Consider the following 576,716-nt stretch of genomic DNA (forward strand, 5'->3'; position numbering starts at 1 on the left):
TGCAACAAACAATGGCACGCCAGTTGGAACAACTTAAAAAATACAACGTTTTTATGTATCGATTATGTGAAGCAATTTGTACCTGTAATTTCCAGTTTGTTTAAATAATTCAATGTTTATTAGTATTCCTTTCCTTTATAAATACCTGAAGAAGGCTGCTATATGCCGAAACTAGTAGTATTTATCATTAAAATCTTTATATGTTATCTCAGTCTTGGAGTCATTAAATCTATTTTTTGAAATATATATATATATATATATATATATATATATATACAGTTATATATGTATATATATAACCTATATATATATATATACATATAGTTATATATATATATATATAACTAATTCCTTCAAGATTATTCTGGATGAAATCTCAGATAATTTTTTTAGATGACCAAGCTGCATTTTTAGAGATTTGTGGCAATTGCACACTTTTTAATAAGTATGCCTTTAAGAATACTAAGAACATTCTCATATTAAGTTTGCTAGCAATATATAACCTATTAAGTTGAAATTTTAAGTATTTTGTTGAAATTTTTTTGCTAAGGCAAGTACTCTTGAAGATTCTTGGCTACCAACTGGGGATGATAGTGTCTTGCTGCCAGAACTACTACTTATACTTGTCGACTCTAAATCTTTATTTGTGATGTCTAGATTTTCATTTTCCTGGGTGTTCTGGAACTTTCCTAAATGGGATACATTTAAATTTGTTCTTTCAGATGTTTTTGAACTAAGTGATTCTAACTGAGGAGATGTGGGGTATCCTACAGATGACGTTAATGAAGGTGGAGGTGGCCGTGGAGGAATATGTGATTTCTGTTCAACATCACCAAACTTGGATTGTAGTGCAGAACATTCAGGTCTGCTTTTCAGGTTACTAAAAAATGGAAGCTCTCTTCCTGCTTTTAACTGTGATGTGGTTAACGGTACAGGAGGAGCTGGACGAACAGGTAAGCGCTTTGAGGTAGTACTCTGACTAATTATTTTTTCTGTTTTATTTGTGGCAGGATAAGGACCAGAAATTTCCACAGGTACCTGGATACTGTGAGCTGATACAGGAGCTTTACCCTTATTTTTAGACTGGATGGAATGAGATCTATAAAGATAAAAAACATGCAAGTTTTAAAATTAATCGATATACATTGTCCCTAAAATCTCAATAAAGTAACATATTTAAATGAAAATCTTTTAAACAGATCATAGGTTATAACGTAGATTACTCTAAGATGAACAGCATAAGATGTTAGGCACTAATGAAATGAATGAGGAGTATAAATTACAGAGCAGAAAAGCAATACGCACAGTAAAGAAGGGCAGTGCACAATATGAGAGGAGGCTAGCTGGTTGTCATATCAAGAAAAAGTGAGTTCTTTTATACAGTGAGCAGAAGAAAGAATCAGCAATGAGTCGAATGAAATCGTCTTTGTCTAAGGCATGTTGAGAAAGTCCACTTTTTGGTTGTCCATATCGAATATATTTTTAAGTTCTTTTTCTTCTCACTATGTCCTGTCCATCACTGTTCCCACATTGGATATTGTAGACACCTGGGAAGGAGGGAGTGATCCTAGTGGCCATTAATTTGTCAAAGAAAGTGGAGACTTTGTCCAAAGGTTTGTATACTGTTCTGATTTTGTGCTGTTTCAAGAGTTAGCCCAGTTTATCTGTTGTAATGCTGGGAAGGGATATGGTGTACTTATAGTCTGATTGGGAGGTGGAGGTTTGTTGTAACCATTCTGTTCAAAAAGTTTAAGTAGAGCCTGTTGTTCCAGATGCAATACAGGTCCTAAGGGCGAAATTCGTTCTGCCCTTAAGGCTAAAGTTTTGAAAATCCCAAGTTTCTAAGTGGGATGATGATGATGTGAAGTGGCATGTAAGTATCTGTCTGTATGTGCGGGCTTCCAACAGACTGAGTAAGATAGGAACCTATCCGATTGCCATGTAATTAAAATATCCAAGAAGTTCAGAGCCCCTTTTTCCTCTTCAACAATAAAAATAATTCAAGGGCAGATACTGTTCAGGAATTGTAAAATCCTTCCTCTCTCTCTCCTTCCCAGATATCTACAGTGTCATAACCCTGTCAATGTGGGAGCCAGTACTTTGGACAGACATACTAAACCATCATAATAAGAACATAAAAAATATATTTGATATGAACAGCGAAAAAGTTGACTTTCTTAACAGGCCTGAGAAGGAACATTTCATCAGATGAGAAAAGGCAAAGTTACCACACTGAACCTGGTTTAAATCACAAAGACTGTTCCTAGACATGGCTCATGTGCCACAGAACCCAGTGAACTGTAATAGAAATGATGGTTTAAATTCTACATAAATTTTGTAGCACCACTCATTAATCACTGAAAATCATCTCAGAGAGCACAACTGTTGTCCTTTGTACATGTGATTGTCCTTGCTCTGGAGCTCATTTCAGTCTTTGCTGATTGTGTATATTCATTATACCTTTATCGTGGGGCAAGTTGAGGGGGTTTCAACTCGCCCTAATAGGGACATGGGAGAAAAGGAAGGAAACTCCATATGAATAAATAAATAAATTATACCTTTGAAAATGCTAGTTTAAGCTGGTGAAATGTAAAATTGTAAATATTTAGTTTATTCAGTAAATTATATATTTTATTCCTATTTCTGCATAGGTTTATTCTAGAAACATTAACTTGAAATGAACATTTTTGCTTGATCTAAGTGGAAAGTCCTCAGCGATTCCAGCTAAAACTAAATTATCGCATATACAATAATACTCTTGAACTTCTCAGAAATGATTAGGTCTTTTTAGTTTGCAATTTGAATTAATGCAATTACTTTCTTTTTCAAGGAATCAGTACAGACATCTCTTACTACAACAAAAGTCATTATAACAAACTTGCTCACTATAACAGAGTGAATCAAACTGCTGTTGTTTTCATTCACTAGGAAAATATATTTCATGAAAATAAGAATGAAATTTCTTATGAAGTATAATATGATACTCAGGAACTCCTGGTACAAAAGCATTCATAAAGTTCTTACCTGAATGGCACTTTCCGAGCTTTAGTGGTCCACCAGACTTTGAAATGAAGCTGAGAGAACTGGACAATACAGGCTACAATAGCACACACAGGAACAATGCCCAGGAAAATTATATAAAGGGCAACAGCAAATGAATAGCCAGCTGTAAGTATGAATTGCAAAATACATTTTAATACACCAATCAGATACTTCATAAGAAGTATGCACTCAATAAGTCTAAGTTATTTTGTGTGTACATATATCTGACTCAGGAAGTTATGTTTGATCAAAAGTGTATCGACAATAAAACTAAGAAAACCCAGAAATTCTATATATACTATTTAGGATTTTTAATTTTTTGTGAACGTATATAAATCTACAAGGGGTACCCAAAAATATTTAGAATTATTTTATTTTTTTTAATTTTATTAAAGTTTATAATACCATATTCTAGTCTCCTTCAAAGTATTCTCCATGCAAGTCAATGCACTCGTCACAATGTTTTTCCACTTCTGGAAACAGTTCTGGAACACTGTTTATAGCCTCCAGTGACTTTTCTTTCACTTTATCCACATCAATGAATCACTTCCCTTTCATGGTTTTCTTTATCCATTGGGAATAAAAAAAAAAAGTCACATATGGAGAGAGAGATCATGCAAGTAGAGAGGGTGGGGAACAACACCCATGTTGTTTTTCATCAAGAGCTGTTGGACAGACAAGGTCATGTGGACTGGGGTATTGTAGTGGTGCAACAACCAATCTCAGCTTCTGCACATTTCTGGCTGTTTTTGTCGCACACTATCACAGTCTTTTAAAAACATTGAGATAAAAATGTTGGTTTACTGTCTGTCCAGGAGGAACAAATTATGTGTGTACAATTCCATTCATATCAAAAAAAAAAAAAAAAAAAATCAACATTGTCTTGACATTTGATTGAACTTCACGTGCTTTCTTGGGTCTCAGTGAATTTGCATGTTTCCATTGACTTGATGCTTGTTTTGTTTCTGGATCATAACCATAGCATCAAGACTCAGCCCAGGTCACAACATTTGAAAGAAGGTTCTGGTCATTAAGAACTTGCTCCCTCAAATCACTGCAAACAATCACATGAATTTGTTTTTTGATTCTCAGTGAGCAAATGAGACAAATTTAGCAGACACATTTCATTTGCAAATCTTCTGTCAAAATTCGCTAGCATGAACTCCATGACAAATTCATCTCTTCAGAAACATTTTCAATGGTCTTTTGACGATCTTCATTGATTGCCTGGCAAACCTTTTTGATGTTTTCATCATTTCTGCTTGTCGAAGGTTGGACAGATCAGGGTTGGTCTTCAACTGACTTTTCCTCATTTTTGAAATGGGAAACCACTCATAGACCTACATTTTACCTAAAGAAAACAAAATTTCATGCACACTCTCTATTCCTTGTGGTCAGCCATCACGAAATCAGCAGAGTTGCGTGTAAGCACTAACAAAAAAAGCAGCCATAATAACAAACCAGTTCACACAGGATGATGCCACTTGCCAGACTGGCATGGAAAACTGCACATTCACGACACCTAGCAGCAGCATCTGTAACTAGAAAATGCACATGTGCCAAGTTCAGATTCCAGTTATTTTGGGATAACCCTCTTGTATATGCAAACTCAAATAATTGAATATATGGCATATTTAAACAATATACTATATGCACTGTTAAAAATTTCTAATTTTTTGTAAATGTATATATTAATTTATTTCAATTTGAATTACTAAAACTATCAATGAATAACATATTGATTCTGGACATCACACATATACATTACAGACATGTTATCCCCCCCCCCCCCACACACACACACATACAAAATGTAGAAGAGCTGTGAATGCATAATGGATCTTATCATGACTATCATCACAATCAATTACATCGGAAATAAATTATAAATTTATGCATATTACTACTATTTCTATCAAGTCTTCATTTAAGATTTTTGAGCAAAGTCTGCCAGAAGGTGAAGTTCTTGTTAACATTGATAGTGACATAGAATGAAAAAAAGGACAGCACATCACTAGTGACCCTTCTTCATCAGGACATTGCCTCTCCATATATAACTTTATGATAATACCTATCTGAGAGTTAGTCACTGATCCAATTCACTATTCTGTTATCCAATCCCATTTCTTTCAGTTTATTTAACAGCTTGTTGTATAGCAGTCTTTTGCAAAATCAAAGTATACCCACTGTATATGCATCTCCCCTGTCCAAGACATTTGTCACCTGTTACTGTATCAATCCACCTATATCTTGGTCTTCCTTTGAGTCTTTCTCCTGCCAACCTGCAGAGAACAACTGTTTTGTTGATCTTTCCTCTCCCATTCTATTTAAGTGACCATGCCACCTGAGATTAGCTCTGCTAACACATTCCTGGTTATAGGGAGTACATCACCATCAAATTCCTGACATATACCCTCAAGGGGGTGTACAGGATATGATAGTACAGCATGAAAAACTTACACCTTTACTAACTTCCTATCTACAATTTTCCTCCAAATCAATCTGTTATCTGTCAAGACTTCAACATTATCAGAACTTATATTTCTATCTTCTAAGGCACTTTTCACAATCAATCCACCTATATCTTGGTCTTCCTCTGAGTCTTTCTCCCGCCAACCTGGCAGAGAACGTTTTGTTAATCTTTCCTCTTCCATTCTGTTTAAGTGACCAAGCCACCTGTGATTAGCTCTGCTAACACATTCCTGGATGCTAATAATTTGTAGCCACAAGCGTATCACCACATTCATACTGTGGAACAATTTTATCTTCTTTCCACTCTCTTGGAACCTGTGATGTTGTAAGACTTATTAAACAGGCATGCTAGTATTACTGCCAATTCCCTGGATCATTCTCTTAAGACATATGGTGATGTGTAATCAAATCCTATCACCTTATTGATATCAGGTTTATTTCTTTCCTTATATACCTCCAGCTCACTCACAGTTAAACCATCCTGTACACTTGAAGTTTCCAAGATTTCACTGTGAGAGGATGAAATACCCTTATAAATTGTTCAGTGAATATGTGAATACCTCAACAATTACTTCTACAACATTACCATTTTACTATTTTCATCCATTAACATCATCTTACCATAATCATTTTTCCTTCTACTTGCCACATACCTGAAAAATTTACTAGGATTTTTGTTGGCCTGATATGCTAATTACTGCTTATAGTAATTAGCATATCAGGCCAACAAAAATAATAACCAACTAAGTCACCTTCCTGGCCTGCTCTTTATACTCTTCATGCAACTGATTGCTACCATTATCGTATGTCGTATAGTTGTGTGGACATGATGTTTAGGGCCTCCCTCGATGAGTCTAAGGACTCCCTGGAGTCGCCCGTAATAATAGTAATTGTCCATCTTGTGCTTTCTCCACAGTATTCTCTTCTAAATTTCATTCTTAATCCATCCCTGTATTTGTCCATTTGACACCTACTTTATGCAGTCTTTTGATCTTCAGAACAGATTCACACACTGATGTTGTTAAATATCTTTTGGTCAGTTCCCATGCAGCATTTACCCCCCACCCCACATAACACCTCATTCCATTGTTAAAAAGTTGTTTCTTCTTTCTCTTATTATTATATCTATGTTCTATATTTATTTATCTCTTTATACTCAATTTTAATCTTAACTTTATATCTGGGATTGTTTCCTCTTCAGATACTGGCGAATTTATATTTTGCTGCGCCAGCCAGTATCCTATAGTAGAAAAGATCTTTACTCAGGGAGACAATACTAGATTCTTAACTTTCTTACCCAATATCTTACTTAACTGCCCTATAGATCTAGATTATTGCAGTCGTGACCTAAATCTATATTTATATTCACTCACTAAATCCTTCCCGCCAAAATCAGGTTCTATTTTTATAAGTGGTAATTTGGAATCGTAATCAGGCATGACTCAGGTTCAGGTAAACATGTTTATTGGAATATCTAAAAACACAATACAAAATTCATATACTCAATTATGCTCAATACTAAATAAAACTCGAACTAAGAGATTGACACATTCGAACTAATTAAACTTATAAGGCATGCTAAACACTGTAATTACGCATTGGGATACAAATCAAATGACAACAAGTTAAGCTAAATTCCTTCTAGCAGTATTATTCGTAAGAACAAACTATCAACCATTCTAATATTACTGAAACTCTAAATTCTACCTTTCATATCATATCAAGTTAATTCTATCACATACAAGTTACAAAAATCTCTCCTAAACAATTCTTCTTACTCACAAACTAGGTAAACTTTCTAAATAGTGACTGTCCACAGAGTTCCATATTATAAAGTTCTTAATTTCATAATTGTAAACAATCTTCTTTCTTCTAATGAATATTCACACAAAATTAAAAGAATAGCACCTTACCGACCTTTTTTTCTCCACGTCGTTCTGCACCACGTGTTTGTCCGGATATTTCTCATCTATTTTGGCTGTCTATATGCCAACGTAGGGGTTACTATCTTCATTCTTTCTGCCGGAAACGGACTCAAAATCCTTGCATTTCGGGAACAACTCGATGGGGCTTTCCAGCGATGGCTTGATTCTGCTAGGACTGGAATTTTCTTCCTTCAGCTTTGCACAGAATCCAGCTTCATTTCTCTACGAACACTCGCTGCCCGACATCACAGACTTCATCCCCCCCTTTACGCAAAACTGCCCACCAACTTCCGAACCACCCAACAGGAAAACAATATGACAAGTGATCCAGAAAAAAAAAAGCCTCCTTGTTCCAGGCTCAATCCCCTTTTATACTCCCATCAAGCGCCCTCCTTTTTAGCCCCTTTTTGTACACGAACATTACTAATTTCACCCTTTGGCTTATTCTTCGTTTCTACGACGCTGATATACTTGGATTCATGGAATACATGGCTACGTGATTTTCCGAGTAAGCTATGTAAAATAGATTTTGCATAGCTTAAGTAAGGCTTAAATTTAATTCACATTATCCCTCTTTTTAAAGACATACAAAATGAAATCTTAAATTAATCACAATAGCTTAAATATAAGGTGCTTAAATAAAGTATACAAATTTTTACATAAAGTGAGGAAGTTTCACTTTTAATTACAACTGGTGTGCAGGTATTTCTCTATGTTTGCCATTTTTATATGTTAGACCCTAAATGAATGATTTCTATCCAAGATTCCTTCATTTAGGATCTAACACCATGCTATAGCTCCTAGCTGTCTCTAAAGCTTTTCATAATCACCAGCCTTGTAATTCCATATATATCCTTTCCTCACAGAAGTCTTCATATGACTAGCCACAACACAGGTAATCACTTCCCAATCACTCTCATTAACTGGGTTTTTGTTGATCTGGAGCCAAGCAGCTTACTCACAATTACATCTTCTGATGAAATGATTAGATCTAAAACTCTCAATTCTCATGTGCACTCCTTCACATAATGACCGAGATAGTTGTCGTTTGAAAACTCAAATTCATTTTCCTTATTCCCAAATGCTATCTCTTCGTTCCAATCTATACTGCCATAATTAAAATCACCCATAATAATCATCCTCCCTTGTTCACTAACCCAAGCTTATACATGTAGCTTATACATTTCTTCGTCACCAATCTCCATATTCCATGGCCCATAGCATCTAGATCTACTTTTAGTGACTGACATGCACATTTGACAATGTCCACCATCCTTTTTGCCTCCTAAGTACTACCTGGGTTCCTATCGAAACTGGTCACAATCCAAAAATGAGTTAAGCCATGTTGCCTTCTCAGTCCCTTATACTTTGCACTGGTTCTAGAACTTTTTTTTTAAAAGGAAGTGATAATTCATATGCTGTGAGAGGAACAACAATTCCCTTGATCATGAAATAAAATATTACCATACACAGATAATGTAATGGGCACTTTGAGGGATAATGATTCAATATACTTTTTTTCCCTTTTTTTTTTTTGTGGAAAAATTCAGCATAGCCAATGGACTATCTCCCAATGTTGATAAAATGAAAATTAAAAATTTATTATTATCATCCAAGACTCCCATGGAGTCAAAGACTCATCTAGGAGGTCATTTTATCATATACACAGCTCATCATACTGCACTTTAAACACACTCAAATTCTCTGCAGACACCACACTCTCAGGCAAGGCATTCCAATCATTCACAGCTCTGCATGCAAAAAACCTGCTTCTCACACCCTCTTTATACAGTTTCCAGAGATGACCTCTGGTTCTCATGGAACAAGAATCTCCCTACTTCTGCAAGTCAATGTCCTCTACATCATTCCCAGAAGTCTTTGTAATGTCTTCACAATTTTGGCAATATGTCCCCTAAATTTCAGATCCTTATCCACTATCATCCCAAGATCTCTTATTTCCTCCACCTCTGACAGTATATCCTCACCAAGCATAAATTCTGCATCCCATCTTTGTTTCCCAAATGATGCTATTCAACTCTAACTTCTACTAAATCAGGTAGGAGTTAGATAGATGGATAGCTTCATCCTTCTCACTCTAAGTATACATTCTGATATGTAGAGATGTTGCAGGTACATGGGAATGCAAGATATGTCTGAAGACATATCTTGCATTCTATTCCTATGATCATATCATCCTCTGTTAACTATGTCTCACTAATGCCTATAATGTTTGGCCATGTTGTGCTAACCAATGCCCCAAACTCCTCAACCTTATTTTGAATACTTCTGGCATTAGTACACATAAACTGCAATATTCCCTTCATCCCACAACCTCCCTTACACCTTGTTATTTGGACCACTAAAGTTAAGAACCTAAGGTGCTACATTTTGCATCATGTAGCCAAAATAAACATCTCTTTCACCTTGACTCTTTGCATCCTCAGCATCACTGACATCTTTAATCTTAGCAGCAGGAAAACATGATTTCATCACACTCTCTTCAAGGACTCCTATTATCAATGAATCACCATACAAAATTTGATCCTTTCTTTCACTTCTGTGTCATACCATCTGCCCACTGTTTTTCCAACCAATCAAATCTCGTGTTTTGTTCTATGAAGAACTCCACATAGGTCTGCTATCTTTTCCATTACCATCTGGTCATTCTCTTCATTTTCCACCATGCTATTTGTACAGTCACTCGAACTGCTTATACACTAATTATGCCAATCACATTATCACACATTTCATCTTTCAACTCACTTATCATTCTTCTTACTCTCTTCACACTTTTGGCATTCACTCATGAAACACTTTTAACAAGCATGTTCTCCAGTTTCATTCTCCTTCCAAATTGCAATGTCACCACCTGCATTAAACCTAGAATTAAAACAAGAATATAATTTAGAACTGAGCAAAAAAATTTTATACACTCTGACTAATTCATATCTATAGATGATTCCTCTGCCATGCAGTTTCTTGTGCTTCAAAGCTGCCTTCTCAGTTTATTATAGTCACCTGCTTTACAGTTCCACATATGTCCCTTACTACTAAGTCAAACTGAACTCTCCAAATGGAAGTTCAATGGTCAACTTGTTTCTAGGCAGATTCTCTGATGATAATCCTAGATTCAATGTTTTTGTGCTCGGAGTCTTTTTTGTCATGCTTCTTAAGACAGTTATCCCTGAGTAGTTATATACTTTTATTTTTCCTCATCTTGCATGCTTCCTCCTCTGCCCAGTCTGTATCCACATAGCTGCAATTACCCATAATGATAATCATCATTGTATCCACAAGATTTATCCATCTATGAAGTTCATGATAATCTTCACTATTAACCTCATGATAATCTTTCCCTATTAACCAAATCTGTATTACTCATTACTACAAAAATGTTGATTTCTACCCTGGCTGGATTTAAAAGAATTAAATCATTAACAATAATCACCTACTTTATCCTCCCTGAATAAATTGAACACATCAGATTCTATTCCTGTAACAATATCCTCCTTGCAAACCAAGTCTCATAATGCCTATAATTTTTGGTTTCTCTGCATCTACCAATGCCAAGAATTCCTCACCTTTATTTCTGTATTTTTCTTCAGATGGGAATGGAATCTTTATACAGCTATACATGTATAAAGGACAAGTTCATAAGTTAATATTTAGAAATTTGCAAATTATAAAGTAGAAGTAAGGATCAAAATTCTATAAAGTTCTTTGAATGCATTCCTGAGATCTGTTGCTCTGAGCCTAGGTTCAGCTTCTCGATACTCTCCACACCGATTCCATAGGTTTTGTAAGTGTGAGGATGCTTTACATTTTTGTGTTATTCATCTTATTATGAACAGTCCAAAATAACTTCTCAGATGCAGCATGCATTAACCCAATGAAAAATAAGAGATAATTATTTGTTCATTTATCTAAAAATATCTTTCCAATATGAAGAAATGATTTAATAAGTGAAACTATTTTTCAGAGAGAGATTCATACAATTCATATATAGATGTTAGATAAATATGTATTGATAAAATGTATACCATAAGGATCAGAGGCAGGTCCACTGTGTAGACTTCCACCAGGACCAGGATAATCACAATATGGTGGTTTGTATCCAAGATGGCAATGACACTGACCTTTGCTGTTGCAAATCTGAAAACAAATATTTAAGAATTTAAGAAGTTATATATATATATATATATATATATATATATATATATTCTCACAATTCTCTATTTAAGAAGTTATTTCATGAATACTTTGTGATGCACTCCAGCATTCTGTTTGGGAATCAACATCATAGTCTTCTGACAAACTATCTCTAAAGAGACTTTTCATAGAGAATTAGTAATGCAGCTACTTATACAAATAATAACAATACATTGCTTCCAAGTACATGTTTTTTGTAAATTTATTTTAGCCACCTGAATTAATACTACAACAAGTAGTATATTATGCCACTTACTGTATGAAGGGATATATTATCATTATTGTGATGCCTCATGGAATCCAAGGACTCATCATCATGGGAGGATACTCTCCACCACCCACTTGACATAATCCTCTACTGCACTTAGCCAGCTACTATCTGCTAATAGTATATTTTGTCTGTTTGCACATGTTCTTTTGATCTGCCTGAAAGCGAGATAAAACCCAAATTTTTGGGGGAGGGACTGATAACTCCTTATGCAATTGGCAAACTCACCTTCAATTGAAAAAAAAAAGTCAATATAAAGATTTCTCTCATCATGAAAAGAATCACACTCTGATCTTCTTCAATCAAAGGATGCACTGGTCTGTCATTCTCCCAACACTACAGATGCACTTATTGCTATAGCTATTGCTACAATAAATGGAAAGACAGAAACGTTATACTGTGGTATAGTAACAATGTCCCTTTTCTATGGAGTTTGAAAAAAATTAAGATTTGGTGAAAGCAGGTAAAACATACCACAGATAATGCAGCCAAACTTGCATATTGTGAAGTAATAATGGTACTTTTGTTTAAATAATTTTAATGGCATCTTCTGGAACTGAGAGTAACACAGGATCAGAAGATTACAGTTATAGAACTTCCAATAAAGCAACATTAATTTAAAAAAAAACTTTAGGGAATGATACTATATTTTAATTAACCTAAAAGAAGAAGTCAAGTATTTCTTCCTCACAAAAAAAGCAAATTTCAAAATTATTATTATTATTATTATTATTATTACTACGTGACACCTCCAAGGAGTTTAAAGACTCATAGAGGGAGGGCACCTACTCCACCACTCAATCCACCAACTACAACGAACTTCAACTACCTTCATCATCTACACCAATGCCATCTACTGCCGACAACCACCACTAGTATTTTCACAGACAATCACAAACATCCATGCCCACAGCGAACATGCAGCCTTTTGGCTGGAGATCAGATACGCTAACCACTCGGCCAACCAGGCCTTGTTATCCAAGAGAATAACAAAAATTACATAAATTGAGCTGATCTTAGTAAATATTATCTCCATGATATATAAAGATTCACTGCACCACACACACACACACACACACACACAAACAAACCTTAATTAACAACACTAACTCATTTGCTGACAAAGCACTCTAAACCATTGTAACCCATTCCACTCATTCACCATCCAAATAAAAATCTACTCTTCATTGCTAAACTTTCTAACACTTTCACAACTTCTTTGTTTTTAACATCTCTACTGAACATTTTCTTCTGTAACTATCCTAAAAAACTCCTTTGGTAACTTATATATTGCTTCTATTATACCCCCCCCTTTTTTTTTAACCTATATGCTGTAACACACAAACTTTAATCTATTATAGGAAATCATATAGAAAGTCACCTTATATGGAATGACCTACTTCTGAATCATCTATACCACTGCCTTATAACCAAAAAAATCTGTGCACAGCAGTCTGGAGGTGGACTGCTGTGCATGTTTGATACAGCAGTCCATACTGCATCAAGGTCTTATAGAGGAATGATCACTATTATTATTGCACAGGCACCTCCATGGAGTCCAAAGACTCATCACGGGAGACCCAACCTATCCACTCAATTTATCATACCTCTCCTTGAACTTATTAACAGACAAAGCACACTTGCAACTAACATGGACAATCCATTCCATTCATTTACAATTCTCCAAGCAAGAAATCTAGTTCTCACATTCCTGCTAATCACACTTTTACTCAACTTCCTGGGATAACCTCTTGTTCTGCCCTCTCTAACCAAGTGCTTAATAGTAAGCTGTATTCCACAAGTGAAGAAGGGGACACAATTTGGGGTAAAGTGGATGACAAACAATATTAAACAGGAGCTGCATGTGAAAAAGAGGCTATGGAAGAGATATAAGGAGACAAGTGAAGAGCAAATGCATGAAGAATATAAGACATGGGCCAGGAGAGTGACTAGTATGGTAAGGAAGGCGAAACTGGAATATGAGAAAAGATTGTCCCTAAGATCCAAAGAAAATCCTAGGGAATTTTTTAGCTATGTGGCCAGTAGCAGGAAAAATGATTGTGGAAGAATGACACTGCAGGATAAAAATGGGAATAGAGTGACTGATGCAGAGGACATAGTGGAATTGTTCAATGAACACTTTATTGGTGTATTTCATCCTGGAGGAGTAAATTTTAATACTAGAGGGATAGGGCAGGTTCAAGGTTTATAGGTGCAGGAGGAGAACATGTTCCAAATACCGAGTACTCTGGATGTCAGTAAAGCTGTGGGACTGGATGGTATTTCACCACGAGTTTTGAGAGAATGTGCTAAGCAACTTTAATCTTTAATCTGACAGCTCCTTTGACCTGGCTTTTCAATGAAAGTCTGGCTACAGGAAAGGTGCCCAGGGAATGGAAGGAAGGTAAGATAGTTCTATGGCATAAGGGTGGTAGCAGACTGGAATTGTCTAATTATAGGCCAGTTTGTGGACAGATGGGGGTAATATTATCTGTGAGAGTCAACATGGATTTGTGAGGGGGGGGGGTGCTCTTGTTTTAGTAATATGCTAGCCTTTTATAATAAAGTTACAAGAGCAGTAGATGAGGGAAAGGCATATATACTGCCATTTTCTTGGATTTAGCGAAGGCATTTGACAGGGTGCCACATGATAAGCTGATATTTTAAGTTGCAGCACATGGGTTTGGATGTCAGGTTGGTCAACTGGATTCAGGATTGGCTGTCCGATAGGTATCAGAGAGTTGTGTATGGTGGGGCAGTTTCAAGGAGGCAGAGGGTTACAAGTGGGGTCCCACAGGACTCAGTACTGGGACCTATATTGTTTAACCTTTATATCAATGACATTGTCAGTGGATTGCAGGGGGATGTTCAGTTGTTTGCAGATGATGTGAAGCTGAGAAGGGTTATTAGTAATAGTGCAGATGTGGTAGTCATGCAAGAAGATTTTAATAAGCTAGACAGATGGGCAAATGAATGGGAGTATCAGTTTAATGCAGCAAAATGTAAGATCTTGAGGTTTGGGACACATCGATGGGACGCTGTATACTCTATTGGAGGAGGTATACTGGAGGAAGTAGGGGAGACAAGAGATCTGGGGATGATGATTGATAGAAACCTGAAATTCAAGGGATATATTGCAAAGGTGGTGAAGGTAACACAATGGATTGCTGCAATAATGAGAAGGATGCTGACCTGCAGAGATAAAAGAGTTAGCATTCCGTTGTATAAGACCCTGATAAGACCACACTTGGACTATTGTTCTGAAATTTGGTCCCCAGGATTTGAAGGGGATAAATTAACTGTGGAAAGGGGTACAGAGGCAGATAACAAAAACAGTTTAAGGACTTTACAATGCTAGTTATAAGAATTGGCTGAGGGAATGTGGACTGCAGAGTTTGGTGGATAGAAGAAGGAGAGGTGATATAATTGAAACAAACTGTTGAGAGATGGTTACAGGGTTGACACTGGGGAGTTCTTTTGCTTGGTTGAACAGCGGGAAGGAGTGATGACAAGGGGACATCCCTGGAAGTTACGAAAGGAAACTGTGAGCAAGAGGGTGAGGAGTGGGTTCTTTGCATGGAGGGTGGTTGAACCGTGGAATGGATTGCCTGATAGAGTGGTGAGAGTGGGAATGGTCAATGAGTTTAAGGAGTGGTATGATAGATTTGTGTTTCCTGGGAGGGACCTCCCACGTTGAGTCTTGATAGACTTGTGTTTCCTAGGAAGGAACTCCTGAGATGAGTCTTTTGACTCCTTGGAGGCCTAAATAATAATAATAATAATTTTCCCAGTATCAATCCTATAAAACGCTTTAGGATATGATAAAACAATGTTTCTATCATATCCTCTCTTTTTTTGTCTATGAACCAACTTCTGCAATCCACACACCCTCAATATATCATAACAGGATGTGTTCCACTGACCAATCTTGGACACTCACCTCTGAATCCTCTACACCACTTCCACATCACCAAGAAACTCTGGAGACCAGACACGAGCACAGTAATATAAAGAGTATTATAAGGCCTTATAAAGAGTAAAAACTTCTTTATCTTTACTTGTTAGTGTGTTCTTCAACAGCCAAATAATCTTATGATACCTTGGCAAACTTAGCAATATGCCCTCTAAACTTAAACTCTGTCTACCCCTTCCCCACAAAAAAAAATCTCTAGCCTCATTTATTTCTTAGAGTACAGTTCCATCAATATGGTACACAATTTGTGATCAATTATCCCAAAATGCATAACTTTCCATTTCACCACATTAAACTGATAGCCATTATCTTTTGCCCACACTAATAGCCTATTTAAATTATCCTGCAAGTTCTCCACATCACCTCCACAATGTCACTCACAAGTCTTTCACTACCTCTTTCATACCAACATTATTCATTCCTGTATTCTTCACTCTTCCATACATATCAGAAATTAATGAAGATATCCATAATATCATTATTACGGGTATCTTCATGGAGTCAGTAGACTCATCACAGGAGACTCAAACCAGCAATACGATATCTATCATGTCTCTTCTTGAATTCATTTACAGATGAACTCACAACTGAGTCAGGCAATGAATTCCACTCATTCACCACCCTCCAGGCAAAAAACCTCATTCTCACACCCTTGTTAACCACACTTTTCTTTAATTTCCAGGGATAACCTCTTGTTGTTCCATCACTATCACACAGCTGAAACATTTCTCCTGCATCATCTTATAAAAACCTTTTAGTAATTTAAATGTTTCTATCATATCCCCTCTTCTCTGCCTATCAACCAACCTCTGCAATCCACAAGCTCTCAATCTATCAATGTAGGGAGCATTTTTTACATCACTCACTAACCTAGTCACTCTCCTCTGAACTCTCTCCACAACCTCCTCATCTCCAAGCGAACAGACCTGAGCACAGTAATCCAAATGTGGAAGTATCAACGCTTTATAAAGGGGAATAATAACCTCTTTATCTCTGGATGTTAGTGTGTTCCTCAATAACCACGTAATCCTATGTGTAATCTTGGACACCTTAGCAATGTGTCCCCCTGAACTTCATCTCCCTATCCACCAACACCCCTAAGTCCCTAGCCCCATCAATCTCTTGGAGTACCATTCTGTCAATATAGTACACAGCCGGTAATCTTTTAATCTCAAAATGCATAACCTTACACTTTTCCACGTTGAACTGACATCCATTACCCTTTGCCAGCTTATTTAAATCATCCTGCAAACTCTCAACATCAGCTTGATTTTTTATTGCGCTACCCAACTTTGCATCATCGGCAAACAGCTGAATATCTCCCCTCAAGCCATTTCCTATATCATTTATGTACAAATTAAACAACGATGGCCCAAGCACAGAGCCCTGAGGCGCACCACTGGTGTCACCTGCCTTATCCTGGACTCTGCTCCTCCATACACCACCTTCTCGTATCTCTCCCTGAGCCATTCTCCTATCCATATCACTAGTTTAGTATCCATTCCCATCTGCTCCAATTTGCGTAACAGTGTTCCATGGGGTATCCTGTCAAAAGCCTTAGCAAAATCCAGAAGTAAAACTGTGTATCCATTTCCTTTGTCCAACTCGGATGTCATTCTATTATAAAAAGTTAATAGATTGCTAAGGCAGTATCTACCTTTAATATAACGATGTTGACCCATATAGAGTATCATATCCTGATCCACCCATTCTTGAATTTTGTCTTTAACCAACTTTTCCAATACTTTTACCACCACTCCTGAGATGGTGATTGGTCTGTAATTAACTACTGCAGTTTTAGAGCCACCTTTATGCAAAGGAACTACTTTGCCTTCTTCCACTCCCTAGAGACCATACCAGAGTTCAAACTTAAGTTAAATAACCAAGTAAGAGGCGTTGACAATTCCTTTGCACATTCACGAAACACCCGAGCTGATATAACATCTAAACCTACAGCAGTGTTTGCATTTAAATTTTGCAATATACTAAGTACCTCTGATTTCTTAACTTCAATTCTGACATTAGTTATTGCTACAGGTACAGAGATATCCTCATTTGGGTGATAGACTTTTGAAAAGTGATCACTCAGTAACTCGACTATTACATCTGAATTTTTCACCTCAATACCATCAGCACCCACTAAAGTTAACCTTCCAAAGTCATTCTTCCTTTTACTTGCCACACAGCGGAAGAACTCTTTGGGATTACTCTTGATCTCATTGGCTAAGGTCTTCCCATAATCTGATTTAGCTTTTCTTACTATACTGATAACCTTCCTAGCTTGAGCCTTGTACTGCTCATGGGTGTACTGATCGCCTTTCTCCTTGTACATTCTCCGTAACATTTTCTTTTTTTGCAGATCAAGCTTGATACTACTGCTCATCCATCTAAAGCCAACCTTGTTTGTCTTCCATGACCATTGGGACACAATCTGATATTGCTTTCCTCAGATACCTGCTGATTTTATCCCATGCACTGCTAACATCTTTCCCCTGCAACATGTTCTGCCATGGGATGGCTGCAAGCTCACTCCAACGCTTGTTATAATTGCTTAACCTGTAGTTCCGTATATATCCCTTCTTAACAGAAAAATCCACAGATTTTGCAACCTCCCAAGTCAATACCACATGATCGCTCTCACTAATTGGAGGTAATGAGGACACCTTACTTATGCATATATCCTCTGAAACAATGACCAGGTCAAACACTCTCACACCAAGTGTCCCTTCAGTTATGTGCTGTTTCAAGTAATTATCTCGCAGACGATGTATGAACTCCATTTCCTTTTTACCATGTGATATTTCCTCCTTCCAATTGATATCACCATAATTAAAATCCCCCTCTAATAATCTAAACCAGCACTCATTGCACTAATTTGCTGATGCATGAATTCAATATCCCCCCCGTACCCCCTGGCCTATAGCAGCAACCAACTGTATATTTGGTTGCGTTGGTCACTATTTCACACCAGACCACCTCAAACGAACTCTCATTCATGTCTATCATCTTGATATACTACTTTCTTTGGCTGCAACACATCAGCTATCATCAACAGTACTCCTCCCACTGTTCTATCATCTCTATCCTCCCTGAAAATACTGTACCCATCACATTCAATTCCAGTGACCACACTGTCTGCTGACAACCAAGTTTCACTAATGCCCACAACTTTTGGTGAGATTCCACTGACTAATGCCAAAAATTCTTCTCTCTTATTTCGAATGCTTCTTGCATTGGTATACAAAAATTGCAGATTCCCTTTAGTTCTTGTACTGGCTTAACTGATATACATGTTACTAATTTCAATAGTCCCATGCCAATTTTTATCCACTCTATTCTGCGAATAAGGATCAACAAATATACAATCACTGCTAAAGTTTCTCTCTCTTACACTCAACCTTTTCAATTTTAGTTTCCCTGCCCGATTACTCCAAGTTGTTCAGAAAACAGTAACTTCTTCAATCGCTTATGACCGTCCATGTTCAGATGCAACCCATCTCCAGCATACAACTGTCTTTTTCGATCAAACACACTCCAGACATCAACAAATTCCAGACCTCTTTTTTTACACATTCTTGCAATCATATCATTCATTATCATCGCTCGTCTACTTAACTCATAATTGTCAAAACGAGGCAGCACACACACTATCCTCCCATTAACACTTTTCTTCTTCACAATATCTAATAATGTTCTTAAATCTTTTGCTACCTGATTTATACTACCACTCAGGTCATTTGTACCCACCATAACTATCATCTTGTCTGCATCATGCCCTCTCTTTATTGCTAAAGCCATTCTCTCTATTGTCCCACCAGCCTAGCACTCCTCAGGCATACTCTATTCTATGATTAAGGGTATGCTCTCCATACCCTTAATCATAGAATTACCATATATTTTACCACTCTTAACTTCATTCACATCCAAACAAGCATCATTCATTGCCTCATTTTCTATGCTATTCAGCATGACTCTCCCAGTTTCATTACTCAACGCTCTTTTACTTACCCCCTCACTTTCACGACATCTCGTTTCTTCTAGACCTGTTAAACTGTGAATGAAATTGTTTTGTATGTTTTTATTCTTCATTCACATTTAACATAATCTACCATATACTAAGCAAGACTTGTTTAAATAATAATTGTTAGCCCCTTGTTTAAGATTTATTATCCATGTATTATCCTTGAATTTTATCAGCTATTATTTAATTATATAATTTTATATAATTTTAATGTATATTATACTATTGAAAGGACTCTATAGTAAATAACACTTATCTTATTACTTTATTCCTTCAATAATATTATGAGGAATTCTATGTATGTAACTTTTATGTGCCTTATAAACTGTAACATATAATTTATTATTATTATTTGTAGATGAAACGAAAGAGAAATTAAGTAACTATAATATTTTTATTATTATTTTTCATTACTCAGTGTAAAGGTATAACCTTATGTAACGCTAATGCTTATGTTTACGTTCTGTTTTGATTGTTGCCATTGAGATAGAAATAAAATAGAACGCGCAAGCATATGGCATGAGCTTCGATAATTGGGAGAAGAGAAATTAATGAGTTGGACAGAGTGAACAAGTTTTAGGTGGGAAGATGGAAGGCATATAAGCGAGAGGTAAAAGTAAACAAGAAGACTGAAGGGCAGGAAATTCAAGGGAGTAGCATTCAGAAGTGTACAGAGACGAGGAGAAAACTTATAGGCAGCTGAGAGTAAAGTCAGTGGTGGCAGTAATAGGAATTTAGTGCCGTAATGAGATAACTAAAAGACCGGAAGATTAATATAAGATTCAGAATAAATCCACTGAGTTTTAGAATTACTACGTATTCCTATATCGCTTTAAAAAAGGATTGTACAAAGCTCAATTTGTTATACAGTAATAAACATGGAATAATTATTCTGCCCTATAGTAAGCCCGTCAAGAATTGTGTAGCGCGATAAATAATAATTCAGTTATCTCCTTTAAGAATTCTTTTGAATAGTGTTCCATCGGAGTAATAGTGAATATAAGTTTGAAATGTGCTCACATTGAATCTGATGTGCTAAGGATTAATCCCAGTAAGAACAGTCCTATTTTATTTTATTTTATTTTAGAGTGAAGGTTTAAGTGATAGTTCCATCTCGAATATCCTAACATTTACTGTGCCATTTCACTGAATTTAGCCAAAGTTAGAAGTTGAAAGTAATTCCCCTTGAAGCAATAACTGCCGCGATTAATAATGTTATAAGTGTTTGCTAAGCGTTAAATATAGAGTGTAACTGAGTGATACCAGCAAATTTATTTAGCAAGAAATTCTGTGGTATTGATCAGCATGAACAATCTTTGTTATTGAGAGAACTGTGAATTTTGTATCTGAAGAACTAAGTGAATTGTATTATCTTATTTTCGGAGTTAAATTTATGTATTTACCATATAACCTTGTATTAAATGTTTTGTTTTGTTGATTTCAATATTGTGTGTGCCTGATTCTTTTTCATTGCACCGTTCATAAAAAGTTCGAACCTTGCGGGAGCCCTAAGTGAAAAATATTAAATTCGGCCTGTATGAATAAGGAGACTGCTAAGTTAATTGAAGATTGATTCTACTATTTTACATAGGCTAATCTAAATATAGGGTGGTGCAGTATAAATATAAATTTCCCTACATTTTGATTAGTAATCAATCAGCAATTAATTGATTTTATTAAGAACAACATTGCAACAAGATGGCGAACCATAGAGCCAAGAAGGACGTTCCAACACACGACATCTCATTTCTTCTAGACCTCTTGTCCTTTTATTTTGTTGATCCCCAATCACTCCCGGACTATTTATTACTTCATCACTCACCAAAGACTCTCCCATACGTAATCCTGTTCTAGTTACTTCAGCTAAAGTAATCTCTATAGTCCTAATTTCTCTGTTCAACACATTTAACTCAGTTTTAACTTCCAGTACCTCCTTACTGAGCACTTCCAATTCTTCTTGCAGAAGATGAAGGTCACTTTTCATTTTCATGAACTCCCGCTAAAGTTCTTCTGCTACAGTCCCGATGTCTGCTTCCATTCCTAAACACTCCAGCCTATCTCGACACTTCTTACATATGTCGACATTTTCATTCTTCTCATTTAGCCAGACAGTCCACAGATCCTTCACATTCTTCGGCACATACATGTAGCAGTTTCCGCAATGCATCCATTGTGAAAAATCTAACGCTGAGCCAGCCTTTTGTGTAGAAGTCCTGCACACCGCTGACGTATGCTTCTTGTTGGAAGCCATCTTTAGATGCTGAAGTAGTGAAACAAACAGCAGCGAAAACACAATATATACAACAGAGTTTCAAACAATAACACCACTTGTATCTAACCGATGCACAACTGCAGCACAATTTGAGTAAAAAAGCTACACCCATATCTACAGCTCTCTTCAGTTCAATCTGCATCTGCTTCATCTTTACCAATTCAGCTTTCAAATCTTGCATCATTTTTTTTTTTTACTATCATTCGCTTTCACTTATTCTTATCATCAACCATGCAAGGTTGTTCCCCATTAACCCCCACTCACCATCTTATCATTAACTGCACTCTGTTGTCCAATGTCATTATTGCAGACTTTATCAATTGCACTCTTTTCTTCACTATCACTTCCACATGTTTTTTTGTAACATTCTCACAATCTTCCTCAACAACCATTTCAGTTACTATGCCATGTTCCTTACTCATATTTAAATAAGACTCATGGTTCATCAGAATATCACACTTCCTACATACCTACACCTGCTCCTTTCTCTTATTCAGCATCTCCTCATATACACACATACTACATTCAAGGTACTGTACCATTTTTGAAAAATTCACACCATTCACTTTACTTGTCTTACATGATGACCTATGCAATAATCTACCTTACACCACTATTTTGTATAAGAGTGCTAACAAGACACAATGAATTTAAAGAAATACTGCCTAAGAAATTTAACCTAAAACTGTGTTCCATACTGAATCTAAAAATCTAAAAATTATACAATATTGTCACACAATAAATATGAAATGAATTTATCTTGCTGTGGCCCATTTTAAACATTGACAACCAATGTTTAAAACTCACTACCTAGTGGCCAATCTCATGATGGTATACATAATCTAACATCTTGCTATCTGGAGCATTAGTTTGTTAAACAAGGTACAATATTTTTGTCAGGGAACCAGAATGAACAGTGAAAAAGTCAACTACTAGAACAACAAAATCAACAGAGCTGAGTATAGTCACCAATGAAATTTCAAAATGGCAAACTGTACATTGAGAATAATTTTGCCTAAGGTCACATAAAAGAAGTCTAACAAGAAAGAAGTAGAGGAATTTTGAATCCTTATATATATATATATATATATATATATATATATATATATATATATATGTATATATTTATTTATTTTTATGCATCTCACACCCATGAAAGGTTGTGAACTTATAGCACATTAGTACTGTGGGAGGGTAAAAGAATTTTTTTAAAAATCTTTTTTTATCATTTTACACCTTATTTTTTTGAACTGTCCAGAAATAGCTCTAGAGACCAAACCTGGAACTTTTTCAAGCCACTTCAGGAATAAGTGGGGCAGAAGTCTCACAAATAAGTAATGAAATTCATCCCATCTAAACACAATCACAAACATCCATACTCATGACAGGACTGAAACCCAGAAACTGTTGGTTGGAGAGCTAGTACACTAACCCCCTCAGCCAACCAGGCCTGGCAATTGTCTTGGATTCACTTAGAAATGTGATGGGAAACTTTGGAAAGTAAGAAAAGAAAAGCTAATAAAATGGTAAGTACTTTCTGTATTTCTTTTAGAAAATGGGCTAGTTTGTAAATTATACTTATCAAGAAATTTTTTTTTTTTTTCCCTTTACCTAATGAGCAAACAAAACATTGACAACTACATGGCACCTCCAATGAGCCCACAGATTCCTCACAGGATTTGGTGTGTGTGTGTGTGTGGGAGGGGGGGTTACTTCACACCACACAATCCACTATAACATCTACCACCCACTAATAGTATTTCTGTTTTGTTAATACGGTATGTTTTCTGGCTGACTTGCAATGTATGGGATGAAAAATCCTAAGTTTTTTTTGTGAGAAAAATCCCGGTTAATTTATGTATGAGATTGTTTTTGCTGTAATATGATGAATAATTTTTTTTAAAAATTCAATCATCCATTTCAATTGTTGAAAGTTTATTTTCCACTTGGTTAGAGTATAATAAATTTAGTTTAATCCTTTATCCAAGTGTGAGCAAACAAAGTTTGCGCCTGAAAGTATCTTCAGGACTGGGTTAAGGTGGTACACACCAGGGCAACTCGTTGCAAAGGTGGAGCAAGCTACCAACAATCCTATCCTAGTATCTCCTATAATGCAAAACACATCTCCTTGCGGATATGTCTATTGTTATGCATTAAGGGAAGGGCCACTACCCAGACCGGTTTCGACCTTTATTGAGGTCTCTTCAGTGGGAGCCAGGCCCAAGTCGAGATATCAGGCAGAAGCATTTGCAGGTCATCTCCACCTATAGGAATTGCCAATTGGTGTGCCACCCTTTTTTAATAAATTACTCTGGATTTAGAGAAAGATGTTGAAAGTTTATTTTCCACTTGGTTAGAGTATAATAAATTTAGTTTAATCCTTTATCCAAGTGTGAGCAAACAAAGTTTGCGCCTGAAAGTATCTTCAGGACTGGGTTAAGGTGGTACACACCAGGGCAACTCGTTGCAAAGGTGGAGCAAGCTACCAACACTCCTATCCTAGTATCTCCTATAATGCAAAACACATCTCCTTGCGGATATGTCTATTGTTATGCATTAAGGGAAGGGCCACTACCCAGACCGGTTTCGACCTTTATTGAGGTCTCTTCAGTGGGAGCCAGGCCCAAGTCGAGATATCAGGCAGAAGCATTTGCAGGTCATCTCCACCTATAGGAATTGCCAATCCAATTGGTGTGCCACCCTTTTTTAATAAATTACTCTGGATTTAGAGAAAGATGTTGAAAGTTTATTTTCCACTTGGTTAGAGTATAATAAATTTAGTTTAATCCTTTATCCAAGTGTGAGCAAACAAAGTTTGCGCCTGAAAGTATCTTCAGGACTGGGTTAAGGTGGTTTACCACCTTAACCCAGTCCTGGTTAAGGTGGTAAACAAGTGGAAAATAAACTTTCAACATCTTTCTCTAAATCCAGAGTAATTTATTAAAAAAGGGTGGCACATCAATTGGCAATTCCTATAGGTGGAGATGACCTGCAAATGCTTCTGCCTGATATCTCGACTTGGGCCTGGCTCCCACTGAAGAGACCTCAATAAAGGTCGAAACCGGTCTGGGTAGTGGCCCTTCCCTTAATGCATAACAATACCCATATCCGCAAGGAGATGTGTTTTGCATTATAGGAGATACTAGGATAGGAGTGTTGGTAGCTTGCTCCACCTTTGCAACGAGTTGCCCTGGTGTGTACCACCTTAACCCAGTCCTGAAGATACTTTCAGGCGCAAACTTTGTTTGCTCACACTTGGATAAAGGATTAAACTAAATTTATTATACTCTAACCAAGTGGAAAATAAACTTTCAACATCTTTCTCTAAATCCAGAGTAATTTATTAAAAAAGGGTGGCACACCAATTGGCAATTCCTATAGGTGGAGATGACCTGCAAATGCTTCTGCCTGATATCTCGACTTGGGCCTGGCTCCCACTGAAGAGACCTCAATAAAGGTCGAAACCGGTCTGGGTAGTGGCCCTTCCCTTAATGCATAACAATAGACATATCCGCAAGGAGATGTGTTTTGCATTATAGGAGATACTAGGATAGGAGTGTTGGTAGCTTGCTCCACCTTTGCAACGAGTTGCCCTGGTGTGTACCACCTTAACCCAGTCCTGAAGATACTTTCAGGCGCAAACTTTGTTTGCTCACACTTGGATAAAGGATTAAACTAAATTTATTATCCATTTCAATTGTCAAAATGCTAAGTTCATCACCTATAGAAATGCCATTACTGATCCCAAACTGAAGTATTTAACTTAATTCAAAGAACTTTAATCATTAACTATTATAGTTGAAGTCAGTAATTACTCCATATACACAATTCATTTAAAGAACATATTGTTGGAATCTAAATGAAAAGAAATGAAAATTGTTAATACTTCTTTCAGAATCCAACATAATCCTCCATGTCAAAGGCAAGACTTGTAAATATTATTTATTGTTTGTCTCTTGCTTGCTTATAGTGTGTTATTCATATAATTGCCTTGAATTTTGTTTATTATTAGTTAATAATATAATCTTAAGTAATGTAATAGTAATAAAAAGGCTCTGTATAAAAATATTATTCTTTTAATTTATTATATAATAATATTATAAGAAGCTGTGCATGTATGTTATAGAATTTGTGTTTATTATGATTGAATGTGATTTATATGAACTATGGATTATTTTTTTATTTGTATTTCTGAAATAGAATGTATATATGTAAGTTTAATGTACCCTATGTGAACTATGATATTTTTTTTTATTTATCATTACTGAAAGAGAAAGTAACTTTATGTAATTCTTCTGATTGGATTTGATTGGCTGTTGTCAAGGAAACAGAGTTAATTTTAGATAGCGCGTGCATGGAGTGTGAGCTACGGTATTTGAAGGGAGAAGAAGTTGATATAAGCTGAACTATTTAGAACCAGATTTTGGTGGGAAGAATGAAGGTATTTTATTGGAAAATGAAAGTAAACAGGGGAGAAGCATTCAGGACAGCACGGAGTGAAGTAATGGGTGGCAGTAAAGGGAATTTGGAAATGCCATAAATAGATTAGGAAGGAACTGGGAAATTAATAGGCAATTAGGAATATTTATATAGAATTCTAAACTTACGACGAATTCCAATTGTTTTGAGGAAGAATAGTGGAAGGCTGAATTTAATGCATAGAAGAAAACAAGGAATAAGTAGATTACCTAAAACGAGTGTGTCAAGACTTGTGAAGCTCTATGTTTAGTATTTCAGTTATATAGTGAAGATTTCCTTTGAATAGTGTTACTTCAAAGTGATAGTTAACTTCAGTTTTAAGTGTGCCTATAGTGAATCTGATGTGCAAAGGATGTAACCCGGTAAGAGCAGTCCATTTTTTTTTATATTTCAGCGTGAAGAAATAAGAGTTAGCTCCACCTGATATATCTTAACATTAACTGTGGCATTCTACTAAAATTAGCCGAAGTATGGAGCTTTAAAGGGTTTCCCCCTTGAAGTGATAACTGCCTCATAATTGAATTAAGTGTTTGTTGACTAAGAGAGAATTAGAGAGTTCTACTATAAGAGTATTTACTGTAAAATTCTGTAACATTGAACTGTGTGAACCATTTTAATTATTCGGAAGAATGTAGAATTGACAGCTGGATGTCTGATGCCTAATGTTTTATGTTTGTTATAAATATTTGAACTAAGTTGATTTGCATTATCTTGTTTTCAAAGTTATACTTAATGTATATGTTATATAACCCTGCATTAAATGTTTTGTTTTATTGATTCTAATTTGGTGTTTGCTTGATTCTCCTTCATTGCACCGCTCATAAAAAATATCGGACCTTGCAGAAGCCTTAAATGATAATATTAGCCTCGGCCTGTATAAAGTGAGATTGAAAAAGTTAATTGATGATTGATTCCTCTATATTATATAGACTAGTCTGAATATAGGGTGGTGCAGGATAATATAAATTTCTCTATATTCAGATCAGTATCATTCAGCATCTAACAAATAAAAACGGATAATTTAAATAAGAATAATGTTCCAACAAGATGGCGGATTCAAAGCCAGGATGTACGATCCAACAATATAAAGACAAGTCATTATATTCTGAATTAAAAGTATTAAGTCACTCTCATATATGCACACTTTCTTTCAATTTAAGCAATAAAAACAAATAAAGATGAATGTGTATTGGACCCAACTAAAAATTAACAAACTCATAATAAGAAATATATATGCCAAGAATGTAATCCATCAATTGCTATAAGCAACTGTAAGTATTTTTTCTACTACTTAGTTCTTTAAGAGGTTTATGCAGAGCAGCAATTATATCAATCATTGTACTGAATTCTCAATTCAAGGTTGATTAGTCATCAATTCCACTTAAAAAAAATAATCGAAGAAACAATTTAGTTCTACTTGCCAGTAATTGAGAGAAAATATACAAACAGAAACAGGCCTTCAATTCAAAATTAATATAATAGAAGCACATACAGTATATTAATTCAGATACTTTGCTTCCAATCACCAATAATAGTAGGAATATCAACTGTTCCTTTACTTCAACAACCAAACAAATTTCTGTAAGAAGTACCTTGAAAATATCAGCATATATCAATTGCCAAAAGTACACAAAACAGACACGCCATTATGTCCAATTGTGGAAGGAATTGACAGTCCGAATTACTACTTAGTCAAAAAATAAGCGGCCACACTTAAGGAATTGGTTGGTCATTCCCCTTCCTACATAAAAAATACACAACAATTCATAAACAAAATTAAAAATATTACACTCAATGACCAAGATCTATTAGTCAGCTTTGACATAACTTCCCTTTTCACCAATGTCCCAATCAATGATACTATCCTGCTCTTACAGAACATATTTCCACACAACATCACGGCCCTCTTTGCCCCCACGTACTCCGCTCCGGATATTTCGTGTAGCAAAACAATTTTTACCTTCAAAAAGAGGGTACAGCCATGGGCTCACCCCCCCCCCCCAAATAGCAAACTTTTATATGGAAAATTTTGAGCAACGAGCTCTAGAATCGGAGTGCCCAAAGCCTAAAATTTGGCTCAGATACGTCAACGCTATTTTTGCCATTTGGCCCCATGGCCGCCAAGCACTAGATACATTCCTTAGCCACCTGAACAAACAACACAAATGCATCCAATTCACCACTGAAATGGAAAAAAAAAAAACTCTCTTCCGTTCCTAGACACACTTGTCACACATCTTCCTTCAGGCTGTCTCTCCTTCTCTGTTTACCGCAAACCTACACACACAGGCACAGTACATACACAAAACTTCTTATCATCACCCAACACAAAAACTCATAAGCACCCTTAAACACAGAGCGCAAACCATTTGTTCAAATGAACAAGCTCTTAACCATGAATATGAGACCATCAGACCTTTATAAAAAATGGATACAGTATAAAAACCATTCACAAGATCCTCCACAAAGATACCACTAATAACAAAAAAGATTTCAAGAATGCTATTGCTATACCATATGTTAGAGGCATTTCAGAAAAAATAGACAGAAAATTACACAAATACAACATCAAATCCACCTTTAAACCCCCGACAAAATTAAGACACCTACTCAGTTCTTCCAAGGATCCCCTGCCACACTTAGCCCACCCAGGGGTTTACAAAATAGATTGCACATGTAACATACCATACATAGGGGAAACAGGGCGAACCATCCCAATCAGAAAGAATGAACACAAACGTCACATAAAATACCTCCATTTTGGAAAAACCAGCCTTTCTGACCATGCACTCCAAACATACCACAGAATTGACTGGAAAGGTACCAAGTCCTTACACGGCACCAAAACCTGGTTCGAGCGGAAATTCAAGGAAGCATGTGAAATGCTCAAACATGATTCGAATTTGAATAAAAATGAATGGGCTAACAATTCCAAGAACGTGGAGGACCCATCTACAACCTTCATAGCAACCACGAAGAAAAAATTCTCAATACAAGAAGACTTGGTGAAGTTCCCCCCCCTCCCTCCTGAACATTCAAAAGCAACCTGTACTGTACAAATCCAGAAGATAATCGTAATATAACAATATAAACTGTCTAATTCCAGAAGAATCCATCCTAGCACGTGAGGACTTTAGCAGAGTTTATTGTAGTTTTCATTTTATTTTTTGTTTATTTTATTTTATTTATTTATTTTTTATCACTAGAGGGCAGGCTAAGAAAAAAGATTAGGTAACAATGCAGATGTAATTTACTTGTATAGAGTGCAACAGCATGTAGCTTGTTCTTGTACATCTATATCCTTCTTAAGATGATCTCAATACAGGGGTCGAAACGTAAAGTTATTATTTTATTATTAATCAGTAAAATAATCTTTTCAACACGTGTGTTTTGTGTCCCTAAATTCATAAAGAATATATCAATTGCCATTAACAGACCATGTCTGTGCACTTCCTAATAAAACCTGTATTTTATTCCTTAAGTTTATGAAAATTATGGATCCTTATTATTTCATAACTTCAAATTTTCCCCTCTCTCTCTTACTCTATGCTATCGAAAAGGATAGCATAGCATTTTCAGCTTCCTAGCTGTTATTTTTTAATGTTTTTTTCCTAGCTGTTATTTTTTAATGTTATTGCTAATTTAATGTTTGTTATTGCTAACTAAAAAAACACTGCATAGCATTGTGCAGATCACATCAGTCACATAAGTTCTTCATTCTATTGGTGATATCACTGTCAACATGTGCTTTTATACAAAGTTAATCTTCATTAAAATATAGTAAAATAAATTCACCCTTGTTTTTCAGTATTTTCTTGATGAACAATGTCTAAAATTCCTCGGTTCACTAAGGAAATTAGTTTCAGTTTCGTAACTCTGCTGTGATGTCAACAACATAAACTAGCATAGTGTCAATTACATAACACTGTAACACTAAATATTTCCAATATACATTTAGTCTTTATGCAGGAGATGAATTTGATTGCCTGGTGCAAGATCACCCTGCTTATAGGAGGATTGAAGTGACTTGAAAAAGTTCCATATTTGGTCTTGATTTGTAAAAAAAAAAATATGGAAATTTTTCAAGTCACTTCAATTCATTATATATATAAATATTATATAATTATAATATTATATAAATATTATAATTATATAATATTTATTATATAATTAATATTATATAATAAACAATAAATATTTATTATTTATTATATAATATTTATAATAAATAATAAATATTATAATAAATAATATTTATTATTATTAAATAATAATAATCAATGTTAATTAATAACATTGATTATTATTATTTGACACCTCCAGAAAGTCCAAGGCCTCATCGAGGGAGGACACCTGCTCTACAACTCTGTCTCCACCATTCAATCACCAACTGACTGCAACTACATGAATGCCATCTACTACCGACCACCACTGGTATTTCCACAGACAGTCACAAAACATCCATGGCAACGGCAGGATTCAAACACACAGCCTTTTAGCTGGAGAGCAGATATGCCATCCACTCGGCCAACCAGGCTGGCAAATAAATATCTGACGAGGATGGGATTCAAACCCACGCAGGGAAACCCCAATGGATTAGCAGTCCATTGCCTTAACCACTGTAAAAATAGAATAAAAAAACCCTTAATAAACCCATTGTACTAAAGTACTATAGGTTTACAACATTTAGTTAGGAGTCATAAAAATAAAGGTATTCTGAAATAGTTCATTAAAACTAAAAACATTCCTATATTTAACATCACTTGTTTTGGCAGACTTATTTTTGAAGTTCAGTGCTCTATTTTTGATTTATGTTTCCTATTTATAAACAGTGAATGTTGAAAGAGTCATTAACCTAGTCTTTGGTCAAATTATGATTAAGTTTTAAACAGAACAGAAATTCATAGTAAGAATCAATTTGTGCTTTTCATTAATAACTGAGCTCAATTCCTCAACTTTGAATTTCCACTTCTGAAGAAATTCTGGTCAATCTTGCACTAAAAATTTGAAGTCATATACTAAGCACTTTCATCAATTTATATTAACTCAAAGAAAGAAATTTCTATTAACTCTTTCTTTTAATCTCGCGTATTGTGACAAACAGTGTTTTTGTGCTCTGAAGATGCTGGTTATAATACCAGCGAAATATCAGCATCAAGTCAATAAATTAATTATTTACTTAGTTTCTGTGTTCTATTATACCGTTAAAATAATAAACAACATTTAATACAATAGTTCATTTCTATCTATTACATTATATATAATATTCTACACTCCTGAACCAAAATGTCTTCTTTATAGCAGAAATATTTAGCTTTGGAAAATTCAAAAATTTAAAGAAAAGCATAAAAGGTTGCATAAAAGCAGTTTATAGCAAATCTTCCTTAGCATCAATTAATATTTGATGGTTACATGTGAAATATATGTATATTTTTATGTATACGATATTTATCTAGCTATATATGTATAAATATTGCATATTTATATAGCTATTATGTAGTTAAAAAGGAAATTGAAAAATTTTAGGCTTACTCCATTTTCATTGCAATTATAAGGACAGTCCATCTTTTTCATTTCAGATAAAGGCACACACTTCTGTTTAAGACAAACCTGAAATTGATTATTGATAGTCTTAGTAAAAATACTTTTTTTTTTTTTTTTGAAGCAATTATAAATTCTACTATTATGTATTTGTGCAAAGTGAAGGAATTTAAAAATACTAGTAAAAAAATGTAATTTTTAAATTAAGCATACTGAATTTGTAGGATTACAATTTAATAAAAAAAAATACCTACAGTGGACAACAATATTACAGCTTACTTTCACTTACATATTATAAAATTCTATAAACATTAAGAATTTTCAGTGGTGATTATGATAACCTGTGAAAGTAGTTTTGGAGCAGTACCATAGTCAGAAAAGCTAGAGAAGACCATTAGGAGTGCATTCAAAATACTCAAGGGACATTTAAAGGAAGCAGTATCATAATTCAATTATTTCTTCTGCTGTTATATCTGCATTTATTAAAATTACCCTTCTATGCTACAGCTGATACAGACTGTAGCATAGTAGGGTAATTTTAATAAATGCAGATATAAACAGAAGAAATAATTGAATTATTAAATTTTACTATTGCTGAATTACTATCATTTTGTAATGACATTCAAGTAGAGGTAATGCAGAGTGATGCAAGAGACTAATACTGGAATACAGGTGGATGAACAAGAGGTGCTTGGAATATTACAAAATCTCCATGCATATATGGTCACAGGACTAAATGGCATATCAGTTTTTGTATTATGAGAAAGCACAAGAGAAGTATCACTGATCAGGCCATTTAGTTTAAGTTCTCAGCACTGGCAAGGTTCCAAGGGAGTAAAAGGAGGATAAGATAGCAAGTGTGCTACGGAAGTCTACTAATAATGAAAAAGAAGCATAATGCAAGTGGGTTTGAGACAAACAACTGAAAAAAATATATATATTAACAATATAAGTCTGACTTTTAAAGAGCTAAATGCAGAAAATTCATTTCTTGCATAAATAAGAGTTGTGCTTTCTTGTCTATAAATTAAAGATACCAAGAAATTATATATACTTGGCTTAATCCTTTATTATTATTATTACGGGTATCTCCATGGAGTCAGTAGACTCATCGCGGGAGACCCAAACTAGCAAAACAATATCTGTCATATCTCTTCTTGAATTCATTTACAGACAAAGAGCTCACAACTAAGTCAGGCAATGAATTCCACTCATTCACCACCCTCCAGGCAAAAAACCTTGTTCTAACACCTTTGTTAACCACACTCTTCTTTAATTTCCAGAGATGGCCTCTTGTTCTTCCATCACTATCACACAGCTGAAACATTTCCCCTGCATCAATCCTATAAAAACCTTTTAGTAATTTGAATGTTTCTATCATATCCCCTCTTCTTCGCCTATCAACCAATCTCTGCAATCCACAAGCTCTCAATCTATCAATGTAGGGAGCATTTTTTATATCACTCACCAACTTGGTCACTCTTCTCTGAACCCTCTCCACAGCCTCCTCATCTCCAAGGAATCCAGGTGACCAGACCTGAGCACAGTAATCCAAATGTGGAAGTATCAATGCTTTATAAAGGGGAATAATAACCTCTTTATCTCTGGATGTTAGTGTGTTCCTCAACAACCAAGTAATCCTATGGGCAATCTTGGACACCTTAGCAATGTGTCCTCTGAACTTCATCTCCCTATCTACCAATACCCCTAAGTCCCTAGCCTCATCAATCTCTTGGAGTACCTTTCCATCGATGTAGTACACAGCTGGTAATCTTTTAATCCCAAAATGCATGACTTTACACTTTTCCACATTGAACTGACATCCATTTTCTTTTGCCCATTTTACCAGCTTATTTAAATCCTCCTGCAAACTTTCAACATCAGCTTGATTTTTTATTGCACTACACAACTTTGCATCATCAGCAAACAACTGAATATCTCCCTTTAAGCCATTTCCTATATCATTTATATACAAATTAAACAACATTGGCCCAAGCACAGAGCCCTGAGGCACACCACTGGTCACCTGCCTCATTCTGGACTCGGCTCCTCCATACACCACCTTATGGTATCTCTCCCTGAGCCATTCTCCTATCCATATCACCAATTTAATATCCATTCCCATCTGCTCCAATTTGTGTAACAGTGTTCTATGGGGTATCCTGTCAAAAGCCTTAGCAAAATCCAGAAGTACCACTGTGTAGCCAGTTCCTTTGTCCAACTCAGATGTTATTCTATTATGAATAGTTAATAGATTTCTAAGGCAGGATCTACCTTTAACAAAACCATGTTGGCCTCTATAGAGTATCATATCCTGATCCACCCATTCTTGAATTTTGTCTTTAACCAACTTTTCCAATACTTTTACCACTACTCCTGAGATGGTGATTGGTCTGTAATTCAATACCGCAGTTTTAGAGCCACCCTTATGCAAAGGAACCACTTTGCCTAACTTCCACTCCCTAGGGACCATACCAGAGTTCAAACTTAAATTAAATATCCAGGTAAGAGGGGTTGACAATTCCTTTGCACATTCACGCAACACCCGAGCTGATATTCCATCTAAGCCTACTACAGTGTTTGCATTTAAGTTTTGCAATATATTTAATACCTCTGATTCTTTAGCTTCAATTCTCACATTTGGTATTGCTATAGGTGTAGAGATATCCTCACTTGGGTGATAGACTTTCGAGAAGTGATCACTCAGTAACTCGACTATTACATCTGATTTTGTCACTTCAATACCATCAGCACCCACTAAGGTTATCCTTCCGAAGTCATTCTTCCTCTTAATTGCCACATAGCGGAAGAACTCTTTGGGATTACCCTTGATCTCTTTGGCTAAGGTCTTCTCATAATCTGATTTAGCTTTTCTTACTATGCTGGTAACCTTCCTAGCTTGAGCCTTGTACTGCTCATGGGTGTCCTGATCGCCCTTCTCCTTGTAAATTCTCCATAACATTTTCTTTTTTTGCAGTTCAAGCTTGATACTACTGCTCATCATCCATCTAATGCCTGCCTTGTTTGACCTCCTGACCATGGGGACACAATCTGATATTGCTTTCCTCAGATACCCGCTGATTTTATCCCAAGCACTGCTAACATCTTTCCCTTGCAATATGTTCTGCCATGGGATGGCTTTATCCAAGTGTAAGCAAACAAAGTTTGCACCTGAAGTATTTTCAGGACTAGGGCAACTCGTATAAAGAAGCTAAGACTACACATCACTTGCCTTAGTATCCCATAATGCAAAGAACATCTCCTTGCAGACATGTATAATGCTAGGCATTATGGAAAGGGTCACTACCCAGACCGGTTTCGACCTTTTTTGAGGTCTCTCTTCGGTGGGAACCAGACCCAGAGGTGATACTAAGGTTGAAGTAATGCAGCAGTCATGTTTTCATATAGGAGTTGCCAAAAACGTGTCACACCTTATTATTAAATTACTCTCTGGATTAGAGAAAGTTGTTAGAAGCTTTTTCACTTGGTTATACTATAAATTAAAGATACTAAGAAATTATATACTTGGCTTAATCCTTTATCCAAGTGTAAACAAAGAAAGTTTGCACCTGAAGTATTTTCAGGACCAACTAAAAAAGCTAAGATTTCACATCACTTGCTTTAGTATTCCATAATGCAAAGCACATCTTCTTGCAGACATGCATAATGCTATGCATTATGGAAAGGGTCATGGGTAGTGATCTTTCCCATATTCAGCCAAGTATATAATTTCTTGGTATCTTTAATTTATAGTATAACCAAGTGAAAAAAACATCCAACAGTGCTTTCTTACTCTTATAAAGACCAGAGTGCAATTTCTGTCCATCTGTGTTCCCACTTTTTTTCTCTTTCATATTCACTCATACTGCACTATTGTAGCAAACACCTAAAGACAAAGCTGATTTCATGGTATCATTCTTCTCTTCCACCTCCTGCAGAGGCAACCAACACCAATCATCTCCAATTATGACAGTAACAACATACTACACGTCCTGTGAACTTTCATCAGAAAGGTATCAATTAATAATTGAGCTTTCCAATTTTTTTTTTTTTTTCAATATTTCTCAAACATCACAAGCTTTAAGATCCTCTATAACCAAATGCCCTAAACACTGATTTCCATACCATTCTTTCATGGGATGACAACAGTCTAGTCACCTTCAATGCTACCAAAACAACAATCCTATTCTTTTTTTTCTGACATAAAAGATCTTACTTAGTTCACCTCCCCTTATCTTTGACAACACTTGGATCAAACAGCTAACACCAGATGTGCTTGTTTATGTCAGGAAAGGCTAGAAGTAAATATCAGTCCAAGAATTTATTCTTGGATTGATATTTACTTCTAGCTTTTCCTGGCACAAACACATCACATCTATAGCTTCCTCAATTTCAAAATAAAATCCTTTTGATGATTCAGTCTTTCACAATGATAGTGCTGAATTTTGCAAAGAGGCTTGCAAAATTCAGCACTATCATTGTGTAGAATTTCACAAAGACGTTTGACAGGATACTACATGGAACTCTTATGCAAACTACAACAAATGGGGGATGGATATGAAACTAGGGATATAGATACAAGGGTGGCTATGGACAGATACCAAAAAAGTAGTATATGGAGGAGCAAATCCAGGAGAAGGCAGGTGACTAGTGGTATGCTGCAGGGTTCTGTGCTTGGACCACTGCTGTTTAATTTGTAAATAAATGATATAGGAAACAATCTGAAGGGAGATATACAGTTGTTTGCTGATGATACAAAGTGGGGTAGGGTAATAGTTAATCGCAGTGATGTAGAGAGCTTGCAGAATGATTTAAACAGACTGAGAATATGGATAAAACATAATGGATGTCAATTAAATGCAGAAAGCATAAAGTTATGCATTTTGGGATAAAAAGATTACAAGCTATGCATCACACTGAACCACAGTGTACTCCAGGAATCTGAGGATAGTAGTTAGAGGGTTAAAGTTCAGAGGACATATTGCTAAAGTAGCCAGGGTTGCTCACAAGATTACTTGGTTATTGAAAAATACACTAATAAGCAGAGATAAGGAAGTTATCATTTCTATTTATCGAGCCTTGATATGATTACATCTGGATTACTGTGCTTAGGTCTGGCCACCTGGGTTTCTTGGGGATGAGGAAATTACAGAAAGGATCAGAGGCAAGTGAACAAGATGGTGAGTGATATGTGGAATACTCCCTATGAAGATAGACCAAGAATTTGTGGGTTGCAAAAAGTTGGTTGACAGGCAAAAAGGGGAGATGTGATAGAAACATTTAAGTTACTTAAAGGATTTTATAGGATTAATATAAAGGAAATATTTCGGTACTTGACTAGAGGGAGCAGGACAAGAGTCATTGGAAATTGGATAAGTATTGTCAGTAAGGATGTAAGAGCTAGATTTTTTTCTTGGAGAGTGGTGAATGAACGGAACGGGTTGCTAGAGCTAGTTGTTAGTACCTTGTCTGTTATTGGATTCAAGGAGAAGTATGATAGATATTGTGTTGATAGTCTGGATCTCCCACGATGAGTCTTAGGACTCCTTGGAGGCACCTGTGCAATAACAATAATAATCATTCATAAAAAAAAATCAACAGAGGAACATCAGCATGAGACATTTGAACACAATTTTAGAAGTTCACAGAAGAAAGTCCTGCATGTCAAATCACCCTCCTGTTGGTGAGAGTAACCATGAAGTGATTACCTGGGTGGCTGCCAGCAGTGTGTGAGGACTTTTGTGAGGAAAGGGTATATGTGGAACATATACCCTACAAGACTGGCAATTATGAGAAACTCAGGAGACAGCTTGCAGGTGTAGCATGGAATGAGGAGTTGGGTGCAAAAGAAGAACAATGCTGCTTGGATGATATTCAAGAACTATCTAGTAGAAGCAATGTCTGAATGTATTCCAAGGATCAGAAGGTTAAATAAGGTAGGTGTGAAATGGATGAATGAAGAGATTAAGCATGTGATACAGGGAAAATGCATTATGGAGGCAACATAAGTAGTAACAATCAGTTCCATGAGGACTACAAACAACAGGCAATGAGGGTGACTCAGGTCAGGAAAAAAAAAAGATTATGGATGGATGGATGGATGACAGTGACTGGAGAAAAGGTAGACGAACAACAACTGCTGTGAAAGATATAGTTGAGATATTTAATGAATAGTTCATAAAGGTCTTTCATTCTCATGATTATGATATCGTGGAGAGTTTGAGCTGTAAGTGATCAAGAGGTTTATGGGGAACTGAGCAAACTTGATGTTAATAAGGGTGCGGGATCTGATGTCACTACGAATTTTGAAGAAATGTGCCAGGGAGTGGCTTTTCTTCAGGCCTCATTTGCTTAGTGTGAGTGCCTGCATGCACATATCATTGTTTTGTGATCTCTGAAGATGGCAAAAATATAGGAAGGTATTGATTAACGTTTTTAATTAATATTCTAGTATATGTTGTCATTTCCTGAAAAATTAAAAGCTATGTATAACCAACATACAAGCTTATCTACAAGAATTATGATCATCCATGAAGATTCCATCGCATGCAAGGCCTGTCAATATGGCAGGTTAAAGCTGAAGATTTCAAGACAACTAAATTGATTAGCCTTTCTAAAATGCTACCAGGATAATAATGTGATCTTGAACGAAAACACCGATTTACATCAATCAAGGCTCTCCAGATATACAGACGCACTAGCTTTGCTCTTCTATGGAAGCAGATTGCTGCCACCCGCATTCTCTTAGCCAACATCAACGAGGCTATTCATGCGCTAGAGGAAGAAGAACTTGCTACTATGTTGAATGTTGATCTTTGGGCAATCCTTTCTGATGTCTTGAATACTTAAGCAGAAAAAAAATTTCTAAGAATATGAAGCCAGCACATTAAAAAATTTGAAAGCTTAAAAAAGAACTCGGCTTCCAAACCTCAACTATCTCTCAGCACGGTAATAAACTTGTCATCCCTTACTTTGAAGCAATCAGCACAATCGTGTGCATGCCCACAAGTTCCCCATAGCACTAAAAAAAATCCCCACAGAAGAAATAATGATACAGGTAGAATGAGGCATCAGCAGCCTTCCCAACCATAGTGTCAAAAACATCAGACCAGATGTAGCCAGTGTTCTTACCTATGCCAAACCACCAAAAAGCAACCTATCAAAAGAAGAACTCCCTATAGAAAGAACACCAGTTCCCAAATCAGAACACTTCCATAGGCTCCTTAAGAAGGTCACCTCTTGGTCAGTGGAAGTGACTAACAGACTAAAACTTTTTAACTCTACTCCCCGACCCCCCTGGATATATGGACTACCAAAAATCCATAAGCAAAAAAATGTGCCATTACGTCCCACTGTGGATGGCACTGATTTACCCACATACAAATTAGCCAAACATTTAACCAAAGTGCTCACACAATACACTAGCAGCATACCGTCACACAAAAAAAAAAAAAAACTCAGCTCACTTTAAAGTCAGTATAGAAAATCTCTCACTCCAACACACTGACATAATGGTCAGTTTTAATGTCTTCTCCTTATTCACAAATGTCCCACTCAAAGATACCTTAGACCTCATCCAAATTTCCTCCCGATATCTCAGCCCTATTTCAGTTCACCATGAACTCAGGCTATTTCGTTTGACAGGGAAAATTCTACAAACAGACAGAGGGAACAGCCATGGATTCTCTACTCTCTCCACCCCTGGCCAACTTCTTTATAGACTTTTGAAGAAAAAGCCTTAAACTCTGCCCCACATAAACACTGCTTGGCTAGACTATGTGGATGATATGTACACCATCCAGCTGGATACACTCCACAATTTCTCAACATACCAATCAACAACCCCAGGATCCAGTTTATCTTTGAAAAGGAAGACAAAAAAAAGTCTTCCTTTACAGAAAACCTACACATAAAATTAATCAGTTCAGATAACAATGCCCTAGCTACTGAACTTAACCATATCCTTAACACCTTCTTAGCCAATGGCTACAACCCCAAAAATACAAAAAATATTAAAACCAGTAAACCACAACCTCCTTCCCCTTCATAACAGATATTACTCTAAATCTATCAAAATCCCATATATCCAGGGTACATCCAAAAAACTAACAAAAATCCTAAGAAAATATGACCTCATAACTAGCTACAAACCACATAAAAAATTGGCATCTCTTATCCACTCCACCAAAGACCAGCCACTTCTCGTAGACATACTGTAGTATACCAAGTCTCCTGCAATTGCAAACTGTCCTACTATGACCAAACAAGCAGGACAGCCAATATCAGGATATCCGAACACAAGGACTACATCTGTATCCACCAATACAGCCACTCAGGTCTTGCTGATCATGCAGAGGACATCCACCATAGAATATGCTGGAAGAAGGCCACTTTATTACACCGCAGCAAGTACAAGTATGAAAGATTGTTCCTTGAATTAGTCTCAGCTCTGAAAAACTTCCCAAACCTCAACAAATTTGGGTGCATGAGACAGCCCTAAATTTGGGAAGCTTATATTCTAAGTTCATCAACCCAATGGACAAGACAACCCAATTTAGCCTGCCTTCAGTTGCCTTTCTTCAGTCTCATTTGCTTAGTGTAAGTGCCTGCATGCACATATCACTGTTTTGCAATCCCTGAAGATAGCAATGTAGGAAGGTATTGATGTAAAGTTTTTAATTAATATTCTAGTATACATTGTCATTTGCTGAAAAATTAAAAGCTATGTATAATCAACATATAAGCTTATCTACAAGAATGTGCCAGGGAGTTGGCATTTGACATATTTTTTAATATGAGTCTTAAAATGGGTCCAGTTCAAAAGGAGTGGAAGGAAGACAAAGATTGTACTGCTTCATAAAAGAGCTAACAGAATTCAAGCATCAAATTATAGGCAATCCGTGTGTCAAGTGTTGTTGAAAGGCTGTGGAGAATCAGGATCCAGAATTGGGTTGACAACAATCATATTATCTTTGATGAACAGCATGGATGTGCTAAAGGGAGGTCAGGTTTCAGTAATCTACTTACTCATTACAATAAAGCGATGGCTTCATCAGACAAAGGAGATAGATATTCAGTAGTATACTTAGATTGTGCAAAGGCTTTTGATAGATTACTGCATGATAAGTTGATAGTCAAACTAGAGTGGATGGGGTTGGATATTAGAATAGGATTCTAACATTGGATTGGAGATTGGGTATCTGATAGGTATCAACAAGTTGTATATGGGGGAGAAGCAATATCCCAGAAGAGGAAAGTCACTAGTGGTTTGCCTCAGGGGAAACTGAAGGCCATTGCTGTTTAATCTGTATGTTAATGATATTGGGGAAGATTTTGATGGGGATATTCATTGTTTGCAGATGATGCAAAGTTGGGAGAAACTATGAGGAGTGGAGCAGATGTTGTGGCCTTACAAAAAGACTTGATTAGATTGAGTGAATGAGTACAGGAATGCCAGTTCAATATTGTGAAATGTAAAGTTTTGAAATTTGGAAAACAAAGATGGGATGTAGAATTTACACTTGGTGGGGATATACTGTTGGAAGCTGAGGAAATAAGAGATCTTGGGATGATGGTGAATAAGGATCTAAAATTTAGAGGACACACTGCCAAAATTTGTGTGGACAACAACGAATTGCTGGGAATGATGCGGACTCTAATTTGTAGAACCAAATCAGTGTCCTCTGCATCATTCCCAGAAATTCGAAACTGGTCCCATTGTATAAAGTCCTGGTTAGGCTATATGTGGACTACTGTGCATAGATTTGTTCACCTGATTTTCAAAATGATGAAGAGATATTAGAGAGGAGCCAGAGGCGATTGACCAAATAGTTTATGATTTTTTGGAATGTTGAATATGAAGAAAGGTTGAGATGATGCAATTTGCAGAGTCTAGTGGATAGGAGGAAGAGGGACGATATGACAGAGATACTGTTAATAAGGGGTTGCTATAGGATTAATGTTGAAGAGGTTTTTCATAAAACAGTGGGAGATTGGAGGAGAACAAAAGGTCATCCCTGGAAGCTGTAGAAGAAGGTTGTGAGCAAAGGAATGAGAAGCAAGTTTTTTGCACGGAGAGTTGTGAACGACTGGAATGCATTACCTGAGAGTGTGGTGTCTGCAGCAAATTTGAATGCATTTAAGGCAAGGTATGATGAGCTGAGTGTATGGAAAAGGGATCTCCTAGATGATTGTTTGATTCCATGAGGTCTTAGGATAATAATAATAATATCACTCAGCCTTCCAAGTCAAACAAAGACACTCAGAATTATCCATGAAAGGTACCTTACTCAGATCACAGCACATCTATATACATTTCTCAGATGCCCTCACAAAGTATTTTCTCTCTCTGTGAGGAAAAAATACCAGACAAAAAAAAAGCATTGAATCTCACCAAGTAGAATTCTCGTAGACATGCTTATATGTTGGTTATGCATTATTAAATCACTTAAGGAATTGACAACATATATAAGAATATAAATTAAATAACACTTTAATAAATATTTCCGATATTTCGGCAACATCACGTTGCCATCTTCAAAAGGAACTTACAAAAAAGACACGTGCACGTAGGCACTACAACACAGTAACTGAGAATGAAGTGAGGAAGCTATTGTTCTCCTAAAAGTCCTGATGGTGCCTCCTAGTGGGCTATGTAGGTGTTCTTGGCCGTTGGGCTGAAGGTCTGCTGATGTAAGCCTCCAAAATTGGGGCAGTCTCATGCAACCAAATTTGTTGAGGTTTGGAGAGTTTCTTAGGGCTGAGGCTGATTCCATGAATAGTCTTTCGAATTTGAACTTGCTACGGTGTATTATTGTAACTTTCTTCCACCATATTCTGTAGTGTATATCCAGAGCATGGTCTGCAAGACCCGAGTGGCTGTACTTGTGAAACCGGATGTAGTCCTTGTGTTCCAAAATTCTGATATTTGCTGCCCTGCCTGTTTAGCCAATGTAAGACAGTTTACAGCTGCAAGGGACCTGGTATACACCAGATAGGTCCAGGGGAAGTGGTTGGTCTTTAATGGATCAGATAAGGAATGTAAATTTTCTGTATGGTCTGTAACAGGAGATGAAGTAATTTTTTTAAGATTTTGTAATTTTTTCCAAGGTGCCTCGGATTTAGAGTAATCCTTGTGAAGGGGGGGGGGTTGTGGTTTGTTGGTTTAAAATTTTTTTTTTTTTTTGGATTTTTTGTGGGGGGTGGGGGCATTGGCTGAGAAAGTGTTGAGGATGTGATTTAGTTCAGTGTTTAGGGCCTTGTTGTTTGAACAGATTAGTTCAGCCCTGTTGTATAATGTTTTCACCACTCCATATTGTTGTGAGGGGGGGGGGAGATTGTTGGTGAATGTACCTGCCTGTATGGATGGGTTTTCTATAAACTGAGAAAACCAAGGTTCCATCTGGTTGGTGGGTGACTAGTGTGTCTAGGAAAGGGAGGCTGTTCTTTTCCTCTTTTTCCAGAGTAAACTTGATTCTGGGGTGTTGCTTGTTTAAGTGTGTTAAGAAGGAGAGGAGTGTATCAGAGCCATGTGGCCAAATAGCGAACACATCAGCAACATAGCGAAGCCATATGGTTAGTTTTTGTGGGGCAGAGGCCTAACGGCCAAGAACACCTACATAGGGGACACCATCAGGGCTTTTAGGAGAACAATAGCTTCCTCACTTCATTCTCAGTTACTGTGTTAGTGCCTACGTGCACGTGCCTTTTTTGTAAGTTCCTTTTGAAGATGGCAACGTGACGTTGCCGAAATATCGGAAATATTTATTAAAGTGTTATTTTATCTATATTCTTATATACATTGTCAATTCCAAAGTGATTTTGTAACCAATTAGAATGCAAGCTGGCAGCAATACAAAGGATCTAAATAAAATAATTTCTGAAATACTACAGTAATACAACATAGCATACAACTCCAAAAGATCCTCTCATGAGGTCATCTAAGAAATACAGAAAGGAATTTTTGCAAGAGATCAGAACAGGCATCAGTAACTGAAGACATTGCTGCAAAAAGGAGGTAGCTCCTTTTTTGGTTGAAAATTGAGTTAAGTTGCACTGTATGTAAAAAAATTGCTGAACAGATTGTAAGAATGAGGCAGTTGCAATAAGTAAGTGCAACTTTGTGAGTAATATTCATGATTTCTTGTAAATATTTCATTGTAATTTTCATAAAACTGTGTTGTTTGATATTTTCTGATATATTCCCATGTAGTAATAAATACTTTTGTAACAATATTTTGTTACTTCAATTATTTATCTTAGATTAGCATATTTTTATGCAATTTGGCAGAAAAAGGAGACAGTTCCAAATTTTTACATGATTACTAAATAACTTAAGGAATTTACAACGTATACTGGAATATAAATTAAAATAAACTTTAATATATACTTCCTATATTTCATCAACGTCACGTTGGCATCTATAAGGGAACATAAGATTAAGACACGTGCACACAGGCACTAAAAACAGCAAATGAGGTCAAAGCAAGGAAACTACTGTTTTTCCTAAAGTCCTGATGGTGCTCCCAAGCTGCAGTTCTCAAGATGTACGTCTCCCAAATTTTAATTTATATTCCAGTATACGTTGTGAATTCCTTAAGTTATCATGTGCAACCAACGTATAAGCCTTTCTACGAGAGTTCCAAATTTTGAAGGAAAAAATTTGATAATAGTGCTCGAGTGTATGTTATATGTTGGCAAAACATTTCAAGTAACAGTCTAAAACTATTTTTTTTTTTGAATAGTTTTTACTTAATTTCCAAAGTTGATAAAGCTGCCTTCTGCTTAGTGTAAAGTCTGCAATTCTAGAAGAATGGAAAACTGCACACAAATGTTTGCCAAAAAACAAATCCTTTGACCTAGATGGGTTTTTTTGAAGCAATCTGGGATCAACTTGGACCACTTTTTAAAATACTAAGAAGCTTACTCCAAAGGGCTTCCATAATCCATCATGGTCTTAGTAGTCTGTCTGGTACAAAAGAAAAGAGAGCAAATTAAATCATCTCCTGCATATTACCAATACTCTGAAGGCATAAAACAAGGATGTCATCTCTCTCTCTTTATGTGTGTGTGTGTGTGTGTGTGTGTGTGGACAACTGTATATCCTAAGAATTGAACCGTCCTTGTAAAAATATATAGCACATTCTCTCCAAATGAACCAGCATAATCGAATCACACCTGAAAATCAGCCTATCAACATATGTTGATGACATCTCCATCAGAATACATAATGATAAAGAAATGAAAGAATTCACAGAACACACACACACACATTATAAAGCACAACTCTCTGGAGCAATAGTACTGGCTTGTGGCCAAGTATACTGAAGTCAAGAACTAACTCTCAAATTGAATATACCTGGTCAAATGAGAGACAAAAATACTTAGGCAACCAATTTGGCAACACCAAAACCTATAATATGTTCAACTGGGAAAAATGTAATTGCTTTAAATGGATGCTGGGAAAATTGTTCTGATCATCAATCGGATTGCCACAAGTTTGTTCTGACACTCATAAGACTTTTTCTATCACATTCAAAAGGCAATCATATTTCCTCTGGAACAAACCAACCAACTGGACAACCTACTCAGCACTCTGCAAGTTACTTAACAAAGAAGGCTGGTTACTGGTATCCCTTGAAAACAAAATCATATGCTACAACTGTATAATAAATTAATGCTACAGCTGTCTGTAATAATTTTTCAATTTCAGCAATGTTATGCAAAAAAAAAAAAAAATTTTTTTTTTGTTTGCATGACATAAATAAATGCTTCATTTATGCATAATGCATAATGATAAAGATAAATTTATATACTGTATAAATTTATAGTATATAAATTTTGTTTACACTGTATACACACACACACACACACACACAGTGGTATCTCGCTAATCCAAACTAATAAAAACCATGCCTGTTCGGATTACAGAAAAGTTCATATTAACGAATTTTTCCCCAAGAGACAACAATAACTAGCGTTTAAGACAAAAAAATCAGATTCTAATGGTACATCAATTTAATTCTGTAAATAAATGAAGTAACTGATAGAAAAAAAAAACTACTGTACTGTAATGTAAAATTTAAAAAATAATACAAGTTTATTTTAGTAAAAAATTTAATTTGTATGTACCTGTATTGTTGAGGAGTCTGATTTAATAAAATTCCATAGTTCAGTACGTAACTTAATTTGCGTAAAAAATATCACTTTTTTGTACACAACGCAAAAAAAGTTTATTTCTTTGTAAAAAAGTCACTGATTTTCTTTTGCTTCTTGGAAGCTAAACTTTTTTTCAAATGCTTCTTCTCGGAGCTACATTAGCAATAAAATTTTGTGGAATGGCATATCATTCTGCTTAGCACATTCTATACACATTAAAACTGTAGATGCCTCTTCATGTTTTACTTTTTTTTTCTTCGAGTTCTTCATCGTCATCATCGTATTGTAATTCATTCTGTAATGTCATATTTATAATTTCAGCATCTGATTTGATTTCGAATTTACTTTCGGTTCTACCCTGTAATCAATTCCATAACATCTGTTTGTGAAATTTCAACATATGGATTTATATTTTTAATCAAATTATGCACGTTTTGAATTTCCTCTTTTTGTGTTTTTTCTTTAAAATCAGATTTTGTGTATATTTGTGATTCATGCCAACAATACAGTACTGTACATTATAAAAAAAGCAAACGTGAAACACAATACATCAAAATAGGCCCTAACCTATTTTGATGTATTTGATGTATAACCGTACAATCGACAGTATGAAAAAAATACTGTACTGTAATAATAATAAAATAAATAATAATTATTAAATAAAAATAATAGTACACAAAATAATAATACGTAATAAATAAAACTTTTTTCTTCAAACAGCAGTTCGGATTACTGGAGGGTTCGGACTAAAGCGATTCGATTTGGATTAGCGAGATACCACTGTATATATTTATAAAGATAAAGTTACACACATATGACTGCTTAAAGTTATTGAACTATTATATGCACCTATAAGTGGTAGTGGTTCTGGTGGGGGGGGGGATGCAATGATTACCAGTTGTTGCCATAAAATCAGCTAAATTATGGCGACAACTGGGTACCTAACAATCACATGACCAGGGTATGCTTGTACAATATCTCATCACAGTCAGGTGTCCTTACAGAATAACTGTTTCATACATAAGCATAATAGTTCCACAACTGGCCACTGGTTTCTTTTCCCTAAATAGAACTGAGCAGGAAAAAACATTATAGGAAACCTCCTGATCCAGAATCTAATGTGAAAAACCTTCAAATGCCTACTGCTAATCCCCATCAAAAGCAAAAAAGAAATATTAACAGGTGTAAGCAGCCATCGAAAAAGCCTTTCCAGATATCATTATACCTCAGGGAATCTATCTTACTTATGGAAATACCCAATTAACCTATATTTCAACTTGTGTCATCTGAAGTCTCGCTGCCATTTCTTCCTGCCAACGTCAATAAAATATCACTTTCTCTGCCAGTGTATCCAACCTCACACACACACTGCAAATGCATCCTCATCTTCATTCTCCTCCACATACCTGCATATTCTGTTTGGTTTTCAATGGGATCTCCTATACAAAACAACATATACCAGACCAGATGTAGGTATATGTTATCTGTGTTACATCACAAATGTTATCTGTGAGAATCAACATGGATTTGTGAAAGGACGCTCTTGTTTTAGCAATATGCTAGCCTTTTATAATAAAGTTACAAGAGCATTAGATGAGGGAAAGGCATATACTGCGATTTTCTTAGACTTGGCGAAGGCATTTGACAGGGTGCCACATGATAAGCTGATATTTAAGTTGCAGCACATGGGTCTGGATGTCAGATTGGTCAACTGGATTCAGGATTGGCTGTCTGATAGGTATCAGAGAGTTGTGTATGGTGGAGCAGTTTCCAGGAGGCAGAGGGTTACAAGTGGGGTCCCACAGGGCTCAGTACTAGGACCTATATTGTTTAACCTTTATATCAATGACATAGCCAGTGGATTGCAGGGGGATATTCAGTTGTTTGCGGATGATGCGAAGCTTGGAAGGATTATTAGTAATAGTGCAGATGTGGTAGCCCTGCAAGAGGATTTAAATAAGCTAGATAGATGGGCAAATGAATGGGGTGTCAGTTTAATGCAGCAAAATGTAAGGGCTTGAGGTTTGGGAAACATCGATGGGATGCTGCATACTCTATGGGAGGAGTTATACTGGAGGAAGTAGGGGAGACAAGAGATCTGGGGTTGATGATTGATAGAAACCTGAAGTTTAGGGGACATATTGCAAAGGTGGTGAAGGTAACACAGAGGATTGCTGCTATTATGAGAAGGACACTGACCTGCAGAGATAAGAGGGTTATCATTCCGTTGTATAAGTCTCTGATCAGACCACACTTGGACTATTGTTCTCAGATTTGGTCCCCAGGATTTGAAGGGGATAAATTAACTGTGGAAAGGATACAAAGACGGATGACAAAGATGGTTTCAGGACTGTACAAGGATAGTTATGAGGATCGGCTGAGAGAATGTGGACTGCAGAGTTTGGTGGATAGAAGAAGGAGAGGTGATATGATTGAGACTTTTAAACTGTTGAGAGGTGGTTACAGGGTTGACACTGGGGAGTTCTTTCGTTTGGTTGATCAGCGGGAAGGAGTGATGACAAGAGGCCATCCCTGGAAGTTACGAAAGGAAACTGTGAGCAAGAGGGTAAGGAGTGGTTTCTTTGTGTGGAGGGTGGTTGAGCCGTGGAATGCATTGCCTGATGGAGTGGTGGGAGCGAGAACGGTCAGTGGGTTTAAGGAGTGGTATGATAAACTTTGTGTTTCTCAGGGGGGGGACCTCCCCTCGATGAGTCTTGACAGACTTTATGTCTTAGAAAGGACCTCCCTCGATGAGTCTTTTGACTCCTTGGAGGCCTGAATAATAATAATAATAATAATAATAATAATATAGTAGAGGCTAAAACACAAAATCTTGCTTACTCCAACTAAGCCTGAAGCATTCCAATTCCTAGGCACTTTGGAACATGTGTATGCAATGTGTCCTGCAATCGAAGCAGTTATTACCTATGACATGGGCAGTGCCTCTAACATGTAACCAGACACATGCAGCCAATATCTACTCCATATAGATAAGAGATACAAAATATGTAACTTATGAAGCAAAAGTACCAAGAACATAACAAGGCCACCATCACAAGGAAAGAGGAACCACAGTCAAATTTAATGATCCTTTCTTCTATTATTATACTGAATTGATTGCCTGTTATATTTTGTTTTAATAATCCCTTTTTTCCTGTAATATATATTTTATAAAATGTCATTTTTTTTTTTGTTTCCACTCATGAAATGTATATTTTATCAAGCTAAATAAATATATATAATGATCTATACAAAGTACCCAAGATTTTTGGGTATCCTATTGTTTAGTTCTAGGCTGACCATATTTCATTGACACAAAAATGGGACATTGGGATGGTAAAAATGGGATGAGGTTATGTAATATTCTGTATTCATGAAAAAGTAAGACAAAAAGTTTTATTACATAAACATATTGAGCTTACCATTATTCTTAGTGACAGAGCCTATACAAAAATTTAGGTAGACGTAGAGGGGGACAGCATTTCATTATGATCGTACCATGAATATTTCTCCGATGAAGTGATCTTACACAGCAAATTTCCATCTTTCAACACCTTATCATAAAACTTCTCACACTCCATGGCACAATTTTGTCTTATAAATAACATAGTCCTCATTGACTCAGCACTTAATCTAGATTTCTCCTTTGACCACATACTGTTCATAACAGAAAATATTCTCTCAACAGGTGCTGTAATTCCTGAAGACAAAGAATAAACTCTACAATATTACAAAAGTCTTGAAAGTCTAAGTGTTTTTTGCTCATTTCAGAAAAAATCTGTAGCCATCTATAGATACAGGAATATTTTCTTTATTACATGTATCCAACTGCCTCATAGATTTTATGAGGGGTCCACTGATCGAATACACGAATTTCTTCTGTTTCTGTGCATGTGATGGTTCCTCATTCAGTCTATTCTATATTTCTTTCTATTCAGGTGTCTTCCTTAGCAGCACCCTCTTGAACTTCTCAGTGTTTCCTAAACTGCACTTCCACTTTGGGGCACATCGATGGGACACTTCATACTCTATTGGAGGAGTCATACTGGAGGAAGTAGGGGAGACAAGAGATCTGGGGTTGATGATTGATAGAAACCTAAAATTCAGGAGACATATTGCTAAGGTGGTGAAGGCAACACAGAAGATTACTTCAATACCGAGAAGGATGCTGACCTGCAGAGGTAAAAGAGTTATCATTCGTTTGTATAAGACACTGATCAGACCACACTTAGACTATTGTTCTCAAATTTGGTCCCCAGGTTTGAAGGGGATAAATTAACTGTGGAAAGGGTACAGAGGCAGATAACAACAATGGTTTCAGAACTGTACAATGTTAGTTATGAGGATCGGCTGAGGGAATGTGAACTGCAGAGTTTGGTAGATAGAAGAAGGAGAGGTGATATGATTGAGACTTTTAAACTGTTGAGAGGTGGTTACAGGGTTGACACTGGGGGAGTTCTTTTGCTTGGTTGAATAGGAAGGAGTGATGACAAGGGGCCATCCCTGGAAGTTATGAAGGGAAGCTGTGAGCAAGAGGGTGAGGAGTGGTTTCTTTGCATGGAGGGTGATTGAACCGTAGAATGCATTACCTGATAGAGTCGTGAGAGCAAGAATGGTCAATGAGTCCGAGGAGTGGTATGATAGACTGTATTTCCTAGTAAGGACCTCCCGCAATGAGTCTTTTGACTCCATGGAGGCCTGAATAATAATAATATTTTAAGCGGGATTCATAAAAATTTTCAACTCCCTCAAAAAACTTAGCCTCATTAATTTCTCATGAATCTACTAACATTTTCAGTTGTTTTTTTTTGACATCAGTAGTTAAAAACACTTCACTTTTTCTGGACTCTAAATTGTTTACAAGGTTTTTAATGTTCATGGCTACTTCTGTAGCTGAAATATCTTCTTTTTCAATTAAGCGAATGTATGTTTGGAACGCAGACACTTGATCTCTTGCAAATGACAACCACAATTTCAAACAGGATTATTCAAACAATTTTTGCAACATAACAGGGCATTTTTCTTGAACAAGAATATAAGAACGAAGCCCATCAAACATACTTAAAATTCTGTCAATTGATGGACCCAAGGACAAAAATCTTGTATTTCCTTTTTATTGTTTGATGCACATAAATTGACTGTAATGTTTTTCGTTTTATTCAAATCCTCTATAGCTTTGACTAATATGTATGGTAATAAAATGTTGGTAATTATTGCTTCTGATTTGGTACATGCTGAAGAAAATTTTGGTTCATAAATTTTATTTATCAATGTTGACAAGCAATCATTTGCACAAAACTTTGGCAGTGATGCACAGCATGATAAGTAACAAGAGCTTCACTTTCTGCAATTTTATCGCTTTCACTTTCACCATCACGTCTCACCATAAACGAGCTGATGTTTTTAACTGAAGCTAGACTCTATTCAGCATCCTTGTGTTTCTGGCTATGTAGATGATGATCGATGTCGCTTCTGCCTCCATGAACAATGGAAAAATGGACATTACAATGTTGGCATACCACTTTTGTTCCATCACTACACAGCTTGTCCAGTTTAATAAATTTGAATTCTTTCTAGAGATCACCATGAAAACTGCAGTTTCGATTCTCTGACATTGCAAGGATAGACTTAGCTGGGTCCACTTTTGCTACAAGTTGCCCGGTGTTGTACTACTTTACCACAGTCCTGAAGATATTTTCAGGTGCAAACGTTGTTTGCTCACACTTGGATAAAGGATTAAGCTAAACTTATTATAGACTTAAAGCTTTAAAAAATAAGACTTAAAACTTTAAAAAATATGAAATTTAAACCACCAACATTGAATAACAAAGCCACTGGTTAGCATACAGGCAAAACAAAAACTAACACTACAGCAGAACAGACACGCAAGTGTTGCACACATGTATTTTTTATTTTCTCTGAATAAATCACTGCAGATATCGATATTTAGTATCAAACAATGCGACTCCATGGTTATACAAATTACTGGTATCCATGATATTCATATACAATTATAGGTTATGAATAATAATTTATGACTGACCAATATTAAAGTATATTTATAGTTTTTATAAAAAACAGGTCAAAATTGACATTTTTATTAAAACAATGGGAACTGGACAATGAGACTTATTTGTGCCTATGGTCCCACAGAAGGTTCTATTAAGGTAGAAGTGGAGGAATTTTTTGAAGCTTTAGAAAAAGCAACTGACACAATGAAAAATGAAAAGTTGGTCCTTGTTGGGATAGCAGAGTAGGAAATGATTGTGAGACATACAAAAATATTTTTGGAAAATTTGGAGAAAAGAGCAAAGCTAATAATAATGGCAAATATCTGTTGGATTTCTGCTCAGGACATGGACTTGTTATTATAATTACTAACACCATGTTCCAACATAAAAATGTGCACAAATTCACATGGAGAGAAGAGGCTAGGAATAAGAAAAGTCTCATTGACTATGTTATTGTTGATAGTGATGTTTTCTCCCTGTGCAGGACACCAGAGTGTACAGAGGATTTGAAATTGGAGGTGATCACTATCTAGTCTTGAGCAAGATAAAATTGAATTTCATATTGAAAAGAATAACATGTAAGAAAGTTTTAAAGCGAATAAAAGTTGAGCAGCTCTCAGATGTGAACTGTAAACTAAAATACACAAAGATTATTGAAGAAAAAATGAAAGAGTTTGAGAACAGGAATCAAACCTTGGAGATTCAGTGGCAAACTCAGAAGAAAACATTGATTGATTCTGCCAGAGAGGCATGTGGTGAAGTTGTCTGTAAGCATAAAAAAAATCAGAACTCCCTGGTGGACACAGGAAGTTAAAGAGGCAGTGAAGGAAAAGAAAAAAGCATATCAAAAGTTCCTGTCAAATAAGTCAGCTTGTGCTCTTAGAGAATGTAGAGACAAATGCAAGAATGCTAAACACTGTAAAACTAGCTAAACAAAAGTCATGGGAGGACTTTGGCAAGAATATAGAAAATAAATATCAAGAAGGTGGCAAAATATTCTGGAGGTTGTTGAAGAAGCTTAGGAATGGAGGAAAGAGTGCTGTAAAAGGAGTTAGAGATGATAAAGGTGACATGAAAATGGGAGAAAAAGATATCCTTGAAGTATGGAGTAATTACTTTGAAAAACTTCTAAATGAAACAAGCAATGATGACAGCATAGTGGTAAAAAACACTGACCAGGCATGCAGTCAGGAATACATATCCATACTTGAAGTAGAAAAAGCCATCAAAGGCTTGAAATGTGGAAAGGCAGCAGGAGTAGATGATATTCGACCAGAAATGCTGAAGTATGGTGGTATAAGAGTCTTACAGTGGCTGCACTGCATAGTTCAGAAAGCCTGGACAGAGGGACGAATTCCTGATGATTGGAGTAGAGCTCTCATAGTACTCATATATAAAAAGGGAAATAAAACTGTATGTGAGAATTACAGAGGTATTTCCCTACTGAGTGTTCCCGGCAAGCTCTATGCAAGTATACTTGAGAAACGGTTGAGAAGAATTGTGGAAGAAAAGCTTGGTGAAGAACAAGCTGGATTCAGGCCAAATAGAGGCTGTCAGGATCAGATCTTCACTTTACGACAAATAGTCGAGAAAGCATGGGAATATAACAAAGATCTGTATTTAAGTTTTGTCAATTTGGAAAAGGCATATGACAAGGTGCCAAGAGAGAAGCTATTCAATACGCTGCAGTTATAAGGTGTCAATGTGGCATTATATCAAGCAATACTTAGTCTTTATTTGAGTTGTAATTCAGCAGTTAGAATTGAAGGAAGTACAGGAAGATGGGTTTAATGTTAAATCTGGTGTGAGACAAGGATGTACATTATCCCCTCTGTTATTCATTATCTATATGGATCACATTATGAAGGAAAGTGGTATTAAACATGATATCAAAATTGGAGATGTTAATGTCAGCTCTTTGCTTTATGCGGATGATGTTATACTTCTAAATAAATCTGCTACAAGTCTGCAAGATTTTCTGACTAAATTGAATAGCTGTTGTAATAGATATGGTATGAAGGTCAGCAATAAAAAGACAAAGACAATGAAAATAGGCAGAATCATTGAAAATGTCAACTGTGTTGGGAATGGAGAACCTGTGGAACAAGTAAAACATTTCAGCTATTTAGGCACGATGTTTACTGAAGATGGTAAATTAAATATAGAAATAGACAACAGAATCAGCAAAGCTGGTATGGTGGGAAGTCAATTGAATAAATTCATATGGAATAAGAGAGATTTTAGTCGGAAAACAATAAATTAGCTGTATACAAGACAGTGTTCAAACCAGTTTTAACTTATGGATCTGAGAGCTGGGTCAGAAGTAAAACACTTGACCAAAGACTAGAGACAACAGATATGAAAGTCCTGAGAAAGATTATGGGTGTGAACAGATGGCATCAATGGCAATATCATATTAAAAACGAGGATATTAGGAAAGAACTTGACATTGTCAGCATCCAGGAATGCGTTAGCAGAGCTAATCTCAGGTGGTATGGTCACTTAAACAGAATGGGCAAGGAAAGATTAGCAAAACAAGTGTTCTCTGCCAGGTTGGCAGAGAACACTTGTTTTGCTAAAAAACGACACAGAGGAAGACCAAGATATAGGTGGATTGATACGGTACAAAATGCCTTAGACGATAGAAATATAAGATCTGATGATGTTGGAGTCTTGACAAGTAACAGACTGATTTGGAGGAAAACTGTAGATAGGAAATTAATAATGATGTAATTTTTTTCACGTAGTACTATCATATCCTGTACACCCCTTGAGGGTACATAGCAGGAATTTGATGATGATGATGATTAAAACAACGGGACGGCCGGGAAATATGGAAAAAAAAAAAACAGTATTCTCCCGTTCAAAACGGTAAGTATGGTCAGCCTATTTAGGTCCTACTTAATCTCCCCCTCCCCCCATGGTAGAGCCAAGTTTTGTGTACAGCTGCTTTCAGCTTTCTGCAAACTATTTTTTAATATCTTGTTGTGTTTTAGATCCAGCAAACATGATCCTTGTAACATTTTCAGTGATTCTGAAAATGTGTGAAAATGAGTGATCCTGGATTGTTTGTCCCAAGCTATAGCCTGCAAAGAATTAGGATAATCACGCAAACTAGACAACTCCCTCCTACTACTGAAGTAGAAGACCAAGAATCCCTTACCACTTTACTGAAGGACAAAAACCTTGGAGACAGAAATCAGGTCAGTAATGTTATTTTCTTATGTTAACATATTCTTGCTGCCATCCAAACAATATGACGGGGCAAGTGAAAACTCTGAGCGCTATGACAATTTCAACCTTGCATATCTGCAGACATGCCACATATTGTGACAGTTCTTCAATTGTAATAAAATCTGTGTGGAAGAGGAGGGGGGGGGGGAAGAAAAACTAAAGCATTCGTTTTAGGATATATTAGAAAACAATAATTAAGGTGAATGCTATACTTGGTTGATATATTTGAATTACTAAATGGTACAAATATATGAACTATTGTTAATGTGCCATGTGAATGGGAAATAAAGGTGGCCCTTAAGTCATGAAAGGGTTTAAACATTTAATAACTTTTTTATTTATTAATTATGTTTATTCATTTATTTGTTATAATGAACTATATAACCTGGAGATTTTTAAAATTTTATTTTGGAGATTTTTCACTGCCCACACTGCTAGAGCCACAATAGAATTCCTAAGATACATTATTGGTGAGCAAATAATTTCACAAAGATCTGCAATTAATTGGCCAATATGTTCTCCAGATCTGATAACTCCCACAACTTCTTCCTTTTCCTAAGAAAAAAGTGTATATAAACAAGCCCCAGACAATCCACAGCTGAAGGAGAACAATTGTGCAGAAATTAGGGTGTTTCAGCCAGAAACATTAACAGCTGTCATGAAACATGCTGTAGAAAGCGCCCGTCTTTCTGATGCCAAAAATGGAATGCCTTTACATGATGTGGTTTTTTATAACTAATAAAAAAAAAACTTTCATTATAACAAAAAATAATAATAAATAATTAATAAATAAAAGAGGTTATTAAATGTTTAAACTCCTTCATGACTTATGGGCAATCTTTCTCTCCCTGTATAAGAAAGAGAAAGAACAGGTATGAATGGAAAGACTTTCATTACTGAAGATTAATTATTATTATTATTACATGACACCTCCAGGGAGTCCAAAGACTCATCTAGGGAGGGCATCTAATGTACAAGTTTCCATCTCCACCACTCCATCAACCTCAACTATCTTCATATCTATACCAACGCCATCTACCAACCACCACCACTAGTATTTTCACAGACAATCGCAAACATCCATGCCCACAGCACGATTCGAACCCCAGCCTTTTGGCTGGAGAGCAGATACGCTACCCACTCGGCCGACCAGGCCGTCTTAGAAAATTATAATTAAAATTTGTGATATATGCATATGCCCCATAAGTTGCTGGGTGGAGCGAATATCATGTTATCCTATCAACTCTAGACATAATGATGGCATAACTAAAAAAAAACTTATGAGGAAAGTGAAAGAGATTTATTTTGTTTGCGAAATATAAATAACCAATAATAAACAGCGGCTGTATATTTGGTAGCTCAAGTAAATAACTATAGCGAGGAACTAACCAGAGATCAGGCGATTCATCTAGGACATGGCAGGAATATGTGTGGGTTGATAGAGCAGCCAATCAGCTTGTAAAATTTATTGAGCTTGTTATGTGTATTTATTTCTATGTTTTATTTATATTTTGCTTAGTTTTCTAAGAATTTTCTTTTATTCAATGATGATCAGTATACACTTTTTGCATAGTAATATATACATAAATAAGTTTCAGTCATCACTGGAATTATCCACCTATTATGAATCTTACATACATTTGCATAATTTTTTTTTCTTTTTGTCAGCAAAAAGAAAAAAACGAAATCTTATCAATAGCAGCATATTTTAGTATTTTGTTGGAGATCAACAGATGCAGTTCACTTTGTATAATATATAGAAGGTTTCGTTTTTATTCAGGAATAGATGAATTTTTACTTACTGCATTTGTCATTTGTCCTTTTAGAAAACTGGAAATATTCATCCCCAACAGACACTATACTGCAGAAGCAAGAAAAACAAGTAGTTTTATTGTAGCACACTAAATACAGTACAGACACATTTACAGTTTATGTACTATATTTAGCAACAATTTGTGTAATTAGAGACAACTGGAAAGACCCATGATAATGAAAAACACGTTCCCTCCCACAAATGCTATGCTACATGCATGCCAGAAACAGTTTTAGTGTAGTGCCAAACATAGTAACTACATCCATTTATTTTAACATTCTTTTTCAAATTGGATGCTGTAAAAAATATTTTAATAGCTGTTTATAATGCAGTCACTGGGTATACAGAAAGTACATAATTTATGTACTTTTCTAAGACAAATTTGAGATCTTGGGGTGATGGTGGATAAGTATCTAAAATTCAGGGGACACATTGCCAAAATTGTGAGAACAACACAACAAATTCTGGTAATGATACAGAGGACACTGACTTGTAGACATAAGAAGATTCTGGTTCCACTGTACGATTTCAGCTTTCGAAAGGAAAATCCTTAGAAAAATATTTGGACCAGTGAACGATAATGGTCTCTGTAGAATCAGATATAATGATGAGTTATATCACTTTTATAAAGAACCCACAATAATCAGTGTATTCAAAAAGTTGAACTGGACAAGATACATTTCTCATACTGAATATGAGTATTCTTATGAAGACATCAACAGTAAAATTATTGGTAAAAGACCAAAAGGAAAACCTAGAACAAGATGGATAGACACCATTAGTCAAGACAGCAAACATCATATTACAGTGTCCAAACTGGAGATGTTTTGGACAGAAAGGGTTGGACGCAACAAATCCAGGAGAACAAAGCTCAATTTAGACTGTAGAGCCATAAGAAGAAGTATAAGGATTTGATTAGACTACATGCACAGATTTGGTCACCGAGTTTTCAAAAGAACAAAGAGATATTAGAAATGAAGAGATGATGACTAAGGCAGTTTTTGGTCTCTGGAATGATGAGTATGAAGAAAGGTTGGGAAGATACAATTTACAGAATCTAGTGGAACAAGAGAAGGAGGAAGAGGGATGATATGATAGAGTTGTATAAGTTGATAAGTTCTTATCAGATTATCATTGAAGAGGTTTTACATAGAATGTTGGGAGATGGGGGGGGGGGAAGAGATCATCCCTGGAAGTTGTAAAAGGAGGATATGAGCAAAGGAGTGAGAAGCATGTTTTCTGCATGGACAATGCATAGAAAAGCTTGTGTTCATTGTACATGTTGATTAATTTTCACAGCATATATTAGAACACCGATAAGTAAATAATTATTTATTGACTTATTGCTGGTATTTTGTTGGTATTCTAACCAGCATCTTCAGAGCACAAAAAACAGTTTGTCACAGTGTGCGAGACAACAACAACCTGGTGTAACAATGGAACAAGTTTGAACAATTGTAGCTACAACACAAAGACTAAAGTCCTAATTAGGCACCCTCTATGTTTATAAAAAAAAAAAAAAAAAAAGAGAGAGAAAGCAGGTACTAGTTATGTCTTAAGATGACTGTCTCCCAAATCTTGGGCAAATTTATACAGCCATACTTGTTGAGGTTCGGAGTATGTTTCAAGGTTTCTGTTGATTCTAAGAACAATCTCTATGACTTGTAAAAGCTTCTGTGCAGCATTTTGGTTTTCTTCCAGTTCATCCTGCGTGCAGGGTTATCCAAGGCATGGTGTGCTAGACCCAACTTGCCATAAGCTTGATCACACAAACAGGGTACTTCATAGACTCCTGGGTACTTCATAGCAGTCCTTGGGTGAACAGATGAGGGTTGCCAATTTCACATATAGTCTAAATATGGTGCGTATTTCATGTTTATTGAGCACTCTAGATAGCTTTTCCCCGATGTGCCTTTAATGTATGAGACGGTGACTGTTTTGTTGTAGTTCTCCATGGTGAACAGCAGGGGATATTTCTGGGGAGCATTCAGTATTTTGTCTATATGGAGATTATAACCATTGGCTAAGAAGGTGTGGCGTAAGTGAGCGAGTTCAGCAGTAAGAGTTGTCATTAAAACAAATTGCTCTCACTCTGTGGGTTAGTGTTTTTAGGATACCATACTGTTGAGATTGGTGATGGAATGATTGTGTGTGTAAATATCTCCCTGTATGTGTGGGTTTTCTATAAACTGAGAATGATGAGGAACCATCTGGAAGACGTGTGATTATTGTATCCATGAAGGGCAGACAGTTATTAGCTTCCAGTTCTATTGTAAAGCGGATTTTTGGGTGTTGGCTATTTAAATGTGCTAAGAATGTATCCAATGTGTCTTGGCCATGTGGCCAAATAGCAAGCACATTGTCAACACAGCATAGCCAAAGCATTGGTTTGAGAGTGGCTGTATTAATAGCTAGCTTTTCCAGGTGTTCTATATAGAAGTTGGCTAATCTGTGTTCTAATATATACCGTTAAAATTAATCAACATGCATGACAATGATTGCAATGCATTGCCTGAGGTGATGTCTGGATGGGAATGTACTTAAGGCATAGTATAATGAGCTGTGTGTATGACAGAGAGACCTCTCATGACGAATCTTTAAGTCTGTGAAGGTCTGAGAATAATAATAATAAATGAAATAATACTTCAATGACCAACATCACCTGTTGAGAAAATGGAAGTTCATTTTGCGACAAAAACTTTTGAAGAGTACCTGGCCATTTCCAAGATTTTAAATCCTAAAATATCACTAATGCTTCTTGTGTGGCTGCAATCATAGGTTTAATTTAGGTATATGGCCAGCCTGTCTGGCCAAGTGGTTAGCGTATCCGCTCTCCAGCCAAAAGGCTGCGGGTTTGAATCCTGCCATGGGCATGGATGTTTGTGATTGTCTGTGGAAGTACTAGTGGTGGTAGTTGGCGGTAGATGGCATTGGTGTAGTTGCAGTCAGTTAGTGGATGAGTGGTGGAAACAGAGTTGTAGAGCAGGTGCCCTCCCTTGATGAGTCTTTGGACTCCCTGGAGGCGTCGTGTAATAATAATAATAATAATATATTTCATGGGTATTGTTATTGGCTCTTACCATCTAGAGCAGCCAGAATAGCAAATCAAATATCCCCCCCCCAAAAAAAAAACCCTCCTCATCAACTCTTCCTAGCAAAATAAACAAGATATGGATCAGTTATTGGAAAAATACACATGCATCAGCAGTCACAACTAAGCCTGAATTTATGCAAATCAGAAAGTCAGCATAGACAAGCACCTTGTGCATTTTGCTAACAGTGACTTGCATGTATCATAAATAAGGAAATTTACACATTCAATCTGTCTGTTTTATCTCAATGTTTCTACCATCAGGAGGAACATCTATCTCTATATTTCCCACATGGCAGGAATTAATGACTAACTCAAAATTCCAGCAGGAACAGACCAAAGGCACAGAGTTACAATTGCTCAGTGACAAATACTAGTATAAGGAAAAATATAATCAAACAAATGCCAATCACTCAACCAACCTAGGAAAAGGAAAAACACTTTTGAGGATTATCCTGAGCATAATATACGTGCCTCCACAGCGCAACTGAAAGAACAGTGGAACATTGCGCCCTTTGATTTGAAAAGACCTGGGTTTGATTCTCAGTGTAATGAATTATATGGGCTTTCTTCAATTGAAGGTGTGTTAGATAATCTTAGATGGAGGCAGCAGGTTTTTTCACCTGGAAACTCAGGTTTTTCATCACACACATATAGACAAATCAGCTTTCAAAACACACACAATTTACACACAAAAAATACTGTTGTTGGTGATGATGGATGGTAGATGACAATGATGGTAGTAGTATGAGAGTAGGAGAATTAAGTAGTAGTAAAGAGGATGAGAAGTATTTAGCGAAGTAGAGTACAGAGTCCTCCCACGATGAGTCCTTGGACCCCCTGAAGATATCAAGTAACAATAATAATAAACGCCTGCCAGCTAACAAGAAAATCTCTTCTAGTGATGAACTGATATGTATTTATGACTTCTGCAACAATGATGAACCAAATGAATGGTAAAACAGAAGCTCCCTGAATGTAAAAACAATAACAAAAATATCACAAGTCCACCATAAACTCAGAACTATACCTCAGCATTAAAAACTTCCAATTTATGGGCAAAGCTACACAGGCATCTCCCCAAAGGAGGAGGGATAGGGATGTCTGATAATGAAGAAGAAAGCATACTTGAACAGGGTGAACACCCTTACACAGAAGGTCCCTTTATCACAAAAAAAAAAAAAAAAAAAAGATCTTTTGTAGAAAAAGTGTGGGGAGTCTCCCTCCGAAATTATCAATACCCATCAAATTCATTATAAAAATCCCTGAACTCATATCACAGCTCCAAAATCCACATTCCAAACTGAAGTGTTAAGAGAATAGAGAAGAGCAGAGGTTAATAGAATCAAAAGCTTGATCCATGGTTTGGAAAAATAATACCAAGACAAAAGCTAGAAAAATAATAAAAACCATCATATCAGTCTTGCATTCTATCCTTAAATGCAAAAGAATCTGTTTTTACTCTATGAAACAAATTAGATCTGATGCCACTATGCAGATCTAATTTTCTTGAAAGAAACAAACATCAGTTCCATACCAAATTTTCAGCAAGATGGAGTGAGGGGGTAAATTGTTCTATGAGCTCTACCAATGCCCAATTCAACAGTATCATGGTGCAGAGGCGTCTGCCTGGATATCTTCCATAGATTCTCCTTGTAAACTCAGGTTGATTGAAAGTACCAGACCATGACATATATGCTCATCTAGAAATGCCACATCACAACACTTTCCACCCTTGAACAGGAGTGCTTTAATGAGAGTATGATGAAACTGTGCTTCTCAAGTACAAAGATTAATGATGTTAACAATGCTACTAGGATGCAGAAAGTAATTGGCACTAAAGATGTGACCAACAGAAAATTACATAGTTACTCAGAAAGAATGTGAGGGATATAGTCTTTTCAGGAAGGATAGAAAGAATAGGATGGGGAAGGATAATGCTGGTGAAAACAGATGAACTGCAGCCAAGAAGAGTATGGGTTCAGCAGGTCAAAGAAGGTAATGCATCTGAGGCCACTTGGCATGAGGGACAGAGGCCAACAGGACAAAATATATATCTGGTTGCTGATAGAAACCAGGAAACACAAAGGATGATGAAAATAGTATATGCACTGGCAAATAAGATCAATGGATGAAGGACTTCAACTATGGAAACATAGATTAGAAGGAGGAAAGGATGCATGGAATATATACAGCTATTATGGAATAATTATCTGAGGCAACAAGTAGTGGAAGGTAGTACAAGGGGAGTTTGACAGTGGTGAATCTAGTAACTACGTCAGAGGATCAGTCTAGAACCAAGGAGGCCAAATTGCTGCCAATTGATGAAAGTGATCACACAGTCTTGTCCTGTGAGAAGTGGCCTCAGATATTTTCTGTTAAGAATGGAGCTAAAAGAGCTGGCAACTACAACAAATTCAGGAGACCGCTCTGAATCTTTGTATGCAGTCAGGTTGGAAAATAAAGAAGTTCAATAAATGAGTAGCATCATTAAGCAGCAACTGTTTAGGGAAAAAAAACAAAAAAAAAACAAGATCAATCTAGGGAATAAACTAAAAGAGAAAGGTGATCAGCAAGCATGCGAGTAGTATAAAGCACAAGCCAGAAGTATGACCAGTACAGTAAGCAGGGATAGACTGGCTCAGAAGGCTACCAGGAATTTCCCAGTGGGCCGTCTTGCAAGTGTCCTAAATATCTATAATTTTTAAAAATCATTCGAGCATCATTTTTATTTAGAAAATGTAATCTTAAATAAAAGTGATTCTCAAACAAGTGCTGCAATATGGCAAAATACACATACGAACATGGTCGGATAGTAACCCAAGACAGCGAGAATAACATCATACCCGCCATACTATTCAGACATGTCTTGTGCTCCATTCTCTTGTGATGAGAATGGAGTAAGTAGACAGTAATAACTATTTTTACATGCCAGTGATGTGGTGTTATGTAAAAAAGAAAGTGCAAGTTGATTGGGAGAAGTTAAAAAAATGATGTTATAAACCAAATCACAGTGATGTAAGAAGTTGACATATTTTTACAAACCACAATCACTTGATACTTTAAGTGTGAAAATGATCAACCTCTCTTCCCAGTCACTCTCATTGTCACTGATTGCAAAATGATGTTCATGATATGGTTGGTTCTTCACAGCTTTGAGAAATGTGATCATTTGATTCCACAAATATGTGTGCACTACAAAGTTCTGCATTGACACTATCAGCATTAATGATACGTCGAGATATAGTGTATAGGTGCGAAGTTAATCAGGACATTCCATCAACTTCACAATGTTCTGATATTTCAATGTATAAACCCAAAGAGCTGTTTGTTAAATTCAGAATTTTTTGCTGGTAATAACCCCAATGATTCTGTTTTCTATCACAGTGTCATTCTCAAGATGAACACAAAGATAATGGAATGTGAAAATGAATATATTTCCTATGTGCAAAACAAGATAATTACATTTTTTTTTTTTTTTCAAGTTTCATCAGACAAACAAACTTTAGTGGGTAACTTCTGAAGTATGAGAAATTTCAAGAAATTTTTGAATGACTCCTTTTTGCAACCGAAAAATGTTAACAATGGCAAATTAAGTCTTAGAAATCAGAAACGTTAATGTGGAAACAGATATTAATGTTGGACTAAAATACAAACAAAAGTTTCCTGGAGAAGTTGTTCATTGCTTTAATGAAAGGTATTTAAAATACTGTCATCTTTATGAAGAATGAATAATTTTCATTCTTCATAATAAAGAATCATATGAAGAATTTTCATATTGGATTCCAAAAATTTTGAAAATATCTAAAATCATCTCCAAGAAAATGCCCTTATAAACTAAGTGAGTATTTAAAAAAAAAAAAAATTAGCAATGGTATCAAAAAATAAATATTATAGGCAGATCTGATGAATTTTGCAAGAAAATGGAGAAAATTCAGTTCAACTCTTATTGAAAATATATTGTATGGAAATAGTGATTGAACTGTTTTGCCTGAATGATGCCTCAAATGATGATACGGCTATTGAAAATTGTAAATCCTGAACCTGCATGCCATGCTATTATCAGGATTAACAAAGTTTAATCTGCACACACTAGCAAAGATATGCAGTTTGTTGACTATAAATATGTATTATTTTATCTTCAAATCAGGTATCCTGTGAGAGGTCTTTCTCAAAACTGAAGTATATTCTAAACAGACTGAGGAATTGTATTACAGAGTCACATTGTGAATGTTCATGTTAATGTCATGTGGAAAAGACAGTAAAATAAACAACAAGAATATTCTCATTGAATTAGTAGTAAAGAGCATTTTTTTTTTCAAAAATAAAATTTTCAAAAATATGTATTAATATTTAAAAAGAATGTGTAAATATCTATATAAAGAGGTGTAAGCATTTGCTGGCATGGTTGGTAGAATAGTTAGTGTATTCACTCTCCAATCAACATACTTCAGGTTCACATCCTGCTGTGGGCATGAATATTTGTATCTTAAGGTTTATGATATTTGTTATAATCTTTAAGTATCAATTTCTTTGCTCACTGTGAGAGCACCATCCCACTTAGTGGAGGTCAGAAGTGGCTTGATAGTTCCATGTATGGTACCTAGAGTGGGGTTTCTGGATTATGAAAAAAAAAAAAATTAATAAAAAAATAATAAATATTTTATTATAAATATCTGACAATACTGGAATGCTGGCAAGCAATAGCTAATTTGGAGGAAAATTAAATAATAATTTACACTTATTGTGTAGTACTGTCATAGCACTCTATACATCCCCTTTTGGGTACATATAAGGAAATTGATGATAATAAAATATGATAAATGTATTTTATAAAAATATAATAAAAAAATCCCTTAGCTTGATCAGGCTCACCTGAACCGATTATTACATTTTAAGAATAAGCTGGCTGTTAAACTCATAATGACTATAAAATGTAGTGTGACGCAGTTCAATCCACAATAGCCAGTGGCATTTCTGTGATAAGCTAATATATGATGACATGGAAAATCCACCTGTTCCACACTTATTATGGTGCCATTTCTGCTTACCCCACCCTTTTCCTATGAAGAAGCCAATATAGGAATTATCTAGGCTAGCAATTTTACATGGTTATTATTTTTCAATAAAAATAAACAACTGCTTAATTTTACCTGGACTATCATTTTTTAAGGAAATGTCATTCTCATTCTTGACATCTTTCAAAGATTCTGCATTTCTAGAATTGATGATAATCAAATTCATTTACACATTCAAGGGGTTGTAATTCTCACATAGAAAGAAAGAAATGCTGTATTTTTTTTTTTTTAAGGGAGCTGGTTGTTAAAAATTTAACAGCACACCTCTGATTGTGAGTCATATAAAAATGCAAAATATCATACGATTAAAACACACACACACACACACACACACACACACACACACACACACTAGTTGTTTATTTTTTTATACTATTATCTGACTAGATTCGTCCACATTAAAACTGGTGACTTTGTCAGGGTTTAAATAAAGCACAAAAATATATATAAAAACAGGTAACAACAAATCTCAGGAGGAGATATAAATGTAGAAAGTATTTTACCTTGGGTATCATAAATGTTAAAATACCAAGTTATTTTAAACCTGGTTTTATTCCATTTCCCAAGTAAGCAAACAGACAAATAAGTCAAGTTTGCGTCTGCAAGTGTTGCAAGTCTAGCTGACCCTGCACGTAGTGCAAGACCAAGGCAACTCATGGTAAAAGTAGAATAAGCTCTGATCACTAATCTTAATATTTACCCTTAATGCAAAGCACATCTCCTGGAGGAAATGTATGATGCTTTGTATTAAAGGCAAGGGGCCACTACCTAGACCGGTTTCAACCTTTATTGAGGTCTCATCAGTGGGAGCCAAGCTAGAAAAACCAAGATTTAGTAATACAGAGCTTGTAAGTATTTAACCAGAACACGTTACCATAAGGTGTTTTAACCTTATTAAATAAAAATCTCAGGAGAAGATATAAATGTAGAAAGTATTTTACTTTGGGTATGAGACCTCAATAAAGGTTGAAACTGGTCTGGGTACTGGCTCCTTGCCTTTAATACAAAGCATCATACATCTCCTCCAGGAGATGTGCTTTGCATTAAGGGTAAATATTAAGATTAGTGATCAGAGCTTATTCTACTTTTACCATGAGTTGCCTTGGTCTTGCACTACGTGCAGGGTCAGCTAGACTTGCAACACTTGCAGGCACAAACTTGACTTATTTGTCTATTTGCTTACTTGGGAAATGGAGTAAAACCAGGTTTAAAATAGCTTGGTATCTTTAACATTTATTATACCCAAGGTAAAATACTTTCTACATTTATATCTCCTCTTGAGATTTTTATTTAATAAGGTTAAAACACCTTATGGTAACTTGTTCTGGTAAAATACTTATAAGCTCTGTATTACTAAAATCTTGGTATTTCTAAGCCTGGCTCCCACTGATGAGACCTCAATAAAGGTCGAAACCGGTCTAGGTAGTGGCCCCTTGCCTTTAATACAAAGCATCATACATCTCCTCCAGGAGATATGCTTTGCATTAAGAGTAAATATTAAGATTAGTGATCAGAACTTATTCTACTTTTACCATGAGTTGCCTTGGTCTTGCACTACATGCAGGGTCAGCTAGACTTGCAACACTTGCAGGTGCAAACTTGACTTAATTGTTTGTTTGCTTACTTGGGAAATGGAGTAATACGAGGTTTAAAATAGCTTGGGATCTTTAACAGATAACAACAAAGTTGTCTAAATGTTGAAAAATTGTGCTTTATTTAAACCCTAATGAAGTCACCAGTTTTAGCGTGATGGAATTGGATATTAGTTTTTAAATTAATGACTAATATAAAAAAATCAGTTTCAATCTTATGTTTTTTTAGTCATAAAAAATCTCTCAAAAATGAACACTGCATAATATCATGTGAAAAAGACAAAAAAAAATTTTTTTTTAAATATATTTTATATAATATAATCCAGGGACAGAGCTAACTACAACCGGGTGCATCCCCAGGTTGCGGATCGAGGAACAGCCTTCAGTTATGGAGGCTAGCTGCGATATAAGCAGAGCAATCTGGCGAATAAGCAGCCGTGGATCAACAGCAACTGAGTTATCAGGGTGTGGGGGAGCAGAAGTGGCAACTCTGTCTCACTTAAAATCTCACAAAGCCCAATGACAACTCGGTGACATGGCAAGTAGTGCCGCCATTAAATAAGCACCTGCTGGAGCCACTGCTCCTGACAGTGGGAAGCAGCATTGTCAGTACTGACACAAGGTTCTCAAAAATGAACACTGCATAATATCATGTGAAAAAGACAAAAAAAAATTTTTTTTTAAATATATTTTATATAATATAATCCAGGGACAGAGCTAACTACAACCGGGTGCATCCCCAGATTGTGGATCGAGGAACAGCCTTCAGTTATGGAGGCTAGCTGCGATATAAGCAGAGCAATCTGGCGAATAAGCAGTCGTGGATCAACAGCAACTGAGTTATCAGGGTGTGGGGGAGCAGAAGTGGCAACTCTGTCTCACTTAAAATCTCACAAAGCCCAATGACAACTCGGTGACATGGCAAGTAGTGCCGCCATTAAATAAGCACCTGCTGGAGCCACTGCTCCTGACAGTGGGAAGCAGCATTGTCAGTACTGACACAAGGTTGAAACCAAATGATGATGGAAAAGCTTGTGATCAGAGATTTGCAAATCGCAATATGATTATGTTGTGTACATCTGTAATACTGCAAAGCAGAAAGCAAATGGAGAAATTACTGCTCTACCTTATCTCCAGAACAACCACCATGGCGAGCAAACTTTTACAATTGGCCCTGAGTTCCCGCCGTTCCTTAAATGGGAGAGGGGTGTGAAGAATCTCCAGGGTCAAAATGGTGTCCAATTTTAAAATTGCAACTTGGAATGTCAGGACTCTATATGAAGCTGGCAAATTAAGAAATGCCACAAGAGAAATGAAGAGGCCGGGCATCCAGATTGTGGGAATTTGCAAGACAAGATGGCCAGGATCTGGAAAGTGTCAACAAGATAATATGACAATGTATTACTCTGGGAATGACGAGAACAAACATTGACATGGTATAGCTGTAATAGTAGATGAAGAAATCAATAAATCAGAAATAAATTGGATCCCATTTTCTGAAAGGATAATGCTGTTACAACTTAAGGAAAACCCTGTTAATATAAATATCATCCAAGCTTATGCACCCACAGCTGACAAAAGTGAAGATGTTGAAGAGTTTTATGAACACCTAAAAGCAATTAAAAACCTAACAGAGAAACATGATATAACGATAGTGATGGGTGACTTCAATGCAAAAGTGGGCAGAGGGAGTGATGGAGAAATTGTTGGAGAACATGACTTAGGCACCAGAAATGACAGAGGAGATCGCCTTGTCCAGTTCTGTCAGGGAGAAGATCTAACAATAGCAAATACCTGGTTTAAACTTCCACCCAGAAGACTGTACACTTGGGCCTCAAGATAACCGACATAACATTGTCAGAAATCAAATTGATTACATACTGATAAATAAAAGATTCCACAGTAGCATAAAGAGTGCAAAGACTTATCCTGGAGCAGATATCTCATCAGACTACAATCCCATAGTTGCAGAAATACGTCTGATTAAAATCAGCTAAAAAATCACAAAAGAAAAAGAAAATTGATGTATAAAAACTAAAAGACCCGAAGATAAATAAAAGTGCCAAGACACAGCTTAACCTGCGATTACAACAGATTAACATAGAAGAAAATAAGAGAGTGGAATCTGTTTGGAATAGCTTAAAGAATGCCATCGTAACAACAAGTATTGAAGAAGTAGGTTATGTGAATAATGTAAAACAACAGGAATGGATGACAAATGAGATTCTTTCTCTTATTGATACAAGAAGAATGTACAAAAACAAAGACCTAGCCAGATATACAGAAACACATATCAAGAAAAAAATAAAAGAAGCCAAAAAAAACTGGATGAAGAATTTATGTACTGAGATTGAACTGCTTCAGAAGAAACATGATAATTTCAATCTGTATAAGAAAATCAATGAAATTTCCAGAAAACTCAGAAAAAAGCAAACAGTGTCTCTAAGAGACGAAAGTGGAAAAATAGTTCTAGAAGAAGAGAATAAAGCACAGATTTGGATAAAATATGTAACAGAACTTTTCAATGATACTAGATAGACGCCTATAAATTTAAAAGATAACATTCAAGGATCAGCAATTATGAAATGTGAAATAGAGAATGCTATAAGATCAAGTAAAACAGGAAAGGCTGGTGGACCAGATGGTGTACAAATAAATTTTTAAAATTAATAGGACCAGATAACATCAAACTTCTTGAAAAACGATTTAATAAAATATATGAAAGTGATGAATTTCCATCAGATTGGCTAAAATCTACATTTATCACTATCCCAAAGAAACCCAAAGCGAATTCCTGTGGCGACTTCCGACTTATTAGTCTAATGAGCCAAACATAAAAAATATTTCTGAAAGTAATTCAGGATCGTATCTATAGAAAAAGTGAAGAAACTCTAAGTGAAACGCAATTCGGCTTTCAGAATGGTTTTGGTACTAGAGAGGCCCTTTTCTGTGCCCAAATATTGATACAAAATGCATAGAAAAACAGAAATCTGTCTTTATGTGTTTCATAGATTTTGAAAAAGCATTCGACAAAGTCAGACACACTAACTTAATAGAAGTCCTATAACAAATAGGGCTAGATGAACAAGACATAAGACTAATAAGAAATCTGTATTGGGATCAATCAGCTACCATTCAATTAAACATTACCACCAGTGATATTAACATCAAAAGAGGAGTGAGACAAGGATGCATGCTCTCACCACTCTTGTTCAACATATATACAGAGGTAATATTTAAAAAGGCATTGGAAGAATGTCCAGAGGGAATCACAATAAATAGAAAGACTGTTAACAACCTACGATATGCAGATGACACCGTGCTAATTACAGATAACATTATGGATCTCCAAAAACTCATTGACAGAGTATACATAGAAAGCCAAAGAATGGGAATAAATATAAACATCAACAAGACAAAATACATGGTCATCAGCAAACATCCAACCTCATCAATGAAACTGACACTCAATGGGAAAAATATCGATCAAGTGTCAAGATATAAATATCTTGGTTGCTGGCTTAATGAAAGGTGGGATCCTGAAATAGATATAAAGCAAGGATAGAAGTTGCATGGCAGTCCTTCATGAAAATGAGAACATTATTCTGAAATAAAGACCTGAACATGGAAGTCAGATGCTGAATGCTGAAATGCTACGTGTGGTCTATTCTGCTTTATGGAATTGAAACATGGACATTGAAGGCAACAACCATCAAGAAAATTGAAGCCTTTGAGATGTGGCTATACAGAAGAATGCTAAAGATATCTAAAGATATCATGGACAGAAAAAATTACCAATGAAGTTGTCTTAAAATCCATTGGCAAAGCTAAAGATCTTGTACAAATAATCAAGAAACGAAAAACATCATATCTTGGCCACATCATGAGAAACAGCAAATACCAACTTCTACAAACTATTTTAGTAGGAAGAATTGATGGCAAAGGAACTAGAGGAAGAAAAAGAATATCATGGTTTGACAACATCAAGACGTGGACAGGAAAGAGCAGTGCACAACTGCTCCGATTAACTCAAGAATGCAGTTTGTTTGCCAAGATGGTCGCTGACCTTCGATAGAAGATAACACCATAAGAAGATATAATATAAAATAATGGGCTCATAGTCATACTCAATAATTGTCTGGGACTTTTTCATTTGCCAGTCCACCACTGATTGTAAGGAAGACAAAATCAGAGTACAAGAGAAAATCAGCAATGCAAGCTAAAGGTAATTCCAATGAGTTCTTTTGGTATGTGGTAAGTAAAAAGAAGAATGACTAAAGTAGAATCACTTTGATGTTTGCTAATGGTAGGAAAGTGACTGATAAAATAGTTGAATTACTAGGTGACACACCTCTGGCCGTGAGTCATATAAAAAATGCAAAATATCATACGACTAACACACACACACAAGTCATTATATCATCCAGGTGGAGATAATGGAGTAATGGGTGTGAGGGGGGAGGGCTGATGTGGAAATGGAAGTAGATGAACTAGAGGTGCATATGATATTACAGAACCTTGATGTGAACAGAGCTATGGAGTTAGACAGTATATCAGTTCATATATTATGAGAATGTGCTATAGGAGCTGGTAGTGCCTTTGACTAGTTTGTTTAATTTAAGTCCCAAGGGACTAGAGGTGAACATTATATAACAGAACCTTGATGTGAATAGTTGATGGTCATCTCTAGTTCTCCATCTCACTATTGTGTCCAGCACAGATGTAAAGGCCAGATGTTTTGTTTTTTTTGTTTGTTTGGATAGTGGGGAAATAAGACAGCGGTAGCAAATTATCACATGATCATTATCTCAGAAATAGTGATCAAGGTGCTGAATAAGTTGGTTAACAGCAAAATTCAGGAATGGATGGATAGCTATGGGGTACTGTATTAGGAGTAGCATGATTTTGTTAAGGGTGGGTCATACCTCATTAATTGATTTTTTATTGACAGCTGAGTTGAATAAAAGGAATGGCTGCATGATGACACTGCTCAGTTTTGCAAAAAACATTAACAGGATACTGCATGGAACTCTATTACATAAACTGAAGAAAATGAGTATGGATATGAGGCTGATGAGGTGGATAATGATGGACACACATCACATAGCAGTTTATGGAGGAGTAGATTTAAGAAAAAGCCTGTGACTAGTGGTATGCCACGAGGCTCTATTACGCAGGCCACTGCTATTTAATTTGTACATTAAAGACATAGGAAATTATCTGAGGAGAACTATTCATGTGTTTGATGATGAGGCAAAACTGGGTAGAGCAATAGTTAACAAAGATAATATAGGGTGCAAGTTGATTTAAACATACAGAGAGCATTGGCAAAGGAGAATGGCTATCAGTTTCATGTGGCAAGGTATATAAATTTATACACTTTGGGATGAAAAGATTACCAGCTGTGTATCAGCTGGTAATCTTTCATCTAAACCAGCTCATGATTATTGTAGTGCCAAACAGAAATGAAGAGGTTATATTAAGTCATCATATGGCTTTGATATAGCCCCTTTGGACCATTAGTATACAGATGTGATCACCTGGATTTCTTGGGGGATGAGGATCCATAAGCGAGTGGATGGTGTTTGGTATACTGAATGCTTGTTATGAAGAGAGGTTAAAGAAGTAGATTACAAAAATCAGTTAATGATTGTAAAAAGAGAAAATATGATAGAGATATATAAGTTACTTAAAGGATCTTATAGGATTGATAGAGAAAATTTTTCAGTACATGACCACTGGGTGGGGAAATAAGAATAATGGGTTGTCAGTCAGCTGCAAGTACTTTGTTGGTAAATGAGAAGTATGACAAGTACTATGTGAATGACATTTATTGTTTAGTGAAATGCTTATGTTTTCATATTTACGAATTTAGGGACACAAAACACACGTGTTGAAATGATTATCTTACTTATTATTAATAAAATAACATTTAACGTTTCGACCTCTGTATTGAGGTCATCATCAGAAAGATACATGTATATAGGAAACCAAGCTACATGCTCTTGCACTCTATAAAGGATTAAATACTTTATGCTGTTAATTAATGTTAATCTATGCTGTTAATTAATCTTTTTCTAAGCCTGACCTCTAGTGATAAAAAATTAATTAAATAAAAAAAAATAATAAAAATAAATAAATACATAATTTATATATAAAATAAATAAAAAACTACAATAAACTCTGCTAAAGTCCTCGTGTACTAAGATTCTTCTGGATTTGTACAGTTCAGATTGTTATACTACGATTTTCTTCTGGCCATGTACAGATCAAGTTGCTATTCAATGTTAAGGGGAAAAAAAAAAAAAAAAAAAAAAAAAAAAAAAAAAAAACATTTCACCAAGTCTTCTTGTATCGAGATTTTTCTTTGGCTTGTTCTGGGTGCTATAAAGGTTGCAAATTGGTCTTCCACATTCTTGGAATGGTTTGCTTCTTTAAATTTCCTCTTGAACCAGGTTTTGGTGCAGTGTAGGGACTTGGTACCTTTCCAATCAATTCTGTGGTATGTATGTTGAGTGCATGGTCAGAGAGGCTGGTTTTTCCAAAATGGAGGTATTTAATGTGTCGTTTATGTTCGTCCTTCCTAATTGGGATGGTTCGCCCTGTTTCCCCTATGTATGGTAGGTTACATGTGGATTGTATTTTGTAAACCCCCGGGTGGGCTAGGTGTGGAAGAGGATCTTTGGAAGAACTGAGTAGGTGTCTTAATTTTGTCACGGGTTTAAAGGTGGTTTGATGTTGTATTTGTGTAGTGTTCTGTCTATTTTTTCGGAAATGCCTCTAACATAAGGTATGGCAATAGCATTCGTGAAATCTTTTTTGTTTTTATTGGTATTTCTGTGGAGGATCTTGTGAATAGTTTTTTTACTGTATCCATTTTTTTATAAATGTATGGTTGATGATCTTGTATTCCTGGCTTAGAGCTTGTTCGTTTGAACAAATAGTTTGAGCTCTGTGTTTAAGGATGCTTATAAACCTAGTTTTTGTGTTGGGTGGTGATAAGAATTTTTGTGAATGTACTGGCCTGTGTGTGTAGGTTTGCAGTAGACTGAGAAGGAGAGACAGCCTGAGGGAAGACATGTGACGAGTATGTCTAGGAATGGAAGAGAGTTGTTTTTTTTCCCATTTCAGTGGTGAATTGGATACATTTGTGTTGTTTGTTCAGGTGACTAAGAATGTATTTAGTGCTTCGCGGCTGTGGGGCCAAATGGCAAAAATATAGTCGACATATCTGAGCCAAATGTTGGGCTTTAGGCAGGCTGACTCTAGAGCTCGTTGCTCAAAGTCTTCCATATAAAAGCTAGCTATTGGGAGGGAAAGTGGTGAGCCCGTGGCTGTTCCCTCTTTTTGAAGGTAAAAATTGTTTTACTACACAAAATATTCCTTGAGTGTGGCCGCTAATTTTTTGGCTAAGTGGTAATTTGGGCTGTCGATTCCTTCAACAATCGGACGTAGTAGTGTGTCTGTTTTGTGTATTTTTGGCAGGCCATAAATTCTGGGTGAGAGGGCATAATGAGGTATTAGTTTTTTAGTTGTTTCATCTGGCCATGTGTTAATGGATTTAATTAATTCAGTTGTTTTCTTTTTGATGCGCTTCATGGTGTTGTAGTTTACCATTTGATAGGTGTTGTGGTCCAATACGAAATGGTTCGTTTTTTCTATGAAAGTTGTCGGATCTAAAACAACAGTGGCATTCCCTTTATCTGCTTTTGTGATTATAATGCCCTGGTTATATTTTAAGGATTTGAGAGCCAGTTTTTCCATTTTGTTTAGATTGCTGCTTAGTTTTTTTATCTGAATTTAGTATACAAGATGTTTCCATACGTATTTTGTCAGCTAGATTGGCAGGGAGGGATCTCAAACCTCTTTCAATATGATAAATGATATCAAGTTTGTTTACTGACCTTGGTGCAATGGCCATAAAGAACTATAAAGAGACCATAAAGAACTATATTGTTGTTTTGTGGACTTTAAATAATCTTTCAATAACACCAACAGAGAAATCCTTCTTAAAATTCTAATAGAAAAAGCAATAGACAAATATATAATACAGTTTCTGATAAAATATTACTCTAAGACAAATGCAATAATTAAAAAGGACACGCTCACAACAGAACCCATAGAGATCCAAAAAGGAGTAATGCAAGGATGCCCATTATCCCCATGCCTATTCAACATATATCTAGAAGAAGTTGTAAAGAAAGCAATAGACAATGAGCCTGGAATCAATGTCAACAGTTTAAACATAAATAATATCAAATATGCAGATGATCTCGTCCTTCTTGCAAAATCCCCAAATGAACTACAAAAGCTGATCAACAAGCTAAACGAAACCTGTAAAACATATGACATGACAATAAATATACAAAAGACAAAAGTGATGAAAATAGGGAGGAACAGAACTACCATCTCAGCCACCCTAAACGGAGAACAAATAGAACAAGTAGACAACTTCATATACCTTGGATCAAAACTAACAGAAACAATAGATAAACTCAAAACAATCAAACACAGAATAGAGATATAGGATGGACCATCATGGGAAAATTACAGAAAATCTGGAAAACAACCAAGATATCTAAACAAGCCAAAATCAAATTATATGAAGCAATAATTATACCAACAGTCATCTATGGAGCAGAAGCGTGGACAGTTAAAAAAAGAGAGGAGAAAAAACTGCTGGCATTTGAAATGAAATGCTTAAGAAAAATAAATAGAACAAGTTGGATAGAAAAGAAAACAAACATCACAGTCAGACAAGAACTATTGTATTAAAAGACAATAATAGAAAAAATTAGAAAACAACAACTGAGATGGTTTGGACATACTGTACGCATGGATACAGACAGACTTCCTCACGTCCTAATCAATACTTTTCCAACTGAAAAAAGAAGACCTGGAAGACCAAGAATTACCTGGCTGAAATTAATAAAGAACATCTCAGGATGCAGAACATATAAGGAACTTTTTCGAACAGCAAGGAATAGAGAAGACTGGAAGATCCTGCTCAAGAGAAGACTCAACCCGTCTTAGACGGAAGAGAAGAAGAAGAGGTGCAATGGCATAGTTTAGACCTTTCTCCAGCAGTGAGAGTTCACCTTGGGTGAGATTGTAGTTTGATTGGTTGATAACCAGGCCATGGTCCAATGGTGGTTGATTGCTCCTAACTTCGTTTGTGGGTGATTGGCTGTTCCTTGTGTTGTCGTTATGGCGTTCTGATTGTCTTGTGCTTTCATGTTATTGTAGTGCTTGAAACTTTGTTATTAATTTTTCCTTCTGTTTGAGTAATAGGTGCTTGACCGAGTCATCTCAACGCATCAAAAAGAAAACAACTGAATTAATTAAATCCATTAACACATGGCCAGAAGAAACAACTAAAAACCTAATACCTCATTATGCCCTTTCACCCAGAATTTATGGCCTGCCAAAAATACACAAAACAGACACATCACTACATCCGATTGTTGAAGGAATTGACAACACAAATTACCACTTGGCCAAAAAATTAGTGGCCACACTCAAGGAATTGGTAGGTCAGTCCCCTTCCTACATATAAAATACACATTTCATAAACAAAATTAAAAACATTACGCTCAACGATCAAGATTTATTAGTCAGCTCTGACATAACTTCCCTTTTCACCAATGTCACGATCAATGATACTATCTTGCTCCTACAGAACATATTTCCACATGACATCATGGCCCTCTTTGCCCATGTACTCACCTCTGAATATTTTGTGTAGTAAAACAATTTTTACCTTCAAAAAGAGGGAACAGCCACGGGCTCACCACCTTCCCCTCCAATAGCTAATCTTTATATGGAAGACTTTGAGCAACGAGCTCTAGAGTCAGCATGCCTAAAGCTTAAAATTTGGCTCAGATACGTCGCCGATATTTTTGCCATTTGGCCTGATAGCGACGAAGCACTAAATACATTCCTTAGCCACTTGAACAAACAACAGAAACGTATCCAATTCACCATTGAAATGGAAAAAAACAACTTTCTTCCGTTCCTACACACACACACTCGTCACATGTCTTCCTTCAAGCTGTCTCTCCTTCTCAGTCTACTGCAAACACAGGCCAGTACATACACAAAAATTCTTATCACCACCCAAAACAAAAACTAGGGGTCATAAGCACCCTTAAACACAGAGCTTAAACTATTTGTTCAAATGAACAAGCTCTAAACCAGGAATACAAGATCATCAACCATACATTTATAAAAAATGGATACAGTAAAAAAAAACTATTCACAAGATCCTCCACAGAGATACCTGTAAAAACAAAAAAGATTTCACGAATGCTATTGCCATACCTTATGTTAGAGGCATTTCTGAAAAAATAGACAGAACACTACACAAATACAACATCAAAACCACCTTTAAACCTGTGACAAAATTAAGACACCTACTCAGTTCTTCCAAAGATCCTCTTCCACACCTAGCCCACCCAGGGGTTTACAAAATACAATCCACATGTAACTTACCATACATAGGGGAAACAGGGCAAACCATCCCAATTAAGAAGGACGGACACAAACGACACATTAAATACCTCCATTTTGGAATATAATGGATGTATTTAATGTGTCTCTTTAAGGTATTTAAAACCGGCCTCTCTGACCATGCACTCAACATACATACCACAGAACTGATTGGAAAGGTACCAAGTCCATACACTGCACCAAAACCTGGTTCGAGAGGAAATTTAAAGAAGCACATGAAATGCTTAAACATAATCCAAATCTGAACAAAAATGATGGCCTAACCATTCTAAGAATGTGGAGGACCCATTTGCAAACTTTATAGCAACCAGAACAAGCCAAAGAAAAATCTTAATACAAGAAGACTTGGTGAAGTGTTTTTTTTTTTTTCCTCCCTTAACATTCAATAGCAACTTGAACTGTACAAATCCAGAAGAATCTTAGTACAGGAGGACTTTAGCAGAGTTTATTGTAGTTTTTTATTTATTAATTATTTATTTTTTTATTTTTATTATTTTTTATTTATTTAATTTTTTTTAATCACTATAGGTCAGGTAAGAAAAAGATTAACAGCGTAGATTTAATTTACCTTTATAGAATGCAAGAGCATGTAGCTTGGTTTCCTATACACATGTAGCTGTCTGATGATGACCTTAATACACAGGTCGAAACGTCAAGTGTTATTTTATTAATAATAAGTAAAATAATCATTTCAAACATGTGTTTTGTGTCCCTAAATTCGTAAATATGAATGCTGATCACCGTGTAACCTTAAAAATAAGGAATGCTTAAGGTTTCTCTTGATCATGGAGAGGCCAGTTGTTGTCGAGTCCATTGAAGAGCTTCTAGATATGGCCGTGGATCTGTAGAACTGCTTTGTAATCCGTTGGACTTTATTGGAGTAGAGCTTTTCTTTAGGGTTATTGTCAATTTTCTGTAGAGCAGCAGCAATTGCTGGACAAGAATAGATATAGGAAGGTGTTAGTAAAGCTCCTGGCCAGTTCTTGCATGCTTCTTGGCTCCTACTACCTCAGAGACCAGTGTAATAATAATATTTATCATTCATCAGTAATAATTATCTGCTGATCTTGGTGTCATTTCTAAATATACATACTTTAACAAATATGTAAACTGAAACTTTTTCTAATAAATAAAAGCATGAATACTCACTTAAATATTAATAGACAAATTAATTTTTGTTTTCATTTTAAATGAAATCTAATGTCAGTTTCTGATCATAAATAAATACTAACCATGTTTTTGCCACAGTTACTTCCATCAGGAACCAATCCTGGATCAACGGAATTGAGACCAAAATCCACCATTGCAGTATAACACGCAATATTTTTTCCTTGTGATGAAAAAATCAAATAATTGAAAATATATGAAGACGAGATACCTATTCTAAGCTCTTTAGGAAGAGCAGAAGTAACACACTGTAATCTGCCACAAAGTTTATGCCTGCAAAAGTGGTACACCAAATAAGTATTCTATATTTATAATGCTTCTTTAATGAACAGACTTTTATTTTATAATAATTGGCAATTTGGCATCTAATAATGATTAAAAATGTTAGAGGAAATATGAGCAACCTTTTAAAGAAGCCAGATTCATAAAGAGACTGCTTAATAGAAATGATGCATAATCTTGAATTCCATTTGGTCTCCAAACTCTGAGTTTGGTAAAAGATACAGAATTTGGCTACCTCTCTAATCTGACTTAGCTGGACAGTACTATATAAATAGACCTTGTTCACAACACTGAAAAGATAGATCGTTTTGGAACATAAAACAATTTGGACTTGGTATCAAAAAAAAGTATACTGAAATACAGCTATGTACTTAACTTAAAACAGTTTTTTCATACTCCATGGCAACTGGACAATAATCACTGAAATGTATTCCATGTTATATTCATCATCATTATCATGAACCATGGGCACACTGCTCATTGGTGTCCGATGCCTCCTTCACTATCTTCGTCCAGTGCACAGTGTCGCAGTTTCTGTAACCCCATTCCACAACCAGTCCTTTACATTGTCTATCCATTCTCCGTATGGTCTACCTCTTCTGTTTACACCATCCATAATACTAAACATGAATGTCTTTATCTTCCAATCCTCACTCATTCCAAAGATATGTCCAAATAATTGCAGCTTCCATTGTATAATTTTTTGCATTAAATTCTCCTTTGGTGGTATCTTCTGTAGCCATCCTATTCTTAGAATCTTCTTGTAACAAGTGCTTTCAAATGCCAAAATTCTTTTTCTCCTTATTTATTACCCACGTTTCAGATCCATACAGTACACTGCTAAAGATGCATTTTTCTAGTTCGTTTGCAGGCTGATTGCTTCACTTTTCCAGATGTTATCCATAGCCTTCCCTTTACAATCAAGATCTTTATTTCTTTTTTACAGTCCAAGTCATATGTCATTTTACTTTCCAAATATGTGAATTGTTCTACATTTTCTATATCAATTCCATCCACTTGTATCTTTTGTTTCAATTAATTCCCTTCCTCATTTAACAGTTTCAGTGTTTTTTGTAGTTCTCTTTCATCTTCTTCAAAATAGCAATGTCATCTGTGAATTTCAGATTGCTAATTCTCATCCCATGTATTGATATTCCTTTTACTTCTTCATTTTGTCTGTTGCTCTTTCTAAATGTGCAATGAAAATGCTTGGTAATATTGGGTCACCCTGTCTAGTACCTCTGCTTGTTCTAAACCATTTCCCCAAATCATCACCTATTCTAATTGCTGCAACTGCATTCTTATAAACATCTTTTAATATAGCTATTAGTTTTCTGTCAATTCCATAGGATTCTAGAACTGCTAATGTCATTTTCTGGTCAATGCTGTCAAATGCCTTCTGAAAATCAACAAAGCAAGTATATATGTTTTTTTTCCCTAGCTTTCTTTTCTATTAACCACATCTGCTGGTAAATGAGAAGTATGACAGGTACTATGTGAATGACATTTACTGTTAAGTGAAATGCTTAAGGTTTCTCTTGTTCGTGGAGAGGCTAGTTGTTGTCGAGTCCATCGAAGAGCTTCTAGATATTTTTCTGTCTATAATCTTTCTGTCAATATTATCATTACCTTACCAAGGTGACTCATCATGCAATTGTCTATAATTTTTACATTCTAGCTTATTTCCTTTATTGTATAATGTCACTAATATGGATTTCATCCACTCCTCTGGCATGTTCCCTTTCTTCCATATCATATTACATTGTTGGTGCATTTCTGTAACCATACTTTCGTCACCATATTTCTCCAGTGATGTTATCATTACCAGGACTCTTGTTGTGTTTTAGCCATTTTATTGCTTTTTCTCCCTCTCCTCTTAAAATGTCCATGTCATACTTATTACCTAGTGCTGATATCTGCTTCAATTAGTTTCCCAACACCATCTAAATCTGATTTTTCTTCATATAGCTCACTACAGTATCTTGTCCATCGCTGTACAATTTTATCTTTATTCATCAATACGTTGCCTTTTTCATCTTTAATTGTGATCTGTTTTGGTTGCCACCTTCTATTAATGGTTCTAATCATTGTGTACATCTCCCTAGTTCTGTGCTCTCCATTAGTGGTGTTCTATATTCCTGCATTGAGCTTCTAACCATTTCATTGTATCCTGAATGCTTTTTTCACCTCATTACACTTTCTTCTATATTGTCCTCTGTTTGCTCTGATGTATCCCTTCTTATCCTCAACATTCTCTTCTCCTGTACTAATTTCTGTGTTTTTCCTGTCTAATCCACTTCTTCTTGATATTCTCTTCTTCTGGTACTGTTTCTTCAACTGTGTCTTCTATCACCTTCATTACTCCTTTCCCTCTTAGATTCAAATTTTTTTTCTTTTTCCACACTTTTTAGTTTCTCCTCTAACACTGTTCTATGCTTATTATTATTTCTGCTTCTTATTCTTGCTGTATCTCTTCATTTCTAATGATGGAGTTTATATTTTCTTTTTAATTTCAACTTGATGTTTGCAGTCACTAAGCTATGATCCGAATCTATATCCTCTCCTTGAAAAGTTCAACGCTGCTGTGCTGATGTTATCCATCTTCTTTTAATTGTAATCATATCGATCATGTTCTTGGTTTTCCCATAATAATCTTACATTAGTAAATAGTAAATGTGGAAGTTAAATAGCTAGGTTTTATTGTCATTTATAAATACCAGTATTAAGAAAATGATCAGTTTTGCTACTTTGATCTGCCAGATTCATCAGGGTTAAAAATGCTAGTTTATGCAACCATATGCCTAGGTGCTAGTCTATGCTCATAATAAAGTTTTAATGGAATGAATACAGATCAGAATAATAATTAAAAAGCAGTTTTATTCATTCTAATATATTTTGTTTCTGTTGCAGAGGCCTCTTCAGGAATATAATACTAAAATTGTAATAACACACATGAAAACACACACACAGCAATAAGCGGAAGAAATTAGACTGTTTTAAGCCTAAGGTCCCATAAGGGGCTCGCTATGGGTGCTGTTGGCTAGATGTTATGCAGAGGTCTAAGAATTAAATTATACCATATTTTGGGAAATTTAACACAACCATATTTATTTAGATTAGTTTTTTTTTTTTTTTTTTTTTTTTAAATCTGTTGCTGATTCTAAAAAGTCTTCCAAGTTTGTATTTGCTATGATGAAGTATAGTAGTTTTTTCCATCTGATCCTGTGCAAGTTATCTAAGGCATGGTCAGCTAGACCTGAATGATCGTAGTTGTGGCAGCAGACGTATTTCTTGTGTTCACCATTGCAGATCTCTCAGTTTGACAATAATATGATAAGTTACAATAAAAAGGTTTAAAAGTAGTGCAGGAATTATATTTCTTTAAAGTTCTGGATATAGTAACAGCTGCAGAACAGCTAATTTGTTAATCTCTTTGGCATTGTAATCAGTGAACAGGAAGGCTTGGAAAATAAGCATTGGAGTAGTGCTCTCCCACAATGAGTCCTTGGAGGCATCATGCAATAATAAAAAATAAAGGAGAGTTCAGCTGTAAAGGAAATTGGGGAAGAACTGAGGTTGGAGGCTCTGTTGATAAGGATTTGCTGACACCATATGGTTGAAAGAGAAGGGAGGGGGGGGGAATAATTGGAGAGTTTATGTATTTTCTTGTGTGGGTAGATTTCTAAAGGCTTCTAAAAAAGTAACATCTTGGCCTCCTGCTATTAAAAAAAAAAAAAAACTCTAGGCAACCCCCCCCCCCGATATACAGATTGTCAAATTCATAAACTTAATTACCCTCTCCATCCCAAAGTAGATACTACTGACTTGCATCCTTTAAATTAGTATTACTTCCAATCTTCCATGGAGTCAGAAGAATCATCATCATGGGAGGATAAACACTCACAGACCACGACCACAATAACTATCATACCTTGCTTTGAACAAATTCAATGTTGGAGCATTCATTACCCACTCTGGCAATGTATTCCACTCATTCACCACCAGCCAAGTAAAAAAAAAAATCTTATTTTCACCTCTTTACTCGCATGGTCATTGTACATTTTCCAGGGATGACTGTTCATTCTTGCATCATCCATTTTTCTATGCAATCATTTCCCCTCCTCCAATCCACCAAACTCTGAAGACGCACTGTCTTGATCTGTCCTCATAGTCAACATTCCAGAGTCTTCAGAGAGTCTTAGTTATTTGCCTCTACACTCTCTCTCCAATGTTTCTCTATCACCAATATAGCCATGTGATCAGATCTGTACAGAGAAATTCAAGTGAGACCTTTTTATCCATACATGTCAGCATTCTTTGCATTACAACAGCAATTTTGGTAACCTTTAGCTAAATCTTTAATTCCATTTATTGGCCACACTTCATCAGAAAAAAAAAATCACCTAATGCCTTTTTGTTCCCATATAGGAAGTAGGCAACGGCGTTTTAGCCCTATCTAACTTTTGGAGACTGAGTGGGCAGTTAATCTCCACTGGTAGCCATCAGCGATAGTTGGTCCAAGGCTATCACTAATTAATTGGTGTGCAGTGAAGAAGGTAGCTAGCAAGTGCCGCCATCTCATGGTCCCTAATCCTAACACAATATATTTCATGTCTGAAAACAGTGTGGGTTCAAAGGCCAATTTTCTCAAGTTTCTGGGAGAAAAAACCTGCTTGCCCATGCCAGAGATCGACTAACTCGGGAACTGGTCAAAAAAAGGCTTAGAAAAATTTCCTCTAGTCAGCAACTAGATTTGAACCACCAATTCTTTTTTCATGCATCAAGTACGTAGAGTGCAAATGCCACTTCTACTGAGTTAAACAGGCTGTGCCCACACTTCATCTTATATAAAAAATTCCACTCATTTCAAATCTTTAATCTAAAATTTAGCTTTAAACAATAATGATATCATGGTGAGCTTTGATATCACCTCCTTATTTACAAACATCGCCCTTTCCGACACTTTACATTTACTGAAAAATGTTTTCCCCTTCTTCCCACGTTACTGATCTCTTTAATTTTGCCATCTATACCGGTTACTTCTCTTGGAAGGACACCTTATATAAACAATAGATGGTACTTCCATGGGTTATCTCATCTCCCCTTCTGGCCAATTTCTACATGGAGAATTTTGAAAAACATGCTTTGATGATGCCATCCTCAAAAACCTATTTATTTGGCTACGATATATTTGTGATCTATTCTCTATTTGGTCACATGGTTCAGACACATTACTCTTTACTTCTCCACCCCAACAGCCAGCACCCCAGAATCAAGTTCACTATAGAAAAAAAAACTAACAATAGCTTGCCCCCCCCCTCTTTTTTTTTTTTTTTTTTTTTTTTTTTTTTAAGATACTCTAATCACACGTCTGCCCAATGCATTATTTTCTTTCTCAGTTTACAGGAAACCCACCTACACAGGTATACATACACAAACTTTCCAATCATTCAATCCCCCCCCCCCCTACCAACCCACTCAACAATATGATGACATTAAAACCCTTTTCAACTGACTCCAACCTCTGTTCTTCTCAGGCTCTCTTGCAACTGAACTCACCTTTATTCATTAGACCTTCCTATTCAATGGTTATAATACTGAAAAGATAACAAATTAGCTATTCTCCCATCTCCTCACATCTCTCTCTCAACATACAGACTACAGTAATGCTATTACTATTCCCTACATCTGGAGAACCTCAGGTAAAAAAAGAAGCCAGAACTTTAAGGAAATATAATTCTCTACACTGCTTTCAAATTTCATTGTAGCTGGTTTTGTTTCTCAGCTCTGTTAAGGATCCACTTCCTCTCTTATCTATTCCAGGTGTTTACAAGGTTCCTTTTTATTGCAACTTATCACATTATGGTCAAGCTGGGAGATCGCTGAACATTTGCCTTGGTGAACACAAAAAATGCATCTGCTACCACTGGTCAGTCAGGTCTAGCTAATCATGCCTTGGATAGTTGGCACAAAATCACAGCAAATACAAGCTTGAAAAACTTTTTACAATGAGCAGCAGATTAAATAAACAGCTTAATCTAAATAAATATGGTTGGTTGTGTTAAAATTCCCAAACAGAAACTAATTCTTTGACCTCCTACCTAACAGCTAAGACTAGCCAATGGAACCTATAGAGGGTGTCCCCTCATAAGTATAACCTTAAAATAGTCTAATTTCCACTTATTGTTTTCTTATTGTATTCCTGAAGATGTGTATGTCAGAAACACAATATCAGAACTATCAAATCTTCTGTTTAATTATTTCATTCAATTAAATTTTATTATGAGTAGTTTACAAAATGCAAGAAGTTTTACTAAATAATGATAAAAAATATGAAAAAAAACCACAAGTTTTTATTTGTTGAAAGTTTATTTTTCACTTAGTTAGACTATAATAAATTTAGTTTAATCCTTTATCCAAGTGTGAGCAAACAAAGTTTGCGCCTGAAAATATCTTCAGGACTGGGGTAAGGTAGTACAACACCAGGCAACTCGCACCAAAGGTGAATCAAGCTCTCATCACTCCTTGTCTCATTATCTCCTATAATGCAAAGCACATCTCTGCAAGGAGATGTGCTTCATATTATGGATGAAGAGATGTTGGGAAGGGTCCAAAGGCGATTGACTATGGTAGTTTCTGACCTCTGGAATGTTGAGTATGAGAAAAGATTGAGAAGATGTAATTTGCAGAGTCTGGTGGACAGAAGGAGATATGATAGAGACCATCTAGAAGTTGGTAAGGGGGGGGGGTTGTTATAGGATCAATGCTGGAGAAGTTCTACAGAAAATAGTGGGAGATCAGGGGAGAACCAGAGGTCATCCCTAGAAACTGTATAAAGAGGGTGTGAGTGGGGGAGTGAGGGGCAGGTTTTTTTCTTGCAGAATTGTGAATGATCAGAATGCCTTGCCTGAGAGTGTGGTGTCTGCAAGGAGTTTGAATGTGTTCAAAGCACAGCATGATGAGCTGTGTGTGTGTGATAAAAGGACTTCACAGATGAGTCTTTGACTCCGTGAGGTTTTGGGGTAATAATAATTAGCACTAAACAAATAAAACCAAATCTTAAAATATGTTAACTTTGTCAGTGCTGCAGGTTAATTAAAATAAACCTGCAGTCATTGTGAAAAAGATTGTATGCTCTACAGTTTTTATTTGCCAACCGGTAAACCACCTTATTATTAAATTACTCTGGATTTAGAGAAAGATGTTGGAAGTTTATTTTGCACTTGGTTAGACTATAATAAATTTAGTTTAATCCTTTATCCAAGTGAAGATATTTTCGGCGCAAACTTTGTTTGCTTACACTTGGATAAAGGATTAAACTAAATTTATTATAGTCTAACCAAGTGCAAAATAAACTTCCAACATCTTGCTGCAAATGTTTGTTTGCCATTAGCTTTCTCATATTGCTTGAGTAATTTAGGTCTGAAGTATTACATTATATCTTCCTGCAATGAGTCCTTTGACTCCATGGAGGTCAGGTGTTAATAATAATAAAATAATCTGACAAGCAACTTCCATTTTGTGCAAAATTAAAGTCCTGATTCCTGTTAAGGATACTATGCAAGCAAAGAACTTCTCTAGAATCTTTAAAATGATATAAGTTACTTTCAGACAAACTGCATTTAAGTTTGTAGATGAGTCTTTCTTCTTGCTTCTGTCAGAAGCAACATTACAATGATATTCCAATCATTAAAGATACCCATAGCATGACTATAAACAATAAATTACACGATAACCACAGTAATTAACTTTAATGAAATGAAAGTACAGATATTTCGCATTGAAAATAACAGTACATCATCAGTGTGTAGAAACAAGCAAATCAAAGAAATGGGAATACAAGGTACATACAGCAGTCAGTAGTTTACCAATTAAAAATTGTTGCCGCGTGCTAGAAATTAATATTAATAAATAATATTATTAAAAACTATATTTGACGGTTACATAAGATATGAATCTCTCAAACTTTTGGGAGAAAGAGAAAATCATTCCGATTCAGATTTAGCTGATGTAAAAGGGCTTGGCAACTTTTTTGAAAAGGCGAAAAGTTAATTACTGTGGTTATCGTGTAATTTATTGTTATCACTATGATATTACTTCCCTACAAAATTTCTTCTGACTGATGTGAACTTTCTACAGAATTAGTGAATTTTATAGACACCTAGATATTTCTGAAAGAAATTAGGTCTTGAAAAGCTATACAGTTTTTGGATCAAGTGGTTTTGGCTGAGTGGTTAGCGTATCTGCTCTGCAGCCAAAAGGCTGCAGGTTTGAATCCTGACATGGGCATGGATGTTTATGTTGTCTGTGAAAATACTAGTGGTGGTGGTGGGTAGTAGATAGCGCTAGTGTAGATGATGCGGTTCGTTGTAGTTTGTGGATTGAGTGGTGGAGACATAGAAATGTAGAGTAGGTGCCCTCCTTCAATGAGTATTTGGACTCTGGAGGTATCATGTAATAATAATAATTAATGTCTAAATCTTTAAGTAATGAAGTGAAACAATAGAAATTTTGCAACAAAAGTATGAAGAGTAGCTAGATCTGTCTTACATCTGTGCTTCAATATAGTGGCTTCTCTGCATGCAATAATTTATAAACTGCTTTTAAGGAAAACCATTAAAAAAAGAATTAATTTCATAATATGTCTAACTCTTCCTTCTATTTCATTTCTTAAGATGTAAAATACTCAATTTCTCAATGTATTAATGATGCACATTTTTGTGTAGGGTGGTGTAGCTATTTAGCATGAAGATAATAGATGGATTTAAAATATGCTTCTAAAAATATACCACTTTTTTTTTTTAAATCAAAATATCCAAAAATTACAGTTTATTATTTCATTCCAATTCCTTGTAAATTTATATTCTGATTTTTTTTTTTTTTATGTAAGCTAAAGAAACAAAGAAAATTTAGTTCAGGTTCACTATATTTCCAGATGATTATGTCATCCATATATTTTTGCCAAACAGAAGATTTAAGTTAGTTTAAGACACTTTCATCTTCAGGCCTTTCCCTCTACTGAATGGATACATTTTTTTGCTAATTTTATCAGAGCTGAGCCCATGCTGGAATGCCACCATACAGATGGTTACAAAAAAATTAAATTACAATGATATTCATAGCTAAAATGAAAGTGATTTGATATACAAAACTTATCAAGATTTATATAAATGAAATGATCGAATGACACAGCATTATATAAAAAAAAAATGAGGTGGGGGGGAGGAAGAGCAAATATTGTCTATCATTGCCATTTGATGATGAGACTCTCCCAGTTATTAGCAATGGTGGATAGGCTGACATTCTGATTTAAGTTTGGGCAGTGTAGAAGTGTTTCAGCACTCTCTCTTTAAATATCCTCACTCCCACTGTAAGTTTGAGTGGTTATTTAAAGAGAGGGTGCTGAAACACTTGCACACTGTCCAAATTTTAATTGGAATGACTGCCTATCCTTATCAAGAGTTCGGAGAATCTTATCCTCATAAATAGCAATAACAGGCAATAGCATGCACACACACACACACATTTTATTTTTTTTTAAATATAATGCTGTGTTATTCAATTATTTTATCTAATTTTTGTATTTCATATCATTTTAATTTCAGTTTTGGCTTTACTTGTAATCTCATTTGATTTTGTAATTACCTGTATGGTGGCACTCCAGCACATGTCTCAGAATTAATGTTCTTTGTTCTAGCTTCACCTTGCGATTATGTCAATGCAATGATGATGGCCAATTAATTTCTGGCCAAAATATTTACAATAATAAAAAATTATTATTCTTTATTTATGTGAATATGAGTATCCAATAATCAGTGTTTACAACATTTGCTACATCTGGAGAAAACAGATTTTTGATATGAAAGAAAATTTTATCCACTGGTAATAAGGAACTAACATCTGAACTATATTAAAATATCAGATTGCAAGAGTTTTAATTCGTGTATAATCCAAAAACTTTCAGAAGTATTTTTAATACAGGAATCAGTATGTGAAATACAATTTTTTAAAAGCTAGGTATTTAGATAACAGGTTATCTGGAGTACAACTAATTGGAGTGTACATATGGATCTTTCATAATACATACAAACATGGGGTTAAAAGAAACCCAACTTTGTTTATCCATAAAAAAAACAACGATCACAGATCATTTTTTTTTTTTTTTATAAATCAAGTTGGATCTCTAATACTGAACAGGTTGAAAAATAAGAGTAAAACTGTTAATTCAGTAACTAAATAAAATTAATTGATTATTAACTTTAGGCATGTTTTATTCACTAAGCATTATCATGAGTGATAAACAAATGTCTAAGCATCCATATCAGAGGAGTGATAACTGGGTAATATCCATTAAAATAAAATGACATATTCACAGTAGAGAAATTCAATTAAAGGTAAAAATTAAATACAAATATTTCAGTTTAAGCTTTTCAATAATCAATGTAAATAAATGAATAATCAAAAATTCTAAATTGCCATTCTAAGTGCATGGAGGATGGGTATCTTTCTCTGTGCAGTCACAAGAGTGCTAGATTAAGAATAATGTACTATTAGGATCCCACACACACACACACACACACACACACACACACACACACACACAAAAAAAAAGATGCATCCAGAAACTAAGTTCCTATCATGCATATTGGCAGTGCAAGAAGCAGAATGTGCTTGAACAGTGATGTTCCATTGTAAGAGTCAAGAAGTAAGACATATTGTCAGTTTGAGCAGTAGTGTGGAGTTGTGTGTTGTCATGAATCAAAACAACTCCAGAACTGAAAAAGATTCATGTTTTGTTCCTCCATTTCAGTTCTTTTTCGAGTCTCACAGTGAGCATCTGCATTGATTTCATGCTTCACGGAACAACAATAAATGCAAATGCTCACTGTGAGACTCTAAAACAACTGCAATGGTCTATTCAAAACAAAAGATGAATCTTTCTCTGCTCTGGAGTTGTTTTGATTCATGACAGTAGACAACTCCACGCTGCTACTCAAACCTGCCAACTGCATGAGCAATTCAATTTTTTCTGGGAATTCTTTCTTTCAAGGTTACATGGTGGTCAGCATTCATAGCAAAGAATTATTAATCCATTTTTTTTTTTAGATTTGGATGATGTTTCAGCATCTCACAAGCTTCCTTGAACTTCCTTTCAAACCAGTTTTTAGTGCAGTATAGGGACTTGGTGCTTTCCAGTTGATTCTGTGACATATTTGAAGTGCATGGTCTGACAGGCCTGTTTTAACATAGTGAAGGTAAATTGAATTTTGTAAACACAAAAAAGCCTTGGCAAAAAGGTTTAAGCTATGCTATCACATCAAGGTCAGAAACTACTAGAAACAAACTATACTTCATATACCACATTGAAAGAGGTCTAAAATCCCTTCCCTCCAATATAGCTGATAAAATACAGATGGAAATAGCCAACATACTAAATTCTAATAAACAGTTAAGTTGCAATTTAACTAAAGCAGAAAAATTAGTCATTAAATCTCTAAGAAATAACCAGATTCATCATTATTACCAAGACAGATAAAGGCAATGCTACTGTTATTCTTGATAGGACAGTGTACTTTAAAACTGAACCAACTTATCTGACCACAACACATACCAATTAGTTAATTATAATCTTTCATACCACATCAAAACGAAAACCACAGAATTAATAAAATCAGTTATCGCACGGGCAGAGGAAACAATTAAAAAGCTATTATCACATTATGCCCATACTCCCAGAATTTATAGCCTGCTTAAAATACAGAAAACAAACACACTACTACAGTCGATAGTGAAGGACTCGACAACTCCAATTATCCCATGGCTAAGAAACTAGCGGTTACACTCAAGGAGTTGGTGGGTCATTCCCCCTCCTAAATATAAAACACAACAATTTATAAACAAAATTAAAAACATCACAATCAACGATGATGATTTAGCTTTAACCTGCCCACGGTCTTGATCAATGATATCATTCTTCTTGTATAGAACATATTTCCACCTAATATCACGGTTAACTTTGCTTATGTACTTCAATCCAGGTATTTTGTGTGGCAAAATAATTTCTACCTGCAAATTGCTCAAATGCCTACATTGCTGAATGAGCTCATTCAGCAAGCCTAAACCCCAAAGTCTGCCACAGATATGTTGATGATATTTTTTCCATTTGGCCCCATGGCTGTGAAACATTAAATACATTCTTAAGCCATTTGAACAAAGAGCACAAATGTATCCAGTTTACTACTGAGATTGAAAACAATAACTCTCTTCCTTTTCTAGACACACTTGTCACAAGTCTCCTTCAGGTTGCCTTTCATTCATGGTCTACCACAAACTTACATACACAGGCCAATACATACATACATGTATAAAAATTCATGCCACCACCCAACACAAAAACTATGGATCATCAGCACCCTCAAACAGAGTCCTAAAAATATGCTTCAGTGAGCAGATGTTGAACAAATAATACGAAATTATTAGCTAAACAAAAAATGGCTACAACAAAAAAATAGTTCACAAGATCCTCCACAATAATACCATTAAAAGCAAAATGATTACAAGAATGCCATAGCCATACCATACATGGGGAATATCAGAAAAAATAGATAGAACACTCCATAAAGACAACATTAAGGCATCCTTCAAACCTCCTGGAAAATTAAGTAGCATACTCAGCTCATCCAAAGATCCCTTTTCCTACCTTGCCCACTCAGAGGCTTACAAAAGTCAGTGCACCAGCAATACCCTACATAGGGAAAACAAGGTGCACCATCAAAATAAGAAAAGATGAACATAAACATCACACTAAATTCCTCCACTATGGTAAAACAGGCCTGTCAGACCACACACTTCAAACATGTAACAGAATCAGCTGGAAAGGCAAAGTCCCTACACTGCACCAAAACCTGATTTGAAAGAAAGTTCAAGGAAGCTTGTGAGATGCTGAAACATCATTTGAATTGAAATTAAAAAAAAAAAAAAAAAAAAAATGACGGATTAATAATTCCAAGAATCTGGAGGGTCCATCTGCATTCTATAGCATCCAGAACATGATTGCAGAAAACCATAATAAAAGAGGACTGTAGATATGTGTTTAATGTAGTTCTGCTATAACTTTATTTTTATTTAGAGTTTTTTTCCCTCTCTCTCTGTTATTTGTATACAAGTATACTGATATGTATACAAATTTATTTTATTTTGTTAATTTATTCTTTTGTATATATGTTATCTATTATTATTTTTTAAAATTATATTTTTCCACCAGAGATCAGACTAGGGTAAATGTTTAACAAAGCATTTAGATTTATCTTATTTTTTGTAGTGTCATGTAGCTTGTGCTCTGTGTATATGTATTTTCCTGATGATGACCTCGATATAGAATTCAAAATGTCAAGTGTCAAGAATAATTACTTATTAATTATAAGTAATTATTCCAACATTTGTGTTTGTGTCTCCTTTACTATGAATTCAACTGGGAAGTCTTCCAGCACTCACCCTACAGCCCTAACCTTGCAACTAGTTACTTCCATTCTTCTTCTCCACTTGAAGAGATTTTTAGTAGCTTAACAAATCAACAGTGATGATGGTGTGAAGATGGTTGTGAAGGATTAGGTCCAAACACTAGTGGCAGACTACTTCAATAAAGGGACACAAAGATTTGTGCCCTGATATGTCAAATGTCTCAATGCAGTAATCAAATACGGGAAGAAGTAGGTGACAGTATTTGTGAACTTGCGAGAAAGTAATATAAAATGTTGCTTCATTCATTTAAAACTACTCAGAACTTCTTTTTGGATGTACATGCATATATTAAAATAATAAGAACAAGAAATTATTTTTAATGACAATTTCCTATATTTTTAGCATAGAAAGTCACTCTCTGAGATTAAGACTGGGATGATGAAGAACTTCAGCACTTTATTTGGAAAGATCCTCATTTTTGTAGGTGTTTTTATGCAGAAGTTTAGCATTATCCCAAAGGATCCTATTGCTGGTATTATTAATTCCATGTTCTGCAAGTCTAGAATTATGACACTTATTTCAATAAAGGCTTCATGTTCAGAATATGATTTGAGACACAAAGCAGCCAAGATTCCAAGCAACAGAAGTTGCACTTTATCTTCTGAAGAAGAGTTAAAGCTTGATTTAGTTGATGGTTTATAGAAATTATCCATGATGGAATGAAGGCCCTCATTCCATTCCAAATTCTTGCCCAATATCAAGACATTCTTTTCCAAGAAGTATGTCAAGGCAGTACAAGACAAAAAAACATATCACCCACTGGTTTGAAACAAAAACTCAGCTTCATTAATAATGATTCCTAGTCTATAATAAAGCCTGGAGCAATCACAACATAGCCGTTAAGACCTTCAATCTTGTACAAATGGTAATCATGTCTGCAGTCCCTTGCAAAAGCCACTGCAACTTCTTTCCATCTTCTGATGGCACTATTGTACCTCAGATATCACTGATCCTCTCTCACCAATCTCAAGTGCTATCCATAGTTTTGCCGATGGCAGCACTTACCATTCCTCTACTCACATAACCATGCAGTACATAAACATCCAATTAATGCTGCCAAAAACTGTCTTTTTTTTTTCCTCATAAAAAAGATCTTAGTTCATCTTCTCTTACCTTTGATAACACTCAAGTCAACATCTCTTCTCTCTCTCTTCTTGGATTGAAATTTACCTCTAGCTCATATGTCACATATATGGTTTTCTTCGTCACCAAAAAACTTCTTTTTTTTTTTTTTTTTGCTGAAGATGTTACTTTTACCTGTGCAACTATTAATTGTGTAGAAATCTAAAATCTTCCCAATCTTAGAATACTGCTCCCACATTTAGGATGGTGCACCCCAAAATCCTCTCTAAACTCAATACTATCCAAAAGAAAATCATTAACTAATGCTTTAGCAACAACTGTTCCAACATAAACTGCAGTTTATGTGGATCAAATCTCTCCATTTCATTCTATCCTCCCAAATTCTTCCTTCATGAACACTATACCAGTTCAGATATCTTATTTTTGAGATCCTCTCTTATCTGGTCTCTCCCCCTTTTCTATGGTCTTTCCCCTGGTCTCTTCCTCCTCAAATCAGATTTCATATATTCTTCTTGGTATTCTTTCTAAATTCAATCTCATTACATTTCAAAACCACTTAAAGTGAGAGTTCATAAGCATCTCTTCAACACTTTTTTGTCCTAAACTATTTCTGATGTCCACATTTTTATTTTAGATTTCCTTATTTTTGCCAACATTGTCTTTAAAAATTTCATTTCCATTGGTTGTATTCTAATCATGCCTCTTTTTTATTAGTCTCTATATTTCTGCTGCATAAGTCAAAATGAGCAAAAAAAGTAGCTTTTGTTAATCAAAAGTTTGCACTTCAGTGGGACCTCACTGTCCCAAAGTAGACTATTGACATTATTAAAAAGAGTTTGGCCCAAGTGATTCCTACTCATTATCTCCTGGTCTAAACTTCCATCATTAGAAATTATAACTTCCACATATTTGAAGTTTACACTACTGTCCATATCTTGCCCACTGAATCTAACACCATTAACATTTCCACTACTAATTTTTAGTGGAACCTGTGGCATAGTAATTAAATAATAAAGTAACACGTAAAAACCACAGTGATATCTTTAATTAGTAAAAGGACAGATATTTTGTACTAAAATTAATAGTACATCTTCAGTGTCTGTAACAGTAATAGGAATGGAATACAGGCAAAACGTTCAGTGGATCACCTATTAAAATACAATTGTTACCGCATGCTAGGAAATAATAGAAATAACAAGTTTAATCTATTAAGATAAATGGTTTTTCACATAAGATAAAAGTCTCTCAGATCTTTGAGAGAGACATATAGTCATTTCTATTTAAATTCGGTCGGTGTAAGATAGTTTCACAACTTTCTTTGAATAAGCATTCATATTTGAATCTGCATCTATGGAGGAGAACTGCTTTATCCCGCTGGACACTGAGTAAAGTCAATACTGTGCCAGACCAGACTTCAGAGGTTTGTTATAATCAATATAATATTGATGTTCTTTTATTCTTTTTTCCAAAGAACAGCCAGTCTGTCCAAAATAAGAGACATCGCATTTGCAAGGTATTTGGTAAATGCCAGCCAAAGATAGAGAAGACAGTTTATCCTTTGTAGAAGGTAATAAAGAAGAAATTTTGTTGATAGGAATATATGTTGAAATCAATTGATGCTTTTTTAGAATTCCACCTATAGGTTCTGAGATTCCTGGAATGTACGAAATAGGAACTCTGCGGACTGTTGAAGAAACTGTAGGAGTTGGAACATAAGAGTCAAGTATCTGTTGGATTTGATTGGAGTTGTAATCATTTGATTCCATTAACTTTTTAATGATGGAAAGTTCTTGTTGTAAGATTATTGGGGAAGAGCAAACTTTATGTGCTCTATGAATTAGAGATTTAAGAATGCAAATTTTTGAGACATGTGGTGTGCAGATGTTTTGTGAATGTATCTGCCAGTAAATGTGGGTTTTTCAAAAGACGCTTCTAGATAAGATATCAGAAGAAGTTCTAGTAAGGAGGATGTCCAAAAATGGTAAAGTACCAGAGTTTTCGTTTTCCATAGTGAATTGGATGCATGGATGAAGGTTATTTATCCATTGTAGAAAGGTGGAAAGTTCATCTTCAGTGTGTGGCCAAACAGCAAAAACATCATCGACATAACAGTATCAAAGAGATGGTTGAGGATTATTATTATTATTATTGTTGTTGTTGTTGTTGTTCCGGGAAACTCCAAGGAGTCGACAGACTCATCGAGGGAGGCCCTAACATCATGTCAAGAACAACTATTCAACATTCACACAGTATCTATCATACCTTGCCTTGAACTCATTCACGGTCGCAGCACCCACAACAGACTCTGGAAGCTCATTCCACTCATTTACCACTCTCCAAGTAAAGAACCTAGCTCTAACACCCTTGTCAACCACGCTCTTGCCCAGCTTCCATGCATGGCCCCTAGTCCTCCCACCACCAGTCATATTTTCAAAAATATCTTCTGGATCAATCTTATAAAAACCCTTCAGTAATTTGAATGTCTCAATCATATCACCCCTAGTTGAGTTACTGAGTGAGCACTTTACAAAAGTATATCATCCAGGTGGTTACATTGCAGAAACGAATAAACCAGTAGATTATACGGGAATTGTGGTTAATGAAGTGGAGGTGAGTAGTCTATTGCATAACCTCAATGTCAATACATCTGTGGGATTGGATGGTATACCAGCTCGTGTTGTACGAGAAGCAGCTAAAGAATTGTCAGTACCCTTGACCATTTTGTTTAATTTGAGTCTCGGGTCTGGGTTAGTCCCAAGCGGGTGGAAAGAGGGGAAAATAGTTCCACTGCATAAAGGTGGTTCCAAGACTGCTGTTGTAAATTACTGACCGATTAGCATATCAGGAATCATTGTCAAGGTCTTAGAGAAATTAGTCAAGAAAAAGAATACAGGATTGGATAGATGAAAATGGGATATTGTATGGGGGACAACATGGTTTTGTGAAGGGTAGATCATGCCTCAGTAACTTGCTCACGTTTTATAACACAGTGACGGCTGAACTGGATAGGGGTAATGGGTTTACAGTGATACTACTGGACCTTGCCAAGGCCTTTGATAGGATACCACATGGAACCCTAATCAGTAAACTGGAGCAAATGGGTATAGATATAGGGTTGGTGAGATGGATAAGAGGGTGGTTGAAGGAGAGATATCAAAGAGTGGTTTATTCAGGAGTGGAGTCTAAAAGACGTCTTGTGACTAGTGGAGTGCCACAGGGCTCTGTTCTTGGACCACTGCTTTTCAATTTGTTCATCAATGATATAGGAAAGGATTTGAGAGGAAGTGTTCAATTGTATGCTGATGATGCAAAGTTGGGTAGAGCAATTGTGAGTGCACAGGATGTCAAAATTTTACAGGATGATTTGGATAGTTTGGAGGACTGGGCTAGGAAAAATGGATGTCAATTTAATGTGGCAAAGTGTAAGGTTATGCACTTTGGGGTGAAAAGAATAGCAGCAGTATATCGCATTGGTGGAACCATACTCCAGGAGATTGATGAGGCCAGGGATTCGGGAGTGTTGGTGGATAGGGAGTTGAAGTTTAGGGGGCACATTGCAAAAGTAACTAAAACAGCTCACCAAATCACTTGGCTTCTGAAAAATACTTTAACATGCAGAGACGAACAAGTTGTTGTTCCTCTGTATCGAGCCTTGATAAGTCCCCATCTGGACTTCTGTGCCCAGCTATGGGCACCAGGGTTTCTTCGTGATGGGGAGGAAGTGGAGAGGGTCCAGAGACGAGTGACCAAGATGATAGCAGGTCTGTGGAATGAACCTTGGATGAATGGATGATATCTTCGAATTGTTTCAAATAGTAGTATCTTCGAACATAGTTTCAAATAGTAGTTTGCCAGAGGTGGAGTCAGAGGGCTACCCATGGCAGTACCTTCAATTTGTTTGTAGATTTTGTTTTTCCAACTGAAATAACCTGAGTGGATGACATATTAGAATATCCTTGCAATATCTGGAGGGTAATCTTCATATAAAGAATTGACTGTGCCAGTTAATGGGATATTGGTGAACAGAGAAATGATGTCAAAACTGACTAATATTTCAGAATCTGTAATTTTTATATCATTGATTTTTTTCAAGAAAATCTGTTGAGTTTTTAAATAGGATCTGGAATGATCCTATTAAATAATACTTTTTCAATATGATAAGTTGGAGAGTCAATGCAATTTACGATAGGTCATACAGGACAGCCTTCTTTATGGATTTTTGGGAATCCATAAAGATGAGGAGTTCTTCCAAAGTAGGTGCGTATTTTATCCATGAAGTTAGGATCCCAACTTATAACTTCATCAAGTAATTTATTTAGCTGTTTAATTTGTGAATTAGTAGGATTACATGTGATCTCTTGGTAGGTCATGGTGTCTTCTAATAGGCTGGATACTTTTGTCTCATAGTCAGTCTTATTCATAATTACAATAGCTTTTCCTTTATCAGCCTTAGAAATGGATATTGTATTATCTTTTCTTAAAGAAGTTAGACCTTTAATTTCAGCATTTGATAAATTGCATGGAGGTAATTTGCTTTTGAATAACGTAGTTTGTTAGTATCTTCGCTAGGAAGTCCTGACAGATTGCGTTCTATATTATGTAAGAAATCAAGATAAGGAATGCGTGAAGGAATAATAACAAAATCAAGGCCCTTTGCTAAAGCACTGGCTAATGGGCGATCGGAAATGTTTCAGCGGTAACAATTGTATTTTAATAGGTGATCCACCGAATGTTTTGCCTGTATTCCATTCCTATTACTGTTACAGATACTGAAGATATACTATTAATTTTAGTACGAAATATCTGTCCTTTTACTAATTAAAGATATCACTGTGGTTTTTACGTGTTACTTTATTATTTAATTTCCACTACTATTTAAAACCATGCTCTCACCCTTCCTGCTATTAACATGTAACTCATAGTTTTGAGTCACACAGTTCCATTTGTTCAGTTTCTTCATGTAGTCCTTCTGAATGTACCTAAAATCACCACTTCACCGCCCTTGCTAACTGCATTCTTATACCAATTACAGGGATGGCCTTGTTCCTTTCCCACTCATCATGTAATGAAAAATTTCCTATACATTAGTTTTATTAAATACCTTCAATAACTTATATGTTTATCATATGTCCTCTCTTCTGTTAAAAATTTATCAACCAAATTTTTAAGCCACAAACCATCGATCTATTCCTCAGACCTGTCACCATCTTGGTTACTCACCTCTGAATCTGCTCACACCACTTCCCCATTCTCAAGAAATACAAGTGACCAAACTGCCAGCAAAAGCAAAAAAGCAAGTGATGTAAAGTCATATCACCTTTACCGTGAGTTGCCTCAGTCCAGAAGATACTTCAGGTGCAAACTTTTTGCTTATACTTGGATAAAGGATTAAACCAAGCACACAATTTCCTGATATCTTTAATTTATAGTATAACCAAGTGATAAAATGTTCAACAAATAAAACAGTTGATCAAGACTAGAGATCACAGACATGAGTTCTGAGAAGATTCAGGGCAGGAACAAATAACATGACTAACAGAAACATGTTAAAAATGAAGATATTAGGAAAGAACTTCACATTGTTGATATTCAAGAATGCATGAAGAGAGCTAATTTAAGGTTGTGTGTCGGCACATTAAATAGAATTGAAGTAGGGTTTGTTAACCCTTCCTCTCCAATTTAGCTGATGTGAAACACCACTTCCACTAAGAAAAGCTATTTGTTCATGCCAGGTGAGAAGTGACAAACTGTAACTACTATAATGGTATTTTTTTCAAGAAATTACAACATAGGCTAAATATTAATTGCAATAAATTTAATTAATATTTCCAATATTTCATTTCAGCAAAGTCAAATTTCCATATCTTCAGATAATGAGGACGATGCATGGTAACCGAAGGTGATCCTAAATTTCTGAATAGTACCAGCCTTCCCCCCCCCACCCACCTCTGCTCAGTGGACTGGAATGGCTGTATTTGCTTAAGTTCTGAGAATGACATTACCTAAATTTGAGGCAGTTTCATGCAACTAAATTTGTTGAGGTTTTGGTAGGTCCTTAATGCTGAGAGAAATTCTAGGAACAGTCTCTCATATTTATAATCTCCATGGAGGAATAAGATGGTCTTTTTCCAGTGTATTCTGATATAGATGCCCAAAGCTCAGCAAGTTCTGAGTGGCCATTGTGGTGGGACCAAATGTAGTCCTTGTACTCAGAGATTCTGACATTGGTTTTTTTCTGTTCATTTAGCCATAGTATGACAGTTTACAACTGCAAGGTACTTCGTAAACACCTAACTAGTGTAGTGCCTGTATATACATTGTTCTCTGAATAATGGCAATTTGTGTTTGCTGAAGTGTGGTAAATATTAATTAAATTTATTATAATTAATATTTTAGCCTATATATAGCCTATATAATTTCCTGAAAAAAAAAAACATCATGAACAGCTAACATATAAGCCTTTCCATCTGCAACAACAACTAGCATATTGTGAATCAATGAAGTAGTGCTCTTGCATCGCCAAATGCTAATATATTATCTGATTGACATTCCCAAAAATATTTAGAAAACAGGCTGTTTTCGAGATAAAAAGATAGTAGTTACACTTTCTTAGACAGTGAGGTTAGCTTTGCATAGAATACAAGCCCAGTTTCAATATTATTTTTCTTTACTAACAAACTGGAAATTATTTCATATCATTGATCATTAACAGAAAACAGCTTGACAGAAATATAGTGTGATTGGGGAAAAAACAAAAAAACTAATGGATGGTTTTACCTCTGTGTGTGTGTGTGTAGCATATTCCGCATTATTACTTAAGTATGACTACTGTAATCTTGGTTAACATTTGCCAAATCCTCTACTGCTAGTCATCTACTAAATGCTGTGAATTGTTACAATACTTACTTGTAAGTTAATACTAAACTAATATTATCATCTTTATATGCATTCCATTATTTCAATTAACTGTTAATTATATTAGCTTAAACTGTTAAGCATTAACTGAATTTAATAAGCATTATCTCACTTTCTTTTTTTAATAAGAATGACTTTTCAAGAATTAAATTAACAGGTATTTCTCCTTACTCTTTTGAACAAGGCTGATACTTTTCAAGAATTAAATCATATCCACAATCTCCTTGCTCATTTCCTTTCAAATTCAAATCATAGCACTGCTTTTCACCATTATTTGCAAGTGGACCCCATATTACACGACATTGATCCATTTGTGATCCACATTTACCATTATAACAATGCCCCTATAAAAAAAAGAGAAAAAAAAAAGAAAACCATTACTTATTTTTGTTTTCACAATCAAACTTTGAATTAATGTATAATCAATTATATATTAATTATTAAATAATTAATTCTTGGGAAATTGGTTAGCATGCTGCTCAGATATCATAACAGTGAGCTGAGAAGGAGAGAGCAGAGATAATAAATAGCAAGATTGCTGAGTTGTACAAGTCAAAGGGGGGTTCCAGTTCATGAATCTATGGAGTGAATTTGAAAAGTAGTTGCAATGGTTTAAGGTAGATAGACTGCATTTGAATGAGTTTGGTGTGGGACATGTGAAGATGTTTACTAAGAAGGCACACAATCGAGAAGTTAGTGTAGCTAATGATCAAATGGTGACCATGAAGAAGAATAGCACAACGAAACAGGTTGCAGAGCAGGAGGAAGATGTGATTATGGCAGGACAAGGATGGAATGTATGAGACAAGTATGAAAGGCAATCAATCAAGATCAGGGAAATGGAGGTGGTCAGACTGAAGAGAGAGAGAGAGAGAGAGATGTGTGGTACAGCGACTAGAGTAGAGAGTGGTGGAGTTTATGGGATGTCCTCAAAGACAAGGGGATTATGTTTGTATACAAATGTAAGGAGTATTCAAAATAAGGGAGCTGAGTTTGTTTCATTGATTGAGTCAGGAATGCCCAAAGATAATTGCTGTATGTGAAATTGTTATACTATCGGGAATGATATGGAAGGATATACAATTTTCTGGAAGGACAGGAAGGTGAAAAGAGGTGGGATGGAAGAAGTACTGTCAATGATTGAGAAGCAATTGTATCCACAAAGAGTGGAAGTTGAAAATGGTAACACATGTCAAGAGTTTGAATCATGGCATGAAGCTGAAATTAACAGAATAGTACATCTAATAGGATAGAATGGAAAGGGTATTGTACTATCAGAGAGGATACAAGGATACTAAAATAGGTAGGTTATTGCTCATGACAGCTGAAGAACTATGACAGAACTTGTACAACCAAAATTAGAAATTAAAGAGGATTTTAGGTCTGGGAGAAAGGTTCATTTGATGCTGTCTAGTGTGAGTTAGAGGCCAATAGGACAAAATATATTCTTGTTTGATGGTATAGGCCAGAGGGTCACACAGGTAGATGTAGATACCATGCATCAGCAGATCAGTGCAGGTCAAGCAATTATTATGGGAGACTTCAACTATGGGGACATAAAATGGAAGAAGGAAAGGGAACATGGCAAGTGGAAGTGAAATTTATACAGTTGCTAATATCAGATGATGGGACTCAACCCATCCCCTATGTTACAATCTTTTGTTACATCATTATAAAAAATGTAAGCAAATTGTTAAATCGTGAATGAGGCCTGCCTCTGCTAGACTGACCCTCATTCAGGATCTAACAAGAACGGAGCCTAAATAAAGAAAATACCTATACTGCTGATGAAAATTGTACTAGAAAGAAATAGGGAATGGGGTGAAGTGTATCATATAATTGTCTATTAAGTGTATATCCATTCACCCAAAGGAGAGGAAACATTCTAAAATATTAATATGTGTGAATTAAAAGGGAAATATATGTGTGTAAATTAGAAGTGGAAAATAATATGAGTAAACAGAAACAGAAGAATAATATGTGTAAGTTGCAACAAACAAAACAAAAAGGGAAATGTTGACAATCAACCCAAGGCCATATTCTATGAAACTGTGCATGCTACAGTGATGACTAAGAGCCACAAGATAAAGACTTTCATCTCTCTCATGGGTTCGAGATGAAAGTCTTCGATGCGACCGTGACTGTAAGCTGCAGGTGAAAAAGGGAGAGGATGGTCGGAAAATCAGGGGAAGTGGAGGAAGAAGGTGAAAGAAGTATGATGTGTGAAGGAGGTCCGACAAAAAACCTCCAAGTGCAGACCGACGAAAAGAAAAAAGGCTCGGATCCAAAATGAGATCTAAACTGTGAGGTCCCTCCTGTAGGATACAGAAGTTCCAGACAAGCACCTCAGATGTTTCCCAACGATGGCAAAAATCCAGTGCACGTCAATCCATGAGATGGGAAAGCAATCTGCAGAGTGAACTAAAGGTCCAACCAGATTATGCACGTGACTCGCACGTGGTGATTGAAGGAGACTGTATGCTGCAAGAAATGGTAAGGTAATTTTGACCTATCTAAAATTCAAGAGGGAGCGTTGAATGAAAAATTTGGTTTAAGCACATTTGCAGAAAGGAAGACTGAGACTATTTTGTTAGTTAGTGGAACTTTTAGGGACATTGGACTGGTAGTCCGAAGAGCCTTGTTATGTGATCTTTGCAAAAGAATTTTTATGTGTATGTTACCTTAGCTGTCTCCCTAAAGATACATGTCTAGACAATTCTTAGTATATACCTATGTGCATTACTTCCCTTAAATTAATATAATTTAAGGTAATTAACGAATTGATTGATTTATGTTTCATGTATACTGATAGTGTAAAATAAAACTTTATGTTTATAGTTGAATCCTGGTCATCGAATTGTGTTTGAGAACGACACTGCCAGTAACCAAAGTACAGACCGTGACAAAAAAGGGGAAAGAGTGATTAAGTAATATTACGGCTTGAAAAGGGCACGACTGCAATCTCAAAAAAATTGGGACACCATCCTGCCTGATTAGAGACAAGCAGAATAGTTATTTAGATCAGAAAGGGCCCACAGTTTATTAAGATAGACAACTCTAACTGGGGCAGAACAAATAAATTTGTTAGAGTCCATGACCCAGGGAGAATTTTAGGATCCCTGGCCACAAGGAAGCAATTGATAAGTCATATTCAAAATTAAGAACCAACGCTCACGAAACTCTAGTCTAACAAAAATTAATGCAAGTCCTATTTTTCACAAAAACCATGTTCAGTGAGTCAGTTATTCACGTGTAAAATCATTTGATGTGTACCTCTTTGAGTTTTGAAAGTGATGCCTTCTACTAGAAGTGGTAGAGTCGCAGATGCCCTTTCTACAAAGAGTTACTAGGACAATCACAAACATCCTTGTCCCTGCAGATTCTTGGCTGGAGAGTTGATATGCTAACCACTTGGCAAACCAGGCTGGCAAAAAAACTATGTTGCCTGCCATAAAGCATCATATTCCTATCAACCCAGTACTGAATTCTGTCTTTTACCAACTTCTCCAGTATCTTAATCGCTATGCCTGAGATACTGAATGGTAGTGAAACTGTTTTGCTCTCTTTCCACTTCCTTGGTGCCATCCCAGAACTGAGGCTCAAATTAAACAGCTTGGCCAGAGGAGGCACCAACTGATTTGCAGATTCTCCTAATACACAAACTGATATGCCATTTAATCCCATGGCTGTGTTCTCGTTAAGGATGTGCAATATCTGAAGCATCTTCAATTCATCTACTTCTATTCTTCCATTAGTCAATGTTACACCTAGCACCTACATATATCCACCTGGATGGTACACACACTTGAAAAATGATCACTCAGTATCAGCTATTTTGTTTGCTTCTGTCACATTCCTACCTTAACACTTCTTAAAGTTATCCTTCCATAGTTATTCTTCCTTTTACTTTCTACATAGCAAAATAACTCTTGGTGGTTTCTTTAGGCCTAACAAGCTAGCTTCCTCTTATAATTAGCTAATGGTCTAAATATAAATATAAAAATGTAAAAAAAAAAAAAAAAAAATCAATTATGTGTATTTATTTTCTAAAACAATTTATCTATCAGCTAAGGCAAACTCAGATGTAATGACATGCATCCTCTCCTGGGCAAGTATCATTCCAGTGCATTCCATGTTCAACTTTAATACCATGTTGTGTGAGACCAGACTCATGAGATTTATGGGACTGAATGTAGGATGTTCAATTATATATATATATATACACACACACACATACAATTTTGCATGTACCACTGAACTACTGGTATATGCAAAATATGACAAATTACAGTCAAGTAATCTGATTAACATTGACTAAAGACAGAGATGAAAGTCAGTCTTCTGTGGTTGGTATGAAATCAGACTGGTTATACAGCAGAAAAATTTTTAATTTTTAAATCAGAATGATAATTATCTTTCAATCCTAAAAGTATAGAAGATTATCATCCTTGGCAAATGTATTCTGTTTCATTTTAATTTCTTGTTCATTCCACACTGATGATGTACTCTTATTTTTAGTATGTAAATTTCTGTTATCAATTTTCAATAAATCTTTACTATGCATATGTCATAATTTATTTCCTTGCTATTCTGCTCCTAAATTTGTTTCAGGAGGAGAATAGCGAGGAAATAGATTATGACATATGCACAGCTACATCATCATCAAGCCATGATGCAACCCAATTATTATATAAGATTTTTACAAAAAGTAACTGGAATCCTAAATAGACATATAGAAAAATTAACTATTACATAAAATGTTTTGCATATAAACTTTACCTTTCCATTTCGACAAACTGTGCCATCTTGAACAAACACATCTGATGGACAAAATTGTGACTTTCCATCACAGAACTCAGGAAGATCACAAACTGTTGAAGCACCTCGGCATAATTCTGATACTTTTTTAATCTAATTATACATATTAGATCAGAAAAATGAATAATTTCAAAAGAGCACTTTAACAAAGAAAATATTATCATAAGAAAATATTTTAAAAATACATAACATATATGTTAAACCAATGACAAAATAGTGAGTAAGCATTTCTGCCAGATAATAGTTTTCTTTTAATATAACTACATTACCAACATACAAGAATACATGTGGAAAAGTATACAATAAAAGAATTCAATCATTACTTTAAAAAATTCCAGATTCACTTTAAAGAAAGTTATTTACTTAGCCTGTCTGGGTGGCTGCATGAACAGCATCTCTATATTGCAACGAGATGCTGGCTTGAATATTAAATGATAATATGCTGGCTTGAATAGTAAATGATATATAAATGAGCTGTGATGCAATTTCAACAAAATGCATCACAGCTCATTTATATATCATTTACTATTCAAGCCAGCAGCTGAACAGTTAGTGGCCCTCAAGGTGTACAAAATGATAAGAGGATTCCATGACTACAGAATGAAGGAAGACAAGCAGTAGGAGAATGATTAGTAGGAAGGTGTGGTCTGTGAAGGCTATGCTTATAAGTTTTTTTTTAGTTAATTACATGGTAGATTTAATGTCTTTTACTTGTGTACGTGTTCTAATTTCCGCTGTAAATTGTTCACAAATAGGGAGGATGTCATATACTGACTGGCACATACCTTATGATGGTGGTGCTTTTTCTCCATTGGTTCTGCATTTTGATTTTAATTATTCTGTAGAATAACTAAAATCAAATTTAATTTTATCTATTAATCAAAACTAAAATCAAATTCAGACTAGTTGGTGGATAAGTTGTGGATATTCAAATCGGAAGGAGGGAGAGAGAGAGAGAATGCAAAGTGTGATTTGAATTAATTGATGGGTCATGAGATATTGATGAATGAGGGTGAGAACAATAGTGAATAAGCTCATCAAGTGAGCAATTTTTTTTTTTAATGAAAGAAGTCAGTAAAAGTAATGGTACTGTAAGTAAAATGAATAGAGTAAAAGTGGAAGAGACTGAATGTGGTGCAGTCAGTACCGTCGACAGGGTGTAGCATAGAGGCAGTGTGCCTCATGGCACAGCTTAATAAGGCCGCACGTTCAGTCATATTGTGGTAGGTGGCGTCGCTATGCTAACAGGACTTGTTAGCATAGCAAGTGCGGAAAGACATTTTTCCAAGCTTAAACTGATTAAAAATTATTTACGAACAGCAATGACCCAAGAAAGATTGGTCGGTCTAGCAACTATATTGATAGAGGTGGACATAGCTTATACTTGAAATTTAGAAGAGCTTATAAACAGAGAGCAAACATTTAATTAATATTATTATGTAATAGTTTTGCATTAATGTTTCTTTTGTAATAAAAACAAAATAGCAATTGTAGATTTTCTTATATTTTTGTCTTATAATTCATCAGGGGAGATATTTAATTGGTTGCCTCAGGGAGCAATCTAATCTGGTGATGATCCTGGGTGCAGTTATAGTAAATGATATAGAAGAAATGGGAATTGGTAAGAAAGAAAGAAAAAAAGAGGAAGAATAGAAAGAAAGTGGAAGGAAGTTAGTATGAAAGATCAGTGAGGATAACTTTAAAGAAAGCTATATTAGGAATGATTTGAGGTTGAGAAATGAATTAAGACTAGCGTGGAATGGCTTAGAATATCTAGAGGAGATCTTCTAGTGAAAGCAGAAGGTTTGGTTTATAGTTTATTTGGCACAAAAACAACAAAGGTCATACTGCACCACAGTAAAGGTTACAGCTATATATTAACAGTTAAAGAAAACTGTAAACAATATGCATGTACAAAAATTAAGTTCCACAATGCAGAAGGAAGGAAGGTGCTAGTGAAAGAGAAACTGAATGTGAATGGTGCCAGCAGATGATTAGAAAGGAGGGGAGGGAGAGAAAATTTATGGCTGTATTGGGATTCTCCTGTGAAGGATGTTCAGAGCATGTGTTGAATGTTGTTTGGGAGAGGGGTACAATAGGAAAAGTAACTGAGGCTATGGAGAGAAAACAAAGTACAAATGAATTGACTGTGTTGGTTGAAATGAGTCATTTGTGAAGAGGTGCAAATGAAGGATAGCATTTAAAAGTGCTGATAGAGACAGTGTAGAGGAAAATGTATATAAGAAGAAAGGTTTGGAGTTTACTGGTGTAGGGACAACTGAAGCCATACCATGCTATGATAAAGGTTACAAAAGTAGGCAAGGTAAAAATAAGTGAGTATTGAAAATCTGGTTCTGGCTCCCACTGATGAGACCTCAATAAAGGTCGAAACCAGTCTGGGTAGTGACCCTTTTTGTAATGCATAGTATTATACATATCCATAAGGATGTGCTATGCATTATGGGATACTAAGGCAAGTGATGTGAAGTCTTTAGCCTCTATATACAAGTTGCTCAATAATGAAGTTACTTCATGCACAAACTTTGTTTGCTTACACTTGGATAAAGCATTAAACCAAGAATATAATTTCTTGGCATCTTATGCACTAGGAAACAAATGTAAAAGTTAAACAACACAGTATATACATATAAACGACATTTATAAGCCAATATGACTATTCATATTAATTTTTTGCAAAATATATAGAGAAACTGTGCATTTTGCCAGTGTCCAATAAGATTTGTCTGAGTGCATACGGCTCAAGCAAAGTAGTATGAGATCCTTTCCTCTCTTTAGTAGTGGAGATATATTCCATCAGAAGATGATATATGGTAATATGTGTTATATATAGGTGGGTTATATTCAATAGATAGCATGTATAATAAGAACGATCCATAACAGAACTTTTGCTTAGAATTTTGATTTCCTTGTTCGAACTTGAGGGATTATGTGCCATTGAAGCAGCACAAGTTTTACAGAGCCCAATTAACTGTAACAGAATAGACACTACGATTTTACAGAGATTTTAGCACACTGCCCTATCTACTCATCAGCATTAACAACAGGATCACCATGAAGAGTGCTAATGTTTCCCTCTATACATAACTGTCCTTGTTATCAAGATCATTTTGGTTTGTTGTCTTTAATGAATGTATAATGTTAAATTGCCTTTGATAATGCTACCTTATGCTAGTGAAATGTCAGCTTGTAAATAATTAATTCGAGTTAGTAAATTATTTATTTGAATTCTATATGTAGTTTTCTCTTCCAGAAACTTTGACATGAATAATAGCAACAACTATGGAGATTTGAACATGAAAGATAGTATTTTTAATAAGAAGGAGATGTCCCTTAATACCAAGATTATACAGGTCAAAAATATACCATATCTCCAGGCAATATGTCCTTGTTAATGAAAACTGATACTAGGTGTTCATGTTTCAGGAAGGCAACTGTGACATTTCTAAATGAACTAAGTGGTCCAACATCAACTGATGTCTGTGGAATCACATTTTGTATGTTCAAAAAGAGAATGCTGCTTTCATAAGGACCTACAGCACTGATATGAGAGAATAAGAACGTTCTTTTTAATTCCTTCTTAAAAGGCTGATTATTTGGCTATAGTCCATTAAAAGAGAAACTAAGCCACTGTTTCTACTGTTATGCTTTGAATATCAAAAATTGAGGGAGATATGAATCCATTGCTGCTATTCTTAAAGATTTCTTGTAGGATATCTGCAATTGCTTTAGAATTGGCTACATATAGATTATGTTAAAAATAGGTGAATATTGTTTTCTCTCATACATATACATATATTTATTTTACTCTCACCCACAAAAGATTGTAATCCTCTAGTACATTAGTACTGAGGATAAGGTAAGGATTTTTTTTTATTTTTTTATTATTTAAAAAAATTTCATTTTTTAATTTAGTTCTTACATAATCCAGAAATCCCATTCTGGAAACCAAACACAATTGTTTTTTTGAGTCAATTCAGGCCTCAAAAAAATGGGATACTGGTTTCATACCTTTATCCTTATATTTTATCCTAATCCAGGTGATAAAATTAATTTCACACTTAAAGACAAACATCACATCCATGTTTGAATTCTGCCAGTGGCAGAATTCAAATCCACAGTTTGTTGGTTGGAAAGTGAGTACATTAACCACTCAGCCAGCAAGACTAGCAAACATCATCATCATCATCATCATCATCATCATACGTATCAAGGATTTAGGCCTAGCATGGCCTGTTCCGGCCTTAGAAGTCATCGTTGAATCGTTTAAGAGGACGTCCTGGTTTTCTTTTTCCTAATGGCTTGTACTTTAAGGCTTGTTTTGGTAATCTTTCTGTTTTCATTCTTTGAACGTGTTCCATCCATTTATGTTTATATTTTTTAATTTTTTCTATTACTGGTTCTTGGTTTAATTCTTTGATAATATCTTCATTTCTTTTGTGATCAAATAGGGTATACTTTGCAGTTTTTCTCATAAACTTCATTTCTGCTGTTGTTAATCTTTGTTTGTCTTTTTGTTTTATTGTCCAGATTTCGCTTCCGTACATTAAGACTGGTAGGGCTAATGTATTGTATACTTTTAGCCTGGTTTGGTTTTGAACTAGGTTTGGTTTAAATATAGAGTTAATTACACCTGTTATTTTTAAATATTTTGTAATTTTTACGTTTATATCTTTTTCATTTTCATATGTGATCATACATCCTAGGTAGTTAAATAAATTCACCTGTTCTAAGATCTTGTTATCTATTACCATTTCAGTTCTTGCTGGATCTTGTCCTTTAAAGGCCATAGTTTTTGATTTTTCCGTTGATATTATCATACCATAATCTTTGGATATCTCATTTAGATCTAAAATAGCTTTCTGTAAGTTATCTTCAGAATTTGTAATTATTATTTGGTCGTCTGCAAAGAGGAGAATGTTTAAGTTAACTGTAGGTGAAAGTTTAATTCCTTGATGTAAATTTTTACTCCATTTTATTATTATTTCATTCAAGTAGATATTAAAAAGAGTTGCTGAGAGGGGACATCCCTGTCGGACCCCTTGGTTTATCTCTCTTGTATATGATAGCTCGTGATTTAATCTTATTTGTATTTGATTATTTTCATATATACTTGTGATAGCTTTTAGGATATTATTTGGTATTTGTCTTTCTTTTAATATGTTAAATAATATGTTTCTTTTAACTTTGTCAAATGCATTTTCAAAGTCAATAAATGCAATATGTGTTTCTAAATTATATTCTCTTCTTTTCTCTATTATTAATTTTAGGCAAAAGGCTGGGTCTATACATGATCGTCCTTTTCTAAATCCATTCTGTACCTCTAGAATAAAGTTTTTGGAATATTTCATTAGTTTGTTATTTAAGATTCTGCTATATATTTTGTAACAGGAATTTAGTATATTGATACCTCTATAGTTTTTAGGGTCATCTCTATTACCTTTCTTAAAGATAGGAATCGCAATTGCTTTTTTCCATTCTATTGGGGGGATACCAGTTGAGTAAATTTTATTTAAAAATAATGAGTCTTTCTTTGAATCTTGTTGCTGCTTATTTATATAGTTCTGAACCTAGCTTATCTTCTCCAGGTGATTTTCCGTTTCTTGTTTCTTTCAGGCTGATTTCTAATTCTTCTTTAGTTAACTAGCAAACATACACTTTTCAATTATCAGATTTTATCCTATACCATTTTGCATTAGTTGTATGATTGATAGATGATGTAAACTGGATAAAAGTGGCAGACCCTTTAAGATATGCAGAGAATTGACTAGGGCTTTTAACTTACTGTCCAATCCTCACCTTCATATGGCGTGCCCCCATTAGTTGATATCCACTGGATACTAAATGAACATGGATGGGGTTGGTAATCTGGAACTTAACCAATTAAAATGTATTCTGTATTGGCTTAAACTAGCAACAAACATGATGTTATAACACATGAATCATAGACTATTAGCTGGTTTGATCCTCCCACTGCTGTCTTGTTGAACTGCTACCCATTGAAATTCCTTTACTTTATCAGACCCCCCCCCACCACCACCATCTTCTTTTTATCTTCCCTGAAAATATTACACTACTTAAATTAAGTTTCGACATTCTCTCTCTCTCTCTCTATCAAAATTCCTCTAGCTGCCTTTCTGGAAAATATTTGTCTCAGAGTTTTCTTCCCGACATTCTAACTACAAATTTAAATATTCAGGTTGAAACATTTCACCTGGAAGAATAAACTTTATGAACAAGTTCAATAAAGTGATTTAAATAAATCCATGTTCACCTATTCAGGCAAACCTTTTTTTTTGTTTTTTTTTTTTGGCGTATTTAGAAAGAAAAACAAATGGTTCTATCCATTCAAACCATTCTTATGGACGTGGTATGTCAAAAAAGGTTTCTTGCCATTTGGAAACATGTATGAAAGTTGCAAGTTAATCATCTTTATCAAAAGATTTTTTTAAGGGTAAATTCAAAGAAATCATAAAGCACTGAGCATCAGTGTTCTGCACATCATCCGTCCCCAAAACACTAAGTAATCCAGCTCCTGTTACCAAGAGTTCATAATTTATCTTCTCAGAAGAAGAAGTCTAAGAGGAAATCTGAAGTTTAAGCAAATGAAGTTCAAATGGACACAACCCAAAAAACATTACTCAAAATGATATGAGCTACCTCTATCTATGTGCCCATGAAAGTAAAATGGGATCCACAAACTTCATATGCACTCCCACTTGCTCGAACTAATGTAATAGTTTTCCTTGCAGTATTTTGTCAAATGCCTTTGCAAAGTCTAGCATATCATGGTGTAGCCATTTCCTTCACTCAATCCCACTATCACTTTATTATAAAAGGGGAATAATTTACTAAGGTAGAATCTACCCTTTAGAAAGCCATTATATTCACCAGAAAGTATCACATCCCTATCCACCCACTGTTTGATTTCACCATTAACTAATTTTTCTAATAATTTACCCACCACTAATGAGATACTGATCTGTAATTTGCGACTTCTGTCTTGGAGCTACTTTTATGTAACAGAAATCTTACCCTCTTTCCACTTCTTTGGAACTTTCCTGAGACAGATTAAACAACTTCAGAGGCATTACAATTCTCTTGAGCCAATCATGCCATATAATCCCTCTCCTGTATTCACACTGATAATTTCAATATGGTAAATACTTCCAATTTGTCTGCCTCAATTCTCACATCAGTCTCTATCACATCAATAATTGCAAGTTTTCCACCTGAATGATATATCTTTGTAAAGTGATTGTTTAGTAGCTCAATTATTTCTTCTGCTTCTGTCAGAAGCAGAAGAAACAATTTCACTGTCACTCTTCCAACCTTGGCAATAAGTCAAGTTATCTTGCCATGATCATTCTTTCTCTTATTGTTACACACACACACACACAAAAAAAAAAAAAAAAAAAAAAAAAAAAAAAAAAAAAAAAAACCTCTTTTGGATTTACTTTTGTCTACCACACTTCCTTCCAGCACTTTGTATCGATCATGAGCATGCTGAATATCTATCCTTTTCTTTATATTCTCTCTCTCTCTCTGTACAAAGTTTTTTTTTTTTTTTTTGCAGCTCCTGTTTTATATTGCTTCTCATTGACTTAACTCCTGCTTTGTTTGTCCTCCTGACCCTGGGTATGCGGTCAGTCTAATCCTGATTCTTCCAAACAATCCATAACCATGCACTACCAAAAATCTTTCTTTGTAGCTTCTTATGCCATGGCATTGTTCCAGGCTGCCTCCTAAGCTTATTATAATCACCAACTTTCTAATGCCACATAAATGCTTTCAATTATATGTTTAGCAACCTCCTGCACAGTCACTTTTCCTGATGGTTATGGGTACATCTTCTAATGCTATTACCAGATCAGTACTCTCAAACCCTAGTAACTGTATCATTTAAATCTTGCCATATGCCCTTTTCTCCCTCTAATCTATGTCCCCATAGTTAAAGTCCTGCATAATAATTGCTCATCCTGCACTTATTGTAGAAATCAGTTTATGCATGGCATCCACAACTTTTTCTGGACCCTGGTCTATAGCAGCAACCCCCCCTCTACTAGCCTCAAATGAACTATCTCCCTTAGAGACCTAAAATCTTTCTTACTTTCTATTTTCTATGGTTGAAGTTCTTCAATCATCAGTAATAACCTTCCTCCATCTTATTCCCTCTATTCTCCCTCAAAATAAAATACCACTTACATTCTATCCCTATAACTATATCATTTTCTGTCAACCAAATCTCGCTGATGCTGATAATTTTTGGCCACATTGCCTTTATGGGTAGGTAATGTCATTACCAACTCATTCATATTGATAACCTGGGAAACTGTATCCAGAGCCATTCATGATTATTTCTGTTCTGCACTTGCATTTATTTGTCCCAGGAGTGGCTAGGCACATGTCTGACTGTATTGACACCCCCCCCCCATGCACACTTCCACTAGTTTTCCTGATTTTGCACTTCCAGCCTAACACTTTCTCCAAACATTAACTCCCACCATTCAAATGCAGTCAGTCTGTCAGGCATATACAAGTCCTTTTGTCCATCAAATTCACTCTCCATACATCTATAATCTGCACACTATTCCTTCTGCACAACTTTTCATTAGCAATGATGGCAAATCTTCCCAAAATAGTCCTATCATGCTGAGGTAGCAGTCTCACAATCTTTGCCTTCTCATCCTTCTTTTTGGCTTCTTCCAACAACTCTTTCATATCTTCTCTTATTGCATATTTCTTACCTTTCAAATCACTTATGCCTGCCAAACAATAATCTGCTACAAAATAACAGCTTCACTAACATCCTTGATCTTGTGCTGCTGCACCTGACATTTCAAAGCCATTTGATAGGGTTTAGCACAGAGAGCTTCTAAGCAAACTGCAATGTTATAGTATGCCTTCTCTCTTTATAATTGAAGTGCCAGTTTTGTCTCAGGTCATTCAATGCACATAATGGTGGAGAGTGGTCTCTCTTCAGATTTTCCAACCAGTGCTATTTCATCCATTCTCTTCCTCATATGCAGTGACATGCTCTCACTGACCTCAATGCCTTTTCACAGTTTTGCTGATGATAGTGTTTCTCTCATCCTGCTCATACAACAAACCTGTGCTCAAATATTTCTTCAAGATCATCTATAGTAAGTGTCCTAAACACAGATCTCCACACCATCCTTCAATGGGATAATAACAACCTAGTCTCTTTTAATAATTGCAAAATAGTTTTTTTCTCACAAAAAACAAAAAAAAAAAGCTCTTAGCACTTCTCCTTTATCTTTGATAATATTCAGTTTACCAGATGAGATCAGATCTCTTTTGAGACTGACTCTTACTTCTGGCCTTTTCTGCATAATCACATCACTTCTATACAATCCTGAGTTCCAAAAGCTTGGCACCCTTTTTCATTCATGACATTATTATACATTCATCCAGTTACCTACTCCATACAAATCTGCCTAACTTTGGAATAATGCTCCCTATTTGGGTGGTGCACATAAAACTTCTTGATACTGTTCAGACGAGAGAGTAACACAGTCGATGACCAAACTAACAGCCCATCTTTCACAAACTCTGTTTTAGTCACTATCTCATAGATGGTCTGTTTCTGCAAATTGTAAATATTCTAGATATTTCCATGGGCACTGTTCAGCAGATGCAGCATCCATTACCCCTATTTCTTTTAAATATACAACAACACAAGCAAAAGCTGATCGACATCCTTTTACGAACATCTCATTTGCCAAACCTGCTACTCTGATTCATCTTTCATTCTATCTACTTCAGTTCTGTGAAACAGCCTTCCTCATAAAGCATTTCCCAAAGATTGCAACTTCCAACTCTTCAAGAGGAATCTCAACAAATCACTTTGATCCCGACCTTAATCTACAAATGACATTTATTTGTTATAGTCCTTGAAGCCTCTATGTAGGATATATATGTGTGTGTGTGTGTGTGTGTGTGTGTGTGTGTGTGTGTGTGTGTGTGTGTGTGTGTATTTTGACAGAGAAGAAAATGAAAGTAGAGTATAAAAGTGGGAGGGTAAAGAGTTTTATATGGAGACACCTGATAAGGGAAGTGCTTGAAAAGAGTGCAACCTTGTTTCTGTGGGGCAAAGATTAAAAATGCTGTTAAGATGCAGAGAGTAAAGGCAAAAAATATGATTTTTTCAGTAATAGAAATTGAGTAGTTGAATGTGGTGTGCAAGAAGACATGAAAGAGTTTCTGGTGCAAAGTAATAAGAGTGAGATAATAAAGATTATGAATTAGAATATAATCTATCATACTGTTGCAGGAATGGAATATCCCTGCAACAGTATGACAGAGGCAAGATAAAAAGAAGGATCATGGTTACAAATCAGTTGATGAGTAGGTTAAGCATGAAAAACAGTGAGGAGTTTCTGGATGTGTGAAGTGAGTTCAACAGATGAAAGACCAAGAGCCTTGAGGTGGGTGAGTGGGAGAATGATCACATGATGCTGAATGTAGCTCCTCAGTTCTGAAATTGAGCTGGGCAGTCGATACGTGTGAAGGAGGATGCGGGAGTATGGGAAAGGAATTTGTGGATTGTTTAGTTCGATGATGCCAAAAACGATAGGCATCTTTTTGGCATCGTTGAACCTCTTGCCCTGTTGCATCAACCAGTGGCCTGTATCTCATACTAGATAGCCTCTGTTGTCATTAGTAAAACCCCATATCCCATCCAGATTCATTTTCTCTGAAAAATTATACACATTACATTCTGTTTCTATGACACATTACATTCTGTTTCACCTGGTTGGTAGAGAATGATATAGTCATAGAAACAGAATGTAATGTGTATAATTTTTCAGAGAAAATGAAACTGGATGGGATATGGGGTTTTGCTAATGACAACAGAGGTTATCTAGTGTGAGATACAGGCCACTGGTTGATGCAACAAGGCAAGAGGTACAAGGAAGAAAGTGGATGGCATGCATCAGAAAATTAGCACAATGAGTTCAGGGTAAGTAGTTACAGAAGATTTCAACTATGGGATTGAAACTGCCCATAGATTGGAAAGAGGAATGGTCAAGGGAAGGAGAAGAATTTCTACAACTATTAAGACATATTAAAACATAATTATCTGAAACAGAATGAAATGGTGAGGAATCATGATTTGAAAGTATTAATTCTGTTGATAGCATAAATGTACTTGTGAAATTTTCAGTTAAGAAGAATATGAAAAAATTCTTGCATATCAAATTACATAGCAGGTGATTATAATAAACTAAGGAGTTAGCTAGAAGAATGCCATGCCATAAGAATAAGGAGGGGAAAAATGTTCACAGTGTATGAGAGCTGTGAAAAGGAGTATTTGAAGAAAGCAATATCAAACTGTACACTCAGACACGTGTGAGTACATCAGGTGGGAATTAGATGAACAGGATCATTAAACATAAGGAAGTTATAGAAAAATAAAAGTCGAGTTAAAGAGGGTATATAAAGAGAAAGGCAATCAGCAAGCTCATGAGCAGTAAGAAGCACAGGAAAGAGGAGACGGATGAATGACCACTTTGGTAGGTATACCAAATTGCATAAGAACTCCAAATGGTTCTTTTGTAATATGATGAGTAAAGGGAAGAGGCATCAAGGAAGGTGAACTTTGATGAATGCTAATGGTAGTGAGATAAGAGAAGTAGATGAAATATTTGAGTTGAGTGATTATTCTGTAAGAGTGTAACATCCAGGTGGAGATACTTCAGTACCAGATACGACACTGATTGATGTACGAATAGAGATAGGTGAACTGAAGGTGCTTATGATATTCCAGAACCTTCATGCAAATATGGCTAACAGGTTTGAAGGGATATTGACTCATTATTACAAGAATGTGCAAGGGGAAATAGCAAATTCTCTGACTAAGCTGCTTAATTGTCAGATTTAAAGTGTTTAAGTGTTTAATGTACTGCAAAAGTGGGTAAAATCCAGAATTCTGGAATGGTACTTGTCTAGTACTCAATAAAGTTATACTTTGTACTAACTACAGAGTACTTGTCTAGTACTCTGTAGTTAGTTTCAATCCCCTCCCCCCTTCTAAATCTGAGTGCTGTGCTACCATATTTAGAAGGGGGAAAATTGAAATTAACTATAGAGTACTGATACAGGCATAGCTATTTATTCCAATCTGAGCACTAACATATGATACATATACAATATTATAGTTATATAACATAAAATATAAATAGGTTTTATAATTTGCAGATTCAGCTACCCGTCTAGAATAAAAATTTATTGACTGATATTCAACTAAGTGAAGCCATCTTCAGGTGTGTGTGTGTGTGTGTGTGTGTGTGTGTGTGTGTGTATACACACATATATACTCACACATATAAGATATATATATATATATATATATATATATCTTATATGTGTGAGTAAATATATTATGTGCAATATAAATTTGCAACATATACATAGGCACAAGCATAAGACATTGAAACTGGTAAACTGCAAGAATGCTGTACATTAACTATGGAACTTGGCTACTTCCTAGTAAGTTAAAAAAAAATGCACCACTTAAATAATTTAGAATACTGAATCAATTTGACGAATCCTGTTTTTCAGTGCTTTAATGTTTGACCACATTCCTGTCTGATGTTGGAACTTTATGACTAGCATTTGTGAACTGGTGGGGAGTAGAGGGAAGGCATTTCTGCAAACCTAAAGTTCAGAACATTATCTGATAGGTTTAGCAGTCTGTTCAATGGTGAAGTGTATAGGTTGAAGTTTATTGGTTTAATGATATCCCTTGAATATTACAGGCATTTTTTTTTTAGTTTTGACAGAGGATATTATATAAATTGGTACACTGATATTAAAAAGAAGGACAAACTACATTTTTGCATGTATATGGAAAAATTTTCACGAATTTTTCTGTGCATGCACAAAATAATTGCCAGCATAGTAATAAATTATATTACACAAAATAAGGTGTTATAAATTTTATACAAATTAAATTGCAATAAGTTTCTGGCAAAAGTTACAAATTTTCTAAGAACAAAGTTAAGGAATTAATGTACAGTGCATACAAAAAACTATGCAGAGACATTTCAGAATGTAACAAGTCCACCCTGCAATGCGATGCAGCTCCCACAACTTCATACCATGGTTGGCATCAAATGATTCTTGAGGCAAACTGGCCCACTCCTCCATCAGAGAAAAGATTATTATTATTATTGCACCATCCATGGAGTCGGCAGACTCATCGTGGGAATCCATTCAACTGTCAGCATATTTATCATACCAAATCTTAAAATCCTTAACACTCCTTGAATTAACAACCCATTCTGGTAATGAGTTCCATTCACTGACAATTCTCCATGTAAGAATTCTACTCCTCACACACCCTCTTCACCACACTCTTATATCCGATAAAATCCTCTCACTAACTGAAATGTCTCTATCATATCACCGCTTTTCCTTCTACTAACCAAATTCTGTTAAACCACATTTTTTTAACCTCTCTCTCTCTCTCTCTCTCCATAGCCACCAGTCCAAAGTACAGATATTGTTTTACTCACTCACCTCTGGATCTCTATCCAATGTCTCCACATCACACTGAAAACCAGGTAATCAGATTTGAGCACAATAGTCCAAGTGTGGTCTGACTAGTGCTTCATACAGTGGCACAACCACTTCCTTATCACAACACGTTAGAGTACTTAGCAACAGTATGATGCGAAGCCTTTACAACACTAGCAATATGCCCTCTAGACTTCAGTCGACTGTCAACCATAACACATACATCTCAAATCACATCCACTTCCTGCAGTACAGCATGATCAATATAGTACACAGCCTTATATTTATGTGCTCCAAAATGCAACACCTTGCACTAATTGATATTAAAACTACAATCCCACTCCTATGTCCAAGTAAAAAGTCTATTCAAATCTCCCTGAAGGAAATTAACATCAGCAATGCTACTTATAATTCTTCCCAACTTTGAATCATTAGCAAACAACTGAAGATCCAAAATCAGTCCATATGATATATTATTTATAAACAAGTTAAATAGCAGAGGCCCAAGAACAGAATCTTGGAGCATGCCACTAGTTACCTTCCTTCTTTGAGACACTGTTCTATCGAACACTACCTGCTGGTTGATTACAAAAGAAATGAAGAAATTATGAAAGAATTCAACCAAGAATCAGTAACAGAAAAAACTAAAAAATATAAACATAAATGGATGGAACACATTGAAAGAATGAAAACAGAAAGATTACCAAACAAGCCTTAAATTACAAACCATTAGGAAAAAGAAAACCAGGATGTCCTCTTAAGAGATTCAACAATGGCTTCTAAGGCCAGAAGAGGCCACTCTAGGCCTAAATCCTTGACAAGCACGATGATGACAACAACAACCTGCTGGTATCGTCCAGAGATCTAATCTCTAATCCATCTAAACAAATATACTATTTATTCTCATCCTTTACAACAGGGGTCTTCAAAGTATGGCCCGCGAAGCTCTTTGTTGTGGCCCGCCAGCCATTTTGAAAAAATAACTACTTAACATTAAAATGCGATTAAATAAAAATAATTTCAATGAAACCTGCCGGCCACTAAGCTATAGTGCGGTATTTAGAATTGTAAGATGCTTTCCAGATTCACAAGGAATGCTGTGCATTTGATACTTTACATAAAATCCTATAAAAATAAATATTAAATAGCAATGCTTCTTCAGCCATCTACCGGTGCCAAACGGTACTTAAGTACTAGTACTAACGTTGCAGGTAGATGGCTGAAGCAGTATTTCATTCAAGTGTGCTTCCAGATACATATTGAAGGTTCTCGATACTTTGTTATTTTCCTATAAATACAAGAGGATCTCATCCACAGTCAGTCAGTCAGTCGTGAACAATGTGATATTCGTGTATAAGTGCATGCAGGTTCACTTATGCACAAAGAGAGTGAAGTGTGAATCAAAGTAAGTTATGTAATAGCTGAAAAAAATTGCTAAAAAATCAAAAGCCTTCTTGGATGGTGAGTTTGTGAAAGAGTGTCTCATTGCTGCTGGGGAAATTCTGTGCCTAAATAATAAGGAAGTGTTTAAAAAACCTAGTTTGTCTGGGGTAATTGTAGCATGACGTGTCAAAGAACTTGCCAATGACATTGAAGGAACTTTAATAAAAAAAATGTCGTCCGAATTTATGTCATATTCACTTGCTTTCGATGAGAGCACAGATATGAAGGATACAGCAAAACTGGCTATCTTTGTCTGTGACATTGATCAACAATTCACTGTGACAGAACTGCTAGTGCTCATATCTATGAAGGGAACGATGAAAGGCACTGATATTCGACCTCAGCTTAACTAACCTCGAGGGCGTGGTAACTGATGTGCCCCCCCTGCTATGGTGGTGGGAAAGAACAAAGGATTTGTTGTGCTGCTATGGAAAGAACCAGAACTAGAAAGAAAAGATTTTGCCCATTACTGCTGTTTAATCCAGCGGGAGAATTTGTGTGCAAAAACTATTGGATTTGAGAATGTCATGAAAGTTATTGTGACTGTCGTCAACATTATTAGGGAAGAGGACTGAATCATCATCAATTCCAAGAGTTTTTGACCCAAGAGTGCGAAGTGGATCATGGTGATGTAGTTTATTATAGTGATGTGCATTGGTTAAGCAGAGAGAAGGTTCTTAAAAGAGTCTTTGACTTAAGGAGCAAAATACAGCAATTCATGCAAACCAAGGGGAAACTGATTGCAGAATTCAACAATCTGAAGTGGATGACAGACTTTGCCTTTGTGACCAACATCTCGTTGCATATGAATGACTTAAATACGGGCTACAATCCAAAGTTCAAATGGTGCACACTCTGTTTGATCACATCAAAGCTTTTGTGACCATGCTCAAACTTTGGGAGGCACAACTTGCAAAAATAGACTTAACTCATTTTCAGCTTCTCGCTGAGTCCAATTGTTCGTCTCTTGATGAATACACTATAAAATTAGCCATGTTGCGAAGTGAATTCAAAGAGAGATTTAGTGATTTTTGTAACCAACAATGTTCATTAGATTTATTTTCAATGCCATTCAGTGTCAATGCTGCCGAAATGCTAGGCTCAGTACAAATGGAGCTACGTGAACTCCAAAACAACTCTTCTTTGAGAGAAAAATTATTCAATGTGCCCTTGCTTACATTTTACAAAGACTACATTTCTGAGGATGCATTCTCTATTCTTTGCCTCATGAACCCAACTCTACCTACACTCTTAAAGCCGAGTTTGTTTATTTTTATAGGATTTTATGTAAAGTATCAAATGCACAGAGTTCCTTGCAAGTCTGGAAAGCATCTTACAATTATAAATACCGCAGTGTAGCTTAGTGGCCTGCGGGCTTCAATAAATTTTTAATGCAGCTCGCACTGTCTGAAAGGTTGAAGATCCCTGCTTTACAGCTTGTATACCAACTTATCATGTGGTAATCTATCGAATGCTTTTGCAAAGTCCAAGAATATCACTGTATATGATTCTCCCTTATTTACCACACTTATTACCTTATCATAAAATGTAAGTAACTTGCTAAAACAGGACCTCTATCCTTTACAAATCCATGCTGACCAGAATGAAGAATATTATGTCCATTAACCCAATCCTGTATTCTATTCCTAACCAATCTCTCCAACACCTTGAGCACAACTACAGTTATACAGACTGGTCTAGACTTTTGTCCCTATCTACAGCAAGACTTTCATTAAATAACCAGGTCAAGGGCATACATAGCCAACTGTGGTGCACATTCCTTAAGAATACATGGTGATATGTCATCCATTCCCACAGCCTTATTAACATCTAATCAAATCAACACTGGTACACCTCTGATTCTTTCACTTTCAATTTTCCTAATACTTGCCCCCCTTCTATATATTGCACTGCATCATTTACACCAGTATGATATACTCTGATAAAGTGCTCGTTCAATAATTCCATTATATTCTTTGCAACTGTTATTCTGTTGTCATTGCTATCCACCAGTGTCAATCTGCCATAATTATTCTTTCTCTTGTTTGCCATTTAGCAGAAAAATTCCCTTGAGTTAATCTTGGCCTAACCAGCGAATCTCCTCTCATTCTGCACCTTTTCTTTCTTTATACCATGCTCATTACTAATCTACCAGAACAGCTTGCTTGATTTCACTGTTCATCCAATTCATTCCTACTCTATTTACTCATTTAACCCTTGGTATAGTTATATATTTGCTTTTACCAGATACTGCCTTGTGAGTTTCCATGCATTGTCAACAGCTTTTTCACTCAGCTCATATATCCAACATACTGATGCTAACTGACTACAGAGTTTTTAACTACAACATCTACAACAACAGTTTTTAACAACTACATCTTGTAAAGTTATCATCAAATTCAAAACATTAAAGCCTCTAGCTGCTTCAGGCACATGCTGCTTAAGATACTTATCTCTCAGAAATTCCACAAACTCACTCTCCTTGTTCCCTTTACAACACTAGCAATATGCTATTGTCGTAAAGGAAACATGATATATAGGGTTGAGAAAACCAGTAGAGCATGCTGGCAACTTGATTCAATTAATATCCTCAGTCTCGATGGTAAACAGTACCACTTTCACGGCAGAGTAACCATCTATCTATTGCATCCCAAACATGATGTATGGGGTTGAAAAAACCAGTAGAGCATGCTGGCAACTTGATTCAATTAATATCCTCAGTCTCGATGGTAAACAGTACCACTTTCACGGCAGAGTAAGTGTTGTCTAGAATTTGAGAAAAGACCAAAGCGACTCATCGGTAAAGACTACATTAGCCCACCGGTGTCTTGTCCAATATTTATGGATACAACATCACTGAAAATGTACTCTACGATGAGTTGTCTATAAAGGGACACAAACTACAAGTCTTTGGACGTATAGGCCTACTTGTCACAGACATGTTGCCATAGTTTGTTGATATCTGTGTATCTGTGCCTGAATGAAGCCAACTTACAAATTGACTTGTGATGTATAGATAACTTTATGCTGTTATAACCAAAAATCTGTCTTCATGCTAAGTGGGAGAGTGAGGGCAACCTTTTAGCAAACATCTGGAACACATTCCATTGCTTTGAAATGCTGCAATGTGAGATTCAAAACTCTCTGGCAATATCAGTAATTGTGTGGTCTTCTTCAAGCTTTCCAATAATTCTTACCTATGTGAAATTATCTATGTTTATGTTTTTGAAACATTACAAGACATTGAAATTTGCAACTTTATTCCCTCATGAAAAGAGTTTCCTTCAAACACAATTCCCTTAGCACAGCCTTTTGCCTTTTATCCTATTGAGTGCTACCAAATGACCCCTTTGCATGAAATTCAAAAATTTGAATGGATACCCATATACTCACTTTCTACTTGAAATCATCAGTTATACAAATTGCCATGAGCTGATTCATCTGAATTTGCAGTTGTAATCTTCAGAAATAAGGTTCATCCTTAGGTTTTGGACAACAGTGTTTAAAACATGTGGCCAGTAGGAGAAGAAATGATTTTGGACAAATGACTGCTGAATGTGAAGCTGGATGAAATTTTGCCATGTCATTTGATGGAAAAGGATGAGGAAATGACCATACTGCAATCAGGCTGTTTAATGAAAGTCTAGCAAATGGACAAGTTCCTAATGGGAACTTAGGGACAAGTTCCTAAAGGAAGGTAATATAATGTCACTGCATAGCGATAATGGTAGAAGAATAAAGGTATCAAACGATACCTTCATTCTTCTGATGAACCACTGATGCAAAGCAACATACTATCTTAATGGAGCTATACTAGAAGTGGAGTTATTCTATTCCCTCAGCCATATGGCTGGTGGGGGTAGCTATATGCTACCATACTAGGGAAAATGACTATGTGCAGGATGGTTATCCATTGCCTTCCTTGTCATACTACATATCCTATGACTGTATTCTGTATGCTCACGGAGCCGGTTTGCCTTGTTGCGGGATGAAAAAACTCCAGACAAACTGGTGGAAAAAACCCTGCTGTCCACACCTAAGACCGACTAATTTGGCTATGACTGAGGAAGATCCTTAAGCTCCTCACATCTCCGACTGGAATCGAACCTAGGATACTCCTTCCCCAGGCATACAGTTGAGAAGCGCAAAGCCACGAGGCTAACCATGCGGACCCTTGGAGTGATAATAGGTAGAAATTTGAAGTTATTAGACACACTGAAAAATATTTGAAGACAGCCCAGGTAACTGCTAGAATACTGAGACAAATGTTGACCAGTAGTTTCATACCGTTTTAGAGATAAAAAGGTATGAAAGGGATGAAGTAACTTTGGAAGAATACAGAGGTAGATAAATATATTGGGACTGCAGAATGTTGATTATAAAGATGATCTGCAGATTGCACATGCAATCTGCAGAGTTTGGTGGTAAGAAGAGGAAGGAGTTATATGAGAAAGACATTTAAGCTGTCGAAAGCTATTTATGGCATTAACCCCGGAAAGAATTTTCAGAATGAGAGGAAGAAACAAGGACAGAGGCCATCCCTTGTAAAAGAAGTGAGTAGGAGTGTGAGAAGAGGTGGACCTCCCATGATAAGTTCTAGGATTCCACAAAATGTCTTGCAGTAAGAACTGTAAACACTATTTTAATCCAATATGAACCTTCAAATATAACTTAAACAAACTGTATATCTTCCCTGAATAATGATCTCAGTTCAATCATGAAAGCAATAAATAATTTGAATTCTTCAGGATTTTCATGTTTAAATTTTTTTAGTTATAAAATTCAAATATCAAAACAAGTTAGAAAGTTCTCTCTCTTTCTATATATATATATATATATATATATATATACACACTTTAGGATTCAATTCAATAAAGATTAAATGTGAAATCTCTTTTTTTAATATAAGGATCCTTGTTTGTCACTTAGAGATGCAAAGAACATAAAAGCTTTGTTGTTCCAAAATTAATGTTATTGAGACTATTCAGTAAAGTCTTTATTCTAATTGTATAGGAAAGTATTGTAATTAAAATTATTACCTGACAAGTTTTTAAATTGCAGCAAGTCCCACTGGCACAAGTAGCATTTGGAAACAGTTGACATGAACTGGCATTGCAGCAGTGATTTTCACAGTACTATAAAATATAAATATATATAATTACATTATATTGCTCACTCAGAAAACATTATAATGTTTGTAGAGCATGTATAATACCAAAATTTTTTTGAATGTGCCTTGTTGTGTAAAATTTATTGGGAAGTGTCACTACCCTGACTGGTTGATTTCATCCTTGACATTGAGGTCTCATTGGTAGGAGCCAGACCCAAGAAGATACTCTTCTTATAATACATAGCAATGTACACATCTGAAAGAAAGTGTGCTTTGCATTATGGGATACTAAGACAACTGATGTGATATTAATAGCCTTTATATACAAGTAGCCTACTTGTTAAGATACTTTGCATGCTTGGGTGAGGGATTAAACAAGAATACAATTCCTTTGTCAAGCTACAATGTATTATGTCAGTTAATTTGATGTGTTCTTCTGACCAGTTTACCTGTTTTCAGAATGAAAAACCCATGGCAGGAAAATCATTGCACTTCTGTATGAGGCTAATTAACTCACTTTCAGTTGAAAACCAAACCCACTATAAAGGTTCTTCATGTCCTAGATAGAATTTGAAACTAGGTGTTTTCAACCAAAGGGGATCATCAATACTGACTAATCTATGAAGGATTTTGCACAGCTTGAAAAATGCAAGTGTTTTCAAGCTGTAAGAATTAATTCAAATATACTAGTTATTATTCACAACTAAACCTGAACAAAGTTTTACCAGAAAATATTAAATTTATATTATTATAGGGGGCACTTCAGCTCCATGGAGGCTGAAGACTCATCGAAGGAGATCCAATCTACCCACAAAATCTTTATTCCTCTGCTTGAACCCATTAACAGACAAAGCATTCACAACTGACTCTGACAACCAATTCCACTCAATCACAACTCTCTAAGCAAAAAATCTAGTCCTCCTACCCCTACTAACCATACTTTTAATCAACTTCCAGGGATGACCTCTTGTTCTGGTCCCTCTATCCAAGTGCTGAAACATTTCTCCTGCATTAAGTTACTTAAACGTTTCCATCATATCCCCTCTTTGTTTCCTATCAACCAACTTCTGTAATCCATAAATCCTCAATCTATCCCCTCATAGGGTAACTCAGGTAACTCACCATCTTGGTCACTTGCCTCTCCACCACTTCCTTATCCCCCCAAGAAACCAGACTTGAGCACAATAATCTAGATATGGATGTATCAAGGCCTTATAAAAAGGAATAACAACTTCCTCATCTCTACATGTGTCTTCAATAGCCAAGTAATCTTATGGGCTACCTTAGCAATATGTCCTCTAAACTTTAACCCTCTGTCTACCACCACCCCCAAATATAGCTTCATCTGTTTCCTGGAGTATAGTGCCATCAATGCAATACACTGCTTGTAATCTATTTTTCCCAAAATGCATAACTTTACATTTAAACTGATACGTCTTATCTTTTGCCCATACTGACAGCCTATTAAAATCATTCTGGAAGCTCTCCACATTGCCTTGATTAACTCAACAGCAAACAACTGATATTTCCTTTCATCTTATTTCCTATATCATTTATGTTCAAATTAAACAGCAATGGTCCCAGCACTGAACATTGCAGCACACCACCAATCACCTGTTTTCACCTTGTTTCTGCCCCTGCATATACAAATTTTTGATATCTGTCCAGCAGCCACTCTCTTATCCACATAACTAGTGTCATGTCCATTTTTTCTAATCTGCATAACAGAGTTCCATGGGTATTCTGTCAAATGCCTTTGTGAAATTCAGCAAAATAATTGTGTAGGCGATTTCCTTTATCCAACTCAGATGTTACTCTATTATAACAAGTTACCAAATTAAAAAAATATGCCCTACTCTTCATAAAGTATCATATTTTTATTTACCCATTCTTGAATTTTCTTTTTGACCAATTTTTCAAGTACTTTTACCACCACGCCTGATTATACTGATTGGTATATAATTTACTACTGCAGTGTTGGAACCTCCCTTATGCAAGGGTATTATTTTGCCCTCTGTCCACTCTCTTGAAACTCTACCAGGGCTGAGACTTAAAGAGCCTAGTCAGAGGCATTACCAATTCTCTTGCACATTTTTGCAAAATCCTAGCTGATATCCCATCTATTTACACAGCTGTATTTACATCGAGACTCTGCAATATCCTAAGAACCTCCAATTCATCCATTTCTGTCATATATGTTAAAACAGTAACCTCACTAGGATGATATACCCTCCCAAAGTGGTCACTCGGTAACTCAACTATTTTATCTGCATCTGTGTCCTTGTGACCATCATCACTCATTAAGGTTAATGTTCCTCTTACTTGCCACATAATGAAAGATTTCCTTTGACCTCCTTAACTAGATTCATTGCCATGCTGGTCACCATCCTCTATATATACCCTCCACAGCATTTTCTTCTGTAGCTCGTGCTTAATGATATTACTCATCCATCTAACACCTATCTGATTAACTCTCCTTATCTTAGGTATACAATTTAATATTGGTTTCTCTAGATGACCCTTAATTATATCCCATGCACCACTATCTTTAGCCTACAGTGTTTTATGCAATGGTACAGATTTAAGCTTCTTTCTAAGTTTGTCATAATCACCTGCCTTGTAGCACTACATGTGCCTCTTCTTGAGAGAATATTCCTCATGTTTTACAATCTCCCAAGTCAAGACCACATGGTCACTTTCACCAATTAGAGACAATGTGGTCACTTTGGTTATGGATAAGTCAATACTCTCCCACCTCTAGTCCTCTCCATCACATGCTGCCTTAAGTAATTATCTCTTGGTAGGTGTACAAATTCCATTTCCTTCCTTCTAGTCTATATCTTCATAGTTGAAGTGTCCCATAATAACCACGCAACCTATATTCATTGTACTAATTTGGTGATGCATGTCTTCCAGATCATTTGTGGAACTCCCTGGCCTACAGCAACAATCAACTGTATATATATATATATATATATAGTTTTACTGGACTTAATCTCATACCAGACATCTGCTTCAAATGGACAGCCACCCTCCCATCTTTCTTCTATTCTTTTTGGCTGCAATTCATCTACTATCATCAGCAGCACCCCTCCCCATTCTATCTTCTCTATCTTGCCTGAAAATACTAACCCCTTCACATTCTATACCTGTAACTACATCAGCTGATGTTAGCCACATCTCACTAATGCCTATAACTTTTGGTGAGGTTGCATTAACCAATACCAAAAACTCCTCCCTCTTGTTCCTGATATTTCTAGATTCCTCACTAAGTTTCTCACACTCACTTGCTTCATGGGTGCCTTTATACAAACTCACCTGCTTCCACCCTAACTGCTTAAGTTTCCCCAAATTTGTGCTTCAGCATGCTCTTTAAACAAAGCTTTCTCTCTCTCTAAACACCTAACACAAAAACCATTTAGATGCAGTCCATAAGCATTACAAATCTTTCTTTCCATCAAACACAGACCACAAAACTCTACATCATTCCTTCTGCACAATCTACATAGACTCACTGGCTATCAATGCCCTCCTCTCAGTTTGCTCTATTACTGCATGGTAGAAGACAATCTTCACCTTCTTGCTCTTCAGTTTTGCCTTTTCTAACAACTTCTTTATATCCTCCCTCAAAGAATACTTTTCGCTCTCAAATCATTTGTACCACCCAAGACAATCATTTCCTTTGAATTACCTTTTTGCATCTAGATACCATGGCTAATATCATGAATTTTTGCACCTGGTAAACCTCAAGGGCTCACTTTAGTGAGTACAGGCATGGCATACCCGAGGTACCAGATGCTGGACCATGCCTTACTTTATGTAATATACATCTATTATATTATTCTGTAGACTGGTCCCTCCTCTTCTTTCTTTGCTTCTTTCTCCTCTCCTTGCTCCTTCCCCCTGATGCTATTAGAGTATTCAAGGGCTAGGGGTGAGTCTTTCCTATCTTGCTAAGTCATTTCGTCTTATGCAGCCACCAAAGGAGGCAAGCTAGCCTCAATAGGCGCCGGTCCCAAGCCCGGATAAATGGCAAGGGCTGATGTCAGGAAGGGCATCTGGTCGTAAAACTTCAATGCCAGCTCAAACTATGATATAAGTCAAAGAGAAAACGATATAAGGGCTAGGGCGTACCCCTTAAGCGACATGCAGCCACATCACCCTAGAGCTGCGAGAAGTGGATGAGGGCTACTGCATCAAGGGTGGGTGCGGTTAAAGAAGCAAGCCCAGCAGGTGGAGAGGATGTTGCGAGTGGGAACACTGAATGTTGGAAGCATGACTGGAAGGGGAAGAGAGGTGGCAGACATGATGAGGAAGAGGAAGTTGGACATTTTATGTGTGCAGGAGACAAGGTGGAAGGGGAGAAAGGCAAAGGACCTGGGAGATGGATATAAATTGTTCTACTATGGAGCGAATAATGAGGGAAGAAATGGTGTAGGAATTGTGGTGTGTGGCAGAATGAAGGGCGAAGTACTAGAAGTGGATAGAAGGAACGACAGGATCATGCGAATGAAATTGGGTCTTAGAGAAGAGCGGGTGGTCGTATTATGTGTATATGCCCCACAAGTTGGTTGTACAGCAGAGGAGAAAGATGAGTTCTGGAACGTGTTAGATGAAGAAATGAGGGAACTGGTAGAAAATAAGATGGTGATTGTTGGAGGAGACTTGAACGGACACATAAGGAGACAGAATAGAGACTGTGAAAGGGTGCATGGTGGCCACAGAGTGGGAATGATGAACCAGAAAGGAGAGAGGGTTGTGGACTTTGCAGTAGCGTTTAATCTGGCAATTGTGAACTCGTTTTTCTACAAGAGGGAAGAACATTTGATAACATTTAGGAGTGGTAACAACAGTTCACAAATTGACTACATTTTGACTAGAAGAAAACATCTTAAGGTTGTGACAAATTGTAAAGTAATTCCAACAGATCAAGTAGCACAGCAACACTGACTGCTGTGCGCAGAATTTAAAATAAGATCGAAGATAAGAACCTCTGGATACCATGGGATGAAGACAATTAAGTGGTTTCACTTAAAAGAGGAGCGTGTGAAGAATCGTTTTAGGGAGAGGGTGTTAGAGAGGATTTCGGATGGACTGGAAAGTGTACAAGATTGGTGGAAACATAATTCAAAAGTAATCCTGAGCTGTGCAATCGAGGTGCTTGGTGAGACATCTGGAAAGATTAGAGAGCAGAAGGAGGGTTGGTGGTGGAATAATAATGTACAAGTGGCAGTGACAGCTAGGAGGAAGGCAAAACAGAAGTGGGATAAGTCAAGAGTGGAAGAGGGCAGAGAGGTGTACAGAGAGAGAAAGCAAGAAGCCAAGAGAGTTGTGGTACAGGCGAAGGCCATGGCATATCAAGATCTGTAGGATCAATTAGAAACAAAGGAAGGACAGAGAAAAATTTACCAACTAGTGAAATGTAGAAATAAAGCAGCAAAGGACATCTTACATGTGAGGCAGATCAAAGACGCTGAAGGAAGAGTATTATGGAGGGATGTGGACATAAGAAACAGATGGAAAATATACTTTGAGGGACGTTTGAATGAGGAAAATGCAAGGACTCACATAGAAGATGGGCAGCCTTCTGAGGGGATGGTGCAAAACATCAGTAGAGTGGAAGTGACAGAGGCCATGAAGAGGATGAGGAATGGAAAATCGGTGGGACCCCGACAGAATTTCAGTGGAGGCATGGAAGGCACTGGGGGAAGAGGGAATTGACCTGCTGCGGGACCTGTTCATGAAAGTTTGCCAACAGGAAAATATACCCAAGGAATGGAGGGAGAGTACTCGTCCCCATCTACAAGGGTAAAGGGGATGCACAAGACTGTAAAAATTACAGAGGAATAAAGTTGATGTCCCACACAATGAAAATCCTAGAAAGGGTTCTTGATGGTAGATTGAGGAAGGAGGTGGGAGATTGCAAAGGAACAATTTGGCTTCATGCCTGGTAGATCAACAACAGATGCTATCTTTGGGTTACGGCAGATGATCGAAAAGTATCGAGAGAAACAAAGGGAGCTACATCTGGCATTTATTGATCTGGAAAAAGATTATGATAGCGTGCCAAGGCAAGAAGTCTGGAGGTGTCTGAGGGAGAAGAAGGTTCCGGAGATATATGTCAGGTTGGTGCAGGAAATGTACAGAAATGTGAAGACAAGTGTTTGGACCTGTCCTCAAGAAAGTTTTCAAGTAACAGTTGGCTTGCATCAAGGGTCAGCATTAAGTCTGTTTCTGTTTAATATTGTGATGGAGGTGGTAACAGAGGAGGTGAGAAAAGATGCACCTTGGACAATGTGTATACAGATGACATCTTGCTGTGTGCAGATTCAAGAGAAGAAGCAGGAACTAAAACTGGAAAGATGGAAAAAAGTACTGGAAGAGAGAGGTATGAGACTGAGCAGAAGTAAGAGAGAGTATATGTGTTGCACAGTGGGTGGCAGACAAGAGACAGATCTGGAGCTGGAAGGAAATGCCATCAGGAAGGTGAGAGACTTTAGATACTTAGGTTCAACAGTGGAAGAGGATGGAGGAGCTGAGAAGGAAGTGGGATGCAGGATACAAGCGGGTTAGAGGAACTGGAGGGAGATGGCTAGAGTGTTATGCGATAAGAGGGTGCCGATCAATCTGAAAGGCAAAATCTATAGAACAGTAGTGAAGCCAGCTATGACATATGCTATAGAAACTGTGGCCCTGAGGAAAGATAACATCAGCAGGATGGAAGTAGCAGAGATGAGAATGCCTAGGTGGATGTGCAGTGTGACCAGAAAGGATCGTCTGAGAAATGACTATGTCAGGGGAACAGTGAAAGTTACGAACTTAGGAGTGAAAACACAGGAGGCAAGGTTGAGATGGTTTGGTCATGTGATGAGGAGGGAGGATGAATATGTGGGAAGAAGGGTCATGTAGATGGATGTGCAAGGAAGGCGGAAGCGTGGGCGGCCAAAGAAGAGATGGAGGGAGCTGGTAGAAGAGGACTTGAGGATGAAGAACTTGGATGTGGTGACAGCCCAAGACAGGAAGGTGTGGAGGAGACTCATTATCAACAGTGACCCCACTTAAGTGGGAGAAGCTGCAGAAGAAGAAGAAGAAACCTGATTTTGTCAGACTCTCATTTAGTACTTCCTTGATCATTGGGTCTCCATACATAATTTTCTCCTTATCTTGTTTTTCTTGTTTGTTCAGTTGGTCTTCATTATTCCTTCGGACCACCTGCTTCTTCCTCTTTTTAGTCCCACTAATCTCTTGTCACTTCTGCAATTTTTCAATTTCATGCTTTGTCCTATAAAGGATAGCATTCAAGCAGATAATTTCTTTATTAATGTCCATTTCATTCTCCTCTATTTCCACAACTGCATGTTTGACATTTTCCATCCTACAGCCGGTACTGTCTGCTCTGTTAATATTTGCTGTGTTCTCGTCACCTAACAGACACTCACTTTTGAAACACTTAATACGCACTCTCTCCACTATCAATTCCCTTCCACGTATCCTTTAATTTTCTCAACAAATATATTTCACATGCACTGAACTTAATAAAATCCTGCAAAGTTAAATCATCCAACAACATGGTCTTTGCTGCCATTGTTCGTCCATGCATTAGTGCCATGTTGACAATATCATATTTAAACAACAACAAGAAAAAAAAAACTTTACTTACAAACCAACTACCTCAGTCAATCCTACACCTGTTTAAAACTAAAACTACAATAAGTTAACCTAATATTCTGAAATAAAATATGAAAAAGTTACTTATCTTTCAGGAGTGATAATTCCACTCTATCAATATTATTTCATAGAAAATAATTATTTTCTTTGAACTTCCATGGAATCATAGACTCATCACAGGAGACCACATTAACTATTATTCACACAATACTTATCATACTTCTCTTTGAACTCATTCATTGACAATACACTCATGATTGACTCTGGTAACCCATTCTATCTACTCTCCAATCAAAAAACATGCAAATAATGTTCTATGTGAAACATCTCTGTAGAATTAATTATTATTATTATTATTATTATTTGAAATAAAGAAAAAAGAAACAATTTATTTTTATGTAAGTTATTAGCTGTCAATTCTAGGAACTCCAAATACAATTGATTTGAAGTAACTAAAATATGAGACAGACTTATGATTCAAAGACTTATGTAATCATCACTAGAAAACTGCATCAATAGAACTACTGTTTCTCATTGTTACTATAATGGAATCAATGTTCATAGTGAAATTGAACTAACTTCTCTTTAAGAGAGCCCTGTGAATTAGGATCAGAGAAATCGATGTTGAAGTCACCATTAGAATCACTGGTTCTAATGATTCTTTTTGATAATGATATTTGATAATTTTTCTTCAACAGGGCAGCAGTATAGGAATAAAGTGAATGCAATCTATGTCTTCAATCAATTAAGTTTGAAGAAATGAATATAACAATGTTGAGATAATAAACAATCAGCAGTACAAACATTTCACACTAACCTGATGCCTATAGACATTTCATCAATTGTTCATAAATAATATCAAGATGAGGTTCACTTGTGTGTGTATCCACAGGCTTATTGACAATATCACTTCATTTGCATGACACAAATTAGGCATGATAAACTGCTAGTCATCATCATTATGCAGCCAAGTTTCAGAAAGCATTTTTATATGACAATGCTAAGTAACTGCATCTGCAGGTTCTTTGGAATGAGCTTGAAGATTTTGACAATTAATTAAGAAAAGAATGCATAAGTCTTTTCTGTCTGTGACAAACTCAAGTAGAGTCTTGTACAGTTCTCAATGGATTGCTCAGTAACCTTTTAAACTCCTTTTGGAGAGGAACTGTCAGTTGTGCATTTCTTCATCTGTGATAATGCAGAGCCCATTTATATTAGTTACTCTGAACAAGGTAACATAAATCAACTATTGCTCATGGTTCTTTTCATATTTCTATACTGTACAATCTAACTGAAAGTTTCCTCCTTCAGATTTCCGAATGGTTATGACACAAGCTGGAGAGAGGAGAAAATGATTCTGGTTAGATGACATTGCCTTACTGTTATTCAAAAACATACTAGTCATGCAGCATCCAATCTCAATAAAGGAATCACTGATGTTATGCAAACCAGCACCTCATTTCTCGGCCAAGAAACTAACTCGTGGAGCATTTGGAAATTTGATCCAAAGTCATTTAATGTTGGATGTGCATTCTTTTCTGAAAGTTTCATGCACTAATCCATCAGGAACATCTATATTCATAATGATGAGATATGGTTTGCCAACAATCAAGGAAAGAGCATAGGAGAGACTGCTAGCAGGGTCTAAAACATACATTTTATGTAGCCTTATTTAACCTTCTCACCCTTGGAATGCATTTAGACATTGCATCTACTAGATAGTTTTTGAAATTTCCCCAAGCTGCATTGATCTCTTTTCCAGCTAACTCCTCATTCCATGCTACACCTGCAAGCTGTCTCCTGAGCTCTTCATAATCATCCCCCCCCCCCTTGTAGTTCCACATATACCCTTTTCTTACAGAGGTCCTCACACTGTTGGCAACCATCCAGGTAATCACCTCATGGTCACTCTCACCAATTGGTGGGTGATTTGACACTTCATACACTTCATTTATAATTACATCCTCTGATGAGATGACCAATTCCAAGACTCTCAATCCCTGTGTGTCCTCTGTTACACACTGTCTGAGGTAGTTATCCCTCAAAAACTCAAGAAACTCATTTTCTTTCATTTATTTAATTATGGCAATATAAAACTCTTTTCTTATTTGCTTGGCTAATTTGATTATACATTTCATAATCACTACCATCTACATTTCCTGGTCTATAACAACATCCAACCAAGTATTTCATTCCATTCACCTCTATCTCACACCATACTGCCTCAAAACCACTGGCACTATTTTCCTCTTGCATCTCTACTTTGTATGGACATAACTCTTTCTCTATCATCAATAGCACTCCCCCCTCCTTTTTTAACCCTTATATCCTCACGAAACACATCATAACACATCATACCCTTCCGTCTCTATTCCTGTCAGGATGTCGTCCTCATCTAACTGTGTCTCACTGGGTGAACAGATTCAATTAGTGCAACCATTTCACCTGTCTTGTTTCTTACACTTCTAGCATTTGTATATAAACACAACAGCTCATTTCTGGATCTACAGCTAGTTCCACTGATACCACTCATTCGATGTGATCACTCCATGCTCAACTGGGGCCATTACCCTTTCTGCTTATTCATTTTAGAACCCTCTTCAATTCCAACTGTTTCCTCTTGATCCCAGGTCATCCCATTCCTTTCCTGTCTACACATGCTCTCACATCCTCTTAGAGCATCCACCTTTCTCACGCTGTGTACCCATGTCCAACCTGAGCCTCCCCATTTCCCTGTTCATCTTGCACACCCATTCTCTCATTTTCCATACTCATGCCACTTACTTCCTCATTCATAACCACCTCTTCAATCTCTCCTGTCTTACTCTCCTGCTCTTCCACATCACTTCCCACTTGATCTGATTCATTCTCTGTACTCACTTCTCTACCTTCCATTAACAGTCTCTCCAAGCAACTCACACCATAACCACGCAAATGCAGTCCATCGCTCCCATACAGTTCACTTCGTCCTTCAAACTCATTCCACGCGTTAACAAATTGTACTCCCCTCTCCTAACACATTTCAGTCAACATATCATTCACAATCCTTGCTCTCTACCTCATCTCACCACAGTCATACCTAGGCAACACACTTACTACCCTTCCTGTCACACTATTCACTTTTATCCGTCTAAGGAAACCTCCTGATATCCATTCTGACGTGCTCTTTGTCTTCTGTCAAGTCATTCGTACCTATTAAAATCAACTCCTTTGCTCGCTCCCTCCTCATATCCAATGCCTCAATGACTACTCATTTTACCACCTGGAAAACATACCTTGTGCATCCTCTCATCCAGCACACCTTTAATAAGGGAGTCTCCATACAACGCCACTCACTCGTCTTTCGTTAACTCTTTCGTACCTACTTGATTTGTTTTAATCATTTCCACCTGAATTTTCTTAATTTCACTCTGCATCCATTTCATTTCTTGCCTCATCCAACTCAATTCAACTTTCAAATCTCACGTCACATTCTCTCTATCATTCAATCTTTCTTATTTTTGAACTCTCGACTCCTGCTTCACACTTTCATTCTCATTCATCCTTTTGAGTTTCTGTACTTTTGGTCACAACCGTGTTATAAAAAGTACTATTTTTATGTATTATTTTATTTTTATTTATTTTATTTTTTATTATTTATAACATGGTTGTAAAGTCCATAATTTGTAAAATGAACCAAAAATAGTCTTAGAAAAGTACGTAACCCATTGTCCTAATCTCTAATTTGGACAATGAAGAAGTAAAAATAAAACAAAAAATGAAATAACAGAAAATATTACAATGTCAAAATTAAAGTAAGATGAAAAATAAGAAAACAGCAGAAGAAGACAATAAAAATATGGGACTATAAAAAAAATGCAGTGCAAAATTAAAAGAGAGATTTCTGAAATTCTTTAACAATGTTTGAATTACTGGAAAAAACTTTTAGTGCACTCTTGGAACAAAAAAGGCACTAGTTTGAACAATATATAAAAAAAAGTAAATAAAGATAGTTGTAATAATGGGGATAAATCTATTAAATACAGGCTACAAGATACAAGGGTGGTTTGAAAGGTTCTCGGCCTTGACAATAGATGGCAACACTATCAACAAGATTTTTTTTTCTAAGTTGGTACATCTGTCATAAGCATCCATGTGAAATTGCAAGTCATTCTATCAAGTAGTTTGTTTTATACAGCTGCCTGAAGCAAAAGTGTTGTCTGTATCCATTGAAATGGATAAAATTGAGTATTGTGCGGTTATAAAATTCTTTAAAAAAGAAAGTTTAATGCCAAAAGAAATTCATTCGAAGTTCATAAAAGTTCATAGGCACTCTTCTCCTTTGTTTTCGACAATTAAGAAATGGGCTGCCAAGTTTAAGCGCAGTCATACCAGCCCTGAAGATAATCCATGTGAAGGACATCCATAAAAGTGTAACATCACCAGAAATCATTGATCAAGTGCACGATATGGTATTGGATAACTGGCGAGTCAAAGTGCATGAAAGTGCTGAGCCTATAGGCATTTCAAAAGAATGTTTAGGATATATTTTGCATAAAGAATTACATACAAAAAAGCTTTGCACAAGATGGTTGCCACGCTTGCTCACAACTGATAAAAAATGCACTTGAATGAAAATCTCTGAACAGTGCTTGGAGCATTTTAAAGAATAAAACTGATTTTGTGCATCAATTTATTACTATGGATGAGACTTGGATTCACCATTGCACACCAGAATCCAAACAGTGGACAGAAGCCAGTTTTTCAGCACCAAAGAAGACAAAGTTGGTTCCGTCAACAGGAAAGGTCATGGCATCGGTGTTTTGGGATGCTAAAGGCATTTTTTGTTTATTAATCATCTTGAAAAGGGTAAAACAATAACCAGGTAATATTATTCCAATTTTTTAACCAGACTAAATGAAAAAATTCATGAGAAAAGACCTGGTTTGCAGAAGAAAAAATCATCTTTCAGAAGGACAATGCACCTGCCCACAAAGGTGTTTTAGCAAGGGGAAAATTAAGGGATCTGCACTATGAATTGTTGGAACATCCATCATATTCCCCAGACTTGGCTCCCTCTAACTTCTATCTCTTCCCAAAACTAAAATTCTTCCTTGCTTGTCAGTGTTTATCTTCAAATCAAGAGGTGATTGCAGCTGTAGAGGGGTATTTTGCAGATCTTACTGAGAACCACTACAGGAACGGGATAATGGCGCTGGAGCATCACTGGAATAAATTAGTCTTAAGGAAAATTATGGGGGGGGCAGAACCCCCTAGTATAGACTATAAAAAAAGAAGAAAGAGCAAATTCAAACTGCAAAAATAAAATTCCTCAGAAAAACAGCTAGATTTACTATGTGAGACCAGAAGACAAAATTTTGCAATTTTTGCATAAAAAAATTCAATAAATTATTATTCTACATTCGCTTCTGTATTAAGCTCAATGGCCAAATAGCTTCATTGAAATGTAATTAATCCTCTGATGGGGCAGTTAATACTATCTGCATAGTGTATTATGGCTGTCAATAGCACTGATCTGGCTAGTTTCCATGTTTTCTGGAAGATGAAAATTGCTGCCTTCAGTATGAGACTGGCTAACTGCCCTTCCACTGAAAAGTACTTAGAAAGATTCCTTTGCATCCTAGACAGGATTTGAACCCAGATCTTATTTTCAAGCAAAGAGAATCACTGAACCAAATGAGATGCTCTATAAATTATTACATAAATATGAACAAAAATGGACAGAACATCTAAATCAAATGGAGAGGATCAGCCTATCACAATTATACATATAAAATGAAAAATAATTGGAAAACTAAGAAAGCAATGACATGAGACCAGAACAGGACACTTGGTCTAAAACTGTGATAGGAAGAAGTAACAGAACCCTCATGTAGATGTCCAATGAAACAGCGGTGATAAGCATGGCAAAACAAATTGCACAATATATCAAGTGTGGATTACTAGTACCATATGAAATGGAATCTTATAATGCTGACAGATTACCTGGACTCTAATCAGAGATGCTCCAGACAGTGTCTATAAATCAAATGACAGCATAACACATCAGTGGAATGCTTGCTATGAGGACAGATTAAAGGAGTGTAGGTTACAAAATTTGGCAGGGAAAAAAAAAAATGGGAAAAATGATTAAAACACATAAATTGACTAAAGTGATTTTATATGATTGATGAAAAACTTTTTAATGCATGACAAGTAAGAAGAAAGCAAAGGGATCAACCCTTGGGAGTTGTGTAAGAGTGTGGTTAGCAAGGGCATAAAGATTAGTTTCTTGGAGAGTGGCAAATAAGTTGAATCAGTTGCCAGAGGCAATCATGAGTTCCTCTCATGATTGCCTTTTTACATTTAATTAAAACACATATATCAGCACTGAAAGATAAAAATAAAGTCTTCAATTTTCTACCTAGTAATTTTTTATTTATTTTGTGTGTGAACTATAGAAAATGAAAGAGTATACATAAATGATTAAACACATACATTTAAAGAAATAGACATTAAAAGCATACATTAAAAGACAAAAATGCCACTTGCATAAAATATTAAGTAAAAACATAAAATGTGAAATTTTACTCATCCAGTGACTCAGTGGTGCACCCAGGGATGGGGCCAAGGAGCCCCCCCCCAAAAAAAGAAAAAGTTAAAAAACACTAGAAAATTTTCCAAAATATTTTTCCTAATTAAAATTCATTTTTTTTATTTATGTTGCATCATGTCTTCTATTTCTATACTACTTATGAATTAGGGATCATATAAGGTGAGACTACCTTATAGCAGCGTTTCTCAACCTATTGTCCGTGGACCACAAGTGGTCCGCGACGATGGGACAGGTGGTCCACAGGCTTAAATTAACCAAATAAATCTATATATTTTAATTATCCAAACAAAACAAATTAAAATTGAATAAATAAGTAAAAATTATTAAAATAAAATTAACACTTAAAAAAAAAATAGCAATGTTCAAAAAAATAGCAGCAATAATGTTCATGGAATGAACATTCTGCCACTATTTTAATTTGTAGTGGCAGAATAATAAGTAATAAATGAGGGTTGAAGTGAAAAACAATATGGTTTTATTGCTTCCACCTTCCCTTGCTGTTTTGTCAGATTTGAAGTGAACATATTTTATCATTTGAACCAATTGCTTGTTGTTTATTGATTTTTATTGTTGAAGATTTTCTCCTTCAACCAAGGTTCAATATATCTTCAGAAGTGCTAAGTAATACTTGGACAAAGTGCGTTGTGAGTTAACCCCAATATTTATATATTTTTCGGAAATCGCGCGATGGAAAGATAAAAGCAAGCTGACAATTGAGTTGAAATGCTAACTCTCTTCAACCGAATTCCAATAATATGCGAAACTGCCATAACAGCACTCACTATATATATATATATATATCTTAGTTTTAACACGTTTACGAATTTTAACACTTTCGGTTGAATTTTATTGCTGCCGAGCGAACTCACACAATCTAATTAATAACAATAGTTTTTCGTTAGATACTGTGTTTGCCGGTGCAACATATGGTTTTGCTCAAGTCTATATATACAGCATAGTTTCTCTGTATGAGGAAACATGTGATTTATTAATTAGTGTTGTTTTTATCCCAGTTGTCTCTAATTACACCATTTGTTGAGAAATATATTACATAGACTGCTTATACCTTATTCACTGACATAATAAAAGTACTTGCTTTTCTTGCCTCTGCAATATAGTGGCTATTGGGGGAAGGTGTGTTGTTTACCACGGGAGCAAGTTACTATCGCCCCGCTCTGAACGTGTTTCAGTTTTTTTTCATTTGCGAGGCATATGCCACACTTTTTAATTTCTTTTTTCAAAAAATAAAATCTTAAGAGTTATATGTGAGTAAGTACGGTATTTCGACTATGGATAAGTACATTGGTACCCTCTTTAAACGGAAAAATAGCTCGGATGACAGTGATAATACAAAATGAGTTTGTAATGACAGTTTGTGTGTAGTTTCTGAAGAGAAAGATCTGTAACGAAACCACAGAAACACAGAATTCCCATCAGTTGCAATGCGATAATATTAATACGCTTAACGAAAGGAAAGATTTGCTGACTTGCTGGACAATCGACTAGTGGATCGCATTCAAAGGTAAATACAATTGGTTATTTTGTAGGAACATTTTTCTCTTTTGTGACTTTTCTCCCTTTACGGTAATTATGCATACATTATTGTGTTATTATTCAACAATTGTTTATAGTTTTGAATGTGTATATAAAGTCAATATCAACAGTAGCCAGATTATGAACACATGATGAAAGAGACGGGAAGGTTTGGAGCTTCCCCGGATAGTATTCAAAAGGTAAATACAATTGGTTATTTTGTATAGGATCCTGAAACTTATTAGTTTAGAATTTAACCACTGGGAATGGGTTTGTGTCCATCTCAAAGCGCTGAAACAGAATTTGGAAACATTTTCCAAATATCTTTTTTTATAAGAATTGTCTGTGGTTTCACGATCCATTTCAGGCTTGCAGTCACGAGAATGATCTTTCGTTGTCGAAAAAAGAGGTAATTGAGGTTTCAAGCAACAGTGGGCTTAAAATGCAATTTTGTGATCTTGGTTTGGCTTGATTCTGGATCTCGCCTTCAGTGAGAAGTGAATTTTCCGAATTATCTGAAGAAGTCGAAAATCGTCATGCAGTTTTCTACAACCTATCTTTGTGAGAAAGGATTTTCATTGCTCCTTCAAATAAAAACAAAATACAGAATTTGTCTTAGTGTGTGTGCCGATCTTCGACTGAAGTTGACCAATATTGAGCCAGATATCCAGCAACTCTGCAAGGCCAAGAAGCTCATCCATCTCATTAAAAGTAAATAGTAACATAATTATATCATATTATTTATTTGTTTAATAAAAATTAAAACTTTGTTTTAATTTTTATCCACAAAATTTAATTTTTTTATCTATATATCTGGCCTGGTTGGCCAACTCTCCAGCCAAAAGGCTGCAGGTTCGAATCCCATCGTGGGTATGGATGTTTGCGGTTGTCTGTGAAAATACTAGTGGTAATGGTCGGCAGTAGATAGCATTGGTGTAGATGATGATGATTGTAGTTGTGGTTGGTGAAGAGTTGTAGAGAGTTGTAGAGTAGGTGCCCGTCCTCGACGATTTGGACTACCTGAAGGTGTTATGTAATAATAATATCCACAAGCTTTAGGTTGTGGATATTATTGGCACTTGGAAATGTTGTATCTGTGACAAATAAGAAATTGCACTGGCATAATTGAAAAGGTACACAATTGCTTCAATACCCCTAAAAGACAGGACCTCCTTGTTGTTTATAATATTATAATATTAATATCTTTTAAGATTTATAATATATTTATTTAGCTTGCAAAAAATATTTGCGTACACCTTACCATTGTCTAAAATAATGCAAAAATCTAACAGTGACCTCTTAATTGCCCTAAATTTTGTTGATGATGTTGTGGCTCAATTAAATACCATTTGTGAAACACCAGATTCTTCATTTAAAGATATTTACGATGAAGTATGTATAAAAGCCAATAATTTTAATATTGATATTAAAAAGCCAAGGACTTCATCAAAACAAACATTAAGGTCCAATGTTCCAGCCAATTCTGTAGAAGAGTATTTCAGGAGAACTATTTCTTCCATTTATTGACCAAATATTGACTCAACTTCATGAACATTTCACTCGGCACTGCAACATTTTGAAATACTGCATATTTTTTTTCTCTTCTACCAAATGGAAAAGATGCTCCAACAGCAAGTGTAATGGAAGATTTTCGTCAGTTGTGTGAATTTTATGCCGCCGATTTGCCTTATACAAATCCAGCAATTTTGAACGCCGAATTCAAGTTGTGGTATAAGAAATTTGAAAAACCATTTGCAATAGCTCCATGCAAAAAAGCCGTTGATGCAGTTTCAAAGTGTGACAAAATGATATATCCTAACATCTATAACTTATTAAAAATATTTGCAATGCTTCGTTTTCTAACTTACGCCTTTTAAAAACCTATTTAAGATCTATTGTGACACAATCACGAATTGAACGGACTGGTTTTGCAATATATATACACACAGAGAGAGATTAATGTAACCATGACTGAAATAATTCAAGAGCTTTGTAAAAAGAAAAGAAAACTGGATTTTATTCTTTAAATAAATTTTTATAATCGCCTAATGAATTTTATTGAATGAATGAAATTTAATGAATTTTAGTTGAATGGATAAAAATATTTTTAATGCAAATTCATTGCATTAAAAATATTTTTATCCGTTCAACTTGGTCCCCCCCACCCCCCCAAGATTAAATCCTGGGTGCACCACTGCAGTGACTAATATACTTTAAAGCTGTTTCATTACACTGCATTAATTCTTCTCGGGTACATATATTATTAATGTCTATTAAGCAGTATTGCAGAAGATGATCCATGGTTTGTGTTTCACCACATGAGCAGCTGTCATTGTCTGTGTAGCCCCATCTGGCCATATTCTGCTTTGATCTGCCCATTCTGGAACGAAGTCTATTCAATGTCTTCAATCTTTGCCAGTCAAGATATAAGCCGGAAGGAAGAGATTCATTTAAGTTCAGAGCCTCTGGAGACTGTTCTTGTCACATTGTTGACCTTGTAGCTTTTATGGAATCAACCAACAATTCCACTGCTAATCCCCTTTTAAAGCTGTCTTCAATAAACTGTGTTAAGTTTAATACTTGTCCAGTTGCATGATCTTCCTGGTCTAAATATCTTGCCTGTTCTTTTATCAGCACTTTCTCTATTTCTGGACTTAGTCTGTTCAAGATTAACCTCTCATACAGCTTCAGTGTTGTGCATAGGAGAGCTATAGGCCTGTAGCTCTTTGGATCCTCAGCAGGTTTGCCCGGTTTCAGGATAGGTATTACTTTCGTTTGCCTCCATATGCTGGGTATTTTAGCAAATTTCCAACAAAAGTTGAAAAATTCTAACAATCACTCTGTTGCCTTTTCTCCCAGATTCCTTAGTATGTCGTTTCTGATATCATCTATTCCTAGTAATATTAACATTTTATTCCATTCACTAAATAACTAGATTTAGTTTTTCAGTTACATTAGCGATCCCAGATACATTGGAAAAAAAATACGGGACATTTATGACTGACATTTACAATTAACGCTTGTGTTTTTGTTTGCCCACACATAAATTTTCTATCATATAACTTACGTATTATTTTAGATGTACAATCCATTGATCAAAAACTCTGGTTGTAAAAACACGTGTGATATGCAAAAGTTGCTTCTTTTGCAGCAAGATTCTTTTCCACTTACCCCATCTCTTTCTTGGTAAAGAAATCACTGACTTTTGTACTTGTAGAAGCTCAAGATGCAGATTTATGTCTTTCTATAGCAATGTGCGGTAATGTCGGACTTTCAGCCACGCTTGACATTAAACAAGCCACCACAAACTGTACGCTCCACTTTATGTCTCGCCAATTTAGATTTTTTTTAAAAATGGAAATTGAGTTTTTAAAGCACCTGTATAATCACACTTCCTTTTCGGCATTTTCAACGTTCAACAGGGTCATAGGAGAATTGAAAAACCACACATTTTAACAGCAGCCGTACAGTAATTAATACTCTGCAAACACCAACCTGTTTCTCTCAGAGCAAGCTTCTAAAATGGTGTGGGTCAAGCAGACTGTTCCATGTTATTTAAAGCTGAGCCAGTATCACGGCACATGCCAAAATGTCAATGCACATGCGCACTGTTCTAACGAACTCATCATTGTTGCAGTGTTGACATCACTTGCCTTGAGAAAATAACAACGCATCTGTAATGACGGAGAGCGATGTTTGTAATAGAATAGAAATTGTAACTCATCGATTTTGTTATTCAGTCTTGAACTCTAAAATACAGGACAAAAAGCTGTTCCGAAGAGTATTCTCGGGACAACGGGGCGCATTAGCCAAAAACTGGACAATCCCGTATTTTACGGGACGTCTGGGATCTCTGAGTTACATGCATATAGAAGTCATATTTTTCAACTGAGTGTGAGGACAAGAGTTTTTTTTTTTTTTTTTTTTTTCAATTTTGATCACTTAGATTTATTGGTTTAAACTACTGCTACACACATACACACACACACGTTTCATTTCTACACAAAACTTACATCACGATTACTGTAAATTCTTCAACAATTCTTTTTCAAGAAATAATCAAACTTACCACTAGTCAGAAATATCAATTATAGCTTTTATTCATAGTTACAAAGAACATAATTCATACCAGAGGCTCACCACAATCACATTCCTCTCCATCTTCTAAAAACCCATTTCCACAGAGAGGGCCAACTATTTTGTCAGGCTGATTCCTAAGACAATAATCCATTTCTCTTAAAAAAGCACTCTTCAAATGTTCCCTTGAGCAAGATGACCAATGCATAGGAATAAAATCCCTGCATAAAAATTTAAGATATTTGAGATCGTATAAACATATTTTTCCCTTCAGGGAAAGAAATTTCATTTATATCCAAAATGAGTGCATAATAATACTCAAATTCTAATTAATTAAATGTCATCAATAGTCATTGTGTGTGTGTGTGTGTGTGTGTGTGTGTGTGTGTGTGTGTGTGTGTGTTGGTGGGTAGCTGTAAAACAATCAGAAAACATATTAACAAAGAAAAAATTCAACTGTAAACTCATTAAACAAACAACTGAAGAATTTTACTCAATGTTATATCAAGATGATGAAGCAAATGAAGAAGAAGGCAACTAAGAAATAATTGAAGTGCAACAAACTCTACCAGAAGTTATGTGAAGCATCCAAAGCATGAAAAATGGGAAAGCTGTAGGCGAGTTTGGATTCATAGCTAAACTTTTAAAAGCAGGTAAGGAAATGATGCACAGAATCTCAGCAAAACTTTTTTACCCTATGTCTGAAACAAAATAATGTACTAAGAGTATGGATTAATACCCCTACAGCTGTTTACAAAAGTCTTGGCTTATAGGCTTTGTGCGACTCTAGACCTTGCACAAACAAAAGGTAGCATAATAGAAGCTTCCAAAGTGGCTTTAGCACAATGGAAAAGTTGTATAACTGATAATTGAAAACAGTGTAATGATTACTAACTACCAATGTCTTGGTTTTATTGATTATGAGAAATGCTTTGATTCAGTAAAAACGTGCAACTCTTAAAGCATTATAAAACCAGCAAATTGAAGAGCCATATGTCAGGACCATCATAACAGCATACATCAACGTGCAACTCATTTCAACAGAAGTATCTCTAACTGTGGAAATTATCAGAAAAAAATACAGATAGTTTTGGAGATAATCAATATCTCCAAAACTATCTGCCCATGCCTAGAAGAAATATTCAAACTTCTTGATTGGGAAGAAAAAGATCTGAAGATAAATGGAAGATAGTTAAGCTATTTATGCTTTGCAGGTGACGTACTCATCTTTACTTCAACTGCACATGAATTACAGACTCATATCCATGAACTCCAAATTGCTAGTAAAACAGTTGGCTTAAAGATAAACCTAAAGAAGACCCAAGTAATATTCAATAGCTACATACAGCCAGAAATAATAAAATTCAATAATGATGAAACTGAACAAGCAAATCATTATATATGCTTCAGACAATTGATATCAATGGATCAAAATATCAGAAGAAATTAAAAGACATACAATGCTTGGGAGGAAAGTATTTGGAAAATTACAGTCAATATTCAAAAGTCAATTTCATTATGCTTGTAAAGGAAAGTTTTTAACCAACATGTTCTGCCAACATTGACATATGGCTGCAAAACATGGACACTAAATGCAAAGAAAATTCAAAAATTAATAACCCAATTTAGTATGGAAAGAAATATGCCTGGTATCACAAGATTGGATCACAAAAGGAATATGTGGAAAAGAAATTAAACCAAAATCTCTGACATGGTCAACTCATTGTCACTTTAGAATGTAACATCTAAAGTGCCAATGAGTTGAGCATGCTGTTTGAATATAAGATCAATGATGGAAAAAAGAAGTACTATATTGGATTCTAGGGGATGAAAAAAATGGCCATGATACTGACCAAGATCAGGGTGGATTGGTAATATCATCAGATTTGCAGCAGTAACAAAGGAAAGAAGAGTGATTAACATACAGTTTTCAAGTCATCTTGGAAAGGCTTTCATCCAACAGTTGATTGTCAGTGGCTGGATATAATATATATCCAGCCATTGACAATATATATAATATACTGTCTTTAATATATATAATATATAAAGAAGATATATATGTTTCTTTATATAATATACATAAAGAAACATTTATTTGTTTAATTTGAGAAATACACAACTCGTATAAATATACTGTAAAAATCTCACATAATCATTTTACTTGTTATATTAATTTTTTGCAGTTTTATATATACTAAAGGAAAAATTCATTAATGAGTAATAGGTTTTTGTTATATGATAAAGTAATCTTCAAAATTATGTGTGCGTTTGCATATACAATTTATGAAATTGCATATGCAAATATCACCAAAAAAAAAAAAAAAAAAAGATGAAACCGACTGAAGAAATGAAACATAGCATAAATGAAAGAAATGAAAATGGAACAATAGTTAGTAAGACAGAGAGTGAAAGAACATAAGAATGTAGAAGTGAAAGTAAGTGATAAGGGAACAAAAGAAAGTATAATTGAGGAAATGAAAGTAAGGTGCAGTAGAACAGGAGATAGTGAGACAATGTGAGTGACAGAGTAAAATTGTGGGAATGCAAGATTTGATGAAACAGTTATTAAAAATGAAAAATGAAATGAAGAATATGCAAAGTGATATTAGAAATTAACGGAAATAAATGAAAGTGTGCAAAAGAACAGAATGGTAAAAGAAGTAACGAGTGATTTGAGAATAGAAGTTTATTGGGATTCTGTTGTTAGAGAATCGGTTAATGAGAGAGTCCATAAGGTCTGCAATCCAGGAGGAAGAACGAGCAAGATAATTCATGCTTTGGACATGAGGAGGAAGTGAGCAAAATAATTAGTGGTGCTTATGGGGACAAATGATTTAAGTGGACATAAGGAGAATATAAGGGGGATATCAGGAAGTTATTGAGAGTAAAAGATAACAGCACAGTGGGAAAGGCTGTCAGTGTGTTGCTGAGGTATGACAATGATGAGTTGAAACAGAGAACCAGAATTATGAATAGCATGCTAGTAGAGCTGCGTGAGAGGAAAGAAGTATAGTTTGGGTATGTATGGTATGTATTTGAGGGAAGAATGGAATTATACAGATGTGATGGATTACATTTGAATGGCTTTGGGGTGAGTGCACTGGAAAAACTGTTGCTAGATGGACGTGTAGTGTGTGATACGACAAGTCCAGAATGCAAGAGGAATAGAGAAATGGGGGGGGGGGGAGCCCAGAGAAACATAGCATAGGGAGAGTGAATGCTGAAAGCAGTAGTGATTGTATGTATGAGGATGATCAGCATAGAAATGGAATAGATTGGGATGCAAGTAAAGTAGTTGAGACTGAGTGGATATATGTGGTAAGTGGTAATAAAGGTGACTGGGCAAGGGTAGGTGTGATAGGAAAATCATAATGAACAAGTGGCTCGGGTAAGACTGGTTATAGACCTAAAAGTGAACTGCCATGCTTATTTACAAATGTCAGGGAGAAATAAGGGAGCTGAAATTGTTTTACTGATTGAATTTATTCACCCCAGAATCGATGGATAAGAAAAATATCACTGATTGAAGATAATATCCTAATTTGAATAGAAATGGAGGATACAGTGTTTTTTTTGCAAGAATAGAAAGGACAGGAAGGAAAGGAGAGTGCAGCTGATGATAGCAGGAGAATTAGGTTCACATAAGGTAGACATGAAAGAGAGAAATAGTGGCAATGGTTATGAGGCAGTGTAGTGCTAGGTGGAGGTTGACAGGAACACATATTTAGTTGGACGTTGCTACAGACCAGGGAATGTGGAGGGTGGTGATGAAGAAATGTAAAAACAACTTGGGTTATTGAACAAAGGAAGGGTGATTATTATGGGTGATTTTAATTATAGTGGTATAGATTGGAATGAAGAGATGGCACCGGGGATTAAGGAAAATGAATGTCTTGAGTTATTGAGAGACAACTATCTCAGCAGGTATGTAAAGCAAAGGCACACATGGATTGAGAATTTTGGATCCAATCATCTCATCAGATAACGTAATTGTGAGTGGAGTTTCATGCTTCCTTCCAATTGGTGAAAGTGATCACATGGGTGGTAGCCAGCCATATAAAGACTTCTGTGAGGAAAGGTTATATGTGGAAGTAAAAGGCTGGTGTGGTGATTATGATAGCTTATAGCTATAGCATGAAATGAAATGAAAAGGTGAGCAATAAGAAAATAAATGCTGCTTATGAACTGATAAAGAAATACATAGCAGCATCCATGTGTGAATGTATTCCAAAGGTCAAAAGGCTGAATAAGGTAGGTGTAAAATGGATGAATGAGAGGCTTAAGCATGGTAATGATTATTACTATGAATAATGGTAATCATCAGTTACATGAAGAGTATAAAGAACAAGCCAAGTGAGTGACTCAGTTAGTAAGGAAAACAAAAGGGCAGTATGAGCAGAAATTGGCAAATCAGGCAAAGAATAGACTTTTTTAGATATGTGGCAAGTAGAAGAAAGAATGATTATGGTAAGATGAGGTTAATGGATGAAAAGAGTAGAATGTTAACTGCTGCAGAAGACACTGTTCAGGTATTCAGTTTATGAGGGTGTTTCATCCTCATCAGGGTGAAATCATGAGAAAATTAAGTATGGAGGACATAGAAAGGGGAGGGCTTAACTGTGAGTGAGCTGGAGGTATTTGAGGAAATAAATAACCTTGATGTCAATAAGGCGATAGGATTTGATGACATATCACCATGCGTCTTAAAGGAATATTCCAGGGAATTTACAGTAGCATTGGCATACCCATTTAATTAGAGTCTTACAACAGTGCAGGTTCCAAGGGAGTCTAAAGAAAGTAAAATTATTCCGCTGCATAAAGGTGATAGGGCCGTGGCTATAAATTATACGCTAATTTATACCTGGAATTGTGAAGGTATTAGAGAGATTGGTAAAAAGTAGAATACAGAAATGGGTTGATAACAGGAGTATTCTCTGTGGTTATCAGCATGGGTTTGTTAAAGGTAAGATTATGTTTTACTAACTTACTAATGTACTATAATAAGGGGACAAATGTCTTTGAAAGGGAGATGCATATATATAGATTTAGCAAAAGCTTTTGACAGACTACCACATGACAAGTAATAAATATGTTAAATAAATTGAAATGGATGGAATTGGCTAACAGACTTCTGAGTTGCATCAGGGACCAATACAACTCAGAAGTCTGTCAGATAGGTATCAGAAAGTTGTATATGGGGTGGGTGCAGTATCCTGAAAGAGAAAGGTGAAAGTCACTAGTGGTGTGCTGCAGGGGTCAGTTTTGGAACCACTGTTGTTCATTTTGTGTGGACTTACATGCCAGTAGGTACAGAAAGATTTGATGATGTTGTTCATTTTGTATATTAATGATATTGGAATGGATTTAACTAGTGATATGCAGCTGATGCAAAATTGGGAAGAGCATTGCAGAGTCAAGCAAATGTTATGTCTTACAGGAGGATTTGAATAGATTGTATGAATAGGTAGGTAAGTGGAACTAGCTGTTCAATGTTGCAAAGTGTCAAGTTTTGAAATTTGGTAAGCAATGATATCAGGCAAAGCATATGCTCTAACTTTAAAGGAAGTAGAGAAGATGAGAGATCAGGGAGTGGTGCACAAGGACCTGAAATTCAAGGGCAACATTGTACAAGTTGTGAAGACATCAGATAACAGCAATGAGGCTGAGGACCCTGATATGCAGAAATAAAGATGTTATGTCATTGTATAAGGCCTTGATCAAGCCTCATATTGTGCATAGATTTGGTCACTGGGTTTTAATGGCAATGAGGATATGTTAGAAAGGATCCAGAGAAGATTCACAAATGTGGCCAATGGTCTCTGGAATGTAGAGTACAAGAACAGATTGAGAGAATGTAAATTGCAAGGCCTCGTGAATATGAGGAGGAGGATATGATTAAGACATGATAAGTTATCAGGTTGACATGTAAGAGATTTTTCATGGAATAGTAGAGGAGGAGGAGTAGAAGACGAGAGGCCATTCCTGGAAACTGTATAAGGAAGATGTAAGCAGAAAATTCTTTACATGGAGAGTAGTGGTTGGTGAGTGGAATGCATTGCCTGAGAGTGTTGTGAATGTAGACAGACTGAAACAGTTTAGGGCATGGTTGGATGATTCTTGTGTATGTGTTAATGTGTACCCCCCCCCACAAGGGGTCTCTGAATCATGGAGGTCTCGTGTTAATAATAAAAGCAGTTATAAGTAGTAAACTTGCTTATAGTATGTTAAAATCCTTAGGAAATAACATAGAAATGCTGCATGTATATTATTGTGTATGTGTTTATAGTAGTAATACTTTGTATGTCCCACTATTACTGTATAATGTCTAAGCACTGTAGTAACGGCAGCCATTTTTGTTACTTGAGTTTTGCTTTGAATCTCAGTAATGGGCATGTGCATTAGTTTTTTTTGGAGGGGATAATTCAATTATTAGAGATGTGGTAAATAAGAAGCACAAAGTTTGTTTTCCTGGAGGTAAAATGAATCGAGTGATTGAGGTGTTGGAGAGGAGTAAGCGAGCAAAAGTAGTAGTGGTAATAGAGACAAATGACTTGACTGGGAATAAGGAACACATAAGATTGGATAACAGGAGGTTGTTGAGAAGGATAAAACATAATAGTGCAATAGGAAAGGTTGTTAATGTGTTGCCCAGGTATGAAAGTGATGAATTGAGGCATAGAGTTAAAATTGATATATTGGCAGAAATGTGTGAGGAGAAAGGAGTGAAGTTTGTTAATGTGTGGAAGGAGATTGAAGAATGAATTGAACTATATTAGAGTGATGGACTGTATTTGAATGGTTTTGATGTGAGTCATTTGGAGAGACTACTGTGGGAAGGTAGAGAAATTAGTGCAGAGAATGAATCTAATCAAGTAAGAAGTGAATGAGTGGGAAAGTAAGGGAGGAGAGATTAAGGTGGTGCTTATGAAAGTAGAAGTAGGTAGCATGAGTATAGAGAATGAGAGAATAAGTGTGCAAGAAAAACAGGGAAACTCAGGGTGGACAGGAAAACACAGAATGAGAAAGGTCGATGCTCCAAAAGGATGCGAGTAGACAAAAAGGGTAGGTAATGATCTGAGATGTAGGGAAAACACTTGGATTTCAAGGTTCTGGGATGAATAAAGAGAAAAAGAAATGGCTCAAGGAAAGTAGTATGGAGAAGTCATACCTAGTAAGTGGTATCAGTGAAACTTGTTATAGATCCAGGAATGAGCTGTTATGTTTGCAAACAAGGCAAATTAAATGGTTGCATTAATTTAGTTTGTTCACCCAAAAATTGTTGAAATAAGTGAGACATAGTCAAATCAGGATGACATATTGACATGAATAGAGATGGAATGGTATGATGTATTTTGTGAAGATAGAAAGGGTAAAAAGGAAGGTGAAGTGCTATTGATGACAGAAACAGTTATGTCCACACAAGTTATAGACGAAGGGGGGGGGGGTAAATAGTGGCAGTGGTTTTGAGGCAGTGTAATGTGAGATAGAGGTGAATAGAATGAAATACTTTGTTGGATGTTTCTATAAACCTGATAATGCGGAAGATAGTGACCATAAAATGTATAAGCAAATTAGCCAAGCAAATGAGAAAAAAAGTGATCATTATGGGCAATTTTAATTACAGCAATATAAACTGGGATGACGAGATACCAACCAGAAGCAAAGAAAATGAGTTTCTTGAGTTTTTGAGAAACAGAGAGCACACGAAGATTGAGGCTCTTGAATTTGATTATCTCATTGGATGCATTTATAAATGTGGTGTCAAATCTCCTTTCAGTTTGTGAGAGTGATCATGAAGTGATTACCTGGATGGTTGCCAACTATGTGAGGACTTCCATGAGAAAAGGGGTATATAACTACAAAGCTGGTGATTATGAGAAACTCAGGTGACAGATTGCAGCTGTAACGTGGAATGAGAAGTTGGGTGGAAAGGAGATCAATCCTGCTTGGATAATATTCAAGAACTATGTAGTAGAAGCAATGTCTAAATGTATTTCAAAGGTCAAAAGGTTAAATAAGGTAGGCATCAAATGAATGAATAAAGAGATTGAGATGGAATACAGAGAAATATGGCATGGAGGCAGCATAAGAGAAGTGGCAGTAATCAATTCCATGAGGAATACAAAGAATAGGCAAGAAGGGTGAAAATTAGGAAACTTCACTATGAGCAGCAGCAGTTAGCTAATGAAGTCCCCCCCCCCAAAAAAAAAAATCCTAGGTTGTTCTTTCAATATCTAGGCAGGAGGGAAAAAAATGATTATGGCAAAATGTCACTGATTGGAGAAAATGGTATAAGGACAACTGCTGAGGAGGATATAGCCGAGATATTTAATGAGCAATTCATAAAGGTCTTTCATCCTTGTGATTGTGACATGGAGAGTTTGAGAGTGAGTGGATGATGATGATGAAGAGGAGAGACTGACTGTGAGTGAGGAAAAGGTATATGGGAAATGAAGAAAACTTGATATTAATAAAGCTGTGGGATTTGATAATATATCAGCACATATTTTGAAGAAATGTGCCAGGGAGTTGACATCTGCCTTGAGATATTTGTTTAATGAGTCTTGCAATGGGTCCAATTCCAAAGGAGCGGAAGGAAGGAAGGAAGGGAAGATTGTTCTTCTTCATAAAAGATCTGACAAAATTCAAGCATCAAATTATAGGCCAATCTGTGTGTCAGGTGTTGTGATTAAGGGTTGGAAAGGAAGGTGAGAATTAGGATCCAGAATTGGGTTGACCACAATGGTATTATCTTTGATAGACAGCATGGATTTGCTAAAGGGAGGTCATGTTTTAGTAATCTACTTGCCTTGCTTATTAAAAGAATGGCATGGCTTCATTAGACAAAGGAGATGGATATACAGTTATACTTAGATTTTGCAAAGGCTTTTGATAGATTACTGCATGATAAGTTGATAGTCAAACTAGAGCAGATGAGGTTGGATATAGTGCACTGGACTGGAGATTGTCTATCTGATCAGCAAGGTGTGTATGGGGGAGGGGGGAATATCCCAGAAGAGGAAAGTCACTAAGGGTGTGCCTCAGGGGTATGTTTCAGAGCAATTGCTGTTTAACTTGTATGTTAATGATATTGGAGAACATTTGGATGGAGTATTCAGTTGTTTGCAGAGGATGCAAAGTGGGTGGGGATGAAGTATGAGGAGTAGAGCAATTTCTTGGCCTTACAAGCAGATTTGAATAGATTAAGTGAATGGCACAGGAGTGTAGGGAATGCTAGTTCAATGTTGAAAAATATAAGGTTTTAAAATTTGGAAAACAAAGATAGGATAGAATATATTCTTGGTGGAGTTATATTGTTAGAGGTGGAGGAAATAAGTGATGTTGGGATGATGGCAGATAAGGATCTAAAATTTGTGAGGACAACACAACGAATTCTGGCAAGGTTGAGGAGTAAGGAGATTCTGGTTCCATTGTATAATGTTTTGATTAGACCACACATGGACTATTATGCATAGATTTGGTCACTTGGTTTTCAAAAGGATGAAGAGATGTTGGAATAGGTCTAGAGGTGATTGACTAAGGTAGTTTCTGATCTCTGTAATTTTGAATATGAGGAAACGTTGAGAAGATGAAATTTACAGAAGCCAGTGAATAGGAGGAAGAGAGGTGATATGATAGAGATCTACAAGTTGGTAAGGGGTTGTTATAGGATCAATGTTGAAGAGGTTTTTCATAAAATGAAAATAAAATTAAATTAAAAGAGGTCATCCCTGAGGGCTGTATAAGGAGGGTGTGAACAAGGGAGTGAGAAGCAGGTTTTTTGCATGCAGAGTTGTGATTGGAATGTCTTGTCTGAGAGTTTGGTGTCTGCAGAGAATTTGCATGTGTTTAAGGCGAAGTATGATGAACTGTGTGTATGATAAAAGGACCGATCTCCTAGATGAGTCTTTAACTCCACGAGGTCTTAAAATTTATTATTATAATAATAATAATAAATTATTATGGTATTTAATGTTATTTGCTTAGAATTGAATTTCGGCAACGTCATGTTGCCATTTTCATGGGAACATAAGATTAAGACTTGTGCCTTATTGAACAAGTTGAGCCAATGAACTTCACCATTATTAACTCAACAGCCCTATGGGCTATAACCATCTTCAGAAACTTCTGCCAGCTTTCCATATTTACTGCTAAATTCCTCCAATTTTTGACTCCCAAAGCATTAACATCCTGGATTACTCAATCTTCCCGTCTAAATTTAGGACTTTCAATTTTCCTTTTTTATTTCTGACCTAGCATTGAACATCTTCCATTCATAACTACTCTATTATCCATGCATATAATATGTCCTGCCCAATTAAATCTATTGATTTTAATGTACTTAATAATATTAGACTCATTATTGTATCTGTACGCTTCATTATTGAATCTTTTTCTCCCCATACCATTCTCTTGCACAACTGCAAAAATATGACTGAGAACTAATCTTTTATATGCAAGTGTTAATACCCAGTTTTCAGAGGAATAAGTAATCCTGGTATACAAATTAAAGAGTAGTAGCCACAGTACAGAACACTGAGATACTCCAGCAGTCACTCTCATTCTCCTAGATTCCATTCCACCACATACTACTCTCTGGTATCTGTCTGTCAACCATCCCCCCAATCGATGCTACTAGCTCCATATCGATTTCCATTTGCTCAAACTTTTGTAATAGTTTTTCATGTGGTATTCTGTCAAATGACTTTCCAAAGTCCTACAATATCATGATCTAGCCATTTCCTTTATCCAGTTCTGCTGTCACTTTATTATAAAATGTAAATAAATTAATAAGACAAGACCTACCCTTTATGAAGCCATGCTGCCCACTATAGAATCATATCCCTATACACCCACTGTTGGATTTTATCTTTAACAAACTTTCCAATATTTTAAAAAACACTCCTGATATATTAAATGTAGGTTATTTGTTACTATTTTTGTCTTGGAACAGCCTTAATATAAAATGGAACCATCTTACCCTCTTTCTACTCCTTCAGAACCTTGCCAGAGCTGAGACTTAGACTAAATAACTTCATCAGAGGCAATACCAATTCTCTTGCACAGTTACGTAGTATACAGGCAAACATACCATCCAGTTTCACTGCTGCATTCACATTGATATTTTTCAATACGCTGAACACCTCTTGTTCATCTACCTCAATTTTGATGTGTGCTTCTGTATGATCATCAGCAACTGTGTAATCTCTGGATGATAGAACTTTGCAAAATGATAACTCAGCAGCTCAAAATTCTGTGTATTCTGTGTATGATACAACTTTGCAAAATGATAACTCAGCAGCTCAAAATTCTTTTGCCTCAATCACATTCCTATCATCAGCATTGATTAAAGTCATCCTACCATAGTTACATAACGAAAATACTTTTCTGGATTTACTTTGGCCTGCTTAGCTAATTTTCTCTCATAATCTGATTTGGCCTTTCTTACTAAACTAGTCAATCTTCTTACATGCACTTTGCACTGTTCATGAGTATGCTGATCACCTTTATATATATATATATATATATATATATATATATATATATATATATATATATACCCTCCACAGTGTTTTCTTTTTTGCAGCTTTTGCTTTATATCTCTACTCGTCCGTTTGATCCCAACCTGGTTTATCCTTCTGACCTTGAGCATGCAGTCTGATATCGCTTCTATCAATCTCTGACCACTTCCCATGCACTACTGGCATTCTTTCCTTGTAGCTTCTCAAGCTATGGCACTGCAGTAAGATGCCTCCTAATTCTGTCATAATTACCAGCTTTATAGTTCAACATAAATCCTCTCTTGACAGAGAATTCCACATATTTAGCAACTTTCCAGAACAAAACTACATGGCCACTCTGCCAAATTGGAGGCAGAGCATATATATATATATCTTCTAATGCTACTATCAGATATAATGGGGGACAAAGTTGCTCGTGCCCATAGCAATCCATAAGCTATACGTGTCCCCTGGGTGGTGCTAAATGAGCAACAGCAATAGGCAGCCAGTCCATCCTAAGGATCTCCTGGACAATTTCATGATGTCTACTGAATATAGTGACTTGCAGAAACCAGAATTTAGAAACATTGGCACTACACTACGTATTTATCAATTAAATATTGAATCTACTAGCAAAGCCAAATACGATTATTTATCGAAATTATTGTTAGCCAACAATGCTGATGTGACTGCTGCCCATTAAACACGTGCTGCTGATCCTGAACAGCTCCTCCTTAAAAGAGGTCGCATTCTAGGTTACACTGCTATTGGTGCAACTTATCACGAAGTATATGGAATAGCAACGTATGTGCGAAATCGTCATAAAGACGTTTTTCTTCTATCTCAAAATATTGAAGAAAACATACATACAGTAGTGATAAAAGTTCAAGATATTGCAATTACAAATATTTATAAGTCACCTTGATCACCTTGACCAGAAAAAATTATTCCTATTGCTGAACATTCCGCAATTTATATTGGGGACTTTAATAGTCACTATGAAAAGTGGAATTATGCTCGAAACAACGAATGTGTTGAAAAACTTGTTGATTGGATCGAACTAAATAGTCTTCACTTAGTCTTTGATGCTAAAGACAAAGGCACTTTTAGATCTGCGGCCTGGAAAACAGACTATAACCCTGATTTATGTCTTGTGAGCAAAAATAATTCAGGTCATCTTATGCAAAATTTGAGAAGGATCTTAACTGACTTTCCTCATAGCCAACACAGACCGGTATTAATTGACATTGGTATTTCTATTCCACTTGTAAGATCAGAGCTTATCCCACACTGGAATTTTAAAAAGGCTGACTGGAATAAATACGCAAATGAACTTGACAAATGTATTCAATGGATATCTCCAATAAGTAGTAATTTTCATCGATTTATAGGTGTAGTCCTGCTTGCAGCCTAGAAAAGTATTCCTAGAGGTATTAGGCATAGCTATATACATGGTTGGAGCGAAGAATATGAATTACTTTATAATAAATATCAGATAAACAATGACCCAAAAACAGCAGATGAACTTCTAGAAAACGTGGATATATCCCAAAGGAAAAAATGGGTAAATACAGTTGAAGGTATAGACTTAACTCATTCCAGCCATAAAGCTTGGAGCCTTCTTTGAAAACTAGGTGGTAGTGCTCCACTAATTAAAGAACAACCAAGAATCACCCCAGATCAACTAGATACATATTGTTAATATACCATGTCCCAATCAATAAAAAAGCATACAAGATATATTAAGAGAAAATTAAAAGAATTTAGCAAGTCTTCACCTATAACTTCAAATTTTGCACGCCCTTTTACGCAGCAAGAAGTTGAAGCAGCCTTAAAGAAATTAAAGCCTGGTAAGGCTCCTGGTTTTGATAACATTCATTGATAACATCTGGTAAACTTTCCACTATTTTTAAAAAAGCAAAACTACTTTCAATTTTAAGGCCTGGTAAGCCTAATCATAAACCGGAAAGGTACCGATCTATTACTCTCCTCAGTTGTTATAAACTCTTTGAAAGACTTATTTATAATAGAATAAGCTCCACTATTTTTTAAATATGTCATAATAAAACAAGTTGGCTTCAGACCAAATCGTGTGTATTGTGACCAGGTTCTCTCTTTAGTAATTCACATAGGAGATGGTTTTCAAAAAGGTTTAAAAACATTAGCATTTATTTTGTCAGCAGCCTTCGACACTGTCTACAGACAAGGCTTTCTATATAAATTATATAAAATTATCCCATATAAAACAATAGTCCATATTATTAACAATATGCTAAGAGATAGAAAATTTATAGTGGCTATAGGTAATAAAACAAACAGCGAAAGGAAGTTAAATAATGGATTGCCACAGGGATCTGTTTTATCTCTCTTATTATTCAATCTGTATATATCTGATCTTCCCGTCACTACATCAAGGATGTAGTGACAGGAGGTGTTATGCTGATGATATAGCAATAACTATACAGCATAAATGCATAAGTTGTAAAGAAGAAATTCTAAAAGCTGACTTAACTATTTTGGATGAATGTTTTAAAAGATGGAGACTGTTTAAATAGGAGCAAAACAGTAATATCTTGTTTTCATCTAAATAATAACTTTGCAAATGTGGTAAAAACTGAATTGAACAACACTATACTTCCATATAATAAATTCCCTAAGTACTTGGGAGTCACACTTGACCATTCTCTCACTTTCAGGCAACATCTTTCGAACTTGGCATACAAACTAAGAACATGTAATAACATCCTACAGAGACTCTGTGGCACTACCTGGGGTTCAAGAGCCTCTACTCTTCAGACAAAGGCCCTTACTTTGGTATTCTCAAGTGCTGAATATTGTGCTCCTGTGTGGCTAAATAGCCCTCACACAAGGTTATCAATTCTCAATTGAATAATACCTTAAGATTAATTACAGGCTCCAACATATTGGTTACCTCTTTTAGCAGGCATTATTCATACAGAACTACGTAGATTGAATTCTTTAGTCCGTGAATTTCAAAAAATTGCTGGTAATCCAAACCTACCTATTCATTGGGATCTCTTAACGTCAATAGATTGAAATCTTGCCATCCATCACTAAGAGCAGCAGAAGAACTAGCGATAAATAATTTTAATCCTTTACCAGAGTGGGAGGAAACATGGAAGGAAAATACAAAAGCACATTTGCATAACATCTTTAAAGGTGATCAAATCATTACAGGATCGGATCTACCTCGCAAAACCTGGACAGTACTAAATAGGATTCGGACAAACCATGGCCTATGTGGAGATACTCTCTATAAATGGAACAGACAATCATCTCCAGAATGTGACTGTGGTGCTCCACGAGAGACAATGCAAATATTGTAAAAGAACGCACCTTCCATGCTTATCAGAATGACTGGAATGTCTTTTTAAAAGCGACTCCTGAAGCTGTGACCTGGATTATGAACTTAGATCTGAATTTATAATGATATATATGTTTTTTTTCCTTATCATAACATATTAAGACTTTTAACTTTTATTTTAATTTTCCAACTCCTTAGATTAGATCTATGTTTTCCTTCAAAATTTTTAACTTAAAATATTTTAAATTCTTCAATCCTGTTAATATATAATGACATTATGATTCTCTTTTTTAACATCATGTTTTTGCCATGAGCTATGTATGTATGTATGTATGTATCAGATAAAATACTCTCAAATCCTTTCTCCCCTCTAGAATATGTTATTTCATGTAATTATCCCTTAGCAACTGTATAAATTCCACTTCCATTTTGCAATGCCTTTTTTCTTCCCTCTAATCTACATCCCATAATTAAAATCTCTGCACTCATTGTGCTAATCTGCCGATACATAGCATCTTCATGTGGAATCCCTAGTAGCACCAACAATGTATTTTGTCCTATTGCCACTTTCTAAAACCAGACAGTCTCAAATGAACCATCGCCCCAGAACTAAAATCCTCTATAACTTCTAATTTCTGTTTTCAATTCTTCAGCTATCATTTTGTTTTGTGTTCTGACCAGTGAGTCTTATTTATTTTTGTTAAGCCTTTCATTTCAAATGCTCTGATTTTTTGCATTTCTTTGTGATTGAATGTCCAAGTCTCAGTTCCATATGCTGCTGTAGGTATAATAATGGTTTTATAGTTTTAGTTTGAGACTTTTTGAAATGCCGTTATTTTTCCATATTTTGTTTAATTTATTCATATTAGACCATCCTTTGCTAAGTCTGCATTTTAGTGTTTCTGTGTTGTCGAGGTTATGAGTAATGAGACTGCCAAGATAAAATTAGATGCAATAATTTGTAAGATCTGACATGTGTCTCTCTTTTATTCTGTCATTAGTCCATTGTTTTTTCTCAGCATATTACATGCTGCTTCTGTTCCAAATACTGCTAACCAATAACCAATCTTCTGGCAAGAAAAGTTTGTTAATTTCAGTTCATTATAATAGATTTAGTTTAATCCTTTATCCCAGTGAGAGCAAACAAAGTTTGCACCTGAAAATATCTTCAGGACTAAATATAGTGTTGTACTATCTTATCCAGTAAGTAGTGCAACACCAAGGCAACTCGTGGCAAAGGTGGAGCAAGCTACCAGGCACTTCTAACCCAGCATTTGTTGCCTTGGTGTTGCACTACTTACTGGATAAGATAGTACAACACTATATTTAGTCCTGAAGATATTTTCAGGCGCAAACTTTGTTTGCTCTCACTGGGATAAAGGATTAAACTAAATCTATTATAGTCTAACCTAGTGATAAATAAATTTTCAATTTCAGTTCATGTTCATTCAAGAGAATTCTTCCACTACATGTTGACATTGGTAGATAGTCATGGTAGCAGAGTGACTGTTGCAAAGGATATAGTGGAATTATTGAATGACCAATTTATCAGCGTATACCATACTAGTGTAAATGATATACACTAGTATGATATACGCTGTAGTGCAACATGTAGAAAATTGAGTGATTTGTGTTTTATGGTGCAAGGATAGTGAAGGTCATACTGAACCAGGACACAGGTTACAGCAGTACATAGGGTGTTGACAGATAAATAAATTAATTGTTACAATGAGATAAAGTAGTCAAAATATAAAATATATGTACAAAGTTATAAGAAGATAAATGAGTAAATAAAATGTACGCACAAAGTTGAATATCAGCAATGCAGTTATCAACGTATAAACAAATCCATAATCAAACATTATTGAATAAATTAATGTGTTGTAAAAATCTAAAAACATCATGCAATCTGTCTAAGTCTGATAACATCCAGCTGAGCATATAGGGCTTGGCCAGTTAAGTAAAAATGTCATTTCTCTCTCTCTCTCTCTCATGAGAAGCACTTGCACTCCAGCAGAATAGGATCAATGATAATGATAAGACAGGTGTTGCATTTCCCACACATCAGTGGATCATCAGCACTCAGTAAATAAGAATGTGTGAGATGACTGTGACCTATGCAGAACCTAGCAAGAACAACTTCCTGTCTTCCATTCCTATGGAAGACAGGAAGACATAGAGTGCCAATGCTTTATTTCAGGGGCTTAACTTCATGCAATTTCCTGCCAGGAATATTGATACTGGGCAATTAACTTCAATTTTATAAATTGGGTGTATTCAGTATAATGGACTGTCAAACAGCATGTCGAAGTAGCATGAGGATCTAGCAGCTGCATCCGAGATGTCACTTCCCTAAATTCCAATGTGACTGAGAATCCAACACAACTGAACATCAAAATTAAGTCTTTATTTTGTACAAGGGGTAGAGCACCTCACCAAGCACTGGTGTGGATAGGGGGGAAGATAGCCTGTAAAGAACTCAAAGAGTGTGTATAAATTATACACTTTTGGTAGGAGTTTTCTTTGATATGAACAAGTGCGAGCTGAATAGCATGCAACTATCCTGTGTAATTACTGCAATCGAGTGGGATTTAGTTGCAGATTGTAATGTTAGGAAACAGCAGCAGCACAGCCAACAGAAATCTCTGATCTTGAACCATCAGTATAGATGGGCAGGAAATCAGAGTGGACTGCTTTGTGTGCATTGAACAATTGAAAGCAGACAGATGAGGGTGTGTGTGAGACGAAACAATAATTTGTCCTATTCTTATGTCAGGATCAGGGTGGAGAGTGTGTTTCTCAGATAATCTGAACCCATGACAAAGAGCCCATGAAGAGACGCAATCGATAGCTTGTCGAAGTTGTCCTTCAATGATCCTCGTGTTACAGGAGAGTGAATAAATTGTAAATCCATTGACATAAAGGCAATAGCCTGCTGTGGGAGGAAGCTGTTCAGTAATTGAGCTCACTTTAATGACACAGAGGCTTACACTTAAGACAGAACCTTGAGGAACTCCTTCTTGATGATATGGCCAAGATAACACACTTCCCACTTGGAAGGCATGGCTGGATAGGAAGTTCTTAATAAAAACAAGAAGCCCCCCCCCCAGACTAAGATTAAACAGATCTTTTAACATGCCATATCTCAAGGCTGTGTCATAGTCTTTTTCCATGTTGAAGAACACAAACTGCATGTTCTTGTTTCAGGAAAGCATCTCTTATACATGTTTCTAAAAAAATCAAATTGTGCAATGGTTGATTGATATCTATGAAAGTCACAATGTGTGCTGGAAAGAAGTTTGTTGCTTTCTAAATACCAAAGAAGGGATTGTGTTTATCATTTTTTCCAAGACCTTACAAAGACAGCTAGTCAGCACAGTGGAACAATAATTGTTGGCCTGAGCTGGATCCTTGCCTAGCTTTAGGATAGCAATGACAATCAACTTATGCTAAGTATCTGGAAGCCTTTCCTCTGTAAATATTCGGTGGTAGAGTAATAGAAAGAGATCCACAGAAGATGATGGAATATGTTTTATAATCTCATAATGGATGTCATTAGGGTCAACTGCCCTAGGGTGAGAGAGAGGAGAAGTTCCTTCTTGTTGTTCTTTCAAAATTAAAAATCAAGAGGATAGGTATCTGCTGCTGAGATCCTGGCAAAGTTTTTTCCCAAAGTGTCTGTAATAACTTTGGAATCAGCAACAATACATTCATTATGATCAAAAGTAAACAAATGGTGGGTTCTGTATCTACCTTTCATCTTTCGGATTTTATCCCATGCAATTTTTGCACTGGTTGTTTGATTAATCGATGATGTAAATTTAATCCAGGATTGTTTTTGACTCTAACGTCAAACATAGCATACTTTGTCCCAAGCATGTTTAAATGCTATTAAGTTTGTTACAGTAGAGTAGAATATCTATGAAATATATCCCATCCTCTTTCTTGACCTTTTTTGGCTGCTTGGCCCTCTCTGCTCCACCAAGGCTTTGGGAAGAGCGGAAATAGAGATATTGTTTTTGGAATTGCTGTGGTGGCTGCATGAACATTACAATTTCACTTCTTCATTAATAAGTGTTTGGCTGACTGCTTCAGTATTAAATTTTGCAAGATGGGAAAATGTATTCCAGTTTGCCTGTTCCATTTTCCACATGGGCATCAGTGGAGGAGGACATGATTCCTGTGAAGACAGTGCTGATAAGAGAAAAATGATCACTTCCATACATGTTTTTTTCAAAATCCAATGTGAACAATAGAAATATGACAAGGGAGCAGATTGTAAGATTGATTGCAGAATAAGCATGTAGAAGAGAGAAAGGTATTAGGAGAATTGGAAGTGAAAAAATCAGATGCATGTCAGGTGTTAACTGGGTTAGATGTTAATAAGGCTGTGGAAATGGATTACAAACATTTTGTAATTCCTCTGTCTTTGAGTGTGAGTGTTACCAGTGCCAATTTTGGGCATATGTTTTATGTATTTAGTCTACTGGCAACCATGCGCTTGAGGGATGTGTCACCACTTCACTGGTGTTGCTGGCACGCTTTGACCATACATTGTTTTCTTGTGTTTAAAAAAATTTTGCCCCAAAATGAGTAATCCAAATAAAAAACAATGAACCTATACATTCAAATATGATTGGGAAGAAGACTATTGTTTTATCCAGAGTAAAGAGAAATGCTTTTGCTTATTGTGCAGTAGTTTAATTTAGTTGTATAATAAATGTTACATGTGTATTTATCCTACTTTCATAGTTAATTAATTTGTTAATTTTATCATTTGATATGATAAGCAAGTATAAATTTTCATAGGAAAAATATTGGTGCCTGCCACTCTCTTCCCAATCTCGAATGTTCCCGCAACCACGACCAGGTTGAGAACTCATGGGTTAGATGGATTGGTGACTGGCTCTCTCCGAACGATACCAGCAAGTTGTGTATGATAGAGCAGCGTTTCAAAAAAAGGAGGATAACCAGTGGCATGCCCCAGGAATCTGTTCTTGGACACCTGTTGTTTAACTAGTTTATAAATGATATATCATGTGGACTGACTGAGAATATTTAGCTGTTTGCTGATAATACAAAGTTGGAGAGAATTATAAGTAGCACTGCTCATGTTAATTTCCTTCAGGAAGATTTGAATAGACTTTTGACTTGAGCAAAGGAGTGAGGGTTGTAGTTGTAATAACAAGTGCAAAGTGTTGTGTTTTGGAGTGCAGAAATATATATAGCTGTGTACTATATTGGTGGAACTATACTACACAAAGTGGATGAGATTAGAAATTTGAGAGTGATGGCTGACAGTAGACTGAAGTTGAGAGGATATATTGCAAGTGTTGCAAGACTGCACATTGTAGTGCTGCTATGATAAGAAATGCACTAACATGTAGCGATAAGTAGGTGGCTGTGTGTTACTGTATTAAGCACTGGTCAGAGTATGCTTGGACTACTGTGCTCAGATTTGGTCAACTGGATTTCACTGGGAATGGGGAAAAACTGAAGAAAGTTGAAGAAACATGGATTGCAGACTTTGGTGGAACAGAGTAATAGAGATGTTTAAGTTAGTGAGGCTAATTTTATCAGATTGATCCAGATGGGATTATAAAAAGACTACAAGACGAGAGGGGAAGAACTGGTGGCCATCCATGGAAGTTATGTAAGTGGTGAAGAAGGATGTGAGGAGATTTTTTATGTGGTGAATTGTGAGTGAATGGAATGCATTACCAGAATATGTTGTTAATGCAGGGAGTGTCAAGGATCAGTGCAATAAATATGTTGTCAAATGAACATCCCACAATTAGTGGGATGTTCATTCAACACCATGGAGGGTGCTATAATAATAATAATAATAATTTCATTCTCTAATCTATTCAAGTATGCTGTAGCTGAGATTTAGAAAGGAACTCAGTGATTCCTCATATACTCATTTAATACAATGGGAGAGTTTCTTGTCATTTGAAATATATCTGTTAAAGTATCTAGAACAGTATAATAAAATTAGTTTAATCCTTTATCCAAGTGTGAGCAAACTTTGTTTGCTCCTGAAGTATCTTCAGGACTAGGGTAAAGTGATACAACACCCGGGCAACTCGTTGCAAAGGTGGAGAAAGCTACCAACACTCCTAACTCAGTATCTCCTATAATGCAAAACACATCTCCTTGCGGATATGTCTAATGTTATGCATTAAAGGAAGGGCCACTACCCAGACTAGTTTTGACCTTTATTGAGGTCTCTTCAGTGGGAGCCAGGCCCTAGTGGAAATACCAGGCAGAAGCATTAGCAGGTCATCTCTACCTATAGGAGTTGCCAAATGGTGTGCCACCCTTTTTTAATAAATTACTCTGGATTTAGAGAAAGATGTTGAAAGTTTATTTTTTTTCACTTGGTTAGAGTATAATAAAATTAGTTTAATCCTTTATCCAAGTGTGAGCAAACAAAGTTTGCGCCTGAAGTATCTTCAGGACTAGGGTTGGTAGCTTTCTCCACCTTTGCAACGAGTTGCCCTGGTGTTGTATCACTTTACCCTAGTCCTGAAGATACTTCAGGCGCAAACTTTGTTTGCTCACACTTGGATAAAGGATTAAACTAATTTTATTATACTCTAACCAAGTGAAAAAAAATAAACTTTCAACATCTTTCTCTAAATCCAGAGTAATTTATTAAAAAAGGGTGGCACACCATTTGGCAACTCCTATAGGTAGAGATGACCTGCTAATGCTTCTGCCTGGTATTTCCACTAGGGCTTGGCTCCCACTGAAGAGACCTCCTTTACCCCCCCCCCTTCTACAGCCAGTAGTTAGGTCTTCCCCCAACAATGCCGTTATTCTTACCCAGAACAGAACTAGAACGCTTGGCATCGAAGTCAAGCGGCTCCCAGATGAGCGGACGTTAGTGAAAGCTCTGATTGATACAGTAGGGGCAGAAAACATATACGGTTTCACACCGTACTCAAAAGAAAGATTCCAAATTGTAGTTAAAAATGACCAAACAAGGGGCAAATTATTAGAAGGTTTTCCCTGTGCGGGACAAACAATTAAACCTTATTTAATAGGGAGTTTACGAAAAACGTTAAGAATAACTAGATTTCCCTTGGAATACCTGGAGAATGAAGACAACGTCAAGAAATTTTTTAGCCAATGGGGCGATATTATTAATATCAAAGCATTTGAACATCCAGATTACAAAGGCTGGAAAACAGGCGATGTTGAAGTACAGATGGATATGAAAAAGGAAGTTCCCAACTTCATTTTAGTGGGCCAAACAAGAGTCATGGTTAACTACCCGGGGGTTAAAAGATTGTGTTTCCGATGTAACTCTGAGGGTCACCTAGGGGCAGAATGCCCAAAACTAAAGTGCACAAATTGCAAATCAACAGAGCACAAAATAGTAAACTGCACAGAAGCTTGTCTTAAATGTGGGGACTTGACCCATAAAGTGAACATGTGCTCGCACAGAACAACCTCAGAAGTAGCCGGAGGGACCATAATACCGATCAGGGCTATACCCCTCGGTACACCTGAGGTATCATCAGGGAGCGATTTTCCAGAGCTCCGGCAACAGACCGAAAAAGAAACACTACCAGAAAACACAACCTCCATGAAACCCGTAACGGGTAAGACACCCAGGGCAACCCGCCACATCAAGGAAATAACAGCCAACTTCGAAACCCGCAGCAAAGAGGAAGAAGTTGTAACAACCAGCGCCCCAATAAAGCGCACAAGAGAGGCAGAAACAGAAGAGGCAAAAAAGGCTAATCAAAGCAGCCTACTCTCGTCAGAAGATGAAATGGACAACATCCAAACTACAAGCCAACGCGAAGGCACCCAGCCCCTTGAGGAGGCGGTAACAAAGACAGGAAACCTATCCCCAGTAGCGGACCAACCTGCAGAACCCCATTCACATATCTGCAGCACGGACATTTATAGCATCACAGAAATGGAATTTCAAAACGACCTCGTTATGGATATTCCAAACAGCTCCGATAGTGAATCACAGGTGGAACATGTAGAGCAACAAACAGACAACACCCCCCCTTCCTCCAAATACCAACATGGATTTTAAAATTGCCACTTTAAACACCAACGGTTTACGCAACCCCTTTGCACAAAGCACTGTCTGGAAGCTAATGTTAAGGTACAAAATTAATATCCTCCTGATTCAAGAAACCCATTTTTATAAGCATTGGGACGTGGAGAACTTCTCGAGAAGCTACCCAGTCACTAGCTACTGGTGCTTTGGGGATGCTCACTCGCGAGGGGTGGGGATACTAATTCGCCCCCCAATCGCGGGGGGGTTCTTCAACGTCCAGAAGGACGCCATGGAACGTCTAATAACGGTAGACTGGAAGTACGGTGGCCGTACCATCCGGCTTGTTGCAGTATACGCCCCGAACAGCCCATACCACAGAAGCGGTTTCTTCTCTGCCCTTGAAAACTACCTCTTGGGAGCAGAACACCTAATAGTAGCCGGGGACTGGACTTGTGTGGAAGACACACGTTTGGACAAAGTAGGCGGGAACGCAAACTCCGGAACCGGCGGAACCGCCGCTCTAAAAAGATGCTGTGTAAATTTTGATCTAGTCGATGTCTGGAGGAGGAATAACCCATCGAAGGTAGAAACAACGTGGTGCCGTGGCCAGATATCGACGAGACTAGATAGGGTGTACGTGTCCCAAAACTTGGAACAGTATGTTCAAAGGACACGTCACACCACAGCACACAACATGTCAACAGACCACAAATTGGTCATTTTAAAAATTACACTCCCAGAAGTTATGGAAACAGCCAGAGGTCCTTGGAGGCTTCCTCCTACCTTTCCCAGTCTTTTTAGCGACCAGCTACAGAAACTCTGTGATGAATGGACAAACATCAACTGGGACTGGGAAAACTGGCTGCACTTTAAGTGGCAGGCTAAGGAACTGTTTCAAAAATGTGGGCGCGAAAGGGTCTACCAACAACGTAAACGGCTGAGGGATCTCTACAGGGAACTCGGCTGGTACCGGTCAAGTGAACGGAGCGGAGTTCCCTGTGGACATCTTATCAGACAGGTAGAAATAGAGCTGCAGCAAGAGCGGCAGAGTAGAGTCGATGACCTCGACTTTCGCACGAGACTCTATCTCAGAAATTTGGAAACACCCTCTGCCGCATTCTACAATCAACAACGGGTGGCAGCAAACGATGAAAGAACGATTTACCAGATCAAGGAGAAAGGCCAGATTCTAAATTCAACCCATGAAATACTCCGTCACTTTCACCAGCAGTATCTCGGCATCTTCGCTGACCAGCAGGGCACGGATGACTTCAGTGAGTGGGACGTCAAACGTTTTCCCGAGCATCTTAGCGCCCTACATGACAGGCCGATAACTGTAGCTGAAATAAAAGCCACATGCAAAACGATGAAGACAAAAAAGACCCCAGGGCCAGACGGACTGGGGATAGAATTCTATAGATCTATCGGGGACCTTGTACTGCCAGCACTAGTAAAGATCTTTAACGAATTCCTCACTTCGGGAAACATCCCCGAGGAATTCGCTAAGAGCTATACAATCTTTATCCCCAAAAAAGACCAAGATCGGACCTTGTCAAATAACTGGCGTCCCATCTCCTTAACTAACCTAGACTATAAACTTTTCGCAAAAATTATCTGTACACGCATTAAGGGCGGAATAGAAAACATAATAACAAGTTCACAGGTCTATGGAATCCCAGGTAGATCTATGGAATTTAATCTCTTCCTGCTAAGAGACCTAATCAGACTGGCCAAGGAAAAAAAATACCCCCTGGCACTTCTCTCCACCGACCTGGAAAAAGCGTTCGACAGCGTCAGCCACACGTACTTACAGGACACCCTAAAAAAAGTAGGCATAGGCCCAAGACTTCGGCGTACAATTAAACATATGTACGCGGAGGCCTCGACACAATTGTCTATTAATGGGTTTCTGACAGAACCAATCCGTATAAAGAGAGGGGTTAGGCAAGGCTGCCCACTAAGTCCCCTTCTCTTTTCCCTAGCATTAGAACCCCTCATCAAAAGAATAGAGAACACCCCTGCAATTAATGGCATTCCACTGCCCCAAGTCTCCAAACAGTGCAAAATAGTAGTATATGCAGATGATGTAGTGGCCACACTCAGAGACTCTGAGTCTATCTGCATCTATCTTGACATACTGCAAAACTTCAGCATAGTCAGTGGTCTCCGAGTTAATGCCCAAAAAACCAAAATCAAAAATTTTGGAAATTTCCATAACACCGGACTTCCCTACGGTTTAGCGCTGCATACGCAGCCGCTAACAATACTAGGAGTTCCCTTTTCTGAGTCGCTAGCTTTACCAATTAAAAAATTACAGGAAATAAGTACGGAAAAGATAAGTCTATTCAAACCGACCTTTTTCTCCTTTTATGGCAGAGCCACAGTGATAAAAACAATCATTACCCCAATGCTGATGCACACAGTCAATATCACAGGCATCACACTGCTACAAGAAAACCAATTAGCCAAAAAACTCATAGATTTCTTCTGGAATGAAAAAAAACATGAGGTTAAAAAACAATACCTGCAACTAAAACATGAAGAAGGGGGGTACGCTCTGCCTGATCTCAAAAGCTTGCTTTATGCAAATACATTCAAAACCGTACGGAAGGCCTTAAACTCAAACCATATTTCAGGCCTCCTAATTAGATATTTTATAGGACTTTTCCTCCCCCTCTTTGGAACCACGGACTATGCTGGACCCCGTGCAAGGGTTGTGCCCAAGTGGTACCGCACACTAGTAAAATCACTCGCAGTACTTAGAGACAAAGGAACAGAAATCCTCACACACAAACCGAAAGCAGTATACTGGGATTTCTTCCAACTCTCCAGGCGTGATACACCAAACCTCGGGACAAACAATGAAATTCTCTTTAAAAACATCAAGAATAGCTGGGGACAGCCTTTTCATCGGGATCTGGCCTGGCGAATAGCTTATGGGCAGCTCCCGGTGAAACAGGTTAAATCTAGGTACGTACCCAGTCCATGCGATCCCTTTTGTGATGTCTGTCGGGGCGTGGAAACGGTGGAGCTTTTCTTTTATTTTTGCCCACCAGCCCAACGCGTCTGGCAAAGACTGAGCACAGCACTGGGAATCCCGATGCTATCACTAGAAGAGGTCATATACCTGCAATTCCCGCCACCAGTCAACAAGACCCAAAAATTCGCCATTTTTTTAATTAACGTCTTAAAGTATCACATCTGGAAGGTACGGAAAAAATCCCAGGTACGGGACGCAAATTTAATGTACGCAGGAATAACGAAAGGTTTCTTTTTTTTACCTTCCTAAATTTCTTGCGCAAGAGAGACATCTACTAGGCGACTTTAAATTTGTGAACAAATACTGCAAACCACCGAAAATATGCTTTCTTATACAGGGACGAATCAAGCCCTGTATATTTCTTTAGTATCTCCAAAACTCCACCTAACTCTCCCTAGGAAAAGTAACGACCACTCTGTTCTTCCTCGCCACAAAGCTTTCGCTGGCACGGTTTCCTTTACTCCAAATAAGGGGGGTAGATCTGAGAACCCGGGCTGCGAAGGCTTACTGCGAGGCGGTGCTGCTCCTTGTGAGCGGCATCTCCCGGGCCAGTCTTCTACCCCATTCTAAGTCCCAGTGGTACCAGGTCTGTAAGTTCCTTATTTTGTTCCCTTTCAGCTCAACTGACCGGACTTTAAGTCCTTTAATTTTTATGTAATTTATATTAAAAAAAAAAAAAAAAAAAAAAATGTTCTAACTGAAAATATTGTTTTCAAAAAAGGTCAATGGATCTCCTTCATAGATAACTTACGAAATTATTAAGGATAAATTTATAAGTGAACTTTAGTCAAAATTTTTATGGTTAAATTTTCGTTTTTTTTAACAGATAAATTGAGAATATGTGTCACAGACCAATTAGCCATATAAGGCTAAACAGGTTGACTGAGGCCTCTTTTACCTCCTACTATCCTACTCTATCTTTCATTATTCTCCTCTCTTACTGTTTGCTGACCCTCAGCATGCTTTATTCTCCAAAGGCCGATGATGAGAGACATGAACTCCCATTCGACCTCAATAAAGGTCGAAACTAGTCTGGGTAGTGGCCCTTCCTTTAATGCATAACATTAGACATATCTGCAAGGAGATGTGTTTTGCATTATAGGAGATACTGAGTTAGGAGTGTTGGTAGCTTTCTCCACCTTTGCAACGAGTTGCCCTGGTGTTGTATCACTTTACCCTAGTCCTGAAGATACTTCAGGCGCAAACTTTGTTTGCTCACACTTGGATAAAGGATTAAACTAATTTTATTATACTCTAACCAAGTGAAAAAAAAATAAACTTTCAGTATCTAGAACAGATATTCAAATGACAAGAAACTCTCCCATTATACTAAATGAGTAGATGAGGAATCACTCAGTTCCTCTCTATTGGAGTCTCACTATTGGAATCTTTAGATTTACTTAACTTTTTATTTAACAACATCAGCAACAACTGACAAAAATTCCTTACATTTTGTGTTATTCTGGGACTGTTTAAAATACCAAAATTCAAATTAGGTATAATAATTTGACAACTAGGCCTGAAGTTTTTGAACTTAAGAGGCCTTAAAGTCATTAAACTGATTCATTGAATTTACCTTCGTAATAGGCTGTATTAAAAAGCTATACTTCAGCAGTTCAAACATCTTAGAATCTTTGGGAGGTAGCTAGAGAGTGTTTTCTGGGTGATTCAAAGTTTACATCACAGAATTTTTTGTGAAAATTTGAATATCTCATGAACACTAAATGTCTCCACTTTGAAAGGGCCTCAAAAATAGTGCAGTCATCTAAAGTTTCTGTCAGCAGTCCCAGAATATTTATACATTATACTGTACATCATCTTGGTAGCACAACCACTTGAATTCCTTGAACTATTTCGTCTTGGAAGGTAAGTTTTCATTATTTTTAGCTGATGACACTACTGAACTCTTTTCTTTCCAGTGTTTTTAATACTTTCTGGTTTCTTACTTTCATCTTCAGTTTTACACCATTCACAAAACTAAAAAGTTTAATTTGCATTTACTTTCATTTATTGTCAATAATGAAGGGTGAATTTATAGAAATTGTCTATAAAAACAATTCAATAGGAAAGACAAATAATAAAATTTATGAAAACAGTAGAAAGTGGTCAACACTAGCAATGACAGAGCTAGACTAACTTTTCACAATGTCATGTCAATAATGTGATCCAGTCTCCAACTTATATTTTCGTGATACTTGTTATTTTTTAAATAACAAATAATACAACTGCATACCTACTTAAAGAGGGTATTTGGAGAATAAGAATATAAAGTTGTCTTAATTTGTATTATAGCTGGCAGTGAAACAAATAAAAATCGAATTTGTTAAATTATTATTTTTTTTTTTTTATTTTGTTTAATGGTATTTCAGATTTTTATAAGGATGATGATGACTTACAAACCTTTACCATAAAATGATATATTTTAAACTGAAAAAAAAAAAAAAAAAAAAAAAAAAAAAAAAAAAAAGGCATAAATAATGTGAAGCAACCAATTATATATTTGGTTTAATCCTTTATCCAAGTGTAAGCAAACAAAGGTTGTGCCTGAAGTATTTTCAGGACTGTGGCAACTCGTGGTAAAGGTGGAATAAGTTCTGATCACTTGCCTTAGTATCCCGTAATGCAAAGCACATCTCCTTGCAGACATGTATAATGCTATGTATTATGGGAAGGGTCACTACCCAAACCAGTTTCGACCTTTATTGAGGTTTCGTCAGTGGGAGCTAGACCCAGAGGTGGTGATACTAAGGTGGAAGTAATGCAGAAGTCATATCACCATATGCCAGTTGTCAAAAGTTGCCATAATGCAAAGCACATCTCCTTGTCCGCAAGGAGATGTGCTTTGCATTATGAGATACTAAGGCAAGTGATCAGAACTTATACCACCTTTACCACGAGTTGCCCCAGTCCTGAAAATACTTCAGGAGCAAACTTTGTTTGCTTACACTTGGATAAAAGATTAAACCAAATATATAATTGGTAACATAGCCAAGTGAAAAAACTTCCATCAACTATCTCTAATCCAGAGAATTTTAATAATAAGGTGTTGACACCTTTTGGCAATTGGTATATGGTGTTATGACTTCTGCATTACTTCCACCTTAGTAATGTCTGACCACAGATCCGAGAGCTTAGTATGGTAGCCTACCAAGAAGAGTCAATTCATGCTGAAAGGGAAAAAAAAAAGATGTACGAATTGGTCACCAACACACGAAATCACGTGCTTTATACGTACAATTTTCCAAGTATTATACAAGCAAAATAGTTACCACTTTAAAAAGTACAATATTCATGAAAGAAAAGTTAATTTTCCGATGTGTAATAATAAACAACTCATCCCACGAGACAGATTGATTACCCTATTATCGAAATGGATTCTGCTTTTTTTGACATGTGCAGAAGTGTCGAAGGATCTCGAATCTGTGGGCATACAGTATCACCACCTCTGGGTCTGGCTCCCACTGACGAGACCTCAATAAAGGTCGAAACTGGTCTGTATCCTTCCCTTAATGCATAGCATTATACATGTCTGCAAGATGTGCTTTGCATTATGGGATACTAAGGCAAGTGATCAGAACTAATACCACCTTACCACAAGTTGCCCTAGTCCTGAAAATACTTCAGGCACAAACTTTGTTTGCTTACACTTGGATAAAGGATTAAATCAAATATATAATTGGTAGCATAGCCAAGTGAAAAAAACTTCCAACATCATATGTGAAGCAAATAAAGCGATATATTTTGAGCATTCAGAACAAGGCTGAAAATTTGCCTATCACTTCTCTGCTTCTAGTGAGTAGGCAAGTGGATTTCTGGAGCCCTGGTAATATGTATCTTGCATTTAGCATTCCTGATCTAGCATTCCTTACCACAAAAACATTGCCAGGAGTCACGATGATGATATGCATGCATCAGACCTGATAGGAATAAATGCAATTTCCTGAGTTTTAATGGTACATGCCTGTCAGCAATATTGTACTCTCAAGACTGCATACTACCTCTTTGACTCCCAGCTTTCACTTTAGTTGTCTCAAAAATCATGGTCATCAACAGCCAACTCATTCACTACCTGGAAGCTTATCAGCTAATCGGTGACCAGCAATAAGAATTCTATCACCCCCCCCCATCACAATTCACAGGAGAACCTATCATGATCACCACCTACCTATGAAAATAAACATGAATTTTTCCAAATCTTTGGAAATGTTTGGAAAAATTCAAGTGGTTGCTCTTGATATTTCCAAGGCATTTGATTGGATCTGGCACAGAGGCTTGGCTGACAAATATCATATTGTGATCCACCTTCCAGCTTTGTAATTAGGACACCAACCTCAATCGCAAAGCCATTCTCCTATACACACACATTAGCCTTTACCATGATGTGTAGTAAACAACTTCAAGCATTGACTATGCATCATGGTAGATGATTTCCTCTTAGATTTTTCAACCAATGCCAGAGCATCTCAGGACTCTGCACTTTATCCTCTTCCTCCTGTACATAAACAATCTTCTCTCACTGAACCACAAATCTCATTCCTACTTCTGATAATGATGAAATACTACATCTCTTCTTCATCTGATAAGCATTATTGTATTCAAGTTTGATGCCTCAAGATCTATAATCCACACTTTAATTTCTGATCTTGCCATGTTATGAACCTCAGTACTACCAAAATGCAATCCTGTCTTATTTCAGACAAAAAAAGATCCCACTTCTCCTTCCTCTAGTAATACTAGATCTCTATATAGGATTTTTTTTTTTTGGTGGGGGGACAGTTGACTTCTTGCCATTCCTAGAACAAACACATTTGGAAGGCCTTGATACTTTATGATCTTTTATAACCAATGATTTAATTTCTGATCTCCTCCCATTCTTCAGTAGAGCAATGAGAAAGTTGTGAACCTTAACACTAACAAAATGCAATTCTAGATTGCTTCTCATAAGACAGATCTCACTTCCCCTTTCTTCTCGTGATACTAGACCTTCAAACAATCAGATTTCTCTTTCTAGGCTGACTTCTTGCTTTTCCTACAAATACACCAACATTACATCCATAACCTCCTCAGCCTCCAAAAAACTAGGTGTGTTTTTCTGTTTAAGTCACTACTTCACACCTACATAAATTTTAAATCCACCAACCCTGGAACACTACTCATAATTTGATGTGATGTGGTAATAACCTCTCTAAAAATGCTTGATGCTATTCAAAAAAGCAATCTGATTACTGATACCCATTCTCTCACATTCACTCTCTCAAGAATTCTGTTTCGTTCATATGCCATTTCTGTAGGTATTTTCATGGACAATGTTCTATTGAACAGGTGATCAACATTCCTCTACTTTGTTTTAAGATTGTAAGAACATGTGCAGCCACTAGCCAATATCCATTTACTCTTCATCTTCAAACCTTGATAACCCAACTTCTTTTCTTCCTCTTTCATTCCATCTGTTCCAGTCTTTGGAACCTGTCTTTCCCAAAGACTCCAACCTCCAGCTCTTCTAGAAACATATCAAGAGATTCAGATTTTTACTCTCCGCTTAATCTCCATTATCCTCTCCACACTTCCAGTCTATTTAAATTATCCTGCAGAATTTCTATACATCAACATCCGATGTATTGCTCTACCTAGTTCTGAATCATCAACAAACAGCTGGAAATTCCACCTGAAATCATTTTATACAATATCAATGTAGAATATTATTAATGACACAATGAGCCATTTTTTTCATGTATTGTTAAAATAATTGGTTTAAAGCCCTCATTGCACTGAATATTAGAATCTCATCATGGGATACAGTTTTCAATGACTGCATATGGGCAGTGAACTGTATATTTGAGACGTTTATTCTGGTGTGTGTGTGTGTCATTTTTGATAGAACAGTTCCAAAACATTATGGGATTTTCACATATGAACAGTATAAGTGAACTTCATGAAAAATAAACTTCTTTAAATTTAAATATAAAAAAGCTTTTCAACTGAATGTGAGTTAGCCAGTCATATATTGGCGACAGGGGTTTTCTCTTTAAGAAACTCAGATTTTTCCCCTTGCAAAAATTGTTTCATGTGTTTCTCTGCCTGTATTTTCTGAACATAAACTGTTCAGAAAATACAGGCAGAGAAACAGAGACAGATTATGAACAGGATTTACCATACTACCATTGCCAAAATTAGCTTTATAAAAATCCAAGGTGCTTGGCCTAAAGTCAATACATAAATGAAGGTGGAGGATAGGGATAAAGCAAAGAATTTCCATCTCTTCATCCTATTAGTTATTCATGTGATATTCCTTAATATCAAGTCAAAATATTTTAAATATATTTAATGATTTAATTTATACATTTTTAATTAATAAACAAGAATAAAACATAATTATGTCATTCCTTACGTTGAAGATGGAGACATAATGCACTTTTCTTCTTGGCAGTGACAATTTCCATCATCATGTTCTAATCCAAAATTATGACCAAGTTCGTGTGCAACAGTCGATGCAACCAAACCCACAACTTCACTATGGTCCTGAAAAGTGAAATTAATTTGATTATGAATATACGAGAAGATAAGAGTGATTTTAAAACTTCTGTAAACTAAGCTGTATTCATATAAGTGAAAATTAACTTTTTAACTTTTTTTTGGTATTTCATCTCTGATTATACTAGAATCCAAAGTGAATACTATTGAACTGCTTTAGTTCTGCCATCTGACTTCTTTCAGATGGAGTTAGCTCAGTAGGTTGGAAGAGATGTAGCACTACTGGGGGGGGGGGGGTAAAATGTGACATATAATGTAGGACTAAGCATGTGTAGGTAGGCTAATTAACAGAGGAGATTATCTAATAGGATGTTGCCATAGGCTACAGAATGTAGAGTACTGATTGTGAAATGTTTAGGCAAATTGTTTAGGCATATAAAAAGAAGGTTATCCTGATAGGAGATTTGCATTACAGGATTGTGGATTAGAAGGAGGAATAGCATATGGAAATAAGGAGAGTAACTTTGCTGAATTTCTGACAACTATCTTAAGTAGTTTTTATAGTATTGGATTTGGTAATATCCTCATAGGATGTGATCGTTAATGAGGTATCAATGTTGCCACTAGTTGAGAGTAATTACGAGGTACTTGTTTGAGAAGTAGCGAAACAAGAAAAGGTTACTGCCAAAAGAGTGTGGAATGTGTGAAATGTGTGGAATGATGGGTGATTATGGGAAGCTCCACAGTCAACTAACATCAATATTTTGAGTAGAGTAGCAATACAGAGAAGATGTTGACAGTGCATGGGAATTCATAAGACAGTATCTGACAAGCAATGTATAACTACATATGAAGAGTTAAGTGAATAAATAGAGTTGGAGTGAAATGGACAAACAGTGAAATCAAGCAAACTGTGTTGGAAAAGAAAATGTTACAGAGGAGTACAAGACAGTCAGTGGTGATGAGACGGATGAGGAATATAAAGTGAGGCTGGGAAGGTGACAATCATGGTAAAGAAAGAGAAAGTGCAGTATGAGAGGAGATTGTTCTGCCTATTAGGCAGCTAATCTTCTATCCATCTCACTAATCTATTATCCAATCCTGTCTATTCCATTTAAAATGCCCACTTGCTATACAGCAATGCCATGTCAAGCTGGTGTGTACAATATAATAAAATGAAATTAGGTGGCAGAATAGTGCACTAGCTGAGAGAATGATATCAAAGAACTCTGTGTGTGTGTGTGTGTGTGTGTGTGTGTGTGTGTGTGTGTGTGTGTGTGTGTGTGTGTGTGTGTGTATCTGAAAGGAGAAGGGTAACCAACATAACTCAGTTTATATTCAGCTTATAAATAAATATATAAATGATATTATAACTAGTTTGAGAAAAATATTCAGCTGTTTGCTGAATATTCAAAACTGATGAGAGTTATCAAAATTCAAATACATGCAACTAAGATAATTTCACTGAAGGTAAGTTTTGATGGGCAGACTGAGGGAGTGTAGAGATTAAATATCAAAATGATTAGATATCAAAATGATAGACTAGATATCAAAATGATTTTGCAGGGTAGAAGGGATAAGAACAAGAGGACATCCTTGGCATTAATCAGATTTAGGTTAATTTCGTTCTTAAATATAAGTTATTTTGTATAGTAAGTTAGACAGAATTGCATATGGCACTTATGTGAAGTAGAATAATGACATCTAAAGCATCCTTGTTCAAGGAATTCAACCTGAGAGACTTCATGGAATGCAATGTTTGCAAAATGTGCTCATCACTGAAGGGGAATAGACTGGTTCAAAAGCAAGAGTGTTGAGAGAGAGTGTGCCAAAAATATTATGAAAGTGAGTGTCAGAAGTGCAGGTCAGCTGAGAGAGAGAGAGAGAGAGAGAGAGATTGAAGCAGTAGAAATAACAGTAAATACATGTTGAAGTATTCCCTGTTAGTTCTGCCACGTGTGTGTGACAGAGTAGCAGAACAGGATTGAGAGAGAGAGAGAGAGAGAGAGAGAGTAAAAGTGACGATCAAAAGAATAGTGTTTAAAAGATGTGAAGAATGAAGAGTTGGCTGTCATGAAGGAGATAGTGCACTAACACGGAGTCCTTCACAGAATGAAACATGAGTGAGTAAATGCAGAAACATTTGGTGAGTGATTCAGCTGAGAAAGGAGAAAGAAATGCATCACTAAGTAATGAGGGAATAAAGAAAGAGTCTTTTATTAGTAAGCCTATTAGAAAACAAAAGAACAAAGTGAAAGAGTTGACAGGAACAAATGATTTGAAAGAAAGGAGACAAGTATGGTATGAGGAAAGATATGAAAGAGTTAAAAGAGAATTGAGAGAGTTAAGTTAGCGAGTCTGCTGCCATGGAATGACAGAGATGAGTTGAGAAGAAAGCTCACAATAGCAAATGAGTCAATGTGTAGGTTATGTATTAGAATAATGTGAAGTTTGTGGATGTGTAGAGTGATTTTGATGGACAAAAGGATTTAATGAAGTGTTTAATTTGGCATTCGGAGTCTGGAAAAATTATTGAAAGAAGTGAGAATGGAGGTGCAAAAGGAAAACTAGAACCATTAGAGGAGAAGCTGTTGAGTGAGTCGACAGTTATGCTGGTAACAAACCAGAAAGTGAATAATGATTATGGGAGACTTCAACTATGGAAACATGAACTGGAAGGAGGAAAGAGCACATGGGAAGAAGGAAATGAAATTTATGCAGTTTCTAAGGAATAATTACCTGAGGCAGCATGTGATGAAAGGTGCCATCCATTTGAGAGGACTAGATCTAGCAATTATTATTCCTATTATTATACATGTATCTCCAATGAGTCAGAAGACTCATTGCAGGAGATCCATTATTCCCACACACTAGCCATAATTCATACAATAACTATCATATCACTCCATAAACACATTCACCTGTAAAGCATACATAACCACCTCTGGTAACCCACTCGATCCATTCACCACTCTCTCCATGCAAAAAATCTAGCCCTAACATCCTTGTTAACCACACTCTTACACAATTTCCATAGGTGATGTCTCATTTTCTTCCTTTTTGCCATATACTGAAAAATATTCTTCAGTGTCAATCTTATAACCCCTTCAATAACATATATGCTTCTATCATGTCTCCTCTTTTTTGCCTGTTGGCCAGTTTTTGAAGGCATCAGATTCTCAATGTATTCTCATAGGGAGCATTCCATAGACCTGCCATAATCTTTGTCACTCGCCTCTTGATCCTCACTACTTCACCCCCCCCCAATGGAATCCAGGTGATCAAATCTGCATGTAGTAGCCCAGATAGGGTCTTCATTAGAAGCAGTCCTTATTAAAGCCTTACAGTGGGGAATAATAATAACTTCTCTATCTCTCTTTGTTAGTGTGTTCTTCAACAACTTTTACAATATGTCTCTAAACTCCCTAACCTTAAAGTCCATTTAAATCCATTTAAGCCAGTCTAATTGCATCAAAGAATTTGTTTATAACCAAGATGACAACACTGCATGATCACTGGTGAGAGTAATCATGCAGTGTTGACCTGGGAGGTGGCTAAATTTGTGGAATTTTCAATTAAGAGGAGATATGTGTAGAATTCCAGAGTATTACAAACTAAGAGACTGTTTGGAGCAATGCATACAGTCTCTTAGTTTCAAGAGACTGTATGCATTCAAGCATCAGTTAAAAATTGTGTAGAGAATTCAAAGGAAATGTAAATAGTAGGCATATGAGCAGTACAAGGCACAGGACAGAAGGGTGCTCAGTGATAAGAAAGGCAAAATCAGAATACAAGAGGAAATTAGTAGATATTAATATACTAGTAATAGTAGAAATTAGATCACAAGAATATAATTTCTTGGCATCTTTAATTCAATTAAGACAGTCTTACTGAGGTTTGCTCTGTGTATACAGGTTTTTCAACTTTCTATGTATAATCTTTCTAGTAAAAAAATAACTTCTGTACAAGACTAGTTTTATTCCACTAAATTCTATGCCTATTGGATAAGGTATGGATTGCTAAACCAGACTTAACTTATTTATGAAGTAGAATATAATCTTGATGTTCTTTCATACGAATCTGAGTGAAAATCCTGTGGTCATGAGGGTTTTGTTACTATAGGCAGACTGGTCATTCAAAAATGCAAGCCATTCTATTCAAAGTTGAGAATTTAGAAGAATATTTACATGTTGTATTAAAGTTGGGAAAGCCATTGTTTGGTTCAAATGTTTGGTATCTGGAAATGGTTTCATTCTTCCCAGTTGTTTCATTTTCTTCCTAAAAAAAAACTTGAAATCAGATTACAGTACTTTAAGTGAATTAATGATATAACCATCCTTAATGGAGTTAGATCTCTTGGCAATAAGCTGAAATAATAATAATAATACTATACTAAGGCAAGTGATGTGAAGTCATTAGCTTCTATGTATGAGTTGCCCCAGTCCTGAAAATACTTCAGGTGCAAACTTTGTTTTGCTTACACTTGGATAAATGATTAAACCAAGTATATAATTTCTTGGTATCTTTAATTTATATTAAATATACATTTACTGAAATAAAAAAAAAAAAAGTCTTGAATGTCTAATACACTATATGTGTGTAACAATGAACATGAAATTTATTAGATTGAAATGTAAGAAGAGGTAAAGATATCAACATATATAATATTGAAAACATGTCCAAGTATAACACTATGCTTTCAAAACCTCATTAACTTACCATGCTTACTCCACCAGAATATTTAGATGTACAAATTGGACCTTTCAATGCTTTACCAACTACTCCACTTGCAAATTTTTGGGCCCTGCAAATGTAAATTGAATAAGTAATAATTAATTGAATTAAGTAAATAAATTAATAATTCATAATTAATTAAATAAATGAATAAAATTTAATTTTATTTCTTTAAGTCTAGCTATTATTAAAAAGGGACTACTCCACTGCCTAAAAGCTTTGCTTTTTTATTACACAGTAACTTGTTACTTCCCAGTAATTTAGACAATGTTGTCTGATGAGATAAATATTAAAATAATTCTTTTGCAGAGGATCTTCTTTTGTCTATCAGTCCTATTACTAGATTTGCAGAAGTTACTAGCATAATAACAGTGTATCATGATGACATTCCAAAGAAAACATGCCCTATTTTGGCTAAATTCTACAGTTATCTGATTTAAACAATATAAAAAAACAGCTTGGATGAAAACAACAAGACAAGTTTCGTCTTGATGAATAACTGATTATTAAACAAATTGGATTAATAAACAAACATTAATCATATAAATCTAAGAATGTTCATAAAATCTGTTGAAGACATGTTTAGTACATCTAATTTAAAACTATAATGGTTCATTACTTGGCTTATGATTCAACTCAAGCTGCTAAAAAATAACTGCTATATCAATATTATGGCCAGCATGCCTATCATTATTTTGCACAACTGGTTTATTATTATTATTAGACTTCCAGAGAATCAAGGACTCATCGGGGGGGGACATGCATCATCCACACCAGCTGTCATACCTTTTCTTAAGCTCATTCACACTAGATGCACTCACTATTTCAATAGCCACTGTTCCATTTCTCATAGAACTGTGAGTGGAAATGGAATTTCCACTCACAGTTCTATGAGAAAAAATCTAGTGTTTTCCCCTTTCTTAACTACACGTAAACTTGACTTCAACAGATGTCCCCTTGTCCTCTCCCCACCTTCCATACAATGAAAATATTTCGTCAAATGATATCCTATAATGCCCTCTCAAAAATTTATAGATCTCTATCATACCATCCCTCTTTCTTCTATCTACCAGTGTGTGCAGTTCGTTTATTCTTAATCTATCCTCAATATACATTCCATAATCCCAATATTATCTTTGTAATCCTTCTTTGCAGCTTTTCAAGTTTCTTTATCCTTTTGGAACTCAGGAGACCAAATCTGTGCAGAGTAGTCCAGGTGCAGTCATATCAAGGCTCTGTAAACAAGCAAATTGACTACCATATCCTTACATGTCAAGGTTTGTTTCAATTGCATTATTCTGAGTTGTATTTTCAATTTCTGTGATGTAATCATTAAACTTCAACTTTCTATCCACCATAACCCCAAGATCTGTAAGCTTCATCAGTTACTCCAAGAATAATCTCAAAATATAATATACTGTTGGATGTTGCATTGTAAAATTCAATGTAAAAATACCAAAGCACTCTACATCGATTTTACAGAGGTCAAGTCTCATGAGAACTGTAAATAACCTTGTTTGTTTCTATGTATATTTTGCTAAATATTAATGTAGTTAACCCTATGGGAAGTGACTGTATTTACTGTTTTAACATCAAAAACAAAGGCAATGCTTTGCCATCGGAACTTTGTATATAGCTATGTGTAAGAGCACAAGATAGTTGTTTACTATTTTTGTGTATGAGAAAGTTGCTTACAAGCTCTGTGTATAACACCTTTAAAGTTAGTATCTAAGAGTGCTGCTAGGTTTAGAGAATTTTTGATACTTTGCTTGTCCTTTTGGCACAAAAGGACAAGCAAAGTATCAAAAGAAGTCCGCTAGTTTTAGAGACAAGTTTCTGCTGCCCGGAAAAATACGATCAAAAAAAGTGCATGGAGGAGAACAAAGAGAGGGTCGAACTTAAAAAGAAGATGAAAAAGTCATGTTGATTTTCTCCGGGGTTTACAACCCTTAGTGCAAGGTCCGGAGAACGGGAAAATAAAAGGGGGCCGAGCAGGGCATTAGAGGCTTCCAGTCGTCGGCAGAGGAGAGGCAGTCGGAATCACAACAGAGGACCTCGGAACCAGAGCAGTGGCGGCAGAGAGGCAAGGCCCCATTTACAAGAGAGGAGTGTCCAGGTCCAGTTGCCAACAGAGGAGAGCCGAGATCAAGTTGCCGAGAGAGCAAGGCAAAGCACCGTTACCGTAGAGAGCCAGAGCCAGTCGGCGGCAGTTAGTCATCGGCGGTCGGCAGTTAGAGGCATAGTCATTGGCAATTAGTAGCAGAAGTAGCGGCAGTTAGAAGCAGAATTACCCGAAGTAGGATCCAGAGGAGAATTTGCCCATATGCTGAAACCTTTTGCATGTGCTATTCGAGTACCGCAGATTGCAGTCCAAAAGCCCGCCAATATCCTGATGTGACACTGCTGAAGCAAGACACTCCTGAAGGAAGCCTAAAACTCGAGATGAAAGAAAAGACAGAGACTTTAGTGCAAGACTCTTGACTGAATGTGCGATACACAGCCTCTGTAAGTTCCATTCTTTTGTAAAATTTCTCTTATAATCTAGGAGATATGTTATAGAAGGACTGTTAAGAATTAGTTTAATAGTAATAAGAAATGTCCATAAGAGAGCCAATTGGCATGTTGGAAGTTGATATCAAATTTGTAAAAAAATAACTTAATAGAGAGTTAGCTAACCTCTTTGCGAGTAAACTAGAAGTTTAATAAGTCAAATTTTTAAGCAGAGAGTAAATAAGTTTTTGAGTTAAAGAGATTATTTAGTGTTGAAGTAAAAGGGTTCTAATTTTATGCTAAAAATTTTATAGATGGGTAGAGAAAGCAATCTCCCTATCATTTGATTCATGTATATTTCATACTAATGTAAATAAATGTGTTTTAATTATTTGTTAAAAGAATGCTGCCTGATCTTTTATTTTACAATGCACCGTTTCTAAAAATAATCGGACTTGTGAGCGGGAAACAACTAAGACATTAAAAGTACAGTTTAATTACTTAAGAACCATGACTGTTTATATAAACTTTGTTGAAGGAATTTATACTAGTAAGAGAGAGAAATCTACCGGACATTTTACTGAGTTTTATGCCGATTTTGAAATACTGGGTAGCGCAGTCTTAACAAATAAATCTTCCAGTGTTCATAGGCATACGACTAGTAAAATATGGAAGGTGGATAAACAATAGTAAGACAGAGGAAGTAGAGTAAGAAAGGAAGATATATAGAAAAACGTGTAGAATAGTAAAGATAATAAATAACGCATTAAACAAACATAGTACCCAGTAGAATAAATAAGAAAGGTTATGAGAGAAAAAGCATGCACTGCTTATAAAGAATAAAGAGGATATTACAATATAAACAGAGTAAAGATATTACAATAAAACAGCTGACAGCTTTTGTTACAATAATGCAGCAAAATGTTACAGCATCACACCAAAGTGAAAACTTTACATTTACTAGCATTGTATTGCTAGTAAATGTAAAGCTATCATTTGCCCACAATTCCAACCTATTCAAATTATCCTGTAAATGCTGTATGTTAGTACTATCTCTGATTACCCTATCTATCTTTGCCTCATCAGAAAACAGAAGATCTTCTATCAGTCCCTTTCCAATATCATTAATGCATAGATTCAACAACAATAGCAAACACATTGATCCCTGGAGCATACCACTGCCACCTTAAATCTGGCAGTTTCACTACCCCTCCATATACCACTTTCTGATACCTGTCCATTAGCTGCCACTCACTTATCCAAGCCAACAGTTTACATTCCAATCCAATATTCTCCAGTTCATGCAACAGCCTTTCATGTAGTATTCTATGAAATGCCTTAGCAAAGTCTAACAGACTTATAATCTATCCATTCCCTTTATACAACTCAGCTAAGACATTATCATAAAATATAAGCAAATTGCTCAGACATGACCTCCCTTTAGTAAACTTGTGCTATTCCATGTGAAGTATAGCTTCCTTGTCCATCCATTTCTGTATGTGAGTTCTTACTAATTTCTCTAAAATATTCAAAATCACTCCAGATACTGATATGTCAATAATTAGCCATATCAGTCTTTTCACTACCCTTATGCAATGGATTATCATATATTCTTTCCATTCCTGTGGGAACTTTCCTGAGCAAAGACTCAAATTATTCAAACATGCCAAAGTCCTAGCCAGTTGGGCTGGACATTCCTTTAGCATATGTGCTGATATCCCATCTATCTCCCAATTCCCAAATTTTTATCCAGGCTATGCAACAGCTATATAACATCCTTCTGGTGTTAAGGGATAAGGTAGTAGAAACACTGTGTACTATTCTGCATACACCAAGTTGAAAGATCTTGGTGAAGTGAGCACTCATTATTTGAACTACCTCATGCATTCATTCTCTCTTTTACTTGCAGTATAATGATAACATTCTTTTAGATTGCCTTTAGCTTGTGCACCCAATTTATTTTCATATTCCAACTTAGTTTTCTGCACAATATTTCAATACTCTCAACTTTTTGGACCTGAGCTGCATATATTTCAAAACTCCTCTCACTCTTATTCTCAATGATATTCCTTCCACCTCATAGATGAGGTTTTTAACATGAATTATTTTTTTTAATCACATAATGCATCTTAATAAAATTATGATATATTTGTTGGTAAGAACATAATGCACATATTTTGTTCTTAATAACATAAATTTTCCAGTAGATCATAATTCCTTTTCAAGATGAGTCACTTCTTAATGTTATAAATCAGGAATATTAGATTAAAAAGGGGAATGCAAATGAAAAAAAGTAAGGAGAAATGGTTTGTAAATGGGAGGGAATGATAGGAGAATCTGATTTTAAAAACCTGTGAGTGAAATGGAGATAAATTTCAAGTGTTGATAGAATATAGGGCAATTGAATACATATTTATTTAGTCAATGATTTTTTTTAAATATAATTTTATTTATTTTTTAAATTTTTATGAGAAAGAACACTGGCATATAGTCATGACTACACTTTTGGAAAGTCTGGACAAACTGATCCAAAGGAATGTGCTATTCACTCTGTTAATTCTGCTGGGTTGTTACCTCTGTAACTGACTATTTCATCACACAGTCACTGGTGAATAAGTAAGAAAGTCATCCAAACAGCTACCGGTGAGCGTGGAGATGACTGATTAGGCTAATGCATGAACCACATAACCTTCTACAGTGGCGATGTATAACTGAAGGAGGTACTAATGGCTGTGATGCATTAGCTCATATTATTATTATTATTATTAAGAGAGACAGACCTCCAGGGAGTCAGAGACTCATCGCAGGAGGCCACATACTACACACACCAGCTATCATACTTATTCTTGAATTCATTCACACTGCTTGCACTCACAACATCCAATGGCAATCCATTCCAATCATGCACCACCCTCTGAGAGAAAAATATAGCCCTCACACCCTTCTTGGCGGCCCTCATTCTCAGCTTCTAAGGATGTCCTCTCATCCTTTCTCCACCCTAAATTGAAAAATTCTATCAACTGAAATCCTGTATGACCCTTTCAGAAATTTGTACGTCTCAATCATATCACCCCTCTTTCTCCTGTTTGCTAGTGTCTACAGTCTACAAATTCTCAATCTGTCTTCATAATCAATATTCCACAATTCTGATATCATTTTTAACAATCTCCTTTGTACTCTCTCCAATATATCAGAATCACAACAGAAACCAGAACTGTGCACAATAGTCCAAGTGAGGTCTTATCAAGGCCTTGTAAAGAGGCAAAATAACATCCTTATCTTTACATGTGAACGTTCATTTCAGCATTGCAATTATCTTTTGAGTTTTATTTGCAATCTTTGTCACATGGCCCCTGAACTTCAACTTCCTATCTATTAATACTCCAAGATCCCTAGCCTCATCCCACCAATATAATACGACATTGGATATCTAATCATGCCAAAATGAATGACTTCAATGTCAGTTCAACTGACATTGAACTGACACCCATTTTCCCATGCCCACAATTCCAGCCTATTCAAATCATTCTGCAATGACTGCATATCAGCAGCATTCCTGATTACCCTATCTATCTTTGCATCATCAGCAAATAACTGTATGTTACTTGTCAAATCCTTCCCAATATCATTAATGTACAGATTGAATAACAGTGGACCAAGCACTGATCCTTGTGGTACACCACTTGTTACCTTTGTTGTGACGACTTTCTTCTCCATTGTGTGTTCTGGCTGTTGACTGACTCCACTTTTGAACATAAAGAAAATTTATTTTTAACTGCGCCACTCTGCGTTCACATTTGTATGAACAATACTGTGGAATCAATCATCAGTAAGCACAATGTTATATAATCTAATTCAGATCGAAACTCTCCTTAGAGACATTTTATCCTTAAATTATATAGCAGTCGTGGTTCTCTAGTCTTATATTACTTTCTCATTAAATAGGGTTCCCGCTTAGATTCCAACTATTAAATGAGCGGTGCAATAAAATGAAATCAGGAAAGCACAAGATTCAAAACAAATGGAAATATTTAATACATTAACACATGAAATTACATTAATCCAAGAAGTTCGAAACATAAATAATATGATCATGAAATAAACAAGTTCTTATTGAGACAATAACTTCACTGTAGAAGTTATTATCGTGCACTGTACACCGAGCACGATTAGATTTTTAACATATACATTTCTACCCTTCTTATTGTTAAGAACTTCTAAGCACAAATATTTTTTTAGACAAGGTTAACTATTCAATATGTTTCAAATGTTGACTCTGTTTAGCTGTTCAGGATATATAAAGCACACTTCGTTAAACACACACACACACACACACACACACACACACACACACACACACACACACACACACACAAGGAATTCTAAAGTCCTATTAATCTATTACTGTAATCTTAGTAAATCAGTCACTAACTTATATCATGCTTATATTACATTCAGAATTGAACTGTTATTATGGCAATACGCTTCCCTTTTAGTATATTCACAAAAACATAGAAAGGATTTCCTTACCAGAACAATTGGTATACTTTGCCTATTATCACTGGTTCTCGAAAACACTTCTTTGCTTCTTAATAGCTTTCTCTCTCAGCTCACATTAGTACGAAAGAATCTTGGTTTTTAGTAGCGGTTTGGTTGGCTCGGGAACACATGCCTCCTTGCTCTAAATGGCTATCCTTGGTTTCCTTGGCAATCCTTGTCATCCCTCTTGTCCTCACTATTACTGGATGAGGAAATAGAATTCTGGATACGAACAAGAGCCCGAGAAAAGGTAAGTCAAATGACAGAGCTCCCTTGTCTCTTCCACTCAGTTCCTGCTTCGTTCTCCTTTCTATATCAACAGCACATGTCTCTTCTCTTTCATTTTCACACCAAAAATCCAGTTTGTGTTGGCTTTGTTAACACAGCATAACAACTAGTGCCAAAATGTACTCTGGCAGATAACTTCGTAATTTCTCACAGCACTGAATTTCTATTATGCTGGCTATGTCCTTGGCAATGGTTTACACAAGTGGATTAAATTCAGAGTTTCCGTGCACAGTTTACAATAGGATATATACACTCTACAAAGAATTAGCACAAGGTAAATAACTAACAACTATTAGAATATATAATTATTTTATAATTATGGAATATACAACAGTAAGTAATAATTTGATATTTATCTGATGAGTAAATTTGGCTCAGGGAATGACAGATCATGTTAAATCCTGAATGAAACACTATTATAATATAATTCCTTTCATTCAGAATTCAACACCTTAAACCTTGCAGACTCAGATTGTATACCACTTTTTGATATCTGTCAGTCAGCCATCCTCTTATCCATGCTAATATTGTATAACCCAAACCCAATTTCTCCAATTTATGCAGCAATCTGCCATGCTGTATTCTGTCAAAAGCCTTAGCAAAATCCAAAAGTATCATGGTGTATCCATTCCCCTTGTCTAGTTCAATGGTAACATTTTTATAGAATGTGAGCAAATTGCTAAAACATGATCTTCCCTTAGTAAACTCATGTTGTTCATTGCAAAGTAGAGATTCACTGTCAACCCATTTCTGAATGCAGGCCTTAACTAATTTTTCCAAAATCTTCACCACCACTCTTGAGATACTAATTGGTCAATAGTTGGATACATCAGTCTTTGCACTACCCTCGTGCAATGGAATTACCATACATTCCTTCCATTTCTGCAGACTCTTCCATGTTCTGAGACTCACATTAAACATCCTGGTCAAAGGAATGGCCAGTTCGGTTGAACACTCTTTTAGCACACGTGCTTATATTCCATCAGTCCCTATTGCTGAATTCTGATTCAATTTGTGCAACAGCTCTAATACCTCGGCCTCACACACACCTGCATTTCTTCATCTAGTGAAGAGGTAACAGTGAGCTCAAAGTTGTGTTCACTAAGTTGATAGCTTTTAATGAAATGGGCACTCATTACTGAATAACCTCTTCTGCATCTGTAACCCTCATGCCATCTGGATTTAGAAGAGTTATTCTTTCATATTCATTCTTTCTTTTACTTGCAGCATATCGATAGAATTCTTGTGGGTTGTCTTTAGCATGCAGAGCCAGTTTCTTTTCATAATGAGACTTTGCTTTCCATACAACAGTTGTGACTATTCTAGCCTGCTGCTTATAATGTCCATAACGGACATCATCCTAATGCAAAAAAAAGGTGGTGGGAGGACTAGGGGCCATGCATGGAAGCTGGGCAAGAGCGTGGTTGACAAGTGTGTTAGAGCTAGGTTTTTTACTTGGAGAGTGGTGAATGAGTGGAATAAGCTTCCAGAGTCTGTTGTGGGTGCTACTACCGTGAATGAGTTCAAGGCAAGGTATGATAGATACTGTGTGAATGTTGAATAGTTATTCTTGACATGATGTTAGGGCCTCCCTCGATGAGTCTGTCGACTCCTTGGAGTTTCCCAGAACAACAATAATAATAATAATAATAATAATAATAAACGGTATTCCTTCCACATCGTCCTTTTCTTACGAATCTCTTGCTTAATAAGATTACACATCCATTTGACTCCTATTCTATTTATTCTTCGAATTCGCAGAACACATTCTGATATCACATCATTTAAGTATTGTTTAAATAATTCCCATGCAGTGTCGATAATCTTTCCATCCAGCAACCGATCCCATTCCACTGAACTCAGTATACTACTCAGTTGGTCATAATTTCCTGCTTTGTAGTTCATCATGTAACCTTTTCTGGATGGAACATTCATAAACTTAGTCACTTCCCAAGTGAGAACCGCATGATCACTATCACCAACTGGAGGCAGAATAGTTACATCTTTAACTGAAACGCCCTCTGACACTATAATCAAATCAAACACTCTTTGACCATGAGTTCCTTCTGTCACATGCTGCTTGAGGAAGTTGTCCTGGAACAGCTCAATAAATGCATTTTCATTCTTCTGATGAGATTCTACTGCTATCCAATCAATATTTGGATAATTAAAGTCTCCCATTATGATTACTCTTTTTGCGCTCACCTTTTCTATTTGATGATGCATTTCTTCATCACCAGCAACCGATCCACCAGGTCTGTAACAACACCCCACTATGTAATCTGTCTTGTTAGATTCCACCTCACACCAGATGGCTTCAAACTCACTGCCACATGAATTATTATTAGTAGTATTACTACATTCATAAGTCTCAACTCTAACTGGATTTAAGTCATCCAATATCATTAGCAGCACGCCCCCTCCTCTCCTATCCTCTCTACCCTTCCTAAAAATCTGTACCCTTGACACTCGATACCAGTTAGTAGGTCTGATTCTGATAGCCAGGTCTCACTAATTCCTATAATCTGAGGTCGCAACATATTGACCAAGGCAACAAACTCTACCCCTTTTGTTTCTGATACTCCTAGCATTTGTGTACAGACATAATAATCTACCTGATGTTCTTTTTGTATACTCTTGTTTGCAGTCTGACTGCAGTTGGACAACTTGCAGATCTCTATTTTTCTCTAATACCTTACACATGTAGACATCTTTGCATACATATGATGGGTCCAAAGCGGACGAATACAAACCCGAAATCGTTCTTGCCTTGTGAACATTTCCATGACAAAGCTCCTTCCCAATATTAACACAGTTATATACCATTGTCTCTTACACTCACATTCACACCATTCCTCCCTTTATAATTTAGTTTCCCTGACTTTTTGTGTTAGGTCTCATACCAGTTATTAGTTTTTCCAGACGCATTCAGGTTTGGACCATCCCTCTTATACAAATCCAATCTTCCCTCAAACTCGCTCCACACATCCAAAAAGTCACATCCATTCCTTCTACATAGCCTACACATCGAATCGTTTGCCATCATAGCACTTCTTAATTCATTTTTATTATAGCGAGGTAAAATACTAACGATTTTCACTTTCTCACTCTTCACGCTCTCCTCTTCCAGCAACCCTTTCATGTCCTCTCTCTCATACTGAACTTATCACCAGTTAAATCATTCATACCTACAACAAATACGTTTACTTTTACTTTTCTTTTCAGTTTTTGAATTACTTGCGTTATATTTTTAATTTTCGCTCCAGGAAAACATGTTATAACTCTCTCATCTATAACATGTTTTATTATAGAGTCACCATACCAAATAACTTCTTTCTTTTTACTAACAACGTTACTTACCTGATTTTCGTTATTTCCTGACTTACCTATTTCCTTGCTTTGTTGTTTCTTATTTTCCTGTTCGTTTTTCTTTTTCTCCCTATGCTCATTTAAACGTCTCTCAACTTTTTTTGCAATTCCTGCATTGTCTCTCTAATGATCTGCTTCAACTTCGCTATTTTGGCGGTTAATTCATTTTTATTAACTTCCTCCATGTGCACAATAACCTCGTTGGCAGGGCTAACCTTCTTGTTTTCATGGTGCTTTTTTTAGCATTACCTTTCTTGCCCATTTTTGTGTCATTTTAAACATATACTAAATATTAAAATATCTTAATAAAAATATATGATATTTATTATCTGATATTCTTTTCTTATTCTCTCTTTAAACCCTCTGTGGTGCACTACATGATTTCAATATACTGAGTTTTAGGTAATTCAGATCCAGAGCTTTCAATTGTGTCAAAGTTACATTTCTTCATATTCATCTTTGAGGTTATACCTGATGCTTTTTTTTCCCTCTTCTTCTTCTTTTGCTTGCTTTCAGTTCTGACATGTCTATTTGGGAGGCAAGTATCTGGCATAAGCATGACATGATTTGACATGACATGACATTGACAGGCTTTATTAGCGTTGTTAGTGTACTAAAGTGTTTTATAACATAATCTATGTCGGGAAGTTGCCGCTAGATGAATTCGTAATGTGTAGTGTTCATGCAAGCTCCAGATAAGATAAGTATCATTTTCAGTTATCGATACAAATTACTTAATATTGTGTAGTTTCGTTTTGTTTGCCTTGCATATTTTAGTGCGTCTATTTTTGGTGTGTTATAACGTATAATTTGACAAAACACGTTGCAAATAAGAATGGCACCTGTGCGAAGGAAAATGGTGGCCAGTAATGAAGGTTCGCCATCGTTATCAAAGAATGGTAGCATAAAAGAAATGAGTCAGTGTACTAGCTGCAAAATGTACGCTTTGCGGAGTGCGGTCGGAGTGTGGTTAGATGATAATAAAGGATTGAATGTGTGTAGAAAATGTATGGAGAATGAGGAATTGAAGTGTATTTCAGATCGTGAGTGTGATATTTTTGTCAACCTTCAGAATGAAGGAAATAGGGATATGACAAGAAACGGCAAGGTTGTACATGAAAATTGTGAGAGTGTGAATGTAGAAAGTGTGAATGATAGTATAAATGGTTTCTCAGAGAACAAAAAAGATGAGATAGATGCATTGAGTGAGATTGCGTTGTTGAATAGTGCGATAGAAAGAGCAAAACAGCAGCTAGAGTGCATGAACAAAAGTAGACTGAATGAACCAACCAATAATAAAAGGTATGACAGGAAAAATAGACGTATGAATGTGAACATGAACAAAATGAAGGATAGAGTGCTGTATGGAGACTCGTTAGTACGAGGTGTGTTAGTAGAGGATTTGACAAAATCGTACCAAACTGGTGCGACCATAAAGGACGTAACTGCGTCTATTAGAGAGCAAAAGGAAAGGGTGAAAGAAATGATTGTGTGGCAGGTACGAATGATTTGAAAGGAGATAAAATGGAAATGATAGAAGACCTGAATGAATTGTTTGAGGTAGCAAAAGAAAAGAGTGAGAGAGTTAGAATGATTAGTCTTTTGCCACGGTATGACAGTGAAATGTTTAAAAGGAGGGCTATAATTGCGAATGACTTTATGCGTGGGTTATGTATGACGAGTGGTGTGGAATTTGTGGATGTGTGGAGTGAGTTTGATGGGCGAAAGGATCTATATAAGATGGATGGCTTGCATTTGAATGGTTACGGTGTAAGAAGACTTGAGAAAGTGTTGCTGAATGTAGTGGATGTGCAAATTCAGGGAAACTAGATTTGTTAGGGGCAGGGAGTAGAGATACAGTCCTTATGGAGGCAGTTGAATGTAAGAATGAATATAATACACCAGAGCAAATAAGGACAACAAATCTGAGTGGGATAGTTAATATAAGGCATCAAGGTAGGGTTGGGGCTAATGGGGGTCTTAAATTCATGTACACTAATACTAGGAGTATTAGGAACAAGAAGGAAGAGTTTTTGGCCATGGTTGGCACTTCCAGACCACAGGTTATAGGTATTAGTGAAACATGGCTGACTGTAGATGATATAACTAGTGGGATTGAATGTGATGGGTACAGCGTGTTCAGGAATGACAGAGAGAATAAAATGGGGAGAGGAGTATTGTTGATGATAGCTGATGAGCTCCAGCCAAGGAGAATAGAAGTTGAATTGCAGAATAGAGAAAAGAGCACATTTGAGGCCATTTGGTGTGAGATTGTGGCTAGCAGAACTAAATATACAATTGGGTGCTGCTATAGACCAGGTGATGGAAAAGATGGTGGTGACAGTATGCACAAGCAAATAGAAGAAATGGGTGGAAGGAGGGTGATTATTATTATGGGAGATTTCAACTATGGTCGCATTGATTGGAGTGAGGAGAGGACACACGGGAGGAAGGAACTGGATTTTATGCGGTTATTAAGGGATAACTATCTGCGACAGCATGTAATGGAAAATACTAGGGGTCAGAGAGTGCTTGACCTAGTAATTACATCTGAGGATTTGGCTGTATCAAATATGACCACATTGCCACCAATCGGTGAGAGTGATCATAGGGTCTTAACTTGGGAGGTGACTAAAGGTGTAGAATTTTCAATTAAGACAGGGTACATGTGGAATTATCGGGCTGGAAAGTATGACAAGCTTATTAGTTTGATTGGTTCAGTGCCATGGCATGTACAACTGCAAGGACTAGAAGTTGATAGTGCATGGGAGGTAGTTAAGAAGTACTTGCATGAAGCAATGGCTGACTGTATACCTAGAGTCCGAATAATAAATCAAGTAGGGGTTAAATGGATGAATAACACCATTAAGCTTGAGTTGCAAAAAAAGAAACAACTATGGAGGGAATTTAAGGAGAAGGGTGACCGGCAGGCACATGAACGGTATAAAGCGCAGGCCAGAAGGGTGACGAGTGTGGTAAGAAAAGCAAAAAAGGATTACGAAAGAACATTGGCCATGCAGGCTAAAGAGAATCCTAAACAGTTTTTTAGATATGTAGCAAGTAAAAGGAAAAATGTACATGGCAGATTGATTTTAAAGAATGCCGATGGTAGGGAGGTAACTGAATCAGTTGAGATAGTTGAGTTACTGAGTGAGCACTTTGCAAAAGTATATCATCCAGGTGGTAACATTGCAGAAACGAATAAACCAGTAGATTATATGGGAATTGTGGTTAATGAAGTGGAGGTGAGTAGTCTATTGCATAACCTCAATGTCAATACATCTGTGGGATTGGATGGTATACCAGCTCGTGTTGTACGAGAAGCAGCTAAAGAATTGTCAGTACCCTTGACCATTTTGTTTAATTTGAGTCTCGGGTCTGGGTTAGTCCCGAGCGGGTGGAAAGAGGGGAAAATAGTTCCACTGCATAAAGGTGGTTCCAAGACTGCTGTTGTAAATTACCGACCGATTAGCATATCAGGAATTATTGTCAAGGTCTTAGAGAAATTAGTCAAGAAAAGAATACAGGATTGGATAGATGAAAATGGGATATTGTATGGGGGACAACATGGTTTTGTGAAGGGTAGATCATGCCTCAGTAACTTGCTCACATTTTATAACACAGTGACGGCTGAACTGGATAGAGGTAATGGGTTTACAGTGATACTACTGGACCTTGCCAAGGCCTTTGATAGGATACCACATGGAACCCTAATCAGTAAACTGGAGCAGATGGGTATAGATATAGGGTTGGTGAGATGGATAAGAGGGTGGTTGAAGGAGAGATATCAAAGAGTGGTTTATTCAGGAGTGGAGTCTAAAAGACACCTTGTGACTAGTGGAGTGCCACAGGGCTCTGTTCTTGGACCACTGCTTTTCAATTTGTTCATCAATGATATTGGAAAGGATCTGAGAGGAAGTGTTCACTTGTTTGCTGATGATGCAAAGTTGGGTAGAGCAATTGTGAGTGCACAAGATGTCAAAATTTTACAGGATGATTTGGATAGTTTGGAGGACTGGGCTAGGAAAAATTGATGTCAATTTAATGTGGCAAAGTGTAAGGTTATGCACTTTGGGGTGAAAAGAATAGCAGCAGTATATCGCATTGGTGGAATCATACTCCAGGAGATTGATGAGGCCAGGGATTTGGGAGTGTTGGTGGATAGGGAGTTGAAGTTTAGGGGGCACATTGCAAAAGTAACTAAAATAGCTCACCAAATCACTTGGCTTCTGAAAAATACTTTAACATGCAGAGACGAACAAGTTGTTGTTCCTCTGTATCGAGCCTTGATAAGACCCCATCTGGACTTCTGTGCCCAGCTATGGGCACCAGGGTTTCTTCGTGATGAGGAGGAAGTGGAGAGGGTCCAGAGACGAGTGACCAAGATGATAGCAGGTCTGTGGAATGAACCTTATGAGAATAGGTTGAAGATTTGTGGGTTGCAGAAATTGGACGATAGGCGAAGGAGGGGTGATATGATTGAGACATTCAAATTACTGAAGGGTTTTTATAAGATTGATCCAGAAGATATTTTTGAAAATATGACTGGTGGTGGGAGGACTAGGGGCCATGCATGGAAGCTGGGCAAGAGCGTGGTTGACAAGGGTGTTAGAGCTAGGTTCTTTACTTGGAGAGTGGTAGATGAGTGGAATAAGCTTCCAGAGTCTGTTGTGGGTGCTACGACCGTGAATGAGTTCAAGGCAAGGTATGATAGATACTGTGTGAATATTGAATAGTTGTTCTTGACATGATGTTAGGGCCTCCCTCGATGAGTCTGTCGACTCCTCGGAGTTTCCCGGAACAATAATAATAATAATAATGATTAATTCAACAAACCTGTTAGTGGCTGTGTTGTGCACATGTTTAGATAAGTCCTTATTTTCAGTAAATACTGAAAATAAGGACTTATCTAATCTAATTATAAGGACTTATTAATAAATATTGCTGATCATTATTGGTAGTAGTAGTAGTTTATTTTTTGATGTATTGTTAAGTGTGTTGGTTTAATCATGACTATTATCATGTGATATTGTTTCAAAAGCATTCTAAGTTCATGAAACCAATGTGAATGAGAATAATAGTGGCTAAGACTTCAATTTAAATATTCAATTATGGCAATATGCAGCATTCAGTGCAATATAGTGTATATTTAATGTATTTATTACCAAGAGAGAATGGTGTATGGTAAAAACCGAAAATGGGAGTCAATTTTTCGTGAGTGTGTGAAAGAAATGCGAGTTGAGTTGAAAGCAAGAAAATGAAGTAACTAATATTAACAATGTAAGGTAGGATTGTGAAAGTATTGTAGAAAATGTAGCTGAAACAGTGAATGGTAGTGTACAATATATGAAGGAGAGTATGAATGAAGTGGATGATGAGATGACAGTAGAGAGAGAAATACAATTCTTCACTGGACAAAATGTGAGCTTGAGTGACTGGAGGAACAATTGGCATGTGGTACAGCAGGTGGGAGAATGAAAGAAAAAAGTGAATGGGAAAACTAAAATTGCAAAAAACTGAGAGTAAAGAGAAAATATTCTATGGAGAAGTCAATGTTATGAGATGTACTTAATGAGGAAGTGACAAATGCATATTTCCCAAGGGTGAAGATCAAGGATGTTAGTGAAACTGTTAGTTTGCAGAAGGAAGTGAAATAGTTGATTGTTTTGGCAAGCACAGATGATCTGAAAGGTTAGAAATATACAACGTGAGAGTATATATATGAGTTGTTGAAAGAAGCGAAAAGGAAGAGTAAGAAAGTAAAGATGGAGAGTCTTCAGCCTTGGTATTGTAGGACAAAATTGAGAATAAGGGTCATGATTGCTAATAAGTCCACGAGAAGATTGCAGAGGACATATGGAGTGAATTTGATGGACGAAAGGACGTGTATATACCTGACAGACTGTACTGAATGGTTTGGAGTTAGATGTTTGGAGAAAGTGTCATGCAGTGAGAGTTTGGAAGTGCAAAAGCAGGACTAAAGATATTAAGAATGATTGAGACAGAGGATATGAGTTGGATACAAGGAGTGCATAAGAATGGATATCAAGAGATTGTTAAGAAGAATAAAAGATAACATTATGGTAGGAAAGGGAGTCAGTGTGTTGCTTGGGTATGACTATGATGAGTTGAGGTAGAGAGCAAGTATTATGAATGATATATTAGCAGAAATGTGTAAAAGAAAGCAGTGCAGTTTGAAAATGTGTAGGATGAGTTTGAAGGATCAATGGAATTGTATAAGAGTAATGGACTGTGTTTAAATAGTTTTGATATGCGTCATCTGGAGAGGCTGCTGTAAGGAAAGGATATAAATATTAAACTACAAGAGTAGTGATTACGAAAAGCTCAGAAAACTTGCAGATGTTGCATGGAACAAGGAGTTGAATAGAAAGGAGATCAATGCTGCTCAGATGCTATTCAAGAACTATCTAGTAGAAGCAATGTCTAAATATATTCCAAGAATATATTTAGATTTAAAGAATATGGAGATTGAGCATACAATGCAGAGGAAGAAGGTATTGTGGAAGCAGTGCAAGATGACTGGTAATAAGTTTCATGAGATAAGGAGACAAACCCAGTTGGGAAGGATAGCAAAAAGTTAGTATGACCAGCAGTCAGTTAGGAGTCCTTTCAATATACAGTCAGTAGAAAAAGAATGATTATATGGAAGGAAGACATTAAAGAAAGTGATAAAAGGATAACTGCTTCATATACTTGAGATATTAAATGAGCAGTTCATAAAGATATTTCATCTCTGTTAGGGTGACATTATGCAGAGTTTGAAAGCAATGAAAATAGAGGAGGGACTGGCTGGGAGTGAACAAGAGGTATATGTGGAAGTAGGTAAACTTGATATTAATACGGCTATGGGACTTAATGATATATCAACATATGTTTCCAGATAATGTGGCAGAGAGTTGACATCCCTTGGCATATTTGTTTAATATGAGTCTCACACTGGGTCAAGTTCCAAAGGAGCAGAAGGAAGGCAAGACTGTATCACTTCATAAGGGAGGTGACAGAACTCACACTTCAAATTATAGGCAAATCTTTGTGTCAGATGTTGTAGTTAAAAGTGTTGGAGAGGTTAGTGAGAAATGGGATCCAGAATTGGGTTGACAACAGTGGTAATCTTTTCTGTAGACAGCACATATTTGACAAAGGAAGGTCATGTTAAGTAATCTGTTTGTGATTAGTTGTCTGATATATATAAAAAAAAAAAAAAAAAACATCATATTCTTCCATTTCTATTTCAATCAGGATATCATTCTCATCCAGCAATGTTTTACTCATTCCAACTATATTTTTGGGCAAATAAACTCAATTAATGCAATTTAATTATAACAGTTCTGGCATTCATAAATCTGCATAACAGTTCATTTCTTCATACATAACCAGTGTTATTTCACCTGCAATTTGCTCACATCTTTACCCTATATATATATTTATCCTGACTACTTCTTATGCATCTGTAGGATATCTGTATTCAAAATGAAATATCCCAAAAATTAAAAATGAATTAAGTTGGTAACAAGGTAGTTGTAAATCAGCAGTTAGAATTGAAGTAGAGGAAGATGATTTAATGTTAAATCTGGTGTCAGACAAGGATGTACATTATTCCCTATATGGATGAAATTATGAAGGAAAGTGATATTAAACGTGATATCAAAATTGGAGATGTTAATGTCAGCTCTTTGCTTTATGCAGACGATGTTATACTTATCAATAAATCCACTACAAGTCTGCAAGATTCCCTGACTAAATTGAATAACTGTTGTAATAGATATAGTATGAGGGTCAGCAATAAAAAGACAAAGACAATGAAAATAGGCAGAATCATTGAAAATGTCAAATGTGTTGTGAATGGAGAACTGGTGGAACAAGTAAAACATTTCAGCTACTTAGGCACGATTTTTAGTGAAGATGGTATATTAAATATGGAAATAGACAATAGAGCTGGTATGATAGGAAGTCAAATGAATAAATTTATATGGAATAAGAGAGAAACTAGTCAAAACACTAAATTAGCTGTATACAAGTCAGAAGTAAAACACTTGACCAAAGACTAGAGACCGCAGATAAGTGAGTCCTGAGAAAGATTAGAGGCGTGAACAGATAGCATCAATGGCAATATCATATTAAAAACGAGGATATTAGGAAAGAACTTGACATTGTCAGCATCCAGGAATGCATTAGCAGAGCTAATCTCAGGTGGTATGGTCACTTAAAGAAAATGGGCAAGGAAAAATTAGCAAAACAAGTGTTCTCTACGAGGTTGGCAGGAAAAAGACCCACAGGAATACCAAAATATAGGTGTTTGATATGGTAAAAAGTGCCTTAGAAGATAGAAATATAAGATCTGATAATGTTGGAGTCTTGACAGGTAACAGACTAATTTGGAGAAAAATTGTAGATAGGAAGTTAGTAATGATGTAAATTTTTCATGTAGTACTATCATATCCTGTACACCCCATGGGGGTACATGGCAGGAATTTGATGATGATGAACAAGGTATTCCTATAAAAGTTGTTAAAGTGTTTGTTGCGAGCAAGACGTTTTACAATATTATTCTTAACTTTGGCTCTGGAAATTTTGCACAGATGTGAAATAATTTAAAAAAATAAAATAAAATTTAAAAAATAAATATTTTTAAAATGTTTAAATTAGTGCTTAATCATAATTTTGTATGAAATTTCAAATGTTGAAATGTCAGTGCTGTTATGTATGTAGCTAAACATTGTTTGCAAAATATGTTGTCAATAATGAGGGAAGTGAAAATCACACTATATTTGGTTATCTGGTTGTCATTGTGATGTGGAAACAGGGGGGAGAGGATCCAGAGACCAGTGACTAAGACAATATCAGGGCTCTGGAATGGTGGCTATAGAAGAAGTTGAAATATGGATAGCAGAGGTTGATGGATAGCAGGAAAAGAGATGATATATGATAGAGGCATTTAAGCTGGTAAAGGGATTTCATTGCATTATTTCAAGAGGGGATTATAAAAAGAGTAGAAGACAAGAGGGAAATAACCAAAGGTCACCCATGGAAGTTATATAAGAGTGTGGTAAAGAGGGGTATGATGAGTGGAATTTTTATATGGAGAATTGTGGGTGAATGGAATGCATTCAAAGAATATGTTGTTAATGCATGGAGTGTTAAGAATTTTAAGATTCAGTATGATAAATATGATGTCATTTGAATGAACCTCCCATGATGAATATGCTGACTTCATGGAGGGTGTGATAATAATAATAATATTATTATTATTGGAAATGATTAAATGAGCTTACCTCAGTGTCAGAAAATTGTGAAGTAAACTGTTATAAATTTTGCCATTTCATTACAAAATTATAATTAAATAAACTTTTCTGCACTGTGAAGAAAAGAACTATCATTTCAAGTACGATGCTGCAAGCAGCAGGGGTGAATGCTGATCTTAAAATTCATGCTTGCTCTTGTGAGAGGTGTGATTGAAGGGAGTGAGAGGTGTGATTGAAGTCTGATTAGCAGAATAATGAATTACTGACCATTTAAAACTATATATTTAGAAATTTATGTACATTTAATCATACAATTACAACATTTATTTTACAAATGATATTCTATCTTTTTCAATCTAGCTGACCTACTTGAATACAAATTCTACCCTACAGATTCCATAAATTCTATCTTTTTATAACATCGTCACAAAAAGTTGGTTGTAACTTAATTTTCCCAAGCAGCATTTTCTCAATAGATAAAAGAGCTAATGATGACAGTCTCTTGTTCTTGGATCCGTTTGTTTAAACTCACTTGACCGGCTAAGACAGCAGCACCATCATATGTCTGCTTCATGAATTTTTTCTCACATTTGTACTCCTCCAGAACTGCACTTATGTGTTCGAAAAGTGCTGCAGTGGAGCGATCTCGGCTCGCATTAGTGAAACCCAGAAATCTTTCATGAACGTCATTGTTGCCATCAATGTAATGAAGAACAGTCGAAAGCTGAGACTTGTTTATGATGTCAGAAGTTTCGTTCATAATTAGCACCACAAAGTCTGTTTGCTCGATCTCTTTCTTTATTACCTCCATAACTACTGAGGTAATTGCAGCAATCAAGTCATTCTGAATGTCTGAAGATGTACCTCTAAAAATAGAGGACTCCTTCAAATGAGTTGCCAAAAGAGGATCATACTGACTTATTAGATCAAGAAGTTGTACATAATTTCCTCTGTTTGCAGACGTCATGGACTTGTCATGACCATGAAATGGTAGCTCTTGCTTTGATAAATAATGGACACCTATTAAGCGTTTCAGAATTTCCCCGATTTTTTTTTCACCTTTTCATTATGCAATACATCACTGAGACATTTCTGTTCATCAAGTGTGTGATCAATTCTTGTTCTTCCGAAGTTGTTTAATTGAAGAAAACACTTAATACGGTTGGCAGAATTTTTGAGCCTGATAATAGACAATGTCAACGTGTTTAAGTTGCTAAAATCACTTTTGCACCACACCCAGTTATCAACCAGAGACTAAAATTAAACAAAATGGTGAAGGGCACTGACAATTCTTCAGCTGCTACACGTACGACACGAGCTGGTATACCATCCAATCCCACAAATGTATTGACATTGAGGTTTTGTAATAGACTATTACACCTCTTCACATCCACTTCATTCACCACAATTCCCGTATAAGCTATTGGTTCATTCATTCCTGCAATGTCAGCACCTGGATGATATACTCTTGCAAAGTGCTCACTTGGTAATTCAACTATATCAACTGATTTGGTTACCTCCCTACCATCGGCATTCTTTAAAATCATTCTGCCATATACATTTTTTCTTTTACTTGCAACATATCGAAAAAACTGTTTGGGATTCTCTTTAGCCTACATGGCTAATGTTCTTTCATAATCCGCTTTTGCTTTTCTTACCACACTCGTTACCTTTCTGGCCTGCGCTTTATACCATTCATGTGCCTGCAGGTCACCTTTCTCCTTAAATTCCCTCCACAGTTGTTTCTTTTTTTTTTTTTTTTGCAGCTCAAGCTTAATGGTGTTATTTATCCATTTAACCCCTACTTGATTTATTATTCGCACTCTAGGTATACATTCAGCCATTGCCTCATGCAAACACTGCTTAACCGCCTCCCATGCACTATCACTATCAACATCCATCCCTTGCAGTTTTACATGCCATTGCACTGAACCAATCAAACTCCTAAGCTTGTCATACTTACCAGCCCGATAATTTCACATGCGTCCTGTCTTAATTGTAAATTCCACACCTTTAGCCACCTCCCAAGTCAAGACCCTATGATCACTCTCACTGATTGGTGGCAACGTGGTCATATTCGTTACAGCCAAATTCTTAGATGCAATTACTAGGTCAAGAACTCTCTGACCCATAGTATTTTCCATTCATTGCTGTTGCAGATAGTTATCTCTTAATAACCGCATAAAATCCAATTCCTTCCTCCCATGTGTCCTTTCCTCCTTCCAATCAATGTTACCATAGTTGAAATCTCCCATAATAATTACCCTCCTTCCACTCATTTCTTCTATTTGCTTATGCATACTATCTCCACCATCTATTCCATCACCTGGTCTATAGCAGCACCCAACTGTATATTTTGTTCTGCTAGTCTCAATCTCACACTAAATAGCCTCAAATGTGCTCTTTTATTTATCCTGCAGTTCCACTTCTATTCTCTTTGGCTGTAGCTCATCAGCTATCATCAATAACACTCCTCCCCCCATTTTATTCTCCCTGTCACTCCTGAACACACCATACCCCTCACATTCAATCCCATGAGCTATATCATCTTCAGTCAGCCATGTTTCACTAATGCCAATAACCTGTGGCCTGGAAGTGCCAACCAAGGCCAAAAATTCTTCCTTCTTGTTCCTAATACTTCTGGCATTAGTATACTTGAATTGCAGAAGCCCATTTGTCTCATCCCTATTTTGATGCCTTATACTAACTATCCCATTCTGATTTATTGTCCTTTGTACTTGTTCGGGCATATTACACACATTCATACACTCTACTGTCTCCCTAAAATCTGCATATCTACTCTCCCCCCCTTAATAACTCTAGTTTCTCTGATTCTGCACATCCACTTCCACTTCATTCAATAACACCTTTTCAAGTCTCTGTACACCAAATCCATTCAAATGTAAACCATCCATCTTATATAAATCCTTTCGCCTATCAAACTCACTCCACACATCCACAAATTCCACACCATTCCTCCTGCATAATCTGCGCATAAAGTCATTAGCAATTTTGGCTCTCCTTCACTCATCACTGTCATACTGCGGCAACAGACTCACCATCCTAACTCTCCCACTCTTCTCTTTTGCTACCTCAAGTAATTCCTTTAAATCCTCTTTCATAGCCATTTTGTCTCCTTTCAAATCATTCATTCCTGCTACTACTATCAATTCTTTCACCCTCTGTTTTTGCATTCTAATTGACTCGCTTATATCCTTAACGTTCGCACCAGGTTGGTACGATTTTGTTAAACTCTCATCTATAACACCTCTTACTAAAGAATCTCCGTACATGTAACTTAACCTATTTAACTATTAAACCCATAAGAGATTGAGTCTTTAACACTTCATAACCAAAATAAAAAAATAAAAATAAAAAACTCAAATATATACAACACAAAATCAACACAGCTATGCAAGTACCAGTGTATTCTTCAGATTACAACAAGAAAAACACTTTGATGTACACAACTTCCTTTCAGTTACATTAATCAACATTTATTATCCTATATGGACAAAACTTCCAGAATTTCAGTTTTTTTGCTTCTTACAGAGAACTTTTATTCTTTTGTGAATTCATACAGAAGAAAGACTAACATAAAAACTGCTCTGCTATATGCAACACAAGACAGTCAAATTCTTCTTACATCTTAGAATCATTGAACACTGATATCTTGTCTTCATCTAAAACATTTCTAATAAAAAAAAAAAAAATAAAACATTTCTATAACTTCACTTTCTACATAAAAGTTACAGCATGCTCCATTCAATAAACTACTAAAAATCATATCAATTATGAATTAACTTTGTATGTGAAAGTCTCAACATTATTAAAACTTCATCAACAGTTTTGTCACTTCAGAACAACTTTGCCTTCTATATGTAAGCATCTGACGAAATAATTAAACCATATGAACTGATAGAAATCCCTTATCAGACTGAGAATCCTAAATAAAACTAAACTAACTGAGCCCACTTCTATATGAACTGCCAAGTAATAGTGTGTTTTTTTTTTTTACTTTTAACCGAAATAAATCCTATATGGATTAATGACCAAAACTTCACTTGTCTCTTTATACAAGGATATTCTCTGTGTCTTCTATTTCTAACTTTTCTTCTAATTTCTGTTCCTTCATATATTGAAGACATAGAAACTTTACAGTTTTTTTCCTGCTCAATGTTCAATAATGTTCTTTTTCACTTCTGCGCATGCTCAGAAATACAACTGAGAAATTTCTCACGTCCATCATCATACGCTGCCATTACTGCTTGCCAGGTGCAAATTCTCCATGCTTGCTATGCTTACTGCACAAGCTCATTACTTGAGAAAGAAGAAGTAATATTTATTAGAATATTTATAGAAGTAATAAAATAAAAGCCTAAATGGAATGCTTATAAATGCATGCATTTATTAACAAATAAATATTGTTAATAAATGCATGCATTTATAAGCATTCCATTTAGGCTTTTATTTTTGTAGACGGAAGGTATTAAGCTTGCGCGGCAATAATTGAGCTTTGCATTGTGTATCGAAGGCCGATGCTTGCTCGTCTAGTCAAGCTAACTTGGCTTGCTTGGTTGTGAGAGCTTCTAGGTCCTCGCTGCAGCACTGCGATTCCATGCGCGTGCATAGCCATTTCCACTCCCCCACGTCGTCTCACAGTGTTGCTTAAACACAGGCCATACGCAGTCAACGTAGCTCTAGCCAGTGAGCTTCAGGCAGCCTTTATAAGTATGCGTGATGTTTGAATGAACTGCTTTGCAGGGGACTGTGTATGTAAACTGCTGCATTTATTAGTTTTCTGTTAATTTTGAGGTGCTAAGATGGATACTGATAGTCATTAGAAGTGTGTGTTATTGATAGTTTATTAAGAAATCCCTTTTCTGGGAGGAGCGTTCAGGATAAAAGTGATACTGTAAAGAATGGCAAACCATGCTTGTCACTGCCAGATTTAAAAACTCATCACAAGGAAAAAAACAGAGAATATGTTTGCTCGTTCAGTGAGGGTCAGTACAAGAATATCCACTGGTTAATGGGATCGAAGAAATTGAATAAGCTGTTTTGTTGGCCTTGTCTTCTGTTTTCCGGTGATAACTGGGTGTGGTGAGCAACAACAGCAGAAAGAAAATGACTTAATTCTTCTTTTACATGAATCCAATCCACAAAAGGTTGTAAACCTAGTACTCTGAACAGGGCTGAATTTAGATAGTCTGGTTCCTCTGTGCTATAGAAAAATAAACCACTTTAGGGTAGAGGTCTCATACAAAATAAAAATTGCTTACTACCTAAAGCAATTCAAAAACATTCGTCCAAGATGATACTGAGATTCAACATGGTTGGCAGAGCAGTGATATTATACACTTAATCAACCAGGCTGACAATTACTGGCATAGTTGTAAAAGCTGCCTATAATAAACTAACAAAATTCTCCACAGGAAAAATTCTTAATAAGAAAAAAGTTTACCATAAGCTCATAGCTATTCCACAGACAAAAAAAGATCTTAAAAAATAAGAAAAGTGTTTTCCAAATATGACTTGACTTACCCAGGAATACCAAATCAGGTGCAACTATAACTTACTTTACATTAGAAAACAGAGTGCATAATAGCTAATGCCATATCACATTTATTAATTATGAGCACAGAAATCTTTCTGATCATGGCTTGGAAAACCACAGAACAAACTGGAAAGACAGATTCCAACATTACTCAAAAAAATACATGGCTTGAATGAAAGTTTAAGGAAGGGATATTCAAATCAATCAACCAAACATTAACAAAGATGCTGAGATAAAAATTCTGGAATTTGCGTGACACGCATTTAAGCCTTACTTCCTTCCCACCATCAAAAGTAATATGCTTCTGAGATGATCAAATCCAAGATTCCCAATTTTCATGTGCCCTCTGTTATGTGCTGTCTAAGGTAGACATCTCTCAAAAACCATAATTAAAAGTAATAATCCTTTTCTTATTTGCTAGATCATTTGCCTATAGATTCCTTCTAACTGCCCTCCACATAACTTGGTCTATAGCAATATCTAACTATTTATTTCAACCTGTTCGCTTCTACTACTTCGCACTATGCTGCCTCAAAATCACCGCCACTATTTGTCCCTTGCATCTTCACCTTGGATGAGCATAACTACTCAGTGTATAGTGGGATCCGTTTTTGATTACAATCTTCAATCCATGTAAAAAGAAGTCTCTCTAATTCAATCATTATAATACTTTGATTTTCAGTGCATGAATAATGAACTTCAAGCAGCCTTACCTTTCTCTTTGTATCTGAGATCTATATGTTTGTAGATCTCACTCTCAGAATTAATTGCTATATAACTTAAAAATGAACTAAAGATTGCCTACCAATCTTAGCTATCACACAACAAAATTCCATTGAAAGCTATAGATACTGTCAGATAATAAATATAAAAATTAACCTTCTCTTTTTGCAACCCTTTAAGACAAATGTTTTCTTACAATCACCACCTAGTGAAATCACTCCTGCCCCCCCCCCCCATTTCAATTTTCATTATCACTACTTTCATTTTCACACACTGACAATTTATATTATTTTCACATACAGCAATCCCGCGATTAATGCGCCCCCGATTACTACGTTTTCAATTAGTGCGTCATTTTTTTTCAATACCCAAATTCGATTAGTGCACCTATATACATCTTAAAAATAGACGTTATAGATTTTAAAAATTTTCTATCTATACATTTTTTAGGGTTAACTATTTTAAAAAATCACTCAAATAATTTAGTTACCGATTTGAAACATTTTACAGAGTTATTTTTTAATAACTCTGTAAAATGGCATACTACACTATTTCCATGTATGCTATGTTCCAAATTTACCGCCAAAATTTATGTCGTCTGCTTTACATAACATTTTGCTGATCATATCTTGTACAATTGTTTTCTGTACTTTTTTATTTTAAATTATTTTCCTAACCTTTAGACATGAGTAAAACAATTAGTGAGCAAAAACCAGAGGTGTGAAAATGATTCGAAAATAATCTGATTGGAAGAAAAACTTGAAATAATAAAGAAAAATTAACAAGGCGAGTCCAGAGCAAAGATAGTACAAGGACACAAAAATAGGTGAATCAACTGCTGAATACAAAGAGAAAGATAAGGCTGCTTGAAGTTCATCATGCATGCACTGAAAATCAAAGTATTATAATGATTGAATTAGAGAAACTTCTTTTTACATGGATCGAAGATTGTAACCAAAAACGGATCCCGATTACAAAGAGACAAAAGCATTGTCTCTTTGTAACCTAGAAAGAAAGGACTATCAATGATGGAAAAGAAGAATTCCACGCTAGTGCTGGGTGATTTGAGTGTTTCAAAAAGAGAAATAGCCTACATAATGTTCTAATCACAGGCGAAGCTGCAAGTGCAGATAAGGAGATATCCAGAGATTTTGAAGACAATTGTGTAAGAAGGGGACTATTGTGATCAACAAATATTTAATATCGATCAAACCAGCCTTTTATTGGAAGCAATGCCTTCCAAGACTTTTCTAGCCAAATCAGAGAAATCTCAGCATGGTTATAAAGTTGCAAAGTCAAATGAAATTACTGCTAGCAATATGCGAGCCGTTTGGAAGCACATTCTTCCACATTGTGCAAATGATTCTAGAGGCTTTTCAAATGAATCTAAGTTAATTAAATCTCATTCCGAGAAATCGAGTGATTCTGACCTGCTAAATTTAGATGCACAACGGGAAGATCCTGAAGAATATGAAGAAAATTTAATCACTGACAAGCCCAAAGAGGTTTCACAAAAACAATTCGAAAATAGTTTGCATACAATCGAAATTTTTAAGCAGCAATGCTCAGAGACTGATCCTGGTGAAGAGAGAATCAGTAAAATTTGCAGAAGAGGCAATAGGGCCATACCGTCAGTTGTATGAAAAAAAAGAAACAAAATGCCCGCCAAACTACGTTAGCTCAATTCTTTGTTAAGAAGCAGAATAATAAATTTATATTCTGAATACGTTTTACTGTCTTTCAGCTTCATGGTTTTCCTGAGACATACCCTAATTCTTTTATAAAAAAAATTAAGGGTCAAAAAAGAAATCTGAGGAACGAATTATACTTTTTCCCATAGGTTATTATATTCGATTAGTGCGTTTTCGATTAATGCGCCTGTTTTAAAGAACGTGTTAAGCACATTAATCGAGGGATTGCTGTATATTAAATATCATTTGACTGGCATTTAAGCCACTTGAATTTCTACTGCAACTATTTTATTTACTGAGAGATACCTGTCCATTATTTATTCTGTATAAGTCACACATAGACATATTTGAAAAATATTTAATTAAAATAGGTTAATTACAGATATTTTGATTGATGTATCATGGCTCATTGTCACTGTTAATACAGATGGAAGTCAAAATTTTAAACAACAATGAAGGTATATGTAGAACGTAATCTCTCTTGTATGCAATGAGACAGCCAGATATAAACCTATATAATTAAACAGTATGGTCCTTAATAATAATTTCTCACATTATTGGCATGGAGAGTCCATTGTTAAGATCGAGATGTGGGTAATGCCAAAGACTTCAGAACTTTTTTTAAAGATAAACTCATGTTTATGGGTACATTAATGCAGTAATTTGCCATCATTCCAAGGGATCCTGTGGCTAGTATTAGTAATCCCATGTTTTGCTAAACCTAATTTGTTCCATTTCTTGGAGGAAATGTTGGATTGGTGTAATAAAATGTATAGAAAGAGATGCCTATTTGTGTGGAATAACTTGCAGTTGTATGAGACTGAATAGACTTCAGGTAGTAGTAGAGATAAATTTTATTTTTTGGAAATGGTATCAATGAAACTGAAATTATAGGCCTGAAAGTTGTGGAAATATTAGTTTTCGAAATGCCTTTAATATTATGGGATGGAAATTCTATGTGGGTCTTCTCTTCTAATAGGAGGTGTACAAAAACTGTTTATAATCTCTACTACTTTTATTGTTATAACAATTAAAAATAGCAGTTTCTTTTTGAAGTATATCAGATAAAGAACAGACTATATGAGTTCTGGAAAGAAGCCATTTGTAAGGAATGGTAAGCCAAAGTCTAATATATCAACCTGAAAAGGAAGGTATGCAAAAAAAAAAGTTGATAAGGAACCATTCAATTCTCTTTTTATAAAAAGGAAAGCTATAGTTCCATTTCATTTAAGTTCCATAGTGAAACGGATTCTGTGATGAAGGTTACTGATTTTTTATAAGACATCTACTTCTTCACGTATTTATTCCAAATAGCAAACATATTATCCATATAGCAAAGCTATATCGAAGATTTTAGATTAATCATTAAAATTAAAACTAGAGCTAATTCTCTTTTTACAAGGCTTTTTTTTTAGATGATTTCGAAAAAACATGGTTTAGAAAACAAAAGCAATTCTATTTTTATATGGTATATTTGGATTTAACATGGTTCAAATGCTGCTTGTTTTAAAAGTTAAGTTGGTCCATTATGGGAGGCCCACCTATATAAAGCTGCTTGGAAGGAGTTAAGCTGTTTGCTAAACAATCATTTCTTGTTTACAATTTGCATTTACACCTCTTCTGTTTTGTTCATGAAAGTGTTGTTCGTATATTAAATTTTGAAGTTTCGTATGTATATCAAATTAGTAGAATTATTGATTATTTTCAGATATTTTCATAACATTACCCCATTAATCATAATGTCAGATAATTCAGTTAGACAGAAGAAGAAAAGCTATTTCCTCAGAAACTAAGACCCAAATTTTAGATCGTTTAGCAGTTGAAGAAGGTTCAACATCCTTAGGGAAATATTTCAGATTGAACGAAGCTACCATGAGAACGATTAAGAAAAATGAAGAAGCTATTAGAAAAGCTGTTCTTTATGGAACAAAATTAGGTGCTAACTCATTATCATATACAAGAGACATTATAAAAGTGAAGTTGGAAAAGGTCCTAGTGATGTAGTAGAAGATTGCTCACAAAAAGGAAAAATTTAGATGGAAATGTCATCAAACAGAAAGCATTATGGTTGTACAAACAGATTCAGGAAAAGGAGCCAACAACATGAAACAACAATTGTGATTTTTCTGCAAACATAGGTTGCCTTACAAAATTTCTCAAAAGATATGTCCTTCATAATGTAAAAATAAAAGGAGAAGCCATATCTGCAGATGAGCTGGCAGCTAGGGAATTTCTTTCAAAACTATCCAAAATTATTGAAAATTGGTGGCTACACTCCTGATCAAGTTTGAAATGCAGATGAAACTGGCCTTTTTTTGGGAAAAAAATGCCAAGTAGAACATATATAGTAAAATCACAAAAAAGTGTTGGTGGCTTTAAAGCAACTAAGGATCATGTGAGTATTACTTTGCGGCAATGCTTCAGGAGATTGTATATTAAAACCATTACTCATTAATTGATTCCTAAGACTGGGCAATGAAAGATGCGGATTTTAACATGTTACCAGTGCAATGGAAGGCAAACAAAAAAAAAGGTTGAGTTACAAAAGAAATTTTTAATGAATGGTTCCATCAATGTTTTGTTCCAGAAGTTAAACACTATTCGATGGAAAAAAAGCTGGACTTGAAAGTTTTATTGATTATAGACAATACATCTGGCCATCCTGTTTAAGAACACCCAAATGTGGAATTTGGGTGTTCTTAAACAGGATGGCCAGGTGTATCGTCTTTCTGCCACCTAATACAACCACTAGCCCAGGATGTGATCACTACCTTTGAAACTTACTACATAAGAACATTCCAATAACTTTTGAATAAACTAGATAAGGATAATTTACTGACCATTATTGATATGTGAAAGAAATTTTCTATTTTGGATTGCATCAAACTTGCTCAGTTGGCGTTATCAGAATTGAAACCATCAATCATTTTACACAAATTATGGACTCTACAACCATGTTATAAATAATTATTAATTATTTTCATTTCCTGACATTTTGACCTTCATATAAAGGTCATTATCTGGAGTATACACATATATATATACAGAGACAAGCTAAATTAAATTTCACACAGTATGCTGAGGAGACAATTATTTGATCAACAGTTATTCTACTAGTCTGATCTTTAGTGAAAATAAAAAAATTACAATAAATAAATGAAATAAAATAACTACATCAAAGCTATATTCTATTTAAAACAACATCAGAGAAACATTTGTTCATATAGATAGTTTTGTTACAGTAAAAATGATGTCCTAATTTAACATGATAATTGTATTAGATTTAAGATCCTGGATTACCTATGGTTCTATTAATAATCAACTCTCAGGGAGAAGGTTGAGTGGATAGAATATGTGCCTTCCATGTTCTTGGGATTATTAGACCATTATTATTGTTAAGATTAGGATGGATGATAAGAATCTCACAGGCTTCCTTAAATTTACGTTCATACCATGTTTTGTGTGATGTAAACAACAGGTACTATTCCAGTCAATTCTATGTAAAGTGTTCCAAGCATGATCAGAAAGACCAGTTTGACCATAGTTATTATATTTAATGTGTTGTTTATGTTCCTTTTTTCTGATAGGAACTGTGCATCTTGTTTCTCCTCTATAGGGCAAATTACAAATTATTAAACAGTGAAGGAAAGACTACCAGAAGGAAGACGTGCGACTCTAAAACAAAAGTGTGTTCTGCTTTTCAGTCTCAATTGTATGCGTTTGTGTTGTTTGTTTAGGTGGCTGAGGAAAGTGTCTAATATCTTTCATCATCGTCATTATCAAATCCAGACTTTGGGTTAAAGGAAGGAATCTAGAGCACGTTGCTCAAAATGTTCCATGTAAAAGTTAGAAATGGTGGTGGTGGGGGGGGGGGGGATAATGGTGAGCACATGGCTGTGCCTTCTTTTTTTTTCAAAAAAAAAAGTCTTCCTTCACTGTTTACCAGAAACTGACGCATACTAGCCAATATATACACATAAACTCCTACCACCACCCAACACAAAAACTAGGGGTCATTAATACACTAAAAAAACAGAGCTTTGAAGATTTGCTCCAATGAACAAGCACTTAAAGATGAATTAAAAGTTATCAGCAATACCATCCTAAAAAATGGTTATAGCCAAAATACTATCAACAAAATTCTATACAAGACCTCGCTTAAAAACAAAAATAAGCTAGACTACAATAAAACTGTAACCATTCCATATATTACAGGGATATCATGCAAAATAAACAGAATCCTGCAGAAATACAACCTTAAAGCCACTTTTAAACCCCCTGCAAAATTAAAAAACTTATTCAACTCATCCAAGGATCCACTCCCTCCGCTGGCCCACCCTGGAGTATACCGTATTCATTGCACCTGTAATTTGCCCTATATAGGGAAAACAGGACGCACAATTCCTATCAGAAAAAAAAGGAACATAAATGACACATTAAATATAATAACTATGGTTAAGCTGTTGTTTCTGATCATGCCCCGAACAATTTACATAGAATTGACTGGAAAAGCACCAGTTACTTACATCACGCCAAACATGGTATGAACGTCATTAAGGACACCTGTGAAATTCTTATCAACCACCCGAATCTTAACAATAATGATGGTCTAAGGAGCCTATGCAGTTCAGCAGAAGTGCCGTTTGCACTCTCCGACGCTTGACCACACAAAGAAAGTTCGAGTCTACTCGTTGACTGTAGGAACATTTTCGCCTCTTTTGAGTGTTGCAAGTGAATGTAGCAGTCGTTTTGAGCTATGCTAGAAAAAGTGTTTTTAAATTGAAGTATAGTGAGTCTTTTTGTCTCAAATTGTGCTGCAGTTGTGCTTCAGTTGGATACAAGTGTCCAGTGGTGTTGTTGAAACCTTGTTGTTTATATTGTGTTTTCACTACTTGTTTGTTGCACTGCATCAGCGTCTAAAGATGGTGTCCACATCTCTTTTTGGACACCATCTTTATGTCGGCAGCACGGAGGACTTCCGTATGAAAGCCTAGCTCTGCCTTGGATTTTTCACAGTGGATGCGTTGCAGAAACTGCTATATGTATGCTCCAAGGAAGAGAAAGATCTGTGGACTGTTTGGCTAAATGAAAAGAATGAAAATGTTGACGTATCTGAGAAGGGTCCAGATAGATAGACTAGAGCGATTCAGAATGGAAGCAAACGTTTGGGACCATAGCAGAAGAGCTTTGGCAGGACTTTGTGAAAATGAAAAGCGACCTTCATTTCTTGTAAGAGAAATTGGAAGTGCTCAGTAAGGAGGGTCAGGATATCAAGACTGAGTTAAATGTCTTGAATAGAGAAATTAGGACTATGGAGATTACTTTAGCTGAAGTAACTAGAACAGGTTTAAGTAAGAGAGAGTCTTTGGTGAATGATGAAGTAATGAATAGTATGGAAGTGATTGGGAGTCAACAGAATGAAAGCACAAGAGGTCTAGAAGAAATGAGATGTTGTGAAGTGAGGGGGTAACTAAAAGAGTGCTGAAGGAAAGTAATGAAACTGGGAGAGTCATGCTGAATAGTGTAGAAAATGAGGCCATGAGTGATGCTTGTTTGGGTTTGAATGAAGTTATGAATGGTATAATATGTGGTGATTCAATGATTAAGGGTATGGAGGGTGGTATGCCTGAGGAGTGTTTGTCTGGCAGAACAATAGAGAGAGTGACTTTAGCAATAAAGAGAGGGCATGATGCAGAAAAGATGATAGGTATGGTGGGTACAAATGACCTGAGTGGTAGTATTAATCAGGTAGCAAAAGATTTAAGAACATTGCTAGATATCGTGAAGAAGAAAAGTGTCAAAGGGAGGATAGTGGGTGTGCGTGCGTGCTGCCTCACTTTGACAATTACAAGTTAAGTAGATGAGCAATGATAATGAATTAAATGACTGCAAGAATGTGCAAAAAAAGAGGTCTGGAATTTGTTGATGTCTGGAGTGTGTTTGAAGGCAAAAAAACAGCTGTATGCAAGAGATAGGTTGCATCTGAACACAGAAGGTCCTAAGTGTTTGAAGAAGTTGCTGTTTTCTGAACAAGTTGAAGTATTTGGGCAGGGAAACTAAAATTGAAAAGGTTGAGTGTAAGAGGGAGAAACTTATGCAGTGAATGTATATTTGTTGATCCTTTTTTGTGGAATAATTTGAAGAATAGAGTGGGTAAAAATTGGCATGGGACTACTGAAATTAGTCGAATATATATCAGTTCTAAAGCTGGGTACAAGAACTAAAGGGAATCTGCAATTTTTGTATACTAGTGCAAGAAGCATTCAAAATAAGAGGGAAGAATTTTTGGCATTAGTCAGTGCAATCTCACCAAAAGTTGTAGGCATTAGTGAAACTTGGCTGTCAGCAGAAGATCTGGTTACTGGAATTGAATGTGATGAGTACAGTATTTTCAGGGAGGATAGAGGAGATGGAAAAAGGGAATCTTCAATTTTTGTATACTAGTACAAGAAGCATTCGAAATAAGAGGGAAGAATTTTTGGCATTAGTCAGTGCAATCTTACCAAAAGTGGTAGGCATTAGTGAAACTTGGCTGTCAGCAGAAGATCTGGTTACTGGAATTAAATGTGATGGGTACAGAATTTTCAGGGAGGATAGAGGAGATGGAACGGGGGAGGGAGGGGGGAGTACTGTTGATGATAGTTAGTATATTGCAGAATTTAAATGCAAACACTGCTGTAAGTTTAGATGGAATATCAGCTCGGGTGTTACGTGAATGTGCAAAGGAATTGTCATCGCCTCTTACTTGGTTATTTAACTTAATTTTGAACTCTGGTATGGTCCCTAGGGAGTGGAAGGAAGACAAAGTAGTTCCTTTGCATAAAGGTGGCTCTAAGACTGCAGTAGTTAATTACAGACCAATCACCATCTCAGGAGTGGTGGTAAAAGTATTGGAAAAGTTGGTTAAGGACAGAATTCAAGAATGGATGGATCACAATATGATACTCTATAGGGACCAACATGGTTTTGTTAAAGGTCGATCCTGCCTTTGCAATTTATTAACTTTTTATAATAGAATGATATCTGAGTTGGACAAGGGGAATGGCTACACAGTGATACTTCTGGATTTTGCTAACCCATGGAATATTGTTGTGCAAATTAGAGCAGATGAGGATGGATATTAAACTGGTGATATAGATAAGAGAATGGCTCATGGAGAGATACCAGAAAGTAGCATATTGAGGAGCAGAATCCAGGGTGAGGCAGGTGACCAGTGGTGTGCCTCAGGACTTTGTGCTTGGGCCGTTATTGTTTAATTTGTACATAAATGATATAGGAAACGGCTTGAAGGGAGATATTCTTTTGTTTGCTAATGATGCAAAGTTGGATTGTGCAATAAAAAATCAAGCTGATGTTGAGAGTTTACAGGATGATTTAAATAAGCTGGCAAAATGGGCAAAAGGTAATGGATGTCAGTTCATGAATGTGGAAAAGTGTAAAGTTATGCATTTCGGAATTAAAAGATTGCCAGCTGTGTACCACATTGATGGAACAATACTCCAAGAGACTGATGAGACTAGGGACTTGGGAGTGTTGGTGGATGAGGAGATGAAGTTCAGGGAACACATTGCTAAGGTGCACAAGATTGCACATAGGATTACTTGGTTATTGAAGAACACACTGACATCCAGAGATAAAGAGGTTATTATTCCCCTTTATAAGGCATTGCTACTCTAACATCTGAATCAAGTTTGGTCACCTGGATTCCTGGATATGAGGAGGTTGTGGAGAGGGTTCAGAAGAGAGTGACTAAGTTGGTGAGTGATGTAAAAAATGCTCCCTACATTGAGAGATATGAGAGCTTGTGGATTGCAGAGGTTGGTTGAGGGGCAGAGAAGAGGGGATATAATAGAAACATTTAAATTACTAAAAAGGTTTTTAGTAATTTAAATGTTTATGTTTTAGTAATTTAAAAGTAATTTATCACCCTCCAAGCAAAAAATCTAGTTCTCACACAGCTGAAATATTTCCACTGCAGGGGAAATATTTCAGCTGTGACAGTGATGGAAAAACAAGAAGTCATTCCTGGAAATTAAGGAAAAGTGTGGTTAACAAGGGTGTGAGAACTAGATTTTTTGCTTGGAGGGTGATGAGTGGGTGAAATGCATTGCCTGACTCAGTTGCGAGTTCTTCGTCTGTAAATGAATTCAAGAAGAGGTATGACAGATATTGTTTTGATAGTTTGGGTCTCCTGCGATGAGTCTACTGATTCCATGGGGATATCCTTAATAATAATAATAATAATAATAATAAAAATCCCAAGAATATGGAAGGCACATATTCTACCCACTCAACCTTTCTTCCTGAGAGAATTATAAATAGCACCATAGGCAGTCCAGGATCTTAAATCTAATATAACAATTATGTTAAATTAGGACATCATTTTTACTGTAACAAAACTATCTATATTATTATTACGTAGCACCTCCAGGGAGTCCAATAACTCCAGGGAGGACATTCTACAACTCTGTCTCCACTGCTAAATCCACCAACTACGATCATCTACACCAGCGCCATCTACCGCCCATCATCATCATCACCAGTATTTTCACAGACAATCACAAACATCCATGCCCACGCATGGATTCGAACCCACAGCCTTTTGGGTGGAGAGCGGATACTCTGACCACTCAGCCAACCAGGCCAGCAATATGAAAGAATGTTAGTGAGTGATATTGTTTCTCTGATATCGTCTTAAATAGAATATAGCTTTGATATAGTTATTTCATTTCATTTATTTATTGTAATTTTATGTTATTTTCACTAGAGGTCAGGCCAGCAGAATCACCATTGATGAAATTATTGTCTCTTCAGCATACTGTGTAAAATGTAATTTAGCTTGTCTCTCTATATATATGTGTATACTCCAGATGATGACCTTAATATGAAGGTCGAAACGTCAGGAAATGAAAAGAATTATTTATAACATGATTGTAGAGTCCATAATTTGTGTAAAATGAATAGTGATCATCGTGTAACACTAAAGGAAAGGATTGAAACCATCAACTTTAAATGCATGCTGGAAAGCTACTTGGTCAGAATGTGCAAAAAAGAAAAACCTTGTACCTTTGCATATAACTGAATATCCCAATATCATCAGACTAGCACATGAGAAGGATTTGATGATTTTTCGTCTGCAGATATTGAAGAATTGATGGGTGACAAGGCTGTTAATGATGACAAAATAATAGAAACTGTTCTTCAGAATCTCGATGAAAAAAAAAGTGATGATGATCATGAAGAGATTCCACTCACTGCAGGATTAATTAAAGAAGGGCTTCAAATGGCTAGTAAATTGCAAAGTCATTTTCTTATACATGATCCAAATACTGAATGAGCTGAACAGTTTAAACGTGAACTGAAGTCATGTATGGTGTGATATGAAGAATTATACAAAGATCTATTCAAAACAGGATCTCAACGATTAATTACAGAGCTCATGGTTAAAAAAAAAAATCTTCAGAATTATTGGAAAGTAGTGCTAATCCAGTTCCTTTTACTGAAGAAAACATTTTGCCATTGCAATATGAACAGGACAAAGTATTTCAAGTGATGGAAGTGATTTAATTCCAGTCTTACACAAAAGAATGCGACTACTGTCAGAAAGTGACGGTGAATAACATTTAACTAATAACCATGTGCGTGGGTGTATTTGGACCTTTTTGAATTTCTGTTTTATTAGTGACACACTATTTTTTAAGAAAGATACATATGTATATACTTTAAATATTATTTAAAATAAAAAAATATTCCATTAAAATTAAACAGAGTTTTATTCAATGATTTTCATGTTTTGTTTGATGATAACTTATTGTTCATATCAGATTTTCACATCTGGAACTGTTCTATTTTTTCATATGCACTGTATTATTTTGTTACATGATTTTTCATTTACACGTTTTTTGCTGGAACCAATCTACTATGTAAATGGAGAACTGGGCATATTTCACTTTCATTTTCAATTAACTCTTACCCATTTCTGATTACCCAAGTCTGATACCATTTCTTGATTTGCTTCATACATCTTACTCTTCTTGTCATACATCATTCAATTTCCAAGTGTATACCCAATAATACTTTTTTCTTTTCCCCCCTATTTCTTTCAATTCCAAAATATAGTGGCAATTTATATATGAAATATATATACTATGAAATTAAGAACAGAATTTAAGAAGCAAAAGTAGCATTTTTCCAAATATACCACATATTAGGAAACAAAAATCTGAACAAAAAGTAAAAATAAGAATCCTCAAGACAATGATCTGGAATGTGGGGACATATGGATGCGAGTCCTGGACGATCAATAAGGAGATGAGTGAGTGAATGTGTTTGAAAATATTGTGCTTGAGAAAAATGGATCGTATCAGCTGGACTGAAAGAGTCAGCAATGAAGAAATTCTTAAAAGATTCAAGGGGAAAAAAGACTATATGGCTAGTATTCAAAGAAGCAAAATAGTGTTTGCAGGACATTTAATGAGGGGTTCTTCTGGAGAGTCCCCAGAATAGTATTGCAGGGGATGGTGGAGGGAAGGAGAGGAAGAGGAGGAGCACAACAGTAATGGAAAGACATCAAAGACGGAACGGGCAAGAGTCTCACAGAATCAAGAAATAGAGAGGAATGGAAGAAGACTGTTCATCGGCTGCAATGCTCTCAAAAGAGGAGGCCACAGTTAGATAATATATATAGTTTCTTTTACTGTTCATTTCTACCACTTGACCTATATATGGACATATTCCACAATTCATTCACAGATACATTATCTAATGTGCTGATGCAAGTTGGTTTTCATTTGTATGTTTAGATAAAAATGAAATTATTGCATATAATCAATAAAATAAAATTTAATGCCTAAATATTAAAAAAATTCTCAAAATAATATAAAAGGGTTTAGCATCTGATATACTTACGTTATAAGTTGTGCATTATCATTAGGATGTGAGCGCGATAAGACTTCTAGCCTATATTTAAGAAATTCATTAAGCGTTGCATCACCATCTGAAGAAATAGTAATTTCATCCTGTTTTGACCAGATGACTACACCAATTACAGCAATTATAATATTCAACGGAGCATACAGCTAGTGAAAAAAAAGTGGTTGTTGTTTTTCCAAGATAACACTATAGTATTGCATAAAATAATATTATACAGCGTTCAACTGTTGCAGCATAGTTATTTAAATTTAAGGTAAAAGTTTTCATGGCATATATATTTTTTAATATTTCTGTAATTTTCATTAAGCAAAAAAGTAAGATAGTAAGTGCAGAAGATATGTTCAGTAAATTCATTTAAAATGTGCAAATGTGTTTTGACTCAAAAAAAATAAAAAAATAATAAAAAAAAACAATCAATGTGAAAAGAAAGCCTTTTCTCAGAAGTAAAAATATAAGTTCCAAAGTGGTTAATACATGAGTCGACAATTCAGATTTACTTGCATTGCCATTTGGACAGCTGCATCAGAAGATGCAAAAAAGATAACATGTGACAGGTGGTAAAACTTCAGGAACTGCACTAAACTGTGTCAGAAAACTACGGTTTACTTGACAATTTGATACATCACTGAAGTGAAAGCGAGTAGAAATTTAGGAAACAGTAACAAAATTAAGAAACAAAGTTGTTTATCAAAAATTAAAGATACCAAGAAATTATATTCTTGGTTTCATCCTTTATCCAAGTGTAAGAAAACAAAGTTTGCGCATGAAGTAACTTCATGACAGGGCAACTCATATATAGAGGCTAATGACTTCACATCAAGACCAGAAACCAAGAATATAATTTCTTGGCATCTTTACTTTATAATATAAGCAAGTATGAAAACTTTCAACATCTATCTCTAATCCAGAGTATTTTAAAAATAATGTGTGATACCTTCTGGATACTTATATACAGAAATATGACTTCTGGGTTTGGTTTCCACTGATGAGACCTCAAATAAAGGTTGAAACAGGTCTGGGTAGTGGCCCTTCCATAATGCATAGCATTATACATATCTGTAAGGATATGTGCATTGCATGATAGGATACTAAGGCAATTGATGTGAAGTCAGTAGCCTCTATATACGAATTGCCCTAACATGAAATTACTTCACATGCAAACTTTGTTTAAACTTTGATAAAGGATGAAATCAAAAATATAATTTCTTGGCATCTTTAATTTATAATATAACCAAGTGGAAAGCTTTCAACATGTTTATGAAAAAACTTACTTGAACACAGATATTTAAAAGAAATGAACATTGAAATTTATAAAACAAATTTATTGACATTTCAATAAACATTGATTGACATTTCATTTATAAAGAATATTGATAAAATTAAAGTGAAAATCAGAGCTGAGCAATGTTAGAAGACCTAATTTCTTTTAAGTGAGATACTTGTTAGCATCCAGTTTAGAACTAGGCACAATTAAGTAATCAATAATGCTTTCCATGTGCCTGTGTCCCATGGAAATGTGTTTGCAACCAGTGTTAAACTGCCTGAAATGCCATTATAAGTTCAGTTCTAGTCATCAACTAGAAGAAGTTTTTCTAAGCCACAAAAACACGTTTACAGGTCCTCCTGTAAACTTGCACATTTTTCACATTGACATTTCACATTTGCACATTATCGGTAAGTGCTTGAAGAATGGAGACTAGCTGCTCCCTAGCATTCAAAAAAAGTCAGTCAAGTTGAAAGAACTTTTTATTGACATCTCAATAAACATTGATTGGCATTTCATTTATAAAGAATATTGATAAAATTAAAGTGAAGAAGTTTTCTTGAGATTCTGCATAGTAAAATGAAAGCTATTTTTGTTTATGAAGTTGAAGTATTTTTAGAAAATTTGTTTGTTTCATGTCAAATACAAGGAAGGGTTACTGCACCTTTGTATTCTTATTTTCCCATATCTGGAGGAGACAAGATTCAAGATATTAAAGACAGAAGTTTTTTTTTTTTAATACTTTCCATTTGATTTATTCTCATCATATGGATAAGTGCACCTTATGCTGAAGTAAGTATAGTGTGGGATAATGAACAGTCTCTGTAGTGTGTGTGTGTGTGTGTGTGTGTGTGTGTGTGTGTGTGTGACAGGGCAGCTGGAATTGCATAGGATATTTTTGATAACAGTACTTATTCTTCTGATATTTCTATGGTTCTGTAAATTCTTGAAAGCTTCGGTATAAGGTCCACATAACACATATGAAGGTAAAAATTTATTAGTTCTCCAATTATCTGCTAGTTCTGTATACAATTTTTGTAAACTCCGGGAGTTTTTTTAGATATAAACTGAACGATAAGACTTTTGGCATATCAAACCTAACAGAAATCAAATCGATGATTGAAAAATGGTTTAAGAATGGACGTGTGATAGTATATGTACTAATGCAGAACTACTGCTATGAAAGACATGTACATCATCCAATTTCCATATGCATGAGATTTTTGATGAATGATGACTAAACTTAGTGTAATGATACCTTGGTTTTTACTACACTGAGTAGGTATGTGCAGTATTTCTGAAGTTTCTTTCAATTTTTTGATGTAGTAATTATGATTATGCAGCATTTCTGTTTTCTTGTTTTCTGCAAAGTACAGGATGATCTTTATTGGGAGTATGATTCTATTCCAGATTTGTGTTTTCTCTTCTTTTCTACATCTTTAATATGTTCTGAAGTGCTGATCTCTCTCTCTCTCTCTCTGGATTATCATGCTAGTCCTACATGATCAGTGGATTTTATAAATAGCTAGTTTCTTTACGCGGTGGATGGGGTAGTTTAGGAGGTGAAACTCTTGAGATATTGCACAGCAAGATGAAAGCTATTTTGTTCATGATGTCAAAGTATTTTAGAAATTTTGTCTGTTTCATGTCAAATACAAGGAAGGGTTATTGCACCTTTGAATTCTTATTTTCCAATGTTTGGAGGAGACAGGATTCAAGATATTGTTGATTGTTTTGTACTTATATCCAGTTTGAGACAGGATTTGAGACTCAGAGAGGGCGCTAGTGGGTCAAGCGCTACGGACGTGTTTTGAAGAGCTCCTGATTCAGATAAGTTTTACTAGGAATAATTAAGTATATATGCGTAATTGTTTAAGTAAGAGAGGCTGTAAACGTTGTACGCTACCGATATTATTAGTGTGGAGTTTTTTTTTCTTGCTTAAACTAAATATGAAAACTTAATATTAGACCTAGTAACCTGCAGAGAAAAAAAAAAAAATGGCGGCGGCATTGTCATTCCATGATTTTAATTTGGATTTCAGTCGGTTCGTTAAGTGTGAGGTCTGTTATATGTATTCCTTCGATTACATAAATGATTTGTGGATGTTAAGTGCGGATGGAAGAAGGGTGTGTGCGAAATGTGACCTGAACGAAGAATTAATGAATGCGAATATGAAGTTGATGACAGAAAGTGCTAGTACCGATTGTGTCGTGAGTGCACGTTTGAAAGAGAAGGATGGTGAGCAAGACAGGCGAAAAAATGTTAAAAAATCAGGAAAAAAGAAAAAGAGCGATTTGACAACCGTAACGGATGTTAAAAGGGACGAAAGTGAGGCGGAAAGAAACGAAATTGAGAGAACGAATGAAAGTAGAAATGGCGTGATGCAGAAATCGCAAGTAAAAAAAATCGAAAGAATGAATGATAGCGAAAAAAGAATGACTGATGGCGAAAGTTGGATGCATGTTGGAATGAAAGTACTGAACCAAAGAAAGATGAATGACAGTAAAAGTGAGAAGAATGATAGCGAAAGTTGGACGCATGTTAGTCCGAAAGTACGGAAACAAAGAAAGATATGTGAGAGTGAAAGTGAGAAGAATGATAGTGAAAGTTGGACGTATGTTGGACCGAAAGTACGGAAACAAAGAAGGATGAATGAGAGGGAAAGTGAGAAGAGGGGGTCGAGAGTTAGAAAGTTAGAAAGATTTAATGATAGAGTGAATGTGTCGTGAGGTTCGGAAGGTGAATTGGATTGGATGAAGCAAGAAATGAAATGGATGCGGAATGAAATTAAGAGAATTCAGGTCAAAACTATCAAAATAAATCATGATGCCATGAAAGAGTTAACAAAAGATGAGTGAGTGGCGTTGTATGGCGACTCCATTATTAAAGGTGTGCTAGAGGATAAAATGCACAAGGTATGTTTTCCAGGCGGTAAAATGAGTAGAGTGATTGAGGCATTGAATATGAGGCGGGAACGAGCAAAAGAGTTAATTGTATTAATTGGTACAAATGATTTGAGAGAGAACAAAGAGCATGTCAAAATGAATGTCAGGAGACTGCTTGGAAAGATAAAGGAGAATAGTGTGACAGGAAGGGTGGTCAGTGTGTTGCCTAGGTATGATTGTGGTGAAATGAGGCGGAGAGCAAGGATTATGAATGATATTCTGGCTGAAATGTGTGAAGAGATGGGAGTACAGTTTGTTAATGTGTGGAATGAGTTTGAGGGACGAAGTGAGCTGTATGGGAGCGATGGACTGCATTTGAGTGGTTATGGTGTGAGTCGCTTGGAGAGACTGCTGCTGGAAAGTGGAGAAGTGAATAGAGAGAATGAATCAGATCGAGAGGGGAGTGATGTGGAAGAGCAGGAGAGTAAGACAGGAGAGATTGAAGGAGTGGAAATGAATGGGGAAGTAAGTGGTATGAGTATAGAAAATGAGAGAATGGGTGTGCAAGAGGAGCAGGGAAACGGGGAGGCTCAGGGTGGACAGGGATACACAGCGTGAGAAAGGTGGATGCTCCAAGAGGAGGTGAGAGCATGTGTAGGCAGGAAAGTAATGGGATGATCAGGGATCAAAAGGAAACAGATGGAATTGCAAAGGGTTCTAAAATGAAAAAGCAGAAAGGGAAATGGCCCCAGTCCAGCATGGAGAGATCACATCGAGTGAGTGGTATCAGTGGAACTAGCTGTAGATCCAGAAATGAGTTGTTGCGTTTGTATACCAATGCTAGAAGTATAAGAAACAAGGCGGATGAAATGGTTGCACTAATTGCGTCTGTGCACCCAGAGATTGTCGGAATAAGTGAGACATGGTTAGATGAGGATGACATCCTGACAGGAATGGAAATGGAAAGTTATGATGTGTTTCGTAAGGATAGAAGGGGTAAAAAGGGAGGGGTAGTGCTATTGATGATAGAGAAAGAGTTATGTGCATACAAGGTAGAGATGCAAGAGGGAAATGGGGCCAGTGGTTTTGAGGCAGTATGGTGTGAGATAGAGGTGAATAGAATCAAATACTTGGTGGGATGTTGTTATAGACCTGGTAATGTGAATGGTGGTGGTGATAGTGAAATGTATAGTCAAATAAGCCAAGCAAATAAGAAAAGGGTGATCATTATGGGTGATTTTAATTATGGCAATATAGACTGGAATGAAGAGATAGCAACTGGAAGTAAAGAAAATGAGTTTCTTGAGTTTTTGAGGGATTACTACCTCAGACAGTATGTAACAGAGGGCACAAGAGGATTAAGGGTCTTGGATTTGGTCATCTCATCGGAGGATGTAATTATCAATGAGGTATCAAATCATCCACCAATTGGTGAAAGTGACCATGAGGTGATTACTTGGGTGGTTGCCAGCAGTGCAAGGACCCCTGTGAAAAAAGGGTATATGTGGAACTACAAGGGGGGTGATTATGAAGAGCTCAGGAGACAGCTTGCAGGTGTAGCATGGAATGAGGAGTTAGCTGGAAAAGAGATCAATGCAGCTTGGGGGATTTTCAAAAAATATTTAGTGGATGCAATGTCTAAATGTATACCACAGGTGAGAAGGTTAAATAAGGTAGGTGTGAGATGGATGAATAAAGAGATTAAGCATGCAATACAGAGAAAAAGGGCATTGTGGAGGCAGCATAAGAGAAGCGGAAGTAACCAATTTCATGAGGTCTACAAAGACCAGGCAAGGAGGGTGACTTGGTTGGTGAGAGTAGCTAAAGAGAGGTATGAACAGCAGTTAGCTAATGAAGCTAAAAAGAATCCTAGGGAGTTCTTTCGATATGTAGCCAGCAAAAGAAAGTATGATTATGGAAGGATGACATTGATTGGAGGAAATGGTATAAAGACAGCTGTTGCAGAATGTGTGGTGGAGATACTTAATGAGCAGTTCATAAAGATCTTTCAATCTTGTGAATGTGACTTCATGGAGAGATTAAGAGCAGTCGATGATGGGGAGGAGAGACTGACTGTAAGTGAGCAAGAGGTGTTTGGGGAGTTGAGTAAACTAGATGTAAATAAGGCTGTGGGACTTGATAATATATCACCGTGTATTCTGAAGGAATGTGCCAGAGAGTTGACACCTGCCTTGACATATTTTTTTAATACGAGTCTTGCACTTGGTCAAGTCCCTAAAGAGTGGAAGGAGGCCAAGATTGTGCCACTTCATAAAGGAGGTGATCGAACTCAAGCATCAAACTATAGGCCTATCTGTGTGTCAGGTGTTGTGGTTAAGTTGTTGGAGAAGCTTGTGAGAACTAGGATCCAGAGTTGGGTTGACAACAATGGTATAATCTTTGATGGACAGCATGGATTTGCTAAAGGGAGGTCATGTTTTAGTAATCTACTTACTTATTACAATAAAGTGACTGCTTCCTTGGACAGAGGAGAAGGATACACAGTAATATACTTGGATTTCGCAAAAGCTTTTGATAGAGTACCTCATGATAAGTTGACAGTCAAACTAGAGCAGATGGGGTTGGATATTAGATTAGTGCATTGGATTGGAGACTGGCTATCTGATAGGTGTCAACAAGTTGTGTATGGGGGTGCAATATCCAGGAAAAGGAAAGTCACTAATGGAGTGCCTCAGGGATCTGTTTTAGGGCCATTACTATTTAACTTGTATATTAATGATATTGGCGAAGATTTGGATGGATATATTCAGTTGTTTGCAGATGATGCAAAGTTGGGACGAACCATAAAGAGTAGTGAAGATGTTGTGGCCTTGCAAGAAGACTTGAATAAATTGATTGATTGGGCAAGCAAATGGAGATGTGAGTTCAATGTTGCAAAACGTAAGGTTTTAAAATTTGGATAACAAAGATGGGATGCAGAATTTATGCTTGGTGAGAATATATTGTTGGAAGTAGAGGAAATAAGAGATCTGGGAGTGATAGTGGATAAGGATCTAAAATTTAGGGGACACATCACCAAAATTGTGAAGACAACACAAAGACTTCTGGGAATGATGAGGAGGACACTGACGTGTAGAAGTAGGGAGATTCTTGTTCCATTGTATAAGGCTTTGATTAGGCCACACATGGACTATTGTGCCCAGATTTGGTCACCTGGTTTTCAGAAGGATGAAGAGATGTTGGAAAGGGTCCAAAGACGACTGACTAAGGTAGTTTCTGACCTCTGGAATGTCGAGTATGAGGAAAGATTGAAAAGATGTAATTTGCAGAGTCTAGTGGAGAGAAGGAAGAGGGGAGATATGATAGAGACCTACAAGTTGGTAAGGGGTTGTTATAGGATCAATGGTGGAGAAGTTCTACAGAGAATAGTGGGAGATCAAGGGAGAACCAGAGGTCATCCCTGGAAACTGTATAAAGAGGGTGTGAGTAGGGGAGTGAGAGGCAGGTTTTTTTCGTGCAGAGTTGTGAATGATTGGAATGCCTTGCCTGAGAGTGTGGTGTCTGCAAGGAGTTTGAATGTGTTTAAGACCCGGTATGATGAGATGTGTGTGAGATAAAAGGACCTCCTAGATGAGTCTTTGACTCCGTGAGGTCTTGTTTAATAATAATAATAATAATAATATGGCTCAGGTATTTAAGTTCTTGATTCCTCTTTTCAGGGGATGCCTCAGGGGCTCACTTTAGTGAGTACGGGTGTGGCAAACCCGAGGTACCTGATGCCGGACCATGCCTTACTTCATGTAATATACATCTGTTATATTATCTGTAGACTGGTCCCTCCTTTTCCTCCCTTTGCTTCTTTCCTTCTTCTCTTCTTGCTCCTTCCCCTCAATGCTATTAGAGTATTCGAGGGGAATCTTTCCTATTTTGCTATGTCATTTCGTCTTGTGCTAACAGGACATTATCAAATACTGTAACATGATCAGGCCATCAAAAAATGTTCATACCGCATCGTCCGTTGCGCAGGTTACCAAGGGACGCGTTCGGGTTTTAGGCAGAGGGACCCGTTCGAAAAATATGTTACAGTCTCCCTTAGACACCACTCTTCAGCACTCTGCTAGAGGAAACTCCATCAATGGGCCCACTACCCATTTGGGGAGGTGTTTAGGGGCAGTACAAAGAAATGGTTCTGCAAAAGGACGGAAATGGCAACGACAACTGGAACATCTTCTCTCTGACAGGGAAGGAGTTGGAACTCATCGAGGAAGCCAAGCGCTACTGGCTAGACTTAGTCGGGGCTTTCTTCGACCAGGAGAAGAGGCTCTGAAACTGTCGACCTGGATAATTGGCGGAAGCTCTACTACTCTGGTGTGAGCCCGACAATGTCTGCTCAAGCGGGTGTGGGGATACTCACAAGCCCCCAGCTGTCAGACTGTGTTGCTGAATGGATCCCATTAGGGGGACAGGTATGTGTGTAAAGGCTTCAGATGAAAAACCATGATTTGGCTGTGGTGCAAGCCTCTGCACTGAATCTGGAGTCAGAATACTCTACCTTCCTAGAAGAAGTAGATGCTGCTTTTGACAGGGTGGCAGACATGGAATCAGTCCTGCTAATGGGTGACTTCAATGCACATGTTGGAATAGATGACCAGACATGGAGGGGTGTGGTTGGGAGGAACTGCACCCCTGACCTTAACGCGAATGGGTTGAAATTATTGAAGTTCTGCTGTACTAACAGCTTGTCCATAACGAATACCTTCTTCCAGCACCGAGAAGTCCATAAGTATACCTGGTACAGGGATACACTAGAACAAAGTTCTCTGCTTGACTTCTTTATAGTCTCAGCAGACCTATTTTCCTCAGTGTTGGACGTTCGTGTGAGAAGAGGGGGCAGAGCTGTCAACTGACCACCACCTTGTTGTGTGCACTCTACGGCTTCAGAAACCAGATGCTACCATCAATGCTGGTAGGCCTAAGCAGCTATACCATGTGAAATGGGAGGCATTGGAAAATGAGGCTGTGAGGAAGAATTTTGCAGATAACATTTCCTCCAGGTTCAAAGAGATTCCCAAGCATACTGCAGATGTTGAGGAGGAGTGGAAGCTGTTCAGAACAGCTGTCACTGCCTCTGCACTCTCATGCTGTGGCAGAAAGCAGCTCGGCGTGGCAACGGGCAGTGAGAAAAGGACACCTTGGTGGAACCAAGAAGTCCAAAAAACTGTCCGGGCAAAAAAGGAGTCCTACCTGACATGGCTTAGGTTCAGGTCACCGGAGATGCATTTGCAGTATGCTGAGCCAAGAAAAGCTGCTGCTGAGGTAGTAAAGACAGCAAAGCAGAAGGCTTGGGAATCCTTTGGAGAAAGATTAGACTCATCCTATGCAAATGCAAACAAAGTATTCTGGCAGACCATCCGCCACCTTCAAGGGAGGAAATCGTGCACAGCATGGGCAATTAAGGCCTCGATGGTACACTTTTAACAACCGATTAATGGTGCACTTTTAAATACCCTCCACAGATGGAGGGAATACTTTGAGAGCCTTTTTAACCCGGGTGGCCCAGCAGTTATGGACATCCAAGAGGTGCAGATCGGGGCAATGACTAGTCTCACAGCAAGAGGTCCATTTAGCAATAAAATCGTTAAAATCGGGCAAGGCTGCTGGCAATGATGAAATTCGGCCCAAAATGCTAAAAGCCTAAAATCCAGATGGTGTTCTCTGGCTGACTTGAGTGTGTCAGGCTGCTTGGATATCTGGGCAAGCACTAAAGCAATGGCAGACAGGCATAATAATACCAGTCTTCAAGAAGGGAAACCGGAAGGATTACAGTAACTATCATGGCATCTCTCTGCTCAGCCTGCCTGGGAAAGTATATGCTCGGTGCTTGGAAAGACGGTGCAGGAGTATAATTGAGTCAAAGTTCCAGAAAGAACAATGTGGCTTTTGTCCTGGTAGAAGCACAACTGACCAAATCTTCACTTTAACGCAAGTCTTTGAGAAATCTTGGGAATATGCCAAGAATGTATACACGTTTTGTGGACTTGGAGAAGGCATATGACCGGGTTCCTCAGGATAAGCTTTGGCAAGTAGTACAGGAGTATGACCAACTATTAGCTGCCATCAAGTCCCTGTATGAATGCCCAGAGTTTTGTGTCAGGGTTAACAACACACCGTCTGAACCTTTCAGTCTCCGTTGGCCTCCGCCAAGGGTGTGTTCTGTCACTCCTCCTTTTCATAATATTTATGGACAGGATTGATAGGCACAGCTGAGGCAGTGAGTGTGTCAGAATTGGAAGATGTAGCATTGGAATTCTGCTTTTTGCAGATGTCCAATGCTGCTTAGCTCTTCCACAGATGACCTCCAGCAGACCCTGGATAGGTTTGTAGCTGTTTGTGCAGATACCAGAATGAAGATCAGTGTGGCCAAAACTGAAACATTTGTGGTCTCAAGACAAACATCCCAGTGCACTCTACATGTAAGTGGAGTCACAATGAGGCAGGTGGAGAAGTTTAAATACCTTGGGTCCATATTCACAAATGATGGAAAATAGATACTCGAATTGGCTTAGCAAGCTCAATATTGTGGGAGCTTGGCTGTTCGGTAGTATTGAAGCGGGAGTTAAGCCAGAAGGCAAAGCTGGCTGTCTTCAATACAGTCTATGTCCCCATCCTCACCTATGGTCATGAGAGTTGGGTAATGACCGAAAGAATGCGGACACGAATCCAAGCGGCTGAAATGAGGTTCCTTCGAGGGGGTTGCGGGGCTGACAAGACTCGACAGAGTCAGAAGCTCTGCAATTCGGGAAACCCTCAATACTCAACTGCTGCTTCCCCGTGTTGAGAGATCACAGTTACGTTGGTACGGGCACCTGGTCAGAATGCCACAAGAGAGGCTCCCTCAGCAGGCCCTCTTTGCCAAGCCAGGTGGAAGGCCAAGGACTCGCTGGATAGATTATATCCAAAACCTTGGGTGGACACGTTTGGGAATCCCACCAGAACACCTGAGCTTGGTGCCAGAGGATCGTAACCACTGGAAGTTCCTCTTGCAGCTGTTGCCCCCACAACCCAATTAGGAAAAGTGAGCCTTGAAAATGTATGTATGTATGTATGTATTCCTCTTCTCTATGTAGCTGGCAATGTTGTATGCAATGTCCATCAGCATCATAATTATTCCTATCTTTGTGAGGGAGTGGTGGTGGTTGTGAGACAGCACAAAAGTATCATCCAATGTTAGTTTTTATTTTATACTTTTAGGAAATTATTGTGGTATTTATAGTGAAACTTTCAAAAATGTTTCTTCATTTAAATATTAAATTATGTTTCATTTTATATATCTCTGAACTTATGGTTCATGTTGCTCCTTTTGTAATCTTTGATATAAAGAGATCAACAAAACTTTTATTTTTATGGAGTATCCATGCGTCAAAACTTGGCTTTTGACTGGAGCATTTTTAAATTACAAAATTAATGAAATTATTATATATATATATATATATATATATATCAGCGTTTCCCAAATGATGGGTCATGACCCGGCACCGGGTCCCGAAAGCTAAATACTGGGTCACCTAAAAAAACTCTCGAAAGCCTAGATGTTTCGTTTTTGGGTTTTCTTTTTTTTCACGAAACTCTAAAATACAAGTAAATAGCGTTTAATCAGGACTAATGAATAAATAATTTAATTAATAGAGATGAAAAACGTGCTCCGTCCGTGTCACCATTTCACAGTCTCTTTGTTTGCGGTAAAGTTTGTTAATAATAAATGAAAACTCTATGAACATTCAAATCTGTTTTATTTTACCTATTGGCCATAAAAAGTTTAGTGGGTTATTGAAGATGAAGTATTAAAATAACAGGCCATAGGAAAAATAGTTTGGGAAACCTTGTTATATATATATATATATATATATTATTGCCTACTTTTGTGGCATTTTTGGCAATTAAGATCTTGGAAACTTGAAGTGGAGACTGTAGATGGTGATGAATGAATGATATTGATAAGTAAAATAGTAAGATGGAGCTCCACTGATTCTAAAAATTTGAAATCTGAGATATAAAAAAGTCTGAAGAATAAAAATGATACGATATTTATTAAAAGATGGAACATGGACAAAGAATACATTCAGTGATGAATGATGTGATGTGTTAATAATAAATGCACGATAAAAATGGTAAAAATTAAAATTTGAAATATATAAAATATATAAAACAAAAATCTAGAACTTCAGGAATGCAGTCATCAGAATAAAGGAACAGCATTTCGTAGTGCACATTATGTAGGCTGTGTGTCAATGCTGTAAAGTCATTTTGATTAGTTGAGGCTTTTGATATGAAGTAGGGGTGGTGGCTAGTGTTGCAATGCGTTTTTATTTCAATGGCTTCAGATAGTTTTAATTCTGTTTCATTTTTTGGAAGTTAGGAATGGTCACTTTCTTTATTTGTGGAACATGACTGCATTTGATTGCATGTGCTTTGGGTTTCTTATTATTATTATAAACACATCTAGGAAGTCAAGGACTTATCGAGGGAGGCTATAAATCACCCAAACAAGCTGTCATACCTTCCCTTAAATTCATTCAGACGAGATGCACTCACTACCCCTACTATTCCACCTGCTCACTGCTCTGTGAAAGAAAAACCAAGCTCTTACTTCTTTCTTGACTGCAAAGAAACTTAACTTCCATGGATGTCCCCCCCCATGTTCTCTCCCCACCTTCCATATAACAAAAAATTTCATCCGACAAGATCCTATAACACCCATTCAAAAGTTTATAGACCTCTACATATCATCATCTTTCTCCTGTTAACTAGTCTCTAATCCACATACTCACAATCTATCCTCATAGTCTAAATTCCATAATCCAGATATAATAACCCAGGAGAACAAATATGCACACAATAATCCAGGTGTGGTCTTACTAAGGCCTCACCTTGAAACCATTAACAGACAAGCATTTAAAACAGACTCAGGCAACCCATTCCATTCATTCACCACTCTCCAAGCAAAAAATCTAGTTCTCATGCCCTTGCTAACGACACTCTTACCCAACTTCCAGGGATGACCTCTTGTTCTACTCCCTCTAGCCAAGTATTGAAACATTCGCCCTGCATCAATCCTATAAAATCCTTTAATAACTTAAATGTTTCTATCATTTCCACTCCCTCTTTTGCCTATGAAGCAACTTTTGCAATCCAAAAACCCTCAATCTACCCTCATAGGAATCATTCCACAGACCACTCACCATCTTTGTCACTCACTTCTTGATCCTCTCCACTACTCCTCAAGAAACTGAGGTTGCCAGACCTGAGCACAATAATCCATGTGGTCATATAAGGCTTTATAAGAGGGGAATGATAACTCCATTATCTCTGTTTGTTAGTGTTCTTCAATAACCAAGTAATTCTGTGAGCTACCCTGGCTACTTTAGCAATGTGCCCTCTAAACTTCAACTCTCTATCTTATTACTACTACTCCCAAATCTATGGCTTCATCAATTTACTGGAGTACAGTTCCTTCAATGTGGTACACAGCTTGTAATCTTTGTATCCCACAATGCATAACCTTACACTTTACTTTTCCACATTAAATTGACATCCATATGTTTTTTCCATACTGCCAGTCTATTAAATCATTCTACAAACTCTCTACATCATCTTGATTAACTATTACCCTGCTCAACTTTGTGCCATCAGCAAACAACTGAATATCTCCCTTCCCTTGAATATCCCCCATAATTTATTAACTCGTGGGGGTAAGCATGGTTTAAGAAAATCTGCTTTAGATGGGTAATTTCTTAGTTTAAATTTTCATGAACTATTGTATATTTATATGCATTTATAGTTAAGAGAGTGCTACTGATTTTTTTAATGGCATAGGGAATGGATGGGAGGAATCAAAGTGTAGGAAGTCTATCATAAACTGACTAATGCAGAAAATCCTAAACTGTGATTCCTATCACCCCTATCTTTTTTATATCATAAATTATATTTAATTTTAGAAAGAAAGAAATGTTAACAACCACTATTATGCAAAGTGTCTTTAGAATTCATTTAGTCCTTTTCTAGACTGGTTTATGTTATCAGCATGGGACAACTGCATCTGATGATGAGTTCAGAGTGTTTTTTAAAGAACATAGTAACCAATATTATTATATTACATTTAATGAACGGTTAATGCTTTTTTAAGATACCAACCACTTAAGAACCTCACTATAAACAGACTGGCTTCAATTTTTTTTTTATCTTGCAATCCGGTTATGTGAATTTTAATCCTTAGGATGGGCCTTGATAAAGCTCTATACAACTGACTCTTGCAAGAGTAAACACTTGCAAATTCTTTGTTGATATGTTGCTATTCTAAAGAAATGTACTATAGCAAAATTATTCCTATGATTCACATGAGTTTGTATAGTGAGGAACAACTGTATATTAACCATATGTAGAAGAGCAAACAGTTCAGTCTCTTGCAATGTATGGTCTGTGAAAAAATACAAGTTTTGATATTAGTTGGTAATGATATAATAACTTCAGTGCAATTTTAGCATAATTTTAGTCAGGTTTTGTTGTAATTAAGTGTGGAGCGTTTATGTTTCAAAGTTAATCAATTTGAAGCACTTTTTCAGAATTACAGTTAATAATGACAGTTAGAACAACGACATCGAGATGCATGGCACTAAAGTTGAATGTATTGAGTGGTGTGGAACAAAAGAAGTGAGAGAGAGTGAAGATCTGTAGAAAGTGTGATATATTAATGGACTGTAGTGATTTGAATAAAAGTCGGGAACTAGAAGTGAAGAATACCAGATGAAAAGCAGTGATGGATGTAAGACTAAGAATTACAGCCAGAAGAATGAACATGACAATATGAGTATGGAGAATGTGATTGCGAATATGGAAATAATTAAAAAAGTAAAATGGGTATAATTACAGAAGCAGAAGTGTGACTGACTGATGAAGCAAGAGTTGGTGTGACTATGGAAATGGAAAAAAGTTGGACAAACAAAGCAATAGTGGAAGCGATTGCTGGAATGCAAGAGTTGAAGAATGAAATGATTAAGATGAGGAATGAAATGAGGCTATGAAATTAGATGTATGGTGGATACGATTGGAAGAGTACAAAAAATAAAAAGAAAGATTATTATTATTTTCCTATTCCCCATAGTCATAAGCCTCATTGCAGGAGGTCAACACTAGTGAACATAAACTCTATCATCCACAATAATAAATTTAGTTTAATCCTTTATCCAAGTGTAAGTAAACAAAGTTTGTGCCTGAAGTATCTTCAGGACTGAGGCAAATCGCAGTAAAGGTTGCCCAAGCTCTCATCACTCCTTGTCTCAGTATCTCCCATAATTTAAAGCACATATCCTTGTGGAGATGTATAATGCTATGCATTAAGGGAAGGGCCACTACCCAGACCAGTTTCGACCTTTATTGAGGTCTAGTCAGTGGGAGCCAGACCTAGAAGTGGTGATACTAAGGCAGAAGCAATGGAGAGGTCATATTTACTTATACAAGTTGCCAAAAGGTGTACCACCTTATTATTAAATTACTCTGGATTTAGAGAAAGATGTTGAAAGTTTACTTTCCACTTGGTTAGACTATAATAAATTTAGTTTAATCCTTTATCCATGTGTAAGCAAACAAAGCTTGTGCCTGAAGTATCTTGAGGACTGAGGCAAATTGTAGTAAAGGTGGAAAAAGCTCTCATCACTCCTTGTCTCAGTATCTCCCATAATTTAAAGCACATCTCCTTGTGGAGATGTACAATGCTATGCATTAAGGGAAGGGCCACTACCCAGACCAGTTTTTCGACCTTTATTGAGGTTTCGTCAGTGGGAGCCAGACCCAGAAGTGGTGCTACTAAGTGGTGATCCACCTTTACTATGAGATGCCTCAGTCTTGAAGATGCAAATTTTGTTTGCTTAGACTCGGATAAAGGATTAAACTAAATTTATTAGAGTCTAACTTCCAAAAATAAAAGAGTAAAACTTCCAACATCTTCCTCTAAATCCAGAGTAATTTAATAATAAGGTGGTACACCTTTTGGCAACTCGTATAAGTAAATATGACCTCTCCATTGCTTCTGCCTTAGTATCACCACTTAGTGGTAACCAGTGCAGAGAATATAGTTGAATTATTCAATGATCAGTTTATCTGTATATTCGGCTTCATGAAGGTGAAATCAGAAGCTAAAATGCAGAATGTATGGTGAAGGAGGGACTGATGGTGAACGAGAAGGAAGTATATGAGGAATTAAGCAAACTAGATGTTAATAAGACAGTAGGATTTGACAGTATATCTCACCAGGTCTTGAGGGAATGCCCTATGGAATTAGTTCCATGAATCTTGCAACAGGGCAAATCCCAAAGCAGTGGAAAGTGGGGAAAAATATTCCATTTCACAAAGGGAGGGGGGTGCAGATAAGATTAAGGCTACAAATTATAGGCCAATCTGTGTATCTGGGTTGTTAAGATATTAGAGGAATTAGTGAGGACTAGGATTTAGAAGTAGGTTGATAATAGCAGTATTCTTTATGATGGTCAGCATAGACATGTTAGAGGTAGGTTATGTTTCAGCAATTTGCTTATGTATCACAACAAGGTGACAAACTCACTTGATAAAGGAGATGTATATATAGTGGTGTACTTGGATTTTTCAAAGACCATTGATAGACCACTACATGACAAGCTGGTAGCTGAACTAAAACAGATGGGGATCAGATAACAGACTAGTAAGTTGGATAGCTGATTGGGTGTCAGACTGGTATCAGCAGGTTGTATATGGAAGAGTGGTATCTCAAAAGAGGAAGGTCACTAGTGGAGTGCCACAGGAATCTATTTTGGGACCATTATTGTTTAACTTGTATATTAATGACATCAAGACTAGCTTAACTGGAGATGTGCAGCTGTTTGCTGATGACGCAAAGTTGGGAAGGGCTATGAGAAGTACAGCAGATGTTGTGGTCTTGCAGAAGGATCTGAATAGACTATATGAGTAGGCAAATGATTGAAGCTATCAGTTTAATGTTGCAAAGTGCAAGATCCTGAAATTTGGTAAGCAAGGTTAGGATGCAGTATATACAATTAATGGAGACATTTTGAAGGAGGTGGAAGAGATGAGAGATCTGGGAGTGATGATGGACAGGAATGTGAAGTTTAGGGATCACACTGCTAAAATTGTAAGAACATCCCAATGGATTATGGCAATAATGAGTACATTGACATGCAGAAGTAAGAAGGTTATGGTTCCCCTGTATAAGGCTTTGATCAGGACACATATGGACTATTGTGCACAGATCTGGTCGCTTGTATTTCAGGGAGGGATGAGAATGTATTAGAGAGGGTCCAGATAAAGTTTACTATGTTAGTGTCAGGTTTATGGAATGTTAGATACGAGGAGAGATTGTGGGAATGCAACTTACAGAACCTCATGAATAGAAGATATGATTGAGACATAGGTTGGTGGGGGGGGGGGGGGGGGTTGTTACCAGATTAATGTAGAGAAGATATTTCATAGAGAGAGTGAGGGGGGGTGAAGGGTAGAACTAGAAGCTATTCATGGAAGTTGTATACAGAGAGCATGACCAGGGGAGTGAGAAGTATGCTCATTGCATGGAGAGAGTGACTGGTGAGTGGAATGCACTGCCTGAAAGTGTGGAGTTCGGAAACTGTAAATGGGTTCAAAGCAGGGTTCGACCTTTTGGCATAAGAGAGTAAAGATCTCCTGCGATGAGTCCTTTGACTCCAAGGAGGTCATGTGATAATAATAATTCTGACTTTCATTCATATTAACTATGAACCTCGTAACTATTATAAGAGAGTTATATTCATCCTTTCTTTTGCATTTTTGAAAATTATGGAGACAACAACCATGTTTGAATAAAAACTTTAGTTTAATATAACTAAAATCTACATACGACGTTTTGACCTTTATGTCAAGGTCATCTTCTGGAGCATACAACTATACACAGAAAACAAGCTACACTACAATCAAACTGGTTTGTTAAGGATACTGACCAACCGCTACAACAATTGTTGGCCTCACCTCTGATGGAAAAAAGTTATATTCATATTTTCTATTTGGTATAAATCTAGCAAAGCCTTATATTTTCCTTTTTAGTGCTGTTATCGATATTCATACTGCTTTTGTTGCATTCTTTCTATTGTTATTGATACTCAGCATCTCTAAACACTATGACTGCCTAATTGATTAAACTAATATGAACATGGAACTATTTGATGGAAAAAGTGCTCATGTCTATATTTAACTTTTTGTCATCATCTTAAACTCAAATAACTCTTTTTCAGATACTTATTCTCAGTACATGTCTAATCCATTTCCATCTATCTTTTTATTTTGCTAGTGATACTTTTTTTTTTCTCAGTTCCTTTTTTATGTCATCATATAAAAGACTGAGCAAAACATCATATAAACAGTCATCCCTATAAAAATATATATATATATATATATATATATATATATATATATATATATATATATATTACATGAAATATATTATATGAAGATTTGTGGGTTGCAGAAACTAGTTGATAGGCGGAAAAGGGGAGATATGATTGAGACATTCAAATTGCTAAAAGGATTCTATAGGATTAATTCAGAGGATATTTTTGAGATCAGGACTGGTGGTGGGAGAACTAGGGGACACCCATGGAAGCTGGACAAGAGCGTGGTTAGCAGGGGTGTTAGAGCTGGGTTCTTTACTTTTAGAGTGGTGAATGAGTGGAATAAGCTGCCAGAGTCTGTTGTGGGTGCTATGACAGTGAGCGAGTTCAAGGCAAGGTATGATAGATAATGTGAGAATGTTGAACAGTTGTGTGAACATGATGTTTAGGGCCTCTCTCGATGAGTCTAAGGACTCCCTGGAGTAGCCCGTAGTAATAATAATAATAATTACACAGAGAGAGAGAGAGAGAGATTTGAAATCTCTCTCTCTAGCTATATTCTATCAAAATAACTATATTTTGATTTTCCTGCTATATTCTATGTGAAATACAGCACCAATGATATTAATGTCACAATAGCCCTTTAATCTTTTGATCTGAATCTTCTTTATACAAACCCTATTAAAAGTTCACCCATCTATGTATAAAGATTATAACAGATATGTTACTAGTAGAGATTATTCAATGTACATGGATTTCAGGTAGGTACTAACTGGATCCAGTGGCATTCCATGTTATCATAATCATACAGAACATCATATAAGTAGATGATGATCCACATCCTGATCTCCAGATTTTTTCACAATGCGAGTGATTTGAACCTGCCAATCCAAACAAAATATTTGTTTAAAATACTAAAATTATTCTAGTCCTAATGTATAACAAATGATGATGACATATAAATGGACTAAACAAAAAAAAAGTATCACTAGATACTTTTTTTTGTGACAGAGAATGACAGAAAAAGAAAGAAGAATGGCTAGTTGAGATTGCTGTAGAGAAGCAGAATTAGAACCACAAGAAAGAGGTATCTGGAAGAAATGGATCTCGGTCCTATGTGCCATGAGGCATAAAGAGAATGAATAAATAATACAAGTTGACAGTATGCAAACATACCATTCATTATTATTTTCTAATTATTTAAGAAATATGACTAAATGAGAATGTGACTCAATTTTGTTCCCCTGGTGCAAAACTTGATAGTATTAGTGAAACTGTCAGGTGAAAAAAAATCAATTGTTTATAAAACCATTAATGACTTCAAAGGTGAATAATATTGTATGCAAGAAGATATGAAAGTTACTGGAAGAAATGAAACAGAATGAGCGTACAGATTATAATCCTGCTGCCATGCTAAGACAGAAGTGACTTGAGGAGAAGAGCAATGAATCAATGCATAGGTGCAGAAGGAAAAGTGTGCAGCTTTTGTAGACTTATGAAGTGAATTTGATGGACAGAAGGACTTACACAATGCTGATGGATTGCACTTAAATGGATTTGGAGTTAGATGTCTCAAAGAAAGAATTATGAAATTACAAGAAAGCATATGTGGAAACACAGTCCGGAAAAGCTACTGAGGGAATGCAGTTGAGGTCGCATGCAGGTACTAATGAGGTGAGTGAATGTGAAAAAAGACTAATAAAATACAGAATCTAACCTCTCAAGTGAAAAAATTGAATGGAGTAGTCAATACAAGGTGTAAAATGAAGTTTTGGGCTTAAGAGGATACTACAGTTTATGTACACGAATACCAAAAGTATCAAAATAAAAGCAAGAAGTTTTTGGCATTGGTTGGTGCAACCTCATGAAAAGTACATAGAAACAGTGAGACTTTGTTGGTCAGATGATGTACTTCCAGGGATAGAATATCAGGAGTTTAGTATTTCTGGAAAGGGTGCTGCTGCTGATAGCAGATGGCTGTTCATCTGCTGTCATCAGGGGATCATCAAGAAGATAGATGTGGAAGGCATTTTATTTGATACAAACTAATGTGGGATAGAGGTCAACAGTTGGTTGCTGCTGTAGGTCAGGGGCTACAAGATACATGCAGCAGCAAATAAGCTCAACGTGCAGGGTCAAGTAATTATTATGGTGGAATTCAACTACAGGATAATAGATTGGAGGGAAGATAGATCAAACAGTTCAAAGGAAATGGAAATTCAGTTACTAAAAGATAATTACTGGAAAAAGCATGTGATGGTAGCAGACTCAGGGTATCCAAGTGTAAGCAAACAAAGTCCGGATGTGAAGTCACTTCACGACTGTGCTACTTGTATACAGAAGCTAATGACTTCACATCAATTGCCTTGGTATCCCATAATGCAATGCACATATCCTTACAGAGATGTATAACACTTTGCATTATGGGAAGGGCCATTACCCAGACTGGTTTTGACCTTTTACTGAGGCCTCATTGAGGATTTTTATTGACCTTTATTGAGGACTTCACGCACAAACTTTGCTTACACTTGGATAAAGGATTAAACTGAGAATAAAACTTCTTGGCATCTTTAATTTGTAGTATAAGCCAGTTGTTAAAAATGTAACAGTGTGCTCCTACCTAAAGATGAGTTCTCATCTTTGGAGATGCAAGCAGCTAGAAATGTTCACAAGTGTTTCCACTTATTATTACATGAACCTCCATGGAGTCCCAGAACTCATTGTGGGAGGCTGCTCTATGCTACACTACCATCCATGAAGCACAATCCACCTATACTAAATGGTCTAGCTCCAAATACACAGTATTTTTGTCTGCTAATTGTGCATGTGTTCTATGGATGACTTGCTTGTTATGTGGGACTCCCAAGTTTCAAACAGAAAACATCCCGCTAACTCTATATGAGACTGGCTAACTCACCTAGAGTTGAAAGATTAAAGATTTCATTAAGGTCCTCTTGAATCAAATGTAGTCACTTCCAATTAAAGTACCCATGTCCTATCATTCTTCTATTTGTGATAGAGAAGCTCCAAGAGAGCTGCATATCACAAATTTTCACAGTAATCAAATCGATTCATTATCTATTAGCAATAATGAATACACACTGAATATTGTGTGCATTCATTGAACACTGTAACAGTGTAATACTGAATGAATACACATTAATAATGAATACAACCGATGCTGTTCAAGGAGAACAAAGCCCTGGACTGTGGAGTAATGGAAATCAGTCTGCTGGAGTGAAAAGTCACTTTACATAATCTGTCAGTCTGATTAATAACCTGGGAATACTTTTAATACAAATCTGTTGCCAAAATGATAACATTTGCAATTGGCAGTGTAACTCAGTGCTCTTCATAGAATAGACTGGAATACATGAAATCTAAAAGTCTGGTCTGGCACAGCATGGTAGTGATACTAAACACAGTACCCAGTGGGATAATCATCTTTCCATAGAAGCAGTTTTAAATATGAATGCCTTTTCAAAGAAAGTTGTGAAGCCCTTTTACATTGACCTGGCCTGAATTTGAATGATTATCACTCTATCCAAAAGTTTGGGAGATTCTCATTTTATGCAAACATTAAAAATAGTTTTAATATTATTTATTAATATTAATTTCTAGCATGCAGCAGCTGTTTTTAATTGGTAAACTGATTGTTGTATGGACCTTATATTCCTGTTCTTTGATTTTCTTGTTGTTTACACACAGTGATGATATACTGTTATTTTCAGTATGAAATATTTACTTTCATTAAAGTTTATTACTATGGTTACCATGTAATTTTGTTATTTTATAGTTATGCCACATGTACCTTTAAATTTGCCACCATAAAATTCATAAATAATATCAGAAGCTACCAAAGCAATCATATCTCCCTAAAAACTTATGAACATTGGAATCAAAAATGCAGACTTCACAGATCATCAACTTTACAATATGATGACACTATACCTCCATAAATCTAAACCTTACCAAACTCTGTACAAAAAAAGAACCAAAAGAAATACTCAAAGAAAAAGGCCTAAATACTATCGACCTTCTTTCATCCTCCAAACAGATTATTTGTTATACAGATGGATCGTCAGACACCAACATGATTAATGGAGGTGCTGGTGTTCTCCTTCTACTCCCGAAAGGTGAAAAACTTTCAATAAAAGTTGGATCTGGGAGAATCGCTTCCAATTTTACCAGCGAACTTTATGCAATAAATAAAGCACCTGAAGCCTACTTAAAATTATCATGATCTCAACAATCTGAGGGAATTATAATTTACAGTGACTCAAGATCAGCTATGAAGGTAATCGAAAATGGCAATAGCTCACACAAGACACCCATAAACTCTTAAATCAATTAAAGTATTTAGGAAAAAGTTGTATTTTACAATGGATTCCTGTTCGTGTAGGCACTAATTACAATGAAGCAGTTGATAAATTAGCAAAAGAAGCCAGAGAACTCAACCAAGAAACTCACATGATAACTCTTGCTGATGCTAACGCACTAGCAAACGCTAAACTACCACTGAAATCAGTGATACAACATCAAATTCCTGAAATCAAAGCTGACAGAAAGACCTCCACCACGATAGGAAGACTACGAACACGACATTATAGAGGAATGAATATCAATAGAGATGATACGAGAACATACAGAAACTGCAACAACTGCCCCAATACTGAACTGATGCCCACTCACATCTTTACCTGTCCAGCAATTACAGAAGCTTTGCAAGAAATAGATCCTATCCTGAACAACAGCTCTATACAAATAAAATCATCGACACAGCCAAAGCAGTTCAAGGAGCACATGGAAACATCTAAGACTCTTCAAAGGACAAGACAACAACAACAACGAGAACAGCTGATCCTCACTATGACAAATTGCTGAAAAATCATGATCAAAGTGACATAGGTACAGTCCCCCACATCATAACAGTTTTATGATAGTGACCTTGAAAAGCCTTCAAAAATATGACATTCTGTCACTAAGTAAATATAAACATCGTTTAAAGAGAATAATAATTATAGTGGATACTTAACAGGCCCAATCTGAATCTGACTGATCATCTGTGAAATGAACTGGTATACAGGATCAGGGCATGACCAAGACTTCAATTGTAGAACTACTGATGCTTCAAACAAAAAAGTGAAGCAACAGAGTCAACTTTCTAACAGAAATTAGTACAGCTTTTTGCAGCACATGGAAGTGGTTATTATGGCTGAAAATAGAATACATATTAGTTATTTCTGTCAATCATGATGAATTTTGTTATATATGCAAATATCCCATGATTTTGGTAGAATAGTGTATGCTAACTGATGATCTCCCTGTAATAAATTGTGCTGATCTCTAAATAGAAACACCCATTTCTATTAAACCAATCCTGAAACCTGATCTCCAAAAATTTGCATGCAAAAGAAAGAATGAATGCGAAAGAATAACTTTATTGAATGCAGATGGTACTCAAGTGTTGAATGCTAATGAGATTGTTCAGTTAATGAGTGCTCACTTTGCTAAGATATATCAATCAGGTGTATGTAAAATGGTGCTACATTGGATGAAGAGTTAGAGGTTCATAAAAATGAGGTTAAAGTGCTGTTGCATAACCATTTGAATAGGTTATGCAACATTGTTGCATAACCAGTTGAATAAGCATTTGTCTATAGGGACAGATGGAATATCAGCCTGTTTGCTGAAGGAATGTTCAGTCAAATTGGCAAGGCATTTCACATGTTTATATAACTTGAGTCTCAGCTAAGGAATGATACCACAGGAATGTATGATAGTTCCATTGTACAAGGGTGGTGCAAAAACTGATCTGTAACTACCAACCCATCAGTATCTCTGGTGTGGTAGCGAAGATTTTACAGAAGTTGGTAAGAACTCGCATACAGAAATGGGTAGAAAAACAAGCTATACTCTGCAAAGAGCAGAACAGGTTTACTAAAGGAAGGTCATGCTTTAGCAATTTGCTTATATTTTATAACAATGTTACAGACACGTTGGATAAAGGGAATGGATAAATTAGGATAATGTCGGATTTTTCTAAGACATCTGATAGGATACCACACAAAAGGCTGTTGCATAAAGTGGAAAATATGGGATTGGAATATAAACTCTTGACTTGAATCAGGGGGATAGTTGACAGATAGATATCAAAAAATGGTATATAGTAAGTGTGAATCTGCCAGGTTTAAGGTGACCAGTGGTGTACCTCAGGGTTCGGTCCTTGGGCCATTATTGTTCAATCTGTACATTAATGACATCAGATGTGCAATTGTTTGCTGATGATGTGAAGATAAGCAGGGCAATCAGGGATGCCACTGATATTCAGCACTTACAAAATGATTTGAATAGGTTGGAAATTTGGACAAACGAAAATGTGGCTGTCAGTTTAATGTTAGTAAGTGTAAAGTTATGCACTTTGGTGATTAGAGTTCCAGCGGCATATTATATTATGCAGAGTTATGCTACAAGAAACTGAGGAGGCAAGGGATCTTGGCATATTGGTGGATAGGAATTTGAAGTTCAAAGGTTACATAGCAAAAGTTGCAAATGCAACTCAGAGGATAATTGTGATGTTGAAGCGAACCTTGACATGTAAGGATAAGGAATTCATTTTGCCTCTTCATAAAGCTTTGATAAAATCACACCTGGATTATTGTGGGAAGTTTTGGTCTCTCAGGTTCCAAGGGGATAAAGAAGCTGTGGAAAGGATGCAAAGAAGAGGTTAAAAGATTATATGTAGATTATGGAATTTAGACTATGAGGACAGATTGTGAGTATGTGGATTAGAGACTCTGGTTAACAGGAGACATAGGGTGATATGTAGAGGTCTATAAACTTTTGAATAGGATCTTGTTTGATGAAATTTTTTGTTATATGGGAGGTGGGGGAGAGAGAATACGGTGGGGCATCCATGGAAGTTAAGTTTCTTTGCAGTCAAGTAAGGGATAAGAGCTAGGTTTTTCTCCCAGAGAGCAGTGAGTGAGTGGAATGGTTTGCCTTAGGAGTAGTGAATGCATCTAATGTGAATGAATTTAAGGGAAGGTATGACAACTATTTTGGGTGATTTATAGCCTCTCTTGATGAGTCCTTTACTCCCTGGAGGTCTCAAATAATAATAATACCTTAACCATTCCAGATACAAACCAGTCTAGTTTGCAACCTACTTTTTAAAGTGATACTATTTTACTTCCCTTCCACTCTTTCAGGACCTTTCTGTTACACACAAGTTTTGATTTTTTTTAATTAGGCTTCTTTTCCCTTCTTAAACATCACCTTTCAAACATTCTCTTTATACTACTAATATAACTACTAATATAACTAATATAACAATATAATTTATACTACTAATATACTAATATAATATAAAGGGGGTCCGCTTGGTGTCGCACTGATTAGATCGTCGGCTTGTCGAGAGCTCCTGAAAAGATTAGTATTATTTTGTGTTAACATTAGATATTTTACTAGAATTTTAAGTAGTATTGTTTGCTTTTTGTTTCTTAGTGTGTCTGTACAATTTTTGCGTGTTTTCTGTTATTTTAATTATTATTTTTAAGAAAAGATAGCGCACACATGGCACCGATAAAGAAAAAAATGGCGGCCAGATCGCCATGTTTGTTTAAGAGTTTTGATGTAAACGAATTTATGCAGTGTGCTGTCTGTGAGATGTATGCCTTGCGAAGAGCGGTGGGAGTCTGGTTAGAAAGTGATAGTGGAGTTAATATGTGTAAAAAGTGTAAAGAGAACGAGGACTTCAAGCGTGTTTCGTGTGTCGAGAGCGATATCGTGAATGATAGTCAGAATGTAGAAAATGGCGGTGTGCTAGAGAATTGCGTGGTAGTGCCAGATAGGTGTGATAACGTCGCCGAAAATGTAATTGAAGGTAGAAACACAGAAAGAATGGATGATTTGATCGATAACGAAAATGGTGAGATAAATGCGAGTAGCGAAATTGCCCGTTTGAATGGTGCCATACACAGAGCTAAAAGACAACTGGAGCGTATGGAAAAATGTGTGTTGAACGTACCGACAAATAACCGGCGGAAGTCTGCGACGGCAAATAATAGAATGTTTGCAAACGTCAATAAAATGAAGGAGCGAGTGCTGTATGGGGATTCGCTATTAAGAGGCGTAATAATTGAGAATTTAACGAAGTCGTACCAGCCGGGTGCGATCATAAAGGACGTCAGCGAATCTATTCGACTGCAAAAACAGAGGGTGAAAGAGATGATAATCGTGGCAGGAACGAATGATTTGAAACAGGACAAAATGGAAATGATAGAGGATGTGAGGGAGTTGTTTGAGGTAGCAAAAGAGAAGAGTGAGAGAGTTAGGATGGTGAGTATCTTACCGCGGTATGACAGTGAAGTGTTTAGAAGGAGGGCCATAATTGCCAATGACTTTATGCGTGGGTTATGCATGGAGAGTGGTGTGGAATTTGTGGATGTGTGGAATGAGTTCGATGGGCGAAAGGACTTATATAAGATGGATGGATTGCATTTGAATGGAGTTGGTGTACGGAGACTTGAAAGAGTGTTGATGAATGATGTGGAAGTGGATGTACAGACTCAGGGAAACTAGATTTATTAAGAGGGGGGGGAGTAGATATGCTGACTTTAGGGGGGCAGTTAAGTGTATGAATGAGTATATTATGCCCGAGCGAGTACAACGGACAACAAATCAGAATGGGATAGTTAGTATAAGGCATCAAAGTAAGGATGGGACAAATGGGCTTCTGCGATTCATGTACACTAATGCCAGGAGTATTAGGAACAAGAAGGAAGAGTTTTTGGCCATGGTTGGCACTTCCAGGCCAGAGGTTGTCGGTATTAGTGAAACATGGCTGACAGAAGATGATAAAGCTAGTGGGATTGAATGCGACGGGTATAGCGTGTTCAGGAGTGACAGGGTGAATAAAAAGGGGGGAGGAGTGTTATTGATGATAGCTGATGATCTTCAGCCAAGGAGTATAGAAGTTGAACTGCATGATGGGGAAAAAAGCGCATTTGAGGCTGTTTGGTGTGAGATAGAATCTAGCAGAACAAAATATACAATTGGGTGCTGCTATAGACCTGGTGATGGAGTGGATGGTGGGGATAGTATGCATAAGCAAATAGAAGAAATGAGTGGAAGGAGGGTAATTATTATGGGTGATTTCAATTATGGTAACATTGACTGGAAAGAGGAGAGGGCACATGGGAGGAAGGAATTGGATTTTATGCGGTTATTAAGGGACAACTATCTACGGCAACATGTATTGGAAAATACCAGGGGGCAGAGAGTGCTGGACCTAGTAATTGCAACCGAGAATGTGGCTGTAATGAACATGACCATATTGCCACCAATTGGTGAGAGTGACCATAAAGTCATGACTTGGGAGGTGGCTAAAGGAGTCGAATTTACAATTAAGACAGGGTACATGTGGAATTACCGGGCTGGTAAGTATGACAAGCTTAGGTGTGTGCTTGGCTCAATGCCATGGCATGTAAAACTGCAAGGGCTGGATGTTGATAGTGCATAGGAGGTGGTTAAGAACTGTTTGCAGGAGGCAATGGTTGACTGTATACCAAGAGTCCGAATAATAAATCAATTAGGGGTTAAATGGATGAATAACACTATTAAGCTTGAACTGCAAAAAAAGAAACAATTGTGGAGGAATTTTAAGGAGAAGGGTGACCATCAGGCGCAGGAACAGTATAAAGCTCAGGCCAGGATGGTAACAAGGGTGGTAAGAAAAGCAAAAGCAGATTACGAAAGGAAATTGGCCACGCAGGCTAAAGAGAATCCCAAACAGTTTTTTCAATATGTTGCAACTAAAAGGAAAAATGCTCATGGTAGAATGATCTTAAAAAATGCTGAGGGTAGGGAGGTAACTGAATCAGTCGATATTGTGGAATTACTGAGCGAGCACTTTGCAAGAGTATATCATCCAGGTGGAGACTTTGCAGGAATGGAAGAACCAACAGCTTATACTGGAATTGTGATGAATGAAGTAGAGGTAACTAGTCTATTACAGAACCTCAATGTCAATACATCCGTGGGATTGGATGGTATACCAGCTCGTGTCGTACGTGAAGCGGCCAAAGAATTGTCAGTGCCCTTGACCATTTTGTTTAATTTGAGCCTCAGGACTGGGTCAGTCCCAAGGGGGTGGAAAGAGGGTAAAATAGTTCCACTGCACAAATGTGGTTCCAAGGCTGCTGTTGAAAATTACCGGCCAATCAGCATAACAGGAATCATTATCAAGGTCTTAGAGAAAATAGTCAAGAGGAAAATACAAGATTGGATAGAAGAAAATGGGATACTGTATCGGGGACAGCATGGTTTTGTGAAGGGTAGGTCATGCCTCAGTAACTTGCTCACGTATTATAACACAGTGACGGCTGAACTGGATAAGGGTAATGGGTTTACGGTGATTCTACTGGACCTTGCCAAGGCCTTTGACAGGATACCACATGGAATTCTAATCAGTAAATTGGGGCATATGGGGATGGACGTAGGGTTGGTGAGATGGATAGGAGGGTGGTTGACGGAGAGATATCAGAGAGTGGTTTACTCAGGGGTAGAGTCCACAAGACGGCCTGTGACTAGTGGTGTGCCACAAGGATCTGTTCTTGGACCACTGCTGTTTAATTTGTTCATAAATGATATAGGAAAGGATCTGAGAGGAACAGTTCATTTGTTTGCAGATGATGCGAAGTTGGGTAGGGCAATAGTGAATGCAGATGACGTCAAAATTTTGCAGGATGATTTGGATAGATTGGAGGTCTGGGCTAAGGAGAATGGATGTCAGTTTAATGTGGCAAAATGTAAGGTTATGCATTTTGGGGTGAAAAGATTGGCGGCAGTTTACTGCATTGGTGGAACCGTGCTCCAGGAAATTGATGAGGCACGAGATTTAGGAGTGTTGGTAGATAAGGAATTGAAATTTAGGGGACACATTGCAAAAGTGGCCAAATCAGCTCATCAAATCACTTGGTTGCTGAAGAATACGTTGACAAGCAGAGACAAGCAGGTTATTGTCCCTCTGTATCGAGCCTTGATAAGACCCCATCTAGACTACTGTGCTCAGATTTGGTCACCTAGGTTTCTTCTTGATGGGGAGGAGGTGGAGAGGATTCAGAGGCGAGTGACCAAGATGATAGCAGGTTTGTGGAATGAACCGTATGAGAACAGGTTGAGGATTTGTGGGTTGCAAAAATTGTTTGATAGGCGGAGGAGGGGAGATATGATTGAGACATTCAAATTACTGAAGGGTTTCTATAAAATTAATTCAGAAGATATTTGAGAACAGGGCTGGTTGTGGGAGGACTAGGGGACATCCATGGAAACTGGGCAAAAGTGTGGTTAGTAAAGGTGTTAGAGCTGGGTTCTTTACTTTTAGAGTAGTGAATGAGTGGAATGCGCTCCCTGAGTCTGTGGTGGATGCTGTGACAGTGAATGAGTTTAAGGCGAGGTATGATAGATACTGTATGAATGTCAAATAGTTGTGATGAATATGATTTGGGTCCTCCCTGGAGTTGCCCGTAATAATAGTAATAACTAACAACACCTTTTTCTTAACTGCTTGTTTAATCTCAATAATTTATCCATTTTACACCTACCTTATGAACGCAATAAATAATATAAGTGTATAAAAAAAAGCACTTGAAGATTTTCTTTTTCCACACACACATCAAAACCACCTATAAATGTCTCTCCTTCCTTGTCATCATATCTACTTTTGGCAAGTGCATCTTCTCAAGCAAGGTAATATAAAAATAATGTTATAATAACCTCCTAACATTTTTGGACAACACTTTTCCATGTCACTAACATGGTATTGCTGTATTTTTATTTTATTTTTTATTTCATTTAAACATGAAAAAGTTCTAAATAAAATTTTATATACAAGAATAAAATACTCACTCCATACAGAATGTTAGCAATTTCAAGCGTTCTACGGAAAACAGCCTCTTTGTCTTCATTCAATTCGATGAACTATAAAACCAAACCAAACATACTTTTTGATTTAATATCAGAAAATTATTTTTGCTAAATCTATGATTAATTGAATATAAATACTTTTATCTTAATTAGAATATAAAATGCAGTCTATTATATCGTGGACAGTTTCAAATGAACAGGCTTATGCATTTTTTACAGTGATCTTTTAATTATCAAACATTCAATTAACCAAAACATGAATGGGTTAGTGTGTCAACTGAGTTTCATATGGCACCATGTAACTATAGTTTCAGTTATTCAACTCTTGAATTATTGGATTAGCTAATTGCTCTCCTGCTGTCATTGGATAAACAAGGGATTACTGTATTAGAGAGCAAATCACACAGTGTACTTGATTATTCAGGTACAGATAATGTGCAAATTGAATAATTTGCAGATGACTTGTGCATGATTCCTTCTTTAATTTACGAAATACTGGATTCATAAAAGCAGATATATCTTTGAGCATACAGGAAGTGGCAAATGTGTTGTTTGCCATTCCTTGTGTGGATAATAAACAATAATCCAAGAGTGGTAAGTGTGTTTGTGAGAAGAGACATTTCTTAGTCTGTCTAAAAATGATCTGTGTGTTTCTTAGTAATTTCTTGTCATTTATAAGTTTTCTAAGTGCAAAATCCAGGAAAATGTCTCAAAAAAATGAATAAGCAGAAGCTTATTCAAAATTGTTGGAATAAGTGAGACATGGTTAGATGAGGACAGCATCCTGACAGGAATAGAGATGAAAAGATATGTGTTTTGTGAGGATAGAAGGTGGTAAAAAAGGGAGGGGTGGAGTGCTATTGATGATAGAGAAAGAGTTATGTCCATATAAAGTAGAGATGCAAGAGGGAAATGGTGCCAGTGGTTTTGAGGTGGTATGGTGTGAGATAGAGGTGAATGGAATGAAATACTTGGTTGAATGTTGTTATAGACCAGGAAATGTAGATGGCAGTGAATATGAAATGTATAATCAAATTAGCCAATCACTCTTTTCTTATTTGCTTGGGTGATTTTAATTATGGCAATATAGACTGGAATGATGAGATAGCAACTGGAAGTAAAGAAAATGAGTTTCTTGAGTTTTTGAGGGATAACTACCTCAGACAGTATGTAACAGAAGGCACACGAGGATTGAGGGTCTTGGATTTGGTCATCTCATCAGAGGATGTAATTATAAATGAGGTGTCAAATCATTCACCAATTGGTGAGAGTGACCATGAGGTGATTACCTGGATGGTTGCCAGCAGTGTGAGGACCTCTGTGAGAAAAGGGTATATATAGAACTATAAGGGGGTGATTATGAAGAGCTCAGGAGACAGCTTGCGGGTGTAGCATGGAATGAGGAGTTAGCTGGAAAAGAGATCAATGCAGCTTGGGGAAAATTTTCAAAAACTATCTAGTAGATGTAATGTCTAAATGTATTCCAAAGGTGAGAAGGTTAAATAAGGTAGTTGTAAAATGGATGAATAAAGAGATTAAGCATGCAATACAGAGAAAAAGGGCATTATGAAGGCAGCATAAGAGAAGTGAAAATAACCAATTCCATGAAGACTACAAAGACCAGGCAAGATGGGTGACTTGGTTGGTAAGGGTAGCTAAAGAGAGGTATGAACAGCAGTTAGCTAATGAAGTCAAAAAGAATCCTAAGGAGTTCTTTTGATATGTAGCCATCAAAAGAAAGAATTATTATGGAAGGATGACATTGATTGGAGAAAATGGTATAAAGACAGCTGTTGCAGAGATACTTAACGAGTAGTTCATAAAGGTCTTTCAATCTTGTGAATGTGACTTCATGGAGAGATCGAGAACAGTTGATGATGGGGAAGAGACACCGACTGTAAGTGAGCAAGAGGTGTATGGGGAGTTGAGCAAACTAGATGTAAATAAGGCTGTGGGACTTGATAATATATCACCACGTATTCTGAAGGGAATGTGCCAGGGAGTTGATGCTGGCCTTGACATTTTTTTTAATATGAGTCATGCACTTGGTAAAGTTCCTAAGGAGTGGAAGGAGGGCAAGATTATGCCACTTCATAAAGGAGGTGATAGAACTCAAGCATCAAACTATAGGCCTATCTGTGTGTCAGGTGTTGTAGTTAAGTTGTTGGAGAAGCTTATGAGAACTAGGATCCAGAATTGGGTTGACAACAATGGTATTATCTTTGATGGACAGTATGGATTTGCTAAAGGGAGGTCATGTTTTAGTAATCTACTTACTTATTACAATAATGTGGCTGCTTCCATGGACAGAGGAGAAGAATACACAGTAATATACTTAGATTTTGCAAAGGTTTTTGACAGATTACTGCATGATAAGTTGATATTCAAACTGGTATGGATGGGGTTGCATATTAGACTGGTGCATTGGATTGGAGACTGGCTATCTGATAGGTATCAAGTTGTGTATGGGGAAGCAATATCTAGGAAAAGGAAAGTTACTAGTGGTGTGCCTCAGGGGTCTGTTTTAGGGCCATTACTGTTTAACTTGTATATTAACGATATAGGTGAAGATTTGGATGGAGATATTCAGTTGTTTGCAGATGATGCAAAGTTGGGACCAATCATGAAGAATAGAGAAGATGTTGTGGCCTTACATGAAGACTTGAAAAAATTGAGGTGACTGACTAAGGTAGTTTCTAACCTCTGGAATGTCGAGTATGAGGAAAGATTGAGAAGATGCAACTTGCAGAGTGTGGTGGACAGGAGGAGGAGAGATATAGAGACCTATAGGTTGTTGAGGGGTTGTTATAGGATCAATGCTGGAGAAGTTCTACAGAAAATAGTAGAAGATTAGGGGGAGAACCAGAGGTCATCCCTAGAAGCTGTATAAGGAGGGTGTGAGTAGTGAGTAAGTGCCTGAGAGTGTGGTGTCTGCAGAGAATCTGAGTGTGTTTGAAGCACGGTATGATGAGCTGTGTGTGATAAAAGGCCCTCCTAGATGAGTCTTTGACTCCATGGGGGTTTTGATTAATAATAATAATAAAAGAAAAGTTACAGATTAAATAATCTGTACAGATATTCCAATTATAATGACTCTTTCTGTAAAAGTTGTTATATTTGTAAAACATAATAAAGTTCAAATTATCAACATTATTCACTTATCCGTGCATCAAGCATCCCCCCCCCCTCGTTCATTAGCACAGATAATTTTTGTGAGTAAGTATAATAATCTTTTATAGACACATCACATATAGACTGTCCTGAAATGGGATAATAAATAAAATGATAAAGCCCAAAGATTGTACTGTTTCTTTTCTATTTCCTTATAAAAATCTCTTCTGTTATGAAATCCAAACATCATTTCAGAAATCAGAAATAACAAATCTGCTAGACATTAATATAAGAAATAAAGAAACTCATCAAGTAAAGATGCATATTTTTTAGTACTTAACACAAAGTACTAAAAATTTCCCTTCCCCCAATTCACAGCTAAGTAAGGAAATTAAGATGACTGTGCATTCAAAATTGAAGCTAAGAGTGGCTCTGATCAAACCAGGTGTGATAAACTTTTTCAAATGATGTAATGTCAGTAGTATGATAAGTATGCACTTGAGTGTGTGGCCGAAAGGATGAAGACAAAGAATTGCGAAACGTGTGTATTAGGAAGTACAAATACGATACTTCTATGGCACGTGAAACAGCAGTATTGTACTTCCTGCATCATTACACATTTCCTAATTCTTTGTCTTCACCTGTTTACATATCGGCCACACACTTGAATGCATGAATGCATACTTATCATATTATTGACATTACTGCATACTTATCATATTATTGACATTAGATCATTTGAAAAAGTTTATCACACCTTAATGCTATAATAAGTAAATTAAGTCATCTTAATTTACTTATTATTTTCCTTATCAGTTTTTTTTTCCTAATTAATTTATTAGTTTCACATGCCATAGCATGTAAAAAAAAATAAAAAATAAAAATTAAAAAAAAGCAAGCAGAATTACATAGCTGAAAGAGAAAGTATAAAAGATTAAGAATGACTCAATAGTAACATTATCTGGGGATTCAATCAAGGATAGAATAAAGGAACAGGGTATCCAGGGGACTTCAATATGAGACGCTGACATGAACAGCAGAGTTAGAATTGGTATTTGGAAGAAATGATTCAAATGACTAGAAAGAGAATATTAGAGAAGGATCACAGTGATGGCTTAACTGGATAAGGGTAATGGGTTTACAGTGATACTGCTGAACCTGGCTAAGGCCTTTGACAGGATACCATATGGAATTCTAATCCGTAAACTGCAACATATGGTAATGGATATAGGGTTGGTGAGATGGATAGGGGGTGGTTGATGGAGATATATCAAGAGTAGTTTATTCAGGAGTAGAGTCCAAAAGATGTCCTGTGACTAGTGGTGTGCCGCAGGGTTCTGTTCTTGGACCACTGCTGTTCAATTTGTTCATTAACGATATAGGGAAGGATATAAGAGGAACAGTTCATTTGTTCTCTGATAATACAGTTGGGTAGGGCAATAGTGAATGCAGAAGATGTCAAAATCTTGCAGGATGATTTGAATAGATTGGAGTTCTGGGCTAAGGAGAATGGATGTCAATTTAATGTGACAAAATGTAAGGTTATGGGGTGAAAAGATTAGCAGCAGTATACCACATTGGTGGAACTGTACTCCAGGAGATTGATGAGGCCAGGGACTTGGGAGTGTTGGTGGATATAAGGAGATGAAGTTAAGGGGGCACATTGCAAAAGTGGCTAAATCAGCTCATCAAATCACTTTGTTGTTGAAAAATACTTTGACGAGCAGAGACAAGCAAGTTATCGTTCCTCTGTACCGAGCCTTGATAAGATCTCATCTCGACTACTGTGCCCAGATTTGGTCACCTAGGTCTTTTCTTGATGGGGAGGAGGTGGAGAGGATCCAAAGGCGAGTGACCAAGATGATAGCAGGTCTATGGAATGAACCTTATGAGAACAGGTTGAAGATTTGTGGGTTGCAGAAATTGGTTGATAAACTGAACAGGGGAGATATGATTGAGACATTCAAATTGCTGAAGGGTTTCTATAGGATTAATTCAGAGGATATTTTTGAGATCAGGACTGGTGGTGGGAGAACTAGGGGACATCTATGGAAGCTGGGCAAGAGTGTGGTTAGCAAGGGTGTTAGAGCTGGGTTCTTTACTTTTAGAGTGGTAAATTGAGTGGAATAAGCTGCCAGAGTCTGTTGTGGGTGCTATGAGGGTAAGTTAGTTCAAGGCAAGGTATGATAGATACAGAATGCCAAATAGTTGTGTGGACATGATGTTTAGGGCCTCCCTTGATGAGTCTAAGGACTCCCTGGAGTCGCCCGTAATAATAATAATAAGACAGTTGCTGGGGCAGGTGATAAAGAAAGCATCAGTGTACTGCTACTTTTTTTTTTGTTTGTTTTTAATATATGAATCCCCATCTATGAATGGTTGCAAAACTACTGTATTTAATAATACCGTAGATGAGCACAAGATAAGATTATTAAGAATCCAGATCTGGAAACTTAACATGGTACTTTTTCAAGTCACTTCTGATCCTGAATAAAGCAGGTTGTTGGCACACTGAGTGACAAAATTCATCTAGCACCTAATGACTTTCACAAATATGCATGGTGATATATGCTAATTTTAAGTTAACAAAAATTATCTGCTTAATATAATGCATATGCTTGCTTCACTTAAGACCTGATTATGCAGTCACTGCATGGTTCGGTACACCATGATATCACTCTTTCCGGCTGAAAAGGCAGAACTGACATCCCATTCATGGTCACATCCTCAAATGCTATAATGACATTTTAAAAAAAAAAATCATGAATAATGCAAACAGCACGTGATGCCAAAGTATGTATCAATCAAAATACCTGCTTCTTTCAGATACTATTTTCTTTTTTCAGTTTCATAACTAAAATTTTCTCTTTTATACATGTCTCTCTCTCCTTCCACTAAGGACTTGCAAACCTATGAGTGCATTAATACTGGGATAAGCCAGGGGTTAAATAATCTGAAACCAAACATGATTGTTTGAGCTTCTTCAAAGGTCTCTAAAATAAGAAGTGATAATTTGCACTTCAACAATGCGAACCAACAATAGTAAAGCAAAAAAAGTTTATCCATTGAGTTACCCAGGTCAGCATAACGATCGGCCAGGATTTTTTTTAATATAAAAGATAAGCTTTATGAACTCAAGGAGCTATACGAGCTTGTCTAGAGAGGTGTTTACTACATCATGCCTATGGTGGAATTCAAACACATAAGCTGTTGATCAGAGAGCAGCGTAGGCTACTTGTTTGTCCAACCAGGCTGGCAAACCTTTTACTCCAAACCAAATTGCTTAAAACATTTCATACTCACTACCCTTTGGAAGAACAGCATCCAAATATCTTATTTTCTTTAATTTACATCTACACCTCAAAACTACTGCCACTTTTATCCATGGCTCTACCATCATTTATTATTCCTCAGCTCACCACTATTGTTGCCAGCCTGGCCTGGATGGCCAAGTCTCTGCTCTCCAACCAACAAGCTGTGGATCAAAAACAAGGTTGGTGATCTACAGTCCACTTGTTACCATGGGATGGATTAAAGGTCAGGATAAACTAAACCCTATTCTAGAAATCAAATGATCTTTTTTCATACCAGATGAGGCCAATCTGGCCTAAATAATAAGCAGGATCATTGTCTTACAGTGGATGACATAAATCATCTAACATATAATGACATGCACAATCATCTATGACAGAATGGAATTCAAGCTAGAGTCTCTTATGAGTAATGCAAATAAATTTATTCATTCAGCCATCCAAGCTGGAGACTTGCTGATTAAAACCTAAATAAAATTGGTGATATCTGTTAACAACAATAGCTTTATGATGTTTAGGAAAGTAATGTCATTGTTAGTAAGCTGATATTCATTCAGATCTAGATGATCTCCATGTTTATTACAATAATCTTCAGAGAACACCACATAAACTAAATTATTACACTGATTTACATTTTTGATGAGTATGAAAGACACTGATTTTACTGATCGTTTAAATTTCTTCAGAGAAAAGAAGAGAAAATAAGGAAGTATTAGGTTTAATTAAGATTTTTGATGATCCATGTCAATGAAAGCAATCAAGAAACAGAAAAGAACTGCTCTTAGGAACAAATGATTTAAATAGTGATAAATACAGTATGAGAAAGAATATGAAGGACTGCCAGAAAAGGTGAGAATGGAGAGAGAGAGAGAGAGTAAAAATTTGCTAGTTTATTACCAAGATTTGAGAGTACTGAGTTAAGGAGGGTGCTATGATAACAAATGATTTGATACACAGGCTGTGTAGAAAAAATAGCACCCTAGTGTTTGATGGCACAAAGACCTCCATAAGATCTGTTTCAAAGAGTAAAAGAGGAACATAGGAGGAACAGTAAGAATGTGTGTACAAGTTCAGTGAAGGTATGCAAACAGGATAATGATATGAAGATCAATAAGCATGGTGAAGGACCTGTATGGTTTGGGTTTGAACTAAGTGTGTGTAGGTCTTTTTTTTTTTTTTTTTGGTGTGTGTGTGTGTGGGGGGGGGGGGAATTGTCCAACTGAGCTATGCAGACCTGTACACGAAAGTATATAAAAAAGGCAAGAGGCAACTTTACATGTCTGTACACAAATGCCAGGACCATCAGGAACAAAAGGATTGAGTTTGTTGCTTTTGTGAATTATGGGCTAAAATTGTTAATTGTTGGCATTAGTGAAACCTGCCTCTCAATCAGATGCAGTAATTAGAATCAAGTGTAAAGGGTATAGTATTTTTAGGAAAGACAAAAAAAATAGAAGATGATACTACTAATGATATCAGATGATTTGGGTCCTGTTAGGGGTAGAAATTCACATAAGGAATAATAGTAATGATGTTAAATGTAGCAGTGAGTTTGAGGCTGTATAGTATGAAGGAGAGGCAAACAGAATGAATCTATTATTACTATTTATAAAAATCAAGTGGATATTAAATCCAGCATTATTTCAAATGCCAAATACAGAAACTATAAAAGTTTCATATGAAATTTGAGAGCTTACAGGAATACACTCACTAGCATTTACGAGTTGCCGTAGCCGGACCTTATAAGTGGCACGATTGCTAGCCCAAGCATCCGTTAATATCGGAGTGCAAAACAAGAAAATTATAGAAAATCATTGCAAGCATGAAAATTACTGAAAAAATAACTTTGAGAACATTATGTATTTCTGCAACCTTGGTTTTCTCTTCTTCCTCTCTTCCCTTGCTTCTTTTCAAAATAAAAATGGCATTATAAACTTTGTACTACATGAAATGTTTAGAATGAATTATGCATTTTTCAGAATGTGAAAAAGAGTAGTAAACTGTTAGCTAACATAACAGACGGTGGTTTTTTACCTTTGTGTTATCCACAACCAACACTAATTCCAAGTATCTAGTATCAGCATTCTCATCAGGTGAAGAAAGCTGAGCTGATCTGCGATCCTGTGAAGATTAAAAAAATAAATTGGTGCAGGTGTGTCTTAATTAATAAAACATTTAAGAAACTAAAGACATACTGATATTGCTATTAATCTATTAATTACAAAGTATAAAATATGGCTAGTGAAATGATTTATCATATTAGTAGTCATACAGGAAGATCTGAAGATTTCTTAGAAATTTATATTTAAAGCAGAATATTCTTCTTATACTTCAAAATCAGATATATATATATATATATATATATATATATACTTCAAATATACAAGAATACTTCAGAATATACTTCAAAAACAGATACATGAGGACTAAAGTGAATATCACTATAGGTACAAGGAGGTGATAATCTATGAGATTAAGCATAGCACATTCATATTGCCAGGTGGAGATTATATAGCATCTGATCATAAAGAACAGATAATAACTGATAAAGAAATGATCATAAAGAGCAGAACAGAAAAGAACCGCTACTGATTATTGAGTCCATAATTACACAGTCTTGCCATAAATACTATTACAACTTCTGTACACTCCCCTGCTGCCCACAAAGATGCACAAGCATGGTTCCATTAGTGGCACTGTGCATAGCCACCATTCACATTTTTAACAGCAGAGAGAAAGAGAGAGAGATTGTTCTCTAACTGTAGGAGTAAGCATGCAGTGGGGAGATTATAAGAACTGCGTAGCTGTAATGGCACTTCACAAGGTTGAAATGCAGCCACCTGTGATTTTCAACATGCTAAAAATTCTCAAGATCAGTAGGATGTTTCTGTATCAGACTATCGCCTGCTAAATGATACAGAAGACGTATCCGACTGCCAAAGAACAGATCGACCACGCTGCATTAGGACAACTGCTTGTGAAGGTACATCCCCACTGTAATTCTGTGAGAACACAGAAAGTGATAAGAGATGATCATTCCACAGAGAACAATGTCATGTGTACTAACTGATGATGACCTGGGAGTAAAAGCCTATCAATATTTTACTAGACACTTCCTAACACCACAACTTATATGGCAGAGGGTGATAAAATCAAAGCCACCTCTCCGGTGGTATGCAAACAACAGACACAGAAATATTGTAAACGTGTGGACAGACTTATGTGTTCGTCGAACATGTTGTTTATTATTTTAACGGTATAATAGAACACAGAAACGATACGTCCGGAAATATCATTATGGGAAGTCGGGCCTAGCAGACCATGCTCTGGATACCCCTGCACACAGGATCAACTGGAAAAACACAAAAGTACTACACAGAAACCCATATAAATCAGAGAGATTGTTCTTAGAGGCGACAGAAGCCCTAAAACACACCCCAAATCTCAACAAATATGGCTGTATTAACTTGCCGAAGATCTGGGAGACAGTCATATTAAGGAAAAACTAGCACTTTTCTAGGACTCTAGCAATATATGATAGCGTTTTTTTTTTTTTTTTTTTTTTTTTTTTTTTTTTGTTTTTTTTTAGATAGAGGGCGCCAAAATCAGGACTCTAGTCTTTGTGTTGCTGCTACAATTTTGTTAATGTACACCATGTTGTTTTTAGTCTCGCGTATTGTGACAAACAGTGTTTTTGTGCTCTGAAGATGCTGGTTATAATACCAGCGAAATATCAGCATCAAGTGAATAAATTAATTATTTACTTAGTTTCTGTGTTCTATTATACCGTTAAAATAATAAACAACAGAAATATTGTCTTCTCAGATGAGAAGATTTTCACCACTGAAGGGTCGTTTAACTACCAAAACGATCAGGTATATGCTCCAGATGGTCGCACAGCATATGCCATAACACACAGGATTCCAAGAGGTCATCACCCACGTCAGTGATGGTTTGGTGGTGGGGGTGATGTATCGGGGGGGGTATCCAAGTTGCATTCCTGCAAGAAAGGGATCAAACCCTCGGCCCAAGTGCATCAAGACACCATGCTGGAACCTGTGGTATGACCTGTGAACAACATCTTGTTTCACAGTAAGCAGTGGACCTTTCAACAGGACTCAGCCCCTGCACACAAGGCAAAAACCACACAATAGTGATTGGAGACAAAGATGCCCAACCACATATCACCATCTGATTGACTGTCTGGAAGTCCCAATCTGAATTCGCTGGACTTCAAATCAAGGTCAAAGCTTGAGAGAGTAGCCTGCAAGAAATGACACCCAAGCATCGCCAGCCTGAAGGTGGATTTGGAGTGAGCAGTGGCAGCATTTCCATTGGATGCTGTGTGTGCTGCCATCAATCTGTGGCCTCACAGCTTCTGGGTTTATGAAGGCAAAAGGGAGACAATTCGAATATTGAATGCTGCTATATGCACATTATTCAAGTGGTTTGTATGTGCTGAAAGCTGTAAATGTTCAAGTTGTAACTGTATTTATGACTAGACTAGGTAGATGGGATATGATATATTAAGAAACTTTGAGAGAATTCATAATACCTTAAACTTGGTTGTTTAATTTAAGCCACAGCACTTGTACGTTTTCCCAACAGAACAAAAAGAGAGCAAGACTTCCAATGCATAATGGAGAATATCAGATGAAGGTAGTGAATTACAGATCAATAATAATGAATAACAGATCAACTCTAGAGTTGTGATTAAGGACCTAAGAATAAAAATTCCTCTAACACGTTTTATTCTCCAAAGAGAGAAGGTTGAGCCTATTCATCCAAACTTACTTTCTTCTGGAGGCAAGTAGGCAGCCAATCTCCATCTTTCAGTAATAGCACACTCAAGTTAACAGTTTTTTATTATTATTATTATTATTAATACCCAAGACCTTATGGAGTCACAGACTCATCTGGGAGGTCCTTTTATCACAGACACACACAGCTCATCATACCGTGTTTTGAACACATTCAAACTCCCTGCAGACACCACACTCTCAGGCAAGGCATTCCAATCATTTACAACTCTGCATGAAAAAAACCTGCCTCTCACTCCCCTACTCACGCCTTCTTTATACAGTTTCCAGGGATGACCTCTGGTTCCCCCCCCCCCGACCACCCACTATTTTCTGTAGAACTTCTCCAGTATTGATCCTATAACAACTCCTTACCAACTTGTAGGTCTCTATCATATCTCCCCTCTTTCTCCTGTCCACCAGACTCTGCAAATTGCATCTCCTCAATCTTTCCTCATACTCGACATTCCAGAGGTCAGAAACTACCTTAATCAGTCACCTTTGGACCCTTTCCAACATCTCTTTATCCTTCTGAAAACCAGGTGACCAAATCTGGGTACAATAGTCCATGTGTGGCCTAATCAAAGCCTTATACAACAGAACAAGAATCTCCCTACTTCTACACGTCAGTGTCCTTCGCATCATTCCCAGAAGCTTTTGTGTTGTTTTCACAATTTTGGCCATGTGTCCCCTAAATTTCAGATCCTTATCCATTATCACCCCAGATCGCTTATTTCTTCCACCTCCAACAATGTATCCTCACCAAGCATAAATTCTGCATCCTATTTTTGTTTTCCAAATTTTAAAACCTTACATTTTGCAAATTGAACTCAGATCCCCATTCCCATGATGAATCACTCAATTTGTTCAAGTCTTCATGTAAGGCCACAACATCTTCTCTATTCTTCATGATTGGTCCCAACTTTGCATCATCTGCAAACAACTGAATATCTCCATCCAAATCTTCACCTATATCGTTAATATACAAGTTAAACAGTAATGGCCCTAAAACAGACCCTTGAGGCACACCACTAGTAACTTTCCTTTTCCTGGATATTGCTTCCCCATACACAACTTGATACCTATCAGATAGCCAGTCTCCAATCCAATGCACCAGTCTAATATGCAACCCCATCCATACCAGTTTGACTATCAATTTATCATAAGGTACTTTATCAAAAGCCTTTGTGAAATCCAAGTATATCACTGTGTATCCTTCTCCTCTGTCCAAGGAAGCAGTCACTTTATTGTTAAAAAGTAAGTAGATTACTAAACATGACCTTCCTTTAGCAAATCCATGCTGTCCATCAAAGATGATACCATTGCTGTCAATGTTCTCACAAGCTTCTCCAACAACTTAACCACAACATCTGACATACAGATAGGCCTATAGTTTAATGCTTGAGTTCAATTACCTCCTTTATGAAGTGGCACAATCTTGCCCTCCTTCCACTCCTTAGGGACTTGACCGAGTGCAAGACTCGTATTAAAAAAATATGTCAAGACAGGTGTCAACTCCCTGGCACATTCCTTCAGAATACATGGCGATATATTATCAAGTCCCACAGCCTTATTAACAGTTAACCAAGGCTACCGAAGAAAGAGTACAGAATTAAATGCATTTCCACAGAGCTACACCGACATAGTCCTAAGAATATGCTGTGCCATGTGAAACAGTGGTTTTATTACAGGAAGGTCTTACCTTAGTATAGTCAAACTCTAAGAAATTTACTTGCTATAACAACAGCAAAAGTTTCCTAACCAAAGTTCCATAACTACAATGCTAAGCTAAAGAGTTGCAGTGAAAGTCAACTGTAATTTGCTTACTTTTTAATAATAAAGCAGGGGGTCATATTGATAATAGAAATAGTTACACAATGATAATGCTGGACTTTGCAAATGCACTGAGCAAGATACTGAGCGAAAGGATATTACATAAATTGTAGCAAATGAAGATACATTTGCTACAATGAAGGTACACTGTTCAAGAGAAAGTAGGCACCTCCCAGTATACCACAGATCTCTGTACTGCTTATACTACTACTGTTTAATTTGAACATTTTGGGTGTAATTTGGATGTTAGAAATGACTTGAAAGAGAATATCAACTGTGTGCTGATGCTTAGCAAGGAAAGGCAAGAGTAAATGAAAAATGAAACTGAAAGAAACTCGGCATGATGATTTGAAAAGACTAGCCTAACACTATGGACAATGATAATAATTATTATTATTTGAAACCTCCAGGGAGTCCAAGGACTCATCAAGGGAGGGCCCCTGCTCTACAACTCTGTCTACACCATTCAATCACCAACTGACTGCAACTACACCAATGCCATCTACTGTTGGCCACCACTGGTATTTCCACAGACAATCACAAACATCCATGCCCACAGCGGGATTTGAACCCACAGCCTTTAGGCTGGAGAGCAGATACGCTATCCACTCGGCCAATCAGACTGGCTTCCGATGTAAAGTGATGTAAAGTGTTAAGTTTGTATTTTGAATTAGAGATTGCAATTTAAGAAAGTGATAGCCAAGAATCTGGGTGGAGATACTGAACAGGTGATTAACAACCCTATCAGTTAATGAGTGTTCAAGTATCCACCAAAATACTGATATAAAACAGATGATTGAATTGAAGTAAAATGGTTAAGAGGCCAACACTACTGAAAGCATGAAACACATTTCCTTATAGTATATATAATTTATTATTATTATTGTGACACCTTCAAGAACTCATCAAGAGAGAGCTACTCTACTCTACTCTACTCTACAGAGAATGCCATTTACTGGCATTCTCTACTACTATTTTTTGTCTGTAAATTATGTGTGTTTTAATATTTTAAAAGAAATATTATACAGACAATTAAATAGAAATATTAAATAGATATTTAATATCTCTCAAGTTTTACAGTGGTAACTCCATAATTCAGAAAGGCTGGACAGAGGATCAAATTCCAAATTACTGGAATAGAGCTCTCATAGTCCATCTAAAAAAAGGGAAATAAAATTGAATGGGGTTGCTTGAGGGTCAAAGCCAAATAACTGGGAGGAGAACTCCACGTCGCCTTTCTAGGAATGTGGAGAACTGACTGGGGCTTCTGACCTAATGTCCAATTGTCACCTTCATGTGGTGAGAGATTCCTCATGAATGGAAAGTCTCCAGAACAAGTAAAATATTTCAGCTATTTAGGTATAGTTTTTAGTGAAGATCGCAGGTTAATTCTGGAAATAGGCAACAGAATAAGCAAAGCTGATATGGTGGGAAGCCAGCTGAATAAATTTACATGGAATAAGAGAGAAATTAACCAAAATACCAATATATAAGACAGTGTTCAAGCCAGTTTTAAGTTATTCATCTGAAGTTAGAAATAAAGCACTTGATCAAAGACTAGAGACCATATACGAGGATTCTGAGAAAAATTAAAAGAGTGAACCAAAGATATCAATGGCAGAATCACATTAAAAATGAAGATATTAGAAAGGATACTGACATTATTAGCATTCAAGAAGGTGTCAGCTGAGCTAATCTAAAGTAGCCACTTAAATAGAATGGGTGAGGAAAGGTTAGCAAAACAGGTGTTTGATGCCAAGATGGCAAGAAGGCAGGAAGACCAGGGTCGAGGTGGAATGATTCAGTCAGAAGTGGCTTAGAAGCATGAAATTTTAGATGTTACAATATTGGAGTGCTAATAGTAATAGACAGATTTGGAGGAAAAATGTTGATAAGAGATTAATAATAGTGTAATGTGCCCTCCTGCAGTAAGTTCTCAGACTCCTTGGAGGTGTCACATAATAATAATCATGTAGTGTGGTCATATCAAACTGAATGCCCCTTGAGGGTGCATATCAGGAAATTGATGATAAAATTGAATGTGAGAATTACAGAAGAATTTTCCTATTAAGTGTTTCTGGTAATATTTATGCAAGCATATTTGAGAAAAAGGTACGAAAAATTGTGTAAGTGAAGGTCAAAGAAGAATAAGCTGGGTTAGGGCTAAACAGAGGTTGCTCAGCTCAGATTTTCACTTTAAGCCAACTGAACTCAAATAGTTAATCAATTGTGAAATATAACAAGGATCTGTACTCAAGTTTTGTAGATCTGGAAAAGGCATACCACAAGGTGTCAAGAGTAAAGCTGTTCAAAACACTACAATTATATAACGTAAATTGGACTCTTCTCTTTGGCATATACAAATTGCCAACATCACTACTCTTGTGCTTTGGGACCATTATTAAGTAAAATAAGAGTTACCTGAACACAAGCCCTGTGATACCATGACAATCAATGTGATAATTGAGAACTACATGCAATTCAGAATGGCACGCAATTTAAAACTTATGAATTGTCTATTACTAAAAGAATGGCTTCATTTCAGCGATGTAAAATTACATAAGCAAAGTGGATCCAACATTATTTCAAAGTTGAATGTTGTAGAAAGAAAGTTTCATAAAATTGACCTGAGAGCTTACGAGAATACAATCCTCTGTATCTATGAGTTGCCTTAGCTACTTAAGTCAAGTAGTGCCAGCTAAGGCAAACTCGGGGATACCGAGGATTGTATTCTCATAAGCTCTCAGGTCAAGTTTACGAAACTTTCATAGTTTCTACAAACATCCAGCTTTGAAATAATGTTGGATCTAATATCCACTTTGCCGATGTAATTATAAATTGTTTATTTCTGGAATTTTCTATTTAATATTAATACTTGTGGATAACTGAAACTACAGATAAGGGGGGGGAGGAACTATGGTATAAGGAAAGTGGCATTATGCCTGATTTCAAAATGGGAATGTTAATCTCAGCTCTACTTTTATGCAGATTATGTTACAATCCTAAATAAGTTCCGTACAAGTCTGCAGGCTTCCCTAACTAACTTGAGCAACTGATATAATAAATTTGATGTGAAAATTAGATATAAAAAGTGAAAGGCTATGAAAATAGGTAGGAACATTGAAAACATCAACTGTATTCTGAATGGGAAACTACAGAACAAGTAAAACATTTCAACTATTTAGGCACAATTTTTAGTGAAGACTGTTCAATTAAATATAAAACAGACAACAGAATTAGCAAAGCTGGTATGATAGAAAGTCAGCTGAAACAATTTTTGTGGAATAAGAAAGAAATTAGTCACAACATTAAACTGGCTGCATACAAGATATTGTTCAAACCAATTTTAACTTATGGATACGAAAGCTGGGTTAAAAATGAATAAAGTGTAAAAAATTGGGTAAAAATGAATAAAAACACAAAAAGTATAAAAATTAATAAAAAAAATAAACAAAAAAAAATCCTAAACCCATCCATTGTTGTAAATCTATAGTACTAACGTAACTATAAGTTTACAACCTTTCTTAGATGGGAAACCACATAAAAAAATATATAAAATAAAATAAAAGACTTGATCAAAGAATGGAGATTACTGATACTAGTACTGAGCAAGATTAAGAGGAAACAGATGGCATCAATGGCAGCATCATATTAAAAATAAGAATATTTGAAAGAAACTCAATATTGTTAGCCAAGAGCTTGTGACCAAAGCTAACCTTAGATGGTATGATCACTTACACAGAAAAGGAAAGTTAACAAAACAAGTCTCCCCTCCCACCATTATGAAGTAGAAAAATATAGATGAAGTAATAACAATTGTTGAAAGTTTTTCCACTTGGTTATACTATTAAATTAAAGATACCAAGAAATTATATACTTGGTTTAGTCCTTTATCCAAGTGTAAGCAAACAATGTTTGCACCTGAAGTATCTTCAGGACTGGGGCAACTTGTTGTAATATTTGAGCTCAGTTGGCTACATAGGAATAGTTTTAAAAAGGAACAGCCATGGGAAGTCCACTCTCTCCTGCTCTTGCCAACTTTTATTTAGAACATCTAGAAGAAGTCCTGTTCTCATCTATATTCCCTCAACCATCCTTTTGGGTTAGATATATAGATGACATCTTTGCTGTATGGCCTCACAACAGAGACTCCTTACCTTTCTTTTTAAGCAGTATCAATTCCTTACATCCTCGTATAAAGTTTACCATGGAGATTGAAAAAGACAACAAGTTATCTTTTTTAGACGTCCTTCTCATCCATTCATCTTGTGGTATTCTTACAACAACAGTTTACAGAAAACCAACTTTCACAGGTCATTATATTCTCAAAGAATCTGCTCATCATCCTTGTCAAAAAACAGGAATAAAATGTTTAATCCTACGAGCCAAAACTAACTGTTCAACTTCTCATTTATTACAGAAAGAACTTTCGACTATCAAACATCACACGAAACTAAATGGCTTCTCTGAAAAGAGTACACAACATCTTTTCGATTCTTACAATCCAACACAGAACAGTAAAGATTCAATACGTCGAGTTCCAATTCCTCACATTTCCAGGATTTCAGAACCAATTCAAAAGAATTCTGAAGAAATATGATTTAACAGCCACTTATACACCTATTAACAAATTATCCGCCCATTTTCCTTCATCTAAAGATAAACTTTCAACCTACCTGGTGTGTATCAAGTTCCTTGTAATTGTAATCTTTCCTACTTTGGACAAAACTGGACGTTCTATAGAAAAAAGAATTCAAGAGCATCAGTAATCAATTCAACACAACAAACCTGAGAAATCTGGATTAGCTCAGCATGGATTAGAAACAAGCCACAACATCCTTTGGTCCAAGACTCTCCTCCTACACAGATGTCGCTACAAATTTGAACGTTTATTTAAAGAAAGTGTGGTGGCCTTACTTCAACGTCCTAACTTGAATCATAATGACTGTATATCTATATCAAAAATTTGGGAAAGTTTAATCAGGATAACACATTAATTTTTTTTTTTTTTTTTTTTTTGTAAATTTCCTATATTACTCTAATGTTATTTAAGATTATTATGATTTCTGAATTAATATCTTTAATTATGATTTTAAAAATGTTTACTCTTCTAATACTTAGCGATATGACATCACATGGCTCGTTCTATGCGTGAATGATCAATTGTTCGTATTCCACTTTTTTTTTTTTTTAAACTATTCCTATGTAGCCACTGAAGATGGTCTGTAATATTCAGAGACCGAATTATTTGGCAAATTAAACATTATTCTTGTGTAAACGTGTGTATATATTTTGAATACTGCTTAAGGTTCATTAATGTGTCTTCTGGGGCATGTTCTTTTTCTTATTTTTTCAATAATGGAAAGTAATCTCAGTTAGGAGAGAGAGAGAGAGAATTATTAGATATGTTGAAATTTCTCTAGCTGTTGCTATTATTCATGTTGAAGTTTCTGGAAGGGAAAACTACATAAACACTGGAATACAAATAAATAATTTACTAACTAAAATTAATTATTTACAAGCTGATGTGTTATTAGAGGCAATTTAACACTACACACTCAGGCGACTACACAAACTGAAATAACCTGGATTACAAGGACATTTACATGCATTTAAGGCAAAGTGGCGATTCCTGTTGTTAATGTTGATAGGGAGGTGCACCAAAATCTGTGTAAAAATCATACTGACAGTTCTATTACAGTTAAATGGGTTCAGTAGAACTTGCTGCTTCCAGGAAAACAGCCTTTCCAATTTAAACCAAGATTTGTGAAGCAGCCCAGCTATCTTCCATCTTATAAAGTGGTCTTTCTCTGAGACATGTGAAGATAGTTTACTTATGGTTTTCCATCCTGGATGTATTTTTATGTTCTTTTTTCCTGATCAAAGTAGTTCATCCTGTCTGTCTGAAATACCGAGTTTCGAACTGGAAGGGAATGCTGTGGACACCTGGGAAAGAGAGAGGGACCACAATTCTTGATTTGTCTTAGGAAGGTAGATACTTTGTTCAGAGTCTTGTATACCGTTCTGATTCCGCATTATTTCAGGAGGCAGACCAGTTTATCAGTTATACCTCTGATGCAGGGTGTAGGATGTATAGTCTGGTTTTTATTATTACTAGTATTACGTGACACCTCCAGGGAGTCCGAAGACTCATCGAGGGAGGACACCTACTCTACATCTCTCGGTCTCCACCACTCAATCCACCAACTACACCAATGCAATCTACCACCAGCCACCACCACCACTGGTATTTCCACAGACAATCACAAACACCCATGCCCACGGTGGGATTCGAACCTGTAGCCTTTTGGCTGGAGAGTGAATATGCTAAATGCTCGGCCAACCAGGCTGGTTTTGGGGGAGTCTTTTTCTGAGGAGTTTAACAATGGTGTTTTTTGTTATATTCATTCTGTTGTAATGATGTGGGTAGAGCCTGTTCTAGGTGTGCTGGGCCTGAAGATGAAATTCACTGTCCTAGAGACCAAAGTTTTGCAAGTTTAAAGTTTTTGGGCAAGATTGTAGTGTCAAGTGGTATGTGTGTGAGAGAGAGAGCACTTACGGTAAACTGAACATATGAGGGACCCTCATATAGGACCTCATACCTTAGCACCTTGGAACACATCGATTTTCATTTTGAAAGGCTTGCTATAGTTGCCGTTGATTTCTATTAACATTTTGGAGGAATGGTAAAGAGTTTTAATTAGGCATACTATTTTATTATCTATTCTATACTCGTTCATTATTCTCCACAATGCCTCATGCCATACTGAATTGAAAGCCTTTTATACACCTTCTGTCCAAAAACGTTTCAAAAATAGAAGAAACTAGTGTCGCCACCTGTTATATCTTTTTGTTGTCGAAACTGGCAACTTTCATTAGCATTGTGTCAACCTTTAATGGCATTTGTTTCATTAGAAGCAGATTGATTAGATTTATCAAAACACATGCCAAGAGTGACCATGTGTTTTGACATATGGTTGGAAAATGAATTTCAAACAGAAAGCTGCGATTGACTTTTTGTTAAACTTGGTAAAAGTTTTACCGAAATGCATCAAATGCTTCAAAAAGCATACGGTGATGAATGCTTATCCCGTACTCAAGTTTATGAATGGTTTAAGCGATTTCAAAGTAGTCGTGAGATGCCTGAGGACGACGAAAAGCCGGGTTGTCCAAAAACTGGACTGAGCGAAGTTAACAATCAAAAAGTGCATGATTTCATCAAAGAAAACCCGAAATCATCCGTGAGATTGATTGAAGATGAATTGGGGATTTCAAAATCAACTGTGCACAACATTTTGACTGAGAGTTTGGGCCTTCTTAAATTGAATTTACGATTTGTTCCCCACAAGTTGACCGACGACCAAAAAATTTATCGAATTGAACACTGCAAGGACCTCATTAAAACCATTCGTAAGGACTCAAACTTCCTTGAAATGATCGTTACTGGTGACGAAACATGGTGTTTTGAGTATGAGCCTGAAACAAAGTGCCAGAGTGCTGAGTGGAGACCACCAGAAGAGGAGCATCCAAAAAAAAGTCGCTTGGAGAATCAAAAGTAAAGACAATGCTGATTTGTTTCTAAGATTCCAAGAGCATTATTCACAAAGAATTCATTCCGCCTGGCCAAACAGTCAATGGTGAGTTTTATCTCGAAGTTTTGAAGTAATTTATACTGCGATTCGTCACATACGGCATGAATATCGTGATGCAGGCAACTGGTCACTTTTGCACAATAATGCACCATCTCATCGTTTGAACATTGCGAGACAGTTTTTGAGCAAAAACCAAGTTTGTGTGTTGGATCACTCGCTGTATTCACCTGATTTAGAACCTTGTGACTTCTTTCTCTTCCCCCAACTTCATTTGCCAATGAAAGGAAAGCAATATGACACCATTGAAAATATTCATGTGGCAGTAACCACGACCCTCGACAGTATCCCAAAAACCGATATAAAAAAAATCATTTAACGAATTAATTGACCGTGCCAAAGGCTGCATCGAAGCTGAGGGAGAGTATATTAATTGAAATAAATTATTTGAATAATTATAATTGGTCTGTGTTTTATTTTCCATCAAAAGTTCAGTTTCTTTTTGGACAGAGGGTGTATATCTATACAATTTTTCTCCAATGAGATTTATTATAAGGATCTATTGTATTCTTGTTTTTATGGAATCATGCTTAGTTCTCTGAAAGTAACTTTATATTTTCCTCTCAATTCCTAGAGAGTGAAATTTTTAAGAAAATTTTGCTTGGATGACTGATTAAACTGATAGTTCTATAATCTACTTTTTTTTTTTTTTTTTTTTTTTTTTTTTTTTTTTTACTGTTCCCTGTTTTAGGAACAGTAATCAGAACAGAGGTGTGCCAATCTTTAGGCCATGCTTCATTGTTTCACAGATCATGACTAATTTTGAGCAGGTGCATCTATGATAGGTTCTCCTCCTGTTTTCAGTAGTTCTGAAGTCATTCGTTCTATGCCTGGTGATTTTCCCATCTTCAAAGAATTAACTGCTGCTTCTACTTCTCTTAAAATAGGGAAGGTCTCCTTCCTCAAACATCATTTGTATCATATGTTCAAGGTTTTTTTAAGGCTACTGTCTTCTGAGATAAGATTAGCTGATTAAACATCAGGAGGATAAATTTTGGACAAGAGAACTAATATATCATCTACTGGAACATTTGTAAAAAGGGATGAATGCATGAAAGCTCACTAAACAATCATTCCCTTTTAATTGAAGGTTGTGTATAGTGGTTTTAAAATGGGTAGAGTTTTTTCATGTAAGATGTTTGGATTATTCAGTTTGTTTGTCACGTGTTTAGCCAGTTTATAGGTGGGACAATTTATGGCATCCACAACTGAGTGGACTATCTCAACATGCCACAGAGACAGACCAATTCGTAAGATGAAAAAAGCCAGGTTACTTCACAAATTCCAGATTAAATTGAAGAGACTGTTCCTGGAAGTGACATGAGTTCGACAGAAGTTAGCTGACTGTAATAGAACTGATGGTATGATTTTACATAGATAGATTAGTGCATCGTCTTATCAACCATCAGCATTAACAACAGGAATCACTACAAAGAGTGTAACTGTCGCTTTCCATGCATGTGACTATCGTTTTAATCCAGGTTTAACCCACGTTTTAACCCATGTTATAAGCTGACAGTTGCCTGTGATCATGCTAGCTTAAGCTAGCATGATCATAGGCAACTGTCAGCTTATAAATAATTAATTTTAGCTAGTTAATTATTTATTTGCATTCCAGTGACTACGTAGTTTTCCTTTCCAGAAACTTTGACATGAAAAATTATTAGCTCGCATGTAAAACATTGTTTATTTTAGGAATGGAAATCAACAATAGTAGACGCAATAACAACTGAGGCCTTTTTATAAAAAAATAAAAATAAACTCCAAGTAACATTCAAAACTAAACTTTTAATAGAATAAATATAAACTATTTTATAAGGTGAAAATCTATTTGGAGAACAGAATAATTTCAGCTGTTCAGTGAAATCATTTAGTTAACAACTGAAGGAAAAGAAGACAGTGGCTGGAGTAATAAAACTGCAGAGAAATCGTCCAGTTTTGGAAGCACCTGCTGAAGCAGACAATAGTTTTTTTTTTTATCTTTCTTCAAAAAGAAGCAATTGTCTTCTTCCTCTATATTGCATGTTTAATCTCTGCATTCACCCTTTTCACACTTACGTTATTTAACCTTATGACCCTCAAAATATTTTTAAATTACTTCCTTTTGATGATTCTTGATTTACTTTCAATGCAACTCCTCATACCATGTGACAGCTGCAAAACTCTCTCCCAAGATTTTCATAATCACCAGCCTTCCATTACCACTTATATCCTTTCCTCACATAACTGGCAATCAATAAGATCACAGTCACCAAATGGAGGTAGATATGACAGCTGATTTATAATGACACTCTCTGATGAAATAATCGAATCCAAGACCCATGATTGTCACATACCCTCTGTTACATACTGCTTGAAGTAGCTGTCCTTCACAAACTCAAGAAATTCATTTTCTTTATGTCCAGATGTTATTTTGTCAACCCAGTCTATACTGCCATAATTAAAATAACCCATACTCATCAACCCTTCTCCTATATGGTTAGCTAATATGCTTATTATTATTATTAAATGATACCTCCAGGGAGGCCACATGCTACACGCACTAACTATCATAGTTGTTCTTGAATTCATTCACACCGCTTGCACTCATAACATCCAATGGCAACCCATTCCAATCATGCACCACCCTATGAGAGAAAAATCTAGCCCTCACCCCCTTCCTAGCGGCATACATTCTTAGCTTCCAAGGATGCCCTCTTGTTATTTTCTCACCCTCCATAAATTGAAAAATTTCATGAATTGAAATCTTGTATGACCCTTTCAGAAGTTTGTAAGTCTCAATCACATCACCCCGCTTTCTCGTGTTTGCTAGTGTCTACAATGAACAAATTCTCAATCTGTCTTCATAATCAGAATTCCATAATCCTGATATAATTTTTAGCACTCTCCTTTGCACTCTCTCCAGTATCTCAGAATCACAACAGAAACCAGGAGACCAGACTTGTGTACTTGTAAAGAGGCAAAACGACATCCTTATCTTTACATGTTAACATTCGTTTCAGCATTGCAATTATCTTTTGAGTTGTATTTACAATCTTTGCTACATGGACATTGAACTTCAACTTCCTATCTACTAACACTCCAAGATTCCCAGCCTCATCAATTTCTTCTAGCATAATCCCACCAATATAATACAGCATTGGAAATTTAATCACACCGAAGTGAATGACTTTCCATTTACTGATATTGAACTGACACCCATTTTCCCATGCCCACAATTCCAGCCTATTCAAATCATTCGCAATGACTGCATATCAACAGCATTCCTGATTACCCTACATATATTTTTTAATCATCAGCAAATAGCTGTATATCACTTATCAAATCCTTCCCAATATCATTAATGTACAGATTGAATAACAGTAGACTAAGGATTGATCCTTGTGGTACACATTTTATATATTTCATGGTCACTACCCTCCACATTACCAAGTCTATAGCAACATCTGACTATTTCCTTCTATTCACCTTTATCTTACACGTCATACTGCTTTAAAACTAATGCTGCTATTTCCACTTGCATCGGCATAACTGCTTTTCTTTCATCATTTGCAGTACCTTTTTTTTTTTTTTTTTAACCATTTGTCTTCCCAAAAAACCATACCCTTCCATCTCTATTCTTGTCATGATGTCATTCCTGTCCAACCAGGTCTCAATTATTCCAACAATTTTGGGTGAACAAAATCAATGCTACAATTTCGTTTTCCTTGTTTCTGATATGAAGAGAAATTCGTTACAAACATAACAATTCATTTCTTGATCTATAATAAATTTCACTGATACCAGTTGTTAGATGTGACTTCTCCATGCCTTCCTCTAGCCATTCCCCTCTCATTACCCATTCCAGTACCCTCTTCAAACCTGTTTCCCCTAAATCCCATTCTTTTATTGTCTACTCATACTTTCACTTCCCAACATACCGACATTTGCTCTTATTCAACCTCGCCACATCAACATCAGCAACATCTCCTTACACATACATATTACACTCATGGCATCATACCATTCTTGAAAAATCCATGATATTCACATTGCCTTTTGTGCCACCTTTCAATGCAACAATATTCAATATACAACAATTTCCCTTTCATCACAATTTTGTTATAAAACACTATAGAAGAAGCAAAGAATTTAAAATAATACTGACTAAAATTATTATCATCAACAGACCTCCATGGTGTCAAGAGACTCATGGTGGGAGGTCCCACTCTCACATGCATAGCTCATCCTACCTTGACTTAAATGTATTCACTGTCCTTGCACTCACCACACTCTCAGGCTATGCATTTCAATCACCCACTCTCCATGCAAAAAATTTACTCCTCACATCCACCTTATACAGCTTTCAGGGATGGCCTCTCATTCTTCTCCCCTGTCTCTGGATATTCTATGAAAAAATCTCATCCATGTTAATCTGGTAATTATTCCTTACCAACTTATACATTTTTTCTTCTATCCAATAGTCTCTGTAATTTTCATTCTCTCAATCTGTCCTCATATTCCACATTCCAACTTAGTCAATCATCTTTGAGCCACCTCTCCAACATCTCATGATCCTTTTGAAAACCAGGCAACCAAATCTGTGCACAGTAATCCATATGTACATTAAAGCTGCTGTTAACTCACTGAAACATTTCCTCAAGACACGTGGTGATATACCATCAAGTCCCATAGCCTTGTTGGCATCAAGTTTAATCCATTCCTCATATACCTCCTGCTCACTCACCAGCAGTTGTTCCTCCCTATTCCTATTGCTCTCAAGTTCTGCATTATTTACAATCACAAGGATGGAATACTTTAATGAACTGCTCATCAGACACTTCTACTTCATTCTCCTCAGTGTTTATCATTCAGCCAGACCATTTATCTAAACATCTCATCCTGGTAATGTGGAAGGCAGTGAGAAACTGCCTTCCACATTACCAGGTCTATAGCAACACCCTACTAAACATTTTATCCTGTCCACCTCCACTTCACACCATACTGCTTCAAAATCAGTATTTGATCTTTGCATCTCCATCCTAGATGGGTACAACTCCTTTGTCATCATCAATAAAACTCTTCCTCCCTTTTTGCTTTGTCTGTCTTTACGATAGACTACATATCTTCCATCTCTATTCCGTTTGGCATACAGGTATGGAATTCTGTCAGAATGCCATACCTGTTCAACCACATCTCACTTAAACCAACAAGTTTTGGGCAAAAGAACTCTATCAACACTACAATTTCATTCCCCTTGTTTCGAATACTTCTAGCATTTGTAAACACACGCAGTAGCTCATTTCTGTTTCTCTAACAAGTCCCACTAACCCCATTTTTCAGATATGATTCCTGTTTGTCATCACACCCTTCCCCAGACCTAAATGTCACACCCCCACATCCTTTGACTATCTTAATCCTTTCTTGCACACTCACATATCTACTCCTGAAACCATCATCTACACTTTTCATGCAGTGTACCCCCTATCCACCCTGACTTCTTCCATTTCCCTGTACACTGTGTTCCTTCTCTCTCACATTCTCTTCACTCGTGCCACTCACCTCTCTATTCAAAAACTTGCCTACTTTACTCCTCTGCTCTTCCACAACACCTCTCGATTCCTCAGGTTTCACATTCACGTCAGTCATTCTCTCTCTTTTGCAGCAACAGTTTCTCCAAATGACTCACACCAAATCCATTCAAATGTAGTCATCTCTTTTATACAGCTCTATCCATTCCCCCAACTCCCACAGATTCACAAAATGAACTCCTTTCTCCTCGCACAACTCTGCTAGCATACCATTCATAATCTTCACTCACCTTCTCAATTAATCATTATCATACCTGGGCAACATGCTGACTATCTTACCTCCCACACTGTTATCTTTCACTCTCCTTAACAGTCTCATGACATCTCTCCTTCTTGTTACCAGTCAAATCATTTGTGCCAAATACCACTACAACTCTTTTGCTTGCATACTCCTCTTATCCAATGCTGCATCATGTTGTTCATTCTACCTCCTGAAAATTAGACCCTGTGCACTTTTTCACTCACCACACCTCTTATCATTGAATCTCTATACATTGCCACTCTCAAATCATTCGATATTTCTTTAAAATCTTTCATCCCATTCTTCCTCACATTTCCATGCAAATCCATAATTCTCCTCAGTCCATGCCTCATATGTTTAGTCTCTTGCCTCATCTTTACTGACTCCGCTTTCATATCTTCGATTAGTTTTTCTGTTCCATTTATGCAAATTGCATTTTCACTACCTTGCACGTCTGCTGTCTTACTACTCACCACCACTGGCTCTCTTAATCTTACCACTAACTTGCCGCCATCTACACATGCCATCTTACCACTCAACATCATTAACTCATCGCTACTTTCATCCGCTCTTATGTTAGCATTCAAGCGCTCAGCCGTATCATCAACTCTGTTTACTCCCTTAGCTATCCACAATCTTTTGCCTGCTACTGTTTACATTCAGTGATATCTCATAATCCATAAATATGTAACTCTTCTTACACACCTACACTTTCTTATCTCTCCTATTAATGCTCCTCACATAAATACCTCCCATCTCTCCCCAAGCATACATACTGCATTCACAGCCTCTCACCATTTTCGAAAAATCCATGCCAGTTGTATTCATATTTCATGCCATCTTACATTTCACTGCCATTTTACTCACACTCAAAGCTGCACACAAGAAACACAAAGAAATTTAATAAATACATAATTATAACTACACCAAACACTGCCTACAGATCACCACTATTTAAAAAACTAATTATTGCTATGCCACACACAATTTTAAATTTAACTTATTTTTCCACAGCAATCTCGACATGTGGATTTTAGATCCACAGCTCTCTCAAATCAAGCTTACATGAACTTTTACACAGCTCTCTCAAATCAAGCTTACATGAAATAGTTAATCATACACTGTGTTCCAATGACAAATATCACATGGCAAGACCCAATCTAAACTCTCTCAAAGCAAGACCCAATCTAAACTCTCTCAAAGCAAGACCCAATCTAAACTCTCTCAAATCAAGCTTACATGAACTTTTACACAGCTCTCTCAAATCAAGCTTACATGAAATAGTTAATCATACACTGTGTTCCAATCACAAATATCACATGGCAAGACCCAATCTAAAAATTATACAGTAAAGTCACACAATAAATATAAAATTAACTTATCTTGCTGCAACTCATACATGACCCTGAGCAGTAGTTGCCTAGATCCAGATCCTTTTACAGTCTACATAAACTAAAAAACAGCTTCTCTTTTATTTTACGTGCTTATGTTCTCTGCAATTATTTGCCTTGTAAAATGTTCCACAAACTACAATTTCCAGTGTTTTAAGAAAATTATCAATAGGTTCCTTCTTCCTTATCTACGGTCTGCAGGACACTAATAAGCTAGAGGCTCTGTCACCTCTTGTGGGGGTCTGATTAAAAAGTACATGCATACATATTTATACATGCATCTGTGCTGATTATAAAAGTTTTTTTTTGATTTGTAAAAATTACCATGTAAACAACATAAGATACCTTTCAAATAAAATGTGCATATCATAATTTTATTTGAAATGATGATATGTATGATGATTCTCTCTCCATAAAGATATCCTGTTTTCCTTGAACATAAGAACTTTTGATAGAGAAAGCAACACAGGAGATAACACACAATCAAATAAAAGATTACCAGAAAAAAAAAGTAATTTATATCTCCTACAACAGAAGTGTGTATGTGTGTGTGTGCGAGTGAAAAAACACAAATCAACCATTGAGCAACAGTTATACTTATTAAATTCAGCAACATTTCAACATACCCTATGCAAATCCTGTGAATGAGTTAAAACATCTGGCATGTCTATGTAATTTTGATTTCCTAAATGGGAAAAAAAAAAGGAATGAATATGTGAGGGTAGGACAGATAATTATACACTTACGGAAATGAAAAAAAAAAAAAAAAAAGTGTTTTCGTGTTACCACAAAATTTAATAATAAAAATAGTATTCACTTCCTTTACCTTCAATTTCCTCTAGTTCATTATTAGATTAGTTTAATTACCTTTTTTTCCCTCCAACATCTCTATGTTAAGGAATAGATAAAAGCAGACTTCAACAAGACAAAAAATACATAAATAGCAACAAAATCATCTGTAGAATGGAACTAATGACAGATAATTGGTATATATATATATATATATATATATATATTTTTTTTTTTTTTTTTTTTTTTTTACAATTCCACAAACAAAATGCTGGAGGTGTGATATAATAATAATAATAAATTAAAGATGCCAAGAAATTATATTCTTGGTAATTTTTTATCCAAGTGTAAGCAAACAAAAATTTGCATGTGAAACAACTTCACGACTGGGCTACTTGCACATAGAGGCTAATGACTTTGCAACAATTGCCTTAGTATTCCATAATGCAAAGCGCATATCCTTACATACATGTATAATGATATGCATTATGGGAAGGGCCACTACCCATACTGGTTTTGACCTTTTTTTGAGGTCATATCAGTGGAAGCCAGACCCAGAAGTAATACCAAGGTTGAAGTAATATTTCCATATACAAGTAGTCAAAAGGTGTCTATGGATGTACTTATGTCAGGAGATGCTAAAGATGCAAGTCATTCTAGGAAAAGATATCCGATCTTGTGCAGAGATCTGAGAGTTATTAAAAGGTGAGTGAAAGTGAGATATGCTCATTTGAAGTAAAACAGGATAATAGGGTGCTCCTTATTTTTGAGGTTTAGTTTTTTTTCTATGGAGACATCCTTTCATTTTGTTCTAATAATAAATAAAAAAATTCAGTAAAAATTTTAGCAAATTTGTTGAATGTTCAGGGTTTGCAGTGGTTTGTCTTCATGAATAGCATAAGCAAACAACAATGTGCATATAAAAAAATTAGATAACTGCCAAAGGCCTAAAAGTAGAATTTAAAGCAGTGAACGATTAAAAGGAATGGTAAAATGCTGGAGAATATTTTAGGAGAATATTTCAATCACCCCACTGACATTGCCAGTGGGATGATTGCCTTCATCAAGAGCCACTACAACTAGTTGTAATGGCTCTTTTAGTTGAAACTTCATTATCAAGTTAATAATTATTCAAATTAAGTGGATATTGAATCCAACATTATTTCAAAGCTGAATAGAGAAACTACAAGACTTTCGTGTCGAATATAGAAACTATAAAAGTTTCGGCAGATCCAAGCGTAAGCAAACCTTTCATGACAGGGGCAACTCATAGTAAACTCATAGGATAGTGATCAGAACTTACTCCACCTTTACTACGAGTTCCCCCTGTTATGAAAGGTTTGCTTACGCTTGGATCTGCCGAAACTTTTATAATTTCTCCATTTGGCACGAAACTCTTGTATCCGGCTTTGAAATAATATTGGATTCAATATCCACTTAATTTGAATAATCATTAAAACTTGATAATGAAGTTTCAACTAGAATAACAGCAGGATGGAAAGTTTTTAACCAATACTGAGAGATATTTAAAAGCAACTTACCAAACTGCCTAAACAGAAAGATCTATAACCAATGTTCACTCCCAACAATGACCTATAATGGCAAAACCTTGAGTTTGATTAAAACACACCTGGAAAAAGTGAAAACAACACAAAAAAAAACATGGAAAGAGCCATTTTGGGAATAACTTGGTTAGATAAAAAGAGTAATAGTTTGATAAGGAAGCAAACAAAGGTAATGGGCATTGCCTTAGTAATAAAAAGCAACAAATGGCACTGAGAAGGACATGTGATGAGAATGTCTAACAGATGGACAAAGTCTATCTGGTTATCAGAAACCATATAGACTAGTGGTAAGATGAGATGGTAAGATAACATCTTATGGACATTTATGGTGGAGAGATGCACAACTGGCTAAAATGGAAGGAGCATGGAGCGGCATTCATCCAGAAGTGGACTGAAGAAACCTAATGATATATACAGATATGTCATGAAAATATTAATATAATAACATAAATGATGCATATTCAGATGTACCTTGGGGTAGATCTTTGTTTCTTGTCTTGTTAACTTTAACATTTTCTTGGTATATAAATTTTGATGATACATCATTGGTAAATATAAAATCATAAATGAATAATATTACAAGAGGAATTTAAGACAGAACTATAGCATAAAATATATTAAAAATGCATGGAAACATTTTTTTTTACAAAAAGGGAATAAAGTAAAGATTAAAAATATATCAAAAATTTTCCATATATTTTTAAAACCATCTAAGTAGTTCCACACATTCCTAAGTAGTTCCACACATTCCTAAGTAGTTCCACACAGAAGTCCTCATATAGCTAGTAACAACCCATTTAATCACTTCATGGTCACTAACCAGAGGGATATTTCACACCTCATTTATAAAAATATCTTCTGACGATTCATCAACTCCAAGACTCTTGATCCTCATATGTCCTTGATTACATACTACCTAAAGATAGCAGTCCCCCCTCAAACACTTGAAGAATTAATTTTCATTACTTCCGGATACTATCTTGCCATCTCAATCCATATTATCATTAAAAATTAGCCATAATGATAATCCTTTTCCATGGCTTGGCTAATTTACTCTCATTGTCACTGTCCTCCACATTAATAGGTTTATAGCAAAATCCAACTAAATATTTCATTCTCTCATCTATATCTCACATAAATACACTCAAAACCACTGTTACTATTTCTCTCTTGTAGGGCACAACTCCTTTTCTATCATCAACAGCACTCCTTCCTTTTTTGCTTTTTCTATCTTTTGTCTCATCCAACCATGTCTTACTTATTTCAACAATTTCTAAGTGAATGAACTCAATGAATGCAATAATTTTGTTTTCCTTATTTCTGATATTTTCGGCATTTGAATAGAAACACAATAGTTCATTTCTGGGTCTATAACGAGTTCTACCAATACCTCTTCTCAAATGAGACTTCTCCATGCTTCTCCTGGCCATTCCTCTCTCTCTCATTACCCATCCTAGAATCCTCTCCAGGCCTACATAGTGAAGAATTTATGGAGACAACACACGAGCTAGAATAATTACTTTACTTAACATTAAGAAAGTAACAATCGATGTTTCAACCTCTGTATTGAGGTCATCATCAGGAAACATACATAAGTACAATATACAAGCACATGACATTGCACTATACAAAAGTAAAATGAATCTAAATGTTTGTTAATCATTTATCCTAGCCTAACCTCTGGTAGAAAAAAAAAAAAACGGAACTATATTAAACAATTTCTACAGTCCTTTTGTATTGAGATTTTGGGGTTGTTCGGGTTGCTATATGGGCCCTCCACATTCTTGGAATAATTAATCCATCATTTTTGTTCAGATTTGGATGATTTTAGCATTTCACAAGTTTCTTCGAATTTTTTTTTCCAACACAGGTTTTGGTGCGGTGCAGGGACTTGGTGCCTTTCCAGTCAATTCTGTAGCATGTTTGGAGTGCGTGGTCTAATATGGTCGATTTTGTAAAAAAAATAGCTACAATAAAAAAAACAGTTCACAAGTTCTTCAATAAAAATGCCATTAAAAGCAAAAAAAATTACAAGAATACCATAGCTGTACCCTTCATTAGGGGCATTTCAGAAAAAATAGAACACTGCTTAAATACAACATCAAGACAGCCTTCAAACCCCCAGCAAAACTAAGAAATTTACTTGGAAGTTTTTCCACTTGGTTATATTATAATTTAAAGATACCAAAGCTTCTATATATGATTTTCCTGTCCTGAAAATACTTCAGGCGCAAACTTTGTTTGCTTCCACTTGAATAAAGGATTAAACAAGGGGGTGGGCCTAATGGGCTTCTGCATTTCATGTATACTAATGCCAGGAGTATTAGGAACAAGAAGGAAGAATTTTTGGCATTGGTTGGCTCTTCCAGGCCACAGGTTATTGGCATTAGTGAAACATGGCTGAAAGAAGATGATATAGTTAGTGGGAGCGAATGTCAGGGGGTATAATGTGTTCAGGAGGGACAGGGAGAATAAAATGGAGGGGAGGGTGTTATTGATGATGGCTGATGAACTGCAGCCAAGGAGAATAGAAGTTGAACTGCAGGATAGAGAAAATAGCACATTTGAGGATCTTTGGTGTGAGATTGAGGCTAGCAGAACAAAATATACAATTGGGTGCTGCTATAGACCAGGTGATGGAATAGATGGTGGAGATAGTATGCATAAGCAAACAGAAGCAATGAGTGGAAGGAGGGTAATTATTATGGAGGATTTGAACTATGGTAACATTGACTGAAAGGAGGAGAAGACACATGGGAGGAAGGAATTGGATTTTATGCAGTTATTAAGAGATAACTATCTGCAACAGCATGTAATGGAAAATACTAGGGGTTAGAGAGTGCTAGAGCTAGTAATTGCATCTGAGAATTTAGCTATAACGAATTTGACCATGTTGGCACCAATTGGTGAGAGGATATAGGGTCTTGACTTGAGAGGTGGCTAAATGCGTGGAATTTTCAATTAAGACAGGTTATATGTGGAATTACCGGTCCAGTGTCATGCCATGTAAAACTGCAAGGGCTGGATGATGATAGTGCATGGGAGGTGGTTAAGGAGTGTTTGCAGGAGGCAATGGCTGACTGAATACCTAAAGTCCAAATAGTAAATCAAGTAGGGGTTAAATGGATGAATAACACCATTAAGCTTGAGCTGCAAAAAAAAGACACAACTGTGGAGGGAATTTAAGGAGAAAGGTGACCTGCAGGCACATGAACGGTATAAAGCGCAGGCCAGAAAGGTAACAAGTGTGGTAAGAAAAGCAAAAGCGGATTATGAAAGAAAATTAGCCATTCAGGCTAAAGAGAATCCCAAACAGTTTTTTTGATACATTGCAAGTAAAAGAAAAAATGTATATAGCAGAAGAATTTTAAAGAATGCCAATGGTAGGGAAGTAACTGAATCAGTTGATATAGTGGAATTGCTGAGTGAGCACTTTGCAAGAGTATATCATCCAGGTGGTGACATTGCAGGAATGAAGGAACCAACAGCTTATATGGGAATGGTGGTGAATGAAGTGGAGGTGAATAGTCTATTACAAAACCTCAATGTCAATACATCTGTGGGATTGGATGGTATACCTGCTCGTGTCATACGTGAAGCGGCTCAAGAATTGTCAGTGCCCTTGATCATTTTGTTTAATTTGAGTGTCGGGTCTGGGTTAGTCCTGAGGAGATGGAAAGAGGAAAAAAATAATTCCACTGCATAAAGGAGGTTCCAAGACTGCTGTTGTAAATTACCGACCAATCAGCATATCAGGAATCATTGTCAAGGTCTTGGAGAAAATAGTCAAGAGAAAAATACAAGATTGGATAAATGAAAATGGGATACTGTATGGGGGACAGCATGGTTTTGTGAAGGGTAGATCATGCCTCAGTAACTTGCTCACGTTTAATAACACAGTGACGGCTGAACTAGATAAGGGTAATGGGTTTACAGTGATCCTACTGGACCTTGCTAAGGCCTTTGACAGGATACCACATGGAATTCTAATCAGTAAACTGCAGTATATGGGGATGGATATAGGGTTGGTGAGATGGATAGGAGGATGGTTGATGGAGAGATATCAGAGAGTGGCTTATTCAGGAGTAGAGTCCAAAAGACGGCCTGTGACTAGTGGTGTGCCACAGGGTTCTGTTCTTGGACCACTACTGTTTAATTTATTCATCAACGATATAGGAAAGGATCTGAGAGGAACTGTTCATTTGTTTGCTAATGATGCAAAGTAGGGTAGAACAATAGTGAATGCACAGGATGTCGAAATTTTGCAGGATGATTAGGTGGGCTGGGGTAAGAAGAATGGATGTCAATTTAATGTGGCAAAGTGTAAGGTTATGCATTTCGAGGTAAAAAGATTAGCAGCAGTATACCACATTGGTGAAACTGTACTCCAAGAGATTGATGAGGACAGGGATTTGGGAGTGTTGGTGGATAGGGAGTTGAAGTTTAGGGGGCACATCACAAACGTGGCTAAATCAGCTCATGAAATCACTTGGTTGCTGAAAAATACCTTGACAAGCAGAGCCAAACAGGTTATTGTTAATCTGTATCGAGCCTTGATAAGACCCCACCTAGACTACTGTGCCCAAATTTGATGGGGAGGAGGTAGAGAGGATCAAGAGACGAGTGACCAAGATGATAGGTCTATGGAATGAGCCTTATGAGAACAGGTTGAAGATGTGTGGGTTGCAGAAATTGGTCGATAGGTGGAAAAGGGGTGATATGATTGAGACATTCAAATTACGGAAGGGTTTCTACAAGATTAATTCAGAAGATATTTTTGAGAATAGGACTGGTGGTGGGAGGATTAGGGGCCATCCATGGAAGCTTGGCAAGAGTGTGGTTAGCAAGGGTGTTAGAGCTAGATTTTTTTTACTTGGAGAGTGGTGAATGAGTGGAATAAGCTGCCAGAGTCTGTTGTGGGTGCCATGACTGCAAATGAGTTCAAGGCGAAGTATGATAGATACTGCGTGAATGTTGAATAGTTGTTCTTGACATGATGTTAGAGCCTCCCTCGATGAGTCTAAGGACTCCTTGGAGTTGCCCGTACTACTACTACTAATAATAATAATAAATTCTTGATTATGAATGCTGACCACTGTGTAACCTTAAAAGAAAGAACTCTCCAGACTGAACGCACTCCCCATTCCCTGCATCCAATTCCTTTGTTGTCTGCTCAGATATTTACTTCCTCTTTCAGTATATACATTTCTCATGCTGTCCTCTGACCCCCCCCCTTTCACTGTCTTGGTGCAAAACAGTCGCATCTGTTCTTTCATCCTTCTCACTCATGCTACTCATGTCTCCATTCATAAGTACTCATTCAATGCCTCCCTTCTTATTCGTGTGTATAATTTTTTTACTTCCTTATACCCATTCACTGTAGTTATTACTCTTTCTCAGAGCAACTGACTCAAATTGACCCACAATCCATTGAAATGCATTCCATCATTCTTATATTGTTCCATTCATCCCACACACACACACACACACACACACACACACACACACACACACATTCATCAACACTCTTTTCTCTTCGTACATTTCTGCTACCATACCATTCATGACTTTTATTCTCCATCTCAACTGATCACTGTCATATCTGGGCAACACAATAACAAACTTATCTTTTATTTTTCTCAGCAACCTCCTGAATTCATTCTTATATTCTCCTTGTTTCCAATGAAGTGATTCATTCCTACTACCACTACCAACTCTGGTGCTCATTTACTCTTCATATCGAATCATATCAATCACTCTTCTCATTCTACCTCCTGGGAAAAAAACCATGTGCCTCCTTTCATTCACCACACTTGTGATAATCAAATCCCCATACAATGCCACTCACAAAATCATTCATTATCTCTTTCATACAGCCATCATTCATTCCAGTCTTGACTCATCCATACATATCTATAATTCATTTCATTTCACTCCACATATGTTTCCCCTCTTGCCTCATTTTCACCAAACGGGATTAATCTTGTAAAGATTATCTTTACAAGATTGGTGAAGTGGATAAAGACACCTATTATTTTTTTATTTATTTATTTGTAATAAGTTTTTGTTGCCTTATGGTTTTCTGGTTTGGATGTCTGTTACTTTTAAAGTTTATTTTTATGGATATCATTTCTGGGAAAACTCCCATGTTACTCCTCTTAACAAACTATTATATTTACAGCTATTTTGTCTGCTTCTCTTTTTAAACATTTAAACAGGGGCACTCCTAAACAGAAGCAGGCAAAATAGCCGTAAGTAATAATAATAATATAATAATATAATAATAGTTAATAAAGGGGTGCTTAAGGGTCAAAGCTGTATAATTGAGAGGAGACCTCCACATAGCCTTTAAAGGAATGCGGAGAACCGACCAGGGCTTCTGACCTAATGTCCAATCCTCACCTTCTCTTGGTGCACCCTGTTGGGTATCTACTTGGATACTGAATGAACGAGGATGGGCTGGCAATTTGGGATTTAGCCAACCAAATTATTCTTACTGGTTAAACCAAAATAAAAAATGATGGCATAACATGACAAAATTTCATGCCGGCTGGGGCGTCGCCCGGTTAAACAAGGCCCCCGTTGTTTTCGCCAGGGAACCAGGGCGAACAGCGAAAAGTCAGCTACTGGAACAAATCTGAAAACAAACCCCAACTCAACATCACCAGAGTTAAAGATTGGTACTATCAACATAAGAAGCCTGACTGGCAAAGAAATGGAGCTAGCTGAGGAATTAGATAAGTACCAGATTGACATAATAGGGGTGAATGAAACAAAAAAGACCAAAAGTGGTGAGATATTTCTGAGCAATAAATACAAAATGTTATATTCAGGCAATGACAATCAAGGAAAAGAAGGAGTAGCCATAGTATTCAACACAAAATACAAGGCTAATCTTCTTGAATGGCAGTCAGTCTCAAGTAGAGTAATGTGGGCAAATATGAGAATGGGGAACTGGACAATGAGACTTATTTGTGCCTATGGTCCCACACAAGGTTCTACTAAGGTAGAAATGGAGGAATTTTTTGAGGCTTTAGAGAAATCAACTGACACAGTGAAAAAGGGAAAGTTGGTTCTTGTTGGGGATCTAAATAGCAGAGTAGGAAATGATTTTGAGACATACAAAAATATTTTGGGAAAATTTGGAGAAAAGAGCAAATCAAATAATAATGGCAAATATCTGTTGGATTTCTTCTCAGGACATGGACTGGTTATTACTAACACCATGTTCCAACATAAAAATGTGCACAAATTCACATGGAGAGAAGAGGAAAGGAATAAGAAAAGTGTCATTGACTATGTTATTGTTGATAGTGATGTTTTCTCCCTGGTTCAGGACACCAGAGTGTACAGAGGATTTGAAATTGGAAGCGATCACTATTTAGTCTTGAGCAGCATAAAATTGAATTTCATATTGAAAAGAATAACATGTAAGAAAGTTTTAAAGCGAATAAAAGTTGAGCGGCTCTCAGATGTGAACTACAGACTAAAATACAGAAAGAGTATTGAAAAGGAAATGAAAGAGTTTGAGAACAGGAATCAAACCTTGGAGATTCAGTGGCAAACTTTGGAGAAAACATTGATTGATTCTGCCAGAGAGGCATGTGGTGAGGTTGTCTGTAAGGATAGAAAAATTATAACTCCAGGGTGGACACAGGAAGTTAAAGAGGCAGTGAAGGAAAAGAAGAAAGCATATCAAACGTTCCTGTCAAATAAGTCAGCTTGTGTGACAGGAACTTGAATTCCTGATGATTGGAGTAGAGCTCTCACAGTACCCATATAAAAAAAGGGAAATAAAACTGCATGTGAGAATTACAGAGGTATTTCTCTACTGAGTGTTCCTGGCAAGATCTATGCAAATATACTTGAGAAACGGTTGAGAAGAATTGTAGAAGAAAAGCTTGGTGAAGAACAAGCTGGATTCAGGCCAAATAGGGGATGTCAGGATCAGATCTTCACTTTACGACAAATAGTCGAGAAAGCATGGGAATATAACAAAGATCTGTATTTAAGTTTTGTCGATTTGGAAAAGGCATATGACAAGGTGCCAAGAGAGAAGCTATTCAATATGCTGCGGTTATATGGTGTCAATTGGGCATTATATCAAGCAATACTTAGTCTTTATTTGAGTTGTAAGTCAGCAGTTAGAATTGAAGGAAGTACAGGAAGATGGTTTAATGTTAAATCTGGTGTGAGACAAGGATGTACATTATCCCCTCTGTTATTCATTATCTATATGGACCACATTATGAAGAAAAGTGGTATTAAACATGATATCAAAATTGGAGATGTTAATGTCAGCTCTTTGCTTTATGCGGATGATGTTATACTTCTAAATAAATCCGCTACAAGTCTGCAAGATTCTCTGACTAAATTGAATAGCTGTTGTAATAGATATGGTATGAAGGTCAGCAATAAAAAGACAAAGACAATGAAAATAGGCAGAATCACTGAAAATGTCAACTGTGTTGCGAATGGAGAACCTGTGGAACAAGTAAAACATTTCAGCTATTTAGGCACGATTTTTTACTGAAGATGGTAAATTAAATATAGAAATAGACAACAGAATCAACAAAGCTGGTATGGTGGGAAATCAGTTGAATAAATTCATATGGAATAAGAGAGTAATTAGTCGGAACACTAAATTAGCTGTATACAGTGTTCAAACCAGTTTTAACTTATGGATCTGAGAGCTGGGTCAGAAGTAAAACACTTGACCAAAGACTAGAGACCACAGATATGAGAGTCCTGAGAAAGATTATAGGTGTGAACAGATGGCATCAATGGCAATATCATATTAAAAACGAGGATATTAGGAAAGAACTTGACATTGTCAGCATCCAGGAATGCATTAGCAGAGCTAATCTCAGGTGGTATGGTCACTTAAGCAGAATGGGTGAAGAAAGATTAGCAAAACAAGTGTTCTCTGCCAGGTTGGCAAGAAAACGACCCAGAGGAAGACCAAGATATAGGTGGATTGATACAGTACAAAATGCCTTAGATGATAGAAATATAAGATCTGATAATGTTGGAGTCTTGACAAGTAACAGACTGATTTGGAGGAAAATTGTAGATAGGAAATTAATAATGATGTAATTTTTTTCATGCAGTACTATCATATCCTGTACACCCCTTGAGGGTACATGGCAGGAATTTGATGATGATGATGATGATGATAATAATTTTTTTTAATTTTTTTTTTTATAGATTATATGTTTGTTCCCCCCCCACACACACACACATCTCTTGGCACTATTTTTACTGATGCAGATTTTTTGAAATTTTTTTTTATTCACAGTGCTAACGAAATTTTTTGTATTGACCTTTATGGATGAATAGTGTTTCAGAAGTTAAAGGGTATGGGCATGTAGTGACATTAAAAGTTCTGCAGGCATGCCTCCCATTGAGAGAGAGAAAAACACCTCCTGCATTCTTCTATACTTGGGCTCCCTCCTGGCATGACCTGGCAAAGTAGGTGGTAGCAGGATTATGTACTTACTGAGCCATTATATGGTGCTCTTGAATTGGGTTTGGTCTGGGGTTTCTATTGTGTGTGTATATGTGTGTGCATGTGTGCTCAGAATAGCCATGAGGCTGTCAACGTTACATGAAAAAAAAAAAAAAAGTGGATCAAAAATTGGAAACCAAACACAAAAACAACAGCTACTTCAGGCCTCCAGCAAGCATTGCAGAGTTTAACAGACTGACTAAAATCATCTACCACTAAGAACTCTAAGTGGCAAATGATGAAATAATGCAAACGGAATTACAGAATAAAATCCAACAATCACATATGCTTGCGGAGTTATGCAGCATGGTCCAACTTACCTAATAAAAAAACTATACTTAAAAAACAAAACTACAGTGCAGATAATTTACCGACAAAATTTTGCAGAATTGTGAAGAGAACTAATTGCAACATTAGTTCTCTTAGGATTAAGTTATATAAGATGGACCTTCCAACTTCTTTGTATAATTTTCCAACCAATAATGAGGACTGGCAATTTTTTTTTTTAATACTAATCCCACAAAAGTTTGCAAAACTTTTTTTTGTACAGTTTTACATTGCCTGATATGAGGAAGAAAAAAAAAAAAAAGGAACCCACTGATAGGTATCATGAACAGCTGGAGATATAATTTTAGTCCTTCCAGAAAATGAGCAAGACTATGCCAAAGAACAGCCATAGATGGAATGAAAAAGGATGAAAATTTGGTTTAGTAGTTCTAAAGGGTTTTTTATAAGTGTATTTTTGAAATTTTTATATATTTTTTGTGTTTTTTATTTATTTCAAGCCATTTTACATCTCCAAAGAAGGGTAGTGATCTTGCATTGAGCAATGAAATCTATCGCCCATCTAATCACAATTAACATCCATGCCAATGGCAGAATTCGAACCTGCAATCTGCTGGTTGGAGAGTGAAGATGCTCACTACATAAGCAACCAGGTTGACAGCTGGACAATGAATGGAGTTAACTAACAACCATGCATGTTTATACATGCATGGTTGTTAGTTAACATGCTTAAAAAAAAGTAGAGGAATGACAATTGCTGTTCAGAAGAACAATAACTTTGCTGTTATTGAGAGAAAACACTTCCTGCATACCACTATGCCTGGTCCCCCCCCCCCATCCTCCCAGCATGACTTGGCAAAGTAGGTTGTAGGAGGATTATGTACTTACTGAGAAATTTTATGCTGTACCCTTGGTTGGGAGAAAGGTGAGTATTTTGCAAGACCATAGACAGGTCATGAAAACAGATGTAATCTTTATATGTTTTTCAAAATCGATGGCAAGCAATTTCTGCTCTGATCAAAATAACACAGGACACAAGAATATATCCAAGATGAGACAAAAGTTCAAGTACATCACTAAGAAAAATTTGAGAAAGAATACCAAATTTCACTTGAGAGACAGGCACTTAATGAAAACCTAGCAATCCATTCTAATCATTTGGACATATGGAAGAAAAAGAACATGATGGGTCAAACCAAATAGAAGTTGTCAGGATAATCCCAGAACTACATATTCACTTTAAGATAAACAGTTCAGAAATCATGGGGATATTACAATGATCTATATTTAAGTCTTGTAGATCTGGAAAATGCATATCACAAAGTGCCATGAGAACAGCTGTTCACATGCTACAGTTAGAAGGTGTAAATAGGACATTATATCAAGCAATACATAATATTTTTTAAGTTGTAAGTTAGAAGTTTGAAATGAAGGATGTACAAGAAGATGGTTTCATGTTAAATCAGGTGAAACAAGGTTGCACATTATCTCCACTGTTATTAATCATCTATATGGGTTTCATGAAGAAGGAAAGTGGCAAATTATATGTGATGTATTATACTTTTATGCAGATTATATTAAACTTTTAAATAAATTCAGTACAAGTTTGCAGGATTCCCAAACAAATTGAATACTGCTGTAATAAATTTGGTATGAAAATCAGCTGTTATTACTAAAGAGATAAAGACTGAAAATAGGAAGAAACACTGAAAACAAACTATATCATGAATGAAGAACCCACAGGACAAGTAAAATATATTTCAACTATTTACACACAATTTTTTAGTGAAGATGGCAAATGAAATATGCAAATGAATAACAGAATTATAATAAAATGGTATGGTAGGAAGTCAACTGAATAAATTTATATGGAATAAGAAACAAATTAGTTAAAACACTAAATGTATAAGATGGTGTTTAAACTAATTTTAACTTATAGCTCTGAGAGTTATGTTAGAAATAAAACAATTGATCAAAGACTGGAGACCACATATATGAGAGAGTTGAGAAAGACTAGAAGAATGAACAGATTTCATGAAGATCTCACAAAAGCATAGGTGCCTTTGTGAAATCTTACATAGCCTGCCAGAGAATGGCTAATTTAGAATCCTCTGCTTGAACCATTTCTGGTTCAAGGTTTACTTATCACATTTAGTGACATTCATTTGTTGCATTTACTGGTCTCCAAATATCGATAACCACTAAGATCTCTTCACATCCTTTCCATGAAACTCGACCACCTACAATCTAGCTATCCAAATAGTGAGTCATCTTGAATATCACCAACCAAGCAGGACAAGAAGTAGAAGGCTTTGCTGTAAGTAATGGCCTAACATGAATTGTACATCTACCCACTTGAAACTCCTGACAACCCTCTACACTCTCCAAATATCTGGATCTCTTTTTTGAACAATTCTCCTTCTGCACACACTGTAGTAGTACCTCTCCTCTTGGCAACTCAGACCACAATCTGGTACAAGTCTTCTCTCTCACACACACACACACACACACACAGAACGTCCCCTCCTCAAACAACTCCCAACCTCGCCGCCTCTGATATTACCAAGGATCCAAATGAGATCCTTTTGACTTCTGGAATTTTTACTCCTTTCCTTGATCTGACTGTTTCTCCTGCTCACTTGACTCTAATACCTGCCGTGAATGAGTCACAGAAATTATTTTCAGTGATATGAAGGCCTTCATCCCCCATAATCCTTATCTAATTTCCAAGCCCTTGTTCAACTGAAAGTGTGTCCAAGTATTTGAAGAAAAAAATTCAGCTTATTGCATGTGGCTCGCATCAAGAACTCAGAATGAAGCTGGAGCATATACCAAAGCATGCAACATGTACAAATCTGTTATCAGTAAATCAAACTTCAATTTCCTAAAGGCCAACAGCAAAAGTTGCATCCTGTACAAATAGAAGCCATGCCTTCTGGTATCTTGTTAAGGCCTTTGGATGCAAATTCAGCTCTCCTGGATTTTCATCTCTCTTTCTCTCAACCCGATGGCACTGCTGCTACTTCGCCCAAAGATAAAGCTGGCCTCCTGGTATCGTTCTTTTCCTCAAACTCCTGCATAGATGACAAAGGAAAATTACCCCATCATACTAGAATCCAAGACCATATGCATCCTATAGTTTTTTTCCAACAAAAAGAAATCTGAAAACTACTAAATAACTTAGATACTAAAAAGTCTTCTGGTTGTGATGGCATCTCTTCAATTGTTCTCAAACAGCGTGCTCCAGAACTAATACCTGTCCTGTATCATCTCTATAATTTATTATACATATCTGGTACTTATCCCAATGCTTAGAAACAATCTCATATCCATCTTATTCCAAAAAAAAAAAAAAAAAAAAGGTGATAGCAGTCTCCCATCAAACTACTGACCAACTGCCATTCCCTCTCCAAAATAATATAGAAAGTCATCAATAGCCAACTCCTACATTACTTAGATGCCACCAATTAATCAGCAACCATCGATACAGATTCTGCCATTCAAGATCAACAGCTGACCATGTAGCTTACATCACCCATCACTGAACATGTACCATGGAAAAGTTCAGAAAAACTTGTGTGGTCACCCTTGATAATTCCAAAGCTTTTGACCATGTGTGGCATTGAGGACCACTAAACAAATTGCCATCCTTTGGTTTTCTGCCACCCTCAGTAATTGAGTAGACAGCTCTCTCTTTCTCTTTGAGCATCACTACCAATGTTGGGATGCCTCAAGGCTCTGTGCTATCACCTACTCTTTCTCCTGTACATAACTGATTTACTAACAATAACCATAATCAACTTTGCAGACGATAGTACTCTCCATTCATCCCTCTTTGGCAAAACATGCAGTGCTCTTGACATTCCAGGCTACATGATCATCTACAAATAATGCTTTAAACATTGATCTATATACTATCCTTCATGGTCCAAGGACAACTCTGTCATGTTCAATACCACCAAAACACAGTCTTGCCTTTTCTCATGCAAAAGAGATCCCAGCTTATCTATCCTTATCCTCAGTAATGCATAAATCATCAGACAAGATCAGATCTCTTTTCTTGGACTGACGCTTACCTCCAGTTTTTCCTAGCATAAGCACATCACATCAATAGACTTCTTCAGCATCCAAGAAACTTTGGATTCTCTTTCGTTCAAGAACCTATTTTACACCCAACCAAATCTTGACTATATACAAGCCCCAAATCTGCTCATGCTTAGAATACTGTTGGTGTACCTAAAACTTCCTTTAAAATCCTTGGCATTGTCCAGAGGTGACCAATTTGGCTCATAGATGATCCCTCTCATATAGATTCACTTCAACCTCTATCTCACAGATAGAGTGTTTCAGCACTGTTCTATTCTACAGGACTTCCATGATTACTGCTCCAGTGAATTGGCAACCATCATTCCTCCACTTTCTGTTTTGCACCTGTTAATAAAAGCAAGCATCTAACTAGCATCCCTTTACTGTGCAATTTCAAAAATACTGAACCTGTTCCTATTTTTTCTCTTATTCCATCCACCTCTGTCCTCTGGAACAGCCTTTCTCATTAAGTATCACAAATAACTACAATCTGCAACTTTTCAAAAAAACATGAATAAATATGTGCCTCAGTCCTCATCTGCACTCCACACACAAACACAGCACTGATGTGCTTATAGGTCCCTTGACCTTTAGTGTATGGGAACAATATATATATGTATATAATAATAATAATAATATAAAATTAAAAAAATGCATAAATGTCAGCATTACATTAAAAACAAGGATATCGGGAAGGAAGGTCAAATTGTTAGCATTCAGGAGTGTGTGAGCAGAGCTAACCTATGGTGATATGGTCATTTATACCAAAGAGAGTTAGCAAAACAAGTGTTTTTTTTGCCAGGAAAAAAAAACCATAGGAAGGCCAAGTTCTAAGTGGATTGACACAGTAATATCTGACAATACTGAAATCCTGACAGATGGCACATTCATTTGGAGAAAATCTGTCAACTTTACATTTCCCTGGGTGGGGGGGGGGATATAAAGATTATGATTAATGATGAAGAGATACATCAATAATATAGTTTGACATTCTGCTGAATGTATAATAACTATCAATGATTTTTTTTTTTTTTGGATGACTTAATATTATATCAATTAGAAATAAAGTAGCTGGATTTAGTTATGTAATTCTTGTGTTAGGCATTTGTGGAACACAAATTTGCCTTATAGATTAAGGTTTTGAATCGTGAATTTCTGATTGCAGTGATATGAAGTGGCATTAATGTACTGATTAAGAGAACATAACCCAGTCAGGTTTTTTTAAGTCTAAGGAGATCCTGAAAAACAAAAACATAATTTAAATTAAACTTGCTACGAAATTATATTCTTATTTTATCCTTTATCCATGTTTAAGCAAACAAAGTTTGCATGAGAAATATCTTTACAACTAGGCTACTTGTATACAGAGGCTAATGACTTCACATTAACTGCCTTAGTATCTCATAATGCCTTTCAGAGTAGCTACTCACTGATGAAGCCTCAATAAAGGCTGAAACCGGTCTGGGTAGTGACCTCCCACCATAATGTAATAACAGCATACATTTCCTAGGAAATGTGTTTTTACATTATGGAAAATACCTAAGAATAGAGATCAGAACTTCACCACCTTTGCTACGAGTTGTCAGGTATTGTACTACGTACTAGGGTCACTTGCATTGGCTAACGCTAGTGTCGCCGATACTTTATAGTTTTCTATATCGGCATGAAAATCTCCGATTCCAATCTTTGAGTTTCTTATTCGGTTTTAAAGCAATGTGGGATTTAATATCCCTTAATTTAAATAATGTTTCTATCGCCAAAATGAAGCGTATTAGCTCTTTATATTTAACTATATAAACAACCATTCCTAAAATAATAATTTGTGTGTAATTTGTTACTTCTGTCACTGTTGCTACTACTTTTTTTTTAATATAAAAAATCTACTTCATAAGTAAACTTTCTAACTAAACTTTGCATCCAGAATTTTAGATGTCAGCAGTCTTAATGTTGAAAAATAAGACTTAATGGCATCTGAAATTATAGAAAGCTCAACATCGAGAAGTCTTGATAAATGATTTTCTTTAGACTTCCAAGTTTACTGAATATAAAAAGTTAACTGAAAAAAAAAAAATGATCTCATACTGCTTTTTCACTCCTAAAAAGTCTCCCAACCATATAAAAAAAAAAAAATAGAAATAATTTTAATATGTAAGGAGAAACAGAAGTAGAAACAGCATAAAAAAAGTATAAATATACTGAAAAGGTAAGATTGATGAAACTTTCAGTAAGAAACATTTTGGCATTGACAACAGGAATCATTAATAATAAAGAATCTGGTTTCACAACACAATATAAATAAAAGTAGATATGGCATCCAAAAAATAAGATTGAACATGTGGAGATATCCAACTATCAACTTCATTAATTTGTAGTTAAAAAGCAAAAACTGGCTTGTTATAATCTAGTGTCATTTTTCAACTGTATTTATGTGTTTGAAAAAGAGTTGGATTGGTTACTGAATAGATATATTCCTCTTTTTTGTATAGCAAGCCATCTGAAGTTTCCATAATTAATTACACATGTACACAAATAAAAAATTATATTTATTTTATAAAATATTTCCTCTTAAATATTGTAAGCCATCATCAGTGAAAGCAAAGAATAACAGAACAGTACAGCACATGTGCCAAATTTGAATCCCTCTGTACATGTAGTTGAACATAATTAAGTTAAAAATTACTGGGTGGCTGAAAATTATAATTAATCCAGTTAATTATTTATAATACAATCCGTTTAACACATGTTGTTATTATACTGAGTATAGCAATTTCCATAACTTTTGGGATGGTAAGGTAGTTATTATGATCAAGGTTTGGTTGAAGATATCGCCACATAGATCTGTGAAAAAGGTGTTTTCCCATAAAAGTTTGTTAGGTGAGATGGCAGCAGTTAATCTATTGCCAGTTCCTTTCACTTATAGTTATTCTTTACATCTGAAGTATCCTGATGTGAGTGTGAATATAAGTAGATCCACTATGTTTGCTGGAAATTCTTGGGATAAAATGTCTATTTCATTATGAGGAATATTTCAGATGCGATGTCAAAGCTCATTATTATATCTGAAAATGACAGTTTAATGTCTTGTATTCTTGAGAAAAATTTTGTGGAATTTTTTTACTGAAGAAATGAACTGGCCAATGGAGAGAACTGAAACGGTTTGGATCTTGCATGGTGGGTTCTTTTTTTTTTTTTTTTTTAAACACAGTTTCCTGGTATATATGAATGTTGTTTTGTCCAGCTTGGCTTTTAATAAGATCTTAATTAATTAGAGTCAACTGATAGGATTTGGTGTCTAGGACTACTGTGGTGTTCCTTTTGTCACCAGGTGAGATGGCAGCAGTTAATGATAATGACTATGTTGTTAATGCATTTTAATGACTTCAGGGCTTTCAACTCAAATAGTGGTATATTTACTGCAAAAGAGAGCCAAAAGGCTTCACTTCGGCAAAGCAAAATTATTCAAATTAAGTGGATATTGAATCCAACATTATTTCATAGCCGAATATAGAAACTTGAAAAGTTTCTTGCCAAATCTAGAGACTATAAAAGTTTTGGAGGATACAAGCATATGCCAATCTTTCATGACAGGGCAACTTGTAGTAAAGGTGGAGCAAGTTCTGATCACTGTGTATGCCATGAAAGGTTGGCATATGCTTGTATCCACCGAAAATTTTATAGTCTCTATATTTGGCATGAAACTCTTGAAGTTTCTATATTCGGCTATGAAATAATGTGGTATATTTAGTTCTGGGATTTTGCAACATAAATGACTTCAGTGACCTCAAAAGAAAATTTATTAGCTTGATCACTGGAAAGATGACTGATATTTTTTTCACAGCTGTTCACAAAGTTGAAATAGGGAATTCATTTGGGTGAAATGGCAAAGTTATTTCCCCCACACACACCCCATGCTAGGATATGGAGCCATAAGTTAGCCATTATAGGACATTCAATTTGTTTTCTATTAGTGAATTTCCAAATAACTTAACTACCCAGTTGCCTGTGTAGTTCCCCCCCCCCCAATCATTCCAATAGTTTTGCATATTTCTAATTAAGATTTACGATACTTTTTTCAAGGGCTCTTGTGCTTGTATTTTTTAAGATATTAATAAGAACATTTAGTAAGTCAGGACTTAAGGTGGTTGAGAGATCTGCTTCCAATTCTGATGTTTTTATAATATTTAAAGCCAATTCCTTTTTTGAAACTCACGTTGGTTAAACAACAGAAGAAGCTATTACCAACCTTCTAATGAAGGGTGGTAATAGCTTCTTCTTCATCAGTCATTTTCTGTCCACTGCCAGACAAAAGCCTCTCCTAAAGTTCTTCATTCAGTTCTATCTTGAATTTTTCTATGCCACTGAGTTCCAACCCTCTTGTAAATCATTTAGATGAAATGGCAATGTCAGCTTCACATCTGCATTTCTTTAAAAATGAGATTATAGTATGTAACTTACTGTGTTTCAATTGTTACTTTCCTTGCAGACTGCTCCGCTCTTCTGAACTTTCTGTTGTTGGTTAAACAACAGAAGAAGCTATTACCAACCTTCTAATGAAGGGTGGTAATAGCTTCTTCTTCATCAGTCATTTTCTGTCCACTGCCAGACAAAAGCCTCTCCTAAAGTTCTTCATTCAGTTCTATCTTGAATTTTTCTATGCCACTGAGTTCCAACCCTCTTGTAAATCATTTAGATGAAATGGCAATGTCAGCTTCACATCTGCATTTCTTTAAAAATGAGATTATAGTATGTAACTTACTGTGTTTCAATTGTTACTTTCCTTGCAGATTGCTCCGCTCTTCTGAACTGTACACTTCCTGTACAGGAATAAAACTTTCTTGTATAGTGAGACCTGTGGAGATTTCCATAATAAAACAATCACAAGTGTGTCACTTATGCTATGCATGCACCAATCTTAATAAGAAATATGCAACTCCATTGCAACAATTGAAAAAACTTATACAAATTACCCACAGCTAAATAAGTAGTTAATCTATCCAGCTGCCCACTAACAGAAGACCAACTTACTTACTGTCCTAGTATGAGACCATAAGTTTGTCATTTCACCCCAATAAATTCCCTATTTTTCAAATTTCACTTTGTGAAAATTTTAAAATGAATATCAGTCATCTTTCCAGTGATCAAGCTAACAGACTTTGTTATGAGGTCACCAAGTCATTCACGATGCAAAAAAATCCCAGAAGTAAATATACAGCCATTTAAGTTGAAAGCCCTGAAGTCATTAAAACACCATAACAACATGGTTATCATTAAGGCTGACAAAAGGAACACCACAGTAATCCTAAACACTAAATCCTATGAACAGAAAATGAAATTACTCCTACAAGATTAGAATGCATACTCTCAAATTAACGAAGATCTGACCAAATGACAACTTAATAAGTTTAATAAGCTATTGGACAAAACAACATCCATATACCAAGAAGCAATTAAAAAACTCAAACCCTACCATGAAAGACCCCATTCCCTGCCTTAAAACGTACAGAGTACTGAAACTACATTGTTGACTTAGGCCTATTGTGGATTCCATAGGCAGCCCATCTACAAAGTCTCAAGATTCTTGTCAAAACTTCTCCATCCTCTCTATTGGCCACTCAGCTTCTTCAATAAAAAATTCCACAAAATTTCACACAAGAATAAGACATTAAACTAACATCTTCAGATATAATGGTGAGCTTTGACACCGTGGCCGAGAGGGTGGAAGACTTTGCACATCATGATTTATGGTGTTGAAAGATAATTTTTGCTAAATAATTCCAAAAAGACCTTAAGTAATTCTTTTTTGAATCATTATATTTATGAGTGTTTGTTGATTAACTGTAAGAGCAGTGTGCTTAATTTTCTAATTTTCAAAGGTTTAATGTTTGTTTTTTTGTATACTGTATTGTGCATCATGGTGACAATGTACAAAACAATGGTAGATAATTTTACCATTCTTGAAAATGTTCACTGCAGCCTGTGCAAAAAGTATGGCCTTTGCAGAATGAGAGATTTATGGAAGACAGAATGAAACTGGAGAATGCATAAGTGTTTCATGAGCAAATACCAGGCATGTGAAGAGAGTAAGAAGAATGATAGCAGCAGTAGGCATACCTAGCATTACAAGTGGTATGAATGATGTGGTGGAAAATGAAGAGAATGATCAAATGGTAATGGAAAAGATATCGCACGTATATGAAGTCCACCACAGAACAAAATGTGAGATCAAGTGGTTGGAGAAATGCCTGGCAGATGACAAAAGAAATTAAAGAGCTATGATTGTGCACGAGGAATGGTGTGGAGTTTGTGGATTTGGGAAGTTTGATGGAAGTAAGGGTTTATATAAAGTAGTGTTGGTCAGTGAGAGTTCAGAAGTGCTAAGTCAGGGAAACCAGAATGTTTGGGGGGGGGGGGGATCCAGGCAACCTACATGTTAGTAAGTGGGAGAGTGATCACTGCAAAATGTAGCACCCTAGTTGTAACAGAGGTTGTGGGATGAAGGTGGAATTGCAGTTCATATATGCTTATTAATGCAAGATGTATTTGAAATAAGGGCTAGGAGTTTTTGGCATTGGTTAGCACAACTTAACCAAAGGTTACAGGCATTAGTGAGACTTAGTTGACAGTGGATATGGTCACATGAATACAATGCAAGAGATATAGTGTATTCATAAAGGATAGAAGGAATACAATAGGAGAAGGGATTTTTGCTATTGTATTACAAAACACTAATTGGCTGCTGCTATAATCCAAGAGTATAAAGGATAATGTAGATGACTCATTCACAAATTAGCATGATAAGTACAGCTCAAGTAATTATTATAGGAGATTTCAACATTTCGACTATGGAGACAGATTGGGAGGAGGAATGGTCACAGGCAGGAAAGGAAATAGAATTTATGCAGTTAATGAGAGATAATTACCTGAGGCAGCACATGATGGAGGAGACAAGAGGTTCAAGAGTGCTGGATTTGATCATGGCATCAGAGGACTTAACACTAACCGATCTAGCTATGCTGCCTCTGTTTGGAGAAAGTGATCATGTAGTCTTGACCTGGGAGATTGCCAGACATGGAATTTTTTTTTTTTATTTATTATTTTATTTTATTTTTTATTAAGATGGGATATATATGGAATTACAAAGCAGGTGATTATGAAAAGGAGTCAACTTTCTGCAGTATGATGGCATAAGAATTCGGAGGAGAGATGTTGATATGAGACCATGGCATAGGCAAGAAGGGTAACAGCTATGGTAAGGAAGGATACAGCTAATTTTGAGAGAAAGCTAGCTAATGAGGCCAAAAGAAATCCTAAAAAGTTCTTTTGATATGTGGTAAATAGAAAGAGGAATGACTATGGAAAGATGACTTTAAAAAGTGCTGATGTTGGAGAGGTAACAGAACCAAACCAAACAGTTGAATTACTGGGTGAACATTTTGCAGGCGAGTACCATCTTAGGTGGTGATGGTTCAATGCCAGATGTGACTTTGCTGATAGGAGAATTTTCTATTATTATTCAGGCCTCCATGGAGTCAAAAGACTCATCGTGGGAGGTCCTTCCTAGGAAACACAAAGTTTATCATACCACTCCTTGAACTCATTGACCGTTCTTGATCTCACCACTCTATCAGGCAATGCATTCCATTGTTCAACCACCCTCCATGCAAAGAAACCACTCCTCACCCTCTTTCTCACAGCTTCCTTTTGCAACTTCCAGGGATGAACCCTTGTCATCACTCCTTCCAGCTGCTCCACCAAGAGAAAGAACTCCACAATGTCTACCATCTAACTGCCTCTCAACAGTTTAAAAGTCTCAATCACATCACCTCTCCTTCTAGCTACGAAACTCTGCAGTCCACATTCCCTCAGCCGATCCTCATAACATTGTACAGACCTGAAATTATATTACTAAAGCAAGAGCACCCCTTAACAAATCCATGTAGACTCTCACAGATAACATTACCTTCATCTGCCCATCATTGTATATGGTCTCTCACTAATTTCTCCAAGATCTTAATAACTACTGATGAAACACAAATTGGCCTATAATTAGACACATCCAGTCTGCTACAGCAGTAATGCAATGGCATTATCTTACCTTCCTTCCATTCCTTGGGTACCTTTCCCACAGCCAGACTTTCATTGAAAAGCCAGGTCAACGAAGTCAGTTCTTCAGCACATTCTCTCAAAACCCATGGTGAAATACCACCCAGTCCCACAGCTTTACTGACATCCAGGGTACTCAGTATTTGGAACACACACACTGCACTTGCACCTCTAAACCTGCCCTATCCCTCTAATATTGAAACTTACTTCTCCAGGATGAAATACCCCAATGAAGTGTTTATTGAACAACTCCACTATGTCCTCTGCATCAGTCACTCTATTCTCATTTTTATCCCACAATGTCATTCTTCCACAATCATTTCTCCTCCAATTGGCCACATAACTAAAAAATTACCTAGGATTATCTTTGGATCTTAGTGTCAGTCTCTTCTCATATTCTAGTTTTGCCTTCCTTACCATCTTAGTCACTCTCCGGGCCTGAGTCTTATATTCTTCATGCATCTGCACTCCACCCCTCTCCTTATATCTCATTGATAAAACTCTTTTTCACCTGCAGTTCCTGTTTGATATTGTTTGTCATCCACTTTACACCAAATTGTGTCCTCTTTTTCAATCGTGGAATACAGCTTACTATTGCTGCCAACAAATATTCTTTCACAATTTCCATGCACTAATGATATCCCGGCCTTCAAATTCTGCCCTCCATGCAACTGCCCCAAGTTGATATCTAAGACTATTATAATCACCTGCCTTATAATTCCACATATGTTCCCTTTTCTTTGATACTCCTGCATGTCTATTCATCTTCCAAGTCAAAACCACATGGCTACTCTCTCCAATGGGGTGGAGAAGAGATGTCATCTCAATTATTATCAGCTCTTCTGATGCTATGACCAAATCCAAAACTCTTGAACCTCTTGTTCCCTCTATTACATGTAGTATAAGACATCTGTCCATCAAGAATCAGAAATTCCATTCCCTTATTACTACATGCATTTTCCTCTTCCCAACTTATACTGTTATAGTTAAAATCTCCCATAACAATCATTCTTACCAAGCTCAACTGCCTAAACATCTCCTGCTCCCCGCCCTCTGTGCTCCTTGGCTTGTAGCAACAGCCCACTAAATATTCGGTCTTGCCCATCTCTACCTCACACCATTGCTTTCAAAACCATTAGTGTCACTGCCTTCTAAAGCCCCCCAGTCTAAGAGGACATAAGTCATCACTTATTATAAGCAGTATTCTACCACTGCATTTTCTCTTCCTAGCCTGCCAAAAAATGCTGTACACTGTTACTATAACATCTTCCATCAACCACATCTCAGAGATCCTAATAATCTTTGGCCAGGCTGATACTATTAACGCCACCAATTTATCTCTTTTATTCCGGATACTCCTGGCATTAGTATAAAGCATAAAAATGTCAGTTTCTATACCTATCATTATCCCCTGCAGGCTCCACTGGACTCAGTGTTGCCTGATGTCGTCCCCATTTCCCCAAGTACCCATTCCCATGAGAGGCCACCCCCCCCCCCTGCTACCATCCACTCTGGGAATTCTAGTTTCCCTGCATTGACGCAACGACTCGTTCAGAAAACAGCAACCTTTCCAGATGCCTTCCTCATTTAAATGCAAGCGGTCTCTCGCATACAGCTTCTTCTTCTGTCCTCAAATGCCCTCCAAGCATCGACATATTCCAATCCTCTCTTCTGACACATTCTGGCTATTATGCTATTCATTATTACTGCTCTTCTGCTCAGCTCGTCGTTATCATACCTGGGTAACACACACAATATCTTTCCTCTCTGTGGGAATAGAGGATCAAGGAATGGAGGTGCTTAAAATATTATAACTTCAATACGAACACAGTCATGGGATTAGATGACATATCAGCATGTGTATTATGAGAATGTGAAAAGGAATTATCAGCTTTTCTGGTCAAGCTGTTTAATTTAAGCCTCTGCACTGGGAAAGTGCCAATGAAGTGGCACCTGCATAAAGGCGGCTCTAAGAGAGAAGTAGCAAATTTTATGCTAATCAGTATCTCAGGAGTGCAAGTTAAGGTATTGGAAAAATTGGTGAAAGAATTCAGAACTGGGTAGATAGGAATAGGATACTCTATAAGGGGGCAACATGGTTTTGTGAAGGGTAGGTCTTTCCATAGTAATCTGATTACTTTTTAAAATAAAGTGACAATGGAGTTGGATAAGGAAATGGCTACTCAGTGATATTACTTTGCCAAGATTCCATATAGAATCTATGTTGCATAAATTGAAGCAAATGGGAGAGGGAAATGAATCTGGTGATTTCGATTAGAGGTTAGCTGATACAGACATCAAAGAATGGTTTATGGTGGAGTTGAGTCCAGGATAAGGCAAATAACCAGTGATGTACTAAGGCTCAGTACTTGGGCCACTGTTACTTAATTTGTATATCAATGATATAGGAAATGATTTGACAGGAAATAATCAATTGTTTGCAGGTGATGCTAACGTGGGAGGAGCAAGTCTAAATGAAGAAGATGAAGAGATCTTGCATGAAAACTTAAAAAGACTAGCACACAATGGACAAAGGTAAATATCTGCCAGTTTAATGTGGCTAAGTATAAGGTGATGCACTTTGAGAAGAGATTCATAAGCTGTGTACCATATTGATGGAAATGAACTGCAGAAAATTGATGAGGCCATGGACTTTCGGGCGACTGTGAACAGGGAGTTGAAATTTAGAGGGCATATTGCAAATATAACCAAAACAGTACAACAGATGATAAGGTTGTCGAAGAACATATTAACAAGCAGAGAGAGAGAGGTTATCATTTTCTCCTATATAAGGCTTTAATAAGGACACATCTGACCTACTGTGCACAGATCTGGATTCCTGGATTCTATGGGGGATGAAGAAGTGGTGAAGAGGATCCAGAGTGAGTGAGTGACAAAGATTGTGACAGGTCTATAGAATGCTCCTATGAGAATAGATTGACAGTCTGTGGCCTTCAAACACTAACTGATAGTTGAAAAAGAGAAGATAGGATAGAAGCATTTAAGTTATTGAAGGGGTTTAATAAATTTAGTTTAATCCTTTATCCAAGTGTAAGCAAACAAAGTTTGCGCCTGAAAGTAGTGGCCCTTCCCTTAATGCATAGAAGTATACATGTCCGCAAGGAGATGTGCTTTGACATATAGGAGATACTGAGACAAGGAGTGATGAGAACTTGGTCCACCTTTGCTACAAGTTCCAAGGGATGTACCACCTTACCTCAGTTCTGAAGATATTTTCAGGTGCAAACTTTATTTTGCTTACACTTGGATAAAGGATTAAACTAAATTTATTATAGTCTAACCAAGTGCAAAATAAACTTCCAACATCTTCCAATCCCGCTTTCGAGGTTGTTTGTGGCGGTTCGCTCTTGAGGCCCCATGAACTATTACGTACCACGCTATCATAGACAACCCATTTTTCATCTCGCATAATCATCTGCTTCAAAAATGGGTCATTTTCTCGGCGACATCGCAGCGAATCACAGATGGATATGCAAGCAGTCATATTGGCCTCAGTCAATTCATGCGGCACCCAAACACTGAGTTTTGAAACCTATCCCAGCTTGTGCAAATGGTTTTCAACGCTTGTATGGGATATGTTCAGTACTGCAGCAATCTCCCACACTGTTTGCGACAGATTTTTGTCGACGATATCCTTCATAACGCTCGAATCAACCTCAGTCAGGCAACTGGCATGAGGTGCATCACTGACATCGAAATCTCCAGAATGGAATTTGGCAAACCACTTTTGGCATATGCGTTCTGCTAAGGCACCATCTCCATATATGCTGCATATTTTTTTATGGGCCTCCGCAGCTCGTTTGTCTTTTTTTTTAAAATAAAAAAGCAAAATATGCTGTAACGTACGTTATTTCTTTCCATTTCTAAAAATATGTTACACACGCACACACAACTGAAGTAGGCCGAACGAAAATTCACCGAAAGGTTATGTGAAATGTCGCCTTTCAACTGTGCAATAGCGTTGCACGGTAGTGCACAATAGCGACAGGCAAAGCGGTGTAAACTTGTACTAACGCATAAACCGAACGAACTTATTTGCCAACCCAATATAATGGAGTGATGTGCACATTTTAATTCATGGACATAAAAGATTATATAATATCATGCAAGTTAATAATAGTACATTCAAGAACATAGCAAAGAAAACACAAGTCTAAAATAAAAAAAAAGAAATTTAAACCCTTTGAAGTTTTTTCACTTGGCTATGCTACTAATTATATATCGGGGTTTTATCCTTTATCCAAGTGTAAGCAAACAAAGTTTGCGCCTGAAGTACTTTCAGTACTGGGGAAACTCGTGGTAAAGGTGGTATAAGTGCTGAAAGTACTTCAGGTGCAAACTTTGTTTGCTTACACTTGGATAAAGGATAAAACCCAATATAAAATTTAAACTCTGTTTACATACTTAAGTAAATATGTTTATACAACATTATGTATAAAGAAAGGAAAACAGTTTCCTACATGGAAAAGGAATCATCAATATATTTATTAGCGTCTGTATTTTCAGTACTATCTGTTCATTGCTACTTACCACAAGTTAGATTATGAAATTTTAAATCCGAAGCTTTGAAAAGATGGTATGAGCTGTTAAAATTAGCATTAGGAGAGTGAATATAGTAAATTTCCATGCCATCAAAGAAAGCACCACTGGAATATAGAATCAGAAAAATCAATTTGTAAAAAAACAAAAATTTATTATAAATGATAAATCCTTGTTATATTATGTAATATAAAAACAAGCTTACTTGCTAACAAATAAGGAACAATGTCTAACCAATAAGCATTATTTGGAAAAAAAAATACCTTTCAAAGAAAGGATTAATTGCATTAACATTTATTTATAGTACAACAAAGGCTAAATGAACTAATTTTATCCTTTTTTTTTTTTTATTGTTGATACTAGTTTCAGATGCAATGATATTGATTGTCATAGAACCATCTCCATGAAGTTCTATAACTCATCGCAAGAGGATCACATTAATTATGATTTGCACAATACATGTGTGTACCGCTTATTAAACTTCATAGACAAAGCACTCATAACCAACTCTTAGAACCGTTCCACTAATCTGCCACTCTCCAAGAAAAAAATCTAACACTCACACCTTGCTAACACACTCTTATTACAACTTAATAATATAGAGGTTATGATGCCATTGTATAAGGCCTTGATCAGGCCTCATATGGATTATTGTGCACAGATTTGGTCACTGGGTTTTCATTCTGATGAGGATATGTTGGAAAGAGTCCAGAGAAGATTCACAAAGGTGGTCTTTGGAATGTGGAATACATGGACAGATTGAGAGAATGTAAGTTGCTAAGCCTCGTAAATAGGACAAAAAGAGATAATATGATCGAGACATATAAGATAGTCAGGGGTTGTTATTAGGCTGACATGGAAGAGATTTTTCTTAGAATGGGGGGGGGGGGGGAATAGAATGAGAGACTATCGCTGGAAACTGTATGAGGGTGTGAGCAGAGGAGTAAGGAGAGGGTTCTTTGCATGGAGGGTGGTTGGTGAGTGGAATACATTGCCTGAGTGTGTTGTGAATGTAGACACATTGAATCAGTTTAAAGCACGGTTGGATGAGCACTGTGTGAAATAGTGTGTACCTCCCACAATGAGTCTCTGACTATATGGAGGTCAGATGTTCATAAAAGAGTCATTGATAGCAGCCTCATATTAAAAATGAACATACTGTATTAGGAAGGAAACTAGCATTAATATTCAAGAAAGTGTCAACAGAAATAATCTAAGAAGGTATAGTTACTTAAATAGAATAAGTGAGGAAAAGTTAGCAAAACAGGTGTTTGATGCCAAGATGGCAAGAAAAAAAACCAAGAGGAAGATGAAAAATAAGTGGATTGATGCAGTTAGAAGTAACCATAGAAGATAAATATAAGATCTGACAATACTGAAGTCCTGAAAAATAGATTCATTTATATGCAAGTTGTTGAGAGGAAGTTAAATGTAAACTTGATTAAGTTTACATTTAACTGTTACAGCACCATTTCTGTATATCCTTTGTAGGTACATATCAGGAATTTAATCATGATATTTCTATCCATCTCCTAAATTCTATCTTGAACCATTGCTCTGAGATAATGAAATTGATCTGACCTGCTACCTGTCTTTTTCTTTCTGCCCACTTTTTGAAACCCTGCTCCAGCTGAGACAAACAGACAGCAAATTCTCTGGATATTTTCTCACAATAAACAGGCACATATACTAGTTGTGGTAGTGGTGGAGGTGGGCAGTAGATGGCGTTGATGGAGATGATTCATAGTAGAGGTTTGGTGTAGTGGTTGAGGCAGTTGTAGGTGTCCTCCTGCGATAAGTCTTCGGACTCCTTGGAGGTGTCACGAATAATAATAATAATATCTCATTAGTGTTCACAATGTTTTTTGTAATATCTAAGCACCTCCACTTCATTTACATCTGTTCTTACATCAGTCCCCGTAACACAAGCAACTGCAATATCTCCATCTGGATAATACACCCTCACCAAGTGATCATTAAATAACTAACTTTTATGCCATCTCACTAACATCAAAATTCAAACTCTGAAATTTCTTTTGCTTGCTCATTTAATTTTCTCTTATCATCTGATTTCGCTTTCCATACAGTGCTGGTCATCCTTCCTGTCTAATGCTATGTAGTGCTCATGAGCTTGCTTATCATTATTATTATTATCTGAGACCTCCAGGGAGTCAACGACACATCAAGAGAGGCTATAAATTACCCAAACCAACTGTCATACCATTCCTTAAATTCATTCACACAAGATGCACTAAAAAGTCCTAAAGGCAAACTATTCCAGTCATTCACCGCTCTGGGAGGGTTAAAACCTAGCTCTTAACCCTCCCCCCCCCCTTTTAGCTGCGAACAAACTCCCATGGATGATCCCTGCGTTCTCTCCCCACCTTCTATATAATGAAAAATTTCATCAGATGATATCCTATAACACCCATTCAGAAGTTTGTAAACCTCTGTCATATCATCCCTCTTTCTCCTGTTAACCAGAGTCTGTAATCCACATACTTGCAATCTGTTCCATAAACCTGATATAATCTTTGTAACTCTTCTTTGCACTCTTTCCACAGCTTCTATATCCTCTTGGAACCAAGAAGATCAAATCTGCACACAATAATCCAAGTGTGGTCTTATCAAAGCCTTATCCTTGTATGTCAAGGTTTGTCCACATTGCAATTATCCTCTGAATTGTATTTGCAACTTTTGCTATGTGACCTCTGAACTTCAAATTCCTATCCACCATTATGCTAAGATCACTAGCCTCATCAGTTTCATGTAGCATATTGGAGTGGTGAGAGTGAGAATGGTCAATGAGTTTAAGGAGTGGAATGATAGACTTTGTGTTTCTTAGGTGGGGGGGAACCTCCCCTCGATGAGTCTTGATAGACTTTGTGTTTCTTAGGAAGGACCTCCCACGATGAGTCTTTTGATATAATTGGGTCCAGGATACAATTTCAGAATTTATTTGTTCGTTTCCGGGAAGATCTGAAGGTGCCCGAATGGAAGATGACATACATTCATAATTGTATGTACCATTCTGTACCATTCGTTGTTTGTTTAAATTCTTATCTCATATTTTTTGAGATCTTTTAGGTGCCTTTACTTCTGCAGTGCCTGTGTATATTGCACATGCCACCAGCCGGGCTTGACTCGATGTTTCGTCTTTCTCATTGAGGTCATCATCCGGAGTATACACATATATAAAAAGAAACAAGCTGCACTACAATCTACATGGTATGCTGAAGTTACATTGATTTGATTTAGTGAACCATTTAAACTACTGTCCTGACCTCTGGCAGGAAAAAAAAAAAAAAGAAAAAACCTTATTATATCAAAGCTAGAGTCCTTCATGACTTATTTTTCACGGTATTAACAACACCACAAACACTTTTATCAACAAAGATGTTTTATTAACGCTAATATTTCGCTGATTTTCAACTCAGCATCATCAGAGCACAACACACATGTAAACATGACAGTGAGTGAGTGAAACAATATAACTGCAAAAGACAAAAGATCTAAAGTCCTATTTTTGGCACCCTCTAACGAGAAAAAAAAAAAAAAAAAAAAAAAAAAAAAAAAAAAAAAGCAGTTATCCAGGAGTTTTTCTTAGGATAACCGTCTCCCAAATTTTTGGCAAATTAATGCAACCATATTTGTTAAGGTTGGGAGAATTCTTCAAAGCCATTGCTGACTCAAAAAATAATCTTTCAGATCTATAACGACTCCTAAATAGCAAATTCGTTTTCCTCTATCTAATCCTGTGTGAAGCAGGGTCCAAAGCATGGTCTGCCAGTCCCGACTTGCCATAGTAATAGTAGCGAATGTATCTTTCATGTTCTTCCAGGTGGATGTTCACTGATCTTCCTGTTTGCCCATAATAGGCCAAGTCACAGTCACATGGAACTTCATACACTCCTGGGTGTGCTAAAGGGTGAAGTTTATCCTTTGGTGAGCAGATCAGAGTTGCCAGCTTGACATGAGGTTTGAAGGTGGTGCGAAAACCATGTTTCAACAATACTTTGGCTATCTTTTCCGATGTAACTCTGATATAGGGAATAGAAATGGTCATGTTGTATTCTTGTGTATTAGGGGAGGGCAGAGTAATGGGCCTATGTAGTATTTTATCTATTTTGTAGGGATTGTAGCCGTTGGCTAAGAACGTATGGCACAGGTAGTGGAGTTCAGTGGTCAGAGTTGTATCGTTAGAACAAATGGCTCTGGCTCTGTGTGTAAGTGTTTTTAAAATGCCGTACTGTTGGAATGGATAATGATGTCATTGTTTATGTAGGTATCTTCCTGTGTGTGTAGGTTTTCTGTAAATAGAAAAAGATAGTGATCCATCTGAAAGGCGGGTGACTAATGTGTCATGAAATGGTAAACAGTTATTTGATTCTTTTTCTACTGTGAAGTGAATTTTGGGGTGTTGGCTGTTTAGGTAGGTGATAAAAGCATCCAAAGTGTCTTGTCCATGGGGCCAGATGGCAAACACATCATCTACATAGCGCAACCACACTTGTGGCTTGTATGTAGCTGTGGTAAGTACTTTGTTTTCAAAGTGTTCCATGTAAAAATTTGCTAACGGGGTGAGAGAGGGGGGAATCCATAGCAGTACCATTAATCTGTTTGTAGAATTCCCCCTCCCCATGTAAAGTAACCTGCATTCATGGTAAATTGAAATAATTCAAAAATATCTGGGGGAAATTTAGACTTGATTAAATCAAGAGTGTCTATAAGTGGTACATTGGTAAACAGGGAGATGACATCGAAACTAACCATTATGTCTGAATTTTTTGGGCATTAGATTTTTAACCAGTGTTTTGAAATGGATTGAATTTTTTACAAAAGTAGAGGAGTTGCCAGTAAGAGGGGCAAACGACTTAGCTAAATGTCGGGCCAGTTTATATGCGGGACTATCTATGCTATCAACTATGGGGCGTAGGGGAATATTAGTTTTGTGGATTTTTGGTAATCCATAAATACGGGGTGTTTTAACATGAATTGGTTTTATTTTCCTGATGATTTCTTTGGGCCATGATGTCACTTTTTCAGTAATTTTCAGACTTTTTTCTTTTGCGACATCGTAGGGTCTCGATGTATAATTTGATACGTGGAACTGTCACATATGAGATCTTGCATTTTTCTGTTATACTCTTCTTTATTCATGATAACTGTTGCATTTCCTTTATCGGCTTTTGTAATAATAATATTTTTATTATTATATAACTTTTTTAGGGCAGTTATTTGCTTACGTGGCATATTGCTTTTTGGAGGCTTAGCCTTGTTTATAATACTTGCTATGTCTAGTCGCACGTTATTGGGCATTGCTGGCGGAAGATCGTGGATACCCCGTTCTACTTTCATCATCATTTCGAGTTTAGGAATTTGTTTGGGCGCGACGGCAAAGTTATGTCCTAAACTGAGAGCATTCTTGGCTTCTTCAGTAAGTGTTTCCGACGATAGGTTTACGACCACGTGGTCTCGTCGAAGTTGTGGTCGGGACTTCGTATGTTGGCGCTGTTGTAGTAGTTCAAATTTCTTTAGGTGCTTGCTTTTAACTTTGGTGAATTCTTTTTTTGCTGCAACTTCGGAGATCTGCTGTAGGACAGTCCATATTTCAGGATTTAACGCGTTTATTAGTTCTTGTTGTAGAGCTGTGATAGAGCTGTTTAGCTTACTAAGCTCTATGCGAGTAGCAGCGATTTGTTCTCGAAGAAGCGCTAAACTCACCCGTCGATAAATACGATGTGCCTTTGCCGATTGCAACTTTTCTTTGAATTTCAGAAAAGATGGAATAATATCGTTGTCGCGGCATCGTTTAAGGAAGGCTAACCGATTCAATTTTCTGGACAATTTCAGTTTCAACTTACCGAACCGTAGCGCTTTGTAAACAATATCTTCTCCGTGCAGAATCAACAATCTAACAGATAAGCTTAGGCGTTGATGGTTATTCATGACTTATTTTTCACGGTATTAACAACACCACAAACACTTTTATCAACAAAGATGTTTTATTAACGCTAATATTTCGCTGATTTTCAACTTGGCATCATCAGAGCACAACACACATGTAAATGCAACAGTGAGTGAGTGAAACAATATAACTGCAAAAGACAAAAGATCTAAAGTCCTATTTTTGGCGCCCTCTAACGGGAAAAAAAAAAAAAAAAAAAAAAATTATTATTACAAAAGCCGATAAAGGAAATGCAACAGTTATCATGAATAAAGAAGAGTATAACAGAAAAATGCAATATCTCATGTGTGACAGTTCCACGTATCAAATTATACATCAAGACCCCACGATGTCGCAAAAGAAAAAAGTCTGAAAATTACTGAAAAAAGTGATATCATGGCCCAAAGAAATCATCAGGAAAATAAAACCAATTCATGTTAAAACACCCCGTATTTATGGATTACCAAAAATCCACAAAACTAATATTCCCCTACGCCCCATAGTTGATAGCATAGATAGTCCCACATATAAACTGGCCCGGCATTTAGCTAAGTCGCTTGCCCCTCTTACTGGCAACTCCTCTACTTTTGTAAAAAATTCAATCCATTTCAAAACACTGGTTAAAAATCTAATCCCCAAAAAATTCAGACATAATGGTTAGTTTTGATGTCACCTCCCTATTTACCAATGTACCACTTATAGACACTCTTGATTTAATCAAGTCTAAATTTCCCCCAGATATTTTTGAATTATTTCAATTTACCATGAATGCAGGTTACTTTACATGGGGGGAAATTCTACAAACAGATTAATGGTACTGCTATGGGTTCCCCCCTCTCTCCCCCGTTAGCAAATTTTTACATGGAACACTTTGAAAACAAAGTACTTACCACAGCTACATACAAGCCACAAGTGTGTTTGCCATCTGGCCCCATGGACAAGACACTTTGGATGCTTTTATCACCTACCTAAACAGCCAACACCCCAAAATTCACTTCACAGTAGAAAAAGAATCAAATAACTGTTTACCATTTCTTGACACATTAGTCACCCGCCTTTCAGATGGATCACTATCTTTTTCTATTTACAGAAAACCTACACACACACAGGAAGATATCTACATAAACAATGACATCATCATCCATTCCAACAGTACGGCATTTTAAAAACACTTACACACAGAGCCAGAGCCATTTGTTCTAACGATACAGCTCTGACCACTGAACTCCAGTACCTGTGCCATACGTTCTTAGCCAACGGCTACAATCCCTACAAAATAGATAAAATACTACCATAGGCCCATTACTCTGCCCTCCCCTAATACACAAGAATACAACATGACCATTTCTATTCCCTATATCAGAGGTACATCGGAAAAGATAGCCAAAGTATTGTTGAAACATGGCCTTCGCACCACCTTCAAACCTCATGTCAAGCTGGCAACTCTGATCCGCTCACCAAAGGATAAACTTCACCCTTTAGCACACCCAGGAGTGTATGAAGTTCCATGTGACTGTGACTTGGCCTATTATGGGCAAACAGGAAGATCAGTGAACATCCGCCTGGAAGAACATGAAAGATACATTCGCTACTATTACTATGGCAAGTCGGGACTGGCAGACCACGCTTTGGACACTGCTTCACACAGGATTAGATAGAGGAAAACGAATTTGCTATTTAGGAGTCGTTATAGATCTGAAAGATTATTTTTTGAGTCAGCAATGGCTTTGAAGAATTCTCCCAACCTTAACAAATATGGTTGCATTAATTTGCCAAAAATTTGAGAGACGGTTATCCTAAGAAAAACTCCTGGTTTTTTTATTTATTTATTTTTTTTTTCTCGTTAGAGGGCGCCAAAAATAGGACTTTAGATCTTTTGTCTTTTGCAGTTATATTGTTTCACTCACTCACTGTCGCGTTTACATGTGTGTTGTGCTCTGATGATGCCGAGTTGAAAATCAGCGAAATATTAGCGTTAATAAAACATCTTTGTTGATAAAAGTGTTTGTGGTGTTGTTAATACCGTGAAAAATAAGTCATGAATAACCATCAACGCCTAAGCTTATCTGTTAGAAAGCTAGAGTCCTGTTATTATCTATTAGGTTACAAAATTAAATTAAATTAAGCTAGACAGCAACATGTTCACACAAAAAATTTTTTACTTACATAACTATACATATAAATTAGAATAAACCAGTATGGATGGTGGCCAATAAAAGCTGAAAAATTGCTTAGAATCAAGGTTTGCTCGAAAACTTGAATTAAGTAGGATGAATGTGTGCCATCTAAATTTGTGGGATTTTTAACCCACCATTATTATTAAGATTAGGTCAGTTAATGAAAATTTCACAGGCTAATTTAAATTTCCATTCATACCAGGTGTTTGTATGATATAAGGAACAAGTACTTTTCCAATCAATTTGGTGTAGGGTGTTAAGAACATGATCTGAAAGGTCTGCTTCACCAAAATTATTACATTTAATGTGTCATTTGTGTTTTTTTTTTTTTTTATGGACAGGTATTGTATGCCCAGTTTCTCCAATATAAGGTAAGTTATAAGTGCAATAGATACAATAAACTCCAGGGGAGAGTACTGTATCTATTGCTTGTTAGAGGAGTTGAATATGTTTTATAGGTGGTTTAAAAGTGGCATTAAGATTATCCTAATCCTGTGGCCTCCTCTCTTTGAGAGGATTACAGCTGATTACTAGGGAGATAGTGACACAAGGTGGTTTCCCGCTGCCTTCCTTGCCATATGTATTTATGACTGTAGCCTGTGTCCAAGGGGCTGGTTTGCCTGGTTGCAGGATGAAAAACCCCAGATAAACTGGTGGGAAAAAACCCTGCTGTCCATACCCAAGACAGGCTAACTTGGCTATGGCTGAGGAAGATCCTTAAGCTCCTCATGTCGTCGACGGGAATCTACGACACTCCTTCCCCATGCATATGGTTGTGAAGCGCAAAGCCACTAGGCTATCTGTGCAGACTCATTACGATTATAATGGTGTAGAATTCTATTAATTTTTTTCTGATAACCTTTTAATGTATGGAATAGCTATGATTTTATAGCAATCTATATTATTTTTTGATGAAGTTTTATGAAGAATTTTATTAATTGTATTTTTGCTATAGCCATTATGTATAAATGTATTGCTAATAGTTTGTAATTCTTGTTTAAGAGTTGTTCATTTGAGCAAATTGTTATAGCTCTGTTTTGAAGGATATTAATGACTCCAAGTTTTTGCAAAGGTGGTGATATGAGTTAGAATGTATATATTTGCCAGTATGTGTTAGGCTTGTGATAAACAGTGAAGGAAAGACTGCCTGAGGGAAGACATGGGACCAGTGTATTCAGGAAAGCAATTTCTGATTTTCAATTTCAATAGTAAATTGTATGCACTCATGTTGTTTGTTCAGGTCACTAAGGAATGTGTTTAACATTTGGCAGCAGTGTGGCCAGATAACGAAAACATCATCAAAGTATCTAAGCTAAACTGTAGGTTTTAAAGTAAAGGAATCTAGAACATGTTGCTGAAAAGCTTCCATATAAAAGTTAAAATTGGGGAAAGTTTTACTCTAACGCGGTAGGTGTTTCCAAAATTTTTAAAGATTTATTCTGATTACCGTGTAAGCATGAAGGAAAGGACCCTTCCTAATGTCATTAACGTACGGATTGAACAACAATGGTCCAAGGACTGGACAGCAGATTTAAAGACGGTCACCTTAAATCTGGCATATTCAAACCCATCATATACCACATTTTGATATCTATCTGTTAACCATCCACTGATGCAAGTCAAGAGTTTATATCACAATCCTATATTCTCCAGTTTATGCAACAATTTCAATTATCTTACTTTTCCTTTACTCTAGAACATTTGTTTTCTTGCAGCTCCTGTAATAATATTAATTGTCCATTATTATTTCGTATAATGATAAAATGGTTGAGAGCTCCTTTTTTCTTTTTTATGGGGAGGTACAGCACCATCTCAATCCCCCCCATTTTTATCCAGGCTTGGGGCCAGCATAGCTGATGAATCAGACTTACAGCTGGAGGGACCATCTTAAGTATTCCTGACTATAATCTGTGTGTTCACAGGGATAGTTTCCTGTTCTGGGGAATGAAAAACCTGAGTTTCTAGTGAAAAAAAGCTGATCACCTCTGTTTGAGACCAGCTAACTCACCTTTCGTTAAAAGAGACCAGATGAAGGTTCCTCATGTTATGGACAGGAATCGTACACAGGTCTTTATGACCAAAGGGCTTCGTCTATACCGAATGAGGTACGGAGGCATAAATTTCAATTATATAAACAAGAACATTAGACATGTAGATTCCACATGACAAGCATTTTAAAGCAATAGCTAAAAGATGGTTTTAGTCATATAGAACTTTACTTTCAGTTAAGAAAGGTATGTGGAACTACAAAACTGGTGATTGTGACAAAATTAAGAAGTGGCTTAGAGCCTTGTCATGACATAAGACTCTGTGAGATAAGGATGTTAGCAGCACACATGGAAGATCAAGGAGCATTTGTAGGAATGATACATTTAACTCTTACTTGAATTATCCTCTAAATTAAAGATGCCAAGAAATTATATTCTTGCACCTTATATAAGCAAGAACAATTGACATGTGAATTCCACATGACAAACATTTTAATTTTGTCATAATCACCAGTTTTGTAGTTCCACATATACCTTTCTTAACTGAAAGTAAAGTTCTATATAACTAAAACCATTTTTTAGCTATTGCTTTAAAATGTTTGTCATGTGGAATCTGCATGCTAATGTTCTTGTTTATATAATTTCAACAACTTTCAACATGAAAGTTGAAAGTTCAATATGACTTCCTTCAAATGCCTCTTGATCTTGCAGGTGCTGCTAGCATCCATCTCTCACAGAGTCTTATTAAATGACAAGGCTCTAAGCCACCTCTTAAGTTTGTCACAATCACCAGTCTTGTAGTCCCACATATTTCTTAACTGAAAATCCCATATTCAGGATCCTTCTAAGCAATAAGTGGAATTTTAATATTTTATAATTATCAAGTGCAATAAGTGATATCAGCTTATTGCTTCGAGTGTGCTTTTACAATTCGATATTATATCCCTAATAATATCTTTGTGAGATATGAAATATGGGATCAAATAAACTTGTATTTTACTGTTTCTCTGGGCTATATCATTCCATTAAACCTGATAAAATAAACGAGTTTACTAATTTTCTCTTATGCAGAAGAGACATGGATACCAATAAAGATTCTACATAAGACTATTACACTTTTTTTATATAATGTTCGTCAAGTAGCTTTATTTTATTATCCTACATGTTTCGCCAATTTTTTTCTATCGGCATCTTCAGGGAATACAAACTAGTAAGCTATATGAAGGTAACAGACTAGGTTATAACTGATGGTTCTAATTCATACAAAAAATTAGTATTGAACGAGGCAATGCGCGTGTCTCGGGAACGTGATTTATTCGTTATGGCTCATGATGCAATTGTCATGACAGTTCATTTCTTTGATGTTTAATGATCTGATTAAAGCTTTCCAAATTTCTGGTAAGGTTAGACCTCGATTCTTGTTTAGGTTTTCAGTTTTACGGGATACTGTAGCTGCTTCCTTGAAGGTTCTTGAATGGTAGTTATCTTCTATATAGGGCATAAGGCTCTTATCCCACTCAATGTGATGGTTAGTAGAGGCAAAGTGGCAAGAAAGGCCTGAAATGTCTTGTCTGTTGTTTCTGACATATCCTATATGTTCTTTCTTTCTCGTTTCAAAGCTTCTAGAGGTCTGACCTACATAACTAATACCACATGAGCAAGGTATATTATATACTCCAGAGTACTTGTAGAATGGATGAGGATCTTTCAGTGATCTTAAAAATTTCCGAATAATGTTGATTGGCTTGAATGCTACTCTGATATTATGTGGTTTTAGAAGATTAGCTAATTTTTTGGAGATGCTGCTGACAAATGGAATAGTAATAGTACTGATGTATTGGATGTCATCACATTGTCTATGTGGTATATCAGTCAAGAGAATCTTGTTGCAGAGTTTTTTTGGATAACCATTTAAAGATAGTTCTCTAGATATTGTAGTTAATTCCATTTGTAGGTCATTTTTATCTGTTGTGTACTGTATAGCTCTTTTCTTAAGCATATGGATAATGCTAAGTTTCTGAGCTATATGATGAGACGAGTTGAAATGGAGGTAACGTCCAGTATTTGTAGGTTTTCTATAAACAGATAGGTTGATACTATTATTGGTTTGTTTCTTTATTAGGATGTCAAGGAATGGCAGTTTTCCATCTTTTTCAATTTCTAATGTGAATTTGATGGTATGGTGGAAACTATTGATTTGGTTAAGGTAATCCATTAGTTCTTCTTTTGTATGATCCCAAATGAGAAAGATATCATCCACATATCTACGAAATTTTCGGTTTTGGAATGATCTGGGATAAGATTTTTTTCTTCTAGATCTTCCATGAATAAGTCAGCACAAGGAGGGGAGAGGGGGGGCAACCCATTGCTAATCCGGTGATTTGTTTGTAGACAGTTTTTTGCCAAATAAAATAGTTAGAAGTTAAACAGTGATTGAACAAAGTAGTGATGTTTCTTGAGAACAAGTTGGTTAAGATGTTGATGACTTCAACCACTCTAATGTTTGTAAACAAAGATGTAATGTCTAGGCTTGCTAGTATATCCTCTTCATAGATAGGGATGTTTTTTATTTTATCTATAAAATGTTGCGAGTTTTTAATATAAGTATCCGAGACGTGAATATGTTGTTGTAAAATCTTAGCAAGGTACTTGGACAGTTGGTAAGTTGGAGAATAGATTCCGTCAACTATTGGACGTAATGGTATACCTCCTTTATGAATTTTAGGAACTCCATACAGTCTAGGAGTTAGTGGGTGCATTGATTTTAACTTTCTTATTACTTCTATAGGCCAGTTAGTCATTCCACGTAATAGTTCATTGGTGTCATTATGATTTTTTATGGTCGGATCTCTACTGAGAACTTCATAGACAGACCTGTCAGGTAATAGATTTATAATTTTTTCTTCATAATCTTTAGTATTTAATATAACTGTATTATTACCTTTGTTGGCTTTGAGTATGATGATGTCTTTATTATTTCTTAATTTGAGAAGTGTTTTTCTTTCCATTTGGTTAGAGTTGGAGTTAGGAGATCTTGTCGGAGCTGAAAGGATTATGCTGCTTTTTAATCATAAGTCATTAGTTATTGGAAGAGGTAGCAATGAGAACACTTTTTCTAAGTTGCAGATGAACTATATTTTAGGAATGGCAGTGGGTTTTAAGGCATAATTGAATCCTTTTTTGAGGCTAGAGATCTCAGTTTTAGTTAAAACGTGTTTAGATAGGTCAGTTATCACTTGGTTATCTGGTACAGACGGTTTATAGTTGATATGATTATCAAACAGCGTATTGAATTTATCAATTTGTGTCATTTTGCTGTGGTTAAATGTTTTCGTAAAACTTTTGCTGATCATATTGTCTAATAGTTGCCATGTATCTGTGTCAAGGTTATTAGAGATATCTGTGAATAAGTTATAGCACTGAGAGTCTATTATGCTAAGCATGAATCTCGTATGGCAAATTCTTTCTTTGAGAAGTGCACATGAAGTTCGTTGGTAAATCATGTTAGCTTTTTTAGTTTTATAATATTGTTTTAAACGAAGAAATTTTGGGATCACGCTATTGTCTCTACATCTTTTTAAAAAAGTCAGATGGTTTAAGTACCCAGCTTTTTTGCATTTTAAACCTTCGAGATTGCATACCTTTTGTTTGGTGATCTCGTTGATCTTGTTCATTGTGTCGAGTTTTTTCTTGACTATTATTTATAAGACTATTACACTTTTTTATATAATGTTCGTCAAGTAGCTTTATTTTATTATCCTACATGTTTCGCCAAATGAAATTAACTATAATATCCAGAGAACTATCTTTAAACGGTTATCCAAAAAGACTCTACAACAAGATTCTCTTGACTGATATACCACATAGACAATGTGATGACATCCAATACATCAGTACTATTACTATTCCATTTGTCAGCAGCATCTCCAAAAAATTAGCTAACCTTCTAAAACCACATAATACCAGAGTAGCATTCAAGCCAATCAACACTATTCAGAAATTTTTAAGATCACCGAAAGATCCTCATCCAGTCTACAAGTACTCTGGAGTATATAATATACCTTGCTCATGTGGTATTAGTTATGTAGGTCAGACCTCTAGAAGCTTTGAAACGATAAAGAAAGAACGTATAGGATATGTCAGAAACAACAGATAAGACATTTCAGGCCTTTCTTGCCACTTTGCCTCTACTAACCATCACATTGAGTGGGATAAGAGCCTTATGCCCTATATAGAAGATAACTACCATTCAAGAACCTTCAAGGAAGCAGCTACAGTATCCCGTAAAACTGAAAACCTAAACAAGAATCGAGGTCTAACCTTACCAGAAATTTGGAAAGCTTTAATCAGATCATTAAACATCAAAGAAATGAACTGTCATGACAATTGCATCATGAGCCATAACGAATAAATCACGTTCCCGAGACACGCGCATTGCCTCGTTCAATACTAATTTTTTGTATGAATTAGAACCATCAGTTATAACCTAGTCTGTTACCTTCATATAGCTTACTAGTTTGTATTCCCTGAAGATGCCGATAGAAAAAAATTGGCGAAACATGTAGGATAATAAAATAAAGCTACTTGACGAACATTATATAAAAAAAGTGTAATAGTCTTATGTAGAATCTTTATTGGTATCCATGTCTCTTCTGCATAAGAGAAAATTAGTAAACTCGTTTATTTTATCAGGTTTAATGGAATGATATAGCCCAGAGAAACAGTAAAATACAAGTTTATTTGATCCCATATTTCATATCTCACAAAGATATTATTAGGGATATAATTGTAAAAGCACACACAAAAAGCACACTCGAAGCAATAAGCTGATATCACTTATTGCACTTAATAATTATAAAATATTAAAATTCCACTTATTGCTTAGAATGATCCTGAATATGGGATTTTCAGTTAAGAAATATGTGGGACTACAAGACTGGTGATTGTGACAAACTTAAGAGGTGGCTTAGAGCCTTGTCATTTAATAAGACTCTATGAGAGAAGGATGCTAGCAGCACCTGCAAGATCAAGAGGCATTTGAAGGAAGTCATATTGAACTTTCAACTTTCATGTTGAAAGTTGTTGAAATTTTTTTACTTTCCTTTCTTTACTTTTTTATGGAACTTTACTTTCTTAACTGAAAGTAAAGTTCCATATGACTAAAACATTTCATCTTTTAATTATTGCTTGAAAATGTTTGTCATGTGGAATTCACATGTCCATTGTTCTTGCTTATATAAGGTGCAAGAATATAATTTCTTGGCATCTTTAATTTAGAGGATAATTCAAGTAAGAGTTAAATGTATCATTCATACAAATGCTCCTTGATCTTCCATGTGCTGCTAACATCCTTATCTCACAGATTTTTATGTCATGACAAGGCTCTAAGCCATCTCATAATTTTGTCACACTTTTTCTACTTCAAGTATGGATATGTATTCCTGACTGTATGCCTGTTCAGTGTTTTTTTTACCACTGTGCTATCATTGGTAGTTTCATTTAGCAATTTTTCGAAGTAATTACTCCATACTTCAAGGATATCTTTTTCTCCTGTTTTCATGTCACCTTTATCATCTCTAATTCCTTTTACAGCACTCTTACCTCCATTTCTAAGCTTCTTCAACAAACTCCAGACTATCTTACCACCTTCATATTTATTTTCTATGTTCTTGCCAAAGTCCTCCCATGACTTTTGTTTAGCTAGTTTTACACAGTGTTTAGCATTCATGCATTTGTCTCTGTATTCTCTAAGAGCAAAAGCTGACTTATTTGCCAGGAACTTTTGATATGCTGTCTTCTTTTCCTTCACTGCCTCTTTAACTTCCTGTGTCCACCAGGGAGTTCTGATTTTTCTATCCATACAGACAACCTCACCACATACCTCTCTGACTGAATCAATCAGGGTTTTGTTCAAGCATGCCACTGAATCTCCAAGGTTTGGTTCCTGTTCTCAAACTCTTTCATTTTTTCTTCAATAATCTTTGTGTATTTTAGTCTACAGTTCACATCTGAGAGCTGCTCAACTTTTATTCGCCTTAAAACTTTCTTACATGTTATTCTTTTCAATATTATTATTACGGGTATCTCCATGGAGTCAGTAGACTCATCGCGGGAGACCCAAACTAGCAAAACAATATCTGTCATATCTCTTCTTGAATTCATTTACAGATGAAGAGCTCACAACAAAGTCAGGCAATGAATTCCACTCATTCACCACCCTCCAGGCAAAAAACCTTGTTCTGACACCTTTGTTAACCACACTCTTCTTTAATTTCCAGAGATGACCTCTTGTTCTTCCATCACTATCACACAGCTGAAACATTTCCCCTGCATCAATCCTATAAAAACCTTTTAGTAATTTGAATGTTTCTATCATATCCCCTCTTCTTCGCCTATCAACCAATCTCTGCAATCCACAAGCTCTCAATCTATCAATGTAGGGAGCATTTTTTATATCACTCACCAACTTGGTCACTCTTCTCTGAACCCTCTCCACAGCCTCCTCATCTCCAAGGAATCCAGGTGACCAGACCTGAGCACAGTAATCCAAATGTGGAAGTATCAATGCTTTATAAAGGGGAATAATAACCTCTTTATCTCTGGATGTCAGTGTGTTCCTCAACAACCAAGTAATCCTATGTGCAATCTTGGACACCTTAGCAATGTGTCCACTGAACTTCATCTCCTTATCTACCAATACCCCTAAGTCCCTAGCCTCATCAATCTCTTGGAGTACCTTTCCATCTATGTAGTACACAGCTGGTAATCTTTTAATCCCAAAATGCAAGACTTTACACTTTTCCACATTGAACTGACATCCATTTTCTTTTGCCCATTTTACCAGCTTATTTAAATCCTCCTGCAAACTTTCAACATCAAAATGTGATGAATTTCATGAAATATGAAATATGAATTTCAATTTTATCCTGCTCAAGACTAAATAGTGATCACTTACAATTTGAAATCCTCGGTACACTCTGGTGTCCTGCACCAGGGAGAAAACATCACTATCAACAATAACACAGTCAATGAGACTTTTCTTATTCCTTGCCTCTTCTCTCCATGTGAATTTGTGCACATTTTTATGTTGGAACATGGTGTTAGTAATAACCATTCCATGTCCTGAGCAGAAATCCAACAGGTATTTGCCATTATTATTAGCTTTGCTCTTTTCTCCAAATTTTCCCAAAATATTTTTGTATGTCTGACAATCATTTCCTACTTTGCTATTTAGATCCCCAACAAGGACCAACTTTTCCTTTTTCATTGTGTCAGTTGCTTTTTCTAAAGCATCAAAAAATTCCTCCACTTCTACCTTAGTAGAACCTTCTGTGGCTATCTGTGCCTATCCCTATGGGACCATAGGCACAAATAAGTCTCATTGTCCAGTTCCCCATTCTCAATTGATTGTCATTTCCTGAACATAACATTTTGTATTTATTGCTCAGAAAGATCTCACCAGCTTTTGTCTTTTTTGTATCAGTCACCGCTATTATGTCGATCTGGTACTTATCTAATTCCTCACCTAGCTCCATTTTATTGCAATTCAGGCTTCTTATGTTAATAGTACCGATCTTTAACTCTGTTGATGTTGAGTTGGGGTATACTTTCAGATTTGTTCCAGTAGCTGACTTTTCGCTGTTCGCCCTGGTTCCCTGGCAAAAACAACGGGGGCCTTGTTTAACCAGGCGACGCCCCAGCTGGCATGAAATTTTATCATGTTGTGCCATCATTTTCTATGTTAGTTTAAGCCAATAAGAATACAATTTGGTCGGCTAAATTCCAAATTGCCACCCCATCCTCGTTCGTTCAGTATCCAGGTAGATACCCAACAGGGTGCACCACGAGAAGGTGAGGATAGGACATTTGGTCAGAAGCCCTGGTCGGTTCTCTGCATTCCTTTAAAGGCTATTATTACGGGCGACTCAAGGGAGGGAGTCCTTAGACTCATCGAGGGAGGCCCTAAACATCATGTCCACACAACTATACGACATTCTTACAGTATCTTTCATACCTTGCCTTGAACTAACTTACCCTCATAGCAACCACGACATTTACCACTCTAAAAGTAAAGAACCCAGCTCTAACACTACTGCTAACCACACTTTTGCCCAGCTTCCATAGGTGTCCCCTAGTTCTCTCACCACCAGTCCTGATCTCAAAAATATCCTCTGAATTAATCCTATAGAAACCCTTTAGTAATTTGAATGTCTCAATCAATCTCCCCTTTTCTGCCTATCAACTAATTTCTGCAACCCACAAATCTTCAACCTGTTCTCATATGGTTCATTCCATAGACCCGCTATCATCTTATTCACTCGCCTCTGGATCCTCTCCACCTCCTCCCCATCAAGAAGGAACCTAGGTGACCAAATCTGGGCACAGTAGTCGAGATGAGGTCTTATCAAGGCTCGATACAGAGGTACAATAACTTGCTTGTCTCTGCTCGTCAAGGTATTTTTCAACAACCAAGTGAGTTGATGAGCTGATTTAGCTACTTTTGCAATGTGCCCCCTAAACTTCATCTCTCTATCCACCAACACTCCCAAGTCCCTGGCCTCATCAATCTCCTGAAGTACAGTTCCACCAATGTGATATACTGCAGCTAATCTTTTCACCCCAAAACGTATTTTTCCCTTGACTACTTTCTCCAAGACCTTGACAACGACTCCTGATATGCTGATTGGTCGGTAATTTGCAACCGTAGTCATAGATCCTCCTTTATGCAGTGAAACTATTTTTCCCTCTTTCCACACCTTCGGGACTAAACCAGACCCGAGACTCAGATTAAACAACATGGTCAAGGGCACTGATAATCCCTTAGCCGCTTCACGCAAGACCCGTGCCAGTATACCATCCAATCCCACAGACTGTATTCACATTAAGGTTCTGTAATAGACTATTCACCTCCACTTCATTCATCACAATTCCCGTATAAACTAATGGTTCCTTCATTTTTTCAACGTCACCACCTGGATGATATACTTTTGCAAAGTGCTCGCTCAGTAACTCCACTATATCGACTGATTCAGTGACCTCCTTACCATCGTCATTCCTTAAAATCATTTTGCCATGTACAGTTTTTTCTTGATTGCAGCATATTGAAAGAACTGTTTGGGATTCTCTTTAGCTTGCATAGCTAGTTTCCTTTCATAATCCGCTTTTGCTTTTTTTACCACACTCGTTACGCTTCTGGCCTGCACTTTATACCGTTCGTGTGCCTGCAGGTCACCCCTTTCTTTAAATTCCCTCCACAGTTATTTCTTTTTTTGCAGCTCAAGCTTAATGGTGTTATTCATCCATTTACCCCCTACTTGTTTTACTATTCAGACCCTAGGTATACAATCAGCCATAACCTCCTGTAAATACTCCTTGACCACTTCCCATGCTCTATTGACATCCAGCCCTTGCAGTTGTACATGCTATGGCACTGGCATGTACAACTGGGCTATTCCCCTTTACTGGGCAACAAGGCCATGTGGAGGTCTCCTCTCAGTTATACAGCTTTGACCCTTAGGCACCCCTGTCAGTCTTTGCCCACCATTATTCCCTCAAGCTCGTTTTTTATATCTTCACCAATTGAATATATCCAATCTCTGACTTTCAAAATCCTCCAGTCTACCAAAATTAAATTGGCAGTTTCATTCAGCTGCTCAAATTGACTATTCAAATCCTTCTAAAGAGACATTAGCTTTGCTTCTTACAACTTTCCCCAACTTTAGTCATTTAGAAAAAACAAAAAAAACTACACATCTCTGGTATAAACCACTTGAAAAATAAACTCCTACAGCACCTCATCAGTCACTTTCCTATTTCAGGACACTGTTCTCCAATATAAACTTTCCTGAATATCAACAGATCAATGAGTTTAATCCAACTCATTGATCTATTATTCAACTCCTTCTAGCCAGTTATTTAAATACTCTTTTGTTACATAGCAGTCTGCCACAAGCCTTTCCAAATCTCACAACAACATAACACACAACTGTATAATCTCACCTGTCCAGTTCATTTGTTAACCTGTTGTAATATATAAACAAATTGCTAACACATGACATCCTTTAACAAACCCTTGAATGCTACCCAATTCTGGATCCTAGCTTCAACAACTTCAGCAACTTAACCACTATTTCAGATACACAGAGTGATAAGTAATTCAAATTATCAGTCTTGGTACTCCACGATTTCATATAATGGACCGATTTTTATCGAGCTTCCATGTTTCATAACTCACACTAAACAAACAAGCCAAAGGGGTAATCATTAACTGCCTGGAACATTCCATTAAAATATGGTGATATATCAAGTCCTATCACCTTAGTAACATTCAGTTTACTTAGTCATTCATTCACACACCTTAATCACTTGCTTCTTGTCATCCCCACCCCCAATACATTCAGTAGCATAATATATATTACACTTACGTATAGTTTTATTTTTAGCAGTGTAAGAATATGGTTGGAATTTGGATGTTTTTCAAAATTTTATCAAGTTTATTCATCATTGAACATGCTATGAAGAGTGTGTTTTATTGCTGCTGTTAAACTGTGAATGAAATTGTTTTGTATATTTTTGTTTTGTTTTTTTTTCATTCACATTTAACATAATATACCATATACCAAGCAAGACTTGTGTAAATATTATTTAATGTAAACAACTTATTTTACAATTTAATATTCATATAACTACTTTAATTTTGTTTAATATCTAATTATTTAATCAAAGATATATGTATTAATAGTGATAAGACTGTATTAAATATTATTGAGCTATTTTAATTATTACTATGTTAATATTATAAGAACTTGTATTTGATAATTTAACTGCGCATTATTTGAAATGTAAATATTCTCTATTTATTCCTGTTTGTAGAAGTTTAACGTTATGCAATAGCTCAATTTTATTATATTTTGTTTTGTTGTCATGGAAACGTATGTTAGATAGTGGGCACATTTTTGGAACACCACGTGAGGAGAAGGTTTATTGAAAAGAGTTTTAGTCAAAGAATTCACGAGAGCAATTTAGGCGGGAAGAATGGAGATATATAAGCGATGAACGCTGAAATTATTAGGGAATTAAGAGATAGATTAAGAGAGAGAGAGAGAAAGTAGAGGATTGGCATTAGTTTGGAATCGGAGCATTCGGGAATCACAGTGCGATAATAGCGAGTCGGCAAGTCACTCAAGCAGCTAAATAAAGTCTACTAGTCGAGAGGCGGTTAGCTAATAAGTTGTAGAATAACAATTATAGCTATGGAAGACAGCTGAGTGACTACTAAATAGACTAGCGATATTTGAGTTGAGATTTAATTTCAGGGCCGACCTTTCAAGGACATACGGAACCTTGAAGCAAAGCACGGAGTTATTAGAGTTATAAGTAGAGGCTGTAAGATTGAAGTTTACCGATAGCTGTGCTTAGAAATATATTGCCTAAAGAATAAATTGAATGCCGGAAGAATGAACTGCTGTGCATACAAAACCTCTAGTTAAGGAATTATTGTGTGTTGCCTTATTTCATGAGTAATCAGTAGTACTTTATGCAACAACGTTTGTTTATGTGTATTGTGACCGATGATTAATTCAGTTATTGCTTAGAAGAATTATTTTAATGAGTGCCGTATACGGTTTAAGTGTTTACAGTTATAAAAAAGTGTTTACGTATAAGTAGATGAAGAAAAAAGATTATCGGTAAGATTATTCCAACCATTAATATTTCTATACAGAGAAGTGTGCGAGTTTCAACCTAGAATTTCCTTATATTAACAGTAACTATTGGTGAGAATTAACTGAAGTGTAAAATTAAAAGTGTTTGTTTGTGAAGAGGTGTGTTACTGCAAAATTTTATTGTATTTGGAACTTAAGGAACTGTAAGAAGACTGTACTAGAGATAAGAGATTTACCATTGTCTGAGTTTGTATGATTGTACTTATCAGAGAAGCTAAAATGTTTGTGATATCTTAATTACTGATTTAAACTTAAGTGTAAAATTTGTGATTTTAAAATTAAATGTTTGTTTTTGTTAATCAAAAGTTGTATTTTGCCTGAATCTCTTTTACTGCACCATTCATAAAATATTCGAACCAAAGCGGGTGAATTAAGTTAGTTAAATATACTCGGCCAGTATATATATTAAGGAGAAATAGTTGAGGGTTGATTTATCTTCAATTCTTGAACTAATTCAGATATAGAGTGGCGCAGTCTATAAATATAAATTTTCTCTATATTTGTATTAGAAATCAACTAGCAACTATTTTTTAGGTTAAGAACATCGTAATAACTAAATGTCGGATCCAAAGTATAGATTAAGAACAAGTAGGATCCAACACTGCTATGTCATTTAAATCTGAAGTCAAATCTGCTCCTAGGTATTTAAAACTGTTAACTTGTTCTATGATTTTGATTAATTGTTAATTATTAATTACTGGCAGCTGTATAACTTCCAGGCATGACATATGGAAGTGAAATGTGGATTAAAGGAATTATTGCAACTGGTATTGCCATTCAAAGATAGAAAGCATGATACTTGGATCAGAGCTCAGACTAGGGTGAGAGATATTGTAACAGCCATTAAAAGAACAGGTCATACTAGAAGAAGTAACACTCAAAAATGGACAAAGTTGATATCTAAATAGTATCCCAGAGACAGAAAGTAAGCTATAGGAAGACCAAAGAGACAGTAGAAATATGAGATTAAAGAGATGGCTGGAACTCAGAAGAACAGAAAAGCACAAGATAGGACAGAATGGAAAACTTTGGGGAGGCATTCATCCAGCAACAGACAGAAAATTGCTGTTGCTGCTGATGATGATGACAGAATCAATGCACTGGTACTTTTGAGAATTCTCTGCTTTATTTCAGCTGCTTATTCTATTTACCTGTTTCCTGTAACCCACCATTAGAGGAGCTGGAATATTTTTTTCTTCTGAGTGCCCATGTTTACGAGTTTATGTTATTGATGTAACATATGAATTTTTTCTACTGAGAGTTAAGTTTGGAATGTCTTTTTCCACATATAGTTTATAAAAATACTAAGTCATGGACCCAAAAAAAATTTTAATGTAATTATGATTAAGTAAGGAAAGCATTTTTGTTAATCACATTTATGACACGTTTAGAAAGAATCGGTTCATTAATTGAAGATTTGAGCTATATGAGATTAAGATTAGATGGAACAGATCATAAATTTGTACTTATTTTTGATTACATAGGTTTGTTATATGCCTCACTTGTTAAACTAAGTTCTTGTCATGTGATGGTTTCAAGTGAAAATATGAGGGGGATGAAAAATTGATATTCATTATATGTCGCTAATTTATCAGAATCAATGAACTCAGGAAAAATTACATTTTAATTGTTGCCTAAGGATTTTAGTTTTGGAAATTTAATAGTATTAATTATTTAGCTATATTTATATTATTGGGTGTGATAGAGAGAGAGAGAGACCAATAAAAGCTCCTATTCCTGTGTCTGCCCTAGCACATTGGCTGGATTGAGGATACATAGTGGTTGGTCGGCGAATTTAGCGCTCCTGTAAAATTGGTGATTTTTGTCTGTTTTTATTGTGTTTTCCCTTAGAAAATTAGTGTTTCGTAGTATACTAGTGTAGATTTTAGTGTTTTAAGTATTTTATCACATATTTTTATTACAATATTTCAATATTTTGTATAAGTTTAAAATGGCGCCAAAAAAGGGTAAGAAATGTAATGCTAAAAAAGCACTGCAGGTGAGAACAAGAAGGTAAGTTCTGCTAATGAGGTTATTGTACACATGGAGGAGGTTAATGGAAATGAAAACCGCCAAAATAGCGAAGTTGAAGCAGATCATCAGAGAGACGACATGGGAATTGCAAATAGTTGAGAAGTGGTTAAATGAGCATAGCGAGAAAAAGAAATATAAACAGAAAAATAAGAAACAACAAAGCAAAGAAGCAGGTAAGTCAGGAAATAACACGAAACCAGGTAAGTGACATTGCTAATAAAAAGAAAGAAGTTATTTGATATGGTGACTCTATAATAAAACATGCTATAGATGAGAGTTATAACATCGAGTTTTCCTGGAGCGAAAATTAAAAATATAACACAAGCAATTGAAAAACAGAAAAGAAAAGTAAATGGAATCGTAGTGGTAGTAGGCACGAACGATTTTACTAGTGATAAGTTCAGTATAAGAGAGGATATGAAACAACTGTTGGAAGAGGCAAGAGTGAACAGTGAGAAAGCGAAAATCGTTAGTATTTTACCTCGCTATGATAAAAATAAATTAAGAAGAAGGGATATGATGGCAAATGATTCGATGCATAGGCAATATAGAAGGAATGGATGCGAGTTTTTGGATGTATGGAGTGAGTTTGAGGGAAGATTGGATTTGTACAAGAGGGATGGCCTACACCTGAATGCGTTTGGTATTAGGAGTCTAGAAAAACTAATAACTAGTATGAGACCTAACACAGAAAGTCAGGGAAACTAAATTATAAAGGGAGGAATGGTGTGAATGTAAGAGCGACAATGTTATATAGCTGTGTTAATGACGCGAAAGGGCTCTGTCATGGAAATTATTATTATTTGACACCTCCAGGGAGTCCAAAGACTCATCGAGGGAGAGTGTGCCAACAGCATCGAATGATTGGTCCCCTTCCAACTACTAACCACGCTCAAACTTACTTAACAGAGCCATTAGTAGCAGAGGCTGTACCAATCGACCAACGAGAACGATTTCGGGTTTGTGTTCATTAGGTTTGGATCCATCAAATGTGTACAAAGATGTCTACAAGTGCAAAGCATTAGAGAAGAATAGAGATGGGCAAGTTGTGGAACTGTGTCGGGAAGACTGCAGACAAGACAATACAAAAGAACAAACAGGTAGATTATTATGTCTGTATGCGAATGCTAGGAGTATCAGAAACAAAAGGGATAGAGTTTGTTGCCTTAGTCAATATGTTGGGACTTCAGATTGTAGGAATTAGTGAAACCTGGCTATCAGACCTACTAACTGGTATCGAGTGTCAAGGGTACAGTATTTTTAGGAAGGATAGAGAGGACGGGGTGTGCTGCTAATGATATCGGATGACTTGAATCCAGTTAGAATTAAGATCTATGATTGTAGTAATACTACTACAAACAATATTTCAGGTGGGACTGAGTTTGAAACCATCAGGTGTGAGGTGGAATCTAACAAGATCAATTACATAGTGGGGGGGTGTTATAGACCTGGTGGATTAGTTGCTAGTGATGAAGAAATGCATCACCAAATAGAAAAGATGAGCACGAAAAGATAATAATCATAATGGAAAACTTTAATTATTCAAATATTGATTGGGCAGAATCTCATGCAAAGAATGAAAATGCATTTATTGAGCTGTTGCAGGACAACTTCCTCAAGCGGCATGTGACAGAAGGAACTCGAGGGCAAAGAGTGTTAGATTTGATTATAGACTCAGAGGGCATTTCAGTTAAAGACATGACTATTCTGCCTCCGGATGGTGACAGTGATCATGCAGTACTCACTTGGGAAGTGACTAAGTTTAGGAATGTTCCATTAAGAAAATTACATGATGAACTACAAAGCAGGAAATTATGACAAACTGAGGAGTATACTAAGTTCAGTGGCATGGTATCGGTTGCTGAATGGAAAGAATATCGACAGTTCATGGGAAGCGTTTAAACAATACTTAAATGATGCAATATCAGAATGTGTTCCGAGAGTTTGAAGAATGAATAGAGTAGGAGTCAAATGGATGTGTAATCTTATTAAGCAGGAGATTCATAAGAAAAGGATGATGTGGAAGGGATACAGTTTGCATAAGGATGACGTCTGTTATGACTGTTATAAGCAGCAGGCTAGAATAGTCGCAACTGTTGTACGGAAGGCAAAGTTTGAGTATGAAAAGAAACTGGCTCTGCATGCTAAAGACAATCCACAAGAATTCTATTGATATGCTGCGAGTAAAAGAAAGAATGAATATGAAAGAATAACTCTTCTAAATCCAGATGGCGTGAGGGTTACAGATGCAGAAGAGGTCGTTCAGTTAATGAGTGGCCATTTTGTTAAAAGCTATCAACCTGGTAAACGCAACATTGAGCTCACTGTTACCTCGTCACTAGATGAAGAAACGCAGGTGTGTGTGAGGCTGAGGTATTATAGCTGCTGCACAAATTGAATAAGAATTCAGCAATAGGGACTGATGGAATATCAGTACATGTGCTAAAAGAGTGTTCATCTGAACTGGCCGTTCCTTTGACCAGGCTGTTTAATATGAGTCTTATAACAGGGAAGATTCTGCAGGAATGTATGGTAATTCCATTGCACAAGGGTGGTGCAAAGACCGATGTATCCAACTATCGACCAATTAGTATCTCAGGAGTGGTAGTAGTGAAGATTTTGGAAAAATTGGTTAGGGCTCGTATTCAGAAATGGGTTGACATTGAATCTCTACTTTGCAATGAACAACATGGGTTTCCTAAGGGAAGGTCATGTTTTAGGAACTTACATTCTATAACAATGTTACCGTTGAACTAGACAAGGGGAATGGATATACCATTATACTTTTTGATTTTGCTAATACTTTTGACAGAATACAGCATGGTAGACTGTTGCATAAATTGGAGAAAATGGGTTTGGGTTATACAATATTAGCATGGATAAGAGAATGGCTGTCTGATAGATATCAAAAAGTGGTATACAGAGGGATCTGAGTCTGCAAGGTTTAAGGTAACAAGTGGTGTACACACAGATCAGTGCTTGGTCCTCTGTTATTCAATCTTTACATTAATGACATTCCTTCCCAATGTTATTCAGGATTTGACAAGCGACATACAGCTATTTGCTGATGACACAAAGATAAGTAGGGTGATCAGGAATGCTGCTAATATGCAGAACTTGCAGAATGATTTTGATTTGAATAGGCTGGAATTGTGGGCATGGGAAAATGGGTGTCGGTTCAATGTGAGTAAATGTAAAGTCATTCACTTCGACATGATTAGATATCCAATGTCGTATTATATTGGTGGGATTATGCAAGAAGAAACTGACAAGGCTAGGGAGGATAGAGAGCAAGTTGAAGTTCAGGGGCCATGTGGCAACAATTGCAAATACAACTCAAAAGATAATTGCAACGTTGAAATGAATGTTCACATGTAAAGATAAGGATGTTATTTTGGTTCTTTACAAGGTCTTGATAAGACTCTGATATATTGGAGAGAGTACAAAGGAGAGTGTTAAAAATGATATCAGGATTGCGGAATACTGATTACGAAGACAGATTGAGAATTTGTAGACTGCAGACACTAGCAAACAGGAGAAAGAGGGATGATATAATTGAGACTTACAAACTTCTGAAAGGATCATACAGGATTTCAATTGATGGAATTTTTCAATTAGTGGAGGGTGGGGATAGGACAAGAGGGCATCCTTGGAAGCTGAGAATGAAAAATCTTCATTTTTCATTCTGGAATGAGATTTCGAAATGAGAATGAAGGCTGCTAAAAAGGGAGTGAAGGCTAGATTTTTCTCTCAGAGGATGGTGCGTGATTGGAATGGATTGCTATTGAATTTTGTGAGTGCAAGCAGTGTGAATGAATTCAAGAATAAGTATGATAGCTGGTGTGTGTGTGTGTGTGTGTGTGTGTGTGTGTGTGTGTGTGTGTGTGTGTGGCCTCTATGAGTCTCGGGCTCCCTGAAGATCTTTCTTAATAAATAATAATATAGTGATAACTGGTGTGTTTCTGCTTATTGAGATGGTCTTCCATATTAATTTTTTTTGTAATATTTTGCTTAGTCTATGTCTAGTAACATTATTTATATACAGAGCTGGTAGTTGCTATGAGACAGACTTAAAGAGGGTGGTTCCCTTGTCATTGTTAAGTTAGATTAGAATAACAATAATAGTTGGTTTTGGTATCTCCTGTTTGTCAGTAATAGGATAAATATTGCTAATTTGGCCATAAGAGGGTTTTCTATTTTCAGGTGGCTATTATTCTAAGGACTTAAGTCTGAAAAGATTGACAGAAGACAATTGTAGATTTTTTTTTTTTTTTTTTTGTAATAGTTATGCTAAGTTGTTACTTATTTTGGCTTTTGTATTATTTACCATGAAAGGAAAGAAAAAAAGTAAGATTTTACTTTTGAGGAATATTCAGAGATGAAATATATAAAGAGTAAAATTATTACTTTGGGTATTTACAATAAATTTTGATAATGATGCATTCCAATAATACATCATTATTAATGCACCTAGTTCATTAATAATGATGTTCAGCATGTCACCTTTCCTGAATGGAACATTCATAAACTTAGCCACTTCCCAAGTGAGTACTGCATGATCACTGTCACTAACCAAAGGCAGAATATAGTTACATCTTGAACTAAATCACCTTCTGACACTATAATCAAATCTAATACACTTGTTTCTGCTACGACTAACATTCATGTACAGACATAATAAGATACCTTCATGTTCTTTTGTATACATGTTGCTAAAACCATCATAAGAGTAAATAAATGAGGAGTTGTATAAATGAGCACTAGTCATAATTGAAGAGCATTATATGAGTGAATGCAGCATCATATAAATGGACATTGGTTATAATTCAAAGTGTTTTATGAGTGGAATGTCAAAGCGAGCATCGCAATGTGGTGTACTGCTGTTTGAACACTTCTTGTACAACAATGTTGAAACCAAGACCATAGCATAGTAAACTGACACCTGAGGGTGTTGATCAGGATTGGCACATCAATTTGTATTATTGGTATTTAATGTCAAATATATATATATATATATATAAACTTGCTCTATGATCTCCAAATGGTGCAGTGCATCCCCACCAGTGCCTGGTGGGGATGCACTGCTCATCTAGCCCACAAATAGTGCTTGTTTAAACTGACTTATGCATCTGAGACTGGTGTTAGAAAAAAAAAATGTTTGATCAAAGACTAGAGACAACAGATATATGAATAATGAGAACAATTATATTAGTGAATTAGTTCACATCAGTGGCAGAATAATATTAAAAATTAAGGAAGGAATCCGACATTGTTAGCATTCAATTCAAGAGTGTGTGAACAGATCTGATCTAGTGATATGGTCACCTGAACAGAATGAGAGAGGAGAGGAGTGGTTAGCAAAGCAGGTGTCTGATACAATCATGATTAAAAAAAAAAAGAGGACGACTAAAATCTGGGTGAATTGATGGAATCAGAAGTGGTTCAAAAAGGCTGAAATATAAAAATTGACAATATTGGAATCCTGACAAATAGTAGACTAATTTGGATGAAAACTGTCTGATGAAGTTAGTAATAATGTAAATTTATCCTACAGTACTATCCCAAATACTCCTTGAAGATACATATCAAGAATATGATGATAATGGCTTGAGAGAGAGAGAGAGAGGGAATTCCTCCCTACTTTTCTGTATACAAAGAAATTCATGATAATTTAAGAAAATGCATACCTGATGCCATGGCATGTACTAATTGCTGCCCAAGAAATGTCTTTGCCTACTACATATCCCTGATAATGGCAATGATTTTTTATCTATAAGTAAAAGAAATATAGTATTATCACCAACACTTCTGTTTATAGTAATCAGTTATTAACAACTCTCCATAGTATAAAAGGACTCATCACAAGAGGTACCAATCATGTCACAATGTGTGTCATATAACACCACTAATAATAGATTTGTCATAAATATGTCAATTTCACTGCCTAAGAAATGTCTTTGCCTACTACATATCTCTGATAACGGCAATGAATATTTTTATCTATAAGCAAAAGAAATGCAAATATAGCATTATCACAGAGGTTCAAGTCAAATTGTCACAATGTGTGTGTCATATAACACCGTTAATAATATGTGTGATAAATATGTCAATTTCACCAATGAAATATTAGAAACTATAGGTTTCAAGGGGGGGGGGGTTAAACTGACAACATGCCACAGATCTATAGCAACTTCTATGTAGCAACCTTTGTGGAACCTACTTTGGACAGAATCATAGATCAGTTAGCATCAAACTTGAAGATCAAAAAAACAACTTCCACAATCCTCTATAAGGCATGTCAGGACTAACAGACAGACCATATCTTGGACATTCCTTCACATAGGATTAAATGGAAAAAGACAGATTTAATTGTAAGTGGAAGTTTCTGTGGTTTAGAAGTTCACATAGTATATTCTGGTAATTGGACCACATTTTTTTTAATAAGTTATATAAAACACAATGAATTAATAAAAGACACGACAAGTTTCGTAAGTCGTTTGACTTACATCTTCAGGGGTAAAAAGGTAACTGAAAGTTAAAACAAAAAAAAAAAAAGGAGATTAACAGTTCATACTATACAGTTGTAGCCATTCTGACTATTCATAAAATTAAAAATCAGAATGCAGATTCAAAGCAGTGCTGGGTTTAAACAATGCTGGATGATGCCACGTTCATAATGTCCGAGGTCTGACTGAGGTATATTTTTTATTAAAGCTGACCAAACTTGGTGGAGAATTAATCCTTGATTTTTATTGCATTGTGTTGGTATTTTAAGCATGTTTGCAGCTTCTTTAAATTTCCTTATGTAACAGTTTTTTTTTCTATGTATGACATGTTTGTATTCTGCCATAGTACATTGCGGCCAGTGGAAGTAGTATGGAGAGCTAGACCTGATTTTTGTTCTCTTCTGTTTTGTACATCCTTTTGGTGTTCGTTCATGCGAATTTCCCCAGATCTTCCTGTCTGTCCTACGAAGCAGATGCTGCAAGGACAATAAATTTTGTAAACACCTGGTTTTTTTAAAGGATGATGAGGAGGTTTCAGGGGATGTAGAAATCTCGAAATTTTTTCCAGCGGCAGAAATTTTTTCAAAAACGCCATCATGCTTCCATATATCAAAAATGTTACAGACAAGATGGCTAAATTACTTAACAAATATAACATCAAAGTAGCCTTTCTGCCGCTGGAAAAAATTTCGAGATTTCTACATCCCCTGAAACCTCCTCATCATCCTTTAAAAAAACCAGGTGTTTACAAAATTTATTGTTCTTGCGGCATCTGCTACGTAGGACAGACAGGAAGATCTGGGGAAATTCACATGAACGAACACCAAAAGGATGTACAAAACAGAAGAGAACAAAAATCAGGTCTAGCTTTCCATACCACTTCCCCCAGCCGCAATGTACTATGGCAGAATACAAACATGTCGTACATAGAAAAAAACTGTTACATAAGGAAATTTAAAGAAGCTGCAAATATGCTTAAAATACCAACACAATGCAATAAAAATCAAGGATTAATTCTCCACCAAGTTTGGTCAGCTTTAATAAAAAATATACCTCAGTCAGACCTCAGACATTATGAACGTGAACAACAGAACGTGGCATCATCCAGCATTGTTTAAACCTAGCACTGCTTTGAATCTACATTCTGATTTTTAATTTTATGAATAGTCAGATGGCTACAACTGTATAGTATGAACTGTTAATCTCTTTTTTTGTTGTTTTAACTTTCAGTTACCTTTTACCCCTGAAGATGTAAGTCAAACGACTTACGAAACTTGTCGGGTCTTTTATTAATTCATTGTGTTTTATATACCTTATTAAAAAAAATGTGGTCATTGTGTGTGCCAAATGTGTGTCTTTGTTTTACTTTGTGTATAAAAAAAAGAAGAAAAAAAAGCAGCCAAACACAGATTTACAGTTAATCTACTGAACCAATTATTCCCAATCACCATTCATTCTCCAAAGACAGCAACCTCCACCCTTTCAAAAAAGAAGATCAGATTTTCTTCTTTCTTAACCCTGTTCATGCATTATCATTTTGCAACGTTTCATGTATGGAAGAGATATATTTAAAAAAAAAAAAAATTATCATTACATCCAACATTCCGGAGATCTAACACTACATTAATTATTCTTCTTTGGATCCTTTCCAAAAAAATTTTTGATTTTCCCAATAACCAGCTAACCAAATCTATGCACATAAGTACAAACTTGGCCTGATTAAGACTGTGTACAGAGGAATTATAACCTCTTTATATCTATATATATATCAATGTTCTGTTCATCATTGCCATAATATACTCTATTGGCTTTGCAAATCTTGCAGTATAGTCGCATAATTTCAGGTCATTACCCCATCAACCCAGATACCTTATATCCATACCAAAATACACTATTTTTAATCTCTGCCTTGCAAATTTCAAAATATCACACTTTGCAAGACTATTAGCCACTCATCTACCCACAAAATCAATCAATTCAAATCCTTCAGGAGAGTCACATCATCAGTTTTGCAACACATAGGTCATCTCTATATACCACTGCATATCATGCATATCACACAGCAGTACAGTTGTGTGATATGCAATTGCTCAAAGACTGTTTGCAACAACAAGTTGTTCCAAACAACTGGTGATATGCAACAAGTTGTTTAAATAAACAACTTCTATCTACAACAAGTTATATGTTGAGTATAGAAAGAAACAGACTCTGAAAGCTAAAGACAACTCAAAGGATTTCTATCATTATATTGCAAGTAAAAGAAAGAAAGAATATGAAAGAATAACTCTGCTAAATGCAGACAGTATGTGGGTGGCAGATGTAGAAGAGATTGTTCGTTTAATGAGTGCCTATTTTACTAAAAGCTATTAGCCCCTGGTGTATGCAACACAGAGCTCAATGCTATATTTATATTAGATGAAGAAACACAGGTGAGGAAAAGGAAGTACAGTTAAGGAAAGGCTATGTTTCAGTAACTTGCTAACATTTTACACTGGTGTCCAAAACCTAAGGATGAACACTATTTGTGAAGATTACAACTGCAAAATCAGACAAATCAGCTTGTGGAAATTTGTATAACTGATCATTTTGAGTAAAAAGCAGATACACATTCAAATTTTTAAATCACATGCAAAGGGATTGTGTGGTAGTGCTCAACAGGATAAAAGGCAAAAGGCTGCACTAAGTGAAAATGTGTTTGAAGAAAGCTCTTTTCATGAAGTTGCAAACCTGGGTGTCTTGTAATGTTTCGAAGACATCATCTAGATCATTTCACACTGGGAAGAATTATTGGAAGGATTGAAGGTGATGCAGAATTAATGATATTACCAGAGAGTTTGGAATCTCACATAGCATTGTATCCAGGCTCTGGGCAGTGTTTCAAACTAATGAAATGTGTTCCAAACATTTGCTTAGAGGTCGTCCTCACTCTACCATGGGGCATGAAGACAGATTTTTGGTTTGGTTATGACAGCAAAACGTAATCGACACACCACAGCAGGTCAGCGCCATTCAAGTACAGGTATGCAAATATTTCGACACACTGTGGCAAAATATCTGTGACAAGCAGGCCTATGTGCCTGAAGGCCAGTAGTCTGCATCCCTTTACCCACACTTCATCATAGAGCACATTTTCAGTGGTGTTGTTTTCATAAAAATTGAACAAAACAGCAATGGGCTAATGTACTCTTTAGAGATGAGTCGTTTTAATCTTCCTCTGATTCAAAATTACAGTTGATCTGGTGTGAAAGATCAATAGGGAGTCTCACTGCTAATCGAAATTCCCTTCCAAAAAGCAAACAAGGCCTTATCCTTGCTCTGAAGAAGGAATGGGCTAATTTGCCTCAAGAACTTCTGAATCAGCTGGTGCTAAGCATGGTATGATGTTGTGAGAACTGCATCGCAGTTCAGAGTGGACATATTCCATACTGAAATGTCTCTGTGAATAGTTTTCTGTAAGCACTGTATATTAATTCCTTAAATATGTTCTTAAGATATTTGTAACTTTGACCAAAAATGTATTGCAATTTAATCTGTATGAAATTTATAACACGTTTTTTGTGTAACATAATTCATTAGTATGCTGGCAATAAATATTTGCCCATCTGGCTGTAGTCGTGAAAATTTTTCTATATATATATATATATATATATATATATATATATATATATACAGGTAAAAATGTAGTTCTTCCTTAGCTTTTGGACACCAGTGCATAATAATGTTACAGTTGAGTGGACAAAGGGGATGAATATACCATGATACTTTTAAACTCTGCTAATTCTTTTATAGGGTATAGTATAGAAGACTGTGGCAGAAGTGGAAGGATAAGGGATAGGATTATAAACTATTAACTTGGATAAGACAGAGAGTCTTATATAACAGCTGAATGACATATCAAAAAAGTGGTGTCAGGGGAAGGGGTGAGTCTGCAAACTTTAAGTTAACCAGTGGTGTACCACAGGGATCCGTTCTTGGTACATTGTTATTCAATCTTCAATTATGATACTGGAAAGGATTTGACAGGTGATACAACTATTTGCTGATGATGCAAAGACAGGCAAGGTAATCGGGAATACAACTGACATGCAATACATGCAGAATGATTTCAATAAGCTGGAATTGTAGACATATGAAAATGGCTTTCAGTTCAATGTTAATGAATGTAACACCATGCACTTTGGTGTAATTAGATACTCAATGTCATTACGTTGGTAGGATTATGCTAGAAGAAACTAACCAAGTTAGGGATCATGGGGTTTTAGTAGATAGGAAGTTGAAGTTCAGAGTCACATAGCAAAGATTGCAAATACAACAAGGAGAGGGAAGTCATTTTGTCTCTTTAGAAGGACTTGTTACAACCTCACTTGGACTACTGTGCACAGGTTGAGTCGCCTGGTTTCAGTGGTGATGCTGATACAGTGGAGAGAGTGCAAAGGAGTGAATTAAAGATGATATCATGATTGTGGAATATAGATTATGAAGACAGTTTGAGAATTTGTGGACTGCAGACACTAGCAAACAGGAGAAAGAAGGATGATGTGATTAATACTTCTGAAAGAGTGATTCAGTAGATGGATTTTTTTTTTTTTTTTTTTTTTTTTTTTTTATAGAGGGTGGGGAGAAGATGAGAAAGCATCCATGGAGGTTTAGAATGAATGAATGCAGTCAGGAAAGGGATGAGAGCTATATCTTTCTCTCACACAGAGCAGTGTGTGTGTGTGTGTGATTTGAATGGCTTGTCTGTGAAGCTGGTGAGTACAGATAGTATGAATAAATTCAATAGAAGTTATAACTGGTAGTGAGTGATATGAGGCCTCCATCAATGAGTTACTGACTCCCTGAAGGATCTTTATAATAATAATAATGATAATTTTTTTGGACATGATGTATTTTTTGTTTTTCCCCTGAAACTATCACACTTATCCTTTCAGCAGATGGACCAGTTGTCTAAAGATTTGCTGCCTCACCACTGATTATATATGTTGTTACTTAAAATGAAAAACAATTATTTAATTATTATGGAAGATCACGATGAGTAACAAAGTAAACACTTAGCTACTCATTGTACTAAATATATTTCACTATCTTCTTTCAATTAATATCCTTGTACTTCACTTTTACCTTCTCCTTTGGATTATGAATGATATAGCTTCCATCAGTACTTTCCTGATGCTTTTCAAAGTAGCCATCTGGAAGAAGATTTCTGTTTCTTGATAACTTCAAATTAAACTTCTTCTTGAATGCAGTAAAAATTATTGTCACCTCATCCCCATGATTCTTCTGAAATAAATAAAGAAATTATTATTATGTATACAATAGCCAATACCATTAATGACAACCTTAAAGTAAAGTGATCAAATTTTTATTTATTGCAGTTAGGTAATACATGACAGTTTAGAATACTTTGTTACATATATGAAATATATACAGTATATCAGCAGGCTATATGATATTACAATTTGATGTGTCTATTACTATTTACAGACAATTTTTGCAATTTTGGGGATTCATTTTGATATCATTACTTTTAATAACATTCATGGGCATATAAATATGTGTATGTACAAAAATAAAAATTTAAAAAAATGTGACAGAAAATCAGAGGGTGGAGAATAGCATGCGCTAAAAATTTAAGCCATAAGTGTGAATATATACAAGTCAACTTGTATGCAGTAGAGTTGGCAGGTGCATGTTACACATATGGATCTGACTACAGTGGTAATTAAACAATGTGTGACTCACCTACTAATATCTATATATATATATTTGATGCAACAGATTTACTCGGCTATGTGACATAAATAAATTTAATGACTAGAAATCAAGAGATACAAAAACAGAAAAAATACTATTTATTATTTGGATGCACAACTATGTAGTTTCATTTTCTTAGAAAATTTCACTGAGTGCATAACATGAAACAAGAAGTAAAAAAATATACATTACAAGAGAAACAACACATATAAATTAACTTACAAACATATTGCTGAGATGTGAAGGCATTCTGGATGCCATAGTATTGTTGGGCATGTTCACATGGGCATAATCTCATGAACTATTTGATTCTCACTCTTCAACTATCTAGCTTTGGCGTTCATGAGATCATGTCCACGTTAAAGTGCCCAATAATACTATGGCATCCGGAACAACCTCAAATGTCAGGAATAAGTTTGCAAGTTAATTTATTGCTGTTGCTTCTGTGGTAATGTATATTTTTGTATTTCTCTTTTCATGTTATGCACCTGATGAAATTTTCTATGAAAATGAATCTAGTTGTGTACTCAAACAATAAACAACATTTTTTCTATTTTGGTATCTCTCAGCTTCTAGTCATTAAATTTATTTGGAGGTATCTGGTCATGGGCACAGTTATGGGAGTTGGTTTCTATCTGGTACTCTTCTTGCAAATATAAAACTAGCCTAGAATGCATGTTATTAGCAATAGAATTTTTTTTTTCCACTGAGGCAGAAAGTAAGTTATACTTGACAAGAAATTATATTCTTATTTTCAACCTTGAGTCAAGCTTGAGCAAATAAAAATTTGCATGTGAAGTATCTTCATGCTAGGTTACTTGTATGCAGTGGTGATGAACTTCACATCAAACGGCCCTAGTATCTATAATACACAACACAACTTTCTTTTCAACATGTATATTGCAATGCACTATAGGAATACCAAAGACCAAACTTTTGACAATGATTTAGTTCTTAGTATCTTCACAGGTGTAGCTCTCAATGATGAGAAGCAAAAAAAATATTTAAACTAGTTTGCAATATACACATCTGAAAGGAAATGTAAGATGCATTATCTGATGTAAAGGCAGCTGATACTATGCACAAGCGGTTTAGTTTATAATCATATGATGATGCATGATTTTGCTACCTGTATATGGAAATATGGCTTCAGTCATTCATTTTGCTCTTAGTGTCTTCCTAGTATTTTTTCGATGTGTGGAAATCACCCAAATATTATAATAAAAACAAAATAAAAATCTTCAACAGCAATGTCAAGGACATATTATTATATGGATCAGAAACATGGAAACTGAATTAAAAGAAACAGAAAGAAGCTAAATTAAATAGTTTTCAAGCAAAGCATTTGCACAGAATATTAAAAACATTTTGGTCCCAACAATATAACAAAAGATGAATTATATGCAGATGAGATGACAATGAATTGGACATGTACTGAGAATAGTCAAAGGAGAGATTCCAAAGGTAGCTTTGAAAAGAAAATTTAGACAAAATTACTGTCTAAGTTGGCAAGAGAAACCATCTCTATAGTATGTCTGGAAGGAGAGGGTTAAAAAAAGGTCAAGGGAGGACATTGATAATTATCTAATATTCTGATAGACAGGTGGATTGTTCATGTTAGGTTACTGCAAACACCTTGTCATTTCTTCCAGCTTCAACAGTAGAAATGGTGAAGGAAAGCCCATTTAAGATGCAGATGCTGAAGTTCCAAGTTCAACTTTTTTGAGGTTCAAAATGATTGATTATTTCTGATGCTTAACTTTTTGCAAAGTGTTCATCACAGTGATTAAGAGAAATGAGTGAAAGACGGAAAGTGAACACAAAAATTGAACAATGAAAATTTCACCCAGAGCAGAGCGAAATATGGGAAATGTAGGTTTCTTATTCATGTAGATAATCAAATCTTATGAATGCACAAGTAACATCTTTTGATGGAAGGCAGCGTGCAGCTTGGATAGCTGAGGTAGACATTAGTTCTTCAGACTAGCACTTAGATTCTATTCCAAATGAGTTTAAGATGTCTGTAAGTGGTAGTAATGCATATCATTTATGTTAATATTAAAACCATAAATGTTGAAGTGGATATATATTTTTTTAATATATTTTTATTGTTTTATATGTTTTTAGTTCCTGATCTACAGCTTTGGGAGCAATGTTTGTGGGCAAATGTCTCGCACACAAGAGCACTCCAGCATCCTATTCATGTGTGGCCATGTTGCTGTCTCAATAAGGTAAGAAATGTACTGGACAAAGCAGGTGTATATTCATTAATATATCTGGATTCTACACATGCCTTAAAACACATGACAATTTGGCATTTAAATTGAGGAGTTTATTTTATTTATTTTATTTTTGCCAACAGTACAACAGGTTCCCTCCCAGATATGATTTGAAAGAATAACACAGCAGTGGAATTATTCGATGGCTAGCTGGGAAGCATATTAATGCATTACTATCAGGTTCTATCTCATGTACTATCTAATGGCCAGACTACCAAACTGCTTTACTCCTGCATATCCTTAAATGAGAATGTTCTAGATCCCTGTATTGTATTTGGAATGTCTTTGAAGAAAGCACTCGTAAGGCATATAACAAAAGAGGAGAGTGGCAAAAAGCAAACCACATTCACAACCATGAAAAAACTCAATCAATGAAACAATTTCATCTCCCATATTTCTGATACTCCTGGCATAATCTGTCCTACCTAAGCCACTTGTTGATTGTGATTTCCCCACCACACCTGCCCTTATCCAATCACCATTATCACCACTTACCACATATCTGTTCGGTCTCAACTACCCCCACTCACATTCTGATCTATTCCATTTCAATGCTGATCATCTCCCATAAATACATACTGTACATTAACTACTACTTCCAACATCCACTCTACCTATGTCATGTCTTCTTGTCCACTGGAGCACCGCCTGTTTCCCTGTTCCTCTTGCATTACCATTCTCTCTTCATCTCTCATGCTATTATTGTTTCCACTGCCAAGCACTTCAGTCTCTTCTGTATCACTCTCCTGATCTTTCACTCCCGATCAATCTAAAAGGCAAAATCTATAAGACAGTAGTGAGACCAGCTATGAAGTATACTATGGAAACTCTGGCACTGAGGAAAAATAACATTAGCAAGATGGAGGTAGTGGAGATGAGAATGCTTAGGTGGATGTGCAGTGTGATCAGAAAGGATCATCTGAGAAATGACCATGTGTTGGGGTACGGTGAAAGTTACAAACTAAGGAGTGAAGATACAGGAGGCAAGGTTGAGATGGTTTAGTCATGTGATCTGTGTAAAGATAAAAACTGTTCAAAAAACTTTAGTCATATGATGTAAATGGGACATTATATTGAAAGATATAGTCTATTCTTTCTTTCATGCTTACACGGTGCTCATAATACACTATGAAAAATTATGGAGACAACTACCATGTTAGAGCAAAACTTTAGTTTAATATAAACCAAAATGAACACTTAACGTTTCAATCTTCATACCAAGGTCATCAAGGAGCATACATATATATATACATACATACATACATACATATATATATATATATATATATATACACAAAGAAACAAACTGCACTACAATCTACATGGTTTGCTAAAGTTACTGACCAACCGTTACAACAATTATTGGCCTGACCTCTGGTGAGGAAAAAAAACCCTTTACTACATCAAAGCTAGAGTCCTATTATTATTATCTATTAGGTTACAAAATTAAATTGGGCTGGAGAGCAACATGTTTATATATATAAACTATGTAAGTATACATATAAATTCTACCCAAATGGTATGGAATAGTTTCCAATAAAAACTGAAAATTGCTTAAAGTCCTAAAGTATGCTGGAAACTAAGTAGGCTGAATATGTGACATCCAAATTCTTGGAATTTTTATGCCACCAATATTGTTGAGATTAGGGTGGCTAATCAGAATTTCACAGGCTTCTTTAAATTTTCGTTCATACCAGGTACTTTTCCAACCAATTTGGTGTAGGGTGTTGAAAGTGCGATCTGAGAGGCCTGCTTCACCAAAATTGTTATATTTAATGTGTCTTTTGGATTCTTTTTTATGTATAGAGGTATGTCCAGTTTCACCAATATAAGGTAAGTTTCAGGTGCAGTAGATGCAATAAACTCCAGGATGCGCCAATGGGAGGAGAGGATCCTTAGAGGAACTGAATATGTTTTTTTGATTTTATAGGTGGTTTAAAAGTGGCATTAAGATTATAATAGTGTAAATTCCATTGATTTTTTCCTGATAACCCTTTAATATATGTGATGGCTATGGTTTTACTGTACTCTATATTCTTTTTTTGATGAAGTTTTATGAACAACTTTATTAATAGCATTTTTGTTATAGCCGTTATTTATAAATATGTTGCTAATAATTTTTAATTCTTGTTTAACAGCTTGTTGATTAGAGCAAATTGTTATAGCTTTGTTTTTAGCAGTGTTAATGACTCCAAATTTTTGTGAGGGATGGTGATATGAGTTAGCATGTATATATTGGCCAGTATGTGACGGTTTGCAGTAAACTGATAAACTTGATAAAGGCTTTAACTTCGCAGTAGCACTAGAACATTAATAAACTGGATTTTATATGCAACATAGAAAGAGGTATTAAGTCTCTTCCTATTAATATAGCTGATAAAATTCGCTTAGAAACCAGCAATGTTCTGAATAAAAAGAAAACCTTATATAGCAATCTTACAAAAACAAAACTAGCAGCAATCAAGATATAATTATAACAAAATCGGACAAAAGTAATGCCACTGTTTCCCTAGATAGATCAACTTACATCCATTAGATGAATCAACTAGTCTCCGATAACAGTACCTATAATTCAACTAACAGAATAAAGAAAAAACTGAGAAATTACTTAAGTCCGTCATTTCTTGGCTGTCAAACACTGTTAAAAAACTATACCCCATTATGCCCGTTCTCCCAGAATATATGGTGTTCTTAAAGTACACAAACAAAACGTTCTGCTTCAGCCGATAGTTGAAAGAATAAACAGCCCTAATTATCACCTGGTCAAGAAATTAGCGTCAACACTCAAGGAGTTGGTAGGTCATTTCCCCTCCTATATAAAGAACACACAACACTTTCTAAACAAAATTAAAAATATAACGCTTGGTAAAGATGATTTTTAGTCAGTTTTGATGTTTCTGCCCTTTTCACAAATGTGCCAATCAGTGACACAATTCTTCTTCTACAGAAGAATTTTCTGCCCGACATTATGGCCCTCTTTGTCCACATATTACGTTCCGGTTACTTTGTGTGGCAAAATAAATTTTACCCACAAAAAGAAGATATGGCCATGGGCTCACCACTATCCCCCCAATTGCTAACTTTTATATGGAAGCTTTTGAACAAAGTGCTTGTGATTCCTTTACTCTAAAACCTACAGTGTGGCTTAGATACGTTGACGATGTTTTCGTTATCTCGCCACACGGTCGACAAACTTTAAACACATTCCTTAGCCACCTGAACGGACAACATAAATGCAAACAATTTACTATTGAAATTGAAAATTAGAAATCGCTCCCATTCCTGGATACACTGGTCGCACATCTTTTGTTTGTCAGGCAGTCTATCCTTCATGGTTTACCGCAAACTGACACATACTGGCCAATATATACATGCTAACTCATATCACCACCTCTCACAAAAATTTGGAGTCATTAACACCCTTAAAAAAAACAGGGCGATAAGAATTTGCTCTAATCAACAAGCTGTTAAACAAGAATTAAAAATTATTAGCAACACATTTATAAATAATGGCTATAACAAAAATACTATTAATAAAGTTGTTCATAAAACTTCATCAAAAAAGAATATAAATTAGAGTAAAACCATAGCGCCCTATACATTAAAGGGTTATCAGAAAAAAATCAATAGAATCCTACACCATTATAATCTTAATGCCACTTTTAAACCACCTATAAAATTAAAAAATTTATTCAACTCCTCTAAGGATCCTCTCCTCCCATTGGCACATCCTGGAGTTTATTGCATCTACTGCACCTGTAACTTACCTTATATTGGTGAGACTGGACGTACCTCTATACATAAAAAAGAACCCAAAAGACACATTAAATATAACAATTTTGGTGAAGAAGGCCTCTCAGATCACACTCTCAACACCCTACACCAAATTGGTTGGAAAAGTACCTGCTCTTTACATCATACAAAAACGTGGTATGAATGAAAATTTAAAGAAGCCTGTGAAATTCTGATTAGCAACACCCTAATCTCAATAATGGCAGCATAAAAAATTCCAAGAATTTGGATGGCACATATTCAGCCTACTTAGTTTCCAGCAAACTTTAGGACTTTTAAGCAATTTTCAGCTTTTATTGGAAACAATTCTACACCAATTGGTGAATTTATATGTATACTTACATAAGTTTTATATATATATATATATATATATATATATATATATATATATATATATATATATATATATATAAACATGTTGCTCTCCAGCCCAATTTAATTTTGTAACCTAATAGATAATAATAGGACTCTAGCTTTGATGTAGTAAAGGGTTTTTTTTTTCCTCACCAGGGGTCAGGCCAATATTTGTTGTAACATTTGGTCAGTAACTTTAGCAAACTGTAGATTGAAGTGTAGCTTGTTTCTTTATATATATGTGTATGCTCCAGGTGATGACCGTGATATGAAGGTTGAACCGCCGAATGTTCATTTTAGTTTATATTAAACTAACGTTTTGCTCTAACACGGTATATGTCTCCATAATTTTTCATAATGCATTCTGATTACTGTGTAAGCATGAAGGAAAGGATAGACTATGTATCGTTCAATATAATGTCCCATTTACATCATATGACTGAAGTTTTTTGAACAGTTTGTATCTTTACACAGATCTACAAAACTTAAATACAGATCTTTGTTATGCTCCTATAGTTTCTCAACTGTCTTAAAGTGAAAATGTGATTCTAACAACCACTATTTGGTCCATACCCAGCTTGTTCTTCTCTAGGTTTCTGTTCCATACTTTTTCCTAACCTCTTCTCAGGTATGCTTGCCTAAGACTGATAGTACAGTCAAAATAACGATTGCCTGTTCAACATGGCAGAGTGTAACATTATGTACTGAACATATCACGAGCTGTGAATTACATTGATAAAACTGCCTGGCAGAAACTGATGAAACTAGGATATAGGGGATAATGGTGGACAGAGAGTAGAAGTTCTAGGGATATGTTGCAAAGTGGACAAAAAAAAAGCCCAAATGATCATGAATGTTCAAAGACAAACTAACAAGTAGGGATAATAAAATAAGTATATCTATCTTTATAAAGTTTTGATAAGACTATTGTCATATACTCTCTGTACACCACTCATCTGTACTAAGTATAATAGTCTCGTACAGAGAGTATATGACAAGCTAACAACCAGAGCATTCCACAGATGTGTCACATCACATAGTGACAGATCTGTGGAATGCTATGCTTGTTTGAACTGAATCTTCAACATCTTTAACCCCCCCCCCCCGAGATATGTTAAATTTGGTTAAAGCCTTAACGGAATTAAAATGGAATTTTAATTCAATTAAGGAATGCAAATATAAGTGGAGACATGCATGCTGAGTAACATCATTAAGCAGGAACTGCATAAAATGTTCTAAAGGTATACAAGGAGAAATTATTATTATTATGATAATAATAATTTCTCCTTGTATGATAATAATCCTTGAACTCACTGGCTATTCATGTTCTCACCACTCTATGAGACAATGCATTCCACAATTCGACCAATCCTTACATTCTTACTCACAACTTCCTTTAGTAACTCCAGGGATGGCCCTTTTCCTTGCTCCTTCCACCTTTTCCAGCAAACAAAAGAACTCCTCAGTGTCAATCATGTAACTACCTCTCAACATTTTAAAAGTCTCAATCATATCACCTCTCCTTTTTTTTTTTTTTTTTTAATCTATCAAACTCTGCAGTCCACATTCCCTCAGCCTATCTTCATAACTTACAGTCCGGATACCATCTTTGTTATCTGCCTCTGCACTCTTTTCACAGTTAATTTATCCCCTTCAAATCCTCGAATTTGAGCATAATAGCCCAAGTGTTGGGGTCTAATCAGGGCTTTATACAATGGAATGACAACTATTATCTCTGTAGGTCAGCATCCTCACTATTGCAGCAATCCTCTGGGTTACCATCACCACCTTTGCAATATTCTATGAATTTGAGATTTCTATCAATTATCACCCCCAGATTCCTTGCCTCATCCAATTCCTCCAGTACAGTTCCTCCAAGAGAGAGTATACAGTCTCCCATCGATGTATCCCAAACTTCAAGACTACATTTTAGCTGAATTAAACTGACAATCCCTATTTGTTTGCCCATCTGTACAGTTTCTTCAAATTCTCTTGCAGGGCTACCACATCTGCAATATTACTAATAACCCTTCCCAGCTTCACATCATCTGTAAACAACTCAATATCCCCTTGCAATCTATTGGCAATGTCATAGATATAAAGGTTAAACAATACAGTCAGTATTGAGCCTTGGGACCCCACTTGTAACCTCCTACTGCTCCCCATACACAATTCTCTGAATACCTATCAGATAGCCAATCCTGAATCCAGTTCACTAACCTGACATCTAAACCCATGTGCTGCAGCTTAAATATCAGCTTATCACATGGTATCCTGTCAAATACCTTTGTAAAATCCCCCCCCCCACCCAGATGCCAAAATATGCCTTTTCCTCATCAGCCGCTCTTGTCACTTTATTATAAAAGACAATCATTACTAAAACAAGAGCACCCTTAACAAATCTATGCTGATTCACACAGATAACATTACCCTCATTTGCCCAGTGCTGTAAATAAACCCTCACTAATTTCTCCAAGATCTTAACAACTCCTGATGAAATACAAACTGGTCTATAGTCTAATACTTCCAGTCTGCTACCACTGTTATGAAACGGCACTATCTTACCCTCCTTGGGTGTCAGTTCTTTAGTGCATTCAAAACTGTGGCAAAAACCCATCCAGTCCCAGAGTACTCAGTATCTGAAACATACTCTCTTCTTGAACTCTTCTAAACCTTGAACCTACCCTATCCCTCTAGTATTAAAATCTACCTCTTCAGGATGAAATACCCAATAAAGTATTCAGTGAACAACTCTATTATGTTCTCTGCATTAGTCACTTTATTCCCATTTTTATCCAACAATGTCATTCTTCCACAATCATTTCTGCTCCTACTCCTACTTTCTCCTCCAAAAAGAATTCCTTAGGATTTTCTTTGGATCTCAGGGCCAATCTCTTCTCATATTCCAGTTTTGATTTCCTTACCATACTAGTTACTCTCCTGGCCTGAGTTATATTCTTCATGCATCTCCTCATCACCCCCTCTCCTTATATCTCTTCCATAGCCTCTTTTTTAAAAAAGAGGATGACAAACCGTTTATATGGTTTGTCATCCACTTTACACCAAATCATGTTATCTTCTTTACTCACGGTATACAGTTGACTATTGCTGCTATTAAATATTACTTGGGAACTTGGGAAGTATTTCTGATGATATTTCATCAGAAATACTTCACAAGTAATACTGATGATATTTCACCCTTCCAATTCCTCCCTGCATGGAACTGTCCCAAGTTGATATCTTGACTATTATAATCAGCTCCCTTATAATTTCACATACATTTCTCTCTCTTTAATACACCTGCACGTCTATTCATCTTCCATGTCAAAACCACATGGTCACACTCTTAAACTGGGGACCAGAAATGCCATCTGTTATAATCAGCTCTTCTGATGCTATGACCAAATCTAAAACCCTTGAACCTCATGTTCCTTCTGCTCATGCTGCCTAAGACATTTCTCTCTCAAAAAATTCCAGAAATTCCATTCCCTTATTACTACATGCAGTTTATTTTGGATTATTCAATTCTGAAAGATAAAATAGCACATTATTTCTCATTGCAGATTATATAGGTGGCTTTTACCCTTCTCATGCAAATGATATATATTCTTGCATCAGTTTGCAGAAATTCATATGTAGTAGTTAAAATCTCCTATAACAATCGTTCTTCTTGCACTTGTCAAGCTCAACTGCCTAAACATGCCAGCCTGGCTGGCCGAGTGGTTAGCGTGTCCGTTCTCCAGTCAAGAGGCTGCAGTTCGAACCCCACCGTGGGCATGGATGTTTGCGATTTCTGTGGAAATACTAGTCGTGGTGGTCGGTGGTAGATGGAGTTGGTGTAATTGCAGTCAGTTGGTGGATTGTGAGTGGTGGAAGTAGAGTTGTAGAGTAGATGCCTTCCCTCGATGAGTCTTTGGACTCCCTGGAGGTGACAAATAATAATAATAATAATAACATCTGTTCTTCACCCTCTACGTTCCCTGGCTTGTAGCAACACCCCACTAAATATCCTGTCCTGCCCATCTCCACCTCACACCATATGCTTTCAAAACCACTGCCCTCCAAATTCCTCCACTCTGAGAGAACATAAGTCACCACTTATCATAAGCAGTACTCCACCACTGCATTTTCCCTTCCTATCCTGATGAAAAATGCTATATCCTGCTACTTCTATTCCTATCAATATATCATCTTCCGTCAACCATGTCTCAGAGATTCCAATAATCTTTGGACAGGCTGATGCTATGAGCACCACCAATTCATCTCCTTTATTTGGGATGCTCCTGGCATTAGAATCAAGGCACTGTCACTGTTTCTATACCTATCATTATCCCCTCCAGACTACACTGGATGCAGTGTTAACTGATGTAATTCCCCTCTTCCTCTCTCAAGCACCTATTCCCACAAGAAGCCATCCCTGCTACACCCACCCTGATAATTCTAGTTTCCCTGCATTCACACACTGACTTGTTTAGAGAACAGCATTCTCTCCAGATGCCTACATCCTTCTACACCTCTTACCACTCTCTCGTATTTTTCTCAATCCCTCTCATTTACTGGTTCTCCTATTCTCTCCTCTTCTATCATTTCCATAACTCTCTCTCACTACTCTGATTTGCTTTGTATTCATTGTTTCCAGTCACCTAATCTTGTCTTTCACTTCCGAACTCATTCCCGAGACATTCCACTTCTTCTTTCAGCACATGTATCTCTCTCTCTCTCTCTCTCTCTGCAAGGCTATGTACTCTTGCTCACCATTCATCCTCCTAATTAATACTATCTTCAAAAACTTAAAAGCTAAAAAAAAAAAAAAAAAAAAAAAAGCTAGATCAATTTTGCTTCACCAATAAGGTAAGGCAAAATCAGATTATGAGAGGGAAATTAGCTGATGAAACCAAAGGGAATCCTAAATGGTTCTTTTGCTATGGGTGAGTAAAAAGAAAAATGATTGCAGATGCAGATGGATGAATAAATAATGCAGATTTTGAGAAAGTGAAAGCAAACTAGAAGAAAGAAAATTAACTGACAGAGGTGCTCAATATATGTGCACAATCATGATGTACATAAAGCAGTATAATGGAATGGAATACTAGATAATGTGAAGGAGAACAGGCAATATTAATTAAGTCACAGTGCATGCAAGAGAAGTGGAAAGATTAAAAGATAGTTTCCATAAAGGAAGATCAAGACAGAGGTAGTGAACTATAGTCCAGGCAGTATAGCTGAATGATAGTTAAAGTACTGAAAAAGTTGGTTAAGACTCAAATTCAGGAATTTGAGAATAGGAATAAGAGAACAAGAATGGGGATGGCATGAATATCTGAACAGGTTTCTCTAAACTTTAGTAATTTATTTACATTTTATATTAAAGTGACAATTATTCTAAGACCTCATTGGAGTCATTGATGGAATTTTGTAAGGGCATTTAATAAGATACATCAAGAAATGGGGATGAATGTGAAGCTGGAGGAATTAGATTTTGAGAAGCATGTAGATTTTATTATCTACAGTGTAAAATTAAAAATACATACTAAGATTGGTGCTTATTTCTGGGTACTAATGAGAAAACTCTTCATTTGTTTATTTCATGGTTTGCAATTCTGATTATTCTGACATGCACATTCTTGAAATTGAGTACTGCGATATGTTAATGTTTAATTTCCCATAGTCTGGAAGGAACACACACCGCACAGTAACAGTTTTAATCAGTCCAATCAATATTCATGACTTAATTTTCTTAACTGTTAAAAAATATAAATAAATAATAAAAAGTCAAGGGTTTATTCTTAAAATCGATGAAATGTTTGCGTAAAAATAATTTTCAGACCTCATTTATGACTTTTTATTAACGTATTTATGATGTAGGATACAGTCGTGCATTTCGGTATTTCTAATCTACTATTAATTAACTCATTTCTTCTTCTCGCCTTTATTTTTGGCTACTAACTGTTTATTCACAGTGCAGTCGGCAAAGGTTGGTCGATTTGTAGAGCCTCTGCTACTAATTTTTCTCAATCCTTTTCTTTTTCAAAATTTTTCTCGCAAAAAGTTAAGCAAGTTTGAGCGCGGTTAGTAGTTAGAAGGGAATCAATCATTCGATGCTGTTGGTACACTCCCCGTCGATGAGTCTTTGGACTCCCTGGAGGTGTCACATAATAATAATTATTTCATAATCGTACGAAATCACCGCACCGCTTGACGAAAGGCAACAGTTTTGCAGCAGTCGGATGTTCACTTGTACAGAGCTAGAAAGTAAAGCGTTCTTCTATAATGCAAGACGTCACTGAGGGACGAAGGAAGCCAGCCGAAGGACTTGCATACTGCATAGCCCGGCGAGTTGAAATATCATATTTCCTATTATGTATATTTCATTATTTAGGAAATAGACATTTTAATTATGCTAAATAAATGTCTTTAAAACTGATAATTTCAATAAAATTAACGACCCAAGCCCCACTTTTTTTTTCTGAATATTTAAGTAGCCAACAATACAGAGGTGCAATAACCAAAGCAACCAATTGCGTGAACTATTTCGTGATTGCCACTTTGAAAAGAGAGAAGACCAGTTAGAGGAAAGCTGGTCATATGTAGTTCGCAAATCAGATTGGGAAAAAGCAACATGCGAAAGCCAAGGAAAATTTCGACCAGTTGTTTATTATCACTATCATGCAATTAATACTACATATCTCATATACAACTTCAAAACCACCTATCGAATTATTGCTTACCAATAAAGATTCTGCTCTCTGGACATTATTTGCTTACATCATAAACACGTGTTGCAAAATATCAGCAAAGATATTTATAGTCTGTTGTGGATTTTCTTCTCGGCAAATCAATTATCGGTTGTGACTCGCGTAGTATACTTCAATGACATAAGAAAAACGACTGATATCAGGTAGGTCCGTAATTTTCTCACAGACATTAATTACACTCCGAGGTATGATGCAAAATACTTTTAGCAGCATTTTATATCGATTTCTTTCTTCAATGATATAAGAAAAACGACTGATATCAGGTAGGTCCAGTGGCGCACACAGAGAGGGGAGGGGACTAGGGCCCTTCCTCCTCCAAAGAAAAAGGGAAAAAAAATTTTCAAAAATCTTTTCCTAATTAAAATTCATTTTTTTTTATTTATGTTGTGTCTTCTATTTCTATATTACTTATAAATTAGCGATCTTTGCAGATGCTCAGTCATAGGTCGTATGCGATGCGTAGTGTGTATTCTCAAATCGTCTACTCAACTCCCCCCCCCACCGAAGATTAAACCCTGAGTGCGCTACTGAGTTGGTTCGTAATTTTCTCAACGAAGTTTTAATTATATGTATATCACAGACATTAATTACACCGCTTACGGACTGAGGTATGATGCAAAATCTTTTAGCAGCTATATATCGATTTCTTTTGCGCAACCACCACCTTATTTTACAAAATCCGTAAACTACAACATATGGGAATGGATATAGGGTTGGTGAGATGGATAGCTGGGTGGTTGATGGAGAGATATCAAAGAGTAGTTTATTCAGGAATAGAGTCCAAAAGACGGCCTGTGACTAGTGGTGTGCCACAGGGTTCTGTTCTTGGACCACTGCTGTTTAATCTGTTCATTAACGATATAGGGAAGGGTCTAAGTGGGACAGTTCATTTGTTCGCTGATGATGCAAAGTTGGGTAGGGCGATAGTGAACGCAGAAGATGTCAAAGTCTTGCAAGATGACTTAGATAGATTGGAGTTCTGGACTAAGGAGAATGGATGTCAATTTAATGTGACAAAATGTAAGGTTATGCATTTCGGAGTGAAAAGATTAGCAGCAGTATACCACATTGGTGGAACTGTACTCCAAGAGATTGATGAGGCCAGGGACTTGGGAGTGTTGGTGGATAGGGAGATGAAGTTTAGGGGACACATTGCGAAAGTAGCTAAATCAGCTCATCAACTCACTTGGTTGTTGAAAAATACCTTGACGAGCAGAGACAAACAAGTTATTGTACCTCTGTACCGAGCACTGATAAGACCTCATCTCGACTACTGTGCCCAGATTTGGTCACCTTGGTTCCTTCTTGATGGGAAGGAGGTGGAGAGGATCCAGAGGCGAGTGACTAAGATGATAGCAGGTCTATGGAATGAACCATATGAGAACAGGTTGAAGATTTGTGGGTTGCAAACTAGTTGATAGGCGGAAAAGGGGAGATATGATTGAGACATTCAAATTGCTAAAAGGATTCTATAGGATTAATTCAGAGGATATTTTTGAGATCAGGACTGGTGGTGGGAGAACTAGGGGACACCCATGGAAGCTGGGCAAGAGCGTGGTTAGCAGGGGTGTTAGAGCTGGGTTCTTTACTTTTAGAGTGGTAAATGAGTGGAATAAGCTGCCAGAGTCTGTTGTGGGTGCTATGACAGTGAGCGAGTTCAAGGCAAGGTATGATAGATACTGTGAGAATGTTGAACAGTTGTGTGAACATGATGTTTAGGGCCTCCCTCGATGAGTCTAAGGACTCCCTGGAGTAGCCCATAGTAATAATAATAATAATAAAAATACCCCAACTTTTTGGAACGGCAGTAGCAAGGTGGCAAATAACTATTCAGCTACTTCTGAGCTCAGCAGCCAAATAAAATGTTAGACAAGCACCAGTTGAACTGATGGGGTTAATTTTTACGTCAAGACGGACCATTAATTTAATATTATTTTAATTATTATGTGACACTTCCAAAGGAATCATCGTGAGGGCATTCTACTGCACGATAAACGTTACTTTTAACTTTTTATTTTTTCTTAGGTAAGTGTTTTTGAAAGGAGGCACGTTGGCTATATAATCTTGATGTAATTTCCATAATGCAAAAGAAATACCATTACAGATTAGATTCCATTCGCCCACTAGAGGTACTTCTAGATAATTTGAGCCGTTCCCAAGCTAGTCGATCTTCAGTGATGACGAGTAGGTTTTTTCCCCTCGGAAACTCGTGTTTTCAATCTTGAAAATCATCTCTAAAACCTTATGCTAGTTTTTTTTTTTTTTTTAATTATATGTAGTCAAAAATAAAATGACAATTTATATTAAAAGAATGAGACTGACTCCCTAGAGGTGTCTTGTAATAATAATTACAAGACATCTCGAGGTGTCTTGTAATTATTATTACTAGATACCTGGATATCATCAACCCCAGATCTCTTGTCTCCCCTACTTCCTTCAGTATAACTCCTCCCATAGAGTATGCAGTGTCTCATCAATGTTTCCCAAACCTCAAAATCTTACATTTTGCTGCATTAAACCGACACCCCCCCCCAAAAAAAAATGCAGACGACAGGATGATAAATTGAGGGAATAAATTAATGAAGGGGATAAATTAACTGTGAAAAGGGTACAAAGGCAGATAACAAAGATGGTTTCAGGACTGTGCAATGATAGTTATGAGGATCGGCTGAGGGAATGTGGACTGCAGAGTTTGGTGGATAGAAGGAGAGGTGATATGATTGAGACTTTTAAATTGTTGCGAGGTGGTTACAGAGGTTGACACTTCGCTTGGTTGAACAGCAGGAAGGAGTGATGACAAGAGGCCATCCCTGGAAGTTATGAAAGGAAACTGTGAGCAAGAGGGTGAAGAGTGGTTTCTTTGCATGGAGGGTGGTTGAACCGTGGAATGCATTGCCTGATGGAGTAGTGAGAGCGAGAATGGTCAATGAGTTTAAGGAGTGGTATGATAGACTTTGTGTTTCTTAGGAAGGACCTCCCACGATGAGTCTTTCGACTCCATGGAGGCCTGAATAATAATAATAATAATCAAGTATCAGCATAACAGACCAGTGTATCACAAAAATTACTCTTTCTTTGTATTCAAACTAAGTCCAAAAACAGCATTTTTATCACATGCTGTATTTCATCTAGTTTTAAGACATATTATAGCCAAGTAAAATGGCACACAAACAATTTTTATCAACTTTTTTTGAATAATGAACAGCATATTCACATCAACAAACAGACTGATGTATAAAAATATAAAGTTTCAAAAACATTGCTAAAATTCTGCATGTAAAAGCATGTGTTCTTTACATAACTCGAATTTGTAAATTACATACATATAATAAAATGTTCAATGGCTACTCATACTGCTGTCTTACCTTATTTTTTTTATATTAATTAGATATATTCCATTTTTGGTGTGATTAAAAAAATTCAATTATAAAAAAAAATTTTACTTTATCAGTACAATTGTATTGATAAATCGTTCGAACCCTCCAGCACTACTTTGAATGTACTCTCCGTGTCCATGATGCAGGCCTGCTCTTTTAAAGATGTCCTTATATAAGATATAAGGACATAGCCTTCTCCTGGATAATCAGCAAACTTAACATTATGGTATCCGCTTCTGTGTCAGATCAACGATCCAGTGAGACAATTTCTCCATCTCTGATATCAGGCCCAGCCTCTTCTTGGTAAAAATTGTGCCTTTAATAAGTGTGGGAGCCAGATCCAGAGGTGATACTAAGGTTGAAGTAATGCAGTAAAAATAGAAGTGATGTAGAAGTCAGAAGTTTTGCATTACTTCAACCTTAGTATCCCCTCTGGGTCTGGCTCCCACTGATGAGACCTCAATAAAGGTCGAAACCGGTCTGGGTAGTGACCCTTTCCATAATGCATAGCATTATACATGTCTACAAGGAGATGTGCTTTGCATTATGGGTTTGCATTAAGGCAAGTGATGTGAAGTCATTAGCTTCTTTATAAGAGTTGCCCCAGTCCTGAAAATAGTTCAGGCATAAACGTGTTTGCATACACTTGGATAAAGGATTAAACCAAGTATATAATTTCTTGCTGGGTCAACAATGGTTATCAGAATTTGGAGAAGGCAATAAAAATGTGATTCAGGATTTGCCAATATTTGACAAATGTACAGGCTCTGTGCCCTTGTTGTAGAGAAGGAATTATGCAGAATGTAATGGAAAGGATAGCATTATTAGTGAGAGTTTGTCTTTTGGAGAAGGTTATCAAGTTGTGACCTACAAACCCATATTCACAACTTGCTACCTTCTCCTTCTCTCTACCATATTCACAACTTTGCTACCTTTTCCAAAAGACAAACTCTCACCAATGATGTTACCTGCCATATACCAAGTACCATGTTTGTGTAACTTGTCTTACTATGGACAAACAGGAAGATCTATAAACAAACATATCTCTGAACATCAAGACCACATCTGCCTTATCAAACCTCAAAAATCTGGCCTTGCACAACATGGAATCATATGCCAACCACAGGATCCAATGGCAAAACACCAAGTTACTACATAGATCCACATATAAATATGAACGTTTATATAAAGAAAGTGCTGAAGCCTTACTTCATAGACATAATCTTAATTGAAATGACTGTCTTACTATTCCAGAACTTTGGGAAATTGTTATCCTCAATTCAGTTTCTATTGTTGTTCATTAGTTGTACTGATGATGTCTTATGATGCATAAGACAAAATATATACATAATAAAAAAAGTTATTTACTGTGGCATACATGTTATTCTATAGTTACAGGAAAAAAAAGGTTGTGGAGGGATTATAAGCAAAAAGATGGTCAGTATGGTAAGGAAAGCTAAAGCTCATTTTGAGAGAAAGCTAGCCGAGAAGTCAGCTTTCTCTCAAAATGAGCTTTTTTTCTCCCAAAAAAGGAGGCTCTAAGACCGAAGTAGCAAATTATATGCCAATCTTATAAAAGGACAACATGGTTTTGTGAATGGTAGGTTTTGCCTTGGTAATATGCTTAGTCTACTCGGTGTTATTGCTAGACTTTACAAAAGAATTTGATAAGATTCCACATAGAACTCTATTGCATAAATTGGAGCAAGTGGGGATGGATATGAATCTGATTTGGATTAGAGGGTGGCTGATGGATAGATATCAAATAAATATCAAATTCTCCTGGACTCAACTCCTCCAAAGAATTTATGGAGGAGTTGAGTCCAGGAGAAGGCAAGTGACCAGTGGTGTACCACAGGGCTCAGTACTTCATCCTCTGTTGTTTAATTTGTATATCAGTGATATATAGAAATGATTTGTCAGGAAATATTCAGCTATTTGCTGACAAGGCTAAATTGGGAAGTGCAGTGGTAAATAAAGGCAATGCAGAGATCCTACAGGGAGACAAACAGACTAGTGGTATAGGCAAACTTAAATCATTACCAGTTTAATATGGCCAGGTGTAAGTTGATGCACTTCAGGAAGAGATTAGAAGCTCTGCACTATATTGATGGAACTGAACTGCAGGGAACTTGGGTGCGATTGTGGACAGGGAGTTGAAGTTTAGAAGGCATATTGACCAAAACAGCAAATCAGATTATGTGGTTGTTTAAAACACACCTAACAAGCAGGGATAGAGAGGTTATCGTTCTCCTATAATAATGCCATATGTGGACTACTGCACACAGATCTGAACTTGTGGATTCCATGGGGATGAAGCTGTGGAGAGGATCAGAGGCTAGTGACAAAAATGGTCTGTGGAATGCTCCCTATGAGAATAGATTGCCTGTCTGTAGGCTTCAAAAATTAGCTGATAGTTAGTTTAAGTTATTAAAGGGGTTTTATAGGTTTGATATTGAAGACTTTTTTTCAGTACATGGCAAGAAGAGAGAGAACAAGGAATTACCAGTGGAAATTGTATAAGAGTTAGCAAAGGTGTTAGGACTAAATTTTTTGCTTGGAGGGTGGTGAATGGGTTGCCAGAGGTGGGTGCTTCATCAGTGAATGACTTTAAGGAAAGGTATGATAGGTATTGTGTGAATAATGGATCTTCCACAGTACTATGTGGGATAAGGAATCAATTTTATTTATTTTTTTATATAGTCTGGAAACTGCTATAGAGACCAAAAAGGGAACTTTTTTAAAAAAATCACTTCAGACCTTCAAAAATCAGACACTAAGGGGGAAAAAAAAAAAATTCATCTCCTACCTAAAGACAGTCACAAACAATCAATCCCATGATAAATGTTTACGCCTGCAGCCTGTTGGATGGAGAATAGATATACTAATCACTTAGCCTATCAGGCTAGAAAGTCTTTTACTGGTCTGGTGGTAAGTTAGTTATTCTATACAAAAGGTAGTGAAGTTTTTAGAGGAAAGATAGAATATAGCTCACTACAAGAAATGTTTTAACATGGAGTAAATGACAGGTTTCTTTCCTGGTCTAATGCTGTGAAAAAAAAATTTTTTTTTTAAGGGGAAGAAAGGGGAATCCAGTTGCCAAGGTGACCAGTTTGTAGCAAGAGCTACTATGACATTAGAACAAATCCAAATTATTACATTGATTTACTACTTAGATAATTATCTATATAATTGTATTATTTTATGTTTTTTTTTAACAGATTAGTTTTATAAAATGGCATATAGATGGATCCCAATGGTCATAATGCTTGTGATGATGATAGTTGCAACACTGCATGAAACTAATCTATATGTATCCTGTATGGATGCAGAAACAAGAGTGGACAGAAACAACAGCCACTACACTGCTGCAGTTTATGAGCATGTGCGACTGGGAGACAGTGAAACTGACAGTCCTGAAGAATTTATCAGCAAAAACCTAGATGTTTATTCCAGAGCAGCTTTTGTTGCAGCCACATGGGTAAGATTACACATAGGCTCAACAATAATAGTGAATTCAAAACAGCATTTTTTTTATTTTATTTTAAATTGTATCAGATATATATGTATTACAATCCTTTCATCCAAAGTCTTACATTTAGCAAAATTAGGTGAGCATATGACTACTAAGTATATTTCAGGTAGTACTGAAACAATCTTATCTACATCATAGAAATAATGCAACATGAAATAACTGATAGAATATATATATATATATATATATATATATATAGAAGAAAATTACTGCATGAAGGACTAGCCATATATAGGTGTCTATCTTAAAATTAATTATAATATTGGAATTAATCATTGCTGCATGGGTCTGTATTGGGGCCATTGTTTTTCAACTTGTATATTTAATGATATGAGTGACTCATGGAAGTCTGATGTTAATAATAATCATTGGAAAAGTAAATAGCTTTTCTGCTCTGAAGTCTACAGGGAGCTGTGGATTCAGCTCTTGATGTGGCATGAAGATTTCCCTTTAGGTGATGGATGATTTTTATCGCCTACTATGAGATCGCCATTCTACTTATTTGATGTCCAAAGTGACTTGGTAAAAATAAATAAATAGCTTATGCATTTATGGGATATTTGTAAAAATAAATAACAAGATAGATTAATGCAGGAAATTTCCAGTACTAGAACCACATGTTTTTTTTTTAGACATAAGAAGTTTAATAAACAATATATGTTTATTAAACTACATTAGCCAGCCTGGTTAACAGAGTTGTTAGTGTACCTGCTCTCCAACCAATAGGTTGCAGGTTCAAATCCTGCTGTGGGCATGGATGTTTGCGATCGTCTTTAGATAGGAGATGAATTGCATCACCCAGTGTGAGACCACTGCCTCACTTATTGGAGGCTTGAAAAAGTTCCATGTTTTGTCTCTAGAGCAGGGTTTCTGGACTATGTGAAAAAAATAAATCAATAATATAAAACTGACAAAAATAGGGGGAAAAAATTCATAGCCCACCCATGGTACAAACTGTACTATAGGTTCACAGAATTAACCTTTCATGTGTAGGAGAAACATAAAAAAACACGTTTCATAAGTCGTTGGACTTGCATTCTCAGGAGTACTAACAAAAGTTATATACACAAATAAAAAGAAGACTAGTTAAATGTATGTATGTATGTATATACATATATTTAATGTTTTTTTCTGGTCACTTGTTTATAGGGACCAATTATGAAGTTCTGATAACAACTGCTATGTGTAATTAATTTTTTTTCTAGCTTTTTTTTTTGTGTGGGTGTATAACTTTTGTAAGCACCCCCCTGATGATGCAAGTCCTACAACTTACAAAACTTGTAAGATCATTGTTTATTAAACTTGTTATTATATGTTTTAAAAAATGTAGTCTCAATACTGGAAATTTTCTGCAGAACTTCTAAACCACAGAAACTTATTTAGCAAGATTTGTGCTCATAAGACGATTCTGTATGTGGAAGGGATATATATATGTGTGTGTGTGTGTGTGTTCAGGAACATTGACTCGGTTGTTTTGATACATTTTTATAAAGAGATTTAATGACTAAAACCGAGAATAATTGTAAGGCTTTAATGATATAAAACACTACTAGTTTCGGTTTTTGACAGCCTTCTTCAGGTGTCTTCTAAAAATAGGAAACAGCAATAGAAACACTGAAGTTTAAAACTGAGAAGCACAGGAAAATTGCAGTACATAATTGACATGAAAAAATGTTGTATTTACATTTAAGTTGTTCTTTCAAACGTGGCATTGTTTGTTGAGTGCGTGCCTGCAGACTCTTGAACGCCAGTACTGAACAACGGCAGAGTGGCTATCAGGAATGTTGTAGCTCAAATTGTTATTTAAATGTTCACGATTAAGGATGATTTCTCTGGACTCCATAATTTTTCTTTCAAACTCATCATGGCAACGAAAGATGTTTTCGGATCTATCCCAGCAGACTGAATGACCCTGGTGTTCATCATCAGGATTGTTCGAGAAAAGAGCATGACTAGACAAGGCACTGGCATGTGTTCTTTTGTAAAAGATGTCTCTCTTGTGTTCCTCCATATGTAATTCAATAGATTTATTTGTTTGACCAAAATAAGGGATATTATCACACCATATCTTATATATGCTAGGATATTTCAGATTATGATGATGAGGCTTTGGGTGGATTACTAGTGAGCAGATTTTTGGAAGTGTAGTGAATAAGGTCCTGATGTTGTGCTTCTTAAGAACTTTAGCTAATTTTTTGAAAACTGAACTGATGTATAGGATGGAGATGTTACCCTTAAAGTTGGTTATTTCTTCAGTGTAGTGGCTAGGAGGATTTAGAAGAAATTTTTTTTAATGGTTTTATCAGAATATCCATTTTGTCTAAAGACATGTGAGAGGTAATTAATTTCTTTTTGAAGTTCATCTGGGTCATTCAGAAGAGAGTGTGCTCTATGTCCCAAGGTAGAAATAGTTCCAAGTTTTTGTAGAGGAAAATGATGGAACTGACTATGAAGATATTTATTAGTTTGCGTAGGTTTTCTATACATTGAGATTCTAAATTTTCCAGAGCAGCGTGAAAGTTTTATATCCAGGAATGGTAGGGAATTGTCATATTCAAGTTCGACTGTGAATTTTATATTAGGATGCTGATATATATGTGTGTGTGTGTGCGCACGTGCTTTGATATGTCATCTGTAGAACAAGCATGGACATGATGTATTAAGGTCTTAATAGTTCCAACATGTTGACCAGGATGATGGTGCCAATTTTGCATAGAAGTGAAGACTGCCATCTGGTTGACAAAGAATCAGTAGATCCAAAAAATAAAATAAATTTTTTCATTTTCTTTTGCATTGTATTGTATTAAAAATGAAATGCAACCTTGGAGATTCAGTGGCAAACTCTGAAGAAAACATTGATTGATTCTGCCAGAGAGGCATGTGGTGAAGTTGTCTGTAAGAATAAAAAAATCAGAACTCCCTGGTGGACACAGGAAGTTAAAGAGGCAATGAAGGAAAAGAAGAAAGCATATCAAAAGTTCCTGTCAAATAAGTCAGCTTGTGCTCTTAGAGAATATAGAAACAAATGCAAGAATGCTAAACACTGTGTAAAACTAGCTAAACAAAAGTCATGGGAGGGCTTTGGCAAGAATATAGAAAATAAATATCAAGAAGGTGGCAAAATATTCTGGAGGTTGTTGAAGAAGCTTAGGAATGGAGGAAAGAGTGTGTAAAAGGAGTTAGAGATGATAAAGGTGACATGAAAACGGGAGAAAAAGATATCCTTGAAGTATGGAGTAATTACTTTGAAAAACTGCTAAATAAAACAAGCAGTGATGACAGCACAGTGGTAAAAAACACTGACCAGGCATGCAGTCAGGAATACATATCCATACTTGAAGTAGAAAAAGCCATCAAAGGCTTGAAACGTGGAAAGGCAGCAGGAGTAGATGATATTCGACCAGAAATGCTGAAGTATGGTGGTATAAAAGTCTTACAGTGGCTGCACTGCATAGTTCAGAAAGCCTGGACAGAGGGACAAATTCCTGATGATTGGAGTAGAACTCTCATAGTACCCATATATAAAAAGGGAAATAAAACTGCATGTGAGAATTACAGAGGTATTTCCCTACTGAGTGTTCCTGGCAAGATCTATGCAAGTATACTTGAGAAACGGTTAAGAAGAATTGTGGAAGAAAAGCTTGGTGAAGAACAAGCTGGATTCAGGCCAAATAGAGGCTGTCAGGATCAGATCTTCACTTTACGACAAATAGTCGAGAAAGCATGGGAATATAACAAAGATCTGTATTTAAGTTTTGTAGATTTGGAAAAGGCATATGACAAGGTGCCAAGAGAGAAGCTATTCAATACACTGCAGTTATATGGTGTCAATGGGGCATTATATCAAGCAATACTTAGTTCTTTATTTGAGTTGTAAGTCAGCAGTTAGAATTGAAGGAAGTACAGGAAGATAGTTTAATGTTAAATCTGGTGTGCACATTATCCCCTCTGTTATTTCATTATCTATATGGATCACATTATGAAGGAAAGTGGTATTAAACATGATATCAAAATTGGAGATGTTAATGTCAGCTCTTTGCTTTATGCGGATGATGTTATACTTCTAAATAAATCCGCTACAAGTCTGCAAGATTCTCTGACTAAATTGAATAGCTGTTGTAATAGATATGGTATGAAGGTCAGCAATAAAAAGACAAAGACAATGAAAATAGGCAGAATCATTGAAAATGTCAACTGTGTTGTGAATGGAGAACCTGTGGAACAAGCAAAACATTTCAGCTACTTAGATACGATTTTTACTGAAGATGGTAAATTAAATATAGAAATAGACAACAGAATCAGCAAAGCTGGTATGGTGGGAAGTCAATTGAATAAATTCATATGGAATAAGAGAGAAATTGGTCGGAACACTAAATTAGCTGTATACAAGACAGTGTTCAAGCCAGTTTTAACTTATGGATCTGAGAGCTGGGTCAGAAGTAAAACACTTGACCAAAGACTAGAGACCACAGATATGCGAGTTCTGAGAAAGATTATAGGCGTGAACAGATGGCATCAATGGCAATATCATATTAAAAACGAGGATGCTAGGAAAGAACTTGATATTGTCATCATCCAGGAATGCGTTAGCAGAGCTAATCTCAGGTGGTATGGTCACTTAAACAGAATGGGCGAAGAAAGATTAGCAAAACAAGTGTTCTCTGCCAGGTTGGCAGCAAAACGACCCAGAGGAAGACCAAGATATAGGTGGATTGATACGGTACAAAGTGCCTTAGACGATAGAAATATAAGATCTGATAATGTTGGAGTCTTGACAAGTAACAGACTGATTTGGAGGAAAATTGTAGATAGGAAATTAATAATGATGTAATTTTTCTCATATAGTACTATCATATCCTTTACACCCCTTGAGGGTACATGGTAGGAATTTGATGATGATGATGCAACTTTCTTGATATATGGTTTCGGCAAAACATTTATTAACAAAGCAACCAACAGTTATAGGATTGCTACTTCTACCCAAGAAGAAATTACTCGATATACTAAAGAATGCATTGTGAGGATTACAGCCTCAACATTTATGTGGCAATTGATCCAAGAAAAATCTCCACTTTTTCTTCACCAAAAGACAGTTTCCTCTGCTTAGCTTTCCAGGCATCTACCAGATTCCTTGCTCACTATGACCTACCTTATTTTGAACAATCTGGAATACCTGTCTTTGTCCGTCATGAGAAACAAAAAAAAAATGTATCAAGTATTGTGAACCTAAACAGTCTGGCTTTATAAACATGCACTACTAAGCACATTCCTGTGGGAAAACAAAAATATCTTGCATAAGAGCAGAATCCTGATCTTTATAAAGAAACTTGTGGAACATTATATTATCATAACTTAAAAAAATCTGATGGCTTACATTTGTCCTTTATGTAAGATAGGAAAGATTAACAGATTCTTTTCTTGTTAATTAGAAATTTATTCTTTATTTGTTATCTTACTGAAGATGTTGTAGCACTTGTTAGAATCTTTCTGTTAATCTGTATATTATGTTGTTCTGTTTTTTTAGTTGTACTGAAGTTGTAATTTTCTCTCATGTATCAAAGCTGTCTTTGATGCACTAGAGAAAATTTTACAGTACTTTATCTAACAAAAGTTTGACATGTTCTTTTATGTTCTATGATGACCACTGTTGTTATGAGCAAGATTTGATCACTTATTTTGTATGGAGTTTAGGTTACAGCCATAACTGTTTGAAACATCCACTTAAATTAATTATGATGATTTTTATATAAATAATATTTATTTATTTTATTTTTTTTTGCAGAATGCAGACATTGTTGTATTTCCAGAGTTTGGCCTCATCCCCAATGAAGCCAATAGAGAAGAAATGAGGCCCTACCTAGAACATATTCCAGATCCCAGTACACAATGTTGGAATCCTTGTAGACAGAAAGAATCATTTAGAAATCGACCTATTCTTCTCACGTTGTCTTGTATTGCTAAGAAGTATAATTTTTTTGTGCTAGCTAATATGGGACACACTGAACCATGCAACCCAAGAACAGATTCCAATTGCCCTAATGATAAAGTTTATCAACACAATGCTAATGTAGCATTCGACCGAAATGGAACTTTAATAGCCCGCTATTTTAAGATTCATTTATTTCTAGAGGATGGATTAGATGTCCCAAGATTCCCTAATTTTCCACTAATTATAACAGACTTTGGAACTTTTACTACTTTTACATGTTTTGACTTACTATTTAAGGAAGCTGTAGAGAGTGTGAAAAATCCAGAAATATCTGGTGTTCTATTTAGCACATGGTGGTTTAATGAATTTCCTTTGCTTACTTCAATTCAGTTGCAACAGGCTTGGGCTCTAATCAATAAAAAGATGTTCTTAGCTTCTAATATGCATAATCCAGGTATAAGTTCACTGGGAAGTGGTATTTATAGTAGTCATTTAGGAGCTCTCAGATATACTTTTAATCCTGATGGCTACTCAAAACTGGTTATTACACAGGTTCCCAAAAATCCCACTTCTTCCATAAATGAAAGCAGTATAATAGTACTTGACAATGGACAAATAATAGAAGTAGATAAGAACATAAACCAAACTCAGTGCTCCACCCATCTCATTGGTCCGCTGAACACGAGTGCAACAGAATATCACTGCTTAGAAGCAGATGTTTCTAATTACACTTTATTGAAATTAAATAAACTTGCTGATAATGTTACTGTTTGCAATAATGCAATGTGTTGCTCACTTTCTTATTCTGCTATTTCTTTGGAGGACGACTATTATGTGGCTGTATTTAATGGAACTCGCAGTTCTGTACAGAGGTACTTTTGGTGTGAAGAAATATGTACAGTTGTCAGATGTGATCCACTTGAAGATAAACCATGTTCTATTTTCCCCATGCAATCTAAGACAATATTTAGGTATCTTGATATAAAGGCAAACTTTACCACAGAATATGTTTATCCATCTGTTCTTCATTCTGGTATTATATTAGCACCTCTTGCAGAATGGAGGTTTAATTTAAAAGATAGTAATGGGATTTTAAATGTACATACATCATCTAACCCTCTGCTATCTGCCAGTATGTATGGACGCTGCTACCAACGTGATCCACCATATCATCCCTAAACCTGGTTTTGATCTTCATCTTTTGGCAATTTTTTAATGTATAAACAAATGTGTCACATGGATCAAATAATTTTCATGCTGATTAATTCTTGAAACAAAATTACATTAAATGTAATACAATATAAAATTAGAGGAAAAACACTATGCTAACAAATCATTTTTATTCTAATTAGATCCTCAAACATGGCAGCAAACCATTTAGTTGTTGCTAATTATTTTGTGAAATTAATAACAATGTATTCGTGAATATAATGTTAATTTGTAACAGTGTATACCTGTTGTCAGAAATCATTTCATTTTCATAATGTTAAACCTTTGTTTGACATCACTTTGCTAGGCAATATATTTTTATTCTTCCTTTCTAAAATAACAAGTTTCACAAAATTGTAAGTGTTTAAAGGGTATTTTAAGTTGCCTGATGTTTAATAACAATGTATGTTTGGCAGAAAAAATGTTTAAAGAATAATGCAAAGTGCTGTATATTTTTATATGTCAAAAAGTACAGATTGGAGCAATAAATTAAAATTATATAATAACACTGAACAGCAAATTTTTACTTTTTTTTTTAATAATGCAGATGTAGTGAGCTGATTTTTCAATAAGTCAGAGAGATGATACAAAAACTCCTAACATGCACAGTTTCTGTTATCTCCTAATATTGTTCATGTTCAAATCAAATGAATTTATATATATCACACTATTATGTGAAACTTCCGAAGAGTTGTACAAGGATGCATTGTGGGTGGTCACCCTACACCAGGGATCGGCAACCTGCGGCTCTTTTCGTTATTACACAATCTATTTTTTAATAATGCAAAATTAATGTTATTTATTAAATTACAAACTAAAAACCCTAAATTTAGCATTTGCAATAAATTAAAGACATTTTACATTAAGTCAAGGATATTTTACAATTGAAAATAGTACATGCGATGCTGAAAAATTTAATACTTTCATGTTTGAACTCTTTGAAATCATACACGATAATCCTTCTTTACATTCTATTTACATTTTACAAAAATTCTACTTTATGGTGGATATGACTTCCCATTTAAACACACTAAATAAGAAACTACAGGGAATTACAGCAGTTTTGCTTTTAGAAGTGATTTCGTTTGAACAAAAATTATATTTGTTTGCGACAGACTTAGAGAAAGGCACATTATTACATTTTCTTACGTTGAAGAAATATCAACAATAACAAGCTGATAACAATTCCATAAATTTAATATTTACTTTAATATTTAATTATTATTCCATTAATATTTACCACAATTTCTTTTTCAAAGAAATTGTGGTAAATATGCGATCTGCATTTAATGGGAGATTTGAGGAATTTAGAAAGAACAAGGTAACTATGTCATTTTTATTGTGACCACTTGAAATTAATCCTGCCGAATTAAATTTTTCATCTTCTGCTGGAATTGATGAGGCTGCATTTCAACTTCAGTTAGAGGACCTGAAAACCCAGGATTTGTGGAATTCAAAATTTAGAAATCTTAAAGCTGACCTGGAGGAGTTGGAAAAACAAAAATCTACCTTTGCAATACAAAAAAATAGTCCGAAATGGAAGATCTTAAAAAGCAAGATCAGATTGTATTTGACACGTGGAATTGTTTACCGGACACTTACATTCGGTGATTTCAAACATACACATTTGGACTTCTATCGATTTTCGGATTGACATATTTCTGTGAGCAAATATTTTCTAATATGAATTTTATTAAAAGTAAGATGAGAAACCTACTAAACAATGCCAGTCTTTCGGCGTGTTTGAAAATGAAAATTACGGCGTATTCGCCGCATATTGAGAAACTATCCCAAGAAGGTCAACAGCAAAAGTCGCACTAAGAAGATATTTTAAATTTAAAAAAAAAATTAAAGAAATAGGTATGTTATTGGATTTTATACATATGTTTTTGTAAGGAGGAGCAAATCTTTGTTTTATTATTTAATATTTAAAAATATCATATAATTTCGTGTGATATGCCACCCCTGTGTTTTACAAGTATGAAAACGTGTTACTGTAAAAAAAAAACTGAATAAATAATTTTTTAATTATAATATTTTTCAATATAGTTTCTAAATTTAAAGCAGTGATGAGCACAATTAAATAGTAAATCAAACACTCTGTTCGATCCGCATAAAGAATATTTTCTTTTTCTTTGATAAGAAAGTATTAATTTATTTTCCATTATTTAGCTATATTTTAATTTTTTAACCTGCACAAATAAATCCAGATGTATAAAATCAACATTCATAAAATAGACTTTTAATTAAAATATACTAATTCTGCCGTACAAAACGAACACCATGGACCTCACAAAAAACCTGAGAGGGCCGCATGCAACTCCCTAAATTTTTTTTTTTTTTAACAGATATAATTTTAAAAATGGCTCTTTAATCCAAAAACGTTGCCGACCCCTGCCCTACACTATGCAACCCAATGCCTATGCTACTTAAATCCTCCATCTGTATGCTACACCATCTATCACCCATTGATAGCATTTCTCTTGACTATGGGTGTTCTTTGGTCAATATACAGGATGAAAAACTAGAGTTTCCAGAGGAGGAAAAAACTGATACCCTGTAAGAGATCAATTAACTTACCTTCAATGGATTCTTCTTGCTGTGATGAGAATCAAAATTCAGTTGCTTCCATTCGAAAAGCATTTCTGTCATTCTTCCAAATGCTACAGAGGTGCTTATGCAATTCAAGAGATGGACATTATAGTATTTAAATGAGATTAAACTCAGAATTTCTGCTGAAATGGCACAGGCTCAGATTATGGCTACATACATAACAGAAACATACAAACATTAAAAAAAGTGAAAAAAAAATGCTCTTCTGACTCTACAACACTTTTTTCCATTATATAGGCAATACTATAATACCCTTCTCAAAAAAATAGGGAGAGAAGAAGCAAATCAACCATTCTGACAGAGGATCTAACTTTTGGTGACATCTTATATTCTAACTACTGATAGCCATGCAATCCTTTAAGTATGTAAAATGGATTTTTTTAGAATACTTAAGAGTTATTCAACATCAGACATGAAGAAAAACTTCTTGATAGAAGACAGTTTCAAGTAGTTTAAGTGTTCAAACTTCAAAGGGGGGGGGACTTATTTGTGCCTATTGTCCCAGAAGTTTTTCTAAAGAAGCTGAGGAATTTTTGAGTCATTAGAATAGGCAGCTGACAAAGAAAATGGAAAAAGCAGTACATGTTGGAGATCTGAACAGAGTAGAAAATGAATCCCACCAGTCATACAGGAACATTTTCAGAAAATCTCGAGAAAAGGACAAAGCTAATAATAATAGAACTTACTGAACTTCTGCTCAGGCCACAGACTAGCAATTACTGATACCATGTTTCAACATAAAGATGTGCACAAGTTCATGTGGAGAGAAAACAAGAAATAAGAAAGCCTCATTGACTACATCACTGTTGATAGTGATATCATCATGACTTGTTCAGGATACAGGAGGGTACAGAGTACAGGCGATTAATGCGGTTAATTTATCCCTCAATGTTACTACGTATATCAAAATTATGTTAATCAAATATAATAATCAATGGTAAAAATTACAATTCGTCCATGATCAATTACTGTATTAATAATTCATTTTATATGGTACTCTTTTAGGATAAAAAAATGAATGCAAAGTAAATGTTTAATAAATGCTTGTATTAGTCACTGCAATTTTTTTTATCAAAAAAAGTTATTAAGAGTCGTTTGAACAGTTTTAGTTTTTATCTTATTGGCATAAATACTACTATAACAAGCAAAATGACTCTCTAGACTTCGGCAAACAAACATTCTTCGATCAACATCTGGATCCGTATCCATTACTTGCTGCTTAAGTGATTCTAAACTGCAAAATATTCCATCAAGTTCTTTGAGTGTTATCTCCTTTGGAACCTCATCTTCACATTCCATTTGTTCGTTGTTGTTCAATTTCAAGATCATTGTCACTGAAATCTTTTGAATTTGAATCCAATAATTCTTTAACATCTTCTGCATCAACACCATCAAAACCAAGGTCTTCACCAGTTGCAATGATTTCTTCAATCACATTGTTCATAGGATTTTGAAAAACACCTAAGTCATTAGCACATTCTGGCAAAAGGTTTTTCAAAACAGCTCTCGTGCAGCTAGAAGACACTTGCTCCCACGAGTCGACTGCCTTTGAGAATGTCTTTTTAAAAAAATAGGCTTTGAAAGTTGCAATGATGCCCATGTCCAAGTTGTAGCAATGATATCGTATTTGGTGAGAAAAATAAATTCTCACACAGATCATTAAGAGAATATGGATGACCAAGTGCATTATCTAAAAGGCAAAAGAGCTTTGAAAGCTAAGTTATTTCTCTAGCAATAAGCTTCAACTTCCAGACAAAAATAAGACTTAAACCAATCCTCAAATAGACTTTGGGTAACCCAAGCCTTCTGATTTGCCTGCCAAATTACAGGTAAAAGAGTTCTTGTTACATCCTTTTAAAGTCCTTGGGTTCTGAGTTCAATAGACAAGCAGTGGCTTCAATTTAAAATCTCCATTAGCATTCCCTCCAAGCATAACAGTTAAGCGAACTTTTGATACTTTACTGCCAGGCTGCACTGCTTCTTTTTTTGATATAAAAGTTCTAGATGGTATTTTTTTCCAATAGAGGCCAGTTTCATCTACATTGAAAATTTGGCGGTAATCGTAATAATTTTCTGCAGCTCAGCAGGAAATGTGGATGCAGCATCTTCACCTGTTATTTTCACATTCTTTAATCCAGCCCTAGATTTAAAATTTTCAAGCCAGTCTTTGCTAGCTGTGAACTTTGAATTGTCTTCTTTATATTTAGTCTTTTTAAGTCTTGAAAACAGGCTTAGAGCTTTGGCCATAATATTATAGGCACTAATTGGAATTCTCTTTTGACTGCAGTCTTCCAGCCAGATAATTAACAGATCTTCCATTTCAACCATTGTAGCATTCCAGTTATGTGTGCATTGCATACTTGCAGATGTAGATGCAACTTTACTTTGCTTGCAATACTCATCAGCTTTGGATAAAATAGTCTGTATTGTAGACTCGTTAAAACCAAATTCTCTTCCGATCTTACTTTTACTTTCATCACGTTTAAATCTTTTAATTATATCAAGTTTTGTATCTAAGGTAATTACTTTCCTCTTATTTTTTTTCACTTAATGACCCGGCTGTGGGATTGCTCTTATTCTTCGACATGATTGATTAATGGGCTGTAAAATTTATGAAAAACTTAATTTGTAAATACGTACAGCAGAACAACTGGAGCTTGTAATACATCCACTCTTAATGCTGGCTACGAAGTAACTGGCACTCAGGATCTGAGAGTATGGCTGCATGGGAGGAATGATGTCATCATGCTCACGCCACAAGGCTTGCATGTTTTTGTATAGTAAATTTAAATGTGCGTTAATCAAAACTCTTGCCGTGTGTATCAAGGGATTCCCGCAATTAATTTGGCCACGTTAATCAAATTCCGTGTTAAGCATGGGGATAACTGTATTTGAAATTGGAAGTGACCATTACTTAGTACTTAGCAGAATAAAAATGAATATCACATTGAAAAGAACACTGTGTAAGAAAGTTTTACAAAGAATTAAAGTTGAGCAGCTTTTACAGGTAAGCTGTAGACTCGACTATACAAACATTATTGAAGAAAAAATAAAATAAAATAAAAAAATCTCAGTAGCAAACTCTGAAAGAGACATTGATTGATTCAGCTAAGGAGGTGTATGGTGAAAATTGTCTCAAGCACAGAAAAATAAGAACATGGTGGACACAAGGATGCACATTATCTCTACTCTTATTCATCTATATGAATCATATTATGAAAGAAAGTGGCATTAGGCCTGATATTACAATTGGAGATGTCAAACTTAGATCTTTGCTTTATGCAGATGAAGTTGTACTCATAAACACATCTAGTGCAAGTTGTCTCCAGAATAACTAAATTGAATAACAGCTGTAACAAATTTGGCATCAAATCAGCCATAGAAAGGCCAAAAATATGAAAATAAGCAGAAACATTGAACACATCAAACTGCATTCTGAATTTAGAGTCTATAGAACAAGTAAAATATTTTACTTGTTCTATAGACTATTTAGGCACAGTTTTTAGTGAAGATGGCAAGTTAAATCAATCAGGAAAGAGACAATAGAATAAGTAAAGCTGGTATGGTGGGTAGCCAGCTGAATAAATTTATATGGAATAAAAGAAATTAGCCAAAACACCAAATAGCAGTATACAAGACAATGTGCAAACTGGTTTTAAGTTACAGATCTGAGAGTTAAGTTAGAAATAAAGCACTTGATCAAAGACTAGAGACCACAGATATGAGGGTTCTGAGAAAAATTAGGGGAGTTAACCAATGCGATCAATAGCAGAATCATAGTAAAAAGGAACTTGACATTATTAGCATTCAAGAATCTGTCAACCGAGCTAATCTAAGGTGGTATTATTATTACCCGAGACCTCCAAGAAGTTAAGGATTCATCGTGTGAGGCTATGCATCACCCAAACCAGCTGTCATACTTTCCCTTAAATTTATTCACACTAGATGCACTCACCACCCCTAAAGGCAAACCATTCCACTCACTCACTGCTATGTGAAAGAAAAACCTAGCTCTTACCCCTTTCTTCACTGTACACCAACCTCCATGGATGAACCCCGTGTTCTCTCCCCACCTTCCATATAACGAAAAATTTCATCAGACCATATCCCTATAACATAGACCCATTCAGAAGTTCATAAACCTCTATCATATCACCCTTCATTCTCCTGTTAACCAGAGTCTGTAATCCACACACTCTAACCTCTAACTCTTCATCCAATGCAGCAGTAGCACTGTGCACCATGTTACCTGGTTAATATACCTGGTAACATGGTTAATATACCTTAGCAAATTGAGCACTCATTAACTCTGCATTCAATAAAGTTATTCTTCCATGCTCATTCTTTCTTTTGCTTGGGGCATATCAATAAAATTCTTTTCAATTGCCTTTAGCCTGCATAGCCAATTTCTTTTCATATTCTGATTTAACTTTCCATACAATACTCATTACCTTTTCTAGCTTGCACTATATATATATTTCATAATTCCTATGACTCTTATTCTCACAATAGTCTTTTCACATTGTCTTCTTGTGGATCTCTTGCTTAATAAAGTTTCTTTTTCCATTTCACTCCCAACCTCTTTATTCTTTGAACACTAGGGATACTACCTCATTTAAGCACTTTTTCAAAGATTCCCATGCTTGCTGACATTTTTGCCATTCAGTAACTGATACCATGGAACCAAAAGAAGGTATTCTCCTAAGTTAATCATAATTTCCAGCTTTGTAATTCAGCATATAACCTGTTCTAATGACAATATCCATATAATTAGCCTCCCAAGAAAGAACGTGATCACTGTAACCAACTGGTGATAAAATAGTCATATTCTTAACAGAGACCCCTTCTGATGCTATGAAAAAAATCTAACACCCTTTGACCTTGAGTTCCTTTTTTCACATGTTGCTTGAGAAAGTTGTTTTGCAACAATTCAATAAATTCCACTTCATTCTTATGAGATTTCTCTTCTACCCAATCAATGTTTGGATAATTAAAGTCAGCCAATTAGTTTGGCCACTTAAATAGAATGAGTGAGGAAGGATTAGGCAAAGGTGTTTATGCCAAGATGGCAGGAAAGAGATCCAGAAGAAGACCAAATATAGGTGTAATGATTCAGTTAGAAGTGCCTTAGAATCAGGAAATGTTAGATATGACAATATTGGATGCTTACAAGTAATAGCTGATTTGGAGGAAAATTGTTGATGGGAGATTAATAATAAAATAAACTTAATCATGTAGTGTTGTCATAGTAACCTAAACACCCCAAGGGGTGTTCATATCAGGAAACTGATGATGAAAGAGTTAAAAACACTTTCATATTGAGTTATGCAAAATTCTAAGAGAATTGTCTCTTAAAACTTATCAAGACAAAGCATCTAATTTGCAGATTAGAAATTCTAAGCAGTATAGAATTAGCTGCATGGAAATCCTTTAACCCTGTAGTTTCTTGGTAATAACAAAGAAGCACTGAACTATTTTGGAATTTTGTGTATAACTCGAAAACTTATAAAATTCTTCATTAGGTAAAGGTATGTGTAACTGGAGGAAGTAATGAATGTTGTGTTTCCTAGTAATGGAATATTCTTTTCTGGGCAATTCTTTCTATAAACAACATAAATTTCTTGTGCAGCCATCCCATAAAGTAAAGGAAATGCAATACAATTTTCTTCCAAATAATCTTATTTGTCAGGTCTCCAACATCGTCAGATCTCATATTGTAGTATCTCTTTCTGTTTGAATGACTATCACCTTACATTAGCTCTGCTCACCATTCTAATGATGTCAAATCTCTCTCTAATATATTCATTCTTAACATGATACTGCAACTGATGCCATCTGCTCACTCTTAATTTTCCTCAAAACTCTCATATTTCTTGTCTTTCATCTTTCAATGAATTGTTAGAATTCTAATCCAACTTAGATCCATAAGTTAATATTAGTTTAAACACTATCTGGTATAATGCCACATTAGCACGGCTAACTTCTTAATAGACATGAATTTATTCAACTGCTGCCACAACAGCTTTGCTGATTCTGTTTTCTATTATACACAATTAACTTGCCATCAGTACTAAAACATTGTACCTAAATAGGTACAAACAGTTTACATGTTCTATAGGGATTTCCATTGAGAATGCAGCTGATGTTTTCCATGAATCAGCCTATTTTCATAATTTATATTTTTTATTACTGATTTTCATACCAAATTTGTTATAGCAGATATTTGAAGGATATCCTGAACACTTGTATTTAATATTTAATTACACTTATTTTAATCTATTTAAATTTAGCAGTATAATATTTTCATAATGTAAAGAGCCGAGAGTAATGCCTCCAATTATATCATGTTTAATGCTAGTGTCCTCCATAAAATGATCCAATACAGATGATCAATAACAATAGAGATTATGTAAACCAAACCATATTCCTATACATCCTTCGCTTCACTGCTAACTTGCATCTAAAGTATGCAGCTCTGTATAATATCCCATCTGCACTATGTAACCGTAGTGTTTTGAACAGCTTTCGTCTTGACACATTATCATTAGGCCTCATAATAACCTTGAATGCTTTAGTTTCAATTTTTAACAATAATTCTATAATAAATAAGTTTCTATAATAATCTTTATTATATAATAAAGTTAAATAAAGGGAATAGCTGCACCATGATATCACTGGACTTTGCAAAATGCATTTGATACAAACAGAAGTTTGTTATGTAATCAGGAACAAAATGGGGATGTATATAAACCTGGTGACATAGCAAAGGGAATTGCTGATAGACAGATATAGTGGAACAAATTCAAGGAGAAGGCAAATGACCAGTGGTTTCCCTCTCATATTATCCATGATTTGAGAGGGATTATTCAGTTGCATTCTGAAAATAATAAACTGAAAAGTAAAACACTTAATTAAGAGAATGTACAGAACCTGCAGGATGAATTAAAGAGACTAGCAGTGAGCTGAAAAGATTCTTCAATTCATTCATCCATCCCTTAGAATAGGTAGTCTCCTACTTAGATATCACAGCAAATTAATACAGCCATGACATCACTCCTCTACAGCATCCCCTAAGAGGCAAGTATTTATGCTTGTAGATCTGAATGTTCATGGGACAAGTTTGGCTGTTCTGAGAGACAAAAAACCCAAGTTTCTGGGAGATCAAAACTTCTGCCCCCCATATGAGACCAGCTAATTCACCATGTGATTGAAGAAGACCTGATACAGGGTCCTCGCATCACAGATTGGATTTAAACCTGGGTCTTTCCAATCAAAAGGGCTTGTGTATAGTAACTGAGTTATGGAGACTGCTAAAAAGACTACCAGCTGTTTATTACATTATGGGACTGCACCACAAACATTGATGAAGCTGGCGATTTTGGGGTGTTGCAGAACAGGGAGTGGAGAGTTGACATTCCAAGACATTGCAAAAGTGTACAGAATAGAACAAATGATCACTTGGATGTTGACAAACACACATTGACAAGGAAGTCATTATCATTATAAGGTTTAGATATGACCACATCCAAAATGTTGTTGCTCAAGTTTCTCGGGAATGAGCAAGTGGTGAAGTGGAGGACTCCGAGATAGATGACTCAGGCTGTGATAAGTCTGTGTGATATGAGAATAAATTGAAGGTTTGTGAGTTGTAAAATTTGGCTGATAGATAGAAAAGAGGGGATGTTTAAAAACATGCTAGACTAAAAGGGGTTAAGAATAAATGCATACGCAATATTTCAATGCACGTGAGGAGAGAAAATAAAGGATTTGTTACAAATTATTTTAAAACACATATGGAAGTTGCAAAAGAGTTTGGTTAACACAGGCACGAGGAATAGTTTTTTTTTTTGCTTGGAGAATGTTGAATGATAAGCACTGTGCAAATAACAGTAATAACATGGTGTCATCAAAATACTAGCTAAAAGGGACCAAGACTATATGCTTAATGGTACTCTGCTAAATATAATCATTTGCACCATACTTTATGTATGTAATGGCTATAATCCTTGTTAAAAAAAAAAGATCACTTTTCACTACCCTTCACACACCTATTTCCACTGGCCACAGTAATAACCAATTCCATTTCAACATGCCTGAGATAACTTTAAAGAAAAAAAAAAAAAAATAGCCAAACACATTACACAAATACAATTTACTTTCCACTTCTAAACTGTACATGAAACTGATAGCCCATTTCTTCTCTTAAAAAGCTCAGTTGATTTTGACAATGCTCTTTCTTTGGAAAGACCTAGGTTTGAGTCCTGTCTAGAATGCAAAGAATCTTTAGCAGGGCTTTTCAACTAAAGGTGAGCTAACCAGTCTAATATTGAGGTGGCAGAGTTTTTCCTCCTGGAAACTCAGAAATATTAGAATACACGCAATTAACGGAATACACTGCCACATAGCTCAGTTACTTTGATCATATATTCAAAATCAACCAACTAACAATGGTCAAAAGGCACTCTCAATTCTTTGGCATATCCTGGACACAGATAGCAGACCTAAGCCATGACAGACAGTAAGGGCATGACTATTTTTGCGACTGTAGTACATTTTATGGCCAGAAACAAAAATATGAAGGTGAAATAACATAAGATGCCATGTACTTATAAACTGTCGATGAATACAAAAAAATGTATTATTATGACAGATCTGAACTTCAAGACTATGTTTTGGACTTCATAAATCAAATGGTAAAACACTTATTTTGAGAACCAAATCAACAACTCGGCCTGCTTATAATTAAATTCATAGAGGGACTTATAAGGCAAAACAGTCATAAAAATTAATACTAATTCTTGTTTTATCCAGTTACAATTTTCAATGTACACTATATACATTGAAAAGTATTGTAACTTTTCAATACACATAAACATACAATACATAGTATTGTATCCTTTCATATACATCTATTAAATACAGTGCTCTAAAGATGTATTGAAATCACTATCAAATTTAATGTAAGTTATGGAGTGGTGGTTAAAGTATTGGAAAAGTTGATTGAAAGTAAAGTTCAGGAATGGGTGGATAGGAATATGATACTCTGTAGGGGGAAAGCATGGCTTTGTAAAAAGTAGGTCCTGCCTCAGTAATTTATTCACATTTTATACTAAGGTAACAGAATAATTGAATAAAAGAAATGACTACACAATGATACTGCTTGAACTTCACAAAGGCTTGGACAGAATACTGTATGGGAAAACTATTACATAAGTTGGAGCAAATGGGAATAGATACGAGGCTGGTGGACAGACATCAGAGGGTGGAGTGGAATCAAGGCAAATGAGGGCGATTAGTGGAGTGCTCTGTGTTAGGATGATTATGTACATTAATGATATAGCAAAAAATTTAAATTCAGCTGTGTGGGCATGATTATCAATTCAATGTCATAAATTGTAAGGTGATGCACTTCGGGACGAAAACATTACATACTTCATATCATACTGTTGGTACTAGTTTACAGGAAATTTATAAGGCTAGAGATCTAGGGTGATGGTGGATAGAGAATTGAAATTCAGAAGTCACATTGCAAGAGTCAGCAAAATAGCTCAGAGTATTACTTGGATGCTGAAGAACGCACTGACAAGTAAAGGTTATTAGGTTATTATCCCTCTTTATAAGGCTATGCTGACTACTGTGTACAGATTTCATCACCCGTGTTTCTTGGCAATCAGGAGATGGAGAGGATTCAGAAACAAGTGACCAAGCTAGTGACAGGTCTGTGGAATGTTGCTTATGAGGGTGTGAGTTGCAGAGTTTAGCTGAGAGGGGATATGAAGTTATGAATCTGCAAGATTGATACAAAAGAAATTTTTCAGTACATGGGGAGTAGGGGGAAAACAAGGGGATCACACTTGGAAGTTGTCTAAGAGTAAGTAAGGATGTGTAGACTAGGTTCTTTACTTGGAGTGATGAATGAGTGGAATGGATTGCCAGAGGTAGTTATGAGCTCCTAACAGTGAACAAGTTTAATGAGATGTATGATAGGTATTGTGTTAATGAATAGAGTGGGTCTCCCACAATGTCTTTTAGCTCCATGGAGTATCCATATAAATAATGATTTATTTCTGTTTACAGTGTTGTACTTAATGTTATTAAACTGAAAATGGGCAATATTATGTATTTTCATTTAGCAAGTGAGATGATCTGCCTATGGTAGGCACTGTGAAAGTTTGAGCGGAAATCCTGTAAGTGAATTAACTACACAGACAACTAAAATATTAGTAATAATAATTACTAGCACCAATTAAAAGGAGAAACAAGAATGGGATTGGGAGGGAGAGAGAAAATAAGATTTACAAACACTGTGTTAATAAGATTAAAAAAAAAAAATCCTTACTGCATTTGATATATGCCTTTTTTGTCTCCCGTCTTTACCAAAAATGATTGGACGGACAACTTCATGATGATAGAACTCATCTCTTGGATCTATCAAAGATTGAAATGAATTTCAGTTAAAATCCTGCAACAGAAAGACTATTCATTGAAGCAGAAAAGCAATATTAATAATAATGTATACCTTCCTACCTAAATATACATAGCAGAAATATACAGGAATGTGCATATTTCTGCTATGTATATACATAAAAGGAATCAAAGGTAATGGACTTCCTGCATTTCTTAAAAAAGAGTATATACTATTACTAAAAGATCAGTACAGAAACTAGAAACAGATAATAGTAAAGGGGGGGGAGTTAAAATTACACCTCTTCAATCCCTGAAGAATGCATACATATAACTATTTATTTAATTATACTTGAAAGTAGGAAAAATGGCCTACCCAGCGTCCATATCCAATTCCTCATAAAAATATCCAAGACAAGACATTATCCAACTCAACTCCATCCAGGATGCCTCTTTTGTTGGGCTAAGGAATTTCAACGTAACCAGATCATTTTCACAAGACTGTGTTTAAGGATGAAGAAATTCCATGAAGATGGATCAGTCACACAAGTTAGTGTTTCTTTAGATATTTTCTTTGTTGTTACCTTCTCAGCATGAGAGGATTTTCCACAAGGTAATAATAATGTAGTAAGCTACTTCCTTGCTCCTAATATTGAAAGTTCTACTTTGTCTTAAAGCAGAACTTTTCATATTAAGAGTAAACAGGATGTAGGATGTTCTCCCTCACCCAGCTGATGACATTAGGATTTTTTGCAAGTATAAGCTTGAATTTCACACTCTTTGCTATTACTCTATTACCCAGACAGCCATGACAGACAGTAAGGGCATGACTATTTTTGCACCTCTATAGTAGATTTGATGACCACTAAGGATGACAATGTCCACATGTGGAAAACGTGAAGGAGAATAGAAATTCTCCCTCATATTTTCCACATTGGATACAAAACTAGAAATACCATAATTCTATTTCTAAACCCACCATCAAATCAAAAACATCCAGTTTAGGAATAGAAATTGGTTCTCTTAACTGACACAGTGATGGTTATAGGAAAGAAGCTATATAAAATGCAACTGGAATTTGTAGAAATATACTGAGTATGTCTTGTAGGAAAAAACAGCAAGAAGCAGAGTGGAATGCACAAGAAATTAGAAAAACAGGCTAAAAAAATTCTCGTGAGTTTTTTCAATATGTGGCAAGTAGAAGGAAGAATATTTATGGTAAGATGCTGTTAATGAATGAAAGGGAGATTGGTGACTGCTGCAGAAGACATAAGGTGTTCAGTGAATGAGCACTTCATCAGGGTGTTTCATCATTGGTGTGAAATCAGAAGCCCAAGTGTAGAGAATGAAATGAGAGAAGACTTAATGGTGAGCAAGCAAGAGGTATATCAGGAGTTAAGCTAGATGTCAATAGGACTTGATAAATATCCCCCATGTGTCTTGAGGGAATATGCCAGGGAGTCAACCTTGACCTACCTATTTAACAAGTCTTGCAACAGCAAGGGTCCCAAAGAGTGGAAGGAAGGCAAAATTATTCCACTTCACAAAAGGTAGTGATAAGACTAAAGCAACAAATTATAGACCAATCTTTATAACTGGAGTTGCAGTCAAGGCACTGGAGAGGTTGGTGAGATATAGGATACAAAAAATGGGTTGATAACAATGGTATCCTTTGTGCACATTAGCATGGGTTTGTTAGAGGGGAGGTCATGTTTCACAAATTTACTTATGTATGAGGGTGGTCTGAAAAGTTCTTGGCCTCGACCATAGATGGCAGCACTATTGCCAAGATTTTTTTCTAAGTTGGTACATCTGTCATAAGCATCCATGTGAAATTGTAACTCATTGTATCAAATAGTTTGTTTTATACAGCTGTCTGAAGCAAAAGTGTTGTCTGTATCCCTTGAAATGGATAAAATTGAGTATAGTGCAGTTATAAAATTCTTTGTAAAAGAAGGTTTGAGGCCAAAAGACATTCATTCAAAGCTCATAATAGTTTATGGGCACTCTTCTCCTTCGTTTTTGACAATTAAGAAATAAGCTGCCGAGTTTAAACGTGGCTGTACCACGTTTAAACGCCTTGAAGATGATCCACATGAAGGACGTCCAAAAAGTGTAACAACACCAGAAATCATTGAACAAGTGCACGATATGGTATTGGATGACCGGCGAGTCCAAGTGTGTGAAATTGCTGAAACTATAGGCATTTCAAAAGAACATGTAGGATATATTTTGAATGAAGAATTGCAAATGAAAAAGCTTTACACAAGATGGGTGCCATGCTTGCTCACAGCAGATCAAAAATGCACTCACATGAAAATCTCTAAACAGTGCTTAGAGTGTTTTAACAAGAATAAAACCGATTTTGTGCATCAATTTATTACTATGGATGAGACTTGAATTCACCATTACACACCAGAATCCAAACAGCAGTCAAAACAGTGGACAGGAGCCAGCTGTTCAGCGCCAAAGAAGACAAAGTCTGTTCCATCAGCAGGAAAGGTCATGGCATCGGTGTTTTGGGATGCTAAAGGCAACATATCTTGCTGAGAACCACTACGGGGATGGGATAATGGCACTGGAGCATCCATGGAATAAATGTATTAGTCTTAAGAGAGATTATGTTGAAAAATAAAAATAATTTTGAAATTATAAAATTTGGTTTTTCACTGTTAGGCCAAGAACTTTCAGACTACCCTCTTACACATTGTTTCATAACTAAAACTTCCATGTGCTTTTCAGGATACCTCTGTCCTTGTTGTTCTTCCATTTACACCAAATGGAAGATTGCCTTGCATGTTAATGGTTCAGTTAGGAATGGATATGTGTGGTTTGAAACTTCGACAAACTTAGAAGACAACTTTGAACAGTACTAGTGGTGTCTGAACTGCTAGCAAAACAGCTATCCTAAAGAAGATTCAAGTTATGTTCCATAGCCATGGCCAACCAGAAATAAATCCAAATCAATAATGATGAAACTGAACAAGTAGATTATTACATATACTTAGGAAAAAGAATATCAATGAAACAATAGTGTGGACAAAACTAAAGGACACACGATGCTTGGGGGGGGGGAACATTTGGGAAATTGCAGTCAATATTCAAAAGCCAATTACTATTATGTTTGAAAAGAAAAGTTTTTAATCAATATATTCTTCCTGTATTGACATATGGCCGTGAAACATGGACACTAAATACAAAGGAAATTCAAACATTGAGAACAACACAATTTAGTATGGAAAGAAGTATGTTTGGAATCACAACACTAGATCATAAATGAATACATGGATACAAAATCAAATCAGTCTCTAACATCATAGGAAGAGTGAAATGTCTGAAGTAGCAATGGGCTGGGCATATTGCTTGAAGACAATCAATGATGGACAAGAGAAGTAATGAATTGAATTCCATGAGAGGAAAAATGACCATGACACTAATCCAAATCATGGTGAATTGATGATATCAAATTTCATAGAGTAACATGGGGAAGGAAGGTCACTGACAGACAGCTTTAAAGTAATCTTGGAAAGGCCTTCATCCAGCAGTGGGCTGAAAATGGATGATGATTATATATTAAATAAACATAATGACTAGAAGCTGAGAGATACCAAATTAGAAAAATACTATTTATTATTTGTGCATACAACTAGTTTCACCTTCATAGACAACTTCATCAGATGCATAATATGAAAAGAGAAATACAAAAATATACATAACCTATCTGATTGTCACTCTTCAGTAATCCAGCTTTGGCATAGACAACATTGTGTCCAACAATACCATGGAATACAGAAAGTTTTCAAATATTAGCAATACTATTTGCAAGTTAATTTATAGCTTGTAACGTACGTTTTTATATTGTATTTGTATTGTCTTGTAACGCATGTTTTTGTATTTCTTTTTTCATGTTATGCATCCAATGAAGTCTTCTAAAAAGATAAAACTAGTTGTACGCTCAAATAAATAGCATTTTTTTTAGTATTTTGATATCTCTTGGTTTCCAGTCATTAAATTTATTTAATTATGCCATATAACCTAGTAAATCTGTTGCATCAAATACATGAGAAAGAGCAAACATGAAATTTTGCAAGCCTCCATTAAGCGGGGCCAGTAGCCTATACCAATACCCAAGACGGGATTCGAAACTCCAGCCTATATACTAACCACTCAGCTAATCAAAGGCAGGCATTCGATACACCACTTTTATCTATGTATGAAAAGTTCCAAAAGTATTTGTGCTCATGGGTCTCAGTCTTTAAAATTGTGAGTCCAGAATATTTCTGGGTAGTATGGTGAACGTAAATTATTTTTATATTTACTGTTACACAATGTAACTGCAGGATCTTAATTCTCACTTATTTTATGCTGTTCATTTTGTATTGGTAAAAATGAAAAAAAATGTGGAAAAAATTCTGGTTTATGTCCATTAGAGCAGGGGCGGCTGGCGCATAGGCACTGCAGCACCCCCCAATTTTTTTCGATATATATTGATTAATTTATTTATATTTGCTTGTAATATTTAATTTTATCATCAACAATCTTATACAATTATCTTATTTTGTATAAAAAATAATAAAAGGTCATCTACACGCGCAAACATAAGCACGTCATAATAAGATGCGAGCTATTAGCGTAATGCGGCACTGTCCGTCGCGCAGTTCCACTGTTGTTTATATGCAGTTTGCACCAGTAGTAGAGTGTTCGTAGTACTTACCGTGTTACTATTATTATTAAAGTCATAACATTTGTTATAGTTTTTATTTTAGAACATTATTGGAGTTATGATAATGGATTTTATTTTTAAGTAATTTTGAATTATTCTAAACTGTATAATTTTATCAATAATAAACAATATTTTTTCATGAAACAAAACAAGAAGAATATATTTTATTTTTAAGTAATTTTGAATTATACCATACTGTATAATTTTATCGATAATAAACAATATTGTTTCATGTTTTTTTTTAATTTTTACCATAATTTTGATATTTTATCCAAACACGTATACACTGTACTCTTTGGACTCCCTGGAGGCGTCTAATAATAATAATAATAATATTTGGAAAGTTGCAGCACCCCCGTGATTTCAAGCCACGAGCAGCCACTGTATTAGAGTCTCTGAAGCTCAGTCGGTATCGACGATGTTCTTTGCTCGGAAAGACATTCGGTTTGAATCACGTCTAGAACGCAAAGAACATTTATCAGAGATGAAAAGATCTGAAGATGAGTTAACCTGTCTATTACAAAGTGGTAGGGATTTTTCCTCCCGGAAACTCGGGTTTTTCATCTCGCAAAACAGGTCAGAAGAACATACAATTTATAGACAAATGAGACTACAGGATTATAAGAATTAACCACCCTATCCGTCGGTTCTAGTCTTGAAAGCCTACAGGTAAGCATAAAATAGGAAGGAAGGATGTCCATCATCTTAATATACGCATATTCAAAATATTGTAATAAAGAATGGTTTAAGATTTTTGAAACCAATTAAGTGATATTTCCAGTTCTTTTCTTTTTTTATTAAATTACATCATATTGCTAATGATTCCATCAACCCCTGCGCACGGAAGTATTCATGCAAAAAAGACATGCGACTTCAATTCCAATAGTATAATCTGTGTCATCAGTGAAAATATTTGAAAAAGAAAAAAAAATAAACTTCTGTATGTCACTAGTGCATCGAGTGAAATGCCCATAACCTTAACGCGCTGGAGTGAATAGCAAGTAGTACAATCATTTCGAAATGAATGACCGACACGCCAGAATTCACAAATATTCCCTTAAAAACAACTGATAGTCACGCCTCACGGAATGAACCATAACAAGCAGTGGCGGTGAAGATACACTTCTGTGATCACGATAAACTCGGTCATTTCGATGTAGCCACAAATACATCTCATTTAAGCAATTCAAAATGCATTTATATTTTTAAAGAGAAACTGCTTACTTTCTTCTTGTCTCCTTAGGAATATAAGGTTACTGAAAACACTAGCATATAAAAAATCAGTAATAAAAATTAGACAATACCTGACTTCCTTATTATACGAAGGATACAGTATACTGCTAATCACGCCTGTACATTAAAAGCAATGCGGTTTACTCAAAGTTGAAAGTAGCACGAAGGAAATAGCAAGTAAACGACTTATTTGATATAAAATATATAGCAAAACTACTTGCTGTTGCACATTTATTCATTTCACAAATGAAAAACTATGCAATACATACTATGATCCCACTACCATACTGGATAAAGCATCAGATATTATGACAAATGATATTAATGTCTTCAGGGATGAAGCAAGAAGCTTTTCATACTCCCCGCTATCCGTTACAGCTACAGTGAGAGTAGAGAGTTGTATGAGCAGTTTGCTCGCCCTGGATGGGCATGGAGAATATGCATCACTAAAATGATGAAGCTAAAATAGCTTTTGGTCTTTTATATTTGAATATATCCGTTGCCTCGTAGGCTACAGCTTACTAAACTAGATCATTGGGGTGTATGGATGTCTTTAAGAAGAACTTCGTTGCTAAAGATTGTAGGAAAGAGAAAATATAAGGAATATTTGTATCTCGATGAAGTTGGTTGTTTCTGACGAACCATGGGGCGTTCAGAATCATTCTTAAGCACTTGTTTTGTACACATTGCAGTTTGATAATATTTGTAGTGGAAGTGTGGCTGTGGCTCCAGGCTGGAGAAGCGTAAGTGAGTATAGGACGAATCATCAGCGTATAAAAGCAAGTTGATTCTGACATTTAGCTTACTGTTCCTGTTAATTAAGGAGTAGATCTGGGCGATGGCTTTAGATGCCTTTGCACACGTAGCCTTGATGTGTTGGTTTGGTTAAAAGTTAATTTTTTTTTTTGTCGGGGACGACGCCAAGGTATTTTGTTTCTGTCTGCCAAGGGATTTTAGTATTGAATAGTAAGACGTCTCCTACGGATGATATCGACCTTTTCGTGAGGAGAATGGCTGAGCTTTTCTGAGAGTTCACTTCCAGTCTCCATTCGGAGAACCATTTCTCTAATTTTAGGTTTTCTTGAAGCTTTCTAGTAATGAAGTGTGGCCGGAGAGATCTGGCTAACAATGCTGTGTCGTCCACACATAGGGTCATGATGGATGACATTGGGTTGTGCGGGATATCTGAATGTATATAGAGAACAGCAGTGTAGCCAGTAGGGGATCCCTGCGGTACTGCGGCCAAGATTTGGCGCTGAGATGACGTAGTACCATTGATCTTAACTTGCATGGTTCTGTTTTGAAGATATGATCTAATTAAATGTACCATTTTCAGTGAGATACCGATTGAGATAAGTTTGTGTAGCAGTCTGAAGTGCCATATTTTGTCAAATGCTTTGGATAGGTCAAGAAAATCAGCTCCCGTGTATTGATGCCAGCTGTAGCTGGTGGTAATATATTCCACAATTCTGTGGATTTGCTGGGCAGTACTATGGTGTTGCTGAAAACCGAACTGTTCTTTAGAAAGGATGTTTAGTTCATTTACTGAGTCTAGGAGTCATGAGAGGATGACCTTCTCTGCAACCTTACCAAGGTTGGAGATAAGACTGATTGGACGATAATTTTGAGGCAGGTGTGGGTTCTTGCTTGGCTTATGTATAGGGATTACATCGGCCAGTTTCCAGGTGGAAGGAAAATAGCGAAATCTTAAGATTGCATTTATTATAATGGTCAGGTGCACTACAGCTTTTCGGGGCAGCAGCTTGATCACCTTGTTTGAAATGCCGTCTGGTCCAGGAGCTTTTTTGTTCTTTAAATTTTTAATAATATTATATATTTCAGCAGGTAATGCGGGTGCAATAGGGTCAGCACTGGTATCAGGAAGTTTGAGTGAGTGTCTGACCTACCTGTGAAATTTATATATGTGATTGAAGTCTAGATGTTCATATGAAGGTTTGCACTGCTCTTCCAAATTTTTTGCCATGGCCCTTGTTTTTTTTCATAGTAGTTCCCAGACAGAGCATCAGATATTATAGTTTTCCATAAAGAGGAGAACCATCGTACACTCTTATTAAACTGAAGAATCGAACAAATACCTGTTAAGCTCTGCTGATTTTGTATTATTATCTGACATTATGAAACTTTAAAAAAAAAAATCAGCTAACGCCTTTTATTCCCTAATAGGGAGCAGGCGAGGCCTTTATACCCTATCTAGCTTTTGGAGACTGAGTGGGCAGCACTCAGTCTCCAAAATCTCCACCGGTAGCCAATCAGAGATAGCTGGCCCATGTCTATCACTAATTATAGCAGCCGCCGATGAAGAGGCTGGCAAACAAGTGCTGCCATCTCTTGGTACCTAACCCTAACAAGATATGTCACTGTCTGAAATGTGGCTCCTACGGTCGATTTTCTTGCGTTTACGGGATGAAAAACCCGAGTTTCCGGGTGGAAAAACCCGCTTGCCTGTGCCAGAGATCGACTAACTCGGGAACCGGTCGAAGATAGGCTTAGAAAAAGTTCCCAGTTTCAGAAAATCAATTTTTTTTTTATTAGCAAATTACTTTATATATAATGACCAATTTTACGAACTAATTTAAGTTAAAAAATAAATTTAAAAAAATAAAAATAAAAAAAATAATAAAAAAAATCGGGTAAAGGTAAGCTTTAACTTATCGGGAAAAGCGTTATAAAAAATAGCAAATGAAATGTAATGAAACTTGATTCTTAACTCCATCGCGCAATTGGAAGAACGACGGTATATTACGCTCTTCGATTGGAAAAGGCCAAAATTAAATTTTCGTCGTTACTAGAGGAATCTTTATATGGGCATTCTCATTTGAAGGAAAGTTAGCCGATCTCATGTTTCGGTAGAAGAGTTTTCCTCCCGCACACAGGCAAATAGGCCTTCAGAACACACGCAATTTACAGACAAACGATACTATTGGTAGTGGTGATGGGCGCAGGGCCAATCAACACCTTCTTGGGCCCCAAGCGGGAAAAGAAATGTGAAACCCCTATCACATTTCCTAATGTTCAGTAATAATAAGATACTCATCGATTTTGAAGTCCCAAGTAACAAGAAGGTATCGCCTTCAACCCACCAATTCCATTGGTGGGTTGAAGGCGATACCTTCTTGTTACTTGGTAAAAATAATAACACAACAATTCACTTCTTCCCACCCACATGCTTCCCCATAGCAAAACTAACATTATAAAAGGGACTGTTTTTTACATGTTGATGTGGCAAAATCACGTATTAGGTCATCAAAGTTAATATTTTGCAAAATCTCATGTTCAATGATCATTAAACTTAGGTGGTTTAATCATGACTGTGCCACGCTGTTTCTTGATTCATTTTTTAGTAATTTCATTTTAGAAAAGGAACATTCACTGCAGGCATTAGTAACCATCATTGAAAGAAAAATCCTCATAGAGATTTCCATATTAGGAAATACTGAAAATATATGTTCATTATGCACATAAGCGTAAATTTTGTTAATGGTAACAGTCTTCTCATTTGCGGTTAAGGTCTTATCACCTACATTTGCTTTCTTCACTGATTCTATATCTATCATCATGTAGGACCTAAAGTGCAGACATTCCATGAATAGAAGGTCTTTGCTATAGAAGTTGGCTAGAATCATCACAATGAGTTTTTATGTCTTGATCATCTAAAGCAGAGTTTCCCAAATTTTTCCTATGACGGAACACTTAACAAATCCAGGAATTTCAACGGAACACCTTGGTTAGAGTCGAATATCATCGGTCTCGTATTCAATGTAAAGCTAAGTGCACACCACCGCCGAATAAGGCTGTATCGCATTGCAAAAATGCGACGGCGCACACTACAGGCGTGCCGGGCCATAGCGCATCGCATTGTCCTTGCTTGTAACCGCACGTTTCCTAGATCAGATACTTCCGTACTTCACTCGCGTTCGGGGGTGTCGACAACCGCGGCCAGCTGAATCAAGGTCAGCGCACGCTGGCCTTAATAGCACAATCCACACGCAAAATGAGGAGCGCCTGATTTTCAAACATGTTTGAACTTGTCGCAACATTTAAAACCATTCGAGGCTCATATTAATTTCAATAATTTTTCACAGAACACTTATTCACTTTCCACAGAACACAGTTTGGGAAACCCTGATCTAAAGTATGAAGAGTTTCTAAGAAGCCAAATTTATTCAATATTTCTTTGTACTGTTTTTCTCGCGTATCCGAACTAGTTACCAAGGAATCTGTGATCAGCAAGTATGTGTCCACTCTAAATTTCCTGCTGCCCTTAAGTTGCATGTCTGAGTCATCTGTGTTTCTACCACCATCTACAAATGTTAGAGTGGTGCTGTGTTGTTTTATTCGTGTATACGAATCCTGGTGGTTCTTATCCCGTGACTTTTCTTTCGCTTAGGATTCAGTCTTCAAAACAGTTTCTTTTCTCAGTTATAAACGCCTTTAGGGAGTTAAGCAATTTCATAGCAGTAGATGTTCGTGCTTTCTTTCTGGAGGACTTGGCTCACACTGTTAAATCGTTTCAGTATGTCATTCCAAAAAAATAGCCAGAAAATTTGTTTATAGTTTGTCTCTTAAACCTTGAGCAGTAAGTCGTGTTTCTGATGATTCCTGACCCCCTCCTAAATCATCCAAACTCAATCTGATTTCTTCATAACCTTCGTATAGAACAATTACTGCATCTGCAGACCACTGAGTTCTTGACAATTGCTTTACCACTTTAAGCCGAGATCCCAAATGCGAAACCATTAGTTCCCAACGATAAGGTGAAGGTAAAAAGAAATTGTAAAATTTTGAACAAAAAAATACATGGTGACATAGGTACTATTTACTCCATGAACACCTACAAGGTTCAAGGAATGTCCTGTGCATGGTACATACCAGGGATGTTCAACCCGTCGATCGCAGAGCGATTTTTGGTCGATCTCTTGTGTATTCCTCCTTACTTACAAATTTAATTAAAACTGAAAACATAATATTTTATTTATCATTATTTTGTATTATTTTAATTCGCTTTAAGTGTATTGCTATTGTTTTTATTTTTCGTTAAAATTGTCAAATCAGTAATTTTCTTATAAGTCCGGGTAAATGAATTAATTTGGATCAGTGGAAGTCAAACAGCGAGCAGAGTGAATATGATTATAAGCAAAGTGTAAAAACTCGATTGTAGCTTAAATGTTAAATATCCCAAAGCACATTACATCGATTTTTTTACATAGGTTAAGTCCCATGTGAATATTGTAAAAAATGAACTTTGTCTCGGTATAATTTGTATTAGGTGTTTTTATAAATAACTCTTTTGAAGCTAACTGTATATACTGCTTTAATAAGAATATATAGAAGTAATATATAATAGAGTGTTAAAAACAAAGGCAATGTTTTTGTCACCAGAGCTGTACATGGTGGCATTCGAAAGATTGTTATTGAAACTTGTATGTATGAGAAAGGCTTGCAGGCTCTAAGTGACATCTCCGAAGTCAGTCAGAAAGAGTTCTAACAACTTTCCGATGGCTGGCAACTTACAATCAAAAGAAAGCGGAGGAAAACCAAAGGCGTGCAGAACTTGAAACTTAAGATGAAAGACTCATATCGATTCTTTGGGGGTTGCCAAACTTCAAGCGAAATCTCAGACGAGGCCTAATAAAAAGGGACTGAAGCAAGCAGAAGGGGTCCCGCTTCCAGAATTGCTGTCAGAGAGGAGGCCGCCCGGTTCAGACTCGCCGTCAGAGAGGCTGCCGGATCCACGTTGTTTGAGAGAGGAGTTTCCCGCTTCCCGAAAGGAGCTTCTCGGTTCGAGACGTTGCTAGAGAGAGACTACTTCTAGGCCGCAGACAAGGTTTCAAATTGCCGAAAGGAAGAGTTCTAATTGCCGGAGAAAAGTTTCCAGGCCAGAGAGGGATCCAATTAACAGTTGGCGGCAATTTTAGCTGTTGAAACGGCAGAAAAAGAAGGCAGTCGTCCAAGCATTTTCGGCGAGCCCAAGCAGAGGAGAAAAGCAAGGCAAATTTCCCGAAGCACCTTCGCTCGTAAGTTTTTCTTTTCGTCGAGGGAGAGTAACCTTTTGCCGGAGCGGAATAAGCCCGCAGCCCGCTACGTTTCCGATGAGATACAGAGCCAAACTTTCCTGAAGAAGATCTGAGACTAAAGAATTGCCATAGAACTTTTAGTGAAAGACTTTTGACTGAATGAGATACAGAGCCTTTGTAAGTTGAAAACTTTTATATAATTCCTATTATAGTTGATACAAGAAAGACTTAAGATATATGTTTAATAGTGTTAAGAAATGTCCATAAGAGAATCAATTGGCATGTTAGAGGTTGATATCAAATGTGTAAAGATAACTTAACACAGATTTAGGTAACCTCTTTACGAGTAAGCTTGGAGATTAATAAGTAAAAATTTGTAACTGAGAGTAGGTAACCTTATGTGTTAAAGAAAGTATTTAATGTGGAAGAAATAAGGTTCTAATTTTTTCTAAAGAGTTTTTATAGATGGATAGAGAAAGCAATCTCCCCAACGTTAAAATTGTGTATATTTCATAGTAATGTAAATAATTGTCATTTGACTTTCTTGTTAAAAGAGTGCTGCCTGTTTGTTTATTTACAACTGTTGTTTCTAAAAGAAATCGGACTTGTTCAGCGAGGATCTAAGTGAGTTGGCCAAAGCGTGAAATTAAGAAAAATAATAGACCACGACTGTTTGTGAAAGTTTTAATGTAGGAATTTGTGTTAGAGAAAGAGAAATCTACCAGCCGTATATTTGAGTTCTTTTTGCTAATCAAAGATATTAATGGCGCAGTCTCATTTTAAATAAATTTTCTAATATCTTAGGCAAAAGACTCGTAATGCGAAAGGTAGATAAACATAGCACGTAATAAGATGAACAAGAGAGATTCTGTGAGAGAGAGAGAGAGAGAGAGAGAGAGAGAGAGAGAGAGAAAGCGTGCCCAGCAAATTAGAATAACGGAGATTAAAGTATAAAGTAAAAGACATCGTAAGTAATTAATAGAAATTACAAGTATACAAAGTTAAATAATAATAAAAGTTTACAATGTAGCAGTAACGACTGGATAGCAAAAGTAGATGTATAATATAACAAAAACACATCGTATGCGTTTCGTTTAATTTGAGGATAATCATGAGTGTATCAAAGAAATCGAAGACACATCATTTTCACAAGGCATGGGAAACGGATTTTTTCTTTACAATGGTAAATGGAAAGTGTTGTTGTTTGATTTGTAATTCATTCTGTAGCAATTCCAAAAAAAAGGTAATATTGAGAGACATTTTCGATCGCTACATGCAAAATATGATGAAGATTTTCCCAAAAATTCCGAAATACGTAAATCAAAAATTATAAAATTTAAAGGCAGGACTTTCTGGACAACAAAATATAATTTCGAAAGTAATAAATAAACCAATATCAGTCACTACTGCATCTTTGAAAGTGTGTCATTTATTAGCAAAAAAGCCTTTTACTGATGGACAGTTAATAAAAGAATCGTTTTTTGCAGCAGCAAAATCTTTATTTTCTGATTTTTTAAATTAAAATGAAATCATTTCGAATATTAAAGATTTACAACTTTCCAGAATAACGGTTATGAGAAGAGTTGAAATTTTAAGTGCCGATCTGAATACGCAGTTAATGTCAGACATTCACCAGTGTGTTGCGTTTTCATTACAATTTGATGAATCAAACGACTTCACTGATATTGCTCAATTAATGGTATTTCAAAATTATTCAAGTAAAGAAGAACTTTTGAAAATTATACCATTATTGGGAAGGACTAGGGGAGAAGACATTTTTTTCGGCATTTGACGAATTTGTGAAACAACACAAAGTTCCGCTTTTTAAACTTGTCTATTACTACTGATGGTGCTCCTGCAATGATAGGTATAATAATAAATCAAGCTTCATTTCATTATGTAAAAACGATGACAAATATCCAGATTTTTTAACGTACCACTGTATTATTCACCAACAAGTACTGTGTAATAAAAGATTAAACACAAAAGATGTTTTGGATATTACATTTAAAATTGTAAATTCTGTTCGAGGAATAACCTGCAACGGCGGTTATTTAAATTACAGGCCGATGATGATAGGGAACTTCTGTTGTACAATAATGTTCGCTGGCTTAGCAGAAGTCAATTTTTAGAAAGATTTCTTGTATTAATTAACGATATAAACATTTTTCTTGATGAAAAAGGAGATATTTATCCACAATTGAATGATAAAAGATGGTTGTTACACTTATAATTTTTAGTAGATTTCTGTACGAAATTAAGCAATTTAAATTTAGAGTTACAAGGTAGATAAAAATTTAATTGACATGTTAAGTTCAATAAAAACTTTCCAACAATACTTACTTTTATTAAAGTAAGTATTGTTGGAAATCTCCCATATTTATTAAATTTTTTGAACAAAATCAAGAAATGCTTTGCTATGATTTAAAAGAATTTATTCGTGAAATAGAATTAGTCGAGGAAGAAATAAATTCAAGATTTAAAGATTTTAATAAAACTGAAATGATTGTATCTTTTATCAATAATCCATTTCAAGAAAACTTGAACATCACAGAAATTTCAAATAAAATTAGTTGGCTGTTTGATATAAACCAAGCTGAAGTAGAACTTGAGATAATAAACATTCAGAATAGTTTACATTTAAAGTCAATAAACAATGAAGTCATTTGGAAGTATGCACATGAAAAATTTGCAATATTAACTGATATTGCGCGAAAAATTCTGTCGTGTTTCCGATCGACATACTTGTCAGAATCCGCTTTTTCAAATATGACCGTCATAAAAAAACAATTAAGAAACCAAATTACAAATGATCATTTGGATGATTGTCTGCGATTAGCCACTTCTTCATATCAACTTGACTATGAAAATATTGCGAGGTCCAAACAATGCCAAACTTCACATTAACTTTTTTTTTTTTTTAATCAACCAGCATTTCCTGTAACTTGTGAGTTTGTAATCAGTCTGTTGTTTTTTCTAACTTTGGTTTTCCAAAATAGAGAAATAAATATTTTATTCCAATATATATATATATATATATATATATATATATATGTTTTTTTTTGTTGTTGTATTAAAATAATTAAAAGTGATAAATAAATTTTTAAATACACAAATAAAGTTTTTAGTTGTGTATTTTTATTTTTTTTAGTTGTTTATTTGTGCCTAATCAGATATCAGGTTGGGGGAAAGTGATCCATATAAGAGAGTAGATCGCCGAATAACTTTTTATAGAAAAGTAGCTCTCGTAGTAAAAAGGGTGAACACCACTGCTATATACAATGCATATTTATTTCGTTCCTTAATTTTAGCCTATAATCCTGAATAATGCCCTGACATATTTGCTGCATTATCATAGGACTGAACTCTACAGTTCATTAGTGGTATATTATTGTGATCCAAAAAAAAAAAGTCGTGACTACGTCAGCGAGAATATCTGCTTTATGCCCATTAATGGGAATAAACTGTAAAAATCTCTCTTTAGGAATACCTCCAGAAACATATTTTATTATAAATGTCTGTTGGTCTACGTGTGTTGATATCAGGTGTTGAATCCACCGATATGGAATAATACTTAGCTTTCTATACTCCAGCGACAATAGTTTTCAACACTTTAACTCCCATAATTTGTATGAATTCTTCACAAATAGTAGTGATAGATATGATGGGACCCCCTTTCCGGTATTACCATACTTCTTTATATGTTCACATAAAAATGGATCAAACCGATTGATCAGTTCCAAAATGTCTAAATAACTGCCATTCCTAGGCAAGCCTGTGGTTTGGTTGCCTCCTCTTAGCAGCAGGCCTCTAGACACTAAAATTTTTATAACCGCAATTATTCTTTTCAATACTTCTATCCAATATTGACGCTCATTGTCGAACTGGATTACCAATTGTGTGCTTATACGCTCATGCACTTTTAAGACTGCACTATGTCATCATGCATTTTCTGTGTTCCACCCCATTTTCATGATGTGAAATGGCCTTTATTCCGTGTTTCGAGTCATTGAATCTGCTCATTATAAATGGGGAATCAGAAGTTGAAAACAATTTACAAACAAAACAATATACTTTTCCTGTCGTGGGAGAATAAATAAGCCAATCTCGAAGTTGTTTCTCCATTCCACAACCGTTGTGAAAACATTGCCAGTGTTTCTTTATCTAAGTTGTTACTTCCTACCATATATTCTCGGGCTGACTGACTAAAGCTGCACTGATTATTTTGGCATTCGGATGGACCTTTTTGAATCCAGTACTCTTGTAAGATATGATTTGCCATTGGCCATAGTCCAGGATCTGAACTCTTATAATTGTCATTATATTAACTTACGTTTGCTGTAGCACCAGCGGAGGTTGTTTCTTTCTGTACACTATTACTGCACAAGGACTTGCTTGAAACAGAATTTGCTGGTGATTCCATATTTTCCCTTTCCCTACGTGCTTCATTCTCCCCAACAACTTCACTTTCACTGCTCTTAAAAAATGTTAGTTTTGGAAGTTTTTGAATATCTCTTGCCTGTTCTTTCATTTTCTTTCGTTTGGCACAACCACTTTCGTAACGTTTCATATTGAGGGGAAGCGTGTTCTCCTAATATCCCTATGACTCGCCTATAACTTTTAACTATTTTCAAACTAGACCAAGATAATAACACAATATACTTATCTACTAGGTTAAACTTGTAAAGCAGAAACCTGAACTGCGATGTATAATTACGGTTGGTACTCAACAATCATCTGCAGGTCGCACGAGAAGATTCATTCGTTGTTGTGGCATTCCAGCTATGAAAATTGTTCGAGATTTAAAAAAAAAGTTTGTTCATTTATGTATTATATTTTGCAGTGCTAGAAATAGAAATTTAGAAGTGCCGGTATACTTTCCAAGGTTCGATTTGCGTTATATCGGCTTTGGCACACAAAACTTTTGCACATAAGCATTATTAACAATGCGTTGGTCAGAAACTCGTGACTGTCGACGTAGGATGCACCAAATCAAGTTAATGTTAATTCCATAAAAGTGAGTAACTCATAGCTTAGCACCGAAATAAAACGAAGTTTAATAGTAGTTTTTGTTTAACCGGGTTTCTTGTAACCGGAGTTTGAAAACGACAAAACTAAATTAAGCTTTTTCAACGTAATTGTAAGTTCTTTCCTCATAGCATTTTCATGAAATACTTTGCATCAAGTTATATATTAGGGTGGTGTAATATTTTAACCGACCGGTGTCGAGCACTGAAAATTTGTTTGGTTTCTCTATTTTAAAAAATAAGAGAATGGGGACCCCAGGCAACAGCCGGGTTTGCTGTTACCTTAAAACGGTCCTGGATGGGCGGTAGATGGTGTTGATGGTAGCAGGAGAATTAAACAGTAGTATGTGTGTGTGGCGGAGTGGAGTAGAGTGCCCTCTCGCGATGAGTCTTTGGACTACTTGGAGGGGTTACGTAATAATAAAAAATAAAATCGGTATGCTTTTATCAAGCGTTTATCGTTCGTCGGCAAAGTATTCGTAAAATAGGAAGATGGGTGAATGAGAGTTCCGAAATTACATCAGAAGCAGCTATGTCTATGAGGCAAGTGTATTCTGACTATAAATTGTGTGTTGTTCTGGCCTGTTTGGAAGAATGAAAAACCTATATCAAGAGTAAGTATCAGTTATGCAGTGGAAGAAATAATTACAAAAAACTTTAAGTCCCTTTACCAATCCAAATTATTGAAGGGGAAAAAAAAGTTTATTAATTGATCGTCTAGCTATGTCCAGATAAGAGGGGGAATCCGTACTTGTGCTAAGTGCATAGAAGAACTGGGTGTAAAGGAACAAAGAAAATATGATCTGTGAAAAATATGATTCGAAGACGGAAGTTTTGCTTGGTTCTTTTTTTGTCACTCTCATCAACAGAAAGTTATAAACCTATACTACATTAGTACCGTGGTTGGATTAATAATTTATTTTTTAAATTGTTTTTAATCTTGTTTATTAATTTTTACACAGCCCGGAAACCTTGCTCTAGAGACCAAACATTGAACACTTTTTAAAGCTACTTCAGACCTCCAATAAGCAGGGAAGTGGTCTTACACCGGGCGATAATTTAAACAAACTTGTAATAATTATTTCCGATTTTAATTTTAAGAAATTTAATACATAATAAATGTGTGCTTCTACATAAATTAAGTAATTGAAATATCTCTGTTTTTTTGCCTGATATGCTGTTTGATTCCCGTTATGAGTGTCCCATAAATATAAAAGGCTGATCACTGCGTAAAAGTTTTCGTGTATACATTTAGAGAAAGCAATGCTCTCTCTCTCTCGCGTGCACTCTCCCATTTGAGCAAGGTAAAAATTCATTATGAATAGTAGCGGTCTCGTTTTGAACACGGTGAATGGGGTTGCCATCAGTCACATGAGAGTAGCATACAAGTAGAAAAGAATGGAGTTCACTGAGTACATTCTTCAGAGGACCAAATAAGTGGTTGTCAGATGGGATCAGTCCAGTCCAGCCAAATGTTACAACTGCATCCCCTGTGTATAAACTGGTGTGATGTCACGTAGAATCAGGACTTCATCCATATTTTTGGCGGGACGAACTGTACGAATGCGTTTTGATAATTTCTGATCGTGGTGCTCTCTCTCCAAAAACTGAATCCAATCATCACTCCGCTTCGTATGTGCATCTATAACTACCACCATTTTGAACTACTTGTGTCGCCGCGCTTATGTATATCGCAGCACCATTCACTTTTCTCCACAACAGTTTGATATATCTTAAATTCAAAGTACTGATTTTAAGTAGATGATCGAATGGTTATGAGAAAAGTTTTATTTGAAAATTTTGTAATTAACACAACGCTGTATGTACGAGGCGTATTCAAAAAAGACCGAACTTTTTTAAATACGAACCGGCACAGAGAGCGCACTGCGATTACTGAGCGCACCTAGAGGAAGGTTTTGACAACAAATTGCCATTTGCCCCATTCTATTATGAGCATTAGTCGTCGAGTTACATCCGTTGAAATTAGCACGTGCAGAAGCTGTTCGTCAGATTAGTGACAATGAAAGAGCTTGAAGAACAACGTGTGTCTCTGAAATTTTGCTGCAAACTTGGTAAAAATTTTACAGAGACATTTCAATTGCTTAACCAAGCATACGGAAAGGATTGTATGAGCCGAACGCAGTGCTACGAGTGGCTTAAGCATCGATGGATGAGTCGGTCAAAGATCAAGGTGATGTTGGTTGTGTTTTTTGTTTGGAAAGTCATTGTCCATTATGAATTTGTACCATGTGGTCAGATGGTAAACAAAGAGTTGTACTAGGAAGTTTTAGTAGCAGTCTCGTTTCGACCACGGTGAATGGGTTTGCCATCAGTCACGTGAGAGTAGCATACAAGTAGCGTTTGAGGGATGTCGTGTGCAGGAAGAGGCCTGAATTGTGGGAAAACCAGACTTGGATGTTGCACCACGACAATGGCAAAACATCAAACATCCGTTATGCCCCAGCCTATTTTATCCGTCCCTATTCTAAAAAATAATGACATCCACAATAAAAAAATATATGATATCCACCCTATTCTCCGGACTTGGCCCCAGCAGAATTTTTCCTGTTTCCCAAACTTAAAACCACTTTTGAAAGGACATTCGTTTCCAAACCATAGAGGCGATTCAGGAAAATGCCATGAAAGAACTGAGTGCCACACAGAAAGTGCGTTCTAGGAAGCATTCCAACAATAGAAGAAACATTAGGAAAGGTGTATCGCCAGTAGAGGGGACTACTTTGAAGGGCACAGTGCTTAAAATGTAAAATGAGCAATAAAGTCTTTATAGCAAAAGTTCGGTCTTTTTTTTTTTCTTCCTTTTTTTTTTTTTTTTTGAACACGCCTTTTGTGTGTGTGTATATATATTTTGACGCAGATATTAACAAGCGTCATCCTGAAATGGTATAATTTGATGAGGACGGATGAAACAGACACATTGTGATTCAAAGCATTTTCTTCGAAAATACCTGTAATTTTTTTTTTCTTTTAAAAATATAAATATAACACCTAAGCATATTTAAAAATTATTTAATACCGATTCCTCACACTATTAATTATAAAAACAGAATTCAAGTAATGATTCACCTCATGGCGGCATTTGCCATAAGGCACATTAAGCGCAAGCTGGGACACCCTCACTTTCTATGGGGCCATATTTTAAATCCTTACTCTTCACAAACAATATAAAAAACAGCCTAGCTAGAGTTGCAAAATAAAACTTATTTTTAAATATTAAATTCATAATATAAAAATTAGAGGCTGCCGTAAACTTTGTGAGTTCCTGTTCCTGTTAGATTAACAACCTAACAGGAACTGCTATATTGAATAAAATTCATGTAAGTGAGCGTACCACTTCTTCTTCTTCTTCTTCTGCAGCTTCTCCCACTTAAGTGGGGTCACTGTTTATTATGAGTCTCCTCCACACCTTCCTGTCTTGGGCTGTCACCACATCCAAGTTCTTCATCTTCAAGTCCTCTTCTACCAGCTCCCTCCATCTCTTCTTTGGCCGCCCACGCTTCCGCCTTCCTTGCACATCCATCTGCATGACCCTTCTTCCCACATAATCGTCCTCCCTCCTCATCACATGACCAAACCATCTCAACCTTGCCTCCTGTATTTTCGCTCCTAAGTTCGTAACTTTCACTGTTCCCCTGACATAGTAATTTCTCAGATGATCCTTTCTGGTCACACCGCACATCCACCTAAGCATTCTCATCTCTGCTACTTCCATCCTGCTAATGTTATTTTTCCTCAGGGCCACAGTTTCTATAGCATATGTCATAGCTGGCCTCACTACTGTCCTATAAATTTTGCCTTTCAGATTGATCGGCACCCTCTTATCACATAACACTCCAGCCATCTCCCTCCAGTTCCTCCAACCTGCTTGTATCCTGCATCCCACTTCCTTCTCACCTCCTCCATCTTCTTCCACTGTCGAACCTAAGTATCTAAAGTCTCTCACCTTCCTGATGACATTTCCTTCCAGGTCTGTCTCCTGGCCACCGCCCACTGCGCAACACATATACTCTGTCTTACTTCTGCTCAGTCTCATACCTCTCTCTTCCAGTACTTTTCTCCATCTTTCCAGTTTAGTTTCCGCTTCTTCTCTTGAATCTACACACAGCAAGATGTCATCTGCATACAACATTGTCCAAGGCGCATCTTCTCTCACCTCCTCTGTTACCACCTCCATCACAATATTAAACAGAAACGGACTTAATGCTGACCCTTGATGCAAGCCAACTGTTACTTGAAAACTTTTTGTCTGTCCCAAACAGGTCCGAACACTTGTCTTCACATTTCTGTACATTTCCTGCACCAACCTGACATATTTCTCCGGCACCTTCTCCCTCAAACACCTCCAGACTTCTTGCCTTGGCACTCTATCGTATGCTTTCTCCAGATCAATAAATACAAGATGTAGCTCCCTTTGTTTCTCTCGATATTTTTCCATCATCTGTCGTAACCCAAAGATAGCATCTGTTGTTGATCTTCCAGGCATGAAGCCAAATTGTTCCTTTGCAATCTCCACCTCCTCCCTCAATCTACCATCAAGAACCCTTTCTAGGATCTTCATTGTGTGGGACATCAACTTTATTCCTCTGTAATTTTTACAGTCTTGTGCATCCCCTTTACCCTTGTAGATGGGAACAAGAGTACTCTCCCTCCATTCCTCGGGTATATTTTCCTGTTGGCAAACTTTCATGAACAGGTCCCACAGCAGGTCAATTCCCTCTTCCCCCATTGCCTTCCATGCCTCCACTGGAATTCTGTCGGGGCCCACCGCTTTTCCATTCCTCATCCTCTTCATGGCCTCCGTCACTTCCATTCTACTGATGTTCTGCACCATCCCCTCAGAGGGCTGCCCATCTCCTCTGTGAGTCCTTGCATTTTCCTCATTCAGAAGTCCCTCAAAGTATATTTTCCATCTAAAATTATGAACTATTAAATTCATAATATAAAAATTAGAGGCTGCCGTAAACTTTGTGAGTTCCTGTTTTACAGTTCCTGTTCCTGTTAGACTGTTAGATTAACAATCTAACAGGAACTGCTATATTGAATAAAATTCATGTACGTGAGCGTACCACCAGCAAGGGAAAAAAAAAAACTATTGGGATAACAGCTATGTTGTTCCCTATATCAACAGATTTCACACAAACGTAGAAGAGTAAGAATAGAAATAGAATTGTGCACGGTTTTTTTTTTTTTTTATCTTATCGCTATTTTCTATTCTAAGGTTCTATTGCATGGCCGTAACTAATTGAAATTAAGTCATTAAGCGTCGTTCGTACGCACGCGTAACAGATAGTTGTTACCGTTATTTGGCTAATATTTGTAAAGCAGCAGGGCCACGCCAACCAGAGGGTGCAAGGGATGAACTGCACCGGGGGAGAGCATTTTATATAGTTAATATCTAATTTGGATTAGACAATGCAGTATTAGGAGCGGCCGATAAACGTTTGCACCCGAGCATAAAATACCCTTGGCGTGCTCCTGTAAAGCAGTATACAAGCGCACATACCTAATTATATGATTAAAAAAGTAGTTGTCGCAGACAGTAAGAATATATTTTTCGATGGCTTTATTAAAATAAATAAATAAAAAAATCTGCTTTTACTCATTTATTTTAACAAAACCAAGATACTACTGTTTCTATTTTTGTAATTTTTTTTTTTTTTTTTAGCTTTTATTTTTCTAAGCCTTTTTTCGACCGCTTTCCGAGTTAGTCGATCTCTGGCACGGGCAAGCGGGTTTTTTCTCCCGGAAACTCAATAAAATTCGACCGTAGAATCCACATTATTTCAGACATTGAATACGAATGTTAGGGACCACGAGATGGCGGCACTTGTTGAGCCGTCTCTCTTCGCTGGTGCCGCTTAATTAGTAGCCTTTGGCCAGCTATCTCTGATTGGGTACCAGTGGAGATTGAACTGCCCACTCAGTCTCCAAAAGTTAGATAAGGCTAAAACGGCCTCGCCTACTCCCTATATATGGGAATAAAAAGGCGTTAGCTGATTTTTTATTTGATTTGGTTTATTTTGGATTTAATTAATATTTATTCTGCATTTGTTAGTATAATACACATAATGATGCCAAGAAAACTTGAATCCGAAGTTAGCAAAAGAAAACCTCTCAGAGAAAAGGAAAAACAGCTAAACAGTCCAAATGGGACAATTTTGTCTTTCTTACGTTCTTCTGAAAATGAAGAATTTCTTATACCTGAAGTTGTATCCCAAACTTCTCGGAATGAAAGCGAAACACTGGTATCAGTATCAGGAAGAGACGAAAGTGAAAATGAACATCAAAATAATGTGGAAAACATAGGAGAGAAAGAAGTAAATGAAACAAATCAAGAGGATTTTGAAGAAATGTTTTAATCAGAGGCTGTGCTTACCAGCAAACAATCTATCTCTTGTCCTACCGATATAAAAGTGTGGTCAATTAGTATTAGAAAAAAATATAAATATGCCTCAGAATGTTGGTAAAATCAAAAAATTTAAAAAAAGAATACACAGAACGCAGTAGAATATATCAGAAATGTAAATGAATCACATTTTCATAAAAAGGCGAATGGAACAAGATCAGGATCGTTCTACTGAGCATATACGAGCGATGTGAACATATCACAAAAGAAAATGAAGTTCCGTAAATAGTCAAATTGATGAAACAAATACAATCTGAAGAAAATTATTAGAGAGAGGGGTTTAAAAAAGAATAATAGCTATCATTAAGTTACAAAGTAAACTACAGCTAGCATTTAGAGGCAATACAAATGATATTTTTTTCTGATTCTTGTGGAAATTATTTATCGTGTTTGCATTATTAAAGTGAATTTCATGATTTTTTTTAAAACATCACATGAAAATGTACGCCAACAGGTGGTTCTGGCAGATCAAATTATCTTTCTTACCACACTTGTGATGAATCATAGCGATAATAGCTAAAAAAACAAGAAAAATATCAACAAAAAAAATCAGCTAACACCTTTTTATTCCCGTATATATAGGGAGTAGGCGAGGCCGTTTTTAGCCCTATCTAACTTTTGGAGCCTGAGTGGGCAGTTCGATCTCCACTGGTACCCAATCAGAGATAGCTGGGCCAAGGCTATCACTAATTAAGCGGCACGCAGTGAAGACTGACGGCTCAACAAGTGCTGCCATCTCGTGGTCCCTAACACTCGTATTTAATGTCTGAAATAATGTGGGTTCTACGGTCGATTTTCTTGAGTTTACGGGACGAAAAACCCACTTGCCAGAGATCGACTAACTCGGGAACTGGTCGGAAAAAAGCTTAGAAAAATTTCCTCTAGTCGCCGACTAGACTCGAAATCAAGTCTTCCTTCGTGCGGCCAAGCGCTGTGTTGTGCAAATGCCGCATCCACTGAGCTACACAGACCTACTCAAGAAAAATATTAATATCAGAAATTAAGGAAGTTGCTTATTTTGCAATAATACTTGATTCAACGCAGACGTTAACAATAATGACCAATGGCAGATAAAAGATGGTTTCAGGACTGTACAATGTTAGTTATGAGGATTGGCTGAGGGAATGTGGACTGCAAAGTTTGGTAGGTGAAGGAGAGGAGATATGATTGAGACTTAAACTGTTGAGAAGTAGTTACAGGGTTGACACTGGGGAGGTCTTTCGCTTGGTGAAACAGCGGGAAGGAGAGAGGAGAAGGGGCATCGCTGGAAGTTATAAAAGGAAGCTGTGAGCAAGAGGGTGAGGAGTGGTTTCTTTGCATGGAGGGGTGGTTGAACTGAACTGTGAAATGCATTGTCTGATAGAGTGGTGAGAGCAAGAACGATCAATGAGTGGTATAACAGACTGTGTTTCCTAGGAAACACCTCTCATGGTGAGTCTTTTGACTCCATGGAGGCCCGAATAATAATAACTAGCTATTATATTTAGGTACATTACCCCAAATTCTGACATTGCAATCTCCACCTCCTCCCTCAATCTACCATCAAGAACCCTTTCTAGGATCTTCATTGTGTGGGACATCAACTTTATTCCTCTGTAATTTTTACAGTCTTGTGCATTCCCTTTACCCTTGTAGATGGGAACAAGAGTACTCTCCCTCCATTCCTCGGGTATATTTTCCTGTTGGCAAACTTTCATGAACAGGTCCCACAGCAGGTCAATTCCCTCTTCCCCCATTGCATTCCATGCCTCCACTGGAATTCTGTCGGGGCCCACCGCTTTTCCATTTCTCATCCTCTTCATGGCCTCCGTCACTTCCATTCTACTGATGTTCTGCACCATCCCCTCAGAGGGCTGCCCATCTCCTCTGTGAGTCCTTGCATTTTCCTCATTCAGAAGTCCCTCAAAGTATATTTTCCATCTAAAATTATGAACTATTAAATTCATAATATAAAAATTAGAGGCTGCTGTAAACTTTGTGAGTTCCTGTTTTACAGTTTTATCAGAAACATTTATCAGGTTCATCAGTATTACACAACATAATTCCTTATATTTAGAAGAGTAAATAAAATAAATCAACTAACGCCTTTTAAGTAGGCGAGGCTTTATTATCCTATCTAGCTTTTGGAGACTGAGTGGGCAGTTTAATATCCAACAGTAGCCAATCAAAGATAGATGACCCATGTCTATCTATGATAGATAGACATGGGTCATCTATCAGAGATAGATATGGGTCATATCTATCTCTGATAGATATGATGACTAATTATAGGCAGCCATCGATGAAGAGGCTGGCAAACAAGTGCTGCCATCTCTTGGTACTTAACCCTAAAAGGATATGTTACTGTCTGAAATAATATGGGTACTACGGTCAATTTCCTTGAGTTTACTGGAAAAAAACCCCGCCTGCCCGTGCCAAAGATCGACTAACTCGGGAACCGGTCGAAAATAGGTTTAGAAAAAGTCCTCCAGTCGGCGACTAGACTTGAACCTAAGTCTAATTTCAAGTGGCCAAGTGCAGAGGACTTCCACTGAGCTGCACGTCCTTTATTCAGGTAGTATTTAAAAAAAAAAAAAAAATTAGAAGAATTATCTTTGGAGATAAAAATGTGCAGAGGGCAAAGCTATGATAACGCTGCCAATATGAAACCTGTCTATACAGGTTTACAAGCTGGCTGAAAAAACAGTCTCTCTGCACATTATATACCATGTTCTAGTCATTCCTTAAATTTAATTGGCAACTATGCCGCGGAAGCAGTGCAATATTTTTGTTTTATTCAAAATGTATATACCTGTAATTACTTTTCAAGTAATTACCGGTAGTGAAACGAGGTAATTACCTCGTTTCACTTAGAAAAATTAAGTGTAACGAGGTGGTCCGCAAGAGCTGACGCTATACTGGCTTTGAAACGTGGATATAAACAAATTAAAGAGGCATTACGTGAAATATCCATTTCTCCTCATGAAAAACCTATTTCTAAATTAGAGAGCTCATCATTAGCTAAGCATTTCGACAATTCAGAAACAGCAATTTTAACAGTTGTGTGGGACAAAATTGTACAACGAATAAATGCTACTAGTAAATCTCTACAAGATCCCGATATGGATTTGTTATTGGCTAATAATTTGTTACAGTCTTTAGTTGGTTTTATTTTTGATATAAGAAATAGTTTTATTGCTTTAAATGAAGAAGCGACTTTTATTAACAGACGAGATAAAATTTAAAGAGAAGGAAAGAGTGAAAAAACGAAAAAAAAAAAAAATGTGTGACGAAGTTTCACAATCTAACAATGAGATTATATTACATGGGAAAGAAAGAAAATTTCACTGTTAATACTTTTGATGTCATTTGCAATAAGAAAATTTTTGAAATTAATGAAAGAGCAAAAAGCTATTTAGACATTAGATATGTTTGACATTTTTTGAAGACATCTATAGATCAAGACAATTACAAGACTAGTATTAACAAAATTTTACAAACTTATAGGACTGACATTGACTCACAAAAATTTATTGATAAAGTTAAGCAATTTTTAATAATGATAAAAGGATTTAAAATTCTTCGATTAAAAATATGTACAAATTAATGTATAAATAACAGATGGGTTAAGGTCTACTTTTCAACGTAGAAACAATTTTAAAAATATTTTTGACGATGTGTATTTCAAACGCAAGTGCTGAACGCTCATTTTCAGTTCCGAAACTGAATTAAAAAAATATTTAAGAAGCAACTTGCACCAAAATAAAACAAGTGACCTGTCGTTATCATGTTGAATGGACTCGATTAATTATGATAGCTATATTTAATATAGCTATCATAATTAAACTATAGATATATTTGCTAAAACCAAAGCCAGAAAAAAAAAAAATTTTAGTTATTAATCCTTTCTTTTAGGCTTACACGGTGATCCGAATACATTTTGGAAAATTATGGAGACAACTACCGTTTTATTTTATTTTATTTTTTTTCACCAGAGGTCAGGCCAATAATTGTTGTAACGGTTGGTCAGTAACTTTAACAAACCATGTAAATTGTAGTGCAGCTTGTTTCTCCGTGTATAGTATATATGCTCCAGAAGATGACCTTGATATATGAGTCGAAACGTCGAATGTGGATTTTGGTTTATATTAAATTAAAGTTTTACTCAAACACGGTAGTTGTCTCCATAATTTTCCAAAATGTATTTAGTTATTAATTTTTTTAATTTAAATTTGAAGCGATTTATTTTTATACTTTTTTAAATACAGATATATGTATACCAATGTTGTGTTATTTTTATTTTATTAAAATGAGTTATTACAGAAATGTCGACTTTTATTTTCAATAAACTAAAAAAAAATAAAGTATGAATTTGATTAACTGAAATAGATTTGTTCTTTTGAGGTCTCATAATAATGATGCGCCTAAGGGTCCCCAGAAGTATAAATCCGACCCTGATTTACCTTGTTTCAAAACACAGTTGTGGGATTATATATGTAATTACTGAAGTCACAATAAATAAAATACATAGGTCTCAGGGGGGAAAATATAGAAGGTTTTGCCTTTTTAAAAGAGAAAATTTAATTTATCTTTAGATCATTTTAAGATGACAAAATACTGAAATTAAAATCTTGCATTAATTTAACTTTTCTTAAATTCTGAAATGCGTAGTAAAAAATAAGCCTCTGAAAGTTTCGTGCATTTCTTATGCAAAATGCACAGGTATTTTGATGGGGAAATTACATTCCCAACCCAACAAATGCTTGTGTTATCCGCTGAGTGACAATCAGCATTTTTATTTATTTATTTTGTGTTCAAAACCTAAGGAAGAACACTATTTCTGAAGATCTGTAGTAGCGGAGGGATACGAATAGGATGCAGTGTATCATACAATTGCAGCTGTATCTAAAGAGCAAAACACTCCATCTTGCAGTTGTGCTGTGGAGGGGACAAACTGGCAGTCTTGCTTCACGTTTATTTCGTAATTAATGGTTACAATCCAATCCCGGCGGAAATCGTTCGAAAAAAAGTATGTTCGGCGTCATCATTTCATATGTCAGAAAGGAGTGTCATCAGGCCTACATAGTCGGTTTGGTGGCCACTGGATATCACTTTGAATAAGACAAGAATTTAATACACAAGTTCTGAACTGCTGATCATGTGTCACTCTGTAACAGCTGGAGATTTTATCAATAACAACATTAAAAAAAGCAATTTGTACACCTAATTAGTAAACCTGACAGACATATCGAGTGTCTCACAGTTCGATTTCGGAAGCCCATATTTTGAACTCTCTCTCCCTCTGAACAAGAGATTACTTAAAGACGAAAAGCAATAAACAAATGAATTATTCAATAGAAAAAAAAAAAAAAAAGACTTGGATTCGATTCTCGTCTTGACAGGAGAAATCTTCATTGAGATTTTTAACTTCAAGTTAGTTGCCAGTCATATACGCCAGTAGCAGCGTATTTCCTTCTCGGAAACTAGAAATTTTAGTCCCTCAAAACAAGCAAATTGACTAGAAACACACGCAATTTACAAGCGTAAGTACTGTACACGGCTGTATGCAGAGTGGACTCCAGCGAAGTATCGAGGTGTCATATAATAATTTTTTTGTGGTAAGTCATATATATTTCAGTTCAAACTTCATTGGCTTATCATAACACAGCAAGTAAAAAAAAAAAAGGCAGATATGAGTCCTTGGACTCCTTGACGGTGTCAAGTAATAAATCTTTTATTATTTTATTATCAATATTTCATACCATATATTGGTAAATAATGTTTTACCAGCTATGTTGTAATAAACCATATACATTAGTTAATATATTTAACTAATGGATAAATGTAAATACGTGTACAGTGATTCCATGCGCCTAATCATTGACTGATTTGTATTAATATTATTTAAATTATTCAAAACTGGTATTAAGATTTTCATCCCCAACTAAAACTGCCAAATCTAAAAAATAAATAAATACAAATAAAATAAAATAAATTCCTGAGTTTGCTTTACTGATAGTGAACAGCTTGTAAGCTGAAAAGTTTAATGTCAGTTGTATTAAGGTTATTTAATAATACGTGTATACTCCTATATCGAGACAATGATCAGCAGCAAAAAACTTAAGTACTCAGCCTAAGGTGGCCGCCTGGAGAGCATTCCTGCCCTCTAACCTACGGACTGCGGTTTGAATTCTTACGTGGGCACGCAGGAGAGAACTTTATCTCCGGTATGAGACCACATCTCCGCTTCCTGGAGACCTGAAGTGGCATGAAAATGTTCCATGTTTGTTCTCTGGGAAGAATTTCAGGATTGTGTTAAAAATAATAAATTTAAAAAAAAAAAAAAAACACCCATGATACTATTGCACTTAAGGTTTAAAACCATTCGTGGGTAGGAGTCGCATAAAAAAAATGACAGTAAATTAACAAATATGCTTGTCTGACATCCAGAATAAAAATAAGAAATTTAAAAAAAAATCTCCAATTAAATATCAGTAAACGTGATCAAGCAAGTATTTAACCAAGGAGCAGTCCTACTTGAACTGAGTCATGTATTCAGTTAAGCGGTAATTAAGAACTGTACATGTATTTAGGTAACTGGAAAGACTAATCCATCCATTGTTCTAAGTTGACTTACCACTACATAATATCTACAGTTCTTGTTATGAATATTTTTGGATATGTGTGAAGATCATACTTTTATGTGAAGTTTGTCTTACGCCATCAGACGTCGCATGCTCAAACTTCCTACTGAAAAATTTGGTAGTACTATTCATTTGACAATGCTGTGTCTAGCAGAAGTATATACAGTTACCACTGCTATTTATTTTTGAAAAAGACTGGTTTAAAATATATATATATATATATATGCTCTTTGTCTTATTTCACTGAATAATTTCATTAAACATCATACTAAAATCAAACATTTTCTAAAGATACAAATTGTTTGCACAAATAATTAATGCAGCGATGTCTAGCCATGATACATTTAACATGTAAGCTGATAGGAACGGAACGTCATGATGTATTTGTTACTACACTGGTATCGTATTCGTCAAACAGGTGCTCAGGGCCCACAGTCGCCGAGATTAAGCGTAATATTTTAAAAATTATCAAATGAAAAATGACTGATGACTAACATCTTAGTGGTTCCCAACCTACGACCCATAGCGTAAAACAACACCCGTTGCAATATATAACACGTCAATCCAGTAAATTTATAAACTGAACAAGGAAATGACTGCAATCACAAAAATGTGAGTTTAGTAATAGCATTCTTGAATAGTGACACTATTCATTATCATAATATGTACTGTTATAATATCATTATCATAACAACTGCACTGACGCCGTATTGACGATGCCTTTAATTAGAAAGAACAGGGTTCGAATCTTGTGTAAGATATGAAGAATCTTTAGTAAATAGCCATTTATAAAGGACGAAAATGTGTACTAGACATGTGTACAGTAAAGCGTGGAAACTCTCTTTACAATCTAATGTAAAGAGAGTTTCCACACTTTACTACAAAAGGAGCATCAGAAGAACAAATAGCACGAGTTATGCGCAAGTATAATCTACGCCATTTTCAAAGTAATTTCGAAATTCTTTTCTACAGCACCAAGGGTGATAAACTAATCCCCTTCCTTCTTGCCCGTGTCTATGAAATACTACTCGTGTTGACCGTTATTTTAAGCAGGCAGCCGCTATATTGAAATTAGAATCCTAATTCATCAATCACATCAGGACTACAAATTCCTGGAATCGGATACATCTGGACTTGCGTCCCATGCCATTGATACCAGATACAAAGTTGTTTGGAACCAAACCAAGATTCTGCACTCCAGTAGATGTCAATTTGATAACTGTTTCTTGTGAAACTTGACGACACCGTCCAAATCCCAATCGTTCTTAACCGCATGCCCATCTTAAAGTTTTGGGAAGTAAATCATGACTGGTTATTTATTTATTTTGTAATAATGGATAATTATTAGAACCATTTATTTGAATTACAAAAGCTAACAAGAATTTTTCTTGAACTCGGTGTATTTTCCTGTTTAGTCAGATGTGACTTAAATCAGTAATAATACTGTGTCTATGTTTGAATTACTGTCAATCGATCGGATGATGTCCTTGTAACAAGGAATAAATATATAGCGATCAATAAAATCTAATGAGAATTTTGCATTATCTTTAACAGTTATTAACAAAATGTGAAGAATCTTGCGAGGAGCTTTAACAGAGGCCAAGTTAGCTGATCTCATGCGTGGGAGAAGGGTTTTTCCTCAAGCAAAAACAGATAAAAGAACACTTAACAGACAACATTAGTCTCAGAGCCAGTATATATCTGTTACTTAGGCTGCAAATCCAAAAACAGTACCTAGAGCCACTTTTGGCAAACGCGTTGTAAACATAATTTTGCATCATTTTACATATTTTGCCATTAAAATTAGGGAAAAGAGTTACAAAACAGAACTGATGTTGGCGAATATGTCACCCTTAAACAAGCACTATTTTGCCGCTCCAAAATTCAAGAAAAAAAAAAAAAAAAGGAGATTTTATGGTTGAGATACAATTTTGCTGGGATCTTCCACCCTTCAAAACTTGCTGCGCCTTAGTGACTTATGACGGCCTTGGTTAAAATATGATATCGGAATTATGGAATGTAAATGATGAGGATAGAATGAGAGTATGTGGACTGCATGCACTGGTAGACAGGAGAAAATGGGGTGACATGATAGAGGTCTATAAACTTCTGAAAGAGTATTATATGATATCGTTAATGAACATTTTCGTAATATGGAAGGTGGGAGAGGACAAGGGAGCATCCGTGGAAGTGGAGTTTCTGTGCAGTTAAGAAAGGGATGAGAGATATATTTTTTTTCTCACAGAGTAGTTGAGTGGAACAGTTTGCCTGTTGAAGAGATAAGTGCATCCAGTGCGAATAAGTTTAAAAGGTATGACAGGTGATGTGGGTGATTTATAGCCTCCCTCGATGAGTCTTTTACTCCTTGGAGGTCTCTGATAATAATTAAGAGGTCCAACCGAAACGACAAATTTTAATAATGTCCTAAATACCGAATTTCATTAAATTCGATCAAGTCGTGGCGGAGGTATTTTGGTTTTGAATCGTTTTGACAATACAAACGAAATAAATTTGATAATTTTGACAACTATAGCGAAAAAGGAAAAAAAAAATTCAAATCGTTCTATCGTAAAAATAAATAAATAAAACTTCGTCTAGGACTAGTCTAATGCTATTACGAAATACACCGATTCATGTATTTCGTGATCATTTACATATATATACTGTATATGTACAGTATACAGTAGTTGTGGCTTCTAAGCTATAATTTTGAAAAGCTTCCCCCCCCCCTTTCTCTAGTGAGTAAATTTTTAGATTATATCTGTAGTTAGGCAAGGCCCCCCCTCGTGATGTGAAATCCTCAGTTGTAGCTTGTCTAGCTTATGCGAAAATCTGCTCCTACCTACAAGAACGTGCCTAACTTAGTATTTAGCAATGGGCACGGTAATACAGTAATTTTCGTCGTTAAACCAGTACTAAGTTCAAATGTGCATGATATAGTTTTTCATTATAGCTCATATTCGCAAAATGATTGGACATATTCCCCCCCCCCCCCCCATAACTGGATGTTTTTTTTTTTTTTTTTTTTTTTTTTGCAAAAGGATTCGGAATAATAATAAGCCAGCCGAGAACGCTGCAAGTCAGTTATATTTGGCTGACTGTTTTAATTGTTGGGAATGAAATTACACTCCAAATTAGAGCACTAACCATATCAACAGAGACAATAATATCACTAATAAAAATAATGACAGTCAAGTTGTTGTTCCTAAACTGAAGCCACGCCTTTCTGCTTTCTCAATACTTGACTCACTTAAGAGATTTTTTATTTTTTTTAATGACATTTCTGCAATGCAAAAGTAATACGTAGTGCAATATCTATAAAAAGCTATATTCGGAACAAAATTAAAATAAATAAAAAATAATAAGATGACCTCTTGACTGTCGACGAATCATATTACGATAAAAACTTCTGTACAATGAAGTCTTAGTCGATTTATACTGAAATTAGACAAATATAAAAAGCAGGTGTAATGACAGTTTATGCTAACTTGGGGATTAAAATTAGTTGTTTAATAGCAGTAGCTTACTGGAAATGAAATTTCCCAATATAGGAAAAATCTGCAAAGCAAATAAGGAAGGACGTACATGTACACGTTTATAGTTTTGAAAATCAAGTACTGTATAAATGAATTTCGAAAGAAGCTCGGAGAAGTTCACTTTCAAATATGTTGAGTATTAGGTTCAGTTGAAATCACGGCTACGAGACAAGTATTGAATCTGTTAATTCACCCCAACACAGACAAAGTACTTAAAAAGCCTAACTCTGCTATATCCACACGAGATGACCATACATTGAGCTGAAATATTCTTCTTTGTCCTACGCGGGATTCAAACCGTGTATTTCCAAACGAAAAAGATATGTTGTATAGTATTTGCGATTGCGCTTCGAATCATCAAAATCGTGGGAAAATCAGGTGGGGGTTGAATTTAATTTTATTAATGTGTGCATTATCTCCTTTACTTTTTATTATTATTAGTAGTAGTAGTATCATTATTATTATTTGAGACCTCCAGGAAGTCAAGAACTCATTGAGGGAGGCTATAAACCACCCAACCCACCTACCTTTAAATACATTTCTTTAAATTCACTCACATTAGATGCACTCACAGCCCCTAAAGGCAAACTATTCTACCCACTCACCACTCTGTGAGAGAAAAACCTAGTTCCTACCCCTTTCTTGACTGCGAACAAACTTAACTTCCATGGATGCCCCTGTGTTCTCTCCCCATCTTCCACATAACGAAAAATTTCATCAGAAGATATCCTATAACACCCATTCAAAAGTTTATAGATCTCTATCATATCACCCCTCATTCTCCTGTTAACCAGAGTTTGTAATCAACATACTAACAATCTGTTCTCATAATCTAAATTACATAATACCGATATAATCTTTGTAACTCTTCTTGGCACCCTTTGCACAGCTTCCTTATCCCCTTGGAACCCAGTAGACCAAATCTACGTCCAATAATCCAGGTATGACTTTATCAAGAGGCAAAATGACTTCCTTATCCTTACATGTCAAGGCTCGCTTCAATATTGCAATTATCCTCTGAGTTGTATTTGCAACTTTTGCTATGTGACCTTTGAACTTCAAATTCCTATCCACCATTACGCCAAGATCCCTAGCCATCAGTTTCTTGTTGCATAACTTCGCCAATATAATATGCCGCTGGAAATCTCATCACGCCAAACTGCAAAACTTTACACTTGTTAACATTAAACTGACACCCATTTTCGTTAGCCCAAATTTCCAGCCTATTCAAATCATTTCGTAAGTGCTGGATAACAGTAGCATCCCTGATTGCCCTGCCTATCTGCGTCAAACAACTGCACATCTATTAGACCCTTTCTAATGTCATTAATAATGTACAGATTGAACAACAATGGGCCAAGGACTGAACCTTGAGGTAACAACCACTGGTCACCTTAAATCTGGTAGATTCACATCCACCTCATATCACTTGATATCTGTCTGTAAACCATCCACTGATCCAAGTCAAGAGTTTATATTCCAATCCCATATTCTCCAGTTTATGCAACAGACTTTCATGTAATATATTAAAAATAATAATAAATCACATATGAAACATATTGACTGCAATTTACAAGTGCAGATTTGTGCAATTTGCAAATGGCTACTTTGTTTATAGTTATTACAGTTTGTAATACTATAAATTTATTAACAATCACCTTAACGTTATTGTTATGAAAGTCTGTTGCATAAACTGGAGAATATGGGATTGGAATATAAACTCTCGACTTGGATCAGTGGATGGCTTACAGACAGATATCAAAAGTGATACAAGGTGGATGTGAATCTACCAGATTTGCAGAATTTCAGAGAAAGTTGCATTATTTGCAATATCAGCAGTCTGCACTTCTAAATTACATCTAATCCCCTGCTTTTAGGACTTGATTCACTTCTTTTTTTTTTTTAGTGAAATAGTAAAAAACTAATCGATAACTAACTGATCGAAATCGGTTAAATGATGAAGCGTGTGTCTTCCTTCTTTCCAATCTCTCCCTTCAGTTTGCTCAGATCGTGTAAAAATTCTCAGTGGTGTAGAAGTGTGTTCGGGAGAAGCAATCCGACGATCCTCCATTTTATTTCAGTCCGATTTAGCTAAAATTTTCTTAAGAAATGTTGATTTAAGAATGATGATCTGTTGAGCAATAATGTGTAAGGTGTCAGTGAAGTAGGTAAACCAACCTATCCCTTACAATTCGTCATTTTGCCAGAGCTGAAATTCTTAGGAGAATAAACAATGAAGAAACATAACTAATATACCAAAGTTGATGGAAATCGGTTGAACGATTGGAAATACCGAGAGGAGAACGCAACTACTTCAAACCATTCCTCCCCCCTTTAATTTTTCGAGAGATTTAGCTGGATTTTTAGGGTGTCTGAAGCAATGAGAAATAAATATTTTAAATTTAGTTAAGAGGAATGACCTGTAGAGATGTCTATGAAAAAAAAAACTTTTTTTTTTTTTTTTCAGTAGGGAGTCGTTATTGTCGATATTTTCAAATCTAGACTTCATTTTTTTTCTGTAATTTCTATTTTTAATCTAGACTAAAATTAGTCCATCTAATCTTTCATTAGCTGGAATCAGAAGTATGGTAGTATGTGTCCTTCGAATAAAACTGGCGGACGATAATATTCAACATAATGTTAAATCTCTATAGTGGTTGGCCACTGCCATTTGTATTACATACAAGCACACAGTGAGGGAAGATAATTGCGATATTGGTTCACTATGCGCAATTAAAATAACTGATGCCCACTGAGTAAATACAGTGAAGTCAGTGGCGCAGTGAAAAAATATTTTGGTCTTCATGTAAAGATTATGTATTATCCGCCAGTGCGGCGGATAAACAGAATGATGAAACGAATACTCCATGTTCGCTTGCAAATCTTAGAAAGGATTATCAGGATATTGAAATGAATTTTTACACATCACGTCGAGAAACAATCTTGTGACCTTAACTCAGATCCGGCAGTACACGGGGGCCATCCATGTAGGATATTCTGAAAAAAATGTATAAGACAGAAAAACGAACTTTTCTCCTCATTTTTAAAATTGGAAAATTTCTTTTTTGGTGGAAAATCTCTGAATTAAATGTGTGCGTACACACACACACACACACACACACACAGTGCAAATAAAGGAAAGATATTCAAAATTAGAGAATACGCAATTTTCCCATAAATAGTGTTACAACTACCGCACAGGTCAGCGCTGCCCACAGGATTGCGGGAGTCCGGTTCCGTTACTGGCGATGTGCGCAGCCACAATTCGGGTATTTATCAGTAGAGAGAGAGAGAGTTATTGTCTACCTGTACGGGTTAATATACAGTGGGGAGATTATGAGAACCGTACAGCTGTAATAGCGCTTCGCAAGGTGGAATGCAGCCACGTGTACATCAGGTGTTATACTGATGATTAACTGATGACCTTGGGGTGAGAGCCTATTGTCGTTCTACTGGACACTTACTAACACCACGACTTACGGCTGAGGGCGATTAAATCAAAGGCCCTTCTCCGGCAGTACACGAACATAAGAAATATCCTCTTCACAGATGTGAAGATTTTCACCATTGAAAAGTCGTTTAGCCGCCAAAACAATCAGGTATATGCTCCTTATAGTCGCACAGCACATGCTATAGCACCCAGGATTCAGAGATCACCCCACTTCAGTGATGGTTTGGTGGGGATGAACGTATCAGGAAGTATCCCAGTTGCATTTCTGTGACAAAGAGAGGGTTAAAACCTCTGCCAAAGTGTATCAAGATACCGTGTTGAAACCTGTGGTACGGTTCCTGAACACCTTGTTTCAGGATAGGCAGCTGACCTTCCAGCAGGATTCGGCCCTTGCACACAAGGAGAGGTGCATTTGATCTTGTTAAACTCCACCTCGCACCAGATGGCGTCAAACTCACTGCCACATGAAAATGTATTACTAGCGTTGCAGTAATAGGCTTCAAACAACAAGATTCATATGTGTGGAAGAAGAGACAAACAAAGTTAAACACTAAGCTAGCGGTGTACGAGATAGTTGATAAAAACAATTCATCAAAAGTTGATCAACTGTTTTTTTTCTAACTCATATGAGAGGGAGGAAAAATGGGATGTGAACAGATGATATGGCCGCTGAAACTGGATTGGGGATGAAAGATAGCAAATTAGAAACAATTAATATTTTGACTGGCTGATGCATTTAGGAGTACTTGAGATTATCGAAAAGTAAGACCTAATCAAATCAGCTCGACAAATGAGATATAGGAGAAAGTTGTTGATAGGAATCTAGTCATGAAATACTAATTGTGTTAGACTGTTATAACACCTGATGTACATTGTTTTCTGGTATGTTAGAAAATGATAAACAACGAACTGTCTATACATATTGATCACATAAGAGATGTTCAAAATATTAATATTGTATTCCTCGACAAATAAACACGACTAAAAGGGCAGGGTTACTGGGCTGTCTCTAAAAATCCAGGAATCAGATTTTGCGTATCTCTCTCCCCTGTTTTTTTTTATTATTATTATTATTTAAAAAATGTTTGTCTGGAATTCGTGGAAAGTAATTCAAATGTTATGTATTTTTCATAAGAGCCGATTTTGGAAACAAACGATCACAGTTCGTGCTGTATGATGACGGACAGCAAACTGAGAGCTACTGATCTTTCACTCGTGTTTGTGTATTCGGCAAGGATTACTATTCTAGTATTTGTGTTCGACCGCTTAATGAAATACACGAAGAACGAAAATCTTTCTATTTCGGAAAAACTATGATAAAAGGTACATATGTATATATTTAAGCCTTTTTGAAATTTTGTTCATTTTTGTTTGAAGCAAATAATATCAATTTCGCAACAAAAAAAAAAGCTATTTTATCAATAGTCAAAGAAAACTCGGAGTTATGTATATACTGTATTAGTTTCAGTTATCTTGTGAACCGATGTGATAACCACAAGCAATAAATTTATAAAATAAGATAACACGAAAAAATTTTTCTAAAACAAAATTTTACTTAAGCATTTTACAACTAGCATATTCATAATTTTAGTTATATTGCATTCCATACTATTATAACTTTCCTTTCATTTCACTGGAATATTTCTCTTGCCAGGATATTTGAGAATAGCATTTAAGATAAGGTCTTTATCAAAAAAGAAGACATCTGAAGTGCAGCAATACAAAAGTTTACATTTTAATTTAGTAACCGATAAGTGCTGGAGAGAAAGAGAGACTGGTTTGAACGATAAAAAAAAAAAAAATAAATAAATAAATAAAAAAACACGAAGAAAGTGAATGACCGTTCGTTTCCTTCGCCACTTCAGTTCTCATGCAATTTATGGCTATAAGAAATGTTTCTAAGTGCGACGATGCGTATCTGCATTCCACTGTTCAGAACATGATGCTCGCTTGCATAAAATCACAGTGACCTTACAAATGCGAAGCTTTATAAGACCAGTGTTTTCGTTGAGCAGAAAAGATGTCAATCGAAAAGGAGTTTTTCGACTTGCATGAATTTTTTTTTTTTTCAGCATACTGGAAATACAAAAAATTTAATCAGAACTGTAAATCCAGGGTTCTGCAGTTTTAAAGGAATAATATATAAATTATTCCAACACATATTTCACTAATCTGTTATTTCATGATTATATTCTATCTAGCCAAATGAATGGAAAATTAAAATTTTATCTTAAGGGAAGGGAAAATCATCACAAGTTCTCGAATTTTCTTCGCTGCTAAAAAAAAAAAAAAAAAGGCGAAATCTAAATTATATATTTAATTCTTCAATGGGCTTAATACGCAATTCCCCCATCTCCCTTCATTTAAATCCACTAACCTTTACTGTTCAACTGTACATAAAGAAAATTTTATACCTTCGTTGGAAGGGGGGGGTACCTTCAAATTCTTTGGAGGAGTGCTTCAAGAAGTTCAAACCTAACATAATTGCATATTAAACCCTTCTGAGGACTTCTAGGTCTAATATTATACATTATCTTGGAATCACACAAGTTTGTATGTATCCCATAATAAAACATCATATGCAAAAAAAAAAAAAAAAAAAAAAAATGAACCAGGATGGATTAGCTGCAATTTGGAAGCGACTGCTTGACTAATATTTTTATTAGCCGTATTACTGTTGTTAGGTACTGCTACGTCTCCGGATCCTTTTCACATCTCATCCCCCAAGGAATCCGGGCGACCAGATCCGTGAAGAGTAATCCAAATATGGCATTATTAATACCTTATAAAGAGGAATAATAACCTCTCTATTCCTGCTTGTCACTGTGTTCTTCAATATCCCTGCTGACAACAATAGAGTATCATAATCCTCTCCACCAAGTCCTGAATTCTGTCTTTAGCAACTTCTCCAAAACCTTAATCCGAACTTCCGGCATACTGAATGATCTAATTAGAAATTTCTGTTTTAGAGAGAACTTTATGCATTAAACCATTTCGTATCCCCCCCATCTCCTCCTTTGTCACTTTTCAGAGCTAAGACTTAAATGAAACAGCTTGGTCAAAAGAGTGTTATTTCCCTTGTAAATTCTCGTAATACACGGGCTAATTCCCGTCTAATACCATGGCTGTATTTGCATTTTAAAAATATCAATATCGTAAGCTTCATCTTATTTGGTTGGTAAGGGCTTGGAATACGCTACCGTTACATGTTCTGAGTACCTTCGTGTATGTGCGTTTTCAGAGGGAGATATGATGTAAAATTGTCCTCCGTCGATGAGTCCTTGGACTACCTGGAGGAGTATAATTATGTATGCTTTAATACTTTAAATGAAAGCACAAAAAACAACATGCAAACAGGTAATTTACAAAAATGAGTGGTAACGTTTTCACGAAACTTTAAAACAGAAAGCAGTCTAAGGGAAACAGAGTAATCCCCGTATAAGATATGGAAAATGATAAAATGAAATCGTAGCTCATATCAAAACAGAAGGAAAAAAAAAACATGAATTTCATGAAACTTTAAAAACAAAATCAGTCTATTCAGTTAATTTTTTATGTTATTTTATTTTGATGAAATAAATAACTATAATAAACATCACGACTCTCTGTCTAAAATTGAAATTTTAACTAAAACATTATGAAATAACTTCATACATCACAATCCATAATCACACTCTGGGACCATAGTGTAGAAGTTAAATACGTCTAGTGGGGAAATGTGATATTAAGGAAAAATCGTTTTGCCTGCGGCTTTGTGTATAATGGCTCTACTGCATTTAAATGGTCAGGTTAGCTTTCAATGGCCGTGGGTATTTGCGTTACTGCTATTGGCTTTTGTGATGTGATTTCTTTACTTCTTACTTAACTTAAATGATCAGGTTAAATTACGAAGGGCGCAAGCCAAGTGTTTGCGTCCATTTGAGCGTGTTATTCATAGTGGCTTTTGGGATGTTAATATTTAAATGAATTAAAAACCGGCCAGAAATTAGTTTTTCGCATGATTTCTCTGAAAGTCATGGTAGATGGCTTCCTGTGTGAGCATCACCACCAATGCTGGAGTACCTCAAGGCTCTCTCCTAATACCTACTCTTTCTTCTGTACACAAATTACTTACAATAACCACTAATCCCCATACCTACCCACAAATTTGCAGACAATAGGACCACTGATCCTACTAATTTGACAAACCATGCATTTGAACATAACAATGTTGTCCTCTTCCCACTGGAGGAGAGTATGTAGATCAATGTTTAAGGTCACTTTGTGTTGCACCTGCCTTTTCTTGTGCAAAAAGAGATCCTAGCTTACCTAACCTTACTCTCAGAATACACAAATCACCATCCAAGATGAGATCACTAAGCTTGGACTAATGTTTACCTCCAGTCTTTCTTGGCATAAACATATTACCTTATATCAATAGCTTCCTCAGCATCCAAGAAACATGGCATTCTCTTTCATTTAAAAACTTATTTTACACCCAACAAACCTCTTCACTATATACAAATTCATCCATGTTTAGAAAACTGCACACGTTTGAGGTGGGCACCTAAAACCTCCCTTAAAATCCTTGATGCAATCCATTGGCTTTGCAATTAGGCTCAAAAATGATATCAGGATTGTAGAACATAGAACACTGAATTTGAAGACAAATTGAGAATTTGTAGACTGCAGTAAGAGACTTACAAACTTCTGAAAGGGTCATACAGAATTTCAATTTATGGAGGGTGGGGAAAGGACAGGGGCATCCTTGGAAGCTGAGAATGAATACCACTAAGAAGTGGATGAGGGCTTGATTTTTCTCTCATAGGGTGGTGCGGGATTGGAATGGACTGTCATTGGATGTTGTGAGTGCAAGCAGTCTGAATGAATTCAAGAATAAGTATGATAGCTGGTGTGTGTAGTATGTGGCCTCCCTCGATGAGTCCCCTAACTTCCTGGAGGTCTCTCTTAATAATAATAATAAATTATCTCTCTCAGAGACTCACTTTAACCTCTATCTCACAAATGTAGTTAACCATGGAAGTATCTATTCTACAGATACTTCCATGGTTACTGCCCCAGTGAATTTGCAACCATCATTCCTCCGCTTTGTGTTGCACCTGTTAATACAAGAGTTGCAGCTGCCCAGCACCCATTTATTGTGCAACTGCAAACACACCAAACCTGCTATTCATTCTCTTCTATTCCATCCACCTTGGAGGTAAGATGTTAACAACAACTTGTACATGCCCTCCAATTCTGAATATTTAGAATAATACATTCATTCAGCACATGTATTATTCTAAACATGTATACAAATAGATACACTGATGAGCCAAACCTTGACTACCCAGCTTATTTCTGGCCAACCAGAATGCACAGACTAAACAGATCAGTGGTGAACATATCTTGATAATAGGATTGCTTTCATGGACATCAAGAAGTCATCTCATCTCTCCCCCCCAAACTTACCTTGAACTAACAATTCTACTTATTTTGTATGGGGTTCCCCCCCCTTCTTTTCCCCATTCCTTAGGACAGGTTGAGCCCTCCTAATGAGGGATTATGTATGTATTTTATGACTGTAGATCCATGCATGTTCACAGGACCGGATTGCCTGTTCTGAGGGATGAAAAACCCAGGTTTCCAGTTGAAAAAAACCTTCTACCTCCATATGAGACCGGTTAACTCACCTTTAATCGAAAGAGACCAGATAAAAATCAGAAAGATAAAGATAAATAAGATAAAATCAGATAAAGTCTGATTCCTGTCCATGATGTGAGGCGAACTGAGATCTTTCCAACCAAAAGACTTCACCTATATTGACTGAGCTACGGAGGCTCTTAACAATTCTATAATTGACTACACTTTTTCTTTCAGAGCAGCATGAGACTGGAACAGCCTATCCTTTAGAGTTCAAAAGTGTAGATAATGTGAATTCATCCACATTATCTATACTCCTATGTCATATGTGGCCTCTATGGATGAGTCTATGACTCCCTGGAGGTATTTTTCAGCAATAATAATAACTTCAAAGCAATTCACATATATTCTAATTATTGACATGTAAACATGTCAAGGCCAGTTTGGGGATTAATAAATAATAATAATAAAAGCAAACTGGATGAAAAACACACACTCATGCACACAAAATATACTAGCCTCGTAACATTAGCTACAATTCATCTGTAATTACAACCACATCCAGCAACAAAGTTGGGTTTTCTTGTAAATGTTGATATATGCTAACAAATCAAGAGGATGGCAATTTCAGTATACTTGCACCATCACATGTCACTCTTGTATCATAGTAGTCACTTATATATATTTAGACTGCTTGGAAAGATAAAGGAGAATAGTGTGACAGGAAGGATAGTCAGTGTGTTGCCTAGGTATGATTGTGGTGAAATGAGGCAGAGAGCAAGGATTATGAATGATATTCTGGCTGAAATGTGTGAGGAGATGGGAGTACAGTTTGTTAATGTGTGGAATGAGTTTGAGGGACGAAGTGAGCTGTATGGGAGCGATGGACTGCATTTGAGTGGTTATGGTGCGAGTCGCTTGGAGAGACTGCTGCTGGAAAGTGAAGTGAATAAAGAGAATGAATCAGATCGAGAGGGGAGTGATGTGGAAGAGCAGGAGAGTAAGACAGGAGAGATTGAAGAAGTGGAAATGAATGGGGAAGTGAGTGGTATGAGTATAGAAAATGAGAGAATGGGTGTGCAAGAGGAGCAGGGAAACGGGGAGGCTCAGGGTGGACAGGGATACACAGCGTGAGAAAGGTGGATGCTCTAAGAGGAGGTGAGAGCATGTGTAGGCAGGAAAGTAATGGGATGATCAGGGATCAAAAGGAAACAGATGGAATTGCAAAGAGTTCTAAAATGAAGAAGCAGAAAGGGAAATGGCCCCAGTCCAGCATGGAGAGATCACATCGAGTGAGTGGTATCAGTGGAACTAGCTGTAGATCCAGAAATGAGTTGTTGTGTTTGTACACCAATGCTAGAAGTATAAGAAACAAGGCAGATGAAATGGTTACACTAATTGCGTCTGTGCACCCTGAGATTGTCGGAATAAGTGAGACATGGTTAGATGAGGATGACATCCTGACAGGAATAGAGATGGAAAGGTATGATGTGTTTCGTGAGGATAGAAGGGATAAAAAGGGAGGGGGGGTGCTATTGATGATAGAGAAAGAGTTATGTCCATACAAGGTAGAGATGCAAGAGGGAAATGGGGCCAGTGGTTTTGAGGCAGTATGGTGTGAGATAGAGGTGAATAGAATGAAATACTTGGTGGGATGTTGTTATAGACCTGGTAATGTGGATGGTGGTGATAGTGAAATGTATAGTCAAATAAGCCAAGCAAATAAGAAAAGGGTGATCATTATGGGTGATTTTAATTATGGCAATATAGACTGGAATGAAGAGATAGCAACTGGAAGTAAAGAAAATGAGTTTTTGAGGGATAACTACCTCAGACAGTATGTAACAGATGGCACAAGAGGATTAAGGGTCTTGGATTTGGTCATCTCATCGGAGGATGTAATTATCAATGAGGTATCAAATCATCCACCAAATGGTGAAAGTGACCATGAGGTGATTACTTGGGTGGTTGCCAGCAGTGCAAGGACCCCTGTGAAAAAAGGGTATATGTGGAATTACAAGGGGGGTGATTATGAAGAGCTCAGGAGACAGCTTGCAGGTGAAGCATGGAATGAGGAGTTAGCTGGAAAAGAGATCAATGCAGCTTGGGGGATTTTCAAAAAATATTTAGTAGATGCAATGTCTAAATGTATACCATGGGTGAGAAGGTTAAATAAGGTAGGCGTGCGATGGATGAATAAAGAGATTAAGCATGCAATACAGAGAAAAAGGGCATTGTGGAGGCAGCATAAGAGAAGTGGAAGTAACCAATTTCATGAGGTCTACAAAGACCAGGCAAGGAGGGTGACTTGGTTGGTGAGAGTAGCTAAAGAGAGGTATGAACAGCAGTTAGCTAATGAAGCTAAAAAGAATCCTAGGGAGTCCTTTCGATATGTAGCCAGCAAAAGAAAGAATGATTATGGAAGGATGACATTGATTGGAGGAAATGGTATAAAGACAGCTGTTGCAGAATGTGTGGTGGAGATACTTAATGAGCAGTTCATAAAGATCTTTCCATCTTGTGAATGTGACTTCATGGAGAGATTAAGAGCAGTTGATGATGGGGAGGAGAGACTGACTGTAAGTGAGCAAGAGGTGTTTGGAGAGTTGAGTAAACTAGATGTAAATAAGGCTGTGGGACTTGATAATATATCACCGTGTATTCTGAAGGAATGTGCCAGAGAGTTGACACCTGCCTTGACATATTTTTTTAATACGAGTCTTGCACTCGGTCAAGTCCCTAAAGAGTGGAAGGAGGGCAAGATTGTGCCACTTCATAAAGGAGGTGATCGAACTCAAGCATCAAACTATAGGCCTATCTGTGTGTCAGGTGTTGTGGTTAAGTTGTTGGAGAAGCTTGTGAGAACTAGGATCCAGAGTTGGATTGACAACAATGGTATAATCTTTGATGGACAGCATGGATTTGCTAAAGGTGGGTCGTGTTTTAGTAATCTACTTACTTATTATAATAAACTGACTGCTTCCTTGGACAGAGGAGAAGGATACACAGTAATATACTTGGATTTCACAAAGGCTTTTGATAGAGTGCCTCATGAAAAGTTGACAGTCAAACTTGAGCAGATGGGGTTGGATATTAGATTAGTGCATTGGATTGGAGACTGGCTATCTGATAGCTATCAACAAGTTGTGTATGGGGGTGCGATATCCAAGAAAAGGAAAGTCACTAGTGGAGTGCCTCAGGGGTCTGTTTTAGCGGCATTACTGTTTAACTTGTATATTAATGATATTGGCGAGGATTTGGATGGAGATATTCAGTTGTTTGCAGATGATGCAAAGTTGGGACGAACCATAAAAAGTAGTGAAGATGTTGTGGCCTTGCAAGAAGACTTGAATAAATTGAGTGATTGGGCAAGCAAATGGGGATGCGAGTTCAATGTTGCAAAATGTAAGGTTTTAAAATTTGGAAAAACAAAGATGGGATGCAGAATTTATGCTTGGTGAGAATATATTGTTGGAAGTAGAGGAAATAAGAGATCTGGGGGTGATAGTGGATAAGGATCTAAAATTTAGGGGACACATCGCCAAAATTGTGAAGACAACACAGAGACTTCTGGGAATGATGCAGAGGACACTGACGTGTAGAAGTAGGGAGATTCTTGTTCCATTGTATAAGGCTTTGATTAGGCCACACATGGACTATTGTGCCCAGATTTGGTCACCTGGTTTTCAGAAAGATGAAGAGATGTTGGAAAGGGTCCAAAGGCGACTGACTAAGGTAGTTTCTGACCTCTGGAATGTCGAGTATGAGGAAAGATTGGAAAGATGTAATTTGCAGAGTCTAGTGGAGAGAAGGAAGAGGTGAGATATGATAGAGACCAGGGGAGTGAGAGGCAGGTTTTTTTCGTGCAGAGTTGTGAGTGATTGGAATGCCTTGCCTGAGAGTGTGGTGTCTGCAAGGAGTTTGAATGTGTTTAAGACGCGGTATGATGAGATGTGTGTGAGATAAAAGGACCTCCTAGATGAGTCTTTGACTCCATGAGGTCTTGTTTAATAATAACAATAATAATAATATTGCATTTTTGGTCTGTTATTATTGAATTGTAAACACACACACACACACACACACACACACCTTTATGTTTGCCTACCTATTTTTTAAAGCCTGGAATGACAGATATGATATAGTGTCTAAAAGGCACTGGTTCCATGGATCATGAGCAGCGGTGCACCAAGAGAGTGGGGGGTCCTAGCCCACCCCCAAAGAAAAAGTTAAAAAAAAAACACTAGAAAATTGTCAAAAAATCTTTTCCTAATTAAAATTCATTTTGTAATTTATATTGTGTCATGTCTTCTATTTCTATACTACTTATGAATTAGCAATCATTGCAGATGCTCAGTCACAGGTTGTATGCGATGCGTAGTATTCTGAAATTGTCTACTCAACTTCCCCCCCCCTCCCAAGATTAAATCCTGAGAGGCTACCGATCATGGGAGTACCTAAATTAATCTAGAACCTTAAATTACAGATGCTAAAAAATTACATTCTTGGTTCAATCCTTTATTCAAGTAAGTAAACAAAGTTTGTGCGTGAAGAAATTTCGTGAATGGGCAACTCATATATAGAGGCTAATGACTTCATATCACATGCCATAAAAAGAGCCCCCATAATGCAAAGCACATATCCTTACAGACATGTATAACGCTATGTATTATGGGAAGGGTCACTACCCAGACCGGTTTTCGACCTTTACTGACGTCTCATCACTCCTGGATCTCACTAGACTCAGAAGTGATACCAAGGTTGAAGTAATGCAGAAGTCAAAAAATCAGCTAACACCTTTTATTCCCATATAGGGAGTAGGCAAGGCCGTTTAGCCCTATCTAACTTTTGGAAACTAAGTGGGCAGTTCAATCTCCACTGGTACCCAATCAGAGATAGCTGGCCCAAGGCTATCACTAATTAAGCGGCACGCAGTGAAGAGAGAGACGGCACAACAAGTGCCACCATCTCGTGGTCCCTAACACAATATATTTAATGTCTGAAATAGTTTGGGTTTTACAGTCGATTTTCTTGAGGACGAAAAACAGGACGAAAAACCAGTTTCTGGGAGAAAAAACCCACTTGCTTGTGCCAGAGATCGGCTAACTTGAGAAGCGGTCGAAAAAAGGCTTAGAAAAATTTCCTCTAGTTAGATTCGAACCTGAGAAGTCTTCCTTCGTGCCGTAGTATGCAAATGCCACATCCACTGAGCTACACAGGCTCCCTAATGCAGAAGTCATATTTCCATATACAAGTAGCCAAAAAAGAGTCATACCTTATTGCTAAAAATACTCTGGCTCCCACTGATGAGACATCAATAAAGGCTAAAAACTAGTCTGAGTAGCGACGCTTCCCATAATGCATAGCATCAGTAAGGATACGTGCTTTGTATTATGGGACTAAGGCAAGTGATGTGAAGTCATTAGCCTCTATATAGGAGTTGCCCAGTTGTGAAGTTACTTCACATGCAAACTTTGTTTGCTTGCACTTGTATAAAGGATTCATACAAGAATACAATTTCTTGGCATCTTTAATTTATAGTATAACCAAGTGAAAAAACTTGCAATAATCTAGAGCCTGTTTAGTACACAGGTATTGGATAAAAATTCAAATTTGTCAACTAGTGAAAGTAAACAAATTTTTTAAGAAAAGTTTAGGCCTCAATGGAAGAAACAAAATCAAAGTTACTGTTGGAAGAAAACAAGACTAGGGAGCAAGCTACATTGCTTATACACCAATGCAAAGAGCATTAGGAATAATTGTGAAGAGTTTGTGGCCTTGATAATAGGTAGTCAGTGTCCACATATCATTGGTGTCTCTAAGATATTATCAACAGATGTACTCACAGGAATATCATATAATGGTTAGCATTTTTTTGAAAAGGTAAGAAATGGTAAAGGGAAAGGTTATTGCTGATGATCTTTGTCCCACTTCATGTGAAGCTTGAAGAAAGCAGTAGTGATAATGGTTTGAGGTCATCTGGTGAGCATGTGTGCAAGCACAAATTCTGGATATTTAGTAAAGTATGGTTCTTCTAAAAGTCCTAAAGGAGTTTCTCAAAAGAAGGTGTTAAGGAGACAGCTGAAAAAAATGAAGACAGGATGCATATGATTCAGAAGAATGATACAAAATAGAAGGATCTTTTATTACCATATCACTCACTTTGTCAATACTATCACACTATTAAATTCTGAAATGCCACCTGTTCAGGCATATGAGTGGAAGGAGGTGATAAATTCTAGATGACTTTAAATATGGAAGCACTGACTGGAAGAAGAAACTAATATGTAAGGAGATTGAATTGCTTAAGCTACTTTGAGATAACTGTCTTATGTAGCATGTAGCTGAAGGGGCATAAGTATCAGAGTGAATAATAATATGTCATGCAGTGATAATAGAAGATGTGAAACAATGCCACCACTGGGGAGATGGATGATGTGATTTTGACATAGGAAGCAGCTAGGCAGGTGCAAACTTCAGGGAACAAGAGCTGTGTATTACAGAGCAAGAGACTATGATAAGTTAAGAAAACAGATTGGTGTTCTAGAGTAGCTGGATCATACCAGTAGTGCCTCAGACCTGGTCTGAAATCAGTTACTTATGGCAATGTTTAGATTATATTCCTAAGATATAGGAGTGAAATGGATGAGTCAAGAAATTATGCAGGAACTGCTGAGGGAGATTTTTATGGAGGAGGCATAAGGCAAAGACTAGGAAGGTGACCAGTGTAGTGAGAAAACAGAAATTAGAATATGAAAAGAGATTGGCTGAAACTGTACAGCAGACCTTAGGGAATTCTACAGTTATATTGCTAGTAGAAAAAAAAATGTTAATATGGAAAATTAACTTTAGCTGCTGCAGATGGAACACAAGTTACATCTGCTGAAGATAAAATGAAAATGTTCAATGAATATTTTGTTTAGGTATTTCATAGTGAGAAGGGGGTAGTGTTACATAATAATAAAAAGGAGTCCAGAAGAGACAAAGTTCAGGAATGTGAAGTATTTAAAATTTGTAAGCAAGCTTAATGTTAAACATGGCATAGTAAATTCATGTACTTCAGCGAAAGAAGATGGAACAAGGTTTATTATACTTGAGGAACTTTCCTCCAGGAGGAAGCAATGGACCTAGGGATCTTGGTAGATAGAGAAATGATGTTTAGGAGACACACCACAAAAGTTGTGAATACAGTACATACATAGTTTATTCACAAGATGATACAATGTGAAAAGGGAAAAGAGATTTATATTAAAAATTAAATATTGCAAATTATGGTCTTCCAAGTCTCTCTATCTTGAGCTAACTGGTAGATGTCATATGGAGTTTTGCAGTTCAGCCTACTGATGGTTTCACATATGTATTGCCAAAATTGTTTGCATGATCTTCCTGTACTGCTTTTTCCATCTGGTTTGTACAGGATGAGGGATTCCAAAAAGGGCGAGACTTCAGGATGTCTGAGTTGATGCCCAAGCCATCTGAGTTGTACGTTCTTGATTATACTGACAAGTGGTTCTTGCTTAGCCAGATTTAGGATAGCAGAGTTAGTGATGCGGTCCATCCAGGTGTATCCAAGGATCAGTCTGAGACATGTAGTTCCAAAGGAGTTAATTAGATCTGTAGTTTTTTTGGTGCTTATTGTACAGTTTGAGAACCATACAAGAAGATGGATCTACTAGTTGCATGGTAGAGTCTTAATTTTGTCTTTAATGATACTAAGGATGATTTCCAGATGGGATGGAGTTTGTTATGGAACACTAGATATCATTTTCTGATATCATTTTCTGTATTGCTGATATATGATCCAAGGTATTGAAAGTCCTTGACTTTTTCTAAGGGTTTATTGTTGATATGAAGTATAAGGTTTTCACAACCTACTGAGAATACTTTGGACTTTTTGGATGTTGATCTGCAGACCAATAAGTTTAGCCTGTGCCTCTAGTAGACCGAGATGTTTTTGTGCATTTGTTGGTTCTGTATCAATAAGTACAACATTGTCAGCAAAGTTAAGATCAGTTATCTGCATGGTGTGGGTGGATGTTTTAATGTTAAAACCAAGATCTTCTGCGTTGATGGTCCGGAAGATGTAGTCCAAGCATATTAAAAACAAATGAGGTGCTAGTACATCACCTTGCAGGATTCCTGTTGTCACTGGAAATGATTCAGATGTTTCTGTTTTAAAGATTACTGTCGCATTATAATCTTTATAAGACGCTGAGATTGCTTGTATGAGTTTTGAGGGTAGACCATAGAAACTGAGTATTATAAACATTGCTTCTCTATTAATGGAGTCAAAAGCTTTTTTGAAGTCTATAAAGCTTAAAATGAGTGGTAAGGTTTTATCACGTGAACCTTCTATGATTCTTCTGATGCAATGTATCTGTTCTATTGTACATCGTTTTTTTTTTCGAAATCTAGCTTGGTTTTTTCCTTAAAAGTGGTGTTAAGTAAGGTTCTATTCTATTGAGTATCATCCTGTTGTAGATTTTAACTGTGGTTGATAGCAAAGTAATACCTCTGTAGTTATCCATTTTATTGAGACTGCCCTTTTTGGATATAGGGACAATAAGACCTTGCTTTCATTGTTGAGGTATTCCAGTGTTTAAAGCTTGATTCATTATGGCAAGGAGATTGGAACATGTATTTTTTGAAAGCTTCTGCTCTAATTCCGTCAATCCCTAGGAAACTTTCCTGCTTTGGTTTGATCTATTGCTATTTTTAGTTCCTTTTCAGTGAAGTCTTCACAATTTATTGGTAGAGTGGTGGTTAGATGCAGGTCCGCTAGCTGACTTGAATGTTGGGGATTATCAACATTCAGTAATTCTTGAAAGTAGTTTCTTCATTCTTTCATCAAGTTCGAATTTACTGATAACTGTCTACCGTTTTTGTCATGTGTGACGATATTTCCACTTCTTTTTGTTTTATAGTGACAAATATAATTTATCATTTGAAAGGCGTTTCTAGTATCCCCAGTTTTATTATAATTTTCAAGTTCCTCGCAGTATTTATTTATTTGATTTTCTTTGTCTTTGGTCATGAGTTCATTGACCTTGTTATTTAAAGTGTCTAGTTTAGCTTTATTTATTTCATTCCTGTTTAAGCGATAGAGTTTTCTTGCTTTACAGTATTAGCTAAAAAAATTGCTTCTATAATATGAATGTTACCTAATAAATAGAGATAAGGAGATGATAAGGAGATCTCCTGTATAAAACACTAATCAGTCATATTTGGATTTCTATGCATAGAATTAAAGGAATATGATTTGCTAAGTTTGGCAAATATAGGTGATATAATTGAAACATAAATTGGTGACAGTGAGAGGAGCCTATTAGATATATGAGAATTACTGTACAAAGTAATAGGAGAACAAAAGGTCATCCCTGGGAACTATACAAAAGTTATGTGAGAAAGGAAGTGACAAGATGTTTTGCATGGTAAATGAATGAATGGGATGGTCTGCTAAAGTGGGTGCTAAATGCATGCTTGGGCACAAGGTTTTGAAGGCATGATACAATAGGTATTGTTGTCAATGGATATTTGACCATCTGAAATAAATCTTGATTTTCTATAGAGACCAGGATAAATAATAATAATAAAATACTTCTAAAGATGTTTCTGAAAATATGTAGCTGTGGAATTGTTTAGGACAGGAATGACCCAAATTTTTCATGCTATAGGCTACTTTCTGCTGGGAGAGTTATATTTAAGGCCAACATTTTTCTTTTTATACAAGAGGAGATAAAACAATGAATGCAAGTTGAGTAATTATTATGGGGGACTTCAACTTCAAAGACATAGATTAAAAGTAGGAAAGTTCACAAGGCAAGAAGATGGAATTTATACACTTATTGAGAGATAATTATTTGAAGCAGAATGTGATGAAGGGGATTCAGGATTCAAGAGTATTGGATCTTGTTACAGAATCAGGAGACTTGTCATTAATAAGGTGGCTTAAATCATAAATTCCATTTCCTCCAAGAAGGAAATGGAATTTATGATTTAATTTATGAGTTACTATAAAATGGAATTAAGAGGTATATGTGGAACAACAAAGCAAGTGATTATGATACACTTAGGAGGCAGCTTGAAACAGTGTCATGGCATATAGATCTGCAAGGAAAGGATGTTCACAGTGCATGGGGGATACTCAAGAGATATCTGGAGGAAGCAACATCACACTGTACATCTAAGTGTTAGGAAGGTAAATCATGTATGGATGAGTAATATTATTAAGCAAGAGCTGCAAAAAAAGGATATTGTCGAGGGCATATAAGGAGAAAGGCGACCAGCTAAATCATGAACACTACAAGGAACAGGCAAGAAAGCTGACTGGCATGGCAAGGAAGGCAAAATCAGATTATGAGAAAAGTTTTCCAAGCAGGCAAAATAAAATTGCAAAGAGTTTTTTCATTATGTGGTGAGTAGAAAGAAGAATGACTATGGAAATATAATTTTAATGAGTGCAGATAGTAGAGAGGTAACAGAGGTGGATGAAATTGTTGAGCTACTGAATGAGCATTTTTCAAAGGGTGAATATCATCCAAATGAAGATATTCTTATGGCAAAGACTGATGTGAGAACAGAGGTTGAAGAATTGGCAGTACTTACAATAGTGTAGAATCTGAATGCAAATACAGCTATGAGATTGGATGGAATATTGGCTCATGTTTTAAGAGAATGTGCAGGGAAACTGGTAAAACCTCTCACCAAATTTAATTTAAGTCTCAGTTCTAAAGTACCAAGAGAGCGGAAGGAGAGTAAAATAATTTCCTTGCATAAAGGAGGATCTCAGTCTGTGGTAGCAAATTATAGATCAATCAGTATCTCAGGAATGGTGGTAAAAGTACTGGAAAAGCTGGTCAAAAATAGAATTCAGAAATGGGTGGAAAAGAATATGATACTATGAGGGGGCAGCACAGTTTCGTGAAGAGTCACTCATGCTTTAGTAATCTACTAACTTTTTATAATAGAGCGACAGGTGAGTTGGACAAAGGGAATGACTACATGATGATACTCTGAATTTTGCAGAGCCATTTGACAGAATACCACATGAAACTGTTATGCAAACTGAAACAAATGGGGATGAATATAAAACTGATGATATAGATAAAAGGGTGGCTGATGGACAGATATTAAAAAGTAGTATATGGAGGAGAAGAATCCAGGAGAAGGCAGGTGACTGACTAGTGGTGTGTCACAAGGCTCTGTGCTTGGACCACTGCTGTTTAATTTGAATATAAATGATATAGGAAATAATTTAAAGGGAGATATTCAGTTGTTTGCTGATGATACAATGTTAGTTGGGGAAATAGTTAAAGTGATGTAGAGAGCTTGCAGGATGATTGAAATAGACTGATAGTATGGGCAAAACATAATGGATATCAATTTAATAAAGAAAAGTGTCAAGTTATGTATTTCGTGATACAAAAAAGATTGCAAGCTGTGTAGCGTACTACACTGAGGGGAATTGTACTCCAAGTAATTGAAGCCAGGGTTTAGGGATTAGTAGTAGATAGAGTTGAATTTAGAGGGCATATTGCTAAAGTAGCCAGGATAGCTCACAGGATTAAAAAGCAGAGATAAAGGAGTTATCATTCCTCTTTATAAAGCCATGATATGACCACATCTGGGTTTCTTGAGAATGAGGAAGTACTGGAGAGGATTCAGAAGTGAGTGACCAATATGGGGAGTGATCTGTGGAATGCTTCCTATGAAGACAGACTGAGAGTTTGTGGATTGCAAAGTTGGATGATAGGTGTAAAAGGGGGGGGGGGAGATAGTGGATATGATATAAACATTTAAGTTACTTAAAGGGTTTTATACGATTGATGTGGCAGAAGTTTCAGCACTTAGCTGGGGGAGGGGAACAAGAGGTCATTCCTGGAAGTTGAATAAGAGTATGGTTAGCAAGGGCATGAGGACTAGCTTTTTTGGTTTGAGAGTGGTGATTGAATGGAATGGGTTGCCTGAGTAACTTGTGAGTGCTTTGTCTCTTAATGGTTTCAAAGAGAGGTATGATAGATATTGTGATGATAGTCTGGGTCCCTCATGGACTCCATGGAGGTGCCCATGCAATATGGAATTATTGATAACTAAGATGGAGGCCCATCAAAAAAAAAAAAAAGTATTCCAGGGCAAGAGAGCCTCTGTGGCCAATATAATAGGCGTCCAAGATTAAAAGAATACGAGATTTAATATGCATCGCTATAGTTAAAAGATGATATCTGAGGCAAGGACATCCATTTTGCCTTTTATTATAATAAGTGTACTGTATCAGAATTTCAATAAACAGCCAGCAAATTTCTGTCTAGAACCTCTCTCTCTCTCTCTCTCTCTCTCTCTCTCTCTCTCTGGCTAGGTTAAATTCTACTGTTCACAAAGAATGCCATAGGTCAGGCTTCTGGCTTTTGTCAACACTGCATTTCAACTTGGCCAGTGACGAGGACTCAAAATTGACCTGAAAAGCTGTTTGGTTATTTAATCTGTATCATATATTTAAGTTAAAGGATATTACATCCCATATTGTTTCTTGAGTCTACCCACTCACTGATGAGACCTCAATAAAGGTTGAAACCGGTCTGGGTGGTGACCTTCTCTCACTCATAATGTAGAACAGTAATACAGCTCCTAGGAACTGGGTTTCACATTATAGGGAAATATCAAGAATAGTGATCGGAGCTTGGTCCACTCTTACCATGAGTTGCCTCAGTGTTGCACTCCCTAAAGGGTCAGTTGTAACACTATCCAGGTATTTGCTTACGCTTGGACTCGCCGAACTTTATATATTTACTATATTCGGCATGAAACTCTTCGAGTTTCTTATTCAGCTATGAAACAATATGGGATGTAATATCCCTTAACTTAAATAAGTTTATGTCACCGAATTGACGCCTTTGGCTCTTCATATAATTAATAACTGTATCATATATACTGTAATAATCAAAATATGGTATCTGCCTAAGACAGAATCTTACTGCATATTCTGATTATATAAATATCACATTTTCAGCATAGGTGGAATGATATATGTTATTATGATGAAAATTCACATCATCTGGCTAATGATGTCTAATATATACAATAATGAATGGTAAAATGGGGTTTTCTCGCTTGGAATAGCATTTTCGTTTATAGGAGTACATAATAAAACAACCAATGCAGAATTTAAATGAAACGCTTTTAGATAGAAATTCTATTTTCATAACGTGAGTTTCAAAAAATTAAAACAATCAATTGCTGTCGAATGGTATAAAGCATTTTTATACAAGTATTCAATTTGCATGCTGTTTTTTTATATATATTTCATAGTCGTCGTTTCCAAGTATTTCTACATCTTCCAGGATTGCCAACTAACATTGCCATTCCCGGAGGATGTAGTAGTATCATTACATTACATCCCCCCCCCCACCCCACACACACATTCTGAATAGGTGACTGTTTCCGTTAATAGACAGGAAGGCTTTTACAGGAGTCCTTATGTTTCAGATGTACAGAAAGTTTATATAAACATTTTTTTTTGTTTACTATGCATTTGTCACATATTTCGATTTATATTCTAATCTCACTCTCTCTGCGTAACTATTATACAATTTTCTACTTGATGTAATATGAGATTTAGTTTTATTAGGCTGGACTTCAGTTAATATGAAATACGTCATCAGTTAGTATTTTGCAGTTTTTAAAAACCTTAAAATAATACAAATAAATTGTAAATCAAATGGCAACATGTGGAAACGTCAAATACATTTAAAACGAAATTCAGTATCTCTCTTCGTATACGAACTGCAATGAAAATAATCTAAAACAAATAAAAAAAAATTAAAAAAAAGAGGAGCAAGAGGATCAATGTAAATAATATCTCAAGTGACAGAACAGTTCTTCTAGGATTGCTACTTGGAAATTAATTTGGCATTTCATCCTCGTTATCCATATAAAATAGTCATTCTCCTACCTGGTAATCCTACGGCAGCTTGAGTGATAAATAAAAGCACTGTAACAAAAATTAATAACGATGCACTCCTCATCAGCTGCTTATCTACAGCCATTTTTCACGGCAACCAACATATGAGTTCACTCATGAGAAACTATTTATCCATGGGCTTACTGTCACGATTCAGTTGGCGTAGTGAGGTATGGTGTAGTTATCCTTACGTCATTTCCTGATAAGTCTCAGTGGTTGCAAAGTATTTGTGGATGATTTTTACGAAGTTTAGAATTGGTGAGTAAGTTTTAGGTTTAGTCAGTTTTATAAGTGGAATTGTTCACGTGTGATTGGCTTACAAGATATACAAGACTATTATTACGATATTTTAAAACATCCGTTTATCCCTAAGGAAAAAAATGTGTTAAATATTATATTTATATTATACTTATATTATGTTTTGGTCCCAATGTCTGTCACATTCCTATTATATATATATGCACCTGTACTGTATATATTTATACATAACATTATTTGAATGGCGCAAAAATTGCATCCCGAAAAACAAGATTTTAATTAAATCAGGATTATTCCTAATTTTGAAACTTAATTTATTAGGAACAGTGGGATGAAACATTGTTTGTGATATCCTCGAAACTCTAACATATAATTAGTTATTCATAGTTGTTTTTATTATGATTGTACGTATGTGAATGTAATCTAAACAGCAAGTAGATGTAGCCATAATAATTACATTGTATATCCGTAGTATTTGGATAGCATCATCAAGTAGTGTGATCTGTTATCAGAGTGAAAATGCATTTTGTGGGGAAAAGTAACTTTGAACTTAATTGGTTGATGGACTGAGTCCTTGACTCTTCATCCCTTCATCTGGATTTTAGTTTGTGGGTAATTTACCTGCTCATTGTGAGCATTGAGGCTGTATCAGCTTTCTCTTGTGATGGAGGATTTCGGTTTTTTATATTTGAAACGATCTGAGGGTTTGTAGTCCGCTGCCTGTCGAATTAACTGATTTGGGTGATAATCTTTGACTGTGAAGAATTTCTCTGCAATGTCTATCATGTAGGTCTTGATATCTGGAAGATTGGCTTCTTGGTGTAACTGGATGTTTTTGATGAACCATGGGGCATTAAATGCCATTCTTAGGCATTTATTCTGGATTGTCTGTAGTCTGTTGATGTTGCTTTTAGCTGAGTGACCCCAGGTTGGAGAGGCGTAAGTTAGTTGTGGTCTGATCATTGATTTGTAGAGGAGAATTTTGTTGCTTATGCTCTTAGGAAGCTGTTCCTATTCAAAAGTGGATATAGCTTGCTGTGGTCTGACTTGCTTTAGTGGCAACACTATCTATATGTGACTTGAAATTTAGACATCTATCAAGATGAACTCCCAAATATTTGGTAGAATTGTGCCAAGAGATGATTTTACCAAACATTTGCATGCTTGTATTCTGTTCTGCTTTACGTCTGGTGAAAAGTACTGCAGAGCTTTTTCTTGGGTTGATTGCAATATGCCATTTGGTGTACCAATCCTTCAATTCATTGACTGCTCTCTGCAGCTTGATTGTGGCCAGATGTGGATGGAGGGATCTGGCTATAATGATTATGTCATCAGTATATAGAGCAGTGATAGATGGGGACAATTTGGGGAGATCTGCCACGTATATGGAGAAGAGTAGGGGAGATAGCAGAGAACCTTGAGGGACTCCAGCCGTGATTCTCCTCTCTGTGGATCTGATCCCGTTAAGTTTATTGTAAATTTTCTGTTAGTCAGATATGATTTGATAAGTAGAACTAGTGGTAATGGAATTCCAACTTCGTGTAGTTTAAAAATTAGTCCGTGATGCCACATTCTATCAAATGCCTGAGTGATGTTCAGGAAAACTGCACCAGTGTGTTGGTGCCATTCATACCCTTAGGTTATATATTCGACAATTCTGTAAATTTGTAGCGTTGTGGAGTGATATTTCCTAAAGCCGAATTGCTCATCTTGAATGACATGGTTGATATCTGCTGCCTCTTGAACCCGTGTGAGTATTGCCCATTCGGCTATCTTACCTAAGCATGATAGAAGGCAGATCGATGTGTAATTTTCAGGAAACTGTGTATTTTTCCAGGTGTTTGTGAATTAGGAAAATGTCAGCAAATTTCCATCGCTCTGGGAAATAATTTAACTGAAGGATGGCATTAATGATGGCTACCAGATGCATAACCCCTTTACGGGGAAGTAGCTTGAGCACTTTGTTTGTTATTCCATCTGGATCCAGAGCCTTTTTGTTATTTAGTTTTCTTAAGATGTCATATATTTCTGTTGGTGACACGGATTTGTTGTTGGATTGGAGTGAGGTGTTTTGAGTTATTTTACTCACTTGGGTGTCGATTTTTCTTATGAAATTTATATCTGTATTGATATAATTGGGACTGCATTGTTTTTCTAGGCTGTCAGCAAATGTTTCAGCTTTTTCCTCGTCGTTATAGACAACACTATATTCACCTTGGATTGGAGGAAGTGTAAAACGCTTTGAATGGAATGATCTCATTATTTTCCATATTGATCGATCCTCTGTGTTTAATTGGTGAATTTTGTTATTCCAGAGTTGGTTACGGTGATCCTTTAGGGCATACCGAACCTGGTTTGTTGCTCTGTTAACTGCTTGTTTATTCACTTGGTCCATTGTTCTCTGATATTGTCTTCTTAATCTGTTTTTCTCTTGGATAAGACGTTTTATATCCTCTGGGAGTTTATTTGATGGTGCACATTTGGTTATATTTGTTACCTGTGTTATTGCTGTCAGTAGTTGTTTTTCAAGAGTTTTCACTGCTTTTTCTATATCTTTGGTGGATGTCATATGCGGTATTGGACCAAGGTTTTCCTGGAAGGCTGAGAGAAGTTGTTTCCAATTTATAAATGTGGTGGTGTTTTCTGTTAAATCTTGTATGGTGCCTAGTTGTAATATGATCGGGTTATGATCAGAACTTAAGTCGTTGATTGCTTGTATCTGATAGCTGTGCGCTATGTTTTTTAATATAGCTATATCTAGTACATCAGGACGTCCAGTTGCTCCGTAATGTGTGGGTTCAGTGGGTCCTATCACTGTTATATTTCGTTAAGTGGTATAAGAGTTGAATATTCTTCCATTAATATTTGAGTTGCTGCTATTCCAGACAGAATTTTTGGCATTAAAATCTCCAGCTATAATCACTGCTCTGCCTGTATTTAGTATCACATCTAACTCAGATTCAAGGAGTTTTTTATTTGGGGGGGGGGGTTGTAGGCTGCATATATCGTAATGCTGTTTGTGTTTTCCATATGTATTTCTATTCCTGTAGTTTCCATGTGTTCTGTTTAGGATTCGGCTATTGAATTATGTTTTATGTTTCTTTTCACAAAGATGGCGGTGCCTCCACCTCTGGAATTGCATCTGTCTGTACAGTAAGTGCTATAACTATTAATTCTGATCTTGTCACTTGTTACTCCCATTTATAAAGATGATGTCTGCTTGGGTTTCTGCTGCAAACTCCTGCAGCTCCTGTAATTTGTTAGATAAACCGTTAGCATTCCATGAAACAATTTGTAGCGATTTCTGTTTTCTTTTAGCCTTATCCATTAAGGATTTCCAGAAGGAGTGACTGTGTGTGCCTTAAGATGATATCCTTGGCTTCTTGAGTAGGGTTGGTTTGTCAGAGTTCAGCAAGCATTTCACCTATGTGACTTGCATCCAATACTGTTAGTTGTTTTTAGTTCTATATTATGAGAGCCATAGATGAGTACGCCACTCCCAGAATTGCCATTTGGATTTTTGGAGCCATCTGTGTAGATCTTTATTGAGTCAAGTAAAAGTGGTATATGGAGGGGCAGAATCGAGACAGAAACAGGTACTAATGGTGTGCTGCAAGGTTCAGTGCTGGGATCATTGCTGTTTAATTTGTACATAAATGATATACACTAGTGGCCAAAATTGTGGAAACCTTTTGGAAAAAGTGTATTTATGAGGTTTAATGGCTCATAACACCACTTTTTTTGGAGTAATACCATAAAATTATATATCAATGGAAAGATAATTTAATCAAGAATGTAATGCGATAACTTTTATGAAGGAATTTTTATTAGAACAGCAGTTATAAAGAAGAAAAGTGAAACACACAGAAAAAATGAGATATACAAAAATTCTCACAATGTGAGTTAATGCTTAGCTGTAATTAACCTTTAGCGTTAATTACAGCCTTACAACGTCTTCCCATGGAGTGAACCAAGTTTTTTTATTTCTGCAGCTGTTATTATGTGAAACCAAGATTGAATTATTGCTTCTATTAATTGGGTTTGATTGCTGGGTTGCTTCTGACTAACAAGTTTCTTTAGTCGACTCCATAGATTTTCGATTTGGTTAAGGTCTGGGCTATTCCCAGGCCATTCCAGCACTAGAATATGATTATCTTGAAACCACTTTTTGCACACAGCAGCAACATGACACGGAGCTGAATCCTGTTGAAATATAAATGCTTCATTATCTTGGAAAAGATCACGTGTGGAAGGCTTCATTTTGGGCTCAAGTATTTCATTTATGTATTTTTGGGCATTTATATTCCCATTAATCATGCAAATTCTGCCCACACCTTTTGATGTCATACAATCCCAGATCATAACACTAAGTGGGTGTTTCATGGTAGGTGTAATGCAATCAGGATGCAAATCTTCTCCGATTCTTCTCCTTACGTATTTTATGCCATCACTACCAAACAGTGGAGAGTTTGCAGAAGAGTTTAAACACAGGGAGATTTTGGTCTCATCACTCCAAATAACACTGTCTTACATTATTCCACTGTCCAGTTAACATGGGTTTTAGCCCAGTTTAATCTTTTCAACCTTTGTTTGAGAGATAAAAATGGCATCTTTCATGGAATTCTAGCATTTTGACCAAATTCCTGCAGTCTGTGCCGAACAGTCCTTGCACTCAACTTCGCATTGTATTGCGCCATTTCATCTTGTATGTACCCAGATGATTTTCTTCTGTCACATAGGCACAGTCTCTCAATTCTTCTATCATCACTTGCTGTTATGCACCTTTTCCTACCTTTACCAGTCTGGTCTTGTAGTGACTGAGTCTCCTTATACTCTTCAAAAATTTAGAAATGCCACTTTTGGTTAAGTTTCCGCCAATTTTTCTTCTAATTTCTTCGTAACTGTAGCCTTGTTCACTTAATAGTACTATTTTACGCATCGCTTTCTGGATGACCAGTCAACTCTTTGCACCATTTCTTTAATTTTATTACGTTTTACAAGCTCACTAAATGAAAGAACACAGGAAAAACAACCAACTTGATAGCAATCACATAACACACTGACAAATGTCCTCCTCTCAGCTCCAGTACATGACATCAATAACTGAATCCTACTACTATGACCTTATTAGATCATTGCCAAAACAAGATGACACCTGATTGGCTCTCTAAACACTCATGCTCATTGGCTACATTCAAATGAAGGAAAGCTACTTCATATCAACCTAAGGAAGTTGTGCTTCTTTTTTTTCTGGTTATTTGTCTATTACTTTTCATAGAATACAGATAATTGAACAAACCTTGTTGCATTACATTCTTGATTAAATTATCTTTCCATCGATATATAATTTTATGGTATTACACCAAAATAAAAGTGCTGTTATGAGCCATCAAACCTCAAAAATATACTTTTTCCAAAAGGTTTCCACAATTTTGGCCACTAGTGTAGGAAATAACCTGAAAGGTAATATTTAGTTGTTTGCTGATAATGCAAAATTAGGTAGAGTAATAATTAATCAAGGCAATGTGGAGAGTTTGCAGAAGAGTTTAAATAGGATGTCAGTATTAGCAAAAAATAATGGGTGTCAGTTTAATGTGGAGAAATGTAAAATTATGCATTTTGGGATAAATAGATTACAAGCTGTGAATCACATGAATGGCACTGTACTCCTGGAAATAGATAAAGCTAGAGATGCAGGGTTGGTGGTAGACAAGAGAGTTAAAGTTTAGAGGAGATATTGCTAAGGTAGCCCATAAGGTTACTTGGTTATTGAAGACCACATTAACATGTAGAGATAAAGAAGTTGTTATTCCTGTTTATAAGGCCTTGATATACCTACATCTGGATTACTGTGTTAAAGTCTGGTTCCCTGGATTTCTTGCAGATGAGAAAGTGGTAGAGAGGATTCAGAGGTATAAAGGTGGAGAGAATTCAGAGGTGAGTGACCAAGATGATGAGTGGTCTGTGGAATGTTCCCTATGATTACAGATTAAGTCTATGTGGATTGCAGAAGTTGGTTGATACAAGAAGGGGTACAATAGAAATGTTAAAGTTACTTAAAGGGTTTATAGGATTGATGCAGGGGGAAATATTTCAGCACTTAGTTAGAGAGACCAGAACAAGGAGTCATTCCTGGAAGTTGAATAAAGGTGTGGTCAGTAGGGGTGTGAGGACTAGATTTTTTGCTATTATAATAATAATAATAATCTTTGGAATTAAAAAATTAACTGCAGAAGTACATCCTAATTTGTACAGTGCCTGTTGCACCCAAGATTGCCATTTGTTCCAGAAGCCTTCATAATTCATTCAATAGCAGTATTTCAACTCTTTAGTTGAAAGGATCTGGAGCCAAATCCTTTCTAGAATGCAAAGAACCTTTGCATTCTAGAATGTAAACCCTATAATGGGTTTACATCCTACATGTAAATGTTCACTGCATCATTGTCATAATCTGCTGTGCTGCTGTCACAATTTCAGCAAAATGTCTCCAAAATTTCAGGCCCCTATCCACCATCACCTTCTAGATCTCTCATCTAGACTATCTCCTCTAAAATGTTCCCATTCATCTTATTTTAAATTGAAATTGTAGACAGTGTCTCAAGTATTCAACCCAGTAATCTCTGAAGAAACTGTTCTCATACTTCTGCAGCGTTATTCTAGCCCATTGGCAGAGTACTTTTTTTTTTTTTAATACTACATCCATGATATGGAAATTTGGGATATATACACTGAATTGGTAGAGCCTTTGACTTCTAAAAATCACCATTCTTCAATTTTCTTCTTAGGTATTCTTTGGATATCTGAAAATTTTTCAAACATTAATCTCCTGCATATAATAGCACTGCTAATGTGATACACATTTGTCTTGCTTAAGATGGATATGATGACATGTTTTTGTGGCAGTAATAGGTTCTTCTTACATCAACCAAGCAAAAGGTTAGCCAGTGTTTTTCATGTTGTTTTGAAAGATATTGTCATTATTATTATTATTATTAGCATTCTACATTTGCCACTGCTATAATGTGTTATATTTTTAGGAATGCAAACTTAGTGTTCCAATTTCACATCCTTCAGATATGCCAGTCTTAATCATACATGGTCTGTGCTTTCATTATCCTCTCGATCTCCTCCTTGAATATGTTCCACTTACTGCTCTCCAAATAAAACAGAACAAAAAAAAAAAAAAAAAAAAGCAGTGTTCTCATTTATTCTTCCCTCTTCCCGCTTTTGTCAGTAGAACTTCTTGGGATACTTTGCATTCCCATCCTGTGGAAGATTTCCCCTATATTCAATCAGCTTCTTAGTCATATCACCATCACTTCTTTTCATCCTGTCTATTAAGGTCAGTGAATCATTCTTACTTTCTATCCTGATATCAGATATTCTGCAGCCTTATTATTATCTTATGTACCACTTCTTCATTCATAACTTTTTATGGTGTTACAACACAAAAACTAAATTATAAAAAAGATGTTTATCCAGTGTGATGTTTATATTCCACTTGATATCAAACCAGCATCTTGAGATGAAAACAAAGGAGATGAAATGGTTTCACTGATTCAGTTTATTTGCCCCAAAATCATTAGAATAAGTTGAACATGGTTGAATGAAGATAATATCCTAACTATAATAGAAATGGAAGGATTCAGGGTTTTTCATGAGGATAGAAAGGACAAGAAGTGAGAGGGAGTGCTGCTGATAATAGCAGAGGAATTAGGTCCACATAAGGCAGACATGAAAGAGAGAAATAGTGGCAACAGTTATGAGGCAGTGTGGGATGGAAGTTGACAGGACGACATATTTAGTTGGATGTTACTATAGGCCAGGAAATGTGGAAGGTGGTGTTGAAGAAATGGGTGATTTTAATTATGGTAATATAAACTGGAATGAAGGGATAGCATTTGGGAATAAGGAAAATGAATTTCTTTTGTTCTTGAGAGACGACTTTCTCAGGCAGCATGTAAAGGAGGATACACAAGAATTGAGAGTTTTAGATTTGATCCAGTTGGTAAAAGTGATCATAGAGTGGATCACCTGGGTTGTGGCTAGCCATATGCAAACTTCTGTGAGGAAATGATATACAGTATGTGGAAGTACAAGGCTGGTGATTATGACAAGCTAAGGAGACAGCTTGGAGCTGTAGCACAGAATGAGGAGTTGAGTGGTAAGAAATAAATGCTGCTTGGGAACTGACAAAGAAATACATAGCAGCATCTATGTATGAATGTATTCAAAGGCTGAATAAGGTAGGAATAAAAGGGATTAATGAGCGGGAAGGGGGTGGCTTAAAGCATGAAATCTGGAAGAAGGCACTTTGGAGGCAGTACAAGATGAATGATGGTATTAATCAGTTAAATGAAGAGTATAAAGAACAAGCCAGGAAAGTGACTCAGTTAGTAAGGACAACAGAAGTGCAGCATGAGCAGAAATTAGCAATCAGGTGAAGAAAAATCCTAGAGTTTTTTTTTAGATATGTGTTAACTAGAAGAAATAATCATTATGTTAAGATGATGTTAATGGGTGAAAATGGTTTGAATGGTAATTCTGCAGGAGACATTGTTGAGGTATTCAGTGATCAATTTATAAGGATGTTTAAACATGAGAAAACTTTCAACCTCATCAGGTTGAAAGTTTTCTCATGAGTTTAAATTTCATGAAAAACTTAAAAACACTTTAAGTTTCTCATGAAATCATGAGAAACTTAAGTGTAGAAGATATAGGAGAGAATGGCTTAATTGTGAGTGAACAGGAAGTATTATTATTATTATTATTATTATTCAGGCCTCCATGGAGTCAAAAGATTCATCGTGGGAGGTCCTTCCTAAGAAACACAAAGTCTATCATACTACTCCGTAAACTCATTAACCGTTCTCACTCTCACCACTCCATCAGGCAATGCATTCCATGGTTCAACTACCCTCCATGCAAAGAAACCACTCCACACCCTCTTGCTCACAGTTTCCTTTTGTAACTTCCAGGGATGGCCTCTTGTCATCACTCCTTCCCACTGTTCAACCAAGCGAAAGAACCCCCCCCCCCGTGTCAACCCTGTAACCACCTCTCAACAGTTTAAAAGTCTCAATCATATCACCTCTTTTTCTTCTATCCACCAAACTCTGCAGTCCACATTCCCTCTGCAAATCCTCATAACTATCATTGTACAGTCCTGAAACCATCTTTGTTATCTGCCTTTGTACCCTTTCCACAGTTAATTTATCCCCTTCAAATCCTGGGGACCAAATCTGAGAACAGTAGTCCAAGTGTGGTCTGATCAGGGTCTTATACAACAGAATGGTAACTGTTTTATCTCTGCAGGTCAGCATCCTTCTCATTATTGCAGCAATCCTCTGTGTTACCTTCCACCTTTGCAATATGTCCCTTAAATTTCAGGTTTCTATCAAACATCGACCCTCAGATCTCTTATCTCCCCTACTTCCTCCAGTATAACTCCTCCCATAGAGTATGCAGTGTCCCATCGATGTTTCCCAAACCGCAAGACCTTACATTTTGCTGCATTAAACTGACATCCCCATTCATTTGCCCATTTATCTAGCTTATTCAAATCATCTTGCAGGGCTGCCGCATCTGTGCTATTACTAATAATCCTTCCCAGCTTCGTATCATCTGCAAACAACTGAATATCCCCTTGCAGTCCACTGACAGTGTCATTTATAAAGATATAAAGTGTCAGATATAAAGGTTAAACAATATAGGTCCCAGTACTGAGTCCTTTGGGACCCCACTTGTAAACCTCTGCTTCCTTGAAACTGCCCCACCATACACAACTCTCTGATACCTATCGGACAGCCAATCCTGAATCCAGTTGACCAATCTGACATCCAGACCCATGTGCTGCAACTTAAATATCATCTTATCATATGGCACCCTGTCAAATGCCTTCGCTAAGTCTAAGAAAATGGCAGTATATACCTTTCCCTCATCTAATGCTCTTATAACTTTATCATAAAAGGCTAGCATATTGCTAAAACAAGAGCGCCCTTTCACAAATCCATGTTGACTCTCACAGATAACATTACCCTCATCTGCCCAATGCTGTATACGGTCCTTCACTACTTTCTCCAAGATCTTACTAACTACTGATGACACACAAACTGGCCTATAATTAGACACTTCCAGTCTGCTACCACCCTTATGCAATGGCACTATCTTACCTTCCTTCCATTCCATGGGCACCTTTCTCGCAGCCAAACTTTCATTGAAAAGCCAGATCAAAGGCACTGTCAGTTCCCTAGCACATTCTCTCAAAACTTGTGGTGAAATACCCTCCAGTCCCACAGCTTTACTGACATCCAGAGTACTCAGTATTTGAAACACTCTCCTCCTGTACCTCTAAACTTCGAACCTGCCCAATCCCTCATTCATAACTTTTTATGGTGTTACAACACAAAAACACTAAATTTAAAAAAGATCTTTATCCAGTGTGATGTTTATATTCCACCATTGTATTTGAGGAAATAAATAGTCTTGATGTCAATAAGGTGATTTAATTTGATGACATATTACCATGTGTCTTAAGGGAATGTTCTAGAGAATTTGCAGTAGCATTGGCATGCCTGTTTAATAAGAGTCTTACAGCAGCACAGGTTCCAAGGGAGTGGAAAGAAGGTAAAATTGTTCCACTGCATAAAGGTGGTGATAAGGCTGTGGCTACAAATTATATTCCAATCTGTATATCTGGAGTTGTGGTTAAGGTACTAGAGAGATTGGTGATAAGTAGGATATAGAAATGGAATGATAACAGCAGTATTCTCAGTGGTTATCAGCGTTTGTTAAAGGGAGATCATGTTTTACTGACTTACTTGGGTATTATAACAAGTTAACAAATGTCTTTGACAAGGGAAATGCATAGACAATAGTATATTTAGATTTTGCATTTGATAGTCTGCCACATGACAAGCTGCTAAGTTAAATAAATTGAAACGGATGGGATTGGATAATGGATTTCTGAGTTAGATTAGTGACTGGCTGTCAGATAGGTATCAGATAGTTGTATATGTCAGTGCAGTATCCCAAAAGAGGAAGGTCATTAGTGGTGTGCTGCAGAGATCAGTTTTTAGACAATTGTTGTTCAATTTGTATATTAATGATATTGGGATGGGTGTAACTAGTAATATGCTGCTGTTTGCAGACGATGCATAATTGGGAAGAGCAATGCAAAATCAAGCAGATATTATTGCCTTACAGTAGGACTTGAATAGATTGCATGAATGGGCAGATAAATGGAACTGTCAGTTCAATGTTGCAAGTGTAAGATTTTGAAATTTGATAAGCAATGATGGAATGCAAAGTATACGCTTGGTGGGGAAACTTTAAAGGAGGTAGAGGAGATGAGAGATCTGGGAGTGGTGGAGAACAAGGACTTGAAATTCAGTTGCCACATTGCACAAGTTGTGAAGACGTCACATCAGATAATGGCAATGATGCAGAGGACCTTGACATACAGAAAGTGGTTATGATGCCATTGTACACTGCTCAAAACAATTAGGAGATATTTTAGTTTCTGTCGGATAATTACAAATTTCTGCAAATAACTATTGGGTACTTTATACATGAATAAATATTTCTTACTTATGGATAGCTTGTAATTGATGAGATATTGTTTAAATAATTGATATTTAACAAATTATACATTTTAGCATGAAATAATTTTAATAAGAATATCCCCTAATTGTTTTGAGCATTATATAAGGTCTTGGATTATTGTGCATAGAATTTGGTCACTAGGTTTTCATAGTGATAAGGATATGCTAGAATGGATCCAGAGAAGATTCACAAAGGTGGTCAGTGGTCTTTGGAATGTGGAGTACGAGGACAGATTGAGAGAATATAAATTGCAAAGCCTTGTGAATAGGAGGAGGAGAGGAGATATGATTGAAAAATAAGCTAGTTAGGGGTTGTTATCAGGTTGACATAGAGGAGATATTTCAGAGAATGAGAGAAGGATGTAAAACAAGAGGCCATTGTGAGAAATTTAATAAGGATGGTGTGAGCAGAGGAGTGAGGAGAAGGTTCTTTGCATAGAGAGTGGTTAGTGAATGGAATGCATTGCCTGTGCGTGTTGTGAATATAGACACATTGAACTAGTTCTAGGCTTGGTTGGATGAGCTTTGTATGTGATAGTGTGTGTGTACCTTCCACAGTGACTCTCTGACTCCATGGAGATCAGATGTTAATAATAATAATAAATGCATATGCTGCCACCAGATAATAATGGTAGCATTATTATCTGATTGACCACTTTAGATATTCCTTCATACCAGGATAGATTACAAAGAAGCTGCAACAAATCTGAAAAGCTATTTTTAGAATTTGTGGCAGCAGTGAATACACTCTCCTATTCTTATCGGTTATGGCTGTATTAATTTACCCACAATTTCTAAAGCCACCTGTAGTCCAGCTATTGGCTATAGTTCTATGTAGCATTTGTAGGACTTAAGTTTTCACTTTTTTTATTACAATTTTGAATATATTACATACTTAATTGTAGCATCTTGTGCTTCTGAGAATTACTTTCGTGTTAGAAAATGCTACTTTTAATCAATAAAATATCAAGACAATAAATTTATAGTTTGTTGTCTTAATATGGTGTGAGTTAATTCTGCTAAAAAATCAATATTAAACTCCTTTCACATAAATATATTAATTTTGTTAATATTTAGGAAACTGCATTTAGAATGTTTGACTTCGTAATGCCTTATTTATTTATTTATTTTTTGTTATAGGTGAAATGAAGACATTAAGTGAAACAAAATGGAAGAGCTGTTTTCAAGGATCTTCAAGTCTTTTATGTATAATGACTGATAAACTATTAAACTCATTTGTTTTTCAGTAATTTAAAAAAAATATGTAAATATTTCTTAGTAATGCTATTCATATAGGGAATGGATCGACCACCTCTGCCTGTTTACTTTGCTTATGGGTCTCTTGCCTTGTTTTTGTCACTTCTGCAGAATATCTTTCTCTTGTATCATATAGAAACTTTTGTATCCATATACAAGATTGATAGGAATGCCTTTTGGTTAGGAGAGTCTGTTTTTTTAATATGGAATTCTTTTAATGATCCACTATTTGGTTGGATAAGTGATCAGTCATATTTAAAGAAATCATCCACTGCTAGTGACCGAGAAATAATAACAAAACGTATAAAAGCTTTAGCAAGAAATGGACCACTACTTGCTTTTGCATTTATGACTGTATGGTATCCATGGTTTCCAGCTGGACTTCAGTTTGTTTTATGTCTTTGTTTGTATGATAGTTTTCTGACAATTATTGACTTACAACATTCAGCTTTATTAGCAGATCTAGCTGTATCTGCTAATATTAGGGCAAATTTTAACAGTTTTAACTCATTCTTCAGCTGCATAGGGTCTTCATCAGTATTTCTTTCGTATGTGTTTTGGGATCGTAGTCATCCTCATATGTTTCGAATGTTTTGTTTTGTTTTAGCCATCATGTCTGCTGTAGGATTTCGAGTGAGCTGCTCATATCTTAAAAAATGTTTTTGTGACTCGACAACAAATTTTAAAAGGTAAGTCTTTTTTTTTTATGTTATATTATAGTATGCGAGATAAGTATGAAAATGTTTGTTGAATGCAGTATGTGATTTTACTGAAGAATCATATAGATAATAATAAATCATAAATCAAAAAATAAAATAAAATAAATAAATAAAATATAAACGTATATCCAGTCAACTCATCTTGAAGTTCTGCATTACATCTTCTCTACTTACTTTTCTTGCAGTTTGTTACATTGACTTCATAATTGTTTTTACTATTAATAGGACTCAACAAGTACACTCACCTATTTAGTAGCAACACGCCAGATGGACTGTGAGCTACTAAATAAAAAGAAATATTCTACTTTTGAAAAATAATTTTTTGAACAAAATCTTTTTTTTTACTTTAAGAAAACAGAAGAATGTGTGTAATATAGAAGGTCATTCTAATAACAAAAATAATGTTAACAAATTATATTTTTCCTGATATCAATACTGACTTTTTTTTTTTTTGAATCGTTGTTGCAAAGAAAATGTCCTCTGAACATTCATCATTGCCCCTAATCACTTTATGGAACTCCAATTAACTTATTAGGTCATAAAATTAAAAAAAAAATCACAGGGGAGATATAGGACAAGTACATTTTTTTCATAGCGAATAGAATTTGCATAATTTATTGAATGCTAACTGTTATTATCACAGACTTTTTGGAGTCAAATTTGACATGGGAGAATCGTTCCATACTGTTGGTGTGCGCATGTCTTCAGTGATTATCTCACTTGCAATACCTTCTGGAAACATATTTCACATATATCCTCCCACCGCTCTAAAGGTATGGCGAGACATTGGAATTTTTGTAGGAATAATGTTCTCTTTTTTCTGTCTTCTGAATAATCTCCTTGCTATTAATTGCATCTGTTCCTCTTACTAACCTATACAGCTCTGTCTTGGATTCCTTCTGTTTACCATTTTCTTCTATCTATGAGGGTGGTCTGAAAAGTTCTCAGCCTCGACCATAGATGGCAACACTATCGGCAAGATTTTTTTTTTATCTAAGTTGATACATCTGTCATAAGCATCCATGTGAAATTGCAAGTCATTCTATCACGTAGTTTTATACAGCTGTCTGAAGCGAAAGCATTGTCTGTATCCCTTGAAATGGATAAAATTGAGTATCGTGCAGTTATAAAATTCTTTGTAAAAGAAGGTTTAACGCCAAAAGAAATTCGTTCAAAGTTCATAAAAGTTTATGGACACTCTTCTTTGTTTTCGAAAATTAAGAAATGGGCTGCCGAGTTTCAATGTGTCTGTACCAGCCTTGAAGATGATCCACATGAAGGACGTCCAAAAAGTGTAACAACACCAGAAATCATTGATCAAGTGCACGATATGGTATTGGATGACCAGCAAGTCAAAGTACATGAAATTGCTGAGACTATAGGCATTTCAAAAGAACATGTAGGATATATTTTGCATGAAGAATTGCAAATGAGAAAGCTTTGCGCAAAATGGGTGCTGTGCTTGCTCACAACAGATCAAAAACTCACTCACATGAAAATCTCTGAAGAGTGCTTGGAGCATTTTAACGAGAATAAAACTGATTTTGTGCGTTGATTTATTACTATGGATGAGACGTGAATTCACTATTACACACCAGAGTCCAAACAGCAGTCAAAACAGTGGACAGAAGCCAGTTGTTCAGTGCCAAAGAAGACAAAAGTCTGTTCCATCAGCAGGAAAGGTCATGACATCGGTGTTTTGGAAATTTTGGGAACTAAAGGCATTTTGTTTATTAATTATCTTGAAAAGGGTAAAACAATAACCGGGGAATATTATTCTGATCTTTTAACCTGACTAGATGAAAAAATTCATCAGAAAAGATCCGGTTTGCAGAAAAAAAAAATCATCTTTCATCAGGACAATGCACCTGTCCACAAAGGTGTTTTGGCAATGGGAAAATTAAGTGATCTGCACTATGGAGTGTTGGAACATCCACCCTGTTCCCCAGATTTGGCTCCCTCTGACTTCTATCTCTTCCCAAAACTAAAACTCTTCCTCATTGGTGAGCGTTTTTCTTCGAATCAAGAGGTGATTTCAGCTGTAGAGGGGTATTTTGCAAATATTACTGAGAACCACTACAGGAACAGGATAATGGTGCTGGAGCATCACTGGAATAAATGTATTAGTCTTAAGGGAGATTATGTTGAAAAATAAAAATAATTTTGAAATTATAAATTCATTTTTTCATTGTTAGGCCGAGAACTTTTCAGACCACCCTCGTAGTTGTAAAATTCACATTTTCTGAATTGGGCTTCATTGTTAATATTATTATATTTACTTGCACCTGAACCTTTTAGTGTTTTTTTTCTGTTCTTCCCAAAAATCCAGGTGATTTAATCTCTATACTGGATGTAGTCTAATCACACTTTGAAAAAAAAACTCTTCTTGGTCTCTCTAGTTGTTTCCTTATCAGTGTGGCAATCTTTTGTCACACTGATAAGAACACTTACACTCTGAACCTCGGTTTCTTGTTTCTGTTTATTAATTATAAATGGTTTGAGGAGGGACTGATTATATATGGATAATATAAAACTGATGTCTTAAGAAACAAATAATGCTGTGGTAGTAGCTATGCAAAAAGTATTTCAGCAAAATTAGATTCTACAACAAGTATGACTTAAGGATAGTTATTGTCTGAGTTCTGCCCCTAACTCTCTATGCGATACATACTTCTTTTCCTTTTCACATACAATTTGTATTCCTAGCAGAGAATCATTCACCTTTTAAAATAAGACATCTGTTTAAAATAAGCTATCTATTGTACTTAACGGTACAATCTAGTTAGACAAGAAAACTTGTTTAGAGGAGAAAACATGCATCCAAAGGTAATAGTTAACTAACTTTATTTAGTTATTCAATTATTAGATCGATTTTTGGCTTTGGTCACCAAGTCAGATTAATGGATGCACAGATATAAACTATTCCCATGCCAGTAGGCACATTAACAGGAAGGCATAGACTGATTGTTAAAAGGTGGGATCTTCAAGTCCTAATTGGCATGCTCTATGAGTGAAGTGATGGGGCTCTTGCTCATTTTGCTGAAGGCCTCAAGATTACCTACCAGATTTGGGTAAGGTGAGGCAGTCATGTTTATTTAAATTCAGAGAATATTGTAGTGTGGTGGCAGATTCCAGGAACAGTCTTTCAGATTTGTATCTGCTTCTGTATAATAGAGGTTTCCCCTCCTGTTGAATCCTGTGATCTGTCATTGCCATGGTTAACTGCTCCAAAATGTTTATAGTCTAGATCAGGCGTTCCCAACCCTGTGCCCACGGGCACCATGGCGCCCGTCAATCAATTTGTGTGTGCCTGCCGCTGTTTAACCGTGTGCCATATAGTTTGAAATAATCACGTGCACATCACGCAACAATTCATGGCATGCTATATGACGCATGCATTAATGACATGACGAATATTAAATGCATACAATGTGAAGTAGACACGCATTTGAAGTTGTTCATTATCTGTTGCTAGTTATATGCTCATAATTTAAACGGTGTCTTGTACTTAAATTTTTGAAATATTTTGATTTTTAATCCTAAAATGAGTGAATCAAGTAAAAGACAATGAACCTATAATTTTAACACTGACTGGAAGAAAGCATATTGTTTCATTAATTTTAAAGCTAATTGTGTTTGTTTGTTGTGCAACAGTAGCGTTGCAATTCCGAAAAAATAGATGGTGCCCGTCTCCCTACCGGTATTTTAGAATGTGTTCTAGGAAACAAAAAGGTTGGGAACTCTGGTCTAGATAATGGACATAGTTCCTGTTTATCCAGGCAGATGTTAGCTGTTCTTCCAGTTTGTCTGCAGTATGTTAATTTGCAAGAGCAGGGAATATTGATCTACATGATCAATCTTTTTGGTGAGTAGATATGGGTAACTAATTTTTGGTTTGATTTTAAAGGAAGTTTGTATATAGTCTCTTTTAAGGTTGCGCAATATGTTTTTTTAATGTCCCTTATTTAAGGGATGGCAGTAGACTTTTGTATGATCTGGATTTTAGTGGGGTCAGGTTTGCAGGATGGATGGAAAGTTCTGTTCATTTTATGAGAGGGGGAGTGATGCCATTGGCTGAAAAAGTGTCCTGTGTATTCGTGTGTGTGATTGATTTCATTGGATAAGCACTGAACAAATGGTCCTTTTCTCTATTTACTAAGGTTTTGATAACAACATACTGTTAGGAGGGAGCGATGCAATAAATGATGACTTTATCTACTTGTGTGGGTAAGGTTTCCTTTAGACAGAAAAGGATAAGGATCTGCAGGGTAGACTAGTGACCTGAGTGTCAAAGAAGGGCAGACATTTTTTTCAACCTTTTTGTAGTGAAACAGATGTTAGCTGTTATGATGTGTTAAAACATTTCCAACGGTCATTCTCCATATGGCTCTTGGCCAGGATATGATAGTCTCTAATTTGAGTACTCTTTTTTAGCACATGGTATTGATCTCTGATTAGGGCAACATTTTTTTTTTTTGGTCATACTTACGGTGTTCAAGGACTATAACACCATTATCTACCTTATTCTTGTTTGTGCTAGTTCAGCTAAGGACAAATTCCTTTGGGGGGGGGGGGATTGCATCCTTCAGAATATTACTAATGTCGCCAGATATTATTTGTACTTTGATACTTCATTCTATTTTTGCCATGATTTGTAAACTAAGTATTTTCTTTACTGCTATTATATAGCTGTGTCTCAGGTGGAGGGCATTGATAGCTTCATTATTGAGCTGATAGATTAATTACAGTTTGTTCTGGTGGCAACTGAAGCTTTTGATTCTTTTTGGCTGAATTATTGAATTTTTAGATGTGGCAGGCCATCACTAAAAGATACAGCTTACAGACTTCCTTTAAACCATACCAAAAATAAGCTACCCTTTTCTGCTTACAGAAGATCCTGTCTATCATGTAGATAGAGAGGATACCATGTAGATCATTGCCCCCAGTATTTTCTGCTCTTGCAGACTGACATATTTTGGACACTAGAAGAGTAGCCAACATCAGGCTGGATGTAACCTCCAACAATATATCCCCACCAAGCATAAATTCTGCATCTTATCTTTGTTTCCCAAATTCTACTCTGTTTCTGTAAATTCTACATCCCATTTTGCTCTTTAAAGAATGCACCATACTCTACTGTGAAGATTGGTTTCTGAGGGATTTGGGAAGCTTAGGACTGTGCAGATGATCCATCTGCACAGTCCTAAGATTGATACAGATATGCAGATGATGAATCATCAGCATATCTATACCAAACTTTAGGTTTGAGGAGGTTAAAGCTTTTCATGTTGAGTTTCAGAAAAGATAGCACTTTCTTATTCTCTCTGAAACCCAAGGGATGCATTTGACTACTATTAGTCAGTTGTATGTCTTTATAATATCAGCATGTGCTGCATCAACAACTAGTTAGTTGGTTTATGTAACCAACTAACTAGTTGTTGTTTATGTAACCCTGGTTGATAGTGCATATGAACATGCTGTTCCTATAACAGGTGTTTGTTCTTCATAACTTTTTTTTTTATTCTTTAGAAATTGTTGATATTGATTAATAAAGTAAAAATGACTTCTTGTATATGAAAAATAATTAAACTCTACTTTAATTATTAAAAAAATGTAGATCATATCCATTCATTCAAGTATTCATGTATATTTCAGATTACAAGTGGATTCTGTTAAAACAATTCCAAGTACTGCCCATTGTCTAAAATCATATATTATGCAACTAAGCAAGCATAAAAACTTCCACTGGTTCACTGCAATGAACTTGATACAGGTAGGTTTCAAAATTTTTCAAGCATTAGCTGTAATAAATAAATAACGAATAACATCTTATTTGGTGCAAAGTTCTTTTCAGTGTTCAAAATTTCAACCATCGATCATAAATTATACAGTACTAGTATAGTGAATCAGCTTTATTTAATGTAAGAAGTTGCTTATAAGGAATTCAGAGTTAAAGTTTAAAATAAGTACTTATGTTTTTTGGAGTGAGAAAGTACTTCCTGACTGTAAAGGATAGATCAGGCCTTCTTATTTAGAACTGATGAATCCAGAAAGGATGGGGGAATAAGTTTTATATTATTCCCTTCCAGAAATCACAACAAAATATTGTGAATTTTAAGTTTAAAGAAAAATAATAATCTTTTTTATATTTCTCAGTTCTGAATTATCATACCAAAGAAACAAGCTGTCTTTCCTGTTATATTATATTGTACTACCTCTAACAATTATCTCATATGCTATCCAGTCAGAACATTGTCTACTCCATTATTTCATAGTCAGTCATTCCAGCTTGCCAGGTTGCACTTGTATCATTGTGAAAGCCAATGTATATGATACTGGAGGTCTGATGTATTCATTTGAAATTGTTGATCAACATGGGCAAGCAATGTGATCTGAAAGACTTTGAAAGGTAATCCAGAAATGGAAGTATCCTTTCACTCTTGGAATACCTTACTACAGCACACTTGATATTTACCTGGGAATCTATTGGATCCCTGATACCTATGCTATGAGTGCTAAAAAGTACCTGTTCATTATGGTTGTTAATGTACATTCATGTACATTAATATGTTAATGTACATGGATCAACGCAGATCATATAAAAATCACAGTCCAACAAAATATAAAGAGGTTCAAAAAATTATTAAAGGCAAGATCAAAGAAGCAAAAGAAATCTGGATGAATGAAAAATGTAGAGAAATTGAAATTCTACAAGAAAAGCATGACAGTTTTAATCTGCACAAAAAGCTGAAAGAGACCTCAGGTATATTTAAGAAAAAAACAACTGTGTCCTTCGAAACAAAAAGGGAGAAATAATATCAGAAAAAGATGACAAAATACAAGAATGGGTGAAATATGTAGAAGAACTCTTTTCTGATAACAGACGGAACCAGAAAATACTTATGAACAGATGGATGGTCCATGCATTTTAAGATCAGAGGTAGAATGGCAACTGAACTCAGCTAAAAATGGTAAAGCCTTAGGCCCTGATAGAATACCAGCAGAAATAGTAAAGTTATTAGAAGGTGACAACATTGCTATATTAGTAAAGCTATTTAATAAGGTCTACGATACAGGCATATTCCCACAAGACTGGTTACAGTCGACCTTCATCATGCTACCTAAAAAAGCAAATGCGAAAACTTGTAATGACTATAGAATGATCAGCCTAATGAGTCATGTTCTCAAAATGTTCCTGAAAATAATTCAAAAAAGAATATACAGAAAATGTGCAGACACCATCAGTGATACCCAGTTTGGCTTTAGAAACTGTTTGGGAACAAGAGAGAGGCTCTTTTCTTCTCTCAAATCTTATTCCAAAAATGTATCGATCAAAACAAGGAAGTATTCATTTGCTTCATTGACTTTGAGAAAGCATTTCATAAAGTCCAACATACTAAAATGATTGCACAATTAAAGAGAATTGGATTAGATGTTAAAGACATCAGGATCATTCAAAACTTATATTGGAACCAAAAGGCATCTGTTCAAGTTGATGACATTATTACAGACCCCATTAACATCAAACAAGGAGTGAGGCAAGGATGTGTGCTGTCACCTCTTCTTTTTAACATATACTCAGAAGCCATATTTCAAAAAATCTTAAAAGGAAGGGATTAATGTAAATGGTGAAATCATCAGTAACATCCGATATACTGATGACACAGCTCACCTGGCTGACAATATTCAGGATCTTCAAAATCTTCTGGAACTAGTGAATGAAGAGAGTGAAAAAATGGGATTAAAAATAAATATCACCAAAACTAAATTCATGATCATAAGCAAGAAACCAATTCTTAATTCATCACTTTCTTTAAATGAGAAACGAATAGAAAGAGTGACAAAGTTTAAATATCCCGAATGCTGGTTAAATGAAGAATGCAATCCAGAAATGGAAATGAAAGTTAGAATTGAAATGGCAATGAAAAATTTTCTCCTGATGAAATCAACACTGTGTAATTGCAACTTAAACTTAGAGCTTAGAGTATGCATGGTTAAATGCTATGTATGGTCTATACTGCTGTACGGTGCAGAAACTTGGACCTTGAAGACAACATCAATAAAAAAAACTTGAAGCCTTTGAGATGTGGTTATACAGACAAATGTTAAAAATCCCATGGACAGCAAAAACGTCCAATCAGGAAATACTGTAACAAATGGGGAAATCACGTGAACTTTAAGATACCATAAAAAGAAGGAAAACTGCATATCTTGGTCACCTACTTCGTAATAAAAAATATAAAATACTTCAATTGGTTATAAAGGGGAAGATAAATGAAAGAAGAGGACAAGGAAGACGAAGAAAATCTTGGCTGGCAGACATCAGACAGTGGACTCGCATGAGCTCTGAGGGGCTGTTTAGAGTGGCTGAGGATCACTCAAAATTTGCCAAGGTGGTCGCCGAGCTCCGATAGGAGATGATACTCAAAGAAGAAGAAATGTACTTCCTTCATAGTAACTGTTTTCTCAGATGTTCCAGCAGGATAATGCACTGTGTTATCTTGCTGATATAATCAAGAGGGCATTTTCCAAACACAGAAGTGACTTTCAGATGTTACCGTGACTACTAAATTTATCAGATTTGAATCCATGTTGGTATTGGAATCCCACAGCATGCACATTTGCGGAGCTATAGAAATCATTACAAATAACTCTCATCTCTTGATGAGCATTATTTGCAATGTGATACAGCATATGTCAGTTTCTAAGACAGTGGTCATAATATTTTGACTACATGTTGTGTATCTTTTGCGGCCCAGTTCACACTGCCTCTTGGGTTATTTGTACCAACCATCACCACAATCTTATCTGCATTTTGTCCTTTCCTGATCTTCATACTCATGCTCACTGTTATTCTGAAAGGACTTCTCTGATATTCTATTCTGCACATTGAATCATCAAATCTCCATATATCATGTTACTCAACTACATTTCTCTTGCACTGATATCACCTGTCCTGGCTTCTGCATCTTCTCTTATCTCTCTCTCTCTCTCTGTTTCTCTGACACTACCATTCTCTTCCACTTCTTCTAACTCTTATTCCTTCATTCTTCTGACTTTTCCTTAGATCCACTTTTGTTCTATTTGCATCAGTTAACTTTGTCTGAGGTCTTCTAATTTTTCTGTTAATTTTTCCTTCTCAACTCATTTATCAAAGCTTTCACTTCCTTTCTCAACACCACTGTTTCTCTCTCTAAACATTCTGCCTTCATCCACCATTTATCCATACGTCCCTTCTTTTTATGTCATATGGTGATCATCATTCATTATGGTAAAATTATACAGACTACCGCCTTGTCAAAAGCAATAACTTTAATTTTCTGATGTTTCAACTTTTGCATTAAGGTCATCATCATGCACACTTATATGCATATACAGCTGCTTGGAAAGAGGTCAGTGGACACCATAGTGGGATAAACTAACAACCATGATGCCCACCTTAATAAGATGTAGGACTTTCTTTCACTGCGATGACTTTGGCAATCCTACGGAGCATACTTTTCGCAAGTGTACAGTAGTGATCAATGAAAATCTTGGACTATTTTTCCTGTAGGCATATAATAAGATCCTGGACTGTTGTGAGGCAGATGTCTCTGTCTTCACCTGATATTCCAGTTCATCCCACGGATGTTCAATAGGGTTGAGATCAGAGCTCTGTGGAGGCCATTCAAGTGCAGTGACATTCGTTTCCACAAACCACACAGTTACAGCAGCATCCTGTATGACACAGTGCATTGTCTTGCTGAAAGAGACAGTAGTCAGTTCCATGGAAATACCATAAAGTAGGAAGCATTGCATTGTTCAGAATGTTCAGATCTCTCTCAGAGACACTGGATTCTGTAAACCCTTAGGTGGGTAAGGTAAAAAAGGGGATCTTTGAATGTGTTACGTATACTTTTAATTTTTCAGGGGGTTTGAAAGTTGTCTTCATTTTTTATTAATGTAGTGTTCTATCAAATTTTTTTCTGATATTCCTGTAATGTATGGTATGGCTATGGCATTTTTGTAATCTTTTTGCATTTCATGCAATTATTGTGGAGGATCTTATGAACTTTTTTTTTATTGTAACCATTCTTTATAATGGTTTGGCTAATAATTTCATATTTCTTTTTAAGCACCTGCTCATCAGAGCAAATTGTTAGGACTCTATGTAAATAAATATAAATAACCATAAATCTTCATTGTTGAGTGTGATGTTTTTAATTTTGTTTATGAAGTGTTGTGTATTTTTTTTATGTAAGAGGGACAGTGATTTACCAACTCTTTGAGACAACTTTTTGTTTCCTTAAATCGTATACAATGAATGCTGACCACTGTGTAACCTTGAAAAAGAAAAAAAAAATTAAGATAAATTAGCTGTTCCATACATTAAATGATTATCAGAAAAAATAAACATAATACTACACTAAAGATTTGTTTAATCTGACCCACACATGAAAGTTTACATGACCAATAACATATATGTGGGCAAAACAATGTTGGCAGGGATGTGATGTGAAACCATGCTTCTGAAAAGACTGGTTATGCAATCTGAATGCCATCTTTAAACTGCCTGCAAATTAAAGAACTTATTCAACCCCTCCAAGGTATTCCTTCCTCCCCTGGCCCACCTTAACATGTGCAGTATTCAGTGCAACTGTAACCTTGACATATATAGACTAAACTAGATGCATGATTCCCATCCAGAAAAAGTAACACAAATGATATGTTAAATTTAATAACTGTGGTAAATCTGGCATTTCTAATCATACTCTACACAGAACTGACTGGAGAGATACCTGTTCTTTACACCAAAACCTGGTCTGAGTGCAAATTTAAAGGAGCCTGTGAAATTCTAATTAATCACCGTAATTTCAACAGTAATTATCAATGGTCACTAGTGTTGTCATAAAGGGAAGTAGTAGTGCAGCACATATGTAGATAATTCTTTCTGTTGTAGTAAATATTCACAATTTTGATAATCATTACTAGTAGTATTTTACTTAGATACTGTGATTGTGTTTGTTTGTGAATCTTATTACATGATATTGTTTAAAAAAGCATTTTATAGAGCACCAATTCATACAAAAAAAATGGCAGCCAAGGCTTCCTTATGCAATGAGTTTATTATGAGGGATTTTGTGATGTGTGTGTGTATGCATGTTCCATGTGAGGGATTTTGAGAAAGCAAAGATTGAGTTTGCTGTCTCAGTATCACAGAACTGCTAAGGGCAATGATTGCTAATGGGTTCATGAGAAGATTGTGTAGGAGAAATATGTGCAGTTTATAGACATCTGGAATGAATATGATAGGCAAAAAGACTTGGTTTTGGTTTGGAGAGTGTTCAGTGATAAGTTGGAAGTATAAAATCAGGGAATTAGTGGTATCTAGAGGGATTTAGTCAAATGTGTCTGGCTACTCCTGGAACAGATGAGTGTCAATACAGAAATGTTCATGAATTGCCAGGTACACTCCCAGGTTTCATATTGAATCATTTTGAATTGGTTGATAATGACATTATGGGAATTGTGGGCTCAAAGGGATATTGAAACACATATACATGAATCAGAAATGAAAAGGAGGAGTTTTTGGCATTGATCAGCTGATCTTGGTCAAAAATTATTGGCATTACCAAGACATGGTTTACAGAAGATGTAGATACAGGGATATAATGTAAGGGGTTATTGTATTTTCAGACAGGATAGAGAGAATAGGACAGGAGGAGGGATATTACTGATTATAGCTGAAGAACTTCAGCCAACAAAAATAGAAGTTGAGGATTTTAGGTGTGAGGAAGATGGTTTGTTTGGTGCTGTCTGATGCAAAATTGTAGTTTGTACTCCTTGAAGATGTCTCAGTGACAAATGAAATGTTGGAAGAATTAAAATAGTTTTTAATCCTTTCTTAGTTCCATTAATACTCCATTAAACCTCCATGATGAAACTTATAATACAATGGGTAGCAAATTTTTGAAGCTTTGATAGTTATCTGAAACAACATGTATGAGAACCTACTAGAAGAGATAGGATCTTAGATTTCACAATAACATCAGAGGAATTAATGAGGGCCCATATCAATTATTTAGAACCTCTTTATAAAATTGCAGTCATTTGACTTTAGGAGAATTAATCATCCAAATATCCACACTGATAAAATATATCAAAATGAGCTTCGTGTCCATGTTATTTCAATAGTATCCAGATTTTATATAAACTTCATGGTCACTTTATATAATGACATGTAATTATTGACATAAGAAGACCCAGTTTGGTGATTAATAACTAAGGGAGAGAATAATTATTATAAAGCATACATCAAGGGTAGAATTTCAAATAAAACTAACTTTAAAGGTTAATTTTTATGGCTATTTTGCTTATTTTTGTTTAGCAGTACCCCTTTTTATGATGTCATTGGCTGTTTACTCAATTTTTAGGGCATTGCTGATATTTTAAAGATATAGATATATATGAAGAATATAAGGAAGGAATAACATACTTTTGTAGAATGTTTGGTTGTCATCTTATTGATCAGCATTTGGCATATGGTGATAATACTGAAGTAAGCATGACTGAAAGGAAGGGGCAGGGGTTGGAAATGTGGAGATAGAGAGAGAGAGAGAGATGTGGAAGAATTGTGGGTCAGACACAAGGTATGTGAAATTTAAAACCCAGATTTTGAGGGTGGGTGGTGAATTCTTTGGGAAGAAGTTGAAAGATAGGAATTTTTTTGGGGAAAGGATAAGGATAGAATATGATGAAAACAAAATTAGGGATGGGAGTAATGGAGTGCGACCCATTTTGATTGTGTGCCGTCTTCGGAGCTGGTGGGAAAAGTGGAGGCTGTGCCATGTCAGCATGGTGTTTTTGTCTTCAGTGTATCTGTGTTGTTTTCTATTGGTCGGAGTCGTGATCTAATTTTTGTTTTGGAGCTTCAAACTCTCGGAGATTATATGGAAGTGGTGAACGTTTATTGAGTTTTTTTGTCACAATTTATGGATATTGTTTCCGTTCTAAGCATTGTTTCATTTTCCTATATATCTACTATTACGGCTTTGTCGATTTTTGGGTATTCTTCTGTTCAAGAGTGTGGACTGCTATTTCTGTTTTTCCTGTATTTTATATTCTGTTTTTCTTTTGGTTATTATGTTCTTATTGCTTAGATGTTCTAGAATTGGTATACTGCAGTCAGGAAAGTGTTCCATGACTGCTCGGAAGTATTCCAGAACACTTCCATGACTACGGTCATTAATCAGGCCACTGTTGTTGGATTATGGTGCATCCCAGTTTCACTCACCAAGGTTTTATTGATGTTGAGAATTCTGTGTAATTAGAATTGATTCAAAATTGTAGAGGGATTTTAGTATGATAATCATAAGAATTTGTGGATTAGTTGTAATCTGATGAATTTATCTAATAGACGGAGAGGATATTTAATTGAAGTTTATGTTAGTTCAGGAAATTGCTGCATTTGCCTGAACCAGGCTCTACTAGAGGGCATAATAAATATACTGAAGAAGTATAAGACTTTTTATGAATGTTAGTCAAGTGAATTTTAATTTTTCGTCCTACTAGTTTCACCGATTTTTGCTATCAGCATCTTCATGGATACAATTGGTAAGCGATATGAAAGTAACAGACTAGGTTTTAACTGACAGTTCTAATTCATACAAAATTAGTATTGTGCGAGACAATGCGTGTGTCTCGGGAACATGATTTATTTGTTACGAGACATAATGTAATTGGCGTGAAAGTTCATTTCTTTGATGTTTAGTGATCTGATTAAAGCTTTCCAAATTTCCGGTAGGATTAGACCTTGATTTTTATTTAGATTTCCTGTTGAACGGGTGACCATAGCAGCCTCTTTGAAGGTTCTGGAATGGTAGTTCTCTTCTATATAGGGCATATGACTCTTATCCCACTCAATAAGATGGTTGGTAGAGGCAAAGTGGGAAGAAAGGCCTGAAATATCTTGTCTATTGTTTCTAACATAGCCTATGTGCTCTTTCTGTCTCGTTTCGAAGCTTCTAGAGGTCTGACCAACATAACTAACACCACAGGAGCAAGGTATATTACAAGGTATACTCCAGAGTACTTGTAGAAAGGATGAGGGTCTTTCGGTGATCTTAAAAATTTCCGAATAGTATTGACCGACTTGAATGCTATAATATTGTGTGGTTTTAGAAGGATAGCCAATTTTTTGGAAATGCTGCTGACAAATGGAATAGTTATAGTATTGATGTATTGGGTGTCATCACATTGTCTTTGTGGTATCCGAAAAGAGGATATTGTTGCAGAGTCTTTTAGGATAACCATTTAAGGATAGCTCTCTGGATATTGTAGTTAATTCTTTTTGTAAGTCATCTTGGTCTGTTGTGTAATATATAGCTCTTTTCTTAAGCATATGGATAATGCTAAGTTTCTGGGATATATGATGAGACAAGTTGAAATGGAGGTAACATCCAGTATTTGTAGGTTTTCTATATACAAACATGTTGATACTGTTATTGGTTTGCTTTTTTTATTAGGATGTCTAGAAATGGAAGTTTTTCATCTTTTTCAATTTCTAATGTGAATTTGATGGTATGGTGGAAACTATTGATTTGGTTGAGATAATCCATTATTTCTTCTTTCGTATGATTCCAAATGATAAAGATGTCATATACATATCTGTACCAAGTTTTCGGTTTTGGAGTAATTTGAGATAAGATTTTATCCTCTGGGTTCCATGAATAAGTCAGCACAAGAAGGAGAGAGGGGGGTGGGCTACCCATGGCTAATCCAGTAAGTTGTTTGTAGGCTGTTTTTTGCCAAACGAAATAGTTCAAAGTTAAACAATGATTGAACAAAGTAGTGATGTTTCTTGGGTACAAGTTGTCTAAGATGTTGATGACTTCCACAACTGGAATGTTTGTAAGCAGAGATGTGATGTCAAGGCTTGCTAGTATATCATCTTCCGAGATAGGGATGTTTTTTTTTAAGTTTTCAATAAAATCTTGTTGAAACATCCCTATCTCTGAAGATGATATACTAGCAAGCCTTGACGCGCATCTCTGTTTATATATATATCCCAGAAACTTAGCATTATCCATATGCTTAAGAAAAGAGCTATACAGCACACCACAGACCTGGATGAATTACAAAAAAGAATTAACTACGATATCCAGAGAGCTATCCTTACATGGTTATCCTAAAAGACTCTGCAACAAGATTCTCTTTTCGGATATACCAGAAAGAAAACGTGATGACACCCAATACATCAGTACTATAACTATTCCATTTGTCAGCAGCATTTCCAAAAAATTGGCTATCCTTCTAAAACCACACAATATTAGAGTAGTATTCAAGCTGGTCAATACTATTCGGAAATTTTTAAGATCACCGAAAGACCCTCATCCTTTCTACAAGTACTCTGGAGTATACCTTGTAATATACCTTGCTCCTGTGGTGTTAGTTATGTTGGTCAGACCTCTAGAAGCTTCAAAACGAGACAGAAGGAGCACATAGGCTATGTTAGAAACAACAGACAAGATATTTCAGGCCTTTCTTCCCACTTTGCCTCTACCAACCATCTTATTGAGTGCGATAAGAGTCATATGCCCTATATAGAAGAGAACTACCATTCCAGAACCTTCAAGGAGTGGTGTTAGTTATGTTGGTCAGACCTCTAGAAGCTTCAAATCGAGACAGAAGGAGCACATAGGCTATGTTAGAAATAACAGACAAGATATTTCAGGCCTTTCTTCCCACGTTGCCTCTACCAACCATCTTATTGAGTGCGATAAGAGTCATATGCCCTATATAGAAGAGAACTACCATTCCAGAACCTTCAAGGAGGCTGCTATGGTCACCCGTTCAACAGGAAACCTAAATAAAAATCAATCCTAACAGAAATTTGGAAAACTTTCGTTAGATCACTAAACATCAAAGAAATAAACTTTCACGCCAATTACATTATGTCTCGTAACAAATAAATCATGTTCCCAAGACATGTGCATTGTCTCGCACAATACTAATTTTGTATGAATTAGAACTGTCAGTTAAAACCTGGTCTGTTACCTTCATATCGCATACCAATTGTATCCCTGAAGATGTCGATAGCAAAAATCGGTGAAACTAGTAGGACGAAAAATTAAAACTCACTTGACTAACATTCATAAAAAGTCTTATAGTTTATTATACAAGTAGTCAAGAAAAGAAAATCACACATACTGAAGAAGAGTTAGAACAAGTATGCAAAGATTTATTTTTTACCTTTAGAGTAGAAAATGTGTGATGGCCATTAACAAGCTATACAATAAATGGTGAAGTGATATAATTTTATGAAAGAATTAAATAGTTGCTATGGCTTGGAGGATACATTACTTAAGATTTATGTATAATTACCTGATTCAGCAGTGTATACAAGTTGTCCCCTGTGGGGGTGGTGAATTTCATGGTACTTGTATCTATTTGGCTACAGTGGTGAGATTAGTCACTGTATCTTTCACCAGCTGTTTGTGTTTTTATTTTTCAGGTTTAGTCTCAGATTGTGGTTGCAGAGATTGTTCCCCCCCCCCCTTAAGAACATTCTGACCCTGAACACATTTGGTAGTAGTTGCATGTACATCTTGTTATAAATGTGAAGCTGGGTAGTCAGTGAAGTACATGTTGTTGTCACTCAGCCTTGCACCTCCTGGTTAATGAGATGCAATAATAAAATAATAATAAAAATAATTAATGAACTGAGTATATTAATTCATTTAATGTCCATGTTATTATTGTTATTATTATCAGCATTTCACAAAGCCAGAATCCTGATGCTGGTACAAAAGAACTAACATTAAAACTCTGGCTGGTTATATTTTGTTGAAATCCTTACAAAAAAAAATTAGGATGCTTTAGTAAGTTCATTTCAGTTGGATCTAGTATTGAAGATTTCGTAAAATTTGGTTTCAGTTTTGCTTGTTTTTTGGGACTCATTTTATATTGGTAAAATAAGTCAAAACAAAATTATATTTACAGTCTGTAAAACAAAATTTTCATAAAATGCACTAAAATTTTAGGTGTACTGTTTTGATTTCAAAGTAACATCAGGTTGAACCCTTTTGAATACCATAAATTTGTTACAAACATGATTGTTCCCATGAATTTGACTGAATTATCAATGATCAAAAATTGAGCTGAGAACAATTTTAAAGTGTACTATGTAAAAAAACTTAATGCTGTTAATGCTGTATATTTGTTCATGTATTGTTTTATAGCAATTTTCAATTTGCTCTAAGAAATTTTATTTAGAATATCTACTAAAATTTCTTTTAGGCAAAATTATGTCTGCTATTTGTAATAATAAAAAGTGTCACTATATAGAATGCTATGAAATGTACTGTTTTATCATTGCCACCATTACTTCCTTACTTTTTTTGTTGTTTGTTTGTTTATTATCATTAACATTCATTGTTTCTTTATTATCATTAAAACTTCTCAACTTTTTATGTGGTTAATCAGCCAGATCAATTCAATTCTTATATTTGAATGTGGACATATGTATATAACAAAGTGTAGTTAGTTTGGCCTTATGAGTATAGTGATGACATAAGATTTCTTCTTTTTTATTTGCTGATTGTTTTTTTTTTAAAAAAAAGATATAGAGAGCTGTTTTCATATAACCTGATTTGTTTTCATTAATTTTAGGTCTTTAATTGCCACTTCAACAGTAACTTTTTTCCTCTGTTTCTGGAAATACTTCTAGGAGGTACTTTAGCACCAAGTTCAGCATCTGCATTATTGGGAATATCCTTCTTAGCTCCTCATATTAATAACCTTTATTTTATGCAACTGTGCCATACTTGGGGTTCGTATCGAGTAGTCTATGGATTATTTGTTATAAAGTTATTGCTCAGTTTGATCATGTGGTTTGTGGGGCCCAGTCATATTTACCTGCTGTGCTTTTTCATTGCAAGGTAAGTACTACTACTTCTATTCCTGTCAGTATATCATCTTCCATAAACCATGTCTCACTGATCCCAAATAATCTTTGGACAGGCTGAGGCTATCAATGCCACCATTTCATCTCCTTTATTCCAGATACTCCTGTCATTAGTATAAAGAATTATCAGCACATTGTCAGTGTTTCTATACTGATTATTATTCCCTCCAGACTCCACTGGATTCTGGAGGGAATTACACATTACACCACATGCATTTCCCATTCTCCCAAGTAACTATCCCCACAAGAGGCACCATCTATCCTGAAAATTCTAGTTTCCCTTCACCAACACTTCCACTTGTTCGGTGAATAACATTCTCTCCAGCATACGGCTCCTTTCTGTCCTCAAATGCACTCCAGGCATCCATACAATCCAAGTCTTTCTTTTCACACATTCTGGCTATCATACCATTCACATTATTGACACTCTTCTCCTCAGCTCTGTATTAACATACCTTGCTAAACCACTCACTATCTTCCTTCTCTCTCTGTCTTCTGCCATACAACCTCAAGCATGAACCTCAGATCTCGCCACCTGATTCACACTGTCTTTCAAGTCCACACCATCCACACTGCATTTGTATGCACCATCACAATCATCCCATCCATTCGTTCACCTCACTTAATTGACATAGTCATACTGTTTGCCATTCCTCCAGGCAAATACTACTTTGTCATTCTATCTTGCATACCACAGATCATCAAATATCCATACATCACATCTCTTACCACTCTGTTCCTTTCTTGCTCACCTGCATTCCTTATACTCTCGCTTCTGATACCATCTCTCCTTGCGCTTCCACTAACCTACCTTCCTGTCATCTCTCTCTATCCCTGGCTCCTACACTCTTCACCTTCCTCTCATTCCTTTTCTTCTCTTGGTTCTCTTCTCTCCCCTTATATCATTTCCATAACTCTCTCATTTGCTTTGCATCTGTTCTTTCCATCTCTTAATTCATGCTTCTTAATTCATTCCTTGTACATTCTACCTCTTCCTTCAGTCATCTCTAATCAACATAACAGAATATTTCTAATTGCCAGGATGTGAACATGCCACAAGCACTGGATTCCACAAATTCCTGTAGCATGCTGTGTAAAATGTAGTCCTTAAATAGTAGAAGACTGGATAATAACATATTGGCAAACTGAATTGTAGTTGCTGCCATTATTCAAACACTACACAACAATTACTAAGAAAATGTACAAAAATAGCACATTAGAGTACAAATTCAACAAATGCAAACTATACACAGACTATATGTTCCATTTTTATTTGAGACCATAAATTTAAAGCAAAAACTAACAAATTATTAAACTGATGTCATTCGTATTTATCTGTATTTATGGCACAGTAAAAATGCATTCTTTTATTTTTAGCTTAATTGTCCTATGGAATTTTTTCTTCAAATAAATAAAATGCTTCACTGTTCTTATTTAAGTTTAACAGAATTTTAAATCAATCCCAATTAATGTAAAGCAGTGACAACTTATTTCAGGTCTACTTAGAGGTTCATAGTAAATTTTCCTCTTTTCTAGAATAAAATCCTGTCCATTTTTTTTTTATATACTATGAATAAATTTAGTGCGGTGTTATGTAGTTAACATTTGCTCAATCCTAAACGATTGAGTAAATTCATGACAACATTGGTGAGTCTGTAGATCTCTCAATTAGATGAAGCCTTTAGTTGGATAGTCTATCTAGGATGTGAAGAACTTTTATCAGAACATTTCAAATGAAGGTGGCAAGGTTTTTCCTCCCAGAAACTCAGGTCCTTCATCCTGCAAAACTGGCTAGAAGAACATGTGCAATTGATAGCAAAAGCAGACAATGCAAATAGGATTGACTGCCCTATCATAAGCTGCATTAAGTTTCTAAGAAGCTAAGTTACGTGAACTTGGGCATGATGAAGCTACATGGCTCAGTGGCCATGGTAGGCCATTGAGCCCAATGCAAAAGAGAAGGTGAAAGAAGTGCTTTAAGGATGTAGAAACATCTTCCTTGCATAATAGTGCTGACAGTGGTTTCATAAGCACAAGGCAGAATAAGCAGCAATACAAATTTATTCAACACACACCACACACACACACACACAAAACTAACTTCATAAATATTGGTTGGCTGGTCTGGCTTACTTGGCTGTTTGTTTTAATATTCCAGTTGGGAGAGACCCAGTAGCAGCAACAAAACATGGATTCCTTGGACTCTCATGCCAGATTATATCAATCTCAGAAATACCCTCCAAAATGCCATAGCATAATATACACTCTGATAATTCTGGTAAAATTATACCCATTGTACCAGAAGTGCAAATATACTGAGAGGAGACCTCTACATAGCCTTAAAAGGAATGTGGAGAACCGACCAGGACTTCCGACTTAATGTCCAATCATCAATTTCTCGTGGTGCACCCTGTTGGGTATCTACCTGGATACTGAATGAACGAGGATGGGCTGGCAATTTGGGATTTAGTCGACCAAATTGTATTCTTATTGGTTAAACCAAAATACAAAATGATGGTACAACATGACAAAATTTCAAGCCGGCTGGGGCGTAGCCCAGTTAAACAAGGCCCCGGTTGTTTTTGCCAGGGAACCAGGGCAAACAGCAAAAAGTCAGCTACTGGAACAAATCTGAACACACACCCCAACTCAACATCACCAGAGTTAAATATCGGTACTATCAACATAAGAAGTCTGAATGGCAAAGAAATGGAGCTAGCTGAGGAATTAGATAAGTACCAGATCGACATAATAGGGGTGACTGAAACAAAAAAGACAAAAACTAGTGAGATCTTTCTGAGCAATAAATACAAAATGTTATATTCAGGCAATGACAATCAAGGAAAAGAAGGAGTAGCCATAGTATTCAACACAAAATACGAGGCTAATCTTCTTGAATGGCAGGCAGTCTCAAGTAGAGTAATGTGGGCAAATATGAGAATGGGAAACTGGACAATGAGACTTATTTGTGCCTATAGTCCTACAGAAGGTTCTACTAATGTAGAAGTGGACAAATTTTTTGAGGCTTTAGAAAAAAGCAACTGACACAATGAAAAAGGAAAAGTTGGTCCTTGTTGGGAATCTAAATAGCAGAATAGGAAATGATTGTCAGACATACAAAAATATTTTGAAAATTTAGAGAAAAGAGCAAAGCTAATAATAATGGCAAATATCTGTTGGATTTCTGCTCAGGACATGGACTGGTTATTACTAACACCATGTTCCAACATAAAAATGTGCACAAATTCACATGGAGAGAAGAGGCAAGAAATAAGAAAAGTAGTCTTATTGACTGTGTTATTGTTGATAGTGATGTTTTTTCTCTGGTGCAGGACACTAGTGTGTACAGAGGATTTGAAATTGGAAGTGATCACTATTTAGTCTTGAGCAGGATAAAATTGAATTTCTTGAAAAGAATAACATATAAGAAAGTTTTAAAGCGAATAAAAGTTGAGCAGCTGTCAGATGTGAACTGTAGACTAAAATACATAAAGATTATTGAAGAAAAAATGAAAGAGTTTGAGAACAGGAACCAAACCTTGGAGATTCAGTGGCAAGCCTTGAAGAAAACCCTGATTGCTTCAGCTAGAGAGGGGTGTGATGAAGTTGTCTGCAAGGATAAAATAATCAGAACTCCCTGGTGGACCCAGGAAGTTAAAGAGGCAGTGAAGAAAAAGAAGAAAGCATATCAAAAGTTCCTGTCAAATAAGTCAGCTTGTGCTCTTGGAGAATACAGAGACAAATGCAAGAATGCTAAACACTGTGTAAAACTAGCTAAACAAAAGTCATGGGAGGACTTTGGCAAGAATATAGAAAATAAATATCAAGAAGGTGGCAATATATTCTGGAAGTTGTTGAAGAAGCTTAGGAATGGGGAAAAGCGTGTGCTGTAAAAGGAGTTAGAGATGATAAAGGTGACATGAAAACGGGAGAAAAGATATCCTTGAAGTATGGGGTAATTACTTTGAAAAACTACTAAATGAAACAAGAATTGATGACAGCACAGTGGTAAAAAACAATGATCATGCATGCAATCGGGAATATATATCCATACTTGAAGTAGAAAAAGCCATCAAAGGCTTGAAATGTGGAAAGGCAGCAGGAGTAGATGATATTCGACCAGAAATGCTGAAGTATGGTGGTATAAAAGTCTTACAGTTGCTGCACTGCATAGTTCAGAATGCCTGGACAGAGGAACGAAGTCCCGATGATTGGAGTAGGGTTCTCATAGTACTCATATATAAAAAAGGGAAATAAAACTGAATGCCAGAATTACAGAGGTATTTCCCTACTGAGTGTTCCTGGTAAGATATATGCAAGTATACTTGAGAAATGGTTGAGAAGAATTCTGGAAGAAAAGCTTGGTGAAGAACAAGCTGGATTCAGGTCAAATGGAGGATCTTTCACTTTACGACAAATAGTGGAAAAATCATGGAAATATAATAAAGATATGTATTTAAGTTTTGTCAATTTGGAAAAGGCATATGACAAGGTGCCAAGAGAGAAGCTATTCAATACGCTACAGTTATGTGGTATCAATGGAGCATTATATCAAGCAATACTTAGTCTTTATTTGAGTTGTAAGTCAGCAGTTAGAATTGAAGGAAGTACAGGAAGATGGTTTAATGTTAAATCTGGTGTGAGACAAGGATGTACATTATCCCCTCTGTTATTCATTATGTGTATGGATCACATTATGAAGGAAAGTGGTATTAAACATGATATCAAAATTGTAGATGTTAATGTCAGCTCTTTGCTGTATGCGGACGATGTTATACTGCTAAATAAATCCACTACAAGTCTGCAAGATTCACTGACTAAATTGAATAACTGTTGTAATAGATATGGTACGAAGGTCAGCAATGAAAATAGGCAGAATCATTGAAAATGTCAACTGTGTTGTGAATGGAGAACCTGTGGAACAAGTAAAATATTTCAGCTACTTAGGTACGATTTTTAGTGAAGATGGTAAATTAAATATAGAATAGGCTACAGAATCAACAAAGCTGGTATGGTAGGAAGTCAATTGAATAAATTTATATGGAATAAGAGAGAAATTAGTCAGAACACTAAATTAGCTGTATACAAGACAGTGTTCAAACTAGTTTTAACTTATGGATCTGAGAGCTGGGTCAGAAGTAAAACACTTGACCAAAGACTAGAGACCGCAGTTATGAGAGTCCTGAGAAAGATTATAGGCGTGAACAGATGGCATCAATGGCAATATCATATTAAAAACGAGGATATTAGGAAAGAACTTGATATTGTCAGCATCCAGGAATGCGTTAGCAGAGCTAATCTCAGGTAGTATGGTCACTTAAACAGAATGGGCAAGGAAAGATTAGCAAAACAAGTGTTCTCTGCCAGGTTGGCAGGAAAACGGCCCAAGATATAGATGGATTGATACGGTACAAAGTGCCTTAGACGATAGAAATATAAGATCTGATAATGATAATATTGGAGTCTTGACAAGTAACAGACTGATTTGGAGGAAAATTGTAGATAGGAAGTTAGTAATGATGTAAATTTTTCATGTAGTACTATCATATCCTGTACACCCCTTGAGGGTACATGGCAGGAATTTGATGATGATGATAGCAATCTGGCCCATTTGATAGGGAGAGGATCTGAAAAGCAGTTTTATTTTCAGATTGCAAAAAAGAATTGGGCTGGGCTATGATATTAAGAGAACAATAGTCTCTGTAGATATGTTAATCTCTGGAATGAAATTCTTTATGCAAACTTGTATTTGTTTACACTAGGAAAACTGGAAGAAAATGAGAACTTAATTTCTTGTTGATTATGATATAATACATATCCATCAATCTATTCATTGGACATCAACAGATGGCTTGTAATATGCCACACCAGTCCTCACCATGCAATTCTGTTATATACTTTTCTGGAGACTTCAAATCTCTGAAGATCAGTTACCCCCACACACACACCATCCATCCATCCATCTCATTGGTGGTCTATTCCTTCCTCTTTTTCTAGGAACTTTACCTTCTATTACTTATTTGAGAACTCCTCCTTCCATGCTTTCATTGTGTCCAAATTATTTCAACTTTCTTCTGTTTATATCCTTAAGGAGCCTTAAATTTTTACTAATCCTTTCTAGCATCCAACCATCTTTAACACCACATATTAAAAGGAGCTATCTTTTTCCTTTCAGACTCTTAGGTTCCAAGTTTCACATCCATAAGTCACTATTGGAAAAATAGCAGCATCCAAATTCCTCAGCTTTCTTCCTGGGAGATAGCTCCAGATTTTAGACAAGTCTCTGACTGTTGTTTTTACCCATTTTTAATCTTCTTTTTACTCCTTCTGAACAGCAATTCATCAGTTTAATAATGAATCCCAAGTACTGAAACTTGGTCACTTCCTCGTTTCTTTCTCCATTAAGAAATTCCATTAAGGTGCACTTGTTTCTCAGGAGCTTCCCTGTCTGTATTTCCTTTGAGAACCATGATCTTTTGTCTTGCTAGGATTGAACTGAAGTCCATTCTTACTGATCTTTTTAACTTTGTCAAGTATTTGTCCTAGTTCTTCATTATCATTACAAAGGAGTACTGTATCATCAGCATACCTCAGATTAATAATCAATCTACCACCTATCCTAATTCCTGTTTTGAGCTCATCTAGTGCTACATACATGATATCCTCAGCATAGATACCAAACAGGTGAGGAGAAAGTAGCATCGTGCCCAACTCCCTTTCCAACCTAAAGCCAATCAGTTAATCCAACACCTGTTCTTAACATGGCTTCTTGCTCACTCTGCAAGTTAACTATCAGTCTGATAGTGTGTTGAGGAAAACCTGTTATTTTCATTACTTCCAACATAGTCAAAAGCTTTAGAGTAGTCTATGAAACACATTACCATAGGGAGTCATCATCATCATCAAATTCCTGCCATGTACCCTCAAGGGGTGTACAGGATATGATAGTACTACATGAAAAATTTACATCATTACTAATTTCTTATCTACAATTTTCCTCCAAATCAGTCTGTTACTTGTCAAGACTCCAACATTATCAGATCTTATATTTCTATCATCTAAGGCACTTTGTATCGTATCAATCCACCTATATCTTGGTCTTCCTCTGGGTCGTTTTGCTGCCAACCTGACAGAGAACACTTGTTTTGCTAATCTTTCTTTGCCCATTCTGTTTAAGAGACCATACCATCTGAGATTAGCTCTGCTAACAAATTCCTGAATGCTGACAGTGGCAAGTTCTTTCCTAATATCCTCGTTTTTAATATGATATTGCCATTGATGCCATCTGTTCACACCTATAATCTTTCTCATGATTCTAATATCTGCGGTCTCTAGTCTTTGGTCAAGTGTTTTACTTCTGACCCAGCTCTCAAATCCATAAGTTAAAATTGGTTTGAACACTGTCTTGTATACAGCTAATTTAGTGTTCCAACTAATTTCTCTTTTATTCCATATGAATTTATTCATTTGACTTCCCACCATACCAGCTTTGCTGATTCTGTTGTCTATTTCTATATTTAATTTACCATCTTCAGTAAAAATCGTGCCTAAATAGCTGAAATGTTTTACCTGTTCCACAGGTTCTCCATTCACAACACAGTTGACATTTTCAATGATTCTGCCTATTTTCATTGTCTTTGTCTTTTTATTGCTGACCTTCATACCATATCTGTTACAACAGCTATTCAATTTAGTCAGAGAATCTTGCAGACTTGTAGCACATTTATTTAGAAGTATAACATCATATGCATAAAGCAAAGAGCTGATATTAACATCTCCAATTTTGATATCATGTTTAATACCACTTTCCTTCATAATGTGATCCATATAGATAATGAATAACAGAGGGGATAATGTACATCCTTGCCTCATACCAGATTTAACATTAAACTATCTTCCTGTACTTCCTTCAATTCTAACTGCTGACTCACAACTCAAATAAAGACTAAGTATTGCTTGATATAATGCCCCATTGACACCATATAACTGCAGCGTATTGAATAGCTTCTCTCTTGGCACCTTGTCATATGCCTTTTCCACATCGACAAAACTTAAATACAGATCTCTGTTATATTCCCATACTTTCTCGACTATTTGTCGTAAAATGAAGGTTTGATCCTGACAGCCTCTATTTGGCTTGAATCCAGCTTGTTCTTCACCAAGCTTTTCTTCCACAATTCTTCTCAACCATTTCTCAAGTATACTTGCATAGATCTTGCCAGGAACACTTAGTAGTGAAATACCTCTGTAATTCTCACATTCAGTTTTATTTCCCTTTTTATATATGGGTACTATGAGAGCTCTACTCCAATCATTGGGAATTCATCCCTCTGTCCAGGCTTTCTGAACTATGCAGTGCAGCCACTGTAAGATTCTTATACCACCATGCTTCAGCATTTCTGGTCGAATATCATCAACTCCTGCTGCCTTTCGACATTTCAAGCCTTTGATGGCTTTTTCTACTTCAAGTATGGATATGTATTCCTGACTGCATGCCTGGTCAGTGTTTTTTACCACTGTGCTGTCATCACTGCTTGTTTCATTTAGCAGTTTTTCAAAGTAATTACTCCATACTTCAAGAATATCTTTTCTCCCGTTTTCATGTCACCTTTATCATCTCTAACTCCTTTTACAGCACACTCTTTTCCCCATTCCTAAGCTTCTTCAACAACCTCCAGAATATTTTGCCACCTTCTTGATATTTATTTTCTATATTCTTGCCAAAGTCCTCCCATGACTTTTGTTTAGCTAGTTTTACACAGTGTTTAGCATTCTTGCATTTGTCTCTGTATTCTCCAAGAGCACAAGCTGACTTATTTGACAGGAACTTTTGATATGCTTTCTTCTTTTTCTTCACTGCCTCTTTAGCTTCCTGTGTTCATCAGGGAGTTTTGATTTTTTTATCCTTGCAGACAATATCCTCACCACATGCCTCTCTGGCAGAATCAATTAATGTTTTCTTCAGAGTTTGCCACTTAATCTCCAAGGTTTGATTCCTGTTCTCAAACTTTTTCATTTTTTCTTCAATAATCTTTGTGTATTTTAGTCTACAGTTCAGACCTGAGAGCTGCTCAACTTTTATTCGCTTTAAAACTTTCTTACATGTTATTCTTTTCAAGAAATTCAATTTTATCCTGCTCAAAACTAAATAGTGATCACTTCCAATTTCAAATCCTCTGTACACTCTAGTGTCCTGCACCAGGGAGAAAATACCACTATCAACAATAACATAGTCAACGAGACTTTTCTTATTCCTTGCCTCTTTTCTCTATGTGAATTTGTGCACATTTTTATGTTGGAACATGGTGTTAGTAATAACCAGTCCATGTCCTGAGCAGAAATCTAACAGATATTTGCCATTATTATTAGCTTTGCTCTTTTCTCCAAATTTTCCCAAAATATTTTTGTATGTCTCACAACCATTTCCTACTCTGCTATTTAGATCCCCAACAAGGACCAACTTTTCCTTTTTCATTGTGTCAGTTGCTTTTTCTAAAGCCTCAGAAAATTCCTCCACTTCTACCTTAGTAGAACCTTCTGTAGGACTATAGGCACAAATTAGTCTCATTGTCCAGTTCCCCATTTCATATTTGCTCACATTACTCTACTTGAGACTCACTGCTATTCAAGAAGATTAGCCTCGTATTTTGTGTTGAATACTGTGGCTACTCCTTCTTTTCCTTGATTGTCATTGCCTGAATGTAACATTTTGTATTTATTGCTGAGAAAGATCTCACCAGTTTTTGTCTTTTTTGTTTCAGTCACCCCTATTTTGTCGATCTGGTACTTATCTAATTCCTCAGCTAGCTCCATTTCTTTGCCATTCAGGCTTCTTATGTTGATAGTACCGATCTTTAACTCTGGTGATGTTGAGTTGGGGTTTGTTTTCAGATTTGTTCCAATAGCTGACTTTTTGCTGTTCACCCTGGTTTCCTGGTGAAAACCACAGGGACCTTGTTTAACCAGGCGACGCCCCAGCCGGCATGAAATTTTGTCATGTTGTACCATCATTTTTTATTTTGGTTTAACCAATAAGAATACAATTTGATCGGCTAAATCCCAAATTGCCAGCCCATCCTCGTTCGTTCAGTATCCAAGTAGATACTCAACAGGGTGCACCACGAGAAGGTGAGGATTGGATGTTAGGTCAGAAGCCCTGGTCGGTTCTTCGGATTCCTTTAAAGGCTATGTGGAGGTCTCCTCTCAGTTATACAGCTTTGACCCTTAAGCACCCTCCCCCCCATAAGGAGTCTAAATTCTTTATACTTTTCTTGCAATCTTTCATATTTCCTTTATGTAGTGGTATGAAATCCAATTTCTTTCAGTCTCTAGGCCATGATCCCGTCTCCCATATCCTTGTAATCAATCTACAAAATATTCTTATTCTGCCATCCCCTGTGGCCCTAATTAACTTGCTGGAATTCCATCTGAACCCAGGGCCTTATTGCTATTAACCTGTTTAACTGCTCTTTCACCCTCATGCATGAGTGGAGGAAGTTCCAAATTAAGATTTTCCTGGTGAGAGTGCTTCTCCAAATGTTCTTTATCCTCTCTGTTGTGTGCAGTTCCTCATAGTACTCTTTCCATCTCTTTTTGATTTCCAGTTCTGTTAGTACTGCTCCATTCTTGTTTTTTGATGGCATTCAATTTGGGCTTAAATTTGTGCTTTAGGTCACAAACTAAATGAAACATCCTTTTATAATTTTTCCTCCTCATCTGGAACTCTATCTCTTCACATTTATTGGTATAAAAATGCTGCTTCTGACTTCTCTATGTAATCTCTTATATTCTTCAATCCCTGTGTCTCTTTGTTTTTCCAACTGCCTTTTTTCGATTACATTCCATGTTGAATCTGATATCCATGGGTCTCTTTTGAATTCTTATTGGGCTGAGATACTTCTTTGCTGTATCCTGTATTATAACCTTGACTCCTTACCAAAGCATTTCTGGTGAGTTCTCCTCATTAGTCTCCAAAAAATCATCCAGCTGAGTTGATGTTTGTTCTGTGAACACTGGATATTATTCTGATATCCAGTCCAATAGGATGTGCCTAACTTGAAAAGATTCAGAGTCTTAGTCTTACTTTGGTCTTACTAGCTGCTGGGCTATACCACAGTCTTTTCCAGGAACAGTATGCATACTCTTTTCCACTTTTGCATTTTTCCTTGGTAGGCAATCTAAAACAGTCTGTAGGTTTTCGTAGAATTCCTCATTCTCTGTTCTTCATTCTCTACCATGATTGACGCATTGGTATGATGATCCTTAAGACTAATACAAAGTATTCTGTCATTAATAGAATTATAACCAAGAAAAGTTCTTTCCTGAACTGTCTTCAGTATCGCAGCTACCGTGTGATGCTTTGAGTTGTCTCCTGAATAAACAATTAGCTTCATAAGATAACAGAAAAATTGGGTTTAATAGGTCGGAGAATTTGATACAAACTATTAGCCTACTAGTTTCGCCACATTAACTGGTGGCTTCTTTGGGGCCAGATAAATCTACTCATAAAGCTTAAAAACAAAAATGATCTTAAGTAACGAATTAATACATAACTGAAAGATAAAAAAAATATCAAATTCATAGGAACTGTTACACAAAAGGTTCCTATAGCAGCAATCCTACACGGAATACTTTCCACAGTTGTATGATACCAATCAATGGGAATTTTGACCATTCTTCTTCTTGTAGGCATGTAATGAGGTCCCTTGACCTCATTACATGCCTACATGCAGATGTCCCTTGACCTCACCCGACACTCCAGTTTATCCCACAGATAATCAGTTGGATTGAGATCAGGGCTCTGTGGAAACCAGTCAAGTGTAGTGACGTTCATGTAGTTACAGCAGCAGCCTTATGACATGGTGCATTGTCTTACTGAAAGAGACAATGGTCAATTCCATAGAAACACCACAAAGTAGGAAGCATTGCATCGTCCAAAATGTTCAGATACCTCTCGTAGTTCAGTATTGTGCCACCACAAACAGAGGTCCAAGGCCAGACCAGGAAAAACAGGACCATATCATCACACCACCACCTCCGAATTTCATAGTTGGAGTTACACACTCTGGTAAGATACATTCACTGGGCATCCACTACATCCATACCCCGTCCCTCTGCTCGAAAGGGTGTAGTGTAATTATTCACCTCACTTCACACACTTTGCACCATTGAAGATGAAGCTACATGTTGATTCTGATAATGTGTGACTTGCATGTTGCAGTCCTACCATGTTGTGAGACTTGGTTCCAAATGTTTTTGTGCAGATTTGTGTTCCAGTCAGTGCCTGGAACTCTGCATTCAATGTGTCGGCCAACAAATGGCAGTTTTTACATATTATCCTTCGTAGTACCCTTCAGTCACATTTGGTGAGTATGGTAGGTGAAACTTGTAGTTGACTCTCTGCACTTCCATCTCAGTATGATATTATTGTTATTATTATTCGTGACACCTCCAAGGAGTCCGAAGACTCATCACAGGAGGACACCTACTATACAACTGTCTCCACTACTACACCTAACCATTACTAATAATAATCTCCATCAACGCCATCTACCGCCCACCACAACTAGTATTTATATATCACTTATATTTATATATATATAAGTATATCACTGATTGTTGACCTGAGATGGCACAGTTTGTCAACAGTTTACAGAACAAATAGGCCTGTAACATGGCATCCTATCACAATGGCTCTTTCAAACTCCATCAGTTCCCTTCTCAAAGCATTTCACCTGGGCACAGTTTCACTGACTTGGCAGCATCATATTCCTTCAATGTATTCCAGCTACAAACATATGACTCATTACATGGCATAATGCATCTTGTCAATGGGGTGGGGTGTCCCGTTGACTTCTTTCCAAACAGTGTGCTATTTGTCAGTAATGTATACAGACTACAGAGAGTTTATAAGATCAAGGCGTCATAATGGCAGAAAGTACTGATGAACAAATTACACAACATTAAGCTTGAAATTAAACATTATCAATCTAGTTAGTGTAGAAACAAAAGAGAAGTTGTTCTTGTTGGGCTCTGTATTCATAGTCATGTTACATGTTTTTATTTGTTGAGGACTGATGACTCACCTGTGTGTGAACAATATAACATGCATCTCACCATCTGCCATGTTCTAGTGGGGTGCCAGTGTTGGATCATAGCTTCTGCTCAATCAAGTTTTATCATCTTATAGTTCTCTCTCGTTAGTATTTAATTAGTTGTAGGCTGATATATCATCCGAACATGAAGAAAATTTATATTATACTGCGCCACTCGTTACAATAAAGAGGTTCTCTTTATTGTATAGGGTTCCTGTTAAAATTCGAATTATTTTAATGAGTGGCACAATGAAACAATCAGGAAAATACAAGATTCAATTCAAACAAAATTATTTAATGCAGTGTCACATAAATTACATTATAACACAGTATTCCAACAGGGACATTACAATTAAATGAATATAAAGCTCTCATTAAGATTCTAGTATACTACTCAGCTGAGATTAAACTTTATAATTAAAGATTATATTTAACAGATTTTATCCTTCTTGTTACAAAGGACTGCTATCATAACTTTACTCTGATCAAGGTTACATTTCAAAACATTTTAAATATCAAATCAGTTCAAGATATTCACAAAGAATACAACTCATGAACCATCAGACATTCATTTGTAATTCTCTAAGCTCAATTAATCAATTTTAGTTCTTGTAAGTTCGAGATTCCTAAATTACATCAAATAGGCTTCACAGTATTCTCGTTCAGTCACTGAACACTTAATTCAATAATATAGCATTTAGCACTTGAAGAGGAGAAAAGTCTTAGCACATCACACATTAAATCTTGACTTGCTGAATACAGCAACTAGGAATAATTTATAATGAATAATCACATTGAGTGGGATAAGAGCCTTATGCCCTATATAGAAAATAACTACCATTCAAGAACCTTCAAGGAAGTAGCTACAGTCGCCTGTAAAACTGAAAACCTAAACAAGAATCAAGGTCTAACCTTACCAGAAATTTGGAAAGCTTTAATCAGATCATTAACATCAAAGAAATGAACTTTCATGACAATTACATCATGAGCCATAACAAATAAATCACGTTCCCGAGACATGCGCATTGCCTCGTTCAATACTAATTTTTTGTATGAATTAGAACCATCAGTTATAACCTAGTCTGTTACCTTCATATAGCTTACTAGTTTATATTCCCTGAAGATGCCGATAGAAAAAAAATTGGCGAAACATGTAGGAAGATAAAATAAAGCTACTTGATGAACATTTTATAAAAAAAGTGTAATAGTCTTAGGAATAATTTACTTTCGGCAGAATTAATTTTCGTTACTTCTCACTAAGTATAGTAAAGGTAATCTTACCAGGATATAGCTTCGTCACATCATAAGGAGATCGAACAATAATTTTAAAGTCCTTGCTGACTTTTACTTTGTAGTAACACAAACTTAAAAGAATTTTCCACTTCGCAACTGATTTATAGACTCGGGAGAATATAACCTTATGCACTTGGTTTAAATTATCTACCTATTTCTTCTTTTTCTTATATGTATTATCCTATTTCCTGCACTATTCCACTGCTAGGCATTAGGAAGGTTTGGTATAAATCCAACTCAGAAAAAGGTAAGTTAAAATACCAAGTGAATCCCAGTCCTTTCAATTCTGTTTTCAGCACGTCAAAATTCCACTGCAGTCTCCAGCTACCGTTCTTTATATTCCCCTATTTGATTCTCCCTTTTACTTTCGTTTTCGTATCCACTCCTTCCTTTTTCCTGCCAGTAACTGGTTCTCACCGGTTAGGCTCACATCAAACTTATTTTTCCCTTGGTATATAGTAGTTCATGCTCCAACATGCGCTAGGAGAAATTTGCATGTTTTCTCACAACAACCAATCAAATGATATCACACTTCTGGATATATTAAAATTACATGCATTGCAGTTTCTTATATTATTAATAAAGAAATAAAGCAATTAAAATATATGACACTTTAATATAGAGGCTTTTCATGTCTATCATATATTTAAAAATTACATAAATAAAATTAATTAACAAAACTAAAAAGGAATTCATGAATAACATTTTATAAGCAAGAGACTAACAAAACTAATAAACTAAAAACTAAACTAACAAAGACTAATAAATTTAAATAAATCCTGCTTATGATATGGTCATCATCATCATCAAATTCCTGCCATGTACCCTCAAGGGGTGTACAGGATATGATAGTACTACATGAAAAAAATTACATCATTATTAATTTCCTATCTACAATTTTCCTCCAAATCAGTCTGTTACTTGTCAAGACCCCAACCTTATCAGATCTTATATTTCTATCATCTAAGGCACTTTGTACCATATCAATCCACCTATATCTTGGTCTTCCTCTGGGTCGTTTTGCTGCCAACCTGGCAGAGAACACTTGTTTTGCTAATCTTTCCTCGCCCATTCTGGTGTTTATGAGATTCCGTGCTCATGCAAATTATCTTACTTTGGACAGACAGGTAGGTCTGTTCAGAAACGCATCTCGGAACATCAAGACCACATTCGTCTTCTTAAACCGCAGAAATCTGGCCTCTCTCAACACAGAATTGAAAATCCAAACCATAGGATCCATTGGGAAAAGGCTAAACTGTTACATAGATCTTTATTTAAACATGAACGTTTATACAAAGAAAGTTCTGAAGCCTTACTACACAGACCAAACCTAAACCGCAACGACGTTCTTACTATTCCTAAAGTATGGGAAATTATCATACAAAACTGTTATTTTTGTACTACTTTAGCACGTTTTCATGAGATTCTATTGTAATCATGCGCCCTAACTGTATGTTATTCCTAATTTTTGTTTAAATACTGTACTGATGATGTCCTAAGATACTTAGGATGAAATATTTACAATTAAATAATTTTCACTGTGGTTTATACGTGTGTGTCTTCTAATTATGAACGCACCACAGGTTTCGTTATTTAAAAAAATATAACCTTTAGCCCACCCACACATTCTAAGGTATGTTTACAACATTTTGTGGATGTAATTCGCATAAAAACAGCCTATAAAAACATTTTCTTCAAGATTAGAACTTCTCCATGTATCTTTGACAGACATTAGGATGTATCTGTTTTTAATATATAGCTGCATTGGCCACTAGATATCGGTATCAACCATTCTAATTGTGAGGTGCGACAATACTAATTTTAACAGTGTGTACGTTTCTGAAAAGAGAAACTTATTATTTATTTTTTTTATTATTTAAAGAAATGCTGTTTTTCTTTCTTTTTTTTAATTTTTGAACAGCAATCGCATTTTTACTGAGGGAACTTGTAAACTACTTAACTTAGTGATCAGTGACCTGGTTGATGAAGATATGGTAATAAATGAACGTCCCCAAGCAATTTCAGCTTTGATATTTGGTACTTCATCACTGTTGTCAAAGCCAGGGCAGACTCTTGCACCTTTACTAGGTACTTGGCTACTAGCATTGTATACAGGTAAGTTACTGAGAAATGTAGCAATAGAAGACATTAGCTAGTTCATTGTTCAATGAAGTTCTCATAATATTGATATTTTAACATTATTCTGTGAAATATTTTGGGTGGAAATCTGTGAGCTAAACTTCTCACATCTTGAAGTTAAAATATGGCACAATTAAATATACTTTTCCTCAGTGCAATAGTTACTTGAAATCCTTCTAGAATGCTTTCTTTCACTGTGTTCTTGGCTGATGCATGTCACTAAAATCAGCCCCAGTTCATAAACTTGTTGTTACTTAAACATGTGTACCCATCTTGTGATTTAAATGAATAAAAAGAAAAGTAACCAATTGTAAAGCTGTGTAAGACGTGCTTTTTTGAAGTAAAAGTACCCAGAGATTGTTTATTATATAGAAAAATCATTCCTAAATAACAGTTATCAGCTAAAAAAGTACTGTAATTTTTATAACTGTAGTTCAAACTTTACTTGATAACAATGGCAGCATATCAGAGAAAGCCTTCCATCTAGCTGTTATACATTCCTGCTGCGACATACTTTGCCAAATCATGCCTAAAGAGGAGACAGTGTTACTGGTGTATGGGAAACTCTGTTAAGGCTACAAGTGGCCTTCTCACAATATGGTGAGAAGATTGGGTATTTTCTGTATGAGTAGAATATCCAAACTGCTCATGTCCCTACATTCTTTCAGCTGTACATAACCAAAATGAACCATGAACAGAATAGCAAAAACAGTGTTGAGCAATTAAAATACACACAGAAACAATCATTTCCATATCTGCTTTGCTAGCATTTGCATAATGTACACCATTTACAAACATTTAGACCTAACCTATTTCTGACTGTAGCTCAACAGTCACTATGTATTTCAGCTATCTAATTAACTCTATATGACTTTTTGCTGAAAGGGCAGCATATGTGTCTTTGTATCCAATGGCAGAAACATCTGTGTCCTATGCATGCCAAATCTGTCCACCTTCCCCTGGCTTCAGGTTTCCTTGCTCTATTCAGTTATATTCATCTGTTGTCTTTGTTGCTTTTCAGATTATAAAAATCATTGTAATCTCTCTGAAGCTCGACTGTTTCAATTTAACTACCTAATAGTGAATTTGAGTTATATCCATAACCTAACTGGCTTCTCTTTTCCAATTCCACTAACTAAACTGGAAGAGATGCAGAAGTATTTGCTGAAATATTCTAACATGAATTGTCCATCTACATAACAGAATAGTAGACCCCCCCCCCCTCCACTGTCCCAACACCACAATAATTTCTTAACCTGTTGTTAGAACCATTTCTAACTAGAAGTGATGAGCAGAAGTTTCAATGAAATCTCTATCCATCCCTTTTATGGTCAGACTACTGCTTTGCTTCTCGTCTAAACACTTCCTCTCCAAAGGTAATGAAATTATTCTCACTGGAATGAAGCCTGCTTTACTCACTCTTCAAAATTCCAGCCAGCTGTCAAATCCATAGTTTAACAGGAGGTGTACCAAAAGCATTCCAGGAGAAAAATTCAGCATACCACAAGTGACTTAAGATCTTTACCTTCATTCTCTTCATTTTCAACCTATATCAAATCACACAACAATACGAAACAGCCATTCCCTTTCGGATATGTATAATGCTATGCATTAAGGGAAGGGCCACCCAGACTGGTTTCGACCTTTATTGAGATCTCGTCAGTGGGAGCCAGACCCGAAGTGGTGATACTAAGGCAGAAGCAATAGAGAGGTCATATTTACCCATATGACTGCATATACAGGGTGTTCGGGATAAATTTGACAGTTTCGTAAGGAAAAAGAAAATCTTCTTTGTATCTATTAAATTTAATGAATTGACAAAAAACATTACAGGCAGAGTTAATTACAATACTATCAACAAGATTTACTCAAAATAACCACCATTAGCATCGATCACAGCTTCAATCCTGCTTCGGAACCTCGAACAAGCTGATGCTACAGTCTCCCTGGGAAGGGCCGCAAAAACTGTTTTAATTTTATCCATTAACTGGGCTTTTGTATTACTGGAAGTGCGATTGGTGTCTTTTTCAACTGCGCCCCATACAAAATAATCCATGGGGTTAAGGTCTGGGGAGTTTGGAGGCCAAACATTTGGACTGGTGAAGTCGTAGAAATTTTCAGACAACCATTTTTGACTTTTCCCAGAGGTGTGGCAAGGGGCCGAATCCTGCTGCCATACATACGGCCTACCATTGGCTACCCTTGTTATCCAGGGCTTGACTACAGTGTTTAGCAACTCCACGTAGCCATCTGAAGTCAACCTGAGGCCCTCTTGGAAAAAATGCGGAGGCATCACATTGCCTTCAGAGGATACACATCCGAAAACCATCACAGTTTGGGGAAATTTAGTCTGCATTACACGAGGAATGTCCTTTGTACTGTATGCAAGCCATCTGTTATTCTGCGTGTTGTGTTTTTGATCCTGGCAAAAGTTTTTCTCATCGGAAAAGAACCAGATTGTTTGTGGTTCCGCAGGATGTTTCACTTTGCTTAGAAGTTTCTTCGCGTTTATCAAACGTTTTTCACGGGCCTTTTCTGTAAGCAGCTGACCTTTGCGGCGCTTGTATGAGTAGTAGCAGAGGTCTTCATTGAGTGCAAGCTTCATAGTAGAGGCTGCAACATTCATTTCACGTGACAAAGCCCGAATTCCAATGCCAGGGATCTTCAACACCTGTTCCTGCAGATTTGCGAGGAATTCTGCTGTACGAACGCAATCAGATCGTCTGCTAGGGATCTTTCTTCTTGCTACATCCTCGTAGTCACCATTGCAAGTCTCTAGTTCATGCCTGATTGTTTTTACTGTATTCAGGGAGCATTGGGCAGCAGTCGAAATATCCTTATTTTGATGGCCGGCACGAATCATCATGATACAAGTTATTCTCTTCCATGATTCAGGTGGGTTCCAGCTATCCATCCTTTCTGACATCTTGTATATAAATGAAGAAGGGTCCAACCTTTTAAATGAAGAGAAGTGTGTGTTAATACATGTAACTTACGGAAAAATATAATTAATTATAAATATGTCAAATTTATCCCGAACACCCTGTATATTATATTATACATTATATATATATATATATATATATATATATTGCCATATATATTATACATATCTGCAAGGCAATATGCTTTGCATTAAGGGAGATACTAAGACAAGGAGTGATGAGAGCTTGGTCCACCTTTGCTACGAGTTGCCTCAGTCCTGAAGTATCTTCAGGCGCAAACTTTGTTTGCATACACTTGGATAAAGGATTAAACTAAATTTATTATTATAATCTGTTCCCTAGTTTGCATGTCAAAAACTGATGTCTGTTCTAATACACAGAAAGAAACTGTATTCATCTTATTAAAAAAAATAAATAAATAAATAAAGTCTTCCATCATACAATTTGAACATCATTAACATCGACTCTTTCATTACCAGAAGATATACTACTTAATCATAACTTCTGGTATGAAATTGGCCATTCTAGATTTACAGCAGATCTAGCCTGCATCACCCATCTCTGGACAAATTCCATGGAAAATTTGGAAAAACCTGTGCTGTTGATCTTGGCACTTTCAAAGCATATGATCGGGTCTGGTATTGAGGTATGCTTACCAATTTGCCATCCTCTGGTCTACTTTCCACTTCTTGTAACTGGGTGGCCAGTTTATTTTCCTCTTATCGATGACTGCCTCACTAATGTGACAGTGCATCAAGATTTTATTCTATCATTTACTTTCTTTCTCTTATATATTAATATCCCTCCTTCACTGACAAAGAATCTATTATTCCTAGTTTTGCTGATGAAAGTACTTTCGTCTCTCATTTGACAAACCTTGCAGTGCCCAAGCATTTCCAAATTCAAGATTTTCTACAACCAGTATCTTAAACACAGACCATGATATTCTTTGATAGCCTGGTCACCCATTGCTACAATAAGAATCTCAGTTCAACTTTCCCTATCTTGATAATACACAAATCACCAGACAGGATCATGTCTCTCTCTCTCTTCTAAAAAAAACTTGCCAGCCTTTTTTTTCTCAAGATGACTTTGCATTCCTCCATTATTAACTCTGCACAAATCTCAAATCTGCCCAAGATTAAAATAGTGTTTGCATGTTTAGCTCAGTGCACCAAGACCTCCCAAAAGAAAGTCTTGATACTGTGCCGAAGAGGGTGATATAGATGCATTGATTCCACCTTCCTCACTTCAACTACTATCTCACAGATGATGTGTTTCAGCCATATGTCATTTCTACAGGTACTTCCATGGGTGCTGCTTCATGAACTGGCATTCATCATTTTTCTTCTTTCCATTATACCTGCTAAAAACATAAGCAGCAACTGACCAGCATCCTTTTACAATCCAGCATCAAATCCACCAAACTTCCTCTTTGTTGCTTTCCATGTTTCTTTCTTTTGTAAAACTTCCAACTCTTTAAGAAAATATTAACAAGCTCCTCCTCCTTTAACTAATGTCTACCCACACACACACACACACCAGTGTACTAGAGGTTCTATAGTCTACTGTGTTGAGATCAATACAGTAGATATGCACTATAGCAAACATCATTATAATGAAACGGTGTGCTATAACGAACTTATTCGTTATAGCACACCATTATAGCACACCTAAGACTATAGAAAACATAATGATGTTTTCTATAGTCTTAGGCTAAGACTATAGAAAAGTCTTAGCCTAAGTTCCATAGAACCAATTCTATTTTAAGTTATTAGAAATAGTAAAAACTGAAACCTTCAATTTAATGAACTAAATTTCCTAGTAAATTACATCACAAGCACAACAAAGAAAAATCATGGGAAATGTAACAAAAGAAGAAGATCATAGAAAATAGAAAAACTTAATGGTAAATGAAACAAAGGAAATCCACAGAGCATTTGCAGTAACCACACATAAAGCACACAAAATGACAACATGAAAACAGTAAGCAAAGAACAGGAGACATAAGGAACAACTAAATGAGCAGGAAACTATAAAAATTTGGAATCAGTGTTAAAATTTCAAAATGTTAACTTAATGTTATTTACCTGAAATCTTCGTAATAAACAACTGTAAATATGTGCTTCTGGTGTTCAGGCTTATAGATTATTACTCTAAATGTTGTTTAAGGAAATTCACAAGTTAATAACTAAAATTAACTTATATCCAATATTTTGCAAAAGTTAAATTGGCATCATCAGGAGAATAATCCACTGATATCAATATTACTGATGATATCAATTACATGTGGTGCACACAGGTGCCACTTCAGTAAGTGAGAATGAACAGGAGAAGGATGGAGAAGCCTATAGTCCTAAATTACACTACCTATTGGCTTTGATTGAGTGTTCTTGGCTGTTAAACTGTCTGCAAATGAGAGGCAGTTTAATACAGCCATGTTTGTTGAAGTTAGGATAGTTCGTGAGGGTAGATTTAAGGAAGAGACTCTCAAATTTAAATTTGCTTCTAGGTGAAAAAAGTAAGGTGACTTTTTTTTTTTTTTCCATCATATCCTGTGGGGTATCCAAGGTATGGTGTGCTGTACCTAACCAGCTATAGTGGTGGAAATGGATGTAGTCTTAGTACTCTGATATCCTAATTGACTGTCCTGTCTGTTTGGCCATAGTGGGAAAGGTTGCATCTTCAGTGTGCTTGGTAGATCCTAGTCAGATCTAGAGGTTGCAGCTTGTCTTTAGAAAAGCAGATAAAGGATGCTGACTTTCTGCGTAGTTTGTAGGTGATCACAAGATTGCATTTTTTTAGGAACTTTCCACATTTTCAGAGGTTCCATGGATCAGGTGTCATAGATGTTCACTACACTGAATATTGTTCACATTATGCACAAAATGATTTGCTGTAACTAACTATTCAAAAGTTGCAGTAATGCTTTTTTTTTTTTTTTTTTTGATTGTTATCACAATTCAGTGTGGGGTTCAAAAATTTACTGTAGCAAACGATTCATTTCTGCAAGTAGATACACAGTTGACTGTAACATATTCATAGGAATACAGGAGCAATTTGTTATTGTGGATTTTTTTTAGAATAGCACTGTGACAGTATAAAGGTTTTGTTGAGACTTTTCAATTGTTAAATTAAGAGAGTTTGTTATAATGGTGCTTTGGTATAATGAGAGTTGACTACATTTATTTTTAACTTAATCTGCAAAGTTCAACAGCCATATCAAATAATTATGTTGTATTGGCAGCATATTAAGGACAGATTAATGCTTATAGTGATTGACTTCTAGAAATTGACTATCCAAATAGAGTTTCATTGTGATCAATGCTGTGGATAATGCCACTAAAAGGAAACTAGAAATTTTATAGATTTTTAAAATTAGTAACCAAAACATATGGTTAAATATTACATAAAAGATTTTAATAATACCAGCATTGACTATCCTAGCTCTTACTGTTTAAGAAAATCTACAAAGGTTTGGTGAGATCCTATATAATCCTCATGCTACTTTAAGTTATAACAACATGAAGCTTCCAACCAAATTTGGTAATCCTAGTGCTCTCAGGTTAGGTAAAATCTTCAAGAACTTATCTAGGGGATCCCTAGATGTAGGAGGGCTAATCAAACCCTGATCAAATCATTTAGTAATTCTTGATCAAAAAGACACAGATATGTTATTAAGGAACTTCCTTGGTAAGTAAGATTACTTGTTTAATGCAGAAATACCAAATCACATTACCATTCATCCTAATGTATGGCATGCATCTTGATATCAGCATCCTTTGATTACATACGTTTTTTTAATGTATGTAATCAAACATTAAAAAAATAATAAATAACATTATGCTTACATTTCTATTTTATTCAAGTGGCGATAACATTGTAAAAATATTGAAATTTTTCATAAAATCTCTTGAATAAAATGTAAGCATTTAAATATATGTAATACTCACTTTTGCAAAAGAACATTCATTATGATAAAAGAAATAGTCACCAAATGAATTGTACACTGTCACAATAATTGTTTCTGAATTTTTAACAGTGGGATAGAATAGGGCATCACCTCCCAAATCTAATACAGAAATAGCTAATTTTGCATAAAAATGAGTATATAGGCATAAAAATTAAACAACATAAAGCGGGGGATAGGGAACTCACTCCCAAAATCAGACCTAAAAAATACAATATTCCAAGCAGAAGAAAACAGCATAAATATGTGTTATGTGAACAACAAACAAAAATATCCTGTTCATGAGAGTATGCAAAGCAGAATGGTTGCATTACATATAACAGCCTTATTTCAGATAAAAATAAAAATTATTTTATAGAACCCTTCCAATAATTTCTTCTGCTATTAATTTTTTTTTTTTAATCTGAAAGAAACACACAACATGATTATTTGCAAAAAAAAGTATCAAAGTGCACTTAACTCATGATTTCTGAATATATCATTTTCAAGAAGAAAGATTTGGAAGATGCATAGTAAAAATACAAATTAATGTATATAGTAACATTCAGTATACAACTAAAGTATTAAGTGCACTTTGATAAAAAAAAATTAAATAAATTTAATTTTTACGAAATAGATATAAAATCGCATTAACTTCACCATTTGGTAAAATAGTAACAATAAAAAATTATTTCCAATTTTTTTTATTTTATTCTTTTTTTATTTTTAATGCAAATCTCACCAATGAAAGACAGAGCTCTGATCCATTTAAATACCATGAATGAGCTAAGGTTAGATTATCTGTCTTTCTTTTTCTAGATTCCAAGTCACTTCGGGCTTCTAATTAAAGCCACAATGGTCTGAGCAACAGAAAATCAACCACCTGAAGAATAACTTTTTTTTTTTTTTAATTTACTTTTAATTCCACTTGTTGCTTGGTGTTAAGTTTTTTTCCCTGCAAAAGATATTTACATGATCACAGATGTTTATGAAACTTATTAAATACTTTGAACTTATAAATATATTAACATATATTTGAAGAAATAAAAAATTTACATTTTTAATTTGTAATTTTATTATAATTTTCAAGGAGTTTCAAAGCCTTTCACAATTTATTTGTACACTAATCTACGACTGGTATGTGGAACATGCAGAAATATTGCATAGACAGTATATTTTCATAACTCCAAAGCAAATTTATTGATTACAAAAGTTTATTTGTATTTTCCCTTCTTATTATTATTAAGAGAGACCTCCAAGGAGTCAGGGACTCATCAAGGAGGCCACATAGTATCTGCATCAGCTGTCAAACTTGTTTTTGAATTCATTTACACTACTTGCACAGCAATTTCTACTATTCTTAATTAATTAATTATGAATAGTAGAAATCAACCTTTAATAAGCCTCTCTTCTAGAGGTTTCCACATCAATCTCTAGCATGGGGAAACATGGTTCCTCTCCTGAAAATATGGGTTTTTAATGCTTGAATTCAAGAAAATTTCGTGGCTTCACAATATTTCAGATGGTAATATACAGTGTTAGGAACCACGAGCTAGTAACAGTTGTCTACCATGCAATCTTCCCCGAAATTGCTGATAGTCTTGTTTACTGGATGTGTGATTAACTAAGGTTGGAGTTTGGCTACCACCCAGTTTCTAAAGACTTGTTAATCCTCTTGGGATTAAGAAGCATTAGCAGGCATAAGTAAAACCAGTCTATGAAAGAAAAATCCATCTCACCCTCTTTCTTGACGGCATTCATTCTCAAATTACATAGATGTCCTCTCATTCTCTTTCCACCTTCCATAAAATAAAAAATTCCATCCACTGGTATCCTGTATGATCCTTTCAGAGGCTTCTAGATCTCTTATCATATCACCCCTTTTTCTCTGTCTATTAGCATCTGCAGCCCATGATCTCAATCTTTCTCTTTGTAATCTACATCTCATAGTCCTGATACCATCTTTAGCCCTTTTCACTGTATTTACATCACCTGTGCACAGATCTGGTCTCCTGGAAACCAGGAGACCAGATCTCTGCACAGTAGTCCAGATAAGCTTATATATATATCAAAGTCTTGTAAAGGGGCAAAATGCCTTCTCATTGTTATGTGTCAGTGTTTGTTTCGGCATTGCAATTATCCTCTGGGTTGTATTTGCATTCTTTGCTATGTCACCCCTGAATTGCAACTTCATATCTACTTAAACTTCAAGATCCCTAGCCAGCATCAGTTTCTTCTAGCATAATCCCATCAATATAATATGCCCATTCAACATAACAGCTAATCAAGCCCAAGTTATGGCTTTACGTTTACTAACATTGAACTGAGAATGATTTTCACATACCCACAATTCCACCCTTTTCAAATCATTTTGCAAGTACTGCATACTGGCAGCACTCCTGATGACCCTACCTATCTTTGCATCATCAACAACATACACCAATGGTTTTTTTTTTTTATTAATCTTTGTACTGCTTATGGGCAGTACTATCCTTACATCATGTCCATACTTGATATAGGCCTAAGTCTTTACAAGTGTTTTACCCTATGCCTGTTCTTGTTATCATTGTAGTCATTCTCTGGTGGCAATGCCATGCCACCAGTGTGCCCTGTAGGGCCCTCAAGGAAAGAGCTTTTATACCCTTCTGCATAAGCTCAAGCTGTTTTAAGTCCTTATAGCTATCTGCACTCCATACACCATGTAAAGAGATGGTGGCACTGGTAAATCTTGGAATTGCTTAATGCTCCTCCTGTATCTTACTAACTAGATCTTGGTTATTCTTATAATAGTTTACTTTATTATTATGACTATATTAGTGGGTGCCCTGTTCACACAACCTGGGCATCAACTACCCAAACTTCACCATCTCTTTATTCACTAAGTTTGGCTTACGCAAACCTGCAGAGGTCCTATAATGTGGTTCCACTGCAGTCTCCCAACCTTTGTTCTTAAAGCGGTTGTTCAGAATGGAGACCACGGCGTCATGCCTCTGCACATGGACCCCATGGGTGCAGAAGCAACACTGGGCTGTATGAAACAGTGTCTCACTGTAGTGGCAGTGAGACACTGTTTCAGCGATCCCAGCCCTACAGTTTGAGTCGTCACTACCACATCGAGCTGTACAGGCTCAAATGGGCAGGGCATTGATCCTCATCCTGATAAGGTCGATATACTCCAACCCAGGGAGGAGTCTGGTGCCATCCCTTACCCAATCATGCTGGGGAGACACCAGATATGACTCTTTTAAAGGAGCATCATCTACAGAACAGTGCAGCAGAGATGCCCATCTCTTGTGTTCTGCAGGTGCTGACTCAATTAAGGTACCTTGATAATGGGACCAGCCTTTAGCCCGCCTGAAGTTTTCTTATATTAATGGGCTATAGAAAGCCTCTCTGCAGACAGGGGAAGAAGACCTAACTTCGCGATGCTGAACAGCTGCAGGCGTGGGATCAGCCATCTAAGTGATGGAACCCCAAGCCTACCAACCTTCACCCTCGCATGGAAATATGCATTAGGGGTGTCAGGCAGCAGTCAGAGCCATGATTCACAGCTAGCCCTACTCATTCGGGACAGTACCAAGATATATGTCCTACCAAGCACCAACTTATGGTAAAAGCGAGGTAGGAGATAGTGGGAAAGGAGAAACAGTCTTTGCTGGGGCTTGAGAGGCAAAGAAGCGATCCCAGCTTCTAGGATAGAAGGGACAGAAGATCTTCCCTTTGGAGTGAACATGATTTCGAGGTATCATGTTCACTCCACTTTTTGATATGTTAGTCAACCATCTTATCTATGTATTTAATAATCCAATCCCATATTTTCCAATTTTTGCAACAATCTTCCATTCTATATTCTGTCAGAAGCCTCAGCAAAATCCAAAAGTATCATGATATATCCATTCCTCTTCTCTAATTCAATGGTAACATTATTATAGAGTGTGAGCAAGTTGCTCAAACATGACTTTCCCTTAGTAAACACATGCTGTTCATTGCAAAATAAACATTCTCTTTCAACCATTTCTATATGCAAGCCCTAACCAACTTTTCCAAAATCTTCACCACCACTCCAGAGATACTCATCAGTCAGTAGTTAGTTACATCAGTTTCTGCACCACCCTTGTACAATGGGATTACGATACATTCTTTCCACTCCTGTGAAATCCTGCCTATTCTGAGACTCAAATTACATAACCTGGTCAAAGAAATAGCTGGTTCAGAACACAGCATCCTTGCTTGATATCTCTCATCACTCCCTATTGCCGAACTCTAATTCGATTTGTGCAACAGCTCTAGTACCTCCTCCTATACCTGAGTTTCTTCATCCAGTGAAGAGAGAGTAGTGAGCTCAGTTTCCAGTGTTGCATACACCAGGTTGATAGCTTTTAGCAAAATTGGCACTCATTAATTGGACAACCTCTACTGCATCTACCACCCATATCTACTAAATTTGCATTTAGTAGATTATTCTTTCATGTTCATTATTTCTTTTACTTGAAACATAATGATAAAATTCTTTTCAGCTGTCTTTAGATTGCACAACTAATTTCTTTTCATACTCAGGCTTAGCTTTCTATACAACATTATACTCTTCTGGCCTGCTCCCTATAAATAACTGACATTCTTATGCACATGATTCCTCCCACATCAGCTTTTTTTCTTATAAACCTCTTGCTTAATAAGATTACACATCCATTTCACTCCTACCTTATTTATTCTACAAACTCTGTGGATATTAAGATATTGAATCATTTACGCATTTTTAAATGCTTCCCATGCACTGTAGGTATTTTTTCCGACCAACAGCCAATACCATGCTGTAGAATCCAGCAAGCTCCTCAGTCATAATGTCCTGCTTTTTAGTTCAGCATGTAACCTTTTCTGACTGGAACATTCATAAACTTAGCCACCTTCCAAGTAAGCACTGCATGATCACTATCATCAACCAGAGGCAGAATAGTTGTCTTTAACTGAAATTCCCCCTCTGACACTATAATAAAATCTTACACTCTTTGACCTTGAGTTCCTTTTGTCACATGCTGCTTGAAGTTGTTTTGCAACAGCTCAGTAAATTCAGTTTCATTCTTCTCATGAGATTTTACTGCTATCCAATCAATGTTTAGATGATTAAAGTTTCCCATTATGATACTTGTTTCTTGCCTGTTATCTTTATTTTGGGATGCATTTCTTCATTATCAGCAACTGATCTACTAAACAACACCCCACACCAGATTACTTCAAACTTGCTGCCACATGAAAACTGTTACTAGTATTACAGTCATTGGTCTCAAAGCTATTGGATTCAAGTCATCTGATATTGTTAGTAGCATACCCTTCCTCTCCTATCCTGTCTATCCTTTCTAAAAATACTTAACTCTTTACACTCAGTATCAGTTAGTATGTTTTGCTTCTCACTACAGTCTGGGGTCACAACATATTGACCAAAGCGCAAACTGTACCCTTGTGTTTCAGATACTCTGAGCATTCATGTATAGACATAATAGGTTACCAGCATGCTTTTGTGTATATCCTTGTCTGTTGTCTGCATGACATAGTTGGACAACTTTCATATCTCTGTTGTTATTTAGTGCCTTACTTATGCAGACATCTCTACACACACTTGATGAATCCAAACCAGATGAACATAAATCATTCTCTTCTCAGAAAAAAAGCTATTAAAAGAAAATAATCTTCATTTTGATAACAAGTATTTAATGTAATTAGCATTTGCACTTTTCACAGTAAACAAACCATGACATTTTTTTATTATTATTATTTTATTGTAGGTCGCCATGTGTGAACTAGGGCTAGGTAATAAGGAAATCTTGCTCAAGAGATCATAGTATAGTACTTTTATATCCCTCTCGGGTTATATTTATTATTATTTTTAACTGAGACCTCCAGAGAATTGAGAACATCGAGGGGGAGGCTACACATCATGCAAAGCATCTGTCATACTTTCTCTTAAACTCATTCACACTAGACCTTAGTAAAAATACTTACATTTGCTTCCTTGATTTAGAGAAAGCGTTTGATAAAGTAAACTGTAAATACTCCTAAATTGTCTAACTAATATTGGCTTAGATTTGAGGGATAGGAAAATAATTTATCAAATTTACAAAAATCAAAATGGACTGATTAAAATCAATGATAAGGAGAAAATAATAAATATCAGGAGTGGAGTAAGCCAAGTATGTATACTTTCACCACTTTTATTTAATTTATATATTGAAAAGGCCATTCAGTAAACTAAAGATAAATGGTGAGCAAGTCATGTGTATGAGATTTGCTGATGATATAGTCCTTGTAGCAAAAGAGCAGAAGAACGTTAAAAACAATGCTAGAATTACTAAATAATAACCTTGAAAAATATAAAATGAAAATCAACACAGATAAGACTAAAATCCTTGTTACAGGCAAAATCCCTATCAACATAGAGCATATAGACATCAGCGGGAAACAAATAAAACAAGTGAAAAGCTTTAAACATTTAGGAAGCCTAATGACAGAAGATGGTAGAACAAGAGAAGACATAAGATCAAGAATAAACAATGCAAAAGCCCAATTCTCTAAGATTAATAGCATTTTAACAGGAAATCAATCTACAATTGAAAAAAAAATTAGTAAAGACATTGATATGGAGCATTGCACTGTATGGATGTGAAACCTGGATTCTAGGCAGAGAAGATGTAAGAAGATTGGAGACTTTTGAAATGTGGTGCTGGCGCCCCATGAGCAAAATAAAATGGACAGAAAAAAAATCAAACGAACAAGTCCTGTGAGAGATAAACGAAACAAGAACTCTAATTAAATCGATCAAAGTGGTTTGGACATATACTTCGTCATGATGGCCTTGTGAAAAGAATAACTGAAGACGAAATAGAGGGGAAAAGAAGAAGAGGCAGACCAAGGAAAAGCTTTCTCGACCAAGTCAAAGAAAGCACGGGCTTGAGGCGTTACCAGGAGATTAAGAAGAAAGCCAATGACATAGCGGAATGGAGGAAATTGCTGCTGAGCTACCAGTCCCAAGACTGATGCAACTGATGATGACACTAGATGCACCCACCACTTCAAGAAGCAAGCTGTCCCACTTACTCACTGCTTTGTGAAAGAAAAAGCTAACTCTTACCCATTTCTTAACTGCGGACCAACTGAACTTCCATGGATTCCCTCATGTTCTCTCTCTCCCCACTTTCCACGTAATGAAAAACTTCATCAGATGATATCATATAGCACCCATTCAAAAACCTATAGAATTCTATTATATCACCCCGCTTTCTCCTGTTAACCAGAGTCTGTAGTCTAATAATCTCAATCTGTCTTCATTATCAACATTCCATAATCACAGTATAATCTTTGCACTCTTTCCACAGCTTTTTTTATCCCTTGAAATCAAAGAGACTAAATCTGCCCACCAGTATTCCAGGTGCAGTTTTATCAAAGCCTTGTAAAGAGGTAAAATGACTTCCTTATCCTTATATCTCAAGGTTCATTTCAACATTGCAATTATACTCCGAATTGTATTTGCAATTTCTGCTGCTGTGTGACCTTTGAACTTCAAATTGCTATCCACAATAATGCCAAGACTGCTAGCCTCATTAGTTTCTTGTGGCATCCCTTATTAATATAATATGCCATTGAAATCTCATTGCATAACAAAGTGCATAACTTTACACATTACAAGCATTGAACTGACAGCCATTATCATTTTTCACTGATTGCCCTGCCGATCTTTGCATCATCAGCAAAGAATTGAAAATCTCCTTTAAATCCTTCCTAATATCCAAGTTAAGATTTATATTTGAAACCCATATTCTCCAGTTTATACAACCTTTCATGTGGTATCTATCAATTCAACAGTATCATAATGTATTCATTCCCTTTACTGGCTCAGCCAAAACATTCTGATAAAATTAGCAAATTGCTAAAACATGACTGCCTTTTAGTAAACCCCTGCAGAGTATAGCTTGCCTGTCAACTCATTTCTGTATGCAAGATTTTACCAACTTCTCTAAAATCTTCACCGCCACTCTAGAGATAGTGATAAGTCAATATTCAGACACACACGTCAATTTTGAACCATCCTTGTACACCAGAACAATCATGCATAGTTCCTGTTTTTGTGGTAACTTTCCTGAGCTGAGACTCAAGTTACGCAGACATGTTAAAGGCATAGCCAATTTGACCAAACATTTCTTTAGCAAAAGTACTGATATTCCACTTGTCCCTATTGCCAAATTCTTATCCAGGTTATGTAACAGCTCTTCAACCTCATTCTCATGCACATCTATCTCTTCATCCAACATTATAGTTGCAGTACTGTGCACCATGTTACATACACCTGGTTGTTATATCTTAGCAAAAGTGAGCACTTGTTAACTGAACAGTTTCATCAGCTTCTAACAAAAGAGTACCATCCGCATTCAGTAAAGTTATTCTTCATATTCATTCTTTCTTTTACTTGCAGCATAATGATAAAATTCTTTTGGACTGCCTTTCACCTGCATAGCTAATTTCCTTTCGTATTCTGATTTAGCTTTCTGCACAATACTTGTAATTTTTCTGGCCTTGGCTTCACATATTTCATAACTTCTCTCACTCGTATTCTGATAATATTCCTTCCACATTTTCTTCTTATGGTTCTCTTGCTTAATAAGGTTGCACATCAATTTCATTTCCACCTTATTTGTTTTTTGAACTCTAGGGATACATTCAGATACTGCATCATTTAAGCACCTTTTTCAAAGCTTCCCATACATTTTTTTGATACCTTATCCATTTGGTAACTGATACCCTGTGATGAAAGATAGCATTCTGAATTGACCATGATTTCCAGCTTTGTAGCACAGCATGGTCACAGTGTGTTCATTAGAGCAACAGAGTCAGCCCATTTGTTCCTGATGCTCGCAATATTTGTGTATAGACATAAGAAATTATCACCTGGATTTTTCTTATATTTTGAGCCACTGTCTGCTTAGCCTTGTTTGGCTAAGCAGACAGTGGCTTTCTCTTTTCCCTCCCTAAAATACACTAAAGTCCAAATTCAAAATGTATATGTTCACCCCTTCATCAGTAACATAACCATGCTTGTTGCCATTCATATCATTATTGTGTTTGCATATTATAACTGTAGTTACACACATATTCTTACCATTCCTACCATGATGATCTTGTTTCCCTGACCCTCTGCATTAGGTCTCACCCATGTAAGTAATTTTCTAGGCTCCTGATGCCAAGTCCATTCATGTGCAGGCCATATCCTCTCTTATACAAGTCCTACCTGTCATTAAATGCACTATATACATCTAAAAACTCACAGGTGTTTCTTCTACAGAGCCTGCATATTGAATCATTTGCTATCATAATCCTCCTCCTTAACTTGATACTGTTGTATCTTGGTAGCAAATCAACAATTTTTACTCTTTCAATTTTCTTTCTTGTATCTTCCAACAGACCTTTCCTGTCCTCTCTCTCATACCATATTTGTCACTACTTAAATCATTAATTCCAACAAGAGCTACCATCCCTTTTACTTTTCTGTTTTTCTCTTATGTTTGTCACATCTTTAATTTTTTCCCCTGGAGAGCTAGATGTAATCAGCAAGTGCAAATTTTATGATTGAGCTGCCATACAATGTTACTTCTTTTTTCTTATATATTTTAATTGACTTACTTTGTTATTATTATTATTCGCCACATTCAGTACTTTTCTGACTCTTCTTGTTTTGATAATTTTTCTTACTTTTTGAGTTCCTTAAATGCTTCTCCACTGTTATGAATTTTCTGGTTAATTTTCCAATAATTTATTTTGCTTAAGATATTTCCAATATCAGATTATCCTTGGGTATATTATTCACATCACTGCTTCAATGTTTCTGCTCAGTGGGACAAAGGTTCTCCTCACAGGCAACCATGTTGACTTGTACTAGGCTGCTTTATTGTAGCAAGCTTTTGGCAACACTTTTAAGACTATTAAAAACTAACAATATTTCTACAATTGTGTTACTGAATGCGCTAATGCAATAAATCCACTAAAAAAATACAATAATATGTTAAATATAAGCCAGTTAATCTAAGAAAATACTCAATAAATCAAAAAATATATAAAAAATATCGTCACTCTCTTAAGAGCTTTGTAATAGCACATTTACACACAAGATGGCCTCAAACCAAATTCTAGTGAAAGATGTTGCAAAAACTTTTTTTACAAAACCTTGTTTTCTCGTAAACTACATTATAACCTCTCTGTATTAAGCAGTGTAAAGTCAATAGAGTGCTGATGAGAGTTGTTATTTTTAGATACAAGAGAAGGTTTAGGTTTATAAATTCCTTTATTTTAAAATTCCAGTGGCTGAATTCACACATCGTTATCTTCCATACATATAAGATCATTTAGAGAAAACAAGTGCTCTAAGTTACATAACATTTTTTTTTCAATTTTTCCTTCTTCTTCTTCTTCTTCTTTCAAGAATGTCAGGTTTGTTGCAAATCAGTCTGGAAACTAAAGTGTTCCTTAATGCCCAGAACTGCTGTAATATTAAATGAATCACAACTTTTGTTACCTTTTAGTCCCTAAGATTAAAGATGATAAGAAAGTGCAGAGAGTAACTTTTGTAAATTTTTTTTTTTTTTGAAACTTATGAAAATCTTACAAATCTTAAAATAGTAAAACCATGGGATTTGGTTATCATATCATAATTAAAAGCAAGGATTTATTTTTTATGTGACTTAGTTTGTTTTTTATTTGGATAATTTTGTCTAAACAGTCACACTGCAGAGTGGAGAAGAAGAGAAGTGAAAATGAAAGAGATTATAGCAAGAATGTAAGAAGAGAGGTCTGTAGTGTATAGGCTTGTGGGATACATTTCAGGATAGAAGAAAGCTGTATAAAGCAGAAAAGGAAGAAGGGTAAGAGGCCATCCTTGGAAGTTTCAAAAAGAAGTAGTAGGTAAGATGGAGTAGTAGTGTTTTTGCATGGAGAGTGGTAGGAGCACAGAATACATTTTGCTTAAGAGGATGAAAGTGCAAATGGTGGATGAATTTAAGCAGTGGTATGTTAGACTTTGCATTGTCTTGTGACTACATGGAGGTCAAGGAATAATAATAAATCAACTATATGGTTTCCTCTTATCATAATTTAAAAGTTGTCATTTGTAATTTGTTTTAGTTGTTTTTCTTACTGAAAAATAATTATCATTACAAGTCTTAAAGTACAAGCCATTAGGAAAAAGAAAACCAAGACGTCCTCTTAAATGATTCAACAATGACTTCTAAGGCCGGAACAGGCCATGCTAGGCCTAAATCCTTGATACCATGATAGGCCTAAATCCTTGATACCATGATGATGATGATTACATATGCATCTTTATGTAGTCTAAAGCATCATTTCTTAAACTTTTAGAGATTCTGGTACCTACATAAAATTATTTCTTTTTCACAGAACCTTGTAAAAATTTAAATAAGGGAGTAAAAAAGTAAGGAAATCATGACAAAAATATTTTAATCAAGAAGGCATAGAATACATCATATTAGAAATAATAAAGTAACATAACTAGCCTAGAAATAATAATTTTATTAATTCATTTACTGAAAGTGCACAGATTTTAATGAGAAGCATGAGCATGAATTAAATGACATAAATGTTTCATGGGAGAGAATCCTAAAGTAGATGTCAAATTCAAACTATTTCGATATTAGTATTTTCTCAGAGAATGTTTACAGATAAGTATTTTTCCCCATTTAGTGAAGATATTTTTCAGAAACTGCATCTTATATAAGTTGTAAATGTCTGTATGCTCTAGGGAATCCATATAAGTTTTTTGGGTGAATGATCATGAACCTCCCACAGTGAGTGTTATATCTTCGTTTTTTTTTTTGCTATTGTTATTTAATATACTAACTTACTTCCTTAATAATGCCCTACTCAACTCTACCTAGGAATGCTTCCTTTTCAGACACCAGCAACTTTATTTTTTTATTGTTGCACCAGCCAGAGTCCTATAATATGAGCTTATTCAAAATTCAGGGAAATATTCCTAGGTTAACTGGCATTCATTCTAATAGGCACTAAATAGATACCGGTTCTAATTGCAGTCATGACCAATAAATCTATTACTCAAACACTCTCATTAAATTCCCTCCCGCTATGGTTCTAAATTTTTGCAAGTGGTAATTTGAATTCTCGAATCAAGCACGAATCAGGCATATACAATAAAACATGTTTATTGGAACAAATTCACTTTACAACTATAATTGAAATGGGATATTAAGCTTTACAAAATCTCTTACTAGGTTAGTTACTCAATACTAATTTAAGAAAACGCTCATAGATCAACTTGGCAATTACTCACACTCTATGCAACATTAAAACAAGCTATGTTACTTTAAATCAAACTCTTAATTCTTGCTACATTAAAATACATTTCTCAACCTGTTACTATTCTGATATAAATCATCTACAAAATATCAAATTCACATATAATCTCAGTCACATGCAGCTAAAATTTCACTCTTGACATTCCTTTGTTTAGCAGAATTACTCAATCTCAAAATTCAAGTCCTTATTATAGTCCACTATGAAATGTCCACTTAATATGATCTAACATTAAATTCTGTCTCATTTAAACATACAACAAAGGTCTTTACATTACCCAATCTTTTTCTTCTGAAGGTCTGTTAACGGCCACGTGTATTTCGGTTCATCCTTCCGTCGGTAGCTTCAGCAATGGGCTTACGACTACGCTGTCCATTTTACATTTTTCCCGGACTCAAAATTCTCACTGCCTCAATACAGCGCATTCTCTGCTCCTACTCGAGTGGGACATCTCACTCGCTCGTCCCTACTCCGTTCGCTATTCAGGAATCCTCGAAGTGAAGTCAGGAACAACCAGAAAAAAGGTCCTGCATTATCGCGCACATTCCGCTTATATTTCGTCCCTTCTTTCCCATATGACCCTTCGTTTTCATACCCTTAAAGTGATCCTCAAGTCCTAGCTGGCGTTTAGGTACTGTATTCTCGGGAATCCTGCTTACGTCATCTTCCTGGTATGTTGTAGCTGGCGGCATTACGGCCGATACGTGCGTATGTAACTCGACCTTTGCACTCGTACTCTTAACTTCTTTGGCGACTTATTAAGTTTGAGACAACATAATAGGACAAGATTATACTACAATTTTCTTATTAAAATTTCACTAATCCTATAATCCTTCAGTTTAACTTTCAACTACAAGATTTTTTTAGTATGATTTACATGTTATTATACAAATTCCTTTACAACATAAATTCAGAACTGTGTGCTGTCAACCAGGTATTATCTGAGTTAACAAAATTCTTATGTTAGATTCTGAATGAATAATTTCTAAAAAATTGTCCATTCAGGATCTAACATTGAGTGTGCCAACTCCATGGAGGGCGTAATAATAATAATAGTCATCATACCTCTCCCTACACTGATTCAATGATAAAGCACTCATAACTGCTTCTGGCAACCCATTCACCACTTTCCAAACAATAATCTAATTCTCATTTACTAGCTAATCACACTCTTGAAGACTTCCAGAATTGCCCTTTTGTTCTTATTTATGCAGGCTGGTATGGATTTGTTAAGGGATGCTCTTGTTTACCTGTCCTAAATGAAATTTTCATCTGCATCTACTCTCTGAAACCCTTTAGTAACTTGTATGTTTCTGTCATATCACCTCCTTTTTCTACCTATCAGTTAAATCTAGTAAACCAACATACCTTCAAAATGTACTCTCGTAAGGAAACTCTCCAGACCAGTTGCTACTTAGGTCACTCATTGCTCGATCTTCTCTGCCACTTCCTCAACTGCAAGAAAGAATTAGAAACAATCTAATGAATTTACATGGTTACATAATATTATTATTATGAATACATAGCCCTAGTTTTTGCAGTATGTGTGATCTGTTCTCCCCACCCACCCATACACTTCCATTTTCTATTTATTATAGAATCTTTCTATGTATACTCTTTTTATAATGCCTTCACTAATCATCCTGAGCCTTAAATGTTATAGCATTCATTATGAAGCACTTGGTTGTTTTGTTACTTCTTCCCCTCTTTTATTTTTTTCTAACAACTAGTTGTAAACAATGTAGATATTTATAATTTGTGTTTTATTTTTCTTTTTTCTCTTTAAAAAAAGTAGCATAAACTTGAGTGATTGTTATCTTTCCCCTTCTTTTCTAGTAATGGTTATTGGACTCCTTAACATGATTTAAAAAAGTTTTGAAGTATAGATGTAAGCACATAAAAACAGTATCCACCTTTGTTTTATCTCTCAGTTTAAACTTCCCTCCCTCTCTCTCTCTTCATAAGACACCAGTAGACAAATCGCAATCAAATTATGATGGGATATTATATAGAAAGTAAAATAGTATTATTAAAGCTTAAATTATGCATTTCTCTGGGAAAAAAAAAAAGATGAGAATGAAACAATAAAATTGAATTTATAATAAAGTTTCAGCTATTGAACTATTTGATATACTAGAATATAAGTTCTAATTAAAACAAAAGACAGGCTATCAGAAAAAACAGTGTGACATGAGCCTTCCTCTGATAGAAGTTTAATTGCTTTCATGAACATGAGAACTATTTGAAATAAAAAGCTTTTATAAACTGAAGGTAAGTTAGCTGATGATAATCATATGGAGTTTTTCTGTTTTAGAAATTTGAGCATTCCTTTCCTCACAAAACACTTATACTGACATGCAAATACTGACTGTTGATGGGCATGGTAGACTGGAAATAGTTGCTAACTGTCCCCCATTACATTGGGGATGATCTACCCTCCCTCCCCACACACAAAAAGGTTTGTGTGGGTTGGGGGGGGGGGTAGATATTCATCAGTTATGATTTCAAATGTCTCTGGGGTACAGTGTGGGTCTGTGCATAAGTGTAATACACAAAGGAACATAAAAGGTAAAAAATGAAACATTCAAAACCAAATCACATAAAATAATTGTTAACATTAATTAAGAATGACATATGAACTATGCAAATATCACCTTATCTATAAGAATGAAATCTAGAATGTTCGAACACACCTAATTCCACTGGCTACGCAGCTGTGTGGTTACTGCAGTTGGTCTGCATGATAGGAGCATACGGGAGGATTAAGGACACTGCAAAGTCAGTGCAACTCTTGTATTAGAAAGCACAAACTTGGTCTTAGCTCATATAAAAGATGAAGGATTCAGCCAGGCCATACCAATGAAAATGTGGAGCTGTTGTCATGCTATAGATTACTGTTATTTACAAGTGTTATGCTTAGCCCCTGACATGACTTTTGATAATATAGGTCAGTTTCAATATTTTAAAATAATGAAATTATCACAGAAGGTATATTGTACACAGAAAACACTGCGGAAGGCTGCTTTGTAAAAAATAATGCATGGCTTACATCTGCTAGCCTTGCTTTTTTTAATCTTTCAATATAATACATTGATCTTTTTTTTTTCATATCTACAATGGATCTGTTTTTTCTATGATTATATATAACATGCATACTATTATATGAAATGGTATATGCTAAAAAAAATATGATGCTATCATTTCTCTATCATTCATTCATTCTACAAATTGATATTTAAAATATGCTTTATATACTCTTAATCTTTTTTGTTTTTAACAGGGGAGGAATTTTTTGGAAGCTCAACTGATAGTAGCAACATTAAACTTGGTGCAGGAAGAGGAAAGCTTGTCACCACACCTATCTATCAGGAAGCTTGTTTTTTGCTGCTAGTATTTATACCTCTAGTATGTGCCTTCATTCAACTTTTTGCATGGTCGCACTTTACTCTACATGGACAAAATCTGCTTAGAATAAAGCACATCAGGTCATCAGCAAAAGCTGATAGCCGGGGACAGGTGATCTAACTGAATTTTAATTTTTCATTTCTGTTATTTTCTTATATTAAGGAAGTTTTTAAAACAGAATTATACTTAATGTACTTGAAATAAAAATATTCATTATATATTTATTTGTTGCAAATGTGTGGTCATAATCCATCAGAAGTACATGTAATATGAAAACAGCACAGTGATGAAGTGAAGTGAGAGTTAATGGTCATGCTGGAAAAGTTATAAGAAAAAAGTTTAAAACTACATATTTTCAGATGCCTCTAAGATGTTACAAACATTGGTATGCACAAGATGGTTACAAATTATATCGAAATATTAAACAAGCAAGTCAGTTCATGAGTTACCAAGAACTAAATAAAATGGGAAAAAAAGCTAATAAGCGACTTAGGTAAACCACATGTACTCAAAGATTTGACAAATTTACCACAAAAATTTTATTGCATTCTTCTTAATGATGATTCTTCCGTCTGCTTATTGACATTTGATCTCAGTCAGAATAAGCTTCTATCCCTCTGGCCTTAGTCTGCTATATGTGTGGAGATGTATGTCACAGGTAGGTTTTTACTTGTTTATATGATCTTAATCTCTATCCTGGGGTAAGGCTGTACAGTAGAATAAAACCATTGAAAGCTCATTCAATTTCAGTGATGCCCTCTGACCTGGTTCAGATCTTGTCTAGGATGCAAAGAACCTTTATTAGGACTCTTCATCTGAAGGTTAGTTAGCTGGTCTCATACAGAAATGGCAAGAGTTTTTTCCTCGCTGAAACTAAGGTTTTCATACCACAAAACAGGCAAACTGGCCTGTTTTGACATAGGACACTACAAGAATAAGGATTAACCATCCTATTCGTCAGTTATGATTTCAAATGTCTGTGGGGTACAGTGTGGATCTATGCATAAGTGTAATATACAAAGGAACATAAGAGGTAAAAAATGAAACATTCAAAACCAAATCACATAAAATAATTGTTAACATTAATTAAGAATGACATATGAACTATGCAAATATCACCTTATCTATAGGAATGAAATCTAGAATGTTCGAACACACCTAATTCCACTGGCTATGCAGCTGTGTGGTTACTGCGGTTGGTCTGCATGATAGGAGCATATGGGTGCATCTGTCACTGGTGATTCTTTAATTACAATTTATATTTTGCCTTTTAATTTTAATAGATGACAGATTATGTAAAATCTTGATTATAACATAATTAGTGATTTTGCTGAAATGAAGGCAAGAATATTAAATTTATGAATAAATATATAATAAATAATAATTCATTTAACTACTTAGGATGTATGATCACATATGAAAAAGATATAAAAGTAAAAATTGCAAAATATTTAAAAATAACAGGTGTAATTAACTCTATATTTAAACCAAACCTAGTTCAAAAACAAACCAGACTAAAAGTATACAATCATTAGCCTTACCAGTCTTAATGTATGGAAGCGAAATCTGAACAATAAAACAAAAAGACAAACAAAGATTAATAACAGCAGAAATGAAGTTTATGAGAAAAACTGCAAAGTATACCCTATTGGATCACAAAAGAAACGAAGAAATTATGAAAAAATTAGTAATAGAAAAAATTAAAAAATATAAACATAAATGGATGGAACATGTTCAAAGAATGAAAACAGAAAGATTACCAAAACAAGCCTTAAAGTACAAGCCATTAGGAAAAAGGAAACCAGGACGTCCTCTTAAACAATTCAACGATGACTTCTAAGGCCGGAACAGGCCATGCTAGGCTCCTTGATATGCATGATGATGATGAAATACATAATAATTTTATTAATTGTGTATGTTTATTATCTCATTCAAATACTGCCAGTCCATCAGTAGAACACGCAGACATTCACAATAAGAATTATATTTAGTTGTGTTTGATATTTTGTCAAGTTTCAATCATATAAAAAAACCATAACTGTACACACTTTTTTGATTTTTTATGAATATCTTTTTGTCAAGTGAGGAGGATAGAGCATATGTTATTTAGCAGTTTTGTTAGCTTGATATAACTTTTATAACTTTTAAGTATTTAGAAATATGGTATATGGACCTCCATTTGTTCTCTTGCCTCAGGCCCTACAAATGTTAGAGGAGGGCCTTGGACAGAATACTACATGGAAAACCATTACAGTAGTCAGAGAAAATGGGAATAGATATGAAGCTGTGGAATGGATAGGGGGAGTGGCTGACACCAGGAATTAGTATATGGTAGAGTGGAATCAAGGCAAATGAGGGTGACTAGTAGAATTTCTCAAGACTGTACTAGAGCCACTACTCTTTAATTAGTGCATTAATGATATAGGGCAGCGCTTTTCAACCTCTGGACCCTGGCATCAATTATATTGGGCTGTGAGAAGTTCTGGAATTTGTCATTTTAGTTTTCTAAGCATTTTTCATGAATAAATATTTTATAGCAGAAATATTCTGAGGAGAATAATATTCGTGAATGTGTCAAAAAGCTCAGACCCAGAATGCCTAAATAAATTTGTGTAGTAAATGTCAGTGACCAAGCTGCATATTTTTAAACATGAAGGTATTCATGAATTATGGTTAGTTTTCACATATCCAAATCTTTCTACATTCAGGAAAAGAAATTATTATTATTATTCCTGATACATCCAAGGAGTCCGAACCTCTACTACGAATCAACGCCATCTACCGCCCACCTCCACCACCACAATTGGTGGTGGAGGTGGGCGGTAGATGTATTTTTTGTCTATAAATTGCGTGTGTTCTGAAGGACTGATTTGTCTATATGCAGAATGGAAAACCCGAGTTTCCAGGAGAAAAAACCCTGCTACCTCCGTATGAGATTGGCTAACTCACCTTCGATTGAAATCGTCCAGATAAAGATTCCTCCTGTCGCGATGAGAATCGAAATTAGGCCTATTCCAATTGAAGGGTGCAATGTATCGCCGTTCTTCCAATTGCGCTATGGAGGCGCTATAAATGCCGCTGTTTATGACCTGTCATAAAAATTACCTGCAAGCCGATTACAACAATTGGCAGCATATCCTTCTGTTCTCAAAACTGAATGAAATAACATCTGTGTAACAAATGTCAGTGGCCAAGCCACATATTTTTAAACATGGAAGTATTCACGAATTATCATTAATTTTCACTCATCGAAATCTTTCAACATTCAAGTAAAGGAATACCGCTGTTTATGACCTGTCATAAAAATTTCCTGCAAGCTGATTATAACAATGGGTGGTGATCCTCTGTTCTCAAAACTGAACGAAACATGTGTTGCAAATGTCAATGACCAATCAGCAAGGAAGTATAAAGAGAATTTTTCCAGTGAAATTGAAGATCAAGGTAGTCTATATCCGGTTCTCAAATCTAGTAATACTGAAGATTGTTTCTTCGCAACTTCATATTGCAGTATGGTATGTAAGTGCTTGTTTTGAAACTGGAGTGCCATGATTTTTTAAAAGTACTGTCTTTACCTTCTTCAATTAGTAGCTGCAGTAATTTAATTAATTTGTTTCTGTTTTCTGCTATTAGAATGGTATCATCAGCATATCTCAGATTGTTGTATTTTATATCATTGATATTAATTCCTATTTTTTGTTTTTCAATCTTTTTCATCACTGTCTCACTATAGATATTGAGTAGATTTGGTGAAAGGATGTAACTTTGTCTAACTCCTCTTTTTATTTCCACTACAGAAGTCTCAGAGATAAACAGCTGCATTTTCTGTTTGGTATAAATCATTTTTATAATCTTAAGTACATGATCTTCTATGTCTAATATATTGAACATTTTATTATGTTTTACCCAGTCAAAAGCCTTCTGAAAGTCTATGAAGCATATGTAAATGTTCCTATTTCTTTCAAGTGATCTTTCTATTAGTATTTTTAGTTCCAGGATAGTATTATGATTCCCATTCCTCTTCTGAAACCTTTTTGTTGTTCACTCAATTCACCACTTAAGGCTCTTTCAATTTGTTTGTTAACAATGGTTAAAATAATTTTAGATGCATGGAATATTAGGTTCACAGTTCTGTAATCCTCGCTCTGTGCATCATTTTTCTTTGGAATTGGTATGGATAGATGTTGTAAAAACTTCAGGTAATTGTATTGTTTTATAGATGTCCTGAATGGATTCCACTAAATAGTTCTTATTATTGCCAGTCAAAGCTTTCAGCAGCTCAGCCAGGATATTATCACACCAAGGGGATTTATTATTAGGAAGATTCTTAATTACGTGTTCTATCTCCTTTCTTCGGTAAAGTGATATCTGTTGTTATGTTTAACTTAAAGTGTCCTGAATCATCTAACATGTTACCATTATCATCATCATAGAGATCTGATAATTACTCCACCCATCTTCCATTTATCTTTTCCTTATCAATGATAGTTTCCATCTTTGTCCTTGATGTTATTAGACTGTGTACGTTTTGCTTTTCCATTAAGTTCTTTCACTTTCAGGAATGCTTCTCTGATTTTGTTCCTATTTTGTAATTCTTCTATCTCAGTGCACTGCCTATTTATCTAGTTTTCTTTCAGGAAAACTAGATAAATAGGCAGTGCAAAGAATCATAACTATTTGATTCTTTTATCCAAAGTTTTATATCTTAATCTTTCTTCTTCATTTGCTCCTCTTTTCGATGTTCTTTCATCGATAAGGTCGATTGCTTCTTATTATCCATGGTCCTACAGAGAATGAGAACACAGAGATCTTTATTACAGAAAATGATCCAGAGAAAGATGAGATTGGCAGGACATGTACTGAGATGTTCAGCAGGACAGTGGATACTAACAATTTTAGAAGGAAAAATTATGGGAAAAGGATTCAAGAGGCAAAAAACGAAGGACATGGCTTGAAGATATAAGATCATGGACAGGATCACATGGCTATGCAGAAACAAAAAGGGAAGCCACCAACAGAGAGAACTGGAAGGACATAGTGCTGCACCCTCTCACTGAGGAAGCTATATGAAGAAGAAGGCTATAGATTTAAATATTAACATGAATAAGAGACGAGGGACTTTGTTTAAATTTGCTGTTAAGAAATCTTGTATTAAAGGTGTTTGTGATGCAACAAATAGTGATTCATCCATCTTAAGCATACAGAGCAATCTCCAGGATGTACAAAAGGAGGGGAAAACTACCAGAACACAGAAAAAAAAAGTCTTCATTCACTCATAAGTACATGGACAGCTATTTAAACTTTGGTTTCATACAATACCCTCACAGTGACCAATTGCCATGACCTCAATGTGTCATTTGTGCTACTGTTCTTGCAAATGAAGCTATGAAGCCATCATGACTCACCTGACATCTCAACACAAAACATTCCAACTGAGTTCTTTATGCGTAAAAGAGATGCACTTAAAATAGAAAAGAAAATTATTTCCCAAGCTTCAACCACTGACATGTCACTTCTGACAGCATCCTATTTAATATCATTACAGATAGCTAAATATAAAAAACCATATTCCATTGGTGAAGAACTTATTAAGCTTTCTTTGATTGCTGCTTGTAATGAAGTATTAGGCCAGTCTGCTGCAAGTAAAATGAAAGACATCCCATTGTCAAATGAAACAGTTGAAAGGCAGATATCTGATATGGCAGAAGATACAAAAATGCAGCTCGTTGAAAAAATTAAAAAATCGAAATTGTTTGCGTTACAACTGGACAAATCTACAAATATTCAGAACAACAGCATTTTACTTACATATGTATAATATATTGATCATGATGAAAGTGGCATGAAGGAAGACATTTTAATTATTTTTGAATTATCTATGCACACTACCAGCAGTAAAATTTTGAAAGTTTTGAATGGTTTTATTGAAGAGAGAGGTCTCAGAGAAAAATTGCATTGGAGTTTGTACTGACAGCGCTGTCTGTCTTACAGGTAGAAATTCAGGTTTAGTCAGTAAAATTAAGGATATGGTTGGCAATAACTTATTGCAAATGCATTGCTACGTTCATAGGCAAAACCTAGCCTCCAAAAAAATGACACCTGAGCTTAATGAAGTCCTGTCCCATTATTTCCTGGATAAGAAATGGGTAGCCAGGCTGGCATATCTCATCGACATATTTTCTTACATAAACAAGTTGAATTTAAAACTTCAAGGTCCAGATACAGGGGTGCTTAAGGGTCAAAGCTGTATAACTGAGAGGAGACCTCCACATAGCCTTTAAAGGAATGCGGAGAACCGACCAGGGCTTCTGACCTAATGTCCAATCCTCACCTTCTCGTGGTGCACCCTGTTGGGTATCTACTTTGATACTGAACGAACAAGGATGGGCTGGCAATTTGGGATTTAGCCGACCAAATTGTATTCTTATTGGTTAAACCAAAATAAAAAATGATGGTACAACATGACAAAATTTCATGCCGGCTGGGGCGTCGCCCAGTTAAACAAGGCCCCCCGTTGTTTTCGCCAGGGAACCAGGGCGAACAGCGAAAAGTCAGCTACTGGAACAAATCTGAAAACAAACCCCAACTCAACATCACCAGAGTTAAAGATCGGTACTATCAACGTAAGAAGCCTGAATGGCAAAGAAATGGAGCTAACTGAGGAATTAGATAAGTACCAGATCGACATAATAGGGGTGACTGAAACAAAAAAGACCAAAACTGGTGAGATCTTTCTGAGCAATAAATACAAAATGTTATATTCAGGCAATGACAATCAAGGAAAAGAAGGAGTAGCCATAGTATTCAACACAAAATACGAGGCTAATCTTCTTGAATGGCAGTCAGTCTCAAGTAGAGTAATGTGGGCAAATATGAGAATGGGGAACTGGACAATGAGACTTATTTGTGCCTATGGTCCCACAGAAGGTTCTACTAAGATAGAAGTGGAGGAATTTTTTGAGGCTTTAGAAAAAGCAACTGACACAATGAAAAAGGAAAAGTTGGTCCTTGTTGGGGATCTAAATAATAGAGTAGGAAATGATTGTGAGACATACAAAAATATTTTGGGAAAATTTGGAGAAAAGAGCAAAGCTAATAATAATGGCAAATATCTGTGGGATTTCTGCTCAGGACATGGACTGGTTATTACTAACACCATGTTCCAACATAAAAATGTGCACAAATTCACATGGAGAGAAAAGGCTAGGAATAAGAAAAGTCTCATTGACTATGTTATTGTTGATAGTGATGTTTTCTCCCTGGTGCAGGACACCAGAGTGTACAGAGGATTTGAAATTGGAAGTGATCACTATTTAGTCTTGAGCAGGATAAAATTGAATTTCATATTGAAAAGAATAACATGTAAGAAAGTTTTAAAGCGAATAAAAGTTGAGCAGCTCTCAGATGTGAACTGTAGACTAAAATACAGAAATATTATTGAAAAGAAAATGAAAGAGTTTGAGAATAGGAATCAAACCTTGGAAATTCAGTGGCAAACTCTGAAGAAAACATTGATTGATTCTGCCAGAGAGGCATGTGGTGAGGTTGTGTGCAAGGATAAAAAAAATCAGAACTCCATGGTGGACACAGGAAGTTAAAGAGGCAGTGAAGGAAAAGAAGAAAGCATATCAAAAGTTCCTGGCAAATAAGTCAGCTTTTACTCTTACAGAGACAAATGTAAGAAAGCTAAACAGTGTGTAAAACTAGCTAAACAAAAGTCATGGGAGGACTTTGGCAAGAATATAGAAAATAAATATCAAGAAGGTGGCAAAATATTCTGGAGGTTGTTGAAGCTTAGGAATGGAGGAAAGAGTGCTGTAAAAGGAATTAGAGATGATAAAGGTGACATGAAAACGGGAGAAAAGATATCCTTGAAGTATGGGGTAATTACTTTGAAAAACTACTAAATGAAACAAGAATTGATGACAGCACAGTGGTAAAAAACACTGACCAGGCATGCAGTCAGGAATACATATCCATACTTGAAGTAGAAAAAGCCATCAAAGGCTTGAAATGTGGAAAGTCAGCAGGAGTAGATGATATTCGACCAGAAATGCTGAAGTATGGTGGTATAAGAGTCTTACAGTGGCTGCACTGCATAGTTCAGAAAGCCTGGACAGAGGGACGAATTCCCGATGATTGGAGTAGAGCTCTCATAGTACCCATATATAAAAAGGGAAATAAAACTGAATGTGAGAATTACAGAGGTATTTCCCTACTGAGTGTTCCTGGCAAGATCTATGCAAGTATACTTGAGAAACGGTTGAGAAGAATTGTGGAAGAAAGGCTTGGCGAAGAACAAGCTGGATTCAGGCCAAATAGAGGCTGTCAGGATCAGATCTTCACTTTACGACAAATAGTCGAGAAAGCATGGGAATATAACAAAGATCTGTATTTAAGTTTTGTCAATGTGGAAAAGGCATATGACAAGGTGCCAAGAGAGAAGCTATTCAATACGCTGCAGTTATATGGTGTCAATGGGGCATTATATCAAGCAATACTTAGTCTTTATTTGAGTTGTGAGTCAGCAGTTAGAATTGAAGGAAGTACAGGAAGATGGTTTAATGTTAAATCTGGTGTGAGGCAAGGATGTACATTATCCCCTCTGTTATTCATTATCTATATGGATCACATTATGAAGGAAAGTGGTATTAAACATGATATCAAAATTGGAGATGTTAATGTCAGCTCTTTGCTTTATGCGGATGATGTTATACTTCTAAATAAATCCGCTACAAGTCTGCAAGATTCTCTGACTAAATTGAATAGCTGTTGTAATAGATATGGTATGAAGGTCAGCAATAAAAAGACAAAGACAATGAAAATAGGCAGAATCATTGAAAATGTCAACTGTGCTGTGAATGGAGAACCTGTGGACCAAGTAAAACATTTCAGCTACTTAGGCACAATTTTTAGTGAAGATGGTAAACTAAATATAGAAATAGACAACAGAATCAGCAAAGCTGGTATCGTGGGAAGTCAATTGAATAAATTCATATGGAATAAGAAAGAAATTAGTCGGAACACTAAATTAGCTGTATACAAGACTGTGTTCAAACCAATTTTAACTTATGGATATGAGAGCTGGGTCAGAAGTAAAACACTTGACCAAAGACTAGAGACCGCAGATATGAGAGTCCTGAGAAAGATTAGAGGCGTGAACAGATGGCATCAATGGCAATATCATATTAAAAATGAGGATATTAGGAAAGAACTTGACATTGTCAGCATCCAGGAATGCGTTAGCAGAGCTAATCTCAGATGGTATGGTCACTTAAATAGAATGGGAGAGGAAAGATTAGCAAAACAAGTGTTCTCTGCCAAGTTAGCAGGAAAACGACTCAGAGGAAGACCAAGATATAGGTGGATTGATACGGTACAAAGTGCCTTAGACGATAAAAATATAAGATCTGATAATGTTGGAGTCTTGACAAGTAACAGACTGATTTGGAGGAAAATTGTAGATAGGAAGTTAGTAATGATGTAATTTTTTCATGTAGTACTGTCATATCCTGTACACCCCTTGAGGGTACATGGCAGGAATTTGATGATGATGATGATGATGATGATGATGATGATGAGGTCCAGATACAACAATATTTAATGCTTGGAACAAATCAAATCATTTAAAAATAAAGTCAGTCTCTGGCTTAATATGATTGCAAAAAGAAATAATGAAACGTTTCAGTCATACTTAGATTATATTATTGAAGCAGATGATTTCTATTCACAGAATTCAGTTTCAGATATTATTGCAGCCCACTCGAAGATGTTGTTGTTGTTTGAAAAGTATTATCCCAAATGTGAGGATCCCCAGAAGCAAAATATATGGATTGTGAACCCCTTTGTTGAACACAAAGACACAGCCCTTTCCCATGAAGAAACCCTTCAACTTATTTAATTATCATCATACAAAGGACTGGAAAGTACTTTTAATTCTATGAGTAATTTGAAATTCTGGATAAGAATGAAAAATGAATATCTGGATTTACATGAAATAGCAATGAGATTTCTTCTTTGTTTTTCCACTACATATCTTTGTGAAACTGCATTTTCTGCCATGACTGTGCTTAAAACGAAACAGAGGAACCGCTTACAAATTTCTGACTGTCTCCATTTAGCTATCACTTCAATTCATCCCAGAATTAACCACCTTACCGGCCATTATGGATCAAATACACATCCTCATATGCTTCATATCCATCATATATTTCAATGTAATATCAATGGTATTACAATTTTGATATGCATTTCGCATCCATGATAACCTTAACGTCTATAGACGTCTTGGCCGGTAGCGTGGTTAATAAGCTAACAGACAGAAAACAAGCAACGAAAGTCTCACTAGCCTAACTAAAATCTTTAAAGAACTCAGTTGTAATAAAAGAAACTAAGTTTAACTTTTACAATAACTTATAATTGCTGTGTTAAAATGCCATTTTTAAATTCAAAATAGTAATTAGTGTTGGAACTAGTGTTTAGAATTGGGAGATTCATACATTTTTATTTATTAAATTTCTTACTTTGCATATATAAATATTTGGCGTGTGTATGTGATAATAAGTGTTTTACCGACAAGTTGACATCCTTCTGGTGACTTCTTATAGTGAGTTGCAATACATAAATATTTTTCTCACTACTTTTTTTTTTAAAAACCAACATTATTAAAGTCAATTTAATAATACAATAATCAATTTTACACTGAATAATATTAGAAATATTGATAATCAGAATGGGATATGTCAATGAAAATCAGTACAAATTAATTTAATGATGTTAGCCTGAGGAAACTACAATATGGCACAAGATTTCATTAGTCCAGTGATTGATAACTAATTTAAATGTAATTTTATATTTGTCAACATGCCACACCGTATACATAAGTGTACTAATACTCTTTATGATTATGCCATAATTAATTATTAATATTTGTTAGTTTAATGTATGAACTTTAAATAAAAAAAAATTGGAACAGTATTTACAAGTAAATTTGTTGGAACCAGACCCTTGTCTTATACAAAAAGAATTTACTGGGCCCCGGTCTCACAAAGGTTGAGAACAACTGATATAGGGAATGATATAATGAAGAGATATTTCAGTTGTTTGCTGATGATGCAAAATCCAGGTAGACAATAGTTAATAAATGTGATGTAGATATCTTACGCGATTTAAATAAATTGGCATTGTGAGCAAAGAACAATTAAATGGTCTTCAATTTCATGTTGCAAAATTAAAGGCTATGCACTTCAGGATGAAAAGATTACATACTGGGTATCACATTGGTGGTATAGGATTGCAGAAATTAATGAGGCTAGCGATTTGTTAGTAATGGTGGACAAAGAGTCAAAGTTCACAATGTAGAAGTTGCAAAATATCTCAAAGGATTATTTGGATGTTGAAAAAACACACTGACAAGTAAAGATAGAGATAATAATCTCCCTATTTATAAGGCTATGATTTGAATGCTTCTTGAATATTGTGCACAGATTTATCATCTGGATTTCTGGGTGATCAGGAAATGGTGGACAGCATCCAGAGAGAAGTGACTAAGCTGGTTAGGTCTATGGAATGCTTCTTATAACAGATTGAAGGTGTGTGCGGATTGCAAAGTTTAGTTGATAGGCAGGAAAGAGACAACATGACAGAAAGTACTAAAGGTGTACTACAAGATTGACACAAAATAATTTTTTCAGTAGAGAACAAGAAGTTGCATAGGGACTAGATTTTTTGTTTGGAAATAAATGAATGGAATGGATTGCCAGTAATTGTGAGTTATCTGACAGTGAATGAGTTTAAGGAGAAGTACAGTAGGTATTGTGTATATAAATTTTAGTGTTAGTTTCATGCAGTGAGTCTTCCAATGCTATGGAGTGTACAATATATTATGATAGTGCTACATGAAAAACTTACATCATTTACTAACTTCCTATCAACAATTTTCCTCCAAATCAATCTGTTATCTGTCAAGACATCATTATTATCAGATCTTATATTTCTGTCTTGTAAGGCACTTTTTACTGTATCAATCCACCTACATTTTGGTCTTCCTCTGGGTCTTTTTTCCTGCCAACTAGAGAGAGCACTTGTTTTACTAATCTTCCTCTCCCATTCTGTTTAAGTGACCATACCACCTGAGATTAGCTTTGCGAATGCATTCCTGTATGCTGACAATGTCTTTCTTTCCTAATATCCTCATTTTTAATATGATATTGCCATTGATGCCATCTGTTCATGCCCCTAATCTTTCTCAGGATTCTCTGCTGTCTCTAGTCTTTGGCCAAGTGTTTTACTTCTAACCCAGCTCTGAGATCCATAAGTCAGAATTGGTTTGAACACTGTCTTGTATACAGCTAATTTCTCTCTTATTCCATATAAATTTATTCAGTTGACTTCCTACCATACCAGCTTTGTTGATTCTGTTGTCTATTTCCATATTTAATTTACCATTTTCACTAAAAATCATGCCTAAGTAACTGAAATGTTTTACTTGTTCTATAGGTTTTCCATTCACAGTTGAGTTGATATTTTCAATGCTTTTGCCTATTTTCATTGTCTTTGTCTTGTTATTGCTGACCTTCATACCACATTTATTACAAGAGTTATTCAATTTAGTCAGGAAATTTTGCAGACTTCTAGCAGATTTATTTAGAAGTATAACATCATCCACATAAAACAAAGAGCTGACATTAACATCTCCAATTTTGATATCTGGTTTAATACCACTTTTCTTCACAATGTGATCCATATAGATAATGAATAGCAGAGGGGGTAATGTACATCCTTGTCTGACACCAGGTTTAACATCAAACCATCGTCCTGTATTTTTTTCAATTCTAACTGCTGACCTACAACTCAAATAAAGACTAAGTATTGCTTGATATAATGCCCCACTGACATCATACAACTATAGCATTTTGAATAGCTCCTCTCTTGGCACCTTGTCATATGCCTTTTCCAGATCGACAAAACTTAAATACAGATCATTGTTATATTCCCATGATTTCTCAACTATTTGTTGTAAAGTGAAAATCTGATCCTGACAGCCTCTATTTGGCCTGAATCTAACTTATTCTTCACCAAGCTTCTCTTCCACAATCCTTCTCAACCGTTTCTGAAGTATACTTGCATATATCTTGCCAGAAACACTCAGTAATGAAATATATCTGTAATTCTCACATTCAGTTTTATTTCCCTTTTTATATATGGATACCATGAAAGCTCTAGTCCGATCATCGGGAATTCATCCCTCTGTCCAAGCCTTCTGAACTATGCAGTACAGCCACTGTAAGACTTTTATACCTCCATCCTTGAGCATTTCAAAAGAAGGGAAAAGAGGCTGAGGATGTCCTAAAAGGAAGTGGAGTGATGAATTGTCAAATTTTGTTGGGGAAAGTTGGTCAACCATTGCCATGAACAGAGAAAGGTGAAAGAGCTGGAGGAGGCCTTCGTCCACTAGTAGACAGAAAACGACTGAAAAGAAGAAGACTTGAGCATTTCTGGTTGAATATCATCTACTCATGCTGCCTTTCCACATTTCAGGCTTTTGATGAATTTTTCTTCAAGTATGGATATTGATTCCTGACTGTATTCCTGGTTCAGTGTTTTTTTACCACTGTGCTGTCATCACTGCTTGTTTCATTTAGCAATTTTTCAAAGTAATTATCCAAACTTCAAGGATATCTTTTTCTCATGTTTTCATGTCACCTTTACCATCTCTAATTCCTTAAACAGCACTCTTTCCTCCATTTCTGAGTTTCTTCAACAGCCTCCAGAATATTTTGCCACCTTTCTGATAATTATTTTCTATGTCTTACCAAAGTCCTCCCATGACTTGTTTAGCTTTCTTACATTTGTCTCTGTATTCTCTAAGAGCAAACTGACTTATTTGCCAGGAACTTTTGATATGCTTTCTTCTTTTCCTTCACTGCCTCTTTAACTTCCTGTGTCCACCATGGAGTTCTGATTTTTCTATCCTTGCAGACAATCTCACCACATGCCTCTCTGGCTGAATAAATCAGGATTTTCTTCAAGGCTTGCCACTGAATCTCCAAGGTTTGGTTCCTGTTCTCAAACTCTTTCATTTTTTCTTCAATCATGTTTGTGTATTTTAGTCTATAGTTCACATCTGAGAGCTGCTCAACTTTTATTTGCTTTAAAACTTTCTTACATGTTCTTGTTTTCAATATGAAATTCAATTTTATCCTGTTCAAGACTAAATGGTGATCATTTCCAATTTCAAATCCTCTGTACACTCTAGTGTCTTGCACCAGTGAGAAAACATCAGTATCAACAATAACATAGTCAGTGAGACTTTTCTTATTCCTTACCTCTTCTCTCCATGTGAATTTATGAACATTTTTATGAATACGAATTTTTAGTCTGAAGGCTCATCGTGGGAGACTCAAACTGTCCACAAAATCTATCATAGTTCTCCTTGATTAACAGAACAAAACACTCACAACTGACTCTGGCAACTCATTCCACTCATTCACAACTCTCCAAGCAAAAAAATCTTGTCCTGACATGCCTATCAACCCCCACCTTTTATTCAACTTCTAAGAATGACCTCTTTTTCTATCCCCTTCTAGCCAAGTGCTGAAACATTTCCCCTGCATTAGTCCTATAAAACTCTTTAAGCAACTTAAATGTTTCTATCATATCCTTTCTTTTTCTCCTATCAACCAACTTGTGCAATCTTCATGCCCTCAATCTGTCCTCATAGGGAACATTTCACAGACCACTTTCCTCTGAATCTTCTCCACTGTTTCATCTCCAAGAAAGCCAGAAGACCAGACCTGAGCACAGCAATCCAGATGTGATGGTATCAAGGCCTTATAAAGAGGAATAACAACTTCCTTATCTCTATTTGTTAGTGTGTATTCTTCAATAGCCAAGTAATCTTATGGGCCACCTTAGCAATATATACTTTAAACTTTAACTCTCTGTCTATCACCACCCCTAAATCTCTAGCTTCATCTATTTCTGGAATACAGTTCTATCAATGTGGTACACAGCATGTAATATATTTATCCCAAAATGCATAGCTTTACATTTCTCCACATTGAACTGATATCATTATTTTTTGCCCATACTTGATAGCCTATTCCTGTAAGCTCACATCAGTAATAAAAACCACGTTCTCATCTTAAACCAGCTTTGTTTTTTCACTATATCATTTCAGGAAATTACAACGTACTAGGATATACATTAAAATAAATTTTAATATATTTCTATATTTCGGCAACGTCACGCTGCCATTTTCAAGAACTTATGTACAAGATACGTGCACGCAGGCACAGCAAAAACAATAAATGAGCAAGAAGAATGAAGCTATTATTTCTCCTAAAGTCCTGATGGTGCCCTCTAGCGGGCGATGTTGGTATTCTTGGGCGATTGGGCTGGAGGTCTTCTGATGTAGGTTTCCCAAATTTAAGGAAGTCTCATGCAGCCAAATTTGTTGAGGTTTGGCTCATTTTTTAGGGCTGAAGCTGATTCTATGAAAAGCCTTTCATATCTGTATTTGCTACGGTGTATTATCCTGGCTTTTTTCCACCGTATTCTATGGCAGGTATCCAGAGCATGGTCAGCAAGATCAGAGTGGCTGTATTGGTGAAACCGGATGTAGTCCTTGTGTTCTGAAATTCTGATATTCGATGTCCTGCCTGTTTGGCCGAAGTAGGACAGCTTACAGCTGCAAGGGACCTGGTACACCCCAGGTAGGTATGGGGGGGGGGGGGTCTTTTGTTGAGCGGATAAGGGATGCCAATTTTTTATATGGTTTGTAACAAGAAGTTATGTTTTTTTAGGATTTTTGTGATTTTTTCTGAGGTGCCTCGGATGTAAGATATGATGATGGATTTAGAGTAATCCTTGTTGTGAGGGGGAGGGGGGGTTGTGATTACTCTAAATCCATCACCATACCTTACATCCGAGGCACCTCAGAAAAAATCACTAAAATCCTAAAAAAACATAACTAAACTTCGGCCAAACAGGCAGGACAGCAAATATCAGAATTTCAGAACACAAAGGACTACATCCGGTTTCACCAATACAGCTACTCTGGTCTTGCTGACCATGCTCTGGATACCTGCCATAGAATACGGTGGAAAAAAGCCAGGATAATACACCGTAGCAAATACAGATATGAAAGGCTTTTCATAGAATCAGCTTCAGCCCTAAGAAACAAGCCAAACCTCAACAAATTTGACTGCATGAGACTTCCTCAAATTTGGGAAACCTACATCAGAAGACCTCCAGCCCAATCACCCAAGAATACCAACATCGCCCGCTAGAGGGCACCATCAGGACTTTAGGAGAAATAATAGCTTCATTCTTCTTGCTCATTTATTGTTTTTGCTGTGCCTGCGTGCATGTATCTTGTACATAAGTTCTTGAAAATGGCAGCGTGACGTTGCCGAAATATAGAAATATATTAAAATTTATTTTAATGTATATCCTAGTACGTTGTAATTTCCTGAAATAATATAGTGAAAATGCATAACCAATGTCTAAGCCTTTCCACAAGAATTACAATAAACCAGCTTTGGTCACCATATATCAAAGACTGATATTAATATATTAAGCCATGGTTTCCCAAACTTTTCCTACGATGGAACACTTCACAAATACTGAAATTTTAATGGAACACCTTTGTTAGAGTCGAATATCATTGGTCTCGTATTTAACATAAAGCTAAGCGCGCACACTATCACCAAAGCAGGCTGTATCACATCGCAAAAATGCAACAGTGCACACTACAGGCATGCCAGGCCACAATGCATTGCATTGACCTTGCTTGTGACCCCACATTTTCTAGAATAGATACCTCTGTACTTCACTTGCGCTCGGAAGTGTTAACAACCGTGGGCAGCTGTCAGCCAGCGCACGTTGGCCTTAATAGTACAATACACATGCAAAGTGAGGAGCTCCTGATTTTCAAACATGTTTAAACTTATCGCAGCATTTTAAAACCCATTCCAGGTTCATATTAATTTTGATAATTTTTCAAGGAACACTTATTCACATTCTGTGGAACACCAGTGTTCCTCAGAACATAGTTTGGGAAACCCTGAATTAGGCTATGAGCAAAAGCACACAGCACATCACAACAATGAGCAACAAATCTAATGTCTCAATGCCATATTCAACACCTTGTTTATGTTCATTCAATGTATGAGAGTTATCAATTTAGAAATCTCTCTACTAATACCTTTTTTCTATTTGTATTTAATCTGAAGATATACACAAGATGTACAACAAATTAATAATTAAACAAATGTTTTTCTTTTCAATACATTGCACATGATGCTTGCAGACAAAATAAGTAGAGGAATTCTAGTTCAAATCCTGTCTAAAGTGCCAAGGTATATTTATACGGGCTTTTCAACTAAAAGTGAGTTAGCTTTCACATAGTAAAAGAGTTTCTTCCTCCCCACATACTGCTTTTAAAAACAGATGTGGCAGGAGTGCACATATGGTTGAGAAATATAATGACCCCCGGTATAATCCTAAACACAGTCAACATATTAGTTATTCTTTTGGAAAAGCTTTGCTGTATAAATATATTTGTTTTATAAATAAATTGGGAAGAGGATACAGCATGTAGTAGTAAGGGAATGGAATTTCTGAAATTATTGAGAGACAAATACCTCTGGCAACATGTAGTAGAAGAAACAAGAGGCTTAAGAGCTTCAGATTTGATCCTGACATCAGAGAATCTGATTATGAATTAGAGAAATAGAAACTGAAATGAAATATACTTAGAGTGAAAAAAGAAAACAAGATTTAAAGTGGATAATTATTAATATCGAATGAGAACTGCAATAAAAAGGTTATGGAAAAAGTATAAGGAGTGGGGTGGAGAGTATTTCCATGAGGAATATAATACTCAGGAAAATGACTAGCATGGCACGGAAGGCAAAACAAACATGAAAAGAGATAGTCCTGAGCTCCAAGGAAAATTCAAAGGAATTCTTTCATTATGTGGCTAGTAGGAAGAGAAATGAATGTGGAAAAATGACATTGTTAGATAGAAATGGGAGTGAATAAATTGTCTTCTGATGCAGAAGATATAGTGGAATTGATTAATGATCACTTTGTTGGAATATTTTATCCTGGAAAGAGGGTTTTATTACTAGATGGATTGGATGGGTTCAACATTGGAAGTGCAAGAGGACAGTGTGTTACAAATACCAAATTCTCTGGATATCAATAAGGGAATGGAATTTCACCACATATTTTTAGAGAATGTGCTAAGGAACTGACAGCTATGTTGACTTGGCTTTTTAATGAGTGTGTGACTATGGGGAAAGGTGTCCAAAGAGTGGAAGAAGGGTAAGATCCATTGCATAAGGTTGATGGTAGAATGGAAGTGTCAAATTGTAGGTCAGTTTTTATTTCTTCTGCAGCTGTTAAGATATTGGAAAAATTAGTGAGTGATCATATACAGCATGAGGCAGATGGAGGTAATATAATCTTATCTATAAGAGCCAGCATGGATTTGCTAAGGGACACTCTTCTTTTATTAATCTAATTGCCTTTTATAATAAAGTAACAAGAGCAATTGATGAGGGAAAGACATGTATTGCCTTTTTGATTTACAAATGCATTTGTCACAGTGCAACATGGTAAGCTGATATTGCAGTTATATCATATGTGTATGGATATCAAGTTATTTGATGGAATTGGCTGTCTGATAGGTATCAAAGAGTTGTGGACAAGGGAGCAGTATCAAGGAAGCAGGTCTCAAGAGAGGACTCCCTATGGCTCAGTATTGTGACTTGTATTAAGTTTTATATTCAATGACATTGTCAATGGATTGCAAGGAATTATTCAATTGTTTGCAGTGAAGCTGGGAAGGGTTATTAGTAATAATGCTAATGTGATACCCCTTCAGGGGATGATTTGAATAAGCAGGAGAGTTGGGCAAATAAATGGTGATACCAGCATGATGCAACGAAATGTAAAGTCTTGAAGTTTGGTATCCATTGATGGGAAGCTGCATGTTCTGTTGGAGGAAGTGGAAAAAGCAAATGACCTTAGGGTGATGATTGATAGAAAGTTGAAGTTTAGGTGACATATGGCAAAGATGGTGAAGATAACCCAGAGGATTGCTGCAACTGAGAAGGCTGTTGACCAGCACAGATAGAAGAGTTGTGGTTCCATTGTATAAATTTCTGATCAGATGACACCTGGATTACTGTGGTCAGATGTGGTCACCAGAATTTGAAGGAGATAAATTAACCTTGGAGGGGATATAAAGGCAAATAACAAAAATGATATGAGGACTGTAGAATGTTTGCTATGAGGATCAACTGAAGACATGCAGACTCTCTCCTTCACTAGAAGAAGGAGAGATGATATGATTGATGCATTTTAACTTGAGTAATAGTTGCAGGATTGACAGTGGAGAGTTCTTTCGTATGGTAGATCATGAGTAAGAGTGAGGGACCATAAGAGGGTGAGTAATTGCTTTTTTTTGCATGGAAGGTTGTTAGACCATGGAATGTATAACTTGATAGGTTAGTGAGAGCACAAACAGTGAATTAATTTAAAGAATGGTGCGATAGTCTTTGTGTTGTTTAAGATGGGCCTCCTACAATTAGTTTTATGACTATGGCAGTCCTGAATATTAATATTAAATAGTGCATAAGTAGTTTATTGAGGATGGATATAAAATGATTGGGTTACCTCATCCAATAAAATGAAAAAAAAAAAAAAAACATTATTTACTAATCCAGTTCAAGTCAGAACTTAATCCAGTGCATACCATGAAAAAAAGTTGAGGCTCACAAATTATACAGAACTCCAAATACTATATTATCACAGAAACAATTATATTTTCATATCTGCTTATAATGTTCTTATTTATACAGGAATGGTAGAGAAAAAAATGAAGCATTTGATTACAAGTACCTTAAAATAGAATAATATCATACTTATTTTTCTGGGAACATTTTTTTCAGTGAGTTCAAGTGTTTATAGTATTTGGAGTTGTGTATAATTTATGTTATTTGTAAAGTCTGTTACCTAATTTTTGTAGTATATATTTGGCACTACTTTAGTAATGAAAAAGAAGCAATTGCTGATGTATTGCATTCAACAATTTCAAAAGTGATGCCTACTTGAGAATATTAAGATGTCATTGTCAGAGAGAGTGACCCTACTTAAGTGGAAAAGCTGAAGAAGAAGATTGTCAGAGAGAGAGAGAGAGTGACATCATTTTCTACCTTATAAAGTGATATACTGAGATGTAACTAGCAGCAGCAGTAGATCTGCTGCCTAGAGTTCCATTAAAATTTAGATTTGGTAGTAATAATAACCAGTCTAAAATAATTCAAAGAGGCTCTCAAAGAAACATATAACTTAACTGCTCTACCCATTACTGTAAAATTGTTCAAATGCCTTCTTGCAGTAATGCAGATGCAGCAAAGGGGCACTGACCTGTGAAAAATGTCATATAATTCTTCCATTTTTTATTCACGAATGGTTGAGTTTATAGGAAATGATCACCTAAATGAGCTTTATCACCCAATAATTCAGTTTCCAACACAAACCTGTCATAATTTGCTGGGATCTATTTTCTTTGCATGATGTTGCTCCACTAATTACTTTAGAATTCAAGTTAAATGCAGCATGTTAGGTTATCTAAGTTGTCAACATCATTTTCTCAAATGCAACATTTCTCTGTGAAGAGACATATTATTGTTCAAGACAGTAATACGATAGCACCGAGAGAGAGAGAGAAGGAGCATGCTGTAGCAAGTATGCTGACTACTGATTTCTAGAGAACAAAGGATGAAAACATCTTTGGAGGCTCTTGCAGCTACTATATTCTAATATCATTGATCAATGGTTCTTAAAGTGTGACAAATAGCAACTTCATCCCTACATACACCAGTGAAAGTTGGAAGTGGAGGAAATTAGGTAACACTTAGGAATTTTTTGAAAATAGTTTGTTACCTAATTTCTTTCCACAGTATTACAGATCTTATTTATTTAAATCTAATTAAGTTAAATGAAATATTTGTTTAGTGTAGTACAAATTGTGGGCTGTGGTGAAGAATGGCCACTAATGATTAGTTCCTTGGAGGTGTCATAATTTTTTTCATTTGTTAACAATTTCACCGAGTAAGCGATATGCATAAATTTAGAAACAGTTAATAATTTTTTAACTTTTGCACTTTTAATGGGAAACATTTTTTTTTTAATATGCAGTTATTTGTGTGTAACAGTTTACCAAAACCAAAACCTGTATAGCTCAGTGGAAATGACGTTTGCATCCCCACCACTAGGCACCCCAAGACAGACCTAAGTTCAACTCCAGTCGCCAACTAAAGAAACTTTTTTAAGCCTTTCTTCAGCTAGTTCTCGAGTTGATCAATCTCTGCTCACCATGGGCAAGCAAGTTTTTTGTCCCAGAAATTCAAGAAAATGAAGAATAGAAGTCGCACTATTTCAGACAATAACATCTTGTTTTAGGGACCCTGAGATGCAGCACTTTTCTGCCATCTGTTTAGGGCCGTACTTACACTTTTCCTGAGCCAGATGGGGCCCAGGGCACTAGAATGCTCCAGGGCTCCTCCCTCATTTTTGGGACACCAGCTAGAACCTTGTGTGGCTGTGCATAAGTACAGCCCTGTGTCTTTTCACCAGATGCTGCTTCAAATTAACGATAGCTTTGGTCCAGCTATATCGGATTGGCTACTGGTAGAGATTGACCTGCCTACTCAGTCTCCAAAAGCTTTAGAGGGGGCTAAAGCTAGAGGTCTAATTTAACCCAAGTTTACCAATAATTAGATGTTCATTATATTTTTGTCTTATTGTGGTTAGTTTCATAACTGCTTAGTAATTTTTTCCAACAGATCATGTGGGCAGTGATTTGCACCTTCCAGTCTTCCTGCTGAGTTTAGGGTCACACCATTTTATTATATTTATTTATTACCTTTTTAACTGGCTTCTTCCCCTTTGGGTTGTTTTGTAGAATGCTGACTCATGGATATACTGTGTGTCATATGCACTCTGAGTCCCTGACTGTGTGGAGTCAGGGACTCATTGAGGGAGGACTGTGGAAGGTGTAATTTCTTGATATCATCATATCACTTCTTAAAAACACACCTCGATGGTGTAATCACAGTATCCACTGGCAACTCACTACATACTATGAAAAGAACCTGGACTTCACATTCTTTCTGACCACACCCTTGCTCAGCATCTAGGGAGAACTCTGAGTTCCTCCCAGCTATCACCATCTGCCATGAACTGTAAAATTTCATGTGCATTACTAATATATGTTTCTACCATCTCTCCTCCTGTCTGAAACTTTAAAGATCATTCTTTCTTTCACTATTCATATGCAAAGTTCTAAAAGTGAGATATGAGTTTACTTAGCTGGTGCTGGGAGTTTTCCACTGTGCACCATCGAATCCAGTGACCATATCTGAGCACAGTAATCAAGGTGGGAGCTTGTAAAATAGAATAACATCTTTATACCCACAAGTTAATTCCTTTTAACATTGCAGTTATCAGATGTAACGTCTTAATTGCCTTGGCAGTGTGACCTCTATACATTCACTCCCTGTCCATTATTATCCCCATGCCTTTAGCTTCACCAAACCACTGGCAACAAATTCGCATTTTTATAATAGTCAGTCTTTGATGTTCATGTTTGAAGTTTAATGGAGTGAAACGGCACTGAGAAAGGATTAAAAATAATATTTAGTTCTTCCAGTATTTTGTATTAGTTACAGACATCTTTAAGGAGTACAATATGAGATGTAACACACAAAGGCAACACAAAAACTAAGAAACATGTGGACGAAAGACTAGTACTAACTAGGTAGGGCACTCTCTATGGGTAACCTGTTGGCAGCCGAGGATGTAAACTGAGTTCTCAAAGTAGTGTTTCTCATATTTTAGGATGTTTTATGCAGTCATATTTATTAAAATTAGGCCGATTTTTGAGAGAAGCAGCAGATTCAGAAAACACTTTCTTTTCTAGATTTGCTGCGATTTAGCAGGGTGTCCCAAAATTCACACAAGAAGTAATTTTGATAGAAAACACAGGTTTTTAATTAAAAATTGTAATTTCTTATTGATTCATAAAGTATACAGTATAAGGTTATGCATAGAATAGCATATCGGGTAAATGGCCTCCACGGCTTTGCTGGCACATATGCACTCTTTTGTCGAAATTTTCCATGACCGTTTTGCATAAATGTGGCTGAATTTCGTTGATACAGCACTCAGTTTCCTCCTTCAAGGCATGGGTGGTCGTGGGCTTGTTGGCATAAACCTTAGACTTTAAAAAACCCCAAAGAAAAAAGTCCAACGCCGTTAAGTCACATGATACGGGCGGCCAATTCTGATCACCAAAACGGGAAATTACATGACCAGGAAATGACTCGTGCAGTAATTGAATTGTTTCTCGGGCTGTATGGCATGTGGTACCGTCTTGTTGAAACCACGTGTCGTCCACATCCATATCTTGCAATTTAGGCACAAAAAACTGGATTATCATGTCGCGATAGCGAGCATCATTAACTGTTATTGCCTTACCAGCCGCATTTTCGAAAAAGAATGGACCGATGATGCCTCCAGCCCAAAATCCGCACCAAACAGTGACACGTTGTGGATGCATTTGTTTCTCAACAATCACTCATGGATTTTCTGAACCCCAAATGCGACAATTTTGTCGATTAACAAAGCCATCAAGATGAAAATGAGCCTCATCGCTGAAGATGATTTTGTTCGAAAAATAAGCATCCACTTGTTGTTGTTCCATAATCTATTCAATGAACTCTCTTCGCTGTGTGTGGTCATTTTTAATATCCCTGAACTGTCAGCTGTCACGCTGTCTTTTTTTTTCTCGTTGGCAACACTTTACCGCACAAATGGTGCTAAATTTAAATCTTGCGTGAATTTTGGGACACCCTGTATAAGCTGTATCCAAAGCATGATGTGCTAGGCCCGATTGACCATAGTCATGACTGTAGATGTATTTTTTTATGTTGTTCCATGCAGAGAGTGCTGTTTTTTTCTGTCTGCCTGTAGGAATTTGAACAAGAAACTCTGTATACACCAGGAACTGAAAGAGGAGGAAATTCGTCTTTAATGGAGCTGATAAGTGCACCTTAAAAGCTGTTCAGCGGTTGTATTTCTTTAAGATTCTGGCTATTTTTTCTGATGTATCTCGGACATAGGGGATGGTAATAGTATTACTAAGATCTTTGTGGAGAGAAGTTCTTAAATTGGGGTAAGGATTGAGTGTTTTTTTATTTTATTTTATTTTATTTTTTATATATATATATACTGTGGGCCCTGTATCCATTAGACAAAGGTATGGTGTATGAGTGAATTCTGCTGCAAGAGAGGCTTCACTTGGACAACAGTTAGAGACTGCTTAGTGTTTTAATGATATCATATTGTTGATGGGGGAGTAATGGGAAAGTCTGTGAATGTATCTGCCTGCATGATTGGATTTCTGTGAGTGGTAGACCTATGACCAAGGTGTCTAGAAAGCCTGCATTATTAACACAAGTATACAGTGCCTTCAACTCAAAATGCATAACCTTGTACTTAACTTTCAACTCGTACTCATTATCATTTACCCACAAAATCAGTCTGCAAGGATTCAGTATCAGAAATGCCCCTTATCATCCAACTCAACTTAGCATTCTCTGCATATAACTGAATTTTTTGCTTCAGACCATAACCCAATGTTATTAATATACAAATTAATTACGAATGACCCAAAAACAGAACTCTGTTGAACTGTAAAGCAGATGATTATGATAAACTTTGTAAGCAGCTTACAGCTGTGCCATAGTATGAGAAACTGCAGGCAGAAGAATTAATAGTACATGTGAAGTAGTCAAGGGGGTTTAAAGGATGCTATAACTGCATTCGCAGAAATTGAATAATTAATCAGAGGCGCATGAAACGTGTGATTAAGGCTTTAAAGCATGAGCTAGATAAAAATAAAATGTTATGGAACCCATATCGTATGAGACATGATGATCGGTCATATCAGCAATACAAAGAGCATTCCAGGTGAGTCACAACAATGGTGAGGAAATTGAAGTCCTATTATCTATGAAAAGAAGCCAGCTGAACAAGTTAAAGGAAATCTCATGGAAGAATTATTTTACTATGTGGCAAGTAAAAGGAAGAACGATCATAGTAGGATAATCTTAATAAATAAGATAGCAGGAAAGTGTAAAATCCTCTGGAAATCTCTGAGTTATTAAGTAATCGACTTGGTAAAGTATAGAATCCTGACCGTTCTGTGAAAGCTGAGATGGATCTGAATGAAACAACAAAAGTGAAAGAGGCAGAAGTGTTTATACATTTCAAGTGGGTTTGGATGAGATATCAGTACTTGTGTCAAAGGCATGTGCTAGAGACTAAGCTATAATCCCCCCCCACTATAACCTGGTTGTTTGAGTCTCAACACAAACACGAGGTTCTGATAAATGGAAAGAGGATAAAATAATTTCACTACTCAAAGGAGCTAGAAATCCGATGGAATATACCTTTTTAATGATCACTTTCACAAATTGAAAACAAAAGAATTATTTTTCACAGTCAGATTCTCATAGTTTATTACTAGGTCTGATATTCTTAATCATAAGTCCCTTCCATAACGTGCTGCCCCTGAGTAATTTAATAAATTACTCAGGGGCAGCTGTTACTAAGCTTCCTTAGGTTACTAAGGAAGCTGTCCCTGAGTAATTTAATAAATTCTCTTTCCCTTCTCTTGCATGCTTTCTCTTCCCTCTCGTCTGTATCTCCATAATTAAAATCACCATTACGATAGTCCTTTCTTTATCCACAAGGTTAATTGGCCTGTATAGTCTCGAGTCTCCTTCAGTTGATCCTGGTCTGTAGCAATACTTAAGTATTCATTTTATTCCATAAACCTCAACTTTTCACCAAACAGCCTCAAAGCCTGGCTAAATTACACTCTCACATCATTCCTGGTCTCTGATCTAGTTGGCTGCAATTCATCAGTAATCATAAGCAATACTCCTATTTTTTATTGCCTGTCTTCTTTGAAGTGTACTTATCACATTCTATTCCTCTGAGATTATCCTCTTCTGCCAACCAGATCTCACTAATTCCAATAATTATTGGTCAGTTGTATCTACTAATGCTAAGCATTTCTCCTTTTATTCCAGATGCTTTACGTTATTGAACATGCACAATAACCAATCACTAGTCTGATGAGAATTCAAGTAATTCTTAAAACCTAACCAATTATCACCCATCTTAATAGGCACACTCAAGCACTCGTTAATCCTTCATCCTATCACGAACAATTTACACAATTTATAAAACTCTCATGGGAATGATCCTTTAATCCATGCCTTCAAGACATCCTAAAGTCCCATCATGCATCTCATCACCATCTACTACACATGCACTATGACAGTTCGCACTCAGAAACCTACCATTTAGTTCCTGTTTCTCTGCCTAGATAGTCTCTTCTTCTCAACAGCAAATTCTCTCTCTCTCTCTCTCTCTCACACACACTTAAATATACCAACAACTCTCCAGTTAGCAATTTTATGCTTTACAATCTCTAATAACACTCAAATTTTGTACAGCCTCATTTTCTTTACCCCACAAATCATTCATTTCAACTAGCATAGTCAATTCATCTACACCCCCTCACTCAACAGCCTGAGTCATCTGCTAAATGTACTGCCTTTCAAATACATCATCAGCATCTGTTTAGATTTTACATCCTTGACAAATGAATTCCCAAGCAATACCATTCTATATCCTCGTACAATACTATGTCCCCCCCCCCAACTATTTTACATTCCAAATTTCTGCTACGTCATTTAGTGGGATCTTCCCCTTGTGGGTTATTCTGTACTCACATTAGTGCACTCCTCAGCAGTACCGTAACGAGGGCGTGGCGAAAGAGGCGCCCGCCACGGGCGCAACTAGATTTGGGGCACAAAACGTAAAAAATAAAAATAAATAAATAGACATAAAAGTCCGCTATTTGATATTGTATTTTTAAATTTCGGCAATACGCTGCTTTAGACACAAAATAGTAAGTATTTAACATATTGCATTTAGTAAAATTTAACTTACTTGTTACATTTAAATTTTTCAAAATTTTTGTCATTTTTGGGTTAGGGGGAGCACAAGTTAGACACTTGCCACAGGTGCTTCATACCCTCGTTACTGTACTGTACTGCTCCTGAGTTCCAATAGAATTAAGCCTGGACATCTGTTAACGGCTGATTCTTTCCAAAAACATTTGAAGGCAAGGCATGGCCTTCACATCCTGAAGCGGTCCCCCATGCCAGGATTTTTGGCGCCCCCCCCCCCCCCACCTGTCACTCAGGTTAAGGACAACGCATTGCTATACAGTCTACAGGGTTTAGGATCAATTAGTTTAAATGATTACACAAAAGTAATATTTATTTAAAAAATTATCCACATCTACATAATACAAACTAATAATAATATTCAAAATTGCTCAAAATATATTTTCTAGCTTTTGTCGATGCAAATTTATCAATAATGTCAGTTAATCAACTCGTTTATCCAAATCATTTTCGATGCACAAAATTGCTGGTTAAGGCGATTAAGTTGTTCTTGGCTTCTTGTGCTTCTTTGCCATGTTTTCAATGAATTGGCCTGTCTGCTGACATCTCTCAGCTGAAGAAGCAGTAACCGGTATTGTGCAAAATAGTTTGACGACGAGGCAGATATTGGCAAATATACCTTGTAGGTTTTTGTCATAAATTGCATTCAGAAGTCTCACCGGACATGTTTCCATGCCAAAAACTATCTTATGAATACTTTTAAGGTGAAGAATTTCATTCAGTAACTCTTCTGACATCTACCTATGATCTTTGATCTATGGTAGATGTCAGAAAAACATCTATGATCTTTTTACTTCTAATATGTATGATCTTTTACTTCCAATATGTATGATCTTTTTCATACATTCACAAGTTTTTGCTGCTTTTGCGATAAGTTGACCATCGTCCAAGTTGTGGAAATTTAAAATAGGTGAGAATAATTCATATATTATCTGCTGCTTCAAACCTTGTTTTTAAATCATTCATAAGGAAATCCAATACTGGATAAATTACGAAAATTTTGAAATCTTGTTCAAGTACTATCTCTACAGTAGCTTCTCGATTTTGGCAAAATTGAGGTTGCACACCGATTGCTTCAGCAACTACTTTTGCTTCTTGGACAACATTTTCCCACTAGTCCCACTTCTTGGACAACACTTTCCCGTAAGTGTTGCATTTCTTGCATTAATTCTCTTATAAGTCCGGACTCGACCTCAAGAGATATTCCTTTACTTTGTATAATAATGTTCTTATTGTCAATATTTGCTAATATTTTTTCCAAAACATTATCATTAGCATACCTTTATAAGATCTGAAATATTTCTTCAAGCCTTTAATTGTGTTCAGTGTTGAAGGAGTTAATTCTGTGTCCATCTCTCCGAGAATGACATCTAATACAGTAGGTACACTGGAATAATGTTTAACAATTGGGCGCACAGCTTGAATTTTTTCACACCACCTTGTTTCTGAAAGACTTTGAAGAGATAGTGGTATATGTTTTTTCAGTACTTCACAGCATGCAAGACTGTGAGCAAAGAAAGAGTAGAAACTCTCTATATTCCCAAAAAACGTTATAACATTCGGGTTGATTTTGGCAGCATTGACTGCGCAATTTAGTGAATGTGCTCCGCAGGGAGAGAATAAGTCACATCTGTTCTTTTGTTAAATGAGAGTTTTTACGTGCTTATTTGCGCCATTATCGTAGCCTTGTGAACGGCAATCTTCGAGAGGTATACTGTTTTTTTTTTGTTTTTTTTTCAGAGTTGCAATTATTTCTTCAGTTATTTTTTCTCCAGTTTTTCCAGTAAAGTTCATGAATTCAATAAAACGTTCATTGATTTCAAATTCGCTTGAGTCTTGGTTTTGTGATATGTATCTGAGAATTAGGACGTTTTGTTCAGTGTGGGAGATATCTGATGTTGGGTCTACTATTATTCCGTAGAAAATTGCGTCTCTTCTTTGGTCTAGAATAATTTGGAGTAGTTTGCCCGCACAAAGGCCAATAAACTCATTTTTCGTATTCCAAGACAAGTAATGTGCCTATCCTTTCATACTTTTACCTTCCATCTGATTTTGTTGAACTTTGCCGAGATGTTGTCTTGTCACTTTATCGTACTTTCCAATTAATTCTAATATACCTAAGAAATTCCCATTATGAACATCTCCAATCTTCGTGTTCTCTCCTTAAAATACTAAACCTCTGGAATATAAAAAATAACGTTACGTCTACAATCCGTTGCAGAAGTGCTCTCAACTTATTTGTTTCATATTGAATTTGTATTTGTTAGTCTTTATCGATTTCATGTCCTTTCAATGACTGCAAAAGGGATTTCCAAGCCAGATATTGTTCTCTGTGTTCAGCACTATTTTCATGAAGAGGCAACATATCATACAACTTTTTCCAATGGCTTATTTCTAGGCGAAAATCCTTCTTGGGCTAAACTGCTTACGTTTTTGTTATTAGAGTCGCAAAAAATACGACATGGTAGACAATAGAGAGTTTCTTTCCATACACCCCATGTTAAACATTCTCTTGTTCTTGCGTTTTCGGATAGAGCAAAGAATTTTGCAATTTCCTACCATTAAGATCTCTTGGCAATTCCTTATAAATCTTTTGGAATTCTTTAAAGCGGAGAGTTCGTACTATCTCTTGCAGCATGTTGTTTGAGATTACTTTAGGCTAAGTATATCAGATTTTTCAACAGGGCCTGCAACTGAAGCATCAACTGTATCATATTCTTTCATAGTCACTCCTTCTGCAAGCTTTTCACTTGCGGCCTTTTTTCAGTTGCAAGAGGTTCACATATAACAGTCGCTTGACTTTCGACTGCCTTATGAGTTTCGATTTGATACTGATATTCTGTTTGGATTTCAGTCTCACAAACATTATCACCACCTTCACTATGATCAGTACTGGGAACTGTGTCCTTTTCGTTTTCAGATTTGAAAAATTTAGTTATGAATTGACGATCTGGCGATGCTTTCGATTCTCTCTCGTATTTAAGTTTCCTCTTCTGAGCTCCGGACTTATGTTTGTACTTTGAATCAGACACGGATTTTATTTATTTTAACTAGAATGTCTTTACTTGCTTGAGAGCAATTTATTTAAATATTAATATCTCAAATTGGTATGATCTAAAAAGAAATAATAATTAAGTTAGTTTCATACAAAAAAAATCATAACTAAAAAAGCTTTATATTTTCTTTAACTTACTAACTAGCAAAATTTTAATTCAAATAAGACAAATTCTTCTCAAATAAAGAATTTGTAGAAAATTTTCAGTTTCTTGAGATTAACTTAACTAAAACTATCAAATAAAGCTTTCTCTTTTACGAATAAAATAAAATTCTCTCAGCATCCGTAGCGTAGGCAGTGTGCCGGTAACGTCGGGATTGAAACGACTGCGTGCATAGAAAGCGAGACCGGCGAGCGAAAACCGAAAACTAAAGTAACTCCTTTCGAATGGGAAATTCAGAAGAGTAGCCATAAGTCTGAAAAGATGGGTAATAGAAATTATTGCAAAAACTAGTAGTCCCTCTCGGCACATTCATTTATATTTTATTAAGTTTCTTTTTGTCTTATGTTAGTCTCACTTAACTGGCCGACCCGACAAGACGGGCTCCCAGGCTAGAGCCCTGTCAACCCACCCCCCTAGTGGAGGCCACGAGGCAAGGGCTGGGTAATGTCTCCCAATTTTCCCATGAAGGTGTTTTCCTGAAGTGAAAATTGTCAGAACAAATACTCCAATCAGAAATTTCGAGTAAGTCTGCCATCAAATCTAAAAATATGATGATTCAAGTTGGTTTTAGTTGGTTATTATGATGATCCAGGTTAGAGGTATCGCATCTATATTAGACCGACATCACAATGATGTGATAAGGACATCCAAGAATGATGAACTGATTTGTGCAATTTTGCACAAATCAGTTCATCTCCTAAGTGGCATTCAGACGTTATAGTTGAGATTGTTGATCATGTAGCTCGTGATTACTTGGTGCAACGACAGCAGGCACTCCAGTTCAACAGAATATATCACTATGGAACCATTCTGGAATGCCATGTATTATACTTTGACCAATTTGAATGGATGTAGATAACTCAGGAAATAATATCTGATTATCTCCACAGAACTGACTCTGTGAGATGAGATTGTGTGTCATCTAAACCAATAGTAGTAAGAATAAGTGGTTTATTTGCAATTGGAATTAAGAAAGCCTTGGTGCAGGTTTCCAAAAGATATAGTTATGCTATCTGTTCTCATTGCCGTTACCAATTAACTGAGATGTTTCCATTTCAATTACTGTATCTTCGCTAGGTAATTAATAACTCGGTAATTTCGGAATTTGACCAGGCTGTACACTTGAATGAGAAACAGAAACCTGATTTTACCTCTTCACTAGTATCCCTAGGTGCTTCTAGAATGTCTAGGTCACTGATTCTTGATGTCACTTTTTCCTTTATTCCTTTATATTAGAACTGCTATGGAATCTTCTCCAAGGTCTTTCTCTTCCCTTCCTGCTTAATGGTAATTCTGCCCCATGTTGTTTTTGTTGTACCCGGCAAGAAACAAGGTTGGGGTACTCGAGTTATGATCATACCTATTAAGACTAATGCCAGAAGCATCCCAGTGTTCACCAGTGACCTCTATAAAATTGTTTACATTTAGACTTTCAGCAGCACTCAAAAGTGCAGAAAGCTGGTCTTATAAAATGGTTGCTTTATCCTTATGCGTGAAATTCACAGTCACTTTTAGATTTTATGTCCTTGAGGATCACAAAGAGATATTCACAGGAATTTTCAATGATTGATTTTTAAAGTAGTTAGCACTAATTCCGTGAGCCTTAGGCTAACCTTCACATGATAAAGATACATCTACACGAGCTCTACTAGAAAGTAACTAGTTTGATCCCGTAGCACAGTTGAAAGAACTACTACTACTCTATTACACAACTCACCCCACCCTCCAACGATGAGTCCTTGAACTACTTGGAGGTGTCACGTAATAGTAATGATATTAATAAACAGTTAACATACTGATATGGTAAATACACACGCACGCACACAAGAGAATACTCTCTAAGAGATTAAATAAGATGTCATGTTTTCACTGACAATTAGTTTAATCAATATTTACATGTGAATAGGTTTAGCAAGGCACAAGTTCGAAACTCTCAAAGTCTGTGAAAGAATCAAAACTCATTCACTACTCCCAAGGAATTCGAATCCCAAGATATTTTCGATCATCACTAAGCTACTAATGTAAATTAGCTGCTTTACAAACTATTAATATAAATTAACAAACGAGCGAAAAATACACATTATCTAATGCGCCAATAATGATTTTATTATTGGAGATTATTTCGAAATTGCGGCTATTAATTAAATATATTTGTTTAATAGCAGCTTTATGTATTGCAGGTTTATGCACGTGCATCAGTTGTTGAAATTGCGCAGTTCGGAAACGAAGCACGAGTTTAAAAAAACATTGTAGGTAATGTAGGAATTCTGATTTCGGTTAATTTTAAAATCGGGCAAAAATCGCTGGACGCGATTTCTAATTTAGTATATTTTACTTACCTTTTTTTTTATTATTTTAATTTACGTTTATATGACTTGCGCGGTTGAGTTAGATGATAAAGCTTTGGAAAGTTTATATGATTGGGTTGATAGTGTTCCCCTATCAAGACCAAAGAAGAATATTGCAAGAGACTTTTCGGATGCAGGTAAGTATTATATATAAATTTTCTCTGAAGTGAGTGGATTAAACCTACTCCAGCGAGTGCTATACTATCAGTCTGATTAGTAAAAGCCAATAAAGGTCTCCAAGTAATGTTATTCTAGTTCAATTCAGTATATGCGATACTCGTATACTGAACTTTGCCCTCGTATATGAGCATCTCGTATACTGAAGTCAAAGTTTAAGTTAAGACTTAATTCTCTAAGTTAAGTATATGAGATGCAAAGTCTACTGTTTTTAAATATATTAACATGATAATGCACTGCTTGAGGCATGTCAAGCAAGGACCTGTTGCAACATAACATTGAATCGGTTGACCGTATAATACTATATAAATAAAGGATATTATTAAAGGACACATCCGAAGAGTCTAAGGATTCATCGTAGGAAGGCCCTTATTGCGCTATCCGCATGTCAGTGTTTCCTCCACTTAATCCTCCAACTATACAACGACACAAAATCCCATCTATTGCCCACCACCAACAATAGTATTTTTTATAACAAGCCAAAAGGCTATTTTACCGGCGACATAAGTTTAAGGGAGATGGTAAATCCCGTATTATTCTACAGCCGAGTACGAAACTCGGATCGAAATCCTAGAGTTTTCGGCATGAAACTCTAGGATTTCGATCCGAGTTTAACCGGCTGTAGAATAATAAGGGAATTTACCATCTCCCTTAAACTTAATAGTATTTTTTTTTGTCTAAATTGTGTGTGTTCTCATGGCCGATTTGCCTGTATGCTGCGAGATGAAAAACCCGATTTTCCAAGAGATAAAAACATGGTATATCCATATGAGATCGGCTAACTCACGTTCAATTGGAAAAGCTCATATCATATAAAGATTCCTCTCGTCACGTCAAGAATTGAATTCAGATCTTTTCCAATCGAAGGGCGCGATGTCCGTTATTCTTCCAACTGCGCTATGCAAGCGCTTATAAATATCCATTTATAAGCTTATTAATGTTTGACTTAGGCAGCAATTAAATATTCGTTTATGTAGGATACAAGTTTCTGGCATACACATACCAGTCAGAATTAGAAACTTTTACCTAATAACATGTTGTACCTCCTTTAGCGACTGCCAGTACCAATCCTCTTCAATTCGCTGTGCATAGTTGGGAGAGATCGGGAACAGCCTTTATTAAATGCTTTGATCAATTGCTGCACGGAGTTCTGTTTGTCTGTACATGCCTTCTCAGACGACAGCGATCTCGTTCCTGATAGACCACATTTGCGCCTCTTAGACAACCAATGTGGGTTATTTTTTTAGTGATTAACACTTTGGATATCTCACCTTTGGAGAAGCCAATCAGCTCTGTTGTTTTCAAAATCATAGCTCCATCCAGACAGGTATCTGCGATAAGCCGTTTATCGAACTTCGAATGTTTTTCCCATTGTGATCAACACTATTGACGACTACTGACCAGCAGGATTCTTAAATGGTTGCCTAGACGATGTGACCAAGTATTTTGCATATATGCTGCGTAAGTAAAGTCTGCATATACAGGCGGTCCTCGGGTTATGGATTACCCGACTTACGGCATCCCGTACTTACAAACAGGCTCCCAATGCCCCCATAAGGATAATTGATAATTAAATAATTAAATTAATAATTCTGGAACTAGTTTCTTTCGCGCATGTAAACAAACCCTCACTTCGCGGCATTATTAAACAACTCTTCTCGTTATTTGGAAAGAAGCCAAATTTAAGGGCCTAGGTTCACACTTGCCATGTCTAAAGATTGGATCTTGAACTGTTCTATTCCTGTTGTGGAACTTTATTGTTCATAAAAGAATATTCCCTTTAAAATTCTGCTTGTGCTGGACAATGCTGCTGAACATCCAACATCTTTAGATGACCTTCACTCTAATGTAAAGGTCGTATTTTTACCAACCAACACTACATCATTACTACAGCCAATGGACCAGGGAGTCATTTCTGCATTTAAGGCTTATTACTTATGGCGTACATTCCTGCAAACAGCCAAGGCTACGGAAGATGATATGTCCTTGAGAGAGTTCTGGAAGAATTATAACTTCCATTATACCATCAAAAATATTGCTGATTCTTGGGAGGAAGTGAAGCAATCTACAATTAAAGGGGATTTGGAACAAACTGTAGCCACAATTCTGTGATGATTTTCGTGGGGGTTCACAGAAGACATCGCCGAAGCCAGAAAAGCCGTGGTGGATAGTGACAATGCATTGCGATTGGACATCAATGAAAATGATGTCAGTGACTTACTAGAATCCCATTCACAAGAATTAAACAATGAAGACCTTATGGAGATAAAGAAGCAGCTGATGGAAACACAAGAACACGAAGAATCAGAAGATCCAAAGCCAAGATTGTTTACGACTAAAGAATTAGCTGAAGCCTTTCATCTCATTGAAACAGGATTTGCTAAGCTTGAGGAGCAAGATCCTAACATTGAGCGGTTTACAAAGGTTTGCCATGCAGTTAATAAAACATTAGCTGCTTCAAGGCCATTTATGATTTTTAACCCCTTCACGTACCAATTAAAAATTAGAACGCAGTCGTTTTTCTGTCAATTTTTTGGGCGAGGGTGATTTGCTGGATCAAATTCATCATCATTTGAAAAATAATGATGATTTCTGCAAACGAAATAGCCGATACACGCCGTTGGCAACTTTTCTCGGCTGAAAGGAAATAGGCACAAGATTGTCTAGCGTCTATATTCGGTTGTATTTATATGTGAAACCAAAATTCAAAATCAATTTTGGTGCAATAAACAAAAGACGTGTCACAGACGTCTTGTATGTTAAGGGGTTAAAAAAGAAAAAGCTGTGCAAACAACCCTAGATACCTTTTTCGTGAAATCGACTTCAGTGGTAAGCTCCCCTCCTCCAGCAACAGAATCAAATCCTGATTCTCTAACACCCACTTCATCCTCTCTAGCATCATCTCCATCATCATCATTTTACAATTAATGTTAGCCTACCTTCTTGCCTCATAAATGCCCTTTCCAGTAAGCAAGACATTGATGTAACCTTTAATATTCTTTTTTGAAATTTCTCCTATCTCAACTTTTTGTATGAGTCTGTTTCTATGTCCTGTTTGTTTGAATTAAAAGAAAGAGCACAATAGTTTGTCACTTATTATTACAGTACAGGGGTATTATTATTATTATTATTATTATTATTACAGTAGTACACTGTATTCTTATTGCCATATATGAGCCATTAAGAGTATTGTTATTATTATTACCGCATATTTAAGTCGGATTTGTATGTAACTCGGATCCCTTCATCAGGGATCCGAGTTACATACAAATCCGACTTAAAGACCTTCTCAGAAACGTATCTCGTTCGTAACCCGGGGACTACCTGTATCTGCGTAATGATTTCTACTTCTTCAAAACAGGTCAGGTTAGTGAAGCCTTTTTTGAGTACAACCTTCAGTTGTACTCAAACTTTCTGGTCATTTTCTAAAATGTATAGTTTCAATATATTTGGCTGAAAACATAATGAATATCAAACATCCGTTCTTTAAATTGTACTGTATAACTAAGAGAATCCTTTGAGACCCTTTTATCACTGTCTTTTGCATGAACATTGGAGGATGAATGCGCAGTGTGAATGAAGACTTGGTATGGCAGGTATACGTTTAAAATGCTTATTATTTTTGTGGTATTTTGTAAAAAAAATAAGTGTGCATCTGTGTAGTTCGGCGAAAGCGACGTTTGCATCCTCTGTGCTAGGCAGCCGAAGATAGTTCAAGTCTAGTAGCCGACAGGATGAACTTTTGCTATGCCATTCTTCTACCAATTACCGAGTTAGATGAACTCTGGCACGAACAAAGATTTCCCTCCCGGAAACTGGTTTTTCGTCCCGTAAACCTAAGAAAATTGACCGTAGATCCCACACTATTCATTTTTGGGCCATCTATCTGTGATTGGCTGCCAGTGAAGACTGACCTGCTTGCTTCCTCCCCAAAAGCTAGATAGGGTAACGAAAGGTGATAACTGATTTTTTAAAAATTAGTTTTGTTCGTCTGTAGATAGTGATCCTTTGGTGGACGAATTTTATTGCAATTCGATATTTGAAACGATTACAGAAAGTTGTTCAGCTATTTCGACTTTCGTTTCAATTGGATAATTTGCACTTTTCAAAATTATGTAAAACCTTTACTCCGTCTGGATGACATGAAATGAAATATGGTATTTAGGACATTTGGTAAAATATGTGTGGTTGCCTTTGGTTACAGTCAGACATAACAATTCGAAACAATAGAAATAATTCGGAAATTTGGCATTTTTAGTGAGTTAGACTCCTTAACCGGTTATAATTAGTGATAATAGTCTTGGGCCATCTAACTGTGGAGATTGAACTGCTCCTCCTCAGTCTATAAAAGTTAGTGCTAACTCACCTACTCCCTATAGTGGAATAAAATGCGTTACGGATATGTATATGTTCATAGAAGCATTTCAAATCTTTGTTCTCCTGGTTGACTAGGCAGTGCTTTCCAACCAATATGCTGTTGGTTCGAATCCCTCGGCCAGTATGCATGTTTGTGAACTCTTAGCATCACAGAGGTTTGATTATCAATATGGAGAAAACAAAGTAATGAAAACAGCTGATAAAGATGACTCCTCTGTCTTTTTTAAAGGGTATGCTATGGAGCAAGTCTCATAATTCAGTTATCTTGATAGCTTGTAACTGATATTGATGAAGTTAGGAATGAAGTGGGCATAGGATTAGGTATGGCTTCAGGAGTGTTCAAAAGTTATGGAAAGTTTGCAAAGACAGCAGATATCAATAAAAACAAAACAAAATTTACAGTAATCTGGTTCTCTCTATTTTGGTTTTATAGGGTTGAGACATGAACATTGTGTAAGAGTGATATTCGGAGACTTGATCAGTGGCGTTTAACCCTTTAACGTACCAATTAAAAATCAGAAAGCGGTCGTTTTTCTGCCAATTTTTTGGCGAAGTTGATTTGCTGGATCAAATTCATCATTATTTTTCAAATAATGATGAATTTCTGCAAACGCAAACGAAATAGCCGATACATGCCGTTGGCAACTTTTCTCGGCTGAAAGGAAATAGGCACAAGATTGTCTAGCGTCTATATTCGGTTGTATTTATATGTGAAACCAAAATTCAAAATCAATTTTGGTGCAATAAACAAAAGACGTGTCACAGACGTCTTTGTATGTTAGGGGGTTAAGAAGTATTTTAGGAATAAGATGGGTTTTACTTCGTGAGTGAATAGTGATGAGATACATCTGATGAGTGGACAGCCAACTCTCAGCACATTCTTATGTAAGTAAAGACTATGGTGGGTTCGCCATGTTGTCAGAATGTAGGGTACTTGGTTTGTCGACAAGAATGAGTGATCCAGACGGTATTAAAAAAAAAAAACGATGGGCTCCGAATGAGATGGATTGACAATATCAAACAAAATCTAAACAGAATTGGCATGAAACAGTAGTGTACGCTTAGACAAAAGAGAAACTTACTATTTTGGAAGCTGACTTGGCAATATGTTTATGCTATAAGAGACTCGATTTTAGAGTAATTCAAAGGAGAGGAATTTCGTCTTGTCTAGAGATTTGACTGTTGTCATAAAGTGATACCGGAAGAAAAGAGTTTTTGTTTTATGAAAAATAAAACAGGACTGATTTTTACAAGTATAAATTTACAAAGTTATCAGAACGCTATTGATGAATAATTTGGATCAGTGGTTCTTAAACTTGGTCGCGACTCCTTCGGGAGTGGCAGCAAACATCGATAAACGTGAGTAAATTAAATATTTATCATAGAACGGTTGAAAGTATTATAATCCACAACCTTTCATTCCATATTTGTTTAAGTTAATGCAGAAATAAATCGTCAAGCATGATCACACTGATTACATGATTATTTAAAAGGGCTTCCACATTAAAAAAAAAAAAAAAAAAGTTTAGTAACCTGTGGTTTAGATATCAAAATTTAGACTTATAGAAAGTTGTACTATAGTAGTGTGTTGATTTGTGTAGTGCAATATTTATATTGACATTTCTGAGTTATTTTCTTTTATATATAAAACAACCTTCTTGTTCTTTGGAGTGGCCCTTTAAAGTTATGTTTAGAATTTTAGCCATCCGTGTTTATTATCCTGTGCCGGATTACCAAATAGGAAGAGTAGACACTGGCCTATGGACCACATGCCGTTTAGGGTCCCCGCGATAACGGATCAAAATAATATTGATTTGATCTTGAAATAAAATTACAATCGAGCTTTCTTAAATTGTTTCCAAACTATTGATATTGTCAATAGAAAAAATGAATCAACTGAAAGAAACGAAAACTTTATATTAAAGACTACAGAGAAAATACTGTATTAATGTATTGTACCCATTAACAACTTAAAGTTCGTAAACCATAGACATCAGGTTCACATTACAGTTTGTCTCTTAAAAGCTCATTTTCGTCTTATGGAAGCATATAACAAAGTTCATTCTCTGTGTGGGTTCCTCGTTGAGTTCCCATCGAAGACAGACGCCGAAATTAAAGAAGCTGCCCGAAGATTTAGAGAGAATTATCCTGAGGACATCGAGTTGGAGTTTGCAGATGAAACGGTTCTTTTCAAGTATTTCATATCACAGTTAGAAGATTTCAAAGCTGATGAAATACTGCCAGCATCGCGATCGTACAAACTCATTTTTGAATATATGGTGCAACCAGCATTCCCAAATGTTATGACAGCGTTAAGAATTTATAGGTGTCTCATGATCACGAACGCTACTCGTGAACGAACCTTTTCGAAGTTAAAACTGCTGGAAAAAAAATTGTCATCGATCTTCAATGACACAAGAACGACTGAACTCACTTACCATTATGGTCACTGAATACGACGTCTTGCAAAGATATCCTGAAAGATTTCACTACGAAAAAAAAAAAAAATTGAGCAAATTAAAATTAAAAATTCCTTACTTTTTGTTTAATAATATTGTGTAATATTGTTTAATAATATTTAATAATTATTGTTTAATAACATAATGTGTTTATTTGTTTAATAACATTCATAATTGTTAATGTTTGTTTTGTGTAATAAAATTGGTTTATTAAAATTGTTGGTTGGTAAAAATTAAAAACATATTAGGAGATAATTTTCGAGCCCCCCCCCCTCAAAATTCCAACTGCCTAGGGGCCTCCACAGGGTTTAATCCAGCACTATTATTATCTGTTTTTATTATTGTTATTATCTGATGTCCTTGCGTGTTCTGATTTGTCTTTTCTTGACTCGATTTTCTCCCTTCTGCTTAGTAATGTATATTTCTCATTCAATTGTTTATCACTTTTCTTCTTATTTTCTCAATTATATTATTTTTATGCAATTTTTGCTTAATAACATTATTCATCCATTTTGCTTCCATACTATTTGTCCTTTTGACTCTAGTCAGTACGAGTATATTTAAAATTTAGTTTATGAGTTTTATGCATTCTTTAAATCAATTACTCTTAATGAAAATAGAAGTACATGTTAAATATAATTCCATAAACGTTGTAAACTCTTACAAAAGTTATAATGTACTTTGTTTTCAGTCTTAGCAGCTGAGCTCATACATCACTACTTTCCCTGCATAGTACAGTTACATAATTATCCCACATCCAATTCTGTTGCCATGAAGAAAATTAACTGGGAGACTCTAAACAGGTGAAGTGTCATTTAATATCTCATATTAGATTAAAATTCCATTAATAATGATGATCACAATTAGCTCATGTAATAGAGTACAGTAAGAAGTTTCCTGAAAATAACTTGCATGTAGTGAATAACGTTAGCATCATCTGATACTATGATTATATCAGTAAATTTCTTGTTCAACATATAAAATCATGGGCATTGATAATTGCATTATTAATATTAATAATTGCATTGATAATTGCATTATTAATATTAATAATTGCATTGATAATTGCATTATTAATATTAATAATTGCATTGATAATTGCATTATTAATATTAATAATTGCATTATTGAGACATGATGATGCATGTTTTCTACCATTAGATTATAATATCAGGTGTTATTTAATTTGTTCTTCAACAAAAGAAAATGTATCCAGCATGAAGCAGTTGTTAGAGTTCAATAAAGATCGAATGCTATTGAAAGCTAAACTGCCATTCTTAATCATATTAGCTGGGGGGGGGGGATAATCTGTGTTCGGCCTGGTTGGCCAAGTGGTTAGCGTATCCGTTCTCCAGCCAAAAGGCTGAGGGTTCGAATCCTGCCGTGTGGGCATGGATGTATGTGACTGTCTGTGAGCATACTAGTAGTAGTGGGTGGTAGATGGCGTTAGTGTAGTCGGTGGTTGCGGTTATTTGTAATTGGTGGATTGAGGTGGAGACAGAGAGTTGTAGAGTGGGTGTCCTCCCTCGATGACTCTTTGAACTCCCTGGAGGTGTCACGCAATAGTAATAATAATGTTACAAATAAATATCTGCATCATCTTTCAAGAAGTGATCTCAAGTAGGTTTTTTTTATATTTTTTTATTTGGGATTTAAGTAGTGGTTCTTTTACTTTCAGTGTACTGAACCAGGTGCCATGACCAGAGATCGTTCACACGATTGATTGCCTATTATATTAAATTAAAACAATAATATAAAATGTAAATTAAAATACTTTCATTTGTAAAGTTTTAATTCACACAGAATGAAAAACATTAGCTGTTAAATCAGACATTCTTTCAGATGGTGTCATTTTTGCTTTTTTAGTGCCTGTTCTTAATAGAGATGTTATTCTGAAAGCGACAAATATTTGAATATTTCAATCTGAATAGTTGAATATTTGAATTTAGATATAGATACATATGTAATTTAAAAAAAATCTTAATCTTGATATCAAAAGATCAGTATTTTGGATTTCTGAAAATAGATCATCATACTTGAGTTCAGAAGTTCCACTTTATTAACATTATTTTCCAGGCTCCTATAAGACTTATTGTAGAATACCAAACTTTCTTTAGACCACATTGCACATCATAACATACTTGGAATACGCTTAACATTGATGCACTTACTCATTGTTTTTTGCGTGGAGAGTTATTCATTATCCTCCAAAATAAACAAATAAAAAATCTCAGCTCCCACCGCCAGTTACTGTACAATGATTTCTCTGTTACTGTCTGAGAGATCCTCCTCCCTTCCCAACTTATGTCTCAGTTGTATTTAAGTTCTATATTCCATCTGCTAAGTTGGGCAAAGCACATTCCCTAAATCTGTCCTCGTACTGAACATTCCACATTCCAGAGATAATCTTAGTCCCTGTCTTTGGACTTTCTTCAGTGTTTCCTTATAATCCAGATATCCACATGACCAGGTATGCATACAAAAATCCAGTATGGGCTAATCAGCACGTTATTCAGAGGCACTCTCACTTCTATACCAGTCTCCTTCACATTATGGCCACAGTTTCTTGAGTAACCTTTAAAACCTTTACAATATATCCCCTTAATTTCAACTCACTGTCCACCAACATTTTTAAGATTACCTACGTTTTTTACCTCTTGAAGTGAAATTCTTCGGGTATAATACACCTCATCCCATCACCTTCACCGACCAACGTGCATGACTTTACACTTGAGAACATTAACTGAATCGTCACTCATCAGCCGAAAGGAGAAATCTCTTCACTTGTCTTGTGGCAAAGGCTCATCAAAGCACTGTGCAATACTCTTCCCAATTTATATCTGCAAATATTTGAATATCTTCTGTTAAATCTTGAACTGTATCATCAGGATATAAACTAAACAGTGCCGAAGATCAGACCCTTGTGTTATCCTACTTGTTACCCTTCTTTTTTAAGGTTAGTAACCATACATTGCTTTTCTCCATTCCTCAATACACACCAGCTTCTGTCAGCTAATTCTATATCGACACCAAATGATTATCCATTTCCCATTCTACTCACTTTCAACAACTTATGTACTCAGTTCGACAGTGTATTATGTCGAACGCTTACTGCACAAGCGTTTCCCCTTCCCGATACAGCAGCCATCCTATTGTAAAACGTAACCAAGTTACTAAAACATATTCTCCCTTTAACAAACTTATACTGCTCTCTGGAAATATCCCTGTTCTCAATTTTGTATTATTTCTCTAACTAATCTCTCCAACAACTTCACACTCATTTCTGATAGAGAAACTAGCCTGTGGTGTGCCAGTTTGATTTTATGACAGTAAAACTCCAACATTCGTTGTTAGGACCTTAAGAAAAGTCATTTAATGACGTTAGTAACCATACTTAAATGTCACAGGAGAGGAATCAAGAAAATATCGTGTTGCGACAGAGAGGAGGGGATATAGGGTATAGATAATAATTTCATGGTGCATCGAAGTCCAGAAGAGCATGCCCAGAGTTTACTTTTTTTTTTTTTCAGATTAAAAAAAAACAAAACAGTAACATATTTTAAAATTCATTCAAAAGATTCAATAAATCTTTCTGAATCCTCATATGGTAGAAATTCCCAAACGGTTTTAGTTGGTAGCCACACAATAAATTCATGTAATTTTCAAATTCTCTCTCTCTCTCTCTCTCTCTCTCTCTCTCTCTCTCTCTCCCTCTCCATTCTCTACTTTTCATTATCAATTTCAAAATACATAATTAAAATCCCTTAATTACATTTATAATTATATTTGCATATTTTTTAAATTATAAATTTAAAAAATCCTGTTAATTTTCATCTCAAAAATGGAGCGGATGAACCTCGTTCAGCTTTTTTTTTTTTTTTTTAAATCTATAGACGACTAGTCTCTAATTTTTGCCGTCCCAGAGATTAACTTCATTTCCGGCATCTCTAACCACGATTTATTTGCGTATACAAGAGTGGGCGTATTCTATATTCCCCTTTGCTGACTTTCTAGCTTAAAAACTCAAGTTTCTTAAGGGAGAGGGAGAGAGAGAGAGAGAAAAGAAATTCATCTGGTCTGTGACTAGAACTGAAGTTCCTGCGAGGCAAGAAACACCTGAGTCACTTTACGTGATACTAAAAGATCGTGTTATTTAATTTTTTATTTTATATATTTATTTATTTATATTATTATTATTATCATTATTATTTAAATCTTGAAGCCAAAAAGTTCTTTTTTCTTATGTACCAGTCCATGTTGTTTATGTAGGAAATAAGCAGTATAACTACTGTTTATTTCCTGTTGTACTTCTTTCTGATACAGTAATTCTACTGCAATACAGCCTTCAATCGCCAAATATTAACCAATCGATCTATATCTATAATACCTTTTATTAAACGGCGTTAGCGAAACATTACAGGGATATTTTAATACTTTAACTATGATCACTCTGTATATATATATATATATATGTAATACAGAGTGATCATAATTAAAATATCCCTGTTTAAGGCCTTGTGGAGCTCCATCCCAAGTGATCCAAATGCTTCGAAACTTTGAAGGAATGCATTGTGCGTCCGTCATGCGGAAGCGATATCAGAAAGAGAGAGAGAGAGAGAGAAGGGGAAAAAAGTAGGTGGCGTATTCCGAAATACGCCACCAGGGACGATGTATGACGTACCGAAGGTAGATTTACCGATTTTTCCGTGTGTGTAAGAAGCAGAAAAGCAACACAAGCACAAATAATACATTTTTATTCACTTCTATTATGCATTCATGGACTGTATTGTTTAATGTGCTGCTCTTCCCGGTATGCCACAAATTGCATGCTTCGCAAAGTTTGTGTTCAGTGACAGAACACAGCTGTATGAGACTGATGTTGCGCACACACTAGTTATGCTATTTTTAAGCGTTGGCAAGTTATCAGGATGATCCCGATAAACCCTGTCTTTGAGAAATCCCCAGAGCCAGAAGTCACAGGGATCAAATTAGATGAACGAAAGGGGCCATGAAGTGAAAAATGCATGGCTGATCACTCTGGCTTCGTTAAAATATTCTCGAAGAACCTCCTGTACGGATCAACCGATGTGTGGAAGGACACCCATACTGCACGAAAATTAATGAATCCATGCACAGACGCTGCTCTATAGCTATGGCACAACAAAAGTGTTTATCATATCGCGATACCTCTCGGCAGCAAATGAGCAGGTTACAGGACCCTACTAGTGAATGACCTCGAAGAAGAAGGTCCAGTGATAAACGAAGCTGTAACTCTCACCAGACAGTAACTTTGGGTGAATACAAAGGAATTTGTTGGATTGCATGCGGTTTTGCGTAGCCCATACCCAGCAATTGTGGGTATTCACAGTTTCGTGAGCTTCATCTCCCCACAAAATCATCCATGGCCACGCACCTTCCAACTCCACTCGAGCAAGGAATGTTAAAGCGAATGTCAGTCAACTTTCAAAGTTCTGTGGGTGCAACTCCTGTGTCAGGGTTATCTTGAGTGAGTATAATTTTCTGTAGAATTTTACAGACAGTTGTGTACATACAGCACGTGCACTGCAGGAACCAATGCTACTTCATTGTAGCATTGGTTGCTGCAACTTCATTCACTTGTGAACTGATTGGTTTGCGACCTCTTCCAGGTCTACTTCTCACCAATCCCGTTTCTTCAAAATGACTAATCATTCGTTACAGAGCACATGGAGATTGTGGACCTCGTCGCCATTTGTATAAGCGACGAAATTCATGGAGTGAAGCAAGAGCATTGCAATTGTTTAGGTATTACAGCTTCACAAGCAAAGCATATTGGGCAAAGTTAGTGCCATCACTGTGGACGGTATGAACAACAAGAATGAAGGGAAAACTAGTAACTAGTAACATTACTGGCTTAACGGGTGAAGCAAAAGCTTTTCATATTCCCGGCTATCTTAACAGAGACTGTGAGTGGAAAGAGTTTATGAGCTATATTGCTCGCCCTGATTGGGCTAGGAGATTAATCCTCAGTGAGGGGATTTAGGATGGCTTTAGGTCTTTTGTGCTTAGAATAGTCCGTTGCATCATAGTCAGCGGCCAGTTTGATCAGTCTGTTAGGATGCACACTTGCCTTTGAAAAGAATTTGGTTGCTGTAGTCCGCATGAAGGTGTAAATATAGGGGACCTCCGTGTCGTGGTGCAGTTGGACAGTTCGGATGAATCATGGAGCGCCCAGGATCATTCTAAGACACCTGTTCTGAATGCGTTGTAATTTAATGATATTCTCCAGGCCGGTGAGGCATAAGTGAGTATTGGACGAACCATCAGTTTGTATATGAGAAGTTTGATTCTGGTGCTCAGTTTGCTGTTTCTGTTTATTAGCGGATAGAGCTAGGCTATGGTTTTGGATGTGTTTGCACAGAGAGTCTTGATATGGGAATGAAGGGAAAAATTCGGTGTCCATCTTTTTAAACCCACCTGGAACCTGTCGAGTCGCGTGATATGAAAATTCCACGCATTTGGTGTTTTGGATACCCTGGTGACGAATTTTGGAACTACTTTTTTTTTCTCTCAGATATCGCTTCCGCATTACGCACAATGTATTCCTGCAAACTTTAGCAGCATTTGAACCACCTGTGTGGCACTCTACAAAGCCTTAAACAGGGATAATTTAATTATGATCACCCTATAATTATGTATATAGAATGCTGAAAGAGTGTACTCGTCGTTGTATTATTTCTTGCCTACGACATTATGCGCTCTCAATTTTATTTCTTGAAAGCGTGATCTACCCATCTAAATCTAGCATCTTACAATTAGACCTTACTGTGTGTGTGTGTGTGTGTGTGTGTGTGTGTGTGTAGAAAAGAGAGAGATGTTTGGTACGAAGAAGATAATGTTTTAGCTTCCTTTAATAATTAATCATTCTAATAATTAATAAAACTGGAATAAATATACATGTATTCCAATATTTATTAATTATATATGTGTTTATCTTTTATTACTCATCCAGACATCGCCGACCACTCAGACATGCTCCATGCCATCTTTGATATTTTGCTGCTTTTCACTCATATAAAAACCGTAGATTTACACATATTTTTCTATTTTTGTAGTTATGAAGGTATATTTGTTGGTGTAAGATGATAGAAGTTATTTTATTTAACAGTTTGTTAGCTTGTTTATAACTTTTAAATGGGAAATGATATTTGTACTCTTACCCTGGCCACTCAAATGTCAGGGTGAGAGCCTGTCGCAAAGTTACTAAATACAAACAAAATCCAGTTTACTGATTTCATAATATGGTAGTATAATAATTATTATTATATGCAGTTTTAAAATTACACATTTATTATTAACGATAATCCCATCGATAAAATTGTGCAAAGTCGTGTTTTAATGCTGCAACTCAGAAAAATCAAATCGAAAACTCTTCAGACAGTAATACCATTAGTGTTTATGATCACTAGGAGGCGGTAGTTTACCGTACATTCTCCAGGACTTTCATAATCATCTGTGACATCATTTCATTTCCTTTGAGGAAATGAAATGATGTTAGATGGCTTTATTTCTATTTTATAGCGTTTCAATAACTCGTTTTTATTCTTCTAATAATTTCAACTCACTGTTTAAAACAATTCATAATAAACTAAAGAGTGAAACTGTTGTTTATTTGTTTACAGAAAGGTTCTCATTAAGCTGGACTATATTCTTCCTGAAATGACCATACACGATTTATCAACATCCAAGAGGGATATAACAGAACAATTTCTTCATGTCTTGCGCAACAAGATTGAATTAGCATTAAGAGAGCAACAGCACCGTCAGCACCAGGAGCAGCTACAACGCCAATGGTCACAGTCAAGTACAGGTGCAGTTTGATAAATACGATGTAAATCTTAACTGCATTGCATATATTGATATTGATACACTGCATATATTTTTAGGATTCATTAGAATCCCATAAAGTTTTAGGATTCATTAGAATAAATATGAAATTTTTTGCGTTAATTTTAATGTACTGTACTGCACTGTACTGATACATTTGCATATTATTGAGCTTTTCCTCCATTTGTGTGGCATTCTCACTGCGAGGACCCCGTTGAAAAGATTTGTCAGGAAGGTTACACTTACCACACTCAACCTTTTCCACAAAACAGCCGGAATACCATCAGGTCCTGTGGCTTTGTTGTTTGCCATTTTGTCAATTGCTCTCTTTACTTTTGATTCTATGATCTCCAACACAGGACCTTTTATTGTTGGTAGGTCGGGAAGAACTTCGCTAGGATAGGTTTCATTTAGTGGTTGATGGTAATACTCCTTCCATCTCTGTCTTATTTCTTCGTTTTTTGTCAGTAACACCCCACCCCCGTTTATTCTTTATGTATTGGACTGCCTTGATGTCTTTTTTTGCGATATTGAAGATTTTCTTATCGGTTTTGGCCATTTTTTTCGAGTCGTGCTTAAAAATCATCTGCACTACTAGCGTTTGCTTGCTACGGTTCTTCTCTCGTCCTTCTTTGCTACCTGATATGCAATGCGGTCTTTTTCAGTTTTAGTTCTAATGCCGCTGATCCCGACCTAAGAATATGTCCTGGAGACTCGGGAGAGGTTGAGACGAAAACAAGTGAAATAGAAAGTTTCACCCCTAGCCCTAGAATACTCCAATAGAATTGGGGGAGAAGGAACAAGAAGAACAAAAGAGAAAACAATACAGAAAGAGCCAGTCTGCAGGTAATATAGCAAGCAGGCGTATATTACATGAAGTAATATAGTAATAGGCGTGGTTCAGCATCAGACACCTCGGGTTCGTCACTTCCATACTCACTGCAGTGAGTCCCTGAGGATACTGGTAATTTTGTAAGTGTTAATTTTATTTTTTTAATTACATATAATGCCGACCTGGTTGGCCGAGTGGTTAGTGTATCCGCTCTCCAGCCAAAAGGCTGCGGGCTCGGATCCCGCCGAGGGCATGGATGTTTGTGATCTGTGAAAATACTAGTCGTGATGATGGTGGTGGTGGATGGTAGATGGCGTTGGTGTAGTTGCGGTTCGTTGTAGTTGGTGGACTGAGAGACAGACAGACGTAAAGTAGGTGTCCTTCCTCGATCAGTCTTTGGACTCCCTGGAGTGTCACGTAATAATAATAATAATAATAATATTTTAATTACTTGTGAGTATTATTTCCTCAAAATTGCTACGTAAGGGTTATCTATTTTTTTTTTTTTTTGTATGTGAAAAGCTAGCAATAAAATCACACTGACGATATTATTATTATTATTATTCCTGATACCTCCAAGGAAGTCCGAAGACTCATCGTGGGAGGACACCTACAACTGTTTCAACCACTACACCCGATCTCTACTACGAATCAACGCCATCTACCACCCACCACAACTAGTATTTTTTTTGTCTGTAAATTGCGTGTGTTCTGAAGGGCCGATTTGTCTGTATGCGGGATGAAAAACCCGAGTTTCCGGGAGAAAAAACCCTGCTACCTCCGTATGAGATCGGTTAACTCACCTTCGATTGAAATTGTCCACATAAAGATTCCTCCCGTCGCGACGAGAATCGAACTTAGGCCTATTCCAATCGAAGGGCGCAATGTACCGTCGTTCTTCCAGTTGCGCTACGGAGGCGCTTTTTCCCCCTTCTCTACACAAAAAATATAAAGTAACTTTACTTTGGTCGTAAATAGCAAATCGAGCTTATAAATACGTGTATATAATGTCTTTACTAAATCATCATCATCATCATCATCATCATGCATATCAAGGATTTAGGCCTAGCATGGCCTGTTCCGGCCTTAGAAGTCATTGTTGAATCGTTTAAGAGGACGTCCTGGTTTTCTTTTTCCTAATGGCTTGTAATTTAAGGCTTTTTTGGTAATCTTTCTGTTTTCATTCTTTGAACGTGTTCCATCCATTTATGTTTATATTTTTTAATTTTTTCTATTACTGGTTCTTGGTTTAATTTCATAATTTCTTCGTTTCTTTTGTGATCAAATAGAGTATATTTTGCAGTTTTTCTCATAAACTTCATTTCTGCTGTTGTTAATCTTTGTTTGTCATTTTGCTTTATTGTCCAGATTTCGCTTCCATACATTAAGACTGGTAGGGCTAATGTATTGTATACTTTTAGCCTGGTTTGTTTTTGAACTAGGTTTGGTTTAAATATAGAGTTAATTACACCTGTTATTTTTAAATATTTTGCAATTTTTACGTTTATATCTTTTTCATTTCCATATGTGATCCTAGGTAATTAAATGAATTCACCTGTTCTAAAGTCTTGTTATCTATTACTATTTTAGTTCTTGCTGGATCTTGTCCTTTAAAGGCCATAGTTTTTTATTTTTCTCTTGATATTATCATACCATAATCTTTGGATATCTCATCTAGATCTAAAATAGTTTTCTGCAGTCTTTACTAAATAAATATTGAAAATATTCTTTTTGAAAACAAATAATTCACGTAAATTTTAAACATATTGCACCAGTACAAGTACTTTCTTACAAACAAGGATTTGCCATTTATTTATATTTTTAACAGTTTTTATTATCAAAATTTCAAATAGCATACTTCATTTTATGTTATAAGGACAACATTCATTTTTAAAAATTGGTCAAAATCGTTTTAGACATCCAAGGAAAAATTGTTGAGCAATGTAAATTTTTGTTATAATCGGACAATAACAATAATTTTTGTTATAATCCAGTGACGGCCGGTGAAAATTTTAAGTGGGGGTGCTGCATATGTAAAATAAGAATAATTCATTTTTCCTAATCAGTAACTAATTTATTAATAAGTAAATTTACATACTTCGAGAATTTTGAGACTCGCCGATATTCACTTGCACTTGTCACTGCACGTAACAAGTGAATCCGACGACACTACTCGTTGAGCAGTGTCGCTACAGATAAATAGTTTGCGCGTGCACGTTATTTCTGTGAGCTACAAAACTTTTATTATTGGTGTATATCACAGAAATGGCCGCGCAGTTAGCCTAGTGGCTTTGCGCTTCGCAACCATATGCCTGGTGAAGAAGTATCCTAGGTTCGATTCCCGTCGACGACGTTAGGAACTTAAGGCTCTTCCTCAGCTATAGCCAAGTTAGCCGGTCTTGAGCGTGGACAGCAGGTTTTTTTCCGCCAGTTTTTCTGAGGTTTTTCATTCCGCAAGCAGGCAAACCGGCCTCGTGAACATACACGGAATACAACCAGGAATACTGACCCAGCCACAGGCCTGATTCGTCATCCTGTGCCGGTTTCGGAGCCCGAATAAAATTTGGCGGACTAGATGGTGCCGTATCTCACCCGTAAAAAGGGGGATTCACGGCTACTGTACCATCACACGGTAAGGAAGGATCACAGAAATGACGCGCGCAAGCGTACAATTTATCTGTAGCGACACTGCTCAGAGAGCAGTGTCGGATTCACTTGTTACGTGCAGTGACAAGTGCAAACGAATATCGGTGAGTCTAGCCACAACTGACCGAACGTGATAATTCCGACGTTGTATTAGATCGCAGTGCATTTGTTTCTTAATCTAAAGCGTTAATCGAACAATTCCAATTATTATCTATTCAATCAATGTCAAAACTGTAAACTTTAACATGTTGTATTGCATTTATATAATGCTGTAAGCATTGTTATTATTTATAAATAAAAATAAAATTTAATTTTTTCGTTTTTTCCTTTGGGGTGCTGCAGTGTCGCAGTGCTTATGTACAAGCCGCCACTGTTATAATCGGACATTACCATGTTACTTGACAGCCAGAATGCATTTTCATCTGCTCCAGCGACGCAAGCAACTTCACTTCGTGAATAATGTATTGGTACCCTTGAAATAATAATCAGAGCTAATCAGAAGCGTATTTGTCGAGCTCGCTTCCTCGCCTGTGGCGAGTAGAATTTGCCAACTGACAAGTAGCTGCAAACAGAATGGACGAAATAAAATATATTTATTTAAGAAAAAATAACTCTCTAAACAGAATATTTTAAAGAAAGAACAGATGTAGCATCACTATTACTTAATGGAACTCTTATTGACTTATTGAGACATTAAAAAACGAAGGTGGGAGTGGGGTTGGAGAATTTGGGCGAGTAAACTTTTTGCCTGGCGGTAGGGTTTTGCATTTGTCGAGTCCTGATAGTAGGCTTGACAAATTATGTGAACTCTGTGAACATGATTTTGCACTGATCTTTTATCGTAGTTAAATAACACATCTAAGTATGAAGACTATATCTGTAATGTTATGTTATGCATAAATTTTTTCACTTAATTAACCTGTGTGAAGCAGTTTAAAATGGATTTTTTTTTCTTTCCTTTTTAGGAAAGCCATATGAACCATTTGGGATGGCTGATTTTGAAGAAGTTCAAGATCAGCAAGGTCTACAGAGAGATAAAGAGTATGTTATTCATAATGTTAATAATGAATTCTTTTTTTTTTTTTTTGCTTCAAGTTCTTTTATTATTATTACATTTTAATCTCCATCTCCAGACCTCTAGACAAAAGAATCATTCGATCTAATCTCCACACTCCTTTTTTTTTTTTTTTTTTACAATTTGTATATTAGTACTGTGAGGGATATAATGGATAATTCATAACTCTATTCTAGAGAGAGATTCAGCGTTCAGCATTTTCTAATAACTTCAACCCTCTAGTAAGCAAGTAAGCATAGTGGTAGTCTCGCACCCTGTCATGAAATTCATCTACCGCCCAAAAAACATTCACAGACATATACTATTGCATTCATACTGGTTTCTAAAACTTAATTTCTTTCCTACTTCATCTAAAAACAAACTAGATCCGTTTTTGTATGCTGGTACAGTATACTTGATTTCCATGCTCGTGTGTCACTTATGGATAGATAGATAAGGAAGAAGTCGGCTTTTGAGATCACTTGAGCTCAGCCAGACGCAGAATCCAATGGAAGAAAACGAAAATTTTTTACACAAGAATGCTTTGTTTCTTCATGTTTTGTTCTCTTGAAAAATACAAGCAGTATTTTTCAAGAGAACTACGCTGATTTGGAATGACGAACGATGTCTGGAAAGCTTCAGTGGAAGTTTATCCCAATCAGGAGTTACGAACAATGTAAGCGAAACTTCAAATGAAATTTTCGTCCAACCACCACTGACAGACTTATGCGTTTACTGTAGCCTTCACTGAGAGCAGGGCTACGATATTCTGGTATCTTTTTTTTTTTTTTTTTTTAATTCTATTGTGATTTCGGGATTAAAAAAGACCAAGTGATATGAGCAGTGCACCTACTTGTAAACGTAATAAGTCTGATCTCGAGATGAAATTTAATATGATTAAGAATTACGAAGGTAATTAAGGAATTGCAAGCCTGTCACATGACTTTTAAACTGGGCACATGGACTGTGAACAGGGCCGTTTCTACTTTTTGTGGGCCCTGTACGAAATGGAAAAGCGGGGCCCCTGAAAGTTAGTAACGTTTATGGAAATTTTAAATGGAAGAATATCTTGTTAAGTAATTAATTAAACCAATTATGAAAAATATTTATGCACATAAATAAATAATATGCTCTTTAGCATCAATTTAAGTAAAGGGAAAAAATTAGTTAAAAAATAAATGTGTTTGTATGTATATGATATATTATTTTATTATGTAAGTACACATTATCATATAAATACACTAGAACAATGATTTATTTAATAATATAAATAATAATATAAAAATATAAAAAAAATTTACTATAAAGAATGAAATATATGTATAACAACTCATAAGATTTAAAAGAAATCTTAATATATTAAATTTTATTTAACCTAATGCGCTTATCAATAAAATCATTTATAACGCTATCAAAATTCTAAATTTTTGCAATTTCATGCTCTATAGATATTATTGCCAGAGACGACAAACGTTCTTGAGACATAGAAGATTGCAAATCGGTTTTTATTAATTTTAATTTAGAAAATGACCTTTCTGCTGATGCGACCGTAACTGGACTGGTCAATAATATTTTAAATGTCGTAGTAATAATAATAATATTATTATTATTAAAGAGACCTCCAGGGAGTCGTGGACTCATCGAGGGAGGTTACATACTACATGCACCAGCATTCTTGAATTCATTCACACTGCTTGCACACGCAACATCCACTTCTCTCAGATATCCTCCCTTTGAAGCTTAGTACAACCTCCTAAGTTAATCACAATCACCTACACTGCAATTCCAAATGTACACTTTTAACAGAATATTCCACACACTCAGATACTTCCCATGTTTGCATCATTACCAGATCCAGAACTTTCAGACCTGGATTCCCTCCATCACTTGCTGTTTCAAGTAATTATCTCTTATGTTACATAAGTTCCATTTCCTTTTTCCAGCCTATGCTCTCAAGGATGGAAGTCCCTCAAATCTGCTTACCCTGCACTCACTGAGCTAATCTGCCGATGCATGCCCTCCAAATGCTTGATTAACCCAATAACAACAAACTATACAAACAGAGGAAAAATCACATTTATCTGATTAGATAAATATAACAGAATTTTTGCCTAAGTTTCGTATGCATCATGGTAATCAAACAACATAAAACAACTAAAACTGTCAATGTATTCCTAAACAAAAAAAAAAAAAAATCATTTGGTTTACACAAAGTTCATATACCTGGTATTCCATTAAGACCACTTACTGTGTAAAATGCCCTATTGATAAGTTATATATTTATCCAAATTACTTGGTGCTGCTACTACTAGAAGATCAACTTTATATATATATATATATATATATATATATATATATTATGGGAATCCTCCCCCCTCCCCGAGTTCCGGGCTGGTAAGCCGGTAAGACAAAAAAGCATGACATAAAAACGTTTCAAATTTCGGCTTATCTTATATATATATACAGGTAACCCTGTATAACAGTCGTTAGGTTCCTAAAAAATGCCGTATTATGCAAATTTCTGTTATACGAAACAAAGAACAAGTACCAAAAAACAAAAACAAAAAAAAACAGGGTTAGGTTCCAAAAGTTAAAAAAAACTATACTATTTTCTTTTTATAACTAAGAGAAATGTATATTTATTAAAACAATTGATACATATTAATATTATTATTACATAATATTACATAATTACGTGTTTTCTTCAGCATCATTACTAATCAGCATTAAACGAGGACGTTTTCTTTCTGGCAAAATATCATCTTCTGAGCTTTCTTCAGCAGCATCTTGAGTTCTATGCTCTACTTTTTGCAAAAAATCTGTTATTTTTGATCATTTGCTTTTAGTTGAGAGATCTTTATAAATTTCATTGTATGGAGCTAAGCACTTGTGAAGTTCTCTCTTAAATTTTGTGTTTCTTTCAGTGGAAGGATCTCCATTTAGAAAATATAACTCCAATTGTTCAGCTAAGTCTAGGCCTTTCTTTATGCTTTTTTAGGGTAAAATGTTTAACTTCATCGTTTCCATCTGTGCTATCGTCCTCTGAATTAATTTGGTTTATCCCAGATGCCATTTCCACCAAATGTGTTTAATTCAGTCTCTTCTTCCACCAGTAATTCTTGAATATCTTTGACATTCACATCGTCAAAACCTTCCCCTCCTAAAGACTTAGCAAGTTCTATTATTGCATTCATTCTGTTTTCTGCTGGCTCAGATTTTTGCTTTGAACTAACTCTGGGCATATATTTTTCCAACAGGTATTTAACGTTTTTGATGGATGAAGTTATGAGATTAATACAGTCCAAAATTGTAAAATGTTTCTATGCCTCCATGACTTCAATAGATTCGTCGACTTTATTCAAAACCCACTGCAACGATTTCCTAATGTAATTAGTTTTAAATGTAGCTATAATTCCCCTGATTTAACAGTTGAAAAAAATTATTATTATTATTATTATTATTATTATTATTATTATTATTATTATTATTATTATTATTATTATTACATAAGACCACATTGAGTGAAATACTCATCTGGTAGGTCCTTTTATCATACACACAGCTCATCATACGTGCTTTAAACACACTCAAATTCTCCGCAGACACCACATTGTCAGGCAAGGCATTCCAATCATTCACAACTCTGCACGGAAAAAACCTCCTACTCACACCCTTCCTATAATTGGATAAATATCCAACAAATAATTTGCAATTATGAATTTTAACATATTAATGGGTGCATCTTCTGGAACAATATTTCTAAAAATGATTAATTCATTGTAAAATTTAGATTCATCAATATCTGTATTTAATTTTTGATACAGCTGTTTGCAGCAAAATTTTAATTCATTTTCTGTCATTTTTCTTATTAATTTCATATCAAAAGGAAATCCAAATGATTTTTTGTGAATTTCATACAATTTAAATCTCTTTTGACACATTGTACAGCAGTATCTAAAATTACAAAAAAGAAAGTTATCCTAAAATTATCTTTGTTATCACCTGTGTGTGATTCATCAGACGTTTCATAATAAAAAAAAAAATACTTTTCTTCGACGTACTCGACTTTCTTTAGATTTAATTTCTATTTCTAATAGATTTTACAGTTCTTTAGCAATCTCAAAACAGCTATCAAATCCTGATATTCTCTGTACTCCACTAACTCTTTAATATGCTTAGTTGCTACGTCTATGGGAATTTTTGCATTTTGTAATACTTGACTTACTAAATTAACTTTTGACAAAAGCTCATACCAAATTACAAGGCTTAGTATAAACTCAAATGAATCTATTTGTTCATATATTGAAACCACTTCTACTTTGATAGTATTATCTGATAATATTTAGATAATTCTTTTAGTGCATTTAAAAATTCTGGAATCTGAAAACGTACAGCTCTAACTGATTCTATTCTACATTCCCATCTTGTATCACATAACGGTTTTGGAGTTAATTGTTTAACAAATTTCTTTAATATGTCCCAACGTGAAGTTGAGGCAGCAAATAATGTATATATTTTTTGTATAACATTAAAAAAATGTATTGCTATAATTAATGATTTTGCGACATCCCCTAAAATCAAATTTAAATTATGACAGGCGCAAGGAGTATAAAGTGCCTTTTCGTTTTCATTCAAAATGTAAGCACGGACTTCCTTATATACTCCTTTCATATTCTCTCCGTTATCATACCTTTGCTCTCTACAATCTGACAATTTAAGATTTAATTTATTCAAAAGTGATTTTGTATTTTCATATATACTTTTACCAGTAGTGTCATTAGTTGTTAAAAACTTCAAAAAGTGTTCACGAATTTCAATATCTGCTTCAAATATATGTAAAAATCTAAAAATTACTGAAATTTGTTCCTGATGTCTAACATCAGGAGTACAATCGAGGATTATTGAATAGTACTTTGCCTGTCGTATCATATTTACAATATTTTGTTGAATTTTGGTTCCCATATCAACAATTAATTCATTTTGCACAATGGATGATAGATACGAATTTTGTTTCTTACCTATAATTTTTCCCCCTAACATTGCATTAAATGATTTATAAAAGTGGATCAATTCTGCAATTAATTCTATGATTCCTAAAAAATTACCATTATGGGCTGTGTACAAAGTATCAAAATTACCTCTAAAAGCTAAATTATGTTCGGATAAATAAAGAATTGCTGCTACTCTTTGTCTTAAAGCATTTCTTAATCGTTCTGCTTCAAATTTTATGACATTTTGATTTGCCTGATCAATTGTATTGTGATTTTTAAATTACATTCCATTTGTATCCATGAATACATACATTTCATGTGCACTGGATTTCGTTCGTGCGACTTTAATCTTTCACTTACATGTCACCAGTCAGAAAATCTATTATTAGATAAAAAATTATCATCAGAAGAAAATAATTTGCAACAAAAACAAAAAATAGAGTTGGAAGAGTTTGAATATACAAGCTATCTTCTGTTTTGCTTATCTCCGTTTGCAATTGTCCTAGCATAGTGAGCTGTGGAAAAACACCTCTTGTTGTCATCTTTTGGAAAATCATTTTCAGTCGGAGGAGTCGGTGGACCACGTTGTACAATTCGTGTTAGTGTTGCGTTGTTCAAAATTTTGGGCCATGTTGCTGGATCATCAATAGTAAATAGTTCACCTTCCTCTGGTGTCTCAGTTTTAGGATCTTCAATACTCATTGTTTGACCAAACGCGTCATGTTCTCCGCTTCCTTTGAGTATTTCAGAACTCTCATTATTAATTACTGTTGAAGCCGAAGAACTGTTTGTAATTATTTCAGAACTCCCGTTATCAACTGATATATCTGAACAAATATATGAGTTCAACTTCATAAATTTAAACAGTGAATTTCTTTGACGTTCCTCAGCCGCTTCTTTTTCTTGTTTTCGCTTTCGTTTTTCATGCCCACTTGGGTATTTTCTTCCATAATAATCTCTCTCTAGAATTAAATACGATATATTTAATTATAAAATAAGTTAACAAATTAAAACAAAATTACTTACCTGATAAATAAAATATATCTAAAATAGATAATATTAGAAAATAAATAAATCTAATATAGATTGAAAACTGCTATTCAAGAAAAATTCTGATGTCGGATAACCTAAAACCAGTTTACAAAATATATTTTTAAAGATGTTTTGCAAGTAATGTCACATAAAAAAATTGCCATGACAGTACGTGTATATACTTACTTGTTCATAAAATCATAAACTAAAATCAAAAAATCTCCTTAAAATTATTAAAAACGCCTGTTTTAAAATGCATTTTTCCCTATTTAACACTATGTTGTACGATATTGTTATCTTAGAGTAGTTTCAAATACTACCGCTCTAGCGCTACGATCTTAAAATTTATTCCATATACCAATTACTGTTTATCCTAATGTTATTTCATCGAACAATAGAGCCAGACCGCCGGTCTGGCTCCGAACATGAGATACTGGGCGAGCAGTAACGCGGTGCAGTGCCAACGAAAGAACGACTCGCCGTTATCAGTTTAATTTGAATGTATTTTCATGAAAATTTCGGTGTTTATTTTATCAAGAAAATACATAAAAGCTGTGCGGTGGCTCGGAACCCTGTGCCACCGCACAGTTCGTACACACACACGAATACGGCTCTGACTGTGAACATAATGTTAAGGATGGACTCGCATTAAAGAACATTCTCAATTGTTTTAAAATTACATTTTAAATTTATGATTGTATGCATTTACCAAGAGCAATTTATTTTAAATTTCTCTCTTTATTTTAGCACCTGACGTTATTGTAAATATTTCCGAGTATATACAGTAAACCTCTATCATATACCATCAGTTTTGGAAACCGATCTGGACTTATGTGAGTTTCAACTTACGAACGATCCTCAGGAATGCAACCCATCCGAAAGTCGGGGATTTTCTGTACTTTGGACAGTAGAAACTTTTGTATGAATAAATAATAGAAGAGTTTCCATATTCATTTTTATGACATAGTCTGCTAAGGAATTCCAAACTCTTTCGAACTAAAGAGCATCGTCGCTGCGAAAGCATTCGGTCAAATTCTTTACAATTCAGCTATGAAAAAAAAATCAGCTAACGCCTTTTTATTCCCGTATACGGAAGTAGGCGAGGCCATTTAGCCCTATCTAACTTTTGGAGACTGAGTGGGCAGTTCAATCTCCACTGGTACCAATCGGAGATAGATGGCCCAAGGCTATCACTAATTAAGCGGTACACAGTGAAGAGAGACGGCTCAAATGTGCCGCCATCTCGTGGTCCCTAACCTTAACACAATATATTTAATGTCTGAAAAGAATGTGGGTTCTACGGTCGATTTTCTTGAGTTTACGGGACGAAAAACCCGAGTTTCCGGGAGGAAAAACCCGCTTGCCCGTGCCAGAGATCGACTAACTCGGGAACCGGTCGAAAAAAGGCTTAGAAAAATTTCCTCTAGTCGGCGACTAGATTTGAACCACCAAACCCTTTCTTCGTGCGGTTAAGCGCTGTAGAGTGCAAACGCCACTTCTACTGAGCTACACAGGCCTTCTGTTACAATTAAAATCTATTTATGCCTTTACTCATCATTTATTTGATGAATAAAGCCTTTATATAGTGATTTCCTCCAGAATTTATCACACTGTAAACCCATCTTCTTCGAAATGGCTACAGTACGTTTTGAAACTAAAAGACACACCTGTGTGTCTTTCGATGTACAGATATGATGATGAATAATACACAGATGATGATGATGATATGACGAGAATAGATGCATTAAAAATGTATGCATTTTATCGCATCTATTGCTGCAAAATATTTCAATAAAACACAAAAATGAAAACTCTTTTCTGCTTGGGAACAATATGAGATTTGACAATGCAGTAAAACACAATCAAATTACAGAAAAAAAATTAACCTTTGTTTATGACAAATATACTTCCTTATAAGGCAATACTATTTTGCATTGGAATATAAGATTTTAGGAGTGCCATTTGACCTATGTGGAATTGACGTTTGAATCCTTAACGTTAGCCCGCCGAAAGAAAGCCTGCTTTAACTCGCCGACTAGAGAAACTTTTTCGAAGCCGTACTTCCTCTGGTTCCCCCAAGTTAGTCGATCTCTATCATAGGCAAGCAGGGTTTCCATCCAGGAAACTGGCTTTTAACACCATATCTCAATAACACCGACCGTAGAACTCACGCTGTTACAGACATTTATATGGGCGGCAGTTCTTTGCTGTTCTCTCTCTCTCTCTCTCTCTCTCTCCCTCTCTCCCAAAAAGCTCTGATTTATGAGAGTTTGGGCTCGTCTATCAGTAAATGAGTGAAGGATGGAGACTAATAAAAAGTTAGATGTTATTTTCTATTTGTAAAATTTTAGAGTTTGTGTATTAATTTAAAGTATATTTAGAATAAGGTACGTACGTGAATGGTGTTGAAAATAATACTGATTTTAAAACTGAAGTTGCAAAGCATTAAAATAGGGTTAATAAATATTTTTATTATTTTATGTTTTAGGCACACACACTGGTTAAACAGTATTGAAGGGAATGGTGAGCATGGTGATCAACTAATGGCTTTACCACATAGAGATGTGGGGTAAGTATTGATGAAAATTTATTGTTATAATGTAGAAAAAGAAAATTACAAAAGACTACTCGATCCAAGTATATTGCTATAAACTTCATTATGTAATATATCTTCTTCTTATTGTGCTATCTTCTATCGAAGGTCAGCGACCATCTTGGAGAACAAACTGCGCTCTTGTGCTAATCTGAGCAGTTGTGCATTGCTCTTTCCTGTCCACGTCTTGATGTTGTCAAACCATGATATTCTTTTTCTTCCTCTAGTTCCTTTGCCATCAATTCTTCCTACCAAAATAGTTTGTAGAAGTTGCTATTTGCTGTTTCTCATGATGTGTCCAAGATATGATGTTTTTCGTTTCTTGATTATTTGTACAAGATGTTTAGCTTTGCCAATGGATTTTAAGACAACTTCATTGGTAATTTTTTCTGTCCATGATATCTTTAGCATTCTTCTGTATAGCCACATCTCAAAGGCTTCGATTTTCTTGATGGTTGTCGCCTTCAATGTCCATGTTTCAACTCCATAGAGCAGAATAGACCACACGTAACATTTCAGCATTCGGCATCTGACTTCCATGTTTAGGTCTTTATTGCAGAATAGTGTTCTCATTTTCATGAAGGACTGCCTTGCAACTTCAATCCTTGTCTTTATATCTATTTCTGGATCCCACCGTTCGTTAAGCCAGCAACCAAGATATTTATATCTTGACACTTGATCAATATTTTTCCCATTGAGTGTCAGTTTCATTTATGAGGCTGGATGTTTGCTGATGATCATGTATTTTGTCTTGTTGATGTTTATATTTATTCCCATTCTTTGGCTTTCTATGTATACTCTGTCAACGAGTTTTTGGAGATCCATAATGTTATCTGCAATTAGCAGGTGTCATCTGCATATAGTAGGTTGTTAACAATCTTTCCATTTATTGTGATTCCCTCTGGACATTCTTCCAATGCTTTTTTAAAGATTACCTCCGCATATATATTGAACAGGAGTGGTGAGAGTACACATCCTTGTCTCACTCCTCTTTTGATGTTAATATCACTGGTGGTAATGTTGTCTAATTGAATGGTAGCTGACTGATTCCAATACATATTTGTTATTAGTCTTATGTCTTGTTCATCTAGCCTTATTTGTTGAAGGATTTCTATTAAGTTGGTGTGTCTGACTTTGTCGAATGCTTTTTCAAAATCTATGAAACACATAAAGACAGATTTCTGTTTTTCTATGCATTTTTGTATCAATATTTGGGTGCAGAAAGGGCCTCTCTAGTACCAAAACCATTCCGAAAGCCGAATTGTGTTTCACTTAGAGTTTCTTCACAATTTCTATAAATGCGATTCTGAATTACTTTCAAAAATATTTTTAATGTTTGGCTCATTAGACTAATAAGTCTGAAGTCACCACAGGAATTCGCTTTGGGTTTCTTTGGGATAGTGATAAATGTAGATTTGAGCCAATCTGATGGAAATTCATCACTTTCATATATTTTATTAAATAGTTTTTCAAGAAGTTTGATGTTATCTGGTCCTATTAATTTTAAAAATTTATTTGTACACCATCTGGTCCACCAGCCTTTCCTGTTTTACTTGATCTTATAGCATTCGCTATTTCACATTTCATAATTGCTGATCCTTGAATGTTATCTTTTATATTTATAGGCTTCTATCTAGTATCATTGAAAAGTTCTGTTACATATTTTATCCAAATCTGTGCTTTATTCTCTTCTTCTAGAACTATTTTTCCACTTTCGTCTCTTAGAGACACTGTTTGCTTTTTTCTGAGTTTTCTGGAAATTTCATTGATTTTCTTATACAGATTGAAATTATCATGTTTCTTCTGAAGCAGTTCAATCTCAGTACATAAATTCTTCATCCAGTTTTCCTTGGCTTTTATTTTTTTCTTGATGATATGTGTTTCTGTATATCTGGCTAGGTCTTTGTTTTTATACATTCTTCTTGTATCAGTAAGAGAAAGAATCTCATCTGTCATCCATTCCTGTTGTTTTATATTATTCACATAACCTACTTCTTCAATACTTGTTGTTACGATGGCATTCTTTAAGCTATTCCAAAGAGATTCCACACTTTTATTTTCTTCTATGTTAATCTGTTGTAATCGCAGGTTAAGCTGTGTCTTGGCACTTTTATTTATGTTTGGGTATTTCGGTTTTTCTACATCAATTTTCTTTTTCTACTTTTGTGATTTTTTAGCTGATTTTAATCTAAGACGTACTTCTGCAACTATGGGATTGTGGTCTGATGAGATATCTGCTCCAGGATAAGCCTTTGCACTTTTTATACTACTGTGGAATCTTTTATTTATCAGTATATAATCAATTTGATTTCTGACAATATTATGTTGGTTATCTTGAGGCGATTTCCAAGTGTACAGTCTTCTTGGTGGAAGTTTAAACCAGGTATTTGCTATTGTTAGATCTTCTTCCTGACAGAATTGGACTAGGCGATCTCCTCTGTCATTTCTGGTGCCTAAGCCGTGTTCGCCAACAATTTCTCCATCACCCCCTCTTCCCACTTTTGCATTGAAGTCACCCATCACTATGTTTATATCATGTTTCTTTGTTAGGTTTTTAATCTCTTTTAGGTGTTCATAAATCTCTTCAACATCTTCTTCACTTTTGTCAGCTGTGGGTGCATAAGCTTGGATGATATATGTAATATATATATTTTATAAAAATCTTTATAATTTTCAGTTTCATTCTAGCCAGTTGTTCTAACAGATATCTTCAGTCCATTAATTTATGCTTCAACCATTACACTAACTGCTACTCTTTATAAAGTGTCTGTTCTTTGCTCAGAGAGTCTGCGTATATACTATAGATAATGTCGTTGTGTTTTGATGTTACTACCACAGTATTTCCTAAAGATAATATCATTCACTACCCAAGAATAAATACATGATGAATAGCTAGAAAGAAAGAACGCTGTCCAATGCAAAATAAGTTTAATACCACCTATAGTGTTGTGTAATTAATTGCATGGCTATCTTCTCATCTTCACTATCCACTAACTTAACAAATAGGGTACCTGTTTCTTCATCATTCTCCCCGCGCGCGCGCGCGCGCGCACACACACACACACACACACACACACACACACACACACACACACACACACACACACACACACACACACACACACACACACACACACACACACACACACACTACAGATGATCTTGGAAAACAAACGAAACAGAAATAAATACTAAAAGAAACAGTCACATTAACTCATAAAATTAGCTACAAATAACCAGGAATAACTGTAAAGTAAATGGAAGGAGAAGTGATTTCAGACTACAACGTTAGTTACAAATACTGTTCTAGATTGCCAATCAAGCCTTTTATTATTTATACATAAAGAAGTTTAGATAAAATGTTTAATGTTT

The 576,716-nt window shown here is 36.0% G+C and overlaps 4 protein-coding genes across 7 annotated transcripts; 2 read left to right on the forward strand and 2 right to left on the reverse strand.

Annotated features, from left to right (window-relative positions):
- Positions 1-519: 519 nt before the first annotated feature.
- Positions 520-280,419, reverse strand: LOC150106454 (disintegrin and metalloproteinase domain-containing protein adm-2-like). The gene is made up of 15 exons (XM_090393007.1): positions 280,381-280,419; positions 260,306-260,392; positions 251,832-251,903; positions 221,385-221,554; positions 182,542-182,626; positions 177,740-177,870; positions 145,512-145,680; positions 125,516-125,611; positions 105,435-105,566; positions 100,827-100,999; positions 78,920-79,127; positions 32,194-32,271; positions 11,480-11,591; positions 3,025-3,166; positions 520-1,099 (listed from the first exon to the last, which is right to left on the reverse strand). Exons 1-15 carry the CDS (start codon positions 280,417-280,419, stop codon positions 520-522), a joined length of 2,274 nt encoding a protein of 757 aa, XP_090249133.1.
- A 16,795-nt stretch (positions 280,420-297,214) lies between these two features.
- Positions 297,215-441,780, reverse strand: LOC150106455 (disintegrin and metalloproteinase domain-containing protein 28-like). Its single transcript, XM_090393008.1, has 6 exons — positions 441,649-441,780; positions 384,962-385,050; positions 344,147-344,305; positions 338,207-338,289; positions 308,642-308,757; positions 297,215-297,225 (listed from the first exon to the last, which is right to left on the reverse strand). The coding sequence occupies exons 1-6, from the start codon at positions 441,740-441,742 to the stop codon at positions 297,215-297,217; spliced, it is 552 nt and encodes a 183-aa protein (XP_090249134.1). The 5' UTR covers positions 441,743-441,780.
- Positions 357,085-372,517, forward strand: LOC150106456 (pantetheine hydrolase VNN2-like). 3 transcript variants are annotated; one of them, XM_090392451.1, is made up of 3 exons: positions 357,085-357,536; positions 364,558-364,817; positions 370,654-372,517. In XM_090392451.1, exons 2-3 carry the CDS (start codon positions 364,572-364,574, stop codon positions 371,977-371,979), a joined length of 1,572 nt encoding a protein of 523 aa, XP_090248577.1. In that variant the 5' UTR covers positions 357,085-357,536; positions 364,558-364,571; the 3' UTR covers positions 371,980-372,517. The 3 variants fall into 3 exon arrangements, with proteins under 3 accessions (XP_090248577.1, XP_090248576.1, XP_090248578.1); XM_090392450.1 differs by lacking the exon at positions 357,085-357,536 and adding an exon at positions 357,666-358,102; XM_090392452.1 differs by lacking the exon at positions 357,085-357,536 and adding an exon at positions 358,203-358,222.
- LOC150106457 (solute carrier family 68 member 1-like) lies at positions 423,311-512,853 on the forward strand. 2 transcript variants are annotated; one of them, XM_090393138.1, is made up of 6 exons: positions 423,311-423,401; positions 454,659-455,464; positions 461,150-461,267; positions 473,144-473,412; positions 489,747-489,940; positions 512,505-512,853. In XM_090393138.1, the coding sequence occupies exons 2-6, from the start codon at positions 454,818-454,820 to the stop codon at positions 512,747-512,749; spliced, it is 1,473 nt and encodes a 490-aa protein (XP_090249264.1). In that variant the 5' UTR covers positions 423,311-423,401; positions 454,659-454,817; the 3' UTR covers positions 512,750-512,853. The 2 variants fall into 2 exon arrangements, with proteins under 2 accessions (XP_090249264.1, XP_090249265.1); XM_090393139.1 differs by lacking the exon at positions 423,311-423,401 and adding an exon at positions 441,800-441,915.
- Positions 512,854-576,716: the final 63,863 nt, after the last annotated feature.

The sequence above is a fragment of the Typopeltis vanoorti genome, chromosome 5 (genome assembly GCF_054136105.1).
Source record: "Typopeltis vanoorti isolate ZY-2024b chromosome 5, IOZ_Tvanoo_1.0, whole genome shotgun sequence".
Taxonomy (NCBI): Eukaryota; Metazoa; Arthropoda; class Arachnida; order Uropygi; family Thelyphonidae; genus Typopeltis; species Typopeltis vanoorti.

What these genes read in the sequence shown, in the direction of transcription:
- LOC150106454 (XM_090393007.1), bottom strand. Translation starts at nt 280,419, where the DNA reads ATGCCAGATGTTTTAACTCATTCACAGGATTTGCATAGG. An exon ending in GATAATGCACAACTTATAAC is followed by an intron (nt 182,627 to 221,384) that starts GTAAGTATATCA and finishes TTACATTTGCAG; the next exon opens with GGCCCAAAAATTTGCAAGTG. An exon ending in GCAATTTAAAAACTTGTCAG is followed by an intron (nt 105,567 to 125,515) that starts GTAATAATTTTA and finishes ATGTATAATTAG; the next exon opens with ATTAAAAAAGTATCAGAATT.
- LOC150106456 (XM_090392451.1), top strand. Translation starts at nt 364,572, where the DNA reads ATGGCATATAGATGGATCCCAATGGTCATAATGCTTGTGATGATGATA. An exon ending in CTTTTGTTGCAGCCACATGG is followed by an intron (nt 364,818 to 370,653) that starts GTAAGATTACAC and finishes TTTTTTTTGCAG; the next exon opens with AATGCAGACATTGTTGTATT.
- LOC150106455 (XM_090393008.1), bottom strand. Translation starts at nt 441,742, where the DNA reads ATGGCTGTAGATAAGCAGCTGATGAGGAGTGCATCGTTATTAATTTTT. An exon ending in AGCTGCCGTAGGATTACCAG is followed by an intron (nt 385,051 to 441,648) that starts GTAGGAGAATGA and finishes AATCTTTGATAG; the next exon opens with ATCCAAGAGATGAGTTCTAT. An exon ending in TTCATAATCCAAAGGAGAAG is followed by an intron (nt 338,290 to 344,146) that starts GTAAAAGTGAAG and finishes TTTTACTTATAG; the next exon opens with ATAAAAAATCATTGCCATTA.
- LOC150106457 (XM_090393138.1), top strand. Translation starts at nt 454,818, where the DNA reads ATGGATCGACCACCTCTGCCTGTTTACTTTGCTTATGGGTCTCTTGCC. An exon ending in CTGCAATGAACTTGATACAG is followed by an intron (nt 461,268 to 473,143) that starts GTAGGTTTCAAA and finishes CATTAATTTTAG; the next exon opens with GTCTTTAATTGCCACTTCAA. An exon ending in CTGTGCTTTTTCATTGCAAG is followed by an intron (nt 473,413 to 489,746) that starts GTAAGTACTACT and finishes ATTTTTGAACAG; the next exon opens with CAATCGCATTTTTACTGAGG.